This window comes from Salvelinus alpinus, chromosome 35, assembly GCF_045679555.1.
Source record: "Salvelinus alpinus chromosome 35, SLU_Salpinus.1, whole genome shotgun sequence".
Taxonomy (NCBI): Eukaryota; Metazoa; Chordata; class Actinopteri; order Salmoniformes; family Salmonidae; genus Salvelinus; species Salvelinus alpinus.
Window position 1 is genome coordinate 7115634 of NC_092120.1, and position 576716 is coordinate 7692349.

General features: G+C 43.1%; 14 protein-coding genes, 1 long non-coding RNA gene and 1 pseudogene across 56 annotated transcripts; 9 read left to right on the forward strand and 7 right to left on the reverse strand.

Annotated features, from left to right (window-relative positions):
* Positions 1-305: 305 nt before the first annotated feature.
* Positions 306-21003, forward strand: LOC139564355 (R-spondin-3-like). The gene is made up of 6 exons (XM_071383823.1): positions 306-1102; positions 8088-8279; positions 8668-8811; positions 9095-9241; positions 9550-9735; positions 19916-21003. Exons 1-6 carry the CDS (start codon positions 1009-1011, stop codon positions 20152-20154), a joined length of 1002 nt encoding a protein of 333 aa, XP_071239924.1. The 5' UTR covers positions 306-1008; the 3' UTR covers positions 20155-21003.
* A 7959-nt stretch (positions 21004-28962) lies between these two features.
* Positions 28963-33254, forward strand: LOC139564715 (E3 ubiquitin-protein ligase rnf146). The gene is made up of 3 exons (XM_071384498.1): positions 28963-29054; positions 30835-30897; positions 31071-33254. Exon 3 carries the CDS (start codon positions 31083-31085, stop codon positions 32130-32132), a length of 1050 nt encoding a protein of 349 aa, XP_071240599.1. The 5' UTR covers positions 28963-29054; positions 30835-30897; positions 31071-31082; the 3' UTR covers positions 32133-33254.
* A 1583-nt stretch (positions 33255-34837) lies between these two features.
* LOC139564084 (cartilage matrix protein-like) lies at positions 34838-49291 on the reverse strand. Its single transcript, XM_071383292.1, has 12 exons — positions 49285-49291; positions 48469-48693; positions 46697-46905; positions 43678-43712; positions 40429-40808; positions 40202-40324; positions 39964-40092; positions 38878-39014; positions 36805-37297; positions 36512-36664; positions 35565-35657; positions 34838-35327 (listed from the first exon to the last, which is right to left on the reverse strand). Exons 1-12 carry the CDS (start codon positions 49289-49291, stop codon positions 35272-35274), a joined length of 2040 nt encoding a protein of 679 aa, XP_071239393.1. The 3' UTR covers positions 34838-35271.
* Positions 49292-51488: 2197 nt separating this feature from the next.
* On the reverse strand, positions 51489-72791 carry LOC139564243 (lysosomal-associated transmembrane protein 4B-like). The gene is made up of 7 exons (XM_071383597.1): positions 72512-72791; positions 71615-71726; positions 67430-67503; positions 66929-67051; positions 66636-66734; positions 60094-60189; positions 51489-53927 (listed from the first exon to the last, which is right to left on the reverse strand). The coding sequence occupies exons 1-7, from the start codon at positions 72602-72604 to the stop codon at positions 53841-53843; spliced, it is 684 nt and encodes a 227-aa protein (XP_071239698.1). The 5' UTR covers positions 72605-72791; the 3' UTR covers positions 51489-53840.
* Positions 72792-72940: 149 nt separating this feature from the next.
* LOC139564319 (protein LYRIC-like) lies at positions 72941-81905 on the reverse strand. Of its 2 annotated transcripts, XM_071383765.1 has the most exons (12): positions 81251-81905; positions 80947-81066; positions 79923-80004; positions 78551-78751; positions 78020-78088; positions 77662-77811; positions 76908-76976; positions 76524-76666; positions 75794-75910; positions 75485-75577; positions 75162-75279; positions 72941-74365 (listed from the first exon to the last, which is right to left on the reverse strand). In XM_071383765.1, exons 1-12 carry the CDS (start codon positions 81581-81583, stop codon positions 74298-74300), a joined length of 1563 nt encoding a protein of 520 aa, XP_071239866.1. In that variant the 5' UTR covers positions 81584-81905; the 3' UTR covers positions 72941-74297. The 2 variants fall into 2 exon arrangements, with proteins under 2 accessions (XP_071239866.1, XP_071239867.1); XM_071383766.1 differs by lacking the exon at positions 77662-77811.
* A 352-nt stretch (positions 81906-82257) lies between these two features.
* On the reverse strand, positions 82258-128817 carry LOC139564316 (E3 ubiquitin-protein ligase UBR5-like). Of its 24 annotated transcripts, none has more exons than XM_071383748.1 (56): positions 128587-128817; positions 123877-123921; positions 123631-123712; positions 123307-123383; positions 120996-121118; positions 120066-120351; positions 119697-119856; positions 119217-119366; positions 118391-118584; positions 117992-118108; positions 117479-117744; positions 117096-117213; positions 116722-116927; positions 116387-116496; positions 115867-115979; positions 115470-115631; positions 115137-115248; positions 114844-114998; positions 114512-114709; positions 112577-112787; positions 112138-112264; positions 111599-111846; positions 111159-111279; positions 110795-110892; positions 110383-110540; positions 110145-110236; positions 109862-110008; positions 109591-109709; positions 109326-109452; positions 108881-109019; positions 108381-108541; positions 107916-108155; positions 107588-107711; positions 107275-107395; positions 107007-107138; positions 105480-105737; positions 104967-105238; positions 104491-104708; positions 104124-104357; positions 103821-103906; positions 91846-92018; positions 90217-90351; positions 89636-89850; positions 89222-89342; positions 88361-88745; positions 88109-88196; positions 86175-86319; positions 85846-85976; positions 85521-85581; positions 84931-85112; positions 84667-84751; positions 84400-84555; positions 83960-84073; positions 83429-83612; positions 83069-83154; positions 82258-82962 (listed from the first exon to the last, which is right to left on the reverse strand). In XM_071383748.1, the coding sequence occupies exons 1-56, from the start codon at positions 128646-128648 to the stop codon at positions 82750-82752; spliced, it is 8643 nt and encodes a 2880-aa protein (XP_071239849.1). In that variant the 5' UTR covers positions 128649-128817; the 3' UTR covers positions 82258-82749. The 24 variants fall into 24 exon arrangements, with proteins under 24 accessions (XP_071239849.1, XP_071239851.1, XP_071239843.1 ...); XM_071383750.1 differs by having other exon boundaries at positions 116722-116906; positions 118391-118602; XM_071383742.1 differs by having other exon boundaries at positions 112138-112261; positions 118391-118602.
* A 10114-nt stretch (positions 128818-138931) lies between these two features.
* On the forward strand, positions 138932-144045 carry LOC139564411 (Krueppel-like factor 10). Its single transcript, XM_071383924.1, has 4 exons — positions 138932-139266; positions 141483-141722; positions 141888-142728; positions 143053-144045. The coding sequence occupies exons 1-4, from the start codon at positions 139225-139227 to the stop codon at positions 143355-143357; spliced, it is 1428 nt and encodes a 475-aa protein (XP_071240025.1). The 5' UTR covers positions 138932-139224; the 3' UTR covers positions 143358-144045.
* Positions 144046-148808: 4763 nt separating this feature from the next.
* LOC139564129 (antizyme inhibitor 1-like) lies at positions 148809-160061 on the reverse strand. 3 transcript variants are annotated; one of them, XM_071383348.1, is made up of 12 exons: positions 159938-160061; positions 157737-157859; positions 156024-156271; positions 155338-155511; positions 152765-152937; positions 152501-152635; positions 151596-151677; positions 151385-151459; positions 150973-151135; positions 150672-150787; positions 150207-150421; positions 148809-149907 (listed from the first exon to the last, which is right to left on the reverse strand). In XM_071383348.1, the coding sequence occupies exons 3-12, from the start codon at positions 156123-156125 to the stop codon at positions 149793-149795; spliced, it is 1350 nt and encodes a 449-aa protein (XP_071239449.1). In that variant the 5' UTR covers positions 156126-156271; positions 157737-157859; positions 159938-160061; the 3' UTR covers positions 148809-149792. The 3 variants fall into 3 exon arrangements, with proteins under 3 accessions (XP_071239449.1, XP_071239448.1, XP_071239450.1); XM_071383347.1 differs by lacking the exon at positions 159938-160061 and adding an exon at positions 158650-158853; XM_071383349.1 differs by lacking the exon at positions 159938-160061 and adding an exon at positions 158072-158090.
* A 3601-nt stretch (positions 160062-163662) lies between these two features.
* LOC139564499 (V-type proton ATPase subunit C 1-A) lies at positions 163663-173371 on the forward strand. The gene is made up of 13 exons (XM_071384072.1): positions 163663-163823; positions 164211-164399; positions 166516-166583; positions 169553-169638; positions 170113-170207; positions 170428-170519; positions 170712-170810; positions 170905-170973; positions 171152-171244; positions 171311-171404; positions 171620-171717; positions 171886-172012; positions 172250-173371. Exons 2-13 carry the CDS (start codon positions 164268-164270, stop codon positions 172343-172345), a joined length of 1149 nt encoding a protein of 382 aa, XP_071240173.1. The 5' UTR covers positions 163663-163823; positions 164211-164267; the 3' UTR covers positions 172346-173371.
* A 541-nt stretch (positions 173372-173912) lies between these two features.
* On the forward strand, positions 173913-235260 carry LOC139564496 (protein spire homolog 1-like). Of its 7 annotated transcripts, XM_071384063.1 has the most exons (18): positions 173913-174467; positions 185219-185247; positions 195252-195488; positions 198738-198863; positions 204730-204804; positions 205057-205221; positions 205950-206036; positions 213256-213385; positions 214074-214115; positions 216063-216110; positions 217163-217326; positions 219236-219335; positions 220032-220174; positions 221855-222019; positions 230763-230900; positions 231115-231213; positions 231338-232080; positions 232281-235260. In XM_071384063.1, exons 1-18 carry the CDS (start codon positions 174110-174112, stop codon positions 232540-232542), a joined length of 3111 nt encoding a protein of 1036 aa, XP_071240164.1. In that variant the 5' UTR covers positions 173913-174109; the 3' UTR covers positions 232543-235260. The 7 variants fall into 7 exon arrangements, with proteins under 7 accessions (XP_071240164.1, XP_071240166.1, XP_071240165.1 ...); XM_071384065.1 differs by lacking the exon at positions 216063-216110; XM_071384064.1 differs by lacking the exon at positions 214074-214115.
* LOC139564498 (uncharacterized) lies at positions 235240-238552 on the reverse strand. 2 transcript variants are annotated; one of them, XM_071384070.1, is made up of 4 exons: positions 238402-238552; positions 237666-237935; positions 236953-237102; positions 235240-236680 (listed from the first exon to the last, which is right to left on the reverse strand). In XM_071384070.1, exons 1-4 carry the CDS (start codon positions 238439-238441, stop codon positions 236481-236483), a joined length of 660 nt encoding a protein of 219 aa, XP_071240171.1. In that variant the 5' UTR covers positions 238442-238552; the 3' UTR covers positions 235240-236480. The 2 variants fall into 2 exon arrangements, with proteins under 2 accessions (XP_071240171.1, XP_071240172.1); XM_071384071.1 differs by having other exon boundaries at positions 237666-237931; positions 238402-238519.
* Positions 238553-242592: 4040 nt separating this feature from the next.
* LOC139564203 (E3 ubiquitin-protein ligase RNF144B-like) lies at positions 242593-253792 on the forward strand. 2 transcript variants are annotated; one of them, XM_071383503.1, is made up of 8 exons: positions 242593-242614; positions 246135-246438; positions 247417-247521; positions 248149-248209; positions 250561-250774; positions 251586-251730; positions 252494-252583; positions 252783-253792. In XM_071383503.1, the coding sequence occupies exons 2-8, from the start codon at positions 246223-246225 to the stop codon at positions 252963-252965; spliced, it is 1014 nt and encodes a 337-aa protein (XP_071239604.1). In that variant the 5' UTR covers positions 242593-242614; positions 246135-246222; the 3' UTR covers positions 252966-253792. The 2 variants fall into 2 exon arrangements, with proteins under 2 accessions (XP_071239604.1, XP_071239603.1); XM_071383502.1 differs by lacking the exon at positions 242593-242614 and adding an exon at positions 242887-243043.
* Positions 253793-256885: 3093 nt separating this feature from the next.
* Positions 256886-262086, forward strand: LOC139564085 (uncharacterized; annotated as a pseudogene).
* A 1095-nt stretch (positions 262087-263181) lies between these two features.
* sqlea (squalene epoxidase a) lies at positions 263182-271515 on the forward strand. The gene is made up of 11 exons (XM_071383371.1): positions 263182-263807; positions 264207-264462; positions 264787-264964; positions 265194-265290; positions 265496-265609; positions 267192-267363; positions 267675-267770; positions 268149-268291; positions 268760-268856; positions 269293-269380; positions 270212-271515. The coding sequence occupies exons 1-11, from the start codon at positions 263532-263534 to the stop codon at positions 270402-270404; spliced, it is 1710 nt and encodes a 569-aa protein (XP_071239472.1). The 5' UTR covers positions 263182-263531; the 3' UTR covers positions 270405-271515.
* Positions 271516-272164: 649 nt separating this feature from the next.
* LOC139564143 (oxidation resistance protein 1-like) lies at positions 272165-472254 on the reverse strand. Of its 8 annotated transcripts, XM_071383363.1 has the most exons (17): positions 472116-472254; positions 439136-439223; positions 371006-371202; positions 326827-326912; positions 312703-312810; positions 308160-308273; positions 295273-295440; positions 294476-294660; positions 291689-292401; positions 289983-290142; positions 282110-282275; positions 277356-277436; positions 275590-275715; positions 274852-275004; positions 274528-274623; positions 274335-274408; positions 272165-274061 (listed from the first exon to the last, which is right to left on the reverse strand). In XM_071383363.1, the coding sequence occupies exons 2-17, from the start codon at positions 439150-439152 to the stop codon at positions 273926-273928; spliced, it is 2580 nt and encodes an 859-aa protein (XP_071239464.1). In that variant the 5' UTR covers positions 439153-439223; positions 472116-472254; the 3' UTR covers positions 272165-273925. The 8 variants fall into 8 exon arrangements, with proteins under 8 accessions (XP_071239464.1, XP_071239466.1, XP_071239465.1 ...); XM_071383365.1 differs by lacking the exon at positions 277356-277436; XM_071383364.1 differs by lacking the exons at positions 371006-371202; positions 439136-439223; positions 472116-472254 and adding exons at positions 340672-340811; positions 341023-341112.
* Positions 472255-493378: 21124 nt separating this feature from the next.
* Positions 493379-498752, forward strand: LOC139564664 (uncharacterized). The gene is made up of 2 exons (XR_011672799.1): positions 493379-496093; positions 496605-498752. It is a non-coding gene; the product is annotated as an uncharacterized lncRNA (long non-coding RNA).
* The last annotated feature ends 77964 nt before the right edge of the window (positions 498753-576716 follow it).

The following is a 576716-nucleotide window of genomic DNA, read 5'->3' on the forward strand; positions in this document are numbered from 1 at the left end:
TGCCATCTACAAACAATTAAAACGTTTAAAGTGTGTTTCTCTGTAGCCAGAAATAACAGTAATCAAACATAATAAAAGCGTATCATAAAATCGAAATTAAAAGGACTATTTGGCCATAAACAGTGAATATCTGAAATTCCATAGAAATACTACGTGCGTAAAACAGCGCAATTTCCCAATGATACATTATCAACACCATGCCAAGTAAAAGGCTTCTCAACGGAGGGGTCAAACGCGAAGGAAATCTAACGTGGGGGTGCTTGCCCTCTAAATAAACTTTCGAGCGTGTAGAGGGAGACCGCAGAGGGCTGAAGTCATAAGAGAGCGAGTTGGAATGGGGGAATGAGTATTGCACGCAAAACTGAAAAGATCTGAAACTGCGCAGATTATTTTTGCTTTAACTGTCGACCAACGAGAAGTGCGCGACAATCAAGTTGGTTCTCACCTCATCGAAACGTGTTAATTTATTACAGTTAGGTGCTGCTGCAGCCAGTGACGCGCGCGGCTCCCAGTTTTTGTCTACTCGGTTAGATGATGGGGATGACGCGATGACCTCCTACACGCAGGGCACAATAAAGTAGCCCTCACACCTGGACGTGCAGCGAACTTCGAGAGAGTATCAGTGGAAGATACAGGAAAAGGACAACTGAAACGGTATCAATATGCCAGCCTCGATTATATGATCTACGCTTTCTTTCTTTGAGTATCTACTTTTTCCCGCGGTGGATGATAATCTAACGGTTTGATTGTGGGAATATGCTCACTACGGATACCTGATTTGGTCTCGCTTTGTGGCACACATGAGGACTCTATCAAGGATGTTACTGTCTAAACGGCCCAGGTGTCATTGGGCCATCGTAAATCAGACATCACTCTCTGCGCAGAGCAGGGGATTCTGCTCTTTCCAGGAATAAAACAACACATTCCCTCTCAAAAAAGTGGAATCAAAGCTGCACTTTTCTGGAGGACATTGACATTGGCTATACAAGTCATCATCTCCGGGTTACTATGCAATTACAACTGATCTCCTTTGTTTTGATCTTGCACTGCATGGAATACACTGATTGTCAGCAGCAACCCTCTAGGCATCGGCAACATAAACGTGAGTAAAGAGCGCCCGCGCATGCAGTGAGTTGCTCGCGCGCACACACATGCTCCTGGTCTCTGTTCCATTCAACCCTATTGCAGTGTTGTAGTGCCTATCATACCATATGACATACATCTTTTCATGTAGATGTATAAATAACAGAACAATATGGGTACTGTATCAAGGTTAACCGATATGATTTGAACATCTCATACTTGACAATGACATTTACAATGAAAGATCATGGCATGGCTAGGAAATATGCCTAATTGGGTTGGAATGCTTTTTGGTTGAGGTGGAGATGTAATAACATAGTCCTGTGGTTCTCTATTACAACATATGAAACGTCCCATAAATGAATGTGTCAAAACAATGTTGATAGGGTGGGTAGCTTATAATGTATAATATGATACCGTTTTTTAAGTACAGCCCGCATTTAGTAATAATCAAGGGCAACTCGGCCAATCTAAAAAATGTGTTGTTTTCAGATCAATAAACTTTAATTTTAATCACTAGGCAAGACCGAGTGCCTCTGTGGAACTCACTATATTGTGTCTACAAAAGCAATATGCGCACTTTACTCTCTGCAGCGGCCAATTTTACGCACATGTCCTCAACCACACCGCAGTCAATCATTGGACTGCATGGCGTTCAACATTACATGACCCTCGGGGTTGTCATTTTTTACTGATGAAATTCAACCAGTCACTGTTCCCTGACAGTTTTCTTAGAAGTGTATTCCACAAAGCTCCATCAGCAGTGCCGGCTGCATCCCCTAGTTCCCGTCGCTCTCTAGCGGCCAGTGGCAGAGCACTTTTTACGCGGCATGTCTGCCGACAAACTATGTTATAACTTTCTGATCTAAATTATTAATTACATACAAAGTTCACGTGAAGTGTATTATATTTGCATTTCACTGATGTTATGGAATGTCTGCAGTGCTTGTGCTTCCTTGACAAACTCCGTGCAACACTGAGTAGAGCTTTGAGCATGTGGCAGCGCGTGCCATCTAACCACTGTTAGAGGATGCTGATACAGTTATCGTCTTGATTGTAATACATGTAGAATATAAGATTGTGCATCTAATATGAAAATACATGAAAGCCTGGCCATGTTCATCTTTAAAGGGCGTTCTGTGTAGAATTGCCAAAGCTGTAACATATATTTTTGTTTACCATAACTGTGACTTTCTGTGGTGATAATATTTTGTGGTGTTGAAAAAATGGAAGATGGAACTCATATGTTCATATTTAGTTGGCAATTCAGAATACAACAATTTTTCAGTTAGAAATTCAGAGGGGTTAGTATCTTGTATGAAATTATTTACAGTATTTCAAAGCTATGAAGCAAAACTATCATCATATCCAAAACACAACAAAGAAGCTCAGGTAAATCAGTAGACACTTTACTTATTTTTTTTGCTTCCTAGATGTTCAGAGTATGAGCACCATTGACCATGGCAGGGTTCTCCAACCCCGGTCCTGTGTGTTAGTGCTGGGCTGGAACAAAAGCCAGCACTTCCAGTAGTTCTCCAGGACCAGAGTTGGAGAACCCTGCATGAAGGTATCCGTTCAGCATCTTTCTTTAAGCCTAATAGATATCATGTTCTGTGTCAAGTAACTCCACAGGTCTCACCCTGTATCGTCAGTAGTATCATGGAGCTTGCTTTACTATTCTCTCTCTGCACTATATTGAAGTTCCAGATGAGCTTCCAGATGTGCTCTTCTGCCTTAGTAGAATGGTTGAGTATTGCATGCATCACCTGTTGCCAGGTGGATTTGTTATCTGGAAAGGTAGGCTAGTAACCAACAATAGTGGTGTTTTGGGGTGCGTCCCATACGCATTACCTGGAGAAGTGTTTAACGTCTTAAGAACCACTTCTTCAACATGATATATCGTCTTCTTATCTAAACCCTACATGCATGTGTAGAAATTGTGGGTCCACATTGGTTTGTGGGTGCATTCCAGATAGACAAACTGTGGGCCTCCCCTTGTGCATCGCAGCCTACTTAGCTGGTGCTAATTGAAGGAGGCCGACCTGACATATGACTATCTGTGATAGTCAGACAGAGAGAGCAGGGTGAATGAGCTCTCAGTCAGGGACCTGACCATGCAGTCAACTGGCCAAAAACATTCCACTTCCTTCTGCCCTTGATGTATCCACAAATGAGAGATATGAATGCCTGCGAGCAAACACAAGATAGCATAATGATTTCTAGAATAGAGGCCAGAATGATCTCTATGTGGTCTAGAATATAGATGCCAGATGATTTCTGTGTGTTCTAGAATAGAGGCCAGAATGATTTCTAGGTGTTCTAGAATAGATGCCAGAATGATAGTAGGTCTAAAATAGACTCTAGATGTGAATAACAGATTGGATTCCTAATAAAGGGAAAGAAGGACAGATAATGAAAAAAAAGGAGGGGGGAGATATGCAGAGGTTCAACACCACAGCGTTTGATTAAGAAAACATCTTGGAAAGGCAAACTTATTTTTTTTAGGTCTGTGCCCTATGACTTGCGTGTTTGTCTTCATCATTCTGCTGTTAGCCATTTTGTTTATATCTACACATGATGCTCAAAATAATCATGGTTGTTTTCATCTTGTGGTCAATGATTTTAACTTTACAAGTGGTTCAAGCAGTTCATGCAATTGAAACCTCACAGTACAGACTTCACAGTACAGACCTCACAGGACAGACCTCACAGTACAGACCTCATAGTACAGACCTCATGCAGGAACATTTGTGTTGTGGGTATGCAAGCCGCCTAATTGACGTTGGGCAATTCCATGGTAACAGAATAATGCTGAGACTCAGATGTCTTACTTTAAAATGTATGCCAAACAAAAACCATTGATTTCAAAGTTTAACAAACTATATACACAAGGACTAGTTTTAACAATTTCCACTGACAATGTTACAAAAACCCATTTCCAGGAAGAACTTTGCATCTGCACAGATATTCCAGAAAATTTAGATTTTTAAAATTTCCTATGTAAATTGTTCAAAAAAGTAATTATGCATAGAGTTCTATCGTTTGTTAAACTTTGAAATCAATGTTTTTTGTTTGGCATACATTTTAAAGTGAAAAATCAGAGTCTTAGCATAATTCTGTTACCATGGTATTGCCCTGTTGTGTCAGTGCGAGCTAGGCAAGGAGAGGCAAAATTCCTCTGTGTTAAGGGTTCTGTGAATTAGGGGGCCTTGGCAGGAACACATGTGGGCAAATGGACAGCAGTTGTAAAGATTGCTAAGATATTTCAAACACAATCTCTGTGATCTATTGCAATCTGGCAGCTAACCCTGAAGTGAAGGAGGGAAAAAAGGCCAACACCTCAGCCACAGCACAATATGCCAGAGAACTAGGAGGAAAAAACACCTACTGCACACACTGATATGCTCCTTGCGTAGCTCTGCAGTGGTGAATACTGAGACTAGCTCTTACCATGTGTCGCAATCCCAGAAGTTGCCCCTGAGATGTTCCCCCTAAGAACTGATATAGGATCTGCATACCTTCCCCAACCCCTTACATTAACCATCAAGGGAAATCATTACAAACTGACCATAGACCAGTGTCTAGCTCTAGCAGTAGCAATCCAATCTGTACTAAATGAGCTCAAAATATCTGACTCAGTCAGGTGCTCCCTGTCATTGCATCAGGTACTATGCATGCCATTCTCTGGCCTTTAACCCAGCTCTTGAGTGGGCAGATGTATTACATTTTTTACCATTGTAGCATAGAAAAAAACTGCAACATTTCCTCTCTTCCCCATGGAAACATTTGTAGAATTGCTGAAAATCTGATTTAAACTGCAACATCACCCCCCCCCTCCCACCAAGGCAAAATGCCATTAACTTTAAAGCTGCAAATATTTCTCTCCGCCGCCAAGAGGGGGACACTAAAATGTTTTGCGTGCGAGATGGGGGGCTTAGGGCCCCCAAAAACCTGCACACATTAAAGTCCTTAGCCTTATGAACATAGAAACTTGGTTGCCGTTTCTATGCTACAATGGTAAAAAAAAATTATACATCTGCCCACTGGGCACAGAAGTCATTTCAACATCTAGTTTGATTTACATTTGGTTGAGTTGCCAGCTAACATGAATTCAACGTGAAATCGACCACAACAACAAAAATCACCACATAGTTGGATTTCGGTAAAAATTTGTGTAAAATAAAGTCAAAATTCACTTGCGTTGATAACGTTTTGCAATCAATTTTCCACGTTAATTCAACGTCATCACATTCAATTTTTTGTTGTTGAAATGACGTGGTAAAAATGTTGATTCAACTAGTTTTTGCCCAGTGGGTGGTAATCAGAATGTGTGTCAAGTTATATGGCTATGATTTGATTAATGTTTGAAGTGACATTTTATGATTACCTTCAAAAAAGCAATTATTTCACGACCCTAAAAAGGTATTGTTTACCTTAAATGTTTTTAAATAAATCATGTAAATTTGTTTGGCCCGCGGCCCACCACTCAGATGATATTTTGTCCCACCAATCCCAAAAGTTTGAGCACCCCTGGTTTAAAGTAACCCAGAGCCACCTGCTAGTACCATTTTCACATCATGCCAACCCAAACCATAATGTGCTGGCTCAGATATGATCTTTTCACGTGTCCTTTCCTGCATGGTTCCAGCAACTAAGGTACAGTAGATGCATAACCAGGCACAATACAGCTCAGTTCAGCTTGGTTCAGCTTGGCTCAGTAGTGTGAAATGGCAATATATTTCCTCAGTCAGGTACTCACTTGCAGCTCCTGCTGGTAGTCCTAGTATATACCCAACCTTTTCTCCTCTCAACCAGTCTGTCCTCATCTCCACCGTCCTCTGAGGTCAAGCTCTGTAATTCAACGAGAGTTAAGCCATTTGACGTGCTGCCCTACAAGTCAGTCACACATAGCTTAAATCAGCAGCAGCAGTCAGGACGCATGAGTTTTCACTTGTGCCCAGTCCAAGATGACAATTTATGGTAATGGAGCGCTGCTCAGTTCCCCATTTGTCTGTAGACTTCTCACATACTGTGATGACACTATCCCTCTTTCAAAGACACTGTCCTACCCTGGGCATTTTATAGCCTCCTTATAGTAGAGACTGGACACATTTATGCAGGATTTTAACCTTTAGACCAACATTTTGGAAAAGTCTGAGTCATAACACTTTCCTATAAACATTTTGCGTACATAAAATGTTAATCATTTCAACCAGAGCAGGTGCCAACCTCCACACCAACCAACAGAGAAATTGGATGTTATTCACATTCTGGCAGGGCTTTTTTCTGAGCCTATGGAAATATCTCTGACACAAGGCTTGCTATCTGAGTAGGATGTATAGGCCTACAGACAGGCAGTTTTGCAATCCCTTTCTAATCCTACCATCAGTCATAATGAAAGCTCAGCCTTTCCCTGTTTCTAACACAGTCGACCCTGTGAACCATGTGGGTCGACAGATAGGCTTATCTTCAACACGAAGCATAATGAAGATGAATTTGAGACATGTTGCAAAGTTATCAGTGCCAGTGCCGATTACTCATCTTACTCATTTGGCTGTGTTCGCAGTGTCATGGCCAGACAGTCAGCTGGAGGTCTGTCTGAATATTGATAATGTTGCCAAATTGTTTCGTCCTTTTAGTCATAGTACAAGGAATAAACTGTACTTCTGCGGAGAGAGCGAGAATAAGAAGTGCGCGGCTTCTGGCGTTGCGTGCAAACCTTGGTATGCTTGACGTCTCATTTGATTATTTTTCCCTCCAAGAGAGTCCACAGGCCTGCTTGCTGCCTGTCATGTTTATTATTGAGTTGTTCTATGGTCACTGTTCCCAGAAAAATATGTACATCTGTAGCATTTTATCACCACCCAAACGCTTTGTTGGCTATTTGGTATCCTCGTTGCGGTAGTTGGATAGAAGTCATTACTTTAATACAATTCTACACAACTTCATGCACTCAATTTAGAAGACTACAAACAGTTCATATAGTCTGAAGAGCTATATTTGTTTAAATGTAAGCAGTAGTCCCTCTTTATTTAATTGGCATAGAGAGAGAGAGAGAGAGAGAGAGAGAGAGAGAGAGAGAGAGAGAGAGAGAGAGAGAGAGAGAGAGAGAGAGAGAGAGAGAGAGAGAGAGAGAGAGAGAGAGAGAGAGAGAGAGAGAGAGAGAGAGAGAGAGAGAGAGAGAGAGAGAGAGAGAGAGAGAGAGAGGCATAGTTGATTTGTGATATGTTGATTTGTGATGTGTTGAGTTGCAGTGTTGGTTAACACCTTCATCTGTCTCACTGCCGCAGTAATATATTCAAACTAGAACCTGAATTGGCATTGTCGATTCTATTAAAAACATAGACTATCCCCATTTACACATTAGCTCTATTGAATGTAAATGATAGTGTAACAACATGTTGAGGGATGTTCCTCTGTTCCACCGTTGTTGGTTGGCTTAGTGTGGCTGGGTGATGATGCACCTTTTACATATTGTTAAAGTCAGATACAGTACCATGTCAGTTGAGGGACGAGCGTCACGGAGGAGTGACGCCACCTGACGTAAGACATTGCCTTTTGCAATGATCATGTCGTTGTCTCAATTACTTTAGTTGACACATACACTTATGTTATTATAAGGCACTCTGGATAAGAGTCTCTGCTTAATCAGTGCTTCTCATCTTTGGGTAGCAGTACCCCGTGAGGGTACCTGCCAACCTGGCCTGTACACAGGGAACTTGGAAAGGACCCATATGCCAAACGATCAGTTGTACAGGAGGAGTGGGGTACTTCAGGCAGATCAAAATGTGATGATACTGGTACAGTATCCAGAAAAGGTTGAGAAACCCTGTGCCAACTTATTGTATGGTTGCTTCCAAAATGGCAACCTATTCCTATAGTGCACTACTTCTGCAGTGCACTATAAAGTCAATGTTGTGCCATTTGAGACACATACAAAGTAAAATGTCTAAACTGACTTTTGTCCTTCTGTGCCACATCATCTCCCTCCGTCTTGCCTGCAGAGATCCCAGGGGTGAGCTCAGGGTGCCAGGGAGGCTGTCTGACCTGCTCTGATTATAATGGCTGTCTGTCCTGTAAGCCCCGCCTCTTTATCTTCCTGGAGAGAAATGGGATGAGGCAGATGGGGGTGTGTCTGCCCTCCTGCCCCAGTGGTTTCTACGGCACCCGCTCGCCAGACAGAAACACATGCACAAGTAAGTTGCATGGCTATTACCAAAGACGTTTATAACCTACCTCTACTTTTACACTAAGGGACGGTTTACATAGACAGATTAAGCCTAGTCCTAGGCTAAAAAGCTATTTCAACTGAGAATCTCCATGCTTTTTAGTCCAGGACTAGGCACACTATCTGTGTTTTAGTGTATGTATTAAGTCTATTTGGTAGCACTGCATGCCAGTCACTCCAAATGCATGATCTTCTATTATTTTGTACACTAAAATCTCATAAACAGATGTGCTTCTATGTGCAGCCAAGTGTCCTGTTATAGAGTGCTGCTCATTCTAACATACTGCATGTTCAACAAACCACTTCAAGAGCAACATAAATGTGCAGGCTGTTGACTGACTGACTGGGTGTTTCAGAGTGCAGGCCGGAGTGTGATTCTTGCTTCAATAAGAACCTTTGCATGCGGTGCCGAGCGGGGTACTATCTCCACCTGGGCAAGTGTCAGGAGAGCTGCCCAGAGAGCCTGGTCTGCAGCGACACACAAAGGGAATGTGTTCCCAGTGAGTAGAATATTAGACTATTACAATATTATTAAGTACTGATGGTGTTGGTGTTAGACACGTTACAAAGAGGGGGCTAGTGTATTGTATTAGCGTTACATATTTGTTTCTTTGTCTCAATCACATGATGTAAAATGTGGAGTTAAAATAGCATATCGTATTGCATTTGTTTTCTTAGAATGGAAGAATGCAGTTTAATGTAATTGTAAAGGTCTTTGTTGTGTGTGTTGATGTGATTTGACTCCAGTGCAGGTGTAATATTATGTATCTGTTGGTGTTTCAGAGTGTCCTGCGGACTGTGATGCCTGTCTGATCAATGACACATGTACAAGGTGCAGATCAGGCCTGTACCTGCTGCTGGGGAAGTGTCACCACGTCTGTCCAGACGAGTTTGAACCAAACGACAAACTCATGGAGTGTTCCCTTCAAGGTGAGCTCCAGAACAAGGAGGAGAGAGTGTTTACCAGTGGAGGCTGGTGGGGAAATCTGAGGATGTGCTCATTGGGCTGGAATGGAAAGGTATGGAACACATCAAACACATGGTGTGTTTAGTATCCAGCCAAAACAATTAGCCCAACCTCCGATTTAAAGTGGCACTAGCCTCCACTGGTGTTTACTTCAAATGCTTTACAGTGTCTTTGCCCTTCTATACGTGAATTTTGGTTGTGAATATCTTTGGTCTATGCCTCTTGTAACATACAGTGTGTGTCTCTCCCTCTTTCTTAATCATTTGTGCAGTGCACTGCGTGGTGGGTGAGTGGGGAGAGTGGAGCCCCTGCTCCCGGTCAGGGAAAACCTGTGGATTTAAATGGGGTGAGGAGACGAGGACCAGGGAAGTTGTCCAGATCCCTTCCGCCTACGGAAAACCCTGTCCCCCCATCTGGGAAAAGAAAGAGTGTGTCCTCAAGAGGAGGCGATGTCCGGGTAAATACTATAATAACTATACGGTGATCATCAGTAGTAGGACAAGTCACTATCTCCATTGTGAGTACAGTTGTAGGCTAGAGTTCCGGAACCAACTTTGTCTCTAGACTATAATCTGAAATGACTGGTCAGTCATCTGCCGCTCCTCTCCTCTCCTTAAGGGACCTGAGTTGTTGACTTTAAGAATATGCATTGTGGTTAGTGGATAATGGTGAAACGCCTGTGTGTCGTTGCTCTAACGCTTCGAATCCAGACTTTACGGATTATAAAAATATGTCAAAACACTCCTCGTAAACATTGATCTGATGATTTCTAATGAATTACAAAAAATATGTTTTCAGCTCCACAGCCCACCAGGCCCCAGCCCCCCAGGGCCCCAGCTCCACAGCCCACCAGGCCCCAGCCCCCCAGGGCCCCAGCTCCACAGGGCTCTAGGCAGCCTTACTTACAGCACAAACACAACCCCTCAGTAATGATTCAGCAGAAAAGTTTACTGTGAAGCAGAAACACACCGACTCCTCAAACATCCTCCCTTGGGGAGCCATGAGGCGACGAGGGGAATCAGCATTAGTTTAGACTAATAACAGCAGCTGCCAACACACACACAGATCTGAATACACACGCACATCAACTTGTCCCTTTAAAAACCATAGGCGGTAATTTGTAAAGAGTCCTGGTTGGGTTGAATCTGTCATTTAGGCTGTGAAATGTGGCCTCTGCTCCGCCCCCTGTCTGTCGTCTTTCTCTCTTTCTCCCCTTTTTCTCCGCCCTGCTGATACTCTCTCTTGCACACCCAAAGAAAACACACCACCCCTCCTTCCTCCTGAATGGGGCTCCTGTTCCCCTGTCCCGTGGTGGAGTGGGGGGCTTAGTGTGGAGTCGGTGCTGTGCTGATCGGCCTGATGGGGTGGAGGCAGGCCAGAGCTGTGGGTGGGTAGGTGGGTGGGTGGGTGCGTGTTACACACTGTAGGCCGAGGCCTGGTTATCACACACACACACACACACACACACACACACACACACACACACACACACACACACACACACACACACACACACACACACACACACACACACACACACACACACACACACACACACACACACGGTTATCGACCTTGCCCCTGTGTGTGATTACCCAGCTGCTTCCCCCGGGTCGGCCGGCCGGCTCCTGGAACATCCAGTGAGCAGAGCTAATTATCTGCTCTGGCGCGTCCCCTCCGCTCCATGTTTACGTTCCGCATACGCCACGGGGTCACTGGTCCGACCTCCGCCAGCTCGCACTAATCCCCACCAGCCCCTCAGACACTGATACATCCTCCTCCCTCTATCCCTTCACCCCTCCATCTTCCCTCCATCGCTCCCCAAGGACCTCCGTCCATCCCCAAACCAGGTTTATTTGTTATTTCTCCAGCCAAGTTTCGTTTTTCTCTAGAAAGAGCTCTCACTCTTTTTCACTATCTCTTCTTTTCTCCCTCTGCCTCTTTTCACCCCCTTTTCTCTCCCTGTCCCTTTTCTCTACCTGTCTCTTTTCTCCCCCTTTTCTCTCAATGTCCCTTTTCTCCCCATTTCTCTTTTCTCCAGCCTTTCCTCTCCCTGTCTCTTTTCTCCCCCTTTTCTCTCCCTGTCTCTTTTCTCCCCCTTTCTCTCCCTGTCTCTTTTCTCCCCCTTTTCTCCCCATGTCTCTTTTCTCCCCCTTTTCTCTCCCTGTCTCTTTTCTCCCCCTTTTCTCTCCCTGTCTCTTTTCTCCCCCTTTCTCTCCCTGTCTCTTTTCTCCCCCTTTTCTCCCCATGTCTCTTTTCTCCCCCTTTTCTCTCCCTGTCTCTTTTCTCCCCCTTTTCTCTCCCTGTCTCTTTTCTCCCCCTTTCCTCTCCCTGTCTCTTTTCTCCCCCTTTCCTCTCCCTGTCTCTTTTCTCCCCCTTTTCTCTCCCTGTCTCTTTTCTCCCCGTCTCTCTTGCCGTCTCCCTCCAGCTCTCCCTAATGGCTGTTGTTTTCTAACTTCTTCTCTTTTGGCTCTCTCCATCTGTCTTTTCTGTTTTTAAACAGAACGTTGTAACCTCCATGTCACCCCCAGTCCTCCCCCTCCTTATGAATCAGAGAGCAGGAACTCTCAATATGAATCAAGGAGGTTTTACGCTCCTTATCCACAAAAATGACAACAGGAGCTGGACTTTAAACAGGTCCAGTACTTAGAGAAATATGGAATGTCACAGAATGAATCACGGGGCAAGAACCCTCACCTTTGCTCTTCCTCTAAAACAACTCTGATTTGGTCGTTTCATCTCTAGTAAGCTCTGTTGAGCTACAGTAGCCAGAGGTGTCATGTCATTTCAGTGTACAGTGTCCTCCTCCCCCTCCTTCAACATGCTTGGTTGTCATAAAAGTTTACATACATGTCCTCGCCCGCCTGCCTGCTGTCTCCTTTGTGTTAACAACTGTGGCTAATTTGTCCTCCAAACCACCGGTCCCCTATCTATCTAACCCAGCTAGAAGGTATCCCCCTCCCGTCCCCCAGTGAGGGGGAGCGGGACAGGCGTCCCGTAGCCTTCAAAGCTCCGGGCATTTCTCCTGTGGGACAATTCAGAGCTTTTAATCCCAGCCTGGCTCCCACCAAAAGCCCCCTGGACGACAGTGTGCCTGCCATGGAGGATGTTGCCCCCTCTGCGTCATTAGACTAATTATGCTCCTGCACATCCCCTCTCTGACAGCGGGCCAAACTGTTTCCCTGCATGCACACACAGGCACCCTGACACACAAACACATAGCCGGTCTGCACTCCAGTGAGCACTGAGCAGCATGATGTCTAGTACTTTATGCAACCAATGCACAGTGTAATTGCACTGCATAGGAGTGTGTGTTGGAGGGTGATCCCGAGAAACAATTTCAGCTGTTTTCTTACATATATCTCCCCTTTTCACCCCAACTCTATGTTAAAAATGGTAAATAATCAATGCCAGATGACAGTTCAATGAAAGTATCAATTCAGCTGAGATATGTAGCTAGGGCTAAGCAACGTGAAAGCCAAGCACTTGCATAAACTCTTGTGAAGTTGCAACACTTTTGAAAGCTGTCCTTAGTTACAGTAATCTTATAATCCAGCTCTGTTGATATTACTTTTACAGTCATTTTTCACAGTTCTATTTTACAGTTTATATAAACCACAAGCCTGAACCTGATCATACTTTACGTAGACACACGTCACATCAAAATGTTTGTTTTATAATAGCCGCACCCCCATACACACAAACCATCCCAAAAAACACTGCCAGTCATCCACTGCAGTGTAGCGATGATGACCATGCTGGTAAGAATGTGCTAAATCTCTGTCGAAAGTATTTTAATTCAAGTGTCTCCTTCAGGTCCACTGCATCGCTGGACAGTTTATAGAATTCATAGACACAGTTCAGACAGACAAAAGCATTCTCTGATAAACATACCCAGATGAAGTTGTGCCTTGGGTTTTAGGAAACCCAGAGATTATGACTAAGCCGCTTATCTTTAAATGGTTATGACAACAAAACAATGTGTGTAGAGGGGACTTCCTGTGTTGAAAGAGCCAGAGGAGGGGTGGGATGGGGGGCGGAGTCAGATTCAGAATGCTGCTCATCTCTTTCTCTCTCTATCATTCTCTCTCTCTCTCTCCCTCATTCTCTCTCTCTCTATCATTCTCTCTCTCATTCTCTCTCTCTCTATCATTCTCTCTCTATCATTCTCTCTCTCATTCTCTCTCTCTCTATCATTCTCTCTCATTCTCTCTCATTCTCTCTCATTCTCTCTATCATTCTCTCTCTCTCATTCTCTTTTTCTCTCTCTATCATTCTCTCTCTGTGTCTCTCTCTGTGTGTCTCTCTCTCTATCTTCCTGTCTCTCTCTGTGGCTCTCTCGCTATCTCCATGTCTCTGTGTGTGTGTGTGTGTGTGTGTGTGTGTGTGTGTGTGTGTGTGTGTGTGTGTGTGTGTGTGTGTGTGTGTGTGTGTGTGTGTGTGTGTGTGTGTGTGTGTGTGTGTGTGTGTGTGTGTGTGTGTGTGTGTGTGTGTGTCTCTCTCTCCCTCTCTCTCTCTCTCTATATAAATATACACTGCTCAAAAAAATAAAGGGAACACTTAAACAACACAATGTAACTCCAAGTCAATCACACTTCTGTGAAATCAAACTGTCCACTTAGGAAGCAACACTGATTGACAATACATTTCACATGCTGTTGTGCAAATGGAATAGACAAAAGGTGGAAATTATAGGCAATTAGCAAGACACCCCCAATAAAGGAGTGATTCTGCAGGTGGTGACCACAGACCACTTCTCAGTTCCTATGCTTCCTGGCTGATGTTTTGGTCACTTTTGAATGCTGGCGGTGCTTTCACTCTAGTGGTAGCATGAGACGGAGTCTACAACCCACACAAGTGGCTCAGGTAGTGCAGCTCATCCAGGATGGCACATCAATGCGAGCTGTGGCAAGAAGGTTTGCTGTGTCTGTCAGCGTAGTGTCCAGAGCATGGAGGCGCTACCAGGAGACAGGCCAGTACATCAGGAGACGTGGAGGAGGCCGTAGGAGGGCAACAACCCAGCAGCAGGACCGCTACCTCCGCCTTTGTGCAAGGAGGAGCACTGCCAGAGCCCTGCAAAATGACCTTCAGCAGGCCACAAATGTGCATGTGTCAGCATATGGTCTCACAAGGGCTCTGAGGATCTCATCTCGGTACCTAATGGCAGTCAGGCTACCTCTGGCGAGCACATGGAGGGCTGTGCGGCCCCACAAAGAAATGCCACCTCACACCATGACTGACCCACCGCCAAACCGGTCATGCTGGAGGATGTTGCAGGCAGCAGAACGTTCTCCACAGCGTCTCCAGACTCTGTCACGTCTGTCACATGTGCTCATGTGCTCAGTGTGAAGCTGCTTTCATCTGTGAAGAGCACAGGGCGCCAGTGGCGAATTTGCCAATCTTGGTGTTCTCTGGCAAATGCCAAACGTCCTGCACGGTGTTGGGCTGTAAGCACAACCCCCACCTGTGGACGTCGGGCCCTCATACCACCCTCATGGAGTCTGTTTCTGACCGTTTGAGCAGACACATGCACATTTGTGGCCTGCTGAAGGTCATTTTGCAGGGCTCTGGCAGTGCTCCTCCTTGCACAAAGGCGGAGGTAGCGGTCCTGCTGCTGGGTTGTTGCTCTCCTACGGCCTCCTCCACGTCTCCTGATGTACTGGCCTGTCTCCTGGTAGCGCCTCCATGCTCTGGACACTACGCTGACAGACACAGCAAACCTTCTTGCCACAGCTCGCATTGATGTGCCATCCTGGATGAGCTGCACTACCTGAGCCACTTGTGTGGGTTGTAGACTCCGTCTCATGCTACCACTAGAGTGAAAGCACCGCCAGCATTCAAAAGTGACCAAAACATCAGCCAGGAAGCATAGGAACTGAGAAGTGGTCTGTGGTCACCACCTGCAGAATCACTCCTTTATTGGGGGTGTCTTGCTAATTGCCTATAATTTTCACCTTTTGTCTATTCCATTTGCACAACAGCATGTGACATTTATTGTCAATCAGTGTTGCTTCCTAAGTGGACAGTTTGATTTCACAGAAGTGTGATTGACTTGGAGTTACATTGTGTTGTTTAAGTGTTCCCTTTATTTTTTTGAGCAGTGTATATATACATATATCCCTGTCTCTCTCTGTGTGTCTCTCTCTATCTTCCTGTCTCTCTCTCTCCCTCTATAAATATATATATACATATATCCCTGTCTCTCTCTGTATCTCCCTGTCTCTCTCTCTCTATAAATATATATACCGGTATACATACAGTGGGGAGAACAAGTATTTGATACACTGCCGATTTTGCAGGTTTTCCTACTTACAAAGCATGTAGAGGTCTGTCATTTTTATCATAGGTACACTTCAACTGTGAGAGACGGAATCTAAAACAAAAATCCAGAAAATCACATTGTATGATTTTTAAATAATTAATTTGCATTTTATTGCATGACATAAGTATTTGATCACCTACCAACCAGTAAGAATTCCGGCTCTCACAGACCTGTTAGTTTTTCTTTAAGAAGCCCTCCTGTTCTCCACTCATTACCTGTATTAACTGCACCTGTTTGAACTCGTTACCTGTATAAAAGACACCTGTCCACACACTCAATCAAACAGATTCCAACCTCTCCACAATAGCCAAGACCAGAGAGCTGTGTAAGGACATCAGGGATAAAATTGTAGACCTGCACAAGGCTGGGATGGGCTACAGGACAATAGGCAAGCAGCTTGGTGAGAAGGAAACAACTGTTGGCGCAATTATTAGAAAATGGAAGAAGTTCAAGATGACGGTCAATCACCCTCGGTCTGGGGCTCCATGCAAGATTTCACCGCGTGGGGCATCAATGATCATGAGGAAGGTGAGGGATCAGCCCAGAACTACACGGCAGGACCTGGTCAATGACCTGAAGAGAGCTGGGACCACAGTCTCAAAGAAAACCATTAGTAACACACTACGCCGTCATGGATTAAAATCCTGCAGCGCACGCAAGGTCCCCCTGCTTAAGCCAGTGCATGTCCAGGCCCGTCTGAAGTTTGCCAATGACCATCTGGATGATCCAGAGGAGGAATGGGAGAAGGTCATGTGGTCTGATGAGACAAAAATAGAGCTTTTTGGTCTAACTCCACTCGCCGTGTTTGGAGGAAGAAGAAGTATGAGTACAACCCCAAGAACACCATCCCAACCGTGAAGCATGGAGGTGGAAACATCATTCTTTGGGGATGCTTTTCTGCAAAGGGGACAGGACGACTGCACCGTATTGAGGGGAGGATGGATGGGGCCATGTATCGCGAGATCTTGGCCAACAACCTCCTTCCCTCAGTAAGAGCATTGAAGATGGGTCGTGGCTGGGTCTTCCAGCATGACAACGACACGAAGCACACAGCCATGGCAACTAAGGAGTGGCTCCGTAAGAAGCATCTCAAGGTCCTGGAGTGGCCTAGCCAGTCTCCAGACCTGAACCCAATAGAAAATCTTTGGAGGGAGCTGAAAGTCCGTATTGCCCAGCGACAGCCCCGAAACCTGAAGGATCTGGAGAAGATCTGTAGGGAGGAGTGGGCCAAAATCCCTGCTGCAGTGTGTGCAAACCTAGTCAAGAACTACAGGAAACGTATGATCTCTGTAATTGCAAACAAAGGTTTCTGTACCAAATATTAAGTTCTGCTTTTCTGATGTATCAAATACTTATGTCATGCAATAAAATGCAAATTAATTACTTAAAAATCATACAATGTGATTTTCTGGATTTTTGTTTTAGATTCCGTCTCTCATAGTTGAAGTGTACCTATGATAAAAATTACAGACCTCTACATGCTTTGTAAGTAGGAAAACCTGCAAAATCGGCAGTGTATCAAATACTTGTTCTCCCCACTGTATATCCCTGTCTCTCTCTGTGTCTCTCTCTGTGTGTCTCTCTATATCTCCCTGTCTCTCTCTCTATCCCCTTGTCTCTCTCTCTATCTCCCCGTCTCTCTCTGTGTGCCTCTCTCTCTTCCTGTCTCTCTGAGTGTCTCTCTCTGTCTCCCTCTCTCTCTGTGTGTCTCACTCTATCTCCCTGTCTCTCTCTGTGTGTCTCACTCTATCTCCCTGTCTCTCTCTGTGTGTCTCACTCTATATCCCTGTCTCTCTGAGTGTGTCTCTCTATATCCATGTCTCTCTCTGAGTGCCTCTCTCTTCCTGTCTCTCGGAGTGTCTCTCTCGGTCTCCCTGTCTCTCTGAGACTCTCTCTGTCTCCCTCTCTCTCTGTGTGTCTCACTCTATCTCCCTGGCTCTCTCTGTGTGTCTCACTCTATCTCCCTGTCTCTCTGAGTGTGTCTCTCTATCTCCATGTCTCTCTCTGTGTGCCTCTCTCTCTTCCTGTCTCTCGGAGTGTCTCTCTCTGTCTCCCTGTCTCTCTCTCTATCTCCATGTCTCTCTCTGTGTGCCTCTCTCTCTTCCTGTCTCTCTCTGTCTCCCTGTCTCTCTCTCTATCTCCATGTCTCTCTCTGTGTGCCTCTCTCTCTTCCTGTCTCTCGGAGTGTCTCTCTCTGTCTCCCTGTCTCTCTCTCTATCTCCCTGTCTCTTTCTGTGTGTCTCTCTCTCCATCTCCCTCTTTCTCTCTCTTTATCTTCCTGTGTGTCTCTATATCCCTGTCTCTCTGAGTGTCTCTCTCTGTATCTCCTTGTCTCTCTCTCTATCTCCCTGTTTCTCTGTGTGTCTCTCTCTATCTCTGTCTCTCTGAGTGTCTCTCTCTGTCTCCCTATCTCTCTCTTTATCTCCTTGTCTCTCTCTATCTCCCTGTTTCTCTGTGTGTCTCTCTCTATCTCTGTCTCTCTGAGTGTCTCTCTCTGTCTCCCTGTCTCTCTCTTTATCTCCTTGTCTCTCTCTATCTCCCTGTTTCTCTGTGTGTCTCTCTATATCCCTGTCTCTCTGAGTGTCTCTCTCTGTATCTCCTTGTCTCTCTCTCTATCTCCCTGTTTCTCTGTGTGTCTCTCTCTATCTCTGTCTCTCTGAGTGTCTCTCTCTGTCTCCCTGTCTCTCTCTTTATCTCCTTGTCTCTCTCTATCTCCCTGTCTCTCTGTGTGTGTCTCTCTATCTCTGTCTCTCTGAGTGTCTCTCTCTGTCTCCCTGTCTCTCTCTTTATCTCCTTGTCTCTCTCTATCTCCCTGTCTCTCTGTGTGTCTCTCTCTGTCTCCCTCGCTCACTCTCTCTGTGTCTCCATCATTATTTTTCTCTCTATCATTCTCTTGCTCTGTCACTCTCTTGCTCTCTCTCTCTCGGTCTCTGTTACAGTCTCTCTCTCTCACACTTTCACTATCTAGTTATCTCACTCTCTTGCTCTCACTTTCTCTCTATCCCTCTCTACACCCCCACACATTGTTTGGACCCTACACTCCTGCTGCAAGAGCAACCCACCAAACCCCTTTCAATAATGCCTCTTTCACACTGCACTATACACACACACACCATACAAACACACACATATGCCATAAACACACACTGGACACACACACACCCTACAATCTTCCTGGCCTTGTGGGATGTATGGGGGCCTCTCCTCCTCTCCTGCCCTGAGCTCAGATAGTTCAGATACAGATTACAGCTGGGGAGAGCTAGTACTAGTGCCAGCACCAGTTTTGTCTCACCTTTGAGGCTGGTGGGCTTTCATTATTCCTGCCGACCAGAGCCAGGGAAGACTAAACAGAGTTGGATGGTAGGGCCCTATATCGCACTGGCTCGACCCCAGGAATGTGCGCTGCGAGCCCTTCTCTGCCTGGTCAGGATGGAGCGGAGCTCAGAGCACGGCTGGGCTGATTAATGGACACAGGCTGAAGGGGGGCCAGGGGGAGAGAGGGGCTCCGTGCCTACCTCAGCAGTTTCGCAATTCTGCTGCTTACACATGGACAGCACAACACGAAGAGGGCCAGTTTCAATTTGTCGATCTGTCTTTTCTCTCTCTCTCTCTCTCTCTCTCTCTCTCTCTCTCTCTCTCTCTCTCTCTCTCTCTCTCTCTCTCTCTCTCTCTCTCTCTCTCTCTCTCTCTCTCTCTCTCTCTCTCTCACTCACTCTCTGGGGGGGTGTTTTATATTAATGATGTGGGGCTTTTCAGCTTTCAGTGGTAAACTCTACAACATTCCATGAAATTGATTTGTTTATGAGATGGCGAAAGAGCAGATCAACTGAGCAGATAAACTATTTAAAGGCATTCTATTTTTGAAAAAGCCTTTCAGTGGAGAATTGCAACAGCTGAAATAAACCTTGCTCACAGGGTGTGGCCACTGTCTGTGATGCAAGGCTGACCTCTAGTGGTGAATAGGGGGAACATGTTTGTACTGTGCCATATTACAGTTACTCCCTGGACAGCCATCATCACACCCATTCTCTCTTCATATTCATCTTATTCTGTATATCCTCATCTGAAAGTGCAGCTCCTGCCATGACCCTCAACCAGCTCTCTATGTAAAGTCATGTAGATCACTTGAAAATATCAGAGATTTAATCTACAACAGAAATCATTATAAAGAGACTTTAAAATTGATACATTGCACAGGCTGTGTATAGAAACAGAATTGTTTTCTTTCCTTGGTAAACTCAAAAGGCACCTTTTAACCAGATGCCAGCAGTTGACAAACAAGTGTTTTCTGTTCTGTGTTTTTTTATATCTCTAGGGGAAGGCAAGGGGAGGAAGGGTGAGCGGCGGGGCGAGCGGAGAAATCGGGACAACCGCCGGGACAAGGACAGCCAGGGGGAAGGCCGGCGGGAGAGGAAGAAGGACAGAGAGAGGGAGAGGGGGGAGGCAGGTGACCGGGAGGACTCTGAGAACAGGAACAAGACAGAACAAAGACGCCGGAGAGGCCAAAACAGAGACCCTGTTGTCTCACCTGAGGGAGGAGGTCCTACACAGTAACGGAGCCTGGAGGAGCCCTCTCACTCCACCCCCTCTTTGTCCCCCTCGCCCCCTCAACTCCTTGCTGAAGGGGTGCTGCTGCTACCTGTATTATTTAAATATATACTGTATATGCACAAGAGAGATGGGGTCACTCGATCGGGCCACTACAGACTCTAAGGACTTCTCCCCTACATACCTACCTACCTACCTATCTGCCCCCCTCCACCACACACCACTGAGAGGCCGCCTCCCCCTTCCCGTCCTGTCCTCTAGTTTCACCAGACCAGAGAGACCCAAGAATGCTGTTGATTGGACGGGAATGAACAAAACTGCTCTTGTGATTGGATGGGACTGTACAGAGGAGAGGAGTGAGACATTCAAATGTGACAGTATGGGGATGATGATGTGTTTGTCATTGGGAGTCGGGACAATGTAAATGCTTGTTGAATGGGTTATTTAAAAGGGTCCCGCCCAGTTAAAAACAAACTTTGCGTCTTGGTTTGAATGTAGATTTAATTTGTGACATTATGTAGAATTGTTGTTGTTGTTTAAATGTCTTTATGTTTTTGTTTGTTGTTTTTTGCTGAGTAAATTATCATGGGATATCAGTAACAGAAAGACAGTCAGATGTGGTTACTGCATCCAGATGTATAGTAAACATATGAGACAAACCGACTGAATTGATTTTGTGACAGAATGAGGACGGACCCCAGTGTTTTCCTCCCAACTTATTATTGGTCATGTTTGTTCAGAAGTGTCCTGGACAAAGTGTTAGTTTGCCTATCTGTGTAAGCAGGATCTGTGCTTTCACACACCACCTCTGCAGAAATCAAAAGCATCTGTATGTCAAATAAACTATAATGGGTTTGTACTTGTCTTTGTTTTTCATTTGTTATCTTTGGGCAATTCTATGCCTGAAAATATTTTTGCTATCTCAGATTGTTCTGGCAACTGTCACATAAAAACTTAATTCAGGGGAAGGTTGTTTGGCATGCTTTTTCAATTTGTTTCACAAACCATTTGGGGGAAAATCATTATAAAAGTGGACAATTTCTAAAATATATATATATTTCAGAAACAAAACACTCCATGTTTTAGAGCACACTATATGGAGTATAATGACACCACGATTTTGTCTTTATCATGTACAGTTCATGGATCATTTTACAGGGGACATCTGTAGGTCTAAAAGGGACGAATTGGCCACTTTCATCCCACAAAAATAGTTTGTGGTACAAATCTAAAAAACATATCAAACATCCTTACTCCCATATGAAGTTTCTATGTGAAAATAGCTAGAACATTCGGAGATAACCAAAATATTCTTGGGACACGCTAGTATGGGATCGCCCCTTTATTATGTGTCAACTACATCAATAAACACTCTCTGGAGATCTGCCTTTCTAATTTCAGATTGACTGCGTTTGCTTAGTTTTTGCAAGTCTTTTGAAGATATATCCATCCTTAACACGGTTGTTTGTAAGTTTATATAGGCCTTCACATAAATTGCATTAAATAGATGGTCATAGATAGCCAAAGAACTGTCCGTGACATGCTGAATCAAACGCACCACAACCTTACTTACCTTACCAAATGCAAATACAGTTTCGGTAACATTTGGAATTTAACTTTCATATAATCGAGAAATATTCTATTATATCCAAAAGATACAGTTACTGTACGCAGTTTAGGACAGTTGCACCCAGTTGTATTTTGAGAAATACATGCGATCCAGTCAAAAATGTGGAATGGAGTAGACCAGTAGAATGGACCAATGGAAATGAGAGCGCAAGGTGAGAGGATGTGTGGTAGCGGAGGCGGTGTGTGAAAACAGCCAGGTGCAACTTTGCAAAACTGCTCACAGTAAGTGTATCCTTTTTATTTAATAATAATACAATTGAAAGAATCTTTCTCGCTTACATGAAAGTTAAGTTCCAAAGGTTTATAAAACCGTATTGCTAGAAGGATTAATAACGTTTCTTAACATTAAAACCGAGTGTTGGTATTGCAGTCGTTGATCCAGCTGTTGTCCATACATTCAATTGAGAACTCAAGGGCTGGGTACACTGTAACTAAATATTATTAAGTAACTGGTTCCACAGCCTTTTTTTTGGTTTACTCAACTTTTCATTTTTAGTTTTCCAACATGAGAAAACGTAGGCAAAAATAATTAAACTAGAAAAGTATTATTTTACCATCAGAAAAAGGCTGTAGAAACAGTTACACACACAGTTCTTTTAACATCCAATGTTTTCAACTTACATATTTGACACTGTGCAAACTCACAACCTCTTGGTTCACAGCATACCAATCTTCCTGCTATGCCACCACGTCTGTGTCAATAACATATTTGACACATGTTGACATACATGATTGCATTGTGCATGTTAATGTCTAATGTAGGGGAGAGCGAGGTATGTTGTCACACTTCTCACGCTGTCTAACATTTACTGGGCACAATACATCACAATGGTATAAATGTATACCAAATTAAAGAAGTAAGTCTTGGGCACTTATTTTGTATTCATTGCATCTTCTTATCTTATTTCAGTACGGAGTTGAAGACCGTTAAATAGAGAGTGTGCACTTGTGACAATTTACCCCATAAACGGGTAAATTGTCACACTACGTCGGGTAAATTGTCACATTGGATTATCAACAAATAAGAACACAAATAATTAATTGTGAATATTGATTTTAATTTCAAATTCAAAACCAAATTCAACTTCATTAAAGAACTCAAAATAAAAACAATCATGCCTAGAGAATCTAGCAAATCATGCCTTTCAATCAAAACAAGAATGCTGGCAGAGCACACATGAATTAAGTGTCACGACCACTTAACTTTGAACTTTGAAATGGAATGTTCTCTGGCGTGCACATAGATCCACGGTAATTGTTGGAATCGGAATGGAATGTAATGTAATGCTGCAGATAACTTGCTTAAATGTTTAAAGTCTGTGGTGTACAGCAGGTCGGCCACCAGGGGGAGTCTCGTCGAGGCCTGGTGACAGACAGAGTATACATCACGAGGCGATGGCTCCATCTGCTGGACGTGCTAGGTCTCGACGTGCTCTCCGGCCAGGACTAATTGGGTCTGATTGGGAGTTGGTGAGTAATCAAGGGCTGATTGCTCACCTGCTGTGCAAGTCCCATAAAGCTGCCAGATGGGCAGCACACGGGGAGAGAGTGGGGGAAGAAAGGACTCCCGTATAGTTGGGTACGGTTGCAGAGGTAACAGGAGTGAGTTCAGTTTTTGATCCCCACAGGATACAGCAAGACCAGGAGCCAAGAAGATAGTATCCCGGAGAGGTTCTCATGGGGGAGACCTATTCTTTTCTTTTGAACTTTTATTTTAATGAACACCTTTGAAACTGAGCTAATCCTACTCTGTCTGTGTCTGATCTGTGTAAACGTTTTGACCCAACCCCCTGGTCTGCCACAAGTCTTAACAAAACAGACGAGGTGTTTGAACACACTAATGCACAGTTTTCTAACAGTCTATACGAGTACATCCGTATCTGACTAATCAGACTCATCTTCAGAGTCACAGTTCTGGCACACATAAATTGCCTGGCCTGAGGTGCAAGCATCATGGGCCCATTTGTTGCATCTCACACACTTCACCCAAGTCTCCTTTGGAAGGCTGTTTGAAAATGGCTCCACACAGACGAGGCAGAAGCACTCCTCTTCATCTGATGATGACTCTTCTACGATTTTTCTTTTTTTAGCTGCCTTGTTCTTTGCAGATCCAAATTTTGCTGGGCAGGTCTGCGCTTGCAATAGGCAGGGCTGGAATGGTGCTGGGACCTGGCAGGTTGGTGCTGGGGCCTGGCAGGTTGGTGCTGGGGCCTGGCAGGTTGGTGCTGGGGCCTGGCAGAGCTGGAATGTTGCTGGGGCCTGGCAGGTTGGTGCTGGGGCCTGGCAGAGCTGGAATGTTGCTGGGGCTTGGCAGGGTTGATGCTGGGGCCTGGTAGGGTTGGGTTCTGAATGGGGCAATCTGTAACGTAGGATGGCGCAAACTCGGTTTCCAGAAATACATCCCTGTTGTAAGGTTGTACCCCAGCCACCCTAAAGCCAGCCTGAATGTTCAAGGGGGTTGCAGCCAGAGGGTAGGCGATTACAACAATCCTAGGAATGTCATAAATTGACATTGTCTTCCCGGGATTGTTCCTCAAGGCATCACACGCTGTGTTGATGTGCCTCTTTAGTGGCCCGTAGACAGACCTGTCTAAGGGTTGAACCCGACGAGAGCAATGGGGTGGAAATTACAGCATAATTATGCCATTTTCTTTGGCATAATTGAGTCCATCAATGAACAGAAGAGACTCGTGTTTTTGTCCAAAAGGAGTAAACAGGGCTTCTCCTTTGAGCACTTCGTATGCTCGATGAAATGTTTCAGGAAGTTAACAAAGTGCACATATTTCATCCACCCAGAGGGATTTGCCCCTCCTTTGCTGCCAGATGGCCCGTTGATCAGGAATTGATCGAAGAAGTTGACACGGGGAATATAAAATATGGAGGTATACTATTCCCTGTGGCTGAGACAGCACAGACCAGTGTGACGAGGGTTCCCTTTTCAGCGGAGGTCAGTGACCCTACTTGTTTGAATCCACGTCTGCCCACCACTCTGTAAGGTTTATGTACAGTGGTCACCCCACTTTCATCGACATTCAAGGTTTCCTGGTCCAAATTGATATCTCTGTAGCACTTCTGCTACATTGTCGAAGAAAGCATGAACATTTCATCTGTTGAAGCTACTTTCCCTGGCAAGGCTAGTTGCCTCCGGCTTTCTTAGCGACAGCGTTGGGTGCCGCGTTAAGAAGCCTGTAAACCACTCCGAGCTGGCCTTTTTCTGCCCACATTGGCACGAACTTCAGCTGGTGTGCCACAGCAAACTGATAGGCAAGTGTCACGCCCTGACCTTAGTTATCTATGTTTTCTTTATTATTTTGGTTAGGTCAGGGTGTGACGAGGGTGGGTATGCTTGTTTTGAATTGTCTAGGGTTTTTTTGTATGTCATGGGGTGTTGGTAAGTCTAGGCAAATGTATGTCTATGGTGGCCTGAATTGGTTCCCAATCAGAGCCAGCTGTTTATCGTTGTCTCTGATTGGGGATCATATTTAGGTTGCCATTTTCCCTTTTGGTTTTATGGTTTCTTATTCTATGTTTAGTTGCCTGTCTGCACTAGCCATATTAGCTTCACAGTTCGTTTTGTTATTTTGTTCGTTTTGTTCAGTGTTCATTCTTTAAATAAAGAAGAATGTACGCTTATCACGCTGCGCCTTGGTCTCCTCCCTACGACGGCCGTGACAGCAAGTCTTCTGAGCTCCCTTGGCGACAGACCAAAATAAATGTCAACTGACCTAGTAATATACTGAACAAGCTGCATCTCCAAATCAGGTGAAAAACCCTGCCGTTGCTTTGTATAGCCAACTGTTGTTGGCATGGCTGTCTGACTTTCAACTTCTTCTCTGGTTACCTTTTAACAATACCGAGTCAGAGTATGGTAATTTATGTCAAAATCCTTCGCTGTACTCCTGATTGATTTGTTCTGCAACTTCACCAGCCTCACTGCCATTAACATAATGCCAGGTGGTGTGCTGCCATTCTCAGTCTTTATTTTATCATTTCTAACCATCTTTCTTTCCTTCCTTCCTTCACTTCTTTCCTTCAAAAACACACTTCCTCATTGAAATTACATATTCATTACAGGCGTATTACGCCCACCTCCCTGTCTACTATCCTTGTTGCCACAATGCAATTCATAACACCACACTAAATTCATGACACTGTATGAAGTAGTGCGTGTGTGTGTGTGGATATACTGTCTCATACAGTAGGCATGTAGTGTTAGCAGACACACACACACACACACACCAGAGCCTGTCTTGTGTAGTCCAGGGATATGTCTGCTGCTCTAAACTATACGTGTATATATAATAATTCATTTACAGTAACATTTAATCCTATTATCAGAGCTGATTACACAATATCACAATGTTTTTTGAGCATGTTCTATGTGTCTATGTATACTGGGGCAAGTTGTCACATGTGAAGACTTGCCACTAGGTCATTGAGACAACTTGCCCCAAACTGTGTGCTAATGTTGGCTAAATCTTAAGGTTCAACATAGGACTACAGCTAAAGTATCAAAAGGCACGTTATTGTCTCTTCTACTCAGTGCAAAATTATAATTTTGAACATTCATACCTAACAAAGTTTTATTGCATAAAATGTAAAGTGCCAATTTTTTACTTTTGAAGGGGAAAAATAAGAAACTTGTGCTCACCTCAGAGTGGCCTTGACCACATGTAAACAGGAAGTTGACCATAGAACATGTAGTCACACAAAGTAGCTATCTGAGATAGTGCCTCTAGTGTTGGAATTATGAACAGTTTGACAACTTACCCATGTGACAACTTACCTTGCTCGCCCCTATTCACCTGGGATTTGAACTCACAACCTGGTTCACAGCATTCCAATCTTCCTGCTACTCCACCATGTCTGTGTCATTAACGGATGCGCTTGTATCTATGGGGATAACGGCTTTTGTTCATTCCAAGATCCTAAAGATAGATTAAAACTATCTGGCTCATCATTTTTCTTTTATCTACAATTTAGGTCTGCCGTTAGGGCTCATGGTGTTCCTTGGCAGTCAGCTTTGATGCTACATCCTATGCATAAGATTTTAAAATTAAGATCGAAACAAAGGGTTTCCAAAATGTGTCTTATTTACTATCAACTTCTTATAAACCTCTTCCTCTCTATACTCTATGGAAGAGAGACCTTCCAGGTTTGGATCAATGTTTTAGTTGGGACCGCGTGTGGTCTACTATTCAACAATCGTCCGTTTTTCATTTATCTCTATGTCAGAAGTGCATTCTTCTTGCTGGCCTAACGGCTGCAAAATAAATTATTCCTGTATGATGGAAGCCTCCACACTCACTTTCTATCCGTCAATCGATCCCCATTTTTTTGTATTTAATTTATATGGAGCATTCTACTTCTCACATTAATGGAGCTAAAGAAGAGACTTTGAACCAATGGCTTCTTGCCGGTAAAAAAACGTTGATGGGTTGCTCTGGATTTTATTTTGTATTTTGAACCGTTTATGTTTATTTAATTTGATCCCTTAGGTCCTCGGTGGGTTGGGATGTAGGTCCTCGGGTGGGTTGGATTGGGATGTAGGGGGGAGTATCTTCCTTTTGTGTGTATGTTTTCATGTTTTCTGATAGTTATTATTACTAAATAAACATTTGATCACAAAAACACGTATTTTCACCTGTATTGCTACACTTTGCGCTTCAAAGTAAATCTCAGCTCTGTTAAAAGTATACTCAATAAAAATGATAAATTTAATTTATCATAGTGATTAAGGAGTAACAAAACATTGTTTTTACCTTTATTTATCTAGGCAAGAACAAATTCTTACTTACAAAAACGGCCTACACCGGCCAAACACGGGCCAATTTGGGACACCCAATCATGCCTGGTTGTGATATAGCCTGGATTCGAACCAGGGTGTCTATAGTGACACCTCTAGCACTGAGATGCAGTGCCGTAGACCGCTTCGCCACTCAGGAGCCATAAGCACCAGCAACATTAGACAACTATACAGAAAAATCTAAAATTGCTTAAATAAGTTAATCAAATCAATCAGATTAATTGACACAGACATGGTGGCATATCAGAATATCATGAACCAAGAGGTTGTGAATTCAAATCCCAGGTGAGGACATGTTGGATAATAATTACTGTATAAATGAACATACACAGTGTGATCATATATGGCAATGTGTATCAAATATGCAAGTTAAAAACATTGTATGGTAACAGTGCTGTGTGTGTAACTACACCGCAGCCCGCAGCCCGTCTGGTGTTCAACCTTCCCAAGTTCTCTCACGTCACCCCGCTCCTCCGCTCTCTCCACTGGCTTCCAGTTGAAGCTCGCATCCGCTACAAGACCATGGTGCTTGCCTACGGAGCTGTGAGGGGAACGGCACCTCCGTACCTTCAGGCTCTGATCAGGCCCTACACCCAAACAAGGGCACTGCGTTCATCCACCTCTGGCCTGCTCGCCTCCCTACCTCTGAGGAAGTACAGTTCCCGCTCAGCCCAGTCAAAACTGTTCGCTGCGCTGGCACCCCAATGGTGGAACAAACTCCCTCACGACGCCAGGTCAGCGGAGTCAATCACCACCTTCCGGAGACACCTGAAACCCCACCTCTTTAAGGAATACCTAGGATAGGTTAAAGTAATCCTTCTAACCCCCCCCCCCTCCCCCTTAAAAGAGTTAGATGCACTATTGTAAAGTGGTTGTTCCACTGGATATCATAAGGTGAATGCACCAATTTGTAAGTCGCTCTGGATAAGAGCGTCTGCTAAATGACTTAAATGTAAAAATGTACACTGAACAAAAATATATATGCAACAATTTCAAAGATTCTACTCAGTTACAGTTCATATAAGGAAATCAGTCAATTGAAATGAATTCATTAGGCCCTAAACCATTGATTTCACTGGAAATACAGACCTACATCTGATCACAGATACCTTTAAAAAATCAGAAAATCAGCCAGTATCTGGTGTGACCACCATTTTGGCCGGTGTAGGCTGTCATTGTAAATAAGAATGTGTTCTTAACTGGCTTGCCTAGTTAAATAAAGGTAAAAAAACAAAACATCTATGGACTGACCAATGGTATACACCAATGGGCGTTTTCTAATATCAAGGAACGCCCACATTAAGAAACTCCCCGAATTGCGGTCTGCAATCACTTCATATTGCACTTCTCCGCTGATTCGAGAAAATTGTAACGTGCGTGTGCTGTGCGTGATTACGTACAATAAACGTAGTCATCACGTTGACAGGCTAAATACGCTACGTTGCTTTTTGTGAAGGAGGAAAACAGACGGGTGAGTTTAACTTAACATTTCTCGCTATGCAGCTAATTTAGATAAATGTGTATGATTTAAGGTCAATGTAATATTTAACAATACAAGAGGCGCACAATGACCGACAAATCTAACATGCGAAATTACAGTCTCGGCTAAGAGAGACGTGACTAGCTCTGGCTTTCTTTCTCGACTGAGACGGCAAGCTAACGTTAGCTAGCTACGTTGTCAGTCCTAGATACTTGGATACAACATGTATCATTGTTTTGATTCCTCCTGAGGGTGGGTAACGTTAGTTCAAATTAAAGTTAACAGACTAGCTAACGTCAGTTTGTCGCCATTTCAATGCGAATAACAACACCGTCACCGAAAATATCAAAATATTGTGGCCGTAACTCGCTACGTTAACGTTATGTAAGAAGAGAATGCTGTCGAGTTTGCTAGCTCGGAGATTAGCCAACGTTAGTTAGCTAACGTTACATGGCTAACGATGGTTTACCCTCGAAGGGGGAAAAAAAAAAAAAATGATGTTCGCTAACGTTAGCTGTCTTAGTTTTTGGTAGGACTGTATCACGACATTTTTTCCATGGCGCAAATTTTAACGAAGCAGACAACTCTTTGGTCCATTTAATATCCTGCTGTATGTAAAATAGTTAGCTATAGCTTGGGAAATAAAATATTACACTGGGTAATAAGTGACACTGGATGACAACATAATGTTTTGTTTTTAACATTAAGGCTGTACTCCAAAATAAGTGAAATCTGCTTAATGTTTTGTTTCCTTGCCGCGATACAGGTCCTGTCAGTTAACTAGCTCACATACTGACCACACTGCTCACGTCTCTTGCGTGAGCGTTGCAAAATAAATTCAGACATGCATGTTAGTAAGGGCCTCCTGAGTGGCGCAGTGGTCTAAAGCAGTGTTAGCTGTGCCACTAGAGATTCTGGGTTTAAGTCCAGGCGCTGTCGCAGCCGGCCGCAACCGGAGACCCATGGGGTGGTGAACAATTTGCCCAGCGTCCTGGTTAGGGGAGGGTTTGGCCGGCAGGGATGTCCTTGTCCCATTGCACACTAGTGACTCTTGTGGTGAGCTGGGTGCAGTGCACGCTGACATGGTCGCCAGGTGTACAGTGTTTCAACGAATCAGTGCGGCTTGGTTGGGTTGTGTTTTGGAGGATGCACGGCTCTCGACCTTCACCTCTCCCGAGTTCGTACGGTAGTTGCAGCGACGAGACTGTAACTACCAATTGGCTACCACGAAATTGGGAAGGAAAAAGGGCAACAAAATCATCTGTTATTAAATCATTGCATCCACACTGCTTGCACAGGTCAACGAGCGTCTGCGTAGCCAGGCACTAAAATAGAACTTACATGCTGACCAGACCGGTTGCGTACGCGAGCTTTGCAAAATACATGTACACGTTATTCAATCATTGCACCCACACTACTCGCGTGCACCTGCGTGGCCAGGTGCTAAAATAGAATAATTGGTCCTATTTGGGTGAATTGAAGATGAACTTAGGTCCAAAGTCCAGTCGGTTGCAGTAATGCACCTCAAGTTGGTTGCCAACTGCCATATAAAGTCCAAAATATGTCATTGTTAACTAGCTAGTGTATCGGGACCCTGTTCTGGTCATTTCATGAATTAGTTGAAAATAGTCAAGTATAAATAGTCTTTGTTTTCGGATAATTAAATCGACTGCTGATATTGTCATTCCCGTATTGTTTACTTTCCCGGAATCGTAAGTTAATCTATCGATTAAAAAAAGTCTGTGCTATAACCTTTGTTTCCTTTTGGCAGTGAGACATTTGAACAACCACCAATAAGCCTAATGCTACAGTGGCAACATTAGCAGATATTACAGTAAGTAGCTACTACAGAATCTCTGGCTGTCCTGTGTGTAGCTAAATAAACTGCTTTAACTTGTTCAGTCTATTGGATGATTTAATTTGACAACTATGATGCTAGTAGTTCACATTAACATCCTTTTCTGTGTCCATAATGGTCTCTTTGCCCCCCCACTCCCGCACCCAAAGTACTTCCTAAGGATGGCTAGCTGCGGTGAGGTTGACCACTCTGTGAGCTCGCTCCCATCCAGTAAGAAGGGGAGTGGTGACTCTGCCTGCTCTGGTTCCAGTGGCTCATCACCTGCCCTTCCTGTCCCAGAATGTGCCATTTGCCTGCAGAGCTGTGTCCACCCTGTCCAGCTACCCTGCCGCCATGTCTTCTGCTTCCTGTGTGTGAAAGGGGCGTCCTGGCAGAGCAAGCGCTGTGCTCTCTGTAGACAGGAGGTTCCCGAGGACTTCCTGGAGCACCCCACTCTGTTGTCCCCCGACGAGCTTAAGACCGGAGGGCGGGGTGCCACAGGGGACAATGCCTGGTACTATGAGGGGAGGAACGGCTGGTGGCAGTATGACGAGAGGACCAGCCGTGAGCTGGAGGACGCTTTCTCCAAGGGCAAGAAGACAGCCGAGATGCTGATAGCCGGGTTCCTGTACGTAGCCGACCTGGAGAACATGGTGCAGTACCGGCGCAATGAGCACGGCCGCCGCCGCAAGATAAAACGGGACGTTGTGGACATCCCCAAGAAAGGGGTGGCGGGCCTCCGTCTGGACACCGAGGGCGGCACGCAGGGGTCCGCTGCGGCAGGGAGAGGGAACTCTGCAGACGGGGCTGATACTTCAGCAGCCGCAGTGCAGCAGGCTGCAGCAGCTCCAGCTGCCTCCACAGTCCTGTCTGCTCCTGCCAGGCCTCCCACCTCTCTGGGGGGGCAGGCTGGCAGCCCGACCAGCCCCTCCCTGGAGGACACCCTGGCCCTGCTCCACATCAGCCCCACAGATGCGCCGGAGAGGGCGGAGGTCGGGGAGGGGGAAGAGGAGGCCACTGCGACACCCTCCATGTCATCTGGTCCTAACACTTCTGTGGATGGTTCTGGGGACTGGAGTGACGATGAGGGGGATGGGGAGGCAGTGGAGCCCCAGGAGCAGAGACTGCGTTTGGGGGAGAGCCCAGAGGACAGGTCCCCCCCTGGGGCTGAGGCCTCCAGCACCAGTAGTGTGAGGTCGCGAAGGCCTGACGGCCAGTGTACTGAAGTGTGAGCTCAACTCATCCTGAACCTCTTTACTGTAGCTAACATTCTCAGTTAATATAGGACTCTAAAACCGATTCAAACCAACCCCTGCATACAACTGTTTCAAGGCAAGGAGATACTCCCATTTATATTAGACTTTAAAGATGAAAATTACCCCCCTGAAAATTAGTGATAGTCTAAATTTACTGGTGAGCCTTGGGAGCAAAGTCTTTCCCCATACAACTTGTTAATTGAGTGTTGAGTTGTTTCGTGTAAGTTGTTTGAACGTCCCCGTGCCTCCAGACAGTGTGTGTGTGATGCAGCCGTGTTGAAAGATGGAGACTTTTTATTTTAAGAGACATGGGGTGGCAGGTAGCCTAGTGGTTAGAGCATTGGACCAGTAACCGGAAGGTTGCAAGGATCGAATCCCCGAACTGACAAGGTAAAAATCTTTCGTTCTGCCCCTGAACAAGGCAGTTAACCCACTGTTCCTAGGCAGTCATTGAAAATAAGAATTTGTTAACTGACTTGCCTAGTTAAATAAAGGTAAATTTAAAAATGGGGTAGCGGCCTTTTAGCAGCTAGTCAACAGTTGTTTTGATCGGATCAGTGGTTGTTTTCCTCTCTGCAGCAGCTTGGTGTGTTGCGCTCTAGGCTGCTCCAAAGTGATTAACACCTAGCTCCATGACCTCTCTGATCAAAGTCAGACAACATTTTAATTTAAGTTGCTGATTATTCATCTGAAATGCTAGTCTGTTTCATAACGTGTGCATGTGTTTTAAGAGAGGGGTTGGTTTCTTGAACACTACTGGTGAGGAGGAGGGCTGGTGTTTTAGTTTTTTGTTTGATTAACTGTTTTTATTTTATTTTTCTCTGGTTGTAAATTCTATTGTGTGGTTACTATGACGAGAAGAGCAATTGTTGCTAAGTGGCTTGCTGGCTGTCTCCAGCAACACCACTTGAAGTTTTAAATGTTATTGTGTTTATATTTCTTACCAGCCCAGCTTACTGTCATTGTCATCTGTTCAGCTCAATTTTACTGTCATTAAGATAACCTTTACTTTATGTAACGATTTTTGGTTTGTAATCTTTTGTTACATGGTTTGTAATTTTAAATAAAATGTGTGTATTCATCAACCCCAAAGGTTGAGATGGGAAGTATAGTTTTTGTTGAAAGCAAAAGACAAGCTGGTCACATACCAACACAACTAGCGACATGCAAGAAATAAGCTCTCTTGTATCAAATCTGGTCACAATGCATTTTTTTCCTGATATTTTTCATGTGACAACTCTACATTATATATACAAGTATGTGGACACTCCTTTTAAAATTAGTGGATTTTGCTATTTCAGCCACACCCGTTGCTGACAGGTGTCTAAAATCGAGCACACAGCCATACATTCTCCATAGACAAACATTGTCATTAAAATTGCCTTACTGAAGAGCTAAGTGACTTTCAATGTGGGACCGTCATAGGATGCCACCTTTCCAACAAGTCAGTTAGTCAAATGTCTACCCTGCTAGAGCAGCCTTGGTGTGCTGTCATTGTGAAATGGAAACGTATAGGAGCAACAACGGCTCAGCCACGAAGTGGTAGGCCACACAAGCTCACGAAACGGGACTGCCGAAGTGTGAAAAAATCTGTCCTAGGTTGCAACACTCACTAACGAGTTCCAAACTATCTCTGGAAGTAATGTCAGCACTAACTGTTGGGAGCTTCATTAAATGGGTTTCTATGGCTGAGCAGCGACACAGAAGCCTACTTCCTGTTTCAGTATGACAAAGCAAAGTCCATACAGAAATGGTTTGTCGAGATCGGTGTGAAAGAACTTGACTGGCCTGCACAGAGCCCTGACCTCAACTCCATCAAACACCTGTGGGAGGAATTGAAACGCTGACTGTGAGCCAGGGCTATTTGCCCAACCTCACTAATGCTCTTGTGGCTGAATGGAAGCAAGTCCTGCAGCAATGTTCTGACATCTAGTGGAAAACCTCCCCAGAAGAGTGTGTAGGCTATTATAGCAGCAAAGGGGGGACCAACTCCATATTAATGCCCATGATTCTGGAATGAGATATTTGACGAGCAGGTCCCACATACTTTTGGAACATGTAGTGTACCTCACCACTTGCTAATATCATGCACCTGCTGCTCCTGCCCTGCACAGGTCCACTCAGTGCAGTGTAGCGTACCTACTTCAACAGGTTCCAGCCCGCTCTGAATTCATCTCACACCCTGGTTTGATATTCTGATCACATATCTGTAAGCAACACCAAAGCCTGGTGTTTGGCCAGGAAACACATGACCTTTGTAAAGGGACAGGAGAGGAAGACAAAAGGGGTTGCATCCAAAATGGCTCCCTATTTAGTGCACTACCCTTGACCAGGGCCCACTATGTAGGGAATAGGGTGCCATTTGGGACGTACCCCTAGCGGTGTGTTATCCAGGGACCAGAGACCTGACAGCTGGGTTCACACCATAGTGAAGCTTGATCTATCAGGGAGGGAAAAGGAGCGGCTGACTAACCTAGATTTATGCAGCAGGATAAACAATGTTTCATTGTTAGATTATTCAGGATTCACATGCATTGGAAATTGTAGCAGTAAGACCACTATGTGTGTTTCTGTTTTATACAAAAACCTTGTCGGGTTCAATCCAAATCTAACAGATGATCGGATCTTCCAATCTTTGAAAACATTGTGACATATTTTGGTGTTCCACAAAGTACAATACAAAAGATCAACAGGGATTTTATTCACATCAACAGCAATAGAAAGCATTTTGCTTGAAATACAAAGTGATTTTACTTTGATTTGTCATTATAAAATGTTGTACTGTATCTTATATGAGTTATATTTGGATCTATAAATTGCAGTTATCTGCCAAATAACATTTTACTTTTAAAAATAAGCACATTTTGATACCTGAATGTAGCAAAGATATACAGTATTTTTGGCTTCACTCCAGTCCACAGCCCCATGCATAAATGCATAGTTTTGTTCAGAATATAAATAGCAGTTACAGTAGAAAATATACCATATTATGTTTCAGTGTAGCATGTTGAAATAGCTTAAAGTTATCCCTTGAAGTTTAGTAATGCTCTTGCACCGCAGGCCAGTTGAGAAGAATCCGTTGAGGACGAACAGATGAAAACAATGTCTTTGTCCTTCATTCGTGTCCAAGCTGATTCTCAAGGGTCTCCATCCTTTTTGACACAACATCAAGTATTTACACATGAAGGAAGTTATTGATTTTAAACTAAACACATGTTCAAACATAATGGGTGCATCCTAAAGGGCAGCCTATTTCCTTTATAGTGAACTACGTTTGACCAGGGCTGATAGGACTCTGGTCAAAAGTAGCACACTATACAGGTTACCATTTGGAAAGCATGCAATGTCATGGCAATATTAAAGCTCTTATCTAAAGTATGCACACCACCACAGAGCTGTAAAGGATATTATTCTGGGTCAGTCTCCTAAGCTGTTCGTTGACCTGCCTCTGGAAGAGCATCACGTTCTCACACTTACACATATCTTGAGGGGAGGGTTTCTCTGTTCACAGACAGACACAGTATGGATTGTCTTTTAGGAACAGACTGACACAGATCAAGTGCAATACAATTATTCATTCCCAGAGCCTCACAATATACTGTACAATGATAGGCCTCCAATGGTATGGTTTCTGTTGTACTTCATAAAATCACCTGCAGGTGGCAGAGATGTACAGCATTTTCCCCCTGAACATAAAGTACTTACCGGCTCCTCAATAAATATTTCCTGAAATGCAGTGCATGAGAGAAAATCGATCTAACACACATTTTAAACTGGGTGGTTCGAGCCCTGAATGCTGATTGGCTGACAGCTGTGGTATATCAGAGGTATACCACGGGTACAACAAAAAATGTGTATGTAATCCTCTAATTACATTGGTAACCAGTTTATAATAGCAATAAGGCACCTCGGGGGTTTGTGGTATATGGCCGATATACCACGGCTAAGTGCTGTTCTTATGCACGACGCAATGTGGAGTGCATAAGAACCGCCCTTAGCCGTGGTATATTGGCCATATTCTTATGCACGACGCAATGCGTAGTGCATAGGAACCGCCCTTAGCCGTGGTATATTGGCCATATACCACACCCCCCCAGGCCTTATTTCTTAAGTATAAAACATGATATGGAAGTCTATAAGCATTACCTTCATAAACAATCTGATTAGTTCTAAGACTTTAGATGGGTTTTGGGGCATTTTTGATTCAGTATTTGTATTTATAGAATTCATAATTTATTCAAGATGAGAGGATTTGTGCACTGTGCAGGAAAGTGTGAGGAATAATTAATAATGTGTAGCTGTGATGGATCTTTAATAAGAAAGTTATTTTAGAGTGTGTTTTATTAATTGGGTACCTTTACATATCCGTGACTTGAATTTGTCTGTAGTTTCTGCCATGTTGCTAAACTCTTCAGCATAGTACAAATGCTTATCATCTGTCTCGGAAGCAATTTCCCTGAGCTCCTCTTCGGTGGCTTTACCAACACCAAGTGCATATATCGTGATACCTGGGGGCGGAGAAGCAGGTCAAAGGTCAGAAGGAAGTGGATGAATGACTCCTTTAAGAGAAGATGGTACTCTATTAAAGGCTGTTTAAATGGCTCTGCAATCAAATCAAGTTCAGCAAACACGATGTAAGAAACCATACCAGTATCCTTTGCCTTAGTGGCCCATTTCGACACATCATCCTGGGATCGTCCGTCGGTGAACACGATGCTGACCCGTGGCATGTCGGGCCTGGCCCCCTCCTTGGCAGAGAAGCTGTACTCAAACATGTGATGCAGGGCAGCGCCCGTCATGGATCCTCTGCCCATGTACTGCATCCGCGACACGGCCCTGTTGATGTCCCAGCCTGAGGTATACTGACCCAGGGGGAACTCTGTGCGGACCTTAGTGGAGTACTGCAGCAGCCCCACGCGGGTGCCCGTGCCGGACACGTCCAGAGAGTCCACGATGCTGTTCACAAACTGCTTGGCAAGGTCAAAGTTGGCCAGTCCCAGGCTCTTAGAGCCATCAATTACAAGTACCAGATCCATCACTCCATCTGAACACTCTGCCTCTGCCGTAGTAGAGACAAATAGTGCTGAGTCGTCACGACGCCCCAAATCAACTATACTATGGCAAGACAGCAGCAGAAAGTACTAGCCTACATTACTTAAACAATGTTGCTGATAGGCTACTAACTGGCTCATTTTACAATAATGGACCAACATTATGAAGACCTGAGTGGGGGGACATATTATTATTTTTATCCAGTCGGATAAACACTCCAAACAGCCTACCTGACCGCTTGGAGGCGTCCACATGGTCCTAAAGCACACCTTTGCATCGTTTTGTATCACATTCCAATGATAAAACTGGGGGGGACAAAAATGCAATTTCAGAATGTGGGGGGGACAGTCCCCCCGTCCCCAGTGACCTGTCCCCCCGTCCCCAGTGACCTGGTGCAGGTCATATTGAAATAGTAATAAGGATCATTCTCATTAATAATGGAAATGTGTGTTCTCTACTCTACTCCAGGCTTCATGGTACCAAATACATAGTCATTTTAATGCAACATTGGGTAATAATGTGCATGAATATCCATCTATCTACCTATCGAGGACTACTCTTACTTCCTTCATGACATGTGCCTGTCACTGTCAAACAGTATAGAATATTCCTCTTAATCCAGGAAAAGAACACCCTGGACTAGAGGGAGCATCAGGACTAACCATGACCTCATAATCACAACTCACAAATTATGTAACATATAAATACCAGGATGGAAAAACACTCAGTCACAGTCAGACCCATTATAAAAGAGGCAGTTAGGTGTATATTTAAAAGCAGTCCAACTTCCCTCAGTCACATAAGCATTAATACGAAACGTCCATTCTAACATATCAATTCAAAGGGATGTGAATCCGTTGGGCCAAAACAGCATGATGCATAGAGAAGATCCTCTTATTACTGTGCAATGTCCAAAAGATCTGTTACCGCACAGCTGATAGTAATACATGGAAGCATGCCATGGACTTACTCTTGCAGGTTCTGTTATCAGGTCTGAGTTTGTAGCCTTCTCGACATCTACACACAAATGAATCTTCAGTGTTCACACAGTCATGCTCACACCCATGGTTACCAAGGGAACATGGATCAAGCTCTGCAGTAAGTAAAAGTGATCAGACCCAGTTGTTGAGGTCAATAAGCAAGACCTGCTAGTATGTTGAAATCTAAGTAAAATGTTGAAAACAAATGATATTTCTGCGTATTAGGTGAGACTGAGATACAGAAAAACTGAAAAATGAATCTTCAGTGTTCACACACTCATGTGGTCGCCAAGAGCACAGTGGTCAATCTCTGAGAGGTGTTAGTCACATCGGATACAAAGATAGAAACAAGGCAGGAGAGAGAAAGGGACAATGCATACTAATATTCTTTCAGGGAATTAACACTTCTACACTGTTATATAGAAATATAACAGTGACTCACATATTCACTACATTCAACAAATAAATACATTACAAATGTTTTCCTCAACACTGCCCACACAGTGAGCACAGCACCCTATTGCTGAGTCCTCCAGGGACTGATATTTTTAATTAACAGTTTCTGATTGCTTTATTTGTTAGATTAAATATATTTTAAACCATTTTTAGAGGTGTACTGGCACTTCCATCTCAGGAGGGGGAGGTTGAGTACAGTGTTGTTAATAGCACAGTAACACAGTTCATATAACCAGAGGAGTGATGAACTTACTACTGCAGGTCTTGCCATCGCGGTTGAGAACATAGCCCCTCGTGCATCTACAGATGTAGGACTCAGGAGAGCTGACACAGTCATGCTGACAGCCATGGTTCCCCAGGTCACAGTAATCTATTCCCGACGGGAAAAGGTAGAGACACACATAGATGGGCTTGAATTCATACATTATTCTCAGGATGTCAACAAGAGAATAGGTGCCTTTAATTTGAAATGTTCTTTATTTCCTGTAATACCAGTTGTTTCTGCCAATTTTTTTTAAGCACTTACAGATTATGATTAACACACAGGGCTCTGAAATCAATATCCCAAATGTGTTAGGATTGTAATACACTCGAGAGGTGTGCTTTCTGAAGTGAATTGAAATGTTTATTGTGCAATTTGCATCGGAACATACACTCTTAGAAAAAAAGTGCTATCTAGAACCAAAAATGTTTGTTCGGCTGTCCCCATAGGAGAACCCTTTTGGTTCCATGTAGAACCCTTTCTACAGATCAAACCAGATGGATTCCTGGCTGTCTGTTATGATCTCTTAGTATTCTGACACCCTGGACACACTCCCCCATATGTCAGCAGCCAGTGAGATGATTCAAAAAGCACACTTCCCCTTGGAGATCTCCCCCATGCTACTCTGGAGTCTGAAGTTCCACTAGAGAACTAGGGGCATGTCCAAATGTGGGTGGACTTGGACCTCCTTCTGGCAACAAGATAGACCAAATACTGTATTAGAGTTGGACTGATCTGGGACATTCATCCCTTCAACTGCTTAAAGAACTGATTGTGCACACTACAATTGTCAAGCATAGTTGCATCACTGAGCCAGTCCATGGATTGAAATGTAACCCAAAACAAAGTATTTGTTGTTTTCAGTATAATAGCCCATCAGATTTGAGCAATGAAAGGACATGGAAATCTGGAATTCAGGTTAACCTTCACAAGCAGATAAATTACTTGTTTTCAGGGTAAATTCATTATTTTTGTTCTATGTTAACTTTAGTCATAACCACAAAAAAGAAAGATAGAAAGAACGAACGAACGAAAGAAGAAAAACTAAGAATCTCACTTCGGCACGTCCTCTCGTCCTCGTTGAGTTCATACCCAAGCCGGCAGCGACACTCGTAGCCGAGTACCCCTGGCACGTTGGCGCAGATATGGGCACAGCCATGGTCCACCACATCACACGGGTCTTCCGCTACAGAACCAGGAGGACCACAACATAGGCAAAGACAGGATTGAATACTACTGCTGTAGCTAACCCTAACCCTAAACCTTCCCCTATGCTTCTGCTGCTGTTCACTCACCGCGGCAGGTCTTGCCATCGGAGTTAAGGGTGTAACCCCTTCTGCACCGGCACATGTAGGAGGCTGGGATGCTCACACAGAGGTGATCACACTGATGGTCCGTCACAGAGCACAGGTCTGTACCTAATACATACACACATACATACAAATAATACATCCTTACAATCTCCATCAATATAATGATTAAAGCACATGAGTGTATTGACAGATGAACAGAGAGAAAACACCTCCACACAGATTGGACTGGAAGACGGAGGTGAGGGTCTCTATCTGGCTGAAGTTGGCCACCAGGTACACATGCTCCGAGTGGGGCTCACTCCTGATGGCCCGCAGCGTGTTCATATCCACCCTGCCCACTCCGATGACGAAGATCTGGATGCCCGCCTGCCGGGCCTGTGCTGCCACCTCCTCCACCGTGTCCTGGGGGCGCCCGTCCGTTACGATCATGGCGATGCGGGGGATGTGCATGTCGGCGGGCCGGGCGCCCTCTGGCTCGGTGAAGGCCGTCTCCATGGTGTACTGGATAGCCAGGCCGGTCATGGTGCCGGTGGCCAGGTGGTCCATGGCCTTCACCGCCCGCTCCACATCTGCCTTGAATACAACAGTCCTGTGTTTGTTAGAGAGAGCGAGCGAGCGAGCGAGCGAGCGAGCGAGCGAGCGAGAGAGAGAGAGAGAGAGAGAGAGAGAGAGAGAGAGAGAGAGAGAGAGAGAGAGAGAGAGAGAGAGAGAGAGAGAGAGAGAGAGAGAGAGAGAGAGAGAGAGAGAGAGAGAGAGAGAGAGAGAGAGAGTTTTTTTTTGAGTTTTTATAAAACCTTTATTTTCTACTCAATTATTAACATAAATAATGACACACTGCCTTTTCAGAAATGAAACAATAAATGTAATTCCTACTCAAAATAAATAAAATAAAAATACAAAAGAACATATACATTCAACTTATTTCCTCAACAAAAAATAATTTCCCCTCCTCTACAAAACAAAGCACTCCTTCATATGCCCACTTCTCCTCAAATAATGGGAGATCTTTTACAGCTGAGAAGAACTCAAAATCCACTTTTATTCTTGCTTTCACTAATCCTTTAAAAACACATCTTATATCCTTCTCATATCCCGTGTCTATCTTATGTTTCCTACTGAAAAAAATTGACATCTTAGCTTGTCCCAAAATAAAATTTAACAGTTGACATTTTCTTTTCTGTTGCTTACTATATTGAAACCCCAAAATAAAAACATTGTTATTAAAAAACTCACCTACAGCTCTAAACAAAGACTCCAGTATTTCCAATAGAGGTTTTATCCTCTCACACTCCATAAAACAGTGAAAAATGGTTTCTCTTATATTACAAAAAGGACATCCATCTCTAACCTCTGAGTTAATGACAGATACAAAAGCATTAACTGCAATAATGCCATGTAAAACCCTCCATTGCATATCACCAGTACCCTTTTGTAACGGTGGTTTGTACAGTGCTCTCCATGCTGGCTTTACCTTGTCATCAATTCCCAATTTTACCCTCCATGGAGTGTCTTTTCTATTTTTCAATTTATCTTTATTTAACACCTTTACACACCCCCTATACAAGTCCTTCCCATTCACCTCATCCAAACCCACCTCCTCCAACCCTCTCAAATCCAACAATAAACCCTTTCTCTCTGACTCTGGGATATTTGGTGTAATCCCTAGTCTTGGAAAATCGACGTCTTCATCTTGTACCTTCTTCTCGTGGCTATTAAGCATTCCCCACTCTTCCTCTGACAGAGCCTTCCTGCAGCTCCCCAACATTTGTCCGACAATCCTTTCCGACCTCATCCCCAAATGTTCAGCCACCCGTCTTCCATCCATTAAGGCGGGCCCAGCCATGGCCATTAACTGTTTTAAGGTGATTATTTTGCCCTTCACCAGAATCTTGGAGAAATGTGGAACAGCTGCAGTTGTACAATCCAGTCTTGCCCCATACACCAGCGGTTCCTCCAACAGCCAATGCACTGACTCCGCTGAATTTCGTCTGGACACCTTCATTATGCTCCACACTCTGAGAAGGCCTCTGTAAAACGGAGGTACTCCCTCCCTAGAAATCTGTCTACTATCAACCAAAAATAAAGCCTTCTTTAATCCTAATCCTCCAACCCTCTGTAATACAAGACCTGCCACCCCTCTCCACACCACATTTTCCGGTCCATAAAGCAACCTTTGAATAAACTGAAACCGGAAAGCAGCAGCTCTACTAGCAAGATGTACAAGACCTTGTCCCCCCTCCTCTTTTGATAAATACAAAACACTTTGTGGAACCCAATGATATTTATCCCAAAAGAAATCCACAATAATTGCCTGTATCTTAGCCAGAAGGCCAGATGGTGGTTCTAAAACTGACAACCGATGCCACAGTGCAGAGGCAATCACATTATTAACTATAATAGTGCGCCCCCTATATGACATACGAGATAATAACCAACGCCATCTCCTCATCCTCCCTTCCACCATTTCAACCACCCCACTCCAATTCTTTTCCATAGTCCCCTCATCTCCTAGGTACACTCCAAGATACTTAAAACCTCCCTTACACCATTCTAGCCCCCCTGGCAAAGCCATGATCCCTCCAGCCCATTTCCCAATCTGTAAAGCACAACTCTTTTCCCAATTTACCTTTGCAGAGGATATTCCCCTAAAACGATCAACCATTATACTCAAACTATCCACCTCCGCTTGATTTTTCACTAACACAACTACATCATCAGCATAGGCTGAGAGACGAATAGGAGGAATATCCTCTGAAAGGTACACCCCTTCAATGCGACTTCTAATGCTATTTAGTAGTGGCTCTATAGCAATGGCATACAACATCCCTGACAAAGAACATCCCTGCCGAATACCTCTACACACTTTAAAAGGAGCACTCAAACCACCGTTAACTTTCAATACACTTTCAATGTCACCATATATCACCTTTATCATGGCAATAAAACCCGAGCTGAACCCAAACGCCTCAAGCGTGTGCCATAAATATTTATGTTCAACTCGGTCAAATGCCTTTTCCTGATCAATTGAAATTAGACCAGCATCCAACCCAATAGCCTTAGAGACGTCCAAAAAATCACGAATCAGAGAAATGTTATCCCCTATCTGCCTGCCAGGAACACAGTAGGACTGGTCCGTATGTATGATTTGCCCCATCACCTCCCTCAGCCTGTTGGACAAAGCCTTTGACAATATCTTATAATCAGTGCACAATAAAGCCACCGGCCTCCAGTTCTTCACCTCCCTAGGGTCACCCTTTTTGGGCAATAGGGTGAGGACAGCCCTTCTGCAGCTTATTGGTAGTAACCCTCCGGTTAAACTATCATTAACTACTGCTAGCCAATCTTCTCCCAACATAGCCCAAAAAGACTTAAAAAAGTCAACGGGAAGCCCATCAATGCCTGGTGCCCTTCCATTTTCCATGCCTTTTAATGCAGTGTATAACTCCTGCAAAGACAACGGTTGCTCCAGCTCAACCTGAGCTTCTGCAGCCACCTTTGGGAGCCCATCAAAGAACTGTTGTGTCACTGTTTTATCCTCTTTGTACTCACACTTATAGAGCTCAGCATAGAACTCTACTGCCCTCTTTCTAATTTCACTCGGGCTAGTGAGCTCTTGTCCAACAGCTGATTTGAGACAATGAATAATTTTTCTTTGTCCATTCTTTTTCTCTAAACCAAAGAAAAACTTGGATGAGGCATCCATTTCAGATATTCCCTGAAACTTACTTCTCACCAATGCCCCCTGTGCTCTGATACCCAGCAGGTCTGCCAATGCAGCTTTTCTCTTCTTGAGGGCCTGAGTATGGCCTCGATCTCCTGTGGTCTCAACCAACGTCATGAGTTCCACTATTTCAACCTCTAAGGCTTTCATTGATCTGGTGATATCCTTGGTGACATTCCTCGTGTATTGATTACAGAATTGTTGAATCTGGATTTTCCCTATATCCCACCACTGTTGAAGTGATATAAAACTGGCCTTTTGAGACCTCCACCTCTCCCACAAAAAACTGAAACATTTCCTGAAATGAGCATCACTCAATAAAGTTGTATTAAAATGCCAGTATGCACTTTTGGGTTTTACATCATTAATGAACACCACCTCTGTTATTAAACAATGATCAGAAAATCCCACTGGGGTTATCACACTTGATTTACAAACCTGAGATTGATGCTCAAAACAATAAAACCTATCTAACCTAGCCATAGAAATGATGTTCTCTCTCACATGCGCCCAGGTGTACTGCCTTGTTCCTCCATTTTGACTCCGCCAAATATCACACAATTCATGTGTTACAATAAGGCGTTTTAAAAAAGTCCTTGAGGCTATATGAGGTTCTTGGTGATTTCTATCTAAATCGCTGACTGTGCAGTTGAAATCCCCAGCAATAAATAAATAATCCTCTTTATTACATTTCTCAATGGTATTTGATAATGTCTCTAAAAAACATACCCTCTCAACTGTCACCACTGGGGCATATACATTTATCAGACACATAGTGATGTTTTCATACCTTGCTCTGACTTTTAATAACCTCCCCTCAACTATCTCCTCAATCTCATAAGACAAAGGCAAAAACCCTTTTGAGAACAAAATAGCCACCCCCCCACTTTTTGAGTTTTTATGACTACACACCACTGTCCCACCCCACTCCTTTTGCCACATGACTTCATTTTCCAAATTACTATGCGTTTCTTGTAGAAAAATTATGTCACTTCCCTTTCCCCTAATTAACTCATACACCATGGCTCTTTTTTTACCATCTCTTGCCCCATTTACGTTTAAAGAAGAAATCTTAAAACTGCTCATGGATGAAAAAAATATACAGATGATGATACAGCCACCACATCTCTTTACAGAGTTAAAACTGCAACTGAACTCTTTCATTTTCTTTCGAATTTACATCACTTATCACTCTCGTGACCACTTTCTTGAGTCTAGCAATTTCAGGGCTTTTCAACCCTCCTCCTGTAATTTTTGACATCAGAAACTTTGCTGATTCAATAAACAATTCACTTTCAGGGAAAAAATCAGTTACTTTGTAATCCTGCATATATTTCTTCCCTTTTGTCAACTTCAGAAATTGACGTATCTTCTCAATTCCATATCTCCCTTCTATCTCATTTGTCTCGCTACATTGTTGTGACGCGTCAGAAGACTCACTCTCGCTATCCTCCCCAGAAGAAAACTCTACCATCTCTACCACTTGTTCATCTTCAACTGATTTATCACTCTCTACCTTTCTCTTAGAACTAGACCCTTCACCCCCCCTTACGTTCTTCCTTTTACTCCTAGGTATTTTGAAAACATCTGCTTCTTTTTCCGTTATTTCAATCTCCTCTTGCCCTCCAATTTCATTTTCCAGCACCACCTCAGCGACGGCAGTCGCAATCTCACCACCTGTTTCCCCTCCCTCTTTGTTCTGATCTACCACAATTTCCACCTTATCCACAATGCCTTCTTCTCCTACTTTTCCAACCACATCTGCCCACCTTCTCCCTTCCCCTGCACCCTTAGCATTTTCATCCCTTCGCGGTGGTGCGTTATTTGCACCAGCACTATAACTACTACCGGTCTCAGCGCGCTCATTCTCGGGACAACTGCGCACCAAATGCCCCTCTCTTCCACAACCAAAACATTTCATTGATTCAGTCGAAGCGTAAAATACATAATCAAATCCATCAATCTTAAAACTGAACGCTAAATTCAGTTCATCTACGTCCTTTTTTAAGATCATATGCACTTGCCTCCTATGAGACACGACATGTTTCAGCAACGGAGATTTGCATCCAAAAAGAACCTTCTTTATTGTAGATACGATTTGACCATGACGCGCTAACTCTCGCTCCAGCACTTCATCTCTAACAAAAGGTGGCACGTTAGAAAGTATCACTTTTTTCGCCGGATTCATAAGCGGAAATACCTGCGTCTGTGTTTCCCGCAACACCACACCCGTCTCGACTATTTTATTCACCTTTTCAATAGAATCTAAGAATATCACTACAGCGCTATTCATCCTTGAGGCTGATTTGATGCTATCATACCCAATGATAGCACCCACCGCAAGACTACATTCTTCTACTGAACAGCCAGCCGCGGCTGGAATCTTCACTCCATTCCTTCGACTAAGTTTTTCATACTCCAAACCTCCACGAGTGGCCATTTCAACCCGCCCCACCCGCTGGTTGTGCCCTCGCGACAAACAAACAACCTCAAACTATCCCACCACCCCTATACTTTCTTATTAATATTTAGAAAAAATACCCTTAAACCAACTAAACTAATCAATATATATATATATTTACATACCAACACCCAATAGAGTGAAAAGAAATCCAGTCGCTCTCACAATCACTCCTGCTTGATGACTCACTCCCAGCATGCACTCCGAAGAGAGAGAGAGAGAGAGAGAGAGAGAGAGACAAAGAACTCGTGAGGTAGGTGTTATGGGATAACTTGTTCCCTAGGGCCTAGACTACCTTTCTGCTGTAGGTGTTGAGGGAGAACTCGTTCTGCACCACACTGCCATACTGCAGCAGCCCGACGCACGTCGCCTCCGGCCCCACGTCCAGGAAGGCCAGGAGGTTGGTGATGAAGATCTTGACCTTCTCGTAGTCGCTGGGACGCACGCTGCGGGAGCTGTCGATGATGAACACAAAATCCAGGGGCTTCCCTTTACACAGGCTCTCTGGGGAAAGACACAGGCATTACTGGAGGTACAGTAGGCCAGGCATACTATATGTGATAGTTACACAGGCTCTCTGGGGGAGAACACAAAGAAAGCCTTAATGGAAGTATTGTACTGTATATAGGCTTACTGTAACTCGAATATAGTATTTACAGGGGCTCTCTGAGGAACATACTTCTGACTGGAAGTAGTCTTACTATACTGTATATAACGGATATTTACATGGGCTCTCTGTATGAAGAAACCAGAAGTCGGGTCTTACTTAAAGTACTATAGTACATAATTCTGACACTATCTGGTTGATTCTTTCTTTTTGAATTTGGACAATAACTATTACTTTGTGTACTCAGTCAGTCAGTCTGAGAGCAGAGGAAAGATTCTGAGTTCTCTAGTCTCCAGTAATAATCTGTAGGTCAGTCAACACTAAACTAAGCCTGGGAAAAGACAAGAATAAAAACTTCTACATGCTCCATATATTCCCCTAGAGAGGACCAGTTTCCCTGGTCAGACATTGATTTTACTTGATCTTTACTGTGAGGGGAAATACAGACCTATTATGAATATACATACTGTACATGTGCACACACATATGGTCTGTATATTCCATCATATTGTACTGTATGTCCCATTATATTGTACTGTATGTCCCATTATATGCACCGTATATTCCATTATATTGTACTGTATGTCCCATTATATTCCAGGCATTCCACTATCTTCCATTGTATTTGTATTTATTACTCTTCCTCGGGTCCAAAAACATTAAGGCAGTTATATACAATAAAAAATATTACATGACATTACATAACTCTTTACCCAATACATTTAGTGTGTTCCCTCAGGCCACTAGTCCACTATCACATATTTACAATACAACATCCATGTGTATGTGTGTGTAGAGTGCATGTCTTATCATGTACATGTACATGTACATGTGTGTCTGTGCCTGTGTGTGTGTCTCTTCACAGTGTATTTTTATCTGTTTTTGAAATCTGATTCTACTGCTTGCAGCAGTTAATTGATGTCCAATTTGTAAGTCGCTCTGGATAAGAGCGTCTGCTAAATGACTTAAATGTAATGTAAATGAATAGAGTCCCATGTAATCATGGCTCTATGTAGTACTGTACGCCTCCCATAGTCTGTTCTGGACTTGGGGATTGTGAAGGGACCTCTGGTGGCATGTCTTGTGGGGTATGCATGGGTGTCCAAGCTGTGTGCTAGTAGTTTAAACAGACAGCTCGGTACATTCAGCATGTCAACACTTCTTACAAAAACAAGTAGTGATGAAGTCAATCTCTCTTCCGCTTTGAGCCATGAGAGATTTACATGCATATTATTAATGTTAGCATTTACAGGCCAGCCGTGCTGCCCTGTTCTGAGACAATTGTAATTTTCCGAGGTCCCTCTTTGTGGCGCCTGACCACACAACTGAACAGTAGTCCAGGTGTGACAAAACTAGAACCTGTAGGACCTGCATTGTTGATAGTGTTGATTGTGACACAAACCACAGTATTTAGCTAGCACCACATTTCCTTTAGTACCAGTCATCTCTGCTGGTCTTACCCACTGAGTTAGACTGGACGGCCGAGTCATTGCGTCCTCTGGACAGGACGGATGGTCTGGGACGGCGTCTGTCTCTGTGGTCCACTCGGACTGCATCGCAGCAGAGCAGGCAAAGAGCCCGAGGGCCAGGGACCTCATCCTTGACCAGGGGGATCCACAGACGGATGGATGGACAGACAGCAGCTGGTAAAACAATTGCGAAGACAACCAACTCAACCTCCAGTCCTGAGGATGAGTGCACAACAACAAACACAAACACTGACTGACAGGGAGACTGGGGATGGGATGTCAGTCAGACTCTAGAGGAATTATAAATAGGAAGCACTTTCACCTCCTGCCTGCCTGAAACCACAGCTTCAGATTTCACCTCATTAACCCAGAATGGTTTCCATGTCATAGAACAGTACGATTAGGGTTGTGTCCCAAATGGCACATATTGCCTATAATGGTCAAAAGTAGTACACTTTATAGGGAAAAGGGTGCCATTTAAGACGGAATTACAGCTACAATGTATACAACACATTCCAGACCTGAGCTACCAGTGAGGGAGTTCCACAATCTAATACAAAAACATACACCAGTTCCCTTCAGTTTATGAACTGAAATGTAACATTGGCTGCTCCTGGGTGTCTTCCCACAGAGTTATTAATACATGGAACTAAACTCCACTCTGAGTTGAGATGTTTAGGTGGTACAGGTGGTTTGCAGTGATTTAAAGAGGTCTATAATACACAGCAGACTGTTCCTCTGTTATCCCTCCCATAAACCCCTACATACACCCTGCTGCTACACTCAACACACAGCTGTTGACTGTACGGGCCATTCTTTAAGACATACCATGGCTTTAAAAGAAATAGCCATTCTAGAACACATATGTTCTATTTAACTAGGCAAGTCAGTTAAGAACAAATTCTTAGTTACAATGACGGCCTATACCGGACGACGCTGGGCCAATTGTGCGCCGCCCTACTTGAGTCCCAATCACGGCTGGTTGTGATACAGCCTGGATTTGAACCAGGGTGTCTGTAGTGACACCTCAAGCACTGACAGGCAGTGCCTTAGACCACTTCACGACTCTGGAGCCTGAGTGATGAGCTGATTACACTGAGTTGTTCCTTAGTCTGTTCACAGGTCTGAGATGCAAAGGAGTACCAGACATGTTTATGATGACTGTTATTGACCTGAAGCAAGCAGGGTCACACACTCATGGAACATCAATTCCTGTACAACTACCACAGCTGCACAAGCATTTGGTAAGTGAAAAACCAGTGAAAACAAGAGACACAATGCCAGCACATGCCAGAGATCGATACAACAGTTGTTGCTATTACTCATTCAGTCTGTAATTGAAAATGAAGGAGATGGACCATATAAAACTGGAGTCCTAAAAAAACATAATTACAAACGACAATATTTTTTAACCTTTTGTCATGGCCATATTGTATCTTGTCATCTAATGTTGAATCTCAATCAAACAGTCTGTGGAATCTGAATCGTGTTTACTATATGTTTACTTCTACTTTAAAAAAATGGTCATCTTCAAGCTCAGATTCTGTGTGGTAAACACTACATCTGTCATGGGTTTTCATGCTGCAGTGTGACAACACTACCTATTGAAAATAACATCAAAATATCAAAGTCTCCTTACCTTAATATCAAAACAAAGTTTTGTGAAAATATCTGTCAGTATATCTAAATTAAAGTGTTTTAAAAAATAAAGCAGGAAATCCACCTTGGTGAGTCAAGCTGGTGACTGTTGTAGTTGTGCAGTCAGTCAGAGAATATACAGATGTCCTTTAGTTCTCTCTCTCTCTCTGCACGTGCAGCAGACTAGCTCCCTCTCCTCTGGGACTGACTGTTTCTGTATTTACTCTTAGCTGCCTTACCTCAGTCTGGCTCTAACCTGGGGAGGGAAGCCTCCTATTGGAGCCATTATGTGGAGAAAAAAATTGGTGTATGAATCAAATCTTCATGTTTTCATACAGCAGGTTATCAGTTTAAACTATCATTTCAGTATGTGACTCACAATCAAGACATCTTCAACTGAGCCGACCAAGCATTTTGGTAACCATAAATATGATCTTTGATCAGAAATAGTGATCAATAATCAAACAGATATCCCATCTATTGTTCTTACATCTGACAAATATCATTGTGAAAAGGTGATAAGTGTGTCTACAACTCAACTGTATTGTACATTTCTCAAAGTAAATTTATTTATTTTACCTTTATTTAACTAGGCAAGTCAGTTAAGAACAAATTCTTATTTTCAATGACGGCCTAGGAACAGTGGGTTAACTGCCTGTTCAGGGGCAGAACAACAGATTTGTACCTTGTCAGCTCGGGGATTTGAACTTGTAACCTTGTACCTTTCGGTTACAAGTCCAACGCTCTAACCGCTACCCTGCCGCCCCAAATGACAAGCATATTGGTTTTGCCAATGGTCAGATAGTTCAACTATTGTACTGTGGTCCTGGTCCAATGGTGGTCCAAGCTACAGTGTAAGGAGGTTACTATACCTGGAAGGCATCTGGATGAACTCTCCACAATGAACAGAAGGAAACAGTAAGGCAGCAGTTTATGGAAAAGGGGCTGAAGCAGTGCTTTCAGTGCTCTTAACGTCAATCATCCTGAAAACAGGCTACCTGTCTTACAATGACAACGTTATGGCCCTAACAGCTCTTAAAGTCAATGGCCAAATAGTTTCCAAGTTTCCTAGAGAATTTCCATTATTCAGGTTTATGAGGTAAGGATGACAGAATTAGTGCCAGTCGAAGAAAAAACGAGACCTTTTAGTCCTTGACTTTTCCCTTTGGTTTTCATCTCATAGGCCTACGAATCAGTGATGTAATGTAACACAATAATACTATACTGGATTTGCCTCAAACCCCTTTTGAAAAACAGAACCGTAGCCCCTGCCTTAGAAGTGATAAAGTGTACAACATAGTAAAATGAGATGCACAGTAAATACAACACACAGCATACTTATGAATCCAAAATAAAAACACAAGACCTGTCCATCAATGAAATGTGTTTTTAATAGACAAATAAATATAACTTCTGTGTCTTTTTATGCTGCTGCAGCAGCAGATGATTAAATGTGACTGAGTCCTCACAGGACATCCCCCGTTTGGGGAACAGCTTGCCATTAACTGCATCTGGCAGAGCAGACTGGTCTGCTTACATTGGCTTAATTTAAAAAACAAGACCACCACTTTTTCCTTTATTGGAAACAACACAGACATAAGATCAAATGTACAAGTCATAAAACTCAACATTAAAAATAAAGAAATCTCAACTCAACACAGTCCTGTTGTAATAATTCAGGATAATGACAGTTTTCTATACACACAACTATAACGTACCCAGTAACTTGGTGATATGACTTCTGCTCTTCGATCATCTCAGTTAGATTACAGGCAGGTGCTTTGAATCTTTGTCATCCTTCCGGCGCATAGCAACACTTCATACATCTCTCAGTGCACCCTATCAGAAAGGAAGTTGTTTGTAAAGGCCATCCAACAACGAACAGTGATCATGGGCAAACAAATAAATATTTTGAGTCGAGGATACAATCCTCATTTGCCTGTTGCCAGATCTGTATGTGCTTTAGCCAACTCCTCTGACTGTAATCGTCATGACAATGCACATACAGCTCTGGGACCAGCCTAAATCATGGGCAATAATTATATATTTTTTTGGGGGGGGGTTGCAGTGCCTGATTTGATTTGTGTAGGTCTCTCACAAGTACTTGCTTCATATCAAATCAAACATTATTTGCCACATGCGCCGAATACAACAAGTGTAGACTTTACCGTGAAATGCTTACTTACAAGCCCTAAGCAACAGTGCAGTTCATGAAGAAGTAAATATTTACCAAGTAGGCTAAAATAAAAAGTAATAATAAAAAGTAACACAATAAGAATAACAATAACAAGGCTATATACAGGGGCACTGGTACCAAGTCAGTGTGCAGAAGTTCAGGCTAATTGAGGTAATCTGTACATGTAGGTGGGGGCGAAGTGACTATGCATAGGTAACAAACAAACAGCGAGTAGCAGCAGTGTACAGTGGGGGGGGGGTCAATGTAAATTGTCCAGTGGCAATTTTTATGAATTGTTCAGCAGTCTAATGGCTTGGGGGTAGAAGCTGTTGAGGAGCCTTTTGGTCCTAGACTTGGCGCTCCGGTATCACTTGCCGTGCGGAAGCAGAGAAAACAGTCTATAACTTGGGTGACTGGAGTCTGACAATTTTAATGGGCTTTCCTCTGACACCGCCTATTATATAGGTCCTGAATGGCAGGAAGCTTGGCCCCAGTGATGTACCGGGCCGTTCGCACTACCCTCTGTAGTGCCTTACGGTCAGATGCCGAGCAGTTGCCATACCAGGCGGTAATGCAACCGGTCAGGATGCTCTCGATGGTGCAGCTGTAGAACCTTTTGAGGATCTGGGGGCCTATGCCAAATCTTTTCAGTCTCCTGAGGGGGAAAAGGTTTTGTCGTGCCCTCTTCATGACTGTCTTGGTGTGTTTGGACCATGATAGTTCGTTGGTGATGTGGACACCAAGGAACTTGAAACTCTTGACCCGCTCCACTACAGCCCCGTCGATGTTAATGGGGGCCTGTTCGGCCAGCCTTTTGCTGTAGTCCACGATCAGTTCCTTTGTCTTGCTCACATTGAGGGAGAGGTTGTTGTCCTGGCACCACACTGCCAGTTCTCTGACCTCCTCCCTATAGGCCATCTCATCGTTGTCGGTGATCAGGCCTTCCACTGTTGTGTCGTCAGCAAACTTAATGATGGTGTTGGAGTTGTGTTTGGCCACGCAGTCGTGGGTGAACAGGAAATACAGGAGGGGACTTAGTACACACCCCTGAGGATGTGTACTTAGACCATGAAAACACGTTTCTGGTGGGTGGCCTTTGAACTAGGACTGACAGTAGAGAACATGTAGAAGTACAGCTTAGTACAAGCAAGAAAAAAAAATATATCCTCTATTACACTCACTACTAGCGCTCTCATATTTTAACTCTTTCCTGCTCGATGTTTCAACTGTAGATCAGTGAAAATAAATAACTCCAAATAAACATTATAATGTTAAACAGTATCACAGTAACAGGTAAGTAGTAAGTAAATGTGTATAGGTAAAATTCTCTAGAAAGAATCAGTAGTATTGGGGCCTGGGTCAAATTATTACAAAACATTTTTTAAATTAAAATACTGCTAACACTACACACCCAGTGTGACAGTTATCAAATGCCAACTATAAAATGCATAACGTATTGGAAAGAAAACATATAATATTTGTTGCCCAGGTCTGGCTGCTGTAGTAACAAGGGGGTCCAGTCCGTCAGCAGAACAGCGTCCCAGGTTCTTCATGCTATGTAGGGTGCCCCGTAGGGGGGAGGAGCGTTCTTGGATGATGGAATAGCCATGGTGTCATCGTATGGGGGTAACAGTACCTGGGGATACAGAATAAAGGGTGATCAAAACCAGAGTCTTCTAATGTGTGACTGACAACAGACATCAAAGTGCTATTTAACTGTTTGACATGGTTTCGAATATATTGGTTTTTGTCACTGGCAAAGACTACAAGCAGTAATATAATAGGCTGCGTATTGGTCTAATTCCAAACAGCAGTTGGTCAAATATACTCTTAAGTGAAAATAGTGTGAGCTCCCGGAAGTGACACGATGGTCATATATAGAGGATGACAGAGGATTTCAAAACAGATCTGTAATGATCTTAAAATAGTCTGGATGGGAGAATAGAGAGATGAGAGAAGATTAAAGAGGGAGAAAGGGAGGCCGTGAATGAATGTGGTACAAGTCTATTGAGAGGCCAAATCTATAGAGAAGGCCATGAATGAATGCGATCCAAGTCTATTGGAGCAGGTCCAGACTGAAATCAGTGAAGTGAAACAGTTTGGATTCCAGGCTGTGACTGTGGTTGTCAGGCAGCAAGGCAAGTCCACTGCAGACCACATTCACATCCTATCTGACTGACATGAGTCAGGTTCAGTCAGCCAGTTCCTCTATGTCTTTGATGAGGTAAAGTAGACCTCCGTCTCAGATATTCCCTCTTCAGACTACTACACTCTCTCTCTGGGGAACCAACCAAATACTATCATGGGAAATGGCTGGCCGTGTGTGTGTGTGTGTGTGTGTGTGTGTGTACATCTCAGATGTATGTAACCCATCCTGGTTTTCCTACTAACACAGAGACATACTGTAGGCAACATCTATGATTCAATGCATTTTCAATGGACAACACCGGCAGAGGATACTGTAAAATATGGTTAGAGTATGCCATTGTCATCCTCACACACAACAGTAAGGCACTGGTTAGGGGCATAATGGCATGACAGTCCAGACTGGAGTCCATGTCATGGTGGACCTTTCTGATCTCAGACCAGTGATTTAACACTACACATTGTGCTTAATGTCCTGAAGCTATACTTCATGGGGTGGTTTCCCGGACACAGATTAGGTCTAGTCCTGGACTAAAAAGCAATGTGTGTCTGGAAAACCGCCCCCTCGGTGGCTCCGCTCAGTCCAGACATACCGACTTTCCTAATGTGGAAGACATCACATCTACAGTAGGCTATCCCCATTATTGTCTTACGTCAGATAGCGCGACTCCATCTGCACTGATAGAGGGCTTAGTGTCGTGTAGGAGTGACGCCACCGGTCGGAAGGCAACGCAGTGTCCCTGTTTATAATAACCTGTCAATAATACACAGATGGCTGCAGTCTACCTTTATCCATGAAGTGTACACTCAGGCAATCCCCACTATAGATTTGAAAGGAATGGACTGGTGTAGGAAACTCCCTGTAAATCACTTAATCCACAGCATTTAAGTTTAGGAGGGGAGTGAGTGAGTGTACACTTCAGGAGAGAAGTAGGGAATCAGAACACTCCTGTAGACTGGTGGTCTACCAGAATATTTTCTGACCACTTGCCCACTGGAAACCTTAATTGAAAAGCCTAGACCTACAGAAAGCATGACAGGCAGAATGTTGTTTTTCTAGCACATTTGACTAATGATTTGAATGGTTAAAAAGAGCAGTCTCGTCCAGTCCCTTTAGAGCTAAGGTGTTTTACACATCAGGAGGACCAGAAGGGCCTCAGCTTCTCTAGACCAAAACATCACGTCATTCCTCTACATCAGGGGTAGGCAATTCTTTTTTCTTTAAATAGGCAAGTCAATTAAGTACAAATTCTTATTTACAATGACGGCCTACCAATAGGCAAAAGGCCTCCTGCGGGGACGGTACAAAAAAAAAAAAGTATGACAAAACATACATCACGACAAGAGACACCACTACATAAAGAGAGACCTAAGACAACAACACAACATGGTAGCAACGGTAGCAACACAACATGGTACAAAAACTAGATTCCGATTTTTGGTCGGATGGGATGGTCTGGGGCGGAACATAAAAATAATTTGTATGCTGCAAATTGACCACAACTAAGCCCAAAAAGAGATTATATCACATGTCTATTTGGGGGGGGAATACTTGAACAGATTTTAAGCTGAATTCCTGGTGATAAAACTTTTGGGGGTCAGAACAAATAAAACTTTGAAAACTTGCAAGACGGTTTTGGCCCGCGGGCCACACTGTAGCTGACCTGTGCTCTACATGTTCAAAACAAATCATGAGCATCATGAGCCATTCGTAGTGGCTTTGAATTTAAGGTTTATATTCTGGGCACAAATACATATCCAATTTACATAAGCCTACTTCATCCCTTTTGGATATCAAACTCTTGTCAATTACAACATTATACAGTGACACATTTTACTGGTGGAACAAAAAGTCCTGATAATGGTATTGTTCTGACTCTCATCGTAGAGGTACAAACACTGTTGACAACCCCTCACTCTCCTTTCCTACACCTGCATTGTGACATCACACAGTAATCCTCTTCCCCCAGGCTAGCTGGATGAGCAGTGCTGCAATGATCTGATAGCTAAACCAGATCCTCCCCTCGCTAACGCCATGTTTTCAGGCTGCATTTCTCCCCTCCCCTTGTTCAACAGTGGATAATGTGTTGTAATATCTGCAGCGGAAGCAGAGGATAAGCAGCCAGGTGGCCAAGCGTGGGCTATATGATACCAGTAGGAGAGAGAGAGAGAGAGACAGACCGAGAGCTTTTCATTGAGTAGGTGGCCAATGTACTGTAGCCATATTAATGAGTTTGCCAGTGTGGAATTTTTTCCGGCCTCATCCAAGCAAAGCCTCTTACTACAGCCCAACTTACTACAACTTTATACTCCCTTCCTACTCTGACATGATGGCTTTACTGTTGGAATGCACTCTCCCTCACCGTCTTGAGGGGAACCTAACCTACGCATAATATGAACCTGATCAGTGACCTATAATAAGTGAATCCTTTTTCCATTGGATGTGAGGTTTCTATGTTTTCTTTGTAAACACACAATAGCATCACACCAAGATAAGATACAGTGAGGGAAAAAAGTATTTGATCCCCTGCTGATTTTGTACGTTTGCCCACTGACAAAGAAATGATCAGTCTATAATTTTAATGGTAGGTTTATTTGAACAGTGAGAGACAGAATATCAACAAAAAAATCCAGAAAAACGCATGTCAAAAATGTTATGAATTGATTTGCATTTTAATGAGGGAAATAAGTATTTGACCCCTCTGCAAAACATGACTTAGTACTTGGTGGCAAAACCCTTGTTGGCAATCACAGAGGTCAGACGTTTCTTGTAGTTGGCCACCAGGTTTGCACACATCTCAGGAGGGATTTTGTCCCACTCCTCTTTGCAGATCTTCTTCAAGTCATTAAGGTTTCGAGGCTGACGTTTGGCAACTCGAACCTTCAGCTCCCTCCACAGATTTTCTATGGGATTAAGGTCTGGAGACTGGCTAGGCCACTCCAGGACCTTAATGTGCTTCTTCTTGAGCCACTCCTTTGTTGCCTTGGCCGTGTGTTTTGGGTCATTGTCATGCTGGAATACCCATCCACGACCCATTTTCAATACCCTGGCTGAGGGAAGGAGGTTTTCACCCAAGATTTGACGGTACATGGCCCCGTCCATCGTCCCTTTGATGCGGTGAAGTTGTCCTGTCCCTTTAGCAGAAAAACACCCCCAAAGCATAATGTTTCCACCTCCATGTTTGACGGTGGGGATGGTTTCTTGGGGTCATAGGCAGCATTCCTCCTCCTCCAAACACGGCAAGTTGGGTTGATGCCAAAGAACTCCATTTTGGTCTCATCTGACCACAACACGTTCACCCAGTTGTCCTCTGAATCATTCAGATGTTCATTGGCAAACTTCAGACGGGCATGTATATGTGCTTTCTTGAGCAGGGGGACCTTGCGGGCGCTGCAGGATTTCAGTCCTTCACGGCATAGTGTGTTACCAATTGTTTTCTTGATGACTATGGTCCCAGCTGCCTTGAGATCATTGACAAGATCCTCCTGTGTAGTTCTGGGCTGATTCCTCACCGTTCTCATGATCATTGCAACTCCACGAGGTGAGATCTTGCATGGAGCCCCAGGCTGAGGGAGATTGACAGTTCTTTTGTGTTTCTTCCATTTGCGAATAATCACAGAAACTGTTGTCACCTTCTCACCAAGCTGCTTGGCAATGGTCTTGTAGCCCATTCCAGCCTTGTGTAGGTCTACAATCTTGTCCCTGACATCCTTGGAGAGCTCTTTGGTCTTGGCCATGGTGGAGAGTTTGGAATCTGATTGATTGATTGCTTCTGTGGACAGGTATCTTTTATACAGGTAAGAAACTGAGATTAGGAGCACTCCCTTAAAGAGTGTGCTCCTAGTCTCCGTTCGTTACCTGTATGAAAGACACCTGGGAGCCAGAAATCTTTTTGATTGAGAAGGGATCAAATACTTATTTCCCTCATTAAAATGCAAATCAATTTATAACATTTTTGACATGCATTTTTCTGGATATTTTTGTTGTTATTCTGTCTCTCACTGTTCAAATAAACCTACCATTAAAATTATAGACTGATAATTTCTTTGTCAGTGGGCAAACGTACAAAATCAGCAGGGGATCAAATACTTTTTTCCCTCACTGTAAATGCTTTATGATAGATTTATGATTTCTACTTTCTCCAGAATGCAAAGCACAAAGCAGAGGGAGTTAATGAGGAAGGGCGGGATAGGTAATTATAGAATAGATGAGATGTCACTACATCACTACTCTGGACGGTTCTGACTTAGAATATGTGGACAACTACAAATACCAAGGTGTCTGGTTAGACTGTAAACTCTCCTTCCAGACCCACATCAAACATCTCCAATCCAAAGTTAAATCTAGAATTGGCTTCCTATTTCACAACAAAGCATCCTTCACTCATGCTGCCAAACATACCCTTGTAGAACTGACCATCCTACCGATCCTCGACATCGGCGATGTCATTTACAAAATAGCCTCCAATACCCTACTCAATAAATTGGATGCAGTCTATCACAGTGCCATCCGTTTTGTCACCAAAGCCCCATATACGCTCTTGTTGGCTGGCCCTCGCTTCATACTCGTCGCCAAACCCACTGGCTCCAGGTCATCTACAAGACCCTGCTAGGTAAAGTCCCCCCTTATCTCAGCTCGCTGGTCACCATAGCAGCACCCACCTGTAGCACGCGCTCCAGCAGGTATATCTCTCTGGTCACCCCCAAAACCAATTCTTCCTTTGGCCGCCTCTCCTTCCAGTTCTCTGCTGCCAATGACTGGAATGAACTACAAAAATCTCTGAAACTGGAAACACTTATCTCCCTCACTAGCTTTAAGCACCAGCTGTCAGAGCAGCTCACAGATTACTGCACCTGTACATAGCCCATCTATAATTTAGCCCAAACAACTACTTCTCCCTCTCCTGTATTTATTTATTTTGCACCCCATTATTTCTATCTCTACTTTGCACATTCTTCCACTGCAAATCTACCAGTGTTTAACTTGCTATATTGTATTTACTTCGCCACCATGGCCTTTTTTTTGCCTTTACCTCCCTTATCTCACCTCATTTGCTCACATTGTATATAGACTTATTTTTCTACTGTATTATTGACTGTATGTTTGTTTTACTCCATGTGTAACTCCGTGTTGTTGTATGTGTCGAACTGCTTTGCTTTATCTTGGCCAGGTCGCAGTTGCAAATGAGAACTTGTTCTCAACTTGCCTACCTGGTTAAATAAAGGTGAAATAAATAAATAAAAATGTATCATATGAATACAAAGAGATATATTATGATAGTACACCACTGGTAAATGTCTAGATTGTTTCAACTTTGCAAGCAAAGGGTTAGAGTGAATAACAGAAACAGTACATTTTTCAGCTGCTGTTTGAGTTGGAAATTACAACATATTATTGTAGGAGTAAAAGCAATGTCAATATTTGTGGATACACATAACTGTCAAAAAGGTAGCTAGCATTCACAGAGGTCGTTTGTCTGGAGTATATGTCAGTTTCTTCAAACCCAACTAACTGAACAGAGGAAATTGCATTACACTGTAGTAACTACAGCAGACTAGTATAAAATACAAAAACGAACCCACCATCTCATAATGTAGGACTTGTCATTCATGTACTGTACAGCAATTGAAAGAGATGCTTGTATCCTGTGACTTACCGTGGTGTCATTAGTAGTGACGTATATCAGGACTTCTGTGGTGCTTCTTGCACGCACATACCGGTAGCAGTTCCACACACACGCTATCAGGTATGCCTGCAAAGGGAAAACCATTATCAAAGACATGAAAGAAAATAACTTTATCAACAGCTGACATGATTTAAAGGTACAGTATCTGTTAAAGGCTCAATTTAATCCAAAGGGGTACTGTATAATTAATTCAGAAAGTGTTAAGACGCAATCTCCAATGCAGAGGGGATTCATTCATTCAAAAAATTACAAGACTCAATGTCCAGTCCATTGCAGAAAGGTATAGTACAGCTCATTCAGGAGAGTGGTACAAAAACAAGCTCTCATTGTTCCCTGACATCATCATGCTCAGTGAGCAGTACAGTAGCTTTCTGGGGGTTCAGTCCTGTCCAGCCAAACAACACCATCTGGTAAAGCAGTTGGCTCCTATAAGACAGACTGGGACTGAGCTCAGCTGTATATATACACAGTGCATTCGGAAAGTATTCAGACCTCTTGACTTTTTCCACATTTTCTAAAATTGATTAAATTGTGTGTGTGTCCCTTCATCAATCTACACACAATACCCCATAATGACAAAGCAAAAACAGGTTTTTAGAATTTGCGCACACACACACATATACAGTGGGGAGAACAAGTATTTGATACACTGCCGATTTTGCAGGTTTTCCTACTAAAGCATGTAGAGGTCTGTAATTTTTTATCATAGGTACACTTCAACTGTGAGAGATGGAATCTAAAACTTAAAAATCATACAATGTGATTTTCTGGATTTTTGTTTTAGATTCCGTCTCTCACAGTTGAAGTGTACCTATGATAAAAATTACAGACCTCTACATGCTTTGTAAATAGGAAAACCTGCAAAATCGGCAGTGTAATCAAATACTTGTTCTCCCCACTGTATATATATATATACACACACACATATATATGTATATACATACACACACATTGACATACATATAACAAACACACGTGTGTGCGTGCGGCGTGCGTGCGTGCGTATATATATATAGTTGGAGTCAGAAGTTTACATACACCTTAGCCAAATACATTTAAACTCAGTTTTTCACAATTCCTGACATTCAATCCTAGTAAAAATTCCATCTTAGGTCAGTTAGGATCACCACATTATTTTAAGAATGTGAAATGTCAGAATAATAGTAGAGAGAATGATTTATTTCAGCTTTTATTTTATTCATCACATTCCCAGTGGGTCAGAAGCTTACATACACTCAATTAGTATTTGGTAGCATTGCCTTTAAATTGTTTAACTTGGGTCAAATGTTTTGGGTAGCCTTCCACAATAAATTGGGTGAATTTTGGAACATTCCTCCTGACAGAGCTGGTGTAACTGAGTCAGGTTTGTAGGCCTCCTTGCTCGCACACGCTTTTTCAATTCTGCCCACAAATCTTCTATAGGATTGAGGTCAGGGCTTTGTGATGGCCACTCCAATATCTTGACTTTTTTGTCCTTAAGCCGTTTTGCAACAACTTTGGAAGTATGCTTGGGATCATTGTCCATTTGAAAGACACATTTGTGACCAAGCTTTTAACTTCCTGACTGATGTCTTGAGATGTTGCTTCAATATATCCACATAATTTTCCTGCCTCATGAAGCCATCTATTTTGTGAAGCGCACCAGTCCCTCCTGCAGCAAAGCACCCCCACAATATGATGCTGCCACCCCCGTGCTTCCCGGTTGGGATGGTGTTCTTCGGCTTGCAAGCCTCCCCCTTTTTCCTCCAAACATAATGGCCAAACAGTTCTATTTTTGTTTCATCAGACAAGAGGACATTTCTCCAAAAAGTACGATCTTTGTCCCCATGTGCAGTTGCAAACCGTAGTCTGGATTTTTTTATGGCGGTTTTGGAGCAGTGGCTTCTTCCTTGCTGAGCGGCCTTTCAGGTTATGTCGATATAGGACTTGTTTTACTGTGGATATAGATACTTTTTTACCTGTTTCCAAAAGCATCTTCACAAGGTCCTTTGCTGTTGTTCTGGGATTGATTTGCACTTTTCGCACCAAAATATGTTCATCTCTAGGAAACAGAACGTGTCTCCTTTCTGAGCGGTATGATGGCTGCGTGGTCCCATGGTGTTTATACTTGTATACTATTGTTTGTACAGATGAACGTGGTACCTTCAGGTGTTTGGAAATTGCTCCAAGGATGAAGCAGACTTGTGGAGGTCTACAATTTTTTTCCTGAGAGCTGATTTCTTTTGATTTTCCCATGATGTCAAGCAAAGAGGCACTGAGTTTGAAGGTAGGCCTTGAAATACATCCACAGGTACACCTCAAATTGACTCAAATGATGTCAATTAGCCTGTCAGAAGCTTCTAAAGCCAAGACATAATTTTCTGGAATTTTCCAAGCGGTTTAAAGGCACAGTCAACTTAGTGTATGTAAACTTCTGACCCACTGGAATTGTGATACAGTGAATTTCAGTGAAATAATCTGTCTGTAAACAATTGTTGGAAAAATTACTTGTGTCATGCAAAGTAGATGTCCTAACCGACTTGCCAAAACTATAGTTTGTTAACAAGAAATGTGTGGAGTGGTTGTAAAACGAGTTTTAATGACTCCAACCTAAGTGTATGTAAACTTCTGACTTCAACTGTATATATATACAGTGGGGAGAACAAGTATTTGATACACTGCCGATTTTGCAGGTTTTCCTACTTACAAAGCATGTAGAGGTCTGTAATTTTTATCATAGGTACACTTCAACTGTGAGAGACGGAATCTAAAACAAAAATCCAGAAAATCACATTGTATGATTTTTAACTAATTCCTTTGCATTTTATTGCATGACATAAGTATTTGATACATCAGAAAAGCAGAACTTAATATTTGGTACAGAAACCTTTGTTTGCAATTACAGAGATCATACGTTTCCTGTAGTTCTTGACCAGGTTTGCACACACTGCAGCAGGGATTTTGGCCCACTCCTCCATACAGACCTTCTCCAGATCCTTCAGGTTTCGGGGCTGTCGCTGGGCAATACGGAATTTCAGCTCCCTCCAAAGATTTTCTATTGGATTCAGGTCTGGAGACTGGCTAGACCACTCCAGGACCTTGAGATGCTTCTTACGGAGCCACTCCTTAGTTGCCCTGGCTGTGTGTTTCGGGTCGTTGTCATGCTGGAAGACCCAGCCACGACCCATCTTCAATGCTCTTACTGAGGGAAGGAGGTTGTTGGCCAAGATCTCGCGATACATGGCCCCATCCATCCTCCCCTCAATACGGTGCAGTCGTCCTGTCCCCTTTGCAGAAAAGCAGCCCCAAAGAATGATGTTTCCACCTCCATGCTTCACGTTTGGGATGGGTTCTTGGGGTTGTACTCATCCTTCTTCTTCCTCCAAACACAGCGAGTGGAGTTTAGACCAAAAAGTTATATTTTTGTCTCATCAGACCACATGACCTTCTCCCATTCCTCCTCTGGATCATCCAGATGGTCATTGGCAAACTTCAGACGGGCCTGGACATGCGCTGGCTTGAGCAGGGGGACCTTGCGTGCGCTGCAGTATTTTAATCCATGACGGCGTAATGTGTTACTAATGGTTTTCTTTGAGACTGTGGTCCCAGCTCTCTTCAGGTCATTGACCAGGTCCTGCCGTGTAGTTCTGGGCTGATCCCTCACCTTCCTCATGATCATTGATGCCCCACGAGGTGAGATCTTGCATGGAGCCCCAGACCGAGGGTGATTGACCGTCATCTTGAACTTCTTCCATTTTCTAATAATTGCGCCAACAGTTGTTGCCTTCTCACCAAGCTGCTTGCCTATTGTCCTGTAGCCCATCCCAGCCTTGTACAGGTCTACAATTTTATCCCTGATGTCCTTACACAGCTCTCTGGTCTTGGCCATTGTGGAGAGGTTGGAGTCTGTTTGATTGAGTGTGTGGACAGGTGTCTTTTATACAGGTAACGAGTTCAAACAGGTGCAGTTAATACAGGTAATGAGTGGAGAACAGGAGGGCTTCTTAAAGAAAAACTAACAGGTCTGTGAGAGCCGGAATTCTTACTGGTTGGTAGGTGATCAAATACTTATGTCATGCAATAAAATGCAAATTAATTACTTAAAAATCATACAATGTGATTTTCTGGATTTTTGTTTTAGATTCCGTCTCTCACAGTTGAAGTGTACCTATGATAAAAATTACAGACCTCTACATGCTTTGTAAGTAGGAAAACCTGCAAAATCGGCAGTGTATCAAATACTTGTTCTCCCCACTGTATATATATATATATATATAGAGAGAGAGAGAACATTTACATACGTTTTCAGACCCTTTACTCAGTACTGTGTTGAAGCACCTTTGGCAGCGCTTAAAGCCTTGAGTCTTCTTGGGTATGATTCTACAAGCTCTGCAGATTCTCTCAAGCTCTGTCAGGTTAGATGGGGAGAGTCGCTGCACAGCTATTTTCAGGTCAGGTTCAAGTCCGGGCTCTGGCTGGGCCATTCAAGGACATTCAGATACTTCCCGAAGCCACTCCTTCGTTGTCTTGCCTGTGTGCTTAGGTCATTGTCCTGTTGGAAGGTGAACCTTCGTCCCAGTCTGAGGTCCTGAGTGCTCTGGAGCAGGTTTTCATCAAGGATCTCTCTGTACTTTGCTCCGTTCATCTTTTCCTCGATCCTGACTAGTGTCCCAGTCCCTGCCCCTTAAAAACATCCTCACAGCATGATGCTGCCACCACCATGCTTCACCGTAGCGATGGTGCCAGGTTTCCTCCAGACGTGACACTTGGCATTCAGGCCAAAGAGTTCAATCTTGGTTTCATCAGACCTGAGAATCTTGTTTCTCATGGTCAGAGTTCATTAGGTGCCTTTCGGCAAACTCCAAGTGTTGTCATGTGCCTTTTACTGAGGAGTGGTTTCCGTCTGGCAACTCTACCATAAAGGCCTGATTGGTGGAGTGCTGCAGAGATGGTTCTCCTTCTGGAAGGTTCTCCCATCTCCACAGAGAAACTCTGGAGCTCTGTCAGAGTGACCATCGGGTTCTTGGTCACCTCCCTGACCAAGGCCCTTCTCCCCCGATTGCTCAGTTTGGCCAGGCATCCAGCTCTAGGAAGAGTCTTGGTGGTTCCAAACTTCTTCCATTTAAGAATGATGGATGCCACTGTGTTCTTGAGAACCTTCAATGCTGCAGAAATGTTTTGGTACACTTCCCCAGATCTGTGCCTCGACACAATCCTGTCTCAGAGCTCTGGGGACAATTCCTTCGACCTAATGGCTTGGTTTTTGCTCTGACATGCACGGTCAACTGTGGGACCTTTTATAGACAGGTGTGTGCCCTTCCAAATCATGTCCAATCAATTGAATTTACCACAGGTGGACTCCAATCAAATAGTAGAAACATCTCAAGGATGATCAATGGAAACAGGATGCAGCTGAGCTCAATTTCGAGTCTCATAGCAAAGAGTCTGAATACTTATGTAAATAAGGTATTTCTGGTTTTAAATTTTTCAGAAATGTGCAAACATTTTTAAAAAGAAATTACTTTTGCTTTGCCATTATGGGGTATTGTGTGTACATTGATGAACATTTTTTATTTAATACATTTTACAATAAGGCTGTAACGTAACAAAATGTGGAAAAAGTGAAGGGGTCTGCATACTTTCCGAATGCACTGTATATCCCACTGCACACACCACTTCAATGAATTGACACCTCTGTCACTTTTACGGGCTCTTCAACAATGTAAAGTAAAAACTGTAGACCTCCATATGGTATATACTGTCTATAGACATTCTGTAAGTGATTCCAAAATACATTACTCAATGTGCTAAACTCATACACAATCGTCAATCCTCTGTGGATGATATACTGGTAGAGGTAGCAACATCTATACAGAACAATTATCACTCACTGACAGCTGAGCTACGTATCAACCCTTCCTTTTGGATTGGACCAGAAGTAATAGAAACGTGTGGTCATCCTCATTATTATAGCATATTTGCATTAAGATGGCCTCAGTAAGGCATCTCCACAGTTTTACATGGTGACACAAAGCCTTACTGAAGTCTATTAAAATAAACCACATCCTCTTTCTCTCAATCTGTTTCCCTCCTTTTGGATGGTCTATGGAGCTCTGTAGCAGCAGCCTAATAGAACTAGCGGGGCATTTAGAGGGGCTTTTACAATGCCATGAAACAGAGTTGTATAGTGTGGTGGGAAGTTGGCAGTTGGCATCATCTGACAGTTTGTCAGAGCTAATGTGAAAGCTCTCTAATCTGAATGGGCCAAGACCAACACTGACAAGGGTACTGCCTCAATGGCTCCCATTATACTGTTATGAAAACAACAGCCTTGTGAAACGGCTCCTGCCAGACTTTTGAACCACTGCAGGACCCTCTGTCTGTCCCCAAGGGTTTCTGCCATAAAAATAACCTGAATACCTTCCTCAGATGAGCACCATTTTCCTCTCTCACACAGCATAAGCACTGTTTTGTCACTCATACAGTAAGTAACGAAAATGATACAATGTGTGTGTCAGTTCAGTAGCAGTTACTTTGAAGGTGAGGATGCATCCGATGAAGAGGAGCACGATGAAGACCAGGCACACATTGCTCATGGCCATGATGTCCTCTTTGTAGGGGAAGTTCTCAGGCTGTGAGAGTGACACCAGACAGTCAGACAGACAACATCAGCTGCAGTGAGATTGGGGGTAGAGAGTGTGGTGGCTACATCCAAAATGGCACCCAATTCCTTATATGGTGCACTATCTAGTGCATTATACAGGCAATAGAGTGTCATGTCAGGCACTTTATTAGAATAAGAGTTTGACTTTGGAGTCCTTCTTACCAGCTGTTGAAAGTAATCTTGTATGGTATTGGGGTAGACCACAATACTAACAGCCACCAGGGTGTTCAGTGCACAGTCAAAGACTTGGTAGCAGAAGAATGGGATGATCCAAGCAGCATGTTGCTGAAACAGGAAAACCAGTTTTATGTTAGTCATGAGGGAATAGCATCTGAAGAGCTGCAGCTGCAGGAAAGACTAATATATCTATCTGAAAAACGAAGATTCAAACAAAATGTTTTGACCGATGCATTAAACGTAAATCAATGTGTTTCTGGTGGGAGGTTTGGTGAACTTAATCTAGTGGGACCCAGCCATTCAAGACCATGTCTGTACATCTTGATTTGAAAGTTGTTGTTTTTTTTAACTACATTTGGACAATAAAGTTTAAACGATATTTGGATGATCCTCCTAGTGTCTTAATCTGTATTCATTCTTATGAGAGCAGACATAGTATACCAGTACAAGCAACAGCAGAACGCTTTTGACGTGACGTTTGCTTACCTTATACGCACCGTAGGTCGCCATCCCAGAAATTAGTATCATCAGCAACGAGATCGCTGAAGCAATACACATGTCTGGAATAGAAGGGAAAACATACTGTATACAAGGTCTGCATTAAAATAAATTATTAACCGTAGCAAAGAAATGCTACCAAAAAAAACGTATTAAAACTTGTTACAAATGATGGAGTCACGCATGATTCACCAAATGATATTTTGAAAGAGGAAGTAAAGTACTTTAAGAATATATTTTCGTTTCAGGCTCCTCCATCTCCACTAACTGAAACTAATTGTATGGATTTTTTCCCTAATAATAATGTAAAATTAACATCTGTACAGAAAGACTCATGTGAAGGCCTAATTACAGAGGAGGAACTACTTGATGCAATTGGGGCCTTTAAGGATGGGAAAACTCCAGGACTGGATGGCATACCAGTGGAAGTATACAAACATTTTTTTTATATACTCAAAGGACCACTATTAGCTTGTTTTAACCACTCCTATATAAATGATAGATTATCAGACACGCAACAAGAAGGTGTGATATCATTATTACTGAAACAGGACCCAAGTGGTATATATAAAGATCCAGTCCATATAAAAAATTGGAGACCTCTTACACTTCAGTGTTGTGATGCAAAAATCCTAGCTAAATGCTTGGCGCATAGAATAAAAAAAGTCTTGTCAGATATTATTCATCCTAATCAGACAGGTTTTTTACATGGACGATACATTGGAGATAATATAAGGCAAGTACTGGAAACAATAGAACACTATGAAATATCGGGGACACCAGGCCTGGTTTTCATAGCTGATTTTGAAAAGGCTTTTGATAAAGTACGACTGGAGTTTATATATAAATGCCTAGAATATTTCAATTTTGGGGAATCTCTTATAAAATGGGTAAAAATTATGTATAGTAACCCTAGGTGTAAAATAGTAAATAATGGCTACATCTCAGAAAGTTTTAAACTATCTAGAGGAGTAAAACAAGGTTGTCCACTATCGGCATATCTTTTTATTATTGCCATCGAAATGTTAGCTGTTAAAATTAGATCAAACATTAATATTAAGGGATTAGAAATCCAGGGCCTAAAAACTAAGGTGTCATTGTACGCTGATGATTCATGTTTTCTTTTAAAACCACAACTAGAATCTCTCCACGGCCTCTTAGAGGATCTAGATACATTTGCTATCCTCTCTGGATTAAAACCAAATTATGATAAATGTACCATATTACGTATTGGATCACTAAAACATACACATTTTACATTGCCATGTAGTTTACCAATTAAATGGTCTGACGGTGATGTGGACATACTCGGTATACAAATCCCAAAAGAAAGAAATGATCTCACTCCAATAAATTTTTATAGAAAGTTAGCAAAAATAGATAAGATCTTGCTACCATGGAAAGGAAAATACCTGTCTATTTGTGGGAAAATCACCCTGATTAACTCTTTAATCATATCACAGTTTACCTATTTGCTTATGGTTTTGCCTACACCTAGTGACCTGCTTTTTAAATTATATGAACAAAAAATATTCAATTTTATTTGGAACGGCAAGCCAGATAAAATTAAAAGGGCCTATTTATATAACGAATATGAATTCGGAGGGCAGAAATTATTAAATATTAAAGCATTAGACCTCTCACTAAAGGCATCAGTCATACAAAAGTTATACTTAAATCCAAACTGGTTCTCTAGTAGATTGGTACGAATGTCTCATCCTATGTTCAAGAAGGGCCTTTTTCCCTTTATTCAGATTACACCTGCTCACTTTCGGTTGCTTGAAAAGGAAATAATCTCCAAAATATCTTTATTTTTTAAACAAGCCTTAGAAAGTTGGTTGCAATTTCAGTTTAATCCACCTGAAAGGACGGAACAAATAGTACAACAAATCTTGTGGTTAAATTCAAATATAGTAATTGATAAAAAAACTGTATTTATCGAAGAAATGTTTAAAAAAGGTATAATTTTTGTGAATGATATCATAAATAGGACTGGTGGAGTAATGTCACACATGCAGCTAACACAGACATATGGAAATGTCTGCTCTACCCAAAATTACAACCAATTAATTGCAGCATTACCACAAAAATGGAAGAGGCAGGTGGAAGGGGATAAAAGTAAGGAACTTGTATGTCGGCCTTATATTAAAGAACATAAATGGTTAAAGAAAAGTGTGATAAATAAAAACATATACCAATTTCATTTAAGGACCAAAAAACTTACAGCTGTGCCATATAAATTGCAAAATAGTTGGGAAGAGATTTTCGATGTACCCATTCCATGGCACATGGTTTATGAATTGATACGCAAAACAACGCCGGATTCAAAACTTCGAATTTTTCAATTTAAATTATTGTACAAAATTCTTGCAACTAATAGAATGTTATATATATGGGGGATACAATCTTCTCAGCTCTGTAGATTCTGCTGTGAGGAGGCAGAGTCATTAGACCATTTATTTTGGTATTGTCCGCATGTAGCTCGTTTTTGGTCACAGGTCCAGGAATGGTTGAAGAATTGCAACATTTGCGTAGAACTAACGCTACAGATAGCAATACTGGGGGATTTGAAAAGCCATAGTCAATCAATCAATAATATAATAATTATTTTAGCAAAAATGTTTATTTTTAATTTACAATCCGTGGAAGCTATGAGAATAGGAAGATTCAAATCTTTTGTGAAGCATCACAGCACAGCTGAAAAATATATGGCAAATAAAAATCCGAAATGGATGATGTTGGAAGATAGATGGGAAAGGTTGAGTGGAGCTGAAGGGTGGGACTAATAACAAGATAAACAATGTAGGGCATACGGGATCTGTGAAATGTGTATAGGTGCGGAGCTATTGTGAAATAGCACAGTTACAAGTGGAAATCAAACTGGATGGACAACAGAAATAGAGGAAGGACTAAGAACAAACAAGAGAGAACTATTATAAAGTAGACTGTGTCTGTAAATGTGTATAAGATGTATAAATTGAAGGTAAAAACAGAAATGTTTATCAGTTTACTCCAATTGGGGGATCGGTGGTAGGGTTTGCAGGGAATAATAATAAAGGTATACTCTTTAAAAAAAAGTATGTCTATGTAGGTATGTGTATGTATATATGTGTATATGTATGCATACGTGAATGGATATATATATTTACCCAAAAAAATATGGGGGATTGGAAATGATGCAGACAATTACATTGGAAACAACATTCTTTCCGCAATATTAAGCTGATCCACCCCCCACAAAAAAAATAATAATAATAATAAAAAATAAATAATAATAATAATAAAAAAATAAAATAACCGTAGCAAATGTTGAAAAAAATCACTTGGTGTTTTGTCCTTGGATGGTGATTGAATTAATCTCACAGTAATTTATAAGTTTATAATAAACTCAGCTCATTCCTAGTTTGACACTGATTATGTGAAAATGCTCTGTGTAGATGTGACCTGATCTTGATACCATGACATTGAGTGGATTTCACAGAAAACAAAAATACTATGTCACCGACTGTCAGCGTCACAGTAATCCTGTCCATCTGTGCACAGCCCAGAGAACACAGTAGTCTGCTCCAACAGAACAGAACAAAAGCCAGTCTGCTTTAGTTCTGTAACTAGCCTGAACTGAATCACTGCCTGCCTCGTAGAAATGTGCCATTCCACCTATCATGGCACATTGACTTGAACAGGGATGGCCGTTCTAGTAATTATATTTCTATGGCCTGCCTAATGCAGGGCCAGCTGGACCAACGGCAAAAGGGATCACAGGACGGCTTAATCTGACCGGAACTGGGTCAACTCAGTCAGTTTCAATCAGACACTACTGTACCGACAGCCAGTGGCAGACATGTCTAGCTGATTTAGCAAGTTTGTGAAAATACACAACACAGCTGAACATTAGACATGCGTGCCCACGGACAGAGATTTGATTTGCTTTATTGTGAAGTGAGAGAAATACTGACTATTGGCTGCTTTCAATTATACAAAGTGATTTATAAAACCAGTAGTTTTGGCATTGATATGTAACGCCATAGTAGTTTCCATCATTGTCATCACATACACTCAGAGGAGTTGGCTAGAGCACAAACACACTGGCCCGTCAGGCTACTAAGGAGGCGTGGGCAGGCCTATGCAACGTCACACACATCTATCCCAGACATAAAGCTGTAGGCTACTTACTGGCGTCATCCATGTCATCTAAGTCGTTAGCCAGCTCAGCGCTGGTCAGATGGTACTGGTCAGGATCACCCAGGGCGGTGACGAGGATGAGCAACACCACCGCATTGATCAGCTAAAGGACATAAGGACATTTTGACTGACAAACAAGATAGGAACACGATACACATGAATAGATCAACGTTAGGGAAAGGTTCAACCACAACATGACGGAAAGGCTCCACAAGCATTTGATGGCATTAATCAGCTAATCTCAAAGACATAAGGACCAGTCAGACTGACAGGAGGATACAGACTAATAGCTCAGCCTCTATAAATGGGATAACTAATTCACCCAAATTACTTTATTATATGATTCCTTACTTAGGAACTATTTGGCTGTGTTCCAGGTAAGGAAACAGTAATTGTATAATTTGAGTGAACCACCTCTTTAACTCAGCAATGTAGACTGACATTCAATGTAATGTCAACATGATGGAAAGACTCCACAAGGATAGAGATAGTGCGTTAACTTTTAAATTAATTATACATATGCCTAGGCCCTATGTGCATAATGGAAAATTAATTATTGCCATAGCCTAAAGGCTTCTTTCTACCTGACACAAGACCTGTAACCTGTCCTGAAGGGCTGCGTGTACTGAACAATGTATGAACGTTTAATCCCCAATGATGTTAGGTTACGTTGACACTTTAGCGGAATAACTTGTTCATCCATAATTAACAAAACAATCCATTAAATAAATGTTATCACGTGCAGCCAATCACAATGAGACTACTTTCTGCTGGATAAACATAACTTAACATGGAAAAACGTCCTACAAATAATAACATACCGTTTTTGTGGTTTGTTGAGCCTATCTAAATAGTGGTATGTGAATAATAGCGACTGTGGATGCTCACCATATACCAAACCCCCAGGATAACTGTGCCCGTGCGTACATGACAGCACAGGCAGCATCTAGTGGAATGCCATCGGTCCCACAGGGAAATCATATTGTACAATCCGAGGAAGCACTTCACAGATATCTATATATGTTAATGATAAACAATCCAAATAGATCGACGTGAATTTCTTATCCGGCGCGCGCGGTGTCGTCGGCAATTCGTGATAAAACACGGCGGCTCTAGTGATCAACTCAGGCAAATAGCAAACATTGAAACATGTGACCTGAGCTAGATAGGATCAAGAGCCGGTGATGTAACTAGTTGTTTCGAGAATAGTGTTCCCATCATCCCTCACCAACGCCGGGAAATTTAAATAGTTACACTGTAGCTGCCTGCTATGTTTATTGGGATATGTTGAATAAGAATATTCACGCTTCACAATAGTGCATTTATGATCTTTATGGTAGAAATTCACACAAAGGGCATATTTGATTCGATTGCATTTGGAACATTCTGACAATAAAGACAGAGGTAAAGGACAAGTATCAAACACATTAATTTAAATAATTCAACCTAGACATTACTTTCCCCACTCAGGAAAAATGGAAGCAATTCACATGTTACATTTCCAGAGGAAGAAAGACTAGTGGAGAAAGATTCAGGGAGCAGAATAAACCTGGTCCAACATAACACACAACACATTAAAACAGTTGGTAGAGCACATGCCTAACCCAACCAACTAAGGCATCAAATTGTATTCCTGATTACTGCATCTTTACAAGTACATCATTGATTAAAGCAGTTTGAAACCATCCTGTCTACAGCAGAATTAAACATTACTTTTCACTACACACCAATCAGTTGCTCAAAAGAAAAGAGAAAAATAGAGGTAACTGATTAATAGGAAAAACAATAGAAATATAAAAGACAAATCAAATATAGAAAAGAGCCTTTATTATTTTTACATATGGCTTGAAGCGTTTTTATTACAAAGAGGTTACAAAAGGTTGAGGACTTTTGAATCATCAACCACGGGTGGACAGGACAACAGCCATCAATGGTAGAAGCAACTACACAGTCTGAGCACAACACTGATTATCAAAATAACAGCAAGTAACTGAAAGTATGTCTCTTTTCCATGTACAGCAGAACAGTAGAGATACCACTAACACCACCTGCATCCAAATGCTAAACATGATTCTGTTGGGTCGTGTTCATAAAACACCAAACAGTACAAAATTTACTGAAACAGGGAGGACTACCTGGACTTGTCAGATAGCAATCGCTTATTTAGTTTTTCCCTTTCAAAACGGTTTGCTACCATGTGCCCTATTGAACACGACCCTATAGTGTTGGACTTGACCTTTTGAGCAGGAGTCACTGCACCAATATGGTTAACGATATAAACAGCAAACAAAGACTGCAGAATAAAGGCCTGTAACGTGACTCGGCTGACTCTTCCTCTATAATATTAATCTCAAAGCCATAACATCCCAATCACTATTAAATCAGGATTTATTATTCATTTTCTAGGTGTCTAATCAAACATGATCGTTCGAAAGATTCATTGGAATTGGAAAACAGTTTTCATATGTGTGCCCACGTTACGATATTGATCAGAATCGCAGAATTTAGCTTTACAGTTCATCTAGACCAGGCTGCATTTTGGATTTGAAGCTGGCCGGTCAGAACTTAGAAGTTTGATATTTCCGTTTTTAAAAAGGGCAAGTATTTATATGTTGCATAAACAGCTGTTTTATCCAAAGAATTTTGCATATAACTTCATGTTCATGACTCCAACTCATGTTTCTCTTCTTGCCCGCTTCTTCTTCATCACTGGTTTGGAAGGCTGGCTCTCTTCAGGTTTTTCTATGGGGGAAAACACACAGGGAGAATAGTCTTACAATACGGGACTCCTTGTAAGAAAAGACACAGGTTGTAAAAAATAATAATTCATCAATAGAAAACTGAAACGAAGACTTTAGAAGCAGGAAGTGTGTAGCAGGAAGTGTGTAGCTGGTGATCATTCCAGAATGATCACCAGGGAGTGAACATTTGTATACAGTCTTGATTTTTTAGGGTTGCAACATTTCTGTAACTTTCCTGGACTTCCTGCTTATTCCTAACCTTATTCCAGGAATCTTCCAAATAGGATTTAAGGAAAGTTACCGAAATTTTGCAACTGTATGATTGATACATTAAAGAGAAGGACTAATGCTTTAGCTCAGAGCTGGGACAGCCAATCAAACTGAATGGAGAGGGGACATCGTAGTAATAACCTGGCCTAGCTGCTTCCTACACCTCCAGAAATCAAGAGCTACACTTCAGAGGAAGAAGGTGAGCAGGCAGCTTGGTAGCCCAGTCAATCACACAACAACATGCCGGCCCTGCCCAGGAACAACACCTAGCAGCCCACTAATTTGTCTAGATCTGAATGGTTTGAGGGCAAGGTAAAGCTATTCCTTCTCTAATATTAATGTGTTTCTATTGTGATCATAGTATAGCAAGGAATGAGTGGGGATATAGAATAGAAAAGTATAAAGTGAAGTAAGGTGTATGCAGGGATCGGACCCCAGCTGCTGGCGGAGATACGTAGTCCAGGGTCTGCAGCCCTACCACTAGACCAGACTCCAGTGTGATTCACATATAGTTCTGATAGACTTACTATGTGTTGGAGCAGGTAGACTGTTCTGCTTGGCAGTAGGCTCTGTCTCTGCGGGTTGGGGTGGCACTTGTGCGATGGGGGCTGTGTTCTGAACCACCACTGGTTGCTCCACTCTTGCCTGCAGGAAGAAGAAACCTTGAGATTAAAGAGGCTAAAGAACTTTTGCCACTGGGGGTGCTCTTGAGCCAACAGGGGTCCCCTTAACGAAATGGCACCCTATTTCCTTTATAGTCCTTACGAGCCCTAATCAAAAGTAGTACACTATTAGGGAATAGGGTGCCATTTGACACAGTCATTGAGGTCTATAGAGCAGTGTCACCAACCTTCACAGCAGCAACATTGACAGCAGGCTCCTGGATTGGCTGCTTCTTCACCTTGGCCTCAGCAACAAACTTTTTACTTGGCTCCTCTGACTCCTGTCAATCACAGACAAACAGAACAAATATGAGCCAATCAGGAAGGCCACAGGTAGCAATGACCCAATGAAGGACTCTGCAATGTAGTTCTAATGAGTGATGGTAACAGTTTAAATTAAGTTGCTCTATTACTGTGTAATAAGACTAATCACTATAGTAACATTGTAATGATGTTGTTAAGGAGGAATCCAGTAAGTGCTTAGTCTACGGTGTTACCTGGCCAGTAACTACAGCATCTTCAGCTGGCTTCTTCTTCTTCTTTTTCTTCTTTTTAGATTTACCAGTTCCGTCAGCGGCAGGCTCCGCCTTTTCTCTCTCTTCATCAGATACCTGCTGTGAAACAACATTCAAAGTACAAAACTAATTCAAATATTTGACAGATCTAGACTGCTCAACCTAAATCAACAACCTGACAACCTTTCCCCAACTTGAGCTTAAAAAGTCCAAATAATAACAAGGGGAGTGCGTACAGTAAGCAGCAGGTATTTATTTTTTTACATGAGAAGGCTTCTGAAATGTAAAATGTGCAGTTTTGTTTGACAGAGGCTTTTAAAATGAAGCAATCCCCAAATCACTACTATTACTCTGTGGAGAACCTTGTACAGGATACAGCATGGTCTCTTTACAAGCAACTGTTACACTGCAGTCAAACTAGTAATATTCCAAGGATGTAGTGCACACTACCAGTCAGTCTATCCTCACATATGCATAAGGTTATATTTAGAGGTTTTTAAATGCAACATTTAAATTAAATCCCTGACATCTCTCTCCATGATGAAATGTTCTGTTTAACTCTGGAGATGGTTTTTCTCTCTCAACTTCCCCAGATTATATTGACAGTATTTAAATATAAGGCATGTTATTTATTTAACCAGGAACAGGCCCTTGATGTTAGAAACCTCTCGTGAGGGGCACCTAAAAAGTGTTATCACAACTGGCGACTAACCTTGACAGTCTCTGCCAGGGGCTCCTCAAGGGCAGGGGGGGCAACCACTACTGGAGCAGGGAGTTCCTCATAGTTCCCCCACACCTCCGCTGGTGCATTCCAGTCAGAGCACCTGTCCGCTGTAGCAGCAGACCCATCACCATCTGAAAACACATTCGGAGGAAAGCTCTAGTTAAAACACCTCACAAATACACAACCTTTACAACACATGATACAGACAGAGATTATGATTTTCACTCCTACAGCAGTCTCCTGACTACAATACAGTTGGACTGTGCAGATTCACTGATCTACAGACCACCTTGCAACCCGTATAGCTACTCATCATGTGATCTAATCCCTACAATGACTTTTATTGCCAGTGTTAAGGTTTGTTTTACTTACTCAGACCAGACCACTCGTCTTCCACTTGAGGCTCAGGCTGGCTGGGACACGGCAGCTGGGGTTCCACTGCTGGAACACACACAACACAACGACTTGGCTTCATGGCGGACTGTCACCAATATACTCAAACTAATATTGCCATATGATTTTTTTTTATCCTTTAGTATTTTTTTATTTTTTATTATACAATCTGATTAAATATCTATACTGCCCTACAAAGGCAAAACACAGTAACTAAGTAATTGTTTTTACTGCAAAGTCTGACTTCAGTCTTTTTCTGTCTAGACAGAGAGCAATTTTTGTTATTCCATTATATATTCTGATTAACTGGCTTGTTCTTGTGTCAGGAAACGAAATGCCACACACATCAGATAATATAACTGGCCATTACAACAGATAAAATATTTTTGACCAAATTCATAGTTAATGCGTTTTGCCTTTGTAGGGCAGTATACTTGTCTGTACTGTAAACCATGCCATCTAGAGGCCAAAAGGTGATCCTACACCAGGAGTCCACAAAGAACAGTCAGCCCATTCATTACCTGCAGTGCCGTCATTAATGAGACTAGATTCAGGTCTTTAGCCTTTATCTCTTATCAGGGAGCCTCCTAATAAGTCCACCCTCCTAATAACACAACATTGCAATAGAAAACCTCAGTGAAAACTCTGTATTCCCTGCATTTGACAAAAAGTTTGATTTGATTAATATGTACATATGCAGTATATTCCAGGGAAATATTACTACTATCATTACTTTCAGTCTCTTGCCCCCAGACAGCAGTGTCTTGGTTGCTCTCAGGGGTGGTCCAGTGCTCCTTATCAGGAACAATGGTGAGGGCTGGGGCCGTCACAGCCCGGTCAGTCCATTCTCCAGTCCCTACCGGAGCCTCCTCACTGCTAATAGCTGACACCAACACACACACATTTAACACCCTTCAAGAACATCCACACAATGGCACCACTTTAAATAGTGTGCGTAAGAAATTGACTCCAACCAAGTACTGTACAAGTAAGAGCATGTAACTAATTGTTTTTCTTAAAATGGGACATGATTTGATTTCACCCTAAGCCTTAATCAGACCCTAATTTGAATCAATATGTATATTTTTTACCTTGAGGTCTGACTACGGCAACAGCAGCGACGGCATCTGCTTTCTCTGCTTTGGTTTTGGAGGATTCTCCTGGGGAAATAAGTCATGTTTAAAGGCAAGGCTGTAGCTATATTTCCATATACATTTATATTTCCTATTTGCAAAGGGACAGCAGGACAACACACAAAGAGCAGTAGCCTGGAACTCAAACTGATATGCTCAGTTTTTCAATTGTTTCAGTGGTGAAACAGAGCATGTCAGTTTGGATTCCAAGCTAACAGAGCAGTTGACAAGCAGCAGAAGCTACACCTCTCTCTCTGGGCTCGGAGTCCTCCAGGGTCTGTATTTATAGCAGGTCTGATCAACAGGGGACCAGCAGAACTCAATAACAGGAGAAGACAGAGAGTAGCAGTCTCCCTGGATGCCAAATTAGTCTGTTTACAGAAAGTTTGTGAAAGTGTAGGTGTCTTTAACCATGATCAGACCTGCTCAGCTGCTGCCTTTTGCCAGCAGAGAGGTATACCATAAGGTGATAGACCTAGCTAGCTTTACCTTTCTTCTTCTTTTCTTTCTTCTCAGAGCCAGACCCAGGGGCTGCAGCTTTGGGGCTGGCCTTGGTTGACTCTGTGGGAGAAGTACTAGGCAGAGGATCCACTCCTCCAGGGCTCCCTGACCCGTCACCGGAGGTCTTGTCTTTACGGCGCTGCTCACGCTTCTCCTTGTTACTGATCTTGGTCTCCCAGGTGCCTGATACTGATAGAGACATGGGGAAGGTTAGTGGGAGGAAGTTAAATAGGCCTACATCACGTTCAAATCCACTGTTAGAATGTCCAGGCTCTGGGCCCAGTTTCCCGAAACCATCTCAAGACTACGTTCATTGTTAAAGCCTTCTTAGGAACATCGTTACATCTCCGAGCTGTTTCCCAAAACCATCATTACTAAAGTTGCTCTTGAAAATGCTCATTATTTAAGGACTGCCTCAGACCACTCGTAGAACAGAGAAGTACATGGTTAGATGTTTCTTGCCCTTCCGCGTCACTTTATACACAGATGTTTATCCGTCTTTCTGTGACTGCTGATAACTTCAGAAGTTTGTAGACTGACTACAAAAACAACGTTGCCCATTTTTTTGCATAACAAAGACGCTTCAAATGAAAACCGAGATGACTATTAAAAGACAAATACCGTATAGGCTACACACACATATATATTTGAATGATATGGAAATCAATTTCATGTTAATGCAATTGAGTTTCATTTAGATATTTGTAAGCTACCGATACATTTTTGCCTCAATATATTTCATGATGTAACATTTGCACAACCTGGATTTAGTGCATTATTATAAGGTAAGCATTAGAATAATCCACCTCAATATTTGTAACCATAGGTGATCTCTCTAGGAGCTGATCCGTCGTCAGTCATGTGGAATAATTCTAATGTTAAGGTAAGATTGGAAAGGGAGAACGCTCATCCTAGAGCAGTGCTCCCCCCCAAACCTGGTCAGATTGCATGATTAAAATATGACTCATTTTAATTTCCCTGAAAGGACGTAATAATTAGCTGTAAATGTATCAGCTGTACTGATACAAACTCCACTACAAACGCCATAAGGCCGGTTCTCAATCTTCAAGGCTTGTTTAGTGCAGAAATGTGGATATTATGTAGCTAGCTATAACCAAGCATATCTGAAATTATTTTGCAACAGATTCAACTGTTTCACTGGTATTAGCTGTAAATGTACCAATCTTACCTTAACATTAGAATTATTCCACATAACTGACGACGGATCAGGTCCTAGAGAGATCACCTATGGTTACAAATATTGAGGCGGATTATTCTAATGCTTACCTTATAATAATGCCCCCACCGCGCTTTGCTAGGCACAATTGATTCAAACAGTTGGTGGTATTGTATTGCGTACCTTCCTCCGATTCCTTGCCATGAGAAGAAGCCGTCTTAGCCTCCTTTACTGCCTGTTTCTGCTTCTTCTTGGTATTCTTTACCTAAATATATAGATTTCAACATGTATGTTGGATTAATGCTACAAGGCAAAGAAAGGGAAAGTGGTAGCATACAGAAGCATCGCCCCCTGCACCATTAGAACAGAAACCCCATGTTATGAAAGCCACTCAATCAAGTCAACGCGGTCAATGCGGTCAAACTAGGTAGGTAGGGATGTGTGTGTGTGTGTATATATCTCTCTCTCTCTCAAATCACATACACCATCCTGTTCCCCTAAATCTGTCTACCAAAAGCCTTTTACATTTTAAGTCATTTAGCAGACGCTCTTATCCAGAGCGACTTACAAATTGGAAAGTTCATACATATTCATCCTGGTCCCCCCGTGGAGAATGAACCCACAACCCTGGCGTTGCAAGCGCCATGCTCTACCAACTGAGCCACACGGGACCGTTTGACATGTAATTTATAGGCTATACGGTTCTTACAATCTCAAACGCTATAAACATAATATAAAGTATTATATTTTAAGTGTCAGCCCCTCAATGCAGATTGATGCCAAAAACAACTATAAAGAGCATTGATTGACAGGCAACTGGGTTGAAAGCTGTATTTGAACATGGAGGAGCTACATTTGACACTAGCTAAGTGAGGAAGCCATCAGTCCCATCCTTTAGGATTTGCTGCATCTGCAAGTTAAAATCTGTGAAACAGACATTGCCAGCTGGCCCCTGCACATCACAGGAGGAGTCCTAAGGGAGGCAGGCCTCTAGTCTAAAAGCCACATCATCACTAGTAAAACTCCACTACAAACGCCATAAGGCCAGTTCTCAATCTTCAAGGCTTGTTTAGTGCAGAAATGTGGATATTATGTAGCTAGCTATAACCAAGCATATCTGAAATTATTTTGCAACAGATTCAACTGTTTCACTGGTCTCCTAGGCTTGCATACAAGAATTTGCCTCTACAAGCAACATTAGGCCTACCTCAGAAGCCTTTTCTGTCTTGACTTGAGAATGATGTGGCACTACTGGCAGGTTGTCTTCTTCAGTCACTCTGACTTCCTCTTGTAGCTCAGCAACTGCACTACCATTTGGCTGTGATTTCTGTGGGGCAAAAGAGAAGAAAAGGCTTAATTTAAAAACAAATATTAGTTTGGCTCACGTGACAGGTTTATCTAGCTAGCCGAATCATGCTAATGTAGGCTACTAACGTTAGCTAGCTACTGTGACAGAGCTGTCAAAATTAGCATAGCATAACTAGCTAGTAAGCCAACATTGGAAACGTTACCTTTTCTGTAGGTTTCCTTTTCTTTTTCTTCGGTTCCTCTGCTTTTGCCGTCTTGATAGGAGCTGGTTTAGTGCTTTCAACGGTCTCAACTTCAATTATGGTCGGTCGCTTTTTGAAGATCCCGCGACATGCGGAGGCCCACATAGCCACCATTAGCACGAGCCCAATGCACGCTGCTAAGAAGATCAACCATGGCGGAATCTCGGGCTTCACTCCAAAATCCACCCCGAGTTCTGAGTGCAAGAGGTCTAGGCCGGTGGAAAGAAGCTCATTCAGGCGACCTGCTATCAACTTGGCCTGTTGACAGGTCGCGTCCTGCCAATTCCCTGCCATTTGGGTTGATCTCGATGATTGACAGAATATGCAAAAGTTAACGTTAGCTGGCTAAAATTAACGGTTTTGACAGGGCAAACAATAAAACCACGATCATCGCTAGCTTGTCATCCACCTAGCTGCTAACGCGTTAGCTAGCTGTCAATCATGTAACATTTGAGTCTGTCGAAATAAATTACCCTCATATAGCTAGCTAGGTGTCCAGCTCGTATGCCTGATGAACCTGTTTCTTGCCAATTTGATAACGCAAGAAGGTTGATTTCGAGGAGCAACAGAAAAACAGGCGGTGCTTAGCAGCATCCCGCTCTACGATTGGTGCAACGTCATCATGTAAGGAGGCGTCCCTCTGAAGTCGTGACGAATATCCCCAGAGATTAAGAATGGTGGTCCTGGACTAGAACATATTATTTGGGGTTAGTCATCAGCATATTTGATTAAAAACTATACCCAATGATGAATCACATATCTGGAACCAAACTTTTGCTGCCCACCTCATCAAGTAGAATTTGTGGCCTGTTTTATTGTATGCTTGGGTGTATTCCCACAATCTAAATAATTGCAGTCTTCGTAAAGTTCCTAAAACCAGGTTATCAGCATGCCTAGCATTTATTGTGAGGTCATCGATTTAAACCATATTCAGAAATACATTCTACATCAATCAAGAGACTAAAATGATCATTTGCATCCAAGTTTATTTTGAAATTCCCTACTCCCCCTATACAAGAAAAATATTGACTTTCCACCAAGGCAGCAGCGAACTGTCAGTGATAGTAAGTATTCTGTTTAGGGCAAGGAACAAAATCATAATCACAGTGTGTTTTTTTTATACTTTAACTTTTTAAATACTTCTACTGCAGTCCTCTTTGGCTGAGCTTCGGCAAAGTTTGCTGTCGAGCCAAATTCCTGGGAAGTAAAGGTTTAAGCCAATAGAGCAGAGGGGTTCAACTTTACAAAGCCAATGCAGGAATGTATATTACCTCAGAACTAAAAAAAAATTAAAATAACAAGCCGTCTGTGTTCACAACACAAACAAAATAACCGCCGGGGGAGTGACAGCATTTTTTGTATTTTCTTCAAATTCCATAAAATTGTATAGACAAAAAAACAAATCTACAAAAATGTAACTAGGTAAATATTACACAACAGGTAAACATGTTTGTCAACCTCTACACAAAACCAAAGTTCTTGGTCTTAATGGCTAGTAAGAGTTTCTGTTTTAGAATCTGTTTGGAGGAGTAGAGTGGCACGTAGAGGCGTGAGATGCAGGTGTTGGCCGTGGGCAGGTGCTGGTCATCCGGAGGCCTGATGGTGATGGAGGGCATGGGCTGGAAGCCTTCCTCACTGGCTGGCAGAGACGGACTGGAGGTCCAGAAGTACACCTGAAGGGAGGGAGAGGAATCAGATTGTATTGCAATTTATATTTGAGTTTCTGCAGATAAAAATTAAAAACTGGGACTGCATCAGGTAGTGAAAATAATTTCTTACCAGATCTTGCCTCTCAGTCATGCTCATCTTCTCCACGATGGACCAAAACCAGCGTTTGAACTGCAACAACTTATCAGCATTTTCCCCTGTTGAGATTCAGAGTGGGATAACAAAAATAAGTGACTCAATCATGGAATAAAAACGATAAACTCAAACACATTTAAGTCATGTAAAAGTACAAACGTATTTTTGTTACAAGACTTCCAACTGCATAGCTAAAAGTGTTAGGGTGAGGATCAATAACCAAAGGAAAACAAAATACATCCAGGTTTTACAGTTCTAGGATCAGGTCTCCCCATCCATATAATCTTATTCATTGTGATCAAAAATGCAAAACTGATCCTACATCAGCACTCATACTCTGAGATTCTTTGTGAATACGGGCCAAGGTCTTTGTACCAGATTCATCATTGAAGGAAGTGAAGCTGATGAGCATCTGCACGTTGACCTCTCCACAGCCATTGACCAGCAGCCTGAAGTCCTCAGCTGTCAAGTCCTCCAGGGCGTTCTTAGGAAGGACATCCAACAGACCCTTCCTCATCGCCTGAAAGAGACAAAACAGTATTAACATTAAATGTCAACATCTTTATATACAGTACACATCCATCCCCTTCTCATCAGCTGAGAGAGAACAAGGTATTAATCTCACATAAATGTACACTGCAATATTGTCTCTGTACACATCTAGGCTTATCCCTACACCAGCTTTAGACTGGACTGGTGTCCAATTTGCTGTTTTGGAATCTCCTATGGCATGCCAAAAACAAAAACAGATCTGGGACCAGGCTAACTTTAGACCTAACTCAATACAGAATGCCCCACTCGGTTCCCCTTATTATAGTGAATGGTAATTCACTTGTATACAGTGCCACATGACAGTGTACAACTCACATGAAGAGGTTGCTCGGCAACCACCAGCATCCTGTGTTCGGCGTACTTTCTCACGTATTCGTAAACGTTGAGAGGAGTCACAGGCATGTTGACCCCACCTGACAGCAGCTCCACCTGATATAGCCATGGACAGCAGACGTCATGTTAATAACGTAACGTGATGTTTCATAACATTCTCTGTCACAATTAGACTGCAGAATAGAAGAGTTTTCAAAACAGTCAACTTCTGATAAATGCAAAACCTGGCAGTTTCAAATGTTTAATGTTGCATGCACAAGTAGTGAAATGCCAGTTGTGACAGAGTGCATTAAAACCAGAGATGCAGTCAGGCGATTGCAAAACTATAACGAAATGAAAAATAGGGACTCAAAATGTATTCCAAGTGCACTTCCTAAGTTGAGTTGACTGCATGTGAAATATTCTCCCTGTGAGTTCTTTACCTGTCCAGCCCCTTCCTCCTTACACAGGTCTATGGCGAAGGCCAGGTCCATGGCTACAAACACAGCCTCCGCCTCTCCAGCCTGAGAGTGACGGATCAACTGTCGCAGGCTCTCGTACATTACCGGGTCAAAGAAGGCAAAGTCATGCCAATTCACCTGCTCACAGACACACATACTGATGAGAACTCTATCCGTGTACAAGTCCAGATGTAGCGGTTTCCATATTGCAGTGTACAACAGTGCCCATATAACAGTGGAACTCATTACCTTTCTGCCGAGCAGCACCTTGATGACATGTCTGTTCAAGGTAATTGGACAGAGCTCATTCTGCAGCAGACACAGCCCTAGTATTCTGGAGGAAAAAAAGGAAAAAAAACAAATACTTGGAAATTCTTTGAGGTAAGCTACATATAATTGTAATTTCGTTGTTTTATCCCTGAATATAAGTAAATAGTGGCTGCACTCCAAATGGCCCCCTGTTCCCTATGTGTCCTGGTTGCACTATAACGGGAATAGGATGCTAGGACTTACCTGCCGATGTTCCTGAAGCAGTTGAGCCTGGCCTCCGTGTTCTTGCCGGGCCGGGGAGAGTAGAAGCCTCTCTTCCCGGGCTGGTAGAACAGGGGAGCGTTGTCATCTCCGTCTTCAGGGTCGTCCAGCTCCATGTCCACCACACTGCGGGTGGAGCCATGACGCTTACGGTTCTCCTGCTGCTACAACCAGGAAAATGAGGAACTTTATTCGTAATTGACAATAATTGACACATTTTTGGTTATTACGGCGTAAAATAATTAAAATCAGTGCCACCCTGTAAAATATAAGTGACTGGTCTTGAGAAAGGTTGCTAAAGCTGAAATGTTGACAAACAGTCCCCTATATCCTGTTACTATTAGAGCATAATATCAGTGGGTGATCATGAGGTGAATATTTTTATTATGTTATCGTAAACCTCTAAAAACAGCCACAGTCAGAATTCTAACCAGTAAATTAATGTCATGAGGCTGAAGGCCACATTCCTTTTATTCTTCATACAACAATCTTTCAGGCATGTCTAATGACTTGTGTTCCTGTACCACAGAGCTGGGGCATGCTGGGACCGGAGATGGAGAGCTGAAGCTTACCTGTGCTTTCTCAGGAGCCTCCAGGAGACCCAGGTCCAGTATGCTGTCAGCGCCATTTTCCCTGTGGAAGGGGAGAGGGGTTTTAGTCAGGTTATCCTTTATTTTTATCAAACCAGGTTGTCCTATTGAGGTAACAAAAAAACTTTCACAAGGGAGACCTGGTCAAGAGGGCATCCTTGAAATTGTGTATGGTGACGATGCGTCCCAAATGGCACGTTTTTGCCTATATAGCATAAAGGGGCTCTGGTCAAAAGTAATGCACTGCGAGCAAGGTGCTATTTTGAGAACAAAATGACAGAGTGGTGAATAGGACATTGTACTATACCTTCCATGTGCAATGAGCAGCTCCATGGCCTCCTCCACCCTGGCCCTGAGAGAGTCCTCACTGGCCAGGAGCAACAGCAGCTGGGCTGGGGAGAGCTCCAGCAGCATCCCTGTGATCTTACTGGCAAATGCCTGGAGAGGAAGGAACAACACCAGTCAGTCACATTCTGTAGACAGTCCTGAGGTTCACACTTATTCACCACCCATCACATACAGTATTCCTTGATTGTATATAGATATTATGCATTATAGATTAGATAATGAATGGATACTGCATTTATAGATAAGATACTTTAATTAGAATTAGATTGTTGTAAAGCTGGTAGGTACCGGCTGCATAGCGTGGACGCGGGGGTATAGCCTCTCTCCCAGGGCCTGTCTGTGGGCAGGTAAGGGATCAGGTTCGTCACTGGGGTTCCCCTCCGAGGCTGGCCTGAAGGGCCGGGTGTCAATGGACAGCTGTCTCCTTGAGTCCCTGGAACACACACAGAAGGGAAGGTTAGCTAGCGCCCTCAAACATTCTACACCATCGTGCCGACCCGAACAAAACTGGCCAGTGCAGGCCATTGTCTTACGCCAGATCAATGCTCGTCCCTCAACCAATCGGTCTTGTAGGACGTGGAACACATCTATAAAACTAGATTTTGCTCAACACAAGTCCCTAATTCTGGCTACTACAGCAAACCATGCTCCAGCTAACAGCCTAGTATAAGCTTGTTTGAATGGCCATACGGTAGCTAGTTTAACAGCTTGTTGATTAAGTTGTACAGAACCAAAGTTATGGGACTGCTCTCAGAAATCAGCATGTATGCAACAGACAGCTGCCATTGTGCCTCGCTACTTCGTAACATTTGGCCAACGCGATAACGTTGGAGAGCAGTCTGCTGTGCTGTAGAACTCGGCGCACTAATCACAGCAGAACAAATATGAAAACTCATGTGCATAGCTAGAGGGAGTATTCAGCATTGAGTGTGTGAACTGGTGTTTTCATATGGATTGGAATGTTCGTACATAAAGAATTTCATGAATATGGATTCTACCACCACAAAACACCGTAGCTAGATATAGAATTAGGTAGTGAAGACATCCTCATTACTTAAAAAAAAATATTAGCTACAGGTTCATCGTTTTTGGTAAGATTAACTGACGCTTGAGGATGAACAGGGGTTCAGTGGATGATGTCACCTTGGTAACATTTTTGAATGTTAGGACAGCATATTGTAGTCGGACTTCTTTTTAGCTACCATGAGTTTCTGCGAGTTCAGACAGATCAGTACAGATGGCCGCCATGTTATCCGACGTGAGACAATGCAGTGCAGGACAGAAACTATGGTGGATGCGTAACCAGGTCAGCTAGGCTCGGCTCAGTAGTGTAAAAATTTATTTCGGTGTAGTTGAGTAGAGAGATGTATAAAGCTATAGTTACAACTTTCAAACTATGTTGCATTTGGATTGCTTTGTGTAACACAACCAGCAACTAAAAAGCAATTAATCTACAACGTGGTTGCATCCAGTTGCAATTTTTTTTCTACTTTTCTACTTCCACAAAATTCTACTTTGTGCACTAGTTGCAAGCAACAGCCAATCAAAATGAATGCGTCGCACATGATCCATTTGAAGGTTCGGAACTCTGACCCAGTTGTCAAGTCAACACAGCTGTCAGTGCTGTGGGAACCGTGATCAAGGTTGGTAGAAGAGACATTAGCCAAACGGGAGCTGTAAATAAATATTGGCATCATGGGAAGTCATGGTTAATGTACATGGTTTGGTAGTCAATGTCATTTTTGACGTGAACCCAGACCTCTCAGACCAGTTTCAATTGAAATTGACCAACATGAACTGCACTAGCTAGCTTAGTTCATTGCTACCATGGTCATTTTCACTAGCTAGCTAAAGTGTACAGACAGCATTTTGTCCAAATCCATTCTTATACAACCATACGGTTGGATAAACAATTAGTAAAATCATGATGTAATGCAGCAGATGACATTAGGTGAGGTACGACTTCTCAAACCATAATGACAATAGCAGCTTCAATTTGATTGGCTGTTGCACGCAATTTCAATCACGTTTGAGTTACTTCGTGTATCAGCAACGTTGCTTGAGATGTCACTTGCAACCTCTAACTGCAACTAAATTTGCTTGAAAGTTGCTTTGTGTAACTTAAGCCTAACATATGAAGGTCAAATGTTTTTTGAAAGGCAACATGTCCTAATAACACACTACAACCACAGGGTTGGTGAGCAGGATGGTTGGTCTCTCACCTGTCTCGATCTCTCCTAGAGCCGGCTCGGAGCCCTCCACTCCTCCGCTCCCTCTCCCGGTCTCTGTTCCTCAGCCGCTGCATCAGATCTACACACAGAGGGAGACTTTAGGAAAGATATATATATCTCTGTTCTCCTCTGAAATTCCTCTTGCTTCCCCCAGAGTGGTGGTAGCAGTAAGTTGTCACAGTCACCATGTTAAACTGCCATTTGGGTTAAGTAATTAATAAATTGACGCTAGTAGTTTCATACTCAATGTCATACTTGAGTTGTAATCGTGATGACACGTACTGCTGGCCTGCATGCCCTTGCTGACGCTCTGTACACAATCCAGGTTGGGCAGCTTGTCATTGGACAGGAAGGCTAGGGCGATGGCCGTGTAGAAGCTACGGGCCACGCCACTACCCTCGCCCGGCTCGTCCTTGAAGGTGACCTTGACGCGGTGCACAGCCATGGGTGTGGTGGTGCAGCGCCGGCCAAAGTGGGTGTTGAGCTGCCTCATGGTCTGCTGGATCAACTGGTCACGGTCACGGTCCACCTCCAGGGCCAGGTCACGAGACTGGAGGTTACGGAGTTTCTCCATCTCCCGGCGGAACTTAGACTCCTTCACCTCAAAGCCCCCCAGCTCGGTCAGGATCTGGGGACGGGATCAGACAGACAGGATTAAATGTCTGGTTAGATCGTCAACTGTTTTTAATGTTTGACAGATGTTTTTTAGTCCTGATCTCATCTTGGTAATTGTACTTTTCTTTATTACATGTTGGTCTGTCAAGATCTGGGAACAGAAAGCTGTAGAGACTTGTCTACCGTTCTAAAAGCGTACATTTGGATCCGGTATGCTGATTGGTTGATAGCTGTTAGTTATTCACGATAATCCACAGGTAAAGCCTGTTAACAGTTCCATTTGAATCATCAATTTACCGTTCAACAGCCCAGCCAGGCAATTCATAAACTTTCTAGCCCATCATCTTGGTAAAGGTATTTTTATTTATTTTGTCCATGTCTAGCTGTATATTTTTGTGGATTTCATTGTATTAATGGTTTGGAGCAGGGGAAATACTATAAATATAATACAGTATAATTGTTTAAACACCAATCCCTGAGTGTGCATACCGATCCAGGCTCTGCTCCAACGTCCTCCATGAAGACGCGTCCGAACAGCTCCAGAGACAGACGCCAGCGGCCCAGCAGCATGTCATGGGAGATCACCATCCCCATGAAACTACAGTGGGGTCTGGAGAGGAGGACAGAGAGATTATATACTTCCTAGTTAATATTACAGTGGGGTCTGGAGAACACAGGAGAGGGCAAAGAGATGTTACTTCCTTGTTAATACCAAAGATGGGAGTGTAAGGAACATTTACATATGCAGTTGTAAGACGCAAAGAGGGAGAACATTTTTATTTATTTATGTAACCTAACTATATTCATTGTTTCCTTACTGAAGCAAAAAGAGAGCAACCTGAGAAAGCAAACCTAGATGGCATTTTCATTTATTTACTAGCCACTAAGACACGTGTACCATACCTAAAGGAAGGAAGCGGGGGTCCATCGCTCTCAGTGAGGCCTATTTCAGCCAGGAGGCTGCTCTTCAGCTGGGCAGCTAGGTCGTGGGGTGAGGGGCCTGGCTTTGGAGCCACTAGCTCCTGGTCCATGGGCTGGTCCTCTCTGCCGCGCTGACTAGTCTCCATACTCATCACGTTCTTCAGGTTGGCTGAGTATGACATCTTGGTGGGTAGGATCTGTAGGACACAACACAGCTGTGGTTGTAGTGAATGGTGCTACAATGAATGTTTTTTTAAATTATGGTAATGTACTGTGAAGACTGTGGCTCTGCTCCAATAATTTGATGCATCTTCCCTTCCTCTTTTTCCTTCCATGAAGTACTAATCACTGATCTAACATGGATTGGCGTTAGCAAGCTTTCCAGTTTCCATTGCATTGCTTTCACCAATCCAGCCATGTTAGACCAGTGATTCTTTCAAGAAGGGGGGGATGAGGGAAGGATGCATGTTGATTGAAGAGATGAGGGATAAAGGAAGGATGCATGATAAGAGTATTAGAGCAGGGCTGGTGTGTTGTCAGGGCGGGCAGTGCGTTATGTATACCTGAGAGGAGCCCATGTTAACCTCCATGCAGCTGCGGTCCAGGGTGGCCTCGGCCAGGCCTTTGCTTGCTGTGTACGAGGACGAGTACAGGCCCTGACTAGGACGGCCAAACAGATCCTCCTTCCTTGCATTGGGCTGGGAGGTAGAAAAATGTAAAATAAGTTGCAGTGTCATTATTGTAACAAACTAAAAACAGATTAACAACGTATTGGTAGTGGTGGATTTATTGACTTCTAGTGTATATTGCACTGCTTGCCCCATAAAGGTATAAGTAGGCAAATAAGCTCTATAGCTGTGTTTTAACATAACTACTGTCTGGCATCAATTACACTGCATTAAGGATTATAAAGAGGCTGTTTTGGGAGCCCGTTAGGACTTCACCTGCACATGTCACTTTAATTCAATTTCCCCTCAGATAGTTATCAATAAAATCTCACAATAAAGTGCAGTGTTTCACATTTGCCTGCTGGGGGCAAGGAGACCCTCAGTGCCGCTAAAACCATTGACAACTAAAATCCGTTCAAGGGGTTGTTAAATAAATGTTAAAACTATTTGGTTGTAATATCTTAACCTCATGAAGAGCATAGTCAGAACTACACAGTTCAGATTATTCCATATTTAGCTCTGAGTTAAACAACAAGTATCCATGCTTGTCATGATCAGTAAACATCAATTGGCCATGTAATTTCAGATATGTTGAGGCTACCCTGACGTCTCTCAATAACCTTTAGTTAGATATTTGAGTGAAAAGTAAACTAACTATACCTGATAAGTATGAGTGGTTTAGGTTCATTTCCCCATCCTTTGTGGGCTCTGCTTGTCAAGCAGCAGAAGGGCGCATTTGCTGATGTAAGCCTATTGTTAGCTGATAATGTTTACTTTGCAAGCTACCGGTAGAAACGTTGTACAGTTGGCTAAACATAGTGCTAAGTAGACCTTATATACTTTTTTTTCTCCAACCAACATAGACCTACTTAGTGAAGTTAGCTAACATAAACCCTTAACATTTCTTGGTGTTTAAATCGCAATTGCTATTGACAAACCTGATTAATGGACCACGTCAAAATGGCTAGCCAATAAAATACAACATCAATACGGCTAGTTAACAAGCTAACTTTCAGGGGATAACTAGAAGTCTATATCCAAATATTGTTTAATTTGCTTGGCATCTATAGAGGTGATGACAGTAGTCCGAATGACAATTTGACGAGGACTTGCCAATGTCAAGCTCTTTCCAAAAGCCTAACCTCTGATGAAGCAAGCTAAGCGACATAGTTTGCTTAGCTAGCTAGATGCCAAATGATAGGTTACCCTCATTTATCTGAAAATACATGATCAATTGATGTTTACTGATCATGAAAAACATGCAGTTACTTGTTGTTTAACTCTGATAGAGCTAAATGTGGAATAATCCGAACTGTGTAGTTCTGACTATGCTCTTCAAAGTGATGATATTAAAACCAAATAGTTAACAATCCCTTAAAAACAGCATGTACTTGTCAATGGTTTTAGTGGAGCTGGGGGTCTCCTTGCCCCCCAGCAGCCAAAATCTAACGCTCTGCACTGTATTGTGACGTTTTATTGATAACGACCTATACCGGTCAGTGCAAATTAAAGAAATGCACTAACCTGCAGGAGGTGAGGCTGGTCTGCCAGGGGGATGGCCTCAGCCAGGGGGACCTCGAAGGGGTTGGGGGGGATACAGCCCAGGAAGGTCATGGAGTCAGAGCGCCGGAAGAACGGGTGGTTCTGTCCCGTCTCAGAAGGGACCGGGTCATCCTCCTTATCCTGGAGCGTGGAGCCTGAGAGAGAGAGAGAGAGGTCAGCACTGCTTCCCTACATTTCTCCACACTACAAAAGACCACTGGGAAAGACTGGCCAAAAAACAACTGTACATAGTTCAAACTGCCTATCACCTACATCAGGGCTCTTCAACCCAGCAGTTCCTGGAGAGCTACCGTCCTGAAGATTCACGGCAACTGTAATCACACGCACCTGATTCTAATAATTAGCTGGTTGATAATCTGAATCAAGTTACTAAAACTGGGGTTGGAGTGAAAACCTACGAGGGTAGCTCTCCATGAACAGGTATGGAGAGCAATGACCTACAGTGACGTGTTAAAGTATTTGCCCCCTTTCTGATTCTCTATTTTTGCTACTGAATTTTATCAGAACTTCAACTAAAACCTAATTTTAGATAAAGGGAACCTGAGTTTAATAATAACTCAAATGTATACTTATTTTATTTATTTAATTAACAAAGTGATGCAACACCCAATTCCCCTGTGTGAAAAAGTAATTGCCCCTTACACTCAGTAACCGGTTGTGCCACCTTTAGCTGCAATGACAGCAACCAAATGCTTCCTGTAGTTGTTGAGTGGCTAAACGCCGTGAAGGAATTTTGGCCCATTCTTGCATGCAGAACTGCTTTAGCTTGGCAACATTTCTGGCTTCACGAACTGCTCAGTTCAAGTCCTACCACAAAGTCGTCTCAATTAGGATTAGGTCTGGACTTTGACTATGCTATTCCAAAACTAAAAATTTGTCGCTTTAACCATTTTCATGTAGAATTGTGTATTTTGGATCATTTTCTTGCTGCATGACCCAGATGCGCTTCAGCTTCAACTCACACACGGATGGCCTGACATTCTCCTGTAGAATTCTGATACAGAGCAGAATTCACGGTTCCTTCTATTAAGGCAAGTCATCCAGGTCCTGAGGCAGCAAAGCATCCCCAAACCGTCACACTACCACCACCATGCTTGACCGTTGGTATGAGTTTCTTAATGTGGAATGCAGTGTTTAGTTTTCACCAGACATAAATGGGACCCATGTCATCCAAAAACTTGACTCAAGTTTGCCAAAAAGCACCTGAAGAATTACATTTCTATGGACAGATGAGTCAGACGACATGGGTCCCATTATGCCTGCCGAAAACCAAACACTATTCCACAGTAAGAACTTTAATGGTCAAGAATGTTTATTTTTTTATTGAACCCTTATTTTACTAGGTAAGTTGACTGAGAACACATTCTCATTTACAGCAACGACCTGGGGAATAGTTACAGGGGAGAGGGGGATGAATGAGCCAATTGTAAGCTGGGGATGATTAGGTGACCGGCCAGATTGGGGAAATTAGCCAGGACACTGATTTGTATTTATTATGAATTCCCATTAGCTGCCAAAGCAGCAGCTACTCTCCTGGGGTCCAGCAAAATTAAAGGCAGTTTAAACAAATTTAAAAACATACAATACATTCAGATTTCACAACACACTGTGCCCTCAGGCCCCTACTCCACCACTACAACATATCTACAGTACTAAATCCATGTGTATGTATAGTGAGTATGTTATTGTGTGTGTGTGTGTGTGTGTGTGTGTGTGTGTATGCATGTGTCTGTGCCAGTGTTTGTGTGGCTTCACAGTCTCCGCTGTTCAATAAGGTGTTTTTTTAATCAGTTAAAAAAAATCTAATTTGACTGCTTGCATCAGTTACTTGATGTGGAATGGAGTTCCATGTAGTCATGCCTCTGTAGTACTGTGTGCCTTCCATAGTCTGTTCTGGACTTGGACTGTGAAGGGCCCTCTTGTGGCATGTCTTGTGGGGTATGCATGGGTGTCCGAGCTCTGTGCCAGTAGTTTAGACAGAGAGCTCATAAATAAAAGTAGTGATAAAGTCAAATCTCTCCTCCACTTTCAGCCAGGAGAGATTGATATGCATATTATTAATATTAGCTCTCTGTGTACATCCAAGGGCAAGCCGTGCTGCCCTGTTCTGAGCCAATTGCAATTTTCCTTTTTTGTGGCACCCGACCACACGACTGAACAGTAGCCAAGGTGCGACAAAACTAGGGCCTGTAGAACCTGCCCTGTTAGTGTTAAGACAGAGCATCACTTTATTATAGATAGACTTCTCTCCATCTTAGCTACTACTGCATCAATATGTTTTGACCATGACAGTTTACAATCTAGGGATACTCCAAGCAGTTTAGTCATCTCAACTTGCTCAATTTCCACATTACTACAAGCTTTAGTTGAGGATTAGGGTTTAGTGAGTGTTTTTTTCTAAATACAATGCTTTTAGTTTTAGAAATATGTATGGCTAACTTATTCCTTGCCACCCACTCAAACTAACTGCAGCTCTTTGTTGAGTGTTGCAGTCATTTCAGTTGCTGTAGTAGCTGACGTGTATAGTGTTGAGTCATCTGGATCCATAGACACACTGGCTTTACTCAGTCAGTGGCATGTCGTTAGTAAAAATTGAATAAAAACAAAGGGCCTAAACAGCTACCCTGGGGAATTCCTGATTCTAACTGGTTTATATTTGAGAGGCTTCCATTAAAAGAACACTATGTGTTCTGTTTGACTGTTAACTCTTTATCCACAATATAGCAAGGTGTGTAAAGCCATAATACAAGTTTTTCTGGCAGCAGACTATGATCGATAATGTCAAAAGCTGCACTGAAGTCTAACAAGACAGCCCCCACAATCATTTTATCAATTTCTCTCAGCCAATCAGTCATTGGTTTAAGTGCTGTGCTTGTTGAGTGTCCTTCCCTATAGGCATGCTGAAATTCTGTTGTCAATTTGTTTACTGTGAAATAGCATTGTATCTGATCAAAAACCATTTTTCACAGAAGTTTACTAAGGGTTGGTAACAGGCTGATTCATTGGCTATTTGAGCCAGTAAAGGGTACTTTGCTATTCTTGGGTAGCGGAAAGACTTTAGCTTCTCTCCAGGCCTGAGGGCACACGCTCTTTAGTAGGCTTAAATTAAAGATGTGTCAAGGAGTGGCAATATCGTCTGCTATTATCCTCAGTAATTTTCCATCCAGATTGTCAGACCCTGGTGGCTTGTCATTGTTGATAGACAACAATTTTCTCACCTCTTCCACAGACTTTACAGTATTCAAAAGAACAATTGTCTTTCACAATTTGGTCCGATATACTTGTGTAGTGTCAGTGTTTATTGCTGACATGTCATCCCTAAGTTTGCTTATCTTGCCAATGAAAAAGTCATTAAAAGTAGTTTGCAATATCAGTGGGCTTTGTGATGGAGTCGTCTGATTCAATGACTGAAGGAGCCGAGTTAGCTTCTTTCCCCAAAAAGTTCATTTAAGGTGCCCCAAAGCATTTTACTATTATTCTTTATCTTTGTTTCATAGTGTAGTTTATTTTTATTTACTTTAGTCACATTTTCTTAATTTGCAGTACGTTTGCCAATCAGTTGGACTGCCAGACTTAATTGCCATACCTTTTGCCTCATCCCTCTCAACCATACAATTCCTCATCAATCCAAGGGGATTTAAAAGTTAACAGTAATATTCTTAATGGATGCGTGCTTATTAGTAACTGGAATAAGTAGTTTCATAAACGTGTCAAGTGCAGCGTCTGATTGCTCCTCATTACACACCAGCAAATATTCTTTACATCAAAACTTATTGTATGACCTCATACACTATATTAGGCCCAGCCTTTGGAACTTTGGTTTTCCTAGATATTGCTATTATATTGTGATCACTACATTATATGGATTTGGATACTACTTTAAAGCACATATCTGCAGCGTTAGTAAAGATGTGATCAATACGTGATGATTTAATTCCTGTGCTGTTTGTAACTACCCTGGTAGGTTGACTGACAACCTGATCCAGGTTGCAGGCACTTGTTATAGTTCAAGGTTTTCTCCTGAGTGGGCCTCTTGATAGCAAGTCAATATTTAAAATCACCCAGAAAATATACTTCTTTGTTGATACATATATTATCAAGCATTTCACATGGAAAGCGGCAATACAAATCTGATTGACCTTTAGCCATGTCTTCATGAATTTTGTGAAAGTGTGATATGTGGTGCAGTTGTGTGTGTCTGATGGCAGTGTATTCCAGACATGGGAAGCTCTCAGAGAAAGCAGATTTACTAAAGGTGCTTTTCCTTAAGGGAACTATAGTCACCTCTCATGGCAGACCTTGTGGATCTGCTGCCATATGTTTGAGTTTCTGTTTAACAAAAATACTGAGTGGAGGGGGAGCCAGGCCATTTAGGATCTCGAATACAAGACATGTGTCGGTGTATTGCACAAGATTTTCCCAACTCAGGAGCTCATGCTTTCTGAGGATGTAACAGTGATGATGGCTATTGGGCTTCCTATCAGGCACTTTGAGAGCCTGTTTGTAGACAGACTGAATAGGTTTTAATGGTGTCAGCAAGCTTGGGCCCAACTAGTCAAGCAGTATGTTAAGTGGGGGAGTATCATAGATTTGAAGTACAGTTTTGCTACCTCTGTAGTCAAACAATTTAAGATACTACCAGATCAATTTAGAATTTCCCTTGGCTTCACCAATTATGTTAAGAAAAAAAGTTTGCCTTGGCCTGCCTAATTTCTTTCATCACCTTATTTCTCAACATGGTAAACCTACGTCTGTCATGCTCTAATTTTGATCTTAGGGCTATTTTTAGAGCATAATCTCGTTCTTTCACCAATTTCCAGATGTCTCCATTTAGCCAAGGAAGAGTGCTCTTTTGGCCAGGTTTGGATTTGATTTTCTTTAGGAAACCATTTATTGTAGTCTGGATTGTGGATAGAAAAACCTGACAATCAGCTTCCACGTCTGTATAGGACAAGAGATCATTCCAGTTAATTCCCTTAATTGCGTTTTCAAAATAGTTAAATTCAGTCTTAGGTATTCTTAGTTGATCCGGCTTTCTAACAGTAGAGAGGTTAAACCTGCTCTTAGACAGCTTTCTGGCTATAAGTTTCAGATTATGATCAGATAGCCCAGTAACCATATTGAATGATTTAGTCACTCTGGTTTATTACTGAACACCAAATCAATCTGTGTTTTAGAGCAACAAGTCACCCTGGTTGGCCCTTTAACCTCTCTGGGATAGTCGGGACGGTAGCGTCCCACCTCGCCAACAGCCAGTGAAATTGCAGGGCGCCAAATTCAAAACAGAAATCCCATAATTAAAATTCCTCAAACATACAAGTATTATACACCATTTTCAAGATAAACTTCTTGTAAATCCAACCACAGTGTCCGATTTCAAAAAGGCTTTACGGAGAAAGCACACCATGCGATTATGTTAGGTCAGCGCCTAGTCACAGAAAACCATACAGCCATTTTCCAGCCAAGGAGAGGGCTCACAAAAGTCAGAAATAGCAATTAAATTAATCACTAACCTTTGATGATCTTCATCAGATGGCACTCATAGGACTTCATGTTACACAATACATGTTCTGTTCAATAAAGTTCTTATTTATATCCAAAAATCTGTTTACATTGGAGCGTTTAGTTCCGAAATCCAAAGGCACAATGTGCGCCCTCAACATCAAGACGAAAAGTCAAACGTTTTTTTAAAAAGTTAGTAGAAACATGTCAAACGATGTTTAGAATCAATCCTCAGGTTGTTTTTGTCATAAATAAATAATATTTCAACCGGACAAAAGCTTCGTCAATAGAAAAGGAGAAACAAGAAATGCGCGCTCCCGATCACACGCAGGACTCATGGCTGGACATTTCCACTGGCCTCTCATTGAGAGTGCTGTATCTCCCTCATTTTTCAGAGTAAACGCCTGGAACAATGCCTAAAGACTGGCCACATGTAGAAGAAGCCATAGAGTTTGTGAACTGGGTCCTAAGTCTTTGTATGGTGGATAGGCTTTCAATGGAAAAACAGCCTTTCAAAATAATAGTACTTCCTGGTTGGATTTTCCTCAGGTTTTCCCCTGCAATATCAGTTCTGTTAAACTCAGACATTATTTTAACAGTTTGAAACTTGAGTGTTTTCTATCCAAATCTACTAATTATATGCATATCATATCTTCTGGGCCCGAGAAGCAGGCAGTTTAATTTGGGCATGCTTTTCATCCAAAATTCTGAATGCTGCCCCCTGCCCCCTACCTTAACTTCTCTAGGGTAGGGGGCAGCATTCAGAATTTTGGATGAAAAGCATGCCCAAATTAAACTGCCTGGCTGTTGAAGAGGTGGGACGCTAACGTCTCACGTACCCAAGAGAGGTTAATGTAAATCATCACACCCCCTCTTCCTTCAATCCTGTCTCTCCTGAAAACATTGTAGCCAGGCACAATCAAAGCAGCATATGGAGAGTTTTTATGGAGCCATGTCTCTGAGAGGCAGAGGAAGTCAAGGTTGGAGTCTGTGAGTAGATGTTGAATTTGATCACTTTTTGGAATGACACTACGAATGTTCAAGTGCCCCCCTAGTAGTCCCTTGGGCTTAGCTCGTGGGTCCCAGATGACTCGAGAGTGATTGACACATTGAAAAAAGTTAAATGTTCTGTGTTTTCTGGCGGCTGGGTTTAGGCCATTTTGTTTCATTTTGATTAGGGGCAGTTCGGTAGCGCAATTAACAATCCCTCCCGCCTGCACTGGATGCGGGGAACTAACTAAAACAGCTTGCTTACCAGAAGCAGAGTCAGGGATCACATATAGCGACTTGGGTATGTTTGAAGAGTCAAAATATATCCTGGAGCCGGGTGAGTAGAGAGAAACCACGGGACCATAGCACTCACCCACTTCCACAGCGGCGACGATCAGTGGACGAGGCCATCCACTGCATTCCACTCCGGTGAGTATCACTGGCTCAGTGATGTTAGGCCCAGGATTAAGTTGCACATCCCCGGAGAGCAGGAGGGTAGTGAACAGGTAGTTTCACAGTTTCCGATAAATGTTGGACTTGTGTTTGTTACGCCTAAGCGGTTCAGCGGAATAGGGAGCGAGGTATACTTGGCCATTATTCAGAACATTATGGTATGCTGTGTACTGTCCGCTCCCGTGGAACGGTGAACCAATGTGTTTGGTGTTGATATTCTCTGGCAGTAGATTTATTGTGTCATCCCAGCAAGAACGCACTGAGATTATCAGTAGAGCAGCTACATAACTGACAATCATGGCAAAGCACTGGAGATAAAACACATAATTGCACTTACACTCTTTGCATGAGTTACTTAACTGGGGTTGTCGTACACCTGATGTTTTAGATAAAATAACAGCATTCGTATGAGAAGCGGCACCTGCCACACCTCCCTGTCTTCCGTCCGCCATTATTATTGTTATTATTATTATTATTATTGTTTTAATGCAGCCATGAAATGCGTGGACAGAGTCCAGGAGCCAAGATGATTTGGATGGACTCAGTCATTCCTGAGAGTATCTTCTGCTTCCAGAAGGTGTCAAAGTTATCAATAAAAGTGACTCCAGCAGAGCTACAGTAGTCTTTTAGCCAGATGTGTATTGCCAGCAGTCTGCTGAATCTTTCACACCTGCGGCCCAACGATGGTACTGGACCTGAAATTATTGGCTGTTTTTGAGTCTTTTAAAGCTAAATTCAGTTCTTTAAAATCCATTTTTAAATGTTCAGAGCTAGCCCTCCTGATGTCGTTTGACCCCACATGGCCTACGACAGTGTCAGCTCCGGGCATCTGTGGTAGAACAGAAGGAAGCAGCCTTATGTCCTGTACTCGTGCTCCTGGGTAGCACAGGGTTTTTGCCTTGGGGACCGAGATGTTTCTCACCATAGAGCTGCCTATGATGACAGCTGGTGATGTTGAATGGCCCGGGTCTCTACGGCAGCCTCACGGTCTGGTGAGGCTGGGAGCTCCGAGGATCTGAACCCGAGGTAGAAGCCACCGGAGAGGGAGACGGAACCGAGGACGAAGACGCAGGTACCTCCGGATTCGATCTTGATTGAGAAGCCACCAAGGGCCAAGGCTCCGGAACCTCTGGATCCAGGGGGACAAAGCTGTTTTTGGTCCGTGTCAGTTCCGGGTTCAACATCTCCATGGAGACCCTCGTTGCCAGAGGACACCTTCTTCGACTTCCACGCCGAGTGACGTACCTCCATGGCTGGTTGGTTGGGTTGAGATCAGCTCTGTTCTCCAGGGAAGGGGGAGACCCCTTCGGGGATGGAACCCTGCCTAACACCAGCCAGTCAGCTGTGGAGAGCCGACACAGCGGCGAAACTTCCACCAGACCAGAGTGGCGTCCAGCTACTGGGGTGGAAGGAAAAAGTAGGTGGCCGTGGGTTCCCCAGTAACTTATGTAGGTTTGCTACTTGCTTGCTAAGAGTAGCTACTTCGCTCCTGTAGTCCTCCGCAAGCAAGCAGTTGCTACATTGAAAGTCAGTGCGGTCCACATTGTCCCGGGAACAAAGCAAAGTAAACACAGCTCCTGCAACGCTGGAAACTTTCAATAGCGGCCTCCATTTGAGTCCGCCGAGCCAGCTAGGCTTCGCGTCTCTCCCCCTATACGGAATCTGGCAGGATCCCGGGAGAGATGGCAGCGCTCACAAAAATGTAGCCCAACAGAGCCGCAGCCTCCAAAATAAAAATATATAAAAACACTGTCGGCTTTTAAACCAAGGTCTTTAGTTCAGGTTTCAGCGTTCGACAACATACGTCGCGTTCTGATGACGTGCTGTTGCTACATGACACCCCTACTCTTACGATAAGTGCCATGGGATCTTTAGTGACCACAGAGTCAGGACACCCGTTTAACGTCCCATCCCGAAAGACAGCACCCTACACAGGGCAATGTCCCCAATCACTGCCCTGGGGTATTTGGATATTACATGTTTTTAGACCAGAGGAAAGGGTGCCTCCTACTGGCCCTTAAACACCACTCCCAGCAGCATCTGGAATCCCATCCAGGGACATATCAGGACCAACCCTGCTTAGCTTCAGAAGCTAGTTTGGGTCTGCTTTGCTGCCTCAGGACCTGGACGACTTGCCTTAATAGAAGGAGCCATAAATTCTGCTCTGTACCAGAATTCTACAGGAGAATGTAAGGCCATCCGTCTGTGAGCTGAAGCGCAACTGGGTCACGCTGCAAGACAATGATCAAAACACACAATCATGTCTACATGAAAGTGGCAAAAAAGCAACACATTTTAAGTTTTGGAATGTTCTAGTCCAGTGGTTCCCAAACTTTTTAATAGTCCCGTACCCCTTCAAACATGCAACCTCCAGCTGCGTACCCCCTCTAGCACCAGGATCAGGGCATTCAAATGTTGTTTTGCCATCATTGTAAGCCTGCCACACACACACAATACAACACATTCATTAAACATAAGAATGAGTCAGTTTGTCACAACCGGGCTTGTGGGAAGTGACAAAGAGCTCTTATAGGACCAGGGCACAAATAATAATCAATAATTTAGCTCTTTATTTAACCATCTTACATATAAAACCTTATTCATCAAAAATTGTGAATAACTCACCACAGGTTAATGAGAAGGATGTGCTTGAAAGGATGCACATAACTAATGTTGGGTTGTATTGGAGATACTCAGTCTTAAATCATTTCCCACACAGTCTGTGCCTGTATTTAGTTTTCATGCTAGTGAGGGCCGAGTATCCACTCTCACATAGGTAAGTGGTTGCAAAGGGCATCAGTCTTTAACAGAGTGATTTGTCAAAGGAAAACAGCTGAGGCTGAGCGCAGCCCTTTGCAGAAATCTGGCAGTGACTTCTGATTAAATTCTCTCAGAATATCGTTGGAATTTCGATGAGGCTCTCTTGTTCAGATATCGGGTAAGTGGACTGGAGGCAGGGCATGAAAGGGATAACGATTCCAGTTTGTGTCGTCCGTTTCGGAAAGTATCTGCGTAATTGCGCACCCAGCTCACTCAAGTGCTTCACTATATCACATTTGACATTGTCCGTAAGCTTGAGTTCTTTTGCACACCAAAAAAATCATACAATGATGGAAAGACCTGTGTGTTGTCCTTGTTAATGTAGACAGAAAAGAGCTCCAACTTCTTAATCATAGCCTCAATTTTGTTCTGCACATTAAATATAGTTGCGGACAGTCCCTGTAATCCTAGATTCAGATCATTCAGGCGAGAAAAAACCTCACCCAGATAGGCCAGTCGTATGAGAAACTCATCATGCAAGCGGTCAGACAAGTGAAAATGGTCAGTAAATAAAACTAAGCTTGTCGCCAATTATTTATTATTATTATTATTTTTTTAAACGTGTCAATACTTTTCCCCTTGATAACCAGCGCAATTCTGTATGTTGTAAATGGGTTACATGGTCACTGCCCATATCATTGCATAATGCAGAAACTACACGAGAGTTCAGGGGCCTTGCTTTAAAAATACCCTCTCATGTCCTGGTTTCCAGTGGTTTTCCTTAATTGACCCCCCATAAACATAATGGACATATACCAGGAGCTGTGCCACCACCACATCTGTTGACTCATCCAGCTGTAACGCATATAAATCACCAATGCGTCATGACAGTGTTTGATGAAGGCTTTGTCTGTATAGTTTCTTTGGCATTTTCCCCCAGCATTGTCCCAGCCATATCCACGGCAGCAGGAAGAATTAAGTCCTCCACAATAGTATGGGGCTTGCCTGTCCTAGCCACTCGGTAGCTCACCATATAAAATGCTTCTAGCCCCTTCTTATTAATGGTATCTGTTGCCTTTATACATGTCTTACTACTCGAAAGTTGTCTTAATTCTGGCCCAAAAAAACTTGTGGCTTATTTTTCTAATTGCCATGTTTTATTTCTAAATGTCTACACAAGAGTGAAGGTTTCCCGCGAGAGAGTAACAGTTAATGTGATTGGATGTTAATTATTTGACTAGGCTACCTGTATTTGACATTGTGTTGTTATTTCGCTGAACACTAGACGGTGTAATTCAATTTTTAGCAGTGAAACGATGCTACTCAGGCAAGAAAAAAACTCAGCCAGATGTATAGCCCCATTGGAAAATATAAAATGCACTGTTCGAAAATTTGAAATCCCTTTTAATTGGCGTACCCCTGACGGCATTACGCGTACCCCAGTATGGGAATACCTGGTCTAGTCTAAGTCCAGACCTAATTCCAATTTAGTTGTTGCGGCAGGACTTGAAAAAAGCAGTTCATGCTTGAAAACCCACAAATATCACCGAGTTAAAGCAGTTCTGCATGGAAGAGTGGGCCAAAATTCCTCCACAGCGACGTGAGAGACTGATCAACAACTACAGAAGCTTTTGGTTGGAGTCATTACAGTTAAAGGTGGCACGACCAGTTACTGAGTGTAAGGGGCAATTACTTTTTCAAACAGGGGCATTGGGTTGTGCATAACCTTGTTTATAAAATAAGTATGTAATTGTGTTATTTGTTCACTCAGGTACCCTTTATCTAATATTAGGTTTTGGTTGAAGATCTGATAACATTCAGTATCAAAAATATGCAGAAGTAGAGAAAATTAGAAAAGGGGCAAATACTTTTTCACTAACAGTGACTAAAGCTGGCTGATTGAGCAAACAGTTTAAGTGTCGTTTGTCAGATTTAAGTGACTCAAAAAGGGCAAAACTGTTTGTCTAATCTGAACTTAACTGTACCTTTGGGAGCTGCCCTCTTCTTTTTGCCTCGTTTCTGCCTAACTGCCTTTCTTCTGGCTTGTCTGCCTTCCAATACCAGAAAACAACCTAACAGTGCTCCGCATATCAATGGACTAGTAACTCACTCTTAAAATGGCTATCAATCAAACTGAGGTGAAAAATAATAGGTTAAGACACCTGTATGAGAACACTTCAAATAGAACACACAAATATCAAAGCATATCATTCATAAATCGATTAACTTACTTTGATTGGTGTCCTCGTCATTTTCATGTTCAGAATCTTCATTGTCCAGTCCCAGTTCCAGAATCTCACGGCTCCTGTGGGGTAAACTAATAGAGTTAAATCACACTGAACATTTGAAATGCAGGTCATATTCTAAGGGGAGTCAGTGGCTCCTTCTCAATAAGGCTTTCCTTGATTCCTCACGTCCTCACTTCCTTCTCAAAAAGCATTGCAGAAGAAGCCAAGGTCAGAGGTGAGGAATGGAGAAAACAGTCGAGAAAGAGTCAGTGTAAACATGTCCATCCATTCCAGGGGAGTCAGTACCTCTTGCGGTCCATCTGTGTTGTGTCCAGAGTTGTCTGCTGGTTCATGGCTTTGATCCAGTAGATTAGGGCCTGGAAGACGTAGGCCACGTGTTTGAGAGAACACACATCTAGCACAGGCAGAACATCAGAGTGCTCGTCATTATGGGAACGCATCAGAGACAGGGCGTAGTTCAGGAAGTCTCCCCGCGCTGACATCATCCCCTGACGCACTGTCAGCAGAGTGGCCGCACGCCTGGGAGGAAGGAACACACACACATCAGCGACTTGAAATATAATCCATAAACAATTGCAAACTAGTGGGGGCCTATGAAACACTGCTGATTGCCAATAACACATTCTACTATTTTGGGTTACACTTATTTTACCCAGACCTCCGTCCCTCCAAGGTGCGGAGGCTGGCTTCCTCGCGGGCGGTCATGCGCTCCCTGCGGGCGGAGTGCTGCGAGGCGTGGAGGGGGTGGGATGGGTGTCCGGGGTCGCCTGCTGAGGACAGGGCCGAGCCGTAACGCAGCTGAGCCTCTGTAGAGTCCATGATGGACACCATCCAGTTCCACGTAGGGATCAGCTTCTCCTCAACAAAGTTCTGGTGGTTTAACACACAGATAAGGTTGTTTCAGTCAGAACGTCAATAACACTTGTGTAGTGTAAAAGTCAATCAAATTTGCATTCCACAAAACGGTTGGAGTCACTTTATTCAGAAAGGTGTCTATTGCTTCTTATCCAATAGGTACAACAGAATAATTATCCTATAAAATACTTCCAGAACCACTTTGTTGACACTAACATGTGACCATTGGTAGGTAACATAATGCAATGTGATCTGTGTGTGGGTCTGTGTCACCTGCAGGTTGACAGCGTCCTGGTAGGTGAGTTTGACTGCAGCAGGGTACTGGGAGTAGACCAGGTGATTGTACTTGGGGATGAGGCTCATCAGGTCAGAGATCTGTCTGATGACGATGCTGTAGGCCCGGGCTAAGCTGGAGGCTGACGTCAGGTAGCTGGACGAGTTGGAGGCCTCCAGAGCTGCAGCCGCAGCGGCCGCGCTGGTGCTGATGGCACTGCTGCGCCGCAGGTTGGACGGGTCGATGTAGATCAGACCTGTGGAGCTCGCTGCTGGGCACAGAGACATGAGTCAGCACAGACAGACCTCACCAACATAGTCCCCAGCAAAACATAACACCAAAAAACTTCCCACTGACTCAGTCCAATATGCTCTTGCGATAGAATGACAGACAAAAGATATTTTAAAAAATCAATACAAGACTGTCCTAAATGCAGTCCATCTTGGATGTGTCAATATGAGAGTACTGGTGTGTGCGGCACAGATTGTGTGTGTAGTAGTATTAGTGCTGACCAGCAGGGGTGGAGGAGCTGGAGGGGGCGCTGCCCGTGGCTCTCTGGCTGGGGGTGTTGCGTACAGCCCACTGCATGGAGCGCGGCGCCTGGGCAGCACTGTTGACGTGGGAGGCGGTGGTGGTCCTCTCCAAGGGCTCGTCCAATAGAAAGGTCTCCTGGTCCACGTCGTCGCTCTGGCTGCTGCTGCTGTCCGAGTCGCTCGAGTCGTTGGACTGGGAGTCGTCCTCTGAAAAGAAGGCAGGGACACTGCTGGCACCTTGGTGGAGAGGGATGGGAAGACGAAGGGGGATGAGAGCGGGATGGGGAAATAGAGGAGGAAGAGGAAACAGAGGAGAGATGAGTGTGTGGCGCTGCTCACCTTGCCAGGTAGCAGGAGTGCAGGTTAGTGTTCCACACCACCACAAGACTGCTAGCTAGCTACCATGTTATATTGAGCGGCTCAACAGAGCTTAAACAACGCTGCTTCTTGTTGTTCAAATTAGGCTAAAGTACCAGTTTCACCAGGGTGCAGTTTTTAGAAAGTTATTTCGCCTATCGCATAGGAATAAACGCAAAGAAATATAATAAATAGAACAGACTAATCATTGGCTTTAATGGGGACTCCCGTTCTATTCATTCTGTTTCCAGCTATGCATTTAATCCTATCTGATGGGCTAAATCCAGATCGATCCCTCTGAAAACATGGGCCCATCATGTTTTTATTTCTATTGTTGGTCTTATTTGAGTGATCTTAGTAGTGTCTGACGGGAAAAGACACCATAATTATACATTTTTCCTGACTTTGCCATATCAAAAGCAATTACAACCACAAACAAAGAATCAAAGGCAAAATGTAGTTGGACACAAGAGAGGAACCCCACACCAGCTAGCAGGTCTAAAGATATAGTGATTAGTTTGTTATTCAGGGAGAAACACCAACAAGACAGACTTGGGAGTAAGATATTATTAGTTGATGAGAACCATGGTGATATGTGAGATGGAGGAGGGCAATACTGGCTGAACTCCTTCGGATAAACTGTGTGTGCACCTCAAAAATGTCACTCTAGCCCTGACATATTATGCATTGTAGTAAAAAGGAGGCCAGGGATATTCTACATCCTGCAAATGAAATACATTGAGTAATGAACCCTAGTAGTAGACGAGTTGGTCTGCAGTCTTAAGCCATGATGTCAACAGTGGTAAGAACAATGTGACCTAAAAGGAAATTTTGATACAAAAAAAATAGGGCCTCTTCCCTTTTACTGGCTGGTGTGACGGCCAGTCAAGACTGGTGATAATGAGACAGAAAAATAATTAGTCAGCCTGAACAGCAACTGAATATTAAAGAGGGTGGTGAGGCAGAAAGCGATTTCCATTTAGCAGTCTCTAGAACTCAGGTAGGATCGTTAAATGAGGTCATTTAGACGGGTGGCTGGCCAGTGGCCACATCACAGAAGAAAATAAACCAGAGATTTAAATTTAATTAAAATGACAAGGACTTAAACTACAATGTGAATACAAAAGACAATGGTGGGAATTATAATACCTGCTTCGGAGCCAGCAGTTGCTGCGGTGACAACACTCCTCCGCCCGCTGGCGTTGTCCTGGTTGCTATGGTTACTCTCGCTGTCACTCTCAGTCTCTGCGGCAGCCAGCAGATCCAACTCCATGTCACTTCCTGGAGAGGAAAAGATATAACCCTCTTCAACCACAATCAGCATCATCACAGTCAATAATTTGTAGAAAGATTGTAAAATTCTACCACATTAGTGGTAGGAAAAAAAAGATGGAGTCAGTCCAGTCTAGGTTCTCACCATCCTCATCATGTTCATCATGCTGTCCCTCTGCCTCAGCGTTCTCCTCTCCCTGTTCTCCCTGTTCCTCCTGGTCTTCATGGTGATCCTCCTCTCCGGCAACGCCCTCGACAACCTCCACCTGCCACAACAGAAGTAGACAGTTGGGAATCAGTACTGAGAAAGCAAATGTCATCAAGTGTTGGGTTCAATTCCATTTCAATTCAATCAATTTCAGAAGTAAACTGAAATTCTAATTAAACTGACAGCAAACAACACTTTGATCTTTGCCCCCCCCACATTGATATGTTCCTTTTCTAGAGAGACTCTTCACCTCTTCAACATCAGCAGACACAATGTCATCCTGCTCCTCGTCTCTCCCTCTGACCGGCTGGGACTGGCTGCTGCGGCGAGGCTGGGGGTTCCTGATGATGTAGGACGATGCAGTCTGACTAGAACTGACACACACAGACAAACAAGACCATTTGAGTTAACAATGCCAATGTCTAAATCCAAGCCACTTTAAACCAATTTATACATGACAGAAATGTTTCCCTAGATTATATTTTCCCAGAGGAAGGTCACAAAGACCTCCAAATCAACAGAGCTGGGGAACACAGTCTACATGTCTGTCTGTGCGAATGCAGAGTAAAACCACTCACTTGCTAGACTGGTCTGGGGAGGGTCTCGGTGGCAAGGGTTCCACAGAGAAGAGTTCCTCGCTGCCCTGCACGGCGTCGATGCTGGTGCTGGCCAGGGTGAAGGGAGCGGTGGGCCGGGCGATGCCCATCCTTACAGGCACGATGAGAGACTCCGCCACGTTGCACAGCTCCTCCACCGCATAGGGCAGCAGGGCCTGGAACACACGCCTGCACTTCCCAATGGGCTGGGGGATGAAGTTACTGGAAGAAACAACGAGAAAGGAGATTAGATGTGAACAACTGGAAGTATCAAATCAGTCCGTGCTGCTATATTTATATTCACCTAGGAGTGGGGAGCAGTACAAGACAAATAAAATCTGTTTAAATCCACTAAAGGGCTAGTCCAGTCCTTTAAAACCACCTAAACTAAAGGATTAGCCCTGTACAACAGGAAAATGGAGATCAATCTGGATTTGGTACTCATACTTTTTCTTTTTGGATGAAGCCATCTCGACGCTGAGGATGACAAACACCCTGGCCACGGAGCGCAGGAACCTCCTGGTGACGACGATGGCCTCCTCTCTCCGGCCAGGAGTGTACTTGTTCTGCAGCTCCTTCACCAAGGTCCCCAGCAGGGTGTCAATAAACTACAGGAGACAACAGAAGATTCAGAGATGGTTAACTAACACACACGGACCACCTTCAAGGTTGATAGTTACACCTAGAGGGATAATGTTGCACTTGCCACATAGATAGGTGGTGGTGTACCCTCTGGGCAAGTTACTCTGACCCAAATTAAATTCTCCAATGAAATAGGTTTAGTCCAGGACTAGGCTTAATCTGTGTCTGAGAACACGACCCAGAGAGAGTACTTGCAACAGAAGATGGGTGTGCGTCCTCTAGGTGTTACAACTGTGGTTGACTGCCTCCAGAAGATTTGAGTAATTTAAGGGGGGGGGGGGGGGGGGGTGTAGGTGTAGACTGACCCGACTTACTGTAATGTCAGGGGCACACTTGACGATGAGGCAGTGTGTGAAGCAGTCCAGGCGGATGGTGCCACTCTGCTGGTTCAGGTACACCTGCTCCTCTGGAAGGAGATGGGCGATACGGCTGCTGGCACTCAACCTAGAACACACAACCAGGAAGCCAGAGTTATAAAGGTGACACTATTAAGAGGACTCGTAACTGGTTAAACAGCTGCTCATCCGATGAGGTACATTTCAGGAAGAAAATGTGCGTGCTTGCTTCAGCTGTCTAAAATTGTTACGGAAGTATAAATTGGATACAGAGGTTGGAGGGATGGACAAAGAGGTCGGAGGGACGGACAAAGAGGTTGGAGGGATGGCGGGATAAAAGAGGTTGGAGGAATGGACAAAGAGGTTTGAGAGGTGACACTGAGCTGGTGAAGGCAGGCAGGGCTAGAGAACTCACGGGTCTTTATTCTCCTGGGATCCGAACATTATCATGGACTTGAGAGCATTCCAGTCCTGCAGCACCCTCTCCAGGGCCAGCTGGGCGAAGCGCGGAGGCTCCAGGTCATGGTCCGGCATGTCAGAGTCTGACACACAGGGAGGACAACATTAAAAAAACTATTAGAATTGATGTGAATGAAAATAAACATTGAGCCATCATGCTAGATTTGCAGTGTTGCTTGAAGTGAAACCAGGCCTGACAACAGTAGTAAACCTCCATCCACCTTCAGCATTGGCAGCCTTGCGGTTCCTGTCCTCTCTGATGCGAGGGGGTCGGTACTGGCAGTGCTCCACACTCTGCCTAGCAACAGTCTGCACCAGGAACAGAAGGATATGCTCCCCCCTGTTGACCAGCCAGAGGAAAAACACATTACTAAAGCCCCTGAAAAAACACCTTACAGATTGAATGAAGAGAACCAACATTGGATTTAAAAGAAATACATGTTAACACTGAACACAAAATACAGCCTACAGTCAGTCAGTGTGTGTTTTTACCGGCTGTTTGGACTGGTGACCAGGTTAGTGGTGGTGAGCAGTCTGTACAGCAGGTCCAGGCGAGCAGCTTTCTGTCCAGCAATCAGCGTCTTACACTTACACTTCTCCCAGCAGTCACAGTACGCAGTGGGAGAGGTCCTCTTGAGTCTGGGGAGAAATACATTAACATTAAAGGCCTGGTGCAAATCACCTGTATCAGATGCAGTGATGCATTACAACAGTATAAAACCGGGATGTAAGTAATGAAATCCACTAACACCAGTATGAAGAGTGAAGTACATACTTGCAGTCGTGTCCTTTGTGACACACCCTGGCGCACTCAGTGCAGCAGCAGAGAGACTCCAACAGGCCGCAGGTCCGGCACTCAAAGATATCCTAGATGGGAGAGAGAGTAAATGGTCAGCAAAGATTCCCATCTGTGAAAAGGTAAACCAGTGTGAACGGCTGACTCATTTGTTGTGCGTGTTGCATTGTCCTCCCAAGTGACCCACCTGGTGTGTGTGTGTGTGTGTGTCCCTCACCTGGTTGATGTGTTCAGCTCCTGTCCAGGTGAAGCTGCAGGTGTCGTTGCAGCAGAGGACGTAGAGAGGAGAGTCGTCAGGGTTGGTCCCCGAGGGACAAATCATCTCCATGAACACAGAGTCTGCATCCACCTTCTCAGTCATGCCGGGGTCTCCGACTACACAACAGGTTTTGCAACAGAACATTAAAATATAGATTTTTATTAGGTTATTAAGTTTAGGTTGTCATCCCCATTAAAAAAATTGTTCTCTCCTTATTAAACAGTACATGTATAATCACTTCTTCATGTATAAATTAATGACTTATGATGTCTTTACATCAACATGTAAGCATTCATATCCATTAGTAGCACTGCCAAAGTCTCCTCTTTCTCAACCAAAGACAAAATAAACAGTGTAGTGAGTGATGTACCCTTGGCCATTTTCTGCGCAGCCTCCAGAACAGTAATGGCAGCTGGGTAAGCTCTCCCGCTGACTGCCAGCATGAACGGGGTCATTCCACGGGCATCCCTGTCAAATACACACACACACACTTTAGAAGAGCAACAGAAAGGAGGGGGGGACAAACATCAATAATAATGAGAGCAATAGTTCAGTATTTTAATGAAACAAGGCTTACTGTGTTATAAAATTAAAAAGCTTGCCCAGACCCATTGGCCATCTCAATTCTCAATCTCCCCCCCAATCACACCTGCCTCTATCATAAACAAAATACAAAAGAATGGAACGCTCCTTCAGTTTTTTAAAGAAAGATGTAAAAACAAATGAGTCTTTACTTGGCAGAGAGCAGCTCGCGGAGGTGTGGCCTGAGAACCATGCTGTCACACATCAGTTTGAGGATGAGGTGGGCGTTGGCCTTGCGGTCTTTAGACTCCACCACCGAAGGCTCAGAGGGGCCTGTGGCAGGAGGATGGAACAGGTCAGAGACATTGGGGAGAGTTGGAGAACAACAATAGGGTAACCCCAACTAACTCCACATCTGAGCATGTATGGTGGTATAGTGAGGAAGTAGCTAGTCATTGGTTGGTTCCAGATGGAACCCTATTCCTTATATACAGGCTCTGGCCATAAGTAGTATTCTAAACAGGGAATTCGGTGACATTTAGTACCACACAGGCTAGGTATTTGACCTGGTACATTGGTGGAGTAGCTAGCTAGGTGTGGTTGTATGTTGAGGAATAAGTTATCTAGATAGGTATCTAGATAGGTATCTGACCTGGTATAGTGGATGTGCTGGGGCCCTGGCTGGTCCCTGTTGAGGCTGTGGTGAGAGATCCCACTGCAGGGGCCAGGATGAAGTCTATGTCACCGTCTGGGTCCATGGGAGGGGGGTCGGGCACCCAGCTGGGAGGGGCGATGGGTGGGGACACGGGGTCCTGGTGGTCGCTGGAGGAGGGGCCGGACTCGTGACGGCCAAGCCCAGCTGCTCTCAGAGAGCGCCTCATCATCTCCCTCAGACGCAGCCTGCGCCAGACAGAACACACTTAACAGGTTACATGAGTGGTGGAAAGACACAATGGGACTGACATGTAGACATAAATGGGCACCGAGATAGTGTTCTTGGTCTCAAGTGTCCTAAATGGCATCCTGACAGGTTTTCTAAGAACGGAAAAAAAGGCTAGTAAAATAGGCTCAGTAAACTTATTTCACTTATTGGGCTTTATGGAACAATCAGTTAGTATAATCCAGTTCTTCAGTGTTTTTCATCATGAACATGTAGCCTGAAAGAAAATAGTCAACCTAAAAACTAGTTACCCTCTGCTGCTAGAAGAGCCGGTCCTGTTCCCAGAGCTGTTGCTAGACACCACAGAGATAGCATTGGCGATGGCCTCCACTGCTGACAGTCTCTCTGCAAACGTATTCCTCTCAGACCGTTCAGCTTCTGGAAAACACCAGCCCAACAGTTACCACACATATACAGACACAGGGAGATGAGGAAATAATGTAAGTCAAACGGGAGATGGGAAAGATAACACAGAGGATGGCTCAAAACTGACACTGTGCCTTTGGAAACTTCAGGAGTCTTGACGCTGGTGTAACCTCACAAAAATGTCAGATTGGAATATATTGTGTAGAACAGATATGATTTGTGTTTCAGGTAGAACAGGGAATCCAGTTAACTCCATTTGTTGACTTCCATCTGCAACGTTTCATCTCGCTGTATACACCACCCAGCACTCTAGCTGTGGTTTACCTTCCTCCTCCTTGGTCTCCTTGTTGCTGACGGGGAAGCAGACTGAGACACAGGCGTGGAGGATGTTGCGGTTGCCGTCGCAGCGGTGGCCCAGAAAGGAGTGGAGAACGTGGGGACTCTGCTCCAGGAGAACAGCCTGCTCTAGGTTCACCAGGTACTGACGACAGGCCTCAAAGTCACAACGCAGCACGTGCTGCATCAACGTCTGCTTCTGGAAACACAAGTTGAACAAAGTTATTTAAAGTGCATCAGCACAGCATCTCAATATACTTTACAGCGGGAATAAAAACATGCAAAATACAAAAGCATTTATCAACAGAATACAATAAGGGACGGTTTTAGGTTAAAAACATACTTTTCCTTGGCTAAAAAGCACATCCAATGTAGAGCCTAAACTCAGCAAAAAAAGAAACGGCCCTTTTTCAGGACCCTGTCTCTCAAAGATAATTCGTAAAAAATCCAAATAACTTCAGATCTTCATTGTAAAGTGTTCATTGTAAACACTGTTTCCCATGTTTGTTCATGATCCCATAAACAATTAATGAACATGCACCTGTGGAACGGTCGCTAAGACACTAACAGCTTACAGACGATAGGCAATTAAGGTCACGGTTATGAAAACTTAAGACACTAAAAGAGGCCTTTCTACAGACACTGAAAAACACTAAAAGAAAAATGTCCAGGGTCCCTGCGTGAACGTGCTTTAGGCATGCTGTCAGGAGACATGAGGACTGCAGATGTGGCCAGGGCAATAAATTGCAATGTCCGTACTGTGAGATGCCTAAGACAGCGCTACAGGGAGACAGGACGGACAGCTGATCATTCTCGCAGTGGCAGATCACGTGTAACACCTGCACAGGATGGCAACAACAACTGCCCGAGTTACACAAGGAACGCACAATCCCTCCATCAGTGCTCAGACTGTCCGCAATAGGCTGAGAGAGGCTGGACTGCGGGCTTGTAGGCCTGTTGTAAGACAGGTCCTCACCAGACATCACCAGCAACGTCGTCACCTATGGACAAACCCACCGTCGCTGAACCACACAGGACTGGCAAAAAGTGCTCTTCTCTGTTTTGCGTTTATCGACGAAGGAATGAGCGTTACACCGAGGCCTGTACTCTGGAGCGGGATTGATTTGGAGGTGGAGGGTCCGTCATGGTCTGGGGCGGTGTGTCACAGCATCATCGGACTGAGCTTGTTGTCATTGCAGGCAATCTCAACGCTGTGCATTACAAAGGAAGAGATCCTCCTCCCTCATGTGGTACCCTTCCTGCAGGCTCATCCTGACATGACCCTCCAGCATGACAATGCCACCTGCCATACTGATCGTTCTGTACGTGATTTCCTGCAAGACAGGAATGTCAGTGTTCTGCCATGGCCAGCGAAGAGCCCGGATCTCAATCCCATTGAGCACGTCTGGGACCTGTTGGATCGGAGGGTGAGGGCTAGGGCCATTCCCCCCAGAAATGTCTGGAAACTTGCAGGTGCCTTGGTGGAAGAGTTGGGTATCATCTCACAGCAAGAACTGGCAAATCTGGTGCAGCCCATGAGGAGGAGATGCACTACAGTACTTAATGCAGCTGGTGGCCACACCAGATACCGACTGTTACTTTTGATTTTGACCCCCCCTTTGTTCAGGGACACATTATTCAATTTCTGTTAGTTACGTCTGTGGAACTTGTTCAGTTTATGTCTCAGTTGTTGAATCTTATGTTTATAAAAATATTTACACATGTTAAGTTTGCTGAAAATAAACGCTGTTGACAGTGAGAGGACGTTTCTATTTTTGCTGAGTTTATATTAAGCATGTTTTTTTGGTCCAGAAGTAAGCTCAATCTAGGGAAACCTGCAAAAATGATGATCCTCCCAGTAACAATTTGACCATCAACTAAATAATCCCCTTTGAGCTATAAATAATATCACATTTTGCTAACCTCCACAGCCAATATGATAATAGCAGCTTTCTTCTTGATGGTTGAGTTGGTGGGGAGGTTGGCCAGGGAGTGCACCCCCATGCCCAGGCTGGCGATGGGCGGCAGGTCCAGCCACTCAGGGTCTCGAATCCCGCCCATACAGTCTTTGGCCATTGGGTAAATTGTGCCATTTCCATCCCGAAGGATGACTGGGGAGTCCTGGAAATAAAATTGTCAAAATGTGCTTCGAAAATGAGGAAATTGTTGGATATGCAATTGCCTACACAACCTTTTCGCAATACATGAAGCATGGCTAAATTTGAAAAGGTATTGAGTAGCGGAGAGGTGCTGACCTGTCCTGCGGTGAAGATTGCTACATTGCGTTCACTCTGCCCCAGGAAGGCCAGGTTACTGGTGGGGAAGTTATTCTCCTGCTCTGCTTTGCCTGTGGCCAGGTCAAAGATACAGTACCTCACCCAGTTACCAGTCTTCAGCACTGCGTGGACTCCTGAAGGGGCAGACAACACAGCAAGTCAGAAATACACATAGAATTTATTAATATCCACACTTAAACACTCAGTAGTACATTATCGGCATTCGGCACCAACATTAATTACTACATTGTATTGTTATGCAGATGTCTTACCTTTGGAGTCAACATTCACAGCCAGAATCTCAGCCTTCTCTGGGATGCAGAGTTTTTTAGGTGTACGCTGGAAGCAATCTGGAACTTTAGGAGTTCCACCAGTTTTCACCACCTGTTGATAAATAGAGGCACCAGCTTTTAGACAAACAACATTTATACAACAGATGTAATACTACAATGACAGATAGTTTTATTGTAAAATTGGGCTTAGATTGATTAAATAATTGCACAAACATTAAACCATCACTGAAAACACACATTTGTATGGGAGTAATAACTACACTATAATGTTTTATAAGTTTGTGAGTGTAAGTGAGTGTCCAATAGTTGTACCTGTAACTCATCTATTCTGAGCAGCCTACAGTCCTGCAGCAGTGAGGAGGGGTCAGAGTCAGTGATGGGAGCTGGAGCACTAGTCTGACTCGGCTGTGTGCTCACGCTGCTTGATGTCCCTGGAAACTTCACAGCTACATACGCACCGTCCACTTTCAGCACCTGAAGTAAAAAATAAAATTAAAAAAAGTCTTACTACGGCTTTGAGTTCTGCTCTTAGGCATTTCTTTACATGTAAATGAAAACGGAAATAAAAAAATTACTCTAGGTTTTAGAAATAACTATCAAATATGTGATAAATCTAAATATTTTGTTGTTAATAAAAACAAAACAATGGCGTCTATCCCCCAGCCTGCCAGAGTGTTAGGGTCTGGTCCCTTCCTGTAGCCACACCCACCTTTCCCACAGGGACATTTTTAACATCCTCCACAAACACCACTTCCCGAAGAGGCCACTGCTCCTCGTTCACCTTCTCCTCCTCTTTGGGAGCCGGGGTCGAGCGTCTTCGTTCTGTAAGGGCAGAGAACACATGTTAGGATATTCATACAACAGCAGACCAGACCTGGGTTAACAAACATGTAAAATACTCAAGGTGTGCTTGATTTAGCTTGTCCACTGTGCAAGGTGGGCAGGGTTTGCACTTTTAGGACTATTCTATTTGGGTTCCATTGTACCATGCAAGCTAAATCAAGTGCAGCACAAGCATTTGACGTAAGTATTTAACCCAGGTCTCGTAAGCAGATACAGCAGATTTCATTATCAGATACAACAACTAGAGACAAACTCAAACTGCAAGCAAAAAAATTCTAATTGAGACCTGCAATTGCCACACCATCCGTTTCTAAGGCAAATGAGTCATGGCAATATTAGAGCGAGAGAGAGAGGTGATTAGTATAGTAGCTAGTAATGTGACGTACTGTAGGGCAGCGAAGCACTGCTAGCGATGGAGGAGGTGTCACTGCAGGTGGAGGCCGGGGAAGGAGGGGGCCCCATCTCAGTCTTTACCAACTCCGGCTTGCTCTCCGTTCTAAGGCGAGAATGGGTAGGACTGAGTTCATGAGTGTTGGAGATGAGGGCCATTGATTTAGATTTGGAGTGGCTTTGAAGGGAACAAGCTGATCTCAATTCACTCCCTACTCCTTCCCGTGGGCCTAACCCTTTGATATTTGCAAACATAGAAGGGTTAGGGCCAAGGGAAAAGGGCAGGGAGCGAATTGAGACCAGATGCTCTCTGAAATGGAAGCTAACTCACTTGATCTCCTGTGTCTTGGTGGTCTTGTCCATGTTCTTGAGGCTCTCTGGTGATCGCAGCTGGAACCTGCAGCTGTCGTTCATGTTCCAGACAGACTCGAGGAGCAGTCCCACCTTGGGGATCCCAGCGTTGACAGAAAAGGCAACGGCCCCGGCGTGGTAGAGGGGGTTATTCCTCAGGCACACCTGGAGAGAGGACACAAACACCTGTTCACATTCGTTCAAAAGCAGTGTACGAGTGTACGCAACAGACATCCAACCGGATTCACAGGTGCAGAGAACAAAAACATTTCAGGAAAAAGGAACATTTATACACAGGGTTCTAATGCTCCCAGTCTTGGTTTAATGTTATGTTTTAATGTTATGTTTTGTCACCTGCGTTCCCACGGTGATGTTGGGTATTGAGGAGATACCGGCACTGGACTTTGGCTTCTTGTTCTTGGCTCTAGCCTTTTCAAGCATCTTTTTCCGTTGACTAAAAGGCACAACACCCCTGAGGAAACATTTCAAAACATAAACCACTAACATCCAGCTTAACCTTCTTGTACGCATAGATCTCTCAAGGACCGAGTTCTACATTTGCACTGGACATTTGAGTAGAGCGAGGGCCTCTGGCCAGCCACTGCCTGAGTTCAACTAGTAATTGTTATCTTTCAAATACTTTAGCAGCACTTGATTGAGCTTGCTTGGCACAATCCCAGTGCAAATCCCGCCAATCTCTCTCCTCTCGGCAGTGAGGATTAACTACTGTAACTCACCACCAGTACAGGTTGCTCTCCAGCTGGGCGCAGGTGTAGAGGGCACAGCAGTGCAGAGACACGATGCGCTCCCCCTGCAGCTCAGGGTAGGCCTGGGCACTGTGTTCCAGCTTGGATGCCACGCTGCTCAGGGTGTCATCCATCCAGGTCGCCACCTTGTTGGTCTCCGTGGCCACGGTGGCTCTGATGCTGTTAGCAGACAGCAGGGTGATCTTCTCATTGGTCAGGCCCAGGAAGGACACCCGGGGGTGGCGGATAGAAGGGTTCTGATTGGAGGAGGAGTCCATTTTTTAGATATATATATTTTTTAATGGGGTGGGTTTGCTAATAAAACATGTATTTGAATGAAAACACCTATTTACAAAGTAGTCCTCAGGAGGAGAGTTGGTGTTAGTGTACAGCACTGGTCTCTGATAAATCATCTGAATTTTATTTGATAAAGGCTGCTGCTGAATCCTTGACACTGTTCATGCAATCAGTCCTGTTGGCTTGTTGTACAGTACAGATGTTTACCTGTGTGTTTCTGTATGGTTCTGGTTCACTCCACTTCCACTGGTAGAGTTCCCCCTTAGAGCTCACTGCCACCAGCTCAGAGAACAAGGACCCGATGCTCACAAACTTCACACCATCCTGGACCAAAACGCCAACAGAAACATTACTTAGAAAAATGTGCTCATCTGATCTGTGCATATTAACCCAAAACAATATTGAGGATATAGACCTAGCGAAAACTATTAAAACATATTGTTAGAAATAAACCAAGTGGGAAATCCATTAATGTGATAAATTAATGCTGTCATGTTCCCTGAACAAGCTTTATTGACATCACATCAATGAACACCAAAATGAGTGGACCTTCCCTTTAATCAAATTATTCCATCAACCAATCGATCAATGTCCTCATCCTCCCACCTTGTCAGGCCACCACTGCAGCTCCTCGCCCAGAGAGACAGGGCTCTGGACGGGGATGTTCTTCTTGTCCAGGCTGGGCTCCCCCTCGCGGCTGGTGGAGCCCCTCTCTGTGTCAAACGAGGCCCCATCCAGCCACCTCCGCTCCCGCAACCTCAACACAGACTCGCGCTCACGCAACAGCTCTGAGTCACGCTCTAAGGGAAGAAGGAGAACTGGTATGGCAATGGGGTCACACCAGTGGGATAAAAGTAAGCCACTCTCTGGGGAAGACCCATCAACAAATTAAAGAGATTTGTTTTTGGAATTATGCAAATAAGAGGGTTTTGGCAGTAAAAAGGGGAAAGTTAATAGTGGTGTCTGTCTGCACACTCACATGTTGAAATGTGAGGTAGGAGGACAGGTCAGGATAGATTAGAGATAGACATGCATTACAAGGGAAAGGGTTTATCCTACAGCATAAGGCTGCAGTAGAGAGTGGTGCCTGTAATGACAGGGTCTAGCGGGCCTTTCTCAGAGGGCTCACTGAAGAACAGGTATTATGGCCATGCAGCACACTGAACACACATTCACAACACCACATTGGCTTTGCCGACAAGTTGAAAAGGAAAGACTAGTATTGACTTTAACAATATACCTCAACTATCAGAGAACTAAAAGCATATACTATATATGGTGAAAAGTAATCTTACATCCATTTAGGTAACGGATAAGGTAACTTGTTACTACAACTATTTAGGAAGATAAATGATTTAAATCTCCACCTCCCGACTACAGAGGAGGAGGATGGTCCCTAGGCAGCAGCTCTGAGTGCCGTGTGGTCAGTTACCTCGCGAGGAGCCCAGGCGGGACAGGGAGGAGCGTCTGAAGGAGGGGTAGCCGAAGTAGCTGATGTCCTCAGAGAACATGGCGTCAGCATCGATGATGACACTGGGGTGGGCTGAGTGGATGTCAGCGTCCAGCAAGGACATCAGGTCCTCTGTAAGGTCAACACAAAAGAGAGGGATGTTTATGACATAACTATTATTGTCCCATCAGGCAAGGGTCAAACCCATAGGTTAATAAAGACGTTTGCATTTAGAATTTTTGTGAAAACTCCTTCGGTTTCACAAATGTAGCAAATCACAAATTTAGCAAATACCAACTATCTACATAAAGCGTTCACATAAGCCCCTTAAACCAGACCAAACGGTTTGAGAGCCCTCTGCTCCTTCATACAAAGCTGCCATGTTGAGTCTTTCTTGCAATAGATTATCATCCTAATGAGACAAAGCTGTAGAATACACATCAAGGTGAAATAAAGTGGTACCTCCAGGGAGGTAGGACTCGCTGGCTGTGTCATCGCCATCGTCACCGTCCTCATCGTCTCTGCTCAGTAGGTTGTTGACGGCCAGGTTGACATCCAGATTGGTCCTCTGGAGCTCCCGGATGATCACACTCCTAGACTTCCCCTGGAGGACCACCTGAGCCTGGGGAAGAGGGGAGGCAACATGAAGATCACCACCCAGAAATCAACCATGTGACGGTGGTGACTGAGCATCAGAGAGAAGTGAAGGCCATGTGTTGAGGCTCTTTATAAAATTAATGGGGGGCTCTGGTCAAGCAATAAAATTGTCATATGGTGAGGTCACTTCCAGAATATAAATAAATGTAGTTGAGGACAGACAGTGGGTCTAACCTGGGAGATGAGTTCCTCTGGGATGACCGAGGCAGGGATGACAGGCTGGGGCTGGCTACCCAGGAGACCAGAGCCCCGGTCCCTCCCTGTGCGGATCACCCTGGTCTGACGTCTCGAGTCCCTGGCAGCTGTAGACGACCTCCCAGAGGAGCCTCCACCACCTCCTCCACTGACCGCTCCTCCTACACCTCCTCCCCCTGCACCTCCTACACTGCTGCTGCTGCCGCCGCCGCCACCTCCTCCTCCTCCACCTGATCCACCATTCACCCCGGAGCTCCAGCGACTACTGTTATAGCACAAGGCGAAGGTCAGGCACAGCAGTCAGCCACACAGCAGAAACTCTCAACTCAACACACGGCTGTCTGCCTGCACACTGGATTAGCAATTAACCGTGGGACAGCTGGCTTTCACAGAGAGAGCAGAGGTCCTAGGGTATTTATGCATACCGCAATTTGGAAGAAATTGTTTGGTAGCAAATGTCTTGTCATTTTTGAAAGATGAATTTGACTACATTAAATCTCATAATTAAGGGGCCAGTAAAGTAAGAAAAAAAAACAAGGTGGAAAAAACTATGGAGGATGGTAGATTGCTTTCACCTAGTGTCATTCAAAATCAGCCCACACCACATTTCTATCAAAGCTCAATAGGTATTTTATGTTTATGCCTTTAACCTCAGAGCTGCTGCTGCTTTGGATTGAAGGTCCCAACTTCCAGGACAACTCGGTGCTACAAGGTCTGATTCTGACCACGTCATCTCATTTTACATGGACAATACCTGAATCCTGGATAGTAATAATGCCTTCAGCAGTCCTCCTGCAGCTGTCTTTGTCTAGGCCTAAGTGGCGCTAATGCACATGAAGCCATATAACGACTTTACCCGAGTGCGTCTAGGGGAGGTTTTTCCTGAGGGCCCTTACTGCCAGAACTTACCCAAGGGTGTTGCCTGCCAGTCTGCCCAGTGTGTCAGAGCCAGACAGGAACCAGGGAGGATCACTAGTCCTGCCTGGCCTGGAGCTCCTTCCTGTCCCTGAACCACTGCCACTCAACTTTGAACTGGAAACAAAAGACGGGAGATCAGATCAGTTACTACATACCTAGTAGTCCCACATAATGGGACCGAAGATTAAGACGACAACCTGGGAGTGGAAATCCCAGGTTGTGGCCCATGTCTTAGGGCTTTTACATTTTTATGTTTAAGGTTAAAAAAATAAAAAAATACCGGGGAAATGGAGACTAGCATGGCAACACCCTCAGGAATCAGAATTGGCTGCAACTCGTTCCGCCTTCAAGACTTATTCCTTTTTAAAGGTTCTTGGGATTTTTTAGGGCTGCGATTGCTAACTCCTAAAATAAGAATTTGATATCATCGGAGTGTATTGTGTTAAATGTGATGTCTATTGTACATGGATGTATGAATATGCTGCAGTCTAGGTTTAATTGAGTCAACTGCATTACATACTTGCCACCAAATCATGAGCAACGCCTGAGACTGACCATAACAGCATTGTCCTCTCTGAGATTCAAACCCATGACTCCTTTGTACACAGTATCTCAATATATTGTGAATTGCTTCCCAATGAAAGAATGCAGATACATTTTACTATTAGGCATTTTAGCAACACACAAAATATAGAAGTGTTTTATTTAGCAACTGAGTATATTAGGCCTAACAATGAAAGGAATTGTGCAGACTTCTGCAGAAATAAAACAAACCTGTAAAAATGTACATTTGTTTATCATTTATTACACAAGTATGACACTAAAAAAATGAAATATAGTGAGGAGTGTGACTGGATATTATTCTGAGTGGAAGCTTTGTTCAGTCAGCTGTCAAAGTTACTGATTGAAAATGTGCAGTGCTTTTTCCACAGTAAGGCTTTCCAGTAACCCACAATGCAGCTGACTGCAAAGCTTTTACCATTTGAAACCATCTAATTTTCTTTTGAAAAGTTCAGCTTATTTCACCGTGCCAGGCAACAAAACATGTGCTCTGCAAAAAACTTAAAGTAAACCAGTCACATTATTCACCAGTCTTTCTCAGGCTGATTCACTTGCATGCTTTGCAACTAGAGGGCCTAGTTCACGGTTTGACGCTGTTCTGCTGGTAAGACATATATGGTATCAATGAAACTCACAAATGCATGCTGGCCACCAACACAATCCCGAGCAACAGCTAAAAAGGCATTCTTGCTCATACAAAATAAAACGAAGAAAAGCAAATTCATAAATGCAATTGGCTTTCAGAACGCAGCCTAGATTTCCTAAATGCTAAAATACCATTGCGAGCTTTGTTTTGTCTAGTTTTTGTTTGGGACAGTAAATTGCAGAGATGGAATAAAATACCAATTACTTATCTATAAAACACACATTGTCCATGATGCAAAACACCTCAACACAGTCAACACTTTCTGGTCTTTCATTTGTCATAGTGTTTTAAGTGACTAAATAATAACATAATGAAACTGTTCAACTAGTAGGCCTAAGTACTTAGTAAGAACTCTGTGGAACTCAACTCGCAGGACTCACCATTGCTAGGCTTCAGCATGCAGGAGTCAAGGCAGAAAAATATCTTGCTGCGTTTTGTAAATGCAGATCTAAACCGCTTCTTATTGTCAATTCTGCTCGGCTTCAGTCAGGGTTCGCACCAAATCAAGAATGTAAAAGGACTCATTTTTATGCTTCAGTGTCACTTCTCCACTCAGATGAAATCTCTGTTCTCTCATAGGATCACCAGACAGCGCTCTGACTGATATGATGTGTTTGGTACTTTCCTCCAGTGTAGTTTATACAGTAACAAGTTACAAAGCAAGATTATCATCAGCCAAAACATTAGGAAATGTAGCTGGCTACATTCTTTCGATGACAAACATTACAAATATGGTGGCCACCCATCGTTTTTGCAAAAAAATACCTTGCTTTTTCATTGCAAACTAATTTACTAGCCAAATAGCATTGCACTTCTGTTATCATCGGATGAAAACAATTTTCTGCCGAATGTGCTGCACTAATGTATTTTGTGTGAAGAAAAGGGGCGTGCAACTATATAGTTTCACTCAACTGAAGCAAAAGATTTTACAAAAATGCAATATAAAAACGCAGGTGAAATGGTTTAAAACGCAGATTTTTTTATGGTATATGTTTTGAAAACACCAATTTCTGAAAGCTAATGCAACCCCTGGTATATAAAGTTCTCCCAAACTCCATTAGGATGAAACTATTTTCCTAGTGTAAACAGTCTCACCCATCGTTGCCATCTGGTTTGGTCAGCTCCAGACGATCAGGCTGGACAGCAAAGCTGATCCGACACACACGTCCATCCTGGAAAGAAAGAAATTACTACATATTATCAAAAAGGAAAAGGTGATGGCATGTCACAAAACACAAAAATATTTATTTTATTAATAAATGGTGCTCTTATTATTTAATTGTTTTAAACAAAAACAGACACTGTGTGCACTGTATAGGAAATATGGTGCCATTTGGATTCACAACCTCCATCCAAAATGTAGAGGCAGTACAGCTCAAATGTTAATGATTGTAATATACATAAATCCTTCAATGTTACCTCAAGCAGAAAGCCAGCATGGTTTGGTCCAACTACACACTGTTTTAAGGTGGCCTGCTCCAGCAGGTTGAGGTGTGGATGACTGCATTGGAGACAGACAATGTAGTGAATGTTAACATGTAGAAAAGCTATAAAACCGCTATATATTTATCTGTGGAGTGTGGTCCCTGCTGAAAGACATGGCTGAATAATACATTTGCTGATAATTCCACAGTTAAAATAAAATACATAATTTTCAGGTCTTACCTGTTAAAGTTGTATTTGTTGAGTTTCTCCGACACTTCACGAAGTCTGTTAAGGATAAAAATCCAATAAAAAATAGACATTAGTGAGATTGTTCATTCCTGTTCACGGTGTGAATCTGTGCAATTAACAGTCTGGAAATCCATGGCCAATGAGGACATTTCTACTAGTCTGTACTCTGTGTAGACTATAAGGAGCATGGCATCTGCTTACACGACATTAACAAGAAGTCCGATGAGAATCTCAAATACTGATGACAATAGTATCAAAATTGCTCACCAGCTTCAATTAAAAAAAAAAAAATCTAATTGGCAGTATAGCTAAACAGTTAGAGCATGGTGTGTATAACCATATGCACTGCATTGGGACTGTTGCCTTCACTCACAGGATGCCAGCGGGCAGGTCATTCCCAAAGTCAAAAGAGACAGGGAATGTGCGGAGCTACAGTTGAAGTCGGAAGTTTACATACACCTTAGCCAAATACATTTAAACTCAGTTTTTCACAATTCCTGACATTTAATCAGAGTAAAAATTCCCTCTCTTAAGTCAGTTAGGATCACCACTTTATTTTAAGAATGTGAAATGTCAGAAGGATTTATTTCAGCTTTTATTTTATTCATCACATTCCCAGTGGGTCAGAAGTTTACATACTAATTGAGTGTATTTGGTAGCATTGCCTTTAAATTGTTTAACTTGGGTCAAACGTTTCAAGTAGACTTCCACAAGCTTCCCACAATAAGTTGGGTGAATTTTGGCCCATTCCTCCTGACAGAGCTGGTGTAACTGAGTCAGGTTTGTAGGCCTCCTTGCTCGCACACACTTTTTCTGTTCTGCCCACACATTTTCTATAGGATTGAGGTCAGGGCTTTGTGATGGCCACTCCAATACCTTGACTTTGTTGTCCTTAAGCCATCTTGCAACAACATCGGAAGTATGCTTGGGGTCAAAAGTCCATTTGGAAGACCAATTTGCGACCAACCTTTAACTTCCTGACTGATGTCTTGAAATATTGCTTCAATATATCCACGCAATTCTCTTTCCTCGTGATGCCATTTATTTTGTGAAGTGCACCAGTGTCTCCTGCAGCAAAGCACCCCCACAACATGATGCTGCCACCCCTGTGCTTCCCGGTTGGGATGATGGTCTTCGGCTTGCAAGCCTCCCCCTTTTCCCTCCAAACATAACGATGGTCATTATAGCCAAACAGTTCCATTTTTGTTTCATCAGACCAGAAGACATTTCTCCAAAAAGTACGATCTTTGTCCCCATGTGCAGTTGCAAACCGTAGTCTGGCTTTTTTTATGGCGGTTTTGGAGCAGTGGCTTCTTCCGTGCTAAGCGGCCTTTCAGGTTAGGTCGATATAGGTCTCATTTTACAGTGGATAGAGAGATACTTTTGTACCCATTTCCTCCAGCATCTTCACAAGGTTCTTTGCTGTTGTTCTGGGATTGATTTGCACTTTTCGCACCAAAGTACGTTCATCTCTAGGAGACAGAACACGTCTCCTTCCTGAGCGGTATGACGGCTGCGTGGTCCCATGATGTTTATACTTGCGTACTATTATTGTTTGTACAGATGAACGTGGTACCTTCAGGCGTTTGGAAATTGCTCCCAAGGATGAACCAGACTTGTGGAAGTCTACAATTTTCTTTCTGAGGTCTTGGCTGATTTCTTTTGATTTTCCTATGATGTCAAGCAAAGAGGCACTGACTTTGAAGGTAGGCCTTGAAATACATCCACAGGTACACCTCCAATTGACTCAAATGATGTCAATTAGCCTGTCAGAAGCTTCTAAAGCCATGACATCATTTTCAGAATTTCCAAGCTGTTTAAAGGCACAGTCAACTTAGTGAACGTAAACTTCTGACCCACTGGAATTGTGATACAGTGAATTATAAGTGAAATAAATCTGTCTAAACAATTGTTGGAAAATTACTAATGTCATGCAAATTAGATGTCCTAACCGACTTGCCAAAACTATAGTTTGTAAACAAGAAATTTGTAGAGTGGTTGTAAAACTAGTTTTAATGACTCCAACCTACGTGTATGTAAACTTCCGACTTCAACTGTACATCAGTACTATTGTGACCATTCTTTTTAGTACAAGTTTAGCAGAGTGATTATTTAGTACAACTCCAAGTCCTTAACTGTCACCATCTTAGACCTGCAAAATCTTTGATTCTAAGTAAGTTTAAAAACCATGTCGTGTAAAACATGGCAGGCTGACAGCTTTACTTTGTTTCAGCTCTAGCATCTATTCTCTCAACGAGTGAACCAGGCACATTCCTTACTCCTTTTGCTTGCTATGAAATGACAGGTCAAATAGGATCAACAATTGTTTAAACAGAGCTTCAACTGCTATAGGCTACACTACTGAAAGCATTGATTCTCAATTTAATGGTTGAAGTACAACAATGGTTATGTTGACAGGAAACAGGTGAAGAGAACAAACATTTAATTAATCCATATGCTCAAGGGAGCAAGTCAATACACCAAGGCTGATATCATACAAAAAGTCAGCCGCAGAAAGTGGACAAATCTTGTCAAAGGTGTTGCAAAGGGGAAAGGCTATCAGACAGTAGAATGCAAGCTGTAAGGGGTGAAAATTTAAGTAATAGGCCTACGCCAAATGACATTTCCTGTCAAGCAAGCCCAGTGGACAAGCCAATGGATGGCAATGACTTATAAGGCATGGCCCGGCCGGTTGTCCAGCGACAGGAACCAGTCCGTCAGCAGAAGATAAACAATGAGCCAGCAACACTGTCTTGATATATGAGGCACACCACCCAGAGCCATTAAAAACTAACATCAACAGGACAGAAGGGTTCTTTTAGTCTGCAAGAAATGTGTTTGCGTATTCTAAACCTAATGTTCTCCTCCTAACCTGTACAAAAATACTGTTTGATCCAGTCAGAGAAGAATTAGTGTACTCATCTGGGTCATGAAAAGACATCCTGAACAGTCGAGGCAAGAGCAGTCCATGAGACTGGCTTGTGAGTCACAACCTATAAGCAAATATCCTATTTATTTGGGATAAAAGTATGCCTCTTGACAACTATGGTACGAAACACCTCTTTGGTAAGACAACTACAGTTGAGCAGTAGGGGGATATATTAGCACATGGTGACCATATAGTAAATGTGAATGCATGCCATTGCTAGCAGCTTGTAAAAGATATGGCTTACTTGGGGAATGATTGTCAATCCACATCAGCCAATTATGTCGCAAGATGAGTGAACATGATTGTATTAGGCCCAGGTTAAGTCAACTGAACCATCTTGGTCAATTAGGCCCAAGCAGGTGGCCAATGGTACAGACCTGGATTCTACACAAGTACAAAATCCTAGCTTCATATGTCATATCCTGGCTTTTAATTCAAGGTCATTCAATATGTGCTTTTCCAACATCCCAATCTCTGTCTTAAAGTAGAACGGCACATTAATCAGTTCAATCTCAATGGATGATATAAATAGGTTTACTATAAATCACCTACAGAGCAAAATGCAGGTCACAAGACAGACAGTCAACTGTTCATAGCTGGTCCTTGTCTCTCTTAAGCTAACGCCTTTAAAAAATAGTAATTTAAAAAAGGCCAACTCCACCACTTTCAACCTCATTTTTATTATGTCCAGCATATGTGAAAACGGCGCATTTCTGTTTTGTACTTAAAAGAATACAAAGTTATAAAGGTCTTGCTACCAAATTATATCTTCAACAGTGATTTTCAAACAGTGTGAGATTCGCGGTGACATGGGGGCCAAGAAAAGACACCCTTGGCCTAGAAACTCGTTGCAGGTTTTGTAAATCATAATTGTTTTACTTTTAATCCTACCTGCAATGTCACAGAGAAGCATTTTTTAGTACCGTATCTTTTAAAACCACATATCATAGAAAAGCGCTGTTTTCACATACTGTATTGGTTTGATGCTGGAGATTATGAATATGACGTTGAAAACGGGCTGATGTTATTTTTTTTATTTAACTAGGCAAGTTGCAAGTTCACGAGGAACAATATTAGTTGGTCGCCTAACGTTTGTTAGTTAACTAACGTCGTTGGCTAGATAAACAAGTCGTAGCAAATAAGCAAATAATCCAATGTTAGCTTACAATTGGTTGGCTGGATAACGGTACCTAACTAGGAAGCAAACATATTGGCACAAGTGTGGCTAGCTTAGCTAACGTTATCTAGCAGTGACTAATACATTAGCTAGCTTATTAGCCACTTAACTAGCTAGCTACATCTTCAATGGTTCCGTTGAGCTGGCCAACTGGATAGTCGACAATAAGATATACAAAAGGTAGTTAACATGACATACACAATGTCAAATGCAAAAAAACATTGACGGATCATTACAATGCCATAATCACCGACGTACCCCCCATCCCCCAAGCCGCATTGTCCATCTCAACGCTGACCATCGGCCAATCATTCCAGGCAGTCAGAGAACGAACGACACAGCTCCGTTAACTGCTGCTAGCTCTGGCTAACTAGCTTATTAGCCTAGCAGGCTAGCTAACGACGTTAGCTACGTTGAAGAGGCTTGTTCAAGATTCCGGGCCTTACTTCAAGAACGGTAATGTGGTCGAAAATTGTTCGATTGAAATATACATGACAATATGAACATTGCTTCGAAACAAATAGATAATCGTCGGGTGCCACACCCTACACATAAATTGATTTAAACCCTTATTTTCCACGCCCGCAACAAATACCTGTCATTGAGCTGGTCCTCAGTCCCGGGCAACGGGTGAACCACGAAGTGTATGGATGTCATGGATCCAATCCAAATGAACACACAAATGTGTCTGGGAAATGTTATTTTCTCGATATCTGTATATGTAATGATTCATATAAATATTTTATGACAAAAAATCCCGAGTTTAGAACTACAGCCTCCTCACCCACATGCCGCCATCTTAACTCTACCAAGCTTTTTCGTTCTGTATGTTGATTAACGTTAGCACACACGCAAACTGGATGCTGGTTGGACCTTGAACAGAAACAGGGAATATGTTAAACGGAACGGGATTGGTTTAGAGAATAAAGGCAATGAAGAGAAAGGAAATGAACAATTCTAGACGTCTAACTCGTGCTATTTTAACAATTTAACTGGATTGTGATAAATCTATTTATTTGGGTATTTTATTAGGATCCACATCAGCTGTTGCGAAAGCAGCGGCTACTCTTCCTGGGGTCCACACCAAACATGAAACATAATACAGAATAACATAATACAGAACATCAATAGACAAGAATGTGTTCATATATGATGTCTAGGATTAGTAGACTACAGTTTAAAGGAAATTGCTACTGTTTTTTATATTGGTCCTGACACAAGAGGTAGGATAATTATGACAGTATCCTCTCCTAGAAGGAAGATTATACACAATGCCTCCAGGTGCACGATACGGATGCACAAAGGAATGCTGCCAACAAATCCAAGGATGTTTGAGATAATCCATAATACATTTGGAGCTCTGTGGGGATTTAGCAAACAATGATAACAGGCAATGACAATGACAAAACTGGGTCAATAGAGCAAACAAAATCATGTCTTACATTCAGACATTTCCTTTCCACTCTGTCATTACTTTTCTGATAAATAAACATTCTCCGTTATGCAAACTGGTATGTGGATACTATAACATGGAGATTGAGGATCACTGTCCAGTATGACTTTCGTGTAGGTGTATATTAACCAATGATTGTATCCCATTCCATTTATAATCCCCATGCTCCCTCTGCTGGTTGACATCCCCACAGCTCAAGAGAGGAATTACATACTTCAATTAAATGTCTAGTTTTGAATTACATTTGGTTGAGTTGTCAACTAACATGAATTCAACGTGAAATCAACCAACATTATAACCTATCATTGGATTTAAGTTAAAAGTTGTGTGAATAAAATACGAAATTCTCTCTCCAATCAGTTTTCCACATTGATTCAACGTAATCAAATAGAAATTGTCTGTTGAAATGAAGTGGAAACAATGTTGATTCAACCAGTTTTTGCCCAGTGGGTATAGTGGCATAATGAAAAAGGTCCACAGATATAGCACTTGTCTATAGACCTTCAGTAAGCACTGTCAAAATCATACATGTGTCCTACGTTCTTTCAAAAGTGTTTTCTATTTTAATGCATTTATTTATTACTTCCTCCATTTAAACACATTAAAAAAATGTGCTGTTTTATAATGCTATTCTAGACATTTTGTCAGGAGGCTATGAGAAAATGTTGCCGTTTTAAAGCTAATTTCCTGAATGTCTACACATTTTCTATGGGTCAGAGAGAAAAATGTGCTGTTTTATAGCTCATCTCATGCTATTGCTTACATTTTGCCATGAGGCTGAGAGAGCATTTTGATTCACGTTGCTCTGGATATGAGTGCTGTGCTGGCCTAATTATGGCAGAACCCCCAAAAGAAGCATGGCAGCAGGAACCAAAGGTATAATTATTTTAGCCTGTTTTTAAATTTCCACACAGCAATAAAAACATGTTGGCTGGCTTTTGCTACGCATCCAGTGTTGTGGGATTATATGTTACAGTACATATTTTTGAAAAAAAAATATTAAAACATTTTGATAGACCTGGTGCAGTTTTTAAGATAACTCTATTATGTAGCAGAAGCATTGATTGCATGTACCTACTCATCTAGAAACAGCTTCAGTAGTTTAGACCTATGGTCTGTCTGGGTTACTTTAAGTTTGTTTTTTATACCAGCAGATGGCAGGCTTTTGTCTTTCACTTTTTGAGAAGTGTGTTGTTGGCTGCTGATCGAGTATCCCAGAGACAGGGCCCTAATCCTCCCTTTATGATACCCAATAACTCTTTGTCAAATCCCAAGTATTTGACTGTTTTTTTTATTTTTTATACTTTTTCAAGAAATATTGTATTTTATGATCACAGTATCAGAGGAAGAATTCATTTATGAAGGAATTTAACACAGAAAATAAAGATTTCTATATTTCTCCAAAAATAAAAGATACAGTATATGCTCTGTGTTAAAAAACATCACAAATGGAAAAGGTTACATCTGTGTTCTCAGGGTATAAAATTATCTCAACTGTATACAACTGCTCATTTGAATGACAAAGAGAGGCACATAGATAATGCTACAGGTTTGTCTGTTCGTCATCTCTTTCTTCTTCATCATCAGCCTATACAGTAGAAGAAATTACTAATACTCTGAAATTCATGACTGTACAGCCCGTTTGAGTATAGGAGTGGAAAAGAAGGGAATAGAGAGCTCCACTTCTCTCTGCCTGTCCCTGAGGTGAATGAGTGGAGAGAGTCCTTCATCTGACAGAGAGACTCTCGCATTCCCTCAGAATCAACATAAACTGCAAAGTTCCCAGAGAGCCAGCTGCTGTGATCTGCTTCACACTCACTTGCTTTCTTCAGTAAAGTTAGATTTGGTACAGCTGGTCGACAATTCTCTCAGCGGTATTGCAAAATGTTTCTACAAAAAAATAAAAACATGAGGGCAAATCTGGTTCATGTGGCCATTGGTCTGGTACTAGGCGTACACATAAGTAAATGTGAGGTGACCATGTTTTAGTTTCTTATGTTGTGTTATAACCTCTGTGGTCTATGGTTATAACAGTTTTATAACAAATATTAACAGTTTGTTTTTTACTTACACTTCAGGTACTTTGCATTGTTGTATTCTGAATAGTCAGTGGCAAACCACGTTATATAGGGGGGGGGGGGGGGGGGGCTTAGTTTACATGATGAAATGCATTGTTAAGATGTTGTTAAAATAGTTGGATGACAGAGAAAAACAAACACTGATTATTCAGATGATGTAATACATTTTGCAGATTATGCTTGCTAACTGTCTGACAAGACATTTCCCTAAAAATATCGCCTGCAAGAACATTTCCAGGAGTTAAACAGATTGTATAGCTGGTGGAATTGTCACCAAAACATATTGCATTTCCAGAAATCCACTGTGTGCCTCTGTGTATTCCTATCCGGAGGTGGTTGAACTCCATGCCAGTACCACTCTGTTGCCACTAATCCTAAATGTAACCCTTTATCAGAGCCAAGTCAAACAAGAACATAGAAATATCACTGTTATTTTTAGATTACGGGTCAATGTGTTATCAAATGGCCTAAAATGGGGATCAATATGGACATACTGATAATAAAACAAACAGCAGGAAACATGCTGTGTCACTGCAATGGGTGCACTGCATTATACAACGCAGAAATCTAGTGCACATCCTTCAACCTTCACCTCACATATTCACATTCACATTGGTTATACAATTTAGATCAGATTACAACCTCTGCCATTTTCTAGCCACTTAAAAGCTTAATTTTGTATTTATTTTAATGTTTCACCTTTATTTAACCAGATAGGCCAGTTGAGAACAGGTTCTCATTTACAACTGCGACCTGGCCAAGATAAAGCAATTTGTCCTACAAAAACAACAAAACAGAGTTACATATGGGATAAACACACGTACAGTCAATAACACAATAGAAAAATCTATGTACAGTGTGTGCAAATGTAGTAAGATTAGGGAGGTAAGGCAATAAATAGGCCTTAGAGGCGAAATAATTACAATTTAGCATTAACACTGGAGTGATAGATGTGCAGATGATGATGTGCAAGTAGAGATACTGGGGTGCAAAAGAGCAAAAATACATAAATAACAATATGGGGATGAGGTAGTTGGGTGTGCTATTTACAGATGGGCTGTGTACAGAGACAGTGAACGGTAAGCTGCTCTTACAGCTGATTCTGAAAGTTAGAGAGGGTGATATGAGTCTCCAGCTTCAGTGATTTTTGCAATTCGTTCCAATCATTGGCAGCAGAGAACTGGAAGGGAATCCGGCCAAAGGAGGTGTTGGCTTTGGGGATGACCAGTGAAATATACCTGCTGGAGCGCATGCTACGGGTGGGTGTTGCTATGGTGACCAGTGAGCTGAGATAAGGCGGGGCTTTACCTAGCAAAGACTTATAGATGACCTGGAGCCAGTGGGTTTGGCGAAGAATATGTAGCGAGGGCCAGCCAATGAGAGCATACAGGTTGCAGTGGTGGGTAGTATATGGGGCTTTGGTGACAAAACAAATGGCACTGTGATAGACTACATCCAATTTGCTGAGTAGAGTGTTGGAGGCTATTTTGTAAATGACATCGCCAAAGTCAAGGTTCGGTAGGATAGTCAGTTTTACGAGGGTATGTTTGACAGCATGAGTGAAGGATGCTTTGTTGCAAAATAGGTTACCGATTCTTGATTTAATTTTAGATTGGAGATACTTAATGTGAGTCTGGAAGGAGAGTTTACAGTCTAACCAGACACCTAGGTATTTGTAGTTGTCTACATATTCTAAGTCAGAACCATCCAGAGTAGTGATGCCAGTCGGGCGGGCGGGTGCGGGCAGCAATCGGTTGAAGAGCATGCATTTAGATTTACTAGCATTTAAAAGCAGTTGGAGGCCACGGAAGGAGTGTTGTATGGCATTGAAGCTCGTTTGGAGGTTTGTTAACACAGTGTCCAAAGAAGGGCCAGATGTATACAGAATTGTGTCGTCTGCGTAGAGGTGGATCAGAGAACCACCCGCAGCAAGAACGACATCATTGATATATACAGAGAAAAGAGTCGGCCCAAGAATTGAACCCTGTGGTACCCCCATAGAGACTGCCAGAGGTCCGGACAACAGGCCCTCCGATTTGACACACTGAACTCTATCTGAGAAGTAGCTGGTGAACCAGGCGAGGCAGCCATTTAAGAAACCAAGGCTATTGAGTCTGACGATAAGAATGCGGTGATTGACAGAGTCGAACGCCTTGGCCAGGTCGATAAAGACGGCTGCACAGCACTGTCTTTTATCGATGACGGTTATGATATCGTTTAGGACCTCAGCATGGCTGAGGTGCACCCATGACCAGCTCGGAAACCAGATTGCATAGTGGAGAAGGTACAGGATGTTTTGTGCTGGTCAAGGGCAGTCAAGTCTGGGGTGAACCAAGGGCTATATCTGTTCTTAGTTCTACATTTTTTGAATGGGGCATGCTTATTTAAGATGGTGAGGAAAGCACTTTTAAAGAGCAACCAGGCATCCTCTACTGACGGGATGAGGGCATCAAGCTTAGATTGTAGGACGGCCGGGGCGTTAAACATATCCCAGTATAGGTCACCTAACAGTACGAACTCTGAAGATAGATGGGGGGCAATCAGTTCACATATGGTGTCCAGGGCACAGCTGGGGGCTGAGGGGGGTCTATAACAAGCGGCAACGGTGAGAGACTTATTTCTGGAAAGGTGGATTTTTAAAAGTAGAAGCTCGAATTGTTTGGGCACAGACCTGGATAGTATGACAGAACTCTGCAGGCTATCTCTGCAGTAGATTGCAACTCTGCCCCCTTTGGCAGTTCTAACTTGTCGGAAAATGTTGTAGTTGGGGATGGACATTTGAGAATTTTTGGTGGTCTTCCTAAGCCAGGATTCAGACACGGCTAGAACATCAGGGTTGGCGGAGTGTGCTAAAGCAGTGAATAAAACAAACTTAGTGAGGAGGCTTCTGATGTTAACATGCATGAAACCAAGCTTTTTACGGTTACAGCGTCTAGGGAATAGGTGTTGTGCTGGGAGCTACAGGGCCTGGGTTAACCTCTACATCACCAGAGGAACTGATGGGGTCAACTTGGGGTCATGATAGGGGCTGCACCAAATGTTTGATGTGTTATAATAATTGATGATGCTTATGTTGTATTAATAGAAGGGGAAGGGCTATAAGACCCCTCCCCCTCCACATGTGTAGGGTCCTAGACTACAGATTAACAATATATATGTTCATTATAAGGTTTAATATTGTTCCACAGTCTTTTCTAGTCGCTGCCTCTTGTAAAGAAACGGTCTGAGAGATGTGTGAGTTATTGCAGTCAAAACAGGAGGTCTGTGAGAAAATGCCTCAAAGATAAAATAGATTCATAGACACAGAACCCTGCAGGGGAGTGAAAGAGATAAGAGACTAGTCAGACATACCACTATAAATCAACTTGGGGAGTGGACATTTACTGCTAATAACACTGAAACTATTGTTTGTATAGTTGTGTATGCATGGGCTTGGTCTCATGAGTAGAAGGTAATGACGTAGAAGGTGACATCACTAGGGGTTGACTGCAAGCATAATAAAATAACTTGGACCTTTTCCTATTTTGCCTAACTCAGGGGAGACATCAGTTGTATGTGTGATCTTTGATATTTGACTTCTGTCTACAGCTGTATTTCAAACAGAATTGTTATGATTTATAAGTTGTGACGACCCTCCCACTCTGTCTGCCGTATTCTCTCTTTGTTCTTGTTTCCTTATTAGGATGCCGGTGGGCGGAGTTGGGAGGGTCGTCAGCTACATGGGAAACACCTGGGCCCGCTGAGTCATAGGATAAATACACCACTTCCCCATTCATGGAGGAGACTCTCTCCGTGCAGACACCTTCATAGATTTTGTTGTGAATCTTGGTGGCTTTTTGGTTATTTGCTTTGGCATCTTTCAACACCCTACATGATCACATTCATGCATGCAAAACACTCACTTACACTACTGATTACTGATTACACACACCATTGTTAATTGCATTTAGGTTACCTTAGTTAATAAATATATTTTGTTATTCCTTATCTCCATGTTGTCTCCCTTTTGTTACGGGCTTTGAGCCGGTTCGTGACAAAGTACACATTTTGAGTATTCCTTATTTGTTTAAGTAAAAAAACGGAGCACAGAAAAATGGAACCAACAGAACAGAGGAGGAGTAGGATAAGGGCACAGCTAAAGGCTATAAGAACTGGTTGTCTAGTGCGTTGGGAACAGAGAATAAAAGGAGCAGATTTCTGGGCGTGGTAGAATAGATTCAGGGCATAATGTACAGACAAGGGTATGGTAGGATGTGAGTATAGTGGAGGTAAACCTAGACATTGAGTGACGATGAGAGCGGTTGGGTCTCTGGAGGCACCAGTTAAGCCAGTTGAGGTCTCTGCATGTGTGGGGGGTGGGACAAAAGAGCTATCTAAGGCATGTTAGGCGGGGCTGGGGGCTCTACAGTGAAATAAAACAATAATAACTAGCTGACACAGCAGTAGACAAGGCATATTGACATTAGGGAGAGGCATGTGTAGCCGAGTGATCAATGAGCAGCAATAGGTGAGTCAGGGAGCCGTTCGGTAGTCGCTACAACGCTAGGCGAGCTGGAGACACGGCGATTCAGAAAGCTAGCGGGCCGGGGATAGCAGATGGGTCTTCGGCGACCTTGCAACAGAAAAGCCTGTTGAAACCACCTCAGACGATTAGGTCGGCAGACCAGTCGTGATGGATCGGCGGGGCTCCGTGTCGGCAATAAAGGGTCCAGGCTAATTGACAAAATATGAATTAGCTGGTAGACCTCTTTGGCTAGCTGGGAGATGGGCCTAGCTCGAGGCTAGCTCAAGGCTAACTGGTGCTTGCTTCGAGACAGAGGCGTTAGCCAGCAGTAGCCACTCGGTTGCAGCTAACTAGCTGTGATGATCCGGTGTAATGGTCCAGAGCTTGCGGCAGGAATCCGGTGATGTGGTAGAGAAAAAGCAGTCCGATATGCTCTGGGTTGATATCGCGCTGTGCAGACTAGCAGGTATTGACCGAGCTGAAGCTGGCTGGTGTCCGAGTTAACGGTGAAGACCGCTAGCAGTGACTAACTGACTACTAGCTAGTAGCTAGTTAGCTGGCTAGCTTCTGATGGGGGTTCCGGTTCTAAAGTATAAAAATAGCAGATCCGTACCACATTGGGTGAGGCGGGTTGCAGGAAAGTATATTCAGTCCGTAGATGGAAAGTGAGTAAAATATATACGAAATATATATGAAAAAAACAAGGAAAATGACTATCTATACGGGACAAGACAAACACACGTCCGACTGCTACGCCATCTTGGGGGAAAAAAACACTGCCCCATTAGATAAGTAAATAAGTGGAGGAGTACTGTAGTTAGAGCCATATTGTGTGGGGGAGTGTTTGGAGTAAAACCCTGGTGTCCTTTACTTAAAGTAATCCACACCACACCTGGTTTCAAATAATATTTGTTTACTATGATAGACAACAAAAACTTAAGCTGCACTTGATTGAGCTTGCCTTGCACAATAGAATAGTCCCAAAAGTACAAACGTCACCCATCTGGCGTTCCAGGTGGACTAATTGAAATTCTTAAAATTATTTGAAAGAATACTTGAAACGAGGTCTCACCCATTCACACGGGGAGAAGTCTCTTAGGCATCAGTAAACAGTGCCAATGTCTCCAGGATTTAAGATTTACATTTTACAATCCTCCAATGTACACTCTGAAGACCAAACGCTGAGCCTCTCCCCACTGCTATTTCACCACCACTAAACAGGCCCACATCAGCTGGGACGACACCAGCTCTCGTCACTCAGGCTGTCACTCAGGCCAGCACAAGAAATATGAGTTATTTCCAGCTCAGTAACAAGATAGCTCACTGAGGAGTGAGGCTTCAAAATAACTCCTCTGTACTGCTAGCTGGGACTTTTTTTAAAAGATTGAGTTTAGGACTGATCAGTGTGGGATAAACTGGAATAAGTCTACGTCTATTATTAATGTTAATGGGGCGGCAGGTAGCCTAGTGGTTAGAGCGTTGGACTAGTAACCGAAAGGTTGCGCGATCGAATCCCTGAATTGACAAGGTAAAAATCTGTTGTTCTGCCCCTGAACATGGCAGTTAACCCACTGTTCCTAGGCCGTCATTGAAAATACGAATTTGTTCTTAACTGACTTGCCTAGTTAAATAAAGGTTAAAATAAAAAATGTTAGTAATCTAATATGGGTCTGTCTAGGCCTAGATGCATGCAACCACCTCTCACTCCTCCACCCCCATGCACTACAATCTCATAAACCACCCAGCTTCAGAGTTCAGCATAATGTGACTGCTGGCATTTATGTGAGAAAGGGGGAGGGATGGACACTGCTGGGCTTTTCCTGGTCTCTTCTGAGAAAAAGGGATGGATTCAGGGACTGTGTCCAGGCCCTCTTGCCACACCTCCATTCCAGCAATAATCTCAGATGAACGGCAGCAGCTCAGATAGCCTGTAAGATTCTGATCACAAGATACTGTACTGGCACAGCTGCCTCAAGCCTCAAAGTTAGCCCAACACTCCAGATACGACCCCATCTATTTGCATTACAACTTGAATCTAGGACACACTATTTGGCCGAGATGTACAGTACATAAGCTTGGCACCCAGAGCTAGAGACCGGTGGCCGTCTAGAGACTGTGCATTGACACTACATGATACTGTGATACAGTGAACTAGTAATGGAGTTAACTCTTTTAAGGAACACTGTACTTGATGGAAAGAGTCCAGTGAGTCACAACTGACTGGACTGAATGAAATATTTTCTTATTTGATTTATAGTCAGTTATTTTAATGGAGGTAAGATGTTAAATATTATCATTCAATGTCAGATAGACAGTAACACCACCCAGAGGCCTGGAGCTGCCGTGCTGCCAGGCTGTGGTTACGTACCAAATAGCTCCCTATTTTCTATATAGTGCACTACCCTATGGGCCCTGGTCAAAAGTAGTACATTGTTAAGTGAACAGGGGTCCATTTGGGAGGCAATCTGTGTGTATGTTTCACTATTGTCTCTGTCTGCAGCCTCCCATTGTTCCCAGTCTCTTCCCCATGGAGGAATGTCTAGACAGCTGACACTTACCACTTACCTTTACTTACACCCCCCAGACCTGCTGCTGCAACCATACCTAACGTAATATATGATACAAATTTGGATTCCCGGATTTACGTTTACTATATTGTATAGTCTATGAGACCAGTCTGCTATATAATATTGGATTTTATATTTTTAAGTCAAGTCTTATTGACTTTTTAAAAAATGAATGTTTATTTTTTATTTGTACGAATAATATCAGGTGTGTAAAAGAATGTAATATAATATAACAATTAAAGTATCATCAGATGTAGTTCAGTAGACTGGAAAATAACTGATATCTTTCAAAATTCGACAATTCGTCATATTAGGGGTTTCGGGAAAGGGGGATTCGCAGCTATATTTTCACACGCTGATGCTGTTGTGTACCACGCTGTTTCCACGGACCACATCAGCCCCTGATCACGCGTTGATTCTTCTCCTATTGGTTCCTGTCTAGCACACCTTTGTGTCTGATTGGCTGAAAGTAGAGACCGGCCCCTCTGTATCCACTGCATTTGAAATTATGGCCGAATGGAACTAGAAAAAGGAAAAGGGAAACGTCTATTGTAACATTTACCACAAATCCGACTGTCACACACCACTTCATTAACACAGTGAAGTTACATTCGATACATTGTCTCCGAATATGAGAAAATGTATGTCGTCTTTTGTCGAGCGCCACAACAATGTAAGTAGCTACAATCCTCATTCTCACTGAAGTATTTAGGAAACCACTAACGTTAGTGATGTTGGATGATTACATTTTGTTTTAAAAAAAAGTGCATATATCTCTTTGGAATAGGTTTTGAAGTAAACATAACTTTTTGAGATATTTTCAGTAATAATAAGTGGATGTTGAGATTTAGTTGAATTTGTAGGACAGTAGATTTGAGTCCCATCTCTCTGCGTAGCCTGTGGGAGGGGGCGTGGGACTGTTTGTATAAGCAGCACGCCCGGTGCATCTGCTGGGTAACTGTGTTAAAGGCCAAAGTGCTGGGAAACACTAGCCGATCACTCACAGTTCACAAAATTCTGAACTTTGATAGGGGGCACAAATTCTGAACTCCTCACAAGGGGCCGCAGTGGCTGGCGGGTCTGCGTACCCACATCCCCATACCCACACATGCAGTCAACTGATTTGTGCAGTCAATCCATTTGTGCAGTTAAATGACTGAACTCTCTTAACTATAGTAAATGTATTATACCAGTAGCCAGGGCTGGCCCTAGCCTTTTCGGGGCCTTAAGTGAGCAAAACATTTGACTTGTTTACTTGACAGCAGAGATACATTTTTTTGTTTTAAAGATAATTTACGGCAATTCTATACATTTTGCCATTGCACATAGGGGCTCCTGTGTGGCACAGCGGTCAAAGGCACTGCATCTCAGTGCTAGAGGCATCACTACAGACCCTGGTTTGATCCTGGGCTGTATCACAACCGGCCATGATCGGGAGGCCGATAGGGTGGTGCACAATTGGCCCAGCGTCACCGTCATTGTCAAATAAGAATTTGTTCTTAACTGACTTGCCCAGTTAAATAACAACACACCGCCGACTCCGGGATGCTGGCTTTCTATGCAGAGTTCCTCTGTCCAGTGTCTGTGTTCTTTTGCCCATCTTAATCTTTTATTTTAATTGGCCAGTCTGAGATGTGTTTTTTTTCTTTGCAACTCTGCCTAGGCCAGCATCCTGGAGTCGCCTCTTCACTGTTGAGACTGGTGTTTTGCGGGTACTATTTAATGAAGCTGCCAGTTGAGGACTTGTGAGGCGTCTGTTTCTCAAACTAGACACTCTAATGTACTTGTCCTCTTGCTCAGTTGTGCACCGGGGCCTCCCACTCCTCTTTCTATTCTGGTTAGAGCCAGTTTGCGCTGTTCTGTGAAGGGAGTAGTACACAGCATTGTATGAGATCTTCAGTTTCTTGGCAATTTCTCGCATGGAATAGCCTTCATTTCTCAGAACAAGAATAGACTGACAAGTTTCAGAAGAAAGTCCTTTGTTTCTGGCCATTTTGAGCCTGTAATTGAACCCACAAATGCTGATGCTCCAGATACTCAACTAGTCTAAAGAAGGACAGTTTTATTGCTTCTTCAATCAGATAACAGTTTTCAGCTGTGCTAACATAATTGCAAAAGGGTTTTCTAATGATCAATTAGCCTTTTAAAATTATAAACGGATTAGCTAACACAACGTGGCATTAGAACACAAGAGTGATGGTTGCTGATAACGGGCCTCTGTACGCCTATGCAGATATTCCATTAAAAATCAGCCGTTTCCAGCTGCAATAGTCATTTACAACATTAACATTGCTTTTCTTTAAAAAAAACAAGAACTTTATACAGTTGTGTGTGTGTGTGTGTGTGTGTGTGTGTGTGTGTGTGTGTGTGTGTGTGTGTGTGTGTGTGTGTGTGTGTGTGTGTGTGTGTGTGTGTGTGTGTGTGTGTGTATATATATATATATTCCCACAGAAGTAGTGCACTGGGCCTTAATAGTCCAGTATCAGGGATGCTGGCCCAAGTTGCCTCCAATGCTTCCCATAATTGTGTCAAGTTGGCTGGATGTCTATTGGGTGGTGGACCATTCTTGATACGCACGGAAAACTGTTGAGTGTGAAAAACCCAGCAGTGTTGTATTTCTTGAAACAAACCGGTGCGCCTGGCACTGAAATATTTTTATTTCTTACCCTCTGAATGGCACATATGAACAAGCCATGTCTCAAGGCTTAAAACTCCTTATTTAACCTGTCTCCTCCCCTTCATCTACACTGATTAAAGTGGATTTAACAAGTGACATTAATAAGGAATCATAGCTTTCACTTGGATTCACCTGGTCAGTCAATATCATGGAAAGAGCAGGTGTTCTTAATGTTTTGTACACTCAGTGTATATTTCTTTATCTCTTAACAGAGTGGCACAATGGAAGTTGATGAGCTGTACTATCCTGGCAGTCAGAACCATGAAGAGTCCCAGTGTCACCCTATGGCCGTGGGAGACGTGGAGGCTCTTATGTTCATGAACACCCACTGGAAAGCCAGGACTTCCAGGAGCTTCAAGCATAGACAGTTCCGACCTCTGACCCCTTCCTCTGACTTCTCAGAGGATGACTCTCGTCTCTCACTTGACCCGGCTGAGTTTCATGAGTCTCTGGTAAATTTCCTGTGTTACTTGTGTGTGTTCTCTCAAGTTCTGTCACATACATTCACTGTGATAATCCTCCATACTAAGTGAAATTTAATAAATATAACCTCACACAATGTAGAGATTATATCGTTTCGTAACCACTTCCTTGTTTTTTTTTACCCTCCGTCTCAGTGTATGACCCCGCCATACAGCCCGCCAAACTTTGAGGCCATTCACAGTCATCCTGCTCCAGAGACAGTACAGACCTCCTGGTGCCAGAGACATAACCCACAGCCAGCACAGCAGGGCTTGACACAGCCACAGATGGTCAGCCAGCCCCGATCACAGGCCACCAGTGTGATCCGTCACACTGCAGACGCACAGCACTGCAGCTGGAGCATCTGTCCAGCCTCCCCCCTGGAGCACAGACTAACCCAAACCCTGCCTCCCCAGCCCCAGCCAAGCCCAGACGGCATCTACCCCCTGGCAGATAGGCTATCTGGCAAGGACTCCAAAGGGAACATGACACCCCTTGACTCCTCTGCTGAACTGGCTGCCACCCAGGCTCTGGTTACTGTGACTCTGCCAGCCTCTGTTGGTAAATTCCACCAACCTACATCGGTGTCCCCTGTCAACTGTGGGGTTTCTCCTGTTCCGGTTTACTGCCAGATACTACCTGCTGTGCCCATTGCAGCGAACAGTCATATTCCAATGGTAGAGACCAGTCACCAACAACAGTCAGCAGCAGTTGGTCCTCCTTCAGTCTTCTTCATGGGCGACCAGGTGACAAAGGGCCCTATCATCTTCTTGGTTCCCTGGCCAGTTGTCGGGATCCAGCAGTCAGTGCTGACACCTGGTGGCACCAAGCTGCCAGCCATCGCCCCAGCGCCAGGCTTCACCTCAGTGGTCCAGCGGAGTAGCCCGCAGCCCGCTGAGGTGTCCAGAGTCCGCAGCCATATCTGCCCCCACGAGGACTGTGGCAAGACCTACTTTAAGAGCTCCCACCTCAAGGCTCACATGAGGACTCACACAGGTAAGACAGGGTTGGTGGGGAGTCAGGTTTAAATGTTACAAATTCAGGTAGTGGCCTTTTTGTTTACAAGTAACACAAGCATTACATATTGTAGGAATAACAACAGAGCTTATCTCAGATTTTTAGTTAGTATTAGTTAGTATTATTTTCTTTGGCTTCCTCTTGCTACCTTATTGGTGCTGTAATTGCACTAAAGTCACAACGTTCAAAGACCTCCTTACATGCCGTAACAACAAGATCAGGTAATCACCCTCTTAGCCTGTATGGCTGACTGTGTGTGTCTCCTGCTGTAACACTAGTCTTTCCTCTATGTGTTCTGTTCAGGTGAGAAACCTTTCAAATGTAGGTGGGAAGGCTGTGAGAGACGCTTCGCCCGATCCGATGAGCTATCACGCCACCGTAGAACCCACACGGGAGAGAAGCGCTTCGCCTGCCCCATGTGCCACAGCCGCTTCATGCGTAGCGACCACCTGGCCAAGCACGCCCGTCGACACCTGGACACCAACAAGAAGCCCTGTTGGCAGATGGGAGTCTGTCACAGCGTTGATGTTACACATGCAGTGTTTTCAGCACCGTTCCTTCGTCCTCTGCCCGGAATAAACTCTTGCCTTAAAGACACTGTAGAATAAGCTGTTTCTTCATTAGATGGGAAGGAACTCATTCACTGTGATACTGTTCACTGAAGACTTCAATGCAATTAATTACATGTTGAATTCTTAAAAAACTAAAGTTGTTAGACATGTTTAAAGTTTCTTGACTTTTAATTTCATATTTCATTCAGGTCCACTTGAGATATTATGTTGTTATTGGCAGTTTAATGTGTGATGAATGATAGCAGGGTTTTACTCCTTTACATTAAGTTTGATCAGCTTACTTGTTGAAGATTATACAAATATTATTGTTTACAACTGTGCTTTGAACTACTGACAAGACGAGATCAACCTCTTGTCATTTGGTTATAGTGGTGGCAACTGTCCCCTCTTTCTGTGGCAACCTCCAAAGTGTGGAGCAAGGTACAGAAATGTAGAAGTTAAAACTGAACAACCAGAGCCTTAAATAGACTCTTCCAGAATCTCTGAGCCTACCAAATAAGTCAATTACCGTTATGGATTGCAAAACTATGCTTGACTATTAGATCTTGTGCATTTAATTGTTTTTCTACCTACTGAATGTGCTCAATACACTGTATATTTAATATTCATGAGAATTATGTTTGGCCAAAGATAGAATGTTAAGAGAAAATGTATATTTAACTTGACTAAATTACATAAATTTTTCTTATTTTGTTACAGGTGAAATAAAATGTGTAAAACTTTACTAGTTTGTTGTATTTGTGTTGAATTCAAACCAAATTGTATTTGTCACATGCGCCAAAAATGCTCACTTATAAGCCCTTAACCAACAATGCAGTTCAAGAAATAGTTAAGAAAATATTTACTAAATAAACTAAAGTAAAAAGTAACACAAAATAATAATAACGAGGCTATATATATATACAGGGGTTACCGGTACCGAGTCAATGTGCGGGGGTACAGGTTAGTCAAGGTCATTTGCACATGTAGGTGGAGGGAAAGTGACTGCATATATAATAAACAGCAAGTAGCAGCAGTGTAAAAACAAAGGGGGGGGGGGGGCATTTATTAATTGTTCAGCAGTCTTATGGGTTTGGGGTAGAAGCTGTGAAGGAGTCTTTTGGACCTAGACTTGGCGCTCCGGGTACATCTTGCCATGCGGTAGCAGAGAGAACAGTCTATGACTTGGGTGATTGGAGTCTTTGACAATTTTTTGTCTCTTCCTCTGACACAGCCTAGTATATAGGTCCTGGATGGCAGGAAGCTTGGCCCCAGTGATGTACTGGGCTGTACACAATGTAGCGCCTTACAGTCAGATGCCGAACAGTTGCCAAACCAGGTGGTGATGCAACCGGTCAGGATGCTCTCGATGGTGCAGCTGTAGAACTTTTTGAGGATCTGGGGACCCATGCCAAATCTTTTCAGTCTCCTGAGGGGGAAAAGAAGTTGTTGTGCCCTCTTCATGACTTTCTTGGTGTGTTTGGACCATGTTAGTTTGTTGGGGATGTGGACACCAAGGAACTTGAAACTCTCGACCTGAGACACCAGGTGTGTGCAATTAATTATTAGGTAAAACAAAACCAGCAGGCTGTGGACCTCATAGAGTAAGAGTTGAATACCAATGCACTAGATGTTGGAACATTGCTGCGGGGACTTGATTTCATTCAGCCACGAGCATTAGTGAGGTCGGGCATTGATGTTGGGCGATTAGGCCTGGCTCGCAGTCAGCGTTCCAATTCATCCCAAAAGTGTTCAATGAGGTTGAAGTCAGGGCTCTGTGCAGGCCAGTCAAGTACTTCCACAATGATCTCGACAAACCATTTCTGTATGGACCTCACTTTGTGCACGGGGGCATTGTCATTCTGAAACAGGAAAGGGCCTTCCCCAAACTGTTGCCACAAAGTTGGAAGCACAGAATTGTCAAGAATGTCATTGTATGCTGTAGCGCTAAGATTTAGCCCGAACCATGAAAAACAGCCCCAGACCATTATTCCTCCTCCACAAAACTTTACAGTCGACACTATGCATTGGGGCAGGTAGTGTTCTCCTGCATCCGCCAAACCTAGATTCGTCCGTTATACTGCCAGATGGTGAAGAGTGATTCATCACTACAGAGAACGTGTTTCTACTGCTTGAGTTCAATGGCAGCGAGCTTTACACCACTCCAGCCGACGCTTGGCATTGTGCATGGTGATCTTAGGCTTGGGTGAGGCTGCTCGGCCATGGAAACCCATTTCATGAAGCTCCCGACAAACAGTTCTTGTACTGATGTAGATCATTTTTTTACTCGCTACTCGCTTCAGCACTCGGCTGTCCTGTTCTGTGAGCTTGCGTGGCCTACCACTTCGCTACTGAACCGTTGTTGCTCCTAGACATTTTCACTTCACAATAACAGCACTTACAGTTGACCAGGGTAGCTTTAGCAGGGCAGAAATTTCACAAACTGACTTGTTGGAAAGATGGCATCCTATGACTGTGCCACATTGAAAGTCACTGAGCTCTTCAGTAAGGCCATTCTACTGCCAATGTTTGTCTATGGAGATTGCATAACTGTGTGCTCGATTTTATACACCTGTCAGAAACGGGTGTGGCTGAAATAGCCGAATCCACTAATTTCAAGGGGTGTCCACATACTTTTGTATATATAGTGTATCTATGTTTAGCTTTCTTAATGAACCAGAAAATCAACTGTTATTTCTGGTTGTTTATTAAAGTTAGCTGCCCAAAGCTCATTGATCCTGCTTTGTAGTATACCTCTCTTTCTGGGCACCTATCTGTGTCAGTTCAAGGCGGTGTTGTGACTGAATAGTAGGTGAGAGGTCACCGGAGTTTCCTTCCATTGAGAGGCATTCACTTTCTGTGTAGCGTGAACATAAAACCAGTTACTCAACATTGTTATCCTCAGTCGAAAATAGACAACACACCCTGTTCTAATATACACTGTGGCCAATTTATTAGGTACACCAGCACATTTTCCGAATATGGTTTGCTCCTACAGAGACTGATTCGTGTGGCCTGCTATATTAAGCAAGCAGACAGGCATCCAGTTACTGTTCAATTGAATGTTAGAATGGGCAAAACGAGTGACCTAAGTGACTTTGAACGTGTTATGATCGTCGGTGCCAGTATCTCAGAAACAGCTGCCCTCCTAGGCTTTTCACGCACGACAGTGTATAGGGTTTACCGAGAATGGTGCGACAAACAAAAAACATCCAGTCAGTGGCAGTCATATGGGCGGAAACTTGCTTGTTGATAAGAGGTCGAACTAGAATGGCAAGAATCGTGCAAGCTAAAAGGCAAACAGGCAAATAACGGCATACAACAGTGGTGTGCAGGACGGCATCTCGGAACGCACAACTCGTCGGTCCTTGTCATGACTGGGCTATTGCAGTAGACGACAACACCGGGTTCCACTCCTATCAGCTAAAAACAAGAAGAAGCGGCTCCACTGGGCATACGATCACCAACACTGGACGATTGAGGAGTGGAAAAACTTTGCCTGGTCTGACAAATCCCGGTTCCTGTTGCGTCATGCTTATGGCAGAGTCAGGATTTCGAGTAAGCAGCACGAGTATGGCTCTATCCTGCCTGGTGTAAATGGTACAGGCTGGTGGCGGAATGGAGTGGGGAATGTTTTCCTGGCACACGTTAGGTCTCTTGACCTTGCTTCCGGACAAGCTAAACACCTTCTTCGCCCACTTTGAGGATAACACAGTGCCACCGACACGGTCCGCTACCAAGGACTGTGGGCCCTCCTTCTCCGTGGCCGAAGTGAGTAAGACATTTAAGCGTGTTAACCCTCGCAAGGCTGCCCGCCCAGACGGCTTCCCTAGCCGCGTCCTCAGAGCATGTGCAGACCAGCTGACTGGTGTTTAGGCATATTCAATCTCTCCCTATCCCTATCTGCTGTCCCCACTTGCTTCAAGATGTCCACCATTGTTCCATGAAGTGCTTTGAGAGGCTAGTTAAGGATCATATCACCTCTACCTTACACTAAGACCCACTTCAATTTGCCTACCACCCCAATAGGTCCACAGACGATGCAATCGCCATCGCACTGCCCTATCCCATCTGGACAAGAGGAATACCTATGTAAGAATGCTGTTCATTGACTACAGCTCAGCATTCAACACCATAGTTCCCTCCAAGCTCATCATTAAGTTCGGGCCCTAGGTCTGAACCCCGCCCTGTGCAACTGGGTCCTGGACTTCGAAACAACACCTCCACTTTGCTGATCCTCAACACTGGGGCCCCACAAGGGTGCGTGCTCAGCCCCCTCCTGTACTCCCTGTTCACCAATGACTGCGTGGCCACATACGCCTCCAACTCAATCAAGTTTGCAGACGACACAACATTAGTAGGCCTGATTACCAAAAATGACATGACAGCCTACAGGGAGGAGGTGAGGGCCCTGGGAGAGTGCTGCCAGGAAAATAACCTCTCACTCAACATCAACAAAACCAGGGAGCTGATCGTGGACTTCATGAAACAGCAGAGGGAGCACGCCCCTATCCACATCGATGGGACCGCAGTGGAGAAGGTGGAAAGCTCCAAGTTCCTTGGTGTACTCATCACTGACGACCTGAAATGGTCCACCCACACAAACAGTGTGGTGAAGAAGGCGCAACAGCGCCTCTTCAACCTCAGGAGGCTGAAGAAATTTGGCTTGGCCCCTAAAACCCTCACAAACTTTTACAGATGCACAATTGAGAGCATCATGTCGGGCTGTATCACCGCCTGGTACGGCAACTGCTACGCCCGCAACGGTCTGCCCAACACATCACCGGAGGCAAACTACCTGCCCTCCAGGACACCTAGAGCACCCGATGTCACAGGAAGGCCAAAAAGATCATCAATGACAACAACCACCCGAGCCACTGCCTGTTCACCCCGCTATCATCATGAAGGCGAAGTCAGTACAGGTGCATATAAGCTGGGACCGAGAGCCTGAAGAACAGCTATCTCAAGGCCATCAGACTGTTAAATAGCCATCACTAACCAGCTTCCACCCGGTTATGCAACCCTGCACCTTAGAGGCTGCTGCCCTATATACATAGACTTGGAATCACTGGCCACTTCAATAATGGAACACTAGTCACTTGAATGTTTACATACTGCTTTACTCATCTCATATGTATATACTGTATTCTATTCTACTGTATTTTAGTCAATGCCATTCCGACATTGCTCAATCTAATATTTATATATTTCTTCATGCCATTCTTTTACTTTTAGATGTGTGTATTGTGAGATACTACTACACTGTTGGAGCTATGCATATGTGACCAAAAGCATTTTGATATCAATTGATCAATGTTTCCATGCCCCAAAGAATTCGGGCTGTTCTAGAAGCAAAGGGGGGTCCGACCCAGTATTAGATGGGTGTACCTAATAAACTGTTCCCCTGAGTATGTTTGGGTATAGTGGCTCATGTTACCAGTATAACAGTGCTGTTAATAAGCGGTGGGTGAAAATGTATGTTTTACCAGCAAGAACAACATATACACATTATGATTCAGAGCTTTTATATTAATTTACTTTAGGCAAAACTGGAAACCAATTCACAGACGTTGGACAATTCTTTCCACAGAGACTTGTAGAGGGATTTAAAAAACAAATGAAACATCAATGTTGCATTATGATAATAGTCTCAAGACGGTCTATATTTAGAGTGTGAGCACAAGCTCCCTATCAACGAGATGTTTGATGAATGATATTCTGTAGTCATATTGCTTGAATCAAATAGAGTTCCCCTTCATCTGAGGAACTGTACTGTTATATGCATCCCAAATGACACTATTCCCTAGATAGGGATCTGGTCAAAAGTAGTGCACTATGGGCCCTGTTTAAAAGTAGTGCACTATGGGCCCTGTTTAAAAGTAGTGCACTAAATAAGGAATAGGGTGCCATTTGGGATGCATCATTGGCTACTGTATGCCGCCTTTTAAATACTGACTGATCATAAGTGCCAGGGGATCAGATATTCATAGCACCAAAAAAAACACAAAAAAAACCCATAAATAAACATAAATATGTTTTAGCGAAGCATCCAAAAATGGCTTTAAAACATCAGGTTTTGTTAAAATAAGCAACTGCTCCACTTTGAGTAGGTAGACAATTGAATTTACAAGACTGGCAATGGGAGACATATAGGCAATATAATACATGTTTCAAATATTAACTTTTAAATTCCATTTACTGTATGTAAACTGTAACCACATAGGATACCCACACAGGTGGGAGTTCCATCCCTACAGACTCATCCATTTTATTGCATGTGGAAAAGGAAGGATCATCTATGCTATTCCTTGAGAGAACCAACAACATACTGTATAGGGCTTGACCCCCCCCCCCCCCCAAAAAAAGCTCAATTCCTTATTAAATGAATAATAAAAAGCTTTTAGCCAGCAAGCACCATTCAGTCTTTCCTCCCATTGGAATGTTGACCAGATGAGGTCAGCACAGCAGAGACATGAGATTGGCTCAGCTAGCCTAAGCTGGGACCGACAGGGCTTCATCTGATTGGCCGGAGTGGAGGAAGTAGGGGACCAGAGAAAAGTTCTTCATGCTGATGTCCTGGGTGATACCAGCGTCCTGCATCTCAAACCTGTCAACAACAAAAAACAAAACTTATTGAAAATAACTCATCTTCACTTCAAAGACTACCAAAACAATATAGAAAAAACTAAGTCAATGGCAGCACACAACTGTTAAAATAAAAATCAGTAGGTCCCAAATAAATGAACTGATGTAATTTAATAACACTTTTCCAGATGGTGAAAGCACTTTACATACATTAAATGGGGGAAACTCACCTCAAACAATAAATCAAATCAAATCCTCAACAGCTCCCCATTTCAAACAGTGACAGTGCCAGCCTGACCCTGACATTCGTCTGTCTCTTACCAGTCTCCAGTAGAGATGGTGTAGTAGACGGGGGGTCTGGGTGAATCTGTGAAAGTAGACGGAGGGCCCAGACAATAGGCCCCAGCGTTGTTGAAGATCAGCCAGTCTCCCACACTGAGCTCTGGCAGCAGACACTGATCAACCACCTGGTCCAGCTCATCACCCGACGGACCCCATAGACTGCTGGCAAACACCGGTTCCTCGGACACACCGCTCTGGAACATCCAGGGACACAGAGAGAGTCATTTAGAGAGACTTATGGGCCATGGTTATGAGTAAATAGGGAATAGGGTTTCCATTTGGGATGTAGCCTAATATTCACTCCAGGGTGCTTGAGACAGGAAATTGAATTGAACTGAACTTTTTGTAGTGATGCAAAGTCATGAAAATGCAGAATCATTGCCATTTCATTAGTCATTTTGTTTATTTAGATTGAGTTTACTAAGCCCTGAAGCCAAAACTCACCTTGGGCAGAGCCGGGGCTGGAATCACATTGTCTGCTAGCTTGCTAGTGAACGAGCCGTACACCCCATCATTCATGTAGTACAGGAACTCTGGCTCATCGTTGGGAGACAGTTCATCTGTAAAGTGGTATGGCAGTCAAAAGTCATGAGACAAAAATAGTAGAAAAGGTATGTGCTGGTCTACTGGAGCATCTAGGTCTGCTGAACCACGTTTACTATAGCACTGATTTTGACCAGCCCACCACACCATGGAAGTGCATTTGACTTCATATGCTAGGTATTGAGAAGGTACTGCCACTGACCGTGATTGCCATGAAGATCCCGGGCGCCTACTTCCTTAGCGATGATGTTGACAGCCAGGGTGAAGGAGGAGGACACGTAGTAACTGCCAGGCTCTGCCATGATGGAGACGCCAGACAACGCAGGGAAGTACAGGTCCAACAACGGCCTGACTGCACTGTTAATCTGTTACCAGAGGGGAAAAAAAGTCAGCACCTGCCTAACAGGCATTCAATAGTGTGTTTGTTCAAATTCAAAAAGGAAAGCTGTGTGAAGGCTTTTCTTTGAAAAATACATTACTAGTACAGGCCTGACGTCAGAAAGAGGGTGAAGTGGTTTGTGACCATTGACTGACTGAGTCACGTATTAATTCAGCTGAAGTAATCCATCTAAAATCAGTATTATGTAACGAGCTAACTATTCTACAATAATGACCTGTTTCAGCTGAGTCTCTGAGCCGTTGAATCCACCTCCAATATCCAGGATTGTCATACTGAAGCCAATATCCTCCTGAAAACAACATTAAAGAAAAATACTTGTAAACTTCAAAACAAAATATAATAGGAGGGTGGTTCATATTTCGGGCTGTCTCCTTCACATATTATGCACATTCAAAGTCCCATAACGTAAGCACTAGCTAACTCACCCCCATGTCAAAGACACAGCGAGCGTCAGACACTGCATGGCTGTAGGCCTGAGGGTCGTCACAGGAGCTGGGAATGTGGAACCTGCATCATGGGGATAATGATGACGTCATGAGAATACCAGATAATCAGGGATTGACTGAGGAACATAAACTGAGCAGCCGGGCAAGTTGAGCCTGCTCTGAGGTCACCCAAAGTAATAAAACATTTAATAACTTAATTTAAAACTTATCTGTCTGGTTTATCTCCATTGTTTAAGTGAAAGACGGCCAATTTATGGCAGCCGGGCAGCTTCATTAGGCAGCCTATTATTTATTTTTTAAACTGAATTTCAGTAGCCTGCTTAACTGGAAGCTTAACGTGTGGTCAGCGAGCAGAGCGCTAGCCACTATGTCCTATTGATCTCGGCTGTGAGCTGCACGTTGAAATCTGGAAAATAGAACCAGAACGTAGTTCAGCTCAAGCAGCGCAAACCTCTCGGGGAGCCAGAAAGCTCACACCCAGGGTTCTGTTGAAATTAATACGAGTGTCTCACACTCTGCGGAAGTTATACGTCCAATGTAGCAGGCCCGTAAAACACATTTTTCTACTTCCTCCCTATTGTTAAGTGACCGACAAGTTACGGCAATTTGAGTGTAAACAACTATTTTCACATTTTCGGGCAAGTGACTATATTATTCAGGCAAACAAAAAAATACTGCTGAATTGCCCAATGGTCAATCCCCAATGATACAGTAAACTATTTTCTCCTCAGGGTGAAAATAGTATTGGACAAACAGGCACACAATTCTGCTGCACACATACAGTTTAATTTATTAGCACATAATTAAAAGACAAAAGAGAAAAACTTAGAATATAATAATGAACTCTGACTGGAGAGGAAGGGTGGCGTTGCAGAAGGACTCACCTGACCCCCACCACCTGCAGGCCCAGTTCCTTGGCCCTCTCCAGCAGGTGCCTACAGTCCTTCAGCTTGGAGCCAAACGTCATGCCCATCTCCTCACCCTCGCTGGAAGCCTCTGTGGCCACCTCCAGCAGCAGTCTGAGCAGAGACGAGGGAGATTATCGTTTTTAGGGATTTCATATCTATAGCCATTGTAGTTGTATTGTAGAGAGTATGAAATATAGACTTTTAAAATAACAGTTTAATAACAGTTACATGGACACCTACTTGGCACGGGGATGGCAGCGAGCGATCTTGCGTAGCTCGACCTCGTTGTCACACACCAGGAAGTCGATGCCGTTCTTAGCTGCGTACTTGATCTGGGAGAGCTGTTTACACACACCGCTGTAGATAATGTCTTCAGAGGGAACGCCATAGCCCTGCACAAGCTCCAACTCATACTGAAAAGACACAAAACCAACAACGTTGATATTAAAAATCAAATCAAATCAAATTTTATTAGTCACATACACATGGTTAGCAGATGTTAATGCGAGTGTAGCGAAATGCTTGTGCTTCTAGTTCCGACAATGCAGTAATAACCAACAGTAATCTAACCTAACAATTCCACACTACTACCTTACACACACACACAAGTGTAAGGGATAAAGAATATGTACATAAAGATATATGGATGAGTGGTGGTACAGAACGGCATGGCAGATGCAGTAGATGGTATAGAGTACGGTATATACATATGAGATGAGTACTGTAGGGTATGTAAACATAAAGTGGCATAGTTTAAAGTGGCTAGTGGTACATGTATTGCATAAAGATGGCAAGATGCAGTAGATGATATAGAGTACAGTATATATACATATGAGATGGGTAATGTAGGGTATGTAAACATTGTATTAAGTGGCATTGCTTAAAGTGGCTAGTGGTACATTTTTACATAATTTCCATCAATTCCCATTTTTAAAGTGGCTGGAGTTGAGTCAGTATGTTGGCAGCGGCCGCTAAATGTTAGTGGTGGCTGTTTAACAGTCTGATGGCCTTGAGATAGAAGCTGTTTTTCAGTCTCTCGGTCCCTGCTTTGATGCACCTGTACTGACCTCGCCTTCTGGATGATAGCGGGGTGAACAGGCAGTGGCTTGGGTGGTTGTTGTCCTTGATGATCTTTATGGCCTTCCTGTGACATCGGGTGGTGTAGGTGTCCTGGAGGGCAGGTAGTTTGCCCCTGGTGATGCGTTCTGCAGACCTCACTACCCTCTGGAGAGCCTTACGGTTGTGGGCGGAGCAGTTGCCGTACCAGGCGGTGATACAGCCCGACAGGATGCTCTCGATTGTGCATCTGTAGAAGTTTGTGAGTGCTTTTGGTGACAAGCCGAATTTCTTCAGCCTCCTGAGGTTGAAGAGGCGCTGCTGCGCCTTCTTCACAACGCTGTCTGTGTGGGTGGACCAGTTCAGTTTGTCCGTGATGTGTACACCGAGGAACTTAAAACTTTCCACCTTCTCCACTACTGACCCGTCGATGTGGATAGGGGGGTGCTCCCTCTGCTGTTTCCTGAAGTCCACAATCATCTCCTTTGTTTTGTTGACGTTGAGTATGAGGTTATTTTCCTGACACCACACTCCGAGGGCCCTCACCTCCTCCCTGTAGGCCGTCTCGTCGTTGTTGGTGATCAAGCCTACCACTGTAGTGTCATCCGCAAACTTGATGATTGAGTTGGAGGCGTGCATGGCCACGCAGTCGTGGGTGAACAGGGAGTACAGGAGAGGGCTCAGAACGCACCCTTGTGGGGCCCCAGTGTTGAGGATCAGCGGGGTGGAGATGTTGTTACCTACCCTCACCACCTGGGGGCGGCCCGTCAGGAAGTCCAGGACCCAGTTGCACAGGGCGGGGTCGAGACCCAGGGTCTCGAGCTTGATGACGAGTTTGGAGGGTACTATGGTGTTAAATGCTGAGCTGTAATCGATGAACAGCATTCTCACATGGGTATTCCTCTTGTCCAGATGGGTTAGGGCAGTGTGCAGTGTGGTTGCGATTGCGTCGTCTGTGGACCTATTGGGTCGGTAAGCAAATTGGAGTGGGTCTAGGGTGTCCGGTAGGGTGGAGGTGATATGGTCCTTGACTAGTCTCTCAAAGCACTTCATGATGACGGAAGTGAGTGCTACGGGGCGGTAGTCGTTTAGCTCAGTTACCTTAGCTTTCTTGGGAACAGGAACAATGGTGGCCCTCTTGAAGCATGTGGGAACAGCAGACTGGGATAAGGATTGATTGAATATGTCCGTAAACACACCAGCCAGCTGGTCTGCGCATGCTCTGAGGACGCGGCTGGGAATGCCGTCTGGGCCTGCAGCCTTGCGAGGGTTAACACGTTTAAATGTTTTACTCACCTCGGCTGCAGTGAAGGAGAGCCCGCAGGTTTTGGTAGGGGGCCGTGTCAGTGGCACTGTATTGTCCTCAAAGCGGGCAAAAAAGTTGTTTAGCCTGTCTGGGAGCAAGACATCTCTAAGTAGTACAGCTCTAAGTAGTGAAGGAGCCATGATTGTGGCGAGACATTTCTCCACTAGATGGCACTCCTTCCTATTTTCTGTGAGTAGAGGCCAGTCGAATTATGAAGCAGTTATAAAGCAGTAGTTGGCCCAACAAAACGATCCTAAACAGAGCTGTGAGAAGCTGCAACTTATGTAAGCCATGAATCTATAAAATGTATTTAACTGAAAAACACATCCTAAAACTGTGGAAAAGGAGCCGTGAATTAATCTACACTAAAATGCAATTTGATCTGGACAGGTTGTTTGTTATGCTATTACAGTGTTATAACAGTAGTAGTGGGAGAGAGCGCTGCAGGCACCTTGCTGGTGCAGATGAAGCCAGTGCCGAGAGCAGCTAGGATCTCAATGACAGCCAAGCTGCTGTTGGCTTGGACAGCGTAGAAGGGACGCATCTGGGGCATGTGGGTTCGCCAGCGAACATGTTGCCTCATAAGGACCCCCAAGTCTGCCACAAAGAACGCATTCTTCTCAGCCTGAGGGAGGAAAAACATGACACGACAGGTTTACTGGCTGTTTGGCATGCTATGATGTCATTCACCTGTATCTGTCAAGTACACAATGACTGATTATTCTTACTGTCATCCAACACCATACAATTACATAAGAGCGATCCGCAACCTTATTTTTCCACTGGTGTGAATTGAAAGCATATAGAGCGTGGTCACCGGGCGCAATGACTCATTAACCGGTCAACCTTATTTTTCCACTGGTGTGAATTGAAAGCATATAGAGCGTGGTCACCGGGCGCAATGACTCATTAACCGGTCACTTCAACCAAGTGAGAAGAGACTGGCACACAGTTTTACAAAGCAACATTGTATTTGTCACATCCTCAATCAATTTATTTATGTGCTGATTGCTAGAATTTATCAATCTATTTCTGGATTAGGCAATCAACTAATCTCATTTCCATGGGCACAACTTCGATACGCTATAAAGTAGCAGGTATTTTAATGTACAGAGAATGTCTCTATACAGTACTTACCAATGTTTGTTCATAAATATGATTCTCAACCACGTCGCTGAGGGCCGTGGCTCCCTCCAGCAGGGCGACGGAGTAGTTTGGTTCGTCAGCTAGTCCCTTCATCTCAACTGTTGTCCGCTAATCTGCCAGTCATAAAGAATTATGCCTGGGTGAAGTGGTCGCTCTCTGAGCCCCTGGGTGAAGTGGTCGCTCTCTGAGCCCCTGGGTGAAGTGGTCGCTCTCTGAGCCCTTAGATAGTATGCAGCAAACTGGAAAACACAGGAAGAGAGGCAGCGTGAAATATAGCCCTAACTATTGAAGTGGATGGGGAAAATTAGATCCATTTACATTACATTTACATTTAAATCATTTAGCAGACGCTCTTATCCAGAGCGACTTACAAATTGGTGCATTCACCTTATGATATCCAGTGGAACAACCACTTTACCATAGTGCATCTAACTCTACAACACCATACAATTACAATTGTAATGATTAGATCCATCTAATCATTACAAAAATGGGGGGAAATAGGTAATTATTTGACAGAAAAAGGCAAAAGCAGTTGTTCTACTTTTCTCTAAATGTTACACTTAGTTTGACCAGTTAAGCCTTTAGGATGTTTTCCGGCTGTGAACCAAGATATTTGTGAGGGCAGCCAATAAGAGGTCTCGGTGGAAATCATGTTATGGGGCTGTGTATGGGAAGCCCTGGGTGTCTGGACAGCCACTGTGAAAACAAGATCTCTGGGGCATGGAGTTTGTTTACCTTACCATCAATTACTCCCGAGAATTAGGATTAATCCCACTGGCAGTGACCCATAAAGGTTTCTTTTGATGGCATTATCTGCGTACACTACCAGCGGCATGGGATGTCAGATCTCTGCATTCAATAATGTTACATAACACGTCAGTCTGTAGAGCATTGTGTGCCTGGGTCTGGCCCAGATGTGCACTGTGTGTGTGCGGTGACACAATGTCTGGTTGGTTGGCCTCAGACTGCAATGTCTGACGGCTGGACTGGACCAGAACACTGTCTGTGATCAGAGAGGTGCAGTGTCGCACAGCCAGGTTGGACTATTGTGATCATAAGGGTGCTGTGTATACCTGTCTCTGTTCTGTGGCTGGGAGCCTCGTATTGGCAGTTCAAAAACACAGAAACAGCTTCATGATAGCAAGCTGGAACAGCTCTAAGAAACAGGCCAGCTGTGGCATGAATAAAACAACATCTCAGCAGTCTGAAAACACTGACAGCAACCCACTACAATTAACACAAAAGATCAAAGGTCACAAATTATGGTCTCTTTTTGGTTGATGGACAAAAACGTTTGTGCAACTTTGAAAAATGCTTAACTCTACAGACCACCAACTTCACTGGGGCAAAGACCTGGGAGGAAATAAAAGCATATCACAAATCTAACAGTAGGCTTACAACATGACATACACAAAGAAATCATCATATTTAGGTTACAGGTGAAGATGGGAAACATTGTGTTACAACTATGACTCATAGCTGAGTGGCCCCTCCTCTCTGTTACTGGATCTAACCAGTCACCAGTAAAAACAGGGACAGAGAGCATCAGATAAAAGTAGCCCAACACTATGCTATTGTTATTACAACAGTCACCACAAGGACATGGACAACCTGTCCATAGTATTTTATATTTATTATGATCTAAGAGGCTAAACTGAACCGAGATCATTACTTCTCCTATGCGACCTGATGTCTACTCACATGGACGAGTTAGGAGATGAAACTCCCCCGCTATCAGCTAGGATCCCAAGGTGGCTCGGCGTTGAAGTCGAACGGCTCTCGGCGGAGAGCCGCCCCTAAGCCCTCTGGGTAGTAATTGTACACCTGCACAGAAGACAAGATACAGTTGAGTCAAGAGGAAAGAGAGGCAAAGTTGGCTCTGAGGATTCGATGAGATCAAATTAAATATTGAATGGAAAAGGAAGACATAGGTTAATTGATTGTTAGGGACTGGTGGTTGTCATAGCTATAACAGGTGTGAAATTTACTTTTACATTTAAGTCATTTAGCAGACGCTCTTATCCAGAGCGACTTACAAAAATTCTCTTCAGGTTGTTATGGTTGTCATCTCAAATCATTATTTCTCAATTTTGAATGAATGCAAGTGCCACGTTGTACCTTATGTTGTCGAATATGTTAAATGTTAACTAAATTCCAACCTCAACTAAATAGCTATTGATTGTACCACTGTTGTGTTTCCAAAATAACAACACTGAAATTTCAAAACAAACCGTCCATAGCTAGCTAGCCAGCTAACTTACATTACATGCCAACTCAGCAGGCGAACATTAGCTAACCCTGTGTGATAAATGGCTGTAAATAAGACTCCCGAGTGCTAGAAACACTGATAACGTTAAAGTAATCGTAGCTAATGTTAATTATCTAGCTAGCACAGTTGGCTAGCTAGCTAGTTATGATAATTTCTAGTAAACTAAAATAGCTAGCTAAATAACTTTGATGAATGACGACAATAATGACAGTCAGTCGTTAGCTAGTTCGTTCATTGCCTAACTAACTAACGTAGCTAGCTGCGGCTAACTCCAGCTACTTTCCCTCCTTAAACAGTTAACGTTAACCACTTACCTAGCAAGCTAGCTAGCTAGTAGGTACTTACGCGAGAATAAGACCCAATATTTGGGGTGGATCGTTTTTTCCTTTTAGGTGGAATTTTCAAAGAGTGGCGGGGGCACTATAGGAAAGAAAAAATGCCATCAAAGCCGAGGTGCAGATCGAAATTTGAAGCTAAATCGAACCCTTTCGTAGCTACGCAGCGAACAAAACTGCCGAAGTCAAGAGCGAGAAAGAACACAGATAGAACAATGAGACAGATATTTCACTGGAGGTATAAATGTGAAGCGTTCGCTTGGCGTTTCCACTCACTACCAAATTTGGTAGTGAGAGGAAGCCCAGTGGCCAGCAGTGGGAGAAGATGGAAAGAAATGGATCTTGGTCGAAATTCTGCAAAAGTTCTTATCGATTAACATTTGATCCCAATACATTTTTCTGTTCCCAAAACTAAAATCTGTTTTGTAGACTAAGTTTTGTAGACTTTGCCCTTTGTCAAAACATTTTTTTTAAATCGCGTTGTTTATAAGGAGCGCAAATGCGAGTTGAGTTATTCCATTCACGCACTTCACACAGTAGGCGTTCCCTAACGGAAATATGCAGATGTTAGAACAGGCAAATAGGATCTCGCTAGCTCGTGCTTGGCTCTGCCCACCTCCTTGCTTGTTCTGCCTACTATGACTCATTTGTTCCTGTTGGAAACGATAGGCCGTGGTATATCTTGGTTTGCTTATAAAAATCTTTGGAAAAAAGGGGGATGACGTCAGATAGGCGGGGTTTTCGAGCTGTCAAAGCAAATGCGACTGATAGGTTGTCTGGCTTGTATTTTAATTCTAAGCGTTATTGTCTTTTCCTCATGTGTGATATCTAGTTGTTGTGATCAAATTATTTACAATTATACCTATGCTATTGATATGCTGAGAATTATGTTTAATCAAACTCATATTATTTATAAAAAACTTTTTTTTTTTTATTAAATGAACGATCTAGAGATCGATTATTGAAAATAACTCATAAATGCCTCATGAGCTTAGTTCAACTGCCATATCCTATCATAACCCAAAATATAAGCTTCTCGACCACATTTTTTTGTAAACAATGTAACTGTAAACAAACACTGTATAGCCTCAAATGGTCAGACCATTTCATCCATAACTCTGTCTATGAATTTGATTTCTCCAGCCCCATTCCTCAGCTATTTACCAAAACAGTGGCGGGATAGGTGGATTATTATTGTTTGAAACGCAGATTGCCCCTTTAATATTATATTAAACTATTGCCAGAATATACTACTACGGTTCTGAGAATGTAACGTCTCAATCAGATAGTATTGTTACCTTGGTTAAGTCTTCATGCTTTTTCCCATGGCACCACGATAACTGTAAAATGTCGTCCACAAATTGTCACTGGTACTCCTCTCTTGTATTCTGGAAACACATGCTTCAAGTTCAACAGCGTGAAATCAGGTTGCATGTGTGTGTTTTTTTTTAAAACAAACTCAGCCTCTTGATTTCCACGACGTTCACGTTGCCTCTTGATTTCCTCGACGTTCACGTTGCCTTGTCTGCGGAGAGTTTGTGAAGTTTTGCTTCCCTCTGAAAACGCAAAGGGGTATATTTCCCACAGACGAATTTACACGTCACCCTTCTTGCCAATTGGTGGAGAAGGAGGTCTATTCCAAATTGGAAAAACTAAATTAATTTAATTTCAGCCAGGGGGACTGGGTACCTGCAAATTGATTCATTTGACAGTTTTTTTTTATTCCCCCGTTGACTGTTGTATCATTGACAACTTGGTTATGTAGGTAATATTACATTTTGTTGTGATGTATTTTTTTATTTTTTTTTACAGACAATGGATTAATAGAGTAATTAGTGTAGTCATCAGGGATCTGTCTGAACAGCCAGCCAGACTATCCTAAAACTTGACAATGAGTGTTGAAATTAAATATATGGATAACTGTGCCTAATATTTTCCTGAAGTCAAACATTAAATTGCAATTCAAACTGTAATAATGTACATATTTTTTTTATAGCTAAGAACAATTATGATACTAATATTATTGGTCCCATATGATCCTCAATTGGCCCTGATCACTTTGTATTTAGCCTGCAAAGGACCAAATATGATTTAAATTCCTTATTATATAATGATGGAGTAAGTTTAGGACATGCACTTAGCTCCTATGAATAGCCACCGGTACATAGCTTATGTGCAAAGTCCAAACCCACACATGTGGCCTGTTTATCTTAGATAGACGGTGGTTAGAGGAGTGTGAACTCATAATGTCAGATGAGCTATGGGTATTGGTAAGGGAACAATACACAATGGTTATGTTTGTTTTGCTCAAACACAAGTTTCTTGGCCAATTGTCAAGACTTGAAAGTGAAAGTTTATCATATGGACCACAACACAAAAGAATCTGTTCCGAGCTTTGTGTCTGTTCTCCAAGACTGTAGATGAGGGTATGCATTGAGTCTAATCATAATCACAAATAGCATCTAAAGTGGCTTCCAGAAAAACATAATGTTTAATTTTATTGTTGTGATCATAATAGCCCGGAACACTGAGCATACTTGCTGTCGTAGTGTGTACCGCCCACAGTGAGTGAAAACACTCCAATGGCGTGCATTGTGCAACTGGAATTCTCATTTGCAAACCGGGGCCAGATTACATCAAAATATCACCCCACTGAAGCCCAGATTATTTACACAGAGTTATTTAGTATGACCAACAGCCAATCGATATGAACACAATTACTGTTGCATGAGCAAACACCACATATTTTACACACAATGAAAGCTCCATGTTCTTTTATCAGAGGACTCTATGGATTGTGATAATAAATCATAGTGGAACTTAAAATAATCAATAAGCAATGTATGTTATTGTTCCTACAAAAGGGAAACCTATTTGTGTAATTAGTATCCATCCTATTTGCCTTTACAAATCACTACACCTCCAACAAAAATACAATAGTGACATTTGAGGACAAATTAAGGTATTCCTCACAGTTCTTAGATAGTGTTATGTTACACTGCAACAAAGCACAATGTCACAAGACTAGTGAACGTGGTGGAAAACTCAATTCTTCATTGAATAACTGGCATCACAGTGGTTGTCTAAGCGCATATCCTTTGGTAGGTCAAGTGAATCACTCCATTCTTTGTTGTGTAGAAGAGGTATGGGGAGGTTGAAATGGCTAAATCTAAATGAATATAGTCAATCATCAGTCTCTGAATTATACAATGGGTCTTGATCTAGTACTTGTTTCTAATGCTGTGAGTTGCACCATGGTGTTTCAGCCTTACGCATTTGCCAAAGAATGTTGATAAGTAAAACTACCTCTACACAGACCTTTTCTCCAAGCTGAATTTTGAGCAGGGTCAAATACAAACTGTGTAAATCCAGTCAGAGAATTTGACCACATTAAATAAAAGTTACTGCATTCCGCTAATTTACTATAAAATACCAATATTCTATTCTATTTCATTCTATATATAAAAAGTGTTTTACAGGTTACTCTGAACTCTGAATAAACACATTCAAAAGGAAACTGTAAAAGCACACCGGTATCCCTCTCTTCTCAAGTCTCTAATATTTTCCTGAAGTCAATTAGTCTGATTCTGGACTCGAGCCTTGGACATGTTGGCCTTGTAACACTAGTATCAGAGAGGTCGACAAATAGACCCAATCTGCCACTGAAACAATAATACAAAATAATGCTTATCTCACACAATTTCCCTCTTTAAAACCTTCCACCCACTTTCTGCCCTAGGCAGTCCATAATAATTCAGACATACTAGATTAGATTTACTGTAATGTCCCTCAGAAGGCTCAGAATAACTAGCTGGGGAAATAGAACTAACCTGAATACAGTGAACGAAACTGAGGACACTACATGGATCTTGAAAGTTTGTACACAGTAGAAGGAATGTGTAGTTGTATATTATTTTGTAATTTACAGTTTAATCATGTCATGTTTTTGTAGTAAGATGTATTGTCAGTGTCATGGTCACTCAAACTAATGTGTAAAAGTTCAAACATGTGATATGTAAAGTTAAGCACAGTATACAAGGCATTCGAACTAGAGGGAGCATGTGACACATGTTTTTGTTGATAGGACTCAACAACAAACTTGGTGCTCTATTTTTGTGTAATGCTTTGGATGTATTAAACCATGTAACTGAGATGGGAATGTTAGAGAATGTTGACATCCATCTTTGAAATACACAAAGTTACAGCAATGACCTTCATCCATAGGTTTTTCAGAAATCTCACACTGTATGACTAACTTGTATTAGAGGCAATTTTTGTTGAGGACACACTTAATACCTCTCCTCACATCATCATCCCCACTCAATGACCCAGACCCAGTCTGTGTGTCTGTAGCCCAAATGAGACAGTGATTACAGTGCACGTGCCCAGACATGTCCCTGTAGACTGGCCTGCGGCCAACAGTGGGCAGCCCACCCTGGTCCCTGGCCTGTTGTTTGATCTGAGGGGTTGGCTGGTCGGATGGCTCCAGCCAGACCAGGCATTGTATCCCAAACAATGCACCCCAGACCTACTGAACTATAAACATGTCCCTTTGTACGGTTTTCCTTGAATTCTGAGCAGGGAGACACCCAGAGTCAGGAAACGGCTGGACTCCTGTCCAAATTGAGAACGTCTACACCCCAAATTACAGCTGACTGGACATTTGAGATTGTCTGTGTCCTCTCTCCCCTTCCCTCTCCCTCTCTCCCCTTACCTCTCCCTCTCCCTCTCCCCCCTTCCCTCTCCCTCTCTAACCTTCCCTCTCCCCCTTCCCTCTCCCTCTCTCCCTCTCTCCCCTTCCCTCTCTCTCCCTCTCCAACCTGTAGCCCCACAAGAAGTACAGTACATTCTTGAGGGGATCATGCAATTCCAATTCAATGGTTAAAATTACTCATTGTAAAAGTATTTGTGTAAAAAAAAATCATCCTACTCTGTTTTGAAATGTCCATGCTGTAGTACCTCCTCCAAACCAGCTGAGGTCGTCTGTCAAATGACGTGACGCCAAAAAGTTCCCCTCCCCCACGAGAGGCCTTTCTGTTCCTCATCTGATCAGCTGACTTGAATGTGATGCTGCTGGAAAGACCTCTAGGATTAGGATTTGATTGGCAATTATGAATATTAAACCATAGGAATTGTACGGTAGTAATTAATTAGTGTTCGAATAGTTTTGTCATTAGATCTCAGGTAAGAAATGGGAAAACTGTCTTTTGTTTTTTACTGTAAATCTCGATATCATGTGATACCAGCTAGCTAGCTATGGGTCATGTTTCAATCAACTGAGAATGTCACTTGCAGTACCGTTAGTGAGGTTTAGCTAACGTTAGCAACTTTTGATGTAAAGCAATAGAAGACAAATATCCTTTATCTTGCATGCTAGCTAACCAGATATATCAGCAGCACGTAGATAAGACAGGTTTGGGAAGACAGATTGATTAAATAGCAGTCAATGTTGTCTTGCTATCATTTAGCTACTGATGTATCAACATGAAATAGAGAATAACGTTGGGATTGATAATACTGTGCTACAAATTAAGTCCTGTTGAACAAGTACAATTTTTTATTGTCTTACAGCACCCATCTCTGTGCATTTCGTTTTGAGCCTGTAGTCATCAGTGTATAGCTGTAACCATGACAGAGTTCTGGTTGATCTCAGCTCCTGGAGAGAAGACCTGCCAGCAGACATGGGACCAGATGATGGTGGCCACCACGCGCAACAACAACCTGTCCACCAACAACAAGTTCAACATCCCAGACCTCAAGGTTAGCCTGCAGTAGTAGCCATAGATAGTAGCTACAACATTACCATACTAACTTGTAGGGCTGGGCAATATATCGTGAATACCGGTACAGAGCCACATACCGGTATGGACTTTTACAATACCATCTATAACAATATGTTGACAGTGCTAAATAAATAACAAGTTACTAGTTTTCTCAGTTTGGTTGAGTATAAAATAATCACAATGGAGAAAGCCCATGCAAATAGTATGAGTGGCCATTTGATTAGCTGTTCAGGAGTCTTATGGCTTGGGGGTAGAAGCTGTTTAAAAGTCTCTTGGACCTAGACTTGGCGCACCGGTACCGCTTGTCGTGCGGTAGCAGAGAGAACAGTCTATAACTAGTGTGGCTGGAGTCTTTGACTATTCTTTGAGTTTTCCTCTGACACCGCCTGGTATAGAGGTCCTGGATGGCAGGAAAGTTGGCCCCGGTGATGTACTGGGTCGTTCGCACTACCCTCTGTAGTGCCTTGCGGTCAGAGGCCGAGCAGTTGCCATACCAGGCAGTGATGGAACCAGTCAGGATGCTCTCGATGGTGCAGCTGTAGAACCTTTTGAGGATCTGAGGACCCATGCCCAATCTTTTCAGTCTCCTGATGGGGAATAGGTTTTGTTGTGCCCTCTTCACGACTGTCTTGGTGTGCTTGGACCATGTTAGTTTGTTGGTGATGTGGACGCCAAGGAACTTGAAGCTCTCAACCTGCTCCACTACAGCCCCGTCGATGAGAATGGGGGCGTGCTTGGTCTTTCTTTTCCTGTAGTCCACAATCATCTCCTTTGTCTTGATCACGTTGACGGAGAGGTTGTTGTCCTTGCACCACACGGTCAGGTCTATGACCTCCTCCCTATAGGCTGTCTCATCGTTGTCTGTGATCAGGCCTACCACTGTTGTGTCATCAGCAAACTTAATGATGGTGTTGGAGTCATGCCTGGCTGTGCAGTCATGAGTGAACAGGGAGTACAGGAGGGGACTGAGAACGCACCCCTGAGGGGCCCCCGTGTTGAGGATCAGCGTGGCGGATGTGTTGCTACCTACCCTTACCACCTGGGGGCAGCCCACCAGGAAGTCCAGGATCCAGTTGCAGAGGGAGGTGTTTAGTCCCAGGGTTCTTAGCTTAGTGATGAGCTTTGAGGGTACTATGGTGTTGAACGCTGAGCTGTAGTCAATGAATAGCATTCTCACATAGGTGTTCCTTTTGTCCAGGTGGGAAAGGGCAGTGTGGAGTGCAATAGAGATGCCCTCCCAGGCCCACCCATGGCTGTGCCCCTGCCCTGTCATGTGAAATACATAGATTAGGGCCTAATTTATTTATTTCAGTTGACTGATTTTCTTATATGAACTGTAACTCAGTAAAATCTTTGAAATTGTTGCATGTTGTGTTAATATTTTTGTTCATTATACTTACTAGCCCGTCTACATTCCTATAAGGAACAAGGCTTCCACGAAACATTTCCATAGTGTACTCGCAAATGAAATCATATTCCCCATATTACTTCAAAAGCAACGATAGAGAAATAAGTATTGTTCACTCACTTCTCCCAAGAAGTGATCTGTTAATAATGCTATGGGTCAAAGCTTTCTCCTTTCATTACTCCAGAAGTGCCATCCGTCCAAAATGATTCAATGGCCATTACATTTCAGGGAAAGTATCCAGAGTTCCTAGAGGATGGTTGATGGTTATCCTCTGTGACCCTACTGACCCCTTTGCCACTTGGGGTACATGGCACGCGACGGAACATTTTGCAACACATGAAGGGGTCCTGACAAAAGCGCCGCCATCCAAAGCACACGGGCCCCTGAATGTCACTGCTGGGTGACTGACTCTCAGATGTCACTGAGAAAACAAAACACAGGCATGCAGCACAACCAGACCCCCTAACCTCAGGACTCTCATTCAGTCTTTGACCTAGTTTGAGTTGGCCCTCGTTTGATCAAAGGCCCTCAAAGCAACATTTAGGCCTCTGGTATCAAGCCAATGAAACCAATGCACTCACCCCACCTATAAAATGGGCTCACCCTGGGTATATGATGGTAGGGGAAATACTGTTCGAATCAAAGCTTTGACACGTTTGTCCTTTTGTCCTTTTTGCATTAACAGGTGGGGACGCTAGATGTGTTAGTTGGGCTGTCAGATGACCTGGCCAAACTGGACTCCTTTATTGAAGGGTAGGCTTTTTACTACACTGCAATTTCCCCTTTCAACATTAAGTATCACTTCAGGATTACTGTACAAAATATCAAATTCATTACTATGTATACAGCTTGTCCATTGTGAATGTGTTGTGATAGACATATTATTTTTGTCAAAGTACCTGTGATGTCTTCGGAGTCCAGTCAATTCTCTAATCCCTCCGTGGCCCTAACCTTGCTACAATAAGGAATTTCACACCAACGTGAGGCTAGCAGGCCCACAGACTAAAGTTAGCAATTTACAGTTTGGTGACACACCAGCATCTCTTTACTCAGTCATATTTATCGCTCATGACTTGTGTGCTACTGTTGGTTTGAAGTTATTTATAATCCTTGGAAAACCTTGAAGTCCAAAAATTCACACATACTAAGCAAGCCCTGCTTCCTCTGTAGACATTGACTCTCAAAAAATGTCAACATCAGCAACCCAGTTACCTCTCATAGGGCAATAACAGCCTTGTTTTGGAACTCATCTGTAGGAAATATGAAGATGAGAAAGCCAAAGTAACACCTTTACAGACTGATTTTGGATTTTCTTAATCTGAAAGCGTTTTTAGGTGTCATTTGTCTAGACAAACAAGCCTGAGTCTTATTGACATCAAGCATACTGTCATTGCATGGAATTTAGTTTTTCTCCATCATTCACTGATCGCACATCAATTGGAATGTAATCATATCAAGTATTATCCACATAATTTTGGTTCAGTGAAGGCAACTACAGTGCTAAAAAAAAAAAAATAGTTGTGTGAGAAACAGATTGTAAATAGTTAATTAATGATCAGTTAATTAACTGTTAATGATCAGTTAACCAACTGATTAATTGGTTATCAAGAAATGGTTGATAACCAATTATCCTTAGTAGGCCTACAGGTCCATTTTCCATTTAAAAGGTCTTTCATCAGTATACTGTATAATGTGCACAGTTGTTAGTCTGGTGCTGTAGATTAAAAGTATTTAGTCAGCCACCAATTGTGCAAGTTCTCCCACTTAAAAAGATGAGAGAGGCCTGTAATTTTCATCATAGGTACACTTCAACTATGACAGACATGAGAAAAAATCCAGAAAATCACATTGTAGGATTTTTAATGAATTTATTTGCAAATTATGGTGGAAAATAAGTATTTGGTCAATAACAAAAGTTTATCTCAATACTTTGTTATATACCCTTTGTTGGCAATGACAGAGGTCAAACGTTTTCTGTAAGTCTTCACAAGGTTTTCACACACTGTTGCTGGTATTTTGGCCCATTACTCCATGCAGATCTCCTCTAGAGCAGTGATGTTTTGGGGCTGTTGCTGGGCAACACGGACTTTCAACTCCCTCCAAAGATTTTCTATGGGGTTGAGATCTGGAGACTGGCTAGGCCACTCCAGGACCTTGAAATGCTTCTTACGAAGCCACTCCTTCGTTGCCCGGGCGGTGTGTTTGGGATCATTGTCATGCTGAAAGACCCAGCCACGTTTCATCTTCAATGCCCTTGCTGATGGAAGGAGGTTTTCACTCAAAATCTCACGATACATGGCCCCTTTCATTCTTTCCTTTACACGGATCAGTCGTCCTGGTCCCTTTGCAGAAAAACAGCCCCAAAGCATGATGTTTCCACCCCCATGCTTCACAGTAGGTATGGTGTTCTTTGGATGCAACTCAGCATTCTTTGTCCTCCAAACACGACGAGTTGAGTATTTACCAAAAAGTTATATTTTGGTTTCATCTGACCATATGACATTCTCCCAATCTTCTTCTGGATCATCCAAATGCTCTCTAGCAAACTTCAGACGGGCCTGGACATGTACTGGCTTAAGCAGGGGGACACGTCTGGCACTGCAGGATTTGAGTCCCTGGTGGCGTAGTGTGTTACTGATGGTAGGCTTTGTTACTTTGGTCCCAGCTCTCTGCAGGTCATTCACTAGGTCCCCCCGTGTGGTTCTGGGATTTTTGCTCACCGTTCTTGTGATCATTTTGACCCCACGGGGTGAGATCTTGCGTGGAGCCCCAGATCGAGGGAGATTATCAGTGGTCTTGTATGTCTTCCATTTCCTAATAATTGCTCTGATTTCTTCAAACCAAGCTGCTTACCTATTGCAGATTCAGTCTTCCCAGCCTGGTGCAGGTCTACAATTTTGTTTCTGGTGTCCTTTGACAGCTCTTTGGTCTTGGCCATAGTGGAGTTTGGAGTGTGACTGTTTGAGGTTGTGGACAGGTGTCTTTTATACTGATAACAAGTTCAAACAGGTGCCATTAATACAGGTAACGAGTGGAGGACAGAGGAGCCTCTTAAAGAACAAGTTACAGGTCTGTGAGAGCCAGAAATCTTGCTTGTTTGTAGGTGACCAAATACTTATTTTCCACCATAATTTGCAAATAAATTCATTAAAAATCCTACAATGTGATTTTCTGGATTTTCTTTTCTCATTTTGTCTGTCATAGTTGAAGTGTACCTATGATGAAAATTACAGGCCTTTCTCATCTTTTTAAGTGGGAGAACTTGCACAATTGGTGGCTGACTAAATACCTTTTTGCCCCACTGTATATAAACACTCATACCCTGACCAATTACAGTCTGCTTAGACTTTGATGTTTTGAGCAGAGTGCTATATTTAAGCAATAAGGCCCGAGGAGGTGTGGTATATAGCCAATATACCACGGCTAAGGGCTGTTCTTTGCACGACGCAACACGGAGTGCCTGGATATAGCCCTTAGCCATGGTATATTGGCCATATATCACAAACCCCCGAGGTGCCTTATTGCTATTATAAATTGTTTACCAATGTAATTAGAGCAGTAAAAATAACTGTTTTGTCATACCCGTGGTATACGGTCTGATATACCATGGCTGTCATCCAATCAGCATTCAGGGCTCGAACCACCAGGTTTATAATCCCATTTTGATGTGAGGGCTTGCTGACTGCAGCCTGATTGTGTGAATGTCTCCTGGCTGTTTACAGTGTGGTGAAGAAGGTGTCTCAGTACATGGCTGATGTTTTGGAGGACAGCCGAGACAAAGTCCAGGAGAACCTGCTGGCCAACGGAGGTACTTATCATCACATACAAGTTACTCATATGAAAACAATACAGGTAGTTATCACATACAAGATACTGGTATGAAAACAATGGAGGCAGTTATTATCGCAGAAATATAATTACTAGAACAGCCATTCCCATTCAAGTTAGTCATTCTATTTCTATCATTATCATCACATACAAGTTACTCATATTAAAACAATGGAGGACATTGGAGATTAGCTAGTTAGTTATCATCACATACAAAGGACTCCTGAAAAACAATGAATCCAGGAAGTGTGCTTCTGCCTCTGCTGTGCACATTGATTGACGAAGCAATTATCCTTATAAACTGTTGTTAATACTGAATACTAAGGAATTACCAGCACATTTAGAAATGGTTGATTAGAGTATCTTGCAATTACCCATAAAGCCATGCATCATAATGTAAAAACGTCATGCTAACAAGTCCTTTTCTCAATAACAATGCCTTGATTCCCTCTAGTGGATCTGGTGACCTACATCACACGGTTTCAGTGGGACATGGCCAAGTACCCCATCAAGCAGTCACTGAAGAACATCTCTGATATCATATCCAAGGCAAGTCTTTCTCCTACCCTCCTCATCTGATTCTCTTGATAATTAGCTAGACGGAGACCCTTTTTTATAACTGTCATGTAGTCATGATTTTGATAGTATATTTCAATGGTATCAATCAACTGTATTTTTACTACCTCTTGAGTAAATTTGTTGTTAAACACTGTGCGCACAGTTTTTACGTGGGTCGTATTCTGAGTACTTGACCTCTTCCTCTCTACAGCAAGTAAGCCAGATTGACAACGACCTGAAGGCCAGAGCGTCTGCCTACAACAACCTGAAAGGGAACCTGCAGAATCTGGAGAGGAAGAATGCGTGAGTCAAGTTTTTTGCTCGAAGACCTGACTATATTTACCCCTGTTCTAATCTATGCCTTCAGTGAGAATTATATTTGAACCAGTGTTGTTGAGGAAAAGTCTTCCAATGCATATTTGCTTTGTTCAATTGTTTCTTTCAACATTGTTTACATTATCATTAATATATCATACAATACCATGTTGTCTGTAGGGGGAGCCTGCTGACCAGGAGTCTGGCTGACATTGTCAAGAAGGAGGACTTTGTGATTGACTCTGAGTATCTGATCACTATGCTGGTGGTTGTACCAAAGTAAGTACAACTTTTTCCCAGTTTACAACAGTGTCATATTTAAACTTTTTTTTACAACACCTGTTTGCTGTCTAACAATTCCGGATCCTTCTAGGACGAGTTATGCTGACTGGCAGAAGACCTATGAAACGTTGTCTGAAATGGTGGTACCCCGATCCACTAAGTAAGTATATAGGAGATTCAGAGCCCATGGTGAATGCATGTTAAAATAACTACTTCAGTACATAGTCTCTTCAATCCATATCTTTCATATCTCTTTTAGTATTTTCTGCTCAGGAAGTGATTTCATTGTGAGTCCATCATGCCTGTTTGACTGTGTTCTGTTTGTCCCATTATTACAGCCTGCTGTTTGAGGACCATGACAGTGGTCTGTTCAGCGTCACCCTATTCAGGAAGGCCATTGATGACTTCAGACACAAGGCCAGAGAGAACAAGTAAGACACAAATATACACATACACACACTCTTCTATGTATGTAATTCTCTTGCTGTTTCTATCAGGTACACAGTCAGGGACTTCCAGTACAACGAGCAGGAGATGAATGCGGACAAAGAGGAGATGACACGTCTCTCCACAGACAAGAAGAAGCAGTTTGTAAGTCATATGACTGGGAATATGATGCCTGACCAAGGTATATGTGACCGAAATGTTACACTATAAAGAAATGTTTCATTACATGTACACTTAGTGTTCGGACATCCCTGCAACCATTCTGGGATGGGTTGGGCGGGTGAAACTATTGGACAGTGCTAGCTACACAGTGGGGTGGATGGAGCCTCTAACCCTAAGTGTTATTTTCCCTCTGTCAGGGGCCCCTGGTGCGATGGCTGAAAGTGAACTTCAGTGAGGCCTTCATCGCATGGATTCACATCAAGGCTCTGAGGGTCTTTGTGGAGTCTGTCTTAAGGTATGACGATCACACTGTACTAACAGTCGTCCAATTGTTAGATGTTTGTTGTGAGCGACAAGATGCTTGTAGTGACAAGAAGTCAACCTGAATACAAATAAAAATTCTAACTGACTGCGTGCTGTGCCTGCTGTTAGTGATTTAACTGCTCTGCCCATGCTCCCACAGATATGGGCTGCCTGTGAACTTCCAGGCCATGCTGCTCCAGCCCAACAAGAAGAACATGAAGAAACTGAGGGAGGTTCTCAATGACCTATACAAACACCTGGACAGCAGCGCTGCAGCTGTCATCGATGTGAGTAATTAGACGTGATATACCCGTTGTGTCCAGATGAATACTTGTTCTATCTTTGTAGTAATGGGGCATTGCGATGCCAAACACATGTTGTGTATTAAAAATTCTGGTACATTAGCTAAATGAGATTTGATATTGTCTGGTTCAGCAGACCTGTTAGACAACCACATTATCCCTGTCGTGTTAATGTTATTTTCCACGTAAGCTAATGGTCTGTGTTTCTTTATTCCCTTGTAGTCTGCCATGGATATCCCTGGTCTGAACCTGAGCCAGCAGGAGTACTACCCTTATGTTTACTACAAGATAGACTGCAACCTGCTGGACTTTAAATAGATTTTCACTGTACCTGACCCTTCTGTTCTGTCTTGTCTTTATGCTGAGTACCGACTAACTTGTTTTCCCGTAAATCTTTCTCCCAGTCTTGCTATTTTCTCTGCCCCGCTATCTCCTCTCCTCTCTAATCCTCCTCTCCTCATGTCTGGGTGATACTGTTTATCCTTGCTCTCCTCAGATGTGCATGCTCATTCCTTGTGGTTTAAAGCACTTAAAGTGACCCCCTCCATCTGTACAAACTGAGGACAAACAATGGCTTGATGTTTATTTTGTTGGTTTTGTTTACAGATTTTTTGGAAAACAGCATAATCAAAGTACACTGTATTTAAAGGCCCAGTGCAGTCAAAACTGTGATTTCCTGTGTTTTATATATATTTCCACTGAGGTTGGAACGATATTGTGGAATAAGGCCATTTTAGCCTGTTTTGGTGGGATGGAGTTTTGGCCTGACTGGTGACAAATTAATGAATAAACCAATATGAAAGTGTTCCAAACCTCTCTGCCAATAACAGCTAGTTTTCAGTTTTTCCATCTCCAATCCAAAACAGTCCTAGTCATATTCTTGCTTGAGAAATTGCTCTTGCTAAAATGCTATTTTCTGTTACTTTTTTAACATTTTAATTTAAAAAAATCACAGTTTAACTGTTACCCAGAAATTTGATGTTGCAATAAACCGGCTGCATTGGGCCTTTATGTGCTGAAACTGATAAGATCTCTATCTATTTATGGTAGTTTAAGCATTTTCAATCATTCCACATCTGTGTTGTGCATATTGATAGCTACATCTTTGAGTGGTACTATTCATAGATACTTGTATATGTGACCAATTTGTTCTTTTACCTGCACATCCAAGCATATCTGGTACGTGTTCATGAGATATTGGTTCACCTTGGCAACAAATAGTGTTACAAAGATGCTATATTTGTGTTATCTGATGTTGTGTATATTTGATGTTAAAAGAGATATATATGTATGTGTAAGCATTATGTATGCTATGAATAGATAAAACAGTCAATATGAAGAAAATGGTCTGTATTTTGTCTGTGATTGGGGTTAGCGTTTGTCTGTGTTGGTAGGCTATATTGGTAGGTAAGGTTGTAAACATTACATATTGACAACATATTACAATGAACGGCCCGGCAGGAATCTTCCACGCTTACAGTTGTATGTGAGAGAGAAAGAGAGTGAGTCATGCTTGGCCTCTGCAGAACTAAGGGCAGGGTAGTTAGAGGAAGTTCCTCCATAGAGAAGTAGGAATGTACATAACCCTTAAGAAATCCCTGCCTTCAAACATTAATATGAGGAATTAAATATGAATAGAAATGTGCTCCCAAATCCATCATTGAGAAATAGTATTTGTTTGAGAGCATAACATCATTGCCAGAGTAGCCTGCACATTGCCTAGATGTATTCACATACGCTGTAGTCTATCAAATTGGACAGCAGATGGCACAAAATAACAGGGAAAGTGGGAAATAAAGTCCTCTAGCTGCGCCTGTCACCTATGTATGCATTCCTCTGAAGTCGACCGAAACCTGACAGGCGTTCAGACCATGCAAACAATCCGTCATATGACTGGTACCCATACGAAAACACTACAAGGCGGGGGAAATAATAATCATTGTCCGTGGTGGTGCTGCTGTTTCGAGGGAGAGGGAACCGCATCTCTTCCGATGTCTTCAGGCTGCCCGGATCGTTTGTTTATCTGCGGCTCCCGGTTTATTCGTGTCATCACCGGCCCTTCTCGGTCGATAGAATGAAAGAATGGCCAAGCGGCGAGATGCGGACAAGGAGAGCGGAGAGCTGATCGGCCCTGCTGCGGGGGTCCAGCGAGATGCGACGCCGTATCCCGGGATGGCAAAAATGGACGGAATGGAGGAAAGAGGGGGAAGTGAACTGTCTTTAGAGGAGATTTTAATGCTCTACAGCCAACCGATAAACGAAGAGCAGGCTTGGGCAGTGTGTTACCAATGCTGCATAAACCTGGCTCAGGGACATAGGAGGAATTCTGGCCCAGCTGCCGGTGCATCAGTGGTGGATACTGCGAAGAGGATTGAGGGACCACAGGATGTGAGGATTCAGAAAGACGGGGCTGTCAAATTACAATATGAAGGCTGTGATGGTAGGTACAATAATTATGTAATGATGATTACATATGCATTCGTGATTTTTTTCAGTCAATTTTTTTCATTTCCCCAACACATTGGTAATATTACCTGTTCCTAGAATGAGAAAATATGTAATAATGTTTAATTTATGTATAAATTAGGTCAACAAGGCAGCTGGATACCGACTGATAGATTCATATGTCATGCTTTCCAATTGTTGGCTATTGCATTTAGTCAGCTGGCTCAGCCGTTGTTGTTTTTTCCCCTTCTCACATCACATGTTCATGTTCATCATCCACACTCCATGAAATAGCCTACTGGGATAAAATAAACAGGAGCATATTTCCATGGCACAATTTGTTGCTACCCAGAGTGACATACAGTGCATTCGGGAAAGTATTCAGATCCCTTCACTTTTTCCACATTTAGTTACGTTACAGCCTTATTCTAAAATGGATTAAATAAATACATGTCCTCATCAATCTACACATAATACCCCATAATGACAAAGTGAAAACAGGTTTTTAGACATTTTTGCAAATGTATTACAAATGAAAAACAGAAATACCTTATTTACATAAATATTCAGACCATTTGCTATGAGACTCGAAATTGAGCTCAGGATCATCCTTGATTGGAGTCCACCTGTGGTAAATTCAATTGATTGGACATGATTTGGAAAGGCACACCCCTAACTATATAAGGTCCCACAGTTGACAGTGGATGTCAGAGCAAAAAACAGGCCTGAGGTCGAAGGAATTGTCCCTAGAGCTCCGAGACAGGATTGTGTCGAGGCACAGATCTGGGGAAGGGTATCAAACCAATTTATGTAGAATTGAAGGCCCCCCAAGAACACAGTGGCCTCCATCATTCTTAAATGGAAAAAGTTTGGAACCACCAAGACTCTTTCTAGAGCTGGCCGCCTGGCCAAACTGAGAAACAGGGGGAGAAGGGCCTTGGTCAGGGAGGTGACCAAGAACCCGATGGTCACTCTGACAGGGCTCCAGAGTTCCTCTGTGGAGATGGGAGAACCTTCCAGAAGGACAACCATCTCTGCAGCACTTCAATCAGGCCTTTATGGTAGAGTGGCCAGACTGAAGCCACTCCTCAGTAAAAGGCACATGACAGCCCACTTGGAGTTTGCCAAAAGGCACCTAAAGGACTCTCAGACCATGAGAAACAAGATTGTCTGGTCTGATGAAACCAAGATTGAACTCTTTGGCCTGAATGCCAAGCATCACATCTGGAAGAAACCTGGCACCCTCCCTTACATTGAAGCATGATGGTGGCAGCATCATACTGTGGGGATGTTTTTCAGGGGCAGGGACTGGGAGACTAGTCAGGATCGAGAGAAAGATTGGGAACAGGAACCATTGTTCCTGTTCCCAAGAAAGCTAAGGTAACTGAGCTAAACGACTACCGCCCCGTAGCACTCACTTCCGTCATCATGAAGTGCTTTGAGAGACTAGTCAAGGACCATATCACCTCCACCCTACCTGACACCCTAGACCCACTCCAATTTGCTTACCAACCCAATAGGTCCACAGATGACGCAATTGCAACCACACTGCACACTGCCCTAACCCATCTGGACAAGAGGAATACCTATGTGAGAATGCTGTTCATCGACTACAGCTCAGCATTTAACACCATAGTACCCTCCAAACTCGTCATCAAGCTCGAGACCCTGGGTCTCGACCCCGCCCTGTGCAACTGGGTACTGGACTTCCTGACGGGCCGCCCCCAGGTGGTGAGGGTAGGTAACAACATCTCCACCCCGCTGATCCTCAACACTGGGGCCCCACAAGGGTGCGTTCTGAGCCCTCTCCTGTACTCCCTGTTCACCCACGACTGCGTGGCCATGCACGCCTCCAACTCAATCATCAAGTTTGCAGACGACACTACAGTGGTAAGCTAGATTACAAACAACGACGAGACGGCCTACAGGGAGGAGGTGAGGACCCTCGGAGTGTGGTGTCAGGAAAATAACCTCACTCAACGTCAACAAAACAAAGGAGATGATTGTGGACTTCAGGAAACAGCAGAGGGAGCACCCCCCTATCCACATCGACGGGACAGTAGTGAAGAGGGTAGTAAGTTTTAAGTTCCTCGGCGTACACATCACGGACAAACTGAATTGGTCCACCCACACAGACAGCGTTGTGAAGAAGGCGCAGCAGCACCTCTTCAACCTCAGGAGGCTGAAAAAATGTTGCTTGTCACCAAAAGCACTCACAATCTTCTACAGATGCACAATCGAGAGCATCCTGTCGGGCTGTATCACCGCCTGGTATGGCAACTGCTCCGCCCACAACCGTAAGGCTCTCCAGAGGGTAGTGAGGTCTGCACAACGCATCACCGGGGGAAAACTACCTGCCCTCCAGGACACCTACACCACCCGATGTCACAGGAAGGCCATAAAGATCATCAAGGACAACAACCACCCGAGCCACTGCCTGTTCACCCCGCTATCATCCAGAAGGCGAGGTCAGTACAGGTGCATCAAAGCAGGGACCGAGAGACTGAAAAACAGCTTCTATCTCAAGGCCATCAGACTGTTAAACAGCCACCACTAACATATAGTGGCTGCTGCCAACATACTGACTCAACTCCAGCCACTTTAATAATGGGAATTGATGGAAATTTATGTAAAAATGTATCACTAGCCACTTTAAACAATGCCACTTAATATAATGTTTACATACCCTACATTACTCATCTCATATGTATATGTATATACTGTACTCTATATCATCTACTGCATCTTGCCATCTTTATGTAATACATGTATCACTAGCCACTTTAAACTATGCCACTATGTTTATATACCCTACATTACTCATCTCATATGTATATACTGTACTCTATACCATCTACTGCATCTTGCCTATGCTGTTCTGTACCATCACTCATTCATATATCTTTATGTACATATTCTTTATCCCTTTACACTTGTGTGTATAAGGTAGTAGTTGTGGAATTGTTAGGTTAGATTACTCGTTGGTTATTACTGCATTGTCGGAACTAGAAGCACAAGCATTTCGCTACACTCGCATTAACATCTGCTAACCATGTGTATGTGACAAATAAAAGTTTATTTTATTTTATTTGAAGTTGAACGGAATAAAGTACAGAGAGATCCTTGATGAAAACCTGCTCCAGAGTGCAAAGGACCTCAGACTGGGGCAAAGGTTCACCTTCCAACACGACAATGACCCTAAGTACACAGCCAAGACAACGTAGGTGTGGCGTCGGGACAAGTCTCTGAATGTCCTTGAGTGGCCCAGCCAGAGCCCGGACTTCAACCCAATCAAACATCTCTGGAGAGACCTGAAAATAGCTGTGCAGTGACACTCTTTTATACATTTTTTATTTAACCTTTATTTAACTAGGCAAGTCAGTTAAGAACAAATTCTTATTTACAATGACGGCCTACCCCGGCCAAACCTGGGCCAAATGTGCACCGCCCTATGGGACTTCCAATCACATCCGGATGTGATACAGCCTGGATTCGAACCAGGGACTGTAGTGACGCCTCTTGCACTGAGATGCAGTGCCTTAGTCCGCTGCGCCACCCGGGAGCAGCTCTCCATCCAATCTGACAGAGCTTGAGAGGATCTGCAGAGAAGAATGGGAGAAACTCCCCAAATACAAGTGTGCCAAGCTCCCAATCACAGCCGGATGTGATACGTCATACTGTCATGACTTCCGCCAAAGTCGGCTCCTCTCCTTGTTCGGGCGGCGTTCAGCGATCGACGTCACCGGCTTTCTAGCCATCGCCGCTCCATTTTTCATATATCCATTTGTCTTGTCTTGTTTTCATATACACCTGGTTTTCATTTCCCCAATCAATCTACTTGTATTTAACCCTCTGTTTTGTGTGTAATTGTTTTCATATCAAGCGATGTTCTTTAGCGCTTTACTTTATTGTTCCGTTTTTTTTTGTTGTGCTCCTGGTTTGGAACTATAATAAAGTGCGCTTTATTTATCATACTCTGCTCTCCTGCACCTGACTTCGCCTTCATACACACCTTGACACATACCCAAGAAGACTCAGTTGTTTTTTTTGTATACATTTGCATAAATTTCTAAAAACTTTGCTTTGTCATTATGGGGTACTGTGTGTAGAGTGATAAGGGGGGAAAAACAATTCAATCCATTTTAAAATAAGGCTGTAAAGTAACAAAATGTGGAAAAAGTCAAGGGGTCTGTATACTTTCCGAATCCACTGTACTGTACAGTGGGTGGTGGTGTCACGTTTCTGACCTTATTTCCTTTGTTTAGTCTTTATTTAGTTGGTCAGGATGTGAGTTGGGTGGGTATTATCTATGTTGTCTGTTTCTATGTGGGGTTTTCTCGTTTGGCCTGATATGGTGCTCAATCAGAGGCAGCTGTCATTCATTGTCTCTGATTGGGAACCATATTTAGGTAGCCTGTTTTCTGTTGGGGTTTTGTGGGTGATTGTCTATGTGTAGTGTTTGTGTCAGCACTATTGTTATTTAGCTTCACGGTTGTCACTTTGCTGTTTTTGTAGTGTTCAGTTTCTTTCATTAAATAATGACGAACACTTACCTCGCTGCGTATTGGTCCTCCGATCCTTCTCGCCTCTCCTCGTCAGATGAGGAGGACGAAGACAGCCGTGACAGAATCACCCACCAAAACTGGACCAAGCAGCGTGGTAACAGGCAGCAGCAACAGGAGCGGCAGCGATGTCAGGATTTCTGGACATGGGAGCGTGATCTGGACTGTGTTAATACTTGGGAGGAGATAGACAGGTGGGCGGTCGACCCAGGGAGAGTGCCGGAGCCCGCCTGGGATTCTCTGGAGCAATGTGAGGAGGGATACCGGCGAATGGAGGCAGCACGGCGGCGCGGTAGGAAGCCCGAGAGACAGCCCCAAAAATGTATTGGGGGGGGGGGGTACACGGGGAGTGTGGCGAAGCCAGGTAGGAGACCTGCGCCAACTCCCCGTGCTTACTATGGAGAGAGAGAGCGTCGTACTGGTCAGGCACCGTGTTATGCGGTAGAACGCACAGTGTCTCCAGTACGCGTGCTTAGCCCGGTGCGCTACATCCCAGCTCCCCGCATCTGCCGAGCTAGGGTGAGGATCCAGCCAGGGAAGATGGTGCCAGCTCTGCTCTCCAGACAGCCAGTGGTTCTCCTCGGGCCAGGATATCCTGCGCCGGCGTTGCGCACTGTGTCTCCCGTATGTCTGCACAGCCCAGTGCGTCCTGTGCCTGCGCCCCGCACGTGCCGAGCTAGAGTTACCATCCAGCCAGGACGGGTTGTGCAGGCCATTAGCTCGAGACCTCCAGTGCGTCTTCACGGTCCGGTCTATCCAGTACCACCAGTGCCAACACCACGCACCAGACCTCCAGTACGCCTCCACAGCCCAGTACATCCTGTTCCTTCTCCCCGCACTAGCCCTGAGGTGCGTGTTCCCAACCCGGTACCACCAGTTCCGGCACCACGCACCAGGCTTCCTGTGCGCCTCCAGGGTCCAGTATGCCCTGTTCCTGCTCCCCGCACTAGCCCTGAGGTGCGTGCCCCCAGCCCGGTACCACCAGTACCGGCACCACGCACCAGGCCTACAGTGCGCCTCGGCACGTCTGAGCTGCCCGTCTGTCCAGCGCCGCCTGAGCTGCCCGTCTGTCCAGCGCCGCCTGAGCTGCCCGTCTGTCCAGCGCCTCCCGTCAGTCCTGAGTTACCCCTCAGTCCGGAGCTGCCAGTCAGTCCGGAGCTGCCAGTCAGTCATGGGCTGCCCTTCAGTCATGAGCTGCCAGTCAGTCCGGAGCTACCCCTCAGTCCGGAGCTGCCCCTCAGTCCGGAGCTGCCCCTCAGTCCGGAGCTGCCCCTCAGTCCGGAGCTGCCCCTCAGTCCGGAGCTGCCCTTCAGTCATGAGCTGACCTTCAGTCGTGAGCTGCCCTTCAGTCATGAGCTGCCCTTCAGTCATGAGCTGCCCTTCAGTCATGAGCTGCCTTTCAGTCCTGAGCTGCCCCTCAGTCCAGTGGGGCCATTTAGGAGGGTCGCCGTTCCTAGGAGGCCACGGAAGCGGGTATTGACTATGGAGGAGTGGGGGCCACGTCCAGTGCCAGAGCCACCACCGCGCACAGATGCCCACCCAGCGGCCGGAGTCCGCACCTTGGGGGGGGGGGGGGGGTACTTGTGTCAGCACTATTGTTATGTAGCTTCACGGTTGTCACTTTGTTGTTTTTGTAGTGTTCAGTTTCTTTCATTAAATAATGACGAACACTTACCTCGCTGCGTATTGGTCCTCCGATCTTTCTCGCCTCTCCTCGTCAGATGAGGAGGACGAAGACAGCCGTGACAGGTGGTGGATGTGGCCTCTTATCAACCTTTTTTATTTATTTTTGTAGACTTTTTTTTAATGGAGTGCTTTCATTGCCACAAAGACCCTCAACCAATGGTATGACTGCATGATGGCCCCAAGCCACATCATCATCATCATCATCATCATCATCATCATCATCACTGTAGTCATAAATGGACTTATGCCTTAACAGCTGGGGCCTAGCTAAACTGTTGACATTGTCTTGTGTTACACCTGATATGACACAGCAAAAATGTGTGTAGTCTGGGTGTGCCTTTGAAACGGCTTGACTACCCATTCTCCTTGTTCCGGCCAAACGCTACGCCACACCCACGGGCATTAGTTTCTTCTCCGCAGTGAGTCTGGATCTGAGTCCCCGACCCGTCAACTAGCCTCTGTCGAGACCCCAACAACAGGAAGTTCCGGTTTTCAGGGGAAACGGAAAGAGAGGCTGTGACGTTAACAAGGCAACATAATCTTAACTCCTCCTCCACATGTACTGGATTGGTTGAACAGTGCAGAAAATAACCTCCCCGACCAGTTTTTTATTCTTCTTCTCGTCAAGTCCAGTATGTAAGGGATCTAGTTTCAGGTGTTAATTTTATGCCTGCTACGTTACATTCGTAACTACATTCTGCTACATCCGGGGCCGTCTGATTGGTCCAGAACCAATGGGTTGGGCCAAAGCCAGAACAAACATGGGTAAAATGGTGGCTTGAAAATTTGTCATTGGCTTTCATACTCTGATAGGGCAGCGGGTAGCCTAGCGGATAAGACCGTTGGGCCAGTAATCGAAAGGCTTTCAAGCTGACTAGCTGAAAAATATGTTGAAATGCCCTTGAGCAAGGCACGTAACCCTAATTGCTCCTGTAAGTCGCTCTGGATAAGAGCGTCTGCTAAATGACTAAAATGTAAAATGTAATTGGTTAAATGATGATGATCCAATCGCTGATGACTTTGTTTTTGTACCACAAACAATTTCAATGATGACAGTCTCAGACTAAAGTATGTAGCGAACAACAGAGCAAAAGTCATCAGGCTACCTGTGAAAGTGACTTGGAATTACAAGTAATGTGTCTTGTCTTGCATGTGGAGAGTTCTTGTCGGTCTTCCTCCTCGCTAGTATCCTGTAATCAGATTCCCAGATACTTTATTTACCCATGGTGTCACAGGGAAGCTGTACCCTAGCTCTTACTCAGTTACACACCTTGAGTCAATGTGTGCTGAGTCAATTTGATGGCTTATTGGCTTTGGACTCAATGTACTCCATGCTTAATCAGCTTTTTTACATTTACATTTGAGTCATTTAGCAGACACTCTTATCCAGAGTCTTACAGTAGTGTGTGCATACATTTTCATACTTTTTCCTACTGGTCCCCGGTGGGAATGAAAACCCACAACCCTGGCGTTGATAGCACCATCCTCTACCAGCTGAGACACACGGGACCTTTTAGGCATTAATGAACTGACTGTGCATAGTAAGGGTGGAATTTGTGGTCTACTGCATTTTATTTGACGTGCCTGGCAATGTATTCTTAACTTAGTAATAGTAATTGGGGATGGGAGGTTTTGCATGGTTTGCTACTAGTCTGAGGATGGCTACTCTACAGGCAATGCTGTTATTAAATGTGGTATCATTACGTGTGTTATTACACTTTATTCATCTGTGATTATTACATTAATATGACTAAAGCTAATCATCTGTTGAGTTAATGTAGATAGGCTAACTTTATTATTGCGGCACCTTTCTTTTTGTAGTGCCTTAAATCCATTGTAATATCTTTTTACACTGATTTGTTACATCATATCCATATTTGATGGATTCTCAGAAGGACTGACCACTCTGATGTCTGGTTAACTGGGCTAAAGTTCAAGGGGTCTCCCCCAAGGCATATCAGCCATCCCAGCTGTGTTCAGAGAGACAGACATACAGAAAGAAAAACTGAGAGAGCATTCTTCCAACCAATTTGTCACTGACCCACCAACCCTGTCCCTACTCTCAAAATGTAGCTACTCTTATTCAATTTCCCAAGTTTCCTGATCTTACCCAGATTGATAGCATTTATCATAATGTTTACTGTGTCCTCGCTGTTGTTTAGATTGTCACGCCGTAGCTCTGTGAGAGAGAGAGAGAGAGAGAGAGAGAGAGAGAGAGAGAGAGAGAGAGAGAGAGAGAGAGAGAGAGAGAGAGAGAGAGAGAGAGAGAGAGAGAGAGAGAGAGAGAGAGAGAGAGAGAGAGAGAGAGAGAGAGAGAGAGAGAGAGAGAGAGAGAGAGAGAGAGAGAGAGAGAGAGAGAGAGAGAGAGAGAGAGAGAGAGAGAGAGAGAGAGAGAGAGAGAGAGAGAGAGAGAGAGAGAGAGAGAGAGATGGGGGGATCAGAGTGAGAAAGAGATGAGCACTCAGAGCTGGCAAAGGTAGAGGCCGAGGCAGTGATAGGGACTGACTGGCAGAGGTAGAGGCCAAGGCAGTGACAGAGGCTGACTGGCAGAGGTAGAGGCAAAGGCAGTGACAGAGTCTGACTGGCAGAGGTAGAAGCAGAGGTAGAAGCAGAGGCAGTAAGAGAGAGACTGACTGGTAGAGGCAGAGGCAGTGAGAGAGACTGACTGGCAGAGGTAGAAGCAGAAGAAGTGAGAGAGACTGACTGGCAGAGGTAGAGGCAGAGGCAGTGACAGAGACTGACTGGCAGAGGTAGAAGCAGAGGCAGTGAGAGAGACTGACTGGCAGAAGCAGAAGCAGAGGCAGTGAGAGAGACTGACTGGTAGAGGCAGAGGCAGTGAGAGAGACTAACTGGCAGAGGTAGAGGCAGTGAGAGAGACTGACTGGAAGAGGTAGAGGCAGATGCAGAGACAGGGTGTCATCAGTAGTCACATGCCACCAACCAAGTGGTGAGAATGAACTGCTGCTTTCATTGACTGTGACCCAGTTAATGATGTTGTCTTAAAGACACATTTCTATATCTTCTTCTTCTTCTTCTTCCATGGACCCTGTTTTTTCTGGTCAGGTTTACGATCCTATAAAGAATTCTGGCCCTTTTATCTACTGTGCTACAGCATATAGGCAAGGTTAACCCTCATGGTAGTCAATCTATGTTATAATGCACTTGTGTTGTACTTTACCTATTTTGCTCAAGATGGTGGTTCTGCCTCACTTGATTAAACAGCTTTCATTTTATTACGGTCTAATAATAATAACCTTGTTTGACTGAGCAGATTATCTTCATGGCTGATGGCCAGTTAGTGACTCCATCATGGAGTCACCGGAGCCTTTGTTGCTTGTCGACCTTCTGACTCGAGCTGATCGGCGTTTGAGTTCCCAGAGTGTTGCCATGGCAACTGCAGTCAGCAGCCCAGGGGTGGTTCATGTGCGAGACCTAAATGCATACAGTCGTGGCCAAAAGTTTTGAGAATGACACAAATATTAATTTCCACAAAGTTTGCTGCTTCAGTGTCTTGAGATATTTTTGTCAGATGTTACTATGGAATAGTGAAGTGTAATTACAAGCATTTCATATGTGTCAAAGGCTTTTATTGACAATGTCACGGCTGTTGCTATTTCAAAATGTCGCCAACAAAACAACAAACGAAAAACAACCGTGAAGCTTACAGGGCATTAATTCCACAAACAAAGTTAACTACCCACAACGAAAGGAGGGAAAAAGGGCTACCTAAGTATGGTTCCCAATCAGAGACAACGATAGACAGATGTCCCTGATTGAGAACCATACCCGGCCAAAACATAGAACCACAAAATCATAGAAAACAAAACATAGAATGCCCACCCCAAATCACACCCTGACCAAACCAAATAGAGACATAAAAAGGCTCATACAAACTGAGGCAGCAGACTTTGTGAAAATGTACATTTGTGTCATTCTCAAAACTTTTGACCACGACTGTACAGTATCTCATAACATATTAGGCCCAGTTGAAATCAATAATACAGATATAGGGGGAAAACACACAGTAGGTTCAATAAGAATGTTCAGGCTGAATCTGAGGTGTTATCCTGTTAACCATGTTAAAACTGACACCTCACATGCTGTTTCCTCTGCAGACAGTGTCATATTGGATTATCGACACATAAATACATCTGTCCTTCAGTTACAGTATACGGAAACAATCTGAGTGAACCAGCGGCATGATTTTCACATTTTAATTGACCTGCAAATGATTGAATTGTCGCCTCTGTTTTAGTTACAGTAAAGGTTTAGCATAAACAATACATGCCTCTCTTTTGACCTGAAAGGCTGTGTTGGTTGGGCCAGTTGTTAACATCTTATTGTAGCTTCCGAGAGTTCATCATGTTTGCATAAGCCCTTCTCAGTCACAAATAGTTTCACATCCAGTTCATAACCAAGCCAATGTATTTTAAGATGCTTTGCTTTAGTCATAAAGACATTAGTCATAAAATCACAACTTTTCTCTTTGTCTCCACAGGTAAATCCATCCCAGCCACATCAACAGAGGTGAGTGGCATGTTCTGTCTTCCTTGTTTCTGGGAAGATATCTGTAATAATACAAAATAAATATGTTGAGCAGGAGGACAGTGTTCCAATGGAATTATATCTGGCGTAACCGGGCCGGCAACAGTCACAGTGGTGGATGGATACTATCTGTACATAGGGCGTGTTAATCCTGCTTGATGACATGCCTGACACTCAACCTGCTGCCAGGGGTATTGTGGTGGTGGTTTTACTAGTACTTTACCATACTGTCTGTGCAGTGCACACTTCATTCACAGCATCTAGCTCAGAGGTTAGACTAGAGAGAATGGATATGACCACACCCACACTATGTGTAACATGGGACTGTCATTGACAGTGAGGCAATTTCAAATACACTAGCAGTCATTAACTAAAACAAGAACATCTGAAAAAATATATATCATAACACCTATAACAAAGTCCTAACAGGAGTGATGATGGAGTCTATTTGGAGATCAGTGATAGATAGACCTTCACTACAGACTCTCTAGGCTCTCAGCTGGTCTGACTGACTGGGCTGGCGAAATGAATGTCACCATGCGAGCTCTCCTCTTTGATGTTGGCTCTGGGTGACATCTAAAGGGCTAATTAGAGCACTATATTGTAATTTACCTTCCCAGCAACCTCTTCTCAGCCTCTTGCTCCAGCTAATATGGTGATGGGAATAGTTCAATTCCATTCAATACAATTTTATTTATCCTCTCAGGGGCAAACAGCAGTGCTGTTCAAGTAGTCTCGTACACAGCCTGGGGAGAAGGTTACTGCTCAAGAGGAGCAATAGCTATTGTTCTCTGTTTATCAGGTGATGTGGCTAGCTAGCATATTTGTGTGTTAGTACGTCATCATCATTACCACGAGGCTAGTAGTATTAGAGCATATGATATGAGGAAACTATTTCCCATCAATGTCCTAAATGACTGCAGTTTACTCTGTGTCTTGCATGTATTCAGGTCAGGCTAAATGTATTGTTGAACACCAATAATCTGTCTTCAGTGGGGTGGAACTTTGGGAGTCCTGGAGTAGTGTGGGATTGCCTGGTAATGGATCTCTGGTAGCAGGTGGAGCGAGAATAGAACACACACACACTGAGACTCTCTCTCTCGTTCTCTCTCGCCCTCTCTCCCTCTCCCCCTGTCCCTCTCTCCCTCTCCCCCTGTCCCTCTCTCCCTCTCCCCCTCTCCCTCTCTCCCTATACCTCTCTCCCTCTCTCTGCGACTGTGAGTGAGAATGTGCAGTGAAACTGCGTCAACAAAATCCCTACTAATCTGCTTTACGGCAGAGATGGGTTCTCCTAGTGCAGTCACTCAGTGTTTGATGTGATGTGTGAGAGCCTGGCTGCCTGTCTGTCCTCATTCCAACACCCTCTTCTGACTGTCACCACATCACTGCAGATCCAGCAGTCATATTACATTACAGCTCCTGTGTGTGTGTGTGTGTGTGTGTGTGTGTGTGTGTGTGTGTGTGTGTGTGTGTGTGTGTGTGTGTGTGTGTGTGTGTGTGTGTGTGTGTGTGTGTGTGTGTGTGTGTGTGTGTGTGTGTGTGTGTGTGTGTGTGTGTGTGTGTGTGTGTGTGTGGACAATTTAGTTCAGAAACATTGGTCGTGATTGGATCACACCACTTCCCCATCACTAACGTGATTCAATCTCGACTATGCTGCTGTATGACACTGACCTATATGAAACCTGTGTTGTTGTAGCACAATTTACAACCATGAAGACAGACAGACAGAGACAACTGAGCCACTTTTCCTTGGTCCAGACACTGAGAGTGCAATGGAGGTACAGTAGAACCACATAAATGTAGCAGATGATAAGTAGGTATCCCACAGTGCAGTGATGTCACCCTCCATGAGAACTAAAATAAAGTTGCTTTTGGCTAGCTAGCAGATAGCACGCTGCTTTGTGTGTAGATTAGTGTTAGTCATGGGTTCACTTCCCTGGTATTCAGTACAGGGGTAGAACACGTCACATAATGGGGAAACAACCCCTGTGTGACTCCTGAAGAATGCTAGTCTTCTTGGGAACACTACTGTTGACGCCTCCAGCATTGGTAAACCTTTCTGGTCTTGTGATCTTGCTACTCTTACTGCGTCTTACTGCTGGGCTATGTTTCATACTTTCATTATGTCCCAGGCAGGCTCGTCCTCCTCTGTTATAGTTCAACTGTTCAGGGAGGGGGATGTTGTTTGATGGTTAACTGCCTTGTTCATGGGCAGAATATAATATTTTTCCACCTTGCCGGCTCGAGGATTCGAATCAGCAACCTTTCGGTTACTGGCTCAATGTTCTTGCAGTTCTCTATCCAATGACAACCATATAAAACGATCACATTGTGAGAGATGGAGGCTGGTCTTCTGATGTTGTTCAAAGACTCCATTGTTTAGGCAGCCCCCTCCGTGTGAGGTTGTGTGCTTTTTATTAAATCTTATTTCAGAAAGTCTGGAAGATGGCTCTCCCTAATTTCTCTCCCTAAGGAAGAAGATACATTTTTTATGTAAGGTAAGCGTTCAGTTATTGGGTTAAAACTATTGTAATTAAGAGGAGAGGGGAGGGGTGGAGAGTAGATGAGATGAGATGAGAGGAGAGAAGAGAAGAACAGAGGAGAACAGAAGAGAACAGAGGAGAGGAGAGGGGAGGGGTGGAGAGTAGATGAGATGAGATGAGAGGAGAGAAGAGAAGAACAGAGGAGAACAGAAGAGAACAGAGGAGAGGAGAGGGGAGGGGTGGAGAGTAGATGAGATGAGATGAGAGGAGAGAAGAGAAGAACAGAGGAGAACAGAAGAGAACAGAGGAGAGGAGAGGAGAGGGGTGGAGAGTAGATGAGATGAGATGAGAGGAGAGAAGAGAACAGAGGAGAACAGAAGAGAACAGAGGAGAGGAGAGGGGAGGGGTGGAGAGTAGATGAGATGAGATGAGAGGAGAGAAGAGAACAGAGGAGAACAGAAGAGAACAGAGGAGAGGAGAGGAGAGGAGAGGGGAGGGGTGGAGAGTAGATGAGATGAGATGAGAGGAGAGAAGAGAACAGAGGAGAACAGAAGAGAACAGAGGAGAGGAGAGCTAACTAGATGACATAATCCCAACCGTAATCAGCCGAGGTAGCAGTTCAGTTCAGAGCTCTGCAGGTGGCTGGAAGTTTTTTCTGTGTCTGACGTCACCTGCAGTGTTTCTGCTGTCTTTACAAAAGTAGTGCACTACATAGGGAATAGTGTGCTATTTGGGACACATCCTACTGTCTCTCTGTAACATTTAAGCAAATAAAGGTGGACAAAATAACACACATGGATCAGATATAGGTGTTGAAGCATTTTTACAATGTGTCACATTATGTGATGATGGAAAGTTTTAGTATTACTGTTGATACACTACATGGCCAAAAGTATATGGACACCCCTTCAAATGAGGGGATTCAGTTATTTTAGCCACACCCGTTGCTGACAGGTGTATAAAATCGAGCACACAGCCATGCAATCTCCATATACAGACATTGGCAGTAGAATGGCCTTACTGAAGAGCTCAGTGACTTTCACCGTGGCACCGTCATAAGATGCCACTTTTCCAACATGCGCCGTTCAACTGTAAGTGCTGTTATTGTGAAGTGGAAACTGACAGAACGGGACCGCCGAGTGCTGAAGCGAGTAGCACGTAAAAATGATCTGTCCTCGGTTGCAACACTCACTAACAAGTTCCAAACTGCCTCTGGAAGCAACGTCAGCACAAGAACTGTTTGTGGGGAGCTTCATGAAATGGATTTCCATGGCCAAGCAGCTACACACAAGCCTAAGATCACCATGCGCAATGCTAAGCTCCATATTAATGCCCATGATTTTGGAATGAGATGTTCGACGAGCAGGTGTCCACATACTTTTGGCCATGTAGTGTATCTCTTGGAACCCAGAACCCAATATTATGTGCTCTGGCTAGGTACTATGTTAGATTTTTTGTAACATTCTATTAGGAGAGACTACTGTTGATGGTATGTAAACACCGCTCAGACCAGAAACGCATGGTCTGACAGTGGTTTCCTGTTAGGTTGCTGCCAGCCAAAGGACTTCATGTTTACTGGGGCTGCTGTGCAGTCTGATTTATTTCCTGTGACAGGACTAATGAGGAGGTATAATTGCAAACTCTTCATTCCCCAAATTGTAATTTTCTCCAATCGTTTAATTATCTAAAACCTAGCGCTGATTCAAACTAATAGCAAAGGCTACTACACATGGTCAGCATCTGAAATGGCACCCTATAGTGCACTACTCTCTACCACTCTCTGGCAAAAAGTAGTGCCAGAGCGTAGGGATTGGAAGTAAGGTGCCATTTCACATTTTCACTTGGTCACACACCCCTGTAGTGTAGGACTAGGGTTGCAAAAGTAGTAAACTACCGGTAATTACCAAAGTTACTGGAATCTTCGGTATCTTGTTTTTGGTATATCTTTCGTACCAAAGTTACCAGTTTGACACAAATATTTATAACAAAAATATATTGTCATTGTAAAATAAACAAGTGTTACATTTTTTTTTAAAGGATATTCCGTGCTGAAACTCTCATATTAAACACCAATGGCATCACTAAGTTGATAGCTTATATTTAGAATAATGTTTTACAGCTTTGTCATTCTATTTTTTTTATCTTAAAATCATCTTATTTGATTATTTTATATTTTACATGTGATACCTCTGTTATTTTTTATAAAAATTGTAATTTAATTTGTTATTTATTTTTTTAGCAAATATTTTCTTACTTCCTTTTTAAAAAATGCTGCATTTTTGGTTAAGGGCTTGTTTGTAGTAAGCATTTCACGTGTTGTATTCGGCACATGTGGCAAATAAAATGTCATTTGATTTGAGAAGGCCACACAGAGGGCCTTTGACAGAGTCAAAGACTCCAACCACCCCAGTCATAGACTGTTCTCTCTGCTACCGCACGGCAAGCGCTACCGGAGCGCTAAGTCTAGGTCCAAGAAGCTTCTAAACAGCTTCTACCCCCAAGCCATAAGACTCCTGAACATCTAATCAAATGGATACCCAGACTATTTGCATTGCCCCCCCCCCCCCTTCTACGCTGCTGCTACTCTCTGTTATTATCACTTTAATAACTCTACCTTCATGTACATATTACCTTGACTAACCTGTGCCCCCTACATTGACTCTGTACCGCTACCCCCTGTATATAGCCTCGCTATTGTTATTTTACTGCTGCTCTTTAATTATTTCTTACCTTTATTTCTTACTTTTTTTAGGTATTTTCTTAAAACTGAATTGTTGGTTAATGGCTTGTAAGTAAGCATTTCACTGTAAGGTCTACACCTGTTCTATTCGGCGCATGTGACAAATACAATTTGATTTGATATAATTACAGATGCCTGTGATAATCTGAAGTACCCAAAATGGCCACTAGATGTCTTGTGATATATTACATAAAATCCTTGAAAGTTACCAATATTCTGGTATTTTACTGGTAAATTTGGAAAGTTTCCAGTAATATAACCTCCAGTGAAGGCTGCTGAGGGGGGATCGGCTCATAATAATGGCCGGAAACGGAGCAAATGGAATGTATTTGATACCATTCCACCTATTCCGCTCCAGTGATTACCACGAGCCTGTCCTCCCCAATTAAGTTGCCACCAACCTGTCATACCCTCCTTTTGCAACCTATGAAGGACTCCTTCCCAGCTTTCCTTGTTGTGAGCCAAACTTAGTGACCTATCATAGCCTTCTGAGAGAGGGCAGTGGAACTGTCATCCGTGTCCCAAATAACATCACATTTAGGGCACTACATAGGAAATAGGGTGCCATTTGGGATGCAAAGTTAATTCTCAGAGGCCAGTGGAGCAGAGACAAGCTGAGAACAACCTATCCTGAGGAGAGTGTTTTTACTCACTCAGTCTCCTGTCAGAACCCTGGGCTTGATATGGGAAGACAAGGTTAAATGTTCCTCTCCCAATTGGAGTGGTTTGTTAAGCCTTCAGTTATTCATTGTTTATACCTGAGGTCTTGTACTATGAAATGTGCTCTTGAATGTATTAAGTCCCACTGACCATGACCACTCCATGGTTTAATGATTTATATTGTTGTTTTTTTATTACCATTTTCATTATTTTATTTAACTTAGTCCTGCGTGTTGGAGCTCGAAGCCTAAGATTTTCAATGTACCCTGCAATCACACCTGCAACCCTGTGACTATTAAACACTCTGAATCTGAATCTGAAGACACCTTGACACAATATGCTAGTTTACACAGGTAAACTGAAGCCAGGCGTTATGGCACTGGGTTATGTAAAATAAAAATCCATTGTCCCACAGAAATCATTGTAGCCCTCCTCAAGAATCAAAAGTAAGAGATGGAATAGTATTTGGACCTGAATGTAAACCATATTAGTGTCTTTGTATGAGGCTGAATGATGCTGAGCCAGCAGACATATGACTATGGAAGATGGAAGATTAGTATTTGTGGTTGTTGATGCACAAGAGTGGCCATGTTGACATAACTGCTAGCCTCAAACAGTCACATTGCTACTGAAAAGGTACATATTTCATATAGGCCGAGCAGGTTGCTTTTTAAAATTGACAATAATTATCTATTCAATTCTAGTCACAATCATTGGTATTCATTCACCTTCAGGTTGTGTAAAGGAAACAGGTTGAGCCCATTGCAGAAGTCTAGGCAGAGGCTTGAGGGAGAAGTCTCCATGGTCAAAAAAGGTGTTAAAGGGGCAGTGCAGTTAAAAATGGGATTTTCTATTTTTTATTATATTTCCACACTAGGTTGAAATAACACTGAAATTGTGAAAAATTATTATAATGCCGTTTCGTGTAGGAGCATTTCAAGGGCCAAAAGAGGGTCAGGGAAATAAATTATAAAAATATATATATATATTAAAGAAATATAAATATTAAATAAACACACACAGTGATATAAATGACATACAGTGATTTGAAAATAAATGACAAAGACTGCATAGGGGCTTTAATGACAGAAAGCTGCACAGAGGCATCCTAACACAATGGTTCTATCTATCTGGTCTATTTAAAACCTCTAACCTTGGTAGGGTGTGGTACGTTAAGATATTCATGTTGACCTCAGGAGGGTGTGGTACTGGTATGGTATTTACAGGGAAAGACTGGATTGCGTGTAAAGAAAACATGTATGCGTGTGACAGAACCATTCCCTGCTCCGTGATCAGCTCACTCTCTCTCGTTCTCGCTCTCTTTCTCGTCATCTCTGTGACAGTCATGTGAGGAACGCAGGCAGTCTGTTTGATGTTGTTTTACCTGCTCATGGCTACGCTGCACTGCACAGTTAAAATCCTTATTCTTATGAGGGATTCTTCTCAGTGTTCTGATTCCTTTGTTCTGTCTTTGCTCTTCAGACTGGATGCAATGCATAGTTCATACTTTGACCTTCGACTAGCAAGGAACAATATCAAACACACCTCAACAATAAAGGCTTGAAGTTCCTCTTGCCTTACCTTGGCTTGCCTAGTGTCTGTCGGGCCTATCACAGCTAGGTTCACTTTGGTTTGTTCTACAATGCAGTCTGAATGAAAGCTGCTTAGACAAGAGTTTATAGGCGGACTTTAGTATTTTGGATTTGAGAGTGACTGGTCTCATGGCATAGGGGAGAAATGGTGTTGTTGTTTGGCTCTTGTGGGGCGTGTAACAGCAGAGAGTGGAGAGGGAGGTGGGGTGTAACATCAGAGGGGAGGTAGGGAAGAGCAGTGCAGGGTGGGGTGTAGCTAGACAAAGAGGGCTTATCCTCGTCAGGGTGCAGAGGTCCCCAGGTTCCCACTGAGCCAGGGTAGTGTTCTGTGTTCTAGAAGAGGTCAGGACAGATCCACTCACATGAATCCTCCTGGATGACTATTGATCTGAACAGGGTCCTATGACCTTGCCCATGAAGTCTGATCTACAAAAACACACCAAACTCCTCCCTCTTTTCTCTTACTTTCTTGCTCTCTATTTCTCTCTCTTCCTTTCTCTCACTTCATTTTCTTTTCTTGTCTCTCCCCCCCTATTTCTATCTATCTTTAATCCCCTATAATGACAAAGCGAAAACAGTTTTTTTGACATTTTTGCAAATGTCCCTCCATCGCTTTTACTCTCTCCTCTCCTCCCCTCCCATCCCCTTTCTCTTAACTTTCTCTATCTATCCTTCACTCGCTCTCTCTCTCTCTCTCCCCCTCTTTCTCTTCTTCTCTCTCTCCTTTCTCACTGTTCATCAGCAGCATTCAGGTTTGCAGTGTAATCCGGTGTGATTTCTCAGTCTTTTGTCTCGGGCTTGGCACACTAGGCCAGATCTGGCCTCATTCTCCATGATCTGCCATTCAGAGGCCAGATTCACCTGATTAACAAAGGGAAGCTGTTTCACTGCATTCACTGGGACTGCTAACATCTTTCTCACACACCTACTAGATTTGGACTTAAGCAGTGCTTAATTTGTACATCGGGAGGTCCAGGAACAAAAAGTGAGCGTGAGAGAGGGGTGACATAGGGAGCTCTGAGGAACACATGAGAAAAAAAATCACCTTTATAATAAAGCATTGCGATGCATATCATCACATTTGCGTAGTGACATAGAGCAGTAGAGTCGAGGCACTTACAGAAGTTGCACACATGGGATTTCTTTTGTGGCCTATGGTCCCTGACATTGTTGGCCTTTTATAAACGCATTTCATGCAATTCTATGTCATTTTACATGACTGGGGACTTTGGTATAATATTTTTTAATGCCACATTCATAACATCTGGGAACTCGGAACTGGGTCAGACTTCAGTGCGTTCAAGACACTTGGGAAATCGGGGAAAAAACGAGCACTACTGGGAAAATTTGTTTTGAATGGTCATCCTACTCAGAATTCCAAGTGGGGAACTGGCCTCTTTCTAGACCTCCGAGTTTCCTACCTGAAGATCACTGACGTCATGATTCGACCTCTTTTTTCCCCCCGAGTCACATTTGTCTTGAAAGCACCCTAATACTGAACAAACGATCGAAATGACAGGCTACTTTGAAACTGACAAACTGAGAATCTGAGATGAATAAAAACAACCCTCTCTTGAATCCATCAATAGCCTAGGCCTAGATGTGTGCAGACACATATTGTATACTATAATATGAGGAAGAAATGATAATCCTAAACATGCTTCCCAGTTTCACTGACCCACCCAATGATGCGCAGCTCACTTGCTGGTGATGACCTATGTGCTCGTGCCAAAAGCCTCTCTCTCTTGTTTTAGTTTGAATTTGGAAAGTATTCAGACCCCTTTACTTTTTCCACATTTTGTTATGTTACAGCCTTACTCTAAAATGGATTAAATAAAAATAAATCTTCATCAATCTACACACAATACCCCATAATGACAAAGTGAATACAGGAATTTTGAAATTTTTGCAAATGTATTAAAATAAAAAACAGAAATACCTTATTTACATAACTATTCAGACCCTTTGCTATGAGACTCGAAATTGAGCTCAGGTGCATCCTATTTCCATTGATCATCCTTGTGATGTTTCTACAACTTGATTGGAGTCTACCTGTGGTAAATTCAATTGATTGGACATGATTTGGAAAGTCAAATAAGGTCCCACAGTTGACAGTGCATGTCAGAGCAAAAACCAAGCCATGGGGTTGAAGGAATTGTCCGTAGAGCTCCGAGAAAGGATTGTGTCGAAGCACAGATCTGGGGAAGGTTACCAAAAAATGCTAGTTGGGAGAGTAGTTGGGATCGATGGAAGGATGGAACGGAGCAAAGTACAGAGAGATCCTTGATGAAAACCTGCTCCAGACTTCTCAGGACCTCAGACTGGCGGCGAAGGTTCACCTTCCAACAGGACAACGAACCTAAGCACACAGCCAAGACATTTTAGAATAAGGCTGTAACATAACAAAATGTGGAAAAAGTGAAGGGGTCTGAATACTTTCAGCAGGCACTGTATATGGATGGCAATATAATGATACCCAGTGTGTGTTGTTGCTTGTGTCCTGTCCTTCAGGTGATTGAGTCTCTGGGCATCATGATCTACAAGGCGTTGGACTACGGACTGAAGGAGAGCGAGGAGCGGGAGCTGAGCCCACCCCTGGAGCAGCTCATAGACCTCATGACCAACATGGGCGAGGCCGAGAGAGACGCCTGCCCTGACGAAGGTTACGAGGCCACCGAGGAAGAGGAGGAGGCCGAAGACGATCCCATCAACATCTGTAATGTCCGTGGCTACAGGGACATCCTGAAGGTAGGCAGCTGTTGATTGGGGGAGGGTGGTAGTTGATGATTAAAAGCCAAAATGTCACTACATGGGTGAATGGCAGGGTTAATAAGGAAATAGTAGGTTTTCTGCTGTCAAGCCATCAAGTGCAGTCAACTACAAAATGGTGGTGATCAGGTCAGGGTCATGGTACTGGAGCCTGCAGTTGTTGTATATGTGTCTTTCCTCCAGTAGTGTTGAGAGTATTACCTATACTAGATCCACCCACCATGTCCAGTAGTGTTAAGAGTATTATCTATACTAGATCCACCCACCATGTCCAGTAGTGTTGAGATTATTATCTATACTAGATCCACCCACCATGTCCAGTAGTGTTGAGAGTATTATCTATACTAGATCCACCCACCATGTCCAGTAGTGTTGAGAGTATTATCTATACTAGATCCACCCACCATGTCCAGTAGTGTTGAGAGTATTATCTATACTAGATCCACCCACCATGTCCAGTAGTGTTGAGAGTATTATCTATACTAGATCCACCCACCATGTCTAGTAGTGTTGAGAGTATTATCTATACTAGATCCGCCCACCATGTCCAGTAGTGTTGAGATTATTATCTATACTAGATCCACCCACCATGTCTAGTAGTGTTGAGAGTATTATCTATACTAGATCCACCCACCATGTCCAGTAGTGTTGAGAGTATTATCTATACTAGATCCACCCACCATGTCTAGTAGTGTTGAGAGTATTATCTATACTAGATCCGCCCACCATGCCCAGTAGTGTTGAGATTATTATCTATACTAGATCCACCCACCATGTGCAGTAGTGTTGAGAACAGACATCATACTAGATCCACCCAGCATGTCCAGTAGTGTTGAAAGAACAGACATCATACTAGATCCACCCAGTAGTGTTGAGAGAACAAACATCATACTAGATCCACCCAGCATGTCCAGTAGTGTTGAGAGAACAGACATCATACTAGATCCAACCAGTGAGTCCTTAGATGCCCCAATGGTGTTTACATAACAATAGCAGTGGCAGGAGGACCATTCTTTTTCATGAGCATGTCCTTATTTCTATTAGAGCATATTGGATGACTGCCATTCATATTCCATTCTTCCAGTTCAATTTAACATCGATAGGTTTAGGCTACTACATGATACTTGAATTTTCCATATACTCATCATGCGGTTGCTACAACCTAGCCTATGAATGAAAGTTTACAACGTAGGTGCACATAGGTCGAGAGACAAATTTGAGGTGACAGAAAGTGACATTCAATACCACCTTGCACTCTCTTGCCCGCATCTAGATGATCTAGGGTGTAATCATTAGTCCAATAGTTTTAAAAGACAGTTTCTGTTGGACAAGTGATGTATGTTTATCCCCGTTTCATTCCATTTAAGAAACATTTTCGGAATGAATACACCACTGATCAAACGTAAACACAGTTCACTTTCATAGCAGCCACGTTGTGTTCCTTCTCGCATCTATGCGTTTTCCTCCTCTCACCTTTTTCCTTCACTTGTGGACTTCAATGCATAACACATCAGCTGTAGGAGACCAGATAAAAAAACACTTTCCAAGCCAAACCATATCATAACCACTACACACAGCCTACATTGGTGTCACCATATTAGCTAAAGTAACATCCTAGTCAACATAGCTAATAGAACTAACGCATTAGTAAACCCGCTACAGTCATGCAGTAACGTTACAGTGTACAGTCAGTCAGTAAGTAGTTACACCGGCGGGCCCTGGTGACAATAAATTAGTAAAAACAAAAGCTTACCTTCACTTGGAAGAGTTCCAGTGTTGTGTTGGATAGTCATAGCCAGCTAGCTAACATAGGACCCCTCTGTTTGAGCAGGGTGTTTGAGCAGGCTAAACTAACTAGCTGCATTTTCTAGCTGTGAGTGAAACTGACAGTGAAAAAAAATGAAGAAATCACTCTCTCTTTTGCTTCTCCTTCATTTTTAGCATATGCTTTCAGTACTAGATTCATTATCTGGTGAGAACCATGAGCCACCTAGATTTTGTATTGAAGTCGCTGTAACCAGAGGAGGACAGAAGCTAGCTGTCCTCCGGCTACACATGGTGCTACACTACAGAGTGCCGCTGAGGCTACTGTAGACTTTCATTGCAAAATAGTGTTTTAATCAATTATTTGGTGACATATGAATATATTTAGTATCGTTTTATCTAAAAAGGAGAACTTTTTAAATGTAATTATTTATTATTTTTTAAATGAAATTCACTGAGGAGGATGGACCTCCCCTTCCTTCTCTGAGGAGCCTCGACTGAACTATAGTCTTCAGCCTTCCATCCGACCCGACACGAGGACAGACATGACAGTGGTGAAATAATGATTCTAGAGACAGGGCCCAGGGGATGGAACCAGGTCTCCATAGCGACCGCTTGTAAGGTTATCTGAGGCTGTGGACATCTGAGCTGCCTGGGTGACAGTGTCGCTGTTGTCTTGCCAGCCCTAGTGCCTGATGGCTAGATGCCTCCTCTAATAGCTGTCATCCTCTCTATCCTCCAGTCCACCCCTTGTCTCTCTCTCTCTGTCTGATGTTAAATACAGAGCCTTGCTCTAAAGGAACTGCCTGCCTCTCTCTCTCTCTCTCTCTCGCCTTCTAGATGTTTCACAACATTTCAGATGTATGTTCCTGTGTGATTTGCATTCAGGGATCTTCTCCTATATCAGCATGACTATTAAAAATGACTGGGTCAGGGAATATTGAGATGATGATGCTACTGGGGAAAGACTCCCTAATACCTAATTCTCAATTTCTGCTCCAGGCTGCCTCCTCTACACAGCAGCACCATTTATCTCATGGAAATGTTGTCAATTCAGGGAATTTACTTGGTGGGCAAGATTGCAGATGAGACGGCCAACCATTTTCTGTTAGAATTTGAGACGCTATATGGGATGGGAAATGCAGTGGACTACTGGTGCCAAGATCATGCCAAGAGCACCTTCTGTTCATCTCAGAGAAACAAGGACATACAGTATTTTGTAATCTGCTGTCACAAGGATACGTTCTGTCATCTGCTGAATTACCATGTTTACAGTATCTACAATGTTTTACTTACAGTACTACTTCTGTCTGTCTGTCTGTCTGTCTGTCTGTCTGTCTGTCTGTCTGTCTGTCTGTCTGTCTGTCTGTCTGTCTGTCTGTCTGTCTGTCTATCTGTCTGTCTGTCTGTCTGTCTGTCTGTCTGTCTGTCTGTCTGTCTGTCTGTCTGTCTGTCTGTCTGTAGATGTGTGTGTCTCATCTCCCCAGCCCTGGCGACGCCCCCAGCCACTACCAGGCTGTGTGCCGTGCTCTCTACGCTGAGACCAGGGAGCTACGCTCCTTCCTGGAGAAGATCAAGAGTGCCAAAGAGGTGAGGCTACCTACACATCAATGCGTGACCAACTGGGTTCCAACCCCCTGTCTCCTGTGTGCGACAATACTGTGCTAGTCCACTGAGCTAAAGGCTAGGAATTAGCTTGGGCAGGTAAAGAAAGTCTTCAGGTCTCAGGAAAGGTTACTCATCATGTGACCATGGTTCACCAAACCACCTCCATTTACCAATGCTCACAACACACTACACAGTACCTGACTGCATAGGCCCTCAGCTTGCTTACATAGTGGTTCTGTTCCATTGTCTATAGCATACTACTTAGCATACTAGCATGTATTCCCAATACATTGCTTTATCCTATGTGGTATGCTAACCAGTGTGGATATTGGAACAGCTCCGGTCTATTTCTGGGACCTGATTGACATCTCATTCTCAGGCTCCAGTGCACATAGGACCACTAAACCTTGTATTGTTAATCAGACAGACATGTAGACCAGGGACATATGTTCAGAGGTCATGTGACTGGAGAGACATTCATTCAGGAGATTAAGCAACATGACATTAAGGTGTTTCACATGCTTCAGAGAACTGATCAACATGGCACACTACGTACATGTCCTGTAATGGATCCTACTGTATATCAGCCTTGAGTCGTGTGTGTGTGTGTGTTACAGAGGAGAAGGAATGCAGGTTACTCTGTGTGTGTGTGTGTGTGTGCGTGTGCGTGTGTTACAGAGAAGGAATTCAGGTTGCTCTGTGTGTGTTCAAGTGAAACTGTCTATTACTCTGCTAAAATCAAGCAATTCGCTAAAAAAAGTAACACACACAACATAACCAGTGTGTTGGAATGGATACTTGGATTGATGTTGTACTGTAATGCTAGAGCCACAGCTGTTGTTTGTAAAACATACCCACAGCAGGGAGTCAGGATGAGACTCAGGCAGCAGTGTTGTTATCTGCCACTGTGCCTCGCACCGAGCCGCACGCATGGATTATATTTAGCATCTCATATTTCAGGACATCCCTAACCATGTCTGCCACTGGTCATCACAGTGATGTTTACTGTTGGATAGAATGTAATAGGGATAGACAATGTTGTGGACCAGGGACTGAGAGAGCGGAACAACAGTACATGCTGTGTGTGTGTAGCATTGATGGGAGTGATCTGTCTACCTCAGGGGAAGCTGCCTTGTAGTAGCTGTAGGTTTTGTTGTAAAATATCCTGCTCAGTCTTTCACCTAGTTGGGGAGCAGAGTCCACTTCTGTCTGTACAGTTCTGTAGTACAGTATTATAGGGCTTAGTTCTGTGGTGGTACAGATGTAGGATCTTAATTTGATCACCTTGTTGCAGGAGAACTTCTTAAGTTTGTATTTTCCACTTTGAAATTTCTGACTTTTCAAAATTTTCTCAAACCCTATAAAAATGTCCATTCATTATAATCCACATAATAATTCACATTTCCTGTTGTAGCAAGATTATTTTCCTGCTGTAGCAAACTGGCTCAAATGAAGATCCTACATCTGTACATAGGTAAACCCGTAATGCTGCTGTGAACATGTCTGCATACCTAAAGGCTTAGTTTAATGTCACACAATGCACTGCTGTCTGCCACAGGGTCACGTGCTAAATCAAATCAAATGTTATTTGTCACATGTGCCGAATACAACAGGTGTAGTAGACTTTACCGTGAAATGCCTACTTACAAGCCCTTAACCAACAATGCAGTTTTAATAAAATAGAGTTAAGAAAATATTGACAAAATAAACTAAAGTAAAAAATAACAATAATGAGGTTATATACAGGGGTTACCGGTACCGAGTCAATGTGCAGGAGTACAGGTTAGTCAAGGTCATTTGTACATGTAGGTGGAGGGAAAGTGACTGCATATATAATAAACAGCAAGTAGCAGCAGTGTAAAAACAATGGCGGGGGGGGTCAATGCAAATAGTCTGGGTGGCCATTTGATTAATTGTTCAGCAGTCTTATGGGTTGGGGGTAGAACCTGTTAAGGAGCCTTTTGGTCCTAGACTTGACGCTCAGGTACCGCTTGCCATGCGGTAGCAGAGAGAATAGTCTATGACTGTGGTGACTGGAGTCTTTGACACTGCCTAGGTCCTGGATGGCAGGAAGCCTGATGTACTGAGCAATAGTTCTTCCTATTGAAGATGAGCCACAGACTGGGTGCTACTCCCTAGGGACCCATACAGCTAAGCAGCACTCCCCCTCCACAATAGTACATCTGAAATGAGCGAAGGAATTGGACAGTTATATAATTCACTGTTACAAAAGAGAGTGGAGAGTCTTATTATGAGGAGAGGGTAAGAGCTTAGCTATGAAGAAGGGGAGACAAGTGTCAAGCTCTGTGGTTCAGGGGGCTACAGACAGACAGTACATCCAGTTTAGTTAGCCTATCTGGTGTATGCAACCAGATGTGAATAGGCCAGGATGTAGTCTAGTCTACTGTATGTGGAGGCAGAGACACCTAGGGCTATAGCAGTAGGGACAGGACTAAGGATCTGCTGGACAGTGCAATCTCTGGTCAAGATGCTTGGCTGTTCAATGTGGGACAAGGTTACGTTTATGTGTGTGTGTGTGTGTGTGTGTGTGTGTGTGTGTGTGTGTGTGTGTGTGTGTGTGTGTGTGTGTGTGTGTGTGTGTGTGTGTGTGTGTGTGTGTGTGTGTGTGTGTGTGTGTGTGTGTGTGTGTGTGTGTGTGTGTGTACATCTGTGTGTGTGTGTGTGTGTGTGTACATCTGTGTGTGTGTACATCTGTGTGTGTGTGATACCAGGAGAAGTAAGATGAGCTTTCGGCCCTGCATCATTCCCCTCCCCCGCTTGTCCTCCTCTGTCTGGCAGTGAGGCAGAGACGTGTTGTCCCATAGGGGATCTAGCTAGCTAACTGCATCTACAGGACAGCAGGCAGAGAGAGAGACCCTTTCTTTCATAACAAAGAGCTCTGTAACAGGACAGAGGGACACTATTAAAAGCATAGTTGTAGCTGAATCACCAAAGCCACTGCTGTTCCTATTTGCTCAGGGTTAAATACTATATGTTAGGAAAGGGATGGTATTGTGTTGGTCGTACAAATGAGCACCGGGTATTAAATCCAACATCATCTCACCCTGGGCTCCTCTGCTCAGAAATGATGTCCTTTTTTAAAATGTTTGTCAACAATCATGTTGTTATTCACGGACCATGGTAAAGCTTTCTGTTTTATGTTATTACATGAAAAGGGAATAAGTACCAACTGTTAATGGTAGAGAAGGCAAACACCTTAGCAAATGCCCTTCCAGTGCAGTGTGAGTTATGGCTCTGTATATCCAGTGAGAGGAGAGGCCCTGTAGTAAATCTCCTGTGAGGGGCTGTAGCAGAGAGACTCCCACGATTGCTCTATCAAACACCGGTGGGATGCAGAGTGACGCCCACTCTCTTACCACAAATAACAGGGAGAGAGAGGAGGAGGAGAGAGAGGAGGAGGAGGAGAGAGAGGAGGAAGAGAGGAGGCTTTCCAGTCTGCTGCAGAACAGATCCCTCAGTGTCCTGTCCTCTAATGAACTCCTGAATCAGGAAGAGAAGGGATGCAGGTTGCTCACTGCTTCATTGGTTGCATCCCAATTCTCTCAAAGTACACTTGCTCATTCCTTCCCATACATTTAAAAGCAGTGGATTGGTGTTAGCATGGGCTAGCTAAGGGAGTCCCCACACTATATTTCATACAGTCATCTTGACCATGGCTAAAAGCTGTAATGTCTGCTATGCATATACTGGCAGAACCATGCTTTATTCCCTATGGCAACAATGATGATTTTCAATCACGGATGAAAATGGACTGGGCATGAGTGTGGTGGGAATGTGTGAGTGTACCATCATGAGGCTAGTTGATAGGGACTTGTCAGGCTGCGAAGGCTCTTGTTAACTGTCATTGATAATCGAATAGGTATTGATTTGTGGGTGTGACTGATAGCAGGGCTAGCTGCCTGTCCTAATGCTGTGGTAGTCAATGAACTTGATTAACATCTCATTTCAACATGAAAGGATGAAATCTGTGGCTTTAAGGTCAGTTACTTATTTCAACGTCCTAAGCCATTTCTATCTCAATATCAAATCATTTCTGGGTAACAATTAAGTACCTTACTGTTATTGTTTTCAATTAAAATGGTCAAAAAGAAACATAAATTGTTTCTTAGCAAAAAACAATTTCTCAAGCAATAATTTTTCTAGGACTGTCAGAGTGGGGAAGGGAAAACTGAAAACTAGCCGTTATTGCCAGAGAGGTTTGGAACTATCTTTTGATGTCACCAGGCAGGCCAAAATTCAATCACACAAAAACAGACTGAAATTTCAAACACTAAAGGGCATTATCATTATTTTCACAATTAGACAGTATTATTCCAACCTCATAGTGTGGAAATATATATAAAACACAGGAAATCACGATGTTTGACTGCACTGGGCCTTTAAACTCACATTAAGCTCTGAGTGCTCATCTCTTTCTCACTCTGATCCCCCCATCTCTCTCTCGCTCTCTCTCTCTCTCTCTCTCTCTCTCTCTCTCTCTCTCTCTCTCTCTCTCTCTCTCTCTCTCTCTCTCTCTCTCTCTCTCTCTCTCTCTCTCTCTCTCTCTCTCTCTCTCTCTCTCTCTCTCTCTCTCTCTCTCTCTCTCTCTCTCTCTCTCTCTCTCTCAATTCAATTCAATTCAATTAAATTCAAGGGGCTTTATTGGCATGGGAAACATGTGTTAACATTGCCAAAGCAAGTGAGGTAGATAATATACAAAAGTGAAATAAACAATAAAAATTAACAGTAAACATTACACATACAGAAGTTTCAAAACAATAAAGACATGACAAATGTCATATTATATATATACAGTGTTGTAACAATGTACAAATGGTTAAAGCACACAAGTTAAAATAAATAAATATAAATATGGGTTGTATTTACAATGGTGTTTGTTCTTCACTGGTTGCCCTTTTCTTGTGGCAACAGGTCACAAATCTTGCTGCTGTGATGGCACACTGTGGAATTTCACCCAGTAGATATGGGAGTTTATCAAAATTGGATTTGTTTTCGAATTCTTTGTGGATCTGTGTAATCTGAGGGAAATATGTCTCTCTAATATGGTCATACATTGGGCAGGAGGTTAGGAAGTGCAGCTCAGTTTCCACCTCATTTTGTGGGCAGTGAGCACATAGCCTGTCTTCTCTTGAGAGCCATGTCTGCCTACGGCGGCCTTTCTCAATAGCAAGGCTATGCTCACTGAGTCTGTACATAGTCAAAGCTTTCCTTAAGTTTGGGTCAGTCACAGTGGTCAGGTATTCTGCCACTGTATACTCTCTGTTTAGGGCCAAATAGCATTCTAGTTTGCTCTGTTTTTTTGTTAATTCTTTCCAATGTGTCAAGTAATTATCTTTTTGTTTTCTCATGATTTGGTTGGGTCTAATTGTGCTGTTGTCCTGGGGCTCTGTGGGGTGTGTTTGTGTTTGTGAACAGAGCCCTAGGACCAGCTTGCTTAGGGGACTCTTCTCCAGGTTCATCTCTCTGTAGGTGATGGCTTTGTTATGGAAGGTTTGGGAATCGCTTCCTTTTAGGTGGTTGTAGAATTTAACGGCTCTTTTCTGGATTTTGATAATTAGTGGGTATCGGCCTAATTCTGCTCTGCATGCATTATTTGGTGTTCTACGTTGTACACGGAGGATATTTTTGCAGAATTCTGCATGCAGAGTCTCAATTTGGTGTTTGTCCCATTTTGTGGAATCTTGGTTGGTCTCTCTCTCTCTCTCTCTCTCTCTCTCTCTCTCTCTCTCTCTCTCTCTCTCTCTCTCTCTCTCTCTCTCTCTCTCTCTCTCTCTCTCTCTCTCTCTCTCTCTCTCTCTCTCGCTCTCTCTCTCTCTCTCTCTCATAGAATCTTCGGAAGATGGGTGGCGAGCCGTCTGAGGATCCCAGCAGAGACCTAAATGAGCTCCAGAATGCAGACTGGGTAGGTGACCAGCTCCTTATCACAAGCCTCACACAGCCCCTTTTACCTGGCAACACCCTTCTCTGACACCCTTATGTGACACCCTTAGGACAGGTTTCCCAGACTCATATTAGACCTACTCTGGGACTAGCATGTTTGTAGCCCAGAGGAGTATCTAGGCTTCATCTGGGTCTGGAAATTGGCCCTATAAGTGTTAAATCATTGGATGAGTACTGTGTTGCTATGTGATTTCTGTCCCCCTGCATCCCCCAGGCTAAGTTCTGGATGCAGGTGATGGGAGACCTGCGGAACGGGGTGAAGCTGAAGAAGGTCCAGGAGCGCCAGTACAACCCTCTGGCCATCGAGTTCCAGCTCACGCCCTACGAGATGCTCATGGATGACATCCGCTCCAAACGCTACAAACTACGCAAGGTCATGGTAAGACTGTCAGGTGTCTTAAAAGCATGGTTTGGGCCTCCCGGGTGGCGCAGTGGTCTAGGGCACTGCATCGCAGTGCTAGCTGTGCCACCAGAGACTCTGGGTTCGCTCCCAGGCTCTGTCGCAGCCGGCCACGACTGGGAGGTCTGTGGGGCGACGTACAATTGGCCTAGCGTTGCCTGGGTTAGGGAGGGTTTGGCCGGTAGGGATATCCTTGTCTCATCGCGCACTAGCGACTCCTGTGGCGGGCCTGGCGCAGTGCGCGCTAACCAGGTAGCCAGGTGCACAGTGTTTCCTCCGACACATTGGTGCGGCTGGCTTCCGGGTTGGATGCGCGCTGTGTTAAGAAGCAGTGCGGCTTGGTTGGGTTGTGTTTCGGGGGACGCATGGCTTTTGACCTTCGTCTCTCCCGAGCCCATACGGGAGTTGTAGCGATGAGACAAGATAGTAACTACTAACAATTGGATACCACGAAATCGGGGAGAAAAGGGGGTAAAAAAAAAATATATATATATATTTTTTAAAGCATGGTTTGTTGCTTATATGTAGTTATGGTCTCCCTTAATCTCTCTCTGTGTGTGTGTGTGTGTGTGTGTGTGTGTGTGTGTGTGTGTGTGTGTGTGTGTGTGTGTGTGTGTGTGTGTGTGTGTGTGTGTGTGTGTGTGTGTGTGTGTGTGTGTGTGTGTGTGTGTGTGTGTGTGTGTGTGTCTGTCCCCTTGCACCTCCAGGTAAACAACGACATCCCACCAAGGTTGAAGAAGAGCGCCCATGAGGTCATCCTAGACTTCATCCGGTCCAGACCTCCTCTCAACCCTGTGAGTGCACAGCCTATGGAAACAACAGATATACTTTACATCGACTAGCAACCTCTTTGGTGTTGGCATGGTGGCGGGTGAACCATAGAGATACAACTCTGTTCTGTCTCTTTGGGCTGAACAGAGTACCATAGAATGAAATAAAAATACAACTATTAGCTATGTATGTAAAGTATATCTCTTATCTATGTGGGCTGTACAGTCATAGGGTTTAGAGAGGAGAACATGGGGCATTTTCTCTCCTAATCCTGTTAATGTACAGTACTGTATAATACATGTACTATATACTATACGATAGTACATTCTATGGTACCTGCCCCACTTTCCTCTCATTCTGGTGTCTTCTAGTCTTGCCATGCCATCCTTCCATGTCTCGTTCATCACTGGAGGAAGCCTGGGAATTGGTGCTAGGGGTCTCCACTTTCCATTTAAACCTCAAGCCACTGAACCCATCTTTAGTCAAAGAAAGAGTTCTTAATATCCCAAAAGAAATACAGGTAGTTCAGGTTTTGGGGTTCTAGGGTATGATTATACTGATTGGAATGAGGGGTGATTGATAGATAATCAGATCATCTACTGGAGCTGTGCATCAATGCTCACTGCCCCAGCCTCACTGCCCCAGCCTCACTGCCCCAGCCTCACTTCCCCAGCCTCACTGCCCCAGCCTCACTGCCCCAGTCTCACTGCCTCAGCCTCACTGCCCCAGCCTCACTGCCCCAGCCTCACTTCCCCAGCCTCACTGCCCCAGCCTCACTGCCCCAGTCTCACTGCCCCAGCCTCACTGCCCCAGCCTCACTGCCCCAGTCTCACTGCCCCAGCCTCACTGCCCCAGCCTCACTTCCCCAGCCTCACTGCCCCAGCCTCACTGCCCCAGCCTCACTTCCCCAGCCTCACTTCCCCAGCCTCACTGCCCCAGCCTCACTGCCCCAGCCTCACTTCCCCAGTCTCACTGCCCCAGCCTCACTTCCCCAGTCTCACTGCCCCAGTCTCACTGCCCCAGTCTCACTGCCCCAGTCTCACTGCCCCAGCCTCACTGCCCCAGCCTCACTTCCCCATTCTCACTGCCCCAGTCTCACTGCCCCAGCCTCACTGAAGTGCCTGCCTCAGTAATGAGAGGAGCGGTACTGACAGTCAAGAGTTATTGTTACAAAGTGACAGTGAAATTAACAGTACAGTGACAGTGATATTAACAGTACAGTGAAATTAACAGTACAGTGACAGTGATATTAACGGTACAGTGACAGTGATATTAACGGTACAGTGACAGTGATATTAACGGTACAGTGACAGTGATATTAACGGTAAAGTGACAGTGATATTAACAGTACAGTGACAGTGATATTAACAGTACAGTGATATTAACAGTACAGTGACAGTGATATTAACGGTACAGTGACAGTGATATTAACGGTAAAGTGACAGTGATATTAACAGTACAGTGACAGTGATATTAACAGTACAGTGACAGTGATATTAACAGTACAGTGACAGTGATATTAACAGTACAGTGACAGTGATATTAACAGTACAGTGACAGTGATATTAACAGTACAGTGACAGTGATATTAACAGTACAGTGACAGTGATATTAACAGTACAGTGATATTAACAGTACAGTGACAGTGATATTAACGGTACAGTGACAGTGATATTAACGGTAAAGTGACAGTGATATTAACAGTACAGTGACAGTGATATTAACAGTACAGTGACAGTGATATTAACAGTACAGTGACAGTGATATTAACAGTACAGTGACAGTGATATTAACAGTACAGTGATATTAACAGTACAGTGACAGTGATATTAACAGTACAGTGACAGTGATATTAACAGTACAGTGACAGTGATATTAACAGTACAGTGACAGTGATATTAACGGTAAAGTGACAGTGATATTAACAGTACAGTGACAGTGATATTAACAGTACAGTGACAGTGATATTAACAGTACAGTGACAGTGATATTAACAGTACAGTGACAGTGATATTAACAGTACAGTGATATTAACAGTACAGTGATATTAACAGTACAGTGACAGTGATATTAACAGTACAGTGACAGTGATATTAACAGTACAGTGACAGTGATATTAACGGTAAAGTGACAGTGATATTAACAGTACAGTGACAGTGATATTAACAGTACAGTGACAGTGATATTAACAGTACAGTGACAGTGATATTAACAGTACAGTGACAGTGATATTAACAGTACAGTGATATTAACAGTACAGTGACAGTGATATTAACAGTACAGTGACAGTGATATTAACAGTACAGTGACAGTGATATTAACAGTACAGTGACAGTGATATTAACGGTAAAGTGACAGTGATATTAACAGTAAAGTGACAGTGATATTAACGGTACAGTGACAGTGATATTAATGGTACAGTGACAGTGATATTAACAGTACAGTGACAGTGATATTAACAGTACAGGCACAGTGATATTAACAGTACAGTGACAGTGATATTAACAGTACAGGCACAGTGATATTAACAGTAAAGTGACAGTGATATTAACAGTACAGGCACAGTGATATTAACAGTACAGTGACAGTGATATTAACGGTAAAGTGACAGTGATATTAACGGTACAGTGACAGTGATATTAACAGTACAGTGACAGTGATATTAACAGTACAGTGACAGTGATATTAACAGTACAGTGATATTAACGGTACAGTGACAGTGATATTAATAGTACAGTGACAGTGATATTAACAGTACAGGCACAGTGATATTAACAGTACAGTGGGTGATATGAATAGTACAATGACAGTGATATTAACAGTACAGTGACAGTGATATTAACAGTACAGTGACAGTGATATTAACAGTACAGTGATATTAACGGTACAGTGACAGTGATATTAATAGTACAGTGACAGTGATATTAATAGTACAGTGACAGTGATATTAACAGTACAATGACAGTGATATTAATAGTACAGTGACAGTGATATTAACAGTACAGGCACAGTGATATTAACAGTACAGTGACAGTGATATTAACAGTACAGGCACAGTGATATTAACAGTACAGTGACAGTGATATTAACAGTACAGGCACAGTGATATTAACAGTACAGTGACAGTGATATTAACAGTACAGTGACAGTGATATTAACAGTACAGTGACAGTGATATTAACAGTACAGTGACAGTGATATTAACAGTACAGTGACAGTGATATTAACAGTACAGTGACAGTGATATTAACGGTAAAGTGACAGTGATATTAACAGTACAGTGACAGTGATATTAACAGTACAGTGACAGTGATATTAACAGTACAGTGACAGTGATATTAACAGTACAGTGACAGTGATATTAACAGTACAGTGATATTAACGGTACAGTGACAGTGATATTAATAGTACAGTGACAGTGATATTAACAGTACAGTGATATTAACAGTACAGTGACAGTGATATTAACAGTACAGTGACAGTGATATTAACAGTACAGTGACAGTGATATTAACAGTACAGTGACAGTGATATTAACGGTAAAGTGACAGTGATATTAACAGTACAGTGACAGTGATATTAACAGTACAGTGACAGTGATATTAACAGTACAGTGACAGTGATATTAACAGTACAGTGACAGTGATATTAACAGTACAGTGATATTAACAGTACAGTGATATTAACAGTACAGTGACAGTGATATTAACAGTACAGTGACAGTGATATTAACAGTACAGTGACAGTGATATTAACGGTAAAGTGACAGTGATATTAACAGTACAGTGACAGTGATATTAACAGTACAGTGACAGTGATATTAACAGTACAGTGACAGTGATATTAACAGTACAGTGACAGTGATATTAACAGTACAGTGATATTAACAGTACAGTGACAGTGATATTAACAGTACAGTGACAGTGATATTAACAGTACAGTGACAGTGATATTAACAGTACAGTGACAGTGATATTAACGGTAAAGTGACAGTGATATTAACAGTAAAGTGACAGTGATATTAACGGTACAGTGACAGTGATATTAACGGTACAGTGACAGTGATATTAACAGTACAGTGACAGTGATATTAACAGTACAGGCACAGTGATATTAACAGTACAGTGACAGTGATATTAACAGTACAGGCACAGTGATATTAACAGTAAAGTGACAGTGATATTAACAGTACAGGCACAGTGATATTAACAGTACAGTGACAGTGATATTAACGGTAAAGTGACAGTGATATTAACGGTACAGTGACAGTGATATTAACAGTACAGTGACAGTGATATTAACAGTACAGTGACAGTGATATTAACAGTACAGTGATATTAACGGTACAGTGACAGTGATATTAATAGTACAGTGACAGTGATATTAACAGTACAGGCACAGTGATATTAACAGTACAGTGGGTGATATGAATAGTACAATGACAGTGATATTAACAGTACAGTGACAGTGATATTAACAGTACAGTGACAGTGATATTAACAGTACAGTGACAGTGATATTAACAGTACAGTGATATTAACGGTACAGTGACAGTGATATTAATAGTACAGTGACAGTGATATTAATAGTACAGTGACAGTGATATTAACAGTACAATGACAGTGATATTAATAGTACAGTGACAGTGATATTAACAGTACAGGCACAGTGATATTAACAGTACAGTGACAGTGATATTAACAGTACAGGCACAGTGATATTAACAGTAAAGTGACAGTGATATTAACAGTACAGGCACAGTGATATTAACAGTACAGTGACAGTGATATTAACAGTACAGTGACAGTGATATTAACAGTACAGTGACAGTGATATTAACAGTACAGTGACAGTGATATTAACAGTACAGTGACAGTGATATTAACGGTAAAGTGACAGTGATATTAACAGTACAGTGACAGTGATATTAACAGTACAGTGACAGTGATATTAACAGTACAGTGACAGTGATATTAACAGTACAGTGACAGTGATATTAACAGTACAGTGATATTAACGGTACAGTGACAGTGATATTAATAGTACAGTGACAGTGATATTAATAGTACAGTGACAGTGATATTAACAGTACAATGACAGTGATATTAATAGTACAGTGACAGTGATATTAACAGTACAGGCACAGTGATATTAACAGTACAGTGACAGTGATATTAACAGTACAGGCACAGTGATATTAACAGTAAAGTGACAGTGATATTAACAGTACAGGCACAGTGATATTAACAGTACAGTGACAGTGATATTAACAGTACAGTGACAGTGATATTAACAGTACAGTGACAGTGATATTAACAGTACAGTGACAGTGATATTAACGGTATAGTGACAGTGATATTAACAGTACAGTGACATTGATAGTAACATTACAGTGACAGTAATATTAACAGTACAGTGACAGTGATATTAACGGTATAGTGACAGTGATATTAACAGTACAGTGACATTGATAGTAACATTACAGTGACAGTGATATTAACGGTATAGTGACAGTGATATTAACAGTACAGTGACATTGATAGTAACATTACAGTGACAGTGATATTAACAGTACAGTGACAGTGATATTAACAGTACAGTGACATTGATAGTAACATTACAGTGACAGTGATATTAACAGTACAGTGACAGTGATATTAACAGTACAGTGACAGTGATATTAACAGTACAGTGACAGTGATATTAACAGTACAGTGACAGTGATATTAACAGTACAGTGACAGTGATATTAACAGTACAGTGACAGTGATATTAACAGTACAGTGACAGTGATATTAACAGTACAGTGACAGGGATATTAACAGTACAGTGACAGTGATATTAACAGTACAGTGACAGTGATATTAACAGTACAGTGACAGGGATATTAACAGTACAGTGACAGGGATATTAACAGTACAGTGACAGTGATATTAACAGTACAGTGACAGTGATATTAACAGTACAGTGACAGTGATATTAACAGTACAGTGACAGTGATATTAACAGTACAGTGACAGTGATATTAACAGTACAGTGACAGTGATATTAACAGTACAGTGACAGTGATATTAACAGTACAGTGACAGTGATATTAACGGTACAGTGACAGTGATATTAACGGTACAGTGACAGTGATATTAACAGTACAGTGACAGTGATATTAACAGTACAGTGATATTAACGGTACAGTGACAGGGATATTAACGGTAAAGTGACAGTGATATTAACGGTAAAGTGACAGTGATATTAACAGTACAGTGACAGTGATATTAACAGTACAGTGACAGTGATATTAACGGTAAAGTGACAGTGATATTAACAGTACAGTGACAGTGATATTAACAGTACAGTGACAGTGATATTAACAGTACAGTGACAGGGATATTAACAGTACAGTGACAGTGATATTAACAGTACAGTGACAGGGATATTAACAGTACAGTGACAGGGATATTAACAGTACAGTGACAGTGATATTAACAGTACAGTGACAGTGATATTAACAGTACAGTGACAGTGATATTAACAGTACAGTGACAGTGATATTAACAGTACAGTGACAGTGATATTAACAGTACAGTGACAGTGATATTAACAGTACAGTGACAGTGATATTAACAGTACAGTGACAGTGATATTAACAGTACAGTGACAGGGATATTAACAGTACAGTGACAGGGATATTAACAGTACAGTGACAGGGATATTAACAGTACAGTGACAGTGATATTAACAGTACAGTGACAGTGATATTAACAGTACAGTGACAGTGATATTAACAGTACAGTGACAGTGATATTAACAGTACAGTGACAGTGATATTAACAGTACAGTGACAGTGATATTAACAGTACAGTGACAGTGATATTAACAGTACAGTGACAGTGATATTAACAGTACAGTGATATTAACGGTACAGTGACAGGGATATTAACGGTAAAGTGACCGTGATATTAACGGTAAAGTGACAGTGATATTAACAGTAAAGTGACAGTGATATTAACGGTAAAGTGACAGTGATATTAACAGTACAGTGACAGTAATATTAACGGTAAAGTGACAGTGATATTAACGGTAAAGTGACAGTGATATTAACGGTAAAGTGACAGTGATATTAACGGTAAAGTGACAGTGTCCTTAAGGTTTAGGAGGCAGCGGCAAAAGGCCTGATGCCCATAACTCAGTGTGAGTGCATGTATGTATCTGCGTATGTGTGCGTGTGTGCGTTTGTGTGTGTAGGCAGCAGCCAGGAAGCTGAAGCCCCAGCCCCAGGTTCCTCCCACCCTGCACGAGATGATCCTGGATGAGATTAAATCTGAGAGGAAACTGAGACCTGTCTCTCCTGATGTGATCCGCAGGAGCAGGCTGGGTGAGTGACACCTCTCCATGTCTTTCTCTCTCTCTCTCTCTCTCTCTCTCTCTCTCTCTCTCTCTCTCTCTCTCTCTCTCTCTCTCTCTCTCTCTCTCTCTCTCTCTCTCTCTCTCTCTCTCTCTCTCTCTTTCTCTCATTCTTACTCCCTCTCTCTCACACACACACACACACAAACACACACACTCACACTCATTTTTTGAAGTATGTTGTGATTATGCACTTTCACGGGTGCTGGGCATTGGCATGAATGAAAGACACAAGGTGAATCATACTTTCTTTCATTGGTTTGAACGATGTTTCCACCCGGCCAAGTTACTGTTCTTGGATGCCTGTGCTGTTTGGCGTTACAGCTCTGCTTGTAATACAGCTTAAACATACATCTTGTCTGGTGTTATGCTAAGTGCCTGTATTGACTATAACCAAACCAAACCTTAGAATCTGAAGAGAGAATGTATTTTATTTAGTTATTATGTTAATGATTTCTCACCATTGGCTATGCACTTTCTACTGACTACGTTCATCATTGTACATTTCTTAACATACTGTACTGCAGCACTATGGACAGCTGCCAGACATGTCGGCAGATGATGTCTTTCTTCTTGCTTACTTAATATATATCTTCTGCTCGTATTCCTCCTATGGATAGCTTAATAACTCTGTAACGCCATCATTGTTTCTCTTGCAGTAATTCGGCCTCTTAGCATGTCTCAAAGTTTTGACTTGTCAGGTAAAGATCTGTCCGGTTACCTGGCTGTTTCTTTACATCTCTATCTATCGTGGTTGTTGTCCATCTGCCCAAGCTACAGCACGCATATTAATGCTCTCATCTCATGCTTCTTCATGCTTCTGTGGTGGTGTTGATGGTTGGCTTGGTTGGCTCTGCACCGCAGCAGTGTGCTCTCTGGTTGTGACGTCATGATGTCAGACACTGGTCAGGATAAGAACTGTCAAGCGCAGAAGGGAGGTTGATGGCTACCTTCACATCAGCAACTCCCTCATAGACAAGCTCAGTGTATCTTTCAATCATTCTGAACCTTAGTTCAATTCTTATGACACTTGTTTTTGAATCTCCACATGGAATGTGAAAGGGCTTAATGATCTACTCAGACTAAGCCCAGGGATAATGTTAAGTTAGATGTAGCCTTACATACCATAGACAGTTGTGAAAGAGACTAAGGTAGATGTGACTCAAACAGGCCAACGTGGTTATTCGCTGCCTGTCACTACAGTACATCTCTGATAATGAACTATTTCTCGAAGACTTGCTGACGTCAAAAGCAACTGTTTTTCTGCATCTCCACACAGCTGGTGCTCATTGTTCTCAGTCCCTCAGGAGGAATTGTAAAACAGTATTTTCCTTGTCTAAATGCTTGAGTAATGCTCACTTCAAATTTTTTAAAATTCTGGGATTAGTCAAAACTTGTTAGATCTTCCTACATTTTTCTCTAATCTATTGTTGCGCTTGGGATGAAACCTACAGTATGTTAAAAACATATTTGATATTGATAAAAGTCAGTAGCCTATAGCCAGTAGAGACAACAGAGCTCCTGCCTTTCAAACTCCCACTGAATAATCTTCTTTTCCATCTTTCTTTTCCACACTAAAATAAATCAGGGAAAGAGTTGCCTTAGCTAAAGAACTCCTTTACTCAGATATTCACATTACAAACAACCAAGACGTGCATAAGCATAACTACCTTCCTCGGTTTTCTAGAAAATGACGGTCCTCCTCACACAAAGCAGTTGTTAATCTTGGAAAGTGAGTCTGCAGAATTTAATCAGAGGTGGCATCAGAGAGCAGCGTAGACAGGAGCTGTCGTCACACACACACACACACACACACACACACACACACACACACACACACACACACACACACACACACACACACACACACACACACACACACACACACACACACACACACACACGCAGATCACACACACACGCAGATCACACACACACCTGTCGGCTCCCAGCTCTATTCAACACAAAAAAGCACATTCTCACAAAGACATCAGTGTATCTCCAACATCGCCTGCATTGGTCATTTAGCACTTCTGAATAACTTACAGTATATGGCTGTTTTTAAAACAGATAAGAAGAGGATAACTTCTGTTTTATAAGGTTGTACTGCAGTGGTTACCCAAAAATGTCATCACCAATACATCCTTTAGTAAGATAGATAGCTAATGAATTTACATTGGTGACACTGAAAATAATTTATAATAATCTACACTCTTACTCTTTTATGTGTCAACACTTCCTGTTGTGGGCAGGGTATCTGAATTGGCTGTGTTTGACAGTCTGATTGGCTGTGCTTGACATTTCTCCCTCTGATCCCAGCGTCTTTCATCACATCGGAGGCAATTTTACCCTTTGCTCAACTAGTTGGTTCAATTTATTGTTGTGAAGCTTTAATGTGTGTGTGTGTTATGTGTATGTGTTTGTGCGTGTGTGCGTGCGTACGTACGTGTGTGTGTATGTGATGTTTGGCTATCTGAACTTCATTGCAGCTGGGTACTTATCCCCTTACTTTGTGGCCAGATTCTCCAATACCAATACTCACCGAGAGAGATAGAGTTCTGTAGTCAAATGACAGGCTATGTTTGGGGATAGGGATAAACCATTAGTACAGTCTGGCCTATCATATTTAAGGAAGTGTTCCCTTTTAGGTGGAGGCATATACTACAGCACTCCACAGTTGATCCTTACACGTCAAGGTAAAGTATGTGGAGTGGTTTGGCTCTGTTTATGTGACAAGCAACTTGTGTGCTGCAACACATAATGTTAGCCCTGTTTCGTTTGTCTGCCTATTTGGCTGTATCCTAACACTACTGCTTATGCCTCGACTAAAATAAGCTGAATTATACTATATCGACAAATATAGTTTACAGAAACCAGTGCTTTACAATGTTTTTACTTTTGACTGACACTGAGCATAGTGCCACAAATGGTGGATGTTTAATCTGCTCTAGTTTATACCTGGATCTTAGGACCAGTCAGTCTTGTCCCAGCAAGGCAGGTTTAGAAGCTCCAGGACAGCAGTACAGGAGGGCCTTGGCCTCCCACTGAGGTAATGAGGTCATATTTTAGACTTTTTCCAGAAGAGGTATTCACATTCTCACTGCGTGGTCCTTTTCACAGAGAGGGAGAGAAAGTGAGAGAGCGAGAGAAAGAGAGAGAAAGAAAGAGAGAGAGAGGGAGAGCGAGAGCGAGAGAGAGCCTGGCATCCACAGATCAGATCTGCCTCTGCTACTGATTATCTGCTGTTTCCAGCACTCTCTTCTCCATCCCTTCCTCCGTCACCCCCTCCACTCCCTCCCCCCCTAATTTATTTATATTTTCTTGGGGGGAGAAGTTGTCAATGAGGCTAGGAGGGAGGGAGTCAGCTAGGGTTAGGGTCTCATTAGAATCCTGCTCAGTCCAGGTCTTAAAGGGTAATGAAAGTAGAATCCATGTTGTGTGTGTAACACCAGGCTGCTTCTCCGTCTCTCCTCAACTCACACTCCCTCCTCCCTACCGCTGGTGTGTTCCCCGCGGGTCTGTTCAGGACTGTGCAACGTTACCGAACACTAAAATAGAAATGTATCACATAGAACAGATATGTTTGTCTGTCATGTGGAGCTGGGAATTCTGTTCCCAGCTCTATTCATGACATTTCTATCTGCAGGGTTCAGTATAGTTAGCTACGTTGCATCCTACTGAAATCACCCCTGGGTATTTGAGCTGTCCACTGTCTGATCAGTCTTCTTGTGACAACCTCTCTGTCCAGATGTGTCCAGCCCTGATGGCCGCAGGAAGACTTCCAGCACCATGACCCTCAGCAGTCTGTCCAATGGGGGGCCAGGGACACCAGGGGGTGGAGCCCAGGCCCTATGTCAGAGGAAGAGGCTGAAAGCGCCTACCCTGTCAGAACTGGACAGCTCCGACTCTGACGTAAGTGTGTTTGTGTAAGTGTGTGTATGTGTGTGTGTGTGTGTGTGTGTGTGCTCGCATGTGCATTTGTCTGTCTGTCTGTCTGTCTGTCTGTGTGTGTGTGTGTGTGTGTGTGTGTGTGTGTGTGTGTGTGTGTGTGTGTGTGTGTGTGTGTGTGTGTGTGTGTGTGTGTGTGTGTGTGTGTGTGTGTGTGTGTGTGTGTGTGTGTGTGTGTGTGTGTGTGTGTGTGTGTGTGTGTCTTTTGGTAGTTGACATCAGTATACAGTTGAAGTTGGAAGTTTACATACACTTAGGTTGGAGTCATTAAAACTTGTTTTTCAACCACTCCACAAATTTCTTGTTGACAAACTATAGTTTTGGCAAGTTGGTTAGGACATCTACATTGTGCATGACACAAGTAATTTTTCCAAAAACTGTTTACAGACAGATTATTTCACTTATAGTTCACTGTATCACAATTCCAGTGGGTCAGAAGTTTACATACACTAAGTTAACTGTGCCTTTAAACAGCTTGGAAAATTCCAGAAAATGATGTCATGGCTTTATAAGCTTCTGTTAGGCTAATTGACATCATTTGAGTCAATTGGAGGTGTACCTGTGAATGTATTTCAAGGCCTACCTTCAAACTCAGTGCCTCTTTGTTGACATCATGGAAAAATCAAAAGAAATCAGCCAAGACCTCAGAAAAATATTGTAGACCCCCACAAGTCTGGTTCATCCTTGGGAGCAATTTCCAAACGCCTGAATGTACCACGTTCATCTGTACAAACAATAGTAGGCAAGTATAAACACCATGGGACCACACAGCCATCATACCGCTCAGGAAGGACACGCGTTCTGTCTCCTGAAGATGAACGTACTTTGGTGCGAAAGGTGCAAATCAATCCCAGAACAACAGCAAAGGACCTTGTGAAGATGCTGGAGGAAACAGGTACAAAAGTATCTATATCCACAGTAAAACGAGTCTTATATCGACCTAACCTGAAAAGCCGCTCAGCAATAAAAAAGCCAGACTACGGTTTGTAACTGCACATGGGGACAAAGATCGTACTTTTTGGAGAAATGTCCTCTGGTCTGATGAAACCAAAATAGAACTGTTTGGCCATAATGACCATCGTTATGTTTGGAGGAAAAAGGGGGAGGCTTGCAAGCCGAAGAACACCATCCCAACCGTGAAGCATGGGGGAGGCAGCATCATGTTTTGGGGGTGCTTTGCTGCAGGAGGGACTGGTGCACTTCACAAAATAGATGGCATCATGAGGTAGGAAAATTATGTGGATATATTGAAGCAAAATCTCAAGATATCAGTCAGGAAGTTAAAGCTTGGTCACAAATGGGTCTTCCAGATGGACAATGACCCCAAGCATACTTCCAAAGTTGTGGCAAAATGGCTTAAGGACAACAAAGTCAACGTATTGGAGTGGCCATCACAAAGCCCTGATCTCAATCCCATATAAAATTTGTGGGCAGAACTGACAAAGCGTGTGTAAGCAAGGAGGCCCACAAACCTGACCCAGTTACGCCAGCTCTGTCAGGAGGAATTGGCCAAAATTCACCCAACTTATTGTGGAAAGCTTGTGGAAGGCTACCCGAAACGTTTGACCTAAGTTAACAATTTAAAGGCAATGCTACCAAATACGAATTGAGTGTATGCAAACGTCTGACCCACTGGGAATGTGATGAAAGAAATAAAAGCTGAAATAAATAATTCTCTCTACTATTATTCTGACATTTCACATTCTTAAAATAAAGTGGTGATCCTAACTGACCTAAGACAGGGAATTTTTACTTGGATTAAATGTCAGGATTTGTGAAAAACTGAGTTTGAATGTATTTGGCTAAGGTGTATGTAAACCTCCGACTTCAACTGTACATCCGACAGCACTGCTCTCTGTTGTTCCCCCTACAGGATGACATCACCATTGGGGGTCGAAGGTCAGCCAGTAGCTCCAGTGTCTCTACATCGGTGGTAGATGACACATCTCCAGAGTCTGTACTGGGCAGGAAGAGTGAGTTGACCAGAAGGCCAGAGTTAGGGTTGGGGTTAGGGTTCAGCCAGGGTGTGGACATGAAGCTAGGGTTGATTTATTTTGTGGTATCCAATTGGTAGTGACAGTCTTGTCTCATCGCTGCAATTCTTGTACGGACTCGGGAGAGGCGAAAGTCGAGAGGCGTGCGTCCTCCGAAACACAACCCAGCCAAGCCTCACTGCTTCTTGACACAATGCCCGCTTAACCTGGAAGCCAGCCGCACCAATGTGTTGGAGGATCACCGTACACCTGGCGACCGTGACAGCGTGCATTGCGCCCGGCCCGCCACAGGAGTCGCTAGTGCACGATGGGTCAAGAACATCCCTGCCGGCCAAACCCGGTTGACGATGGGCCAATTGTGTGCCGCCCCATGGGTCTCCTCATCGCGGCCGGCTGCGACAGAGCCTGGACTCAAACCAGGATCTCTAGTGGCACAGCTAACACCACTGCACCACTCGGGAGGCGATGAAGCTATGGTTAAGGTTATCATGGAGATCCTAGAATTCTATATGTAATTCTATGCTTTCACATCTCTCAGCTGTTCACCTGACAGCTCTTCTATGCTGAGACTAATGCTGTCAAAGAGAGTGTTCTCAGTCAACTTAACTGGTAATATAAGGGTTACAGTACTACATAAAAGTATATCACACATATCCTCTCTCCCCCCACCCCCAGCTCCACCCATGTTCCTGCCTATCTCCTCCACCCCCCAGCCTGAGAGACGGCATGCCCCCCAGAGGAGACACTCCATTGAGAAGGAAACGCCCACCAATGTACGGCAGTTCATACCCCCATCCAGACAGAGCTCCAAGTCTCTGGTGAGTAACAGAAGAGAACAAGGAAAAGAGAAGAGTTTATCAATCTGGAGAAAATGAGCACATTGGAGATTTTGGTTCCTGAATAGTGTGTCAGTTTGTCTTGTGTTCATCAGCCTTCATCTTCTTTCTGTTAGGTGATGTAAGATGCTCCTAACACCCCACCTCCAATCCCCCCACTTCTTCTCCCTCACACACCCCTGACCTCCCACTCTTCCATCCACCTCTATAACCCCTGTCCTCCCCCTCTTCCATCCACCTCTATAACCCCTGTCCTCCCCCTCTTCCATCCACCTCTATAACCCCTGTCCTCCCCCTCTTCCATCCACCTCTATAACCCCTGTCCTCCCCCTCTTCAATACACCTCTATAACCCCTGTCCTCCCCCTCTTCAATACACCTCTATAACCCCTGTCCTCCCCCTCTTCAATACACCTCTATAACCCCTGTCCTCCCCCTCTTCAATACACCTCTATAACGCCTGTCCTCCCCCTCTTCAATACACCTCTATAACCCCTGTCCTCCCCCTCTTCAATACACCTCTATAACCCCTGTCCTCCCCCTCTTCAATACACCTCTATAACCCCTGTCCTCCCCCTCTTCCACCCACCTCTATAACCCCTGTCCTCCCCCTCTTCAATACACATCTATAACCCCTGTCCTCCCCCTCTTCAATACACCTCTATAACCCCTGTCCTCCCCCTCTTCAATACACCTCTATAACCCCTGTCCTCCCCCTCTTCCATACACCTCTATAACCCCTGTCCTCCCCCTCTTCAATACACCTCTATAACCCCTGACCTCCCCCTCTTCAATACACCTCTATAACCCCTGTCCTCCCCCTCTTCCATCCACCTCTATAACCCCTGTCCTCCCCCTCTTCAATACACCTCTATAACCCCTGTCCTCCCCCTCTTCAATACACCTCTATAACACCTGTCCTCCCCCTCTTCAATACACCTCTATAACCCCTGTCCTCCCCCTCTTCAATACACCTCTATAACCCCTGTCCTCCCCCTCTTCAATACACCTCTATAACCCCTGTCCTCCCCCTCTTCCACCCACCTCTATAACCCCTGTCCTCCCCCTCTTCAATACACCTCTATAACCCCTGTCCTCCCCCTCTTCAATACACCTCTATAACCCCTGTCCTCCCCCTCTTCCATCCACCTCTATAACCCCTGTCCTCCCCCTCTTCAATACACCTCTATAACCCCTGTCCTCCCCCTCTTCCATCCACCTCTATAACCCCTGGCCTCCCCCTCCTCCATACACCTCTATAACCCCTGTCCTCCCCCTCTTCAATACACCTCTATAACCCCTGTCCTCCCCCTCTTCAATACACCTCTATAACCCCTGTCCTCCCCCTCTTCAATACACCTCTATAACCCCTGTCCTCCCCCTCTTCAATACACCTCTATAACCCCTGTCCTCCCCCTCTTCCATCCACCTCTATAACCCCTGTCCTCCCCCTCTTCAATACACCTCTATAACCCCTGTCCTCCCCCTCTTCCATCCACCTCTATAACCCCTGGCCTCCCCCTCTTCCATCCACCTCTATAACCCCTGTCCTCCCCCTCTTCAATACACCTCTATAACCCCTGTCCTCCCCCTCTTCCATCCACCTCTATAACCCCTGGCCTCCCCCTCCTCCATACACCTCTATAACCCTTGTCCTTCTCAGGTCGGGAGGATAGCCCACCATCTGTTCCCCTGGACCCCCCTCCTCCTCCACTCCCCTCCTTCCACCCTCCACCCCTTACGGAGCTCCTACCCCGTCGAGGTGTTTGTCTTGGGCATGGTGTGGTCTGCCCTGTCTGCTCTGTACAGGGGAAGAAAGCCTGTCAAGGTTTGCCAGTCGCCCCTTATGTCCCTGCTGGTGCATCGTAGTTCATCATCATCTCTTCTAATGCTTCCTGCTTTCCTAGAGACCCATCCCTCAGCCCAGGACTGTTGCTGTTTTCATAGAAAGCCCTTCAGTTTAGGTGTGATTGTCATTATGCATTTTGACAGTCAACAGCAGATGCATCCCTCGCTGGAGCACCAATCATTTCATCATACTCAGCTTTCCTCTATTTAACCGTAGTTATAGTTGTTGTGCTTGCAAGCATCATGTAGCCTAGCGAGCCACTGCCAATTAAAACAATGCTCTAGATAAATTAACTCCTTCATGTTGTGTATACTGTATATAACGTACTGTTGTTCAGTAGCAAGTATAAACTCCCTGTTTTTTGTTATTGTTGATACTCCCTAGGCTCTCCCCCTCCCTACCTGCCTCTGGGCCAGAGACAATGCAGCCCACTGTATCTCTGTGAGTCATAAGATCAGCAGCAGGAGCCGCAGCAGCATTAGAATCACAGTATATTAATGGTTCTTCTGGGAGTGAGAAACATTAGATGGGTACAATTTTTTTTACTTTGAATAGAGACACATTATTGAGAAACATTATTGGAACAACACCAGGATGACCAGTAATTGCAGCAGCAGCAATAGACCTGGGGTACTGTTAAATATACAGTTGAAGTCGGAAGTTTACATACACCTTAGCCAAATACATTTAAACTCAGTTTTTCACAATTCCTGACATTTAATCCTAGTAAAAATTCCCTGTCTTAGGTCAGTTAGGATCACCACTTTATTCTAAGAATGGGAAATGTCAGAATAATAGTAGAGAGAATGATTTATTTCAGCTTTTATTTCTTTCATCACATTCCCAGTGGGTCAGAAGTTTGCATACACTCAATTAGTATTTGGTAGCATTGCCTTTAAATTGTTAACTTGGATCAAACATTTCGGGTAGCCTTCCACAATCTTCCCACAATAAGTTGGGTGAATTTTGACCCATTCCTCCTGACAGAGCTGGTGTAACTGAGTCAGGTTTGTAGGCCTCCTTGCTCGCACACGCTTTTTCAGTTCTGCCCACACATTTTCTATAGGATTGAGGTCAGGGCTTTGTGATGGCCACTCCAATACCTTGACTTTGTTGTCCTTTAGCCATTTTCCACAACTTTGGAAGTATGCTTGGGGTCATTGTCCATTTGGAAGACCCATTTGCGACCAAGCTTTAACTTCCTGACTGATATCTTGAGATGTTGCTTCAATATATCCACATAATTTTCCTACCTCATGATGCCATCTATTTTGTGAAGTACACCAGTCCCTGCTGCAGCAAAGCACCCCCGCAACATGATGCTGCCTCCCCCGTGCTTCCCGGTTGGGATGATGTTCTTCGGCTTGCAAGCCTCCCCCTTTTTCCTCCAAACATAACGATGGTCATTATGGCCAAACAGTTCTATTTTTGTTTCATCAGACCAGAGGACATTTCTCCAAAAGGTACGATCTTTGTCCCCATGTGCAGTTGCAAACCGTAGTCTGGCTTTTTTATTGAGGTTTTTGAGCAGTGGCTTCTTCCTTGGTGAGTGGCCTTTCAGGTCATGTCGATATAGGATTCGTTTTACTGGGGATATGGATACTTTTGTACCTGTTTCCTCCAGCATCTTCACAAGGTCCTTTGCTGTTGTTCCCAAGGATGAACCAGACTTGTGGGGGTCTACAATTTTTTTTCTGAGGTCTTGGCTGATTTCTTTTGATTTTCCCATGATGTCAAGCAAAGAGGTACTGTTTGAAGTTAGGCCTTGAAATACATCTACAGGTACACCTCCAATTGACTCAAATGATGTCAATTAGCCTATCAGAAGCTTCTAAAGCCATGACATCATTTTCTGGGATTTTCCAAGCTGTTTAAAGGCACAGTCAACTTAGTGTATGTAAACTTCTGACCCACTGGAATTGTGATACAGTGAATTTCAGTGAAATAATCTGTCTGTAAACAATTGTTGGAAAAATTACTTGTGTCATGCAAAGTAGATGTCCTAACCGACTTGCCAAAACTATAGTTTGTTAACAAGAAATTTGTGGAGTGGTTGAAAAATGAGTTTTAATGACTCCAACCTAAGTGTATGTAAACTTCCGACTTCAACTGTAGCATCTCCGTAGTCTCACCGCAGGCTTATTTATTGAAGTCAGAAACAGGCAGAAAGAAGCAGAAAACCAACCGCAACTCCAGCTACAGAGCAAAGGGGCCTTGTCTATTTTTAGGTTGTCTAGACCTTTAAGTGAAGCAGAACTAAGTAGATTTAAGATGGCGCTGGAGTAGAAGGCAGACGTTTTACGTGCCCCTAACCGATTATGTTTTTTTGTTTGTTTATCTGCGTTGTTCGTAACTTATTTTTTGACTCTTTTGTACATAACGTTGCCGCTACCATCTCTTGTGACCGAAAATAACTTTTAGACATCAGGACTGTGATTACTCACCACGGACTAGCAGAATTATTTTTCTTCTTTCACAACTCTGACGAGCCCGAGGCGGAGGATATACGGCTCCCTCGGATACCTTCCCCAACCCCAGTGATCTACGTGAAGAGGAGGCGGAGAAAGAGAGGCCGGAGGGCGGGCTACCTTCTGAAAAGTCGGAGACAATCAAATTAACCCCCACTCCTCTCAATTCTGCAAGCAAACATGCAATCTCTGGACCATAAAATGAATGAGTTATTGGTAAGATTAAACTACCAACGGGACATTAAAAACGGTAACATCTTATGCTTCACGGAGTCGTGGCTGAACAACAACAATATCAACATACAGCTGGCTGGTTATACGATGTACCGGCAGGATAGAACAGCAGCGTCTGGTAAGACAAGGGGCGGAGGTCTATGTATTTTTGTAAACAACAGCTGGTGCACGATATCTAAGGAAGTCTCAAGCTATTGCACGCCTGAGGTAGAGTTTCTCATAATTATTCAAGCGAATTCTTGAATACTTACGTAAAAAATTCTAACTTATTTGATATATGGAGGATCTCTAACCCTACGGGTAGGGAATACTCCTTTTACTCTAATGTTCACAATGTTTATACTCGAATTGACTACTTTTTGGTTGATGCGAAATTACTCCCCTATACCTGTAATGTGAGGTATCATGATATTATCATCTCTGACCACAGTCCACTCACCTTCTCTGAGATTGGGTGACATTGTACCAAACGAGAGGGTCTGGAGGTTGAATCCTCAGCTCCTCACAGAACCAGGCTGCCAGGAGTAGGCAAAACAGAGGAAAATTGGTAGAACTGGAGGGACAAATTCACCTACTGAATAGGGAGAATGCTAGCCATCCATCTATGGGGAAACATAAAAAAATTACCTCTTTAAAATTTGAATATAATCAGATTCTCTCAGCTAAAATTGCTAAATCTTTTCTCTATGCCAAGCAAAAATATTTTGAGTTTGGTGACAAACCACATAAATTACTCGCCAGACAACTTCGAAAGAATGTGAGTGACCGAATGATTCACAAAGTTAAATCTGCATCTGGGGAATTACTTTCTTCCCCCAAAGACATCAATGACAGATTCTGTCAGTTTTATGAGACTCTATACACATCTAAAGTGGATCCTAACCTCTTAATTATGCATAACTTTTTGGAGGACTGTAATCTTCCTGCCTTGACCCAGGAAGATTCTAACTTCCTGAATAAGGAAATATCTCTTGAAGAAATTTGAGAAGCAATTATATCTCTAAAGAGTGGCAAGACCCCGGGCCCAGATGGATACCCTGGTGAATTCTATAAAACATTCAGCAACATGCTCTCTCCCTACCTGCACAAAATGTTGGTTCAGGCCAATGAGGATGGAGCTCTCCCATCTACTTTGGATGAGGTGTTCATTACAGTTATACATAAGAAGGGTGAAGGTCCGGAAGAGGTAGGGTCATACAGACCAATATCCCTCCTTAATACAGACCAAAAGATGTTAGCAAAAACACTGGCTAACAGGCTTAGCACTTTAATTGGCAAATTGGTCCATTCGGACCAGACCGGCTTTATCCCTAACAGAAACTCATTCTTCAATCTCAGGCGCCTCTTCAACATTATGTGTTCTCAGAGGTTACCTAACGTGGACCTTGCCGTTATATCTCTTGACGCCGAAAAGGTCTTTGGTCAAGTTGAGTGGTCCTATCTATTCAAGGTCCTACAGAAATGTAATATTGGAGATGGGTTCATAAATTGGATCCAGCTTTTATATAGGAACCCCTGTGCGAGAATACTCACTAACCAATCATTGTCGCCCCGATTTAACCTTTACAGAGGGACAAGGCAGGGTATTGCGCTGTCGCCTATGCTCTTCGTCCTAATTATTGAACCTCTCGCTCAGGCGATCAGATCTCATGCAGCAATACACGGCTATAATACTAAAGATACTCTAAATAAGATTCCCCTATACGCAGATGACATTCTCTTCTATGTAACAGAACCCCAAGCTAGTATTCCAGCTATTCTTGATGTGATTAATTTGTTTGGTAGCTTCTCGGGATACAGAATAAATTGGAACAAGAGCGAATTAATGCCCATACGGTTGCAAAACACCTCTTGGCTAGAACATCTTCCAGTTATCTTCAGAAAAATGTACCTACCTAGGAATGGTAGTTACCAAACAATACTCCTCACTATTTAAAGAGAATTTCCCCTCTCTGATGCAAAAACTCAAGGCAAACATACAATTTTGGAGAACTCTCCCAATTTCTCTGCTCAAAAGAATTAATTACCTTTAAAATGGTCTTCCTCCCACAACTGCTCTACCTATACCAGAACATCCCAGTATTCATACCTAAATCCTTTCATAAACAACTGGACTCAATTATCAATCCATTCATCTGGGATTATAAAACACACATGATAGGTAAAAAACACCTCTGTAAATCCAAGATGGAAGGAGGATTGTCTCTCCCAAATTCTATATTTTACTATTGGGCTGCTAACCTCCGCGCTGTTACGTTTTAGCTGGATGACGCACTTCCGTCATCCAGCTGGCTTAGTATGGAGTGTGAGGAGTGTTACCCCTTATCTATTGGCGCTGTGATTTTGTCGCCTGTCAATCTGGAGATGTCACTTTATCGTAACAATCCTATTATACATAGCACAGTCCGAATCTGGAAGCAAACTAAAGTCCACTTTGAGCTTCGACCAATATCATTCATGCTCGCTGTTGCCAGGAATCCCTCCTTTGCCCTCTCTAACCTTGATAACACATTTGAGTGATGGGGAGAGTTAGGGAGAAGTACCATAGGGGATTTATATATAGAAGGGACCTTTGCTTCCTTTGAGCTGCTGAGGGAAACTTATAATCTTCCCATAAGTAACTTTTTCAGATACCTACAAATTAGAGACTGTTAGAAAACACCTCCCGACATTTGGGAATGCTAAACCTTCCATGTTTCACGGACGCATAAAAACATCCCCCACCTCAGACAAACTGATATCTCGTCTATATGACGTTTTTCAATCTGTTAGCATACCTTCTACAGATGCCATTAAGGCAAAATGGGAGGAAGAACTAGGGACTGACATTTCGGTGGCAGACTGGGAAGATAGCTTGGAGTATATCCACACATGCTCCATTAACTCCAGACATCGTCTCATACAATTCAAGGTATTACACAGATTACACTATTCCAAAACTAAACTGCATAGGATATTTCCTGATACATCCCCTATGTGTGATACATGTCAGGCTGCGCAGGGTACACTACTCCACTGCTTTGCCCTGTGCTCTAGCTTGTATGGTTATTGGTGTGGAATTTTTAGGATCCTCTCTGACGTTCTGGAGACTTCAATAGACCCAGACCCGCTTCTGATAATCCTGGGAGTGTCTGATTCCCTAAACGGATTAACCAACCCCCAAAAACAACTCATCTCTTAGTCTCATTTCGGCCCAATTTTTTTTGTTGTTGTTTAGGAAAAGGAGGGAAGCGCCCTCTACCAAATTATGGCTCAGCGAATTGGCAAACACTGTACACTTAGATATTAGATATATTCTGAACAATAAATTATCAACATTTGATCAAATCTGGCAGCCTTTCCTCTCTTACTTGGACCAGTCGGCGCTGTGAATTTGTACTTTTTAACGCACTTTCAATTGTAGTTTTTTAATCTACCTTTGGGCAGCATGTGCTGGCCCCTCCACCCGAGCAGTCGGGAGGGGAATAGGGGGGAATAAGGGGGGGGGGTGACATCTAATCTCTTTCTTTCTATCTGTCCTTGTTCTGTATGTTGTGTTTTGTATTATTTGTTTTGTACCCAGAACTCTGGGTCTTGTTGTTTCTGTCTGCTCTTTTATGTTTAGATAAGAATTGTATACTTGTCTTTTATACCTATACACCATTCTTGTGTGTGTTCAATAAAAAGTATTTGAACAGAGTTTCTCATAATAAGCTGCAGACCACATTACCTACAGAGAGCGTTTTCATCTATATTCTTTGTACTGTAGCTGTTTACATACCACCACAGTCAGAGGCTGGAACTATGATAGCATTGAATGAGCTGTATTCCGCCTTAAGCAAACAAATAAACACTCACCCAGAGGCGGCGCTCCTAGTAGCCGGGGACTTTAATGCAGGGAGACTTAAATCAGTTTTACCAAATTTCTTTCAGCATGTTAAATGTGCAACCAGAGGGAAAAGAACTCTGGACCACCTATACTCCACACATAGAGACACATACAAAGCTCTCCCTCGCCCTCCATTTGGCAATCTGACCATAATTCCATCCTCCTGATTCCTGCTTACAAGCAAAAATTAAAGCAGGAAGCACCAGTGACTAGATCAATAAAAAAGTGGTCAGATGAAGCAGATGCTAAGCTACAGGATTGTTTTGCTAGCACAGACTGGAATAGGTTCCCAGGATTCCTCCAATGGCATTGAGGAGTACACCACATCTGTCAAGTGCATCGATGAGGTCGTCCCCACAGTGACCGTACGCACATACCCCAACCAGAATCCCTGGATTATAGGCAGCATACGCACTGAGCTAAAGGCTAGAGCTTCCGCTTTCATGGAGCGGGACTTTAACCCGGAAGCGTATAAGAAATCCCGCTATGCCCTCTGACGAACCATCAAACAGGCAAAGCGTCAATACAGGACTAAGATCAAGTTGTACTACACCGGCTTTGATGCTCATCGGATGTGGCAGGGCCTGCAAACCATTACAGACTACAAAGGGAAGCACAGCCGAGAGCTGCCCGGTGACACGAGCCTACCGGACGAGCTAAACTTCTTCTATGCTCGCTTTGAGGCAAATAATACTGAAACATGCATGAGAGCACCAGCTGTACCGGAAGACTGTGTGATCACGCTCTCTGCAGCCAATGTGAGTAAGACCTTTAGACGGTTCAACATTCACAAGTCCAGACGGATTACCAGGACGTGTGCAGTGAGCATGCACTGACCAACTAGCAAGTGTCTTCACTGACATTTTCAACCTCTCCCTGTCCGAGTCTGTAATACCAACATGTTTTAAGCAGACCACCATAGTGCCTGTGCCCAAAAACACTAAGGTAACCTGCCTAAATGTGAAGCGGGCACAACAAAACCTTTTCCCCCTCAGGAGACTGAAAAGACTTGGCATGGGTCCTCAGATCCTCAAAAGGTTCTACAGCTGCACCATCGAGAGCATCCTGACTGGTTGCATCACTGCCTGGTATGGCAACTGCTCAGCCATATCAGGCAGTGATGCAACCAGTCAGGATGCTCTCGATGGTGCAGCTGTAGAACCATTTGAGGATCTGAGGACCCATGCCAGAGGGTAGTGCGAACGGCCCAGTACATCACTGGGGCCAAGCTTCCTGCCATCCAGGACCTCTATACCAGGTGGTGTCAGAGGAAGGCCTTAAGAATTGTCAAAGACTCCAGCCACCCTAGTCATAGACTGTTTTCTCTGCTACCACACGGCAAGCGACACCGGAGCGCCAAGTCTAGGTCCAAGAGGCTTCTAAACAGCTTCTACCACCAAGCCATAAGACTCCTGAATATCTAGTCAAATGGCTACCCAGACTATTCGCATTGCCCCCCCTCTCCACACCACTGCCACTCTCTGATGTCATCTATTCATAGTCACTTTAATTAACTCTACCTACATGTACATACTACCTTAACTAACCGGTGCCCCCGCACATTGACTCTGTACCGGCACCCCCTGTATATAATGATATTACATTTTTTACTGCTGCTCTTTAATTACTTGTTACTTTTATCTCTTATTCCTATCCGTATTTTTTTTAAATTGCAATGTTGGTTAGGTGCTCGTAAGTAAGCATTTCACTGTAAGGTCTACACCTGTTGTATTCAGCGCATGTGATTAATAAAATTTGATTTGATTTCTGGAATTTTCTGGAATATTGACATTATTTGTCATCACTCAAGTTGTTTACTCATTCCTTGCCCTTTGTGCTTTGTTTGTCCCCTCGTCTTGCCAAGTGAACAATGGAGACTTTTTTTTGCCCAAACTAGTCTGAACCCGGACAGAGTGCACCGAGAGGTGCTGGTGTGTGTGGACTGAATGGTAACAAGGGCAGTTAGTGCGGTTGTCATAGTAACCCGGCCGGTACTGTGTGTGTGTGTGTGTGTGTGTGTGTGTGTGTGTGTGTGTGTGTGTGTGTGTGTGTGTGTGTGTGTGTGTGTGTGTGTGTGTGTGTGTGTGTGTGTGTGTGTGTGTGTGTGTGTGTGTGTGTGTGTGTGTGTGTGTGTGTGTATGTGTGTTTTCAGGAGGAGTTCTGTTTCCCGGTAGAGTGCTTGTCCCTGACGGTGGAAGAGGTAATGCACATCAGACAGGTGCTGGTCAAAGCAGACCTGGAGAAGTTCCAACAATACAAGGATGTGTACAACGCTATGAAGAAGGGAAAGGTCCGTTTACCGCTGTTCATTTTCACCCAGCTGAAGTACAAGTCTCTCGGACTAAACATCACAGTACCTATTGTTGGGAAAAATCATCTTACACCTTCCTTTCAAAATATTTGTAGTCACTGGATTTGATCACACACTGCTTTTTGAATGATTTGATTGCTTTTGTCTTAAACTTTTAAACTTAAACCTGATCTGAATTAATTATTTGTTACAGCTTTGCTTCTGTTGCCGATCCAAAAGGTTTTCCTTGTTCACCTGGTCCTACACCTGCCAGTTCTGCAAAAGGCCTGTGTGTTCACAGTGCTGTCAAAAAGTATGTCATATCTATTCTCTCACACTGATAGAAAGTCAGCCCATAATATTGACAGTCCTATACTGTACCTTCAGTGTCTTTATGAGTGAGTTCATACTCTGCTCTATGTCTGTCTCTCTGTCAGATGAGGCTGCCCTCCAAGCCCTATGCCAACCTGCCCATATATTCCCTGGGATCTACCACCACTCTATCCAGGGACCGGGTAGCAGCCCTGGGGAAAGCTGCCAGTATAGCTGGTCCATCAGCCACCCCAACAGCAGCAGCAATTTCAGCAGGAAAAGGAAAAGCAACAGTTAAAGCAGCAGCCTCAGCAGCAGCAGCAGGACCAAGCAGAGCAGCAGCAGCCTCAGCAGCAGCAGTAGGACCAAGCAGAGCAGCAGCAGCCTCAGCAGCAGCAGCAGGACCAAGCAGAGCAGCAGCAGCCTCAGCAGGAGCAGCAGGACCAAGCAGAGCAGCAGCAGCCTCAGCAGCAGCAGCAGGACCAAGCAGAGCAGCAGCAGCCTCAGCAGCAGCAGCAGGACCAAGCAGAGCAGCAGCAGCCTCAGCAGTAGCACCAAGCAGAGCAGCAGCAGCCTCAGCAGCAGCAGCAGGACCAAGCAGAGCAGCAGCAGCCTCAGCAGGAGCAGCAGGACCAAGCAGAGCAGCAGCAGCCTCAGCAGCAGCAGCAGGACCAAGCAGAGCAGCAGCAGCCTCAGCAGGAGCAGCAGGACCAAGCAGAGCAGCAGCAGCCTCAGCAGCAGCAGCAGGACCAAGCAGAGCAGCAGCAGCCTCAGCAGCAGCAGCAGGACCAAGCAGAGCAGCAGCCCCCAAGCCTGAGAAGCCCTCTACCAGCCACCACCGCCTCAGCCTTCAGAAGACCATGTCCAAGTAGGCACCCCTCTACCTCTTCTCAAGATCATAACGCTTTTTTAATTGTGCCCCTGTTTTAGATTTACAAGACTTATTCTCAATTGAAGTTATGTTCTATTTTAAGAGCAACTGTAGCCGACTGAGCCCAGTGAGGGACAGGGATGGAACCTCCTCTGTTACACAACTTAGTGTTAACCTCTCCTCCCTCCCTCTCTCAGGTTGTCTAAGCACGGTAGTCTGGAGAAGTCCCAGTCCCGTGACGAGGTGGAGCTCCCAGCGGAGCTGACGCAGGACTGGAGCACCATGGAAGTGTGCGTGGACTGCAAGAAGTTCATCCACGACATCATCTCCTCCAGCAAGCACAGCCTCTCCCTGGCCACCAAGCGGGCGCGCTTAAAACGCAAGACCCAGTCCTTCTACATGTCGTCCCCCAAGGGAGCTGATTACCGACCCTCGGAAAGAACAATCAACGAGATCTAGACTCTTCCCTCATCCTTGTCTACCTTCTCCACTGTCTTCTAGCTACTTCCAGAACATATGGCACAATACAGAACTCTGACTGACTGGGTTTTGATCTGGATGACCGTGCTGCGATCCGGCCTATACCAGTAGACGTGTCTAGTTTAGTCTGTCTGTCGATGCTGTCAGAGCAGGCTGTGGACCTTTACTTTTCCTTTGAGGAATGTGGACTGTGTAGTCAGTGCTTGTTACTATGTTCTCTGATCGTCGCATACAGTACCAGTACTTTCAGACAAAAGGATACTAGTCCATTTTTATACAATATTTTGTTCAGTAATGTAAATGTTCCCATAATGTTCTGCCATAGAGAGGTGGTTAAGGACACTGAATGATCAAATGTAAAGTATGAGGTAGTGTAAAGATTCAAAGTGGTATGGCCTCAGTCACCCCCTATACTGGCACAATTGGTGGAATGTGGTAGGAGCTACTCGCCCACAGAAAAATCAATTAGCACAAGGCAAAATAACGCTCCATATTTGAATTCCTCAGGCTGTGGTATTCTATTGTAGGAGAGTAGGTGTGATGCTGACAACACAAGTCCCATACTGAGAGCTGTGAACACCTTGAAGTGGAGACAATATGAGACAAAAGCAACAAACGATTGGATGATGACTTAAAAATATATGGAACTGTAGATGTTTTTTTTTTACAAGTTATAATTTTCTATGGTATGGTATACATGTGTACATATGGTTCAGCTTAGAGTCAGGTGGTTTGTGATGAAAAGTTGCCTCCCCCTTTTTACTCTTCTTGACATGTTCAGGTTATTTTTAGCTGACGGTACAATAATGAGTTATGCTCATTGATGTTCTGAGCGGTCTTGATGAAGCATCATTTTTACCATAAAGAATAACAGGTAAACAAACAGCGTGTTACTTTGCTCAAAGTTGGATCATACCCATGAAGGTAGCCCAAACCTCTCACCTGTCTCTCCGTAGGCGTAGGGTCTACAGGAATGTCAGGTGTCAGCTTTAGTGCCAAAAGGATTCCCTTCTGTCTAAACCATAATATAAAACCCAAATAAGTATTTTTTGCTTGCTATAGATCGCTATCGCAGCCCCCGATTAGAGCATGCTTCTCCAAAAGACGTCAGACTACTGAATATACTAACCATAGAAATAGAATGGTTAGTATGTTGCCAACTACCATTGTTGCATATTATTATGGGATATTAGAATCCCATTGTCTTAACCTTTGTCATCTTCAACTTAGACCCATGCCAGGAAGTAAAAGAAGGATGTGTACCCTTCATTCTGTGCTGTGATGTTTTGTTGAGTCAACTCAACTGACATTACAAAAAATATGTCGCATTGCATGAGCCACATCAGTTAACATCATTTGAATGAACAGTCTTCATTACCATGGTAATCCAGCATCAGTTGATAAAACATTCCAAATAACCATGGAAATTATTGCATTGCAATACCATGGAGCCATTGTGAGTGTACATATGAGTTTACCCGTCAAATTTCCAGGGTTAGAGCTTCCAACCCTGTTCTATTCATTCTATTTCTATGATACTAACGCTATGACATGATGAAGGAACAATATTAACACAGTATTTGTCACTGGTAGTTGAACACACGTGATATCATTGAGCAGGTACAGTAATTGTGCTAGATAATCATAACAAAAGCAGACACAAACAGTAGGAATCACTTTTTGTCAATATTTTATATAGCCTGTGCCCCCAACAATCATCTAGTCTGTTACAGTAACAAGCATGCGCCCCCAGAAATATATTCATATTTTGGGAAAGAAATCTATACCTGTTATGTTGATTTTAGTTATTGATGTAAGTTTGACATGGCTTTTTCTTTGGTTTTGAATGGAATATTTCATATTGTGCAGATAAACACCCATATTCAATAACAGTACATGAAATGATCTCAAATTGTCTTTCTTTGCTTTACAATAGTTATGGTATGATTTAACATGCTTAAAACCACCCTCTGTTTTATTGTATAGGCAGCAAAGTATGGTATTACACGATACTCTCATGTTCAACTCAAAGCCTCAAAATAATGCATTCATGAATTTGTATATCAGTTGTGTGTGACTGTGGTGTGTCTTAACCATACAGTTTGTCTCTAAACCAGAAGCAGAAGCATATTTCGGGAGCCAGGAATCAGGATGTATGTATATTAAAATGTCTATTACAAATCAAGTCTTGTTCCTTATATTTCTGCCTTAAATACACTGCCTTCTTCTCTCATCATTAACACATTATTGTTGTGACATATTGAATCCACAGTGACTCAGCATTCTGTATGTAAATATTATTTATAGTAATGTCCGTCCATAGAGCAGGTCTGTGTTTCCTTGACAACTTACTTCACGACTAAAATCATTTAGACTTGGGGCTATTAACTTAGTCTAGATCCAAACTAAATTGCTCTGTTTGGTAAAGTGAAACAGAACTATTCAGTTAGGATCCAGGCTACTATTAACTAGCTTAGAGATTGTTTCTCACAAAACAAGTCATTGCAGGACAAAATATGGACTATAATAAGTAGAGGTGTGGTACATAAAAGAAAGCCCAAAATGTGACAGCAACATGCATGTACTGCTGTGTAGCTTGTATCTTTAATCTGTTCAAACCTTCCAGATGTAACTCCCTCCCAGAGTTCAAGAAATGATGACAAAGAATAATAAAAATGTAATGCAATACCTTTATAATGTTGTATGGATATTTCATGAGGTGACATGCCAGCTTTTCAAGCAAAAGATTATATTGAGAAACAAAATTATTGAGAAAAAATATTGTTCATTGACAGATAAAACAATAACAATTTCTGTACCTTATAATAAACTTTTTCTTTCTATAGAAATAACCTATTTCAACAAATGTTGATAACTTAGTAGAACAGTGAATATGTACAGTATAATTTTCAGTAAAGATAAGTCAGTATGCCCTAACACATTCATTCAAATGAATACATTAAGAATACATTCAAAGTAAAACAGCACCTTTTCATTTGTTACAGCAGTAAATACTTAAAATAAATAAAATGCACTTTATCAGTAGCAGTGGTCAGTGCGGTCATTATACATTGGGTTCACAGAACGTAATGTAGGTACCGTATGATTCAATACTTATTCCATAAGTCTACGGACCAAAAATATGGTTCATTCTTTGATTATGTGGGTTAAGTTATACTATCCAAACAATACACTGCAATTTACAATACATATACATTCCCCAGAAATCAAGTTCATCGACACAGCAAGGAACACAATGTAGCCAATGGCCATACATTTTGTCCCCATATCACTTATGGTGATTGAGAGCCACGGTCGACCGTGGTGCAGTAGCTTGCTCAAGGGCACAACAGCAGGAGATGGCATCTGGGATAGAAGAGCCATATATGTATGGCTCTGTAGGATACTGATGCAGTGCCACACAACTAGTTTAGGCATTAAAGTTTAGGCATTAACTCCACATTTTTAAGGTTAGGGTTAAGTTTAGGCATTACCTCCAAACTTTTAAGGTTAGAGTTAAGTGTAGGCTTTAACTCTGAAATCTTAAGGTTAGGCATTAACTCTGAATGGTTAAGGTAAGTGTTAAGGTTTGGCATAGGCTTAAAACAAAAAACAACTTTCTGTCACCTGATTCGAACATGTAACGTTTGGCTCCAGAGGCAGGTAGCCTAGCAGTTAAGAACATTGGGCCAGTAACTGAAAGGTCACTGGTTTGAATCTCTGAGACGACTAGGTGAAAAATCTGTCGATGTGCCCTTCATCAAGGCACTTAACACTAATTGCTCCTGTAAGTCACTCTTGATAAAAGAGTCTGCTAAATGACTTAAATGGAAACTAGTTGGTGGTGTATGAGGGGAGTTTTCCCCATTACAATGTAAACCACTTTGAGCATCTGGAAAAGCACTACACAAATTCAATCAGTTACTTTTATTAATGAGTTCTTCTTCTTCCCCTTCTACCTCTTCCGGTGTGTCTTCAGCCTGCAGGTTGTTGTTGTCCCCGATGATGACATATTGCAGTTGGGACCCATAGACCTGGACACTCCTCTGGAGCTCTGGATCTGGACAGGCCTGTACTGCTCTCTGGTGGTCACTGGTGGTGTTGCTTCCCATTGTCTCTGTAATAGGGACATGAATGGAATGCAGTATAGTACATGAAAGTTATGAATCTAATGGCTTCTTTGAACTCAGTAAAGAAATGTAAATGTTATGTGGAAGGGAAAATGTAAATTCTTAAGGTCCGAGCGCCAATGGTGCAGGTCAAAAAGAGAAGTGAATAATTATAATAAAAATATATACATATGCGCTTGCTTGTATCTGTGAATGTGCTTGAATCTTGTAACACACAATTTTAAATATATGAAATGATGAGAATTTGACTGTAACTTACCATGCCTAGCATCCTCTGAACCCATGCTCTGAGGTTGTTGTATACACGTTGTCACACCTTGAAAGTTACCATCTCCAATGATGCAGTTACTCAAATTGGAATGGCTGATGTTGATGACGTAAGTTGGGGCAGTGTTGGTCCTCCTCCTCTCTGTTGTTTGGGGTGTGAGAAAAAAGGGAAGAGGTTGAAAAATTGGAAATAGTCTGTTGTTGACAACAGTATCCCGGTGATTCCCGTTGCGTCATGATGATGACATACTGTAAAAACCTCTATGACCTTTAGTTTTGAACACGTGGAGAAACCATTTAGATTTAAGCCTACACTTTATCTTAAAAAAAAAAGATTTTACATGAGGAATGGAACATTCTTGGGCCTCACCTGCATCGGACACCAAATGGTGCTGGGTTTCCAGTGCTTTCAAAAGTTAAAGTGGGGTAGAATTTGGCTTACCATATAACATACTACAAAGAAAACGTGCTGCAATATAGGCCAAGTTAGCCTACCTCTCTAAATGTCACATAACATTATATTTTTAAATGTATTTTATTGAACCTTTATTTAATTTAGACTCACAAAATCACCGTAATGCCTAGACTATGCATAACCATATTTAAATGTTGATGAGAACTACACGAAAACTATAGACATGTAGGACAAAGTCATTTACTTGCAATTAATCAAATGAAAAAATGTACACTTTTGAAGAGACTTACCTGGGAGGCCGGTGACTCTTTCGAACTGTGGTGGGCACTGGCAACACTTTTCTAGTGAGTCGAAAAAGAGCAGACACGCATCGCGACCCTTCTTCAGGATCATCTGCAGCAGTTTGGCAGCCTTCTGCATGTCTGTTCTCTGGGACCAGATCACCTGGCTCTCATACTCTGTGATGGTCCGGGAGCTCAACAAGTACACGCACAGCCTTTCCACCACACTGCATGACATAGATTTGCTAAGAGCGTGTAAATGAAGTTGCAAGCTCCTTTCTTGGATGAGAGACCATGCAAAAATAACAGAAATATTTCAGTGTTGTTATAACATGATAATAATATGGCATTTACTTAATTAAAGAAAATATGATGGAAAGATGAAAGAAGTGTAGTGTAGGCTAATGCAAAAATATCATTTTCACACCGACCCTGTTATTCTCATTGGTTATTCCCCATCTAAACCACTTTCTTACTGTACACATAACATAATTTCGTGCCTGCCTGTCCTACATTCCTAACAAACGCATTTCCATTACATTTTAGATCTTAACATTAACACCTAACTGTATAGTTTATAGTGTAGGCCTAATACAGAGTTGTCTTGTTTTTCATCAATTGCTTCCATACTTATCATAGGCCTATCACCTTTTGTTTAGATTAGACCCATTGTAATCTTGGTTAACGCAGATCTAAAATTGTAAACTGTCAATCTACGAAAAATTTGAAGAAAGTGATTTCTTACCAGGTAAAATCTCGCGTTTTTCGTTACATTGTAACATCATTGTTAATTTGACAGAACGATATAGGCTACATTACAACAGTGCATCCATCACTTTGTGTGTATCATTTCGACTGAGAAATGGGCTGCAATCGGTTGTCGGTCATTTTTATAGGCTGCGGTAGCAAAATTTTAAATAAATCAAAGTCCCTAATGCTGGGGGCATGCGCAGACTGTTTTTTGGAGTTTCCACTCGCTTCACCCTCATAATAAATTCACCAACTGCGCTTGTATTGTCAAGAAGAACATAATAACACATTACAAGAATTGCAGCAAACTGGCCATGATATAAAGTATTGTTAACGTTATAAATGCATTTTAATTATTCGAATCTTATAGGATAGCTGGAGTATCCTATGCTTAAACCAATAATTGCAAAGGTCATTTGAGCAGCACTGAAGGTTTATCACCACAGTACATTTGGTTTCAGTTTGTATATTGGTTTGATATTCAGAGTTTTCTCGTCAATACCTCTTAGATAGAAGGTCCTAGGATGATTCAGGTGATATATCTAGAATCAGATGAGGATAAGGATCAATGTACAGGTCTCCCCCCCCCCATTAATTTCCTTTGGGAAAAAAGTTACTTTATGTTGGTTTCAATAGGGGAATATTCTGCAATCGCTGCTGAGGGACCATCTTAAAAGTGCAATCAGCTGTACCTGGTGTTTACAGAAACGTTAAAAAAAATATGAAATCATCTAAAGATCTTAAACCAACTGTTAAACCAACTGTTTACTCAATAATTACATTTTAAAATTGTATCTTGTTTATTTTTAATGGATTTTGTGTAAAAATGTGAGCTCAAAAAACATAAATAGGTCTATGATCTTTCACACTCATATGCAACCTACTGTAGCCTACTTGCATGACCTAGAGAGCTAAAATCACTTGTGGCAAAGTCACTATTGCCTCTAATTGATGATGCACCCATTAGAATTCTAATTTTAAAGTTCCCTGATTTATAAATTTATATTTAATAATTATCCTTTTTAATGGCTTCCGCTCCACATGTGAAAGAGATCTACAGACAAGTACAGTGTGTTCCCTGACCTCTATTATCAAAGTGAATTACTTTTTACAGCTGTGGTTATTAATTAATGTACAGATCTAATTTTCAATAGCTTCCAGTCCAAATTACATACACATCTAAAACCACTTGCGTTTATATTGTTGATCTCCCTTGTCCATAGTACACCCATTAGAATTGCCATTTTATATTGCATTAATTTTAATAGGAATATTTCCTGTGATAAGTCTAATTTTCAATAGATTGATTTAATTGTATTTTTTTGTCAACGATATACACAAAATACTATGTAATGTCAAAGTGGAAGATATATTCTAACATTTGAAAAAGAAAATGTTTAAATACATATCATTGGTGTACTAAGGAGGAGGGTTTTAGATGTATAGTACCGTCAAAAGTTTGGACACACCTACTCATTCCAGTGTTATTCTTTATTTTTATATTGTAGAATAGTGGACATCAAAACTATAAAATAACACATATGGAATCATGTAGTAACCAAAAAAGTGTTAAACAAATCCAAATATATTTTATATTTGAGATTCTTCAAAGTAGCCACCCTTTGCCTTGATGACAGCTTTGCACACTCTTGGCATTCTCTCAACCAGCTTCACCTGGAATGCTTTTCCAACAGTCTTGAAAGAGTTCCCACATATGCTGAGCACTTATTGGCTGAAGAATCTCAAATATAAAATATATTTTGATTTGTTTAACACTTTTTTGGTTACTACATGATTCCAAATGTGTTATTTCATAGTTTTGATGTCTTCACTATTATTCTACAATGTAGAAAATAGTCAAATAAAGAAAAACCCTTCAATGAGTAGGTGTGTCCAAACTTTTGACTGGTACTGTATATGTCATTTGGACTGGAAGCTATTGAAAATTAGGTTTGTACGTGAATTAATAACCAGAGCTGTAATAGGATAAATATTTGTAGAAAATCAAAGGGGAGGAATAAAAAAATAAAAGTGTACCTTTTATAAGAGAGGTCAAGGAACCCACCACACTTGTCTGTAGACCTGTAGTGTCACGTTCTGACCATAGTTCTTTTGTATTTTGTTTGTTTTAGTGTGGTCAGGGCGTGAGTTGGGTGGGTAATCTATGTTTTCTATTTCTGTGTTGGTTTTCTGTGTTTGGCCTGATATGGTTCTCAATCAGAGGCAGCTGTCTATCGTTGTCCCTGATTGGGAACCAGATTTAGGTAGCCTGTTTTCTGTTGGGTTTTGTGGGTGGTTATTTTCAGTCTTTGTGTGTCTGCACCAGACAGAACTGTTTCGTTTCGTGTTATTCTCGTTTATCGTTATTTTGTTTGTTTGTTTAACGTATTCTATTAAAATGGATACTTTTCACGCTGTGCCTTGGTCCTCCTCTCTTCCTCCAAACGACGAATGTTACATGTAGCTCATATAGATAGGAAGATATTGGAAGTAGACGTATCACAGGAAATATTCATGTAAAATCAGTGCAATGAAAAATAGCAATTCTAATGTGTTTACTAGGGAGTAGGGAGGTCAGTGAGCTAACATCGCAAAGAAGGGCATCTACTGGAAGATGGGTAAAAAAATCAGAAATTGAATATCCCTTTGAGCAGGTGAAGTTATTAATTACACGTTGGATGGTGTATCAATATACCCAGTCACTACAAATAAACAGGCATCCTTCCTAACTTGCCAGAGAGGAAGGAAACTGCTCAGAGATTTCACTATGAGGCCAACGGTGACTTTAAAACAGTTACAGAGTTTAATGGCTGTGATAGGAGGAAACTGAGGATGGATCAACAATATTATAGTTACTCCCCGATACTAACCTAAATTAAAGAGTGAAAAGAAGGAAGCCTGTGCAGAATAAAAAATATTCCAAAACATGCATCATGTTTGCAATAAGGCACTAAAGTAAACTGCAAAAAGTGTAAAAGAAATTAACTTTATGTCCTGAATACAAAGCGTTCTGTTTGAGGCAAATCCAATGTAACATACTCAGTGATGTGTTATGTTGGATTTGCCTCAAATTAGATCTGTACATGAATTAATAACCACAGCTGTACTTGGTGATATATTTTTTGAAAATTAAAGGTGAGACATTTTGGAAAAAAATATGAAGGTGTACCTTTGATAAGAGAGGTCAATGAAACCAATACACGAGTCTGTTGATCTGTAACTCATATGGACAGTGAACTATTGAAAATTAGACCTATCATAGGAGATATTTATGTAATTTCAGTAAATAAAAATTGCAATTCGAATGTGTGTAGACTACTATGTGGTCAGAGACATAACCTCAAGTGGTTTTAGATGTATATGTTATGTAGATAGGAAGCTATTGAATTAACATTTAAAGCTGTAATAAGAAAAATATTTCTAGAGAATCAAAGTGGAGGAATTACATTTTTTATAAAATATCTTTGATAAGAGCGGTGAAGGAACTCATCACCATTGTCTGTAGATCTGTAGCTCGTATGGATAGGAAGGTATTGAAGGTCAGACCTATCACAAGAAATATGCCTATAAAATCAGAACTAATTGATGTAGCATGGATGAGTGGGGTCAGTTACTTCACATGATGTGGTTTTACATCTCCATTTCACCTAGATAGGAGGCTTTTAAAAAGTATCCTTGTAAATGGGTCAAACATAGTACCCTTAGTAGTTAGAGGTAACTAATAAAATGCTTGGCCCTTGAGTGACTGGAGTCCCTATGCAGTGTGTGTAATCTTCATATAGGGCTAACCCTCCTGAATTGGAATGTAAAAACATTTTTTTTTTGCTCACATGCAATCACCGGTATTGCACTTTTACGACGGTCCCTAAACCATCCGGTATTGCACTTTTATGATGGTCCTCAAACCATCCGAGCACCAGGAAACAGTATATTGCATCCTTCTCGGCTCTGTGAAGGGAAGAGTTTGACTATCGGTAAAAACATAGTGTGTACCTTGCTCTCTACCGTCATCCAATTCTATATTTGTCACTCTCATCATCCTAGCACCTTCCGTCAGAGAGCTATTGACGAGCAAACCCTGAATATCGAAAGTAAAAACACATTTACTGCGATATTCTCCCCGACCAGGAAATATCACAAGAGAAGCTTCTGTGGATTTGTAACAATAAGATTCATTATTATGTAGTCAAAAAGGACGAACTCCTGAGGTGAGGGAAGATGCTTGTAGGTTTTTGCTTTTATTCTATGCAAGCCGCCAGGGGCAGGCTAGAGGACATTCCACCAATAGCCTACCACTTCCTGGTCAAGCAAGCAGCAGGCAGGGCAGCAAAGCAGCAAGGACATCGTTGGCTGAACAATATTACACACACACTCGTTATCTGGAAACACGGGACTGACTGTGCATGCCAACACTGATTGCGTTGGTGACTGTAGGCCAGGCAGGGAGGTGTGTCTAGTGCAGTTGGAAGGAAGAGGTAAATGGGTGGTGCTTGTGTGAATATCGTGGCGACCGAGCGGAGGTGTTTTGTAGTTGACTGTGTATCAACAGATGTGTCTGTGTCGTAGTAAAAGCACTGCGGCTGTTAATCTGGACAGAAGCAGCTCGTAGGCTACACGTAGTAGGCGACCTGACCGAGGTAGGTCTCTCTCTCTTCCCCCCTCCGTCTTTTTTTCTAGCGTTTCCGTATTTATTGTGACATCTGTGTGACATTTAAATGTCATTTTCAGTGTAAGGAATGGTTTAATGTGCGTATGTTGCAGAATTTCAATATGGACCTATGTCAGTATAGCTACAACCTTGGAAGGTGAAATTGTGTCAGTCAGGCTCATCTTGTATTCTTCTGCTGTCTACTACATGCGAACAATGAGTATATTTCAGATTATTCCTCTATGAATTCTGGATGAAGAATAGACTTTATTAGGGGGATACCCTCATATAAAGAGGTTGTCACTCCCATTTACTGTAGTTTGTACTACAACATAAATACAGTGTTTGGTAGTAACACAGTAATAAAAAAATATGGTTTTGTTTGTTTCTTTGATTCAATTAAACAGCATTTTCATAGGAATTGGAGTAGAAACAATTTGACATTTAGACCTGCATTAACTGCAGCAAGATGAATGTCTTTCTTTCTCTCACTAGCTCTCGCATACACACACACACACACACACACACACACACACACACACACACACACACACAGGATTGTAAGTCCGGCAGCATAGGCCCAGGCCCAGCTTCCGCCTTCCTACAGAACACAGCCAGTCACTCTGTATGTATGGGAACTATTCACCGAGCTGAGATGGTTTTCCGTTTCTGCTTGTGTGCTGGACAATGAGGCTTTGATCCCTGGCAGGCATTCAACCTAGATTTTGATCCATGGAGAATGCCTACAGTATGGTTAGAAACAGAACTCACTATAATGTGAAAGCTGCTGTTAGTCAAAGCAACGGCCATATGGTTGGTTAATAAAAGCTTGTCTACATCATGATGATGATATTTACATTTACATTTAAGTCATTTAGCAGACGCTCTTATCCAGAGCGACTTACAAATTGGAAAGTTCATACATATTCATCCTGGTCCCCCCGTGGGGAATGAACCCACAACCCTGGCGTTGCAAGCGCCATGCTCTACCAACTGAGCCACACGGGACCACGTGACCACGTGGACCACGATATAAACATGTTTGTTGTTGTTGTATGCTACAAGCTAGCGGTTCACTCCAGCTGACCCCCAGATTGTTGTGTCAATGGCTGGATCCAAACACTCCAGTGACATTGGTGATCCTTTCCTCCATTTGTATCATTTTGTAGGTTGCAATATTTCATCAAGATAACAAAAGGGTGAGGAACTTTCCAGGCAAAGAGATAGAGGAAACTGATAAAGCAACACAGGTCTGTTTGTTACTGCTACCTTCCTGTTATGGTTGTGCAGGACAGACAGACTAACAGACTGACAGACAGGCAGACTGACTGACAGACTGACTCTGACGAACAGACAGACTGACAGAAGTAGCCAGCATTGTCAGATGTCTTCACCCTGCTCTCCAGTCTCCAGCACAATACAGAAGGGCTTCACTCCTATGAGACAGAGAGAAAGAATGACTGTGCAGAAATAAAATGTGCACATTCAAGTGCAAGTATCAGTGTTTTGCACGTGTGCCATAAATCAATATTAGATAGAGGAGCACAGTAAATTTAGGACAGTGATGTTGGCTCTATTGATTTGGCTGGTATAAATTTGCCTGCCAATTTAAACAGCAACTGCACTTTGTGTGGAGAATGAGAAACTGTAGATAGACAAATGCATAATCATCACCTTTTTAGCCACTCATTCTGTAATGCTAAATCTATTTTACTACTTAATTCTTTATTTTTCCTCATTGGATTTGAGGGCAGAGAAATTGGCTCTGGGTTTGTACTCTTTCACAGGGCCCAACACCAGATGACCTGAGCTACAGTTAGACCTCTTAGTTAGACTTTGTCCTCTCTCTAGCCTGGATTAGCCCAGAACATGTGAAATGGGTCAATTGGCAGCAGCACCACGAGTTTCCTGCTCTTCAATGAATTCTGAAATGAATATTTTCCTTCTGGCGAAACCTGAGAACACATTTTATTGGTAAAGGGGATAACACCTCTTCTCTTGTTCGTCTACTGCAAAGACACAAAGATATTACCCATGATTTTGTGTTGCGTGTAGAAGTGTTGTACCGTAGATATCAACAGCCATGTTACCAACGGCTACACACACTAATACTGCTGGAAGGAGGGGGAGTAATGACTCCTCTGTTCATTAACAGGAAGTGATAATTATATGTCTGGGGCCGCATCCAAAATATGTCTCTGGTTAAAAGTAGTGCACTATTTGGGAAGCAACCTGGAAGTAGTCTCTAATCCTCTCAGCTGTTCTAAACACCATTAGATGATGTGGGGACTGGCGAGGTTATCAGCTGTTCTAAACACCACTAGATGATGTGGGGACTGGCGAGGCTATCAGCTGTTCTAAACACCATTAGATGATGTGGGGACTGGCGAGGTTATCAGCTGTTCTAAACACCACTAGATGATGTGGGGACTGGCGAGGCTATCAGCTGTTCTAAACACCATTAGATGATGTGGGGACTGGCAGGCTATCAGCTGTTCTAAACACCATTAGATGATGTGGGGACTGGCGAGGCTATCAGCTGTTTTAAACACTATTAGATGATGTGGGGACTGGCGAGGCTATCAGCTGTTCTAAACACCATTAGATGATGTGGGGACTGGCGAGGCTATCAGCTGTTCTAAACACCACTAGATGATGTGGGGACTGGCGAGGCTATCAGCTGTTCTAAACACCATTAGATGATGTGGGGACTGGCGAGGCTATCAGCTGTTCTAAACACCATTAGATGATGTGGGGACTGGCGAGGCTATCAGCTGTTCTAAACACCATTAGATGATGTGGGGACTGGCGAGGCTATCAGCTGTTTTAAACACTATTAGATGATGTGGGGACTGGTGAGGCTATCAGCTGTTCTAAACACCACTAGATGATGTGGGGACTGGCGAGGCTATCAGCTGTTCTAAACACCATTAGATGATGTGGGGACTGGTGAGGCTATCAGCTGTTCTAAACACTATTAGATGATGTGGGGACTGGCGAGGCTATCAGCTGTTTGAAACACCATTAGATGATGTGGGGACTGGCTGACTGCTTGTCTTCTGTTCTCCACCATCTTCCAGATCATGGAGCACAGCCCTCCACACTTCCTACAGCAGAAGGGCTAAGAGAAGCTTCCAGGCAGCGCTGACTGACCGCTCTGCTCACCCCATGGCCAACAACAGCAGTCCAGCCCGGGGCCAGAGCCAGGGTCAGGGCCCCATAGCCAACAACAGTCCATCCCAGCCTCTGGGCCAGGCCGGGGCTGTAGTGGCCTCCTCCTCCACCCAGGCTGATGTGGTGGTCTACTGCAAGCTGTGCCTTAGTGAGCACCCCTCAGCAGCAACCAGCACGCTGCACACCTGTGACTGTGTCTTCTGCACCCCGGTAGGTAGACAACACGAACCTGCCATAACTTCTCATCTCATATCTGATACTGGGCAGGGAAATGCCTGTATTTTCTATTCTCCCTCTGTTTTCATTCAACAAGACTCAGCATTCAAATAACAGGACATATCTATCCGAATCAAAAATATATATTTAATCACTGCTTTCCTGAAAGCATTTCGTTTCTCTTTCACTTTTATATCTGGCAGGCAGTACTCTAGCTGACTTTCTATTGATTGGTGTTCAGTCAGCCTGTATCCATCTGCACTGAGGTGGAAATTATGTGCCTTGACACGGATAGTGAGATATCCTGGCGTGGGGATGGTTGGCTGGTGCTAATCTCTGCCTGACTTCTGGCATCGCTCAGAGCAGCAGTCTGAGTTGCTAGGCCAAGGTCAAACATAGGGTATATCAGGGGCCTGGAAAGTAGTGCACTATATAGGGAATACGATGCCATTTGGAACACAGCCAAAGAGAGATACTGTCAACACAACACTGGTTACCACTTACCAGTACTATGCACTGATTGACAATAAACCCCATGCCTTCTGCATTCTGCTGTTGCTACAGTAGCTGGGTGAGGCTTGGTGTGACTCTTCTGACAAACAAAACAGCAGGTTTTTGCATGAACAGACACGCAGGACTGCATTTTTTGGCTGCTTTGTCTTTAGCATCAAATCGTTTCTTAGGGACGAGTCTAGTTCAAGTGCTAGTTACTGTATATCTCAGATACTGTCAACATCAACATCAATCCAGGGCCACTTTTAGTTGGTGAACGTTGTGGAACGTTGTAGATAAAAATGTAATGATCAGAGCTGACGTGATTCCTTACTCTACATGGCTACAGAGAGGCATGTTTGTTCGGGAACATTTCACAATGTTGTGCGCTGCTGAACATCACCCTGCTCGCTGGTTTTGTCCATAGACATACATATTATTCACATCTGTGTTTACGTCATTGGTTGTCTGTCCCCTCAGTGTCTGCAGCAGTATGTTCAGCTGGCCATCCGGGAGGGTGGGGGCAGCCCGGTCACATGTCCAGACATGGCTTGTCAGAGGACAGGAGTCCTACTCCACTCAGAGGTACTAGGCTTATACTGGATGTTCTACTGTGGCTGTGACTCAAATGACACCCTATTCCCTTTATAGTGCACTACTTTTGACCAGGCCCCATAGGGAATTATATAGGGAATAGGGTGCCATTTTGGACACATTCAAAGAACCACTGGTACACATCAATGTTTAGACCATTTGACTATTACACTGCTACATTGCTATTACACTCATATGTATTTGCCTGTTACCACTAGTAGGGTTGGGTACCGTTGGGTAAGATGAATTTGCCAACCCTTTCTACATCTTACATCATGTCACCTTGAACTTCCAAATGTCATTGTCAGGTGTAAATGGTAAATACTCTACAGCACAGGCCAATGTAGTGTTGCGATCAGGTCAGGGAATTTGGTAATCAACACCTCTTCTCTTGAAATGATTATCTCTGCGTTAAATTCTGAATTTCTATAGCATGCAATACATTTCATTTCTGTGGAATGCATTACATTGAAGCCTGGTCTCAGATCTGTTTGTAACAATGACCATAGAAGTTGGCAATACAGCACAAACTGATCTGGGACCAGGCTGGTCCTCCTTTGATTTTAAGACATAATCACAGACATGATCAATTCTGTTTTTTTTTGTGTTGTTTTGCAGATAGCCTGTTTTGCCTCTGCGGATCAGGTTGAGCTGTACCAGCGGCTGGAGTTTGAACGAGGTACGGTACTGTTCATTAGCATTAGCATGCTGGGGAGGTGACTGGTGACGGCTCTCATGGCAACCAGGCTATTTCAGGTCTCCCTCTAGTCCTTATCTTGACTCCCTCCCGTCCCAGTCCAGCTGAAAGGTTCTTGTAATTTTAGTAGCTACTAGAAGGTTCATCAAGCTACCAGAATACCATAAGGCGATTTATAAATAGCAGTTTAAGAATTACTGGATATTATGAAGTTGTTATTGCTCTGTCTGTCCTCAGTTTTTGTTGGTGAAGAAATATGGTTTGTTGTTGTTGGCTTTAGTTTAGAGACAAAAGTAATTTCTAAGAGCTTGAAGAGAAGAAAACAGTGTAGAAATGGTCCCGGCTGGTTTGACATTTACAAATTGGAATCGGGGGTTGGTTGGTTTGCCTTGAGGCAACAACACACTGAAACCAATATTAGTCACCGTTCAGTCATAAATCAAATACCATAAAAATTGGATCTAGGAACAGTCGAACAAAGTGCACAAAATATGTTCTCATGGTGCTACCCTGATAAAGGATAACATGGAATGTGCCTTTGTTACGAAAGCAGTTATAAACCCAACTGAAACCCCTGCCCTGGCACATCTAGGATAAGCAGGCCTACAGTGCCTTCAGAAAGTATTCACACCCCTTGACTTTTTACAAGGTGGGATTAAAATTGATTTAATTGTCATTTTTGTCAACGATCTACACAAAATACTCTGTAATGTCAAAGTGGAAGAAACATTCTAACATTTGTAAAAAATAAAATAAAAAACACTAATATATCCTGATTTCATAAGTATTTAACCCCCTGAGTCAATTCATGGTCAACAGCATCAATGTAACAGTTTAACTTTAGACCGTACCCTCGCCCCGACACGGGCGCGAACCAGGGACCCTCTGCACACATCAACAACAGTCACCCACGAAGCGTCGTTACCCATCGCTCCACAAAAGCCGCGGCTCTTGCAGAGCAAGGGGACCACTACTAATTCAAGGCCTCTAAGCGAGTGACGTAACCGATTGAAACGCTATTAGCGCGCACCACTGCTAACTAGCTAACCATTTCACATCCGTTACACTTGCCATAACAAATGGGTTGAATACTTATTGATTCAAGACATTTCAGCTTTTCATTTTTTCTTAATTTGTAATTTTTTGGGTATTTTTTTATATTATACTTTGGGGTGTGGAGGCCAGTGACACAAAATCTCAATTTAACAAATTTTAAATGCAGGCAGTAACACAACAAAAGGTAGAAAAAGTCAAGGGGTGTGAATACTTTCTGAAGGCACCCGTATCTAGGATCCTCTACCCTCTATATCTAATACCTTGCTTTGGGTATCATTCTGTTAGGTTCTTATTTTTCAGAGAAAATAACCCACGGACACTAGAGAAGCTTTAACCAAGTTTAATTCTTCCCAAAGGTTCTGTACAGCTGTAATCAGACAACCCAACATTTGTTCCATCCAGATATTTATATCCCACTTAAGACACTCCTTCTCTCCAATCCTTACATTTTATGGCTCTACAGGAAGCTAATAAAGAGCGTAACAGGATACCACACATTTATTACTCCCTGATGAGAATCTGTCCTCACCTCCTGACCTCAACCCCTCCTTCATCTAATATACAGATGTCTATCTGTCTTTCCTGTATCAACACGTCACTCTCCTCTCCTCCATCAAACACATTCCAAAGCCTTCTGGCTTTCTACAGAGAACCCTTAACTTTCTGTTTTGATTCTATGCTTCTTCTCTATCATTTATTTAATATCTCAATGTTCAAAATGTCGAACCCAACAATTCTATAGACATACATACAGGTAACTGTCGAAATCAAATAAAGCGTCTAAATAGGATGTTGGGCCACCACGAGCTGCCAGAACATGGCATAGATTCTACAAGTGTCTGGAACTATTGGAGGGATGCGACACCATTCTTCCACATACCATAAATTCCATCATTTTGTGTTTTGTTGATGGTAGAGGAAAACACTGTCTCAGGCGCTACTCCAGAATCTCTCATAAGTGTTCAATTGGGTTGAGATCTGGTGACTGAAGCACACACACACACAGACAGACACATACTCACAAACCCCCTATGCTCCTTTGAGACCCATCTTTCAGTCACTGAGATCTCTTCGAGCCATGGTAGCCAATATAATGGATAACTAGGCATGATGGATTGTTAAGAGCTTAATTAACTCAGGAACCACACCTGTGTAGAAGCACCTGCTTTCAATATACTTTATATCCCTCGTTTACTAGTGTTTCCTTTATTTAGTCAGTTACCTGTATATGTACATACATATGTGTTTATGTACATCATTGGTATGTTATGTTTCAGGAGTGCAGCTGGATCCTAGTAGAGCATGGTGTCCGGTGTTGGAGTGCCAGGCTGTCTGCAGCATCGGGCCCAGCTCAGAGGGCCAGCCTACGTCCGTGCCCTGTCCAGCCTGCCACACCGTCTTCTGCTCTGGTTGTAGAGGGCCCTGGCAGTACGGGCACGCCTGCACCGAGCACCAGCCTATGACATCATCATCATCTGCCTCAGAGAGCAGGTCAGTCTGTCACAGTCAGGGCACCTTGGTGGAAAAAATATTGTCACAAAAAAACTGATGAATGCTGATTGAAGCAGTAGTTGGCAGTTGTCTTGGCCTTTTGGCCATTTCTGGTGTGCCACAGACAGTGTGCTCAGTGTGTTCCTCAGAAATTCCGTCGGTGTCTCTCTCTCTATGCTGCATCCAGTATTCCACCCCTTCCACCCTTCAATGTGTGTGTGTGTGTGTGTGTGTGTTTGTTATTGGAAGGTGTGGAGTAAAGCATAATGGAATGCCATTGTGTCCCTGTCAAAGGGGAGGAGTAGGGGAGTCAGTCAGTGAATCCATTTCTGTTGCTTTGACAACGCGAAATGCCTCATGTACTGGAGGAAATGTCCTTGAGACGATGGATTTAATGTACTAAAGTATAACAACATCAGACAAGACCAGAAAGTGTTCTAAAATCTTAGAATTGAGCCCCAAAGTATGAGAGACAGAATGCCAGTTTGATGTTGTTGTGGGGGATTAACACTATTGGTCCATTTAGTAATACAATGCAGTTAATTCAATCCCTTCTTACCATGGTATTCAGTCAACTAGTTCCCTCATAGTTAAGCCGCCAATTAACATTAGTGCTAAATAAAGATGCCAGTCTGTGCCTCAGCTCCCATGGTTTAACACTGCTAACACCATATAATTATATTTACACTATAATGTATAGACATTATTAACATTCTTATTCATATCTGTCTGAACCCACTCTCCCTCACCTCCCCCACCACCTCTCCCCCCATCTCCCCCACCTCTCCACCGCTCATCCACCTGTCCCCAGGGGCCGGTCATGCAGTGACTCTGATCTGCCCATCAAGCAGTGCCCCATGTGTGGTGTGTACATCGAGAGGAACCAAGGCTGTGCCCAGATGCTGTGTAAGAGCTGCAAACACACCTTCTGCTGGTACTGTCTGCAGAACCTGGATGTAAGTCCACATACAGTGATAAATGCTTCAATAAGTCTGAACCTACATGTTGTATGTTAATGGTAATACTGTATTCCTCTATGTTAAGGGGAAATATTTTTGAGGCACTATGATAACTGTTATATGTTAAGGTGATATATTCCTGAGGCACTATGATAACTGTTGTTATATGTTAAGGTGATATATTCCTGAGGCACTATGATAACTGTTGTTATATGTTAAGGTGATATATTCCTGAGGCACTATGATAACTGTTGTTATATGTTAAGGTGATATATTCCTGAGGCACTATGCTAACTGTTGTTATATGTTAAGGTGATATATTCCTGAGGCACTATGATAACTGTTGTTATATGTTAAGGTGATATATTCTTGAGGCACTATGATAACTGTTATATGTTTAGGTGATATATTCCTGAGGCACTATGATAACTGTTGTTATATGTTAAGGTGATATATTCCTGAGGCACTATGATAACTGTTGTTATATGTTAAGGTGATATATTCCTGAGGCACTATGATAACTGTTGTTATATGTTAAGGTGATATATTTCTGAGGCACTATGATAACTGTTGTTATATGTTAAGGTGATATATTCCTGAGGCACTATGATAACTGTTGTTATATGTTAAGGTGATATATTTCTGAGGCACTATGATAACTGTTATATGTTTAGGTGATATATTTCTGAGGCACTATGATAACTGTTATATGTTAAGGTGATATATTCCTGAGGCACTATGATAACTGTTATATGTTTAGGGTGATATATTCCTGAGGCACTATGATAAGGGGCCATGCAGGAACAAGCTGGGCCACTCCCGAGCCTCCGTCATGTGGAACAGAACACAGGTGAGGTGACTCTTCTCATTTTACACCCCAGTAAACCAGGAAATTTGTGTTTTGCTATATCAAGTTTTCTTGTATGCCTGAAATAACAGTAATTGGCCTGACATTAAGTATGTGACATTCACATTTATTGGCCTCCTGCTAAACACCCTGTGTGTGCGCGTTTGTGCATGCGTGTGTGTGAACCCTGTCCTCTTGGCAGGTGGTGGGCATCCTGGTTGGCGTCAGTGTCATCGTGCTGGTGGCCTCTCCTCTCCTCCTGCTGGCTTCACCCTGCATCCTGTGCTGCCTGTGCAAGCCCTGCCGAGGCAAAAAGAAGAGGAGGAAGAAGAAAGAGCTCACGCAGACAGACATACAGCCAGAACTCAGTCCCACCAAGTCATAAAGAGAGACTGCTCCTTCTTCTCACCACGGTCTGGGAATGGATCCATTCAGTCAATTCAGGAACTGATTTTAATTCATGAATGAAAACACTTAATTGAAAAGAATGGGGTATTTTCCAACTCATTGAATTTTAAATAATGTTATTGAATTGGCAGAATTGAAAACTGACTAGTACCCTGATTGCCATCATCTCACACACACATACAGTACAGGACCACTGTCTACCACCCTCATGTGCCAAACGTCACCATGCCAAACCAGTCTTCTTACAGTAGGTGCACAAGTGCCTCCATCCTACAGTGCCTGGTATTTGGTGGTATTTGTTTTTCCTTCCATTATATTATGCAAAAATGTGTGTTGTTTATGAAAAGAATGACTGTATGTAACATAGGGAAAATCCTTAACCAATGCAAAACATTGTTTCATAATGTGCTGTGGAAACTGCATTGTGCACTGTATTGGGTACTGGGAGAAAAATGTGTTCATCCCAAATGGCACCCTATTCCCTACATAGTATGCTATCCCTGGTCAAAGGTGTGAACTATAATGGGAATAGGGTGCCATTTTGGAAGTAACCAATGATATAGGGCTTCAAAGGTGCACATAGAAATATTTTCTGCTGCTGACAGATTCCACCTGGAATTCCAGACCAAATTTCTGTTGGATTCTATATACTACTACTACTACTATAATGTATGTAAATATGTATTTATGGAATTGTGTATATGGTGTCCTGTCTTGTTTCTACTTTTTTCGTTGATGTTTCTGCATCAGATATTTTGTAAAAGATCCATTGTAATTGAAATAAACATCAGATATTGGACATGCCCTGGCTGCATAATAAGTTTTAAGTTCCTCGGTGTACACATCACGGACAAACTGAATTGGTCCACCCACACAGACAGCGTTGTGAAGAAGGCGCAGCAGCGCCTCTTCAACCTCAGGAGGCTGAAGAAATTCGGCTTGTCACCAAAAGCACTCACAAACTTCTACAGATGCACAATCGAGAGCATCCTGTCGGGCTGTATCACCGCCTGGTACGGCAACTGCTCCGCCCACAACCGTAAGGCTCTCCAGAGGGTAGTGAGGTCTGCAGAACGCATCACCGGGGGCAAACTACCTGCCCTCCAGGACACCTACACCACCCGATGTCACAGGAAGGCCATAAAGATCATCAAGGACAACAACCACCCAAGCCACTGCCTGTTCACCCCGCTATCATCCAGAAGGCGAGGTCAGTACAGGTGCATCAAAGCAGGGACCGAGAGACTGAAAAACAGCTTCTATCTCAAGGCCATCAGACTGTTAAACAGCCACCACTAACATTTAGCGGCCGCTGCCAACATACTGACTCAACTCCAGCCACTTTAAAAATGGGAATTGATGGAAATTATGTAAAAATGTACCACTAGCCACTTTAAACAATGCCACTTAATATAATGTTTACATACCCTACATTACCCATCTCATATGTATATGTATATACTGTACTCTATATCATCTACTGCATCTTGCCATCTTTATGTAATACATGTACCACTAGCCACTTTAAACTATGCCACTTTATGTTTACATACCCTACAGTACTCATCTCATATGTATATACCGTACTCTATACCATCTACTGCATCTTGCCTATGCCGTTCTGTACCATCACTCATTCATATATCTTTATGTACATATTCTTTATCCCTTTACACTTGTGTGTATAAGGTAGTAGTTGTGGAATTGTTAGGTTAGATTACTTGTTGTTATTACTGCATTGTCAGAACTAGAAGCACAAGCATTTCGCTACACTCGCATTAACATCTGCTAACCATGTGTATGTGACTAATAAAATTTGATTTGATTTAATAGTATGGCCCACTTAAATGTTTGTTTGCACATTGTTATATAATCTTGTTTATAATAATTTATAACATGACCTTTCGAGATTCACCCAGTCATAGGCCTGGTTGTCTTCATCATCTTGCTACTGAAGACTAGAACTATAGTAAATTGGGCCCTAAAGAGGTCGTACAATGTGAATGACTGCAATAGTGTTGCAATGTATAGATTAGCCTATCAGATCCAAAGTCTACCACGGAATTTGGTAATGACAGTTAGCGTTGACCAAAGAAGACCGTGATAGAGCTGACTAGTTTGTGGGTTTTGAAAGGCGGTTTGATGCTGTCAAACGGGACCAAAAATTACTATTTTGATAAAAATCTAAAACTGTTAGTGTTCTGCTGGATACCAGAGACACCTTGTGGTAGATGTGAAGATTGCGTTTCTTATTTTCGATCAAGACGAAGTGGAACTTCAAGGGGAAAACTCACAGATGATCTGAAGTTCTTAAAAGTATTTGACATGGCTACGGAAACAGAATTCTTTCCTGGTAATCATTCTTTGCTTCAATTATAGCACACTTCTTCCTCAATATAGGTTCTATATAGGCTTTAAGTCAGTGACAATTGACAGCTAAGAACCCTGCAAACAAGAGTTGAGATTGGAAGTTTCATTCATTCACAAAACAATAACTGAAATTGTTTTTCGTCGTGCATTGCAGTTAGATGCTTTATAAATGTGAAGTTTCTGCAATATTAACAGGGAAACCCGATTTTCTAAGGCAATGTTTTATTTTTGCTTGATTTGGACTGAAACAGGTGCCGGTATTGTGCCTAAAATCTCCCCCTTCCCAGAATTCCCCCCCTTCGCGTGAACGCGCACACACTAAATTCTTCATTGCTGCGACTTGCTTGCTAGTTTAGATTTCTGCTCTTCAGTCAGTTTAGCCTACATTTCACTGATCTTAGTAGCAGAAAGCATTTTTTATTTGTGTTCTTGAAGGAAGCTGTCAATGATCACGTTAGGCTGCGTTTCATTTAAATATTTTATAGCGGTTTGATCGCGGGGGAGGCACTTGTAATGTCTGCAGTTTTCGGTTTGGCTATTTGTTTCAAGTGTATTAGTCAATAAATAAATCTCTTTGCCAAAATTCGTCATCTCCCATTTTTTGACTAGTAGTTGTGAAATGTTTATTTATTGCCTGCATGGCCTATGTTTAATATAACACATACATTAATTGTTCATTTCGATGCCTATCCTGACGTGAAGTTTGTTCTCTAGAAAGTAATTGACTAGCCACATAATTAAGGAAATTATAAGGGGGGAAGGGTTTCGGCAAGGCTATTTTCTTGCCTGTCGAAATTCTCTCCCCCCATTATATCCTGGGACTGCAATGCTTGGCACACTTCATAATAATTTTTGGTAGCTCATGTTGACCAGTGGTGTGTGACAAAGTATTTGACTCTAGCCACAAAATTAAGGAAATTAGAAGGGGAGGGAGAATTTCGGTAGGTAAAGAAAATAGCTTTGGTGAACCCCCTCCCCACTTCTAATTTCCTTAATTTTGTGGCTAGAGTCAAATACTTTCTGTGGAGGGAGTAAAATGTAGGCAAGCAATAAAAATTTCAGAACAGCTACTATTCGAATAAGACATGGGAGAGATTATGAATTTTGGCAAAGAGATTTATTTATAGACTAATACACTTGAAACAAATAACCAAACCGAAAACTGCAGACATTACTAGTGCCTCCCCCGCGATCAAGCCGACGTAATAAAACAAAAAATGAAACGCAGCCTAACGTGATCAGAAATCTCAATTTGCAAGCAAGTCGCAGCAATGAAGAATTGTGCGCGTTCACGGGAAGGGGGGGTTCTCGGCACAACACCTGTACTCAGCTCCGGTGAGCTCCTTCCCAAATCAAGCACTGTTCGAGTTAGTTCTGGGTTAACCGAGATTAATGTATCACACAGGTATTCTGAAGATTCCATATGTACCCAACGCTGGCGCTCAAAACGTATTGTGTTTCCAACACTACAATGCAGAATAAGTAGGTGTGGCGAACTTGAAAGAAGGGCTGTGTGTGTCAGGTGTCATGGAAGTGTCTTTTGTCTTCTTGTTGCACAGTGAGACTCTACCTCCTTTACACACCTGAATGATCCCACCTGAGGTTTTCATAGCAGGCTTCATGTAACTGTTTACCTGTGCAGGTGCTGAGATTCTCAGTCTGTTACTGGCACTCCTTCTGTGGGACTGGTAATGAATGTTCACTAACACACATTGATTGCTTCAGGTCACTCTCATGTATACTGTACATAGACTACAGAAACATTTGTACATTTAATTCAATAAAGCACTGTCTCTTTCATCAAAAAACAACCCCGATCTCTCATCATGGGTCTGTCACAATGACTTCATGTGATGTATTTTGGTTTTCCTCCATTTGACCCACCACCAGGTGCTGACCCTTTTGGGTTCCAGACACTACACAGACCCTGGAATGAGGGTGCTTCCCCCATGGAATGTGCCAAGAAGAGACTCCATGCAGCCTTTGAGTTCTTCACCAAACTTGGTGTGAGTGAGCTTCCACCCAAATACTGTACCTTTAAAACTTTGTATTTTAGAATGTACCGCTTTTAAAAAAAATAAAGAAACCATATTGATTCATGTGTATGTTCTTTTCAGGTGAAGTACTACACCTTTCATGACAGGTATTGTCACATTGTTCCTACAGTATCAAATCAATTAATCTTGGTAGAGACATTGATAGAGTGGCCATTTATGCCTTAAAGAAGTAGCACCAGTCCAAGATGCTTGTTCTCTCACCCATGGTCATTGTATACTAACTGATCTATGTTACCCTCCTATCCATCCTGTTGTATAGGGACATGTCCCCTGAAGGAAGCACTCTGGAGGAATCCAACAGAAACCTGGATGAGATGACAGACCTGGCCCTGCAGCTGCAGAATAGGACTGGGGTCAAGGCGCTGTGGGTCACCTGCAATCTGTTCGCTCACTCAAGGTCAGCTTTCCTCATCAACCTTAGTCATTTTTACACTCCAAAGGTTATTTTCACACTTCAAAGTGGAAGAGATGATAATCTGTTGTAGGCTGTATAATAGAGGATATATGGTATATTATTGGCTATATGCATAATATTTATGTCTAATTGTCCAGATTTCATGATGAAGCCATCTCTTTGCCATTTGACTTGGAGCCTACATTTCTTTTTAATTAATTTGTATTTATTGCCAATACCATAGGTACAGTGAGGGAAAAAAGTATTTGATCCCCTGCTGATTTTGTACGTTTGCCCACTGACAAAGAAATTATCAGTCTATAATTTTAATGGTAGGTTTATTTGAACAGTGAGAGACAGAATAACAACAAAAATATCCAGAAAAATGCATGTCAAAAATGTTATAAATTGATTTGCATTTTAATGAGGGAAATAAGTATTTGACCCCTTCTCAATCAAAAAGATTTCTGGCTCCCAGGTGTCTTTCATACAGGTAACGAACGGAGATTAGGAGCACACTCTTAAAGGGAGTGCTCCTATTCTCAGTTTCTTACCTGTATAAAAGATACCTGTCCACAGAAGCAATCAATCAATCAGATTCCAAACTCTCCACCATGGCCAAGACCAAAGAGCTCTCCAAGGATGTCAGGGACAAGATTGTAGACCTACACAAGGCTGGAATGGGCTACAAGACCATCGCCAAGCAGCTTGGTGAGAAGGTGACAACAGTTTCTGTGATTATTCGCAAATGGAAGAAACACAAAAGAACTGTCAATCTCCCTCAGCCTGAGGCTCCATGCAAGATCTCACCTCGTGGAGTTGCAATGATCATGAGAACGGTGAGGAATCAGCCCAGAACTACACAGGAGGATCTTGTCAATGATCTCAAGGCAGCTGGGACCATAGTCATCAAGAAAACAATTGGTAACACACTATGCCGTGAAGGACTGAAATCCTGCAGCGCCCGCAAGGTCCCCCTGCTCAAGAAAGCACATATACATGCCCGTCTGAAGTTTGCCAATGAACATCTGAATGATTCAGAGGACAACTGGGTGAACGTGTTGTGGTCAGATGAGACCAAAATGGAGTTCTTTGGCATCAACCCAACTTGCCGTGTTTGGAGGAGGAGGAATGCTGCCTATGACACCAAGAAACCATCCCCACCGTCAAACATGGAGGTGGAAACATTATGCTTTGGGGGTGTTTTTCTGCTAAAGGGACAGGACAACTTCACCGCATCAAAGGGACGATGGACGGGGCCATGTACCGTCAAATCTTGGGTGAAAACCTCCTTCCCTCAGCCAGGGTATTGAAAATGGGTCGTGGATGGGTATTCCAGCATGACAATGACCCAAAACACACGGCCAAGGCAACAAAGGAGTGGCTCAAGAAGAAGTACATTAAGGTCCTGGAGTGGCCTAGCCAGTCTCCAGACCTTAATCCCATAGAAAATCTGTGGAGGGAGCTGAAGGTTCGAGTTGCCAAACGTCAGCCTCGAAACCTTAATGACTTGAAGAAGATCTGCAAAGAGGAGTGGGACAAAATCCCTCCTGAGATGTGTGCAAACCTGGTGGCCAACTACAAGAAACGTCTGACCTCTGTGATTGCCAACAAGGGTTTTGCCACCAAGTACTAAGTCATGTTTTGCAGAGGGGTCAAATACTTATTTCCCTCATTAAAATGCAAATCAATTCATAACATTTTTGACATGCGTTTTTCTGGATTTTTTTGTTGATATTCTGTCTCTCACTGTTCAAATAAACCTACCATTAAAATTATAGACTGATCATTTCTTTGTCAGTGGGCAAACGTACAAAATCAGCAGGGGATCAAATACTTTTTTCCCTCACTGTACATGAATGGAGCAGCGACCAACCCTGACTGCCATGTTTTGGCCTATGCTGGGGCCCAGGTGAAGAAAGGACTGGATGTAGCCAAGAAGCTGGGAGCAGAGAACTTTGGTGAGATGAGAGAAGAAATAATATCTCATAATTAACCACCATGACTTCACTGACCCTGTCTTTGCCACCACCTAACCTGGTGCATGTATTTTTGTCTCCTTGTGCAGTCTTCTGGGGCGGCAGGGATTTTACTCGATACACAACACTGATGTTGGCACTGAACTGAAACGCATGGCAAACTTTTTCAAAATGGCTGTCAGTAAGTAGCTAGTACTGCTGTGTGTGTAATACATTGTTACCATAATACTGTGCCAAATTTTAACTGTCACCTACCATTTGCAGATGATAACCTTATTGAGTTATTGTATATCCGAGTACAAGGAGAAGATAGGGTTGAAGTGCCAGTTCCTCATTGAACCCAAGCCTAAAGAGCCATGTAAACATCAGTACAACTATGGTAAGGCTTTTAGCTGTATAACACAACATTAACATAATGTACACATTGTAAGGATCTACTATGTGGTTACTGTTGAACTATGGATGCCCTCAAGAGTCAGTTTCTGCATTACTAACCACATCTAACAATTAGATGCTAGAAAATGTCTGATGCCTTTAATTTCCATGTTACATCGCTTTGTACATGTTGCTGTTTCACCTTTTTTTATAGATGCAATGAGTGTCATAGGCTTCCTGAAGCATTATGAACTGGACATCCATTTCAAGCTGAACATCGAACCCAACCACACCACTCTGGCTGGGCATTCCTATGAACACGACGTCGTCATGGCCTCTGTAAGTCGCCATGTTGACTTTCACGTCTCCCAATCCCAAACCGACCCCCTATTCCCTGTTCTCTACATCGATGGACTTGTGTAGGTCTGAAGAGATTGGATATGTCGAATCAATATGTTAATGCTCCACCTTGCCCTCTGATAGGGGAGTTATAATTTTCACCATATTTCTTACACCTTTCAGAAGTACATAGAGGGTAGGGCCTTAGTGGTCTTTTTTGGACTGGGTGGTTGATGTCATTCCTGGTAATCTGTATGTTCCAGTCCAGTTAACCTAATAAGCCTGTTGTTCTGGTGTGTAGGTTTGGCATGCTGGGCTCTGTGGACTCCAACACGGGTTCTCCTGACCTGGGCTGGGACACAGACCAGTTCCCCATGGACATCAGGAACACCATCATGAAGGTGACATAGGAGATAATGTATGCACACACACACAATTACTAATAAAGTTATTTTATGATGATACCTATCAGATATCAGAACGTCAGCAGAAAGAACATAAGAAAATGTATGGTTTTATCTTCCCCAGACTGTGATAGAACAGGGTGGTCTGCAGCCGGGGGGTCTGAACTTCGATGCTAAGGTGCGTAGGGAGTCCACGGACCTGGAGGACCTGTTCATAGCCCACGTCGGAGCCATGGACGCCTTCGCACGCGGCCTGAGGAACGCAGTCAGGATCATAGAGGCAGGAGTTATCACCAGCATGGTCAAGGTAATGAGGCATAATTTTCATTCATTAATTCGTTCACGTATTCTCTTAATCACTGGGATGGTCAAGGTACTAAGACAATATATAAATTCATTTATTCATGGACTTAACCTTATTTTACCAGGTATGTTGGCATTGCAAGAAAACAAAATGTACTATCTGTGCTAAAGAATGTTTATGTATTAGCTAGCTATGCTCAAACTATATCAGCTTTCCCACACAACATCACTGTCTTCTGACAGGAGCGCTACATGAGCTTCAGCCATGGGATTGGTCAGAAAGTAGAGGATGGCAGTGCCTCATTGGAGGTGAGGTCACTAGTGGAATAACAACATAGTACCATCTCTACAGCACTCATGTGTTTGTATCAACACTGTTATTTCAATGTCTACCAAATCAGTATAATGTTAATGGCAGTTTTTGTTGTTTATTCTCAGGACTTTGTCAAGCAAAATGGGGAGCCAAAAGTCACATCAGGCAAACAGGAGAAATATGAAACAGTCTTTAACCACTACCTGTGAAGACATGTGGTGAAGACTTGTTTGACCATGACACCCCTTGTCCTGAGTGTTATAGTGTCCATCCAGACCTTTCATAATCGTATTCATACACAGTGTTATAGTTTCACGTGACTAACTATTATTACAGTTATAGTATAAAGAATTAATCAGTGGATGAGTCTTGTGAATGTGGACTATTTTAAAGCACACTCCTGTAATGTTGACATATGATTAGATTGTGAGGCCATCAATGGTAAAGACCAGAAATATGAATTTAATGGAGTATAAATTATATGGCATTTCAAATATTGAATTAATGAAGGAATTAATTAATTGATCACTGATCGATTGGTCGTTTTTTATACTGGAGTTGAATAAAAAGAAGCAAACCCTATTGGGTCAGTGCTTTGCATTACTATTATAGTTATTAAAAAAAAAATATATATATATATAGTGTTGCTACTTGGCTTCTAATGTTAGAGTAACATTAAACATGTCCGTGTAGGGGTCTTGGCAAAAAGGCTTTCAAAAAAACGTTATTCAATATTTAATAAGGCTGCCCAACATAAACTAGGATGCCCTCAGAAATAAAATACATGTTTGTATTGATATCCTCACAATCCTACTTATCTACATAATCACCCCAAGGCAAGGTATGTAACACAATCCATAACAGAGCTATTTCCTATGTCTGGCAAAGAGTACTGACTGCGAACCGGTTTGGTAACTTCCTCCGTAGTGTAACATTGTAGACCGATAGACCCCTTTCTAGCATGACACACTTGACAGTAAGAAAGATAACGCCATCTGCGCGCATTCAACATAGCCTACATTTACGTTTGTATTACTTATAAATAAAATAACTTTTTGGGGTTATCATACGCTTACAACGATGTTTTGATTCTTGCTTGAACAGTCGCTAAGATTATTTGGTTGTGATCTTTGCAAAATAACTATTTTGGATGCAGCAGTTGTTAGCTAGAATGCTAACGCTCGTTGACATAGGCTTTAGCAAAAGCCATGTTACTGGTTGAAGGTGAAGTTTAAAAAAAAGTATAATGCAGTTGATTTGCGATGATGACACAAGCATTATATTAAGCAAGACATTCATACAAGGCTTAAAATCCAATTATAACAAAAAAGTAGTAAGAAATGCACTCATAAGCAACATGTAAATATAGGCTTTTCCCCCTGTGTTCTATAAGAACTTCCCCTTGTTCTGCCATCAATTTACGCGCATCGCCCTCGTGTGGCAAAGTTTGCAAACACAGAAACGGGTCTAAAGACACCTTTCCAGTGACATCATATCATACTATCCTCTCTCAGCCAGCGCTCCAAACCAGCAGCCGAGGATTGGCCAATGGCCTGATAGCGTGAGCTCTGCTCACCGATGTGCTGTTCCTGATTGGACGGTTCAGATACAGAGGGCCGGACACCAAACCTGCGAACCGAGGTTGTACCTATCTCATTATCATAAAATATTTAGCATCCCTTGAAACCATCTGACATGTCGGGTGGAATAATTGTCATGGTTTTGAATACTTTTCTTTTGGATTAACGGATATATATATATTTTAAATATTACTAGGCCTACGATCTGATAAAGTAACTGAAATAGAATATTTGTTCTTTTTGAAATAATAATTGCTGAACTGTGATGAGATTTTATTGCGCAATTGATTCTATTCCATGATCTCGGCTGCTTTTTGTTTTTGCAATTTAGTTTCAGGTTATAGGTTAGGAAACATTCTGAGCAGTGGTAATTTATTGAATGAGTTAGCCTATTCAGTTCAAGTAGCCTAGTATAATAATAGAATAAAGATGTGGACTTTTCTTGGAATTGCAAGTTTCACCTACATTTATAAGAAATGCGACGCAGTTTTGGAGTTTGCTCACAAAGAGATAATCCTGGCGGCTGTAGTGTTCTTGGCAGTGGGGATGCTGCTATCTTATGTCAGGTACCACGGACATACATTCAAGGTACCCCAAATTCTACAATTACCGCTTGAACTTTTATTATCCCTACCGGTCATCAATACATTTATACCGAAACCCTCAGCTGTCAGGCACAGGAGTGGAGAGAGCGCGTCAAAGAAGGTGAGTAATAATAACTGTGCAATCTGTTGAAGAACAAAAACAAGAAATAAGCAAGATTAATACGATTATTATTCTCACCCGTTGGCCTACTTCATTATACACTATACACAATAAAATAGTGTCCAATTATAGTGCAAAGACACTCTTAAGTTTTTTTTAACCTTCTATGGGTAAGTACAACTGAAACCTGCCGATCTATGTATTTATTTAAATCTCAAACAATTCATTGAATGTTCATAATTGTTTGAGATTTAGCAGAACAGCTCTAATGAAGCCTTTTTGTTATAGGAAACCCATACACATTTTCAAACACCATTGCAAAGTACCATGAACATGCCAATTTAATGATCTGAATTCATTTCTCTCTCCCCCCACCCTCCTCGCTTTCTCTCCAAACAGGGAGGTGGCAGGAGGAAAAGAGTGTGTTCCTCAGGCATGGAGAGCCCCCCAGCAGCAGGGGACTCTCCTGCATCTCAGGAGCCGGATGTGATCATAGTAGGGGCGGGAGTCCTGGGGTCGACCATGGCTGCGGTGCTGGCCCGGGACGGCCGGAGGGTCACTGTGATAGAGAGGGACCTGAAGGAGCCTGACAGGATAGTGGGAGAGCTGCTGCAGCCTGGTGGATACAGGGCCCTGCGAGAACTGGGAATGGAGGGTGAGTGGTCTCTGCAGCATGAACTAGAGATCTTTTAGTGTGGGGTCTACGTGTAAAAAGGTGATAGCGTGGGGCAAACGACCAATGAGCTGACTCGCAACAAGCCCTTGCATTGAATGTGCTCAACGAGCAAGGCTCACTGCAGGACCTATATAGGGCTTAAACGTTGTTTGTTTAAAGTGGGACCAAACAAACTGTAGCAAAGACACCTAAGTCCCTATGTAATGTAAAGACATTCCTTAATGCCACAGACTAAAGACCTGAGTTGAAGGAATAATGAATAGTGTTTCATCACCCTTGCCTAACCCTGGGCTCTCCTCTCAGGTTCAGTGGAGGGGCTGGATGCCCACGTAGTGAACGGCTATGTGATTCATGACATCGAGAGCAGCACAGAGGTGGAGATCCCATATCCCCAGGCAGACAGCAGTATCCAGTGTGGCAGGGCCTTTCACCACGGGCGCTTTATCATGGGCCTGCGCAGAGCCGCGCTTGCTGAGCCAAAGTAAGGCTGGGAGAGAACCTTCACTATACCTGTTGGACATGTCATTACTATCACTAGGGCCACATGTTTTTTCCTGACCACATTACTTGACCAGGACCAACTCCAGGGTTTAGTTCTTATAGGCTGATTATGTTTTTCCTGGTCTGGTCATGTGTTCAGAAGAACCTGTCTATTAATACCGTCACTATAACTACTGTTTCTTAATAACTGGTACTTTGCTCTCCCCTAGTGTTACGTTCATAGAAGGCACCGTGTCCAGCCTGGAGGAAGAGGATGGCTGTGTGACAGGAGTGAAGTACAGGGACAAGGAGACAGGAGACACAAAGGTCAACTCTAAGCTTGCGATGCAGCTTATACTCTGGTACTCTCCAGATAGCCTTTGCTGTGTAAAATAGCCCCATGGTGATACTTACAATTACACTTGACAGTATTTACACCTATTGATTAGCAATTCACCAGGATCCATTGATAAGACAAGCAGTGTAACAGATGTGTTTTTAACTGATGTAATTGTGTTAACCTGTCCCATAGGAGGTCAATGCAGCAGTAACTGTCGTAGCTGACGGCTGTTTCTCAAAGTTCAGGAAGAGCCTGGTAGCTGGGAAGGCCCAGACCTCCTCTCACTTTGTTGGATGTATCATGAAGGTTTGTTCAAGTATTATGTTGAATGAATGAATGAGCAAATCAATGAATCGACCGACCAACCAACATATGCCATTTAGAAGACACTTTTTAATATTTTATATATATATTTTTCTTCTCCCCAATTTCGTGGTATCCAATTGGTAGTTATTCTTGTTTCATCGCTGCAACTCCCATACTGACTCGGGAGAGGTGAAGGTCGAGAGGCATGCGTCCACCGAAACACGATCCAACCAAGCCGCACTGCTTCTTGACACAATGCCCGCTGTCATGACGTTGCACTCTTTGGGTACAGCGAGCACCATCCCCCTCTCTCTGTCTCCTGCAACCAGGCTGCTGTGGTCAGAGAGGTCGTAAATTCCTGGAGGGGATTATCTCCTCATGGCCACAGTATAGAGAGAGAGTGAGTTTTCATAGAGAGACCAACGGAATTTATCTACATAATCAATTATGTTCTGGAGAAGGTATAAAAGATCGGTGAAGAATCCAGCTACGAACTGGTCCGTTTGGTACAATTTTGTGAAACTCATGGGAGACAACGCGGCCACATTACCATAACGCTGTTTATACAATAGCCTCAGATATGAGTGAGGATGATACTGTTTGTGAAATTGTGTAATGTGATTTTGGACTGTTTAATGAAGGAAACTCCAATTCCCTTTGGAGTTTAACTAAATCAGAGGACCGCCCATGAGCACAGTTATGGTCTTGCGTCCTGGGACAGGCCCTTTTCTGCTCTTCCGAATAAAACCCCCACCCTAGTTTTCTATCACCAGACCAGCTTACCTCGATAACGAGAGGCCCAAGGTTTGAGAGGAGACCGAGCTTACCTCAATTACGAGATGGCTAAAGGTTGCAGACCAGCTTACCACGAGAGGGCCAAGGTTTGAGTAGATGGCTGAATCTTTTGAACCATACCACGTGGTTAAACTCTTAGACTATTGATACCGACAGTATAAGAACAAGTCTTTGATATGAATTACTAGTCTGCAGCTAGGAATTCGGTATCATTGAACGCGAAGACCAACAACCGCCGAAACATCTATTCTATAACGACATGAATGAATGTCACTCTGAACTATCCATTCTAACCACGACAGAGAGAGAGAGAGGACGGAAAGACTCTCCAACAGAAACAAACTTTTCAACAGAGATCCCGATGACACACTGAGCGTAAATATATATATTGATTGCAATTGTTCCCGAATGAGTGAGCGTTCATGTGCAAAGGATTAGCATTTCAATTGTTATAATTATCACTCTGTCTAATAAGCCGCCATGCCGGTTTAGCCGGCCCGCCACAGGAGTTGCTACAGCGCGATGGAAGATCTTTGCCGGCCAAACCGTCCCGGGCGACACTGGGCCAATTGTGCGCTGCCCCATGGGTCTCCCGGTCGCGGCCGGCTGCGACAGAGCCTGGACTCGAACCAGGATCTCTAGTGACACAGCTAGCACTGCGATGCAGTGCCTTAGACCACTGCGCCACTTGGGAGGCTAGCAGACATGTTTTACCAACCAAACAAACAATTCATAAAACGCAGTCAGACTAATGTATTTCCTTTCTGTCCTCTCCGGTCGTGGTCAGAACTCTCCCCAGTTCAAGCCCCACCATGCTGAGCTGGTCCTGGCTAACCCCAGCCCTGTCCTCATCTACCAGATCTCCTCCTCAGACACCAGGGTGCTGGTGGACATCAGGGGAGAGATGCCCAGGAACCTCACTGAGTACATGGCTGAGAAAATACACCCACAACTACCAGGTATGGAATTTAGGGTATACAGTATAGAGATTTAAACAGTATAGCTTTCCCATGTGTTCAACATCCTTTACATTGTATGGAGGGATGGAAGGATGGCCTCAGGCCTCGTGAGACTTAAGGGCAAACTAACCATATCCACCACCAATGTAAAGCACCCACATGAATATGTACTTGAGAGCTTCAACACACGAAGAGTAAAATATGGCATTATAGGTTGACATTCACTCTGTGTTGATTTAAATTCTTTATCCACCCATCTTTGTGGTGATGAATGTGTGACCTCTGACCTGACTCTGTTGTCTCTTCTCTAGAACACCTAAAGGAGCCGTTCATGGTGGCTCTGCAGAATGACCGGCTGAGGTCTATGCCAGCAAGCTTCCTGCCTCCGTCCCCAGTCAACAAGCCAGGTAGGACACTAGTACTGACCACAGTGTTGGGCTGTGTCCCAAAGGGCAAATGGAATAGGGTCCCATTTGGAACACATACTTGGAGAGTTTAATGTTGGCTGTGGGGAGGCTATCACACCATTATAGCATGGTAGATCAATGTTTTATTTTAAACCAGCAATAAACCTTGAAACCCTCAAAATAAATATTAGACCAACTGCATTGCTCCATTTGTTATGATCATTAACAGTATATTATTTTATCTTAGTAGATTGAAGTAGATTGAAAGCCTGACCAGATAAGATGTTTTGCTGAAAAATATGGTCCCTCTAGCAGTGTAAATGTGTAATGTTAGTGAGGTGTGGACTGGGGCTAACATGGGCCATTGTCCTGTTCCAGGTGTGCTCCTGCTGGGTGACGCCTACAACATGAGACACCCTCTGACCGGAGGAGGGATGAGTGTGGCCCTCAACGACGTCCTGATCTGGAGGAGCCTGATGAAGAACATCCCTGACCTGTACGACAACACAGCCATGCTCCAGGTAAACTCACATCCCTAATCTCATCCCCCTTTCTTATGATTATTACATTTCCATTACATTTTGGTCATCTTATCCAGAGTGACTTACAGTCAGTATTATGTTAATGATTGGACAGTGGGTATTACAGAGAAGGGATAGGCAGTAGATGGGTTCAGACAGAATGGCCGACAAGAGGGATATCTGGTCCTGAGTCAGCTTCCACCAGACCAGACTCCGCCACACACATTATCACTGTCTGAATGGCCTTGGTTGGAATGTGTATTGTTGTTTTGTGGAATGTGGGTCCATATTACATTGCAATCACTTGCTACCACAGAACGTTAGGGAGTTTTATATGTGGCACAGGGCATATTGTTTCTGTAATCCACAGTGTTGTAGTAGTCAAAGGAATAGTTACAGAGCAATATCAGGATATATTGTATAAGGCTGAAATTGAAAACATGTTATTTTTTATTTTTTTCATAATAGGCAAAGAAAAAATTCCACTGGGAACGCAAGTCATCACATTCCTTTGTGGTGAATGTGTTGGCTCAAGCCCTGTACGAGTTGTTTGCTGCAACAGACAGTGAGTCTCCTTCTCTGTCCTTTTTACTATCCCCTGCCAACACATGATGGATAGAATAAGGTCATATGTGGTTATGCCAAGTCTTTTGGTGCATTATAACATTATAATGCACTATACCTGTAGGCTTTAATTAAAATGTTCCCAATGTCTCTACTTCAATCATTTGTTTTCTAACGGTCCAGTACTTCTTCTCAGTAGATGTCCGTATACCGCAAATTACTGACACTAAACACTTAGCTAGGGCGATTATAGCAAACAGAGAGGGACATTTAGGAAATATTCAGCATACATAATTTCTGCTGAAATAAATTTTAGTGTTAAGCTGTGTATTTTACCAGCAGGGTACTACACTGAGATATACTGTACCATTTAGCATAATCTCCTTCATGGCTGACATGCATATTCATATGAGCTGTTTGGTGTTTGTGTCTTTCAGATTCTCTCCACCAGCTGAGAAAGGCATGCTTCCTTTACTTCAAGCTGGGTGGGGAGTGCGTCAACGGTCCCATTGGTCTCCTCTCAGTGTGAGTCTCACTAATGTGTTCGACACACTTCAAAACTCTTACAGTTGATCCTTGACTGTGTATGTCAATGCAATATTCCCCATTCAAAAAATATGTATGTTAAATATTCACAGAGTGTACAAAACATTAGGAACACATTCCTATTATTGAGTTGCACCCCCTTTTGCTCTCAGAACAGCCTCAATTCGTCGGGGCATGGACTCTACAATGTGTCGAATGCATTCCACAGGGATGCTGGCCCATGTTGACTCCAATGCTTCCCACAGTTGTGCGAAGTTGGCTGGATGTCCTTTGGGTGGTGGACCTTTCTTGATAAACACGGGAAACTGTTGAGCGTGAAAAACCTAGCAGCGTTGCAATACACACTCAAACCGGTGCGCCTGGAACCCACTACCATACCCGTTCAAAGGCACTTAAATATTTTGTTTTGCCCATTCACCCTCTGAATGGCACACATACACAATCCATGTCTCAGTTGTCTCAAGGCTTTAACATCATTCTTTAACCTGTCTCATCCCTTTCATCTACACTGATTGAAGTGGATTTAACAGGTGACATCAGTAAGGATCATAGTTTTTACCTGGATTCACCTGGTCAGTTTATGTCATGGAAAGAGCAGGTGTTTCTAATGTTTTGTACACTCAGTGTATATAAATGTATACTGTATATGCACCTGTATTGTATACTGTATATGCACCTGTATTGACATTAGAGGATCACAATGGAAATAATGTCTCCGAATTGGGCAGCCTACTATTATTAATTATCAAAATCAATCAATCAATCAATTGTCTATGGTTTTAATTGGCTCTCAATCCATTCTATTCCCAGGTTGACGCCCCGTCCGATGACTCTGATTGGACACTTCTTTGCCGTGGCCTTGTACGCCATCTACTACAGCTTCAAGTCTGAGTCGTGGTTCACCAAACCCCGAGCCTTATTCACGAGTGGAGCTATCCTGTACCGCGCCTGTACCGTCATGTTTCCCCTCATCTACTCTGAGTTCAAGTACCTGGTGTACTGAGAAGTGCTCTAATCTGAGCCCTAACCCAGTGGAACGCACACCAGCCTTAGACAACAGGGTCGTATTCATTAGTGCACAAACATAGCAAAACATTTTGCAATGGAATACGAAGAAGTTCAGGTTGTCTCCTACTCTGTTTCTGCCTGTTTTCTTCCATTTAGTTTCTAGTGAATACGTTTACTGAGCAGTGCCATCACTGACCCCTGGTGGAGAACACACACACCACCAGCCTTAATGGTGACATGACATACAAACAGTATAGTGACCTAAAGATACACTCTGAAAGTGTAGTTAACTGTCAAGTCATTTTGGCTGTATGTATGATTTATATGAAACCACTTAGTTTTAGGCCAACAATTTATGCTTTTACTCGTTGAGTGTGGGGAGGCATGCCACTTTCTGTCCAATGATGTAATTTCTGGACATTGTTTCTATCCATTTAGGCTAGGGATCCCTTTTGTCTCAAGCGCACCCCTAGAGGCAAAAGATCTGTATAGCCTCTTTAATATTATACCATCCTATAATCACTATCAACAGGGATGCCGTACAGGTCTCTAATGTGACCATTATTCAGTGCTGAAGCCTTTGACCTTGATCATATGTCTTTATCGCTGCCTAAAGGTCTGCTCAATGATAGGACGTCTTCTGAGGACGAGGTCTAAATTGACGGTGACAATTATTTAGTAATGCCTTGTATATTCAGAATTTACATCACAACCATGCATTTACATAGTGTAACAGACAATGCGTAATAAGAGGTTTGCGTTAGCAACTCTTAATTGCAAATTTGACCAAATAACCAGCAGGACTGACTACAGGTGTCTGTCTAACCACTTTGCTGCTAATTGAACATGAGGACAAAACATGTTCGTCCTGCTTGTAAACTACTGTGGTTGTCTTCTATTTCTCTTCATGCCAATGACTTCTTTCAACCCGAAGCACTTACACAGTTGGTTCCCCCACACGAAGCGGAGTGTGAATGACGGCTCAAAAAACACAGTTGGCTGTTTGTCTACCCTTATTCCAAACGGTGTCCTTATTTTGTTCTGAAAAAGTATGTTCCTTGTACATTTACAATCAAATGATGTATTAAACTGTTTGATTGGTTCAAGTCAGATCGCCTGTCCTTAACTTTCGCCAAGTTATAGATTTCCTGCCTTTAAAAAAGGGTTTTTACACATTGTGACAAGGGAATTCCCCCCACATCTCTGGTACTTGTTTAAAAAGTAATTCTTCAGCTGTGAACACCTGCTGGAATAAAAGCGTGACTTAATGCCTGTCTGAGGATTGCAGTGTCTAGAAACCACAAGTGACACACACATTCACCCTCCTGAGGGGAGGGTTGCAACAGAAACAAATAGCACAATGAGATGGGAGCAGATTCAGGAGCTGAGATAGTTGAATGTAGCTCAGCCACAAAACAAATCCCTGACCGATGGTCCACTGCCCCATCCATCTCTTCAGCATTTAGGGAGGAATTCATGACAGAATTTCACACTGTGTGTGTGAGAATATTTACTTGTAATTGTATTTTGTTTAATAAATTAGCAATTATGCAGTTAAATTTCTTCCTTTGGAAACTGATGTTATATCTTTACAATCGACCCACTTTTTTTATTCAATAAAACTAGAATGTTACTCCGGTGATGACCAATAGTCCTGAAATGCACTAATACATATGTCCACTAGGTGGCACTCAATACACAATCAAAAAGTTAGCGCAAATGCTGGAAGGGGGATTTGAAAGCAATACAAACATGTCCCAGGTTACAACAATTTTATTGTTATTTATTTATACATCAATAATACATTGTATTCCTGTAAAATAATTAGGAGGACTTATCCATGTTATTCTTTGTGACTCCATAGATACTGGTGTGGAAGACCAGAAAGGGGAAGGAAAGCTGCTGTGAAGTTTAAATGTACATATTTTCTCTTAGTTCACAGTCTTAACAGTCAGTCTACCAACTAATGAAGACTCACCACTCAACAGAACTTGTGATGAAAGTAAAATTCTTCTTTGACATTCAGCCTCCTCACTCCCGGACAACACTCCCCTTTAGTTACACATAGCATTAGTTTAGCTTTACCCTTAATATTATAGCAGCAAGCTTTCTACTAACAGTTAACATGTTTATGATTCTAAACAAAAAGTACTGTACAGCTACTGCTACTAGAAGTCTAAGAACCTGGTTTATAACGCTTTTAGACCGGATTCAAGTGCTAGAAGCAACCCACCAATCATATATGTATTTCTATATAGGAACAAATCCACTATTTTAACATGAATTTACAGGGTAATATACATATTTGTAACAGCTGAAATATCAGCACAAAAAGATCACTGTCACACAACTGCAACATATAATTAATTATATATATATATATAATGAATATATATATATATAAATAATATACAATTGTTATATGCATGTAAAACAGTTAACCACGTCTCAGGCTTTTCAAATTATACCCAGAAAAGCAATTGTGGATCAAGACATGAAAGCTTTACAAGTCCTCTCTGATAAAGAGTCACGGACAGGCGAGGAAAAGCGCCAACCTGGATTATTTGAGGTCACATGACAGTAATTTGCATATTCCACAAATCTATTGCAACACATTACTGTCTACGAACAGTACACACGACTCCTGAGGGGCGCCGGTGGTAGCTGAACTCACACGTAGTACACCCACTGAACAGAACATTATTAGTACAACGATGGGTAATATTCTGATTCTAGCTATGTGCTGTGATGGTGTTTGCTATGATGGTGAACAATAGGACTACAATACACAACACTCTATACGTAGTTCTTGCCTCAGAAGTAAACCAAAGATGTAAATACTTTCCTACCCTCATAATAGTGTCCTCATCATCCTGCTGAGAGTCTTCCTTCAGTTTTTGAACACCAACCAGAACTATGTTAGGTTCAACCGTCTCCTCTGAGAACAAAGGAATGCATGTTGTTTATTTTATTACTGAATCTCTCCACTAAAGGCCTGGAACACCACATATAGTAACATCCTACTGACTGACTTCAACCAAGTTCTGAGGGGCGGGGTTCCTTGAGTGTCTCAAAATTCAGATAATCTGGACTACGGCAGTTTCTCTCTCGCTCTCTCAATCAATCACAAACCTGAGCCGACATCATCTCCTGCTGAGGCCAGAGAAAGCAATCTGATTGCTCCTCCTTGGTTCTGCAACAAGGCGTCCCTACGGTCTCTAACAAACCCACACATCCCCTGATGCCTCACAGTATAGTACAGCACAGGACAGTACACCTCCTCAAAGACGCTGCACACAGCTGTAACAAGATACACACAAGGTCATTCACAAAGAAAAGCTCTGTTATAACTGCAGTAGTAACGTATGAACGCACAACACGCATCCTTTAGCTGGCTCCGTCCTGGGAGCCCCAGACAGTGGGTTGGAGCAGGGTGGTGATGTGCAGTTAGGTTTGAGACAACATTGCCATTGTAGGGATGTTTAGTCCTTCTCTTTTTTCCTGTGGTGGGTTTTGTTATTCAAAAGCCCAGATCTCAATGTCCTGTATATAGAAATCCTCTTTCTTGGAGAGCATGGGGTTGCCAAAGGTTTTACAGGAGTGACTCCTGCCGTGGTACAGGTCTCCATCCAACCACAGGCCAAACTCACCACTGAAACACATCAAGACAAACACATCACAGCATCTTCAGAGACTCAATCCAGACAGCAAGAACATCACATGCATGCTGTGAGTCTGTTCTGACATTCTAGCGTTGGTCTGATAAACTTAAGATTATGGGCGCCATTTTACTCTTCTGAACACACCTAGCAGTGACTGTGCAATGTAGACTAACCATAACATCTTAACTGACAACCCAGTTTCAAAGTTTAATGCTAAATAAAAAAATTACATAAAAAAAAAGAAAAGAATAGCAGGTACGTACCTTCCACCACCAAAAGCTAAGGAGTCCATATCTCCTTTCATGAAGAACATGTTGTCACCTGTCCATTTGTACACCTGTCAACACAGAACAGCACACGTCACCATCTGTGTAGATATATCATTACAAACCCTCATGCCATCTTACATAAGCTCTTCACTGTCAAGAGAATCACCAATCAGAGAGGTCAGCCTACCTCAAACTCTGGACAGAAGGTGAAGAGGAAGGTCTCTCCCGTGCCGTAGAATCCCTCGCTGATTTTGAAGGGTTCGGACGCCAACGCACCAAACACCTGCAGCAACACAACCAACCAGAACACACCAGGTCAGGAAACAGACAGTATGGGACCATGGTATCTATTACAGCTCAAAGGCTCAATCCTAACTTCAGATGAGCGTGCTTGTCTCACACTTTCGCATAAACTATGCATTGATGTTAATGGAAGACTTTCACACACATTTGAGTTACGTGCACAGATCTGAACTCAGGCCTAATAGAGAAGTGTTGCTGTCCCACTCACCCCACCATCACTGTCCCTGATGACCAACAGCACGGGGGTGTCCTGCCCCTGCATGGCCCGGTAAAGGCTCTTGATGCTCATGCCATGCTTGGTGGTGCCATAGGCCAAGGTCCATGGGTACCCAATGGTACGGGGAGGGAGGTTCTTGGCCAGCTGGAGAAAAGAGGCAGACACCGGGGGGGGGGAGAAAATAAGCAGAAATGAAAGAGAGAAAAGGCCACAGACATCAATGGTCCATTACAGCTGCAGTGACCTTTTCCCACAGCTGGTTGTTAGAGAGTAACTGAGCTCCACACACCCAGAGCACAACAGTCTCAGGAGAACAGGCTTTAAGTGTCGACCACAGAGAGACCTACAATAAGAGCATAGCAGGCTAGTCACACACATTCTAAGGCTCCTTCCTTCGTTGCATGTCCTAACAAGAATCAATTTTCCCCAACAGCTATAGGCCTACATGCAAATATGCCTTTTTCCTGAAGACTAACCCCACCTCATCCATTTAAAAACCCTAACAGACCTTATCTGAAAACCCCAACCATCCCAGTATTGTAATTCATAGAGATTCTCTGATGAGGCTAAAGAACCTGCTGTCACTAAACAGATAGCTCCCCAGGGAGGGCCAGCACTCCTCTGGCTGAAGGTCAATCATGACGATTCTTTAGGAAGCAGCCTATTGACAATCAGTGTTAGTGCATCAATATGCCAACGGGTATGGATCAAGCCATTGTGCGTTATTACCTTCTCTATCTGCTGTGCCTCCAGCAGCTCGCTAGGTTCACTGAGGTTGGGTCTGAAGGTCTCAGGCTCCAGCTCTGTCTTGATAGAGGTGGCATGCTTAGAGTTCACCTCCTCCTTGGTGGTGATCTGAAAACACACAGACAACAGTCAGGAGGGGGGGGGGCTTAACTAGTAAGGGCTATGGGGTGTTTATCACTTTAATCTATGTCCCAAATGGCATCATATCCCCTATATAGTGCACTAGTTGGCCCTGGTGAAAAGTGGTGCCCTTTATAGTGAATAGGGTGCCATTTGGGACACAGTCTGGGATGAACACTGTGCTAGATGTTTTCTATAGGCTAATAAACCAATACCACGTCATTTACTAGGAGTGGGGGTGTGTCATATGATTTCTAAGCAGGTGGTTTTAAAGATATGAATAAAGTCTCATATCAGCAGAGGCAGGATTATTTACAGGCTAATATGAGCCCCAGGAAACACAAATAATACAAGATAGGCCTACTTAATATAACAAATTAAGTCAGCTGTGAAAATCATCAATTTGGGAGCAATGGGTTTAGGGAGAACATAGACCAGACTCCTTTATGTCAGTAACACATAGTACAGGTAAGGAGCCAGCCTTGACTTATGAGATCCTTAATGGCGCATAAAAACATGTAGGCTTCTCCAGAATTGTAATAACACTTGGAAATGTGCATTATATCCATATACAGAGTGCAAATCAGGAGGCTAAATTGTACAATGTCTGATTCTGGATATTTATATAGTTAGCACAATAGGAATGTTGGCTGCAGAAAATGCAAAACACAGTAAATAATGAGTGGTCCAGAAGGCCTATTTGTGATTGAGCTGGACACACAGTGTTGGACTGTTTGTGTTCCGGGGGGGGGTTGTTTATCTTTCTCCATAACAGGCCTGATTGTAGAGAGCCTAGCCACTGGTGGCCTGACCGGGATCACATTACAGTCCTGTTGAATTACCTGCATTGTCCTTCGCAAACCCACTTAATGGATTGAATAGAATCCCACTTCCACCCACCATCTACCTCCCTCCCTCCCCCTCTCCCTCCAATAGAAAGCAGAGGCGGATGGGGAAGCAGCAGTTCCTCACTACCCAGATGTGGATGGATGAACACAGTTTGTGAGGAGTCATTCACAAGTGGAGGAACACAAATTCCACATTTGATTGAGTTGAGAAACCTCAGGAAAATCCCCCTCCCTCAACAGAGATGGGCTACAACATATTGTATTATGATTCACATTCTTTGTCTCTATGACAGCCTTGGGACTAGGCTATCTAATTAGCTATGGCTAATAATAACAGTAATGAGGCCTTCTGGAAACTAACCACAGCAGTGGTCAGTGAGGAGCTGTGAGAAGTGGGTATGCAAGGCATTATGGGAACTTCATGAAGGCATCAATTACCCTCCTCACTTTCTCTACCAGGTATTAGTTGCACACAACTTTTCAAATTATTTTCATAGGGATTCTTTGGACAGTTGCTACATGAGGCTGCAGCATCATAGCGCTGGCCCATCCCAGGGCCCAAGTCAAGGTTAGCCCAGGTAGGCCAACTGGTTGAGAGGAAAGAGGTCAGAAACACACCGAGGAGCTCTAACAGAGCCTGCCAGGGGCAAATCTAAAATGGCACCTTATTCCCTACATAATAGTGGCCAAACATAGTGCACTACATAAGGAATAGGGTACCATTTGGGACATAATCTAGAAAAAGGGAATGGAGAGCTGGAGCTTTGCTGAGTGGGGCACCTGAAGCCGCTTGCAGAGAGATTTCAGATCTTCACTGTTTAGCGCATCGATCCGGCGGTGGTACTCAGTCAGTGACACTACCTGGGGGGCGGAGACAGGAACAGGAAGTGTAATTCAGCTGCTGGCGATGGAGGAAAAAGGATGAGCACAGCAGAGGGAGGAGAGACAGTACATTTGAAGGTGGAGAGACCTGACATCACTGTCTATATTTATACATCTACTGGTATGTGATATTCAGGTCTCCATTAAATAGGCTTGGCTTAAAGTCTAATATTTGAACAAGATGTGGTTGATATGAACCAATAGAATAGTGTTTTGCATGGTTGTGTAATCTAAATCAACACCACTAGTGGATGTTAGGACCAGCCAGAGGGACGAGAGGCAGACAAGCCATTCTGACACAGCCAGAACAAAAACGACTTAAACCAGAGAAGCCATACAAGGACATTCTTCTGATAATCTTATTCAATTGAGAGGATCCGTTGGACTGTATGTGATACAACACCAGTGCACCGTTAAGCACTTGCCAGCCTGTTTGTGTACAGACATGTTGAATCTGCAAGTCAAATTGAATCACCCTTTTGGTGTAGCAGGACAAGAGCACAGATGAACTCCAAGTATTCTGATGTAACGATGTAATTTGCCAAGTCCAGAAAGCATATCAAAACACAGCCTGTCAGTATGTGTATTAACCCATGGAAAACAAGTCCCAGACAGCCTTGCTTGACCTGCTGAGCAGAGATGATTTACTGAGGACAAACACACACCAATAAGGGAGTAGTAGAACTACTTATTGATGGGGGGGTCAATACAGTTACATATCACAATATTATTTTGGGCAATATTATATTGATACTTTGACTCCAAGTATCGGGGGGCGGGTCTAAGTAGCTTTAGCTAGCGCTAGTTGGCTGTACCTGCGCCAAAAACGCCAATATTTTTCATCCTATAGCGTGTTCAGCACCTTCTTTTTAAATAGTGAGCCAACATGTTTTCAGCACTTGCATTTACATGACTGATCAAAACTAATTTTCTAATGCTCTCGCCTCTCTGCAGCTGACATAGTGAGCAATAAGCAGAATTGTGAGAATCGCAATACATATCTTATCGGCACCTAATGGTGATAATATCGTATCGTGAGGTCCCGGGCAATTCCCAGCGCTAGTGCTGCTTTTCATCATCATCATTAATAATCATGCGCTGAAGCAAACATCTCTGCCAGACAGAGTTCATGGAAGCTAGCACACACGGGAATCCCCCTTCAAAATAGCCTATCAGCAGTTCTGGCTGAGGCTAACAAAAGCTACAAGTTCTTCCTCCACAATAACATCTTAAAGCCCGACTTCTACTTCAGAAGGTAGCTAAGCCCCTTGAGGCCCGGCTCTTCAAGGGGATGTGACCATGAATCAGCACAAAGTGCGATCATGGGGTCATATGAAATAGCATAACAAAGCCATTCAAGGGGTGCACAACTCCAGATACAGTAGGCCTACTTAATAGGTTTCTATGAACACGAGCAGTGCTGTGGGTGGGTGGCCCTCAGGGACTGGAGCAGTGTACACCTGCAAATGAAGCCTATCCATAAATACGCTATGATACTGCATGTCAAAAACTAGAACAATTATGAAATTGTCTGAATCTACTATAGAATTAGGCTATACATGAATTGCTGCCATAAACTAGTTAAAAGTTAGTTGAGTCAAGTTGGATTGGGCAAACTTGGGTCAAGCGGAAATAAGTTACCTTGAAACACCTCTTTAGTCACCTTAATCATTGTGTAAATAACGTTCTCAAACAAGCTGCCACAACACAGTTCTAAATAAAGCAAAGAAAAGGGTAAACTACAGTCTTCATTAAATATTTATTTGGAGCCTAACTTTAGCGGACACTAAAGTGCAGTCTATTGAGAAAAGCCAAGTCAGGCCAATTTGCTGCAGTCCCCATCTTCTGTGTTTAGGAGGAAGGTCTCAGGCTGGCCAACGACCATAGCCTGAGTGCCCGTCTGTTTGTGTTTGACAATGAGCAATGGAGTTTGCAAGAGCACAAGGCCCTGAGACCAGGCTACAATAAACATGTTATTCTCTGCTTCCCTTCCTCCCAAATAACAATTTACATTAAGATCATTCTTTCCAAAACAGACATATTGCATCAGCCCATCCAACTAACGTTATAGATATAATATATTACCATTACAGAGAAGCTGATCACTGTCAATGCAAATTGTAGAACTGTAAGCTATACACAGTGCATTGATACAATGTTGCACGTTAGTTAATAACCTTAGATACAACGTAGCACGATGTTCACAAACTGTTATGTTCACTGAAAAAACTACCTCAAAACTTTCCAAAACGAGAACCAAAGAAAGGAGTGATACAAAGAAGAAAGTAGCGACAACAGCAAGTGCTGTCTTTTTAGACTCATAAAATATGTCAGTGGCTATTTTGATTTCAGTCAGTCACTGGGCAAGCCTTTTGCATTTTGCTAGCAAGCTAGCCATCCAGTAATGTAGCTAGCAGGCTAACAACAACAAAACACGCGTAGCTAAAACACGGACTGTATAGATACATACATAAGTGTACTTAGGGGTCAGCGGCGTTTCTTCCTTCACCCTTCTAGAGAACATTTCTTTCTTTCGGGGTGATGTTGAGCTCGACAGTCACATTCCAGATTCTTGAAGTAATTCCAATCTCCACAAGTCGATGTTGAACCTGACACCGGATGGGCGGGGAATCTAGCTAACTAAAATAGAAACATTTTAGAAGGGTCTCGGGGGTTTGTTTGACACCCGCAAGAGCCAATGGCAATGCAGGACGCGAGCAAAGCCAGCTCCTTATTTGCTCAAAGACAGAGGGAACTTCCTATTTGCATACTTCACTAGAGCAATTTAAAGATACAATACTAGTACATAAAAAAAAAATGTATTGAGGTACTGTAGGGAGATCAAATGCACTTCTCGTGTAACGTCACTGTAACAATAAAAAGCTTGGTGGATCCCCTTTGAGTAGTTCGGGCACACATCAAACGTTAATCGTTGAAGTAGCTTGAATTGTCATACTTTCCATATTGCATGACATACAATACACATAAAGCTTAGTAGACCTAATGATCAATGGCCAAATAAAGTATAATAAAAGGCTAACAGCATTACAGTTATTACAGACTAATAATCTAAGTGTTGTTTAAAATCAATGTTTACCTTAAAGGGTCAACGTAAAAGAGGCAACTAATTTACTTATTCAAATCACTGGATCATGTAGCCTCTTCAGGACCAGGCCCAAACAAATCAGCCCACTTTGTTTCCTACATCATTCCTTTACATTAAAATGTAAATCCCAGCCACAGCTTGCGTACCAATTTCTGTATGCAAAGAATGCATCCTCTCCCCATTGTACCTCAAGCACGTGTTAGCCAGCCGACCTATTGGACAGACTTTGAGCAGCCATGTCCATCCACTGGACGTTTTTAAATCCTAAAACCCCACTTCCACATTTGAGGGGAAATTAAAATCCCACAAAGCCACTATTAAGGATAGGGCAGAGAATGAGAGAACTGAACACAACTATGTATATTACAGTCACAAGAATGCCCACACGTTTTAAGGAATTCACCATGTGCCTTCCCGGCCTTGAAACAATCAGCTTTTCACAACGGAAACCATTCCATCCATCTGTCTACAACTGCGGAACACCATATTAATGCATGCCATATACACTGCATTAATAACGTGGACAACTGACTTGGAACAAAATGATTTCACAATCATGCAAAACATTGTGGTTGTTGTAATCTGAGTGAAAATTGCGCATTTCCGACCAAAGGAAATAGTATTCACACAAATTACACAATGAAAATAACTATAACACATCAAGAAAACACTTGGAAAGATTGATCAAAACAATGTAATCATCAATGACAGTGCAATAATTTGAACACACAAATAACATTAAGGAGCATAGATAATGATGACGGCAGAATAACAATGCAAATACATTCCATTTAACACTACACACAGTCATATCACCACAAAATAAATCACTTGACTGACTGAAAGCATATAACAAATAGGACATATATGGACTACAACATAGGCTGGATGAGAAGGTAAATATACAGAGTGTACCAAACATTAGGAATACCTGGTCTTTCCATGACCTATACTGACCAGGTGAATCCAGGTGAAAGATATGATCCCTTATTGATGTCACTTCAATCAGTGTAGATGAAGGGGAGGAGACAGGTTAAAGAAGGACTTTTAAGCCTTGAGACAATTGAGACATGGATTGTGTATGTGTGCCATTCAGAGGGTGAATGGGAAAGACAAAAGATTTAAACGCCTTTGAATAGGGTATGGTAGTAGGTGTCAGGCGCACCGGTTCGAGTGTGTCAAGAACTGCAACGCTGCTGGGTTTTTCACACTCAACAGTTTCCCGTGTGTATCAAGAATTGTCCACCACCCAAAGGACATCCAACCAACATGACACAACTGTGGGAAGCATTGGAGTCCACATGGGCCAGCATCCCTGTGCAATGCTTTAAACACCTTGTAAAGTCATTACCCCCAACAAATTGTAGCTGTTCTGAGGGCAAAAGAGGTTGCAACTCAATATTAGGAAGGAGTTCCTAATGTTTTGCACACTCATTGTATTGTAACTACTACACATACTACTACACGTACAGCAACATCCAGCCATGTAAGAAACAACACAGAGTGTAGAATGTAGTGTGGAACACCTCAGTTCTCTAGTCCTTACCTCCCACTCTTTGTTGTTGATATCCGTGAGGGGTTCGTCTTCTCTTGTCTCGAACCCCGAAGGCTTCTTGACCACCATGAACCCTGGCTCGTGGCCGATGCCCTTCACCCCCTCCCCATACATGTCTGGGGTCCACTGGATGAAGAACACATACAGGTGCTCGGACCTGGGGAGGGGAGAGAGGTAGAAACACAGACAGTCACACACAAAATTACAGAAATGATGGTAACACTTGAAGAGAACAGTACCTACATAAGCACTTCCTAACACATTCATAACAATACATACCGTATTCATAATCAGTACATAAACATTCCATGACTGTCAATTTATGTCAACGGTTATTGGTTCTGAATAGTGTTATGAATATATTCTGCCAAATTGTTGCCATATTCTGACATCCTAACCCTCACAATGCTTTCATTTCACATGTAAAGTGGATGCTTTAGTCTCAAAATGGCCGTCTCTAAATGGCATGAGGCTGTTATGCCACTCTGCTGTCTTGTGTCTGTATGTATCAGGCTGTATGTGGTCTTTTTCCCCACTGCCTGGAACTCTCCCACCATTGTCAGGATACTTTACACACATCTTCTGGGTCGCCACTCAATTAGGTCATCCAGCAGACATAGTCAGTCTGCCAGTCTGTGTGTGTGCGTGCATGTGTGCATGTGTGTTTGTGTGTACGAAAGTGTGTGCGTGTACGTGAGTATGTGTAAGTGTGCGCGTCTGTGCATGGGTGTGTGTGTATAAAGGCACTGTGTTATCCATGGGAACAGAGCCAGCAGTGTAACAGGGCAGCATTACAGGAGCCTTTCTGAGATAAACACATTCCAACCACCCTACAATGGCACATGGCCATGGTGATGGTGGTGTGACTGTGTCTGTGACCAGAGACAAGACTGGTGGCCTGTCTGCCTGCTTCAAATGAGATTAACATGTGAGACTGAGAGGAGTGTGCTGTGCTGGTCAACACAAGCCTACTGGCTACTGGGAATGAACACAGCTGAAGGGTAGAATTTCCAAAGTCAAAGAATGGCTGGTCAAACATCTGATCAGATTCATAACTTTCTGTCCTCTCTCTCTCCAGGACTAGAGACAAAGGCAGCACTGTGCTTGGACTCCAACACTGCAACAAAGTGACTTTTCAGCATTAACTAATTGAATTAAGCTGTAGAAGCAATTTGGAATAATTCACTAGATAAACATATTTTACAGCTTTTGATGAAGATACATATTTCCTTGTACTGAGTGTTCTTTGAAAGGCCTAAACGATACATTCATTATGAATACTGCTGACATTAATGTGCAACATCCCAGCGGAGTCGAAATTGACAGATCTCATTACGATTAATACCTATTTACATAAAAGGGAAAAAACAGTTCATTTGTGCTATTGTGGACAGAAATGTCATCCAAAGCACACTGAAATACTGCACAATGTCACGACTTCCGCCGAAGTCGGTTCCTCTCCTTGTTCGGGCGGCGTTCGGCGGTCTTTTAGCCATCGCCGATCCATTTTTCATTTTCCATTTGTTTTGTCTTGTTTTCCCGCACACCTGGTTTACATTCCCTCATTATTTGACGTGTATTTAACCCTCTGTTCCCCCTATGTCTGTGTGTGGAATTGATTGTTGTTACGTGTATGTGCACGTCAGACTGGTTTGCGCCGGGTTATGTCAACCCGTATTTGTTTATTGTTCTTAGTGCCGTGTGTCTGTTCGCCGTATTAAAGGGCTCCGTTTGCTACCCAATTCTGCTCTCCTGCGCCTGACTTCCCTGCAGCCAGTTACGCATACCTTACACACAAAATGTACACTACCGTTCAAAAGTTTGGGTTCACTTAGAAATGTCCTTGTTTTTGAAAGAATAGCAATTTTTTAGTCCATTTAAATAACATGAAATTGATCAGAAATACAGTGTAGGCATTGTTAATGTTGTAAATGACTATTGTAGCTGGAAATGGCAGATTTTTAATGGAATATCTATATAGGCGTACAGAGGCCAATTATCAGAAACCATCACTCCTGCGTTCCAATGGCACGTTGTGTTAGCTAATCCAAGTTTATCATTTTAAAAGGCTAATTGATCATTAGAAAACCCTTTTGCAATTATGTTAGCATAGCTAAAAACTGTTGTGTTGATTAAAGAAGCAATAAAACTGGCCTTCTTTAGACTAGTTGAGTATCTGGAGCATCAGCATTTGTGGGTTCGATTAGAGGCTCAAAACAAATAACTTTCTTCTGAAACTCGTCAGTCTATTCTTGTTCTGAGAAATAAAGGCTATTCCATGCAAGAAATTGCCAAGAAACTGAAGATCTCGTACAACGATGTGTACTACTCCCTTCACAGAACAGCGCAAACTGGCTCTAAACAGAATAGAAAGAGGAGTGGGAGAACCCGGTGCACAACTGAGCAAGAGGACAAGTACATTAGAATGTCTAGTTTAAGAAACAGACGCCTCACAAGTCCTCAACTGGCAGCTTCATTAAATAGTACCCGCAAAATACCAGTCTCAATGTCAACAGTGAAGAGGCTTCTTGGCAGAGTTGCAAAGAAAATGCCATATCTCAGACTGGCCAATAAAAATAAAAGATTAAGATGGGCAAAAGAACACAGACACTGGAGAGAGGAACTCTGCCTAGAAGGCCAGCATCCCGGAGCCGCCTCTTCACTGTTGACGTTGAGAGTTTTTTTAATGGATCAAAAAATAGCGGACATTTCTAAGTGACCCCAAACTTTTGAACGGTAGTGTATATACATGTACATTGCCTTGCAAAAGTAATCATCCCCCTTGGCGTTTTTCCTATTTTATTGCACTACAACCTATAATTTAAATGTATTTTTATTTGGAATGTATGTAATGGACATACACAAAATAGTCCAAATTGGTGAAGTGAAATGAAAAAAATTACTTGTTTCAAAAATGTCAAAAAAAATTTAAACGGAAAAGTGGTGCGTGCATATGTATTCACCCCCTCTGCTATGAAGCCCCTAAATAAGATCTGGTGCAACAAATGACCTTCATAAGTCACATAATTAGTTAAATCAAATTCACCTGTGGGCAATCTAAGTGTCACATGATCGGTCACATGATCTCAGTATATATACACCTGTTCTGAAAGGCCCCAGAGTCTGCAACACCACTAAGCAAGGGGCACCACCAAGCAAGCGGCACCATGAAGACCAAGGAGCTCTCCAAACAGGTCAGGGACAACGTTGTGGAGAAGTACAGATTAGGATTGGGTTATAAAAAAATATCAGAAACTTTGAACATCCCACGGAGTACCATTAAATCCATTATAAAAAAATTGAAAGAATATGGCACCACAACAAACCTGCCATGAGAGGGCCACCCACCAAAACTCATAGACCAGGCAAGGAGGGCATTAATCAGAGAGGCAACAAAGAGACCAAAGATAACCCTGAAGGAGCTGCAAAGCTCCACAGCGGAGATTGGATTATCTGTCCATAGGACCACTTTAAGACGTACACTCCACAGTGCTTGGGTTTACGGAAGAGTGGCCAGAAAAAAAGCCATTGCTTTAAGAAAAAAATAAGCAAACACGTTTGGTGTTCGCCAAAAGGCATGTGGGAGACTCCCCAAACATATGGAAGAAGGTACTCTGGTCAGATGAGACTAAAATGTAGCTTTTTGGCCATCAAGGAAAACGCTATGTCTGGAATAAACCCAACACCTCTCTCATCCCGAGAACACCATTCCCACAGTGAAGCATGGTGGTGGCAGCATCATGCTGTGGGGATGTTTCTATCGTCAGGGGCTGGGAAACTGGTCAGAATTGAAGGAATGATGGTTGACGCTAAATACAGGTAAATTCTTGAGGGAAACCTGTTTCAGTCTTCCAGAGATTTGAGACTGGGACGGAGGTTCACCTTCCAGCAGGACAATGACCCTAAGCATAGTGCTAAAGCAACCCTCGAGTGGTTTAAGGGGAAACATTTAAATGTCTTGGAATGGCCTAGTCAAAGCCCAGACCTCAATCCAATTGAGAATCTGTGGTATGATTTAAAGATTGCTGGTCACCAGCAGAACCAATCCAACTTGAAGGAGCTGGAGCAGTTTTTCCTTGAAGAATGGGCAAAACTCCCGTGGCTAGATGTGCCAAGCTTATAGAGACATACCCCAAGAGACTTGCGGCTGAAATTGCTACAAAAGGTGGCTCTACAAAGTATTGACTTTGGGGGGATGAATAGTTATGCACGCTCAAGTTTTCAGCTGTTTTGTCTTATTTCTTGTTTGTTTCACAATAAATAATATTTTGCATCTTCAAAGTGGTAGGCATGTTGTGTAAATCAATTGATACAAACCCCCCAAAAATCCATTTTAATTCCAGGTGGTAAAGCAATGTCACGATCGTGTGGAGGAGAGACGGACCAAGGCGCAGCGGGATATGAATACATCTTCTTTTATTAGAACGACGAAGATGAAACACGAAACACTTATACAAAAACAACAAACGACCGTGAAGCTATAAACGTAGTGCACACACACATGCTACAAACGTTCAACATAGACAATTACCCACAAACACCTAAAGCCTATGGCTACCTTAAATATGGCTCCCAATCAGAGACAACAATAACCAGCTGTCTCTGATTGAGAACCAAATCAGGCAACCATAGACTTTCCTAAACACCTACACTCAACCATAGACATACCTAGACACATACACTCAACACAAACCCATACACTACAACCAACACCCCCTATACCATATAATCACCCAAAACACACACATACCCCATGTCACACCCTGACCTAACTAAAATAATAAAGAAAACAAATAATACTAAGGCCAGGGCGTGACAGTACCCCCCCCAAAAGGTGCGGACTCCGGCCGCAAAACCTGACATATAAAGGGAGGGTCCGGGGTGGGCCCTAATATGGCGGCGTCTCGGGTGCGGGACGTGGCCCCCACTCCAGCATTGTCAATATCCGCTTCGGTGTCTCTGGTAGATCCTGGCTGACTGGCGGATTCAGCCGATCCCGGCTGACTGGCGACTCTGGCTGCCCATGGCTGGCGGGCGACTCTGGCTGCCCATGGCTGGCGGGCGACTCTGGCTGCCCATGGCTGGCGGGCGACTCTGGCTGCCCATGGCTGGCGGGCGACTCTGGCTGCCCATGGCTGGCGGGCGACTTTGGCTGCCCATGGCTGGCGGGCGACTCTGGCTGCCCATGGCTGGCGGGCGACTCTGGCTGCCCATGGCTGGCGGGCGACTCTGGCTGCCCATGGCTGGCGGGCGACTCTGGACGCTCATGGCTGGCGGACGGCTCTGGACGCTCATGGCTGGCGGACGGCTCTGGACGCTCATGGCTGGCGGACGGCTCTGGACGCTCATGGCAGGCGGACGGCTCTGGACGCTCATGGCAGGCTGACGGCTCTGGACGCTCATGGCAGGCTGACGGCTCTGGACGCTCATGGCAGGCTGACGGCTCTGGACGCTCATGGCTGGCTGGCGGCTCTGGACGCTCATGGCTGGCTGGCGGCTCTGGACGCTCATGGCTCTCTGGCGGCTCTGGCAGATCCTGTCTGGTTGGCGGTTCTGGCAGATCCTGTCTGGTTGGCGGTTCTGGCAGATCCTGTCTGGTTGGCGGCTCTGGCAGATCCTGTCTGGTTGGCGGCTCTGGCAGATCCTGTCTGGTTGGCGGCTCTGGCAGATCCTGTCTGGTTGGCGGCTCTGGCAGATCCTGTCTGACGAATGGCTCTAGCAGCTCCTGACTGACGAACGGCTCTGACGGCTCGGGACAGACGGGCGGCTCTAATGGCTCGGGACAGACGGATGGCTCAGACGGCACTGGGCAGACGGATGGCTCAGACGGCACTGGGCAGACGGATGGCTCAGATGGCGCTGGGGAGACGGATGGCTCAGATGGCGCTGGGGAGACGGATGGCTCAGATGGCGCTGGGGAGACGGATGGCTCTGGCCGGATGAGGCGCACTGTAGGCCTGGTGCGTGGTGCCGGAACTGGTGGTACCGGGCTGGAGACACGCATCTCAAGGCTAGTGCGGGGAGAAGGAACAGGGCATACTGGACCCTGGATACGCACATTAGGCCTAGTGCGTGGTGCCGGCACTGGTGGTACCGGGCTGTGGACACGCACTTCAAGGCTAGTGCGGGGAGCAGCAACAGAATGCACAGGACTCTGGAGACGCACAGGAGACTTGGTGCGTGGCGTAGGCACCGGTGGTAATGGGCGGGAGACACGCACCATTGGACGAGTGCGTGGAGGAGGAACAGGGCTCTGGAGACACACTGGAAGCCTGGTGCGTGGTGTAGGCACTGGTGGAACTGGACTGGGGCGGGAAGGTGGCGCCGGAAATACCGGACCGTGCAGGCGTACTGACTCCCTTGAGCACCGAGCCTGCCCAACCTTACCTGGTTGAATGGTCCCCGTCGCCCGCCCAGTGCGGGGAGGTGGAATAACCCGCACCGGGCTATGTAGGCGAACCGGGGACACCACGCGTAAGGCTGGTGCCATGTAAGCCGGCCCGAGGAGACGCACTGGAGACCCGACGCGTTGAGCCGGCTTCATGGCACCTGGCTCAATGCCCAATCTAGCCCTACCAGTGCGGGGAGGTGGAATAACCCGCACCGGGCTATGAACACGTACAGGAGACACCGTGCGCTCTACTGCGTAACACGGTGTCCGCCCGTACTCCCACTCTCCACGGTTAGCCTGGGAAGTGGGCGCAGGTCTCCTACCTGCCCTCGGCCCACTACCTCTAAGCCCCCCCCCAAGAAATTTTTGGGTTGTACTTGCGGGCTTCCAGCCTTGCCTCCGTGCTGCCTCCTCATATCGCCTCCTCTCGGCTTTCGCTGCCTCCAGCTCTTCACGAGGGAGGCGATATTCTCCCGGTTGTGCCCAAGGTCCCTTTCCATCCAAAATCTCCTCCCATGTCCATGAATCCTTTGTTCCTTGCTCCTGTTGCCACTGATCACGCTGCTTGATCCTTGTTTGGTGGGTAATTCTGTCACGATCGTGTGGAGGAGAGACGGACCAAGGCGCAGCGGGATATGAATACATCTTCTTTTATTAGAACGACGAAGATGAAACACGAAACGAAACACTTATACAAACTATACAAAAACAACAAACGACCGTGAAGCTATAAACGTAGTGCACACACACAGGCTACAAACGTTCAACATAGACAATTACCCACAAACACCTAAAGCCTATGGCTACCTTAAATATGGCTCCCAATCAGAGACAACAATAACCAGCTGTCTCTGATTGAGAACCAAATCAGGCAACCATAGACTTTCCTAAACACCTACACTCAACCATAGACATACCTAGACACATACACTCAACACAAACCCATACACTACAACCAACACCCCCTATACCATATAATCACCCAAAACACACACATACCCCATGTCACACCCTGACCTAACTAAAATAATAAAGAAAACAAATAATACTAAGGCCAGGGCGTGACAAGCAACAAAATAGGAAAAATGAATACTTTCGCAAGCCACTGTAGCTGGACTGCTTTTCACAGCCTGGTCCAGTTCCCTCTGTGAAAAATAAATGTATTCTATTCTATAGATATTTGTGTATGTACGTGTGAGAGTGTGTGTCTACAGAGTGGGTGAATAAATAAATAATCTAGCTGTCTGGTCTGGTGACAGCATAGTGAGATGGACTTGGCGCTGGGCAGACATTGGGGCTGCACTACAGTGACTCTGCAAACCTTGGTACACACACACACACACACACACACACACACACACACACACACACACACACACACACACACACACACACACACACACACACACACACACACACACACACACACACACACACACACACACACACACACACACACACACACACACACACCTCTCCTGCGGCACAGCGAACCAGTACTCGTGTTTCCTGTCCCTCTGGGCGTACTGCTGCATGGAGGCGCTGGCGTTGGACACGAATGTCTTCTTCATGGGCTGGCCCACCCGCAGACACAGGAACTTGTGGGACCGGTGCCTCCGCCGCTCCATGGACACTGTAGAGCCACATGACAAACAGGAAATAATCACATGATAATGAATTGTTATCTTATCCATCTTAACAGTTACAGGGCCAAAGCAGATACCAATCTGATTTCAATCTTTCAGAATTTGTTTCAATTTAGTGACTGACCAAATGTAGGCCTACTCCTGGTTTTAAATCCTCTTATTATTATCTAGTAGTCCCTCACTACACCACTGGACCTAATCCATCTGTAAATAAGAAAACATTTCAGATCTATTTGATAACAGGGTCTTTATATGACCTAGATCTCCTCCTCTGTTCACCAGGTATCTCGACAGACAGTCATTTTGTGCCAGAATAATAGGAAGATGACCCCAATAAACATAGATCATAACGGATCGTGACACCAAAACATATTCCTGCTTTTATTAACGACCCATTAGAAGGTCAAATCAGTGGGAGTTCTACAAAGAAAAGAGACACTTTGTGACATAACACAGACTGGGACCTAAAGTCACAAACAGAGCCAGAGAAATGGTTCATCTACAGTACTTAGAAAACACAGCTCAGTGGGAAAGATTATATTTGAAAGCGCAGTAATTGGGCTTGTTTTGAAGTGGGGCCTTGGCTCGCGTCTGCCATGGTATTGTGGTGTGGAGTAAAACAGAACCCTGCTGTGATCCCAGCCAATAAGAGCAAACATTATAGGAACTCTCTGTGGGGTGAGAATTATGGTGATATAAATTATGGGAACACAACCAGACCTTGGTTCAACCAGTATTCGTTTTCTTTCAAAAATACTTTGACAGTTTGATTGAGCCTGCCTGGAGTGCCAGATGGGTGGGGTTTGCACCTTTGGGACTATTCCTTTGGTTCCAATGCACCAGGCAAACTCAATGAGGTGCAGCAAAAGTGTTTGAAAGAAGACAAATACTATCAGAGCCCAGGTCTGAACACAACTAAGTGAGGCACTAGAGCTCACATAGAACTGTAGAACAGTGGAAGAATAACATACATAGCACCTATAGCAGGCATGACACAGAACACAGTGGTGGTTTGAGCCTACACACTACTGTGGTAGTCTATGTTCTAGGGTAAGAAATATTCAATGTTTACTGAAAAAGACATCAAACCAAAAAGAGAAGGCAGCTATAAAATGTAAATAGTTAAGTCACTTTAAATGCTGCACGTGTCTCTGAGGGTTTTTAATGCAGGCCGTCTAAACGCTATTGTGTTTCCCCTCAGATGTTAGGTGTGGGTGTTCCTGTGTTCTCTCTGTGTTTGATTTTGAGGTTTTAGCCTATCTTGGAGTTGAGTGCACGTGGCAGCAGACCGGCTAACAGCAGAGCTAGATCAAAGAGGAGTATAATGCAAATGGCAGCAGCATACCTGTCAGTGAGGATGTGTAATAATCTGCAATAACTATCTATTGACTTGCCTTCATATTGAGAACTCAAGTAGGGTCGAAATAGAAGCTGAACATATTTTCGCACCTATTGAAAAACAATATAAGTGCATAGTGAAAGGCTATGTATTTCATATTTTCATAATACAACAGAGACACGTTATCTCACTACCTTCTGCAGAGTCCTGTCCCTCCTCCTTTTGTGTTATATTCTCCATTTGCTCTGTGGCTTGTTGCATAGTGTGACTCTTCCACATCTTCCTCAGTTCCTCCACGTCCGTCTCAGAGTCCTGGGACCCCTCTCTGCTCAGCTTGGGCCTGTCCCCTGGACCCCCCTCCTGGCCGGAGGGCTCCCCAGGCCCGGTGGTAGATCTCTGGGAGGCAGGACGTGAGGAGGGTCCTTGGCCTGGTCCCTGGCTGGTGGTGGGTGTGCTTGGTGCTGCCTTCTCCAGATCCACACTGTGTTGCTTGGAGCCCATGGGAGACTGGCTCTGGGCCGTGTGGCTGTCTGGATTGTCCTCTGCTGTGGTGGGTTGTTTCTCCTGGCCCTCCCCTGGCGGCTGGCTGACTGACTTGCAGGCGCTGCTTGTGGCCCCTGGGGCTTCCCCTGGAGGGATGAAGGCCTCCACATGGGTGACAGTTTGGATGGACTCTGTGGAGGCTGTGGCTGAGGAGGACTTGTCCAGTCGGAGGTCTTCGGAGGATGTGGCCTCCTCCCGAATGGGGGACAGCTCTGACTCTGTAAAGACGTCCTCGGAGAAGGAGCCCTCTGTACTGCGGGTGGCCGCGCTGCCGCTGTCGTTGCCCGGGACTCTCAGACGCTGCTCCGGGTCCGGCTGAGAGGAGGTGGAGGGCCCGCGCTCTGACGTCAAAGGCTCCAGATGCCTGGAGAGGGAAGAAAACAGTAAAGAAGAAAATACAAGTTAGAGAGGTCTGAATTTGAATGCAGCAGAATTGCACTGTTTCTTTGTTTATTACAGTATAATGTGGAGAGACCAGGTGAAACAAGACATCCTCTCAATATGGATCTAATATGAATCTATGTTTGTTTGGCGCATCTGTTAGTGAACTGCTCTGCATAATAATCTGAATAGGGTTTGTACAGTAAATTAACAAAAACACTGTGCAGCCAGCCAACCAACAGGATTCCTCTACATACTGTAACAGCACACTAGACTCCACAGGTTCTCCAAAGACCTATTGTGGGACTAAAATAGTTTGCTCCTACTGTGTGTATGATAATAAAACACTGGTTGGCACACAGCCAGGACTTTGTTAATGTGTGCTCTTTGAGACAGAGAGTCTGCCTGCATCACATGAGAAAACAGCTGTCCTCACACAGAGACAATGGCTGTGTTTCAAACTCAAAGTAGACAGCCCTCGGCCCTAAACCCTCAGCCCTTGAACGACGTTTTACATCGTCACATCCGAGTGTACCTTAAATGTCCCTTGCCCAAGCCAGGGAGAGTGATGATCAGAGAGGCAACGTCCTTAGTGGAAATCTGGAAGTTGAGCTTAAAAACAACCAACCTAAAGCTATTAATGTACCTAGTAAGGTAACGCATCTAGCTAGCACTCCTGTCAGGTAGCTAGCTACAGTTACCTATAGCTGGCTAGCTAGTTTAATTGTTTGGTAATTTATTCCAATAAATTTCAGAATTCCCAAAAATATGTTTATGAATCTAGCTACGTTTTATAGGCTCCTCACTATGAGACTAAGCCAATTTGCCAACGCTAAAATCAATGTCTATATATATTTTCTAGCAAGCTAGCTTCATACTTTTTTCTGACATGCCAAAAATGTGACACTTCGCGGCCACCAGAGTTTGACATGTGACTACAGTTTGCATTGAATTGTGGGTTGTATCAACCCCGCACGTGACCAAAGTGGTTCACTCGCTCCCTTGAGCTAAATCGAGGGCTGAGGGGGCAACGTTAGTGAATTGGACCTCCACTTAAGATGGCAATAATCTGCATCCGGTTTCCGACGGGGATTCCCCTGAGGGAAAGTGGCTAGGGCAAGGGGTGAGGGGGTAATAATAACGTGTTTGGACTGCAGCCAATAACCATTAGACATCACAATAGATGCTCCATGAGATCTGAACACTTAACATAGCCCAAATCCAGCACTGAACATTCCTAGACATGCTGGATGTGCACTACAGTGGAAGGGCTAAGCATAGCTCTATAGTTACAATAATAATAAATGTCTCTTAGCAGACACTTTCATCCAACTTACAGTTCAGTAAGTGCATGCATAATTAGCATGTGTATGTGATCTGAGCGGGACGTGAACCCACGACCTTGGCATCGCTAGCGCCGCGTTCTTAAAAACCGAGCCACAGAGGACCACAGCTACAAATAACTAATGCTTAGGTAAGATTTCATCATAGTATTAATATAACACAATTATCTTGATCTGAGCAAACAATCCACGTTAAATTGCTAATAAAAACAGAGACGGTAGGAGATGTGTATGTGGGTGGCATGCCATGGAGATAAACTAAGCTGGCTGCTGAAGTGGATATATTATTACATCAAGCAAATGGGTGAGCGATCCAGACGTAGGTGGGTGAATGCATAGTTCATTAACCTTGCTCTAATTGCCATTTCCTTTTCCGTTTTGGCGTGGGGGATATAATGAATCTGTTGGATGGTTGCTGATGTAATCAGTGTGTGCCTGCAGTGCTGGGCTGATGAAGTGATTACGGAGGGGCTGTGATGTGTAACCAGGGATGGAGTGGTAGAAAAGGAAGTGGGTAAACGAGTGATGTGTAACGTAAACGCAAACAACGTTAATTTTGTGCAACAGGTGCGTAAACGCAACTCCTCTCCACTACATCCCTGTTAGTGTGGTTCAGTAGGCACAAAACGGATGCTACGATGTGCTATAATGAACGGGACCCTGTGTGTGACAGACAGACAGACAGACAGACAGACAGACAGACAGGGCTCTTACGCGGGCACTGCCTCTCTTATCTTGCTGTCAGTGATCTCCTTGTAGATGGCTGCAGACATGACCTCCTCCAGGGGACACATGTAGCCGTACTCCTCACAGCCGTGCTCCTGCACCAGAGGGTCCATCCTGTGGGGGTCAAACATGATGTTGTTGGGCGTCACCAGCAACACCCCGCTCACCGCACCCTGGGGGGGAAGAGAGACAGACGGAGAGAGAGAGAGAGGGAGGGAGGGAGAGGGGGAGAGAGAGAGAGAGAGAGAGAGAGAGAGAGAGAGAGAGAGAGAGAGAGAGAGAGAGAGAGAGAGAGAGAGAGAGAGAGAGAGAGAGAGAGAGAGAGAAAGAAAGAAAGAAAGAGGGTTAGACAGAGTAATATAGCTAGAGCATGGAAAAGCTTGCAGTGAAAGAAATGTGTCAGCCATTTAGTGGAAAAGATATATTACCTTTCCAGCATAAATAAACAAAATGGCTGTACTGTACTGTAGGTATCCAAAAGCAACTGAATGATATTGACTATGAACAGGAAGCTCCAATACTGACCTCCCTGTGGGGGGGGGGGGGGGGGGGGGAGCTGCAAAGCTTTGATTTAGACTGAATGGATCAACATTGGTTTCATGTTGTTCAATAGCATGGATCTGAACTGCTAGAGGTGGATGTTGACTGGTGGAGGGCCATCATTCCTGATGGTCCTCTGAACTTCTCCATGCGCTTACGTTATAATACTGTACATATCTTATATATAGAATATACTATATATACTCTATAGTACTGTAATATATATGAATATACATGATATGTACCTTGCCGTCTGTGATGTACTTGCAGTTGATTTTGAGGAACTTCTCTGTCAGGGCCTCTTCCTCCTCAGAGGTGGATGACACTACACGGGCCTGGCGGAGTGCTGAGAACACCGGAGCATGATGATGATGATGATGGTGAGCCTCTGGCCTGGGAGCACCATCGGATTCCTACAGGGAGGGGTGGCCATTTTGAATAACAGGAGAGGAGGGAGAAGTAAAGAGTGGACAAGAATGAACACATTTAGCATTTAGTGATATGTTTATAAAACAGTTAGTTATGGCTTTAGATTATCCTCCAAGTCATATAGAATAGATCAAGTCATATAGAATAGATCAAGTCATATAGAATAGATCAAGTCATATAGAATAGATCAAGTCAAATAGAATAAATCAAGTCATATAGAATAGATCAAGTCATATAGAATAGATCAAGTCAAATAGAATAGATCAAGTCATATAGAATAGATCAAGTCAAATAGAATAGATCAAGTCATATAGAATAGATCAAGTCATATAGAACAGATCAAGTCATATAGAATAGATCAAGTCAAATAGAATAGATCAAGTCATATAGAATAGATTAAGTCATATAGAATAGATTAAGTCATATAGAATAGATCAAGTCAAATAGATCAAGTCAAATAGTATAGTATCAACAGCAGGCGTATCAATTCAACAACACTCAACGCTCAAACAACATTGAGTTGAATGTAATCAATACAAGCAATCTTAGATCTCAGTAACAAACTTCTTGCACACATCACATACCATAGAAATAGAATGAATAGAAAGGTCATCTCATTCATGTCAATGACGGCATAATGGGTGGACTGGCAGCCATTTTGAGTGTACCCATGGCAGGAAGTAAAAGCAGGAAGTATACCCTTCAATCTGTGCTGTGATATGTTGAGTCAACTCAACTGACATTACAAAAAAGACATTCCATTTCAGTTAGCATCATTTAAATTAACATTCTACATTACCGTGGCAATCTAGCATTAGTTATTAGAATATAAAAAAATACCATGGAGATTATTGCTTCACAATATCTGGCAGCGATTGTGCATGTACGTACTCATGAGTTTACCAGTCAAATGTCCAGGGTTAGAGCTTTCAAGCTGTTCTATTAATTCTATGTCTATGTCACATACTCAAGCGACATGTTACATTGCATGTGACCTGATTATATACCAACTGATAATAATGAAGGAGTTGGCAAAATCAGACCTACGTTTATTTGTCTCCCTACATCAAACCAATCAGCCAGGGTATCTAAATATACAGTAGAGTATAGCTAGTCTACATGTAGCAATGTTTCTGCACTGCTCGCCAATCAGGTCAACCAACAGACAGAGACAGAGAAAGACATGTACACTACATGACCAAAAGTACGTGGACACCTGCTCGTCGAACATCTCATTCCAAAATCATGGGCATTAATATGGAGTTGGTCCTCCCTTTGCTGCTATAACAGCCTCCACTCTTCTGGGAAGGCTTTCCACTAGATGTTGGAACATTGCTACAGGGACTTGCTTCCATTCAGCCACAAGAACATTAATGAGGTTGGACAGTGACGTGGAGCGATTAGGCCTGGCTCGCATTCGGCGTTCCTATTCATCCCAAAGGTGTTAGATGGGGTTGAGGTCAGGGCTCTGTGCAGGCCAGTAAAGTTCTTCCAAATCGATCTCGACAAACCATTTCTGTACGGACCTCGCTTTGTGCACAGGGGCATTGTCGTGCTGAAACAGCAAAGGGGCTTCCCAAACTGTTGCCACAGAGGTGAAAGCCCAGAATCGTCTAGAATGTAATTGTATTCTGTTGCGTTAAGATTTCCCTTCACTGGAACTAAGGAGCACTACTCCAGCCGATGCTTGGCATTGCGAATGATGATCTTAGGCTTGTGTGCGGCTGCTTGGCCATGGAAACCTATTTCATGAAGCTCCCATCGAACAGTTCTTGTGCTGACGTTGCTACGCGCTTCAGCCACCGGCGGTCCCGTTCTGTGAGCTTGTGTGGCCTACCACTTCGCGGCTGAGCTATTGTTGCTCCTAGACGTTTCCACTTCACAATAACAGCTCTTACAGTTGACCAGAGCAGCTATAGCAGGGCAGAAATTTTACGAACTGACTTGTTGGAAAGGTGGCATCCTATGACGGTGCCACGTTAAAAGGCACTGAGCTCTTCAGTAAGGCCATTCTACTGCCAATGTTTGTCTATGGAGATTGCATGGCGGTGTGCTCGATTTTATACACCTGTCAGCAACAGGTGTGGCTGAAATAGCCGAATCCACTAATTTGAAGGTGTGTCCACATACTTTTGTATATATAGTGTATGTCTCCCTACATCAAACCAATCAGCCAGTGTATCTAAATATGCAGTATAGCTAGTGAATGTTCATTTGTAGCAATGTTTCTGCACTGCTAGCCAATCAGGTCAACAAACACACAGAGACAGAGAGAGACATGTATGTCTAATCAGATACATTAGTAAATTAATGCACTTCCTGTAGTCTGAAGTTCATAATGGCAATTAGCTAGATAAATATATCTATATGAGGCTGAAGCGTTCATCTTTATGGTGGTTCGCTAGTTGATGCTTGATTAGTTTAATAGAAACAGGATGAGAAGTGCACATGAAGACTATTTAAATACAGCTCTGTTATTCCTCTATCTACATACATCATACACTTCGTCATGCAAGTGTGTGTATATCAGTAGACTGATTATTCTTCCTGTACTGAAATGTTAACTGAACTCCAGCACTGCCGATGTACGGAACGTACACTGAGAAATGAACACTCACTCAGTCTCATGGAACATGAAACGGAGATATCAGGCAGACATTACCTAACTACAGATGTGTGTGTGTGTGTCTGTCAGCAGTCTGTCTGTGTTATTGGTCATATCAGCTTCATGTAACCCAGTAATAGACTCAGGGTAAACCCATGCTCCTGACCCAGCCCAATCCCTGACCATATGGGCCACGACGACAGCAAAGACCCTATTTAACCCTGTTCACTCAACAAACAGACAGTGCTACTGTTCTTATGACAAGTAGAGATAGAGATTGAAGTTTTACGATGTGTTATTATGTACAGATCCAGTTTCTACAGTAGTATTTGCTGCATCTCACGAGGAGGACTTGGCCAGCCAAATGACCACGGTCTCCGTAATAACCGCTACAATAGCAAAAAATATATATAATATTTGTTTTTGCTTTTTAGACGCACCTTTATTCCCTTCTTCTGCCCCTGACTGCATGTGCTGCCATAGTAATAGAATGAATAGAACGGGCTTCCCCATTCAAGTCAATGATGGCATAATGGGTGAACTGGCGGCCATTGCTAGCGTACCCATAGGAGCAAAGCAGGAAGTAAAAGCAGGAAGTGTACCCATCAATATGTGCTATGATTTGTTGATTCAACTCAACTGACATTACAAACAATACATTCCATTGCTTGAGCCACATCAGTTAACATAATTTGAATGAACATTCTACCACGAAAATGATTGCATCACAATACCAGGCAGCCATTGCGAGTGTACCCATGAGTTTAATCGTCAAATTTCTAGGGTTAGAGGTTCCAAGCCCATTCTATTCATAATTTTCTACAACACCTTGCTTGGTTCAGCAAGGGGCAACAAAGTTTCATCACGTTGTTAAAACTTCTCTAGGGTAGGGGGCCGCATTTGGAATTTTGGATGAAAAGCGTGCCCAAATTAAACTGCCTTCTACTCAGGCCCAGAAGATAGGATATGCATATAATTGGTAGATTTGGATAGAAAACACTCTAAAGTTTCCAAAACTGTTAAAATAGTGTCTGTGAGTATAACAGAACTGATTTGGCAGGTGAAAACCTGAGAAAAATCCATTCAGGAATTAGGATTTTTTGTTGTTGTTGTAGTTTTCTATTCAATGCCATTACAGTATCCATTGACTTAGGACTCAAATTGCAGTTCCTATGCCTTCCACTAGATGTCAACAGTCTTTAGAAATTGTTTCAGGCTTGTATTCTGAAAAATTAGGGAGTAAGAACAGTCTGAATGTGTGGACCCTGCAGTGTCACAGAGCTTTTTCATGCGCATGACCGAGAGAGTGCCTTTCTTGTTTACCTTTTATATTGACGATGTTATTGTCCGGTTGAAATATTATCGATTATTTAGGCTAAAAACAACCTGAGGATTGAATATAAACATCGTTTGACATGTTTCTATGAACTTTACGGATACAATTTGGATTTTTTTGTCTGCCTGTTGTGACTGCGTTTGAGCCTGTGGATTACTGAAGAAAACGCGCGAACAAAACAGAGGTTTTTGGATATAATCGAACAAAAGGAACATTTATTGAATAAATGAATGTCTTCTGAGTGCAACCATATGAAGATCATCAAAGGTAAGTGATTCATTTTATCTCTATTTCTGACTTGTGTAACTCTTCTACTTGGCTGGTTACTGTTTGTAATGATTTGTCTGCTGGGCGATGTTCTCAAATAACTGTAAGGTATGCTTTCGCCGTAAAGCATTTTTGAAATCTGACACCGTGGTTGGATTCACAAGAAGTTAATCTTTAAACCTATGTAAAATAGTTGTATCTTTTCTGAATTTTTATAATGAGTATTTCTGTATTTGAATTTGGCGCTCTGCAATCTCACTGGATGTTGGTCAGGTGGGACGCTAGCGGAGAGGTTTTAAGAGCCCATGTTATCACAGAAACTGACTCAACCACATGAATGCCTGGCTATCACACCTTCAGTCAGCTGTTCGAAAAAAAGTAGGAAAAATATGCAGGTCATTTTAATTATGACGGTCTTCATCCATAAACGTTTGTGCCAACCATACTACAGTCATTTCTAGGCACTATCTCCAGTTCCTCCATTGCAAACAATGATAATAATTTATCCACAGATGGGACATCTGCTGCCTGCAAACACCATACATGGTGGGACTGGTCTTTGTGAGCGAGGCCACATGGCCTGCTACTGTGCCAGGCTGTGTGACTGGCTGCAGAGCCAGACGGAGGGATGGAGGGATAGGGAGGGTGTGGGAACAGGAGCCAGGCAGAGGGATGGATCTAGGGATAGTGAGGGTGTGGGAACAAGAAGATGGAGGGATGGAAGGTCGGAGGAATGAAGGATGGAGGGATAGGGAAGGAGGGTGTGGGAAAATGGCGTAGACGGAGAGATGAACAGTAGGCGTGCAGGTCTGCTGTGTGTGAAACACCAAACCCACAGCTGTCTGCTGGCCTCTTGACACCCTCCCACACCTCTCCTGTCTCTCTGGGAGCACCAGCCCACGACTACTGACCCACCGGCACACAACTAGCAACACACACACACACACACACACACACACACACACACACACACACACACACACACACACACACACACACACACACACACACACACACAGCTAATGAGGCTGAGGGGGCAGCTCAACATGCTAGACAAAACAGAACAAACAAAAACAACGAAGGATGGAGGGATAGGGAAGGAGGGTGTGGGAAAATGGCGTAGACGGAGAGATGAACAGTAGGCGTGCAGGTCTGCTGTGTGTGAAACACCAAACCCACAGCTGTCTGCTGGCCTCTTGACACCCTCCCACACCTCTCCTGTCTCTGTCTCCCTGGGAGCACCAGCCCACGACTACTGACCCACCGGCACACAACTAGCAATACACACACACACACACACACACACACACACACACACACACACACACACACACACACACACACACACACACACACACACACACACACACACACACACACACACACACACACACACACACACACACACACTGGCAGCTAATGAGGCTGAGGGGGCAGCTCAACATGCTAGACAAAACAGAACAAACAAAAACAACTACTGGCTGGACTTCCAACCCGGCTACTCCGACACACAACAAGACTGTGTAAGCCCTTTGCGCTAAAACCTGGGCCTTCACTGAACCACCACCGTTACAGGAACATTATACATCAATAGGAAAGAGAAGACACTTGAGTGGTGCTCTCCTTGGTCGGTCACTGTCATCAACTTCAGGTGGATATCTACAGTGCTTCACCCATCCTCTCTTCACTGGCACATTGACTTCCTAGTGACTCATGCTCCAGTCCTCTCTGTTCTGCTGCAGTAATACTACAGCAACATGACAAGAGGTATTCACAGCTTCCAATAACACACAGCTCTAGGCCGCATCCCAAATGGCAACATATTCCCTATATGGTACACTAGTTTCAACCATGGCTCATAGGGCTTTGATCAAAAATAGTACACAATGTAGGGAATAGGGTGCCATTTGGGACACACACCAACTGTCCCCCAGCAGCACATAGCTGACAACAGAAATCCGAACACTGGCCTGGTTTAAAATAAACAGCCCTAACATGTCCTCCTTCCTCTCTTAGACAATATCCTCCATTCCCCTATCATCACAGGAGAGGAGGCAGATCACAGGAAGGAAGGGTGTGTGTATGTGTGTGTGAGGTGGTCTAACATAACACTGTGAGCTAACCCTCCCACTCTGCCCTATCATTTGTATGAGAGATACACTTTAACAGTGTTCCAGTGTCTATCTGTCATCATGGTGTTGTTCATACCATAAACCAGCATTAGGCCAGGTGTGCATAATATACTGTTTCCCTCAGGTACTTGGACAGCGGTCATATATGCTGAGGACTATATGTTTCATGTGTTAGCCTGATCAGGGTTCTAAATCAGGGCTAGGGGTTGGGGGAATGGGCACCCCATAACACGTCAGAGTCCATCCATAAGAACTTAAATACCAATGTGAACCCCACAATTGTCAAAGATATCGACGTGTGTGTGTCTCTGTGAGAGGAGGTGTACACTGGCCGACCGGAGAGTGGGAGAGGCTAAAGATGGAAGAATGGAGAGAGGGATGGGATGGTGTTATCACATGGTGCTTTGATCCCAGAGGCTATGGGAAATCAATCCAGTCTAGAGCTGCTTACCAGGTGGAAAGGAAGAAAGCTGACTCTGACATAATGCTATGGATATTGCATCCATCCATAGAGCTGCTGCTGTTTGCTTTGCCAAGGGTGCATCCCAAATGGCACCCTATTCCCTTTATAGTGCACTACTTTTGACCAGGGTCCTGGTCAAAATTAGTGCACTATAACGGGAATAGGGTGCCACTTGGGACGTGCCCATAGTAGCACAACCCCTCTAATATTATATATGTGATGGTTGTTTGTTTTCCACTTAGTAAACCTATATTGCAGGGATCATAAACTAGATTCAGACGCAGGACAATTTTTTCTTGAGCGGATGGGGAGCAGGAACGTAATAAAACAAATATCTTTAGATTGCAAATTGACTTCAAGAAGCCTAAAAACATATAGTATTTGATTAAAACATAATAATTTCAAACCTTGATTACATTTGGGGACATTCCCCTACATAGGGTGCCGTCTTTCGGATAGGAAGTTAAACGGGTGTCCTGACTCTCTGTGGTCATTCAAAATCGCATGGCACTTATTGTAAGAGTAGGGGTGTTCACCCGTTGTCATGGATAAATTCCTAACCTGGCCACATTCCATCATGACCACCTCATCATCCCCCTCATTCCTAATTGGCATATATCACTCCTCACCTCTCCACCTGATAGCTGATGTGTGGTGAGCGTTCTGGCACAAAAATGGTTGGTTGCTACACATTGGTGGTGGATGAGGTGAGTTTCCCCCTACTATACTGAATAAAAATATAAATGCAACATGTAAAGTGTTGGTCCCATGTTTCATGAGCTGAAATAAAAGATCCCATAAATGTTCCATATGCACAAAAATGTTATTTCTCTCAAATTTGTTTACATCCCTATTAGTGAGCATTTCTCCTTTGCCAAGATAATCCATCCATCTGACAGGTGTGGCATATCAAGAAGGTGATTAAACAGCATGATCATTACACAGGTGCACCTTGTGCTGGGGACAATAAAAGGCTCCTCTAAAATGTGCAGTTCTGTCACAGAACACAATGCCACAGATGTTTCAAGTGTTGAGGGAGAGTGCAATTGGCATGTTGAATGCAGGAATGTCCACCATATTTGTTGCCAGAGAATTGAACGTTAATTTGAATGCACAGAGATACTGTGATGAGACCCTGAGGCCCATTGTCGTGCCATTCATCCGCTGCCATCACCTCATGTTTCAGCATGATAATGCACGGCCCTATGTCGCAAGGATCTGTACACAATTCCTGTGAACTGAAAATGTCCCAGGTCTCCCATGGCCTGCATACTCACCAGACATGTCACCCATTGAGCATGTTTGGGATTTTCTGGATTGACGTGTATGACAGCGTGTTCCAGGTTCCGCCAATATCCATTAACTTCGCATTCAAGAGGAGTCGGACAACATTCCACAGGCCACAATCCACAGCCTGAACAACACTGAACAACACTATGTGAACGAGATGTATAGCACTGCAGGCAAATAGCTCTCACACCAGATACTTATCCACGCCCCTACTTTTTTTTATAAAGTTGAAGTCGGAAGTTTACATACACCTTAGGCAAATACATTTAAACTCAGTTCTTCACAATTCCTGACATTTAATCATAGTAAAAATTCCCTGTCTTAGGTCAGTTAGGATCACCACTTCATTTTAAGAATGTGAAATGTCAGAATAATAGTAGAGAGAATGATTTATTTCAGCTTTTATTTCTTTCATCACATTCCCAGTGGGTCAGAAGTTTACATACACTCAATTAGTATTTGGTAGCATTGCCTTCAAATTGTTTAACTTGGGTCAAACATTTCAGGTAGCCTTCCACAAGCTTCCCACCATATGTTGGGTGAATTTTGGCCCATTCCTCCTGACAGAGCTGGTATAACTGAGTCAGGTTTGTAGGCCTCCTTGCTCACACACACCTTTTCAGTTCTGCCAAACAAATTTTCTATAGGATTGAGGTCAGGGCTTTGTGATGGCCACTCCAATACCTTGACTTTGTTGTCCTTAAGCCATTTTGCCACACCTTTGGAAGTATGCTTGGGGTCATTCTCCATTTGGAAGACCCATTTGCGACCAAGCTTTAACTTCCTGACTGATGTCTTGAGATGTTGCTTCAATATATCCACATAATTTTCCTGCCTCATGATGCCATCTATTTTGAGAAGTGTACCAGTCCCTCCTGCAGCCATGCACTCCCACAACATGATGCTGCCACCCCTGTGCTTCACGGTTGGAATGGTGTTCTTCGGCTTGCAAGCCTCCCACTTTTTCCTCCAAACATAACGATGGTCATTATGGCCAAACAGTTCTATTTTTGTTTCATCAGACCAGAGGACATTTCTCCAAAAAGTACGATCTTTGTCCCCATGTGCAGTTGCAAACCGTAGTTTGGCTTTTTTTAATGGCGGTTTTGGAGCAGTGGCTTCTTCCTTGCTGAGGTGGCCTTTCAGGTTATGTCGATATAGGATTCGTTTTACTGTGGATATAGATACTTTTGTACCCGTTTCCTCCAGCATCTTCACAAGGTCCTTTGCTGTTGTTCTGGGATTGATTTGCACTTTTCGCACCAAAGTACGTTCATCTCTTGGAGACAGAAAGCGTCTCCTTCCTGAGCAGTATGATGACTGCGTGATCCCATGGTGTTCATACTTGCGTACTATTGTTTGTACAGATGAACGTGGTACCTTCAGGCATTTGGAAATTGCTCCCTGGATGAACCAGACTTGTGGAGGTCTCCAATTTTTTTTCTGAGGTCTTGGCTGATTTCTTTTGATTTTCCCATGATGTCAAGCAAAGAAGCACTGAGTTTGAAGGTAGGCCTTGAAATACATCCACAGGTACACCTCCAATTGACTCAAATGATGTCAATTAGCCTATCAGAAACTTCTAAAGCCATGACATAATTTTCTGGAATTTTCCAAGCTGTTTAAAGGCAGTCAACTTAGTGTATGTACTCTTCTGACCCACTAGAATTGTGATACAGTGAATTATAAGTGAAATAATCTGTCTGTAAACAATTGTTGGAAAAATGACTTATGTCATGCACAAAGTAGATGTCCTAACCGACATGCCAAAACAAGAAATTTGTGGAGTGGTTGAAAAATGAGTCTTAATGACTCCAACCTAAGTGTATAAACTTTCGACTTCAACTGTATCTGTGACCAACAGATGCCTATCTGTTTTCCCAGTCATGTGAAATCCATAGATTAGGGCCTAATGAATTCATTTTAATTGACTGATTTCCTTATGTGAACTTTAACTCAGTAAAATCTTAGAAATTGTTTTATGTTGCGTTGATATTTTTGTTCAAAAAACCATTGAATGAGTAGGTGTGTCCAAACTTTAGGCTGGTACTGGTAATGTATATTTTTTTCTCAGAAAACTTGGGGGGGCAAAAAACTCCACCAAACCCAAAACCACCTGCTAGTTGGGGAACACTGCTATAATAATTCATGAGGATCTTTAGTGCAGAGAGGAAGACCGAGGGACTCTTTTAGCAAAATGTTTGACCCCATATATTAACACTCCATAACACCCAGTGCCATTTACACTACAATAGAAAATAACAGAATAGAATGACTAGTGACTAGGAGAAGGAATTAATTCCTTCCCAGACCCCTTCAGGACAAACCACCTGCCTGCCAATGCCCTGAGCTTCCGTCCTGTACTGTATGGCCTTGCAGACAGGCTGTAATGTAGACTGGACATCAAAGGCAGAGAGAGAGAGTAGAAGGCTAGAAGTGGAATACTGTGGAAGATTTAACCACAGCTCCCCCATGTGGACATGTCCATGTTCTGCAACCATGAGCAGAAAAAACATATACTGTAAATTCATGGGTTGCATCCCTTGAACCTTTCTTCCTGATTCTCCTATAGAGACAGGAGGATGTTGGCAAGGTGGCAGAGTAGAGGTGAAACCCCAAGGTCCGGGCTGGGTTACCTGAGCAGCTGTAGTTTGGCACCAGCCCATTGGGCACCAGCCATCCTGCAGCGGGCTAGGCAGGTAATTTACACTAGTCCTATTTCCCTGGCCCTAAAAATAGAGGCCTACTCTGTTCTGTGCAACAGAAGGAAGGAAGTAAGGGTGCCAGGACACAACAGAACAGGATAGGAGAGGGAGAGAGGTCTGGAGGACAGTGAGCTAGGCTGGCTATGGACACAGCGTGAGATTCGAATGCCAGCACGATGGCTAGCCAGCCATGACATTTCATGCCTGCCAGACATTACAGCATGTTCTGTGCGGCCAGTGGAGCCTGCTAAGGGGAGGACGGCTCATAATAATGTCTGGAACGGACTCAATGGAATGGCATCAAACCGTGTTTGATGTATTTGATACCATTCCACCTAATGCACTCCATCCATTACCACGAGCCCGTCCTCCCCAATTAAGGTGCCACCAACCTCCTGTGTGTGTAGCAACAAAAAAGATCATTGAGGTTTAGAAAAAGCATTGTGCAGGTTAAGGTCCTTCCTCCTCTACCTTGTAAACCATACTGGATCTTTACTCCACGTCCTGTTGAGGTGATTTACACTCCCCTGTCTGTCCTAGTAACACATCATGCTGCCTCTCTCTGGAATAACTGCGGTACGCGTTCCAAATGGGACCCTATTCCCTATGTAGTGCACTACTTTTGATAGCGCTCTGGTCAAAAGCATTGCACTACATAGGGCATAGGGTGCCATTTGGGACATGCAGGCTGTCTCGCTGGTCATCTGAGAGAACGAGCTCCGTTCATTAGTTTCTCTAAATATCAGACAGAGCATCACACTAAAAGGCTTAATTTCTCCACAGTCACACACAGCCCTTCTCCCTCAGATCCTCGTCCTCCGCTGAGAGCCAAGAAATAGGCTCCTGTTCTTATAGGCATGACCTAAATAGATAAGCGCTAAATAAACTAACGAACGGGATCCTTCTTTCAGCTTGAGTAGTGTTGAATTTATGCAGCTAGTTTGGCAAGGCAGCAGTAGCAGAGGAACCCATTTTCTGATAACATTCTGACAAAACAGTGCCTGGTCGCCATGGAGACCACCTGGGACAAACAGTCATATTTCTTTTGGGGTCAGAAGGTTCCTGTGTGTTTAATGATGGGCTCGTTTGGTGCCGGGTGGGGCAGGGTGGAGAGGGCAATTTATGGAGCAGGAGGGTGACACTCCTGACCTGAGAACAGTGGAACATGTCAGCTTCCAGTATTCCTTTACAGAGGACTAGATAGGCCTGATTCCAGACCTGCTAGAACCAACCACACTTAAGGGCATTTTCCCAAGCTATACTGCACTGACATGGTTACAGATCCACCATAGTTGCTGGAACAGTGAAAACCTGCAGATATTTGATCCCCTGTCCCTCCCTTGGATCACATTCAACTAACACATTATTCCCTCTTATATACTGAGGTTGTCAACACGACCGTTCAGTAAATAACAAACTAACTTTATTGGCTGCATGCTTCTATAAATGGAGACTAAATGGAACAGTAAAAGCAGTGGCATTTCAGCTATCACCGCCCCAGAGCAGAATTGTGTGAGGGAAGTTAACCTAACATCACTGTAACTATTGCTTAATGGGCAGAACAAAGAGCCATTCTATTACCTGGAGCCAGAGCCATACATCAAGTCTGTATACTGTAAGTCAGCTATCAATGGAGAATTAGTACATTACAGACTTATTCTGCTCATAAAATATAACGCATCGCTTATTGTCTGTCCTGGATTGTCTGGACAGTATGAGAGTTGGCCCTTTACATTTTAAATCGGATTTGTGATAGATATTTATGCAGGATTTCTGATAAAGCCTTCTATCTCACTCTATGATAGGTGTTGTACGTATGTGTGTGTGTGTGCTTGTGAGCAGACGCATGGTGAAGGGAGAATGCCAACGCGTTCATTGCGAGTGCGTGTGTGAATGCCAACATACCGTCACCTTCTCTAAGTCAGCTTCTGAGGAGGTGGGAGACAGAGGGCTGATGGGGCTAAGGGAAGGGGAGCTCCCCACACTGGATTTGTGCTCAGGATCAGGAACGTACAGAACCTGCAAACACAATCCATGTCTGGATTTAAACAGGCCGACACACAGAGAAAGGAACATACATGCAAAGACAGAAGTGACTATGAAAATATGTTCAGCATGATTTATGACATCCCAAGACAGACAAACAACAAAAAGTGAAAGCACAATTTGCGTGTCCTAAAACCATCAGATGTAATATATCAAATCAAATCAAATCAAATTTTATTAGTCACATACACATGGTTAGCAGATGTTAATGCGAGTGTAGCGAAATGCTTGTGCTTCTAGTTCCGACAATGCAGTAATAACCAACAAGTAATCTAACCTAACAATTCCACAACTACTACCTTATACACACACACAAGTGTAAAGGGATAAAGAATATGTACATAAAGATATATGAATGAGTGGTGGTACAGAACGGCATGGCAAGATGCAGTAGATGGTATAGAGTACGGTATATACATATGAGATGAGTACTGTAGGGTATGTAAACATAAAGTGGCATAGTTTAAAGTGGCTAGTGGTACATGTATTACATAAAGATGGCAAGATGCAGTAGATGATATAGAGTACAGTATATACATATGAGATGGGTAATGTAGGGTATGTAAACATTATATTAAGTGGCATTGTTTAAAGTGGCTAGTGGTACAGTTTTACATAATTTCCATCAATTCCCATTTTTAAAGTGGCTGGAGTTGAGTCAGTATGTTGGCAGCGGCCGCTAAATGTTAGTGGTGGCTGTTTAACAGTCTGATGGCCTTGAGATAGAAGCTGTTTTTCAGTCTCTCGGTCCCGGCTTTGATGCACCTGTACTGACCTCGCCTTCTGGATGAAAGCGGGGTGAACAGGCAGTGGCTTGGGTGGTTGTTGTCCTTGATGATCTTTATGGCCTTCCTGTGACATCGGGTGGTGTAGGTGTCCTGGAGGGCAGGTAGTTTGCCCCCGGTGGTGCGTTCTGCAGACCTCACTACCCTCTGGAGAGCCTTACGGTTGTGGGCGGAGCAGTTGCCGTACCAGGTGGTGATACAGCCCGACAGGATGCTCTCGATTGTGCATCTGTAGAAGTTTGTGAGTGCTTTTGGTGACAAGCCGAATTTCTTCAGCCTCCTGAGGTTGAAGAGGCGCTGCTGCGCCTTCTTCACAACGCTGTCTGTGTGGGTGGACCAATTCAGTTTGTCCGTGATGTGTACACCGAGGAACTTAAAACTTTCCACCTTCTCCACTACTGTAAGTAATCTAACCTAACAATTCCACAACTACTACCTTATACACACACACAAGTGTAAAGGGATAAAGAATATGTACATAAAGATATATGAATGAGTGGTGGTACAGAACGGCATGGCAAGATGCAGTAGATGGTATAGAGTACGGTATATACATATGAGATGAGTACTGTAGGGTCAATGGCAGCAGAGAACTGGAAGGAAAGGCGGCCAAAAGAGGTGTTGGCTTTGGGGATGATCAGTCAGATATACCTGCTGGAACGTGTGCTACGGGTGGGTGTTGTTATCGTGACCAGTGACCTGAGATAAGGCGGAGCTTTACCTAGCATAGACTTATAGATGACCTGGAGCCAGTGGGGGTGCTCCCTCTGCTGTTTCCTGAAGTCCACAATCATCTCCTTTGTTTTGTTGACGTTGAGTGTGAGGTTATTTTCCTGACACCACACTCCGAGGGCCCTCACCTCCTCCCTGTAGGCCGTCTCGTCGTTGTTGGTAATCAAGCCTACCACTGTAGTGTCATCCGCAAACTTGATGATTGAGTTGGAGGCGTGCATGGCCACGCAGTCGTGGGTGAACAGGGAGTACAGGAGAGGGCTCAGAACGCACCCTTGTGGGGCCCCAGTGTTGAGGATCAGCGGGGTGGAGATGTTGTTACCTACCCTCACCACCTGGGGGCGGCCCGTCAGGAAGTCCAGGACCCAGTTGCACAGGGCGGGGTCGAGACCCAGGGTCTCGAGCTTGATGACGAGTTTGGAGGGTACTATGGTGTTAAATGCTGAGCTGTAATCGATGAACTGCATTCTCACATGGGTATTCCTCTTGTCCAGATGGGTTAGGGCAGTGTGCAGTGTGGTTGCGATTGCGTCGTCTGTGGACCTATTGGGTCGGTAAGCAAATTGGAGTGGGTCTAGGGTGTCCGGTAGGGTGGAGGTGATATGGTCCTTGACTAGTCTCTCAAAGCACTTCATGATGACGGAAGTGAGTGCTACGGGGCGGTAGTCGTTTAGCTCAGTTACCTTAGCTTTCTTGGGAACAGGAACAATGGTGGCCCTCTTGAAGCATGTGGGAACAGCAGACTGGGATAAGGATTGATTGAATATGTCCGTAAACACACCAGCCAGCTGGTCTGCGCATGCTCTGAGGACGCGGCTGGGAATGCCGTCTGGGCCTGCAGCCTTGCGAGGGTTAACACGTTTAAATGTTTTACTCACCTCGGCTGCAGTGAAGGAGAGCCCGCAGGTTTTGGTAGGGGGCCGTGTCAGTGGCACTGTATTGTCCTCAAAGCGGGCAAAAAAGTTGTTTAGCCTATCTGGGAGCAAGACATCCTGGTCCGCGACGGGGCTGGTTTTCTTTTTGTAATCCGTGATTGACTGTAGACCCTGCCACATACCTCTTGTGTCTGAGCTGTTGAATTGCGACTCGATTTTGTCTCTGTACTGGGACTTAGCCTGTTTGATTGCCTTGCGGAGAGAATAGCTACACTGTTTGTATTCGGTCATGCTTCCGGTCACCTTGCCCTGGTTAAAAGCAGTGGGTTCGCGCTTTCAGTTTCACGCGAATGCTGCCGTCAATCCACGGTTTCTGGTTTGGGAATGTTTTAATCGTTGCTGTGGGTACGACATCGTCAATGCACTTCCTAATGAACTCGCTCACCGAATCAGCATATTCGTCAATATTGTTGTTGGACGCAATGCGGAACATATTCCAATCCGCGTGATCGAAGCAGTCTTGAAGCGTGGATTCAGATTGGTCGGACCAGCGTTGAACAGACCTGAGCGCGGGAGCTTGTTGTTTTAGTTTCTGTTTGTAGGCTGGAATCAACAAAATGGAGTCGTGGTCAGAAAATCTCACCCGGTGTCTGATGTTTTTAAGAGTTCATAATGATATGACTAAGTCATCATAGGATATGTTGAATATAGTTATTGTCCTGCGAGTGTGTCTGTTGTTCAAGCACTAGATTAGCATGTGTTGTTGGCATTAAGGATCTTGAGAGGCCCTACTTGTGTCTCCTTGTCCCCCTGAGAGCAGGGCCAGACAGTTAAGTGGTGGTGAGTGTTCTGACTGAATAAGCCCAGTGTGACGCCATGGCAGGCTAATGCTGACAAGTGTAGCAAGGGACAGAACAGGAGTGGAGTTTTTCTGGTCCCAGTGTGTGTGTGTGTGTGTGTGTGTGTGTGTGTGTGTGTGTGTGTGTGTGTGTGTGTGTGTGTGTGTGTGTGTGTGTGTGTGTGTGTGTGTGTGTGTGTGTGTGTGTGTGTGTGTGTGTGTTCCACATGTGATAATATTGGTGGTGCTAGGGTAGTGTTTGGTCATGGAACCCAGTAGAGATGCTGAGCCCTCCAGAGCTGGCTGGCTGGTTGGAAACAACATCAACAACCCTGCATTGTGCATCATGTTGCTGAGAGCTGCTACTGACTCTGACTGCCAATGTGATTGCAGACTTCCTGCCTTGACTCTCCATTTAAGTAGATTCGAGTGGCTCTGGTTCTGACGCCAGGAAAATACCAACTTTGGCTGTTTGTCATGTTTGAGGGTGCTACTTGGAGCCTCAGAGAGAGAGTTCAATAGGACACAACCAAAAGAGGAGACATTGAGCCCAGCAAAATGGCTTTATCAGGGTTCTGTTCTGTAGCTACGGAACGAAACAATCCAAAACTATGTAAAGGAGGGGGGTACTATCTGCTACTTTTCATTTTTCATTGTGAAACGTTTTACTCCTAATGAACAGGACGCATGAAGTTGAACCTTTTTAATGGTATTGCCTGAGGACTGGAGGGATTTCAACACTCTGTTTCCCATGACACAGATGTCTTAGTGGAATAAACACACAGATTGTTTTAACTCTTGTGAGTGGTTAGTAGTGACACCAGTATATGCCATTGACAGAATCAGTGGGAAGAGAGAGCAGGGATGAGGAGTGGGTGAGTGTTAGTGGTTGTGGCATGGAGGATAGATGCAGTGAGAGAGACACACCAAGCATGAGTGTAGTAGATTGGTGTTTCCCAATCCATTCCTCAGGGAACTCCTCCAGGACTGTACATTTGTGTTACAGCCCAGTATTAGCACACCTGATTCAACCTAATCAAGGGGTTTGTGACTACAGTAGTTGACTATTTGAATAAGGTGTGCTAGTGTGGGCCTGGAACAAAAAGGTGCTGCCCAAGTGATCTCTGAAAGGAAGAAACCAGTGATGGGTGTACAGTAGATCGTGTTCACACCTGGCCAGGACAGACGGCTCTGGAGAACAGCTTGTTGAGCTGAACCAGCTCGTTGGGTGTGGTGTCAAACTTGAGCGCTATGTTGTTCAGTGTGTCCCGCGTCTCCACCTGGAGGACCACAAAACAGAAGAGAAGCACAGAATATCAAAACTCTTGTACTGTGCTTGGCTGGCTTGTCCTCCTGCGTCCCACATGAGAAGGAGAGAAACTCTGCTGTCTTATATTCCCCTCTCAGAGATTAACATGGACTTGGTGTGTAGGAGTGTATTCAGACTGGCTTGGTGTAGTTCAGTCGTGTATTCAGACTGGCTTGGTGTAGTTCAGTAGTGTATTCAGACTGGCTTGGTGTAGTGCAATAGTGTATTCAGTCTGGATTGGTGTAGTTCAGTAGTGTATTCCGACTGGCTTGGTGTAGTGCAGTAGTGTATTCAGTCTGGCTTGGTGTAGTTCAGTAGTCTATTCAGACTGGATTGGTGTAGTTCAGTAGTGTATTCAGACTGGCTTGGTGTAGTGTAGTAGTGTATTCAGACTGGATTGGTGTAGTGCAGTAGTGTATTCAGTCTGGATTGGTGTAGTTCAGTAGTGTATTCAGACTGGATTGGTGTAGTGCAGTAGTGTATTCAGACTGGATTGGTGTAGTTCAGTAGTGTATTCAGACTGGCTTGGTGTAGTGTAGTAGTGTATTCAGACTGGATTGGTGTAGTGCAGTAGTGTATTCAGTCTGGATTGGTGTAGTTCAGTAGTGTATTCAGACTGGCTTGGTGTAGTTCAGTAGTGTTTTCAGACTGGCTTGGTGTAGTGCAGTAGTGTATTCCGACTGGCTTGGTGTAGTGCAGTAGTGTATTCAGTCTGGCTTGGTGTAGTGCAGTAGTGTATTCAGACTGGCTTGGTGTAGTTCAGTAGTGTATTAGACTGGATTGGTGTAGTTCAGTAGTGTATTCAGACTGGCTTGGTGTAGTGCAGTAGTGTATTCAGTCTGGATTGGTGTAGTTCAGTAGTGTATTCAGTCTGGATTGGTGTAGTGCAGTAGTGTATTCAGTCTGGATTGGTGTAGTGCAGTAGTCTATTCAGTCTGGCTTGGTGTAGTTCAGTAGTGTATTCAGTCTGGATTGGTGTAGTGCAGTAGTCTATTCAGTCTGGATTGGTGTAGTGCAGTAGTGTATTCAGACTGGCTTGGTGTAGTGCAGTAGTGTATTCAGTCTGGCTTGGTGTAGTGCAGTAGTGTATTCAGACTGGCTTGGTGTAGTTCAGTAGTGTATTAGACTGGATTGGTGTAGTTCAGTAGTGTATTCAGTCTGGATTGGTGTAGTGCAGTAGTGTATTCAGTCTGGCTTGGTGTAGTGCAGTAGTGTATTCAGTCTGGATTGGTGTAGTTCAGTAGTGTATTCAGTCTGGATTGGTGTAGGTCAGTAGTGTATTCAGTCTGGATTGGTGTAGTTCAGTAGTGTATTCAGTCTGGATTGGTGTAGTGCAGTAGTGTTTTCAGACTGGCTTGGTGTAGTGCAGTAGTCTATTCCGACTGGCTTGGTGTAGTGCAGTAGTCTATTCAGACTGGATTGGTGTAGTGTAGTAGTGTATTAAACTGGAGATGGTGAATGAGGGGTGTTCATAAATAGCACCACTGACTACACTAACTGGAGGTAAGGAATAGCATATGTTTGCATGAATGTCAATATGAGCCTTGTTTCACCATATGACCTTACTCACATGATACCAACCCACCAGGCAAACAACTGACATTCACATTCAATCATCATCCAGTTTGGTTGACATCTTAGTATATTTGGCCCAGTGGATAAACAAACTTACAGCTTGTACAGTACTGTATGTGTGCTATTTCAATGTCTCTTAGAGGATGCAGACTGAGTGTCACAGATTTAACAGCTTGTGTGGGTTGACATTGAGGCAGACTGGCAACTATTCGATCTACTTCCTGTAGCCAGCTGTGTCCTTTAAAGTGCATGAGCCAGATTCTTCTGGTAGCTATATAACTGCACTACAGAGACATGTGCCTGAGCTGGTAAATAACTCACAAGTCCTGTGGGGTTCTGCCTACCAACTAACAATGACAGGGATGTCAAGAACTCCTAGTGTGTGGGAGAGGGGGCTCGTGGGAGAGGCAGGGGAACCGAACAGACGGTGTGTGTGTGTATAAAAACAGGGCTGCTGACAGTGACTCTGAGTTGTATAATGGTAGAACATGGGGCTGTGTAACAGTCATGAGACTGGCTCAGTTAGGTGACTTCATAGGACAGAGGAAGGAAACAATTCAAAACAACATGGAGGAATGTCATTGTCTGCTCTTCTAAATTTGTAAGATAAACAACTCTCCCCAGACAGGAGGACAGTCTTGGGCCTAGACGGAAAGACAGAAAAAACACACACACATGCCATGCACACAACGCACGCACATCATGTACACACACACCCACATACACATAGTCATAAGCAGTGCAAGCAGGTATTAACGTGTGCGTCAGAAGAACTCAACAGACACATTGGAAAATGAATAAAGCAGGAATATTGTGTCTGTGACAGTCACATATGACACCAACAGAATCATTTGCAAACGCTACAAATACAGAAGAAACAGAAGAAGAGAGAAATACAGAAGCTCAAATAGAAAAAGAGAAGCTCAGCCTTAGAGGCAAACCACAACGGCCATGTTGCAAAATAAATGTACACATACATGTTACTTTATCAATTCACCCACACCGCTCACACGTGTGAACTAGCATCTGACTAGCCAAGCGCTAAAATAGTACTTGGTTCTATTTGAGAAACTCCACGCTCTACAAGTCCCATCCTTATTGGATATCAGAAAACCCAAACCCACGTGGATGCTTGACAAACCAACGAGAGAGTAATTAAAGATAACTAACTAAAAACGAAACTAGTTTTCCTTTTTTATCTGTGGATTAACTGTCGGAGAAAAACACAAGATTGTGTATGACTCCAGGCCAAAATTCTCCAAAGAACCAGTTAAAAAGAGGAGCATATTCATGTCAGGTAAAATAACAACCCAGGGCTCTATTTTAACAAACCTAATTCAATGGTAAATCTCAGCGCTGGCGGTAGGGCTATAGGTCCAGGGGTGGGTCAGGAATATTTTTGCTATTTTCACTGCTGTAATTATGAGAGGAATATCTGGCGTTAGCACGAAAAGGCTGGGTTTTGATGAATAAATCAATTCTAAGTGTGAGGAGGGCTTGGCTTAATTATAAGTGTGACGAGCGTTTGCATGGCTTAATATGGCATGCCGTTGTCCCAAGATCAAATCAAATTTTATTTGTCACATACAAATGGTTAGCAGATGTTAATGCGAGTGTAGCGAAATGCTTGTGCTTCTAGTTCCGACAATGCAGTAATAACCAATGAGTAATCTAACCTAACAATTTCACAACAACTACCTTATACACACAAGTGTAAAGGGATGAAGAATATGTACATAAAAATATATGAATGAGTGATGGTACAGAACGGCATAGGCAAGGTCAGTAGATGGTATAGAGTACAGTATATACATATGAGATGAGTAATGTAGGGTATGTAAACATATAAAAGTGGCATTGTTTAAAGTGGCTAGTGATACATGTATTACATAAAGATGGCAAGATGCAGTAGATGGTATAGAGTACAGTATATACAGTATATCACAAAAGTGAGTACACCCCTCACATTTTTGTAAATATTTGAGTATATATTTTCATGTGACAACACTGAAGAAATGACACTTTGCTACAATATAAAGTAGTGAGTGTACAGCTTGTATAACTGTGTAAATTTGCTGTCCCCTCAAAATAACTCAACACACAGCCATTAATGTCTAAACCGCTGGCAACAAAAGTGAGTACACCCCTAAGTGAAAATGTCCAAATTGGGCCCAATTAGCCATTTTCCCTCCCCGGTGTCATGTGACTCGTTAGTGTTACAAGGTCTCAGGTGTGAATGGGGAGCAGGTGTGTTAAATTTGGTGTCATCGCTCTCACACTCCCTCATACTGACTGGTCACTGGAAGTTCAACATGGCACCTCATGGCAAAGAACTCTCTGAGGATCTGAAAAAAAAAGAATTGTTGCTCTACATAAAGATGGCCTGGGCTATAAGAAGATTGCCAAGACCCTGAAACTGAGCTGCAGCACAGTGGCCAAGACCATACAGCGGTTTAACTGCGGTTTAAAGTGGCTAGTGAAGCATTTTTTTACATACATTTTTCCATTATTAAAGTGGCTGGAGTTGAGTCAGTATGTTGGCAGCAGCCACTCAATGTTAGTGATAGCTGTTTAACAGTCTGATGGCCTTGAGATAGAAGGTGTTTCCCCTGCTTTGATGCACCTGTACTGACCTCGCCTTCTAGATGATAGCAGGGTGAACAGGCAGTGGCTCGGGTGGTTGTTGTCCTTGATGATCTTTATGGCCTTCCTGTGACATCGGGTGGTGTAGGTGTCCTGGAGGGCAGGTAGTTTGCCCCCGGTGATGCTTTGTGCAGACCTCACTACCCTCTGGAGAGCCTTACGGTTGTGGGCGGAGCAGTTGCCGTACCAGGCGGTGATACAGCCCGACAGGATGCTCTCGATTGTGCATCTGTAAAAGTTTTGCTTTTGGTGACAAGCCGAATTTCTTCAGCCTCCTGAGGTTGAAGAGGCGCTGCTGCGCCTTCTTCACCACGCTGTCTGTGTGGGTGGACCATTTCAGTTTGTCCGTGATGTGTACGCCGAGGAACTTAAAACTTACTACCCTCTCCACTACTGCCCTGTCGATGTGGATAGGGGGGTGCTCCCTCTGCTGTTTCCTGAAGTCCACAATCATCTCCTTTGTTTTGTTGACGTTGAGTGAGGTTATTTTCCTGACACCACACTCCGAGGGTCCTCACCTCCTCCCTGTAGACCGTCTCGTCGTTGTTGGTAATCAAGCCTACCACTATAGTGTCGTCTGCAAACTTGATGATTGAGTTGGAGGCGTGCATGGCACCGCAGTCTTGGGTGAACAGGGAGTACAGGAGAGGGCTCAGAACACACCCTTGTGGGGCCCCAGTGTTGAGGATCAGAGGGGTGGAGATGTTGTTACCTACCCTCACCATCTGGGGGCGGCCCGTCAGGAAGTCCAGTACCTAGAAGCACAGAGCGGGGTCGAGACACAGGGTCTCGAGCTTGATGACGAGTTCGGAGGGTACTATGGTGTTAAATGGTGAACTGTAGTCAATGAACAGCATTCTCACATAGGTATTCCTCTTGTCCAGATGGGTTAGGGCAGTGTGCAGTGTGGTTGCGATTGCATCGTCTGTGGACCTATTGGGGCGGTAAGCAAATTGGAGTGGGTCTAGGGTGTCAGGTAGGGTGGAGGTGATATTGTCCTTGACTAGTCTCTCAAAGCACTTCATGATGACAGAAGTGAGTGCTACGGGGCGGTAGTCGTTTAGCTCAGTTACCTTAGCTTTCTTGGGAACAGGAACAGTGGTGGCCCTCTTGAAGCATGTGGGGACAGCAGACTGGGATTGATTGAATATGTCCGTAAACACACCAGCCATCTGGTCTGTTCTGTCGGTTATTGACGGTCTTTGCGTTGTCATCTACTCTAATTCGGCTGGGGGCACAGAATAGTCTCTTCCTAGTCCATTGTGGATTGATACAGTTTATTCAATAGCATAGGCTAAAGTAATGAGTAATAGCAACATGAAAGAAAAAACATCCAGTGTTTGATCAATATGTTTTGAGTGTTGATAGTCAACATTGTTGTAACTGACTTCAACAAGTATAGGCCTTTACGCATCGCACTTCTCCTCAAATAAAAAATACTAGGCTCCCGTAATTTGAATATGTTTGGAGGAGCGCATCTTTGGTAACCAGACAAGAGGTGCTCTTTGGAAATGGGGATGGATACAAGCCGAATGGAGTAGAGTAGCCTATGCACTGCAGATAGGCCTATGTGAATAATGCAAAAGCATGAGAGCAAAAGGAGACCATTTAGAAACCTTTAATGGATAGGCTACTTGGCCTATGCATGGCCAGGATAAGAAAGATAAGGTTGGGTAAGGGTAGCCTATAAGGGCTTGTTCTTTAATCAAACAAAATGTTTAAAAAAAGCTAATGTTACATGGACATAACTTGAATGTTTCTAAATACGAGTGTCACCGGATCATCTCATCTCTTGTTCCATGATAGGCATATAGCCTACTGTTATGAATTTTATGAATAATGACTAAATGATGTATACATTTAACGTAGAACTATAACTAACTGAATTCTACCCTGTTTTTCTATATTGATAAATAATGTTAGTTCATAAGAAAGAGGTTATGTAGCATGTACCTGGGAAGAGAGGAATGTATGTGTGTGCCTAAAGACAACTAAGTGGATCATTAAACTATAACTCTGGGGAGATAAGATAGGACAGGGAGAGCCCCTCCAGATTTCCCGTATCTGGGGGGGACTGGAACTGTCAGCTGAGTGGTAATAAACTGTGGTGAGACCCCAGGAGAAAAAGAGAGAATCCAAATATTAGTATGTATGTGCGTAGGTTAAGAGAATATTATAAAAGGAACGTTTTTGTATATGCACAGCAGAGCTCTCGTAAATAAACATTCTGACTATTGTAGACTAGACTCTGTCTGTTTCATTTTAATAAGAACCTTACAAATTCTTATTAACAGACAGAGTAGTTTAATTGAAGTTCAGTTTATGAACATTGAGAACAAAATTATCGTAACACTTACATGGAGTTCTTTTTAGGCATATAGCCTCCATGGAGTTCTTTTTAGGCATATAGCCTACATGGAGTTCTTTTTAGGCATATAGCCTACATGGAGTTCTTTTTAGGCATATAGCCTCCATGGAGTTCTTTTTAGGCATATAGCCTCCATGGAGTTTTTTTTAGGCATATAGCCTACATGGAGGGTTTTTTAGGCATATAGCCTACATGTAGGGTTTTTTAGGCATATAGCCTACATGTAGTTTTTTAGGCATATAGCCTACATTAAGTTTTTTTTTAGGCATAGACGACATGGAGGGTTTTTTAGGCATGTAGCCTACATGTAGTTTTTTTTAGGCATGTAGCCTACATGTAGGGTTTTTTAGGCATGTAGCCTACATGGAGGTTTTTTTAGGCATATAGCCTACATGTATTTTTTTTTAGGCATATAGCCTACATGTAGTTTTTTTTAGGCATGTAGCCTACATGTAGGGTTTTTTAGGCATGTAGCCTACATGTAGGTTTTTTTAGGCATGTAGCCTACATGGAGGTTTTTTTAGGCATATAGCCTACATGTAGTTTTTTTTAGGCATGTAGCCTACATGGAGGTTTTTTTAGGCATATAGCCTACATGTAGTTTTTTTTAGGCATGTAGCCTACATGTAGGGTTTTTTAGGCATATAGCCTACATGAAGTTTTTTTTAGGCATATAGCCTACATGTAGGGTTTTTTAGGCATATAGCCTACATGTAGGGTTTTTTAGGCATATAGTCTACATGTAGTTTTTTTTTTAGGCGTGTAGCCTACATGTAGGCTTTTTTAGGCATGTAGCCTACATGGAGTTTTTTTTAGGCATATAGCCTACATGTAGGGTTTTTTAGGCATATAGTCTACATGTAGTTATTTTTTTAGGCGTGTAGCCTACATGTAGGCTTTTTTAGGCATATAGTCTACATGTAGGGTTTTTTAGGCATGTAGCCTACATGGAGGTTTTTTTAGGCATGTAGCCTACATGTAGTTTTTTTTTAGGCATATAGCCTACATGTAGGGTTTTTTAGGCATATAGCCTACATGAAGTTTTTTTTTAGGCATATAGTCTACATGTAGGGTTTTTTAGGCATATAGCCTACATGAAGTTTTTTTTTAGGCATATAGCCTACATGTAGGTTTTTTTAGGCATATAGCCTACATGAAGTTTTTTTTTAGGCATAGCCGACATGGAGGGTTTTTTAGGCATGTAGCCTACATGTAGTTTTTTTTTAGGCATGTAGCCTACATGTAGGGTTTTTAGGCATAGCCGACATGGAGGGTATTTTAGGCATATAGCCGACATGGAGGGTTTTTTAGGCATATAGCCTACATGTAGGGTTTTTTAGGCATATAGCCGACATGGAGGTTTTTTTAGGCATATAGTCTACATGTAGTTTTTTTAGGCATATAGCCTACATGGAGGGTATTTTAAGCACATCCTAAATAATTAGAGGAGCAGGATTTTTCTTTTTTTACAATAGCCTACATAGATAAAAAAGTGGATGTTCCCAAACTAGATGTATTTCAAAGCGGTGTCACGAGCCAAACCCTTTATGATAGTCTTGGCTACTTGGAGAATGCATTGGACAGGACAAAAAAAACTACCTTCCTTGAGAGGAGGGCAGACTATGCTTGGTTTTTAATCAAATGAAACGAAATGGGTTTACGGGCACAAAAAGCACATCTGCAACGGTGATCCTCAACACGGGGGCCACCCCGGGGTTGCGGCTTAGTTCCCTTCTGTACTCCCTGATCTCCCACGAATGCGTGGCCAAGCACGACTCCAACACCATCAAGTTTGCTGCCGACACAACGGTGGTAGGCCTGATCACCGACAACGAGGAGACAGCCTATAGGGAGGAGGTCAGAGACCTGGCAGTGTGGTGCCAGGACAACAACCTCTCCCTCAATGTGAGCAAGACAAAGGAGCTGATCGTGGACTACAGGAAAAGGAGGTTCGAACACGCCCCCATTCACATCGACAGGGCTGTAGTGGAGCACGTCTAGAGTTTAAAGTTCCTTGGTGTCCACATCACCAACAAACTAATATGGTCCAAACACACCAGGAAAGTTATGAAGAGGGCACAACAATGGCTTTTCCCCCTCAGGAGACTGAAAAGATTTGGTATGGGTCCCCAGTGTTACATCTGCTCCTGCCACTCCCTCTACTGCTCATCCTGTGTCTCCTTGGCCTGCTGCCACTCCCCCAGTACTTTCTCCCTCTCTCTGTGTGTGTGTGTGTGATTGTGTGGGCGGAGACAGGTGTGCTGAAGTAGTCAAAGCAGATCCCCACCAGCTGCAACCTGTTCCATAATCAAGAGCTCTACAAATACTCAGCCCTGCCACTTCCATGCTGCCAGATCATAATCTCTGCTCAGTCAGTCTACGTTTCTAGCCGTTTGTTCCTGTTTAGATCCTGTTGTGCCTGTTTTCCCTTGTGTGACACTGTTTTCCTCTCTGCTACAGTTCTGGCCGCTCTGACTCTGGTCCCTATCTCCAGTCCCACTTCTTATCAGTCCTGCTACTGTCCTGGATTCCCCACTCTACTGCTCCCTTGGATTCCCCTCCGGACATGCTTACCCTGTCCCAAAACCTCTCGCTACAGCCTCAGCCTCCGCACCTGGTTTCCTGCAACCCGCCGAGCTTTCCCTGGCCTGCACTCCATCTTCCCTCTGTGTTTCAATAAATACCATGGTTACTTCATCCCAGTCTCCTCGTCTGAGTCTGCTCTTGGGTTCACCTGTTCCGCTCCGCGTAACACCCAGATCCTCAAAGTTCTACAGCTGCACCATCGAGAGCATCCTGACCGGTTGCATCACTACCTGGTATGGCAACTGCTTGGCGTCCGACCGTAAGGCGCTACAGAGGGTAGTGCGTACAGCCCAGTACATCACTGGGGCCAAGCTTCCTGCCATACAGGACCTATATACTAGGTGGTGTCAGAGGAAGGTACCATCACGTTGATGCTTGCTAGGTCAGAATCCAAAACAAGGTGAAATGTGAGTCACAAAACAAGAAAACGAGTCAGTGTGCGTAATCAAACAGGAAAGAATATAGATTATACGTTCTGCAAATGGTTTAATCATCCAGAATGTAATATCAGAAGGACTATCGCTCCAGAGGCTTACAATGCAGCCTGTCTGATGAAGCCTGGATATGTGCATATGTGATTACAGTTGCCATAGCGACTTTGTCTTTACCACCCTAATGGCATGCATTGTGTGTGCCACTGCTGTGCCATTGTTCATCATTCAGATGCCTAATTTTACAGCCATTACAACTGACAGCTAGGACAGACATTCTCCCAGTCAGAGGCAGAGGACACAGAACAGCAGAGGAGACTGTGAATCCAATTCAAGCCAGGTGTGTTGATTTTTAATCTGAGGGTATCCTTCTATTGACACACTTGTTGAATTATGCAAGAGAACGTGACAACAACAGTAATTCATGAGGCAGTCTAGACAGCGCAGTTGAGTGCAGGTAGGGTAGACAGAGCAGGTGAGTACAGGTAGGGTAGACAGAGCAGGTGAGTGCAGGTAGGGTAGACAGAGCAGGTGAGTACAGGTAGGGTAGACAGAGCAGGTGAGTGCAGGTAGGGTAGTCAGAGCAGGTGAGAGCAGGTAGGGTAGACAGAGCAGGTGACTGCAGGTAGGGTAGGCAGTGCAGGTAGGGCTGACAGAGCAGGTAGATTAGACAGAGCAGGTGAGAGCAGGTAGGGTAGACAGAGCAGGTGAGTGCAGGTAGGGTAGTCAGAGCAGGTGAGAGCAGGTAGGGTAGACAGAGCAGGTGACTGCAGGTAGGGTAGGCAGTGCAGGTAGGGCTGACAGAGCAGGTAGGTTAGACAGAGCAGGTGAGAGCAGGTAGGGTAGACAGAGCAGGTGAGAGCAGGTAGGGTAGACAGAGCAGGTAGGGTAGATAGAGCAGGTGAGTGCTGGTAGGGTAGACAGATCAGGTGAGTGCAGGTAGGGTAGACAGTGCAGGTAGGGTAGACAGTGCAGGTAGGGTAGACAGGGAAGGTAGGGTAGCCAGAGCAGGTAGGGTGGACAGAGCAGGTAGGGTGGACAGAGCAGGTAAGATAGACAGAGCAGGTAGGGTAGACAGAGCAGGTAGGGTAGACAGAGCAGGTAGGGTAGACAGGGCAGGTAGGGTAGACAGGGGAGGTAGGGTAGACAGAGCAGGTAGGGTCGACAGGGCAGGTAGGGTAGATAGAGCAGGTAGTGTAGACAGAGCAGGTAAGGGTAGACAGAGCAGGTGTTTGGTGGTTGCAGCCCTGTTCCCCTCCTTTATGTTAATTTATGGATATATGCAAATACGCAGTGTATTTCTGCAAATTAGGCACCTATCATTATCTTTATTTCAACAAATAATTTAAAAAAGTACAATAAATTACCTGAATTCCCACCAAAATCACGGAACTCCATTATTTGTCCGTGCCAGTAAAATGTTTTATGTGCTATAACTCAGTCAATATCTGATGGATTTTAACAATACAAAAAGTTGGTTGTATCTTCATCCATCAAAAGTTTTGATGACCATTGCTACTTAAACATCTGAACCAGGGGCCGATGCATATGCTGATTCGTTACATCCCTTATAGGAACCATATGGGACACATACATTGGCCTAGAAGAAGCTAACAGAACATGACATTGCCATGACTACTACATCTCCATGGTGCTATAGTAGGTGAGAGGATAGTGGAGCTGCTGTACATGCGTTGACGTTTGACTGCTGCTCATCAGAGTTGTTATTGTGACAGAGTGGGTGGTGACAGTGCTGATGACTGAGCTCTCCTCTCCTCTCCTCTCCTCTCCTCTCCTCTCCTCTCCTCTCCTCTCCTCTCCTCTCCTCTCCTCTCCTCTCCTCTCCTCTCCCTCTCCCTCTCCCTCTCCCTCTCCCTCTCTCACATACATACAGATGTGAAAAGCCTGAACAGTGGGCCCATTCTGGTCCCCCACCACCACCACACCAGTGTGAATAATGCTATCAATAGGAGTGATTGTGAGGATCCAGTTCCCCTCTGACTGTCTCATCCATTTCTAGTAATCAATTCAACACACACACACCCACAAACACTACACACACACATACACATATGATTCCTATAATTTAAAATGGCCAATTTAGGTGCAATTCAATTCGCTTAATTTCTCCCAAATCAAATTATATTTCAACAAAATAATGTTGCAGTCTGTTCCATTCCATTCCCCTCTACTTCCTGGAGTTCAAACAAACACAATTTTTAATTGGCTGAAGGTCAGCCAATAGGTGTGCCCATCAGAATGAGAAGGCAAATATTGAGGTTTATTTTTTTGTCTAAAAACGAGCGATCACAATATTTGATAAAGCGACAAAGCCTCCCTTTTCTTTTCTGTAGGCACCAGGCAGCGGATTATAAACGTATCTATCTGGTGAGAACAGATGGAAACAGTAGCTGTCCGTCCCCAGGCCCAGTGCAGCACAGCACAGCGTGGAAGATCAGTTTAAGATAAAGCCGCTTCTCAATCACTGGGAAAGTCTCCATGCATCTAGGGCTATCTCGTAGGACGGGTGCTGTGTGTGTGTGTGTGTGTGTGTGTGTGTGTGTGTGTGTGTGTGTGTGTGTGTGTGTGTGTGTGTGTGTGTGTGTGTGTGTGTGTGTGTGTGTGTGTGTGTGTGTGTGTGTGTGTGTGTGTGTGTGTGTGTGTGTGTGTGTGTAAGTGTGTAAGTGAGGGATGGAGGCAGCCATGCCACACAACCTTAAACAATCTCTAAGGGCGGCGTTGCAGCATGTCATGACTGGAAAGTTCACGCAACAGTTGGCATGGTTCCCTCCATCACAATATTATCTGGAATCCTTCCCATGGGAGATAAAGAAAGAGAAAGAGTATAGAGAGAGAGAGAGAACGAGGATGGCGAGAGAAACAGAGAGATAGAGACAGCGAGAGAGAGAGAGAAGGGGGGTGTAGTGGCCAGCAGGCTGGGGAGATGGTGGTGCGTGCTGCTATGTGAGTGAGATATGATAAGCATATTTTCCCTGAATCCAATGTTTATCCACTGTAACACCTCTCTCTCTTTAACACTAGTCCATGACAAACTGTCTTTACTAAAACAAATATCCTGTCCTATCCTCCTGCCATTGTACACTTTTCACACCCCAGCATAAAACAACTGGCTTGTCCATCACCCTGTTGCCCATCACCCGTGTCCATCACCCTGTGGCACAGAGCAGATGAGAGGTGGGGGTAGGGGCTGTTCTGAATGACACCTGTATAAAACGTGTCAAGTGCAACAGCAACACCAGAGATAACAGAAAGCATTCGGATCACGCACACAATCACTGCTGAATCAAAGCAGCAGAGCAATTACTAAGAGAGAGGAAATATATTGGGGAGAAAAATGTCTCTGGATGCTGAACCATGTCATCAAACAAGGTGTAAATCAATGTGCTGGCTAAATGATAGATGTCCACCAGTTTTCCCCCTCTCCTCTCCTCTCCTCTCCTCTCCTCTCCTCTCCTCTCCTCTCCTCTGTGGCCAGGCTGATCGAGCTCCACAGCATTCCGCTCTCCATGCAGTGTTACCAGGGAGAGAAGAGAAGAAAGAGAGAAACCTGTCTGACTGAAGCTGGATTTGAGGGTCATTTCAAGAACACTACCAGTCAGAGCAGCAGCAGAGACAGACTCCATTTTCAGATCATCCGGATACGGGTCTGTCTGTCTCTCTGTCTCACTCTCACACACAACAGAGATGGCAAATGAATAGCAATGACAACACCAGGTGGAAGGTCATTCGTAAACAGTGGTGGAATGCTCGCTGCTAAGCACCGCACAGAATGAACGATAACATATAGACTACACATTCTGACTGAGTGTCTCTCTCTCTTGGTTTGTACATACGTACACAGCTACAATCCTCTCTCCTCCTATACATCAGAATGCAGAATGGAACAGGATTGATACAAGTCTAATCTATTAGAATACATTTCCATCACACGGTAGAGAGGCAATAGCTCTGGATGGTCATATAAAGTCCCCCTTTATGTAAACAGACACTGAACGTCGCACACGTGCAACTGTAAAATACTAAACGCTTCGTTCTCTCCCTAAACACACACACACACACACACACACACACACACACACACACACACACACACACACACACACACACACACACACACACACACACACACACACACACACACACACACACACACACACACACACACACACACACACTCTCCTAACGATGTGAGCCAGCATGGCCAGGTTCCTTTTCATAACACAACATAATAACACACCACCACCACAGCAGCTATTACTCAGACTAGGGCAACAGCCAGTAGACACACAGGGCAGCACAGCAGCAGCAGCAGGAGCAGTAAAAAGCATTAAAACACCCAGACAGAGCCTCTCTGTTTACTTACAGCATACTCAATGGTTCCTTTGGGTCTCTGGAACGACATGCGTCTGCTGCCATCCTTCTTCTCTTGAGTCTTCTTCTGGCTGGTATCTGAAAGCAAGCGAGGCAAGGTACGCATTACGTTCATGTTCCTCTCTCTCCCTAGCTTGCCTTGTCACAAGCCGCCGTTTCCCAGCCACACGGGTAGACAGCTCATTCGTCAACAGTGAGCGTGCGAGCCAGTCAGCCTACGATGTGAGCGGAGTGGAACCTCTTTCTCTCTCCCTCTCCTAGCAAGCTCTCGCTGCTCTAGCTCTCTCTCCTACTCTCTTTTGTTCCCTCTCTCTCTCTCTCTGTAGCCCTCCACCACGCAGCACAATGACATGCGTTGATTCCAGTTCACCTTGCCTTCTGCTGCTGCCTCTTCTCTCACAGCAGACACACAGCACCTTGACATCCATGAGGAACTGAGGAGATGAGGAGGGGATGGAGCTGGGAGGTTTGGGAGGGAGATAGGAGAGAGAGGGGGGTGAAGGCAGAAGGCAGGATCTGTGAACTTGGACAAGGGATGGATGGAGCTGGGGCTGGGGGAGACAGGAGAGGGTCGTGACTCGGGTATTGTATGGGGTATAGGACTGGGGCTAGAGGGTATAGGGCTGGATCTGAGATCACAGGGATGGGGCTGGAAGAGAGCAGGGGCCGAGCGCTGGGGGTGGAAGGCTTACGGTACAGTACAGAGCACATCCTCTCTCTCAGTCGGCTAGGTTCCCCCCGTTATGTTCAGTATGCAGCCTACGCAGCAGATCGATCAGAAGCCTAACACGTCCTTTACTTCGTCTGTCTGTGTCACTGAGCAGCTCGGCTGCTCGGCTGAAAACATGAGTCCTTCGCCATGCAGCCATTCTATTTCTGGGGCTCAGGACTCACTGCACTGAAGAGGGAGAATTCCTTAGCATATGACAACTGTAATACAGAAGTACAATACTGAGGTATTCCACTCTGTATTCACCATGATAGGCAATGTAGTAGGTTTAATGTTTGTAGTCTGTCAAACGCACCATAAAGCCTGCGATAGCTTCGGCGATCAGACGATGAACAGACGTGCATTGAAGCATTCGGTATGGTGTCCTGCTGTCTGGTTTGGTTTATTTGACACCCCACTAATACAATTGTATAACAGCAGTGTATCTGACATGAAGCTCTGTTACATATTGTTTCAGGTCATAGACATAACACTAATGTAATACCGAAACACTGACGTGGTATGAGGGCTAAGCCAAGACCAAGAATAAATACCACCTGATTCTAAAACCAATATGAGAAAGAAAGAGAGCAGGGAGAGAGAGAGAGAGAGGGAGGGGGGAGGAGGAAGAGAGAGCTACAGAGAGAGCTACAGAGAGAGAGCTGCAGAGAGAGCAGAAAGAGAGATACACAGAGAGAGAGCTACAGAGAGAGAGCTGCAGAGAGAGAGCTGCAGAGAGAGCAGAAAGAGAGATACACAGAGAGAGAGCTACAGAGAGAGAGCTGCAGAGAGAGAGCTGCAGAGAGAGCAGAAAGAGAGATACACAGAGAGAGAGGGTAGGAAGAGAGAGCTGCAGAGAGAGCAGAAAGAGATACGATAGAGAGAGAGCAGGAAGAGATACATTAGTGAGAGAGACAGAGAGAGAGGTAGGGAGAGACTCAGAGCTACATTCACAGCAGCAGGGTGTTGCATAGTGAGGGAGAGAACGGTCTAAATTTGAACCTCAACATGGAGTGTGATGATGTGCCATCAGAAACATGGCTATTTCTTCACACCGGGAGCAGAGCAGAACCACAACGTTAAACAACAAAGATCATCAGATCTCAGTGGGTCTACACCACAGGAACACATGATAACCCCTCTTACCCCTTTACAGAAAACCTGTTCACTTCTAATAAACAGCCTGCCAGATAAACTCTGCTCTTTTCTGCTAGGGCAAGAAGAACATCCTGTACACAATGTTATCCAGTAACAAAAATTGAAATTTACAATGAATTCATCAAAATTAGATCTATAGGAGACAATTGATTAAACACTGCCATCACAAATGAAGTTACTCAGTTAATCAAATGTTCTGTTTGTGTGACACATTGTTGCACACTAAACAACAGCATTGAATGTGTATTTGTTTTAATAGTGTAGTGCATACTGGGAATACAAGCGTTGTATTTTAGAGTATGGTGCAAGATGGCAACTAAGCGAGATGAAAGTCACAAATAATGGGAGCAACTGTGCCTGGGGCCACAGCAAGTCTCATAAATTGATTATCTCTGCAAAAACAGTGGGTTGTGTAACGCCAGATTTCACAGATGTGGGTCAAGGTCATGTTATCTCATTTAATTTGCATCTTTCTCTATCCAAAAGAAACCGAACTAAAGCAACAGTCTTATCACCACAGCTGATATACTGTTGCTCTTCATTTCATTAATGGGACTTGCGACAGCAAATATCCCACTTTAAATCTTTGTCATACTTCTGGCTTATTATTAATCTTGTTCTCCTCTTACACCGTTTCAGCCGTCCAAACTTTAAAACTGGTATTGTAGTAGGAGAGTTCATATACTGAGGTATTGTAGTAGGAGAGTTCATATACTGAGGTATTGTAGTAGGAGAGTTCATATACTGAGGTATTGTAGTAGGAGAGTTCATATACTGAGGTATTGTAGTAGGAGAGTTCATATACTGAGGTATTGTAGTAGGAGAGTTCATATACTGAGGTATTGTAGTAGGAGAGTTCATATACTGAGGTATTGTAGTAGGAGAGTTCATATACTGAGGTATTGTAGTAGGAGAGTTCATATACTGAGGTATTGTAGTAGGAGAGTTCATATACTGAGGTATTGTAGTAGGAGAGTGTATACACGTATAGTAGTGTGAGTGGAGTTATTTATGATGAAATGTGTGATCTAACTGCCCCACAAATCAAATCACATTTTATTGGTCACATACACATATTTAGCAGATGTTATTGCAGGTGTAGTGAAATGCGTGTGTTCCTAGCTCCAACAGTGTGGTAGTATCTAACAATTCACAAAGTGACTAGTTCCATTATTAAAGTGACCAGTGGTTCCATGTCTATGTACATGGGGCAGCAGCCTCTACGGTGCAGGGTTGAGGAACCAGGTGGTAGCCGGCTAGTGATGGCTATTTAACAGACTGATGGCCTTGAGATAGAAGCTGTTTTTCAGTCTCTCGGTCCCAGCTTTGATGCGCCTGTACTGACCTCTCCTTCTTGATGATAGCGGGGTGAACAGGCAGTTGCTTGGGTGGTTGATGTCCTTGATAATCTTTTCGGCCTTCCTGGGACATTGGGTGCTGTAGGTGTCATGGAGGGCAGGCAGTGTGTCCCCGGTGATGTGTTGTGCATACCGCATCACCCTCTGGAGAGCCCTGCGGTTGCGGGCGGTGCAGTTGCCGTACCAGGCGGTGAAACAGCCCAAAAGGATGCTCTCAATTGTGCATCTGTAAAAGTTTGTTAGGGTTTTAGGGGCCAAGCCAAATTTCTTCTTCACCACACTGTGGATGGTCCATTTCAGATTCTCAGTGATGTGTACGCCATGGAACTTGAAGCTTTCCACCTTCTCCAAATGTGATCCCGTCTATGTGGATGTGGGCGTGCTCCATCTGCTGTCTCCTGAAGTCCACGATCAGCTCCTTGATTTTGTTGACGTTGAGAGAGAGGTTATTGTCCTGGCACCACTCCGACAGGGTCCTCACCTCCTCCCTAGTGGCTGTCTCATCATTGTTGGTAATCAGGCCTTCTACTGTTGTATCCAAAGTAATAAGGTTGACCGTGTCGTCAATCAAAGTAATCAGACCAATTATTTTACAAAATGTTACTTTGACTATATTTTACTGCTTTGCTTAAGTTAAACAATTTAAACCTCTCCCACTACTACAAAAATACTATTAAGTCCCATCATTTTTCTTCATGGAAAATTACAATCTAGTTCAACAACATCATCTTTGGCATTTGAAATAAAAACACAACACTGGTGCGGAACAGTGTGAGTCCGGTCTTGTGACTGACTGAAGGCTGTATATTTAGAAAACAAAGATGTAACTCATGCCAAGAGGTAGTCCAATAGGCACAACGAGGACCGCAGCAGCAGAGAATGCCTGCATGATGGTGTCTGTGACTGGTTTCTATCACTAGCCTGAAGGATACCTCGGGGAAGTTACTTCCCTGCGAGATAGCCAGGCAGGCATGCATGGCGCCACGTGAGTTCAAATCAGTCAGAATGCGTTAGGCAGGGTAAACAGGGTAGGGAGGGTAAGCAGGGTAGGCAGGGTAAGCAGGGTAGGCAGGGTAAGCAGGGTAGGCAGGATAAGCAGGGTAGGAAGGGTAGGCAGGGTAAGAGGGTAGGCAGGGTAAGCAGGGTAGGAAGGGTAAACAGGGTAGGTAGGGTCAACAGGGTAGGCAGGGTAGTCAGGGTAGGACGTGTAGTCAGGGTAAGCAGGGTAGGAAGGGTAGGCAGGGTAAGCAGGGTAGGCAGGGTAAGCAGGGTAGGCAGGGTAAACAGAGTAGGCAGGGTAAACAGGGTAGGCAGGGTAGGCAGGGTAAGCAGGGTAAGCAGGGTAGGCAGGGTAAGCAGGGTAGGCAGGGTAAACAGGGTAGGCAGGGTAAGCAGGGTAGGCAGGGTAAGCAGGGTAAACAGGGTAGGCAGGGTAAACAGGGTAGGCAGGGTAAGCAGGGTAGGTCGGGTAAGCAGGGTAAGCAGGGTAGGCAGGGTAAGCAGGGTAAACAGGGTAAACAGGGTAGGCAGGGTAAGCAGGGTAGGCAGGGTAAACAGGTAAGGAGAGGAGAGGTGAGGGAGTGGAGTGGAGAGGTGAGGGAGTGGAGGGGTGAGGGGGTAGATAGGAGGGGTGGAGAGGTGAAGTGAGGGGGTGGAGAGGAGGGGTGAGGGGGTAGATAGGAGGGGTGGAGAGGTGAAGTGAGGGGGTGGAGAGGAGAGGGGGTAGATAGGAGGGGTGAAGAGGTGAAGTGAGGGGGTGGAGAGGAGAGGTGAGGGGTGGAGAGGAGAGGAGAGGAGAGGTGAGGGAGTGGAGAGGTGAAGTGAGGGGGTGGAGAGGTGAGGGGGTAGATAGGAGGGGTGGAGAGGTGAAGTGAGGGGGTGGAGAGGAGAGGGGGTAGATAGGAGGGGTGGAGAGGTGAAGTGAGGGGGTGGAGAGGAGAGGGGGTAGATAGGAGGGGTGGAGAGGTGAAGTGAGGGGGTGGAGAGGAGAGGGGGTAGATAGGAGGGGTGGAGAGGTAGAAGTGAGGGGGTGGAGAGGAGAGGGGGTAGATAGGAGGGGTGGAGAGGTGAAGTGAGGGAGTGGAGAGGAGAGGGGGTAGTTAGGAGGGGTGGAGAGGTGAAGTGAGGGGGTGGAGAGGAGAGGGGGTGGATAGGAGGGGTGGAGAGGTGAAGTGAGGGGGTGGAGAGGAGCGGGGGTAGTTAGGAGGGGTGGAGAGGTGAGGTGAGGGGGTGGAGAGGAGAGGAGAAGTGAAGGGTGGAGGAGGAAGGGGGTGGAGAGGGAAGGAGGAGAGCAGAGGTGAGGGAGTGGAGAGGTGAGGGTGAGGGGGTAGATAGGAGGGGTGGAGGCGATGGAGAGGTGAGGGGGTGGAGAGGAGAGGAGAGGTGAGGGAGTGGAGTGGAGAGGTGAGGGGGTGGAGAGAGTTGGGAGGGGAAGGGGTGGAGAGAAGAGGTGAGGGGTAGAGAGTAGAGGTGAGGCGGTGGAGAGGAGAGGGGGTGGAGAGGAGTTGAGAGGTGAAGGGAGTGGAGAGTAGAGGTGAGGGGGTGGAGAGGAGTGGTGAGGAGGTAGATAGGAGGGGTGGAGAGTAGAGGTGAGGAGGGTGGAGAGGAGAGGAGAGGTGAGGGAGTGGAGTGGAGAGGTGAGGGAGTGGAGAGAAGAGGTGAGGGAGTGGAGAGGAGGGGTGGAGAGGTGAAGTGAGGGGGTGGAGAGGAGAGGGGGTAGATAGGAGGGGTGGAGAGGTGAAGTGAGGGGGTGGAGAGGAGAGGAGAAGTGAAGGGTGGAGAGGGGAGGAGGGAGGGGGTGGAGAGGGGAGGAGGAGAGCAGAGGTGAGGGGGTGGAGAGGAGAGGTGAGGTGAGGGGTGGAGAGGGGAGATGAGGGAGAGGAGAGGGAGAGGAGAGGTGAGGGAGAGGAGAGATGAGGGGGAGGAGAGATGAGGGGGTGGAGAGGAGAGGAGGGGTGAGGGGGTGGAGAGGGGAGGGAGGGGTCCTACTTACAGTATACTGTCATTCATGTTATTTAGCTAGGTAAGTCATGTAGCTGCTCAGGACAGGGTGTTGAGGGGTGGAGGGCACCGGATGGTAACACTAAGTTCTCTTCAGCTCTTATACCTGTGGAGTAACACTGTAATTACACCAGTCACAACATGTTGATACATAGTACTTTACAATAACAACCTTCTTCTCAGACAGGTTCTGTATGACAGGCCCATAAAAACACACAAGGAGGCAAACATTTCACTTATTCCATATACAGTATATATAAGGTGAGACATGGCCTTGACTTCCCTGACTCTAATGTGGCGATAACAGCACGGCAGCCTTTGAAATGAATATGCATTGGCTTAGTGAGCTGTCAAACTACACCCAGGAAGCACACAGCAACAGCCCACATCCCTTTGCTAACACCCTCTCTTTCTTTCTTTGTCTCTCTTTCTCTGCCTTATACAGTCAGTCCCCTGCATACAGCACCATCACCACCTCCCAGTACAACCAAACGTTGCTGGAGCAGCACTTTGTGTTGTGTCTGCTGTGTCAGGACAGAGGAGAGGGGAGTAGACCAGTCAATGTGTTTTAAGCAGAACTCTCCTTCTCCCCTCTCTTCCTCTCCCTCCCTTCGTCCTGCCTCTGCCCCATCATTAACACTGGCTCCAGGTCAATAAATCAAACCCTGATGCTGTCACAGGCTCAGTGAGTGTCACCCCATCCAGACTGCCTCATTAGCACGCACTCCAGGGCGACTAATCACACCATGATCTCTCCATCGGCTCCTGGGTTATTGCCTTGTGTGCAATGTTCAGTTGGTAAAGTTATTATTTATTTATTTATTGGTTTAACATAAAGGCATGTTTTTCTGTCTCCTGAATACAGTAGCTAGACTATATATACAGTTGAAGTCGTTTTTCAACCACTCCACACATTTCTTGTTAACAAACTATAGTTTTGGCAAGTCGGCTAATGCATCTATTTTGTGCATGACACAAGTAATTTTTCAAACAATTGTTTACAGACAGATTATTTCACGAATAATTCCCTGTATCACAATTCCAGTGGGTCAGAAGTTTACATACACTAAGTTGACTGCCTTTAAACAGCTTGGAAAATTCCAGAAAATGATGTCATGGCTTTAGAAGCTTCTGATAGGCTAATTGACATAATTTGAGTCAATTGGACGTGTACCTGTGGATGTATTTCAAGGCCTACCTTCAAAGTCAGTGCCTCTTTGCTTGACATCATGGGAAAATCAAAAGAAATCAGCCAAGACCTCAGAAAAAGAATTGTAGACCTCCACAAGTCTGGTTCATCCTTGGGAGCAATTTCCAAATGCCACCTTCATCTGTACAAACAATAGTACGCAAGTATAAATACCACGGGACCACGCAGCCATCATACCGCTCAGGAAAGAGACACGTTCTGTCTCCAAGAGATGAACGTACTTTGGTGCAAAACGTACAAATCAATCCCAGAACAAAAGCAAAAGACCTTGTGAAGATGATGGAGAAAACGGGTATAAAAGTATCTATATCCACAGTAAAACGAGTCCTATATCGACATAACCTGAAAGGCCGCTCAGCAAGGAAGAAGCCACTGCTCCAAAACCGCCATAAAAAAGCCAGACTACGGTTTGCAACATGGGGACAAAGATTGTACTTTTTGGAGAAATGTCCTCTGGTCTGATGAAACAAAAATAGAACTGTTTGGCCATAATGACCATCATTATGTTTGGAGGAAAAAGGGGGACGCTTGCAAGCCGAAGAACACCATTCCAACTGTGAAGCACAGGGGTGGCAGCATCATGTTGTGGGGGTGCTTTGCTGCAAGAGGGACTGGTGCACTTCACAAAGTAGATGACATCATGAGGCAGGGAAATTATGTGGATATATTGAAGCAACATCTCAAGACATCAGTCAGGAAGTTAAAGCTTGGTCGCAAATGGGTCTTCCAAATGGACAATGACCCCAAGCATACTTCCAAAGTTGTGGAAAATGGCTAAAGGACAACAAAGTCAAGGTATTGGAGTGGCCATCACAAAGCCCTGACCTCAATCCCATAGAAAATTTGTGGGCAGAACTGAAGAAGCGTGTGGTGGGAGAAAGGAAGCCTACAAACCTGACTCAGTTACACCAGCTTTGTCAGGAGGAATGGGTCAAAATTCACCCAACATTGTGGGAAGCTTGTGGAAGGCTACCCGAAACGTTTGACACAAGTTAAACAATTTAAAGGCAATGCTACCAAATCCTAATTGAGTGTATGTAAACTTCTGGCCCACTGGGAATGTGATGAAAGAAATAAAAGCTGAAATAAATAATTCTCTCTACTATTATTCTGACATTTCACATTCTTAAAATAAAGTGGTGATCCTAACTGACCTGAGACAGGGAATTTGACTATTTTTATTTTTTAGGATTATATGTCAGGAATTGTGAAAAACTGAGTTTAAATGTATTTGGCTAAGGTGTATGTAAACTTCCGACTTCAACTGTATATATTTTTTGATTTTTAAATAAAATATTTAAAAGGATTTTTCTACAATTTTAACATACATTTAGATTTCATATATATATAATTTTATTAAATCTTTAGATAAATAGAAATGTGGGGAAGAAATTTACACAAAACCCTGAACAACTATGTAATAACAATGTTCTTGTTACCTGAGGCTTGTGCATATAAACATTCCACAGTAATACTGTATGTATAGTCACTGAAAAGGCCCCTGGTCTGTTGTCAAGGACCAAAGGACCCCAGTAGCCTACCCTAGACTCCCCAGACCAAAGCTCTATTCTCACCAATAACCATACTAGCATACTGCTCAGAATGAAGCAATGTATTTGACATGCATTTGACATGCATAAGTAGGCTACTGTAGAATGCATGTGGACACTGGAATGTAACCCTTTCTGCCTGTGGATCAATGCAGTAGGAGAAGGAACTCACCTGTTGATCCTATGGCTCTCTGCATCTCTGACTGCTACATCTCCAACACCAAGAAACCTCTCAGGTTACAGCCTGAATCAATACCCTGAGGTGAGAAGTGATGAGCTCAGCTAAAAGGAGAACCACAAACTCTGCAGTATCTCTCTTTACTGATCCTCAGTGAGCCAGTGTCACTCAGCAGCCAGCCAGGCCTTGGTCAGAAGAAAGTAAGTATCACATATCTACCACCTCTCTCTAGTCTGCTATCTCCACTGGACTCACCACCATCCTAGCTGAAATCTACCAACTGTACGACATCATCAACCCTCCAACCACAGTCAGCTAAGCTCCCTGTCCAACCACAGTGGTCCACAGAGATCACAGGGGGAAATGAGCCAGTCTTTAAAAGTATCTGTGTGACTATCACACAGGAATGAGAGTTGACAACTTGATGAACATTTCCCGGGCAGCAAACACCACCCAGAATATTCCATCTGAAATCTCTGACGGCTTTAATGCTAAATCTTTATCGTATCCTGTATCACTGTAAAGTCCATGGAGAATAAGAGCACCTCCTCCCTGCACTGAGGCTAGGTAACACTGTCACCACCGATAAATCCACGATAATCGAGAATTTCAATAAGCATCTCTCTACAGCTGGCCATGCTTTCCTCCTGGCTACCCCAACCCCGGCCAACATCTCTGCACCCCCCGCAGCTACTTGCCCAAGCCTCCCCAGCTTCTCCTTCACCCAAATTCAGATAGCAGATGTTCTGAAAGAGCTCCAAAACCTGGACCCGTACAAATCAGCTGGGCTTGACAACCTGGACCCTCTCTTTCTAAAATTACCCGCCGCCATTGTTGCAACCCCCATTACCAGTCTGTTCAACCTCTCGTATTGTCCGAGATCCCTAAAGATTGGAAAGCTGACGCGGTCATCCCCCTCTTCAAAGGGGGTGACACTCTAGACCCAAACTGTTATAGGCCTCTATCCATCCTGCCCTGCCTTTCTAAAGTTTTCGAAAGCCAAGTTAATCAACAGATCACTGACCATTTCGAATCCCACCGTACCTTCTCCGCTGTGCAATCCGGTTTACGAGCTGGTCACGGGTGCACCTCAGCCACGCTCAAGGTACTAAACGATATCATAACCGCCATCGATAAAAGACAGTACTGTGCAGCCGTCTTCATCGACCTGGCCAAGGCTTTCGACTCTGTCAATCAGCGTATTCTTATCGGCAGACTCAACAGCCTTGGTTTCTCAAATGACTGCCTCGCCTGGTTCACCAACTACTTTTCAGATAGAGTTCAGTGTGTCAAATCGGAGGGCCTGTTGTACGGACCTCTGGCAGTCTCTATGGGGTTACAAGGTTAAATTCTCGGGCCAACTCTTTTCTCTGTATATATCAACGATGTTGCTCTTGCTGCGAGTGATTCCCTGATCCACCTCTACGCAGACGACATCATTCTGTATACTTCTGGCCCCTCTTTGGACACTGTGGTAACTGACCTCCAGACCAGCTTCAATGCCATACTTCCGTGGCCTCCAACTGCTCTTAAATTCAAATAAAACTAAATGCATGCTATTCAACCGATCACTGCCCGCACCTGCTCGCCCGTCCAGCATCACTACTTTTGACGGCTCTGACTTGGACAACTACGTGGACAACTACAAATACCTAGGTGTCTGGCTAGACTGTAAACTCTCCTTCCAGACTCACATTAAACATCTCCAATCCAAAATCAAATCTAGAATCGGCTTCCTATTTCGCAACAAAGCCTCCTTTACTCACGCCGCCAAACATACCCTCGTAAAACTGACTATCCTACCGATCCTGGACTTCGGCGATGTCATTTACAAAATAGCCTCCAACACTCTACTCAGAAAACTGGATGCAGTCTATCACAGTGCCATCCGTTTTGTCACCAAAGCCTCATATACCACCCACCACTGCGACCTGTATGCTCTAGTCGGCTGGCCCTTGCTACCTATTCGTCGCCAGACCCACTGGCTCCAGGTCATCTATAAGTCTATGCTAGGTAAAGCTCCGCCTTATCTCAGCTCACTGGTCACGATAACAACACCCACCCGTAGCATGCGCTCCAGCAGGTTTATCTCAATGGTCATCCCCAAAGCCAACACCTCTTTGGCCGCCTTTCCTTCAAGTTCTCTGCTGCCAATGATTGGAACGAATTGCAAAAATCGCTGAAGCTGGAGACTTATATTTCCCTCACTAACTTTAAACATCAGATATCTGAGCAGCTAACCGATCGCTGCAGCTGTACATAGCCCATTTAATCTACCTACCTCATCCCCATATTGTTTTTATTTACTTTTCTGCTCTTTTGCACACCAGTATACTACTTGCACATCATCATCTGCACATTTATCACTTCAGCGTTAATTCGCTAAATTGTAATTACTTCGCTACTATGGCCTATTTATTGCCTTACCACCTCACGCCATTTGCACACACTGTATATAGACTTTCTTTTTTTCTATTGTGTTATTAACTGTACGCTTGTTTATTCCATTTGCTTTGCTTTATCTTGGCCAGGTCGCAGTTGTAAATGAGAACTTGTTCTCAACTGGCCTACCTGGTTAAATAAAGGTGATTTTTTTTACTCACAAAAGCACACTTTGGCACAACATATTGAAATGCATTGGGTTGTTGCTCAGGCTCATGGGTAGTCTGGGTAAACAGTGAACACGTCTTTCAATTATGGTTGAGAAGACATTGAGAAGATGTTGGATGTGAGTGTTGCTTAATCAAACAGTCATGGCAGATATTAAGAGGAGGGTCGGTCAGACATTGACCTCCTAACCAGGCTGCGGTTGCTGGCCTGTCAGTTAGGCATTAACTCTAAAAAATATTAGAAACAAATAATGCTGCCACTGCATCCTGGTCAGAAATCAGTGGGATCCCCCTTTAACATGCCGGGTCAGATAGATGCATCGCTGCAAATGTTGCTTTTGATTGTTGTGAAGTTGTCTACTGTTGGTATCTAGGTAACATGCATTGTGCATTGATTTCACCTGTGTTAGTTACTCACCTGGTCTCATCAGCTCCTTATTTAGTTCAGTGCATTCTGTTTGTGCCTTTGTGAGGTATTATTTGTTTTGACTCTACTAAGCCTTTTCCTAGCTCGATTGTGAGAACCAGTCCTAGTTTTGATTCACCTGCCTGTTTGCCTACCTGTGTATGACCATTGCCTGCCTGTGACCACGATTCCTGCCTTCTGCGAAGGCGTAATAAACACCTGCTGTGCTCTGCGTGTGAGTCTACACCTTTCTCCCTGAGTATTCACTACAGCCTAACAACTCTTCCCCACAAAGACAGACACCATCCATCACCATCACAGTATATCAAAATGAAACGTTACACACAATTGGTTGTAAAGAAAAATCCACCATTATGAAAAAGACATCCAATTATGTGAAGGCCTATTCCAGACCTGGGTTCAAATACTATTTGAAATCATGCCCAATACTTTAGCTGTGCTTGACAGAGCTTGCCTGTAGCTATAGAACCATTAGAACCATCCCCAGTCCTCGTCCACATGGCACTCCAGGCAAGCTAAAATAAACGCTCAAAGTGTTTGAAAGATTTCAAATAGTATTATAGACACTGGTGTAGTACAGCTGAGACACTAGAAGGAGGTGTATTGTAGCTGAGCTAAAGTGGGCTCTGTAGCAGTCAGCAGGATAATAGTTTGGTCTAATTAGGACAGAGATTAATAAGATGCATGCTCTGCTGCCCACTGTGCCTTCCTGGGAAACCAAACGCCACTGAGGCCAGTTCATTAACAGTCTCTCTAGTTCTCCCTAGTGCAGACAGTATGTGTGACTTTGTGTGTGTGTGTGTGTGTGTGTGTGTGTGTGTGTGGCTGCAGGCCATGGCCCTACAGAGAGGAGAGAGGCAGGTAGTCAGGCCTGAGAAGAGCCCCTCGGTAGCCTTCTGTCCCGTCTGTGATGAATGAGCAGGCTAGGCCCTTTACATGAACTGATGTGTAAAGTCAAGAAAGCGTTGGCCCACTGATGAGGAAACTGCTCAGAGCTCTCTGTGTGTGTGTGTGTGTGTGTGTGTGTGTGTGTGTGTGTGTGTGTGTGTGTGTGTGTGTGTGTGTGTGTGTGTGTGTGTGTGTGTGTGTGTGTGTGTGTGTGTGTGTGTGTGTTAAATTAATGTAGTAGTATGCATTACCACAGGCTTAAAGATTGTCATTGTTCACAACAGAACTGGTGTAACTGAGTGCAGAATAGTGCCCACTGTAAAATGCCTGAATTGCAGATGTGTATCACAACAACGCTGTCTCTTAAAACTAACCTTCAATCAAAGCACACAATCCTTAGTTTTTCGGGTGAAGTTAAAAGGTCATTCAGATCTGTATTAAGGTATTTGTGTATTTGTGCATTTGGGTATATTGAATTGGTTGATATTGCAGACTGTGCCTTTAAGAAGCCTGCGCAGGGAAATGTGTAAACTCCACTGCCCAACTCGTGACTGTGTTGCAACTTCTTCACCTTATGCCAACGCTACTGAAAATGTACGCTACTGAAAATGTACGATACTGAAAATGTACTGTAGGTTGTTAAAATGTAAAACATTCAAGAAACACTGACTGACTATCTACGGTAGTCTGAACTCTGAAACATTACACATGATACATTGAACAAGTTCGGCTCCAAGTCTATACTCACACCTGTGTTAATGTTGGTAATGTTGTCGTGCACAGATCCAGAATGTTCTGCGGAAGAGCCATCGGAATTTCCCCGAGTCAAGGTCGAGGTAGGCCAGATTCTATTCGACAGCGCGACCCTGACAGACAGAATGTAGTCCATACTGTGGAACGAATATTACAACATGGATGGATGCACCTTAGTTATCACTAACAACCGTTTAAAAATAAGCCATTTCTGATATCACTGTCATAACTCAATCGCGATAAGATCTAGATAAAAATCTTTAAAAAAGTGTAATGCAGTGAAACCAGCACACTTCAGCAGACGCAGAAATAGGAACTGAAACAACTTGTTCTTCCCTGATGACTTACCTGTCGGCGTCAAGCAGTGCCCTGCAGTCAATGAATACATGTTATTGGTTTTTATTTTGAACCTTTATTTAACGAGGCAAGTCAGTTAAGAACAAAGTCTTATTTACAATGACGGCTTACCGGGGAACAGTGGGTCAACTGCCTTGTTCAGGGGCAGAACGACAGATGTTTACCTTGTCAGCTCGAGGATTCGATGCTCAAACCTTTCGGTTACTGGCCCAACGCTCTAACCACTAGACTACCTGCCGCCCCAATGATGAACAATTCTATTAAAAAGTTGTGAAAAACACAAGATCATAAAGCACATTATGTAGCTACAATATTCGACCTATGCAATTAATACATGTTTATTGTTATACATTGTTATAGGGCATTGTTATATTGTTTATATTCTAATATTTAGCCTATGCCTTGGCCTACAGGTGGTAAGTCCATTATCAAGATGGTTATTTAGGTCTTATAAATGAGTGACTGCCTCCCTGAATGAGAAGTCTAAACCTTTATGTTATGGCATGTACTCGCCCTGGACGGTTTCTGTTTCACCCCTATCTGACTGTTTCCCTACATTTTTGCAACTTGCACTTCTTTACTGAAAGATGACATGCATGACAATCATGGGAACTGAACAAATCTCACTCTCATCTTAATAACATTGTATTCAATTGAGGAAAGCACATAGCCAGGCAGCCACTCCACTTAATATAAGTGTCCCACCATACAGCATAAGGCCAGGGACTCGCCTGCGGCATATAAGTGTCTCTTCAGACACCAAGGGAAGAAGAGATGGCATTTGGAATGGGTCAATGTGTGTGGAACAGTGAAGAACCCAACAGACCAGGACAAGGTGTAATAATTGGGGAGCAGAATTGGAAACTAGAAACAGTCCAATTCATTATTCATTAGCAGAGATATGGTAAGAAATGAAAGAGAGAAAGACAAATTAGTTTTAAAACCCTGTACTGGAAATAAAAGTCGTCTAAACGAATGAATAGATACAATGGCCTTGTTCTCTAAGGTAAGACATATGTTGTGCTCCATCTGCTGTTTACAATGAAAAGTCCAGCCGAGTTTATAAATCACCTATTATTTTTAGGAGCACATGGATGGGTGACAGATTTACTCTAAATTTTGACAAAGCCATAGGTCAACATGGGCACATCCAGAGCCATATAAACAGAGTCAGGCAGAGTCTGGCCCCTCTCAAGGTTTCCTCCTATTACTAAGGAAGTGTTTTGGTACTTTACAACAAGTTATAAAACATTGTAAATGCAGGCTTTTGGTAAAGTGTAGTCTGTTGTGAAAGAGTAAAACAAAAGGCCAGTGTTCACAAGAGATTTGAGTCAGGGTTGCCGAGATTAAGTAAACTGTTACCATTGATTTGTAACAGTACCACAGAATCAATTTGGCTTCCTCTCTGTCTGGCCCCATTTTATAAACACACGTTGGAACAAATTATTTGACAGACTGATTGATGAACTCTCAGTCAATAACACTGGTAAAGTTTCAAGTTCCAAGGTGAACATGATGATGGATGAGGCTGCCTGCAGTATGAGCTCTTAGTTGCTTTCTGCTCCATAGTGACCTTGAACACCATCCCCTGTCTGGGCCCCTGGGACGCTTGGCCCGGGGCAGGGTTGTTGTGATGGGTTTTGGACAGACCACCACCTGGGGCTTGTTGCTCTGTAATATATAGCTACTAAAGCTGTAAAGCTGCCCAGAGCAGTCATCAAATCATCTGTTACTTCCACACACAGAGGGGGATTGGGTTTCCTCCCTGAGCTCTGTCTGTTGCAGCCTAATAGAGGAAGAATTAGATACACTCTCACCATACCATCTAGCTCTGCTCCAGGGCATTAGTGTGCATTCCTCCTCTAGTTAGTGGACGAACGTGCACTAACGACCTGGACCATAGCTACGTACCATCCAGAAGACCGACTGAACTGTAACACAGTCTGCTTATTCAGCCCTGTTTAGTTTTCCCACCTGACTACTCTAAAGGCTGTGTAATTAAGCTACTGTGTAAGTTGAGTCATTTATGAAACATCCAGAGGCATTAAATAAAATGAGCCTTATTGAGTGAAGAGATTAAAGTCTCGTTCGGTTTCAAACAACATTAAGTTTGGGTGTTTAATGTATCTCTCCTTTCACATGAACAACATTAAGTTTGGGTGTTTAATGTATCTCTCCTTTCACATGAACAACATTAAGTTTGGGTGTTTAATGTATCTCTCCTTTCACATTAACAACATTAAGTTTGGGTGTTTAATGTATCTCTCCTTTCACATGAACAACATTAAGTTTGGGTGTTTAATGTATCTCTCCTTTCACATTAACGACATTAAGTTTGGGTGTTTAATGTATCTCTCCTTTCACATTAACGACATTAAGGAGGTTTGTATCTGATTAAACGAGTAATCTACTGCCATTCTATCCATTCTAATGGGACCTTAGAGTTTATTCTAACTTCTGTAATTTGGTTACTAGCTCAGCATATTAACAACTGTTATACATTATATAAATGTATCGGATTGTAAGAATCTCTAGTTAAGAGGACCAGCTAAGGTTTGTATTGGTAACTACTTGTCTCTCTGGTTCTAAGCAATCTCTTCATTACCAAACACAACACAACTTGTTGTACAGGAATCCATGCACAGAGGATCTAGTGTTACCAGTTGCCTCTGTAAGCCCTAGCCTAGCAGGCTGTGTGTGTGTGTGTGTGTGTGTGTGTGTGTGTGTGTGTGTGTGTGTGTGTGTGTGTGTGTGTGTGTGTGTGTGTGTGTGTGTGTGTGTGTGTGTGTGTGTGTGTGAGAGGCTTTGTCATCGTCAGAGAGTGGTGCTGAGGCTTGGCAGAGTGTTCATCTCACCAGTTTCCAGTGAGAGCCAGGTAGGCTGGCTGTATAATCCCCAGAAGAGGAAGCATTTCATTATGAAACAACAAACAACAAGCCCACAGGCAGCTCCCCCGTCAACCGTCTGGTTACATAACCTGTACAACACATTGTGAACACACATACACAGATGCACACGCAAGCATGCACACACAGACATACAGACACACACACACATGCACACACACAAACATCTGTGCATTTCTCAACAACATAAAACAACATGTAAAAAACTGAAAAAGAAAATCACTCATGCAATACAATGCACCTGCTGGCAAACACAAACAACCCGCGTTTCATTGTGTAATAATTAAGAGGGAGGGTGATTGAGGTTCTGTACCGTACGCATATGGACTGAAATAAGTGTTTATAACTAGTGTCAATGACACTAGTTAGAATATGTGTGTGAAGATGACATTTCTCAGTACTCTATCGAGCAGTGTGTTCCATACACCGTGTTCCATACAACTGTCTTTAGGTCTTTGAAAAGCACTATATACATACAGTTGAAGTCGGACGTTTACATACACCTTAGCCAAATACATTTAAACTCAGTTTTTCACAATTCCTGACATTTAATCCTAGTAAAAATTTAGGTCAGTTAGGATCACCACTTTATTTTAAGAATGTGATATGTCAGAATAAAAGTGGAGAGAATGATTTATTTCAGCTTTTATTTCTTTCATCACATTCTCAGTGGGTCAGAAGTTACATACACTCAATTAGTATTTGGAAGCATTGCCTTTAAATTGTTTAACTTGGGTCAAATGTTTTGGGTAGCCTTCCACAAGCTTCCCACAATAAGTTGGGTGAATTTTGGCCCATTCCTCCTGACAGAGCTGGTGTAACTGAGTCAGGTTTGTAGGCCTCCTTGCTCGCACACACTTTTTCAGTTCTGCCCACAAATTTTCTATGGGATTGAGGTCAGGGCTTTGTGATGGCCACTCCAATACCTTGACTTTGTTGTCCTTAAGCCATTTTGCCACACCTTTGGAAGTATGCTTGGGGTCATTGTCCATTTGGAAGAACCATTTGCGACCAAGCTTTAACTTCCTGACTGATGTCCTGAGATGTTGCTTCAATATATCCAAATAATTTTTCTGCCTCATGATGCCATCTATTTTGTGAAATGCACCAGTCCCTCTTGCTTCAAAGCACCCCCACAACATGATGCTGCCACCCCGTGCTTCACGGTTGGGATGGTGTTCTTCGGCTTGCAAGCCTCCCCCCTTTTCCTCCAAACATAATGATGGTCATAATGGCCAAACAGTTCTATTTTTGTTTCATCAGACCAGAGGAAAAAAGTACGATCTTTGTCCCCATGTGCAGTTGCAAACCGTAGTCTGGCTTTTTATGGTGGTTTTGGAGCACTGGCTTCTTCCTTGCTAAGCGGCCTTTCAGGTTATGTCGATATAGGACTCATTTTACAGTGGATATAGAGATACTGTTGTACCTGTTTCCTCCAGCATCTTCACAAGGTCTTTTGCTGTTGTTCTGGGATTGATTTGCACTTTTGGCACCAAAGTACGTTCATGTCTAGGAGACAGAACGCGTCTCCTCCCTGAGCGGTATGATGGCTGCGCGGTCCCATGGTGTTTATACTAGCGTATTTTTGTTTGTACAGATGAAGGTGGTACCTTCAGGTGTTTGGAAATTGCTCCCAAGGATGAACCAGACTTGTGGAGATTTACCATTTTCTTGGCTGATTTCTTTTGATTTTCCCATGATGTCAAGCAAAGAGGCACTGAGTTTGAAGGTAGGCCTTGAAATGCATCCACAGGTACACCTCCAATTGACTCAAATGATGTCAATTAGCCCATCAGAAGCTTTCAAAGCCATGACATCATTTTCTGGAATTTTCCAAGCTGTTTAAAGGCACAGTCAACTTAGTGTATGTAAACTTCTGACCCACTGGAATTGTGATACAATGAATTATAAGTGAAATAATCTGTCTGTAAACAATTGTTGGAAAAATTACTTGTGTCATGCGCAAAGTAGATGTCCTAACCGACTTGCCAAAACTATAGCTTGTTAACAAGACATTTGTGGAGTGGTTGCAAAACGAGTTTTCATGACTCCAACCTAAGTGTATGTAAACTTCCGACTTCAACTGTATCTATTATTACAATAGCATAAAAGAGGGAGGCCAGTAAAAAGAGTGTTAGCACTAAGATGATGTGAGAGAGACAAAGACTGTTTACTGTAGTTAGCACTAGGAGTCTCTCAGAGAAACAGACAGGTCTTCACAATGGCTGCAATCACAGGTGGAACCGGGCCTGTCACCCAACACCTCCTTCTCTCCGGTACATCTCTGCATTGGGAAAGTATAGCTTTCTCTCCAGCCCCTCAAAGCTGTCAACAACAGCATCACAACAGATGATTATGTTTCTCAGAAAGCGGTACCGAATATTCATGAAGCTATGAATCCATGTTGTGCAAAATGTCTGTTAGGAATGTGACAATGCCAAATTGAATCATGTGATGGAACTGGCTGTCTGTTTACATCACATACTGGACTTATATAACCATCATTAATGTCACTTAGTCATCCAAATGGCATTTTATTCCCTACAGTGCACTACTTCTGACCAGGGCACATAGTGCTCGGGTCAAAAGTAGTGCACTATATAGGGAATAGGGTGACATTTGGAATGCACACCTTAATAACTGCCATTATTCACAGTTGGTTTTAAACAAGCCGTCCTCACTTGAAAGTCTGCTTTCAGTCCTTTGTCTTTTCTCATACAAAATGGAGTTCTAATGCTCTCCTATAACAAGAGCCTTTTTATGATATACCATTTGCTCTCCTCTCTGTGGTTAACCTCAGTAGCGGTAGTTACTGTAAGCTGCAGAGCAGAGGGTGAGCGGGGACTGCAATTACACAGCCCCTTCATCAGCCCTGGCCAATGGGCTCGCAGTGTGGGAGTCAAGGCCACCAATCATACCCCAGACAATTATTTCGCTCTCTCACAGACTCGTAGGTCGTCAATTTAGTGTTCAAGGCCATTACTGGGGCTGAGATGGACCCCGCCTCAGCTGCCTTGCCTTACCAGAGTCACTGCTCCTAGAACCAGGGTAGCTATAACTAACATTACCACAGCATTATTGCCTCTTTATGTCATGCATACATGCTTTATGAATGGTACATATCACCACTATAAGCAAAGTGTTACTATTCAGTGTCAGCATTCTCCTGATGTTGGGAGAAAAGAACCCTTAACTTCTTATGGCTGGGGGCAATATTGAGTAGCTTGGATGAATAAGGTGCCCAGAGTAAACTGCCTGCTCCTCAGTCCCAGTTGCTAATATATGCATAGTATTAGTATATTTGGATAGAAAACACTCCGAAGTTTCTAAAACTGTTTGAATGATGTCTGTGAGTATAACAGAACTCATATGGCAGGCAAAAACCTGAGAAGAAATCCAACCAGGAAGTGGGAAATCTGAGGTTGGTCGATTTTCAACTCAGCCACTATTGAAGATACATTGGGATATTGGTCATGTTGCACTTCCTAAGGCTTCCACTAGATGTCAACCGTCTTTAGAAACTTGTTTGAGGCTTCTACTGTAAAGGGGGCTGAATGAGAGGGGATTGAGTCAGAGGCCTGGCAGAGTGCCAGGAGCTGGTACTCTCTCATTCACATGAGAGGTAGCTCCCGTTCCATTTGCTTTTTCTGAAGACAAAGGAATTTTCCGTTTGGAACATTATTGAAGAATTATGTTAAAAACATCCTAAAGATTGATTCTATACATCGTTTGACATGTTTCTACGGACTGTAACGGAACTTTTTGACATTTCGTCTGCAACTAGTGAATGCGCTTCGTGAATATTGATTTGTTTACCAAACTCGCTAACAAAAGTAGCTATTTGGACATAAATGATGGACATTATCGAACAAATCAAACATTTATTGTGGAACTGGGATTCCTGGGAGTGCATTCTGATGAAGATCATCAAAGGTAAGTGAATATTTATAATGTTATTTCTGACTTCTGTTGACTGCACAATATGGCGGATATCTTTTTGTCATGATTGGGCTCTGAGCGCCGACCTCAGATTATTGCATGGTTTGCTTTTTCCGTAAAGCTTTTTTGAAATCTGACAGCGGTTGCATTAAGGAGAAGTGGATCTAAAATTCCATGTATAACACTTGTATCTTTGATCAACGTTTATTATGAGTATTTCTGGAAATTGATGTGGCTCTCTGCAAAATCACCGGATGTTTTTGGAACTACTGAACATAACGCGCCAATGTATACTGAGATTTTTTGATATAAATATGAACTTTACCGAACAAAACATACATGTATTGTGTAACATGAAGTCCTATGAGTGTCATCTGATGAAGATCATCAAAGGTTAGTGATTATTCTTATCTCTATTTCTGCTTTTTGTGACTCCTGTCTTTGGCTGGGAAAATGGCTGTGTTTTTCTGTGATTTGGCGGTGACCTAACATAATCGTTTGTGGTGCTTTCGCTGTAAAGCCTTTTTGAAATTGGACACTGTGGTGGGATTAACAACTAGATTACCTTTAAAATGGTATAAGATACTTGTATGTTTGAGGAATTTTAATTATGAGATTTCTGTTGTTTGAATTTGGCGCCCTGCACTTTCACTGGCTGTTGTCATATCGATCCCGCAGCCATAAGAAGTTGGCAAAGGAGAATCATCCCGTCAGAGACACGGTTCTATTTTTAGAAGATATGCCTCTTGTCACAGTCAATTGTGTTCTTTGATGCGTCAGGGTTCTCTCTTCCACAATTCATGAAACTTATTGTCACGAACGTCGTAGAGAGGAGACCAAGGTGATTAATATACATCTTCCCTTTTAATAAATAAGAAGACTGAACAAACTATACAAAATAACAAAACGACTGTGAACGCTAAATGACACGAGTGCAGACATGCAACATCACATAGACAATAACCCACAAACCAAACTGGAAAATGGCAACCTAAATAGGATCCCCAATCAGAGACAACGATAAACAGCTGCCTCTGATTGGGAACCAATCTAGGCCACCATAGACCTACATATGCCTAGACTACACACACACACCTAGACATACAAAAACCCCAGACAATACAAAACAATCATATCCACCCTCGTCACACCCTGACCTGACCACAGAAAACATAGATTACTAAGGTCAGGGCGTGACACTTATGCTGTTTTGGTTCAGTTAGTGGCAGATTTTAGAACAAAACTATCAAAACTTTAGATTTGAAACATTGATTTATTATTGTTAAAAAATTATGCAGTTCGTGTGGACTGCAGAAATTGGCTTGGAAAAAACCCTCAACTCAACAAAGAGTTATAAAAACACACTCTGCACATTGAAGACAAACTGAAATAACTTTTTGTTGACTATAAATGTTATCACAAAACTAATACTATGTCATAAATGTTATTGTTCACCATTTCTAAATGGTTCCAGAAAAAAAGCATCCATCTGTAGATTAGTTCTATTAAACCCAACGTACTAGACTGGACTGGAGAGCATCTTGAGTGTTGGGAGAGGGCGAAAGCAAAGCTTGGTTGTGACTCAGCCACAGCCAGCCCACCACACTAATTCCATCCGTTGCCTTGCTTCCTCTTTTTCCCTCTGGGACAGCGCAGTTGTCCTGGTCTGTTGTGATAGATCACTGCATTGTGAGAGCTAGAGCCATCTTTCACCAGTGACTATAAACCCCAGTCCCCCTGTACCCGGCTCATGGTCATCCATCTATCCTCCTGTGGCCGTGGGTGTCTGTACTGTGGCTGTCTCAGGCTCCACTGGAAGGCTGGGTGGCCCCAGGAATAATGACCAGGGGTGCACAGTGACCATCAGCTCTCCCTCTCTTGTCTCATTATGATATGATGAGAGGAGGAGAGGAGAGAGAAGGAGAGGAGAGGGGATGTGGAAAGTAGAGGTGGAGAAGAATAGAGGAGAAGGAGAGGAGAGGAGGAGGGGAAAGAGGATAGGAGAAGGAGAGGGGAAGATGAGAGGTGGAGAGGAGAGGAGGAGAAGGACAGGGGAAGATGAGAGGTGGAGAGGAGAGGAGGAGAAGGAGAGGGGAAGATGAGAGGTGGAGAGGAGAGGAGGAGAAGGAGAGGGGAGGATGAGAGGTGGAAAGGAGAGGAGAAGGAGAGGGGAGGATGAGAGGTGGAGAGGAGAGGAGGAGAAGGAGAGGGGGGGATGAGAGGTGGAGAAGGAGAGGGGAGGATGAGAGGTGGAGAGGAGAGGAGGAGAAGGAGAGGGGAAGATGAGAGGTGGAGAGGAGAGGAGAAGGAGAGGGGAAAGAGGAGAGGAGGGAGGGGAAGATGAGAGATGGAGAGGAGAGGAGGAGAAGGAGAGGGGAAGATGAGAGGTGGAGAGGAGAGGAGAAGGAGAGGGGAAAGAGGAGAGGAGAAGGAGAGGGGAAAGAGGAGATGAGAAGGAGGGGAAGATGAGAGATGGAGAGGAGAGTTGTCTGTCTCTGAGAAAGGTTTCATTTCAGGAGGTAAAGATGAACATCAGACATGCAACACTGCTCTCGTCACGCAGGCAATTTATTAAAACAATAAAGCCTAGCCCCACTATAACGCTGACAGCTCCACAGGCTGAGACAGGGAGTGGGAAGAGACAGGGAGTGGGAAGAGACAGTGGGGGAAGAGACAGGGGGGGAAGAGACAGGGAGTGGGAGACAGGGAGGGGGACATCTCAGTGAAATGAACAAAATCAATTGTATTTTATGTTACCTCCATTGAACTCTGCGGCTGGAATTAATTGGTTTCTCTTTAAGTCAGACACACTCATATATTTCATCATTATCTTAAACAGACTCCCAAGAGTCATAATGCCAAAATGGACGACGACTGTCGTTTTAGCTGCTCTTCTTCCTCCCTCTCCTCCCCTGTCGTCTGGAGTATATGGGCAGCTGACTCATACAGTACGTGCATCACAAATGGCACCAGATTCTCTATATCCCTATGGGAACTGGTCAAAAGTAGTGCATTATATAGTGAATACAGTAGAATTACATTTGGGACACAGTCAGTGGCAACTTGGATTTAAGAAGGCATCACCCAGTCTATTTGGACACATCACCCAGTCTGTCCCGCCCATCAAAATGACAAACATGACAAAGGGTCTGTACTCAATCCATCTATCTTAAAACACTCTGACACTCTCCATCCACCACTATGATATCACTGCTTCCATCCACAACACAGGGCCTAAATTGGATAATGAATCTCTCTTCTCTGAAATACGCTAGATGGGTAATTTGTTGGTTAAATTATGAGTTGGGCAGGCACGTATTGGATGAGCTGAGAGTTGTTGAGTTGTTGCTATTGCCGTTTTAATCGCTACAATATAGTCTGATAGAGATATAGACTATTATCATGTAGGCTGAGACCTCTATCACATTTTTTGGGGACAGTAGAACTGATTGTAAGAGTCCAAGCGAGCATGAAACACTATAGTGTATAGTCTATACTCTGATGCAGCACCAAAGAGAATGTTCTGGGCCGACACACTAACAATCGACGAGATGTAATGAAAGCACTGTCCACTGACCCATGTTGTGTAGACTGCATACTGCACTGTTAGCTAAATCTTGTCCCGCAGCTATATTCTTCCCCTTGGATAAACTAGTACATGGCCAACCCGGGCCCTGGACTGTATACAATACAAAGTCTCATTAGAATAAGGAGAGGGGAGTTCCAAGAGGGGGGTTGAAATGGTGGATCGCAACAGTGGCGTGTATTCATGGATGCCAAGGGAATCCAGGCTTCCCCCCAAAAGTGACAAATAAAAAAATATTATTAAATTATTTATATCTTTCGTCTCTGTGTTTCATAATTTTCCTTCAATTTGCCTAGAGGCTGAATGTATCTCACCGGAGAAAGCATCCAAACAAGCGAAACAGCGCCCCTCTGTCTCTGTATGTGTAGGCCATTTATCCGATGCTGTCTGGTCAAAAAGAGTTTGACATTGTTGCCAACCGTAACATTGAATGAAAGGGAAGCCAACGAGCATTTTTGGCTTCCCTTGATACATTTTTTAAATAAAATAATAGCCAATCAGCGTTGAGCTAAACTGAGTAAGCTCAACTGTGAATGGTCCTGGCACACCAAAAAAAGTGTCAAGGGAAGCCAGTTTGGATTTGGCTTCACACCAATCACATCACATTGAGAGCAAAATGTAATTGACAGAAACAACTTGAATTGCTGCATCTCATTGTGTTGTTGTCCTCTAGTGGCTAGCTACAGTAGCTAGTCAAAATTGATCTTTTACTAAATTAGCCATGGCTAGGGATAGGGATTTGGACTTGTGGTTTTACTTAATTCTCCGTACTGGCCAATGATTATAACAGCGATTCTGATGCAACCATAAATTCATACATTGTGCCCCTGGCCAAAGAGGATGGAAGTTCAATAGGTAGCTAGATGTAGAAGGCTAATGTTAACTAGCTAACGTTGCCCATGAAAGGAAGTTAGGGTAGCAAACAAACAAAACAAAATCAAAGCGTGTATTGTATGAGAGTCATAGACCGTTTCGTCAACATGAAAGAGAGAAGGATGGCATTGATGTTTCAACAAGTTCTTTCTACTTGTAAGTGTACACACAGACACACACACAAAAAGCATATGTGATTTGATGATGTTGAAGTTGAAATGGGGCTGGAATAGTGGAGGCAGCTCCTGTTTTCTTTGGGACCTGCAGTAACTCTCCGTGGTTCTAAATCAATAGTTATTTAGTAGTCCGAAAATGTCGGAAACATTAACTTGCTTGGCCATGCTGTAGGTCATGTAACTGTTTGTTACATGCAATATGCTTTGTGGACAGAGGTTGCTCTCTGGTTTTGTGATGAAACAAATGTGTTGTTAAATTTCTTTTGCCACTGTCTTCTTATTGTCTCAGCCTTAGGCCTATACATCACAGTCGCAAGACAGTTAACTAAAAGGTTATAGAGCAAACAACGCAATTATCACAACACATAGATTGTAATATTAATTTTTTTTCTGGCTTGGCTTCCACAGTGATTTTACCCACGCATCATTACAGGATCATAATTAATCACATGCGGCTAAAAGGCTTGTTCACATTTCAAGGACCGCAAGGCTACTGTTGGACCTGGGCCTTCCCCATGCCTCGATTGGGCCGAGGAGCTGCCTGCACACTAAACTCTGACAAGACACTTCCTAAGAGATCTGGTCAATAAAAGGAGTCTAATCTAGTGCCTATCACCTACTTAGAGGAATCAATCACAATACTCCTGTTATTGGTCTGTATTATGGAAAACATATGTTTCCGACATTTTCTCCATTGAGGAAGCATTTTAGTCTAGGACTAGACTTAATCTGTGTCCGGGAAACCTGCACAGAAAAAAATGACGTGTCATTGTGCCAACTCCTATGGCTAAATAAATGTGTAAATAACCTTAACGATTGTGTGAATGGCAACATTTTGTATGCTCCTTACTGGCATCAGGCCTACAAGTGCCATTCTGAAACTAATTAATATAACACTGAATATGCAAGAAGTAAGAAAACATTTAATGGGTAACAATAAATACAACTTACCGAGTTGATCCTGCTGCATCAACGCAGGTGTGTAAAACACAAACCCAGGACGGTGAAACCGCTGTTTCAATGTAACGCGATCCAATAAATTCATGAGCAAAACGAAAACAAATATCAACAGTTATTTGGAGAGGCAGGTCTTATTTTCCCCCTGATGTAAAATGAATCAATAGGCTAGCAGTGGCCCTTCCTGTTCACACACACACACACACACACACACACACACACACACACACACACACACACACACACACACACACACACACACACACACACACACACACACACACACACACACACACACACACACACACACACACACACACACACACACACACAGACACAGCAGGAAAAACTGCTTACTCTTCATTTGAGCTGTATGTAATTAATCTCTGGCATGGGACGGCAGGCTGCCTGGCTGGCTGACTGACTGGCTGGCTGGCTGCAGACTTACTTCTCCAAACTAAGTGTGGAAACAGTGTGATTACTAGCGCGGTGTTATTTATAAATTGAACGCAGATTGGAGGAGCGGAGACGAGGGCTGCAGAGAGACTTCACGTCAACGTAATTACACCACTGGCCCAAAGGAAGATATTTTACAGTACACTGCAGTAAATTCAGCTCCCCACTGCTGAATTGACCACAAGAGAAAATAAAATGTTTTTCATTGCTGGGTAAAGTTGAAACTCTCCCATGGCTATTGTTATGAATCCCATTGCCACTGTCATTGATCTATAGTTCTGTCCAAAATGGCACCCTATTCCCTACAGTGCACTACTTTGGGCCCTATGTGCCCAAGTCAAAAGTAGTGCACTATAATGAGAATAGGGTGCCATTGGGACGCAGTTATTTAACGTCTCTATGACAAGGGCTTGAATCTACCTGAGAGTTGTTGACTCATATAAAAGACCATTGAGGATAAAATACTCTATTGCTGTCCTTTGTATTGTTAGTGATACTGAGTCTTAACGATAGTCCCTAACGGAATCATGTAGATGGAATATACAATAATTAACATGGGATAGATTTGGAAGCTATCCAAGCCCCACAGAACATCTGCATGACATTTGTTGTGGTGCTATTTAGCATAATGTCATATCATAGGCCAATGACATTGAGATGACATCAGGAGGGGTGTTAGTGTCAGACCAGAGGTGTGTGTGCGTGCATGCATGCATACGTGCGTGTGTGTGTGTGTGATACACAAATCCCAACATGGAGATTGATTATCTGGCTAACCATGCTTTATAGTAGCTCCGGTTAAACATATTATTGTATCTCTCTCAAGCTGTAAATAGCAGGAAATCCTCCACACCCACCCTTTCATCTGGGGTAACTTTAAAAAGAGACACAGACACCGGTATGCCACATTATCAAAGCCTTGTCTTGTGTTGGTCTGGACTGATGTTGGTCTTTGGTCTGTGCTCAATACTAACCATAATTCAGTCAAACATCTCCTCTACACAGCCTGTGCCCCAAATAGCACCCTATTCCCTATATGGTACACTACTTTTGATCAGGGCTCATAGGGCTCTATTCAAAAGCAGCACACTATGTAGGGAATAGGGTGCCATTTGGTACACAGACACAGAAAAGACTGTCCTGAATGGAACAAACCTGTTTATTGTTTAGATTGATAAAACCAAGAGCTACAACGTCTGATTTAATTAGCCTTGTAGGACAATGGAAGCATGGCTGGTGTAATGGATAGCTGTGACCCACCTGGTCACTAAATCTTTGCTACCGTGAGATATGCCTCTTAATAATTCAGACGGTTAATGAATGCAGTGTGGGTGAAGGGATGTGGAGAGAGAGAGAGACTACTAGAGAGAAAGAGAGAAAGAGACAGAGAGAGGGAAAGAGAGAGGGAGAAGGGTTGAGAGAGCACTACATCCACAAAGAGAATAATATGCAATGACTAAGAAAATTCAAAGCTCCAAACCCAGAAAACAGAGGTGACATTCAGCCTTATAACCAAGTTATCAGTGTTCCGGAGTTCCAAATTAAGCAGCAGCAGCTGAAAAGATGAGCTCCTACAAATATTGAAATTTAAATGTTTTTTTAGAGTAAAGTACATCGAAAAAAAAATCAAAAGAAAACTGCAAACTGAATAGGAGACCAAACAAGCAGCAAACAAAGAAGAAAGGCTTTTGAAAAAGTAACAATTTTTCATAAAATTATACCGTTTTCTTAGCTAGCTAAGTTGTTTACCTGTTGCTAGGCAGTTGCTAGGGACATTCCTAAAAGAAGCTAGCTAGCTAACAAGGAGTGTCTAGTTGGCAGAAGAGAAGAAGGGACAAAGAAGGGACAAAGTGGGACAAAATAAGGACAGAAGAAAAGGGAAAGGGGACATTAAGGTGAAGCAGTCCTCTAAAGACACAAAAGACAATAATACAAGAAACAACACTTCTATTGCCTCTCCCTCTACGATACGCACTTCCGGTTTGGTTTGGAGCGAGTAGTTGCATTCCGCTTTGCTCCACAGGTAGTATTACAGGTAGTATTACATTTCATTTCATTACAGTACAACAGTTTGATTTGTTTGATCTTAGCTGGCTACATAGCCGTCTTTGTATCCAAGATAATTGTGTAGTCTAGAGTAATTGTCGAGGTTACCTAGCCAGTTAGAGGTTACCTAGCCAGCTACACTTTCAAACAAAGTCAACAACGCAGCCACTGCTAGCTAGCCTATTTCACCAGCCAGCAGTACTATATCATTTTAGTCAATAAGATTTTTTGCAACGTAAGCTTAACTTTCTGAACATTCGAGACGTGTAGTCCACTTGTCATTCCAATCTCCTTTGCATTAGCGTAGCCTCTTCTGTAGCCTGTCAACTATGTGTCTGTCTATCCCTGTTCTCTCCTCTCTGCACAGACCATACAAACGCTTCACACCGCGTGGCCGCTGCTACTCTAACCTGGTGGTCCCAGCGCGCACGACCCACGTGGAGTTCCAGGTCTCAGGCAGCCTCTGGAACTGCCGATCTGCGGCCAACAAGGCAGAGTTCATCTCAGCCTATGCTTCCCTCCAGTCCCTCGACTTCTTGGCACTGACGGAAACATGGATTACCACTGATAACACTGCTACTCCTACTGCTCTCTCCTCGTCTGCCCACGTGTTCTCGCACACCCCGAGAGCTTCTGGTCAGCGGGGTGGTGGCACTGGGATCCTCATCTCTCCCAAGTGGACATTCTCTCTTTCTCCCCTGACCCATCTGTCTATCGCCTCCTTTGAATTCCATGCTGTCACAGTTACCAGCCCTTTCAAGCTTAACATCCTTATCATTTATCGCCCTCCAGGTTCCCTTGGAGAGTTCATCAATGAGCTTGACGCCCTGATAAGTTCCTTTCCTGAGGATGGCTCACCTCTCACAGTTCTGGGTGACTTTAACCTCCCCACGTCTACCTTTGACTCATTCCTCTCTGCCTCCTTCTTTCCACTCCTCTCCTCTTTTGACCTCACCCTCTCACCTTCCCCCCCTACTCACAAGGCAGGCAATACGCTTGACCTCATCTTTACTAGATGCTGTTCTTCCACTAATCTCATTGCAACTCCCCTCCAAGTCTCCGACCACTACCTTGTATCCTTTTCCCTCTCGCTCTCATCCAACACTTCCCACACTGCCCCTACTCGGATGGTATCGCGCCGTCCCAACCTTCGCTCTCTCTCCCCCGCTACTCTCTCCTCTTCCATCCTATCATCTCTTCCCTCTGCTCAAACCTTCTCCAACCTATCTCCTGATTCTGCCTCCTCAACCCTCCTCTCCTCCCTTTCTGCATCCTTTGACTCTCTATGTCCCCTATCCTCCAGGCCGGCTCGGTCCTCCCCTCCTGCTCCGTGGCTCGACGACTCATTGCGAGCTCACAGAACAGGGCTCCGGGCAGCCGAGCGGAAATGGAGGAAAACTCGCCTCCCTGCGGACCTGGCATCCTTTCACTCCCTCCTCTCTACATTCTCCTCTTCTGTCTCTGCTGCTAAAGCCAATTTCTACCACTCTAAATTCCAAGCATCTGCCTCTAACCCTAGGAAGCTCTTTGCCACCTTCTCCTCCCTCCTGAATCCTCCTCCCCCTCCTCCCCCCTCCTCCCTCTCTGCTGATGACTTCGTCAACCATTTTGAAAAGAAGGTCGACGACATCCGATCCTCGTTTGCTAAGTCAAACGACACCGCTGGTTCTGCTCACACTGCCCTACCCTGTGCTTTGACCTCTTTCTCCCTCTCTCTCCAGATGAAATCTCGCGTCTTGTGACGGCCGGCCGCCCAACAACCTGCCCGCTTGACCCTATCCCCTCCTCTCTTCTCCAGACCATTTCCGGAGACCTTCTCCCTTACCTCACCTCGCTCATCAACTCATCCTTGACCGCTGGCTACGTCCCTTCCGTCTTCAAGAGAGCGAGAGTTGCACCCCTTCTGAAAAAACCTACACTCGATCCCTCCGATGTCAACAACTACAGACCAGTATCCCTTCTTTCTTTTCTCTCCAAAACTCTTGAACGTGCCGTCCTTGGCCAGCTCTCCTGCTATCTCTCTCAGAATGACCTTCTTGATCCAAATCAGTCAGGTTTCAAGACTAGTCATTCAACTGAGACTGCTCTTCTCTGTGTCACGGAGGCGCTCCGCACTGCTAAAGCTAACTCTCTCTCCTCTGCTCTCATCCTTCTAGACCTATCGGCTGCCTTTGATACTGTGAACCATCAGATCCTCCTCTCCACCCTCTCCGAGCTGGGCATCTCCGGCGCGGCCCACGCTTGGATTGCGTCCTACCTGACAGGTCGCTCCTACCAGGTGGCGTGGCGAGAATCTGTCTCCGCACCACGTGCTCTCACCACTGGTGTCCCCCAGGGCTCTGTTCTAGGCCCTCTCCTATTCTCGCTATACACCAAGTCACTTGGCTCTGTCATATCCTCACATGGTCTCTCCTATCATTGCTATGCAGACGACACACAATTAATCTTCTCCTTTCCCCCCTCTGATAACCAGGTGGTGAATCGCATCTCTGCATGTCTGGCAGACATATCAGTGTGGATGACGGATCACCACCTCAAGCTGAACCTCGGCAAGACGGAGCTGCTCTTCCTCCCGGGGAAGGACTGCCCGTTCCATGATCTCGCCATCACGGTTGACAACTCCATTGTGTCCTCCTCCCAGAGTGCTAAGAACCTTGGCGTGATCCTGGACAACACCCTGTCGTTCTCAACTAACATCAAGGCGGTGACCCGTTCCTGTAGGTTCATGCTCTACAACATTCGCAGAGTACGACCCTGCCTCACGCAGGAAGCGGCGCAGGTCCTAATCCAGGCACTTGTCATCTCCCGTCTGGATTACTGCAACTCGCTGTTGGCTGGGCTCCCTGCCTGTGCCATTAAACCCCTACAACTCATCCAGAACGCCGCAGCCCGTCTGGTGTTCAACTTTCCCAAGTTCTCTCACGTCACCCCGCTCCTCCGCTCTCTCCACTGGCTTCCAGTTGAAGCTCGCATCCGCTACAAGACCATGGTGCTTGCCTACGGAGCTGTGAGGGGAACGGCACCTCCGTACCTTCAGGCTCTGATCAGGCCCTACACCCAAACAAGGGCACTGCGTTCATCCACCTCTGGCCTGCTCGCCTCCCTACCTCTGAGGAAGTACAGTTCCCGCTCAGCCCAGTCAAAACTGTTCGCTGCTCTGGCACCCCAATGGTGGAACAAACTCCCTCACGACGCCAGGTCAGCGGAGTCAATCACCACCTTCCGGAGACACCTGAAACCCCACCTCTTTAAGGAATACCTAGGATAGGATAAAGTAATCCTTCTAACCCCCCCCCTTAAAAGAGTTAGATGCACTATTGTAAAGTGGTTGTTCCACTGGATATCATAAGGTGAATGCACCAATTTGTAAGTCGCTCTGGATAAGAGCGTCTGCTAAATGACTTAAATGTAAATGTTAAATGTTATCATCCAACCTAGCCCACGTCTCCCAGGGGATGAGTAAAGCATACCATTAACCTTTGAAAAAAATGCTTCCAAGCATGGTCATAACTTTACTTGTAATTTTTTGCTTTACCTCATTACTTTAAATGGGCACAATTAAACATCTGAGACTTCCTGCTGCCTTATTGGGGCTGCGTCCGAAATGTCACCATATTCCCTATATATTGCATCCTGGACTCAGGTCAAAAGTAGTGCATTATATAGGGTGTCATTTCAGACACGGTCTGGAACACTAACTCTGTCTGACAGAAATGCACTGGAGGGCAGACAGACAGACACTGGGGGGCAGACAGACAGACACTGGGGGGCAGACAGACAGACAAAGGCTGGGGTGCAGACAGACACTGAGAGACAGACAGACAGACAGACACTGAGAGACAGACAGACAGACACTGGGGGGCAGACAGAAAGACACTGGGGGGCAGACAGACAGACACTGGGGGGCAGACAGATAGACAGACACATGCTGGGGGCAGATAGACAAACATACACCGGTGAGACAGACAGACAGACAGACAGACAGACAGACAGACAGACAGACAGACAGACAGACAGACACAGAGGGGCAAACAGACACTGGAGGGCAAACAGACACTGGGGGGAAGACAGACAGACAGACACATGCTGGGGGGGCAGACAGACAAACATACACTGGGGGGCAGATAGACAGACACACACACACTGGGGAGCAGACAGACACTGGGGGGGAGACAGACAGACATGCACTCAGGGACAGACAGAGACACACACTGGGGGCAGACAGACACTAGGGGGCAGACAGACAGACAGACAGACAGACACTGGGGGGAAGACAGACAGACAGGCAGGCAGACAGACACTGGAGGGCAGACAGTCAGACACACACTAGGGGGCTGACAGACAGACAGACACTGGGGGGGGGGGGGCAGACATACAGACACTGGGGGGCAGACAGACAGACAGAAACTGGGGGGCAGACAGACAGAAACTGGGGGGCAGACAGACAGACACTGGGGGGGCAGACAGACAGATACTGGGGGGCAGACAGACAGATACTGGGGGGCAGACAGACAGACAGACAGACACTGGGGGGCAGACAGACAGACAGACAGACACTGGGGGCAGACAGACAGACAGACAGACAGACACTGGGGGGAAGACAGACAGACAGGCAGGCAGACAGACACTGGAGGGCAGACAGTCAGACACACACTAGGGGGCTGACAGACAGACAGACACTGGGGGGGGGCAGACATACAGACACTGGGGGGCAGACAGATAGACAGACAGAAACTGGGGGGCAGACAGACAGAAACTGGGGGGGGGGGGGCAGACAGACAGAAACTGGGGGGCAGACAGACAGACACTGGGGGGGCAGACAGACAGACAGACACTGGGGGGGCAGACAGACAGATACTGGGGGGCAGACAGACAGATACTGGGGGGCAGACAGACAGACAGACAGACAGACAGACACTGGGGGGCAGACAGACAGACAGACAGACACTGGGGGCAGACAGACAGACAGACAGACACTGGGGGGCAGACAGACAGACAGACACTGGGGAAGGGAGGCAATTAATCAGCATGGTGGGGAACATAATAACAAACAACAGACAGAATAATAAAACATTGATTTTGCACCATAACAAAGGACATTACATTTCAAGCACTCTCTGGGCTGTTCAGGCAATGTTACCTGAGGGAAACAAAACAAAAACGATTTTGGATTGTTGATTTTTTGGAAAGCAAAAACCCAATGTGATGCACCCAGCAAAACGTTACAATGTCTTTCTGTGTCCTGTCTCCTGTGGGTATTTCTTATCATCAGGCAAACACTGTGGCTGACCATACCAGGGTGTCATGTGGAGAGTCCTGCCCTGCTCTGAGAGGCTTAACGATGGAGGGTTCTTATACAGGATTACCTTCCTGCAGTCTGCCTTAAACCCAGGACTTGTCCTGGGGTGGGGAAGAGCCTCCAGGACTCCGCCTGACGTAGGATCACATTGTTGGGCCACATGGCTGTGTGGCGCAGAGCTGGGGTGGTGGAGGTTCTGGGGGGGTTAGTTACAGTAGGTAGGAAAGGCTTTAGGGGAGGCAGGACACAGACAGGGTTACACAGAAACAGGTCTCCGTGAGAGGCTCCACTGACTCCCCACCAGGGCTGGATTTGAGGCCTAAGCTCCCTGATGCTATGTGACCAGCCTCAGCCTCAGCCAGGCTGGCTGTTATCTCAACACACAGAAGAGGCTCTGCTGGTATGACCAGCTAGCACGGAGAGTGGGCTGCATGGGGCCGGCTATACTGCTGTACTGCCAAAATGCATGGGGCTCTATAGGCCAGGGGCCACTCCCACACACTGCTGGCCCTTGCTACAGCTAAACCATAAGGGAATCACAACCACCCTGCTACAGCTAAACCATAGGGGAATCACAACCACCCTGCTACAGCTAAACCATAAGGGAATCACAACCACCCTGCTACAGCTAAACCATAAGGGAATCACAACCACCCTGCTACAGCTAAACCATAAGGGAATCACAACCACCCTGCTACAGCTAAACCATAAGGAAATCACAACCACCCTGCTATAGCTAAACCATAAGGGAATCACAACCACCCTGCTACAGCTAAACCATAGGGAAATCACAACCACCCTGCTACAGCTAAACCATAAGGGATTCACAACCACCCTGCTACAGCTAAACCATAAGGGAATCACAACCACCCTGCTACAGCTAAACCATAAGGGAATCACAACCACCCTGCTACAGCTAAACCATAAGGGAATCACAACCACCCTGCTACAGCTAAACCATAAGGGAATCACAACCACCCTGCTACAGCTAAACCATAAGGGAATCACAACCACCCTGCTACAGCTAAACCATAAGGGAATCACAACCACCCTGCTACAGCTAAACCATAAGGGAATCACAACCACCCTGCTACAGCTAAACCATAGGGGAATCACAACCACCCTGCTACAGCTAAACCATAAGGGAATCACAACCACCCTGCTACAGCTAAACCATAAGGGAATCACAACCACCCTGCTACAGCTAAACCATAAGGGAATCACAACCACCCTGCTACAGCTAAACCATAAGGGAATCACAACCACCCTGCTACAGCTAAACCATAAGGGAATCACAACCACCCTGCTACAGCTAAACCATAAGGGAATCACAACCACCCTGCTACAGCTAAACCATAAGGGAATCACAACCACCCTGCTACAGCTAAACCATAAGGGAATCACAACCACCCTGCTATAGCTAAACCATAAGGGAATCACAACCACCCAGCTACAGCTAAACCATAAGGGAATCACAACCACCCTGCTACAGCTAAACCATAAGGGAATCACAACCACCCTGCTACAGCTAAACCATAAGGGAATCACAACCACCCTGCTATAGCTAAACCATAAGGGAATCACAACCACCCTGCTACAGCTAAACCATAGGGAAATCACAACCACCCTGCTACAGCTAAACCATAAGGGAATCACAACCACCCTGCTACAGCTAAACCATAAGGGAATCACAACCACCCTGCTACAGCTAAACCATAAGGGAATCACAACCACCCTGCTACAGCTAAACCATAAGGGAATCACAACCACCCTGCTACAGCTAAACCATAAGGGAATCACAACCACCCTGCTACAGCTAAACCATAAGGGAATCACAACCACCCTGCTACAGCTAAACCATAAGGGAATCACAACCACCCTGCTACAGCTAAACCATAAGGGAATCACAACCACCCTGCTATAGCTAAACCATAAGGGAATCACAACCACCCTGCTACAGCTAAACCATAGGGAAATCACAACCACCCTGCTACAGCTAAACCATAAGGGAATCACAACCACCCTGCTACAGCTAAACCATAAGGGAATCACAACCACCCTGCTACAGCTAAACCATAAGGGAATCACAACCACCCTGCTACAGCTAAACCATAAGGGAATCACAACCACCCTGCTACAGCTAAACCATAAGGGATTCACAACCACCCTGCTACAGCTAAACCATAAGGGAATCACAACCACCCTGCTACAGCTAAACCATAAGGGAATCACAACCACCCTGCTACAGCTAAACCATAAGGGAATCACAACCACCCTGCTACAGCTAAACCATAAGGGAATCACAACCACCCTGCTACAGCTAAACCATAAGGGAATCACAACCACCCTGCTACAGCTAAACCATAAGGGAATCACAACCACCCTGCTATAGCTAAACCATAAGGGAATCACAACCACCCTGCTACAGCTAAACCATAAGGGAATCACAACCACCCTGCTACAGCTAAACCATAGGGGAATCACAACCACCCTGCTACAGCTAAACCATAAGGGAATCACAACCACCCTGCTACAGCTAAACCATAAGGGAATCACAACCACCCTGCTACAGCTAAACCATAAGGGAATCACAACCACCCTGCTACAGCTAAACCATAAGGGAATCACAACCACCCTGCTACAGCTAAACCATAAGGGAATCACAACCACCCTGCTACAGCTAAACCATAAGGGAATCACAACCACCCTGCTACAGCTAAACCATAAGGGAATCACAACCACCCTGCTACAGCTAAACCATAGGGAAATCACAACCACCCTGCTACAGCTAAACCATAAGGGAATCACAACCACCCTGCTACAGCTAAACCATAAGGGAATCACAACCACCCTGCTACAGCTAAACCATAGGGAAATCACAACCACCCTGCTACAGCTAAACCATAGGGGAATCACAACCACCCTGCTACAGCTAAACCATAAGGGAATCACAACCACCCTGCTACAGCTAAACCATAAGGGAATCACAACCACCCTGCTACAGCTAAACCATAAGGGAATCACAACCACCCTGCTACAGCTAAACCATAAGGGAATCACAACCACCCTGCTACAGCTAAACCATAAGGGAATCACAACCACCCTGCTACAGCTAAACCATAGGGGAATCACAACCACCCTGCTACAGCTAAACCATAAGGGAATCACAACCACCCTGCTACAGCTAAACCATAAGGGAATCACAACCACCCCGCTACAGCTAAACCATAAGGGAATCACAACCACCCTGCTACAGCTAAACCATAAGGGAATCACAACCACCCTGCTACAGCTAAACCATAGGGGAATCACAACCACCCTGCTACAGCTAAACCATAAGGGAATCACAACCACCCTGCCACAGCAAGTCCACAGTAAGTAAATATCAACACATGGCTGGTCAGAGAGAACCTCAGGTCATCACATAACGTAGAGCTATGAATCAGAGTTTTGACCTTTCCTCCCTCATGGGCCATACTGGTCCTACTGATGGTCCTACTGATGGTCCTACTAATGGTCCTACTGATGGTCCTACTGATGGTCTTACTGATGGTCTTACTGATGGCCCTACTGATGGTCCTACTGATGGTCCTACTGATGGTCTTACTGATGGTCTTACTGATGGTCTACTGATGGTCTACTGATGGTCCTACTGATGGTGCTACTGATGGTCCTACTGATGGCCCTACTGATGGTCCTACTGATGGTCCTACTGATGGTCTTACTGATGGTCCTACTGATGGTCCTACTGATGGTCTTACTGATGGTCTTACTGATGGTCCTACTGATGGTCCTACTGATGGTCTTACTGATGGTCTTACTGATGGCCCTACTGATGGTCTACTGATGGTCTTACTGATGGTCTTACTGATGGTCTACTGATGGTCTACTGATGGTCCTACTGATGGTCCTACTGATGGTCTTACTGATGGTCTTACTGATGGCCCTACTGATGGTCTACTGATGGTCCTACTGATGGTCCTACTGATGGTCCTACTGATGGTCTTACTGATGGCCCTACTGATGGTCTACTGATGGTCCTACTGATGGTCCTACTGATGGTCCTACTGATGGTCTTACTGATGGCCCTACTGATGGTCTACTGATGATCCTACTGATGGTCCTACTGGGTAAGACATCATGGATGTGTCCCAAATGGCACTGTGTTCCCTATATAGCACACAACAACAGAGCAGTGGAAGGATGGAAGGTGTGTTATCATTGTGACCTTTCTGGTCCACAACCTGGACCAGTGTGCGTCTTCACCTTGACTTCATAAGGGTAAGGCTGCCAAAACAGGCCTGAAATGAATTACAAGTAGAATTGATAGATGGGAATTTAAAGATAGCAGAAATCATGACATTGTTCCATTTAACAGTAGCAGCCAAATCGCAACCTGACACACACACACACACACACATGCACACAGACACATGCACACACTCACGCACACACAAAGAAATGTCAGACCCTTTAGAGAGGGCCTTGTGACTCCGTCTCCCCAGAATGACTGGCCACCCAGGTCAGCCCTAATAATAGTCAGTCTGCTCACTCGGTCAGACCAGAATATTTGTGTTAGCATGCACCGCCGTCCTCTCTATCTCTGTAGTCTATGTGTCCACAGAGATCAGTCAAACAGCAGTGCTGTACTGTGATAATACATCTCACCTCACACTGTGGCCAAGGTTGGAGCAACGCACAAATCTGTTGCCTCTACCATCCTTGAGACAGATTCCCACAACAAACCCCATGGGTCAGAGACACAGCTAATACATTAGGGAATAACGAGTCAGACCGACGGAGAGAGAAAGAGAGAGAGAGAGAAAGAGAGAAAGGAGAGCTACTGTACAAAAGGACAAGGTGAATAACCCTCTCAGAAGCCATTAGCTCCAGCTTCCCACTGACAGACTCTTAAGGCTGTGCACCCTTCCAGGTACTTCCAGGTGGTTACAACTCCTACTCAGCCAGATCCTTCAGTGTCTGCACTCCAAATGGCACCCTATTCCCTATATAGTGCACTACTTTTGACCAGGGCCCATAGACATCGTTTAGTATGTAAGGAACAGGGTTTCATTTGGGGCGTAATCAGTGCCACTGTCGCCTCCCTCATCTCAGAATATCGGTGGAAATTCAAGCGTTGAACCTGGTTGGAGGCTCATTGATTGTGCGGTTATTAAAACGTATTGATGGTGTAATGACAGCTCTGTCAGGAGGTAGGTTCTGTCACAGACAGACAGCACAAAAAGCTGTCATGTCCCCCTAGGCTACATTATTATTTATTCTCCTATTAGAATAAATTAGCATGATATGATCCAAATGGGCTGGCTGGATATGTTGCTTTAGCCTGAAGGGTGGATTATAAAGCACATCAAGATAGGGGTTTAGAATGAGGGACCATCACTAGTCAATGTCTAGTTAATTACCCATTATATAGGCCTAATGTCGCAACCTAGAACCAAATCGTGTTAGCGCCAACTAGCTAACTAACTATTACAATTAGCTAACTAGCTAACTGTCTTTATATTTATTGACATGTAGATGTAGATGTATGAAATATTATTAAAAAAGCCAATAAAGGACCCACACACTATTCACACTCTTAACATCCATACCCTCACTACTCCACTAGCAGAGCACTTACACTGTAGCAGGGATTTCAACTGTATTCATTTACATTGATAATTAACCACATAAGCTCAAAGGACAGGACACAATAAATTCACAAAGAGCTCTTAGCATTCTTTTACATTAAGCATGATTTAACCCTGCTGTTAAGCAGTGTTGGGATTAGTTATTTGAAAAGTAAACAAAAGTAACATGTTATTTTACAATATTACTTTGTGTGGAAAGTAAAGCGTTATATTTAAGCAATAAGGCCCGAGGAGGTGTGGTATATGGCCAATGGCTGTTCTTATGCACGACGCAAGGCGGAGTTACTTGACACAGCCCTTAGCCGTGGTATATTGGCCATATATCACAAACCCCCGAGGTGCCTTATTGCTATTATAAACTGGTTACCAATGTAATTAGAGCAGTAAAAATCTATATTGTGTCATACCTGTGGTATACAGTCGTGGCCAAAAGTTTTGAGAATGACACAAATATTAATTTCCACTGCTTCAGTGTCTTTAAATATTTTTGTCAGATGTTACTATGGAATACTGAAGTATAATTACAAGCATTTCATAAGTGTCAAAGGCTTTTATTGACAATTACATGAAGTTGATGCAAAGAGTCAATATTTGTAGTGTTGACCCTTTTTTTGCAATCCGCCCTGGCATGCTGTCAATTAACTTCTGGGCCACATCCTGACTGATGGCAACCCATTCTTGCATAATCAATGCTTGGAGTTTGTCAGAATTTGTGGGGTTTTGTTTGTCCACCCGCCTCTTGAGGATTGACCACAAGTTCTCAATGGGATTAAGGTCTGGGGAGTTTCCTGGCCATGGACCCAAAATATCGATGTTTTGTTCCCCGAGCCACTTAGTTATCACTTTTGCCTTATAGCAAGGTGCTCCATCATACTGGAAAAGGCATTGTTGTTCTCAGAGGATGTGTTCTCGGAAGTTGTTCTCAGAGGATGTGTTGGTACCATTCTTTATTCATGGCTGTGTTCTTAGGCAAGATTGTGAGTGAGCCCACTCCCTTGGCTGAGAAGCAACCCCACACATGAATGGTCTCAGGATGCTTTACTGTTGGCATGACACAGGACTGATGGTAGCGCTCACCTTGTCTTCTCCGAACAAGCTTTTTTCCGGATGCCCCAAACAATCGGAAAGTAGATTCATCAGAGATAATGACTTTACCCCAGTCCTCAGCAGTCCAATCCCTGTACTTTTTGCAGAACATCAGTCTGTCCCTGATGTTTTTCCTGGAATTAAGTGGCTTCTTTGCTGCCTTTCTTGACACCAGGTCACCGTCCAAAAGTCTCCGCCTCACTGTGCGTGCAGATGCACTCACACCTGCCTGCTGCCATTCCTGAGCAAGCTCTGTACTGGTGGTGCCCCGACCCTGCAGCTGAATCAACTTTAGGAGACGTCCTGGCGCTTGCTGGACTTTCTTGGGCGCCCTGAAGCCTTCTTCACAACAATTGAACCGCTCTCCTTGAAGTTCTTGATGATCGGATAAATGGCTGATTTAGGTGCAATCTTACTGGCAGCAATATCATTGCCTGTGAAGCCCTTTTGTGCAACGAAATGACAACGGCACATGTTTGTTTGCAGCTAACCATAGATGACAGAGGAAGAACAATGATTCCAAGCACCACTCTCCTTTTGAAGCTTCCAGTCTGTTATTCAAACTCAATCAGCATGACAGAGTGATCTCCAGCCTTGTCCTCGTCACTCACACCTGTGTTAACGAGAGAATCACTGACATGATGTCAGCTGGTCCTTTTGTGGCAGGGCTGAAATGCAGTGGAAATGTTTTTTGGGGGTTCAGTTAATTTCCATGGCAAAGAGGGACTTTGGAATTAATTGCAATTCATCTGATCACTCTTCATAACATTCTGGAGTATATGCAAATTGCATTCATACAAACTGAGGCAGCAGACTTTGTGAAAATTTATATTTGTGTCATTCTCAAAACTTCTGGCCACGGCTGTACAGTCTGATATACCATGGCTGTCAGCCAATCAGCATTCAGGGCTCAAACCACCCAGGTTATAATACTAGTTATATTACATTGTGTTACTTTCATTAAACAAATCTCACAATCTCACAGTTTGTTTGACTGTCGGGGGGAGGGGGGGGCAAGGCGAGCTGCGCGTGCTCTTCCAAGGATAGGCTAGAAGCTCAGGTTTGATCACCAGTTTTATCTGTGGCGTTGCTTTCCAGTGCTATACTACAAGTGTTGCGCTATATATGAGCTGCTTAAATATCCATCTACAGTATACTGTAAACCTGTCACGACTTCCACCGAAGTTGGTGCCTCTCCTTGTTCGGGCGGCGCTCGGTGGTCGACGTCACCGGCTTTCTAGCCTCCACCGATCTACATTTCTTTTTCCATTTGTTCCGTCTGTATTGTACACACCTGGTTCCCATTACGTTTGAATTATTTCCCTATTTAACCCTCTGGAGCCATCATGGTTTTGTACGTGTTTATTGTTTATGTGATTCTGGATTTTCGTTCTCCTTGTTGGAAGATTATTTTTGAGTAAAGTTACTATTATTACTCATCTCTGTGTCCTGCGCCTGACTCCGCCTTACCCACATCACCTAGCCTCTGACAAAACCAAACATCTGTACAGATTTCTTATCTTTTCATTCAAAATCTTTCTCTCAAGCCGCCAGTTCTGGTTATAGAGTGCACAAACACAAACCAATAGGGATGTATAGAGGGCACACTTGCCACTAGACAGGAAAGCCCTCTATTGGCTTTGCTATCAAAGAAGCGATCAATGGCAAAGATCAGAGGTGTGCCCTCTATACATTTCTATGGACAGCAGCTGTCATGACATTTCTCCAAACAGCCTTTCTCCACTCACTCGAGAACTTAATGAGGAAACAAGTCAAGATCCGATCATGGAAACACCCGTCCCGGTAGAGATATGATTCTGAAAGTAACGCAGGCGTTGTTTGACAAAGTAACTGTAACAATATTACCCAATTTGAAAAAGTAACATGTTACTTTACTCAGTTACTCATAAAAGTAACCCGATTACGTTACGTGTTACTTTTGAAACGCGTAACTCCCAACACTGCTGCTAAGGCATGCGGTTGTGAGGCATGAGGCAAGAGACCACTGGGAAACAGCCTTGTTGACACAACTTATTATATATTACAAATGAAATAGGTAAAGGCTAAATGAAGGAAAACTGCTGTAGACATACGGTGTTCTGGGGAACATTAACCTGTACACAATTCTTTCAGAATAACTTAGCCAGTTACAGAGAACACAAACACGGTATATGGTTATTTCACAGCTACAGAATTGGGTAAATTATTATTGAAGACTGGAGAGTGTAGTTGTTATATCACCCCCACAGGCCTGCTGAGACTGTCTGGTCATTAATGGACCTTCTTCCATCAAACTGAGCTGATTCCCTTCACCATTCATCAGTCCTGACTGACCAACTGACCGACTTACATTGCACTCCTACTTTGCCATTGGTGTCAGTTTGATTCAACAGCCAATCCTCTCTCTATTAACCGCGGGTTAAGATGTACGAGGTGTGTGTGTACAAGGTTAAACCAAATGATTAATTAAAAGTCTGACACATGCAGAACACTTTGTGCAGTACTCTGTCCATCCTTGAAGCTAGCTAACAAAAGTAGCGAAGTCAATGAGCAATCACATTTCAGAGGCAGAATGATTCAGAGATAGTGTGTGCACAGAATTACATTATGAACTCCCCAAACTCATTTTAACAACTCAGAAAGTGTGCTTCCTCAAGTGTTATTACTACACCTCTGACAATAGCTAAATATATTCCCACACAAATATAAAGTAGCTTGTAGCTGCCGCAAGCACCAACCCTTACTCCCAAAAAATTGAGGCAATGAGGCCATCTTGAGGTTCAATCAGTCAGTCGCCTTACAATGCACCTACACACGTGCACACCTACACATGTGCACACACACACACACGTGCACACACACACACACACACACACACACCCTCCAACATCCCTTCCCTTCCTGCCACAGACTCGTGTCCCAGAGGAAAGTCAAATGGAGGAACATTGAACATGGACCACACAGATGGGCAGGTCAGAATTCTAGCACTTTTCATTTACCGATGGTATAGCCGCGTTTCAGCTCGCTGCACCGTGGACTGCAGATTCTCTGGGAATTGGTTGCATTGTTTTGCTGCACCCCCAACGTGGTTGTCTTGGTAACAGGTGGTTCAGTCTTGTTGATCGGTGAGGCTGGCACCAGGGTAGGGGAGAATCCTTGAGTGGCAATATCCACTGACTGGGATTTCTTCTTCAGTCTGTTCAAAACAAAACAACAACAGGAAATATGGAGTCAGTCATAACAAATAACACCACATATTCAGTAACAACATGGTCATGCAACAGGAAATGGGGAATATGACCATGTAAATTCAAGGGCAAATGTGTCAAAAGATACAGTACATAGACATTGATGCCAATAACAAAACAGTTCATCATATTATGTTATGTCAGCAGTCAGCACAGCAGCTATTGATAATGATGTAGAGTGAACGCAACACATTCACGGTGTGGCATATTCCATACTCTGGCTATGATTAATTGGAGGAGAGATCAATAACTTAATAAGGTCATCATTAACAATTCAATTTAACAAACCATTTCAACAATATTTTATTGTTTTATAATAAAACACAACAATATTATAACAGGAATATGAATTGGACACTATTCTGAACGAGATATGCTGCCAAACATCAAACATCAAATAGATAATTGTCACGTTCCTGACCTTATTTTCCTCTGTTTAACTTTGTTTAGTTGGTCAGGACGTGAGCTGGGTGGGTAGTCTATGTTATGTGTTTCTATGTTGGGTTAAATGTGTTGCCTGATATGGTTCTCAATTAGGGGCAGGTGTTTGACGTTTCCTCTGATTGAGAACCATATTAAGGTAGGCTGTTCTCACTGTTTGTTTGTGGGTGATTGTTTCCGTGTTGGTGTTTTTCACCACACGGTACTGTATCTGTTTTCTGCACTTCGTTTATTTGTTTTGTATTTTCAGTGTTCAGTTTCGTTTCATTAAATCATTCATCATGAACACTAACCACTCCGCGTATTGGTCCGATCCTTCTCGCCTCTCCTCGTCCGAGGAGGAGGAAGAATATGACGATAGCCGTTACAATAATAAGTGTAATGATATGTGTTAACTGGAGTTTGCACTTTTGGGACTAATCCGTTGGTTCCCTTGTAGGTTTGGGCAAACGAAATCAAGCACTTCTCAAATATTGAAAGTGTTTGACATTATGTATTTGACCCAGACGTGGTAACTTTCTACAAACAATGGCAGGAGCAATTTCACAACACAAACACTGTTGATGCTGTAAAGTGAAGTGGGTCACTTGCTTACATAAGATGACCTATACATGATTAAACCTTATCCTATGAGACACTGACCTCAATCAAAAGGAACCTACGCCAAAGTGTGAAAGCCAATTAAATGTCTCACCATAGGATTTAGACAACAGGCTAGTTTATTTAGTTTAAGTTCAGTACAGAGTTCACTAAGCTAATCCAGGTATCAAACATGCAGAACAAACATTATATAAGTATGCAGCACCTGCGAGTTAACAAAAACACCACAATGATTATGAAGATGTTGTTTACCTGCCAGTTACTGATTTCCCTGCCTACTACGTTGCTATATCATCAACTTTATAAAGCATGGAAAATCAAAAACATGAGGTAAGCACATATTATTTAGAGAATATAGTGTAAATGGATGAAAAAGTACTCCTAAAGTACTATCTATGGTATGTAAACTAAAGTCCGTCAGTCTTTCCCGTAGACAAGGCCTGTCAGAGTAGCCTGAAGCAGCAACACAAGGCTCTTCTCAGCACTCCTTTCTTCCCTCAGAGGGAATCGTTCCGGCTCCAGCCATTTCATTTCATTCCGCTAGCTCCTCTCCCAGGACAGACAACAGCAAACATGACATAGCCTCTACAAGGTAATGATATACACCATCTCCATGGAAACACTGTCAATCACTTTTGTGTATAGTACATCCAAGGAGAGACACCAACAGACAGAGACATTCACACACAGAGGCAGAGAAGTTTAACTGGCAGCAGCAGTTATGAGTCCCATAAACAACAACCCTAGTAGTAGGCCCTATCTTAAAGAAAACATTGAAAAAATGTAAACATTTCCATATGCGATCATACTGACATAGCTTTGAGGGCAGTATGTAGCTCTGAGGACCCTTGTAGTTATTCTTCTAAAACCTACACATTTTTTCTAGGTGTAACTTAAATAAAGGGTTTGTTTTGTGATGATTGTTTTTGAGGTAAAGTTTTCAGCATGTGAACATGCTATAATGAAAGAGGAGAGGTAGAGTTACATCCTGGTGGTGATCAACGTTCTGGAGGAGAGCCGACAGGAAGAGAAAACCTGTAGGTGTGTGTGATGTCTATCCTAGAATCCCTTGGGAGAAAACAATAATTACCGCCTCATCAGTGAGGGTTCTCCTTCCATATCTGATTCACTGGCTGGATTGTTTGTGTGTGTGTGTGTGTGTGTGTGTGTGTGTGTGTGTGTGTGTGTGTGTGTGTGTGTGTGTGTGTGTGTGTGTGTGTGTGTGTGTGTGTGTGTGTGTGTGTGTGTGTGTGTGTGTGTGTGTGTGTGTGTGTGTGTGTGTGTGTGTGTGTGTGCATGCGTGCATGTAAACAGACTGCAGCTATTTTGTGCCATCCGCAGAACTATCAGCCGCTAATCAGGACAGTGTAGTCTGTGGCACCGACCAGCAAAACAATAACACTGTCCATAGGGATCACAACAATGCCTGGCTGGTGACGCCTTGTTCAACACATCTAATCATCATATATGGTAAGATACGTTTACCACAATAACAGGAGTAAGGTATGTAAAGTAAGCCTTGTCCAAGCCAAAAACCTCCCATACAATAACAGAAATAACAGGAATAATATTATCAAATTGGTTTGTATTGATAACTACCACTGCTTAGAAAACAATAAAGATGGATCTTATTAAACAATATAATTACAATAGTTTTTTTTCTTTCTTCAGAGGTAATTAGTGTAAGCTCCAAAGACTGTGTCCCTGACAACTGGGCTGCATCTCAATAGCCTTCAACTGGTGTACAGCAACTATCCACCACCCTCCTCAATCAACACATACAGTCTGATCTGACTGGCTACAGCTTGCATTGGCATGGTTTATCACAGATTTCAGCGGGCCAATGGGCTGGGGCCAGAGACGGTTTGGTCACCAGTGGCCCTATGGCGTTCAATCCTATCACATGGGGAGGGAGATGGCAAAGCATGTCAACAAAGCCACCAGCTCCCACCAACAGATTCTATCTATCTATGAGCAGCAAAACATTTGAAGAGGGGAAAGAGGGAAGGAGAAAAGGGAGGGAAGGGCGGGAGGGAGGAAAGCAAATGAAAAGCGGGCATTTTGTTTTCCTTCTCTGCTGTTCTGCTGCTTGGTCCAGGAGGAGAGCAGTGCCTAACAGGCATCACTCAGATTATCCAACTCTACAGGGACTGGGAGTCACATGGTTTGGCAAGGCAGAAACAACACAGGAAATGTGGGCCAAGTCAAACATGCTTATCACTACACCCAGTAAGAGGGATTAGAGCTAGAGAAAAGGGGGCCGCTTGGCTCCACTCCATTCGCTTACGAAAACAACAAAAATACTAACTTGTAGTTTATGCAACTGTATATGAGGCTTGTCATGTAGATATGCTGCAGTACTGGCTTGGCTGGGTTTGACATCCATAACAGCAACATGGCCGATATGACAGTTATGAGTCCCATTACACCGTGTTATGCAACAGCATTGTGACTGACAGAGAAAAACACCATCATAAAGAAATCTAATTTACTGGAAACACTGAATGTTCTGTGTCCTTGTGGGGATGGAAATCAGGCAGGATTCAGCACTTAGACATTAAGACTTCAGGCAAGCCTTACTCAACGATCGCTGTCTGAATGACCTTCAAATTGCTCATGACTTTATTTTGTTGTGTGATAAAAGGAAATGGATAGAAATACACAATGGAAATGTATTTTTCAGTCAATTACACTGTTATGTCATTATATGTACCGTATGTATCCCTGTTCTCCCACGCTCGATAGGCAGCCTATTAATTACCTCTGTCTTAGCTATTATTGAACAATTAGACACTCATTATAAACTCAAACACACTATAATAGTGCAGCCTGTGGCATATCTCCATATGAATGCAATAGTTTCTCCTCAAAGTTGAATTAATGGTCATGATAGAGCCATAACACTCTGTGGCCATTTATTGTGACGAAGGCCTATCCTATCCTACCATAGTCCTTTCCTGCAGTCAAATGACCTAGTGGCCTAATGTTCATATTTTTCATAATTAATAAAATAAAAAAATTGGGAACTCCGACTCCAGAGTGGGGCAGCGGTCTCAGGCACTACAGACCCAGGTTCAATCCCAGGCTGTGTTGCAGCCGGCTGCGACCGGGAAACCCATGAGGCGGCGCACAATTGGCCCAGCGTCGTCCGGGTTAGTTTAGGGTTTGGCCGGCAGGGATGGCTTTGTCCCATCGCGCTCTAGCGACTCCTTGTGGAGGGCCAGGCGCATGCATGCTGACTTCGGTTGCCAGTTGTACGGTGTTTCCTCCAACACATTGGTGAGGCAGGCTTACGGGTTAAGCGAGCATGTGTCAAGAAGCAGTGCGGCTTGGCAGGGTTGTGTTTCGGAGGACGCATGGCTCTCGACCTTCGCCTCTCCCAAGTCCGTAGGAGTGGGACAAGACTATAACTACCAATTGAACAAAATTGGGGAGAAAAAGGAGTGTGCAAAGCTGTCATCAAGGCAAATATAAAATATATTTGGATTTGTTTAAAGCTTTTTGGGTTAATACATGATTCCATATGTGTTATTTAATCATTTTGATGTCTCACTATTATTCTGCGATGTAGAAAATAGTAAAAATAAAGAAAAACCCTAGAATAAGTAGGTGTTCTAAAACGTTTGACCGGTAGTGTATGTCAAATGGTTTTGTTATATGTCAGTCTTCTGTGATGTATATAAAGTGTAATACTGGGATGCAAAATCGAAAATGAATAAACTCTATATCTGACATGGTACAAGTGTCCTTAATTGCCAGGGCTGTATCTCTCTGGGGTAGGACAAGTCTGCATAATGAATGGAGGGAGAATGCAGACTGCAGACTCCCAGTCTCATCTAACCCTCACTAAATGCTAGAACAGCAGTTCTGTTGTCAAAAGGCCTGAGCGGGTGGCATTCTGTCTGAACAATGAGCCCTGAACATCGACAGCTTGCTTATCAAAGTACTAAGACTACAAACAAAACAGGTAGATAGCTGCCTACTGCATGGGAAAGGGAAATGGCTTGCGCTGACTTAAAGGTGCCATTTCTCCTCACTAATGATTGTGACATGCCCACATGAGTAACCAGAAGAAAAGAAAACTCTAGACCACTTTACTCCACACATAGAGACGCATACAAAACTCTCCCTCGCCCTCCATTTGGCAAATCTGCCTATAATCCTATTCTCCTGATTCCTGCTTACAAGCAAAAACTAAAGCAGGAATTACAAGTGACTCGCTCAATATGGAAGTGGTCAGATGATGTAGATGCTACACTACAGGACTGTTTTGCTAGCACAGACTGGACTATGTTCCGGGACTCCTCCAATGGCATTGAGGAGTATATCAGCTCAGTCACCGGTTTCATCAATAAGTGCACCGAAGATGTCATCCCCACAGTGACCGCACATACATATCCCAACTAGAAGCCATGGATTACAGGCAACATTACAGGCAACTGAGCTAAAGGCTAGAGCTGCCGCTTTCAAGGAGCGGGACACTATTCCGGACGCTTATAAGAAATCCCGCTAGGCCCACAGACGAACCATCAAAAGGGAAAAGTTTAAATACAGGACTAAGATTGAATCCTGCTACATACTATTACGGAGTACAAAGGGAAACCCAGCTGCGAGCTACCCAGTGACGCAAGCCTACCAGACAAGCAAAATGTTTTATGCTCGCTTCGAGGAAAGCAACACTGAATCATTCATGAGTGCACCAGCTGTTCCGGAAAACTGTGTGATCACGCTCTCCGTAGCCGATGTGAGCAAGACAACATTCACAAAGCCGTGGGGCCAGATGGATTACTACAACGTGTACTCAAAGCATGTGCGTACCAATTGGCAAGTGTCTTCACTGACATTTTCAACCTCTCCCTGACAGAGTCTGTAATACCTATATGTTTCAAGCAGACCCCCATAGTCCCTATGCCCAAGGAAGCAAAGGTAACCTGCCTAAATGACTACCGCCCCGTAGTACTCACGTCGGTAGCCATGAAGTGCTTTGAAAGGCTGGTCATGGCTCACATCAATATCATCTTCCCGGAAACCGTAGACCCACTCCAATTCGCATACCGCCCCAACAGATCCACAGATGACGCAATCGCACTCCACACTGCCATTTGCCACCTGGACAAAAGGAACACCTATGTGACAATCCTGTTCATTGACTACAGCTCAGCATTCAACACCATAGTGCCCACAAAGCTCATCACTAAGCTAAGGACCCTCCCTCTGCATCAGGATCCTGGACTTCCTGACGGGCCACAACCAGGTGGTAAGGGTAGGAAAAAACACATCTGATCCTCAACACTGGGGCCCCTCAGGAATGCGTGCTTAGTCCCTTCCTCTACTCCCTGTTCACCCATGACTGCGTGGCCAAGCATGACTTCAACACCATTATTAAGTTTGCTGACAACACAACAGTGGCTGATCACTGACAACGATGAGACCGCCTATAGGGAGGAGGTCAGAGAACTGGCAGTGTGGTGCCAGTACAAGAACCTCTCCCTCAATGTGAGCAAGACAAAGGAGCTGATCGTGGACTACAGGAAAAGGAGGGCAGAACAGGCCTCCATTCACATCGAATGCTGTAGTGGAGCGGGTCGAGAGTTTCAAGTTCCTTGATGTCCACATCACCAATGAACTGTCATGGTCCAAACACACCAAGACAGTCGTGAAGAGGGCACGATAACACCTTTTCCCCCTCAGGAGACTGAAAAGATTTGGCATGGGTCCCCAAAAAGTTATACTGCTGCACCATCGAGAGCATCCTGACCGGTTGCATCACCGCCTGGTATGGCAACTGCTCGGCATCCAACCATAAAGCGCTACAGAGGGTAGTGCGTATTTCCCAGTACATTACTGGGACCAAGCTTCCTGCCATCCAGGACCTATATACTAGGCGGTGTCAGAGGCAGGCCCCGAAAATTGTCAAAGACTCCAGTCACCAAGTCATAGACTGTTCTCTCTGCTACCACACGTCAAGCGGTACCGGCGCGCCAAGTCTAGGACCAAAAGGCTCCTTACTAGCTTCTACCCCCAAGCCATAAGACTGCTGAACAATTCATCAAATGGACACCTAGACTATTTACATTGATTTGATATAGTATGCATAGTGTGGCGTACAGCAGATCAGCCACCAGGGGGAGACCCGTCGAGGTCTGGTGACAGACGGAGTCTACATCATTAGGCGATGGCTCCCTCTGCTGGACGTGCCAGGTCTCGACGGGCTCTCCGGCCAGGACTAATTGGGGCTGATTATGGTTGGTGAGTAATCAAGGGGCTGATTGCTCACCAGCTGGATGAGTTCCATAAAGCTGCCAGAAGGGCAGCACACACAGAGAGGGGACTGGGGGAAAGAGAGGTTACTCCCGTCGTCATGCTCAGTCCCAGGGATAATGGCGGGAGCTCAGTTTTGTTCCCCACAGGAAACAGCAAGACCCGGAGCCCAGAAAACAGTATCCCAGAGAGGGTCTCCTGCGGGAGACCTTTTCTTTTTGTTGGTCATTTAAATAACATTCTAGAAACCGAGCTAATCCAACCCTGTCCATGTCTGATCTGTGTATAACATCTTGACCAAACCCCCTGGTCTGCCACAATAGAAATAGAATGAACTGAATGGGAATGTTTGATATAGTAATTCTATTTCTGTGATTGTAGAATGTGATTGTGTGTTGTTACTTTGTACAGTACACTCAATGAAGCTAACAAGGAAGTGGCATCATATTAAATCACACTTTTAATGACGGATCTAGAAATACAGATGATTTGCTGGAATGAACTGTTAAGTGTAACATGTGACAAACCTCTGGTAACTCAGGTGTAGAATAATAAAGATGTGATCTTCCACTGCACCTTCCATCTTCATCTGTTATGTAAGACATTAAGCAGCACTACAATACAGTGGTGGGTTGGACAGGAAAAGCCCTCTGTCAGTGAGTGATGTCCAACGTGCTACTGTATACCCTTCAGCTGAATACACTGACATATTTTAATCCCTGACAGGGCTTTGTCAACTGCTGTCAGTTCAGAAAACACTTGCAGTTTTTCTTTTTGACTTTGTTTTGGCTTTTATTTCTACCCCGTGGACTGACAGACGGCATCAACTTTGCCACATCTTTTGATCCGGGAAGAAAGATAATCAAATCTGTGTAATCCCTGGGTCTTGTCCCGTCCTCAGACTTCACAGTGAACCTCTCTGATCCTGTACTGCTAGGTGATGACAGAGACAACAGAAAAGGACCATGCTCTCTGATTGCCCCGGGAGTTGAGTTTGGAGTGTAGGTTACTACAGAACCACATAATACTACCACCGACTATGACTTACGGGTCTAAATATTGTATGTTCTTACGGGTCTAAATAATGTAAAACACTTGGGAGCACAGAGTGTGTAGAGTTTACCTTTCTTTTCCCCCTTCCATAACATCTCAAAAGTTTCTCTCGACAGGTATGATGACAGGTCAGGGGTTGATTGATTCATTCACAGAATATGACATTCATTGATGAAGATGCCTTTGGATGGAAGTATTTCCAAGGAAAGTAGAGAACACTGTACTTTATGTTCATATCAATCAATATAATAAATATGTATACAGTTTGTATGACTACAACACAGTCATACAAATGTGTAGAAATGCATAAAACCTCACGTGTACCTGTCTGTTTATAGGTTGATAGTCTAATCAAAGCAAACACCTCCAGAACTTCTGTCTTTCCTTCCTGGTTGTGTGTAAGGTTGCAATTACATTCTGAGCATGCTCTCACACACCAGCAGTTCCAGACACAGACACAGTCACAGACACAGGCAAAGGCACAGGCACAGGCACACAGCAGCTCCAACTGTACCAACAGAACAATGTCTCACCACCAAACCCTAGCTGGCTTTAATGATTTATCCTCCACTTAACAGTGTCTGCCAACAAAGTGGGACAGCTTTGTTTGTATCAAAGCCTGCCCATAAATCAACAATACTGCTCATATAAACTCAAAGGGATGGTTGCTATTCATTTTCTAAAACCATATCAATATCACCCAAAAACAGCCCCCAGTCAAGCCCTTTTCAATTCGCTAACAGAGGAATTATCGTGGCCAACAAAAGCAGAAAAAGAATCACGGTTCATTTGGACTCCAGGGCATATTTCTCTTCTGGATCTCTCTCTGTGCATTATTCAAGCAGCATAATAGACACACAGATGCACATTAATGCAGTCATGCACACACAAGAGCACGCATGTGCACACAGAAGCACACACACACACACACACACACACACACACACACACACACACACACACACACACACACACACACACACACACACACACACACACACACACACACACACACACACACACACACACACACACACACACACACACACACACACACACACACACACTACCCCTGCCCTTATTGTTTCATTCAGTGAGCATGGCATGGAGCCTTGAGACTGTTGTGCTGCTGCAGTCTGTAAATGGCCTCCTGGTTGCTAGCCTTGCTACTGTTTCCTCGCTCTCATTTGCCGACCCACGAGGACAGGCAGAGAGATGATTGGCCGACAGTCTTAATGGATTCAACATCATGCCTGCCACGTTAGGAAGCTTGTGGCGTTGAAAAAACAAGACATCCACTGAGGATTCAAACAGATTGTATTTTGGCAGCTCTCTGACAGCATGTAGATTGTAGAATATATGATCTTCATCATAAGGCTAGCTACCTCTGAGTAGAAACAGAGGAAGAAAGGAAAGGAAGGTAGGAAGTTGATAAGAAAAGAGAAGATTTATAAAAGAACTATGTGCAGTTCAGTACAATATGTTCTGGTGAATGTCCTCTACCTTTCTGTGTCTGAAATGGCACACTAGTTCCTTGGCACACTAGATAACCCTCGCAAGGCTGCCGGCCCAGATGGCATCCCTAGCCGTGTACTCAGAACATGCGCAGACCAGCTGGCTGGTGGGTTACGGACCTATTCAATCAATCCCTAGCCCAGTCTGCTGTTCCCTCAAGAGGGCCACCACTGTTCCTGTTCCCAAGCAAGCTAAGGTAACTGAGCTAAATGACTATCGCCCCGTAGCACTCACTTCCGTCATCATGAAGTGCTTTGAGAGACTAGTCAAAGATCATATCACCTCCACCCTACCTGACACCCTAGACCCACTCCAATTTGCTTACCGCCCCAATAGATCCACAGACGACGCAATCACAATCACACTGTACACTGCCCTAACCCATCTGGACAAGAGGAATACCTATGTAAGAATGCTGTTCATCGATTACAGCTCAGCATTTAACACCATAGTACCCTCCAAACTCATCATTAAGGTCACCCCGCCCTGTGCAACTGGGTCCTGGACTTTCTGATGGGCCTCCCCCAGGTAGTGAGGGTAGGAAACAACATCTCCACCCCGCTGATCCTCAACATTGGGGCCCCACAAGGGTGCATTCTCAGCCCTCTCCTGTACTCCCTGTTCACCCAAAACTGCATGGCCACACACGCCTCCAATTCAATCATCAAGTTTGCAGACGACACTACAGTGGTAAGCTTGATTACAAACAACGACGAGACGGCCTACAGGGAGGAGGTGAGGACCCTCGGAGTGTGGTGTCAGGAAAATAACTTCACACTCAACGTCAACAAAACAAAGGAGATGATCGTGGACTTCAGGAAACAGCAGAGGGAGCACCCCCCTATCCACATCGATAGAACAGTAGTGGAGAAGGTGGAAAGTTTTAAGTTCCTTGGCGTACACATCACGGACAAACTGAAATGGTCCACCCACACAGACAGCGTGGTGAAGAAGGCGCAACAGCGCCTCTTCAACCTCAGGAGGCTGAAGAAATTTGGCTTGTCACCTAAAACACTCACAAACTTTTATAGATGCACAATCGAGAGCATCCTGTCGGGCTGTATCATCGCCTGGTACGGCAACTGCTCCACACACAACCGTAAGGCTCTTCAGAGGGTAGTGAGGTCTGCACAACGCATCACCGGGGGCAAACTACCTGCACTCCAGGACACCTACAACACCCGATGTCCCAGGAAGGCCAAAAAGATCATCAAGGACAACAACCACCCGAGCCACTACCTGTTCACCCCACTATCATCCAGAAGCGAGGTAGGTATATACACTGGTAGGTATATACACTCATAGGTATATACGCTGTACTCTATACTATCTACTGCCTATGCCGGTCGGCCATCACTAATCCATATATTTATATGTACATATTCTTATTCATTCCTTTACACTTGTGTGTATAAGGTAGTTGCTGTGAAATTGTTAGATTACTTGTTAGATATTACTGCATGGTCGGAACTAGAAGCACAAGCATTTCGCTACACTTGCATTAACATCTGCTAGCCATGTGTATGTGACCAATAAAATGTGATTTGATTTGTTCAGTACTTTTGGCCAGAGCTACATAGGGCTGCCACATAGTGGACACTTGCTAGGGAATAGGGTGGCATTTCAGGTTTTGCTGTGCGTCTGCCTGACTCAGGATGCCTCGGCTGACCTCTGAGGCCAATAGGGAAGAGGGGAAGTCAGACTAATTTGTTAATGCTCAACCTTCTGACTGACTGCCCACAATAATGATCAGTACCACAATCCCAGTGTGTGTGTGAGAGAGAGACTGACAGATAGATAGAAGGAGAGACAGACAGAGAGCGAGACAGACAGACAAAGAGAGAGTGACAGACACACAGAGAGAGAGCGAGAGCGAGAGAGACAGAGACACAGAGAGAGAGAGTGAGACACACAGAGAGAGAGAGAGAGAGAGAGAGAGAGAGAGAGAGAAAGCACAATAGCACTGTAGGTAAGAGCACTAAAACATCTCTGTGTGTGTGTGTGTTTGTGTGTGAGTGTGTGTGCCCCTCTCTCTCTCTGCTCCGCACCATGCCCTTCAAATGGTAATGCCCAGGCTTGTCTCAGACTCATTCCAACCGCCCTGCTCTCTGCTCTCTCTGCATGCTATATATTTCACGTCATTCTGTGCCCTTGCAAGGCATCTGTTGTGTTCGTTCCAGGGGAGCGCCTCTGATAGGCTGGCTACAACATCTGGTGCCATGGAGCTTGGGTTGCTGGCGCCGGATGATGAGGTCACAGGGTTGTTGAATGTTGTGGAACATTTTGTCGTTAAAAAGGCTAAATCCGACTCAGGGCAATAACTAACACCACAGCAGCTGATGTTGGGATGATGTTGGTGGTGATTTTGGGGGTGATGGTGGTGATGTTGATTGTGGTGATGTTGATTGTGGTGATGTTGGGGGTGATGTTGGGGATGATGGCGGTTGGTTGGTGGTGACGTGGGTATGTATGAACCTGCTCCAACCCATCTCTTGTTTTGTTATCTGGTGAGCCATGTCTACATACAGGGAAGTATGAATATGTTATCTGTGGATGGAAGTGTGGTATTTTCCCTGGCCTGACCCAAAGGCACTCACACTCAATCCCTGTCACACTCCCTCTCTCTCTTCCTTCTTCTCACACTCTCTCCCTTCCTTTCACAGTAACACTGTACTCCCTCCATCTCAGTCCCACCATTCATCTCTCCCTCTCATCCTCTCTCCATCTACCTCTCCCCCTTTCCCTCCCTCCTTCTACCTCCATCCTTCCTTCTCTGTTGGCTGTTGGCAGGCAGTTTGGCAGTGGGGAACATTGACCTGATGCCCCGTTGCAGCAGGCACCGCTGCCAACACTCGAGCAACACTCCCCCCATCCCCTCCATCCCACCTTCTCTCCCCCTCCTCCTCCTCCTTTCCTCCTCTCCCAGAAAATGAAGACAGACAGATGGAGACAAGTTTGTCTGGGTTGAAAACTCTAAAGTAAGTCAGAGTGACAGGAAGATGAGTGGGGAGGTCCTGAGGCAGATACCACACACAGCACAGCTAGCTAACTCTCCCACTGTCTGACTCCAATCAAAACCAAAATGTTGGTTTTTCACTCAAATTCTAATTACATGTGGTGTGCTTCAGATCTTTTAGATTGGCTGGTGTTTATAGGACAAGCAACGATAGTGCAGCTCCTAACACAACTACATATGTATGTCTCTCAAATGTGCTGATGAACTCTGTCTGAACTAGAGGTCTTCATGGGTCCAAAATGTTGGAACCACACCCGGAACAACCCGAACACAATCATACCCGACCCGAATGGACTGATCATATTTATTAAATGGGGACCAGGACCTGAACGGATCCGAGAACAATCAGACCTGAACCCGAATGGACAGGAGGACAACTTGACCTAGACTCGATTGGACCTGAGTGACAAAAAAAGTATGTTTATCAGCCATGTTGCTCTTCTGGTTAACAAATAGGTCCTTAAATGTTGGCTAGGCCTTCTATAAGTTAGTAAATTCACCCTATTTGCGTAAAATAAATATCTGATAGGCAATGCAGAGCAGTGGCCAGGTCCATTCGAGTCCACTCAGGTCTATCAGCTGTAGTTATATAGACCCGAGACCTGAAAACAATCAAACAGGACCCGACCCAGATCTGAGGGAAAAGTTAGAATTTCAGACCCTGAACCTCCTCTGGCCCGGGTCGGGTCTCGGGCATATCGGGTCCACCCGGATCCATGAAGACCTCTTGTCTGAAATATATTTCCCTATATTCCCTGTACTTACTTGCATTAAATCAGGTTAAGATGATCTGTTATTTAGACAAGGTCACTGTCCTAGGTAAGAGGTCAGGGAGTCAGGACCAGACTATGCCCTGCACTGTGCCACTCTACGGCACTGTGCCTGTCTCTCTCCCTCTCTCCCTCTCCCTCCCCATATTCCTATCACAGCACTGCTCTGCTCTGATGGGACATCTGTTGTCTTCCTGAAAGCGAGGGAGGGAGCTGCAATAAATCCACCTGGGAAAGAAGGAACCATCAGGAGAGGAAGGATGAACTGACCAGCTGGCTCCCTCCCTACACACATTCCTTCACAACACAAAGTGAAGTTTAACCACATCTCACCCTCTCTCACTCCCTTCCTCCCTATCACCCTCTTCTCCTTCTTCTCTCTCTTCCTCTCACCCTCCCTTCCTTCCACCCTCTCTTCCTTCTTCCCTCTCCCCTCCCTCCACCCAGAGCAAGTGGTAAACACTGAACCACGAGGTCATTCACCTGCTAAACAGATTAATTCCTTAGCTCCCAGCCTATGTGCATGTTCCTAGGGTACGGTAATGGGAACGCTAATGCCACACACTCATGGCTGTTTTGTGTGAGGCCTGGCCTGGCATGAGAAGGGCTGACATAGAGGTTCTGTCCTAAATGGCCCTGATCCCTATATAGCGCAGTACTTTCAACCATGGCCTGGTAAAATGTAGTGCACTATGTAGGAAATAGGGTGCCATTTGGGATGCAGACAGAGATAGAGTTATCATCCCTGGTGGATTATTTTACCATTAGTAATGTTGTGATCGGGGTGGCAAGTAGCCTAGTGGTTAGAGTGTTGGGCCAGTAACCAAAAGGTTGCTGGATCGAATCCCTGAGCTGACAAGGTAAAAATCTGTCGTTCTGCCCCTGAACAAGGCAGTTAACCCACTGTTCCCCGGTAGGCTGTCATTGTAAATAAGACTGTGTTCTTAACTGACTTGCCTAGTTAAATAAATAAATCTATCAACAAGCTGACATGTTTTTTTTTTTATTTGAGCTTCTGTGTGTTCATGTCTTTGGAGGGCTGATCTAGAACACACAGCGGAGAGGATAGCGCCAGCCAACCAGCTGCTAGTAGCCCTTTCCTGCAGTCAAATGACCAAATCATCCTCTAGTGGCCTCATGGGTGGAATGGGATGTATATAAAGTGTAATATTGGGATGCAAACTCAAAGTTGAATACATTTCAACTCTATATCTGACATGGTATGGATGTCTTCATTTTTTTAAGCCTATAACAATGTGTGTGAGGTGTATACTTTTGTTTAAAAGTAGATTTGTTTAAGACTAAAAGAGAGGTGATGGAGAGAGAGAGAGACTGTTCATTGTTTATTTCACTTTTGTTTATCTATTTCACTCGCTTTGGCAATGTAAACATTTGTTTCCCATGCCAATAAAGCCCTTTGAATTGAAGGCAAGAAAGAGAGAGAGAGAAAGAGAAAGAGATAGAGAAAGAGAGAAATAGATAGAGATCCTGTATTTTTTCTGCCTTGTTCTGCAGCAGAAATCTCCCCCCTGCCAGCCTCAACCAACCAGACCCAGCTGGGTCCTGGAAGTGGGAAGGTGTGAGGAGCACCATGGATGCATGCAACACTGTCTGTCTGTCTATCGTCCGTCTGCAACACATGCTTTTTAGTTTAACGTTTTCTACAACCTTTCCTACTTTCTCTTAGCACACTTTTATACTTTTCAACAGATCCCTCCTGTCTGCATGAGAAAAGCCAGACAGAAAGAAAATATGTGGTTGTTTCTCCACAAGCACTGACATCATTAATTGTTTTTTAATTGAACCCCCAAATACAGATCAGTTTAATAATTGCTTGCTAATCAGTTAATCCAAACAGTTACTTCTGTTTTGTTTCCCTCTTACCACTGTACCCCAAAACCCTTTGCACCATGAGCAAAGATGGAAATAAATTCCACAAATTAACTTTTAACAAAACACTTCTGTTAATTGAAATGCATTCCAGGTGACTACCTCATGAAGCTGGTTGAGAGAATGCCAAGAATGTGCAAAGCTGTCATCAAGGTAAAGGGTGTTTACTTTGAAGAATAAAAAATATATATTTTGATTTGTTTAACACTTTTTTAGTTACTACATGATTCCATATGTGTTATTTCATAGTTTTGATGTCTTGATTATTCTACAATGTACAAAATAGTAAAAATAAAGAAAAACCCTTGAATGAGTAGGTATGTACAAACTTTTGACTGGTACTGTATATTTTTTTGTACTCATATTTAACCCCTTATTGTTTGGGGCACAAAACTACCTCGATACTTCCATTTCTTTGTATGGGTTACTGTCAGACAAGTCCCATGACACTTGTGTGGGTCGTAGAACAAAACAGAGCACATCATTGTGTTCGTGAGAGTCTCGCCTTTTCCATAGAGTGGTCGTAATAGAATGGTCAGTCGCTTCAGTCGTTGTCCTGAGAAGGCCTATTTTCAGGATGTCTCATTGTCTGAAATACAACGCTGTAGCTCGGACTCCTTCCACCGCAGATGCAGAAGGCCAACATGTCTAGTTTAAACTGACGGATTTTGACAGGGATGTTTTTATCATGTTACTTAGATTGACGCACGGTGTGTCAATAGACTCTTAATGATTAATGTGTTCAAGGCCTTTCTCCATTGACCTTGCTTTGTCTTCTGTTTCCTAAACTGATTGCTAATGCATTCAACTGAAAGGTCACATCTCACACACTGTATCTCTTCCATCATCTCCGTCAGATGCAGAGATGGAGGTTCAGAAAATAAGTTAGGTTTTTGATTAGTTTCAAAACCTTTTTATAATATGAAGTTGATTTGCAACTTCAAAGAAGGAAAGATGTAGTAAGAAGTGGCATGCAACTTGGTCAATTAATTTGAGCTGTAATCAGTTTTGGTGTCTACGTAAACAATTGAAGATAATGCTACAACGCTTTACCATGCGTTTTTCCACCGAGAACACATTTCAAAGGTCAGGGGAATCATTACTGACATTTGTCCAGTTTAGCATCAGTTCCTTTCTGCTCCTTAAGGTTTCCACACCAAAACGAACTAAACGTCACAAAATATCGTCATACTATATGCACAAACCATTTCATCTGGGAAGCATACGGTAAGCTTTAGGCAGCAACATGTGATCTGAGGAGAGGAGCACGGACGCTTCACACCAGACATGTTCTTCCCTGCCTTCCCGTCCCTCTCAGCCCCCCTCCTAATCGCTACAAACAGAGAACAATGCTGCTGCCACTCACACACACACACACACAAACAAACATGGATGCACGCACACACACACACACACACACACACACACACACACACACACACACACACACACACACACACACACACACACACACACACACACACACACACACACACACACACACACACACACACACACACACACACACACACACACACACACACACACAAACAAACATGGATGCACGCACACATGGACGTACACACTGCCGTGACACTGCTTATTGGATGATGTTCTACTGGCAAAACAAAGGCATAGAAATACTCTCTTCTCTGTCCTACAACATCAAAACCTCTTCTTCATGCTATCTCTGTGATGAGGACACAATCTCATCTATTACAGTACCCATTAAGATCAGATGATGACGCGGGCCGGTGGTACAATGGCCTGCGGATGGCTTAGGAGCACCACATAAAATGTAGGAGCACCAGAAAATAAGATTTGTAAATTGATTGAGATACAGCCTGTATTGGGCCTATATGAATTCTAGATACTTTGAAGCACATGTTGTGCCCTAGAAAGAAAAATGTAACCCTGTAAATTACATTTGTTCATAATAAAAGCTATACAAATACCTGTCATTGAAATTACACAGTAATTTGTGAAATATTAGGTTTCTACATTGTGTAAAAAGCACTGTTTCCTATTGAGATGCATTACATTGAATACTATACACTGTCTCTTTAAGAATGTCAGTTTGTGTGTGACCACATGCAAATCTATCATTCATTCATTCATTCATATGATCATTGATCTCCTGAAGAAGCTGTACCTTTACCATTCTGTCTGTGCCCCCAAATGTTTGGATATACTGGTAAAGTTACCAGGTTGTTAGCTAGATAGCTAATGAGGTAACATGATTGAACAAGGTGTTAATGGCCACGACGAGGTTTATGAATGTAAAATGCGGCCCACATATGTGACCATAAAGGTTGCACTTTAGAGCCCTGCATGTACATCACAGACAGGCCTATATAAAACCATGCAGAGTGTAAACGGCAGATCTGGGTCAAATGCATAGTATTGTATGGCCAATGAAGTGAAAAAGGCAGAGAGAGTCCTACTGTATGAGAGATGAAGGAAGAGAGTGCTAACAGGACATCCACATCCTTTATCTCTACTCCATCCTTCATCCCTCCATCTTCATCCCTCCATCCTTCATCCCTCCATCTTCATCCCTCCATTCTTCATCCCTCCATTCTTCATTCATCAGAGAGTTTCATCATCCTGTAGTATTTGGGCTATGGTGAGGCCAAGCAGAGGGCCAAACTCCGTAATGCCAAATCCACGTTTTCTGATCAACTGGGTGGTGAAGATGAGAAACATGTCCTGGAGTGATGTTCATTTCACAGAAGGTTGAGAAAGCTCTCCACAGACCTAGCTGGACCCAGACCAACACAGTAAGCTGTCGTCATCCACAGACATACACATCAGCGACAAGCCCCTGGAATCCGAACACTCACATGGATTTACAGGACTGTATGTAAACAACCCCATGCTCTACTTCTCATGTAACCTGATTGTGATTGCCTATGGTTGCAAAATTCCACGGTTTTCCTGATTCGCGGAATAAGGAGGGAATAAGCAGGGAATTGGGATTTCTGGAAAACCTGGACATTTTGTGAAAGTTAGAGATTTTCAAACCCTATTGCCATTATTGTCTTCAGAAGTCAAGACACTTTCATTTAGTAAGGAAAACTGACGAGTGATGATGGATGTTGAAAATGAGGGAATACTGTAAGTTGACAACATGGCTCTGGCTGTATGTAGGCTATGTATGTATCTCTGACGTAGAGCTATGTTTGAGTAATAACATCCATTACTGTAGCCCAGTTAATATCCAAACAGAGAGGGCAGGTTCAAAGGTTGTCACAGAGCTATGTAAATGATGTATAGCCTATATAGGTGGCTATACCAATAACCTGTTTTGATGATTCTTCTCCATACACACACACAGAAGCCATGTTGTCTGTTAAGAAGCAAACGCCTTCAGCCATTTAGTTCTAAAGCTGCTGTTTTTCCCCCTCACATGGATTGAATGCAGCTTGCTCTCAAACGGCCTCGCTGTCTGCTCAGTCTGACAGAGGAGAAGCAAACGTTAGTAAAACAAGCATGTTCTGCTTGTAGTAGCACTCAAGGAGTGTTCCTGATAAATCCTGTTCAAAGCTTCAGCTTTGGGAAGAGATCTTCCCAGAAAAGCTTTGACATTAGTCCCACTTTGATTTAGGTGAGGAACTGTTCTAAAATAACAAATGGCCTTTTACTCCACTAATATTGTGCTGAGTTGCCAGCTGCACAGTCTCCCGGATTGGCTTGAACCTTCTATAAATGCCTTGATTAGGCACAAGGGAACGTTTTCTCCTTTTCTGCTGCTTAAAATCAAACTCTTATTCATCCTTTTAAAACACCCATTAAGGTAAAGCAACGGCTTTGTTTGAGAAGTTTGAGAATCTAATTGAAAAGCGTGTGTACATACCGGCTAGCATGCAGTAGAGGTTCCATTGACTCTGAGGGAGGACTGAGAGAGATAATGGAATCGATCCCTCAAACTGCTTAAGTTAAGCGAAGGAAAATCACATCATGTGACCATCCCCTCCCCCTCATGTGCTAATTTATTTACCCAATATAACCCAGGGGCCTGTGATGCAGAGAGAGGCTTGAGCTGGACAAGCCGATTTGAGCCGTTTACGGCTGCCTGAGCCAAGACCAAGGGCTGGGGGGGCGGGCGCAGGGGAGAGGGAGGCTGAGGGCTGGGAATGGAGGGAGAATGGGAGGCTGAGGGCTGGGGGTGGAGGGAGAGAGGGAGGCTGAGGGCTGGGGATGGGGATGGAGGGAGAGAGGGAGGCTGAGGATGGGGATGGAGGGAGAATGGGAGGCTGAGGGCTGGGGATGGAGGGAGAATGGAAGGCTGAGGGCTGGGGATGGAGGGAGAGAGACAGAGAATGAGGCTGAGGGCTAGGGCTGAGTATGGAGGGAGCGAAAGAGGCTGAGGCTGGGGATGGAGGGAAAGAGAGAGAGGGAGGCTGAGGGCTGGGGATGGAAGGGGAGAGAGAGGGAGGCTGAGGGATGGGGAGGGGCGAGGGCTGAGGATGGAGGTAGAGAGAGAGGCTGAGGGCTAGGGATAAGGATGGAGGGAGAGAGGGAGGCTGAGAGCTGGGGATGGAGGGAGAGAGGGAAGCTGAGGGATGGAGAGGGGTGAGGGCTGAGGATGGAGGTAGAGAGGAACGAGAGAGAGGAATGTGGAGCGCTGGGAGGGAGAGAGAGGCAGACCGAGGGCTGGGGATGGAGGGAGAGAGGGAGGCTGAGGGCTAGGGATAAGGATGGAGGGAGAGAAGAAGGTTAAGAGCTGGGGATGGAGGGAAAGAGAGAGTGAGGCTGAGGGCTGGGGATGGAAGGGGAGAGGGAGGGAGGCTGAGGGATGGGGAGGGGCGAGGGCTGAGGATGGAGGTAGAGAGAGAGGCTGAGGGCTAGGGATAAGGATGGAGGGAGAGAGGGAGGCTGAGAGCTGGGGATGGAGGGAGAGAGGGAGGCTGAGTGCTAGGGATAAGGATGGAGGGAGAGAAGAAGGCTGAGAGCTGGGGATGGAGGGAAAGAGAGGCAGACCGAGGGTTGGGGATGGAGGGAGAGAGGGAGGCTGAGGGCTAGGGATAAGGATGGAGGGAGAGAAGAAGGCTGAGAGCTGGGGATGGAGGGAAAGAGAGAGTGGGAGGCTGAGGGCTGGGGAGGGGTTAGAGAGTAATAGAGGAAAGCAAAAGGAAGAAAGGCATAGAGGGAGAGAGGGAGGCTGGGGGGAGTGAGGGAGGCTGAGAGCTGGGGGGAGATAGGGAGTGAGTGGGGGTGTACATTGGCTCTGGAACAGAGAAGAAGAGGAGATGGAGAGCACTCCAGGCTGGGGCTCAGGGTGCACTGTGCAGTCTCGGAATGTGTTAAGTGAACTGTGCCTGTGTGTGTGTGTATATATATGTGTGTGCTCCTGGGGTGTGTGAACTGGTCCTGTTCCAGGTGGTAAAAGCATTAGGGCTCCTGGTGGCAGAGATGAAATGTGCCACAGCCGCCATCTGCTGATGAGTCACTCTTCCTGTGCCTCTCTCCCTGCTTCCACTGTGCACAGGGACGCGGGCCAGACACTAAAACGTGACCTGTGTGTGTGTGTGTGTGTGTGTGTGTGAGAGAGTGTGAAATGAGAAAGAGAAGGAGATAGAGTGAGTGAGTGAGTGAGTGAGTGAGTGAGTGAGTGAGTGAGTGAGTGAGTGAGTGAGTGAGTGAGTGAGTGAGTGAGTGACTTGAAGAGAGAGAGGGAGAGGACTTGAAGAGAGAGAGGGAGAGGACTTGACAATAACTAATTTACATTAGTGAGGCTATGGCCTCGGTCATCACTGACAAGTCATGTTACTAGTGGCTTACAGACTGCAGCTCTTACTTTACATAGGCATTGATGGAACAATTTTTCTACCTACAAGCTGAAAAAGGCAAGGAAAATGCAAAAGGCATATAGGGCATATTGTAATTTGATTATTTTTTTTAAAGAACGAAAAAAGAAAAAGTGCTAGGCGATTCTGGCAGATATTGAAACGAAGGAGGAAGGCTGTGAAGATATCATCTAAAAGTCTAAACGTGTTTTGACATATTACCATAAATGCATTCTGGGAGAGAAAGTTGAGCACATGCTCAGAGTCCAGTCCAGTGTGTTGCTGTGATGGGTGATGGGTGAGCATCAGTTTAGGAAGGAAGTTCATCCGGAGAGGCAAGCCACAAACGAAATGTGAAAAGTAGGAGCTAGCAGGCTGTAGGACATGCCTCCCTCCACACAGTAATCTCCCCAGTCAGTACTTTGGCTGTGCCAAGACTAATGCAGGCATGCATGCTGCCTCTTAGATAGATGCACCAAACCAACGCTTGTGCCTCTCTGTGACAGCTCCCCACCTTCGGCCAACACTGACCCAAATCATCTCCTCTCCTTTTAGTCTCCTTTCCTTTCATGTCCTTTCCTCTCATCTCATTTCCTCTCCTCTCGAACCTCACATCTACACATATTTTATTTAAAACTAAGCACATTTATGATATTTTATTTCTGTACTCTGATAACTTTCTCATTTGAGAAGAGATACTTTATTTGTAATTTCCAAAGCCCAAGTATTGATCACATTTGCTCATTCAACAATATGGTTTGCATATTTGCTTTAGCTGAAGAGCTAATATGTTAAACTAAATTAAACAATCAAATATTAACTCTAATTCTGAGGTGAGACAGTTATAATGATCTGAGTTTTACCAGGAACAGGAAGTCCTATGGTACGACACAGACCTAGGATAAAGACCTTATTGCTATAAAGCACAGAACCCTGGAACAGAAAAATGCAAAGGCCTGAGAGTTGAGATTGGCTTTTATCTTCATGAAAAACGCTGCTGTCCTGAAATATTCCCATAAAACGCTGCCCGCCTGACTGGCACATCTGTATTCCATCCCGTTTGAGGTGGGCGGTGCATAATGATATTTCTGGGCTCAGTGAAAAATGTCTGTGTTCTGGTAATGGCTCACTGACAAGGCTGCGGAATACAAATCTACCTGCATGGTGTTTACTGGGCTGGTTCTGCTCTGTCTGGTTCTGCTCTGTCTGATTCTGCTCTGTCTGGCTCTTCTCTGTCTGGCTCTGCTCTGTCTGGCTCTGCTCTGTCTGGCTCTGCACAACAAACTGCCACATGTCTGACAGATCAAACATGTTGAGCAGGAAACAACTGATCGTTGAGTGGAGGCATGTAGAGGGGAGAAACACACCACACCAACAGCTGCGACCTAAAAGTAGTGCAGGGGAATAGGGTGCCATTTGGGAAACAATGGCCTGTCTGAATGGATACCATTATGTGAAGCACAGGATGAAATGTGATGCAACTGCATCATCGTATATGAAACACAGTATAGTATGAGGTCTGACTGGTGCCACCTAAATATATACATTTTCTTCATTTCACCAGGGACTTACTAACAACATCCTACAGTGATTCTCAATCACCTCTCGTTTGATCTCTCTTTCCTCTCTCCCCTCCTTTCCCCCCTCTCCTCTCTGTGTGTGAGTGATGTATTGACAGGGCCTGTGGTTGCAGAGTAGTGGAGAAAGCAGCTTTTTAATTAGGAGTGGCGAGCCAGCAACACAGGGAGGGAGGGGTGCTGTGAGATCAAGGACAAGAGCAAAAACTTAGGAGAGAGAGAAAGAGAGAAGGAGAGAGAGAAAGAGAGAGAGAAAGAGAGAGAGAGAGAGAAAGAGTGAGAGAGAGCGAGAGAGAGAGAGTGAGAGAGAGAGAGCGAGAGAGAGAGAGACAGAGAGAGCGAGAGAGAGAGAGCGAGAGAGAGCGAGAGAGAGAGAGAGAGAGAGAGAGAGAGAGAGAGAGAGAGAGAGAGAGAGAGAGAGAGAGAGAGAGAGAGAGAGAGAGAGAGAGAGAGAGAGAGAGAGAGAGAGAGAGAGAGAGAGAGAGAGAGAGAGAGAGAGAGAGAGAGAGAGAGAGAGAGAGAGAGAGAGAAGGGAGTGATCGAAAAAGTTTCTTCTACTTTCCCCAACGCACAAGTGGTTATCTCCACCCTGCTACCACGAAAAGACTTCCACCCTGCTACAATACAGCGGGTAAACGCAAGCATCTCCCGTGACTGTGCCTCAAAACCAAATGTTTTTCTGGCCCACCACTCCACCCTGGACTTGAACAGCCTCTATGACCAGGTCCACCTCTACAAGGCAGCAGTGCCCACCTTTGCCCGGACTCTAAAGGACATCGCTCTCAAACGCAGCCCCAACACTTCACACAGGAGCAACAGATCAATAGACACCCCACCAAGACCAGCGAGACACCCTCCAAGACCCCCCCCTGGACCTACACACCCCCCCCACATCAACCATGCCCACACCCAATTTAGGCCCCCTCAGATCAGACCTATGCCACTCCTGCCCACCCCATGCACCCCACCCCCGCAAAGAGGGCATCAACATGGAAGTCACACATACGCCCAGGTAGTGAGCGGGCAAACAGGCCCAACCCCCACTCTTACACTCGCCCAAGCCAACGGCATGTACCAGATGCTCAGCAGGCTCTGCTCACACTTACTGGCCTGAGGCCAAACCACACGGCCAACAACATTGGACACTTTATGGAACAAAAAGCCTTCACTATATCATCCTGGAATATCCAAGGCCTGAGGTCATCTGCCTTTGGCCTAAAGAGCAGGAACCCGGACTTCACCAAAGAAATCGGTAATGCAGACATTGCCATCCTGCAAGAAACCTGGTACAGAGGAGACGGACCCACTGGTTGCCCTCTAGGTTACAGAGAACTGGTAGTCCCATCCACCAAACTACCAGGTGTGAAACAGGGAAGGGACTCAGGGGGAATGCTAATTTGGTATAGAGCAGACCTAACTCACTCCATTAAACTAATCAAAACAGGAACATTTTACATTTGGCTAGAAATTCAAAAGGAAATTATCTTAACAGAGAAAAATGTCCTCCTGTGTGCTACCTATATCCCCCCACTAGAATCCCCATACTTTAATGAAGACAGCTTCTCCATCCTGAATGAGGAAATCAATCATTTCCAGGCCCAGGGACATGTATTAGTCTGTGGCGACCTAAATGCCAGAACTGGACAAGAACCTGACACCCTCAGCACACAGGGGGACAAACACCTACCTGGAGGTGACAGCATTCCCTCCCCCATATGCCCCCCTAGGCACAACTATGACAACATAACCAACAAAAACGGGTCACAACTCCTGCAGCTCTGTCGCACGCTGGGTATGTACATAGTCAATGGTAGGCTTCGAGGGGACTCCTATGGTAGGTTCACCTATAGCTCATCTCTTGGCAGTAGCACTGTAGACTACTTTATCACTGACCTCAACCCAGAGTCTCTCAGAGCGTTCACAGTCAGCCCACTGACACCCCTATCAGACCACAGCAAAATCACAGTCTACTTGAACAGAGCAATACTCAATCACGAGGCATCAAAGCCAAAGGAACTGAGTAACATTAAGAAATGCTATAGATGGAAGGAATGCAGTTTGGAAATCTACCAAAAAACAATTAGACAACAGCAAATTCAATCCCTTTTAGACAACTTCCTGGGTAAAACGTTCCACTGCAATAGTGAAGGTGTAAACTTGGCAGTAGAAAATCTTAACAGTATATTTGACCTCTCAGCTTCCCTATCAAACCTAAAAATCTCAAATAGAAAAGCGAAGAAAATGAACAACAATGACAAATGGTTTGATGACGAATGCAAAAATCTAAGAAATAAATTGAGAAACCTGTCCAACCAAAAACATAGAGACCCGGAAAACCTGAGTCTACGCCTTCACTATGGTGAATCACTAAAACAATACAGAAATACACTACGGAAAAAGAAGGAACAGCACGTCAGAAATCAGCTCAATGTAATTGAAGAATCCATAGACTCTAACCACTTCTGGGAAAATTGGAAAACACTAAACAAACAACAACACGAAGAATTATCTATCCAAAATGGAGATGTATGGGTAAACCACTTCTCCAATCTTTTTGGCTCTATAACAAAGAATAAAGAGCAAAAACATATACATGATCAAATACAAATCCTTGAATCAACTATTAAAGACTACCAGAACCCACTGGATTCTCCAATTACCTTGAACGAGTTACAGGACAAAATAAAAACCCTCAAACCCAAAAAGGCCTGTGGTGTTGATGGTATCCTTAATGAAATTATCAAATATACAGACAACAAATTCCAATTGGCTATACTAAAACTCTTTAACATCGTCCTTAGCTCTGGCATCTTCCCCAATATTTGGAACCAAGGACTGATCACCCCAATCCACAAAAGTGGAGACAAATTTGACCCCAATAACTACCGTGGAATATGCGTCAACAGTAACCTTGGGAAAATACTCTGCATTATCATTAACAGCAGACTCGTACATTTCCTCAATGAAAACAATGTACTGAGCAAATGTCAAATTGGCTTTTTACCAAATTACCGTACAACAGACCATGTATTCACCCTACACACCCTAATTGACAACCAAACAAACCAAAACAAAGGCAAAGTCTTCTCATGCTTTGTTGATTTCAAAAAAGCCTTCGACTCAATTTGGCATGAGGGTCTGCTATACAAATTGATGGAAAGTGGTGTTGGGGGAAAAACATACGACATTATAAAATCCATGTACACAAACAACAAGTGTGCGGTTAAAATTGGCAAAAAACACACACATTTCTTCACACAGGGTCGTGGGGTGAGACAGGGATGCAGCTTAAGCCCCACCCTCTTCAACATATATATCAACGAATTGGCGAGGGCATTAGAACAGTCTGCAGCACCTGGCCTCACCCTACTAGAATCCGAAGTCAAATGTCTACTGTTTGCTGATGATCTGGTGCTTCTGTCACCAACCAAGGAGGGCCTACAGCAGCACCTAGATCTTCTGCACAGATTCTGTCAGACCTGGGCCCTGACAGTAAATCTCAGTAAGACCAAAATAATGGTGTTCCAAAAAAGGTCCAGTCGCCAGGACCACAAATTCCATCTAGACACCGTTGCCCTAGAGCACACAAAAAACTATACATACCTCGGCCTAAACCTCAGCACCACAGGTAACTTCCACAAAGCTGTGAACGATCTGAGAGACAAGGCAAGAAGGGCATTCTATGCCATCAAAAGGAACATAAATTTCAACATACCAATTAGGATCTGGCTAAAAATACTTGAATCAGTCATAGAGCCCATTGCCCTTTATGGTTGTGAGGTCTGGGGTCCGCTCACCAACCAAGATTTCACAAAATGGGACAAACACCAAATTGAGACTCTGCATGCAGAATTCTGCAAAAATATCCTCCGTGTACAACGTAGAACACCAAATAATGCATGCAGAGCAGAATTAGGCCGATACCCACTAATTATCAAAATCCAGAAAAGAGCCGTTAAATTCTACAACCACCTAAAAGGAAGCGATTCCCAAACCTTCCATAACAAAGCAATCACCTACAGAGAGATGAACCTGGAGAAGAGTCCCCTAAGCAAGCTGGTCCTGGGGCTCTGTTCACAAACACACCCCACAGAGCCCCAGGACAACAGCACAATTAGACCCAACCAAATCATGAGAAAACAAAAAGATAATTACTTGACACATTGGAAAGAATTAACAAACAAACAGAGCAAACTAGAATGCTATTTGGCCCTAAACAGAGAGTACACAGTGGCAGAATACCTGACCACTGTGACTGACCCAAACTTAAGGAAAGCTTTGACTATGTACAGACTCAGTGAGCATAGCCTTGCTATTGAGAAAGGCCGCCGTAGGCAGACATGGCTCTCAAGAGAAGACAGGCTATGTGCTCACTGCCCACAAAATGAGGTGGAAACTGAGCTGCACTTCCTAACCTCCTGCCCAATGTATGACCATATTAGAGACACATATTTCCCTCAGATCACACAGATCCACAAAGAATTCGAAAACAAATCCAATTTTGATAAACTCCCATATCTACTGGGTGAAATTCCACAGTGTGCCATCACAGCAGCAAGATTTGTGACCTGTTGCCACAAGAAAAGGGCAACCAGTGAAGAACAAACACCATTGTAAATACAACCCATATTTATGTTTATTTATTTTAACTTGTGTGCTTTAACCATTTATACATTGCTACAACACTGTATATATATAATATGACATTTGTAATGTCTTTATTGCTTTGAAACTTCTGTATGTGTAATGTTTACTGTTAATTTTTATTGTTTATTTCACTTTTGTATATTATCTACCTCACTTGCTTTGGCAATGTTAACACATGTTTCCCATGCCAATAAAGCCCCTTGAATTGAATTGAATTGAATTGAGAGAGAGAGAGAGAGAGAGAAAGAGAGAGACAGAGAGAGACAGAGAGAGAGACAGAGAGAGAGACAGAGAGAGAGACAGAGAGAGAGACAGAGACAGAGAGAGAGAGAGAGAGAGAGAGAGAGAGAGAGAGAGAGAGAGAGAGAGAGAGAGAGAGAGAGAGAGAGAGAGAGAGAGAGAGAGAGAGAGAGAGAGAGAGAGAGAGAGAGAGAGAGAGAGAGAAATAAGTCTTAGTGTGTTTTTAGAGAGGATGTACTGTATGCTATTAACACCTGTCAAGAATGTATTAAATCTTTATTTGAAATTCACTTAAATGTGTCCATTCATTGTTACTCAAGGGTAAACATTACAGCGGATGCATTGTTTTTGAACCATCAAAAAGTAATTTTGGCACCTGTAGTGCGACCCAGATGCACATAACAGGGCAAGAGAGCAAGACTCTCTTCACAATAACATATGACAGCTGGCCACAGAGCAATTCAGTAAAAATCTGGTGCCAGTCATCATATAGCCCAGACATAAGAGACAATATCATACATGTCCTCAGGCAACAACAGAGAGAATACCATTGATGTCTATGGGAGACACTGACTGAGATGATAGAGACAGGAAGACACACAGTCTAAAGAGCCTAGATAGAACAACCCCAAGAGTCCCCACACTCAGACTTCCCCACACTGTCAACACCCATCTCACATCTAACACACACGCACACAAACACACACAGTCTACATTCATTTCCTTTCACTCGCACCCTGACGCAGCAGAGCAGTCATGTGATTTTTCTGTCTTCACAGGCCTGTGAGTGTCTACCAGCAGGCACGCCACTGCCGTGAATCTTCGTTAGCACAAATGCTGCTTAATTCACAGTTCATTAATTAGAAGAAGACATGCGGCTATGTCATAAACAGGTAATGCTCCAAAACACAGAAACAGGGAGAAACACACAAGACACTGTAAAATAAGGACAAGATGGAATAACTGTTTACTATTCCCCACATGTCCATGTCTATAAGAACACCTGCTAGGTGTGTAAAAGCAATAATCTGTAGCAATTGCATATTCGTTACAGATATCATGCATCACATGCATTGATTTCATGGTAGATTGTATAAGGAACAGAGTGAACTAAAACGAAGCTGGACGTGTGATATATATATTTTTTTTACAACTTACATTTTCGCAAACGCTTCGATTTACAGGAGCAATTAAGATTAACTGCCTTGCTCAAGGGCACGTCGACAGATTTTTCACCTAGTTGGGTAAGGGATTCAAACCAGCAACCTTTCAGTTACTTGCCCAACGCTCTTAACTGCTAGGCTACCTTCCACCCCACAACTTCCAGATGTATTTGAAATATTATTCTTGAGATACTGTATCGGCTTGTTGAAATATGAATAGTCCCATAGACCCTTCACCAATGAATTACAGTCATTTTGACAATTCAAATGTATGTTAAAGACACATTTAGCAAGCGTGTTCCCAATCTAACGTACTTTCATTTACCCAGAAATCCCAGAGGCTTGAATGAGCAGTACTAGTCTTTATGACTAGCCACCAAAATATAACTAAGGGAAATATATTCTCCTCCTGAGCTGTTTTTCCTGCTTAATGTTTGCATTATTTATGCATCGGAGTGAATGTGAATGTCCTGCTATATTCTGCTATATTAAATGACCTTTCATTATAATTGCATCCCAGTGTTGCCTAGGACTTTGAGCCTAAAGGTAGATAGATGTTATGTAACAGGATAACTGTGCTGTATGTTAGTTTAAAATGCCAATCATCTGCAGTTCTCCTTTAGGTGGGAACAGCTTTTATGGAAAGAGAATGATGCAGGAAGGCTTGCGCTTATTTACGCTCATTTCTGTACTACAAAAACTAACTCCACTGAAATGGCAGACTGAAATTCAGCCGCATCTATTTGAATAGATGTTAATTGTAATTAGGCCTCTCTGGATGGATGCAATCAAGGCCCTTATATATTTCTGTCAATCAACTCCATCAGCATTTGGAGATGGTTTTCTGTCTTGGATCGTTATGTATAACGGCAGTGGATCTATTTCAAAAATAACCATTCAGTTTCTACCATAGACTACAGATTGACAGGTGTGCATCATTAAGTCTTCGCATTAAACAAATCAGGTTTCAAGAAAAACACAATCAAACACAATCGTGATTTCTGTATCTATATTGAGGCCCATCACATGACCCCACACATGCAGGAGAGTAGGTGATGGGTCTTAATAGCTCTTGTGTGCTTACACTGCCATTGCGTGACCTGACATCCAACTCAGCGTGACTCTTAGAGAATGGTGATAAGCACAACGCTCCACTGTGATGCTACAGGAGGAAAGACTCACAGAGCCACAATGTCTAGAGGAATAGGTGTGAATCAACACAGACTAACCATGACAGATGATCAGACAACATACAGTAATAGAAGAACAACCCTTCTATTTACAGAGCATTCGTTTCATATCTTCAAATATATATGTCCTCTAAACTAACAGAGTCATCATCAAAACACCAACAACCTCAGGATGAAATATAAAATACATTTTAAAAATCAACAAAATGTCCAGTTTCACAACTTAAAGCACCATTTCCAAGTATTATTTTTCTTCAACAAAAAAAAACAGTCAGACTGTAGAGACTTGAAATAGAGGAGGAGGTGGAGGAGGAGGAGGAGGAGGAGGAGGAGGAGGGGGATGTCGGGTTTATTGGATAAAAATAAGCCTTCTTGCTCACAGGAAATTCTCTAAACCACATTATAGCGATGTGACATTAGATGGAGCCAGCTGTGCCTCTAGTTGTCACATGTCACCTTCAATCCAGCAGCACAGCAACGGAGGCTGCGTTTCAAATGGAAGCATGTTCCCTATATAGTACACTACATTTGACCAGGGCCCATAGAGCTCTGGTCAAAAGTAGTGCACTAAAACTAAAGGGAATAGGGGGATGGCATTTGGGCATTTGGGACGCAACCAGCAAGAGAGATGCTCCTCTGGTCTCGTCTGGACAGAGAGGACCCTTTGCTGGCTTTAAAGCTACAATCTGGGATTTGTTTCTCAGCAAAACAGCAGCCCATCGAGTGTTTTCCTGTACAGCTGAGATATTGGGCTGTGGATATGTATTTTTTTATTTAACTCGCAAAGTCAGTTAAGAACAAATTCTTATTTACAATGACGGACCAATTGTGCACCTCCCTATGGGACTCCCAATCACAGCTGGATGTGATGCAGCCTGGATTTGAACCAGGTACTGCAGTGACGCCTCTTGCACTGAAATGCAGTGTCTTAGACCACTGAGCCCCTCGGGAGCCCCATTTAACCCCTCTCTAAGATTCAATGGGTAAGGATCAAGAGTTGAACTGATTCCCAGATCGTACCTTTAACATCTCTCACTCTGTCCCCCAGCCAACCGGATTCACTGGTTTCACTGCAAGGCTTTCAGCTTTTGCTCTGTCTGCACTGAGCTGAGCGGAGCTGCTCGAGGTTAAAGAACAAATAATTTGTCATCAAGCCTTGTTAGAGCAACTGTCATCTAGAAAGCTTTGTGGGGCATTATGCTACAATGTTGACGACGACAGTAATCAGTCATCATGATTAGCGATCATTGATCAAACCTGTATTGATTCTTATAATGATCTCTTCCTTCTCTTAGCCTCAGACCTCACTATGACTATTATTATTCTGCTCTGCAAAGCTAGAATACATACTTCTATGGGGAATAAAATATATTTAAAACAAATAACAGATAGACAAGCCCCCCTCAGAGAAAGACACAGCTGCATGTAAGCTCTCACATTTTTCAACATGTTTTTTACAAAAGGATAGATTTGGAGTTAGATAAACTTGGATTTTTCGGCAGGTACATATGCAGGATGCTACCTTCCACAGCATGGCCTTCGATCCTGATCAAAAGTCCAAACCTACAACCTAATTTTGACCAAAATTAACTGGAAAGATTACTGCTTCCAAGGTTATTTTTTCCCGAGCTATACGGAGGGTGCTCTAGCCAACAAACAGCAGAGACCTCAGGACACCATCCAACCTGGAACTGAGTGAGTAGTGTTTGGTCTGATGCTATTTTGAAAGCCCCCCCCCAAAAATTGAAAAATGAAAAAGAAAGTACATTACAATGATATATTTTATGGGGACTGAATGCTGAGTTAAGGCTCCCAGGCCTGCAAGGACAGACCAGATACAAACTCAATTATCACTCTGGTGTGAAGTAAAAGGTGTCGAGGCCTTGGAGCCCAACAAGTGGCAGGAGCCTTTGAAGCGTCCTCTGAAGCCCCCTCCTGCTGTTCAAAGATCATTCACTGGCATTTTCTACAAGAAATCTGCCTCCAGAAATAAAAGCTTCTTCCAAGTGGGTGTGACACCTACTCCCGTTGTCTGCTGCACTGCTGCTTGGATTCCACCTGGCGATCTGTTCACCATCTGCCCTGGCCTGTCTCCCCCTGTCTGGTACAGGTACCCCCGCCACACTCACCCCTCACTCCCGAGCTTTGGCTCGCCTCCAACACTCACGCACTGTTGGGGCGAGTGACTCTGAACTTACAATGACTAGCCCCAAGTCGTTATATATATTATTCTTTTCTTGTGCATTTTGCTATTTGCCTCATGACTCCTGCACACTTTGTTGACTACAAACTTTCTTTACCCAGCCTATGTTTGTTCCCACACTTGGGACTGACTCTCTATTGGTTACACGGACTTGTGGCCCCCCATCCTATTCTAACCACCTCTCGCCGGCTTTGTATTCATGTTACCTGATGAAATTGCTGTACAATATGATCTTGTTGCCATCTGATGCACATTCAGATGTCATAAATCAGCACTGCAGAGCTCTCCCCGTCCTGTGCTGTGTCTTGATTGTATTACTGTTTATAATATCTGGAAATGTGCATGTACACCCTGGCCCATCTACTGTTGCTAGCCCCAATTCTGACTTGTGCTCTGATATCTGCTTCACTGATTTCTGCTCTCGTAAAAGACTGGGTTTTCTGTAAGTTAACACTAGAAGCTTATGACCTAAAATGGATCATTTGAAAGTGTGGGTTCACAGCTCCAATCCAGATGTGTTGGTCATTACTGAGACGTGGTTAAGGAAGAGTGTTTTGAATACTGGCGTTAACCTTTCTGGTTATAACCTTTTTCGGCAAGACAGATCTTCCAAAGGTGGGGGAGTGGCAATCTTTACCAACGATCCCCCCCAGTGCTCGGTTGTCTCCACTAAGTCTATCCCCAAACAATATGATTTGCTGGTTTTAAGCATTAAACTTTCAAATAGCTCTTTGGTGACTGTTGCTGGGTGCTATCGTCCTCCATCAGCACCGGCCGGTACCAAACCTGCCCTAAGCTCTCTCCTGGCCACTTACACTGAGTCTGAATTTGTCCTGCTTGGTGACCTAAACTGGGACATGTTTAAACCACCTGACCAAGTCCTAAAGCAATGGGACTCCCTAAATCTTTCTCAGATTATTACCAATCCCACAAGTTATGACTCCAAACATTGAGGAGAGTAACCTTTTCTGGGTTTTATCCTCACGAATAATCCTGATAGGTATCAGTCTGGTGTTTTCTGTAATGACCTTAGTGATCACTGTTTTACAGCCTGTGTTCGTAATGGCTGCTCAGTGAAACGACCTGTCCTGATTTGTCATAGACGCTTGCTAAAAAACTTTAATGAGCAAGCCTTACTTCATGAACTGGCCTCTGTAAAATGGTTGATCCCCTCTGTCGAAGACGCTTGGCCCTTCTTTTTTGATATTTTCAGTGGTATTGTTAACAAACACGCCCCCATAAAGAAAATTATAATAAAAAATATGTTCAGCCCCTGGTTCGACCGTGATCTTTCAGAGTTACTCCACCTCAAGAACTGCATTTGGCGAAAGGCTTGGCACACGCATACTCAGGCTGACTGGCTATCGTTCAGGCAAATGAGAAAGAAGTGCACTCAAGCTATCTGGAAGGCCCACGTTAGTTACTTTAACTTCTTGTGGCTGCAGGGGCAGTATTGAGTAGCTTGGATGAAAGGTGCACAGAGGTGCCCAGAGTAAACGGCCTGCTCCTCAGTCATAGTTAATAATATATGCATATTATTAGTATAGAAAACACTCTGAAGTTTCTAAAACTGTTTGAAAAACCTGAGAAAAAATCCAAACAGGAAGTGGAAATTATTAGGCTGGTCGATTTTCAACCAAGATCCCATTGAAATCACAGCGAGATATGAATGAGTTGCTTCCACTAGATGTCAACAGTCTGTAGAACTTTGTCTGATGCCTCTACTGTGAAGGGGGGCCGAATGAGAGAGGAATTAGTCAAGTCTGCCATGACCTGACCATGCTTTCACCATGCGCGTTCACATAAGAGGGAGCTCTGTTCCATCGCTCATCTGAAGTCAATGTAATTCTCCAGTTGGAACGTTATTCAAGATTTATGTTAACAACATTCTAAAGATTGATTCAATACATCGTTTGACATGTTTCTACTGACTGTTACTGAAATTTTGGACATTTCGTCAGCTTTTAGGGAACGCGCTTCGTGACTTTGGAATTGTTTACCAAACGCGCTAACAAAAGTAGCTAATTGGACATAAATAACGGACATTATCGAACAAATCAAGAATTTATCGTGGACCTGGGATTCCTGGGAGTGCATTCTGATGAAGATCATCAAAGGTAAGGAAACATTTATCATGTAATTTCTGGTTTCTGTTGACTCCAACATGGCGGCTAATTTGACTATTGTTCTGAGCGCCGTCTCAGATTATTGCATGGTTTGCTTTTTCCGTAAAGTTTTTTTGAAATCTGACATAGCGGTTGCATTAAGGAGAGGTATATCTATAATTCCATGTTTATAACTTGTATTATCATCTACATTTATGATGAGTATTTTTGTTGAAACGATGTGGCTGTGCAAAATCACTGGATGTTTTTGGAGCTAGTGAATGTAACGTGCCAATGTAAACTCAGATTTTTTTATATAAATATGAACTTTATCAAACAAAACATACATGTATTGTGTAACATGAAGTCCTATGAGTGTCATCTGATGAAGATCATCAAAGGTTAGTGATTAATTCTATCTCTGTGCTTTTTGTGACTCCTATCTTTGGCTGGAAAAATGGCTGTGCTTATTGTGGTTTGGTGTGACCTAACATAATCGTTTGTGGTGCTTTCGCTGAAAAGCATATTTGAAATCGGACACTTTGGTGGGATTAACAACAAGATTACCTTTAAAATGGTATAAGACACATGTATGTCTGAGGAATTTTAATTATGAGATTTCTGTTTCATCATGCAGATGATACAGTCTATTACTCAGCTGGCCCCTCCCCAGATTTTGTGTTAGATGCTCTACAACAAAACTTTCTTAGTGTCCAACAAGCTTTCTCTACCCTTAACCTTGTTCTGAACACCTCCAAAACAAAGGTCATGTGGTTTGGTAAGATGAATGCACCTCCTCCCACAGGTGTTATTACTACCTCTGAGGGTTTAGAGCTTGAGGTAGTCACCTCAAACAAGTACTTGGGAGTATGGCTAGATGGTGCACTGTCCTTCTCTCAGCACATATCAAAGCTGCAGGCTAAAGTTAAATCTAGACTTGGTTTGCTCTATCGTAATCACTCCTCTTTCACCCCAGCTGCCAAACTAACCCTGATTCAGATGACCATCCTACCCATGCTAGATCAAGGAGAGGTCATTTATAGATAAGCAGGTAAGGGTGCTCTCGAGCAGCTAGATGTTCTTTACCATTCGGCCATCAGATTTGCCACCTATGCTCCTTATAGGACACATCACTGCACTCTATACTCCTCTGTAAACTGGTCATCTCTGTATACCCTTCGCAAGATCCACTGGTTGATGCATATTTATAAGCTGCCTGCCATCTAGGACCTCTACACCAGGCGGTGTCAGAGGAAGGCCCTAAAAATTGTCAAAGACCCCAGCCACCGCATGGCAAGCGGTACCGGAGTGCCAAGTCTAGGACAAAAAGGCTTCTCAACAATTTTTACCCCCAAGCCATAAGACTCCTGAACAGGTAATCAAATGGCTACCTGAACTATCTGCATTGTGTGCCCCCCCCCCCCCCCCCCCAAACCCCTCTTTTACGCTGCTGCTACTCTCTGTTGATCATAGGCCGTTTGGTAGGCCGTCATACATACTACCGCAATTGGCCCGACCAACCAGTGATCCCGCACATTGGCTAACCGGGCTATCTGCATTGTGTCCCGCCACCCACCAAACCCTCTTTTACGCTACTGCTACTCTCTGTTCATCATATATGCATAGTCACGTTCACCATATCTACATGTACATACTACCTCAATCAGCCTGACTAACCGGTGTCTGTATGTAGCCTCGCTACTTTTATAGCCTCGCTACTGTATATAGCCTGTCTTTTTACTGGTGTTTTTATTTCTTTACTTACCTATTGTTCACCTAATACTTTTTTTGCACTATTGGTTAGAGCCTGTAAGTAAGCATTTCACTGTAAGGTCTACACCTGTTGTATTCGGCGCACGTGACAAATAAACTTTGATTTTATTTGAAACCCTCTTAGGCCTCACTCCCCCCTATCTGAGATATCTACTGCAGCCCTCATCCTCCAGATACAACACCCGTTCTGCCAGTCACATTCTGTTAAAGGTCCCCAAATCACACACATCCCTGGGTCGCTCCTCTTCTCAGTTCGCTGCAGCTAGCAACTGGAACGAGCTGCAACAAACACTCAAACTGAACAGTTTTATCTCAATCTCTTCATTCAAAGACTCAATCATGGACACACTTACTGACAGTTGAGGCTGCTCTGTGTGATGGATTGTTGTCTCTACCTTCTTGCCCTCTGTGCTGTTGTCTGTACCCAATAATGTTTGTACCATGTTTTGTGCTGCTACCATGTTGTGTTGCTACCATGTTGTTGTTATGGTGTGTTGCTACCATGCTGTGTTGTCATGTGTTGCTGCCTTGCTATGTTGTTGTCTTAGGTCTCTCTTTATGTAGTGTTGTGTTGTCTCTCTTCTTGTGATGTGTATTTTGTCCTATATTTATTGTATTTATTGTATTTATTTTTAATCTCCGGCCCCCGTCCCCGCAGGAGGCCTTTTGTCTTTTGGTAGGCCGTCATTGTAAATAAGAATCTGTTCTTAACTGACTTGCCTAGTTAAATAAAGGTTAAATAAATAAAATGTTTTTTAAAATAACAATACAAAACACACACCCATTGACTAGAAACCTACTTCTTTCAGCACATGTCCATCTGATGACATTCTAATGCCAGTAGAAATGTACCATCTTAAAATGCACCAGAGAGACAACATAACATGAGTCATGTTTCTCCGGAACGCCGGACCTGTTGTTTAAGCCGTCTGGTTAATCTAAATCACCAGACAGCCTACCTGCACTGACCTCTCTCTTTCTCCCACAATACAACACAACCACGTTTAAACGTCTAACTCACAAACACACACACAAAGGAAGGAAAGATACAATCTATATATGATCAATTCCCTGGATGAAAAGAACTCATTACAGCTGGGTCTTACTTTCTTTGGGCATTTATTGAGGGTTAGTGATAGCAGGTATCTACACTGCATTCGGAAAGTATTCAGACCCCTTCCCATTTTCCACATGTTGTTACGTTACAGCCTTACTCTAAAATGTATTCAATAAATGTTTCCCTCATCAATCTACACACAATACCCCATAATGACAAAGCGAAAACAGGTTTTTGAATTTTTGCAAATGTATAAAAAACAGAAATACCTTACTTACAGAATGTTCAGACCCTTTGCTATGACTCTAAATTAAACTCAGGTGCATCCTGTTTCCAATGATCATCCTTGAGACATTTCTACAACTTGATTGCAGTCTACCTGTGGTAAATTCTATTGATTGGACATGATTTGGAAAGGCACACACCTGTCTATATAAAGTCCCACAGTTCTCAGTGCACGTCAGAGCAACAACCAAGCCATGAGGTCAGAGGAATTGTCAGTAGAGCGCCGAGACAGGATTGTGTCGAGGCACAGATCTGGGGAAGGGTACCATTCTACAGTGGTCCCTGCAGCGTACACACAAACCGGTGTGATTAGAACGCTTATTTAGAACGTCCAGTTTCGATTGACACAACAGTCAGCATTTGAGCTAGCAACACAGAAACATTTTGAACAAACACAGTCCTTACCAAGTTATGTCCTGAATGTGGCCAGTTTATTTTTGGATGTTCAGACATTCACAGAAGTAGCAACAGCATACACAATCATCCAAACCAGAAAATGAATGCCACATTAATCCTAGCGCTGAGGAAAAAATGGAGTAACACAAGCCGTCATATTTAGATAACTCGGCTGACAGAAACCACAATATGAATTAGCTAATAGCAATTGTGTATAATTCATCACATCACGGATGAGCTCAACACTGATCAAAATAATTGAGTAAAACACAGACATCGAAAGTAATCCGATGATGGGTAGTTTGTGCGCGCTGCCATGTTTGTTTTTCGTGTCAACCAAAGATAAGAGGAGACAAGGTGAGGTTGTTCTGTTTGCAGTAAGCATGTTGAAAAGGGTGTGTCGTCTACGATCATTAACTTCCCTTCATTCACTTCTAGAAGTTTACCTGAAAGATGAGTGAACCATTCCTTCACCTCATTATAACATCTTTGGTCTGACAGACGTTTACGTAACACCCAGAATGCAATGTATAATGTCAACAAACATGGCGCCACACATGTGAATACATCTGTAAATACATTATGCTCCATGTAATATTCATATGTGTAAACATATGCTATGCTATGCTATGATTGGTTAAGACCACCCAAACGGTTAGGTCATGGTCAGTTTGATCCTGGTTGGCGATACGTGAACATGCCAGTTATAGCTAGCTAATAAAGAGCTACGTTAAGAAATATCCTGTAGTACTGCATTTTATTATTTTGTACAAAGTGTACAAAACAAGACACTCCATACATACATACTTTATGCTACAGTGTAAACGACAACACGATATACAGAAAATAAGGTACTTACGTTGAATGGAACGCACACATGTCCAACATTATTATTTGTAAGGAAAACAACTATGGAGGCAATGTGAGAGCCAGTCAGAAAATGTGGCAGTTCGTGCAAGACTGCGCGAATGTCTGCATCCCTGATGTGCGGAAAAAATTGGGAAGGGCTCTCCTCGAAGAGGGAAGTTTGTCCGGCTCAGTAAAGCCTCAAACATAAATTGTCTGCAACACAGAAATGGGCTACTTCTATGTGAATTAATGAGGAGGCGGAACACACAACAATTCAAAACACAACTTGTTAGAAAATAATTTGAAATTGACAAGTTGAAACATTAGAAGGCAGCGAGTGTTAACTGTCCTGCTTAACAATCACATTTTGGAACAGTGAGTGCATTCTGACATCACCTGCATAAAAGTACTCACGCTGGGACAACCGTTAGAGATATTTGGAACTCACATGTGAAAAGGTTAAATGGAAGAAGTTTATAACCACCAAGACTCTTCCTAGAGCTGAGCAATCGGGGGAGAAGGGCCTTGGTCAGGGACGTGATCAAGAACCCGATGGTTTCTCTGACAGTGCTCCTGAGTTCCTCTGTGGAGATGGGAGAACTTTCCAGAAGGAAAACCATCTCTGCAGCACCACCAATCAGGCCTTTATGGTAGAGTGGCCAGACGGAGGCCACTCCTCAGTAAAAGGCAAATGACAGCCCACTTGGAGTTTTCCAAAAAGCACTTAAAGGACTCTCAGACTAGGGCTGGGCGGTATACGTATTTTACTATATACCGGTATTTATGCTAGGACCGGTTTTGGTTTTTACTTTAGCTTCTATAACACTATTTTAATGTTTGGTTTGTTAAATGTGTTACACTGTGTGTAACGTCCATTTTTATAGTTTACTCCGCTACTTGAGTCATCCCTCTCTGCTCTCTCTCTCTCTCTCTCATTCCCTACTTCCGGCGCCGACCGAGATGGCCGCCTCGCTTCGCGTTCCTAGGAAAATATGCAGTATTTTGTTTTTTTATGTGTTATTCCTTACATTGGTACCCCAGGTAATCTTAGGTTTCATTACATACAGTCGGGAGGAACTACTGAATATAAGAGCAACGTCAACTCACCATCGTTACAACCAGGAATATGACTCTCCCGAAGCGGATCCTGTGTTTTGCCTTCCACCCAATACAATGGATCTGATCCCAGCCGGCGACCCTAAACAACGACGCCGTAAAAGGGGCAAACGAAGCGGTCTCCTGGTCAGGCTTCGGAGACGGGCACATCGCGCTCCACTCCCTAGCATACTACTCGCCAATGTCCAGTCTCTTGACAATAAGGTTGATGAAATCCGAGCAACGGTAGCTTTCCAGAGAGATATCAGAGACTGCAACGTTCTTTGCTTCACGGAAACATGGCTTACTCGAGAGACGCTAATGGAGTCGGTGCAGCCAGCTGGTTTCTTCACGCATCGCGCCGACAGAAACAAACATCTTTCTGGTAAGAAGAGGGGCGGGGGGGTATGCCTTATGATTAACGAGACGTGGTGTGATCATAACAACATACAGGAACTCAAGTCATTCTGTTCACCTGATCTAGAATTCCTCACAATCAAATGTCGACCGCATTATCTACCAAGGGAATTCGCTTCGATTATAATCACAGCCGTATATATCCCCCCCCAAGCAGACACATCGATGGCCCTGAACAAACTTTATCTGACTCTTTGTAAACTGGAAACCACACACCCTGAGGCTGCATTCATCGTAGCTGGGGATTTTAACAAGGCTAATCTGAAAACAAAACTCCCTAAATTCTATCAGCATATCGATTGTGCTACCAGGGCTGGTAAAACCTTGGATCATTGTTATACTAACTTCCGCGACGCATATAAGGCCCTCCCCCGCCCTCCTTTCGGAAAAGCTGACCACGACTCCGTTTTGTTGCTTCCAGCCTACAAACAGAAACTAAAACAGCAAGCTCCCGCGCTGAGGTCTGTTCAACGCTGGTCCGACCAATCTGATTCCACGCTTCAAGACTGCTTCGATTACGTGGATTGGGATATTTTCCGCATTGCGTCCAACAACAACATTGACGAACACGCTGATTCGGTGAGCGAGTTCATTAGAAAGTGCATTGACGATGTCGTACCCACAGCAACGATTAAAACATTCCCAAACCAGAAACCGTGGCTTGATGGCAGCATTCGCGTGAAACTGAAAGCGCGAACCACTGCTTTTAACCAGGGCAAGGTGACCGGAAACATGACCGAATACAAACAGTGTAGCTATTCCCTCCGCAAGGCAATCAAACAAGCTAAGTCCCAGTATAGAGACAAAGTAGAGTCGCAATTCAACAGCTCAGACACAAGAGGTATGTGGCAGGGTCTACAGTCAATCACGGATTACAAAAAGAAAACCAGCCCCGTCGCGGACCAGGATGTCTTGCTCCCAGACAGACTAAATAACTTTTTTGCTCGCTTTGAGGACAATACAGTGCCACTGACACGGCCCGCTACCAAAACCTGCGGGCTCTCCTTCACTGCAGCCGAGGTGAGTAAAACATTTAAACGTGTTAAACCTCGCAAGGCTGCAGGCCCAGACGGCATTCCCGTCGCGCAAGTTTTACTTGCGTTTATGAGCAGTTGGAGGCCACGGAAGGAGAGTTGTATGGCATTGAAGCTCGTCTGGAGGTTAGTTAACACAGTGTCCAAAGAGGGGCCAGAAGTGTACAGAATGGTGTCGTCTGCGTAGAGGTGTATCAGAGAATCACCAGCAGCAAGAGCAACATCATTGATTTATACAGAGAAGAGAGTCAGCCCGAGGATTGAACCCTGTGGCACCCCCAAGCTAATGTTGATGACAACGCTGTTGTTTCTACTTTGATCTTAATATAAATCCACAAGCGTTCTATAATTACAATATTAGTTTGTGTTTCTTACATCTGCAAACAACTAGTTTGTATTTTCTTAGCAAGTTAAGCTAAATCGTGTTAGCCACTAATGCTAATTGCTAGTTAGCGGGCTACCAAATGTAGCTAGCTAATACAGCCTGATACCACTCCTGGTGGAGGCTAAAATCAACATGTTGTTTGTGCAACAGTATCTTCAAAATCAGAGGAATAGGCGAAGCATGAATATGTTGGCTATATGAATAAAGATTTAATGTAGCCAAAGATTATAGGGTCCCCTAGGAAACAATGAACATCACTTTGGTTCCTACCCAGTCACAAAAACTCGCTAATGGCATTTTCACTCGTTGTCATGTCAAACAACACTGTATTCAAAGCGCCCACTAGTATTTATTCTAACTATAGAATTATAATAAACATTCTATTTCCATGACACCAAAAATTCACCCAAGTGTTTTGATCTAAATCGCAATTGCTACATTTGGTTAAAAATAAGGCCTAGCATTTTTTCCCATATCGTGGCAGTGTGGAAATTATCTCAAATGAGTGCAGGAAATGCAAAAATTAATGGAAATGCAGGAAATTGTTTTAGGTTGAAGTTGAATTGAACAGTATAAAACAATCAGACTGGAGAAAGACCCATTGAAATAATTTAGAATATATGTGTTGCCACCCTAGGGTCACGCACTACTCATAAAGCAAATGTATAACTTTTATTAATCAAAAACATAAAATACTGTCAAATACCATCATACCGTCAAACATTTGGAAAACACCATGATATGATATTTGGCCATATCGCCCAGCCCTATTTTAGACAATGAGAAACAAGATTCTCTGGTCTGATGAAACCAAGATTGAACCTTTTGGCCTGAATGTCAAGCGTCACGTCTGGAGGAAGCCTGGCACCATTCCTACGGGGAAGCATGGTGTTGGCATCATCATGCTGTGGGGATGTTTTCAGCGGCAGGGACTGAGAGACTAGCCAGGATCTAGGGAAAGATGAACGGAGCAAAGTACAGAGAGATCCTTGATGAAAACCTGCTCCAGAGCACTCAAGACCTCAGACTGGGGTGAAGGTTTACCTTCCAACCCTAAGCACACAGCCCTAAGCACACATCCAAGACAATGCAGGAGTGTCTTCGGGACAAGTCTCTGAATGTCCTTGAGTGGCCCAGCCAGAGCCCGGACTCGAACCCGATTCTAACATCTCTGGAGCGACCTGAAAATATCTGTGCAGCGATGCTCCCCATCCAACCTGGCAGAGCTTGAGAGGACCTGAAGAGAAGAATGGGAGCAACTCCACAAAAACATGTGTGCCAAGCTTGTAGCGTCATACCCAAGAAGACTCGAGGCTGTATTCGCTGCCAAAGGTGTTTCAGCAAAGTACTGAGTAAAGGTCTGAATACTTATGTAAATGTGATATTTCCGTTTTTTTTTGCTTTGTTATTATGGGGTATTGTGTGTAGATTGATGAGGGGGAGGGAAAACAACTAATTTAATCTATTTTAGAATAAGGCTGAAACGTAACAAATGTGGAAAAAATCAAGGGCTCTGAATACTTTCCGAAGGCACTGTATAATTAGCTAGGCCTTCATGCCATAGAGCAGAGCCCACAATCTCACCCTCTGTTCGCCTGTCAAACTCTAGACCACATTAGCTAGGGGACGCTCCATTTGTGCAGACAATGACTCTGTAACGTATGTGCCTTGCCTGCCTGCCTGCGCTGGCTTCACAGGGATAATTTGTCAACCTAGTGTTGCCACATAGACAATTGTATTCCTTGCTTAACTGGTGCTAGCCACTCCTTAATTGCTTTACATGCACTTTAAATGGGATTTATGCATTTTTCAAGACCCGGCTGTCACTTCCACATGTATATGTCTTGGGGGGGCCACTGTGTAGGAAGTATCAGAAGAAGGATCATTTGCATGGTAGGGCACTGAAGACGTCTCTTAGGGAGGGAGAGAGAAGGACTAACGATTCCAGGGATTCACCACAAGGACATCAAATATATGGATGTCTCAATTTCCTGGAGGAGTGAGAGTAAATACTGTATATGATGCTAGGCTGGCTGTGTGTTGGTGTGGCTCTAAAAGAGAGAGCAGTTAGAGAGTGGTAGTGGAGGTAGAGAGAGTTGGGGGAGATAGAGAGAGGTAGTGGAGGTAGAGAGAGGTAGGGGAGGTAGAGACAGGTAGGGGAGGTAGAAAGGGGTAGTGGAGGTAGAGAGAGGTAGGGGAGGTAGAGACAGGTAGGGGAGGTAGAAAGGGGTAGTGGAAGAGAGAGAGAGGTAGGGGAGGTAGAGACAGGTAGGGGAGGTAGAAAGGGGTAGTGGAGGTAGAGAGAGGTAGGGGAGGTAGAGAGAGGTAGGGGAGGTAGAGAGAGCTAGGGGAGGTAGAAAGAAGTAGGGGAGGTAGAGAGAGGTAGGGGAGTTAGAGAGAGGTAGGGGAGGTAGAGACAGGTAGGGGAGGTAGAAAGGGGTAGTGGAGGTAGAGAGAGGTAGGGGAGGTAGAGACAGGTAGGGGAGGTAGAAAGGGGTAGTGGAGGTAGAGAGAGGTAGGGGAGGTATAGACAGGTAGGGGAGGTAGAAAGGGGTAGTGGAGGTAGAGAGAGGTAGGGGAGGTAGAGAGAGGTAGGGGAGGTAGAGACAGGTAGGGGAGGTAGAGAGAGGTAGGGGAGGTAGAGACAGGTAGGGGAGGTAGAAAGGGGTAGTGGAGGTAGAGAGAGGTAGGGGAGGTATAGAGAGGTAGTGTAGGTAGAGAGAGGTAGTGGAGGTAGAGAGAGGTAGTGGATGTAGAGAGAGGTAGGGGAGGTAGAGAGAAGTAGAGAGAGGTAGGGGAGGTAGAGAGAGGTAGTGGAGGTAGAGAGAGGTAGGGGAGGTAGAGAGAAGTAGAGAGAGGTAGGGGAGGTAGAGAGAGGTAGGGGAGGTAGAGAGAAGTAGAGAGAGGTAGGGGAGGTAGAGAGAGGTAGGGGAGGTAGAGAGAAGTAGAGAGAGGTAGGGGAGGTAGAGAGAGGTAGTGGAGGTAGAGAGAGGTAGTGGAGGTAGAGAGAGGTAGTGGAGGTAGAGAGAGGTAGTGGATGTAGAGAGAGGTAGGGGAGGTAGAGAGAAGTAGAGAGAGGTAGGGGAGGTAGAGAGAGGTAGTGGAGGTAGAGAGAGGTAGTGGAGGTAGAGAGAGGTAGTGGATGTAGAGAGAGGTAGGGGAGGTAGAGAGAAGTAGAGAGAGGTAGGGGAGGTAGAGAGAGCTAGGGGAGGTAGAACGAAGTAGGGGAGGTAGAGAGAGGTAGGGGAGGTAGAGAGAGCTAGGGGAGGTAGAGAGAGAGGTATGGGGAAGTAGAGAGATGTAGGAGAGGTAAAAACAGGTAGGGGAGTAATTAATATGAGCATACAGACACTTTCATCCAAAGTGCATTTATAGTTCATATTGATATACAAATATATATTCAGTGTCTGTGGAGCAAGCATAAATAAAACCCACCATAACCTTGATGTTTCCAGCACCACGCTCTAACTAACCCAGTGAGCCATTGGAACCAGTGGTGATGAGGTAGGGTGAGGTAGAGAGGGGCTTGGGATGAGGTCGAGAGAGTTAGGGGTGAGGTAAAACAGTTAGGTGTGAGGTAGAAAGCGTTAGGGGTGAGGTAGAAAGAGTTAGGGGTGAGGTAAAAATAGTTAGGGGTGAGGTAAAAATAGTTAGGGGTGAGGTAAAACAGTTAGGGGTGAGGTAAAAAGAGTTAGGGGTGAGGTAGAAAGAGTTAGGGGTGAGGTAAAAAGAGTTAGGGGTGAGGTAGAGAGAAGCTAGGGGTAAGGTAGAGAGTTATGGGAGAGGTAGAAAGAGCTAGGTGTGAGTGGGTAATTGCAGTGGCAGAGGCCAGGGCAGGTCCAGACAGGGCACCACATCTCAGTGAGCAGAGCAACTCTGAATCTACACTTCTACCGCACCACCCAGCCCCTCTGTGTAAATCCTGGCTGTGATGACAGTCAATGTGTCACATTCCTTCCCCTTTCTAATATAGTCAGCCCAGCAACAGTTAATCAGCTCAGCTCAGATTCTAAACACTAGAAACCAACCACTGCAGTAAGAGCCCCAGAGATCACAGTCCACAGACCGACTAGAGAGGGATGAAATATAGACCCTGCCAAGCTGAACAGAGCTGTACTGGCCTGCTTACCCATCTACCCTCATGGTTTGAACAATGCTGGAAAGGACATGTGCGATGTCAAAGGATGTGAAAAGAAAATATCCAAGCTGGCACAGTACAGTTCAGGTCAGAACCCTAACCCAAGGAGGGCTCAGTAGTAGATTATGTCAACATACTTGTCCACAACAATCAATCAGATGGCATCTTTTCATCATCCTGTTGTTCCATCACAACATCATGCCTTATTAGTTTGATCCAAATAGGTCAAGCCTGCCCTGCCTTACACAACCTGTCTTTACTGCATGATGTGCAGTACACTGTTTACAACCTGAGATTGAGACAGTAAGATACTGTATAGTACCATATGGGAGTTACAGGAATACACATTGTATAATGTTTGTCTATCTGAAGGGCATACCAGTACCCTCTCTCTCTATACCCCCAAATCTTCCATGTCTGTCTTTTCTCTCTCTGATGAGTCACCGCCCCAGCCCCTAGGGAGGGAGCTGGAAAAGAATAGAACAGAACGGGGAATAAAGTTGTGATGTGAATTTAGTGGCAGTCAGTCAGGGAAGAGACGGATGGAAAAAAAGAAGACGTCAGACCAGTGGGCAGAATTTGTCAAGAACCATTATTAACAGACACTTCAATGAGATTTAACCGATGCCAAGGGAGGGATACATCTCTATAGATGTGTGTGTGTGTGTGTTGAATTACTAGAATGGGCAATTGCCCTCAGAAAACGGTAATTTGATAGTACACTCATGGGTAGGGCTGTAACGGTGCACGTATTCATACTGAACCGTTCAGTATGGGGACCTCTGAACCAGAATGATTATATAATAAAAAATTTAAATAAACTAGGCCTATAAACTATGCCTACGCTGCCTTGTATACCATTGTGCTGAAAAAACATTGTAGGCTATTCCGTTAAAACAACTAACGAGAGCCTATGCGCAGGTTGTAATAAACATTCTAATCTTAACTGGTGCATTTCAAACTATCCATTTGTGAGGCGTAGCCGGGAACTAGTTCTGTACGATGGTGAGTGGGTGGGGTAGATGAACCAGAATTTGAGGATCATCTGTCATCATTTAAATCTCTAGTTTATGAAAATTTTGGCCTCACAGTCGATTACAACGGTGTTGAACAGAGCGTTGTGGATAAAACGTTAACATTATGTTGCCACTGCTCAACGAGAATAACCTATGCAGAGTGACGAGAAGAGCTTGTTGTTGCTGTCATAGAGCCTGCGTGTGTGACAAAGCAAATTAGGAGATTATCTAATCAATGGACGATGGGATTAAAGTGATGTTATTAAAAGTTAAACGAGAAGGATATGCTAAAACTGAAAGAGCCAACAGGCTACTATCTGAGGTGTTGTTATTGGACAGTAGAAAGAGCATGCAGCCTCAATTAGCCGAGCTAGCTAGCTAATTTAGCTAAATAACTTATCTTCGTTTGATGCAGTCAAGACAGGTACTACGTAATCATGTTGGATGATAAATAACCTAGCAATGACAAGCTAGAAGTTACTAGCGCGATTCGGCTTGGTAAGGTGGCTTTCTGTCTTTCCCTCCCTCCTACTTGCTCCTGTGTCACTCGCTCACAGTACACACACCGCAAGACCCCTCCGCCTGCTAGAGCGGCACATCTCATTCCCTTGACACTTTATCAGCTCAGGTTAATAAAGTAGTTTACAAATTGAATTTTCCGTTGGGAACGAGTCTCTATATAAAAACATGTATTTATGCATATCGGGTCTGGTGGAAAATCCCCAGGTCCATTTCAGAATAGGTTCACATTTTTGGACCCGTGAAGACCTCTACTTTAGAGGCCAAACATAACAATCCATGTCACAACAGACAATGCCAGGAACATTGTGAATGCTGTCACAGAAAATAGACTTGGGCCACAAATAGGGTGCTTTTTAGTTTAGCGTCTTTTGCCAAATAAACAAAAAGTTAAAGTTTCCCGCTGTACCGTAACTGAACCGAACCATAAACCCAAAACCGTAATAACCGTGGGTTTGGTAAACCGTCACACCCTACTCATGGGCTTGCTTGATATGTCAGTATCTCAGTAGATCTATTTGTTTGGGTGCACTTCCACTGCTTTTGTCCTCTTCCTTCAGCTCCTCTCGCTCTCCTCAGACAGTGACATGAACAGGAGTGATATTAGCCTGACTGGAGAAGGTCTATGCCTCAAATGGCACCCTATACCCTATTTAGTGCACTCATTTTGACCAAAAGAAGTGGACTACATAGGGAATAGGGTGCCATTTGGACCTCAGGCAAGGAGAACCCTTCCAATCACTTCAGCTTTGCCAAGCCACTTTCTGCTAGTGTTCTGGGGGTGAGAACAGAGAGAGCTGCCAGCTCTGTGAAAGAGTCAGAGTGTTGATGTACTGCGATGGCTTGCCGTCGCTACGCTAGCTAGCGTACCTTAGCCTTCCACTAAACCAAACCATCTCAGTAGCTGAGATGATCTAACAGGCGCCAGCCTTCTGGCCAATACCACACACCCTCACCCTCTTTTCACCTTCTCCTCATCCTCTCCTCACCCTGGAAATGTCACTGTGATTTGAGCACTAAAACATTTTTAAACCATACAAGTTTCAAAGTACTGTACAGTAGTTTTCTTTGCTTCATTTCATTTGCAAATAAAAAAGAACACTTTCCCGTGTGTATCAAGAATGGTCCACAAAGGACATTCAGCCAACTTGACACAACTGGAGTCAACATGGGCCAGCAACCCTGTGGAACACTTTCGACATCTTGTAGAGTCCATTCCCCGACGAATTGAGGCTATTCGGGGTGGGGGGGTGTGCAACTCAATATTAGGAAGGTGTTCATACACTCAGTGTATAGACACTCTATATACAAAGGTATGTGGACACCGCTTCAAATGAGTGGATTCGGTTATTTCTGCCACACACGTTGCTGGTGTATGAAATTGAGCACAGAGCCATGCAATCTCCATAGACAGACATTGGCAGTAGAATGGCCTTAATGGAGAACTCGGTGACCTTCAATGTGGCACCGTCATAGGATGCCACTTTTCCAACAAGTCAGTTTATCAACTATAGGTGCTGTTATTGTGAAGTGAGCAACAACGGCTTAGCTGCAAAGTGGTAGACCACACAAGCTCACAAGACAGGACTGGGGAGTGCTGAAGTGTGTAAAAATAGTCTGTCCTTGGTTGCAACACTCACTACCGAGTTCCAAAATTACTCTGGAAGCAACGTCAGCACCAGAACTGTTTGTCGGGAGCTTAATGAAATGGGTTTCTATGGCCAAGCAGCTGCACACAAGCCTAAGATCACCATGCGCAATGCCAAGCGTTGGCTGGAGTGGTGTAAAGCTTGCCGCGATTGGACTGGAGCAGTGGACATGAGTTCTCTGGCGTGATGAATCACGCTTCACCATCTGGCAGTCTGACGGATCTGGGTTTGGCGGATGCCAGGAGAACACCACCTGCTCGAATGCATAGTGCCAACTGTAAAGTTTGGTGGAGGAGGAATAATGGTCTGGGGCAGTTTTTCATGGTTCGGGCTAGACCCCTTGGTTCCAGTGAAGGGAAATCTTAACGCTACAACATACAATGACATTCTAGACAACTGTGCTTCCAACTTTGTGGCAACAGTTTGGGGAAGGCCCTTTCCTCTTTCAGCATGACAATGCCCCCGTGCACAAAGCGAGGTCAATACAGAAATGGTTTGTCGAGATTGGTGTGGAAGAACTTGACTGGCATACACAGAGCCCTGATCTCAACCCCATCGAACACCTTTGGGATAAATTGGAACGCTGACTATGAGCCAGGCCTAATCGCCCAACATCAGTGCCCGACCTCACTAATGCTCTTGTGGCTAAATGTAAGAAGTCCCCGCAGCAATATTCCAACATCTAACATCTAACATCTAGAAAGCCTTCCCAGAAGAGTGGAGATGTAGCTGTTATAGCAGCAAAGGGTGGACCAACTCCATATTAATGCCCATGATTTTGGAATGAGATGTTCGACGAGTGTCCACATACTTTTGGTAATCCAGGGTATTTAGACATACTACAAAGCTGAATCCACTAATTTGAAGTGGTGTCCACATGCTTTTCTATCTATAGTGTATTTCAACACCTGTCCCTGTTGTTGCCCATACAGTGATGTGAGGTAAAATATTACCTTCAGAAAACCTTCACAACGCCATCTGGCTCATACATAAATCAAAACTATATGCACAGAATGCACCAGATGTACCTATCAGTGGAGCTCTGTGGTGATTCTCTGTGTTTTATAGCCTTTTAGAAGGTTCTGAGCATTCCATCTCCTCTCATAGATCACACAGGTCGGACCCCCAGTAAGGTCAGATCCCCAGTTAGAAAAACATCCACTTTGGGCAACGTGGTAGATGAAAAAAGATTCCTATTTAAATGGATCCTGTCAGATAAGGATGAGCTCAGCCAACATCAATCAAAAGCAGCTGGCGGAGAGCAGGGAGCAACATTACATTGGATCATTTCCATTTTGTACTATTTCCCACCATTGCAAAATGTCACAGCAGTCAGCAAATGTAAAAAAGATAGCCAGCCATCCATGCGTTTCCCTTCCCACATCCGAATCGTATAACTGTTTGAAGACGCTTGTTTGGGCCCACAGTTTTCTAATCTGTCCTTATATAAGATATGAAATGATTTGATCCGGGGATGAAAGTGAAAGTGCATACAAAGAGAGAGAGAGAGAGATGGAGAAAGAGAGAGACAAAGAGAGAGAGAGCGAAAGAGAGAGAGGAAGAGAGAGAGAGAGACAGTGAGAGAGAGAGAGGAACTTGCAGTAGCTATAGCAGATCTTTGAAGAGTCATATTTCTCCCCGGTATCCTTCACACTACCAATTACCATGCTTAACAAACATCCTGCCACCCACCTCGCCCGGAGGTGTTCTGTCTCTCTCAATTCAATTCTATTCAAAGGGCTTTATTGGCATGGGAAACCTATGTTTATATTGCCAAAGCAAGTGAAATAGATAATATACTAAAGTTAAATAATCAATAAAAAATGAACAGTAAAGATTACACTAACAAGTTTCAAAATAATAGACACATTTCAAACGTCATATTATGGCTATGTACAGTGTTATCTGTTCAAGTACAAAATAAATAATCATAAATATGGTTTGTATTTACAATGCTGTTTGTTCATCACTGGTTGCCCTTTTCCTGTGGCAACAGGTTACAAATCTTGCTGCTGTGATGGCACACTGTGGTAATTCACCCTATAGATATGGGCATTTATCAAAATTGGATTTGTTTTGGAAATCTTTGTGGGTCTGTGTAATCTCAGGGAAATATGTGTCTAATATGGTCATACATTTGGCAGGAGGTTAGGAAGTGCAGCTCAGTTTCCACCTCATTTTGTGGGCAGTGTGCACATAGCCTGTCTTCTCTTGAGAGCCAGGTCTGCATATCTCAATAGCAAGGCTATGCTCACTGAGTCTGTACATAGTGAAAGCTTTACTTAATTGTGGGTCAGTCACAGTGGTCAGGTATTCTGCCACTGTGCACTCTCTGTTTAAGGCCAAATAGCATTCCAGTTTGCTCTGTTTTTTGGTAAATTCTTTCCAATGTGTCAAGTAATTATATATATATTTTTCATGATTTCTCTCTTTCTGCTCTCTCTCACACCCTCTCTTTCTCTCCCTCTCTTCATTCTCTACCCTCTCTGCCCTCTCTACTCTGTTGCTACTGATGTCACAATCTGTATAAACAAAAACCATCCCATATTACTGTAACAAAGAGATAAAGATGAAAGAGAAACATATCGGCCATTTAAAAAATAGACAGTACACATTACACTAGAAGACCAAAGCTTTGAGAATTGGAATTCTAATTTGTTTATGAAAGGAAATTTACTACAGTAGCTCATGTAATAGAACAATATCTGTTGTCCTGTTCCTGCCGGCAGCGTTTAGTTTGCCCTCTGGCCGGCATTGAGAGCTGCTGGTGTTTCATGTGAGTAATGAAATCACATGTTCATTTGACTCTTCCTAGGTGTTCACCCCGGGACGCACGGGCCCCGAGGAACCGGCTGCTACGGTGCTTTCACCCAACGAGGAGGAGGAGGAGGGAGGATGAGAGGCGAGGAGGCAGGGGTGGTACTAACTGAAAGCACCATGGGTTGCCTGGCATCATGCTACAACAATATGCCAACATGCCCAAGGTGGTGGTGCTCAGGGCTTGCAGGGGGACAAGGTTTTCCCTCGGTTTTACCAGGGCATATTCACAATCAAACCCCCCAAGGGCCACTTCTTTCATCACCTGAGATGTGTGGAATTTAGTCAAAACGTGTTACCGTTGTGATGCCACATCCTGTACAGCAGACGACTATGTTAAATAGTGTGAAAAGAAAGTAGCAGGCAAATGTGATCAAATGCAATTTAGGTTAACCTGCTATAATGAAGCCTGCTATATAGCTTATGTAGCATAGCTCATTGACTTTTCAACAGCAGTCAATAAAGTAGAATGGAGCACTTTAAGTAGTAATGAACCATTGGTTTCTTCAAAGTTGAAGGCCAACAGTTCTGTGGGCAGTTATTGGTATTCACTTCACTATATGTGTACCCTAGCTGCAAGCTAAGGCACTAATTCCACTGACATGCAATCAGCAAATTCATTACATATTTAATTTAATAGATTTAAAAGCAGGGGGAAAAGCGGAGGCAAAATATTGTTAAGTGAGATTAGAATTGATCAGTTAGAAGCCCGGGAGCGATGGAAAACAGGTCTGACAAATAGAATGGAACATAGAACAGAACAGTGTACTAGAACTAGAACCCTTTCAGAACCATACCTCCAGCAGGGGCCAAGCTCCTCCTTTGAAGTCAGAAATGGAGACTGAAAAGTAATCCTGTAAAATACAGTTTTCTAAATACAGCTGCATACAAATTTCATCAGCTGGTGGCCATGGAAGGCATGCCCGCAAGGCTCAATTACCCCAGCATGAGCTAGAGAGGAAACAGCAGTGTGGCTCTCAAACCACTCTACATCCATCCAATGCATGACACCATGCTTTCTCCTGGCCACCTGTGAAATTGTATGGGTATATTCGAGGGGAAAAGGCTAAATGAAACCCAGTGAAACTCTTCAGGGGCCCACTTTGCTATCTTCACAGACATGTAAGCAGATTAACATTAGTTTTAGCTCCAGAGAAAGAAGCAGTTTTTATTGAAGAGACTGAACTCCTTATTAGGAGCAGGCCAAAGCCTTAATGTCCATGATCAAGAGTGTAGAGGTATGAAATAAGAAAGAGAAGGCTATATTCGATATATGCTGCTGTCGTGCTTTATTCCTGCACCAACATTGTCTGATCGTAAACCCTCCAATCACCACCCATCCACTGGATGTGGTCCGGTGACAATGGATGTTGTCACCTAACAATGGCCACGTAGGAGTTAACAAAGCAGCACAAACACATTTTCTCACAGTCAACCCAGGTACATAAGGCACCAGTGGTAGACAACGTGAGACACGGCAAGGGCCAGTCAGTCCTTGTAGATAGTCTACAGTGGTAGATAGACAACATGTGGTAGAGTGGTAGATAGACAACATGCTAGACAACAATGTTCCATTAATAGCCTGACAGATCAATGGAACACTTGAGTCAGTCCACACCTGCTGCTTCTGCTGTCCATCAATAAGCAGTAAGACCCACAACACATTACAGTATCTGATAGTACTTTTCCACAGCACTTTCAGAGGAATTGATCAGGGGTTTTAGCCAACAAAGATACACTGCATATCAGTGATGACGGTGAATGTGAGCGTGACATAATGCACTTGAATAGTTTGCTCTAATTCATATTAATAATGGGGGGAGGGGGGGGGTCAACACGGTCAAATATCGGGATATTATTTTTGACGATGGTTGGCAAATCATTTTGACAATATCGCAATATTATTTTAATTTAGACTCCAGTATTTTTCCTTCATAGCTTGTTCTCTTTTCGTTTTAAATAGGGAGCCAATAATATCGTACTGTGAGGTCTCTGGCAATTCCCAGCCCTAATTCATATGGCATATTATTTTACTGTTAGTCTATCCTTATATCCTAGTCTTGTGCACAGTGAGACAGTGAGAAGGACAGACTGCAACCGCACATCATATTTGCCCTCCTCAGGTTCTGAATTCTAAAATGTAATCTACAGCCACAGAGATGATGTGTCCCATGACAAACGATACTGTCACCTAATAGGTCTCTTTCCTCTCTCAGAGTCAAACCCTTCCCTCATCACATTCCCTCAGAGTTAGCTGTCCTCAGGCAGTACTAGTGCTGCTGTTACTCCCCATGTTAGCTAACACTACTGTAGTCACTCCTTATGAGCTGCTATGCTGCTGCCGCTGTTGCCAGGCTCAGCACCACAAGAAGAGGGTTCAAATTAACGAATACAAACACCCCCCAACATAAATCCTCTCTGAATGACGAGGCTGGCTGACCTGCATCTCAATGATTTCATGTCTTTCATGTACAAACTACATGTACTTTGTTGCCCAGATTCCCAAGGTCAGTGAGGACGCCTGAGCCAGGCGTCAGAGCAATCGGAGAAATCGGAGCTACCGCGGTGGTCTCTTCATCCTGCAGGCCTTGGCAGGGGGTTAAACATCCCCTCTGGTGATCCCAGGGGACCGTTCTCCTATCCCCCACCTCTGCATAAATAACTAATTAAGTGCAAGGGGTTTGCGTGCGTGTTTGGGAGTGTGTGTATGTGTGTGTTTGGGAGTGTGTGTATGTGTGTGTTTGGGAGTGTGTGTATGTGTGTGTTTGGGAGTGTGTGTTTGGGAGTGTGTGTATGTGTGTGTTTGGGAGTGTGTGTATGTGTGTGTTTGGGAGTGTGTGTATGTGTGTGTTTGGGAGTGTGTGTATGTGTGTGTTTGGGAGTGTGTGTATGTGCGTGTTTGGGAGTGTGTGTATGTGCGTGTTAGGGAGTGTGTGTATGTGCGTGTTTGGGAGTGTGTGTATGTGTGTGTTTGGGAGTGTGTGTATGTGTGTGTTTGGGAGTGTGTGTATGTGTGTGTTTGGGAGTGTGTGTATGTGTGTGTTTGGGAGTGTGTGTATGTGTGTGTTTGCATTCATGTGTGGGTGGGGTAGGGGGATGTCAATGTTGTATCTGTTATTCTGTTTATTACATACCCTTTCTTATGGAGTCCTTAACTATAAGTGTTGATGATGTCACACATCCTAACTAGAATGTTTGATGATGTCACACATCCTAACTAGAATGTTTGATGATGTGACACATCTTAACTAGAAGTTTTGCTTATGTGACACATCTTAACTAGAATGTTTGATGATGTGACACATCTTAACTAGAGGTTTTGCTTATGTGACACATCTTAACTAGAAGTTTTGATGATGTCACACATCCTAACTAGAAGTTTTGATGATGCCACACATCCTAACTAGACGTTTTGATGATGTGACACATTCTAACTAGAGGTTTTGATGATGTGACACATTCTAACTAGACGTTTTGATGTGACAAATTCTAACTAGAAGTTTTGATGATGTGACACATCAAGTAGGCAAATTTTCTTCTGGCTGACGTATGTAGTCTGTAATGTCATGGGGAACAAAGTTGTCAAGGTCAAATAGAACATGTTAAATCATGTTCATTATCGAAGAAAGGGAATACAGGAATACATTACTCTGTGAGTCATTGTTGTGAATGATAGAGACAAAATCAGGTACATCGATTCAGGAAGATGTTTTCCTCTATGCTGAATATCCATGGAACATCCCACCTGTGAAGTTGTCAGTTATTCACACTCAGTGCCACTTAGCCATATTAAAGCATCAAACATATTTAAACAGACCCCTAGGCTCAGTCTGTGTCTGTGTCCATCCACAACATATGAGTTGTGAGTCCCACATATGAGTCCCACTCATATTGTTGTAGTAATTTCATTACAGCCCACACTGGAAGCAATTATAGCTCCAAGCTTGACAGCTTGACTCAGCATCACCAAGACCTCTCAACAAACAGACAGCAACAGAGCATCACCAAGACCTCTCAACAAACAGACAGCAACAGATCCTTACCAAGACCTCTCAACAAACAGACAGCAACAGAGCATCACCAAGACCTCTCAACAAACAGACAGCAACAGAGCATCACCAAGACCTCTCAACAAACAGACAGCAACAGAGCATTACCAAGACCTCTCAACAAACAGACAGCAACAGATCCTTACCAAGACCTCTCAACAAACAGACAGCAACAGAGCATCACCAAGACCTCTCAACAAACAGACAGAAACAGAGCATTACCAAGACCTCTCAACAAACAGACAGCAACAGATCCTTACCAAGACCTCTCAACAAACAGACAGCAACAGAGCATCACCAAGACCTCTCAACAAACAGACAGCAACAGAGCCTCACCAAGACCTCTCAACAAACAGACAGCAACAGATCATTACCAAGACCTCTCAACAAACAGACAGCAACAGAGCATCACCAAGACCTCTCAACAAACAGACAGCAACAGATCATTACCAAGACCTCTCAACAAACAGACAGCAACAGAGCATCACCAAGACCTCTCAACAAACAGACAGCAACAGAGCATCACCAAGACCTCTCAACAAACAGACAGCAACAGAGCATCACCAAGACCTCTCAACAAACAGACAGCAACAGAGCATCACCAAGACCTCTCAACAAACAGACAGCAACAGAGCATCACCAAGGCCTCTCAACTTACAGACATCAACAGATAATTAGCAAGGCCTCTCAACAAACAGACAGAAACAGAGCCGTAAACCAACAGGACATACAGGGCAGACAGCTTCCTCCTGTTCCTGCTCCAAGGTGTGTGTTCTAAATGGCACCCTATTCCCCATATAGTGCACTACTTTCGACCAATTCTCTGAAAATAGTGTGCCATTTGGGATGAAACCCATGACAGTAAACAGCCGCGAATTAACAATCAGAGGCCACGAATGACCCAAAACTGGAATTAGACAACCTCGTCCAGCCCCAGGAGGGATATAATGAGGATTTAGGGAGATTTGAGGTCGTATCGGAGCTGAAATATGTCTGGACATTTTCACCTGGTTCAACACAGCTAGCTAGCTGCTATCCGAGTGACTACTCCTGGCTAACGTCGGTCTCGAAGCAAGCACCAATTAGCCTGGAGCTAGCCCATGCTAGGGCCTTTCTCCCGGCTAGCTAAAGAGGCCCATCAGCCACTCCTGGGCTACAATACCCGGACCCCTTCTACTGCCGGTATGGGGCACGGAACCCCGCCGATCCTTCATGACTGGCCTACGACGTAATCTGCTCGAGGGGGTACTCAACTGGCCTCTACATCGCGATGTCCCCTGAATGCCCATCTGCTAGCCGCGGCCCGCTAGCTGCAAGCCGCGGCCCGCTAGCTGTCTAGAGCATATTGGACTGTTAGCTGTATAGATCCATCGGCCAATTTCTTGGGCCACTATACCTATTTTGCCAATTGGACTTGGACCCCTCTGCTATTCGGAACCCTACTAATCCATCACGACTGGTCTATTGACGTCACTGCATGCGGATGCTAAAACAGACTTTCCTCCGTCGAGACGTCCCTCTAAGGCCTTTCTGCTAGCTGGCTAGCCCTGGCCTGCTAGCTGTCTGAATCGCCGTGTCTCCAGCCAGCCCAACCACTCACTGGACCCCTATTGATCACCCGGCTACGCATGCCTCTCCCTAATATCAATATGCCTTGTCCATTACTGTCCTGGTTAGTGATTATTGTCTTATTTCACTGTAGAGCCTCTAGCCCTGCTCAATATTCCTTAACCTACCATTTAGTTCCACCTCCCACATATGCGGTGACATCACCTGGTTTAAATGTCTCTAGAGACAATATCTCTCTCATCATTACTCAATGCCTAGGTTTACCTCCAATGTACTCACATCCTACCATACCTTTGTATGTACATTATGCCTTGAATCTATTCTATCGCACCCAGAAACCTGCTCCTTTTACTCTCTGCTCCAAACGCACTAGACGAACGCACCTACTCCTCCTCTGTTCCTCTGGCGATGTAGAGGTTAATCCAGGCCCTGCAGTGCCTAGCTCCACTCCTACTCCCCAGGTGCTTAACACCCCGGCCATCCTACAATCTAAGCTTGATGCCCTCAATCTCACACAAATTATCAATGAACCCACCAGGTACATCCCCAAATCTATAAACACGGGCACCCTCATAGATATCATCCTAACCAACTTGCCCTCTAAATACACCTCTGCTGTTTTCAACCAAGACCTCAGCGATCACTGCCTCATTGCCTGCATCCGTAATGGGTCTGCGGTCAAACGACCACCCCTCATCACTGTCAAACGCTCCCTAAAACACTTCAGCGAGCAGGCCTTTCTAATCGACCTGGCCCGGGTATCCTGGAAGGATATTGACCTCATCCCGTCAGTAGAGGATGCCTGGTTATTCTTTATAAGTGCCTTCCTCACCATCTTAAATAAGCATGCCCCATTCATAAAATGTAAAACCAGGAACAGATATAGCCCTTGGTTCTCTCCAGACCTGACTGCCCTTGACCAGCACAAAAACATCCTGTGGCGTTCTGCATGAGTATCGAATAGCCCCCGTGATATGCAACTTTTCAGGGAAGTTAGGAACCAATATACACAGGCAGTTAGGAAAGCTAAGGCAAGCTTTTTCAAGCAGAAATTTGCATCCTGTAGCACAAACTCAAAAACGTTCTGGGACACTGTAAGGTCCATGGAGAATAAGAGCACCTCCTCCCAGCAGCCCACTGCACTGAGGCTAGGAAACACTGTCACCACCGATAAATCCACTATCCTTGAGAATTTCAATAAGCATTTTTCTACGTCTGGCCATGCTTTCCACCTGGCTACCCCTACCCCGATCAACAGCCCTCCACCCCCCACAGCAACTCACCCAAGCCTCCCCCATTTCTCCTTCACTCAAATCCAGATAGCTGATGTTCTGAAAGAGCTGCAAAATCTGGACCCCTACAAATCAGCCGTGCTAGACAATCTGGACCCTCTCTTTCTAAAATGATCTGCCGAAATTGTTGCAACCCCTATTACTAGCCTGTTCAAACTCTCTTTTGTATCGTCTGAGATTCCCATAGCTTGGAAAGCTGCCGCGGTCATCCCCCTCTTCAAAGGAGGAGACACTCTAGACCCAAACTGCTACAAACCTATATCTATCCTACCCTGCCATTCTAAGGTCTTCGAAAGCCAATTTAACAAACAGATTACCGACCATTTCGAATCCCACCATACCTTCTCGCTATGCTATCTGGTTTCAGAGCTGGTCATGGGTGCTCCTCAGCCACGCTCAAGGTCCTAAACGACATCATAACCGCCATCGATAAGAGACATTACTGTGCAGCCGTATTCATCGACCTGGCTAAGGCTTTCGACTCTGTCAATCACAACATTCTTATTGGCAGACTCAACAGCCTTGGTTTCTCAAATGAATGCCTCGCCTGGTTCACCAACTACTTCTCTGATAGAGTTCAGTGTGTCAAATCGGAGGGCCGACTCTCTTCTCTGTATACATCAATGATGTCACTCTTGCTGCTGGTGATTCGTTGATCCACCTCTATGCAGACGACACCATTCTGTATACCTCTGGCCCTTCTTTGGACACTGTGTTAACTAAACTCCAGACGAGCTTCAATGCCATACAACTCTCCTTCCGTGGCCTCCAACTGCTCTTAAATACAAGTAAAACTAAATGCATGCTCTTCAACCGATCGCTGCCCGCACCCGCCCGCACGTCCAGCATCACTACTCTGGACGGTTCTGACTTAGAATATGTGGACAACTACAAATACCTAGGTGTCTGGTTAGACTGTAAACTCTCCTTCCAGACTCACATTAAACATCTCCAATCCAAATTTAAATCTAGAATCGGCTTCTTATTTCGCAAGCAAGCATCCTTCACTCATGCTGCCAAACATACCCTCGTAAAACTGACCATCCTACCGATCCTCGACTTTGGTGATGTAATTCACAAAATAGCCTCCAACACTCTACTCAACAAATTGGATGCAGTCTATCACAGTGCCATTCGTTTTGTTACCAAAGCCCCATACACTACCCACCACTGCGACCTGTACGCTCTCGTTGGCTGGCCCTCGCTTCATACTCGTCGCCAAACCCACTGGCTCCAGGTCATCTACAAGTCTCTGCTAGGTAAAGCCCCGCATATCGATTGTGCAACCAGGGCTGGTAAAAACCGTGGATCATTGTTATTCTAACTTCCGTGATGCATACAAGGCCCTCCCCCGCCCTCCTTTCGGAAAAGCTGACCACGACTCCATTTTGTTGCTTCCAGCCTATAGACAGAAACTAAAACAGGAAGCTCCCGCGCTCAGGTCTGTTCAACGCTGGTCTGACCAATCTGATTCCACGCTTCAAGATCAATCACGTGGACTGGGATATGTTCCGCATTGCGTCAAACAACAGCATTGACGAACACGCTGATTCGGTGAGCGAGTTTATTAGCAAGTGCATCAGTGATGTTGTACCCACAGCGTTTATTAAAACATTCCCCAACCAGAAACCGTGGATTGATGGCAGCATTCGTGCGAAACTGAAAGCGCAAACCACTGCTTTTAATCAGGGCAAGGTGACCGGAAACGTGACAGAATACAAACAGTGTAGCTATTCCCTCCGCAAGGCAATCAAACAAGCTAAGCATCAGTATAGAGACAAAGTAGAGTCGCAATTCAACGGCTCAGACACGAGAGGTATGTTGCAGGGTCTACAGTCAATCACGGACTACAAAAAGAAAACCAGCCCCGTCACGGACCAGGATGTCTTGCTCCCAGACAGACTAAACAACTTCTTTGCTCGCTTTGAGGACAATACAGTGCCACTGACACTGCCCGCTACCAAAACCTGCGGACTCTCCTTCACTGCAGCCGACATGAGTAAAACATTTAAACGTGTTAACCCTCGCAAGGCTGCAGGCCCAGATGGCATCCCCAACCGCGTCCTCAGAGCATGCGCAGACCACCTGGCTGGTGTGTTTACGGACATATTCAATCAATCCTTATCCCAGTCTGCTGTTCCTACATGCTTCAAGAGGGCCACCATTGTTCCTGTTCCCAAGAAAGCTAAGGTAACTGAGCTAAACGACTACCGCCCCGTAGCACTCACTTCCGTCATCATGAAGTGCTTTGAGAGACTTGTCAAGGACCATATCACCTCCACCCTACCTGACACCCTAGACCCACTCCAATTTGCTTACCGCCCCAATAGGTCCACAGACGACGCAATCGCAACCACACTGCACACTGCCCTAACCCATCTGGACAAGAGGAATACCTATGTGAGAATGCTGTTCATCGACTACAGCTCAGCATTTAACACCATAGTACCCTCCAAACTAGTCATCAAGCTCGAGACCCTGAGTCTCGACCCCACCCTGTGCAACTGGGTACTGGACTTCCTGACGGGCCGCCCCCAGGTGGTGAGGGTAGGTAACAACATCTCCACCCCACTGATCCTCAACACTGGGGCCCCACAAGGATGCGTTCTGAGCCCTCTCCTGTACTCCCTGTTCACCCACGACTGCGTGGCCATGCACGCCTCCAACTCAATCATCAAGTTTGCAGACGACACTACAGTGATAGGCTTGATTACCAAACAATGACGAGACGGCCTACAGGGAGGAGGAGGTGAGGGCCTCGGAGTGTGGTGTCAGGAAAATAACCTCACACTCAACGTCAACAAAACAAAGGAGATGATCGTGGACTTCAGGAAACAGCAGAGGTAGCACCCCCCTATCCACATCGACGGGACAGTAGTGGAGAGGGTAGTAAGTTTTAAGTTCCTCGGCATACACATCACGGACAAACTGAATTGGTCCACCCACACAGACAGCGTGGTGAAGAAGGCGCAGCTGCGCCTCTTCAACCTCAGGAGGCTGAAGAAATTCGGCTTGTCACCAAAAGCACTCATAAACTTTTACAGATGCACAATCGAGAGCATCCTGTCGGGCTGTATCACCGCCTGGTACGGCAACTGCTCCGCCCACAACCGTAAGGCTCTCCAGAGGGTAGTGAGGTCTGCACAACGCATCACCGGGGGCAAACTACCTGCCCTCCAGGACACCTACACCACCCGAGGTCACAGGAAGGCCATAAAGATCATCAAGGACAACAACCACCCGAGCCACTGCCTGTTCACCCCGCTATCACCCAGAAGGCGAGGTCAGTACAGGTGCATCAAAGCAGGGACCGAGAGACTGAAAAACAGCTTCTATCTCAAGGCCATCAGACTGTTAAACAGCCACCACTAACATTGAGTGGCTGCTGCCAACATACTGACTCAACTCCAGCCACTTTAATAATGTAAAAATTGATGTAAAAATGCATCACTAGCCACTTTAAACAATGCCACTTCATATAATGTTTACATACCCTACATTACTCATCTCATATGTATATACTGTACTCGATACCATCTACTGCATCTTGCCTATGCCGTTCTGTACCATCACTCATTCATATATTTTTATGTACATATTCTTTCATTCCTTTACACTATGTGTATAAGGTGGTTGTTGTGAAATTGTTAGGTTAGATTACTCGTTGGTTATTACTGCATTGTCGGAACTAGAAGCACAAGCATTTCGCTACACTCGCATTAACATCTGCTAACCATGTGTATGTGACAAATAAAATTTGATTTTGATTTGATATCTCAGCTCACTGGTCACCATAGCAGCACCCACCTGTAGCACGCGCTCCAGCAGGTATATCTCACTAGTCACCCCCAAAGCCAATTCTTCCTTTGGCCGCATCTCCTTCCAGTTCTCTGCTGCCAATGACTGGAACGAACTGCAAAAATCACTAAAGCTGGAGACTCATATCTCCCTCACTAGCTTTAAGTACCAGCTGTCAGAGCAGCTCACAGATCACTGCACCTGTACATAGCCCATCTGTAAATAGCCCATCTGTAAATAGCCCATCCAACTACCGCATCCCCATACTGTATTTATTTATTTATCTTGCTCCTTTGCACCCCAGTATCTCTACTTGCACATTCATCTTCTGCACATTCTACCATTCCAGTGTTTAATTTCTATATTGTAATTACTTCGCCACCATGGCCTATTTATTGCCTTACCTCCCTTATCCTACCTCATTTGCACATGCTGTATATAGACTTTTTCTACTGTATTATTGATTGTATGTTTGTTTATTCCATCTCTAACTCTGTGTTGTTGTATGTGTCGAACTGCTTTGCTTTATCTTGGCCAGGTCGCAGCTGCAAATGAGAACTTGTTCTCAACTAGCCTACCTTGTTAAATAAAGGTGAAATAAAAAAAATATGGTTGTGTCAATATTGTGTCAGGACCATTTTGGGAACAGCAGCATGATGGCTGAATAATGAGCTGAGGAGTGGAGGTGGTACCGGGGTTGGATCCACTCGACTCTCCTCTCGTCAACGTCCATTCGTCTCAGACTATTTTGGCATGTAAACACTGGCCATCCTCATTAAAGGAGCATATCCCCAGACAGAATACAGATACAAATGACATCAACCTCAGAGAGAATTATAGGGACCTCTCTTTGTTCCCCCCGTTCCAGATTTATAGCTATAGCTTCGTTAGCGTAGGACTTTCGGGGCAAAGTTTTAATGAGTTGGATACAAAACTGTAATTCAGCTCTCCGCTCCATAAATGTTCCCTTGGATGAAAGATTACATTTAACGGGGCTCAAGTTACCTTTTAATGAGAATGTATAAACACGACCGATTAAGCTGTGACTGGATTCTGAGGCTCTAGGCCCATCCATAACAGTAAAACAGTCTATCTAGTATCGGAGGGAAGTTATAGTAAATGTAATCAAAGACAGACAGGGCTAATGTGTTTTCCCTAGGTAAGGGAAGGTTCTAGATTTATCATCCTCGCCTCTGTTCCAGACTTCATTCCAATAAAATGCAAGGTAGCCTAAGGTACTATGTCAGACGTGAGACTGATTGAAGTTTAATGAAATACTTTTAATTAAAGTCTCTGTGTGTATGCAGATGGACGCTTCAGTGACTGTGTTTGTGTGTGTGTGTGCGGCGCGGGGGGGGGGGGGGGGGGGGAAAGGATGGATAACCAATATAAATAAATCCACAGTTGCAGCTCAGACTTTTAGACAGATGCTCATTCAGACAGACTGCTCATTCAGCAGTTTAGCAGAAGAAATACGCTTTGTCTCATATTCAGCAAAATGGGAATGAGTTTGAGAATCAGAATTTTCAAGATGGGCTGCTATAAAATATTAACTTTCAGCATATCAGTGTCATCTGTTCTGTTGATCCAGTCCCCTTGAAGACAGTGAGGTATCTTAGTTTTACCATACGTTACACAACCTGCTCATGATTATATGCATTTCATATGCATGATTAGAATCACGACAAACCTCTCTTCCCCCTGTGTGTTGACACCATGTACAGTATGTTATGCTGTCTATAAATCATAATAAACAGTATTGAATCTTAATTTTAGCACAGCATTTGTCTTAGGGCGGGACAAAGAGGAACAAAACCCATTCATATGCCACTCAGCCAAAACACAACCACCACAAGAGCAACAGAAACAACAACAATACAATTCCAACGTTTTAATGTTTGTTGGTATGAAATAGGTTCAAGGTGCTTAAAAATCTTGACTTGAATTACGTTGATAAATCATTGTAATGACACAAATACAGTAAGGTTCCACCTGAGGCTAACAACGTAGCAACAGGAAGCAGAAAAGGTCAATTTCATACATTATTTAATTCAGGAAAAATCTATTTGATGACCAACATTGATTTGTTATTTTATGACCAACACCGGGCTGTTTGTTTTACATGTGACAGAGGCTGTTGGACATTAATGAAGTGGGCTTGTCAGTAAGCAGGGGAATGTGTTAGGCCTTGATGGGAGCATTATTTCCATCAGCTGGTATACATATGAAGAGTACAGTATGCCCAGGCTTGATTGTAAAGAGAGGGAGAGAGAGTGTCGCTTCTGAAAGGAGTGTGCTGTGTCATTAGCATGATATGACGGGGTTCTGAGGAGCAGTGGGGAAGGGGACGATTCAATCAAGGAGAACTCATCATCAAGGGATTCATCCACCTTGTGAATCATCTCACCTTCACTTGATTATATTATATTACATTATCTTATGTTCATATACTGTATTATCATCAGGTCGCAATGCCGTTTTTATAAAAAAAACGTCATAGAAAATCTTCTAATCTTCTTTAAAGATAATTAAGGTAATTTTCAGGATGGTCCCTCTCACATGTTGTGAGGAAAATAGGTATCATTTCGCCCCACCAGACCAAAACGGTTGGAAGCTTAACATTTCAGTTAATTTCAGTTAATAAGGTACTTATCTTAAAAGCCCTCTATTAGCAAGTTGACGTTCTAGAAGCATTCAACACAGTACAAAATAGTTTTCTCACCATGCATTTGACCTGATGTGGGGATAATTTAGACAAAGCTCTGAGAAACCTTTAATTGCAGAGAACTCCCATTGGTTTTCTTTGAACACTGATGTTAGGCAAGGTGCCTTTGACCATTATTTAATATATTTTTGTGAACTAGCTGTAACTTCCTGTTAGAACATGCACTGTTATGTGATTAGTCAAGCTAGGCAGTTTGTTTAATTTTATTCTGGGATGAGAGTGTTTTTATACTTCTGAAAATATGAGGGAGGAGTTCCAGTGGTGAATATTAATTATATTTCAGGATGTAATCCACAGGCAATTAATGATCTCTTTTGCAATACTAATGCCTGGCTTAATTTCATTACAGATTATGTCTGATTGTGTGTGTATGTGTGTGCGTGTGTCTCCATGTCTTATGGAAACAATAACATTATATTTCAAGAAGAATAACTCAAATAGAAACAAATAGAACTATGAATAAATTAGGCACCTATATCCTTTTCTCAATATAGGGGGTGCTGTTTCCACTTTGGAAAATATCGTCTCCAAATTAAACTGCCTCATACTCAATTCTTGCTCGTACAATATGCATATTATTATTACTATTGGATAGAAAACAATCTCTAGTTTCTAAAACCGTTTGAATTATGTCTGTGGGTGAACCAGAACTCTTTCTGCAGCGAAATCCATGACAGGAACTGCGAAGGTCTGAAAACGAGGCTCTGTTCTCAGATCAGTTTAAAGCTCTGTATGTATCCTATGGGTCGACATGAACTGCACCCGCCTTCCCCTGGATGTCAGTAACCAATGAGAAGTGGAATGGAGTGTCTACGTAGTTCTCAGAGCTTATAAAAAGCCAAGGAACGAGGGTAGCTCTCTTTTCGTCGTTCGTCATTGCGCAAAGCAAGACCTCAGGATGGCATTTTGAAACGCTCAGTTATCGGCCTTAGCTATATCCGTCTGTAATTTAATTCGATATAGGTGTTAGAAACATCATAACGAAGTTATTTTAAACCGAGTTATATCAGTTTATGCGAGTATATTGCTATTTTCGGAATTTCCTTAGTATTGCGTTTTGAGGATTTGGGCATGTTGTGGCCACATAGCTATTGTTAGCTGCTAATTCCGAAGTTGAAGACGACGTTTTACAACCAAGCAACGATTCTTTTGGACAAAGGACCACTTGCCCAAGATTCTGATGGAAGCTCGTCCAAAAGTAAGAGCTATTTATGATGTTATTCCGTATTTATGTGGAAAAATGTAAACGCATTTGTCCGCCATTATTGCGGCACTAGTCTGGCTGTAACGCACACTGTATGTCTAGTAACGTTAATTTTAAAAATCTAACTCAGCGGTTGCATTAATAACTAATGCATCTTTCATTTGCTGTCCAACCTGTATTCTTTAGTCAAGTTTACGATTATTTATTGATTAGATTAGGTGCCTTTCCAAGATGGCGCCGGCCAGAATGCATGACCTGTTGCCACTGATCACATTGTATAACCACGATTTGTGCTGCTAAATATGCACATTTTCGAACAAAACCTATATGCATTGTGTAATATGATGTTACAGGACTGTCATCTGAGGAAGTATATCAAGGTTAGTCCAAAATTATATATATTTTGCTGTATTGTTACGATCGCTAACCTGTGCTGCTGGTAAATTGCTTGTGTTTCTGGCTATTGTGCTAAGCTAATATAATGCTATATTGTGTTTTCGCTGTAAAACACTTAAAAAATCTGACATATTGGCTGGATTCACAAGATGTTGGGCTTTCATTTGCTGTACGCTGTGTATTTTTCAGAAATGTTTTAAGATGAGTAATTAGGTATTTGACGTTGGTCTCTGTAATTATTCTGGCAGCTTCGGCACTATTTCAGATTGCAGCTGCAATGTAGAACTGTGATTTATACCTGAAATATGCACATTTTTCTAAAAAAACATATGCTATACAATAAATATGTTATCAGACTGTCATCTTATGAAGTTGTTTCTTGGTTAGTGGCTATATATATCTTTATTTGGTCGAAATTGTGATAGCTACCCATGCAGGAAAAAAATGGTGGGAAAAAAAAGTTGTGTCTTTTGCTATCGTGGTTAGCTAATAGATTTACATATTGTGTCTTCCCTGTAAAACATTTTAAAAATCAGAAATGATGGCTGGATTCACAAGATCTGTATCTTTCATCTGGTGTCTTGGACTTGTGATTTAATGATATTTAGATGCTAGTATTTACTTGTGACGCTATGCTAGGCTATGCTAGTCAGCTTTTTTACTGTGGGGGGTGCTCCCGGATCCGGGATGCGTAGCAAGTAGAAGTTAATCTGGCATTATTTGTGATTGAAAAGAGGCAAAATAAAGTTTGTATTGACCTGAACTCAAAAGTCTCTTTCTCTAAAGTCAAATTCAGCTCCAAAACATGAGCAAAAATACAAAAACAGCTGACATGAAATGTCAGTTTGTATCAGACAAAGCCATTTTAAAAAGCCATTTTAAAATGCCCCTGAGATTTGTGACAGCCCCCCACTCCCACAAATGTACAAAAATAGGTAAAATCTGTGACCATTCTGACCTTTTGGTGCTGAACATCTTGGCGATGTCTTGTTGCTGCTGTTCAGAGGGTCGTTCTAGGTGAGAGGGTGAGCCTTCAGACTGTAGACCTGAGAGGGGGAGAGAGGAGGGGAAAGACACAGACAGACAGACAGACAGACAGACAGACAGACAGACAGACAGACAGACAGACAGACAGACAGACAGACAGACAGACAGACAGACAGACAGACAGACAGACAGACAGACAGACAGACAGACAGACAGACAGACAGACAGACAGACAGACAGACAGACAGACAGACAGACAGACAGACAGACAGACAGAGAACACAAACACACAGTGAGATTTTCAGCACGCCAGTGTCACCCAGGAGCTGTCAAGGTAGCATGACCGAACCCTCCCCCCAAACAACCCCAATTACCTGCCCTCAAACTGATAGGGGAAGACTGACTAGGCAGCTAGAGGAGGGGCACAGTGCACAAAACACAGCAATGGTTTATAAAACAACATTGTTATACAGGAGGTGCAGTATACCATGCCAACTTCAACAGGTCACTCTGCATTTACTATACCTCGTCTGAACGGGTAAATGAATGAGTAATACAAAGTGGTGCACACAGATATCCATACATATTCTGCTGCTTCTATGTGTTCCTCCCCTCCAGTATAATGTCTGAGACTTTAGCCTCCTGCCCTGTCATGCTCTGTAAAGGTTACCACAGTGGAGGAGACGATTCAATAATTAATGCAGACAGATCCATGTGGGGCTCACTTCTCAACTTCTCGTCTGTAATGAGAAGAGCGGGGGAGCAGGAGAGAAGAAGGGAGGGGACTGAGGCTGCCTGACTGATTGACTGACAGGGCCACTCAGCTCAGTTTAGCTCTAGGGTAGCAGCTTGATTTGGAATTCAGCCCAAGTGAAACAGCCACTCTTCAGCACCAAAGGATGATGTGAAACCAGTGTGGTTAGAGTATCTTTACATTTATAGTCGGATGCAGAAAGAATGAACCCCTCACACACACGCACAATCATTCGTACTCTACTCAATTATGTACTGTAATAGATGCATTATGAATAAGAGCTCATGTAAATCGTTTAGAACAGATAGTTTTGTAAAGCAGGGTTTCCCAGGGTCCTGGGGCCCCCCCTGGGTCCACGTTTAGTTTTTTTGCCCGAGCACTACACAGCTGATTCAAATAACCAACTTATCATCAAGCTTTGATTATTTGAATCAGCTGTATAGTGCTGGGGCAGGACCGAGTTTGGGAAACCCTGGTTTAGAGGACTATTACATAGGAGACTTGGTATAAATTCAGCTCAGAGGATTCAGCTTAAGGATTATTCAGCTATTTCTGGGACATTGTTAAAAGCCCCTGGCATTATCTCTGACAGCAGAGAGACCAAACAACTAGGTTAAAGGTCACACCCATTCGGCATCAGAGGGATATTATTGGCTATTATTAGGTTACGACATGGTCACCACATGTTGATGATGAACATGAGGACTTTATTGTATTTGTTAGGAAAGTGTTGTTGCGTCATACAGCATCCAACACTGGATCAGGAAGACCTGTTTGGTCGAAACACGAACATCTCCTCATGGGGAAATTCGAATTGGATTTTATTTATGAAAATAATCCTTACAAAGATCATGTTAAATATTGGACAGACGATATAGACGATTGCTTTATGATCTGGACGGGTTACGGAATTAAATTAAACAAATGTCTTAACTACATTAACTCTAGAATACAATCCATTTCCTTCACTATGGAAAAGAACATTACCTCTATACATTTCTTAGATGTACTGTACTTGTTACAAAGAAGGGACAATCTCTAAGTACTACAGTTTACAGAAAACCTACAGATAAAACTACTATACTGACAGCTGATAGTTATCACCATCTCCCCCTAAAATGAAGTTTACCAGTATGCAAACTTCATAGCCAGCATCGCATCTGTGACACAGAGGAAGAATATGATAGACAATCAAATTCTCTCCTTGAGCATTTCCGCTTGAGAGGAAACCCCAAAACATGGCTTGATAAAGCTCAAAAACAAGTTCAATGTCACGTTGGTATGAATGATTCGGGAGACAGGCGTAGGAATGCGCAATAGGGGTTTTTGTGCAGCGCAACGACACTGGCCTCGAGGACAATCACAGGAACGCAGTGCGGGTCGATCAGGACCCGATGCAGCTGCCGAAGTTGCATCGTTGTCGGACGGGCCAGTTGCCGCTGCCAAAGTTGCATCGTTGTCGGACCGTCCAGTTGCCGCACGGGCCAGTTGCCGCTGCCGAAGTTGCATCGTCGTCGGACGGGCCAGTTGCCGCTGCCGAAGTTGCATCGTCATCGGACGGGCCAGTTGCCGCTGCCGAAGTTGCATCGTCGTCGGACGGGCCAGTTGCAGCTACCGAAGTTGCATCGTCGTCGGACGGGCCAGTTGCCGCTGTCGAAGTTGCATTGTCGTCGGACGGGCCAGTTGCCGCTGTCGAAGTTGCATCGTCGTCGGACGGGCCAGTTGCCGCTGTCGAAGTTGCATCGTCGTCGGACGGGCCAGTTGTCGCTGCCGAAGTTGCGTCGTCAGATGGACCCGTTGTGGCGATGTCAGACAAGCCAGTTGCAGCTGCCGAAGTTGCGGCGGCGCCGGACAGACCAGTCGCAGCGTCGTCAGACGGGCCATTCCATTAAGGGTCGATTATTCTGTCACGCTGGTATGAATGATTCGTGAGACAGGCGCAGGAATGTGTAATAGTTTTATTATTTCACCCAAATTACAACGTGCCATGTAAAGGCACGGGGACGAAGACAAAAACAAACACGTAACAACACACAGGGTGGAAACCCAAACAAAAGAGAGAGGAGTATCTCAAATAAATAACACAAGCGCACAATGATTATCACACGGGACGAGACCCGTAATCATCTGCGCAATCCACAATGGCACGAAAGCCAAAACACACAGCACAGGTAATCACTTGACCAACGGACATAGTAACAATAATGGAAACGAAAGGGCACACTTATACAAATACAATCAGTGGGAATAGGGGCCAGGTGTGTGTATTGAAAGTTCCAGAGGGATCTGTGACATTAACAGCTTGAACAAAAGCCAGTTAATAAATCCCAGCAAAAACAGATGGAACAGTTCTCTGTAAACTACACTGAACAAAAATATAAACGCAACATGTAAAGTGTTGGTCCCATGTTTCATGAGCTGAAATAAAAGATCCCAGAAATGTTTCATACACACAAAAAGCTTGTTTCTCTCGAATTTTGTGCACAAATTTGTTTACATCCCTGTTAGTGAGCATTTCTCCTTTGCCAAGATAATCTATCCACCTGACAGGTGTTGCATATCAAGAAGCTGATTAAACAGCATGATTATTACACAACAAAATGCCACAGATGTGGGGAGCGTGCTATTGGCATGCTGACTGCAGGAATGTCCACCAGAGCTGTTGCCAGAGAATTTTATGTTAATTTCCCTACCATAAGCTGCCTCCAACATCGTTTCAGAGAATTTGGCAGTACGTCCAACTTGCCTCACAACCGCAGACCACGTGTATGGCGTCATGTCAGCGAGCAGTTTGCTGATGTCAATGTTGTGAACAGAGTGCCCCATGGTGGCGGTGGGGTTATGGTATGGGCAGACATAAGTACGTCTTGGAGAACATAAATCCACTATCTTTATAGAACAAAATCATTCTATTAATGAATTGCGTTGCGTTGAGATCGAAAAAGTTCCTCCACCACACAGAGGTGATTAGGACAACAAATTACTCCAAAGAGAAACCATGTGGATATATAAATAAAATTCTGTATCTCCTCACAGTTTAAACTAAGAATTAGATTTCACCTCTTTCTATAGGGCAAATGTAGACTGTTATACAAGAACACTGTCCATATCAGATTATGCATATTGTTCATGTTTTGGCTCCACATGTTTATGAACGGCTGAGTCTGATGTCCTTTGTGGTGGTCTATCTCATGAATTGATATAATGTATTCAAGTGAGCAGACACCCAAGGTAATTGATTCATAAATTGCCCTTCGTGCCCGCTCCCATACCCTATAATTCTGTATTTCTTCGTGACTAACGTGTATACAGGTAGACCAGAAAAGCCACATCCCTGATTGGTAGATGAGTGGCAACCCTGATTAGAAGCACCTGCTGCTCATCGGTTGTTCTTTACAAATGCTGTTATGAATTAAAGTAAAATTGTACCTACACACTGAAGAAGGATGCAAAGCCGAAACGTCTGTGTACTCTATCCCCGATGCAGTGAAAATAATACAACAAATTGAATAATGAAGAAATCTTTATGCGACATCTTTTTGAGTGCTGACCCATCACAACTTTCTGTTCGTTGAAACACGTTGCCTGCTATAATATAATGTTATCTGCTCCTACTAAATGTTTTCTATTTTTGCGAATAGTTTATAAGAATAATACCTGCTGTTTTTTGTCTTTTTTGTATCTAACAGCCATCTTAAATACACATAGACTGCTGTCACTAGTTACATTAAAAAATATATATATATTTTTTTTTAGTGAATATCCGAAACATACAATATACATGCAGTGAAGCCGCTCAACAACTACATCATACCCAGTCATCCAACAGACTCCCATTCAGAGCGACACCCAGAAGCATCCAGGGTCAATGCCCTGCTCAAAGGCACGTTGACAGATCTCCCACCAGGCCAAAAAAGTGAACCCGAACCCTCCAAGATCCCCCCACAGTTCCCCAACAGTTGCCGATCAACCATTCGAGACCCCTCTCACAGTCCCCCCCAAGAATAAAAAATAAAAAGTACAATGAATTCCATTCCCCACCCCCAAGAACCCCCAATGCACCAACAACCAAGAGAATAACTAAGGAGAAAAAATTTAAAGACAGAAGAAAACAGCAAACAATGCGAAAAAATATATAATAATAATAATAATACTTTTTTAAACAAAGGACATCAAGGACAACTAAATTCATAACAGCAATGCCAACTGTATATGTTTGTGTGCATGTCTGGCACTATTACATGTATGTGTGTGTTCTTGTATGTGTTTATTTGAATGAGAGTGTGTGTATATGCATGTGTACAAACACCTGCACGGCATCAGCCTCAGGCAAACCGACATTAGTTGTAAAAACACTGCCCCTCAGTGTCATTCAAACATACTTTTTATTATGTTTAATTTAGACTTTAAAAAAAAACTTTTATCTTTGACCATCATCAGCTTCCCTCAGCCCATCCCATCTATCTCTGCTTGCCACCCACTTCGGGTTTCTACGCAACACATATCTTTCAACTATGCTGTGATGTTTAACGTACAATTTCAATCTATCTAATCGAATAGAATCCACAGATTGTGAGTTGAAGATAAATACTTTTACTAAGAGTATTAGTATATTAGTAATTGACTCACCCGGTCTCTCCAGATCTCCTAACAGTACTATTTCTAGGGTCAATTTTAGATCAATGCTATGCATTTTCAGCCATTCCTGAACCTGAGACCAGAAACAGGCTACCTGAGAGCAATACCAAAATAAATGGTCTATTGATTCTGTATCCTCACAACAAAATCTGCAGAGCTTCGATGATTTTATGCCCCAAATATTCAACCTTTTGTCGGTGTCAAGAATTCTATATAATAATTTTAGCTGAAAAGCACGAAGTCTTGAATCTTGCGTTGTTTTATATATCAACTCACACACCTTGTACCATGGAATCGGTACATCAAAAATCTCTTCCCAACTATTTTGCAATCTGTATTGCACAGTTGTCCACATCCTGGTCCTCAAATGAAACTGGTATACTTTCCTATTTATGTTATTTTTATTCCTCCGCCAGTTTTGATCCTTTATATTGGGCAGACAGATCAGTTCCCTACCTCCTCCCGCTGCTACCTGCCTCATCCATTTTTGGGGTAATGCTGTAATCAATTGGTTGTACTCTTGGATTGAGCAGACCTTCCCGTACAATTCTGATAACTCCATGAAGGACATAATTCTACCATTCCAATTTACAATATCATTTAAGAACAAAATACCCTTTTCAAACATCTTTCCCATAAATACAGGTATTTTATCAACCATCACATTTGAGTTCAGCTATAATATTTGTTGTACTATTTGTTCTATCTTTCAGGGGGATGAAATTGAAATTGTAGCCAGCTCTGCAATACTTGTTTGAAAAAGAGAGATACTTTGAAAAAAGTATCATTTTCAATTAATTGAAAATGAGACATGGCAATCTGCACAAAGGCTACAATACCATTTTTAAACAATGGATGAGCTTTCTTAGTAATCTAATTGAGAACAATTTAGGGTTAAAGTAAAACTTTTGAACGAGTGAAGCTTTTAGAGAGAGGTTAAGTGCTTTTATATTTAATAATTTCAACCCACCCAATTCATATTCATTATATAGATAGGCACATTTTATTTTGTCTGGTTTAGCGTCCCAGATAAATCAAACATTTTTTGCTCATATGATTTGAAAAATGAATCATCAGGAGTAGACAGCGCCATAAGTAAGCGAGTAAACTGAGATATGACTAAGGAGTTAATCAGGGCAATTTTTCCATAAATAGATTTATTTATTTATCTAAATTTACAAGTCTTCTATTGAAATTCATTGTGGAGAGCTTATTTATATATTTTGTGATATGAATACCAAGTATATCTACTTCACCATCAGCCCATTTTATAGGTAAACTGCAGGGTAATGTAAAAGTTGTATTTTTTAAAGATCCAATACGTAATATTGTACACTTATCATAATTAGGTTTAAGTCCAGAGAGTACAGAAAAGTTATCTAGATCTTCAATGAGACATTGCAGGGATCTAGCTTGCGGACTTAATATAAAACTTGAGTCATCGGCATACATTGAAACCTTTGTTTTTAAGCCTTGGATTTCTAATCCTCTAATGTTGTTATTGGATCTGATTTTAATAGCTAGCATTTCGATGGCCACAACGAATAGATATGGGAATAGATATGGTGACAGTGGACACCTTTGTTTAACTCCTCTTGACAATTCAAAACTCTCTAGAAGTAACCTTTATTTACTATTTTACACCTGGGGTTGCTATACATTATTTTACCCATTTTAATAGAGAATGAAAAAAATCCATGCATTTATAAATAAAATCCAGTCTTGCAAATCCCTCTTCAAACTCTGCTTTAAATACCAGGCTTGGCTTCTTAGATGTTTCATGATGTTCTATTATTTCTAGTAGTTTATCTCCAATGTATCGTCCATGTAAAAAACCTGTCTGATCAGGATGAACAAAACCTGGTAAAATCAGAGTGCTAAGCATTTCGCTAGTATTTTTGCATCACAACATTGAAGTGTAAGGGGCCTCCAGATTTTTAGATAGACTGGGTCTTTATATTTGCCATCTGGATCTTGTTTTAATAATGGAGAAATCAGACCTCCCTCTGAGTACCTGACAGACTACCATTTCTATAGGAGTAGTTAAAACAATCTAACAATGGAGCTTTTAGTATATCAAAAAAGGCTTGATATACCTCTACCGGTATGCCATCAAGCCCTATGGTTTTTCCAGACTGAAAGGATTTAATAGTCTCAAAATATTCTTCCTCTGTAATTTGGCCTTCGCACTGATCTTTCTGTACATTTGTTAATTTTAATTTTTTTATATTATTTGGAAAGAATTCCTTACCGTAATCTTCATTCAGTGGGAGAGGATGAGACGGAAAAGAGAACATCTTCCTAAAATAATTAGCTTCCTCTTTCAAAATATCATTCGAAGAATCATATATGACTCCGTCTTCAGTAATGAGTGTCTGCAAATAATTTTTGTTAGCGTTCCTATATTGGAGATTCAGGAAGAATTTTGTGCATTTATCTCCATATTCCATCCAGTTTGCTTTATTTTTGTAATAAATTACATTAGATCGTTCTTGAATAAGTTCCTCAAGTTCTTTTTGTTTTTCCTCTAACTTATTTTGTATCTCTGTAGTATCATTTTTATTGCGATCTACCTGTACTATTAGTTCATGGATTTCCCTTGTTAGTCTTGTCTCTTTAGCCAGAAACGGATGAATATTGAATTGAATGACCTCTGAAGGTCTTAACACTGTGTTATAGTCTCCTACCATAATAATTTGATCGTTTGTTGCCTGTAAGTTCAATAAATTGGTATAAATGTTTTCGACGAAGTATGAATCATCCTGATTTGGACCATATAGATTAATGAGCCAAATCTCTTTGTCGTCCACTTTCATATTCAAAAGGATCCACCTTCCTTGCAAATCATTCCTGACTATTTGGACATTCAGATCGATATTTTTGATAATTAATATCATCACACCTTTTGAATTCCTTTGTCCATGACAGAAAATTATTTCACCACCCCATTCCTTTTTCCACACAACTTCATCTAAGGATGTAGAGTGAGTTTTCTGTAAACAGTATATGTTATATTCCTTTTCTTTAAGCCATGTAAAGACTGATCTTCTTTTTTTAATAATCTGCTAAACCGTTACAATTATAAGTGTATATATTTATTTCACCCCTTACCATAACTAGATACTATTCTCAGTCTAAATTGACCATAATTAGTGCTTGTAAAGTTACTACCATCAGAGGTATTATGACGGTCAAAATTAGAGCTTTCAAATGTCTGATATTTAGAATTCAAGAAATAGGTTCTAGCAATATTTGTTTTATGTCCTTGCCTGTTTGCCTGTGAGCCAATGCCACAGATGTTAGAAAATTGAGACAAGATATTATGTGTGTAGTAAATCTGAGTAGGTTGATGTGTATGATATTGGATGTGATTTAGTGAGAGTGTGTACGATGTCTGTATTAGTTACATCTTATCTCAGCACTGAACATGACTGTGATTGAGGTTGACATTTCGCATGATCACATCGACAAGTATTCTATTTTTATAAGAGTACATATGAGTCATGTGAATAAGAATATACAGTACCTTCAGAAAGTATTCACACTTTTACTTTTTCCACATTTGGTTGTGTTACAGCCTGAATTGTGTGTCACTGATCTATACACAATACCCCATAATGTCAAAGTGGAATTTTGTTTGGAGACATCTTTTGAAATGTATGGATTTTTTTTTATACCTGAAATGTATTCAACCCCTTTGTTATGGCAAGCCTAAATACGTTTCAAGATTAGAAATGTGCATAACTAATCACATAATAAGTTGCATGAACTCATTCCGTGTTCAATAATAGTTGTGAACATGATTTTTGAATGACTACCCCATCTCTGTACCACACATACAGATAATTGTAAGGTCCTTCAATCGAGTAGTGACTTTCAAGCACAGATTCATCCACATAAACCAGGGAGGTTTTTCAATGCCTCGCAAAGAAGGGCACCAATTGGTAGATGTGGATAAAAAAAACTGACGCTGAATATCCCTTTGGGCATGGTGAAGTTATTAATTAGGCTTTGGATGGTGTATCAATACACCCAGATCCACAAAGAAACAGGCGTCCTTCCTAACTCAGTTGCCAGAGAGGAAGGAAACTGCTCAGGGATTTCACCAAGAGGCCAATGGTGATTTTAAAACAGTTACAGAGTTTGATGGTTCTGATAGGAGAAAACTGAGGATGGATCAACAACATTTGAGTTACTCTACAATACTAACCTAATTGACAGAGTGAAAAGAAGGAAGTCTGTACAGAAAAAAATATTCCAAAACATGCATCCTGTTTGCAACAAGGCATTAAGTAATACTGCAAAAAATGCGGGCAAAGAACATTTTGTCCTGAATACAAAGCATAATGTTTCGGGCAAACCCAACACAACACATCACTGAGTACCACTCTTTATATTTTCAAGCATGGTGGTGGCTGCATCATGTTATTGGTATGCTTGTCATCGACAAGGACTAGGGAGTTATTTAGGATAAAATAAATGGAATACAACTATAAGCACAGGCAAAATCCTAGAGGAAAACCTGGTTCAGTCTGCTTTCTAACAGTCACTGGGAGACAAATTCATCTTTCAGCAGGACAATAACCTAAAACACAAGGTGAAATACACTGGATTTGCTTACCAAAACAACATTGAATGTTCCTGAGTGTAGTTACAGTTTTGACTTAAGGTAATCTATGGTAATGTCACGCCCTGACTGTAGATTGCTTTGTATGTTTCTATTTTTAGTTTGGTCAGGGTGTGATGTGGGTGGGTATTCTATGTTGTAGGTCTAGGTTTTCTATTTCTATGTGTTTGGCCTGGTATGGTTCTCAATCAGAGGCAGCTGTCTATCGTTGTCTCTGATTGAGAGCCATACTTAGGTAGCCTGTTTTCCCACTTGTGTTTGAGGGTGATTCATTTCTGTTTAGTGTGTGTTGCACCTGATGGAGCTGTTTCGGGTTGTCTCTTTGTTGTTTTTGCATATTAGTGTTCAGTTTCGAATAAACATGACGAACACGTACCACGCTGCACTTTGGTCCTCCTCTCCTTCGCCCGACGACAATCGTTACAGGTAGTAATCAAGACTTGAAATGGCTGTCTAGCACTGATCAACAATCAACTTGACAGAGCTTGAAGAATTTTTTAAAGAAAAATGGGCAAATATTGTACAATCCAAGTGTGCAAAGCTCTTAGAGATACCCGGAAAGACTCGCAGCTGTAATTGCCGCCAAAGGTGCTCCTAAAAAGTATTGACTCGGGGGTGTGAATACCTATGTAAATGAGATATTTCTGTATTTCATTTTAATAAATGTCTTCACTTTGTCATTATGGGGTATTGTATGTAGATTGGAAAAAAATCGATTTAATCCATTTTAAATTGAGGCTGTAACACAACAAAATGTGGAATAATTCAAGGGGTATGTATACTTTCTGAAGGCACTGCATAATAAGAAGATATATAAATGCTGCGTTGTTATTTTACAACGTTTCATCTCACATTCAGCACCGTGCTGTAATCTGTGAGAGAATACAGTACAACGGTACATAAAGAGAAAAGTGGGGCAATTTCAAAGAGTTGCACAATTTACTTTGACTCATCCTCCATTGATCAGTGTTGTAGGGCTTTAAAATGATTACCCAGAAAATGTTTTACTGATGAACCGGAGCCATATCTCTGAAAAATGTAAACAACACTCCAGACTATCTTTCTGAAGGGCCAGGGGAAACAAAATCCTCCAACAAACTTAAAAAAGGGTTTTAATACTATTTGTGATTGAACACACACGTACAAAGGCAGACAGGCAGATACGCACAAAAACACATTTGTTGATAAGTTTCACAGCAGTTTACACCTTTTTCCTGTCGTAATAGAAGGTAAACGGTTGGGACTTAAACCAGAGAAACAGAGTGGTAGGAGGTACAGTAACTAGGGACCTTGTCTGAGTTAAAGGGTTTTCTTTCCCACATTCATTCATTAAGCCAGCCTTGTGTTTTAGTGTAACTATCTCAGAGCGGACCGAGTGACCTGACAAACACAAATAGCAGACAGCCAGAAAATGTGTTGAAGAGAATCCCTTAGCAGCAAGACCTGCTAATACTATTTGAAATAATTTCAAATACTTCACCTGTGCTCGATTGATCTTGCCTGTTGCAATGGAACCAAAATAAGTGCAAACCCCACCCACCTGACACTCTAGGCAGGCTAAAGCAAATACTCTATTTCAAATACTATTTGAACCCAGGTATGCTTAGCAGTGTGGGTAAACTGCAAGCAAGTAGACAGACAGGACAGCAGGTATTACTGCTGGTCGATAATACTGCTGGTCAGCACTTCTGTTGAAAGCTGCCTGGTAGACTGACGGAGACACCCAACAGCCCAGTGGTTATTATGAGCCGGTTATAGGGTCTGTTATACTAAAGCCTGACAGAGCAGTCAACACACTGGCTGATACTGTAATGACAAAGGCTTGGATACAGATAGACCTACCGTAAGCATTGTCACAACTGCAAGCTACAAACTCACAGGAATACAGTAGCAACGAAGGGGACAAAACCATGTAAATATTTGTCACCCACACAGTGCTGTACGTGCATTGCTATCTAGTTTCATTGCTATCCCAATACCTTAGATTCAAACTGAAAAGTTCAGTATGAATTAATCCACTTAAAAAACTGTTTACATACCCTATATTAAAATGTCCTAAAACATCTAAATATGAGTTAGACCCATGTGCAGCAGTGTCCCAGTCCTGTGTTCTCGCTCTCTCCCTCTCTCAATTCAATTCAAGGGGCTTTATTGGCATGGGTAACATATGCTTACATTGCCAAAGCAAGTGAAATTAATAAACAAAAGTGAAATATACAATAAAAAGTGGACAGTAAATACTACACTTACACAAGTTCCAAAAGAATAAAGACATTTCAAATGTCATTATGTCAATATACAGTGTTGTAATGATGTGCAAATAGTTAAAGTACAAAAGGGGAAGAAAAAAAATACGAGTTGTATTTCAAATGGTGTTTGTTCTTCACTGGTTGCCCTTTTCTTGTGGCAACAGGTCACACATCTTGGTGCTGTGGGTGCACACTGTCGTATTTCACCCAGTAGATATGGGAGTTTATCAAAAACTGTTTTCGAATTCTTTGTTGGTCTGTAATCTGAGGGAAATATGTGTCTCTAATATGGTATTACATTTGGCAGGAGATTAGGAGGTACAGCTCAGTTTCCACCTCCTTTTGTGGGCAGTGTGCACATAGCCTGTCTTCTCTTGACAGCTAGGTCTGCCTACGGCAACCTTTCTCAATAGCAAGGCTATGCTCACTGCGTCTGTACATAGTCAAAGATTTCCTTAATTTTGGGTCAGTCACAGTGGTTAGGTATTCTGCCACTGTGTACTCTCTGTTCAGTGCCAAATAGCATTCTAGTTTGCTCCGTTTTTTTGTTCATTATTTCCAATGTGTCAAGTAATTATCTTTTTGTTTCTCATGATTTGGGACCAGCTTGCTTCTTCTCCAGGTTCATCTCTCTGTAGGTGATGGCTTTGTTATGGAAGGTTTGGGAATCGCTTAATTTCAGGTGGTTGTAGAATTTAACAGCTCTTTTCTGGATTTTGATCATTAGCGGGTATCGGCCTAATTCTGCTATGCATGCATTATTTGGTGTACACAGAGGTTATTTTTGCAGAATTCTGCATGCAGAGTCTCAATTTGGAATTCTTGGTTGGTGAGCGGACCCCAGATCTCACAACCATAAAGGGCAATGGGTTCTATAACTGATTAAAATATTTTTAGCCAGATCCTAATTGGTATGTCAATTTTTTTGTTCCTTTTGAAGGCATAAAATGCCCTTCTTGCCTTGTCTCTCAGATCATTCACAGCTTTGTGGAAGTTACCTCTGGCGCTGATGTTTAGGCCGAGGTATGCATAGTTTTTTGTATGCTCTAGGGCAAGATGGATGGAATTTGTATTTGTGGTCCTGGCAACTGGACCTTTTTTGTAACACCATTATTTTTGTCTTACTGAGATTTACTGTCAGGGCCCAGGTCTGACAGAATCTGTGCAGAAGATCTAGGTGCTTCTGTTGGCCCTCCTTGGTTGGGGACAGAAAGACCCAGGCTCTAGCAACACACAAGTGGGCACGCACTCACACACTAATAGAGGTCACATTAGCTTGGCAGGAAACACAAGGTGATTATGGAAATTCTGTCAATTACTGCAGACAGAGTAAACAGCCTTTCCATCATTTTTGACTCCTATATTTACCTTTTCTTAATAGTTGTACTGTAGATGTATGAAGGCCGTTATTTTCCCAGGGGATCTTGTTTCCCTCTCCTTGTGTGTGTGTGTGTGTGTGTGTGTGTGTGTGTGTGTGTGTGTGTGTGTGTGTGTGTGTGTGTGTGTGTGTGTGTGTGTGTGTGTGTGTGTGTGTGTGTGTGTGTGTGTGTGTGTGTGTGTCAACAACTGGATGTCAGAATAACTCAGGGTCGGCAAAAACACCTCAGACTGGAGCCAACCAACCAACAACTGTTTATACAGGCAATGTGATATAAAACATTTACATAATTCAATATATTATATAACATTAAATCATATATTTATCACACTAGAGAGAGAAGCAGACCAATACATCAATTGTAGTGGCCTTAGAGTTTATCAATGTATCTGTTCTATTACTCCAATAATCTAAAATAAGGGCAATTCCACAGTAACAGAGTAACACTGAGACTCCGATTTCTCACTTTCAAATGTATGTCAAACCAAAACCAATGATTACAAAGTTAAACAAACCATACAACTCTATGCACAAGGACTACATTGAACAATTTCCACTGAACATAAAAATAAAAAAATACTTGAAGAACAGTGGAGATGCAGTTTGGTAAGAGAATGACAGATTTTAAAGTAAAAGAAAGTTGTTTTGTTCTGTATAGTATGTTGTTCATACTGGTTTAACCGTTAGCAAATTGATGTTCCAGCTACTATTTGAAGCATATTTCCATATGTGCCTGATAAATAGCTGTACTGACATAAAACCATAGTACAGCACAATAATCTACTTCACATAATACACCATAATACTAGTAATATAATACACTCTGTATATGTATGACACCTCATTTAATAATCAGTCTAGGGCAGTGGTCACCAACCTTTTCTGAGTCAAGATCACTTTCGCAATCAAAAAGCAAGCTGAGTATGTATTTTCATGAAACATTACTGTGAAATGGCATTAACACAATGTTAAAAATTGTGAAATAGTGTTAATGCAAGTCACATTGCTCTAAAATAATCGTAACAACTGAAAAGCCCCAGTTTGCTTTTTGGCTTCTTTTATGTCATAAAAAATGTAAATTCGTGTGTGGCTGCAGCTCCCAGTCATCCATCCTTCTGGAAGAAGATGGAAAAGAAAGAGAGTGAGGAGCTCCATCATGAGTCCAGTACATCAAGAGAGTATTATTCTACTATTAATCAATCAATCAATTTGATAGACAGTAATGGAGTTAATCGGTTCCTCTCTGTCCTCACCTCTGCGCCGCTGCACACCGCTCTCTCTCTCCTCTGACTTCAACTTTCTGGCCAATGTTAGCTAGCAAGCTTGCTAGATACAGGGCTGGAGACTTTTTTCATCACCGTCCCAGAATCATCCCGAAGTCCAATTTAAACCATCCCACACTGAAGATCAACTGTCCCAAATTAAAATATGTATTTACAATTTTTGGGGGGAGATGTCAACATGGGTCTACTCATAGGTGATCTAAAAGGCTAATAGGACTAGCCTACTACTGAAATCGATAAATGGGGCTGTCAACTGAGCCAGAAATATATATATTTTGAATAGGCTAAATGTGAAAAAATAATTAGCCTACATGTAAAAGTGTAGCCTAGGTATTGGCTACAGACTCTCATGTCCACGCCGATGCTGACTGACATGAGTTAGGAATCAGAAATTGTAGCCAAGCTTTAATGAGACTTTTAATTTGGCCTAGATCAGTGTAGGCTGTTGAGGGGAGGATGGCTCATAATAATGGCTGGAATGGCATAGAATGGAGTGAATGGAATGGTATCAAACATATGAAAATTATAGCCGTTCTCCCCTCAGCAGCCTCCACAGGCCTAGATAAGCCAGTCATTTTGACAATTATAATGTAGGATAATTAACATGAACTTCTAAAGGCTTGATTCTCTTGACATACTCGAGGCACGGTTTGTTCAGATCAACTGGTCACAAGAGCAGAGAGAAAGGCCAGTGACTGTAGCGCACTGCACACATCAGCCACCTTACAAGGCAGTCAGCATTTTAAAATGATTTAACCATAAACTTAACTGTTTAAAACCTGGAACTTTTATTTCATTTTAGGAAGCATGTCTTGCCAAAATCAGACCATATGTTGAGGGAATAATTTTATTAACACTTCATTGTGTCATTGAAACCAGCATTTTCTATTGTTCTATTGGTTTTCAAATCAACTTTCCTAGTCATATAGCACAATCCTAGTCATATAGCAACCCATGCTAGTTGTTGCATCTTTAGATCTCCGTTCTTACTACATTTCTAACAGATATTTTCATCTATGTCATATGAAACCACTGCATGTGCAGTGCACTTTTAGGAACACTGTGTTCCCGCTAATTGCATTTTGGAACATTCGCGCATAGCCTACTGCCGTGTGCGCATGCGCTGTGCTTCTAACGTGAACAAATAATAGTTTATTAACATTCTAAGCTAAACGTTCTGATCTTTTGCCTTAGCATAATTGCTTTCTAAAATTTTTTGGGGGGGGATCAATCGTTCCAGAACTGTCCCAGAGTCTGTTTGAACCGTCTCAGACATTTTTTTTTTTCGTCCCGGAGACAACCTTAATTTCGAGCCCTGACTACATACCCAGAGAGAAAGCACATTGTTCGATCCTTGCTCCCTCTCTCTGAAACTGTCAGATTATTATTTCTCAGTTTCTTTCCCTTGCTGTGTTGGCTCTAGTAATGATTGGTAGGACTGGGTGCAGTCAGGATACAACGAACGAGGAAAGAAGAATGAGGAATGAGGAAACAAGAATGAGCGAGAAGTAAGTAGCTAGCTAGTGCTAGTTAATTAGTTTGTTGTTCACACATCACTTGTCATGACTGGCTGCAGCAGCACTCTCTCAACACCCAATGACTGTGCTCAACACACACCCCTTCGGCCATCCCCTCCCTCCCTCCCTCCACTCACTGACTCACTCACTCAGCAACAGCCTGCCTCACTGCCTAATAGTCAGCAGCAGCAGGTCACAGTGAAATTCATTTATATATTTTTAAAGCGAAATGCCATGGCGTCCGCAGTGCAATTTAGAAGTAGCCCAAAATCCCACAACCCGCAACCAATACATTTTCACCAACGACATTGTTTTCAAAGTAGCCCAATTTGACGGGAAAACCGCAGACATGGCAACTCTGGCACGGGTTTGCTTCACGCTGTTACAGTGTGGTAGCCAGGGGTCCAAGACAGTGGAGAAGTTGAGCCTCATGCTTCAACACTCGTAAGAGTCTACCTTTAACCTAATAAAAACACTTCTGTAGGAATGACGTTTGTGCAGCCTTACACATTATCACAGTATATTGGCTATGTTTGGACTGCCAATATTGTTATTTTCAGACCATATTATTTAAAAAACTTGAGATTTGATAACAAAATAAATCAGTTGCTGTATCACTTGTGAGGCACAGCTGAGCATAAATTGAAATAATTTGCTTTTTATTTTACTGGACTGATGGTACCAGCATCTGATAGTAAGTCTCAGCGGAGGGAGAGAGAGAGCAGCAGTAGAGATCTGTATATAATGATGAGGTGCTCAAGTCTCCGCCCTAACAATGGGAGTTGTTGTCCCAAAGGTGGGAAGGCAGGGGACAAGTTTAGGTCCAAAATAAGCCCATAGAAACGCATTGGGCTTATTTTGGACAGATTTTGGCGAGAGTGAAACCCCTCACTTCGCCTCTTCCTCTCTGGCAGCAGAGGGTCCGCCTCTCACAGTCCCTGCTCTCTCCTTTCCTCCGGTGAGACTGTCCAGAGAGAGGGGACACCGTCCTCCACCTGATGGCTAAACTTGAGTCGCACTGCATCATTTCTGCCTTAAGCACAAATGTATTTTGTTCCTATGACCAGAAAAAGTGAAATATTCCTCGATATTAAAATATATATGATGAGCTGCTAATAATAAAAACGCAGGGCTATCGATACACTTGGCTACTCATTCATTCCAGCTGCAGTGAGAGTGGAAGCAGGGAGAAGAGCGTTTTATGTTTTTAAAAGTGTTGAATAAAAACAGTGTTGACATAAAAACATAAACTCACTCATAAAAACAGAAGCTCTCTGATGTATTCTTTGACCGTCTCTTTCTGGTCATGGTTTCAAAAGTTGACGATTGGCACAGTAGGCTGTCTTGATGTAGCCACAGCTCTCCTGGTCTGCCGGGTTGGTGGAGTTTGTCCCTTCAGACAAATGAAATGGTTCAAAATGGGAACACTTTGCCTACCCAGCATGCGCAGGGCTTCTGAATCAAGTACACTTCCGACAACCGCGTAAGACAAATAAATACAAATGAATAGGAGCGCAAGGCTTAATCCACGCCTTTTCTACAAGGGTGTGTTACAGCCAGCCACTATGCCTTTGTCCCAAATGGCACCCTATTCCCTACATGGTGCACTACTTTGGACCAGAGCCCTATATAGGGAATATGGTGCCAAAACCTATGACAGTTTCCCCCCCCCCCCCAATTTCGTGGTATCCAATTGGTAGTTACAGTCTTGTCTCATCACTGCAACTCCCATACGGACTCGGGAGAGATGAAGGTCGAGAGCCATGATTCATCCGAAACACGACCCAACCAAGCCATACTGCTTCTTGACACAATGCCCACTTAACCCAGAAGCATCAATGTGTCAGAGGAAACACTGTACACCTGGCGACCGTGTCAGCGTGCATTGCGCCCAGCCCGCCACAGAGGTTGCCAGAGCATGATGGGACAAGAACATCCCTGCCGGGCCAAACCCTCCCCTAACCCGGACGACGCTGGGCCAATTGTGCGCCGCCCCATGGGTCTCCCGGTCGCGGCCGGCTGTGACAGAGCCTGGACTCAAACCAGAATCTCTAGTGGCACAGCTAGCACTGCCTCAGACCACTGCTCCACTCGGGAGGCCTACTTCCTATGAATGTGTATTGCCAAGTCACTATAATAAGGTTGAAGAATATGTGAGGTCATAAATGTTACTTGAATTACCCCTTCAAATTAAACACATACTGTATAAAGCTACAGGCTTGAGTCATTTAATAGGTTATAAACTACTATTTGAACGCAATCCAATAATGATGAACTGAATTGTGAACCTGTAAAGACACATTGTGAGCATTTACATAACAGCTCTGCTAATCTGGATCATAATACAGGAGTTTTATAGCAATATGAATATGTCTGCCAAAAGTGGACTTATGTGGACATTTAGCTAGACTCAAAAGCAACAGCAATATAACATGATCTTTCAAAACATCAAACTATAGAGGCAAATTATTTAAGAATGTAGACACATGAAACTGTATTTGAATAAACCTGACGTGTTTTTAGGAGAAACAAAAGGTGGCAAAGCGATGACAAAATCCTCATTGGGGTCACACAGTGAAAGCATACTGTGCTAGAAAGCAGAATGATGCATCTTTGAATTCTACAAGGTTGATAGGCCATTCAAAAACAGCATTCTCTATTATTCATCCTCTACGAGCACACAGTGTTGTTTTATTGGTGCTAAGTTAATTCATGTTATCCCTGGGAGTGTTATGTTCAGACCAAAGCAACGTCCTTGAGAATGGTTGATGGGTCCTATTCTGAAGGAGACATAACAGCAGCGTCAATGACTGAGCCTACGGAGTTATGAAAAACTATTGTGGGACGCAGTAGGCCTATGTTATCAAGGCTACTTTAGGCTCTTTAGGTTTAGAAGAAAAGCTGCGACACATAACAGTGCCATTAACAACAGTTGTACAAAACACACAAAAAATGATCATGTATTCACCTATTAAAGGGAAATTCCACCACTTTTCAACCTGATACTCATCATCTCAGAGCCGTACCAGTCTACATAATATTATGTGAAAATGGCGTGTTTCTACGATCTGTGGTTGAAAAGATAAGAAGAAAAGTCTTAAAATATCCTTCCCTAAGACATCATCGAGTAGGATTTTTTTATTTTGAAATTGTGATTTTCAAAACTTGCAACGAGTTTCTAGCCGGAGGGAAGCTATTTTCTTGCTCCCCGCGTCACCATGAATCTCATAGGGTTTAAAAATCACAGTTTATTTTTATGTTTTACCTTTTGATGATGTCATCAGGTAGAACATTTTTACTTCATATTTGTTACTACAAAACATAGAAATATGCCGTTTTCACATGTGGACACCAGTGGAGGCTCCTCAGAGGAGGAAGGGGAGGACCATCCTCCTCAGTGAATTTCATCAAACTAAAAAGGGTAAAACATTTAAAAAGTTGCCATTTTTAGAAAATAAATTACTAAATATGTTCACGCCACCAAATAATTGATTAAAACACACTGTTTTGCAATGAAGGTCCACAGTAGCCGCAACAGCACTCTGAGGGTAGTACCATGGTGTAGCCGGAGGACAGCTAGCTTCCGTCCTCCTCCGGGTACATTGACTTCAATACAAAACTTAGGAGGCTCATGGTTCTCAACCCCTTCCATAGACTTACACAGTAAGTATGACAACTTCCAGAGGACGTCCTCCAACAGTCACGTTCTGACCTTAGTTCCTTTTTTATGTCTTTATTTTAGTTGGTCAGGGTGTGAGTTGGGGTGGGCATTCTATGTTGTTATTCTATGTTTTGTTCTGTGTGTTATATTTCTAGGTGTTTGGCCTGGTGTGGTTCCCAATCAGAGGCAGCTGTTTATCGTTGTCTCTGATTGGTAGCCATATTTAGGTAGCCTGTTTTCCAGTGTGTGTTGTGGGTGATTGTTTCCTATTTTCTGTGTTTCACCATACGGAACTGTTTCGGTTGTTTGTTCGTGTTTTGTTATTTTGTTCTGTGTTCATAATTAGATTTTTGGGGGCGTGACAGTACACCCCCAAAAGGTGCGGATTCCGTCCGCAAAACCTGACTCTAAAGGGGAGGGTCCGGGTGGGCATCTATTCACAGCGGCGGCTCCGGTGCGGGACGTAGACCCCGCTCCACCTCTGGCTCCCCCACTTTGGTGGCGTCTCTGGTGCAGGGACCCTCGCTGCAGGCCCCGGACTAGGGACCCTCGTCGCAGGCCCCGGACTGGGGACCCTCGCCGCAGGCCCCGGACTGGGAACCCTCGTTGCAGGCCCCGGGCTGGAGACCCTCGCTGCAGGCCCCGGACTAGGGACCCTCGTCGCAGGCCCCGGACTGGGGACCCTCGCCGCAGGCCCCAGACTGGGAACCCTCGTTGCAGGCCCCGGGCTGGAGACCCTCGTTGCAGGCCCCGGACTGGGGACCCTCGCCGCAGGCCTCGGACTGGGGACCCTCGCCGCAGGCCCCGGACTGGGGACCCTCGTTGCAGGCTCCGGACTGGAGACCCTCGTTGCAGGCTCCGGACTGGAGACCCTCATTGCAGGCTCCGGACTGGAGACCCTCATTGCTGGAGGCTCCGGACTGTAGACCGTCGCTGGAGGCTCCGGACTGGGGACCCTCGTTGCAGGCTCCGGCCTGGAGACCCTCGTTGCAGGCTCCGGACTGGAGACCCTCGTTGCAGGCTCCGGACTGGAGACCCTCATTGCTGGAGGCTCCGGACTGGAGACCGTCGCTGGAGGCTCCGGACTGGAGACCGTCGCTGGAGGCTCCGGACTGGAGACCGTCGCTGGAGGCTCCGGACTGGTGACCGTCGTTGGAGGCTCCGGACTGGAGGCCGTCGCTGGAGGCTGCGGACTGGTGACCGTCGCTGGAGGCTCCGGAATGGGGGCCGTCGTTGGAGGCTCTGGACTGGAGGCCGTCGCTGGAGGCTCCCTGCCATGGATCATCACTGGAGGCTTCGTGCCATGGATCATCACTGGAGGCTTCGTGCCATGGATCATCACTGGAGGCTTCGTGCCATGGATCATCACTGGACCGTGGAGATGCACTGGAGGTCTGGAGAGCAGAGCTGGCACAACCCGTCCTGGCTGGATGCTCACCCTAGCCCGGCAACTGCGGGGCGTTTGCACAGGACGCACTGGGCTGTGAGAGCGCACCGGAGACACTGTGAGTAGAGCCGGCGCAGGATATACTGGGCCGAGGAGGCGCACTGGAGGTCTGGAGAGCAGGGCTGGCACAACCCATCCTGGCTGGATGCTCACCCTAGCCCGGCAACTGCGGGGTGCTGGCACAGGACGTACTGGGCTGTGGACATGCACCGGAGACACAATGCGCAGAGCCGGCGCAGGATATCCTGGACTGAAGAGACGCACTGGAGGCCAGATGCGCTGAGCCGGCACCATCCGTCCTGGCTGGATGCCCATTCTAGCCCGGCCGATGCGGGGAGCTGGGATATAGCGCACCGGGCTATGAGTGCGCACTGGAGACACACTGCGCAGAGCCGCATAACATGTGGCCTGACTAATCACACTCTCCCCACGGTAAGCGCGAGGAGTTAGCTCAGGTCTTCAACCTGACTCTGCCACTCTCCCGTGTGCCCCCCCCGGGAGAGGGGGGGCTGCCTCTCGTGCTTGCTCCGCTGTGCCAACTCCTCGTACTGTCGCCGTTCCGCCTTTGCTACTTCTAGCTCCTCCTTAGGTCGGTGAAATTCACCAGCCTGTGCCCAGGGTCCCTTGCCTTCCAATATCTCCTCCCATGTCCATTCCTCCAGAAAGCGCTGCTCCTCCCGGCCACGCCGCTTGGTCCGTTTGTGGTGGGTAGTTGTCACGGGCGTCGAAAGAAGTGGACCAAAGTGCAGCGTCGTGAGCATACATTTCCTTTTATTATAGAATGTCGTCAACAAAACAAGTAACAAAATAAACGACCGTGAAGCTTACGAGGGCTAAGTGCCACTAACAAAAGTCAACTACCCACAATCCCAAAAGGAAAAAAGGCTGCCAAAGTATGATTCCCAATCAGAGACAACGATAGACAGCTGTCCCTGATTGAGAACCATACCCGGCCAAAACATAGAAATATAACACATAGAATACCCACCCTAATCACACCCTGGCCTAACCAAAATAGAGAGGGCGTGACAGAATGAACACTTATTTTAACTTAATATAATACATCAATAAAATCTATTTAGCCTCAAATAAATAATGAAACATGTTCAATTTGGTTTAAATAATGCAAAAACAAAGTGTTGGAGAAGAAAGTAAAAGTGCAATATGTGCCATGTAAAAAAAGCTAACGTTTAAGTTCCTTGCTCAGAACATGAGAACATATGAAAGCTGGTGGTTCCTTTTAACATGAGTCTTTAATATTCCCAGGTAAGAAGTTTTAGGTTGTAGTTATTATAGGAATTATAGGACTATTTCTCTCTATACCATTTGTATTTCATATACCTTTGACTATTGGATGTTCTTATAGGCACTTTAGTATTGCCAGTGAAACAGTATAGCTTCTGTCCCTCTCCTCGCCCCTATCTGGGCTCGAACTAGGAACACATCAATAACAGCCACCCTCGAAGCATCGTTACCCATCGCTCCACAAAAGCCGCGGCACTTGCAGAGCATGGAGTAGCCAAGTCTCAGAGCGAGTGACGTTTGAAACGCTATTAGCGCGCACCCCGCTAACTAGCTAGCCATTTCACATCGGTTACACCAGCCTAATCTCGGGTGTTGATAGGCTTGAAGTCATAAACAGCTCAATGCTTGAAGCACAGCGAAGAGCTGCTGGCAAAACGCACAAAAGTGCTGTTTGAATGAACACTTACGAGCCTGCTGCTGCCTACCATCGCTCAGTCAGACTGCTCTATCAAATATCAAATCATAGACTTAATTATAACATAATAAACACACAGAAATACGAGCCTTTGGTCATAAATATGGTCGAATCCGGAAACTATCATTTCGAAAACAAAACGTTTATTCTTTCAGTGAAATACGGAACCGTTCCGTATTTTATCTAACGGGTGGCATCCATAAGACTAAATATTCCTGTTACATTGCACAACCTTCAATGTTATGTCATAATTACGTAAAATTCTGTGAAATTAGTTCGCAACGAGCCAGGCGGCCCAAACTGTTGCATATACCCTGACTCTGCGTGCAATGAACGCAAGAGAAGTGACACAATTCCACCTGGTTAATATTGCCTGCTAACCTAGGATTTCTTTTAGCTAAATATGCAGGTTTAAAAATATATACTTCTGTGTATTGATTTTAAGAAAAGCATTGATGTTTATGGTTAGGTACAGTCGTGCAACGATTGTTCTTTTTTTCGCAAATGCGCTTTTGTTAAATCATCCCTCGTTTGGCGAAGTTGGCTGTCTTTGTTAGGAAGAAATAGTCTTCACACAGTTTGCAACGAGCCAGGCGGCCCAAACTGCTGCATATACCCTGACTCTGTTGCAAGAGAAGTGACACAATTTCCCTAGTTAAAAGAAATTAATGATAGCAGGCAATATTAACTAAATATGCAGGTTTAAAAATATTACTTGTGTATTGATTTTAAGAAAGGCATTGATGTTTATGGTTAGGTACACGTTGGAGCAAAGACAGTCCTTTTTCGCGAATGCGCACCGCATCGATTATATGCAACGCAGGACACGCTAGATTAACTAGTGACTATGATTGATTGATTGATTGTTTTTTATAAGATAAGTTTAATGCTAGCTAGCAACTTACCTTGGCTTCTTACTGCATTCGCGTAACAGGCAGGCTCCTCGTGGAGTGCAATGTAAGGCAGGTGGTTAGAGCGTTGGACTAGTTAACCGTAAGGTTGCAAGATTGAATCCCCGAGCTGACAAGGTAAAAATCTGTCGTTCTGCTCCTGAACAAGGCAGTTAACCCACCGTTCTCATTGAAAATAAGAATGTGTTCTTAACTGACTTGCCTAGTTAAATAAAGGTGTAAAAAAATCGGTGTCCAAAAATACTGATTTCCGATTGTTATGAAAACTTGAAATCGGCCCTAATTAATCGGCCATTCCGATTAATCGGTCGACCTCTAGTCCCTACAGGTTCCCAGTTCAACATATGTTTTCTTCTTTAAAAAATATATACAAATTATTAATTGTTTATTGATAATGTGGAACGTTCTACTGTACTGTATGTAGATTCAGAGTTCAGATATCTGGTAAGGACAAAGCCAATCATTGGAGTTCAGATCTCTGGGAGGGACAAAGCCAATCATTGGAGTTCAGATCTCTAGACACAGCCAATCATTGGAGTTCAGATCTGTAACTAGGGACACAACCTCAGCTGTAGACATAGAGCAGCATTAGCTCCTGGCAAGGTGGTAGGACACTGTCATTGTAAGTTAGAGACATCAACTCAGCACAGGCTGACTCATTATACAAAATGAAATTAAACTGACAGGGACAAACGCTCTTGGGGCCTCCTTCCATAAAATTCATTGTTTGATTTGTTCCAAAAGCACGATTCAATTGGTTGGTGAAGCCATAGAAGGCAGAACTGAAGGCTCCGAGGACGGTTCATTTTGGTTAAGTGCTGTGCGATTCATGACAACCCGGTTGACGGCCAGCAATACAACATCAACCCATGATGGTACTGTACATAACACCAGCCTGTGATTTATCATGTCAGCTATCTGTCATATTAATCATCAGGTTCACAAAGAGTCTGCACAATTTAGAGTTAATTATATGCACCCTTAAAAGGTGGACTCAGCTAGATGACTTTGCATGCACCAAGTGAAGACATAGTGGGTAAATTTCCGCAACAACTAAGAGCGTTGAAGTGCGAGGCTAAACTTCCCTGCTGTTTTGGTCACATAGGGTGCCATTATAGCCTACATAGTTGGTCTATAGGCTGAGGCCTGGCAGGGACAGAGGGTGAGTGGCCAGTATGGGCCGGTCTGGGAGGGGCGGTGTGGCTGTGGGGTCAATGGGCTGGGTTTACATAAGCTTAGCTGTGCTTAATCCTCTGTAAGCCACAACCAGTCCCATGATGCGTTAGGAACAAGTTAGGAACAAATATACACAGGCAGTTAGGAAAGCTAAGGCTAGCTTTTTCAAACAGAAATTTGCATCCTGTAGTACTAACTCAAAAAAGTTCTGGGACACTGTAAAGTCCATGGAAAATAAGAACACCTCCTCCCAGCAGCCCACTGCTCTGAGGCTAGGAAACACTGTCACCACCGATAAATCCACTATAATTGAGAATTTCAATAAGCATTTCTCTACGGCTGGCCATGCTTTCCACCTGGCTACCCCTACCCCGGTCAACTGCCTGGCACCCTCCACAGCAACCCGCCAAAGCCCCCACCATTTCTCCCTCACCCAAATCCAGATAGCTGATGTTCTGAAAGAGCGACAAAATCTGGACCCTTACAAATCAGCCGGGCTAGACAATCTGGACCCTCTCTTTCTAAAATGATCTGCCGAAATTGTTGCAACCCCTATTACTAGCCTGTTCAACCTTTCTTTCGTATCGTCTGAGATTCCCAAAGATTGGAAAGCTGCCACGGTTATCCCCCTCTTCCAAACTGCTACAGACCTATATCTATCCTACCCTGTCTTTCTAAGGTCTTCGAAAGCCAAGTTAACAAACAGATTACCGACCATTTCGAATCCCACCGTACCTTCTCCGCTATGCAATCTGGTTTCAGAGCTGGTCATGGGTGCACCTCAGCCACGCTCAAGGTCCTAAATGACATCATAACCGCCATCGATAAGAGACATTACTGTGCAGCCGTATTTATCGACCTGGCCAAGGCTTTCGACTCTGTCAATCACCACATTCTTATTAGCAGACTCGACAACCTTGGTTTCTCAAATGATTGCCTCGCCTGGTTTACCAACTACTTCTCTGGTAGAGTTCAGTGAGTCAAATCGGAGGGCCTGTTGTCCGGACCTCTGGCAGTCTCTATGGGGGTGCCACAGGGTTCAATCCTCGGGCTGACTCTCTTCTCTGTATACATCAATAATGTTGCTCTTGCTGCTGGTGATTTTCTGATAACACCTCTACGCAGACGACATCATTCTGTATACTTCTGGCCCCTCTCTGGACACTGTGTTAACTGACCTCCAGACCAGCTTCAATGCCATACTTCCGTGGCCTCCAACTGCTCTTAAATTCAAATAAAACTAAATGCATGCTATTCAACCGATCACTGCCCGCACCTGCTCGCCCGTCCAGCATCACTACTTTGGACGGCTCTGACTTGGACAACTACGTGGACAACTACAAATACCTAGGTGTCTGGTTAGACTGTAAACTCTCCTTCCAGACTCACATTAAGCATCTCCAATCCAAAAATAAATCTAGAATCGGCTTCCTATATCGCAACAAAGCATCCTTCACTCATGCTGCCAAACATACCCTCGTAAAACTGACCATCCTACCGATCCTCGACTTCGGTGATGTCATCTATAAAATAGCCTCCAACACTCTACTCAACAAACTGGATGCGGTCTATCACAGTGCCATCCAATTTGTCACCGAAGCCCCATACACTACCCACCATTGCGACCTGTACGCTCTCGTTGGTTGGCCCTCGCTTCATTCCCCGTTCCCAAACCCACTGGCTACAGGTTATCTACAAGTCTCTGCTAGGTAAAGCCCCTGCTTATCTCAGCTCACTGGTCACCATAGCAGCACCCACTCGTAGCACGCGCTCCAGCAGGTATATCTCACTGGTCACCCCCAAAGCCAATTCCTCCTTTGGTCGTCTTTCCTTCCAGTTCTCTGCTGCCAATGACTGGAACGAACTGCAAAAATCTCTGAAGCTGGAAACACTTATCTCCCTCACTAGCTTTAAGCACCAGCTGTCAGAGCAGCTCACAGATTACTGCACCTGTACATAGCCCATCTATAATTTAGCCCAAACAACTACCTCTTCCCCTACTGTATTCATTTATTTTGCTCCTTTGCACCCCATTATTTATATTTCTACTTTGCACATTCTTCCACTGCAAATCTACCATTCCAGTGTTTTACTTGCTATATTGTATTTACCTCGCCACCATGGCCTTTTTTTGCCTTTTACCTCCCTTATCTCACCCCATTTGCTCACATTGTATATAGACTTATTTTTCTACTGTATTATTGACTGTATGTTTTGTTTATTCCATGTGCAACTCTGTGTTGTTGTATGTGTAGAATTGCCATGCTTTATCTTGGCCAGGTCGCAGTTGCAAATGAGAACTTGTTCTCAACTAGCCTACCTTGTTAAATAAAGGTGAAATAAAAATAAATAAATAAATAAAATGCCGTCTACTGTGGGCTGTACGTAGTATGTATGTAAAGCTGTTATAAACCCTGCCTGTCTGTCACAACGCAAGTAACACAAAGCTGGTAATTTCTGTATAGAGCTATTGTCTAAAGAGCTTGTGGTCATTACTGCATGGTCTATTGAGTTAAGGGTCAGATGAGTTGAGGGGTTGAGGGTCAGATGAGTTGAGGGATTAATTTTCTATCCTTATTTTTGTCGAGCAATTGGTTCGCAGTGGATGGCATCTACTGTATGCCTTTTTGAGATTTGTGTCAACCTGGCTGGTGAACGGGGTTGCAGGTAGCCTAGTCGTTAGTCATTGTACCCTGATGAAGACAGCTTGCCTGTCGAAACGTTGGTAAATTAAATATTTTTGCATCTGAGCTCCTAGAGTGTGGGGCTCTCCTTTATTTTTAAGCCTAGTCGTTAGAGCACTGGGCCAGTAACCGAAAGATTGCTGGATCGAATCCCCGAAGCTGACAAGGTAAAAATCTGTCGTTCTGCTTCTGAGCAAAGCAGTTAACCCACTGTTCCCCGGGCGCTGAAGACGTGGGTGTCGATTAAGGCAGCCCCCCGCCCTTTCTGATTCAGAGAGGTTGGGTTAAATGCAGAAGACACATTTCAGTTGAATACATTCAGTTGTACAACTGACTAGGTATCCCCTTTCCCTTAAATGTGGTTTCTTCTCTATCACCAAGGTTTTCAAAAAACTGAGAAGTCAGTTAGGGGGTTTAAAGCCAGAAGGCTCATGAAGCAATAATGAGAGAATGCCTTTCTTGGAAATGTTCTTGTCACAGAGAATAAATGAAATGTGCATTTCCTGTAATTAGAACAGAAAGCAACTATGCAGTCACTTCCCTTGTCATTATTTGAGTGCTTTTCTTGCTGTTTTAATATGTCTCGCTCCCCATCCCTCTCTGTAAAATTGAACAGCTCTTTTCATTAGGATAAAACACAGCAACAAGCATCATGACTCAACACTCTGAAAAAGCTGTTAGAAAGTAAATCCTTTAATCTAGAACTTTCACTGTTAGCAAAATCCTAACGCGCAGTCAGACAGTGACCAACATTGGCACAGGGTTGTTGTCTTACCAAATAACATCATAGGGAATTATTAAATGCAGAACATTTTAGGTCAAGCATAAGTGCATTGGTAAAAAAAACTTTCTAAAAAAAGTTGATTGATTGGTTGACTGACTGACTGACTGATTGATTGACGGATGGATTGATTGAAATGTATTAAATGGCGTAGCCCACAGGATTTTCCAGTTCAGTGGTTCTCACCCATACACTCAGAGGATCAAACCCAGCAGGACAATCCTAATGCATCTATGTTTAATCATCGTCTAAGAGTGGAAACTGTAGCTGATGATCATTGAATAGTATTGCCTGACGTGGTGTGTCCATAAACCCCTGTCTGCAAGGGCGTAGGAGCTGGGGGGAGGACAGGGGGGACATGTCCCATTCAGTGTTAGAAGCAGGAGTGAAAAACAGTGAATGTTTTGAAGCCAAGAACACTTGCTAGCTACAGAATTACTTGCACAATCACTGTCTTAGTCTTCGTCATAGGGTATCAAGTTCACAATGCCACCAGTCAAGAAGAGAGAAAAGATAGATGTGCAAAGGACTGTAAGTAAGGTTCTTGGCAACAGCACACACCACCCCTGGCAAACTAGCTGGCCAATTTGAGTGCTTTCAGCTTAGATGTCTTTAATTTCATCACAGAGACTTTGGTTCATGAAGGTGTGTTCCATGTGTTAAGACTTTGTTTGGTGTTATCAGTGACAACCATGAACAGACAGACAGGCTGAGAGGAAGGGAGAGAGGCCACAAACCAACAGATACGATACTGAGAAGTGACTATCCATGCTCATAAAGTTAATAGGCTGATGATCTGTCATAGTGTGAATCAATCTGAATGATTTTATATGATCGCTGATGACCAGGGTAGAAAATGAATCATATAGTAGCAGAGTACAACATGGTAGTTTAATTAAATATATGCATATTAACAGTCACACTGGTATTCAGTATAGTATGAATGGCCCTGGTCTTTAGACTGATTGGACTGTACCAGTGTAAGTGCCCCTCTGCAAGGCCCCCCGTAGCAAAATGCCCCCCCCCCATGGTAGAGTCTATCCTACTGTACGCCCCCCCCGCCCCTGCCTGTTTGAGGTGGTGGTTACCTATGAGCATAAAGTCACGTTTTTGTAGCTCCTATGCTTTCTCCACATGCTTTCAGTTGTTTTTTGACATGCATTCCTGATTCAATTGTCAACTGCTCAAGGTAGTTTTCACGGCAATAGTGCCTTTAGTGATGATATAGGCCTACTATTGTCATTTCAGCTCTGAGAAATGAGAATGCTCGCAATTTCATAGACAGGGAGTCGGATAATAACAACCAGTTTTGTACCAGGCAGCGTTCAGTGGGTTGCATTCCAAATGGCACCCTATTCCTTATATTCTGCAGTGCACTACTTTTGGATAAAAAGGAGTCAATGCATAGGGAATATGATGCCATTTGGGATGCATATCACTGAGAGTAGGTGTTTTAATCAAGTCTAGCAAGAGCATGCATAATCACAGCACATTGACTCGTGACTCAGGATGGAAGGTGTGTTAGCCCCGTACAATTACTTACTCTTACATTATACCAATGTCTGAAATGACTTGTATTGTTTACTCAAACATGATTAGATCTCAACATCTTCCAATTGGAATTGCATGAGCTGAAGTCAATTATCCATTTGAGGTCAAGAGGAATTGGTTTTAGAGTTAAAGATGCACTATGCAGAAATAGCTCCGCCATTTACTGGTTGCAAAAATTCTAATGGTTTGCTTAATTTCAGTTTATGTGACAAAACAAGTAAGTATAGTGTAGAGAATCATTGTATTTTCAGCTGGTGTACAAAAGTGAAAGTAAAAGACGCAAAAACAAAACTTAAGAAGAGGAAGCATAGAAATAACGCACATAGAATAGATCTACTCTATCCCTCCCCCTCCCTCAGGACCTGAGCCCTAGCACCATGCCTCAGGACTACCTGGCCTGATGACTCCTGGCTGTCCCTGTCCCCAGTCCACCTTGTCGTGCAGCTGCTCCCGTTTCAACTGTTCTGCCTGCGGCTATGGAACCCTGACCTGTTCACCGGACGTGCTACCTTGTCCAGGACCTGCTGTTCCCCCCCCCCCCCCCCCCCATCTCTCTCTCTACCGCATCTGCTGTCTCAACCTCTGAATGCCAACTGACATTAACTCCTGAGGTGCTGACCTGTTGCACCCACTACAACCACTGTGATTATTATTTGACCCTGCGGGTCATCTATGAACATTTGAACATCTTGAGGAACGATCTGGCCTTAATGGCCATGTACTCTTAAAATCTCCACCTGGCACAGCCAGAAGAGACAACCCCTCAGAGCCTAGTTCCTCTAGGTTTCTTCCTAGGTTTCTGCCTTTCTAGGGAGTTTTTCCTAGCCAACGTGCTTCAATTTGTTTTTCAACGTGCAATCTGCATTGCTTGTTGTTTGGAGTTTTAGGCTGGGTTTCTGTATAAGCACATTGTGACATCTGCTGATGTAAAAAGGGCTTTATAAATAAAATGTGATTGATTGATTGACTTGCTTTCATTGAGAATGATCGATTGATAACACACATTTCCAAAAGTTACATATTGCAGCTTTAAGCTGAGAGATGATATAACTTTTGAGTGAGAGTTATTTAAATGACTAAAATATGTATTTTTTTTATTGTAAAGATTACATTATGTATCTTATACTTGAATGGTAACGATGCTGGTAATGTTGACTTATGTTAACAGACCTCTAATTGAACTATCCACTAACCGTAACTCTACAGTGGCAAATTGTTGTGTATCAAGAGTTGCAATAGTTTGTTGACAGTTTGAGTAGCCCAACTAAAGACCATCTATAGCACGTGTCAAACTCATCCCACTGAGGGCCGAGTGTCTGCGGGTTTCCGCTCCACCCTTGTCCTTGATTAATGAATTTAAGTCACTGATTAGTAAGGAACTCCCCTCACCTGGTTGTCTAGGTCTTAGTTGAAAGGAAAAAACTAAAACCAGCAGACACTAGGCCCTCCATGGAATGAGTTTGACATCCCTGATCTATAGGGACTATCCAAATGAAGTGTGACTGTGACCAAGGTCTGTCTGCCCTTGTGGTGCTTGTCTTGACCTTGAGTCTTGAGTTCCTTAGTGGAACAGGGGCAATGCCATGGCATGGGGTGCATGTAGAAAATAAATAACCAATGACTGCAAAAAACACATACTGTAAAAGTTCCATGCATGTCACATGTTCAGCTGTTGGCTACCTTGATGCATTATGCAGCCCGATTGCTGTGGATGGATATTATCTCTATGAAGAGTGGCAGGCCAGATGGCTATAGTTAGGGCGAATTAGTGTTTAAGGCAGACAGACCGACAGACAGGCAGACAGCCAGACAGTGATGAGTAATGTGTATGCAGGCAGGCATCATTCATTCCATTCCCCACCGAATGCATTCCAGAGATAACTTTCTATCCAGTCTCCCACCATGAACTATTAAACTAACATTAAAATAATAGGGGGATTGCATCATTGCACATTATGTTACCATTTTAATATAATCACATGTTCACGTGTCACATGTACGTGTGTAGTAACATGCATAATGTTATTATTATGTCCCTGTTCCTGTGTCATCCTTTTACAGCTTATACTTCAAAAACTAGCCTACTTCGAGGCTGCTGGACAATTATATACAGTACTAGTATGGCTACTGTACAGGCTATAGCATAAACTATAATATCTTCAAAAACAATGACAGCCTCGCCCATCGAACAATTTGATACCGCGCGCGGCATTCTGAAAAATACACGTATTGAACAGATATTTTTAGTGTACCAAATGTGGTGGTTCAATGTCAAGACTGTTACCTGACTTTTAACTGGTAATGCAGGTATGTGCGTGCGTGCACTGTTCTGCTGAAGAATCGTTTCAGCTGTTCTGTTTTCTCAAAGCTTTGCGAGGGGTTGTATATAACATGTTTATTAGTGAACAACATGTCAATGCATGAATATACATTACTTGCGGGAATACATATATTTTCATGTATAAAATGTAACTTCAAAATATAAGCCGGTGAGTGCATCGTTTCAAAAACATCATACGCGATAGCCTACGCGTCAGTCCCACAATAAAACAACAAACTCGCGTCGTTACTTACTTTCAGAAGGGAGCTCGTGCAATGACCCGGGTTCAGTTGTTTACAAACATTCTCAGTCGGTGTGAAACAGAATTCGGTCTTAATTATTCTGCAAGCGTGCAGCATCATATCAGAAAGTGGGTACAGTTGAGACATGCGGAGTAATTTGACCCTCTCATAATAGAAACTACCATCATGAAGAAGAGGAGCAGGGGAGGATCGGATCAAACCAACACCAACACAGCCCTAGTCTATAGCAACGGGAGGGATGCATCGAGGCGTTGGAGGAGAGAGATATTGCAAATTAGTTGTGACGGGGCGGATTGGATAGGAGGGGAAATGACAACACTTCAGTTGTTCATCATACCAATGCAGAAGCGACCTATACATTCATCAGACTATGAGACAGGAGAGCTGATGTCTGTGTGAAGGGATATAGAGCAGACAGACAGTGGTGGTCAATTCAGAGAAGAAAGCAGGGGTTCTAACCCCTGTCATTTCCCCTCCTATCCTATACCAGGTGGAGTCAGAGGAAGGCCATCAAAAGACTCCAGCCACCTAGGTCATAGACTCTTCTCTGCTACTGCACTTGCAAGGGGTACAAATGCACCAAGTCTGGAACAAACAGGACTCTGAACAGCTTCTACCCCAAAGCCATAAGACTGTTAAATAGTTAACCAAATAGCTACCCGGACTATCTGCATTGACTCCCTTTGCACTCTTTTGACTCATCACATACACTGCTGCTACTGCTTCTTATCTATCCTGTTTCCTAATCATGTTACCCCTACCTATACAGTATGTCCATATCTACAGTACCTCGTACCCCTGCACATCCACTCAGTACTGGTACCCTGTGTATATAACCAAGTTAGCGTTACTCGTTGTGATTCATTCCTCGTGTTGTCATTCTATTATTATTTGTTATTTTTTTCTCTCTGCATTGTTGGGAAGGGCCAATAAGTAAGCATTTCACTGTTAGTCTCCACCTGTTGGTTACGAAGCATGTGACAAATACATTTTGATATCATATGACACAGTCATATGAGAGACTATGAATATTATCAGTAGGGCTATTAATATTTATCTGAACTGAATAACCCATGATAATAGTTCCAAGACGATACTTGACAGACATGTAGCACTACTGTAGTATGTGTTGTACATTACATAAAGGGGACATGTTTATTGCCTTGGGGCTGCTGCTTGTCATCAATAGTAAGGCATGCAATTAATACCCACTACACTTTGTAAAACATACACAACACATATGCCAACATTACACATGCAGACACGTAAACAGACACTAATCCACATCACAATCAATGATTAAATTAATCTAATCGAAAAACAATTGACATTTCAATCATACAATCTACTACTAATTTACTTAAACAAGGCTGATTGTCAGAAGTCAGTGTGGGTCCTTTCCATCATTAGCTCGCTACAGTCTAGTCTACCTGGTTGCCATGGTAATCCCTCCGGCTCTGGTGGGGTCAGCTCTTAGCTCTACTAACACCCTGTAATTGACTGTGCTGGATCTAATGAGAATGGCAGCCAGGCAGGGTGTTAGGATGCAGTGTTCACAGAGAGCCAGGACCAAGGGAATGATAAGTGTTTAATTAATACAAATTGCACTGAGATGTTCTTGAATAAACCATATTAATCAACTGCCCTTGGCTGGATGGAAATGAAATAATATAGAATAGAAAGTAATACAATAGTTTATTGTCCTCTGAGGAGGAAATTATTTTCTACAACCTCATACATAACACACAAACAAACCAACATTACCATCACTCAGACATTTTCAGTTTCATGTGAGATACAGGAAAAGAGATTGAACAGCACATTGAATAGCCTGGATGACAACACATTTTACAACATCATTTTCATGTTGTGTGGTGCTAGGTAAAAATGTATTAGAATGTTATGACTTACCTGGTTAAATAAAGGAAAACATTAAAGTATCAGGTTTCAGGTAAGGCCCAAGTGCAGACTGTGTAGAAGTAACAATATTTATTGTAACAACAGGGGCAGGCAAACGACAGGTCAAGGCAGACAGGGGTCGATAATCCAGAGTAGTGGGGCAAAGGTACAGGACGGCAGGCAGCCTCAGGTCAGGCAGAGGTCGGTAATCCAGAGTAGGGGCAAAGGTACAGGACGGTAGGCAGGCTCAGGGGCAGGCAGGCGGACTCGGAGTCAGGACAGGCAGGGGTCAAAACTAGGAGGGTGAGAAAAGAGAGACTGGAGAAAGCAGGAGCTGAGACACAAAACGCTGGTAGGCTTGAACAAACAAGACGAACTGGCATTGACAGACAGACAGAAAACACAGGTATAAATACACAGACATAAAGTACATATCAGAGAGAGAGAGAGAGAGCACTATTGACAGGAGAACTCAACACATGTAAGGTATGTAAATAATGGCACATTTAACTTAATGCTTTAAAAAAGTTATTCATGTTTATTGAGCAGTGTTCAAATCTGCTATTTGTGGTGTGACTCTGAGGCCCCATATCTTCTGACAGAATGAGAAGTTTTGGGCCCAGTGAGCTGGAAACAGTGCATTTCTCAAGTATAAATGAAGACTTGTTCCCGTATTGATTGATTGGAGCGTGTCGAAGGCGAGGGGTGAAAATCGATGAGCGTGGTGTGGAGGCTGAGGGAGGGCTGAAGACTGATGCCCAGTCATGAACACACCGGTCCAGACCCTGTCGCTATGCTCTCATAAATAAGCAAAGAAGACTGCAGGTTTCTTAAGAGAGGGAGAGAGAGGTGGTGGTGGTGGTGGTGGTGGTGTTGTCAGGGGACAGATTGTGTGAGAGGGACAGACGCACACACACACTATCGCACCACTGTCAGCGTTAATTCTGTCACAGCTCCCACCCAGATGGCATTTGCACATAAAGCCACAGGAACAACTGTGCTGCCTTTATCCTTCCATCTTATCTCACACGGGTTCCTTCTACCTTATTACCTGAGAGATCCTCGTTATCCACTGTGTGTTATCCACATTCAAAGCAATGGGTCAGAGATGATAGAGAGAGAGAGAGAGAGAGAGAGAGAGAGAGAGAGAGAGAGAGAGAGAGAGAGAGAGAGAGAGAGAGGGGTGTTAGGAGTTTAGAAATTACCTTCAAGAAGAAGGAACAGCCTTGCTGCTGTTGTGGTAGAATCTGCTTGACATGACTGTCTGTCTGGCAGTTGGTTTCCTCATTGTACATTCCCCTCACACCTCCCTTTCAGATACAACATCATATTTGACAGCAACAGAAACTATCACCAGCTCTAGCAAATGAAATGATGATTAGGAAAAGTTATTGCTTTGAAAAGTGACCCCTGACCTCTGCTCCTTAACCCTCTGAAGATGATTCAGTCTCCAGGTACAACACAGGCACTAAGTATCAGCCAATCCTCTTTGGCCTTGACTCCCTCATATCATGGGGACCAGAATAAGACAAATCACAAAAGATCTACTAGCTTCATAACATAAGTGACCTTACTAAAAAAGAAATCAATGTGTTGTGGATGCAAACACTGAAGCATTGGAACATTTAATTCACATTTCATCCTAGAAGAAGTGCGAGATCAGACTCCTTTCTGCCTATTTTCAATCTCCAGTATGACACTGTGAGCCAATGTATCAGACTGAGGTGAATACAGGATCAAATGAATGAAGTCAAGCCAGTGGGGTGGGAGATATGAACACCTGCCCATCCATCCCTGGGAAAGCCCCGCAGACAGACAGATGTTGCCCTGCGATGACCTCTGTGATATAAACATGCTGCTGGCAGCGGATATGTTTCCCTGTTAACCTGCTTCATCTACCCAATACAGAACAGATAAGGACAACAGGAAATGGGTTTTCATGGTTGCTCCCCAATTACCGCCTGATTTAATGGAGCTGGCCTGTGGATGTGTAGTAATGTAATGTTAGGACTTCATTTGCCCATTCACCTCACATTTTAATTAGAAATCCCTTATCAATGTTCAAGAGTGAGTTTCATCAAATATTTTGACTACAGAATGTGTATCCCAGCTAGCACATTTGGTTCCTTGGAAGTTGTGGGAATGTACGTTTTTGGTTTCCCATTGGTTCTGGGAACTAAGTCATACGTTTCCTGATAGGTAAAACAAAAAGGTGTTTAAACGTTCTGAGAACGGAAGTGAACATTTCACCTGTTCTGGGAACATTCATTTTTAGATTGCAGGGAGGTTCTGAGAACGTTTTACTATGGTTCCCTGAAAGTTTTCCAGGGAGGTTTTATTAACGTTCTGAGAATGAAAAGTATAGGTTATTTAGAGGTTTTTGAATAACATCCTTAAATCCTTTACTAAATGTTTCAATAAGACTGCTAGCTTAGGTTAACTGTTTTGAACTCCAAGAACAGATAGGACACAAATACATTTTTCTTAGTCATTAATCATGCAAACACATTTATTTTTTATTGTGGCATGGCGTCAGTGAGATTTTAACCTATGATCATCTGTTCTCTATCCATGGAATGAATCCACTGCCCCACCAGGATGGAGTTAGCATGCAATGTTTTTTAACTTATACAAAGCTGTTACTTTTATACTGTTCAAACAGACCCAATTTCAAAGGAAACCAGCACTCATTAAGGTTAAGTGTGACCAATTAGTGGGTATGGCCAACACACCTGAACACACTTAACAAGATAGAGGATAGAGAGAGTGTTGTTGAGGATGAAAACGGAATGTATGTTTTTTTAAATACTTTGAACATTATTAATGTTATCTTGTGATTTTTTGAAAAGTTTTCATAATGTTCTGAGGAAATTACTTTAAATAAAATCATGAGGAAACTTGGAGAAAACGTTATGCTGAAGTATTGAAATTTCCACAGAAACCGTTGTTTCTTAACGTTCTTGGAACAATTTGAGTACATTGCTTTAAATAGAACCACGAGGAAACCTGTAGATAACGTTATGCTGAAGTATTGACAATTCCACAGAAGAATGTTATTTCTTAATGTTCTCTGAACTATTTAAGAACATTCCCAATGTCAAACCAGTTGGAGAACGTTCCTAGAACATGACCAAAAATGACATGAAATGTAAACATGTTTGAACTTTTAGGAAACGTTTTGTTAAAGTAATGAAATAACTTGTGTGCTGAGAACGTTCCAAAGCCAAGCAACTATCCTGCACCATTCCAGAACGTTGTGGGAAGGTTGTATGCAAAATAACTATCGGATAACGACACTCGTACCAAGCTCAAGAAACATATGGTTCTCAGAATGTTACAGTATGTGCTGGCTGGGGTATGTGTGTGCAATATGCTATAACTTTGTTTGTATTTGTATTATAAAGCTGTAGGTCAACTGTTCTCTGCTAGAAGTGGCTTTGAGCAATGCCCTGTAGGAGAGGCTGAACTACACTCTTAGAAAAAAACGTAATATCTAGAACCTAAAAAGGTTATTCATCTGTACCGATAGGAGAACCCTTTGAAGAACCCTTTTTGGTTCCAGGTAGAACCTTTTTGACTTCCATGTAGAACCTTTTACAGAGAGGGTTCTAAATGGAACCCAAAAGAGTTCTACCTGGAACCAAAAATGGTTCTACTTGGATTCAAAAAGGTTTCTCCTATGGGAGCAGCCGAAGAACCCTTTTGGAAACCTTTTTTCTAAGAGTGTATAGAACCACACGTACCACACTTTATGAGAGGATATTTAATGTCAGGGGATGAAGCGATCAACCCAGTAAAAATGGATGCTTCCAGAATACAGAACAGAAATGTCAAGGATGGTGTCAAGGAGAGCTGGCACTGTAGAAAGAGCTCATCAACATACCACTGAATGACTCTGTCGAAGCATTCTGCCAGGTAGGCACAGATAGAGAAATGGTTCAGACAAATGTTATGTGTAGGAAATACTGGTTATGTTCGAAAACAAGTGCAAAACGTGTCTCTCATGAGCAGAAATCTCATATCTGATCTCTTATGTGAGCACTAAATTGCAGGGAGATTGTATTTCATTTAAAAAATACATTACCAGCCAGGCTTCCAGGGATCAATAGCGTATAGTATTTCAAGACATCAAAGGAAAGCAATCATATCACCATGACGTTACAATGTATGACACAGTCGTCTCAGCTCTATCCAATCAGCAGTGGAACACATTATTTAAATTCAAAGCCTTATTCTCAATCATTGGCATGTAAAACTCTAAATGCAGCCCGGTAATCCTTATCACAAGCAACAACTACAGTAGCTTACCATACAGTACACTCTTAGGAAAAAAGGTGCTGTCTAGAACCTGAAAGAGTTTTTCAGCTGTCCCCATAGACTAACCCTTTGAAGAACCTTTTTTGGTTCCAGGTAGGACCCTTTTGAGTTCCTTGTAGAAGCTTTTACACAGAGGGTTCTACATGGAACTACATGGAATTCATATTGAACTGTAGCTTTGAAAATCAAAGGATATATGTAGGCTATCTCTTATTGAATGTCTCCTGACAATGTTGTCATGACGTTGCCCTCTTTGGGTACAGCGAGCACCATCCCCCTCTCTCTGCCTCCTATAACCAGGCTGCTGTGGTCAGAGAGGTCGTAAATTCCTAGGGAAGATCCTGCCTCATGGACACACAGTATAGAGACAGAGTGAAGTTTCATAGAGAACAAAGGAATTTCTTCCACCTCACAGAACTTGAGGTCCGAACAACATTTATGTTTCAGAGAAGGTATAAAAGATCGGTGAAGAATCCAGCTACAAACTGGTCCGTTTGTTACAACTTGGTGAAACTCATGGGAGACAATGCGGCCACATTACCATAACGCTGTTTATATAATAGCCTCAGATATGAGGTTTACATCTAATTGTTGTATAAGATGAATGAGTGAGGATGATACTGTTTGTAAAATTGTGTAATGTGATTTTGGACTGTTTAATGAAGGACACTCCAATTCCCTTTTGAGTTTAACTAAATCAGAGGACCACCCATGAGCCCAGTTAGGGTCAGGCATCCTGGGACAGGCCCTTTTCTGCAACTTCCAAATAAAAAACCCCCACCTGGGTTTTCTATCATCAGACCATGTTTCTCTCAATCACGAGAGGACAAAGGTTGCAGACCAGCTTACCTCGATAACGAGAGGGCCAAGGTTTGAGACCAGACTGCTGAATCTTTTAACCATCCCACGTGGTTAAACTCTTAGACTATCGATACCGACAGAATGGGAACAAGTATTTGATATTAGTTACTGGTCTGCAGCTAGGAATTCGGTATCATTGAACGCGAGGAACGACAACCGCCGAAACACCTATCCATGACGACATGAATGAATGTCACTCTGAACCACCCACTCTAACCACGACAGAGAGAGAGAGGACGGAAACTCTCCAACAGAAACTAACTTTTCAGCAGAGATCCCGACGACACACTGAGCGTGGATGTATATGTTGATTGCGGTTGTTCCCGAGTAAGAGTGAGCGTTCATGTGCAAGGGATTAGCATTTCAATTGTTGTAATTATCAACTCTGTAGTGACTTCTTAGCTGACCCCCACTTCCCTTTTGTCTTACAAGCCGCCATGCCGGTTTAGCCCACTAGGGCAAATTCAACCTATCATTTCTTGTAACCATATTTGCTTTGTTTGTTTGTTTATGCATTTCTGTGAATTACTTAGTTGGTAAATAAGTGATTTGAGACAGTTGATGTATGGATGACTCACGGTGAGTACTGGGTTCGTGCAGATGGCCAGCGATTTGCGACGTTTGGAATGAGACTAACGTGAGGTAAAGTAAATAGTTCATTGATTCGAAGACTAATTGATCAGATATAAAATGTCTGAAAGGTTGTATTAGGAGAGTTATGACTTTGTGGTCTGAGTATTAACCTTGGTGCCCCGACTTCCTAGTTGATTGCAGTTGCATGATTAATCAGTTTGGTCGCGTGATACTAATTACAGAGAATCTTTGATGAAAACTAAGTCTAAGTCTAAGTCTAACTAAGTCTAAGTCTAACTAAGTCTAGGTGGCAAGTTGTTGTTTAAGACAACATAGCAAGGTAGAAACACATGACAACACAGCATGGTAACAACACAACATGACAACAACATGTACAAGCATGTGAAAAATATTATATTCTATTCCCAAGGAGGAAACTTATTAGGAAGACCTCAAATATAGAATCTTTACAAATATATAACCCCTCTCCAGTGCATGGTAGAGGTTAAGGGATAAAGTTCATGTTGATTTGGTGAATAAAACTAAAAACCAGAAAAGATTGCTGTCATATAATATCAATGTTAACATAGCTTTTAAATCTAATGTGATATGTATATTGAGCCACTCCTTTAGAGTTTATGCCCCTTTAAAAGATTCATCAAATATTTATCCAACCTCTTAGAGTGCTGTGCACTGCAGTTTTATGTGTCGATGGAGTTAATGAATCGAAGACAGATGAGAGGATGAGTGACAAGCAGAGTCATTTGGTTCTGTATGTGATGTCTATTACCTGCTGATGGGACAAACAGCTTATTTGACCTTCTGATGACACAATTCTCAGATCTATGTCTGCCATGGCTGCCATGTTTGGGAGCCCAATGAGCCCAGGACTCATTTTTGAAGGTGCCTTGAGGAAAACAAATTCAACTAATTAAGCACAAACATTCCAATAAAGACATAATTAAAAACTACAGGTTACAATAAAGAAAAACTACAAACCAGAATAAATGTTAATATTTAATCAAAACAAATGCAATTGTCATTTAACAGTTCAGCATTAGACTCCTAAACTGCCTGAGTGGCACTAGGGAATCAAGACACAGGGAGTTCTGCAGGTTATTCCAAAAATGGTGGGCATTAAAACTGAAGGTGAATTTACCTAATTCGTTGGAGACACTAGGAGCCTCGAGTTAACCAACATGTAACTCATGTGATATAGGGGACTTTAATGAGGACCAGCCAACCATTTGATACAGGACACAGTGATGCATATTAAAACTGTCACCTGTCCTCCCGAGTAGTGCAGTGGTCTAAGGCACTGCATTGCAGTTGTTAGCTGTGCCACAAGAGATCCTGGTTTGAGTCCAGGCTCTGTTCCAGCCGGCTGTGACCAGGAGACCCGTGGGGTGGTGCACAATTGGCCCAGCATCGTCTGGGTTAGTGGAGGGTTTGGCCGTCAGGGATGTGCTCTTGCGTGGGGGGCTGGGCACATGCACGCTGACACGGTCGCCAGGTGTACAGTGTTTCCTCTGACACATTGGTGTGGCTGGCTTTTTATTTTTTATTTATTTTACCTTTAACTAGGCAAGTCAGTTAAGAACAAATTCTTATTTTCAATGATGGCCTAGGAACAGTGGGTTAACTGCCTTGTTCAGGGGCAGAACGACAGCTGTTTACATTGTCAGCTGGGATACCTGCCGCTCCAGGCTATCTGCCGGCTAACCACTAGGCTACCTGCCGCCCCAGGCTACCTGCCGGCTTCTGGGTTAAGCAGGCATTGTGTCAAGAAGCAGTGCGGCTTGGTTGGGTCGTGGCTCTCGACCTTCACCTCTCCCGAGTCCGTATGGGACAAGACTGTAGCGATGAGACAAGACTGTAACTACCAATTGGATACCACGAAATTGGGGAGAAAAAGGGGTAAAAGTTACAAAAAATAAATGTAATTTTTAATTTTATTTTAATTGAACTGTCACCTGTGATAAAACAAAGGCTGCGGTGGTAGACCGCATCCAAAGGTTTAAGACTAGTGACTGCTGCATTCTGTGTAAATGGTGTCACCATAGTCAAGAACTGGCAAGAAAGTTGACTGTAAAATTTGCTTCCTGCTGTTTAGGGAGAAGCAAGATCTATTTTTTTTTATAACTAGCTCATCAGTATGTTTTTTAAATGTTAAACCCGATCGATGGGAGAACCATTCAATTAATAAATACAGTGCCTTCAGAAAGTATTCACACCCCTTGAGATTTTTCAAATTTTGTTGTGTTACAGCCTGAATTAAACATTTATTAAATTGAGATTTTGTGTCACTGGCCTACCCCATAATGGCATACCCCATAATGTCAAATTGTCAAATTGACAAGTTAATAAAAAATGAAAAGCTGAAATATCTTGAGTCAGTAAGTATCCAACGCCTTTGTTATGGCAGGCCTAAATAAGTTCAGTAGTAACATTTGATTAACAAGTCTCATAATAAGTTGCATGGACTCACTCTTTATGCAATAATAGTGTTTAACCGGATTTTTTGAATGACTACCTCATCTCTGCACCTCACACATAGTTATCTGTAAGGTCCCTCAGTTGAGCAGTGAATTTTAAACACAGATTCAACCATAAAGACCAGGGAGGGTTTCCAATACCTTGTGAAGAAGGGCACTTACAGTATTGGTAGATGGGCAAAACATTTAAAAAAGCAGACGTTGAATATCCCTTTGAGCATGTTGAACTTATTTATTACACTTTGGATGGTGCAACTTAGTTGCTGAAGAGGAAGGAAACTGCTCAGGGATTTCACCATGTTGCCAAGGGTGACTTTAAAACATTTATAGAGTTTAATGGCTGTGATAGGAGAAAAGTGAGGATGGATCAACAACATTGAATTTACTCCACAATACGAATCTAAATGACAGAGTGAAAATAGGGAAAACCTGTACAGAATAAAACATATTCCAAAACATGCATCCTATTTGCAATAAGGCACTAAAGTAAAACTGCAAAAAATGTGGCAAAGAAATGAATTATGTTTGTCTTCTGCAAGGACTAGGGAGTTATCTAGGATATAAATAAAAGGAATAGAGCTACACCCATTCAAATGAGTGGATTTTGTTTATTTCAGCCACACCAGTTGCTAGCAGGATTTATAAAATCAGGCACACAAACATGCAATCTCCATAGACAAACATTGGCAGTAGAATGGCCTGTACTGAAGAGCTCAGTGACTTTCAACATGGCACCTTCATAGGATGCCACCTTTCCAACAAGTCAGTTGTCAAATTTCTGCCCTGCTAGAGCTGCCCCGGTCAACTGTAAGTGCTGTTATTGTGAAGTGGAAACATCCAGGACCAACAACGGTTTAGCCGAGAAGTGGTAGGCCACACAAGCTCACAGAACGGGACCACAGTGCTGAAGCGCGCAGCGCGTAAAAAATACTCACAACCGAGTTCCAAACTGCCTCTGGAGCAACATCAGCACAAGAACTGTCCCAGTGCATAGTGGCAACTGCAAAGTTTGGTGGAGGAGGAATAATGGTCTGGGGCTGTTTTTCATGTTTCGGATTAGGTCCCTTAGTTCCAGTGAATCTACATCTAAACGCTACAGCATACAATGACATTCTAGACGAATCTATGCTTCGAACTTTGTGGAAACAGTTTGGGGAAGGTCCCTTCCTGTTTCAGCATGACAATCCACAAAGCGAGGTCCATACCTAAATGGTTTTCCGAGATCTGTGTGGAAAAACTTGATTGGCCTGCACAGAGCCCTGGTCTTAACCCCATCAAACATCTTTGGGATTGATTGGAACACTGACTGTGAGCCAAGCCGAATTGCCCAACATCAGTGACCAACCTCACTAATGCTCTTGTGGCTGAATGGAAGCAAGTCCCTGCAGCAATGTTCCAACATCTTTTATTTTAATTTTATTTAACCTTACTTTAACTAGGCAAGTCAGTTAATAACAAATTCTTATTTACAATGACGGCCTACCAAGGCCTTATGCTGGGAGGACAAAACACACATCACGACAAGAAATACAACACTACATAAAGAGAGACCTAAGACAACAACATAGCAAGGCAGCGACACAACATGACAACAACATGGTAGCAACACAACATGGCAGCAGCACAACATGGTAGCAGCACAAAACATGGTACAAACATTATTGGGCACAGACAACAGCACAAAGGGCAAGAAGGTAGACACAACAATACATCACGCAAAGCAGCCACAACTGTCAGTAAGAGCGTCCATGATTGAGTCTTTGAATGAAGAGATTGAGAAAAAACTGTCCAGTTTGAGTGTTTGTTGCAGCTCGTTCCAGTCGCTAGCTGCAGCGAACTGAAAAGACGTGCGACCCAGGGATGTGTGTGCTTTAGGGACCTTTAACAGAATGTGACTGGCAGAACGGGTGTTGTATGTGGAGGATGAGGGCTGCAGTAGATATCTCAGATGGGGGGAGTGAGGCCTAAGAGGGTTTTACAAACAAGCATTAACCAGTGGGTCTTGCGACAGGTATATAGAGATGACCAGTTTACAGAGGAGTATAGAGTGCAGTGATGTGTCCTATAAGGAGCATTGGTGGCAAATCTGATGGCCGAATGGTAAAGCACATCTATCCGCTCGAGAGCACCCTTACCTGCCGATCTATAAATTACCTCTCCTTGATCTAGCATGGGTAGGATGGTCATCTGAATCAGGGTTTGTTTGGCAGCTGGGGTGAAAGAGGAACGATTACAATAGAGGAAACCAAGTCTAGATTTAACTTTAGCCTGCAGCTTTGATGTGTGCTGAGAGAAGGACAGTGTACCAACTAGCCATACTCCCAAGTACTTGTATGAGGTGACTATCTCAAGCTCTAAACCCTCAGAGGTAGTAATCACACCTGTGGGGAGAGGGGCATTCATCTTACCAAAACACATGATCTTTATTTTGGAGGTGTTCAGAACAAGGTTAAGGGCAGAGAAAGCTTGGTGGACACTAAGAAAACTTTGTTGTAGAGCGTTTGTGTTAAACGGGGGGACCAACTCCATATCAATGCCCATGATTTTGGAATGAGATGTTCGATGAACACGTGCACACATACTTTTGGCCATTTAGTGTAAGCACAGGCAAAATCCTAGAGGAAAACCTGTTTCAGGCTGCTTTCCAACAGTCACTGGAAGACAAATGCACTTTTCAGCAGGACATGAACCTTAAACACAAGGCAAATATAGACTGGAGTTGCTTACTAAGATAACATTGAATGTTCCAGAGTGGCCTAGTTACAGTTTTTATTTAAATGTATGGCAAGACTATCTAGCAATGATCAACAACCAATTTGACAGAGCTTTAACAGTTTTATTTTACAATCCATGTGTGCAAAGCTCTTACCCAGAAATACTCACAGCTGTAATCGCTGCCAAAGGTGATTCTAACATGCATTGACTCAGGGCGGCAGGTAGCCTAGTGGTTAGAGCGTTAGGCCAGTAACTGAAAGGTTGCTAGATCAAATCCCCGAGCTGACAAGGTAAAAATCTGTCGTTCTACCCCTGAACAGGCAGTTAACCCACTGTTCCTAGGCAGTCATTGAAAATAAGAATTTGTTCTTAACTGACTTGCCTATTTAAATAAAGGTAAAATAAAAAAAGGGTTGTGAATACTTTTTTCTAAACATTTCCTTTTCTTTTGACTATTTAAAAATCTATTTAATCCATTTTGAATCCACAACAAAATGTGGAATAATTCAAAGGGTATGAATACTTTCTGAAGGCACTGGTTGTAGTTAATCTGAAACATTATTGCAAGAATTAGAGAACAATCTATATTTACAGTGAATTCAGAAAGTATTCAGACCCCTTGACTTTTTCCACATTTTGTAACGTTACAGCCTTATTCTAAAATGGACTAAATCGTTTTTCCCCCTCATCAATCTATGCACAATACCCCATAATGACAAAGCAAAAACAGGTTTTTAGAAATTGTTGAACATTGAAATGGTTACTTGCATAGTGGAGTCTAGCTAGCTAGCTAAACAATGGACCATAATCTCAACTCATGACATTACTACCCTGCATGAATCTGCAGGTAGCTAACCAACCAGGTTCAATGTTAGCTAGCTAACATTAGGCTATAACTAGCCAAGCAAATGACTTTGATACAAATAATATTACTACACAGATCATACATATAACGTTAGCTAGCGAGCCAGCCAGCTAACGTTAGCTAGCCAACAAAACTTCAAAACTAGCTATCATACTGTAATTCCACTGATTTCAAAACTAGCTATCATACTGTAATTCCACTGATTTCAAAACTAGCTATCATACTGTAATTCCACTGATTTCAAAACTAGCTATCATACTGTAATTCCACTGATTTCAAAACTAGCTATCATACTGTAATTCTTCTGATTTCAAAACTCGGTCCTCCAGAAAGTGGAGAGCAACACTTATGCAGTTCTACTACGCAATATATTTAGAAAAAAAGCTGAATTAGACGGGATTACCTACACATACTGACCAGCTCAAATAGACAGAAACGTCTACATGGCAGACCAATCCGAACTCATCTCTCGGCATGTCCAGCCCACTCATTATCTCAGCCAATCATGGCTAGCGGGAAGGTTGCTGGCTTTTTTTGTGGTAAACCAACTAGGCTCGTAATTAAACAATTGTATTCCTATTTACAGATGGCATACAAGTTTGTTATTACGGCACATGAAAGTTCACATGTTTAAGAAGGCATTTCTGCCCAAAAAAGCATATTGATTAAAAAACTAAGCTTACGTTCAAATGGCTCTACTGTGAAGTAGTGACGCGTGACATACGCCTAGTTTCCTGAAGCAGTCACAAATCTGTGTACACGACCAAATGTTTTGATTAGGTCTAGGTCTAAAACTGGATTGGTGCACATTAAGAAGAGAGTTAGAAGTAAAAAAGTGATTTGCTGTGAGTTGGTCAGGGATTCTAAAACTTTGGAAAGGCAGGATAATTTGGAAATTGAACGGTAGTTACCTAAGTCAGAAGGATCTCCTCCTGTATGTAGGGGGAGAACATGTGCCACTTTCCAGATCTTAGGGAAAACACCAGAAACAATCGTCAAGTAAAAAATATAGGTCAAGGGTTCTGCAATAAGTGGGGCAGAGAGCTGCAGTAAGAAGCATTGGTGGAAAAAGTACTCCAAAAGTCATACTTGAGTAAAAGTAAAGATACCTTAATAGAAAATGACTCAAGTAATAGTGAAAGTTACCCAGTAAAATATTACTTGAGTAAAAGTCTAAAAGTATTTTGTTTGAAATATATGTAAGTATCAAAAGTAAATGTAATTGCTCAAATATTCTTAAGTATCAAAAGTTTAAATAATTTCTTATTCCTTATATCAAGCCAAACAGACAGCACAATTTTCTTGTTAAAAAAAAAACGTATGGATAGCCAAGGGCACGCTCCAACACAACACATCATTTACAATTAAAGCATTTGTCTTTAGTGATCAGAGGCAATGGGGATGACCTGGAATGTTCTCTTGATAAGTGTGTGAATTGGACCATTTTCCTGTGCTGCTACGCATTCAAAATGTAACGAGTACTTTTGGGTGTCAGGGAAAATGTATGGAGTAAAAAGTACATTCTTTTCTTCAGGAATAAGGTGAAGTCAAAGTAAAATATATATAAAAAAATAAATATATATATATATAAATAGTAAAGTACATATAATCAAAAAAATACTTAAGTAGTACTTTAAAATATTTTTACTTAAGTACTTTACACCACTGGTAAGAAGAGATCAAGTGAATCAGCCCCTATGGATTTCTTTTAACATCAAACTTTGGCAAAGCACTTAATACATCATAGACATCAAATGCTGAAATGAAAATAAAGTATGTGAGTCTTTTAGAGCATCACTGTTCTGAAGTGACTAAAGGACTCCCTCCAGTGGAATGACATTACTTTTTTGAAACAAAACACAAATTAAAATGTTGTCTGGTATGGGACCAGAAGCTGTCAACCTGCTGGGGCAACGAGAGGGTCGAGTTTTGTTTCAAAGATTTGACCTCTTTCCAGAAGTTATCTGGATTACCACCACTCTCAGATACACAATTCAAGAAATATGTTGATTTTGCTTTTCTAACCAGAGATAGACATCTATTTATGAAATATCTGAAGGACTGCCAATCAGAAGTAGAATCAGTCAGTCTAGCCTTTAGCCCAAGCTACATTTTAGCCAGAGATACATTTATTTCCTGTCATTTCTCAGACAATTCATGCGTAAACTAAGGATTAGATATTTTACCCTGTGAGTGACATGTTAGTGTATCAAGTGCTTAATTTGTAAATCGGGAGGTACTGGAACAAAAAGGGGGGGAGAGTGGGGCTAGAGAATTAACGGAGAGGCAACTCAAATGCAATTTGGTCAATTAAGCACTGAGTGTGTCATTGACATAGTGTGATTCTGTAAGAAAATTCATTTGATTTATATAGCCTTTTTCCAGATACATAGTAAGTGGGAAATTCACCTCATCCAAGTAAGATGTTGTGAGTGATTGTTTGCATGGTGTCGTAACGTTGGTTGTCTATTCAATAATGTGAAGACTGTTATATTATCAAATCAATTCTCTGTGTAATTATCATTACGTGATTAAACTAATCATGGAAACATTAATTCACTAGGAAGTCGGAGCACCACGGAAAAACGCTGTTTCAAGAGTTTCTATTTCCCAAATTTAACTCTCTTCAGATATTTTCATATCTTATCGATTACAGTCACTTATTAATGTATTATTACCTAATCAGTCATATTCTGAATGTCGCAAACCCTTGGATATCTGCACAAACCCTAGCATAAATTATGAATCAGCGATATACAAATTGGCTTAATTATTTATTTACTAACTAAATCACACAGAATTACATAAACACACACACAATAGGTCATACATTGGTTACTAACATGATACAAAGAAAAAGTACCTAGGGGACGAAACCGATGTGACGACTGGTAGACAAAGGAAAGGGGTGGGGACAGCTCAAGAGCCGGGAAAGGCAGAGTACATACAGTTAATAACCACGCTCATGGAAATGCTAACCCTTTTCCACATGAACAGCCGCTCATTCGAAAATAAATAGCAATTTACATATTTACGAGTGTATGACTTTGTTGTCCCTCTCTGTGATCTCCGGTCCGTCTGTATGATAAAGTCGACAGAAAGTCTCTGGTAGCGTTCCCCAGAAGTCACAAGGTCTTTTGTGCCAATGGTCGTTTGACCAGGAAATGTTCTCCAGAATGGATCTTTCAGAGTACCATTCGGTCGCTCGATCGGTTGCGTTTACCAGACTAAAGTAAACAGCTGCAGGCTGAATAATTGGTCTTTAGTTTGTAGATTTCTTAACCATTTCAGTGTGGGGATGATCTCCACGTTCTCTGTTCTTGTCCTTTGGTAGAGTTGTAGTTTAAACCATTTTGCAACATCCGGCTCACGCCTTAGTCTGCTTGGTCTATACAGTGGTAGATTTCTCAACCATTTGTAACGTATTCAACTGGCGCTGCACGTAACTGGTCTTTATTTAAATTGTCAACCATTTCAACATCTAGCTACCGCTCCATGCTCTCTGGTCTAATTAATATTTTGTCGGAAGTGGGTTTTATACTGGAGTAGAAAAGAGGGGCGTTCCATGACGCCGTGTAATGTCTGTGCTCAAGGGAGCTGGCCACTGACTTGGTTAAGACGTCATATGACAAACAATTATCTAATTTATAAGGCTTACATCACATTACATCTTCTCACAAATAGTTTCATATTTAATCATATACGTTCCCCCACATTTGGATGTGACCCTGACAACTGGGAAATATATACATTAAAACATACAGTTATGTTGTCCTACCTTCTTTAGTTACATCACAAATTATTAACACATTCGACGGGATAGTTCTTTGGTTTCCCACCGACCACTCAACTGTCCGGATTTACAGAAATACTATTTCATCATTCAATCTGTTGATGTTATTAAAGTTTGGCCAAGTCTCTCTGTCACGCCCTGACCTTAGAGCCTTTTTATTTCTCTATTTGGTTAGGTCAGGGTGTGATTTGGGTGGGCATTCTAGTTCTTCTATTTCTTTGTTGGCCGGGTATGGTTCCCAATCAGAGGCAGCTGTCTATCATTGTCTCTGATTGGGGATCATACTTAGGCAGCCTTGTTTCCCACCTTAGTTTGTGGGATCTTGTTTTTGTTAGTTGCTGTGTTAGCACTACAATACTTTACGTGTCGTTTATCTATCTTGTTTTTTTGGTGTTCATTTAATAAATTCAAAATGTACACCTACCACGCTGCACCTTGGTATAATTCCAACAACGGACGTAACACTCTCTCTGTGTCCCACAGTCACATATTCCAATCTCAATACTACAGAGCCCAGAAGCAGAGTACTTACAACCGCCATAAAGAGGACCACTCCACCTCTCCCTCTCTGCATGAGAGAGGGCACTGTAGAGCGGACCCACTGTAACCTGATCCTTCAGGTCTTCACAGGAGAGTCATGACAATGGTCTGTCTAAAGTTGTTCCTCACCCAGTTTAATTAGGCAGTTTGAGAAGAGATGCAGAATGGTGAGAAGGGAAGAGAAAAACATAAAATTTAAATAATGTAAAATCCTAATTTTACTTATACAGGAAAATAAAGTAAGGCATGTGATATATCAGAAATTGTGTAATTTAATTAGTGTCGATTGACTGCATTGTTTGAATGGAATGTTGGCATATTAGTAGTTAATTAGAAAAATTATTGGAATTATTTCTCTAAAACTGGCTGGCTAGCTAGCTAATAAACATACAGTGCAGATAAATCATTATTTTACACAATATCTTATCACAGCACTGCCAAATCATGGTTGACCAACTCCCTGACCAAAATGGCTGACTTTTATCCCATCATAAGAAGGTTCATGTCCATTCTAGTATTATAATTCCTTGTTCTATGTTTGACACATTGGTTAAACTAACAGCATGTGTGATGTTTGTGATCATATGACAGATTACCCCAGCAGTCCGATGCATTACTGATGTCTCATTCTTTATCCCTGTTCCATAGACTGATGTACCCAGTTTTAATCTTCAGAATTGTTCCCATTTAGGGATTTACAGTGTTCTCTGTAATCTGTGAGATGTTAGCAAGCAGCAGAGAGCAAATGGCATCCTGACAATAGATGCATTCAGAGTGGTTACTGTGCTGTTCTTAAATGATGCAGACAATCATCAATATGGATGTCCCTAGATGACGCAAGCCAGCCGATGCTCTTTGCTAACCTACACCCAACGTATAAAAATATCTATTTGCCTGAATTAGGCTGCATTACACTTAAAACTAAATTGTTTCCCAATCACAGCTCGACTGACTGGCCCCTTACTGAAATGTTTTTTTATCACTGTGGTAATTTGGGGTATTTCTTTTGAAGTAAGCTAATCCAATAGCCTGGAATCCAAACGGGTTGCTCTACAGTACATTTCACTGTTGTTTGAAGTGAAACAATGGAGAGCACAGCACAGTGTTCAGTCTGGTTCAGCCAGGCTAAAAATCCAAACCGATTTTCCTCACAGTGTAAAGCTGTATTGTACACTCCTTCAGTTTGCATGCGTCTTCTTTTCTATTGGCCCCTTCTTCTTTACACACGGTGAGATTTTAAACTCACCATGAAAAAGCTATTATTTTGGTCCAGTTCACTGCCATTCATTGCTTATGTTGATGTTTGAGAGAGCAGAATACTGTATGTCCGAGATCATGGAATACAGGGACCCCTGGAGGTATTCAGATATATTGCAACCCTCCCTCTTCACTTCAGCACCTTGCACGGAAATCATCAAGCAACTCAAAACATCAGAACAGATCAGGGAAATGTAATGTGAACCAGAGTGAGTGAGTCATGAGTGAGTCATGAGTGAGTCAGTGAATGAGAGCGAGACAAACGAGTCACACAAACTTAATTATCCCCTTTAGGAGTTTCCAGCATCCAGATGACATCCCCTGAGGATTCCAGTGTCAATCCCCTCTGAGCCCTGCTCTTTCCCCTGGGGAGCCAACATGGCTGCTGCGTGACGGAGGCTCTACCTCAGTGAAGCCATTCGAGCTGCGACTGGGACACCAGTGTTGCAATGCCATGGAGAGTTAATCTCCAAAGACAACATCAGCATTCAATTGGCTCTGGAGAATGGTGTTCTCCTGTTGGTAGCTGCTCAGCTGGCTACGAACTCCAACGCAGAGAGGAAGAAATGACATTGGCAATGTGTTAGGCTAGGCCACTGTATGTGTTGAATGTACTAAGACATGTATCCATTTGAATCTCCTATATTTGTTATTAATAGCATGCTATTGTTGAATACTTTCTCTATTCAGTCTTATTAAGGACCTATCCTCACAATAGTGTTTTTTTTTCTATATCAAATAATGTTATTTTAAGAAGTTATAAGGCATAGAAAGATTTTACACAATGTGACATTTTGGAGAGGTTTTAGAAAGATGTTACACAATGTGACATTTTGGAGAGGTTTGACCCCCCCCCCCCACCTAACTATACTACTATAGTTAGGTGAGCCAAGGCTAAGCAGGGCCACAAGAGTTGTCTATACAACCTACATTTAATGATTAGAAGAACCTCAACCTTCCAATAGAACCAGTTCAGCAGAACAGGCAGTATTTATTACAGCTTCAATAGTTTTACAGGGCTATTGGATGATTGTTTTTGCGTAAAAAAAGAAGCACTTTATGTATCTATTCCAGATTCTTATGACTTCTTGAAATGGGGGGACTATTGCTACGCTCACGTGCTAACCGGAAATAGGAAAATGTCCGACTTGCGAACTGGTTGTAGTTATACATGTCCTTTAGCAAGTCAAACATTTCGGAGTTTCCTCGTTCCGACTAACACGTAAACGCGCCAATGGTCCCCCCATTTGAAGAAGTAATACGAATTTTGACAAATTCACTTATAGGGAATTGGCCTGTTATGAATAGGGCTGTATTGAAATGTTTCTTATAGATAAATATCAAAAACATATGCATAACCATGGCAGCAATTGAAAGGGAACAGTTTGGAGATAATGCGAAAATTATTAGACCAAAGGTAAGTACATAACAGTTCACCTGACCCAAGACTGAATCCAAACATAACACTGTTGATTTTATGTGCATTTAACATTTACTGTACTTTTTGCCGCATTTGTTCATAACGAAATCTGAAAATAATCTGGATACATTCACTAACCTCATAAAACTATTCCAAGAGAAAATGTGAGGAAGGTGCAACATAAGACAAAAAAATGACAAGGGTTTGAGTGAGAGGACTAACTGGTGACTAGTGGCCACACACCTCTCCAAAGCGTGCACATTTCCTAAGCATTTCACTGCACTTTTATGACTCAAAGAAGAGTCATCAACTATAAGGTACCCTCCTAGCTGTGCCGATGAGGAACTAGAGCAAGCACACTTGTAGGTGTTTCATTTGGAACTCAATCCTGCGTCCCCGCCATCACACAATTAGGCTAGCCCACTGTTGTTGTTTACGCAATCAAAAACGGCCCATTATAAATCGCAATCTAGGTCAGGTGGGCATGGTTTGAAAGCTGTTATTGCCAACATGACTAGTGTTAGCTATAATATTGTTATAATGCCTTCATTATTAAAGCAGACGTGGTTGTAACACTTTGCTGCACCCCACAGATGAACCAGTTCTGCCTGTGCCAGATACTAACCTTACTCCCACACACACACAGAGAGAGATGGCTGACACAAACCATTTATGAGCACTGATAAGGCAGGGGGGCGCTCTGACCTCAGGGGGGCGCTCTGACCTCAGGCGCCAGTTGCTGGTGTCTGCTTCAACATCTTGTCAATACAAGAGACAACCCAGACCGGCATGGCACTCAACGAGCATGCGCATGCATATACACACACACACACACACAAACCCCTGTTTCAGGCGGGAGTTCCAAGGACAAAGAACACTACTGAGAACCAATGGAACATTGATATCAGCCTGAAGGGGACCGCCCTCCACTCACAGCGACCAGTCAGGAGAGCAGAACTACTAGAATCTAACTACGTCATTTCACTGTATAAAATGTATTGCACAATATGAGTCGGGGCTCCTCCTGCTAGCTCCCTCTGAGCTAAATGGACGAGCCCGTGCACGTGTTGTCAGATATCTTTGCAACTTATTAAACTGCCTTAAATATCATACCTTATCCACCTGGTCTAGCGTCTCAACTTGGTCTCTCTCTTCTAGTAAATATCATCTGATCTTTAACATGGTAGCAGAGGACGGTTTTCTAAGAACCTGAATTCGGTCCATAGGAGGATGATGAGAAGAGAGAGAGAAGTTGGAGACAAATCCAGAGAGACGGGTGACCTGAAAAGGAGCTGCCGGGGATTCATCTCACCTCAGGAATCTGATCTAAAAGTCGACTAAACAAAAGGTAAGCAGAGCCGGTTAAATCAAAAATCTGCATATTGTAATATAGAGATAACCAAATTTAAGATCAGTGACTGAGTGTGAGTATGAATTTCCGTTAAATTTATTATATAAGTTGCATACTGAGGCATTGATGCAAAGATATTTGTCATATAGTCTAAGAATGAAAAGAGATGAAATGAGTAATGAGAAATGATTGACCACCGTAGAAGCGGGCCTAGTTGCTAGAACTAGAAGGATCCTGCACGGTTGAAGTGTCTGTTCAAGTTGTATCAGTGTCCGGGACTAGAAGTTAGTGTAAGTTGAAGATGTAAGTTGTTGGCAACCTCGTACACGCCTCGGACACCCTTCTAGGTAGCATCGGAATTAAACTGAGCTTGATCATTCGGGAGCTCGTGCTGAATTGGCAAATCCGGGTAAGGTTAATAACTATTTTTTAACTGGTCGCCGCTCGGTACCTAAGTCCAAGCCTGAGCTTTAATGTGGTGAGGACTTAATCCTCTTGGCCATGTTTTAAATTCTTGTGACAGGTATAACTATGTAATTATGTTTTGTTTGTAGTAAACGTTTGGGTTAAGGGGATTTACATGTTCCCAGAGACAAGGTATCTTAAAGGGGCACACTCATATATGGAATATTCAGAGTTTTATTTTCTGAGTTTTAATTAGACAAGGAAATTTTTAATTTTTAAAGATAAGGGGTTCTTTAATAGGTCTAGACATGGTATGGAACACGAATGTAAGGGGGTGTTGTAACCTTTGACCTGCATCATGGCTGTCTCTTGAAGTCTGATCAGCTTCGGGGGAGGGCCATGTAGATAATGCATTTGTGGTCATTTGGTATACTGGTTTTGAGGTAAATTAATATGTAAGGACTCTAGAAATTGCCACCATAGACATGTTTTTCTAAAAATCCATGAGTTTAGATGAAGCCAAACAGTGAGACATTTAGTTAAAATTTGGAAACAAAACAGTTGTTACAGACAGATAAGGGAAAGGGCAGACAGACAGGCCCTCCCTACACTGCTGAGACCTTGAAGGTTTGAGAGCAGAGAGGGGAGTTTCGGAAGGGGCGCCAGGACATGGATAACAGAATGGGTAGATAACAGTTACTGAATGGAGACATGAAAGGGGCGCTCCTACAATGATAATGTAGAACATAAGAATATTTTACTATTCTTACCTAAGTCATTATTTAGAATAGGTAAGGTTGTTACCTGGCTAGAGCCAGGTATCAAGAGGGGGATGGGTACATTGTGGTCTAGGATAGGATGGGGCCTATTGGATAATAAACTAATTATAAAAAAATAAATAATAATAATAAAAAAATAAATAATAATAATAATTAAAAAATAAATAATAATAATAATTATAGCTAACAAATAGGTATAGAAGTTAAATATATAATCAGATAAAACAAATGAGAAACTGGTGGTTAACCGAACCTGTATGTCCAGGATTTTATGCGTTACAGATGAATTAAAGGAGAAGGTGATTCACTTGACCTGGGGGCATATCGCACTTGGAGGGTGAGACACACTGGCACTGCCGAATGATCACAGAGTTAGGGAGAAGAACTGTTGCTAATAAAGCTCAGGGGTCAACTCCTTAATGAAGAATTCCCTGACCCCGACCTGTCATCACTGTGAACGTTCATAGAAGTGAAAGTGTTGCTTGATCTCTGGCTGATGATGTGTTCTCTGGGAGAGGGTGGGGTTTTACAGGACTGCTTGTAGTCCTGAGCTGTCCGATTAGGATACGATGGGGATGTTACCATCGCAGTACTGCCAGAACAACCACCAGTTCCAACAGACCAGGGATTCAGCCGGCCTCCTCCACCACTTCAAGACCAACTCCCACACCACCACCTAAGCTCTCCAATCTGGTACAGGTAATAAATGTAAAAGACATCTCAGATAGTGACCAATTGGGGACTTAAACTGAATATGAGGAAAGGGAGAATATGTGGTTGGCCTACAAAACAATAAATAGAAAGGACTGTGTCGTATGTGGACATGCCAGACCTATTCTGGCTGCTCACCCATTTGCCCTAAGTAATGGGGAAGGTTGGATGTGTACATTGGAAAGTTTAAGCCAAATTCAACCCTGTGTAAAACTCTGAGTCTTGTGTTCCCAGAAGTCCCTCCCCAGAAGGTACCGTGGGGAGTTAAGGCATATGGGGGATATTACAGCTGTATCACTGGTACAGGTAGGGGTATAGACTATGTGAGGCTCCCTACTACTGCCTGCATCACTAATGTCACTATTAACTAGAGGTGTTGCTGATGTATGGTGGATGTGTGGACCTGCCAGGCAGTTGACCCCCATTTTGAAAGGAAATTGTCGTTGCACATGTGTTTTGGCCAGTCTGATAACACCATTGCCTATTATTGAGGTTACAGCTAATCAACTTCTGGGAGCTGCACATGACACAGAGGCTCGGAACCAACCCAGGAGACGGCAGAGCCGAGACGCTACTTGGTCCGAGGGTACAGATAACATCCACACCAACCTCTTGGGGGTCCTAATAGGGGTCCCCCCACGAATTCCAGGCATTAAACAGAAATGATGGTCTGTGGCATCTGATGCCCACCATTCTTGGTCCAGCTATTGTTGATACTAAACAAAATGCCTGGATCAATTATATCTACTATAATCAACAATGATTTGTCAACTACACCCACACTGCACTTAGGGGGATGGCTGAACAATTGGATGCCACCTCTCGAACTGCTAGACAGAATAGGCTAGCACTAGACATGATACTGGCCAACCAGGGAGGTGTATGTAAAATGATTGGAGAACAGTATTGCAAGTTTGTCCCTAACAATACTAGTCCGGATGGGAGCATTTAAAAAAAAACTCTGAGTGGGTTGGTAAGGTTATCGGTGGAGATGGAGGGTCTTGCAGGTGTGGAGGAGAGTGGACTGTTCCCCTGGCTGGGTGGTTGGTTTGGTAAGTACACTACAATGATGAATACTGGATTTCGGTGTCCCTAGTTGTTGTTTTTCTTATGCTCATGTGCTGTGCTGCCTGTATCATACCTTGTTTGAAGAAGTCTGTTACAGATGTGGCAAGGACCTCTGGTATGATGCCGTTGCTTGATGCTCCAGTTGGAGAGGCTGATACGGAATCAAGCTTTCGCAGGAGAGTGGGCTTGACAGAGGAGGACCCTTGGTTTGCTGCAATTGATGTTGTCGAATGAATAAAAAGTGATGTTTGTCCTCCCTGTTGTGAAGGTTTGAAGTTCCCGGGTGGCGACGAGCCCACCTGGTACAGGTTGTATAGAGGGATGGACCTGAGGGTTTAACATTAATTCTCTCGTTTTTTGGTTAATAATGTGGGATTTTGGACTCAACAAGGCTTCGAGGCGGTCCATGGCCAATTGGCCGCTACATCCCTGATGGCATTTCAGAATAGAATCGCAGTAGATATGTTGTTGGCTGAGCGCGGAGGTGTTTGTGCCATGTTTGGGGAGCAATGTTGTACGTTCATTCCCAAAAATACAGCGAATGATGGAAGTCTTACCGCCGCCCTAGAGGGTCTTCGCACGCTTAATGGGAAGATGAAACAGCACTCCGGAGTGGACACTACTATGTGGGACTCTTGGATGGATGCTTTTGGCAATTATAAAATGCTTGTTTCCTCTATCCTTGTCTCAATTTCTGTTTTTGCCGCGATACTTGTGCTTTGTGGTTGCTGTTGCATTCCATGTGCTCGCACTCTGATACCCTATCTGCTATAGACCCAAAGCAGACCGATAGGGGTCAGATGTACCCACTCCTTGCTATTGAGGAAGCTGAGCCTGGGTATCAATTTGATGACTAGTGATGGCTAGAGGATTTACTATTGTCACGTCTCTGGTGAGACGTGAAGAGGGGGAATAATAAAAAAAATTGTTTGCTGACAGATTTTACTGTGGTCACGTCTTTTAAGACGTGAAGAGGGGGATTTGTTAGCTATAATATTGTTATAATGCCTTCATTATTAAAGCAGACGTGGTTGTAACACTTTGCTGCACCCCACAGATGAACCAGTTCTGCCTGTGCCAGATACTAACCTTACTCCCACACACACACAGAGAGAGATGGCTGACACAAACCATTTATGAGCACTGATAAGGCAGGGGGGCGCTCTGACCTCAGGGGGGCGCTCTGACCTCAGGCGCCAGTTGCTGGTGTCTGCTTCAACATCTTGTCAATACAAGAGACAACCCAGACCGGCATGGCACTCAACGAGCATGCGCATGCATATACACACACACACACACAAACCCCTGTTTCAGGCGGGAGTTCCAAGGACAAAGAACACTACTGAGAACCAATGGAACATTGATATCAGCCTGAAGGGGACCGCCCTCCACTCACAGCGACCAGTCAGGAGAGCAGAACTACTAGAATCTAACTACGTCATTTCACTGTATAAAATGTATTGCACAATATGAGTCGGGGCTCCTCCTGCTAGCTCCCTCTGAGCTAAATGGACGAGCCCGTGCACGTGTTGTCAGATATCTTTGCAACTTATTAAACTGCCTTAAATATCATACCTTATCCACCTGGTCTAGCGTCTCAACTTGGTCTCTCTCTTCTAGTAAATATCATCTGATCTTTAACACTAGCTAAGTTATAAAATATTATCTTACAGTGTTAGGCTTTCACAAGGCAATTCAGAGAAACAAGCTAGGTTTCCATGCAATTGGCGACAGATTTTCATGCAATTATTCCAAAATCTGCATAAAAACAATATGCGATAAACACCTCCAGAGGTGTGTTTCCATCAAATTAACTTGTTACAGATAAAAGGCTGTGCTTGATAACATAGTGCACATAAAATACCTTTTGCAGTTAAATTCCCATGTACCGAATAAAAAAAACAAGTTAAATGGGTTTCTATCGAATTTTCAACTCTACTGATGGTTTTCTCATCAAAAAATGTTGCTAAATAGAGAGTGTGCTCACTTGTATTGGCACATGCGCTCTAGCCAAAAGCCCTGCAGGGGTCCCCAAACTACCACTCAGGCCCCCCTTCCAGCATTGGGGAACACCCCAGGTGCCCATGCACGTGTGCGCGCCACGTCTATTTCAATGGGCACAAGCACTGTTCATGACCCAAACTGTTCATGATCCAAACTGTTCACACCCCTCTTGTTGGTGGAGAGAACATTTTACAGTTTTAAAGCAAATTTTATTGCAATTCTTTTCATTTTGCCATGTCTAATGTGTATTCATGTGATATTTGAGTGACTCACACATTACAACAAATTCTATAGGCAAAAAAACCTAGGTAAAAAACGTTAGCTGACATGAGCTAGTTGATCTGAACATTTCTGCCAAGTTATAAAAGGTTCTTTAATGACAAGTTCACAAGCTAATCAGAACTAGGAAACTCTTTCCGACTTTTGATTCCTTGTACGAGGCACGTGTATAACTACAACCAGTTAGCTAGTCAGAACTGCCAGAGTTTCCTAGTTCCGACTAGTACATGAACGTGGCATAAAGTATGCAATGACTGACATGACAAGAGGAAAACTGGGACCCCCGTGTCACCCCTAGTTTGGGAGCCACTGGGATAGAGCGCAGGTATAGGCTACACATGATTACATTATTATTATGGACAAAGGAGCTACATTGTTTTTATTTGTCAAACGGGCAGCCAAGCATCAATTATCATGTCACCAGAATAAGACCCTGGATATTTATTGGAAAGGAGCATCAAGCCCTGTGAAGTTCATCATAATTTATTTCATCTGTAGCCTAATAAACTGCATGCTTTCCCGACGAGTCGTAGTGTGAGGACCACACAACATGTTTACTTCGATATGATGGTTAGCCTATTATATCAATGTTTGCAAATGAAAGCTTATTATATCAATGTTTGCACATAAACGCGTTTCCACTGACATTTCTCGCATAATTCATTTTACCGACACAGAAAGATCCCACCTTGTCTAGCGAATTTTGTTTTGTCGACATTTGGAAAGTTTGCCGAAAAATTTTCTGTTTCCATCAGGTCTGTCATATTTTTTATCTAACATACTTTACTGGCATTAAAAGATAGAATGGAAACCTGTTTGATTTTTTAATTTTGGTGCACATAGAAAGGAGTCATGAGTGCATTCAGGTGCATGTGCCCCAGCGAATTTTCTTCACAATAATCAAACAGGCTCATTCTGTTCAGAACAACTCAGGGTATGATCCATGTCATATTGTAACTGTAGTATTGTACATCAAACATAGTGATCATAAATGTGGACACTGTATGACAGGAGTTTTATGATTTGGAAATGTGAAGTTCAAGTGCACATTTGGAATCACGGATGCTTGGCTTGCTTGTATGACATCAAAGCTGTATTTATTATAATCCTCAACGTCTCGTCTTTCAAAATACATCGAGTCATCCTAATTTACAGCATTTCCTTCACTCAGACAAAGAAAAGTGCAAAAGTAGGTCTAGTCAAAAGTTTAGTACTTTGCACACAATGACTATCAAGCTTGTGACTCTACAAACTTGATGGATGCATTTGCAGTTTATTTAGGTTGTGTTTTGTCAAATAGGAACACATGAATGACCATATCCCCTTAGTGCAGCAGCAAGACACTTTTGAAGGCAGTGAACACTGAACACTAATTTCTGCTGCAGTGTTGACTCTGAGCTACAAGCATTTTTGTCCCATTTCGGCGTCTGTACATTTCCAGGAAGTTCTAGGTAACGCGGTGCATTCACTCAGTCCTGTGCATTTACGTCCCGTTTTCAGCTAGTAGATCGATAGATAGTTTATATAATACTTTATTAAAACTTGACTCTCAAAAATGCGCAGAAGGACAGACGGTCAAGAAGCCACTGGAGATGCTAGGACATAGAAAAAGGTAGCTTACTTCGCTAGGCTGCTAATCAACTAGCAAGGTTAGCTAGCGAGACAGAAATGTCAACACCACTGCCATCTCCTCTCAGATGTTCAATTCAAACTGAACTAGCTACGTACTACCGCAAGGCATAGCTAGTAGCCTACGAAATTGCTGTACCTAGCCCTGATATTACTATCCATTAACTTTACACTGACTACATGACTTAACTTACATGTGTACACAATGTTTTAGTTAAAGCCATTCCAAGGCTCATTGTAGAGGCATTTTGACTGACACACATGGTTATGTAACTATGGCTTTCTGACAGCTGTAACTGCTAGCTAGGTAGCTTATCCACACTTTGATATAACATGTTGATAATTATTATCCTATGACAACCAGGAATGGAACCAGGACAATATTTGCAATGTTTTTGTGACAACTGCTGATACGAAAAAGGCTTGAAAAAATACATTTGATTGATTGATTTTCCCATTTTCCCACCCACAGGTGTGCACTTATGACAGAGTGGGATTGGGGTTCAGCAAAAGAGTCCTGCAGAATGAAAGTACAAGGACGGAGAAAGTCTGGGGGATGTCAACCACTGGACGGTAAGCATCTTGTTTTCTCTATCCTGTCATTTTAAAGTTTTACCTTTAACTGCTTGTTATACTGCAATGTAAATTGTTAATGTAAAGTGTTACCTAATAGGCCTCCCGAGTGGCGCAGCGGTCTAAGGCAGTGCTAGAAGCGTCACTACAGATCCGGGTTCGATACCGGGCTGTGTCGCAGCCGGCCGTGACCAGGAGACCCATGGGGCGGCGCACAATTGGCCCAGCGTCGTCCGGGTTAGGGGAGGGTTTGGCCGGCCGGGATGTCCTTGTCCCATCGCGCTGTAGCGACTCCTGTGGCGGGCCGGGCCAGGTGCATGCTGGCACTATCGCCAGGTGTACGGTGTTTCCTCCGACACATTGGTGCGGCTGGCTACCGGGTTAAGCGAGCAGTGGGTCAAGAAGCAGTGCGGCTTAGGCGGGTCGTGTTTCGGAGGACGCATGGCTCTCGACCTTCGCCTCTCCCAAGTCCATACAGGAGTTGCAGTGATGAGATAAGACTGTAACTACCAATTGGGGAGAAAAAGGGGTAAAAAGTATCAAAAAAAGAGTGTTGCCTAATAGTCTACTACTACAGTCAAGGTAATAGGTGTTTGATGCAAGTTATTCTAAAGCCCTGATTCTCAACAAGCACACACACCATTCCCTATCAGATTTACTATTCCCCTTGGCTAAGCGCCATGTGTGGCCACCTCATGGATTGTCCAGTCAGAGACATCGGGATCCACTGCCAACACCATCTCCCTGCCATGGCCTGCCCTGTCCTTGACTCTCCCCTAATCTCTTTGGCTGACAAAGTAACGTGTTGTTGAGCATTAAATCTGTCTAAGTGATGGGTGGATGTGGTTGTATGTGTACGGTCAGGTCAGCAGTTTCTGTTACCTTGGGATCTGGCCCAGGCTAACAGCAGAGCAGGCTGTCTTCTTCTGATACAAGCAATCAATTACCCAGAATTCAATAAGCTGGCAAGCTGAGGGTTTGATGACTGTATTGCTCTCTTCTCCCTGCTGCTGCAGTGAAACCTCTTCATCCCAGCCTCTTCCCTCTCCAATGTTGATTTATTAGTGTAAGAGACCCAACACAACAGATGGCTGTCTGTGGGGAGCAGCATTTCACCTGATGACGATGCTCCCTCTCTCTTTTTCTTTTGGATGATTTTCTGTTGGATCTATCCTGCTTTACAAGGCAAAGTAGCAGGGGCTTCTTCCACTAGGCTACTTTACATTGGCTGATTTCAAGGGTTTCAATGGCAGTGTTTCTGTTGTTATGGTGTAGCTGCCGTCTCAGGGGTTGATGTATTTGACTGTAAAAGCCCTTTGTGACAGCTGTGGTTGTAAAGACATACATTTGATGAATTGATTGATGTCTTTTCCCCTACAGAATGGTGGACAACCTCCACCGCCTCATCAGGTTAGCTGGTTTAGCCACGCCTCTCATCCTGGTGGGGTCTGAACTGGGCACGCTCAACGCCTTGTTCTACAGCCATATCCATGATGCGTGAGTCTCCCTGCCCACCTAGCTACGGAATCTCAATGGAAAATATAGGCTAACTCGTTTCTTGTTGCCAAACTTGCCACAAGTCTAAATATATTGAGATCGCCTAGAGTGATAGGTTCACTCCAAAAGTTGGTCGATATGTTCATATCTCAAAAGTGGTTGTGTAGATTCAGCTTTATGCCTCCATCCCAAATGAAAGGGAAAGATTTGCACAGTTTTTGACAAACTTTGGGCATTCTCACTTTCTCATCCTCATTTGAGTTCCATCCTATTCCCTCTCACATTATTAACTACAGTAACTCCAGTACTTCAAAAGTATCATCACAATCTGTAGCTCAACTCAGCACTGCATCAAACCCAGGGACATCATACATTCTCTACCCCCACTCCCCACATCCCCACCAACCCCCATTTCTGAGAAACCTAGTGATTAACACGAGCAGGGAGGGATCAGCCCCCCGGCCCGAGGTGAGAGATTTAGCATTTCATCAGCCGTGATGTGCGGCAGTTTAGAGAGTAAATTAAGTGATGGTGAGAGGACGAGACCTGCAGAATAAAATATATTCCCCCCTGGATGTGGTGATGGGGTCTGGGCCCATCCATCTATCTGCCAGTGGGCCTAGAGCAGACAGACAGACAACCGGGGCAGAGACATCCTTCTCACACTCATTACGGATAGGACAGGACAGGAAGGGTATAGGGGATGGGTCAGAACGGACACTGGAGGCCCACTTCATCACTGTTTCTTTCTCTCTTTTTTTCTCTCTCTCTTTCTGTGTCCTCTCTTTGTGTTGTCTGTTCGTCCATCCGTCCTCAGGCAGGTGTCAGACCTTGTCCTTATTGATCCCATTCCAGAGGACATCTTTGAGGAGGACCAGTGGCAGAAGTACTGGGAAGTCACCTCGAGGAGGAACGGAGGAGATGACGGGAGAAAGGAAAAGCAGAGCGACTGTATTACTCAAGCCCTTGACTCCATCCCTATTTGCTGTATGGATAGGATCCACTGTAGTTGATTATCTCTGTTGGAAAGAAAGCAGCATTAACATGATTAATATGAGGCCAACGGAACTCATTAGTAGATCCCACTCTCTTTCATCAGGAAGAAATGAGAGTGGAGAATTAGGGTGGGGGAGAAATGACACACATTTTAATAATAAGTCTCTTTTTTTCCTATGCATGATTCATGTGAAGCTGTGGATAATGGACATATAACCATATTCATTGTTCATAAATGGCCATATAGGAAAAAAGGATATTATGATAATCAGGCAGGACATTAGTGAAACTGTCAGTTATTCATAGTCATCAGTAAATAGCAGTGATTTACATAACAATATGGTAATATGGTGTAAAACAATACAGGTGAACACATGAAAATATGTAAGCTTAAAATTAGTTTGACCCTACCATTTACAATATTGCATTTCTTTGTATCAATTGGAGGGTGAATGCTTCACGCTCCCCAAGCATAATAACTTTGAACAACAACATTGTGTTCAAAGTTATTATTCATGAACAAACACTTTCCATATGCTTTGCAAAAAAACTAAAACATTAGTTATGCAAAATTCTTGTAACTTTTCCAAAAAGTTTGTCGAAGTTTTCCATAAATTGCGCTTGGAAGATTCCTGGAATAAGCAACGAATATGCAGGAAATCTGAGGATCCTCCAAACGGTGGGATTTCTGCAAAACGTGAATTTTAGGAAAGTTCCAGGGATGTTCCAACCCTAGTTTTGTCTCTGTTATTTCCCTCCACCAGCATCCCATTTGCTCTGTGGGGTTATATAACATTTCATTTCTTTAGTGAGATAAGAAATGAGTCGTTGAAAATGGCCTAATTTGTACGTGACTGTAAGTGGAGTCGTGTCATTTATCAGATATGTTTCCAATTATCCTCTGATTAATAGGAATTCATTTAATTTCCCTGCTGCCTAGCAGACTACAGTGTACTGGCTGGACATCCAATTACTCTGCAGCTTAGAAATCAACTGAGGAAAGGATTGCTGCATGAAGTAGATTTATATTATCTCTGATTTAGATAGAAAACAATAAATATGAATATGTCATATCAAGATTACTGAAACCATTTTTGTAGTTCTATCCAGAGCCACCGGAGTGTGTGTGTATTTACATTCTTCAGAACAACAACGTCTGATACAACTCAACGTTCATACAACGTTACACATTCGGCGTGATGGTACCTGAGGAGTGCTGTAGTGTAGAGAGGAGACGGTATTAGCGTCCTTCTCATTAACCACGGCTCTCCCAAATTACTGCTGTTTTATCAGACAAAATTAATCGGCACCGTCTCCTGAGAATTTCTCCTTTTTTATTTATTATTTTATATGGACTTGAAAGTAGAGTGAGATGGAGGCTAGAGTTCGCTAGCCTGAAATACAAACTGATATGCTCTATTTCACCATTGTCTCAGTTTGGATCCCAGGCTATATCTTTCCTTTTGGTATTTCTCCTCTGAGGCTAGGAGCCGGAGATACTACTTCCTAATGAGAAATAAAGTCAGCAGAACGCCAGGAGTTAGTGGAATCCCCTGTCTAGCCATACAGATTGCATTCATTCAGGGACGTGGTTTTAGTTGGATCCCTACAGAATGAAACGCATACAATCAGTTTGTTTTCTTTGCCCTGAAAATGGGTCTTGTGAAGTTGACCCAATTTTATATGTATGTATGTGATGATATATAGATTGCGTAGGGGTTTTCTGATAGTATAGTATTTAGCAGAATCACATAAGATCTGCAGTCAGCCCTACACTCTCCCTAAAGTCTACAGTAGACAATGGCCTACATGTAAATACAACACATTGGCATGAAGGCCAGGTTCCTAATATCTACTGTAACAGTCAGTGTTTAGTGTTTTATATAGGAACCATAGATACCAGACTTCAGTTTATAATTGGACCTCATAACGTGTGTGTGAGAGAGCCGGTGTTCATGTGTGTGTATTAGAGTTGGTGTATTACAGAATGAATTTGTCTCTGGAAAATATTGACTCCTATTTAATATAATCCAAAACAGTGGGAAGTATTCTATTTTAATGAGCTTGTCCTTATTGTTTGTTTAATGAGCGTTGCTTGATTGTCAAAACACCATTTTACTCTAGCTTTTCAAATGTGTTTACTCAAACTGGATCCTTTGCATCATGAAATCACTGGGGTATAACTATTTAGAAATAGGCTAATTACATTCATGATGTTGCTTATTTTCCTTATTTCAGATATTCAGGACAAAGTTGTTTTCATGTTAGTATGACCAACATCTGCCCTCTTCATAATATCAAGTAGAAGAAAAGGACAGTGCCGGTTAAGGTGAGAGGAAGAGGCTTAATTTCCTAAGAAGGCGTTTACTTTAAAGGGTTAATGGTTGGTCAACCTGCAGTGACATTTTAAATGAGCAGAACCAGAGGGTCAAAGCAATGTGTCTGATGGTGTGGTGGAGGTGATGGAAGCCCCACCTGGCCCAGCTGGGGTGGTGGGCTTGGCCTGGGCATGGCCCAGCTGGGGTGGTGGGCTTGGCCTGGGCATGGCCCAGCTGGGGTGGTGGGCTTGGCCTGGGCATGGCCCAGCTGGGGTGGTGGGCTTGGCCTGGGCATGGCCCAGCTGGGGTGGTGGGCTTGGCCTGGGCATGGCCCAGCTGGGGTGGTATGTGGTGGGCTAACCTGGTCTGGTGGTGGATCAGTCTCGCCTGTATGGAAATCTGATAGAGTTATGAGTGCAAATGGAGACTCCGTATCACATCCAGCCAGGCCCCATTCATCATCTGATCCGTCATTAGTACCCTGGGCACACTGAGGATACAGGCTGTCTCAGACGGCACTGGGCACACTGAGGATACAGGCTGTCTCAGACGGCACTGGGCACACTGAGGATACAGACTGTCTCAGACGGCCCTGGGCACACTGAGGATACAGGCTGTCTCAGACGGCCCTGGGCACACTGAGGATACAGGCTGTCTCAGACGGCCCTGGGCACACTGAGGATACAGGCTGTCTCAGACGGCACTGGGCACACTGAGGATACAGACTGTCTCAGACGGCCCTGGGCACACTGAGGATACAGGCTGTCTCAGACGGCCCTGGGCACACTGAGGATACAGACTGTCTCCGACGGCCCTGGGCACACTGAGGATACAGACTGTCTCAGACGGCCCTGGGCACACTGAGGATACAGACTGTCTCAGACGGCCCTGGGCACACTGAGGATACAGACTGTCTCAGACGGCCCTGGGCACACTGTGTGTGTGTTCCTGTTCTTGTTTCTCTGACACCCCTCTAATCAGACCGCTAGCAGACGAAGGTAGGCAGAGATAGTTTTGTATGACAGGCAACGTATGACTGTCACTTTGTCAGATGATGGACTGGTGTGATGGGCTTAGATGATTCCTCTTGTTTTAATTTGATTTATAAACCAAATGCTTTTATTTTCTCTTTGTTTGTTGAAAGTGTGTGTCCATCTGCACTTTTAGTCACAGTTTTACAGGCTGGGTAGAAGGCTGGCTCTGAAACACATGACTAAAAATGGATCTTCTCTAGGATTGAAGTTGTGAGCTGCCGTTTCCAACAATTGTCAAAGGACGTGCATGAGGTAGAATGTGACGTTATTGATAACACGTCCAATACCAGAGCTGATGTAAAGATCTTTACATACTGTGGCTATGTCTAGGTTGAGGACTGTATAGTGACAGACAGCAGTCCAGCCACTCTGCAGACCAGGCTCCAAGCCTCCCAACCCCTGTCATGGGGGACTCAGGGCCCAGATTACCCGCTTCACCAATGGGCTCTGGGAGTAGACAAGACTTGGTGGAGTGGACAGTAATACCAGGAAATATGACGCGCTCTGTTAGGATATCGATTGATGATAATTGAAATAACCCTGACTGTGAGTGTGAATCTTTCAAGTGTGTGTGTGTGTGCGCGAAAGAGAGGGAGTGAGTGTGTGTTACTCTGCGACAGAGAATAGCCATGACTCCATTGAAACGCTTCCTATGTTTCTGCCTCTCAGCCTCTGTTAGAACAGCACAGCTCCCCAGAGACAAGCAGGAGAGTCAGGAACCCCAATTAATTGTAATTGGCACCGCTGTAAGCATAACTATTGTTGCTCCGTTCCACTAATGAAGCACGGCTCTCTCGGCCCCCATGTATTTCCTCCACTAGAATCTATAGTATTGACTCAGGGAGGAAGGACCGCTGCTGGCGCTGGCTGTTCTGGGCAGTACAACACTGCCACACTGTGGCCAAGTGGGGAATTGCTCTGTTGGTTTAATGTCTGCATGCATTCATTCATGTCTCTAGTTTCAGTAGTTGTTAATCTCAGGAAGAAAAATGTTCGCAGCTTGAATGTGACTGGAGCCCTGTATTAGATGTATTTCCAAGTAACACTACAAGGTAGCAGTGATACCTTCTGTTTGGTGTCACTGCGTGTCACAGGAATCTCCCCATTAATCACTTGTAGTTTTATATTGCACTTTCTTTTTGACACTTGTGTGATGAATCTCTGTTTTATACACCTGCAATAGTCCATATTTACTCGTGTAGTACTCCTTGTTCCATTTTCTCTCCTGTAATAGTCCTTGTTCCGTTTTCTCTCCTGTAATAGTCCTTGTTCCGTTTTCTCTCCTGTAATAGTCCTTGTTCCGTTTTCTCTCCTGTAATAGTCCTTGTTCCGTTTTCTCTCCTGTAATAGTCCTTGTTCTGTTTTCTCTCCTGTAATAGTCCTTGTTCTGTTATCTCTCCTGTAATAGTCCTTGTTCTGTTTTCTCTCCTGCAATAGTCCTTGTTCCGTTTTCTCTCCTGTAATAGTCCTTGTTCTGTTTTCTCTCCTGTAATAGTCCTTGTTCTGTTTTCTCTCCTGTAATAGTCCTTGTTCTGTTTTCTCTCCTGTAATAGTCCTTGTTCCGTTTTCTCTCCTGTAATAGTCCTTGTTCCGTTTTCTCTCCTGTAATAGTCCTTGTTCCGGTTTCTCTCCTGTAATACTCCTTGTTCCGGTTTCTCTCCTGCAATAGTCCTTGTTCCATTTTCTCTCCTGTAATAGTCCTTGTTCCGTTTTCTCTCCTGTAATAGTCCTTGTTCCATTTTCTCTCCTGTAATAGTCCTTGTTCCGGTTTCTCTCCTGTAATACTCCTTGTTCCGTTTTCTCTCCTGCAATAGTCCTTGTTCCATTTTCTCTCCTGTAATAGTCCTTGTTCTGTTTTCTCTCCTGTAATAGTCCTTGTCCCGTTTTCTCTCCTGCAATAGTCCTTGTTCTGTTTTCTCTCCTGTAATAGTCCTTGTTCTGTTTTCTCTCCTGTAATAGTCCTTGTTCTGTTTTCTCTCCTGTAATAGTCCTTGTTCCATTTTCTCTCCTGTAATAGTCCTTGTTCCGTTTTCTCTCCTGTAATAGTCCTTGTTCCGTTTTCTCTCCTGTAATAGTCCTTGTTCCGTTTTCTCTCCTGTAATAGTCCTTGTTCCGTTTTCTCTCCTGTAATAGTCCTTGTTCTGTTTTCTCTCCTGTAATAGTCCTTGTTCTGTTATCTCTCCTGTAATAGTCCTTGTTCTGTTTTCTCTCCTGCAATAGTCCTTGTTCCGTTTTCTCTCCTGTAATAGTCCTTGTTCTGTTTTCTCTCCTGTAATAGTCCTTGTTCTGTTTTCTCTCCTGTAATAGTCCTTGTTCTGTTTTCTCTCCTGTAATAGTCCTTGTTCCGTTTTCTCTCCTGTAATAGTCCTTGTTCCATTTTCTCTCCTGTAATAGTCCTTGTTCCGGTTTCTCTCCTGTAATACTCCTTGTTCCGTTTTCTCTCCTGCAATAGTCCTTGTTCCATTTTCTCTCCTGTAATAGTCCTTGTTCTGTTTTCTCTCCTGTAATAGTCCTTGTCCCGTTTTCTCTCCTGCAATAGTCCTTGTTCCGTTTTCTCTCCTGTAATAGTCCTTGTTCCATTTTCTCTCCTGCAATAGTCCTTGTTCTGTTTTCTCTCCTGCAATAGTCCTTGTTCCGTTTTCTCTCCTGCAATAGTCCTTGTTCCGTTTTCTCTCCTGTAATAGTCCTTGTTCAGTTTTCTCTCCTGTAATAGTCCTTGTTCAGTTTTCTCTCCTGTAATAGTCCTTGTTCTGTTTTCTCTCCTGCAATAGTCCTTGTTCTGTTTTCTCTCCTGCAATAGTCCTTGTTCCGTTTTCTCTCCTGTAATAGTCCTTGTTCAGTTTTCTCTCCTGCAATAGTCCTTGTTCCGTTTTCTCTCCTGTAATAGTCCTTGTTCTGTTTTCTCTCCTGCAATAGTCCTTGTTCTGTTTTCTCTCCTGTAATAGTCTTGTTCCGTTTTCTCTCCTGTAATAGTCCTTGTTCAGTTTTCTCTCCTGTAATAGTCCTTGTTCTGTTTTCTCTCCTGCAATAGTCCTTGTTCTGTTTTCTCTCCTGCAATAGTCCTTGTTCCGTTTTCTCTCCTGTAATAGTCCTTGTTCAGTTTTCTCTCCTGCAATAGTCCTTGTTCCGTTTTCTCTCCTGTAATAGTCCTTGTTCTGTTTTCTCTCCTGTAATAGTCCTTGTTCTGTTTTCTCTCCTGCAATAGTCCTTGTTCTGTTTTCTCTCCTGTAATAGTCTTGTTCCGTTTTCTCTCCTGTAATAGTCCTTGTTCTGTTTTCTCTCCTGCAATAGTCCTTGTTCTGTTTTCTCTCCTGTAATAGTCCTTGTTCTGTTATCTCTCCTGTAATAGTCCTTGTTCCGTTTTCTCTCCTGCAATAGTCCTTGTTCCGTTTTCTCTCCTGCAATAGTCCTTGTTCCGTTTTCTCTCCTGTAATAGTCCTTGTTCAGTTTTCTCTCCTGTAATAGTCCTTGTTCTGTTTTCTCTCCTGCAATAGTCCTTGTTCTGTTTTCTCTCCTGCAATAGTCCTTGTTCCGTTTTCTCTCCTGTAATAGTCCTTGTTCAGTTTTCTCTCCTGCAATAGTCCTTGTTCCGTTTTCTCTCCTGTAATAGTCCTTGTTGTGTTTTCTCTCCTGCAATAGTCCTTGTTCCGTTTTCTCTCCTGTAATAGTCCTTGTTCTGTTTTCTCTCCTGCAATAGTCCTTGTTCTGTTTTCTCTCCTGTAATAGTCCTTGTTCCGTTTTCTCTCCTGTAATAGTCCTTGTTCCGTTTTCTCTCCTGTAATAGTCCTTGTTCAGTTTTCTCTCCTGTAATAGTCCTTGTTCCGTTTTCTCTCCTGTAATAGTCCTTGTTCTGTTTTCTCTCCTGTAATAGTCCTTGTTCTGTTATCTCTCCTGTAATAGTCCTTGTTCTGTTTTCTCTCCTGCAATAGTCCTTGTTCCGTTTTCTCTCCTGTAATAGTCCTTGTTCTGTTTTCTCTCCTGTAATAGTCCTTGTTCAGTTTTCTCTCCTGTAATAGTCCTTGTTCCGTTTTCTCTCCTGTAATAGTCCTTGTTCTGTTATCTCTCCTGTAATAGTCCTTGTTCTGTTTTCTCTCCTGCAATAGTCCTTGTTCCGTTTTCTCTCCTGTAATAGTCCTTGTTCTGTTTTCTCTCCTGCAATAGTCCTTGTTCCGTTTTCTCTCCTGCAATAGTCCTTGTTCCGTTTTCTCTCCTGCAATAGTCCTTGTTCTGTTTTCTCTCCTGTAATAGTCCTTGTTCTGTTTTCTCTCCTGCAATAGTCCTTGTTCCGTTTTCTCTCCTGCAATAGTCCTTGTTCCATTTTCTCTCCTGTAATAGTCCTTGTTCCGTTTTCTCTCCTGTAATAGTCCTTGTTCCGTTTTCTCTCCTGTAATAGTCCTTGTTCCGTTTTCTCTCCTGTAATAGTCCTTGTTCTGTTTTCTCTCCTACTCGTCTAATAGTTGCAGGTTGATGTTTATTTTTATGAATCTTGCCCAGGAGGCAGAACTGACCCATTTCCACTAGATGGGCCAGCTGCAAAGTTAAAATTGGCCATATTGTAAAAATGTATGAAAACCACAATGTGCTTTTTGGATGTAATTTAAGATCAGGATTAGGCTTAACAGTGTGGTTAGGGTTATGTTTAAAATAAGATTGTTTGAATTTGTGGCTGTGCCAGCTAGTGACCACTCTGCAGAGTTGCCTCCAGGGCAAGATTCATGACAATAAAATGCCAACCTGCTTAATAATCCATGTTCTATGTTCTCTGCTACTCGTGTAATAGTCCATGTTCTGGGTTCTATGTTCTCTGCTACTCGTGTAATAGTCCATGTTCTGGGTTCTATGTTCTCTGCTACTCGTTTAATAGTCCATGTTCTGGGTTCTATGTTCTCTGCTACTTGTGTAATAGTCCATGTTCTGGGTTCTATGTTCTCTGCTACTCGTGTAATAGTCCATGTTCTGGGTTCTATGTTCTCTGCTACTCGTGTAATAGTCCATGTTCTGGGTTCTATGTTCTCTGCTACTCGTGTAATAGTCCATGTTCTACATTCTAACCTACTTAACAGTCCCTTTTCTGTGTTTTAATGTAATTGTCCATGTTCTGTGTTCTCTCCTAGTCATGTAATAGAACATGTTCTATTCGTGTAATAGTCTGTTTTGTCTGTGAGCTCCCTCTCAGGTAATGGAGGCCCTGCATATGGAATGACATGCTAATGAGGCAGGGCCCTCTTATCTTGTCGGGGGGCCAAATTCCGACAGTGAATTGCGACAGTTGTAACAAAAGTAACAGAGCGTCTATTCAGCCTGCACTAATCCAGATGGGAAAGTCAAACAGCAGAAAGTCCGCCGCACAAACTCATTTCATCACGTTATTCATTTAGATATTGCCTTGCCGCTGCTGAGGAGGAAGGGGAAAGAAGAGCCCTCTGAAATGACCAACATGGCTGAGGTGTTTTGCTCTACATGGTTCCTCCACTCCCTCTCCCCTCTTATCGCCTTAATTCATCCCGCCAATCTGGGCTGTCTTTACCCACTAAATTTCCCTTTGACACGCATGCCTTCTCTCGCATAATCCTCCCTCCCGGGCAGAATTAAAAATTGAGAAAAAGAGGAGGGAATAGGAAGGGACAGGACAGGTGGCTGGAGAATCCTTGAAATAATGCCACAGACAGACAGACAGACAGAGCAATGATTTGACCAGATTCAAACAGGGGCTGATAGAGTTTTTATGGAGAGGAAAAGGTGACAGGTGAAAATGTGTGGAGACAGAGAAGTCCCTAAAGAGCCAGGTTATAAGAGTCCCTTCTAAATTGTGGGGCGAGAATGACTTCATGTGTGGAAATAGTGGCAAGGAAGATGATAGAATGTCTGATTTGAGAGAAAAAAATGGTCTGTGAAAGGCTGAAATTGAGAAAGGTAGCAGCAACTATTTTCCTGTCTGCTGCCACCATTAAACTGTTGTCTATTTGTGACTTCTTCCTAACGGCCATGCTACCATGCAGCCATTAGGGGTACGGCGTTGCCATCAGCCATTTTGGTTGGTTGCTGTGTAGCAGGTAGAACGTCCCATTGGCGGCACGTGCATTGTTGCTGAAGTTTAAGACTGGAAGACTGTTAATGTTTGTATCTCCAAATACCTGAGGACTAATCAGGTTACAACTTCGTCTAGACATCAGGTTACAACTTCGTCTAGACATCAGGTTACAACTTCGTCTAGACATCAGGTTACAACTTCGTCTAGACATCAGGTTACAGCCTCGTCTAGACATCAGGTTACAGCGTCGTCTAGACATCAGGTTACAGCGTCGTCTAGACATCAGGTTACAGCGTCGTCTAGACATCAGGTTACAGCGTCGTCTCGACATCAGGTTACAACTTCGTCTAGACATCAGGTTACAGCGTCGTCTAGACATCAGGTTACAGCGTCGTCTCGACATCAGGTTACAACTTCGTCTAGACATCAGGTTACAGCGTCGTCTAGACATCAGGTTACAGCGTCGTCTCGACATCAGGTTACAACTTCGTCTAGACATCAGGTTACAGCGTCGTCTAGACATCAGGTTACAGCTTCGTCTCGACATCAGGTTACAACTTCGTCTAGACATCAGGTTACAGCAGTCCTTCTCAAATAGTGGGGCGCACCCCCCTGGGGGGTGTGACCCCGGGGAACATGCTTTTTTTTGCCGCAGGGAGTAGTTTTTTTTTGCACCAAACAAGAGCACACAGCAGGATATATGAAGTGCAGATAACAAACCCTTAAGAGACACCATGGAAAAATATTTAACAGGGATGTAAAGAAAGGCGGAGAGAGACGGAGATAATGATACAAGCGTAAGTCTCCCGAAAGCTAAGACGAGGAAATATACGCGTCGGCATGTAGCGCTTGGCTTCACTGTGACTACGGTGGGAGACGAGGAAAGACCGGTATGTTTACTGTGTCTAAAAATGTTGGCAGCGGACAGCATGAAGCCAAATAAATTAAGGCGTCACTTAAAGACATTACACCCCAATCACGCTGATAAGCCGCTTGAGTTTTTTCAGCGAAAACGTGCCGAATATTGCCAACAATCGTCCCGCTTTGTGAATGCTACTTCAGTAAACCAGCGAGCACTGCTGGCATCATATAAGGTGGCGTACCAAATTGCTCAGTGCAAAAAACCCCACTCCATAGCAGAGGCGCTGATACTGCCTGCAGCATTAGACATGGTCTCTGTCATGCTGGATGACGCAAGTGCTGCAAAAATAAAAACTATGACTTCCTCATTTAGATTTTTTTTAAATCAACACATTGTTTTATTCATTTTTGTTTTATAGGTCAGTGTTTCATATATTGTGCTCCTGAGTTAATGTTGCTGATCAATTTGAATGTATTATTATTTATTGATTATATTTTATTTTTCAGTATCAAATGGTCAAAAAATGTTTACAGTTTAAATAAGGCTTGAATTTTTTTTTACATTTCAGGCAAATCGATGCACTTGAAGTCTTTTCTGTTATAGACTAAAAAACAATGTTAATAAAGTTATTCTTTGTTGTAAGTTGATCTATATTTCTTTCTTTTTTTGTTTTCTTTAATATTAATAAGGATACAATGTTATGCAGAGGTGTACTTATAACAATTTTATAGACAAATTATACTATTTACAGTCGCGGCGGAGAGTTGGGGGGCACAAAATGTTTACTTCTTCCTAGGGGGGGGCGTAACAGAAAATAATTGAGAAGCACTGGGTTACAGCGTCGTCTAGACATCAGGTTACAGCCTCGTCTAGACATCAGGTTACAGCCTCGTCTCGACATCAGGTTACAACTTCGTCTAGACATCAGGTTACAACTTCGTCTAGACATCAGGTTACAGCCTCGTCTAGACATCAGGTTACAACTTCGTCTAGACATCAGGTTACAACTTCGTCTAGACATCGGGTTACAGCCTCGTTTAGACATCAGGTTACAGCCTCGTCTCGACATCAGGTTACAGCTCCGTCTAGACATCAGGTTACAGCCTCGTCTAGACATCAGGTTACAGCCTCGTCTCGACATCAGGTTACAGCCTCGTCTAGACATCGGGTTACAGCCTCGTCTAGACATCGGGTTACAGCCTCGTTTAGACATCGGGTTACAGCCTTATAAGGATTTACATCCTTTGACAAAGTTTCATATCTCAACACGTGGGAAATAACAAGCCAATGTCGACTAGAGGTGAAGGCTGTGGGGTGAGCACCATGGGTTAGGGGGTGTGAACTCTAGGTTGGGGCCTGACTAGCACTGTGGGTGGGCTGAGGCCTGGGCCTTAGGGCTGTGTCTTGAGGCTGTGGGCCTAGCAGTTGGGTGAGGGCTGTGGGGATAGATGTGAGGTTAAGAGCTTGTGGGGTGGGTTGGCTGAGAGCTAGTGCTGGGGGTGCACTGAGGGAAAGGGCTCAGGGCTGTGGGTGGTCTGAGCAAAGTGGATTGGTGGGCTGAACACTAGGGGTGGGGGGCTGAACACTGGGTGTGGCGGAGGGGGGCAGCTGTGAGGCGGACCTCACTATTGATTGGGCTCTGCAGGCTGAGACCAGCCAATTCGAAGCACCAGTGAGCCGAGACCGATTGGCCCTCCTGAGTTACAAAATCCCTGCGCTGCTCTCCTCATTTCCCCCCCCCCAAAATATCTCTCATTCTCTCCTGTCAAAACGTCTGTTAGAGAAAGTTTGGAATTTTGGCTGAAAATACATATTTATTAATATCATATTTCTAATGAATATTCCCAATAGGTCTGTTTTTAGACCGATGCGACATTGTCTATATGTAACACTGTTGTAACCAAGATTGTTCAGAATAAACACATCGCTATGATGTTGTAGGTGAAACTAAGGTCAAGGACTCTGCTAGCCTCATCTCTCCCCTGTAATCTCTCAGCTTAGAGGGCTTATTGCTGCTGGCCTAAAGAACAGTGAAACGCAGCCTAAAGAACAGTGAAACACAGCCTAAAGAACAGTGAAACACAGCCTAAAGAACAGTGAAACACAGTTTAAAGAACAGTGAAACGCAGCTTAAAGAACAATGAAACGCAGCTTAAAGAACAGTGAAACGCAGCTTAAAGAACAGTGAAACGCAGCTTAAAGAACAGTGAAACGCAGCCTAGCCTAGGGCTGTTTTCTAATCATACTCCATTCTTTTCAGTATTGAAATATTGCATTCGGGGATCATTTCATAACAGGATTGGAAATCCATTTAAATTCTTGTCTGTTTAAGGAAGAGGCATGCGATTACACTGAACAAAAATATCAACGCAACATGCAACAATTTTACTGAGTTACAGTTCATATTAGGAAATCAGTCAATTGAAATAAATTCATTAGGCCCTAATCTATGGATTTCACATGACTGGGAATACAGATATGCATCTGTTGGTCACAGATACCTTTAAAAAAGGTAGGGGGGTGGATCAGAAAACCTGTCAGTTTCTGGTATTACCACCATTTGCGTCTTGCAGCACGAGACACCTTCTTCACATAGAGTTGATCAGGCCTGTGGAATGTTATCCCACTCCTCTTCAATGGCTGTGCAGTTGCTGGATATTGGGAATATCCCGTTTGTGCGGCGGACTTTCTGCTGTTTGACTTTCCCATCTGGATTAGTGCAGGCTGAATATTGAAGCCAGAGCATCCCGAACATGCTCAATGGATGACACGTCGGGTGAGTATGCAGGCAATGGAAGAACAGGGACTTTTCAGCTTCCAGGAATTGTGTACAGATCCTTGTGACATTGGGCCGTGCATTATGCTGAAACATGAGGTGATGGAGGCAGATGAATGGCACGACACAATGGACCTCAGGATCTCCTCACGGTATCTCTGCATTCAAATTGCCATCGATGAAATGCCATTGTATTTGTTGTCCGCAGCTTATACCTGCTCTTACCATAACCCCACCGACACCACGGGGCACTCTGTTCACAACGTTGACATCAGCAAACTGCTCGCCCACACAACGCCATACACGCTGTCTGCTATCTGCCCGGTACAGTTGAAACGGATTCATCTGTGAAGAGCACACTTCTCCAGCATGCCAGTGGCCACCAAAGGTTAGCATTTGCCCATTGAAGTTGGTTAAGACGCCAAACTGCATTCAGGGCAAGATCCTGGTGAAGATGACGAGCACACAGATGAGCTTTCCTGAGACGGTTTCTGACAGTTTTCAAAAATTGTTCGCTCATGTTCACCTCATGAAACATGAGACCAACACTTTACATGTTGTGTTTATATTTTTGTTCGGTGTATATCAAGAAATGTATTGCAGTTAGGTTTTCAAATATATTGAATTTGCCCATTGGTGCCCACTAAAAAAAAGTAATACGCATGACGTCTCTGAGTCAGGTAGTTGTTGGAATGGTGTTGCTAAGCTTTTCATTCCTGACAGTCTGATATTGTGTATTGTGTGTTTGTCTCTAGGTACTGTGTGTGTGTGTGTGTGTGTGTGTGTGTGTGTGTGTGTGTGTGTGTGTGTGTGTGTGTGTGTGTGTGTGTGTGTGTGTGTGTGTGTGTGTGTGTGTGTGTGTGTGTGTGTGTGTGTGTTTGTTGTGTATTTGTCTCTATAGTTAGTCACATGTTGTGTTCTGTGTCTCTGTAGTTAGTCACATGTTGTGTTCTGTGTCTCTGTAGTTAGTCACATGTTGTTGTGTTCTGTCTCTATAGGTACAGTCACATGTTGTGGTGTTCTGTGTCTATAGGTACAGTCACATGTTGTTGTGTTCTGTCTCTATAGGTACAGTCACATGTTGTTGTGTTCTGTCTCTATAGGTACAGTCACATGTTGTTGTGTTCTGTCTCTATAGTTACAGTCACATGTTGTTGTTCTGTCTCTATAGGTACAGTCACATGTTGTTGTGTTCTGTCTCTATAGGTACAGTCACATGTTGTTGTGTTCTGTCTCTATAGGTACAGTCACATGTTGTTGTGTTCTGTCTCTATAGGTACAGTCACATGTTGTTGTGTTCTGTCTCTATAGGTACAGTCACATGTTGTTGTGTTCTGTCTCTATAGTTACAGTCACATGTTGTTGTGTTCTGTCTCTATAGGTACAGTCACATGTTGTTGTGTTCTGTGTTTCTATAGGTACAGTCACATGTTGTTTTTCTGTCTCTATAGGTACAGTCACATGTTGTTGTGTTCTGTCTCTATAGGTACAGTCACATGTTGTTGTGTTCTGTCTCTATAGGTACAGTCACATGTTGTTGTGTTCTGTCTCTATAGGTACAGTCACATGTTGTTGTGTTCTGTCTCTATAGGTACAGTCACATGTTGTTGTGTTCTGTCTCTATAGGTACAGTCACATGTTGTTGTGTTCTGTCTCTATAGGTACAGTCACATGTTGTTGTGTTCTGTCTCTATAGGTACAGTCACATGTTGTTGTGTTCTGTCTCTATAGGTACAGTCACATGTTGTTGTGTTCTGTCTCTATAGTTACAGTCACATGTTGTTGTGTTCTGTCTCTATAGGTACAGTCACATGTTGTTGTGTTCTGTGTTTCTATAGGTACAGTCACATGTTGTTTTTCTGTCTCTATAGGTACAGTCACATGTTGTTGTGTTCTGTCTCTATAGGTACAGTCACATGTTGTTGTGTTCTGTCTCTATAGGTACAGTCACATGTTGTTGTGTTCTGTCTCTATAGGTACAGTCACATGTTGTTGTGTTCTGTCTCTATAGGTACAGTCACATGTTGTTGTGTTCTGTCTCTATAGGTACAGTCACATGTTGTTGTGTTCTGTCTCTATAGTTACAGTCACATGTTGTTGTGTTCTGTCTCTATAGGTACAGTCACATGTTGTTGTGTTCTGTGTTTCTATAGGTACAGTCACATGTTGTTGTTCTGTCTCTATAGGTACAGTCACATGTTGTTGTGTTCTGTCTCTATAGGTACAGTCACATGTTGTTGTGTTCTGTCTCTCTATAGGTACAGTCACATGTTGTTGTGTTCTGTCTCTATAGGTACAGTCACATGTTGTTGTGTTCTGTCTCTATAGGTACAGTCACATGTTGTTGTGTTCTGTCTCTCTATAGGTACAGTCACATGTTGTTGTGTTCTGTCTCTATAGTTACAGTCACATGTTGTTGTGTTCTGTCTCTATAGGTACAGTCACATGTTGTTGTGTTCTGTCTCTATAGGTACAGTCACATGTTGTTGTGTTCTGTCTCTATAGGTACAGTCACATGTTGTTGTGTTCTGTGTTTATAGGTACAGTCACATGTTGTTGTGTTCTGTCTCTCTATAGGTACAGTCACATGTTGTTGTTCTGTCTCTATAGGTACAGTCACATGTTGTTGTGTTCTGTCTCTATAGGTACAGTCACATGTTGTTGTGTTCTGTCTCTATAGGTACAGTCACATGTTGTTGTGTTCTGTCTCTATAGGTACAGTCACATGTTGTTGTTCTGTGTCTCTATAGGTACAGTCACATGTTGTTGTGTTCTGTCTCTATAGTTACAGTCACATGTTGTTGTGTTCTGTCTCTCTATAGGTACAGTCACATGTTGTTGTGTTCTGTCTCTATAGTTACAGTCACATGTTGTTGTGTTCTGTCTCTATAGGTACAGTCACATGTTGTTGTGTTCTGTCTCTATAGGTACAGTCACATGTTGTTGTGTTCTGTCTCTATAGGTACAGTCACATGTTGTTGTGTTCTGTGTTTATAGGTACAGTCACATGTTGTTGTGTTCTGTCTCTCTATAGGTACAGTCACATGTTGTTGTTCTGTCTCTATAGGTACAGTCACATGTTGTTGTGTTCTGTCTCTATAGGTACAGTCACATGTTGTTGTGTTCTGTCTCTATAGGTACAGTCACATGTTGTTGTGTTCTGTCTCTATAGGTACAGTCACATGTTGTTGTGTTCTGTCTCTATAGGTACAGTCACATGTTGTTGTTCTGTCTCTATAGGTACAGTCACATGTTGTTGTGTTCTGTCTCTCTATAGGTACAGTCACATGTTGTTGTGTTCTGTCTCTATAGTTACAGTCACATGTTGTTGTTCTGTCTCTATAGGTACAGTCACATGTTGTTGTGTTCTGTCTCTATAGGTACAGTCACATGTTGTTGTGTTCTGTCTCTATAGGTACAGTCACATGTTGTTGTTCTGTGTTTCTATAGGTACAGTCACATGTTGTTGTGTTCTGTCTCTATAGGTACAGTCACATGTTGTTGTGTTCTGTCTCTATAGTTACAGTCACATGTTGTTGTGTTCTGTCTCTATAGGTACAGTCACATGTTGTTGTGTTCTGTCTCTATAGGTACAGTCACATGTTGTTGTGTTCTGTCTCTATAGGTACAGTCACATGTTGTTTTTCTGTGTTTCTATAGGTACAGTCACATGTTGTTGTGTTCTGTCTCTATAGGTACAGTCACATGTTGTTGTTCTGTCTCTATAGGTACAGTCACATGTTGTTGTGTTCTGTCTCTATAGGTACAGTCACATGTTGTTGTTCTGTCTCTATAGGTACAGTCACATGTTGTTGTGTTCTGTCTCTATAGGTACAGTCACATGTTGTTGTGTTCTGTCTCTATAGGTACAGTCACATGTTGTTGTTCTGTCTCTATAGGTACAGTCACATGTTGTTGTTCTGTCTCTATAGGTACAGTCACATGTTGTTGTGTTCTGTTTCTATAGGTACAGTCACATGTTGTTGTGTTCTGTCTCTTTAGATACAGTCACATGTTGTTGTGTTCTGTCTCTATAGTTACAGTCACATGTTGTTGTGTTCTGTCTCTTTAGGTACAGTCACATGTTGTTGTGTTCTGTCTCTATAGGTACAGTCACATGTTGTTGTGTTCTGTCTCTATAGGTACAGTCACATGTTGTTGTGTTCTGTCTCTATAGGTACAGTCACATGTTGTTGTGTTCTGTCTCTATAGGTACAGTCACATGTTGTTGTGTTCTGTCTCTCTATAGGTACAGTCACATGTTGTTGTGTTCTGTCTCTATAGGTACAGTCACATGTTGTTGTGTTCTGTCTCTATAGGTACAGTCACATGTTGTTGTGTTCTGTCTCTATAGGTACAGTCACATGTTGTTGTGTTCTGTTTCTATAGGTACAGTCACATGTTGTTGTGTTCTGTCTCTATAGGTACAGTCACATGTTGTTGTGTTCTGTTTCTATAGGTACAGTCACATGTTGTTGTGTTCTGTCTCTATAGGTACAGTCACATGTTGTTGTGTTCTGTCTCTATAGGTACAGTCACATGTTGTTGTGTTCTGTGTCTATAGGTACAGTCACATGTTGTTGTGTTCTGTCTCTCTATAGGTACAGTCACATGTTGTTGTTCTGTCTCTATAGGTACAGTCACTTGTTGTTGTGTTCTGTCTCTATAGGTACAGTCACATGTTGTTGTTCTGTCTCTATAGGTACAGTCACATGTTGTTGTGTTCTGTCTCTCTATAGGTACAGTCACATGTTGTTGTGTTCTGTCTCTATAGTTACAGTCACATGTTGTTGTTCTGTCTCTATAGGTACAGTCACATGTTGTTGTGTTCTGTCTCTATAGGTACAGTCACATGTTGTTGTGTTCTGTCTCTATAGGTACAGTCACATGTTGTTGTTCTGTGTTTCTATAGGTACAGTCACATGTTGTTGTGTTCTGTCTCTATAGGTACAGTCACATGTTGTTGTGTTCTGTCTCTATAGTTACAGTCACATGTTGTTGTGTTCTGTCTCTATAGGTACAGTCACATGTTGTTGTGTTCTGTCTCTATAGGTACAGTCACATGTTGTTGTGTTCTGTCTCTATAGGTACAGTCACATGTTGTTTTTCTGTGTTTCTATAGGTACAGTCACATGTTGTTGTGTTCTGTCTCTATAGGTACAGTCACATGTTGTTGTTCTGTCTCTATAGGTACAGTCACATGTTGTTGTGTTCTGTCTCTATAGGTACAGTCACATGTTGTTGTGTTCTGTCTCTATAGGTACAGTCACATGTTGTTGTGTTCTGTCTCTATAGGTACAGTCACATGTTGTTGTTCTGTCTCTATAGGTACAGTCACATGTTGTTGTTCTGTCTCTATAGGTACAGTCACATGTTGTTGTGTTCTGTTTCTATAGGTACAGTCACATGTTGTTGTGTTCTGTCTCTTTAGATACAGTCACATGTTGTTGTGTTCTGTCTCTATAGTTACAGTCACATGTTGTTGTGTTCTGTCTCTTTAGGTACAGTCACATGTTGTTGTGTTCTGTCTCTATAGGTACAGTCACATGTTGTTGTGTTCTGTCTCTATAGGTACAGTCACATGTTGTTGTGTTCTGTCTCTATAGGTACAGTCACATGTTGTTGTGTTCTGTCTCTATAGGTACAGTCACATGTTGTTGTGTTCTGTCTCTCTATAGGTACAGTCACATGTTGTTGTGTTCTGTCTCTATAGGTACAGTCACATGTTGTTGTGTTCTGTCTCTATAGGTACAGTCACATGTTGTTGTGTTCTGTCTCTATAGGTACAGTCATATGTTGTTGTGTTCTGTTTCTATAGGTACAGTCACATGTTGTTGTGTTCTGTCTCTATAGGTACAGTCACATGTTGTTGTGTTCTGTTTCTATAGGTACAGTCACATGTTGTTGTGTTCTGTCTCTATAGGTACAGTCACATGTTGTTGTGTTCTGTCTCTATAGGTACAGTCACATGTTGTTGTGTTCTGTGTCTATAGGTACAGTCACATGTTGTTGTGTTCTGTCTCTCTATAGGTACAGTCACATGTTGTTGTTCTGTCTCTATAGGTACAGTCACTTGTTGTTGTGTTCTGTCTCTATAGGTACAGTCACATGTTGTTGTTCTGTCTCTATAGGTACAGTCACATGTTGTTGTTCTGTCTCTATAGGTACAGTCACATGTTGTTGTGTTCTGTCTCTATAGGTACAGTCACATGTTGTTGTGTTCTGTCTCTATAGGTACAGTCACATGTTGTTGTGTTCTGTCTCTATAGGTACAGTCACATGTTGTTGTGTTCTGTCTCTATAGGTACAGTCACATGTTGTTGTTCTGTCTCTATAGGTACAGTCACATGTTGTTGTGTTCTGTCTCTCTATAGGTACAGTCACATGTTGTTGTGTTCTGTCTCTATAGTTACAGTCACATGTTGTTGTTCTGTCTCTATAGGTACAGTCACATGTTGTTGTGTTCTGTCTCTATAGGTACAGTCACATGTTGTTGTTCTGTGTTTCTATAGGTACAGTCACATGTTGTTATGTTCTGTCTCTATAGGTACAGTCACATGTTGTTGTGTTCTGTCTCTATAGTTACAGTCACATGTTGTTGTGTTCTGTCTCTATAGGTACAGTCACATGTTGTTGTGTTCTGTCTCTATAGGTACAGTCAAATGTTGTTGTGTTCTGTCTCTATAGGTACAGTCACATGTTGTTTTTCTGTGTTTCTATAGGTACAGTCACATGTTGTTGTGTTCTGTCTCTATAGGTACAGTCACATGTTGTTGTTCTGTCTCTATAGGTACAGTCACATGTTGTTGTGTTCTGTCTCTATAGGTACAGTCACATGTTGTTGTTCTGTCTCTATAGGTACAGTCACATGTTGTTGTGTTCTGTCTCTATAGGTACAGTCACATGTTGTTGTTCTGTCTCTATAGGTACAGTCACATGTTGTTGTTCTGTGTCTATAGGTACAGTCACATGTTGTTGTGTTCTGTCTCTATAGGTACAGTCACATGTTGTTGTGTTCTGTCTCTTTAGGTACAGTCACATGTTGTTGTGTTCTGTCTCTATAGTTACAGTCACATGTTGTTGTGTTCTGTCTCTATAGGTACAGTCACATGTTGTTGTTCTGTGTCTCTATAGGTACAGTCACATGTTGTTGTGTTCTGTCTCTATAGTTACAGTCACATGTTGTTGTGTTCTGTCTCTCTATAGGTACAGTCACATGTTGTTGTGTTCTGTCTCTATAGTTACAGTCACATGTTGTTGTGTTCTGTCTCTATAGGTACAGTCACATGTTGTTGTGTTCTGTCTCTATAGGTACAGTCACATGTTGTTGTGTTCTGTCTCTATAGGTACAGTCACATGTTGTTGTGTTCTGTGTTTATAGGTACAGTCACATGTTGTTGTGTTCTGTCTCTCTATAGGTACAGTCACATGTTGTTGTTCTGTCTCTATAGGTACAGTCACATGTTGTTGTGTTCTGTCTCTATAGGTACAGTCACATGTTGTTGTGTTCTGTCTCTATAGGTACAGTCACATGTTGTTGTGTTCTGTCTCTATAGGTACAGTCACATGTTGTTGTGTTCTGTCTCTATAGGTACAGTCACATGTTGTTGTTCTGTCTCTATAGGTACAGTCACATGTTGTTGTGTTCTGTCTCTCTATAGGTACAGTCACATGTTGTTGTGTTCTGTCTCTATAGGTACAGTCACATGTTGTTGTGTTCTGTCTCTATAGGTACAGTCACATGTTGTTGTGTTCTGTCTCTATAGGTACAGTCACATGTTGTTGTGTTCTGTTTCTATAGGTACAGTCACATGTTGTTGTGTTCTGTCTCTATAGGTACAGTCACATGTTGTTGTGTTCTGTTTCTATAGGTACAGTCACATGTTGTTGTGTTCTGTCTCTATAGGTACAGTCACATGTTGTTGTGTTCTGTCTCTATAGGTACAGTCACATGTTGTTGTGTTCTGTCTCTATAGGTACAGTCACATGTTGTTGTTCTGTCTCTATAGGTACAGTCACATGTTGTTGTTCTGTCTCTATAGGTACAGTCACATGTTGTTGTGTTCTGTTTCTATAGGTACAGTCACATGTTGTTGTGTTCTGTCTCTTTAGATACAGTCACATGTTGTTGTGTTCTGTCTCTATAGTTACAGTCACATGTTGTTGTGTTCTGTCTCTTTAGGTACAGTCACATGTTGTTGTGTTCTGTCTCTATAGGTACAGTCACATGTTGTTGTGTTCTGTCTCTATAGGTACAGTCACATGTTGTTGTGTTCTGTCTCTATAGGTACAGTCACATGTTGTTGTGTTCTGTCTCTATAGGTACAGTCACATGTTGTTGTGTTCTGTCTCTCTATAGGTACAGTCACATGTTGTTGTGTTCTGTCTCTATAGGTACAGTCACATGTTGTTGTGTTCTGTCTCTATAGGTACAGTCACATGTTGTTGTGTTCTGTTTCTATAGGTACAGTCACATGTTGTTGTGTTCTGTCTCTATAGGTACAGTCACATGTTGTTGTGTTCTGTCTCTATAGGTACAGTCACATGTTGTTGTGTTCTGTTTCTATAGGTACAGTCACATGTTGTTGTGTTCTGTCTCTATAGGTACAGTCACATGTTGTTGTGTTCTGTTTCTATAGGTACAGTCACATGTTGTTGTGTTCTGTCTCTATAGGTACAGTCACATGTTGTTGTGTTCTGTCTCTATAGGTACAGTCACATGTTGTTGTGTTCTGTGTCTATAGGTACAGTCACATGTTGTTGTGTTCTGTCTCTCTATAGGTACAGTCACATGTTGTTGTTCTGTCTCTATAGGTACAGTCACTTGTTGTTGTGTTCTGTCTCTATAGGTACAGTCACATGTTGTTGTTCTGTCTCTATAGGTACAGTCACATGTTGTTGTTCTGTCTCTATAGGTACAGTCACATGTTGTTGTGTTCTGTCTCTATAGGTACAGTCACATGTTGTTGTGTTCTGTCTCTATAGGTACAGTCACATGTTGTTGTGTTCTGTCTCTATAGGTACAGTCACATGTTGTTGTGTTCTGTCTCTATAGGTACAGTCACATGTTGTTGTTCTGTCTCTATAGGTACAGTCACATGTTGTTGTGTTCTGTCTCTCTATAGGTACAGTCACATGTTGTTGTGTTCTGTCTCTATAGTTACAGTCACATGTTGTTGTTCTGTCTCTATAGGTACAGTCACATGTTGTTGTGTTCTGTCTCTATAGGTACAGTCACATGTTGTTGTTCTGTGTTTCTATAGGTACAGTCACATGTTGTTATGTTCTGTCTCTATAGGTACAGTCACATGTTGTTGTGTTCTGTCTCTATAGTTACAGTCACATGTTGTTGTGTTCTGTCTCTATAGGTACAGTCACATGTTGTTGTGTTCTGTCTCTATAGGTACAGTCAAATGTTGTTGTGTTCTGTCTCTATAGGTACAGTCACATGTTGTTTTTCTGTGTTTCTATAGGTACAGTCACATGTTGTTGTGTTCTGTCTCTATAGGTACAGTCACATGTTGTTGTTCTGTCTCTATAGGTACAGTCACATGTTGTTGTGTTCTGTCTCTATAGGTACAGTCACATGTTGTTGTTCTGTCTCTATAGGTACAGTCACATGTTGTTGTGTTCTGTCTCTATAGGTACAGTCACATGTTGTTGTTCTGTCTCTATAGGTACAGTCACATGTTGTTGTTCTGTGTCTATAGGTACAGTCACATGTTGTTGTGTTCTGTCTCTATAGGTACAGTCACATGTTGTTGTGTTCTGTCTCTTTAGGTACAGTCACATGTTGTTGTGTTCTGTCTCTATAGTTACAGTCACATGTTGTTGTGTTCTGTCTCTATAGGTACAGTCACATGTTGTTGTTCTGTGTCTCTATAGGTACAGTCACATGTTGTTGTGTTCTGTCTCTATAGTTACAGTCACATGTTGTTGTGTTCTGTCTCTCTATAGGTACAGTCACATGTTGTTGTGTTCTGTCTCTATAGGTACAGTCACATGTTGTTATGTTCTGTCTCTATAGTTACAGTCACATGTTGTTGTGTTCTGTCTCTATAGGTACAGTCACATGTTGTTGTGTTCTGTCTCTATAGGTACAGTCACATGTTGTTGTGTTCTGTCTCTATAGGTACAGTCACATGTTGTTGTGTTCTGTGTTTATAGGTACAGTCACATGTTGTTGTGTTCTGTCTCTCTATAGGTACAGTCACATGTTGTTGTTCTGTCTCTATAGGTACAGTCACATGTTGTTGTTCTGTGTCTCTATAGGTACAGTCACATGTTGTTGTGTTCTGTCTCTATAGTTACAGTCACATGTTGTTGTGTTCTGTCTCTCTATAGGTACAGTCACATGTTGTTGTGTTCTGTCTCTATAGTTACAGTCACATGTTGTTGTGTTCTGTCTCTATAGGTACAGTCACATGTTGTTGTGTTCTGTCTCTATAGGTACAGTCACATGTTGTTGTGTTCTGTCTCTATAGGTACAGTCACATGTTGTTGTGTTCTGTGTTTATAGGTACAGTCACATGTTGTTGTGTTCTGTCTCTCTATAGGTACAGTCACATGTTGTTGTTCTGTCTCTATAGGTACAGTCACATGTTGTTGTGTTCTGTCTCTATAGGTACAGTCACATGTTGTTGTGTTCTGTCTCTATAGGTACAGTCACATGTTGTTGTGTTCTGTCTCTATAGGTACAGTCACATGTTGTTGTGTTCTGTCTCTATAGGTACAGTCACATGTTGTTGTTCTGTCTCTATAGGTACAGTCACATGTTGTTGTGTTCTGTCTCTCTATAGGTACAGTCACATGTTGTTGTGTTCTGTCTCTATAGGTACAGTCACATGTTGTTGTGTTCTGTCTCTATAGGTACAGTCACATGTTGTTGTGTTCTGTCTCTATAGGTACAGTCACATGTTGTTGTGTTCTGTTTCTATAGGTACAGTCACATGTTGTTGTGTTCTGTCTCTATAGGTACAGTCACATGTTGTTGTGTTCTGTTTCTATAGGTACAGTCACATGTTGTTGTGTTCTGTCTCTATAGGTACAGTCACATGTTGTTGTGTTCTGTCTCTATAGGTACAGTCACATGTTGTTGTGTTCTGTCTCTATAGGTACAGTCACATGTTGTTGTTCTGTCTCTATAGGTACAGTCACATGTTGTTGTTCTGTCTCTATAGGTACAGTCACATGTTGTTGTGTTCTGTTTCTATAGGTACAGTCACATGTTGTTGTGTTCTGTCTCTTTAGATACAGTCACATGTTGTTGTGTTCTGTCTCTATAGTTACAGTCACATGTTGTTGTGTTCTGTCTCTTTAGGTACAGTCACATGTTGTTGTGTTCTGTCTCTATAGGTACAGTCACATGTTGTTGTGTTCTGTCTCTATAGGTACAGTCACATGTTGTTGTGTTCTGTCTCTATAGGTACAGTCACATGTTGTTGTGTTCTGTCTCTATAGGTACAGTCACATGTTGTTGTGTTCTGTCTCTCTATAGGTACAGTCACATGTTGTTGTGTTCTGTCTCTATAGGTACAGTCACATGTTGTTGTGTTCTGTCTCTATAGGTACAGTCACATGTTGTTGTGTTCTGTCTCTATAGGTACAGTCATATGTTGTTGTGTTCTGTTTCTATAGGTACAGTCACATGTTGTTGTGTTCTGTCTCTATAGGTACAGTCACATGTTGTTGTGTTCTGTTTCTATAGGTACAGTCACATGTTGTTGTGTTCTGTCTCTATAGGTACAGTCACATGTTGTTGTGTTCTGTCTCTATAGGTACAGTCACATGTTGTTGTGTTCTGTGTCTATAGGTACAGTCACATGTTGTTGTGTTCTGTCTCTCTATAGGTACAGTCACATGTTGTTGTTCTGTCTCTATAGGTACAGTCACTTGTTGTTGTGTTCTGTCTCTATAGGTACAGTCACATGTTGTTGTTCTGTCTCTATAGGTACAGTCACATGTTGTTGTTCTGTCTCTATAGGTACAGTCACATGTTGTTGTGTTCTGTCTCTATAGGTACAGTCACATGTTGTTGTGTTCTGTCTCTATAGGTACAGTCACATGTTGTTGTGTTCTGTCTCTATAGGTACAGTCACATGTTGTTGTGTTCTGTCTCTATAGGTACAGTCACATGTTGTTGTTCTGTCTCTATAGGTACAGTCACATGTTGTTGTGTTCTGTCTCTCTATAGGTACAGTCACATGTTGTTGTGTTCTGTCTCTATAGTTACAGTCACATGTTGTTGTTCTGTCTCTATAGGTACAGTCACATGTTGTTGTGTTCTGTCTCTATAGGTACAGTCACATGTTGTTGTTCTGTGTTTCTATAGGTACAGTCACATGTTGTTATGTTCTGTCTCTATAGGTACAGTCACATGTTGTTGTGTTCTGTCTCTATAGTTACAGTCACATGTTGTTGTGTTCTGTCTCTATAGGTACAGTCACATGTTGTTGTGTTCTGTCTCTATAGGTACAGTCAAATGTTGTTGTGTTCTGTCTCTATAGGTACAGTCACATGTTGTTTTTCTGTGTTTCTATAGGTACAGTCACATGTTGTTGTGTTCTGTCTCTATAGGTACAGTCACATGTTGTTGTTCTGTCTCTATAGGTACAGTCACATGTTGTTGTGTTCTGTCTCTATAGGTACAGTCACATGTTGTTGTTCTGTCTCTATAGGTACAGTCACATGTTGTTGTGTTCTGTCTCTATAGGTACAGTCACATGTTGTTGTTCTGTCTCTATAGGTACAGTCACATGTTGTTGTTCTGTGTCTATAGGTACAGTCACATGTTGTTGTGTTCTGTCTCTATAGGTACAGTCACATGTTGTTGTGTTCTGTCTCTTTAGGTACAGTCACATGTTGTTGTGTTCTGTCTCTATAGTTACAGTCACATGTTGTTGTGTTCTGTCTCTATAGGTACAGTCACATGTTGTTGTTCTGTGTCTCTATAGGTACAGTCACATGTTGTTGTGTTCTGTCTCTATAGTTACAGTCACATGTTGTTGTGTTCTGTCTCTCTATAGGTACAGTCACATGTTGTTGTGTTCTGTCTCTATAGTTACAGTCACATGTTGTTGTGTTCTGTCTCTATAGGTACAGTCACATGTTGTTGTGTTCTGTCTCTATAGGTACAGTCACATGTTGTTGTGTTCTGTCTCTATAGGTACAGTCACATGTTGTTGTGTTCTGTGTTTATAGGTACAGTCACATGTTGTTGTGTTCTGTCTCTATAGGTACAGTCACATGTTGTTGTGTTCTGTTTCTATAGGTACAGTCACATGTTGTTGTGTTCTGTCTCTATAGGTACAGTCACATGTTGTTGTGTTCTGTCTCTATAGGTACAGTCACATGTTGTTGTGTTCTGTGTCTATAGGTACAGTCACATGTTGTTGTGTTCTGTCTCTCTATAGGTACAGTCACATGTTGTTGTGTTCTGTCTCTATAGGTACAGTCACATGTTGTTGTGTTCTGTCTCTATAGGTACAGTCACATGTTGTTGTGTTCTGTCTCTATAGGTACAGTCACATGTTGTTGTGTTCTGTGTTTATAGGTACAGTCACATGTTGTTGTGTTCTGTCTCTCTATAGGTACAGTCACATGTTGTTGTTCTGTCTCTATAGGTACAGTCACATGTTGTTGTGTTCTGTCTCTATAGGTACAGTCACATGTTGTTGTGTTCTGTCTCTATAGGTACAGTCACATGTTGTTGTGTTCTGTCTCTATAGGTACAGTCACATGTTGTTGTGTTCTGTCTCTATAGGTACAGTCACATGTTGTTGTTCTGTCTCTATAGGTACAGTCACATGTTGTTGTGTTCTGTCTCTCTATAGGTACAGTCACATGTTGTTGTGTTCTGTCTCTATAGGTACAGTCACATGTTGTTGTGTTCTGTCTCTATAGGTACAGTCACATGTTGTTGTGTTCTGTCTCTATAGGTACAGTCACATGTTGTTGTGTTCTGTTTCTATAGGTACAGTCACATGTTGTTGTGTTCTGTCTCTATAGGTACAGTCACATGTTGTTGTGTTCTGTTTCTATAGGTACAGTCACATGTTGTTGTGTTCTGTCTCTATAGGTACAGTCACATGTTGTTGTGTTCTGTCTCTATAGGTACAGTCACATGTTGTTGTGTTCTGTCTCTATAGGTACAGTCACATGTTGTTGTTCTGTCTCTATAGGTACAGTCACATGTTGTTGTTCTGTCTCTATAGGTACAGTCACATGTTGTTGTGTTCTGTTTCTATAGGTACAGTCACATGTTGTTGTGTTCTGTCTCTTTAGATACAGTCACATGTTGTTGTGTTCTGTCTCTATAGTTACAGTCACATGTTGTTGTGTTCTGTCTCTTTAGGTACAGTCACATGTTGTTGTGTTCTGTCTCTATAGGTACAGTCACATGTTGTTGTGTTCTGTCTCTATAGGTACAGTCACATGTTGTTGTGTTCTGTCTCTATAGGTACAGTCACATGTTGTTGTGTTCTGTCTCTATAGGTACAGTCACATGTTGTTGTGTTCTGTCTCTCTATAGGTACAGTCACATGTTGTTGTGTTCTGTCTCTATAGGTACAGTCACATGTTGTTGTGTTCTGTCTCTCTATAGGTACAGTCACATGTTGTTGTTCTGTCTCTATAGGTACAGTCACTTGTTGTTGTGTTCTGTCTCTATAGGTACAGTCACATGTTGTTGTTCTGTCTCTATAGGTACAGTCACATGTTGTTGTTCTGTCTCTATAGGTACAGTCACATGTTGTTGTGTTCTGTCTCTATAGGTACAGTCACATGTTGTTGTGTTCTGTCTCTATAGGTACAGTCACATGTTGTTGTGTTCTGTCTCTATAGGTACAGTCACATGTTGTTGTGTTCTGTCTCTATAGGTACAGTCACATGTTGTTGTTCTGTCTCTATAGGTACAGTCACATGTTGTTGTGTTCTGTCTCTCTATAGGTACAGTCACATGTTGTTGTGTTCTGTCTCTATAGTTACAGTCACATGTTGTTGTTCTGTCTCTATAGGTACAGTCACATGTTGTTGTGTTCTGTCTCTATAGGTACAGTCACATGTTGTTGTTCTGTGTTTCTATAGGTACAGTCACATGTTGTTATGTTCTGTCTCTATAGGTACAGTCACATGTTGTTGTGTTCTGTCTCTATAGTTACAGTCACATGTTGTTGTGTTCTGTCTCTATAGGTACAGTCACATGTTGTTGTGTTCTGTCTCTATAGGTACAGTCAAATGTTGTTGTGTTCTGTCTCTATAGGTACAGTCACATGTTGTTTTTCTGTGTTTCTATAGGTACAGTCACATGTTGTTGTGTTCTGTCTCTATAGGTACAGTCACATGTTGTTGTTCTGTCTCTATAGGTACAGTCACATGTTGTTGTGTTCTGTCTCTATAGGTACAGTCACATGTTGTTGTTCTGTCTCTATAGGTACAGTCACATGTTGTTGTGTTCTGTCTCTATAGGTACAGTCACATGTTGTTGTTCTGTCTCTATAGGTACAGTCACATGTTGTTGTTCTGTGTCTATAGGTACAGTCACATGTTGTTGTGTTCTGTCTCTATAGGTACAGTCACATGTTGTTGTGTTCTGTCTCTTTAGGTACAGTCACATGTTGTTGTGTTCTGTCTCTATAGTTACAGTCACATGTTGTTGTGTTCTGTCTCTATAGGTACAGTCACATGTTGTTGTTCTGTGTCTCTATAGGTACAGTCACATGTTGTTGTGTTCTGTCTCTATAGTTACAGTCACATGTTGTTGTGTTCTGTCTCTCTATAGGTACAGTCACATGTTGTTGTGTTCTGTCTCTATAGTTACAGTCACATGTTGTTGTGTTCTGTCTCTATAGGTACAGTCACATGTTGTTGTGTTCTGTCTCTATAGGTACAGTCACATGTTGTTGTGTTCTGTCTCTATAGGTACAGTCACATGTTGTTGTGTTCTGTGTTTATAGGTACAGTCACATGTTGTTGTGTTCTGTCTCTCTATAGGTACAGTCACATGTTGTTGTTCTGTCTCTATAGGTACAGTCACATGTTGTTGTGTTCTGTCTCTATAGGTACAGTCACATGTTGTTGTGTTCTGTCTCTATAGGTACAGTCACATGTTGTTGTGTTCTGTCTCTATAGGTACAGTCACATGTTGTTGTGTTCTGTCTCTATAGGTACAGTCACATGTTGTTGTTCTGTCTCTATAGGTACAGTCACATGTTGTTGTGTTCTGTCTCTCTATAGGTACAGTCACATGTTGTTGTGTTCTGTCTCTATAGGTACAGTCACATGTTGTTGTGTTCTGTCTCTATAGGTACAGTCACATGTTGTTGTGTTCTGTCTCTATAGGTACAGTCACATGTTGTTGTGTTCTGTTTCTATAGGTACAGTCACATGTTGTTGTGTTCTGTCTCTATAGGTACAGTCACATGTTGTTGTGTTCTGTTTCTATAGGTACAGTCACATGTTGTTGTGTTCTGTCTCTATAGGTACAGTCACATGTTGTTGTGTTCTGTCTCTATAGGTACAGTCACATGTTGTTGTGTTCTGTCTCTCTATAGGTACAGTCACATGTTGTTGTGTTCTGTCTCTCTATAGGTACAGTCACATGTTGTTGTGTTCTGTCTCTATAGGTACAGTCACATGTTGTTGTGTTCTGTCTCTCTATAGGTACAGTCACATGTTGTTGTGTTCTGTCTCTATAGGTACAGTCACATGTTGTTGTGTTCTGTCTCTATAGGTACAGTCACATGTTGTTGTGTTCTGTCTCTATAGGTACAGTCACATGTTGTTGTGTTCTGTGTCTATAGGTACAGTCACATGTTGTTGTGTTCTGTCTCTCTATAGGTACAGTCACATGTTGTTGTGTTCTGTGTCTCTATAGGTACAGTCACATGTTGTTGTGTTCTGTGTCTCTATAGGTACAGTCACATGTTGTTGTGTTCTGTCTCTATAGGTACAGTCACATGTTGTTGTGTTCTGTCTCTATAGGTACAGTCACATGTTGTTGTGTTCTGTCTCTATAGGTACAGTCACATGTTGTTGTGTTCTGTCTCTCTATAGGTACAGTCACATGTTGTTGTTCTGTCTCTATAGGTACAGTCACATGTTGTTGTGTTCTGTCTCTATAGGTACAGTCACATGTTGTTGTGTTCTGTCTCTATAGGTACAGTCACATGTTGTTGTGTTCTGTCTCTATAGGTACAGTCACATGTTGTTGTGTTCTGTGTTTATAGGTACAGTCACATGTTGTTGTGTTCTGTCTCTCTATAGGTACAGTCACATGTTGTTGTTCTGTCTCTATAGGTACAGTCACATGTTGTTGTGTTCTGTCTCTATAGGTACAGTCACATGTTGTTGTGTTCTGTCTCTATAGGTACAGTCACATGTTGTTGTGTTCTGTCTCTATAGGTACAGTCACATGTTGTTGTGTTCTGTCTCTATAGGTACAGTCACATGTTGTTGTTCTGTCTCTATAGGTACAGTCACATGTTGTTGTGTTCTGTCTCTCTATAGGTACAGTCACATGTTGTTGTGTTCTGTCTCTATAGGTACAGTCACATGTTGTTGTGTTCTGTCTCTATAGGTACAGTCACATGTTGTTGTGTTCTGTCTCTATAGGTACAGTCACATGTTGTTGTGTTCTGTTTCTATAGGTACAGTCACATGTTGTTGTGTTCTGTCTCTATAGGTACAGTCACATGTTGTTGTGTTCTGTTTCTATAGGTACAGTCACATGTTGTTGTGTTCTGTCTCTATAGGTACAGTCACATGTTGTTGTGTTCTGTCTCTATAGGTACAGTCACATGTTGTTGTGTTCTGTCTCTCTATAGGTACAGTCACATGTTGTTGTGTTCTGTCTCTCTATAGGTACAGTCACATGTTGTTGTGTTCTGTCTCTATAGGTACAGTCACATGTTGTTGTGTTCTGTCTCTCTATAGGTACAGTCACATGTTGTTGTGTTCTGTCTCTATAGGTACAGTCACATGTTGTTGTGTTCTGTCTCTATAGGTACAGTCACATGTTGTTGTGTTCTGTCTCTATAGGTACAGTCACATGTTGTTGTGTTCTGTGTCTATAGGTACAGTCACATGTTGTTGTGTTCTGTCTCTCTATAGGTACAGTCACATGTTGTTGTTCTGTCTCTATAGGTACAGTCACTTGTTGTTGTGTTCTGTCTCTATAGGTACAGTCACATGTTGTTGTTCTGTCTCTATAGGTACAGTCACATGTTGTTGTTCTGTCTCTATAGGTACAGTCACATGTTGTTGTGTTCTGTCTCTATAGGTACAGTCACATGTTGTTGTGTTCTGTCTCTATAGGTACAGTCACATGTTGTTGTGTTCTGTCTCTATAGGTACAGTCACATGTTGTTGTGTTCTGTCTCTATAGGTACAGTCACATGTTGTTGTTCTGTCTCTATAGGTACAGTCACATGTTGTTGTGTTCTGTCTCTCTATAGGTACAGTCACATGTTGTTGTGTTCTGTCTCTATAGTTACAGTCACATGTTGTTGTTCTGTCTCTATAGGTACAGTCACATGTTGTTGTGTTCTGTCTCTATAGTTACAGTCACATGTTGTTGTGTTCTGTCTCTATAGGTACAGTCACATGTTGTTGTTCTGTGTCTCTATAGGTACAGTCACATGTTGTTGTGTTCTGTCTCTATAGTTACAGTCACATGTTGTTGTGTTCTGTCTCTCTATAGGTACAGTCACATGTTGTTGTGTTCTGTCTCTATAGTTACAGTCACATGTTGTTGTGTTCTGTCTCTATAGGTACAGTCACATGTTGTTGTGTTCTGTCTCTATAGGTACAGTCACATGTTGTTGTGTTCTGTCTCTATAGGTACAGTCACATGTTGTTGTGTTCTGTGTTTATAGGTACAGTCACATGTTGTTGTGTTCTGTCTCTCTATAGGTACAGTCACATGTTGTTGTTCTGTCTCTATAGGTACAGTCACATGTTGTTGTGTTCTGTCTCTATAGGTACAGTCACATGTTGTTGTGTTCTGTCTCTATAGGTACAGTCACATGTTGTTGTGTTCTGTCTCTATAGGTACAGTCACATGTTGTTGTGTTCTGTCTCTATAGGTACAGTCACATGTTGTTGTTCTGTCTCTATAGGTACAGTCACATGTTGTTGTGTTCTGTCTCTCTATAGGTACAGTCACATGTTGTTGTGTTCTGTCTCTATAGGTACAGTCACATGTTGTTGTGTTCTGTCTCTATAGGTACAGTCACATGTTGTTGTGTTCTGTCTCTATAGGTACAGTCACATGTTGTTGTGTTCTGTTTCTATAGGTACAGTCACATGTTGTTGTGTTCTGTCTCTATAGGTACAGTCACATGTTGTTGTGTTCTGTTTCTATAGGTACAGTCACATGTTGTTGTGTTCTGTCTCTATAGGTACAGTCACATGTTGTTGTGTTCTGTCTCTATAGGTACAGTCACATGTTGTTGTGTTCTGTCTCTCTATAGGTACAGTCACATGTTGTTGTGTTCTGTCTCTCTATAGGTACAGTCACATGTTGTTGTGTTCTGTCTCTATAGGTACAGTCACATGTTGTTGTGTTCTGTCTCTCTATAGGTACAGTCACATGTTGTTGTGTTCTGTCTCTCTATAGGTACAGTCACATGTTGTTGTGTTCTGTCTCTATAGGTACAGTCACATGTTGTTGTGTTCTGTCTCTATAGGTACAGTCACATGTTGTTGTGTTCTGTCTCTATAGGTACAGTCACATGTTGTTGTGTTCTGTCTCTATAGGTACAGTCACATGTTGTTGTGTTCTGTCTCTATAGGTACAGTCACATGTTGTTGTTCTGTCTCTATAGGTACAGTCACTTGTTGTTGTGTTCTGTCTCTATAGGTACAGTCACATGTTGTTGTTCTGTCTCTATAGGTACAGTCACATGTTGTTGTTCTGTCTCTATAGGTACAGTCACATGTTGTTGTGTTCTGTCTCTATAGGTACAGTCACATGTTGTTGTGTTCTGTCTCTATAGGTACAGTCACATGTTGTTGTGCTCTGTCTCTATAGGTACAGTCACATGTTGTTGTGTTCTGTCTCTATAGGTACAGTCACATGTTGTTGTTCTGTCTCTATAGGTACAGTCACATGTTGTTGTGTTCTGTCTCTCTATAGGTACAGTCACATGTTGTTGTGTTCTGTCTCTATAGTTACAGTCACATGTTGTTGTTCTGTCTCTATAGGTACAGTCACATGTTGTTGTGTTCTGTCTCTATAGGTACAGTCACATGTTGTTGTGTTCTGTCTCTATAGGTACAGTCACATGTTGTTGTTCTGTGTTTCTATAGGTACAGTCACATGTTGTTATGTTCTGTCTCTATAGGTACAGTCACATGTTGTTGTGTTCTGTCTCTATAGTTACAGTCACATGTTGTTGTGTTCTGTCTCTATAGGTACAGTCACATGTTGTTGTGTTCTGTCTCTATAGGTACAGTCACATGTTGTTGTGTTCTGTCTCTATAGGTACAGTCACATGTTGTTTTTCTGTGTTTCTATAGGTACAGTCACATGTTGTTGTGTTCTGTCTCTATAGGTACAGTCACATGTTGTTGTTCTGTCTCTATAGGTACAGTCACATGTTGTTGTGTTCTGTCTCTATAGGTACAGTCACATGTTGTTGTTCTGTCTCTATAGGTACAGTCACATGTTGTTGTGTTCTGTCTCTATAGGTACAGTCACATGTTGTTGTTCTGTCTCTATAGGTACAGTCACATGTTGTTGTTCTGTGTCTATAGGTACAGTCACATGTTGTTGTGTTCTGTCTCTATAGGTACAGTCACATGTTGTTGTGTTCTGTCTCTTTAAGTACAGTCACATGTTGTTGTGTTCTGTCTCTATAGGTACAGTCACATGTTGTTGTGTTCTGTTTCTATAGGTACAGTCACATGTTGTTGTGTTCTGTCTCTTTAGATACAGTCACATGTTGTTGTGTTCTGTCTCTATAGTTACAGTCACATGTTGTTGTGTTCTGTCTCTTTAGGTACAGTCACATGTTGTTGTGTTCTGTCTCTATAGGTACAGTCACATGTTGTTGTGTTCTGTCTCTATAGGTACAGTCACATGTTGTTGTGTTCTGTCTCTATAGGTACAGTCACATGTTGTTGTGTTCTGTCTCTATAGGTACAGTCACATGTTGTTGTGTTCTGTCTCTCTATAGGTACAGTCACATGTTGTTGTGTTCTGTCTCTATAGGTACAGTCACATGTTGTTGTGTTCTGTCTCTATAGGTACAGTCACATGTTGTTGTGTTCTGTCTCTATAGGTACAGTCACATGTTGTTGTGTTCTGTTTCTATAGGTACAGTCACATGTTGTTGTGTTCTGTCTCTATAGGTACAGTCACATGTTGTTGTGTTCTGTTTCTATAGGTACAGTCACATGTTGTTGTGTTCTGTCTCTATAGGTACAGTCACATGTTGTTGTGTTCTGTCTCTCTATAGGTACAGTCACATGTTGTTGTGTTCTGTCTCTCTATAGGTACAGTCACATGTTGTTGTGTTCTGTCTCTCTATAGGTACAGTCACATGTTGTTGTGTTCTGTCTCTATAGGTACAGTCACATGTTGTTGTGTTCTGTCTCTATAGGTACAGTCACATGTTGTTGTGTTCTGTCTCTATAGGTACAGTCACATGTTGTTGTGTTCTGTGTCTATAGGTACAGTCACATGTTGTTGTGTTCTGTCTCTCTATAGGTACAGTCACATGTTGTTGTTCTGTCTCTATAGGTACAGTCACATGTTGTTGTGTTCTGTCTCTATAGGTACAGTCACATGTTGTTGTTCTGTCTCTATAGGTACAGTCACATGTTGTTGTGTTCTGTCTCTATAGGTACAGTCACATGTTGTTGTGTTCTGTCTCTATAGGTACAGTCACATGTTGTTGTGTTCTGTCTCTATAGGTACAGTCACATGTTGTTGTGTTCTGTCTCTATAGGTACAGTCACATGTTGTTGTTCTGTCTCTATAGGTACAGTCACATGTTGTTGTGTTCTGTCTCTCTATAGGTACAGTCACATGTTGTTGTGTTCTGTCTCTATAGTTACAGTCACATGTTGTTGTTCTGTCTCTATAGGTACAGTCACATGTTGTTGTGTTCTGTCTCTATAGGTACAGTCACATGTTGTTGTGTTCTGTCTCTATAGGTACAGTCACATGTTGTTGTTCTGTGTTTCTATAGGTACAGTCACATGTTGTTGTGTTCTGTCTCTATAGGTACAGTCACATGTTGTTGTGTTCTGTCTCTATAGTTACAGTCACATGTTGTTGTGTTCTGTCTCTATAGGTACAGTCACATGTTGTTGTGTTCTGTCTCTATAGGTACAGTCACATGTTGTTGTGTTCTGTCTCTATAGGTACAGTCACATGTTGTTTTTCTGTGTTTCTATAGGTACAGTCACATGTTGTTGTGTTCTGTCTCTATAGGTACAGTCACATGTTGTTGTTCTGTCTCTATAGGTACAGTCACATGTTGTTGTGTTCTGTCTCTATAGGTACAGTCACATGTTGTTGTTCTGTCTCTATAGGTACAGTCACATGTTGTTGTGTTCTGTCTCTATAGGTACAGTCACATGTTGTTGTTCTGTGTCTATAGGTACAGTCACATGTTGTTGTGTTCTGTCTCTATAGGTACAGTCACATGTTGTTGTGTTCTGTCTCTATAGGTACAGTCACATGTTGTTGTGTTCTGTCTCTATAGGTACAGTCACATGTTGTTGTGTTCTGTCTCTATAGGTACAGTCACATGTTGTTGTGTTCTGTTTCTATAGGTACAGTCACATGTTGTTGTGTTCTGTCTCTATAGGTACAGTCACATGTTGTTGTGTTCTGTCTCTATAGGTACAGTCACATGTTGTTGTGTTCTGTCTCTATAGGTACAGTCACATGTTGTTGTGTTCTGTGTCTATAGGTACAGTCACATGTTGTTGTGTTCTGTCTCTCTATAGGTACAGTCACATGTTGTTGTTCTGTCTCTATAGGTACAGTCACATGTTGTTGTGTTCTGTCTCTATAGGTACAGTCACATGTTGTTGTTCTGTCTCTATAGGTACAGTCACATGTTGTTGTGTTCTGTCTCTATAGGTACAGTCACATGTTGTTGTGTTCTGTCTCTATAGGTACAGTCACATGTTGTTGTGTTCTGTCTCTATAGGTACAGTCACATGTTGTTGTGTTCTGTCTCTATAGGTACAGTCACATGTTGTTGTTCTGTCTCTATAGGTACAGTCACATGTTGTTGTGTTCTGTCTCTCTATAGGTACAGTCACATGTTGTTGTGTTCTGTCTCTATAGTTACAGTCACATGTTGTTGTTCTGTCTCTATAGGTACAGTCACATGTTGTTGTGTTCTGTCTCTATAGGTACAGTCACATGTTGTTGTGTTCTGTCTCTATAGGTACAGTCACATGTTGTTGTTCTGTGTTTCTATAGGTACAGTCACATGTTGTTGTGTTCTGTCTCTATAGGTACAGTCACATGTTGTTGTGTTCTGTCTCTATAGTTACAGTCACATGTTGTTGTGTTCTGTCTCTATAGGTACAGTCACATGTTGTTGTGTTCTGTCTCTATAGGTACAGTCACATGTTGTTGTGTTCTGTCTCTATAGGTACAGTCACATGTTGTTTTTCTGTGTTTCTATAGGTACAGTCACATGTTGTTGTGTTCTGTCTCTATAGGTACAGTCACATGTTGTTGTTCTGTCTCTATAGGTACAGTCACATGTTGTTGTGTTCTGTCTCTATAGGTACAGTCACATGTTGTTGTTCTGTCTCTATAGGTACAGTCACATGTTGTTGTGTTCTGTCTCTATAGGTACAGTCACATGTTGTTTTTCTGTGTTTCTATAGGTACAGTCACATGTTGTTGTGTTCTGTCTCTATAGGTACAGTCACATGTTGTTGTTCTGTCTCTATAGGTACAGTCACATGTTGTTGTGTTCTGTCTCTATAGGTACAGTCACATGTTGTTGTTCTGTCTCTATAGGTACAGTCACATGTTGTTGTGTTCTGTCTCTATAGGTACAGTCACATGTTGTTGTTCTGTGTCTATAGGTACAGTCACATGTTGTTGTGTTCTGTCTCTATAGGTACAGTCACATGTTGTTGTGTTCTGTCTCTATAGGTACAGTCACATGTTGTTGTGTTCTGTCTCTATAGGTACAGTCACATGTTGTTGTGTTCTGTCTCTATAGGTACAGTCACATGTTGTTGTGTTCTGTTTCTATAGGTACAGTCACATGTTGTTGTGTTCTGTCTCTTTAGATACAGTCACATGTTGTTGTGTTCTGTCTCTATAGGTACAGTCACATGTTGTTGTGTTCTGTCTCTATAGGTACAGTCACATGTTGTTGTGTTCTGTCTCTATAGGTACAGTCACATGTTGTTGTGTTCTGTCTCTCTATAGGTACAGTCACATGTTGTTGTGTTCTGTCTCTATAGGTACAGTCACATGTTGTTGTGTTCTGTCTCTATAGGTACAGTCACATGTTGTTGTGTTCTGTCTCTTTAAGTACAGTCACATGTTGTTGTGTTCTGTCTCTATAGGTACAGTCACATGTTGTTGTGTTCTGTCTCTATAGGTACAGTCACATGTTGTTGTGTTCTGTCTCTTTAGATACAGTCACATGTTGTTGTGTTCTGTCTCTATAGTTACAGTCACATGTTGTTGTGTTCTGTCTCTTTAGGTACAGTCACATGTTGTTGTGTTCTGTCTCTATAGGTACAGTCACATGTTGTTGTGTTCTGTCTCTATAGGTACAGTCACATGTTGTTGTGTTCTGTCTCTATAGGTACAGTCACATGTTGTTGTGTTCTGTCTCTATAGGTACAGTCACATGTTGTTGTGTTCTGTCTCTCTATAGGTACAGTCACATGTTGTTGTGTTCTGTCTCTATAGGTACAGTCACATGTTGTTGTGTTCTGTCTCTATAGGTACAGTCACATGTTGTTGTGTTCTGTTTCTATAGGTACAGTCACATGTTGTTGTGTTCTGTCTCTATAGGTACAGTCACATGTTGTTGTGTTCTGTTTCTATAGGTACAGTCACATGTTGTTGTGTTCTGTCTCTATAGGTACAGTCACATGTTGTTGTGTTCTGTGTCTCTATAGGTACAGTCACATGTTGTTGTGTTCTGTTTCTATAGGTACAGTCACATGTTGTTGTGTTCTGTCTCTTTAGATACAGTCACATGTTGTTGTGTTCTGTCTCTATAGGTACAGTCACATTTTGTTGTGTTCTGTCTCTATAGGTACAGTCACATGTTGTTGTGTTCTGTCTCTATAGGTACAGTCACATGTTGTTGTGTTCTGTCTCTCTATAGGTACAGTCACATGTTGTTGTGTTCTGTCTCTATAGGTACAGTCACATGTTGTTGTGTTCTGTCTCTATAGGTACAGTCACATGTTGTTGTGTTCTGTCTCTTTAAGTACAGTCACATGTTGTTGTGTTCTGTCTCTATAGGTACAGTCACATGTTGTTGTGTTCTGTTTCTATAGGTACAGTCACATGTTGTTGTGTTCTGTCTCTTTAGATACAGTCACATGTTGTTGTGTTCTGTCTCTATAGTTACAGTCACATGTTGTTGTGTTCTGTCTCTTTAGGTACAGTCACATGTTGTTGTGTTCTGTCTCTATAGGTACAGTCACATGTTGTTGTGTTCTGTCTCTATAGGTACAGTCACATGTTGTTGTGTTCTGTCTCTATAGGTACAGTCACATGTTGTTGTGTTCTGTCTCTATAGGTACAGTCACATGTTGTTGTGTTCTGTCTCTCTATAGGTACAGTCACATGTTGTTGTGTTCTGTCTCTATAGGTACAGTCACATGTTGTTGTGTTCTGTCTCTATAGGTACAGTCACATGTTGTTGTGTTCTGTTTCTATAGGTACAGTCACATGTTGTTGTGTTCTGTCTCTATAGGTACAGTCACATGTTGTTGTGTTCTGTTTCTATAGGTACAGTCACATGTTGTTGTGTTCTGTCTCTATAGGTACAGTCACATGTTGTTGTGTTCTGTGTCTCTATAGGTACAGTCACATGTTGTTGTGTTCTGTCTCTCTATAGGTACAGTCACATGTTGTTGTGTTCTGTCTCTCTATAGGTACAGTCACATGTTGTTGTGTTCTGTCTCTATAGGTACAGTCACATGTTGTTGTGTTCTGTCTCTATAGGTACAGTCACATGTTGTTGTGTTCTGTCTCTATAGGTACAGTCACATGTTGTTGTGTTCTGTGTCTATAGGTACAGTCACATGTTGTTGTGTTCTGTCTCTCTATAGGTACAGTCACATGTTGTTGTTCTGTCTCTATAGGTACAGTCACATGTTGTTGTGTTCTGTCTCTATAGGTACAGTCACATGTTGTTGTTCTGTCTCTATAGGTACAGTCACATGTTGTTGTGTTCTGTCTCTATAGGTACAGTCACATGTTGTTGTGTTCTGTCTCTATAGGTACAGTCACATGTTGTTGTGTTCTGTCTCTATAGGTACAGTCACATGTTGTTGTGTTCTGTCTCTATAGGTACAGTCACATGTTGTTGTTCTGTCTCTATAGGTACAGTCACATGTTGTTGTGTTCTGTCTCTCTATAGGTACAGTCACATGTTGTTGTGTTCTGTCTCTATAGTTACAGTCACATGTTGTTGTTCTGTCTCTATAGGTACAGTCACATGTTGTTGTGTTCTGTCTCTATAGGTACAGTCACATGTTGTTGTGTTCTGTCTCTATAGGTACAGTCACATGTTGTTGTTCTGTGTTTCTATAGGTACAGTCACATGTTGTTGTGTTCTGTCTCTATAGGTACAGTCACATGTTGTTGTGTTCTGTCTCTATAGTTACAGTCACATGTTGTTGTGTTCTGTCTCTATAGGTACAGTCACATGTTGTTGTGTTCTGTCTCTATAGGTACAGTCACATGTTGTTGTGTTCTGTCTCTATAGGTACAGTCACATGTTGTTTTTCTGTGTTTCTATAGGTACAGTCACATGTTGTTGTGTTCTGTCTCTATAGGTACAGTCACATGTTGTTGTTCTGTCTCTATAGGTACAGTCACATGTTGTTGTGTTCTGTCTCTATAGGTACAGTCACATGTTGTTGTTCTGTCTCTATAGGTACAGTCACATGTTGTTGTGTTCTGTCTCTATAGGTACAGTCACATGTTGTTGTTCTGTCTCTATAGGTACAGTCACATGTTGTTGTGTTCTGTCTCTATAGGTACAGTCACATGTTGTTGTGTTCTGTCTCTATAGGTACAGTCACATGTTGTTGTGTTCTGTCTCTATAGGTACAGTCACATGTTGTTGTGTTCTGTCTCTATAGGTACAGTCACATGTTGTTGTTCTGTCTCTATAGGTACAGTCACATGTTGTTGTGTTCTGTCTCTCTATAGGTACAGTCACATGTTGTTGTGTTCTGTCTCTATAGTTACAGTCACATGTTGTTGTTCTGTCTCTATAGGTACAGTCACATGTTGTTGTGTTCTGTCTCTATAGGTACAGTCACATGTTGTTGTGTTCTGTCTCTATAGGTACAGTCACATGTTGTTGTTCTGTGTTTCTATAGGTACAGTCACATGTTGTTGTGTTCTGTCTCTATAGGTACAGTCACATGTTGTTGTGTTCTGTCTCTATAGTTACAGTCACATGTTGTTGTGTTCTGTCTCTATAGGTACAGTCACATGTTGTTGTGTTCTGTCTCTATAGGTACAGTCACATGTTGTTGTGTTCTGTCTCTATAGGTACAGTCACATGTTGTTTTTCTGTGTTTCTATAGGTACAGTCACATGTTGTTGTGTTCTCTCTCTATAGGTACAGTCACATGTTGTTGTTCTGTCTCTATAGGTACAGTCACATGTTGTTGTGTTCTGTCTCTATAGGTACAGTCACATGTTGTTGTTCTGTCTCTATAGGTACAGTCACATGTTGTTGTGTTCTGTCTCTATAGGTACAGTCACATGTTGTTGTTCTGTCTCTATAGGTACAGTCACATGTTGTTGTGTTCTGTCTCTATAGGTACAGTCACATGTTGTTGTGTTCTGTCTCTATAGGTACAGTCACATGTTGTTGTGTTCTGTTTCTATAGGTACAGTCACATGTTGTTGTGTTCTGTCTCTTTAGATACAGTCACATGTTGTTGTGTTCTGTCTCTATAGGTACAGTCACATGTTGTTGTGTTCTGTCTCTATAGGTACAGTCACATGTTGTTGTGTTCTGTCTCTATAGGTACAGTCACATGTTGTTGTGTTCTGTCTCTCTATAGGTACAGTCACATGTTGTTGTGTTCTGTCTCTATAGGTACAGTCACATGTTGTTGTGTTCTGTCTCTATAGGTACAGTCACATGTTGTTGTGTTCTGTCTCTATAGGTACAGTCACATGTTGTTGTGTTCTGTTTCTATAGGTACAGTCACATGTTGTTGTGTTCTGTCTCTATAGGTACAGTCACATGTTGTTGTGTTCTGTCTCTATAGGTACAGTCACATGTTGTTGTGTTCTGTCTCTCTATAGGTACAGTCACATGTTGTTGTGTTCTGTCTCTCTATAGGTACAGTCACATGTTGTTGTGTTCTGTCTCTCTATAGGTACAGTCACATGTTGTTGTGTTCTGTCTCTATAGGTACAGTCACATGTTGTTGTGTTCTGTCTCTATAGGTACAGTCACATGTTGTTGTGTTCTGTCTCTATAGGTACAGTCACATGTTGTTGTGTTCTGTGTCTATAGGTACAGTCACATGTTGTTGTGTTCTGTCTCTCTATAGGTACAGTCACATGTTGTTGTTCTGTCTCTATAGGTACAGTCACATGTTGTTGTGTTCTGTCTCTATAGGTACAGTCACATGTTGTTGTTCTGTCTCTATAGGTACAGTCACATGTTGTTGTGTTCTGTCTCTATAGGTACAGTCACATGTTGTTGTGTTCTGTCTCTATAGGTACAGTCACATGTTGTTTTGTTCTGTCTCTATAGGTACAGTCACATGTTGTTGTGTTCTGTCTCTATAGGTACAGTCACATGTTGTTGTGTTCTGTCTCTCTATAGGTACAGTCACATGTTGTTGTGTTCTGTCTCTATAGGTACAGTCACATGTTGTTGTGTTCTGTCTCTATAGGTACAGTCACATGTTGTTGTGTTCTGTCTCTATAGGTACAGTCACATGTTGTTGTTCTGTCTCTATAGGTACAGTCACATGTTGTTGTGTTCTGTCTCTCTATAGGTACAGTCACATGTTGTTGTGTTCTGTCTCTATAGTTACAGTCACATGTTGTTGTTCTGTCTCTATAGGTACAGTCACATGTTGTTGTGTTCTGTCTCTATAGGTACAGTCACATGTTGTTGTGTTCTGTCTCTATAGGTACAGTCACATGTTGTTGTGTTCTGTCTCTATAGGTACAGTCACATGTTGTTGTTCTGTCTCTATAGGTACAGTCACATGTTGTTGTGTTCTGTCTCTATAGGTACAGTCACATGTTGTTGTGTTCTGTCTCTATAGTTACAGTCACATGTTGTTGTTCTGTCTCTATAGGTACAGTCACATGTTGTTGTGTTCTGTCTCTATAGGTACAGTCACATGTTGTTTTTCTGTGTTTCTATAGGTACAGTCACATGTTGTTGTGTTCTGTCTCTATAGGTACAGTCACATGTTGTTGTTCTGTCTCTATAGGTACAGTCACATGTTGTTGTGTTCTGTCTCTATAGGTACAGTCACATGTTGTTGTTCTGTCTCTATAGGTACAGTCACATGTTGTTGTGTTCTGTCTCTATAGGTACAGTCACATGTTGTTGTTCTGTCTCTATAGGTACAGTCACATGTTGTTGTGTTCTGTCTCTATAGGTACAGTCACATGTTGTTGTGTTCTGTCTCTATAGGTACAGTCACATGTTGTTGTTCTGTCTCTATAGGTACAGTCACATGTTGTTGTGTTCTGTCTCTATAGGTACAGTCACATGTTGTTGTTCTGTCTCTATAGGTACAGTCACATGTTGTTGTTCTGTGTCTCTTTAGGTACAGTCACATGTTGTTGTGTTCTGTCTCTATAGGTACAGTCACATGTTGTTGTGTTCTGTTTCTATAGATACAGTCACATGTTGTTGTGTTCTGTCTCTTTAGATACAGTCACATGTTGTTGTGTTCTGTCTCTATAGGTACAGTCACATGTTGTTGTGTTCTGTCTCTATAGGTACAGTCACATGTTGTTGTGTTCTGTCTCTATAGGTACAGTCACATGTTGTTGTGTTCTGTCTCTCTATAGGTACAGTCACATGTTGTTGTGTTCTGTCTCTATAGGTACAGTCACATGTTGTTGTGTTCTGTCTCTATAGGTACAGTCACATGTTGTTGTGTTCTGTCTCTATAGGTACAGTCACATGTTGTTGTGTTCTGTTTCTATAGGTACAGTCACATGTTGTTGTGTTCTGTCTCTCTATAGGTACAGTCACATGTTGTTGTGTTCTGTCTCTATAGTTACAGTCACATGTTGTTGTTCTGTCTCTATAGGTACAGTCACATGTTGTTGTGTTCTGTCTCTATAGGTACAGTCACATGTTGTTTTTCTGTGTTTCTATAGGTACAGTCACATGTTGTTGTGTTCTGTCTCTATAGGTACAGTCACATGTTGTTGTTCTGTCTCTATAGGTACAGTCACATGTTGTTGTGTTCTGTCTCTATAGGTACAGTCACATGTTGTTGTTCTGTCTCTATAGGTACAGTCACATGTTGTTGTGTTCTGTCTCTATAGGTACAGTCACATGTTGTTGTTCTGTCTCTATAGGTACAGTCACATGTTGTTGTGTTCTGTCTCTATAGGTACAGTCACATGTTGTTGTTCTGTCTCTATAGGTACAGTCACATGTTGTTGTGTTCTGTCTCTATAGGTACAGTCACATGTTGTTGTTCTGTCTCTATAGGTACAGTCACATGTTGTTGTGTTCTGTCTCTATAGGTACAGTCACATGTTGTTGTTCTGTCTCTATAGGTACAGTCACATGTTGTTGTTCTGTGTCTCTTTAGGTACAGTCACATGTTGTTGTGTTCTGTCTCTATAGGTACAGTCACATGTTGTTGTGTTCTGTTTCTATAGATACAGTCACATGTTGTTGTGTTCTGTCTCTTTAGATACAGTCACATGTTGTTGTGTTCTGTCTCTATAGGTACAGTCACATGTTGTTGTGTTCTGTCTCTATAGGTACAGTCACATGTTGTTGTGTTCTGTCTCTATAGGTACAGTCACATGTTGTTGTGTTCTGTCTCTCTATAGGTACAGTCACATGTTGTTGTGTTCTGTCTCTATAGGTACAGTCACATGTTGTTGTGTTCTGTCTCTATAGGTACAGTCACATGTTGTTGTGTTCTGTCTCTATAGGTACAGTCACATGTTGTTGTGTTCTGTTTCTATAGGTACAGTCACATGTTGTTGTGTTCTGTCTCTATAGGTACAGTCACATGTTGTTGTGTTCTGTTTCTATAGGTACAGTCACATGTTGTTGTGTTCTGTCTCTATAGGTACAGTCACATGTTGTTGTGTTCTGTCTCTATAGGTACAGTCACATGTTGTTGTGTTCTGTCTCTCTATAGGTACAGTCACATGTTGTTGTGTTCTGTCTCTCTATAGGTACAGTCACATGTTGTTGTGTTCTGTCTCTCTATAGGTACAGTCACATGTTGTTGTGTTCTGTCTCTATAGGTACAGTCACATGTTGTTGTGTTCTGTCTCTATAGGTACAGTCACATGTTGTTGTGTTCTGTCTCTCTATAGGTACAGTCACATGTTGTTGTGTTCTGTCTCTATAGGTACAGTCACATGTTGTTGTGTTCTGTGTCTCTATAGGTACAGTCACATGTTGTTGTGTTCTGTCTCTATAGGTACAGTCACATGTTGTTGTGTTCTGTCTCTATAGGTACAGTCACATGTTGTTGTTCTGTGTCTCTATAGGTACAGTCACATGTTGTTGTGTTCTGTCTCTATAGGTACAGTCACATGTTGTTGTTCTGTGTCTCTATAGTTACAGTCACATGTTGTTGTGTTCTGTCTCTATAGGTACAGTCACATGTTGTTGTGTTCTGTGTGTCTATAGGTACAGTCACATGTTGTTGTGTTCTGTCTCTCTATAGTTACAGTCACATGTTGTTGTGTTCTGTCTCTATAGGTACAGTCACATGTTGTTGTGTTCTGTCTCTATAGGTACAGTCACATGTTGTTGTGTTCTGTGTCTCTATAGGTACAGTCACATGTTGTTGTGTTCTGTCTCTATAGGTACAGTCACATGTTGTTGTGTTCTGTCTCTATAGTTACAGTCACATGTTGTTGTGTTCTGTCTCTATAGTTACAGTCACATGTTGTTGTGTTCTGTCTCTTTAGGTACAGTCACATGTTGTTGTGTTCTGTCTCTATAGGTACAGTCACATGTTGTTGTGTTCTGTCTCTATAGGTACAGTCACATGTTGTTATGTTCTGTCTCTATAGGTACAGTCACATGTTGTTGTGTTCTGTCTCTATAGTTACAGTCACATGTTGTTGTGTTCTGTCTCTATAGGTACAGTCACATGTTGTTGTGTTCTGTCTCTATAGGTACAGTCACATGTTGTTGTGTTCTGTCTCTATAGGTACAGTCACATGTTGTTGTGTTCTGTCTCTCTATAGGTACAGTCACATGTTGTTGTGTTCTGTCTCTCTAGGTACAGTCACATGTTGTTGTGTTCTGTCTCTATAGGTACAGTCACATGTTGTTGTGTTCTGTCTCTCTATAGGTACAGTCACATGTTGTTGTGTTCTGTCTCTCTAGGTACAGTCACATGTTGTTGTGTTCTGTCTCTATAGTTACAGTCACATGTTGTTGTGTTCTGTCTCTATAGGTACAGTCACATGTTGTTGTGTTCTGTCTCTATAGGTACAGTCACATGTTGTTGTGTTCTGTCTCTATAGGTACAGTCACATGTTGTTGTGTTCTGTCTCTCTATAGGTACAGTCACATGTTGTTGTGTTCTGTCTCTATAGGTACAGTCACATGTTGTTGTGTTCTGTCTCTATAGGTACAGTCACATGTTGTTGTGTTCTGTCTCTATAGGTACAGTCACATGTTGTTGTTCTGTGTCTCTATAGGTACAGTCACATGTTGTTGTTCTGTCTCTATAGGTACAGTCACATGTTGTTGTTCTGTCTCTCTATAGGTACAGTCACATGTTGTTGTGTTCTGTCTCTATAGTTACAGTCACATGTTGTTGTTCTGTCTCTATAGGTACAGTCACATGTTGTTGTGTTCTGTCTCTATAGGTACAGTCACATGTTGTTGTTCTGTCTCTCTATAGGTACAGTCACATGTTGTTGTGTTCTGTCTCTATAGGTACAGTCACATGTTGTTGTGTTCTGTCTCTATAGTTACAGTCACATGTTGTTGTGTTCTGTCTCTATAGGTACAGTCACATGTTGTTGTGTTATGTCTCTATAGGTACAGTCACATGTTGTTGTTCTGTCTCTATAGGTACAGTCACATGTTGTTGTGTTCTGTCTCTATAGGTACAGTCACATGTTGTTGTGTTCTGTCTCTATAGGTACAGTCACATGTTGTTGTGTTCTGTCTCTATAGGTACAGTCACATGTTGTTGTTCTGTGTCTCTATAGTTACAGTCACATGTTGTTGTGTTCTGTCTCTATAGGTACAGTCACATGTTGTTGTTCTGTGTCTCTATAGGTACAGTCACATGTTGTTGTTCTGTCTCTATAGGTACAGTCACATGTTGTTGTTCTGTCTCTCTATAGGTACAGTCACATGTTGTTGTGTTCTGTCTCTATAGGTACAGTCACATGTTGTTGTGTTCTGTCTCTATAGGTACAGTCACATGTTGTTGTGTTCTGTCTCTATAGGTACAGTCACATGTTGTTGTGTTCTGTCTCTATAGGTACAGTCACATGTTGTTGTGTTCTGTCTCTATAGGTACAGTCACATGTTGTTGTGTTCTGTCTCTCTATAGGTACAGTCACATGTTGTTGTTCTGTCTCTATAGGTACAGTCACATGTTGTTGTGTTCTGTCTCTATAGGTACAGTCACATGTTGTTGTTCTGTCTCTATAGGTACAGTCACATGTTGTTGTGTTCTGTCTCTATAGGTACAGTCACATGTTGTTGTGTTCTGTCTCTATAGGTACAGTCACATGTTGTTGTGTTCTGTCTCTATAGGTACAGTCACATGTTGTTGTTCTGTCTCTATAGGTACAGTCACATGTTGTTGTGTTCTGTCTCTCTATAGGTACAGTCACATGTTGTTGTGTTCTGTCTCTATAGTTACAGTCACATGTTGTTGTTCTGTCTCTATAGGTACAGTCACATGTTGTTGTGTTCTGTCTCTATAGGTACAGTCACATGTTGTTGTGTTCTGTCTCTATAGGTACAGTCACATGTTGTTGTTCTGTCTCTATAGGTACAGTCACATGTTGTTGTGTTCTGTCTCTCTATAGGTACAGTCACATGTTGTTGTGTTCTGTCTCTATAGTTACAGTCACATGTTGTTGTTCTGTCTCTATAGGTACAGTCACATGTTGTTGTGTTCTGTCTCTATAGGTACAGTCACATGTTGTTTTTCTGTGTTTCTATAGGTACAGTCACATGTTGTTGTGTTCTGTCTCTATAGGTACAGTCACATGTTGTTGTGTTCTGTCTCTATAGGTACAGTCACATGTTGTTGTGTTCTGTCTCTATAGGTACAGTCACATGTTGTTGTGTTCTGTCTCTCTATAGGTACAGTCACATGTTGTTGTTCTGTCTCTATAGGTACAGTCACATGTTGTTGTGTTCTGTCTCTATAGGTACAGTCACATGTTGTTGTTCTGTCTCTATAGGTACAGTCACATGTTGTTGTGTTCTGTCTCTATAGGTACAGTCACATGTTGTTGTGTTCTGTCTCTATAGGTACAGTCACATGTTGTTGTGTTCTGTCTCTATAGGTACAGTCACATGTTGTTGTTCTGTCTCTATAGGTACAGTCACATGTTGTTGTGTTCTGTCTCTCTATAGGTACAGTCACATGTTGTTGTGTTCTGTCTCTATAGTTACAGTCACATGTTGTTGTTCTGTCTCTATAGGTACAGTCACATGTTGTTGTGTTCTGTCTCTATAGGTACAGTCACATGTTGTTGTGTTCTGTCTCTATAGGTACAGTCACATGTTGTTGTTCTGTCTCTATAGGTACAGTCACATGTTGTTGTGTTCTGTCTCTCTATAGGTACAGTCACATGTTGTTGTGTTCTGTCTCTATAGTTACAGTCACATGTTGTTTTTCTGTGTTTCTATAGGTACAGTCACATGTTGTTGTGTTCTGTCTCTATAGGTACAGTCACATGTTGTTGTTCTGTCTCTATAGGTACAGTCACATGTTGTTGTGTTCTGTCTCTATAGGTACAGTCACATGTTGTTGTTCTGTCTCTATAGGTACAGTCACATGTTGTTGTGTTCTGTCTCTATAGGTACAGTCACATGTTGTTGTTCTGTCTCTATAGGTACAGTCACATGTTGTTGTTCTGTGTCTCTTTAGGTACAGTCACATGTTGTTGTGTTCTGTCTCTATAGGTACAGTCACATGTTGTTGTGTTCTGTTTCTATAGGTACAGTCACATGTTGTTGTGTTCTGTCTCTTTAGATACAGTCACATGTTGTTGTGTTCTGTCTCTATAGGTACAGTCACATGTTGTTGTGTTCTGTCTCTATAGGTACAGTCACATGTTGTTGTGTTCTGTCTCTATAGGTACAGTCACATGTTGTTGTGTTCTGTCTCTCTATAGGTACAGTCACATGTTGTTGTGTTCTGTCTCTATAGGTACAGTCACATGTTGTTGTGTTCTGTCTCTATAGGTACAGTCACATGTTGTTGTGTTCTGTCTCTCTATAGGTACAGTCACATGTTGTTGTGTTCTGTCTCTCTATAGGTACAGTCACATGTTGTTGTGTTCTGTCTCTCTATAGGTACAGTCACATGTTGTTGTGTTCTGTCTCTATAGGTACAGTCACATGTTGTTGTGTTCTGTCTCTATAGGTACAGTCACATGTTGTTGTGTTCTGTCTCTCTATAGGTACAGTCACATGTTGTTGTGTTCTGTCTCTATAGGTACAGTCACATGTTGTTGTGTTCTGTCTCTATAGGTACAGTCACATGTTGTTGTGTTCTGTCTCTATAGGTACAGTCACATGTTGTTGTTCTGTGTCTCTATAGGTACAGTCACATGTTGTTGTTCTGTCTCTATAGGTACAGTCACATGTTGTTGTTCTGTCTCTCTATAGGTACAGTCACATGTTGTTGTGTTCTGTCTCTATAGTTACAGTCACATGTTGTTGTTCTGTCTCTATAGGTACAGTCACATGTTGTTGTGTTCTGTCTCTATAGGTACAGTCACATGTTGTTGTTCTGTCTCTCTATAGGTACAGTCACATGTTGTTGTGTTCTGTCTCTATAGGTACAGTCACATGTTGTTGTGTTCTGTCTCTATAGTTACAGTCACATGTTGTTGTGTTCTGTCTCTATAGGTACAGTCACATGTTGTTGTGTTATGTCTCTATAGGTACAGTCACATGTTGTTGTTCTGTCTCTATAGGTACAGTCACATGTTGTTGTGTTCTGTCTCTATAGGTACAGTCACATGTTGTTGTGTTCTGTCTCTATAGGTACAGTCACATGTTGTTGTGTTCTGTCTCTATAGGTACAGTCACATGTTGTTGTTCTGTGTCTCTATAGTTACAGTCACATGTTGTTGTGTTCTGTCTCTATAGGTACAGTCACATGTTGTTGTTCTGTGTCTCTATAGGTACAGTCACATGTTGTTGTTCTGTCTCTATAGGTACAGTCACATGTTGTTGTTCTGTCTCTCTATAGGTACAGTCACATGTTGTTGTGTTCTGTCTCTATAGGTACAGTCACATGTTGTTGTGTTCTGTCTCTATAGGTACAGTCACATGTTGTTGTGTTCTGTCTCTATAGGTACAGTCACATGTTGTTGTGTTCTGTCTCTATAGGTACAGTCACATGTTGTTGTGTTCTGTCTCTATAGGTACAGTCACATGTTGTTGTGTTCTGTCTCTCTAGGTACAGTCACATGTTGTTGTGTTCTGTCTCTATAGGTACAGTCACATGTTGTTGTGTTCTGTCTCTCTATAGGTACAGTCACATGTTGTTGTGTTCTGTCTCTCTAGGTACAGTCACATGTTGTTGTGTTCTGTCTCTATAGTTACAGTCACATGTTGTTGTGTTCTGTCTCTATAGGTACAGTCACATGTTGTTGTGTTCTGTCTCTATAGGTACAGTCACATGTTGTTGTGTTCTGTCTCTATAGGTACAGTCACATGTTGTTGTGTTCTGTCTCTCTATAGGTACAGTCACATGTTGTTGTGTTCTGTCTCTATAGGTACAGTCACATGTTGTTGTGTTCTGTCTCTATAGGTACAGTCACATGTTGTTGTGTTCTGTCTCTATAGGTACAGTCACATGTTGTTGTTCTGTGTCTCTATAGGTACAGTCACATGTTGTTGTTCTGTCTCTATAGGTACAGTCACATGTTGTTGTTCTGTCTCTCTATAGGTACAGTCACATGTTGTTGTGTTCTGTCTCTATAGTTACAGTCACATGTTGTTGTTCTGTCTCTATAGGTACAGTCACATGTTGTTGTGTTCTGTCTCTATAGGTACAGTCACATGTTGTTGTTCTGTCTCTCTATAGGTACAGTCACATGTTGTTGTGTTCTGTCTCTATAGGTACAGTCACATGTTGTTGTGTTCTGTCTCTATAGTTACAGTCACATGTTGTTGTGTTCTGTCTCTATAGGTACAGTCACATGTTGTTGTGTTATGTCTCTATAGGTACAGTCACATGTTGTTGTTCTGTCTCTATAGGTACAGTCACATGTTGTTGTGTTCTGTCTCTATAGGTACAGTCACATGTTGTTGTGTTCTGTCTCTATAGGTACAGTCACATGTTGTTGTGTTCTGTCTCTATAGGTACAGTCACATGTTGTTGTTCTGTGTCTCTATAGTTACAGTCACATGTTGTTGTGTTCTGTCTCTATAGGTACAGTCACATGTTGTTGTTCTGTGTCTCTATAGGTACAGTCACATGTTGTTGTTCTGTCTCTATAGGTACAGTCACATGTTGTTGTTCTGTCTCTCTATAGGTACAGTCACATGTTGTTGTGTTCTGTCTCTATAGGTACAGTCACATGTTGTTGTGTTCTGTCTCTATAGGTACAGTCACATGTTGTTGTGTTCTGTCTCTATAGGTACAGTCACATGTTGTTGTGTTCTGTCTCTATAGGTACAGTCACATGTTGTTGTGTTCTGTCTCTATAGGTACAGTCACATGTTGTTGTGTTCTGTCTCTCTATAGGTACAGTCACATGTTGTTGTTCTGTCTCTATAGGTACAGTCACATGTTGTTGTGTTCTGTCTCTATAGGTACAGTCACATGTTGTTGTTCTGTCTCTATAGGTACAGTCACATGTTGTTGTGTTCTGTCTCTATAGGTACAGTCACATGTTGTTGTGTTCTGTCTCTATAGGTACAGTCACATGTTGTTGTGTTCTGTCTCTATAGGTACAGTCACATGTTGTTGTTCTGTCTCTATAGGTACAGTCACATGTTGTTGTGTTCTGTCTCTCTATAGGTACAGTCACATGTTGTTGTGTTCTGTCTCTATAGTTACAGTCACATGTTGTTGTTCTGTCTCTATAGGTACAGTCACATGTTGTTGTGTTCTGTCTCTATAGGTACAGTCACATGTTGTTGTGTTCTGTCTCTATAGGTACAGTCACATGTTGTTGTTCTGTCTCTATAGGTACAGTCACATGTTGTTGTGTTCTGTCTCTCTATAGGTACAGTCACATGTTGTTGTGTTCTGTCTCTATAGTTACAGTCACATGTTGTTGTTCTGTCTCTATAGGTACAGTCACATGTTGTTGTGTTCTGTCTCTATAGGTACAGTCACATGTTGTTTTTCTGTGTTTCTATAGGTACAGTCACATGTTGTTGTGTTCTGTCTCTATAGGTACAGTCACATGTTGTTGTGTTCTGTCTCTATAGGTACAGTCACATGTTGTTGTGTTCTGTCTCTATAGGTACAGTCACATGTTGTTGTGTTCTGTCTCTCTATAGGTACAGTCACATGTTGTTGTTCTGTCTCTATAGGTACAGTCACATGTTGTTGTGTTCTGTCTCTATAGGTACAGTCACATGTTGTTGTTCTGTCTCTATAGGTACAGTCACATGTTGTTGTGTTCTGTCTCTATAGGTACAGTCACATGTTGTTGTGTTCTGTCTCTATAGGTACAGTCACATGTTGTTGTGTTCTGTCTCTATAGGTACAGTCACATGTTGTTGTTCTGTCTCTATAGGTACAGTCACATGTTGTTGTGTTCTGTCTCTCTATAGGTACAGTCACATGTTGTTGTGTTCTGTCTCTATAGTTACAGTCACATGTTGTTGTTCTGTCTCTATAGGTACAGTCACATGTTGTTGTGTTCTGTCTCTATAGGTACAGTCACATGTTGTTGTGTTCTGTCTCTATAGGTACAGTCACATGTTGTTGTTCTGTCTCTATAGGTACAGTCACATGTTGTTGTGTTCTGTCTCTCTATAGGTACAGTCACATGTTGTTGTGTTCTGTCTCTATAGTTACAGTCACATGTTGTTGTTCTGTCTCTATAGGTACAGTCACATGTTGTTGTGTTCTGTCTCTATAGGTACAGTCACATGTTGTTTTTCTGTGTTTCTATAGGTACAGTCACATGTTGTTGTGTTCTGTCTCTATAGGTACAGTCACATGTTGTTGTTCTGTCTCTATAGGTACAGTCACATGTTGTTGTGTTCTGTCTCTATAGGTACAGTCACATGTTGTTGTTCTGTCTCTATAGGTACAGTCACATGTTGTTGTGTTCTGTCTCTATAGGTACAGTCACATGTTGTTGTTCTGTCTCTATAGGTACAGTCACATGTTGTTGTTCTGTGTCTCTTTAGGTACAGTCACATGTTGTTGTGTTCTGTCTCTATAGGTACAGTCACATGTTGTTGTGTTCTGTTTCTATAGGTACAGTCACATGTTGTTGTGTTCTGTCTCTTTAGATACAGTCACATGTTGTTGTGTTCTGTCTCTATAGGTACAGTCACATGTTGTTGTGTTCTGTCTCTATAGGTACAGTCACATGTTGTTGTGTTCTGTCTCTATAGGTACAGTCACATGTTGTTGTGTTCTGTCTCTCTATAGGTACAGTCACATGTTGTTGTGTTCTGTCTCTATAGGTACAGTCACATGTTGTTGTGTTCTGTCTCTATAGGTACAGTCACATGTTGTTGTGTTCTGTCTCTCTATAGGTACAGTCACATGTTGTTGTGTTCTGTCTCTCTATAGGTACAGTCACATGTTGTTGTGTTCTGTCTCTCTATAGGTACAGTCACATGTTGTTGTGTTCTGTCTCTATAGGTACAGTCACATGTTGTTGTGTTCTGTCTCTATAGGTACAGTCACATGTTGTTGTGTTCTGTCTCTCTATAGGTACAGTCACATGTTGTTGTGTTCTGTCTCTATAGGTACAGTCACATGTTGTTGTGTTCTGTCTCTATAGGTACAGTCACATGTTGTTGTGTTCTGTCTCTATAGGTACAGTCACATGTTGTTGTTCTGTGTCTCTATAGGTACAGTCACATGTTGTTGTTCTGTCTCTATAGGTACAGTCACATGTTGTTGTTCTGTCTCTCTATAGGTACAGTCACATGTTGTTGTGTTCTGTCTCTATAGTTACAGTCACATGTTGTTGTTCTGTCTCTATAGGTACAGTCACATGTTGTTGTGTTCTGTCTCTATAGGTACAGTCACATGTTGTTGTTCTGTCTCTCTATAGGTACAGTCACATGTTGTTGTGTTCTGTCTCTATAGGTACAGTCACATGTTGTTGTGTTCTGTCTCTATAGTTACAGTCACATGTTGTTGTGTTCTGTCTCTATAGGTACAGTCACATGTTGTTGTGTTATGTCTCTATAGGTACAGTCACATGTTGTTGTTCTGTCTCTATAGGTACAGTCACATGTTGTTGTGTTCTGTCTCTATAGGTACAGTCACATGTTGTTGTGTTCTGTCTCTATAGGTACAGTCACATGTTGTTGTGTTCTGTCTCTATAGGTACAGTCACATGTTGTTGTTCTGTGTCTCTATAGTTACAGTCACATGTTGTTGTGTTCTGTCTCTATAGGTACAGTCACATGTTGTTGTTCTGTGTCTCTATAGGTACAGTCACATGTTGTTGTTCTGTCTCTATAGGTACAGTCACATGTTGTTGTTCTGTCTCTCTATAGGTACAGTCACATGTTGTTGTGTTCTGTCTCTATAGGTACAGTCACATGTTGTTGTGTTCTGTCTCTATAGGTACAGTCACATGTTGTTGTGTTCTGTCTCTATAGGTACAGTCACATGTTGTTGTGTTCTGTCTCTATAGGTACAGTCACATGTTGTTGTGTTCTGTCTCTATAGGTACAGTCACATGTTGTTGTGTTCTGTCTCTCTATAGGTACAGTCACATGTTGTTGTTCTGTCTCTATAGGTACAGTCACATGTTGTTGTGTTCTGTCTCTATAGGTACAGTCACATGTTGTTGTTCTGTCTCTATAGGTACAGTCACATGTTGTTGTGTTCTGTCTCTATAGGTACAGTCACATGTTGTTGTGTTCTGTCTCTATAGGTACAGTCACATGTTGTTGTGTTCTGTCTCTATAGGTACAGTCACATGTTGTTGTTCTGTCTCTATAGGTACAGTCACATGTTGTTGTGTTCTGTCTCTCTATAGGTACAGTCACATGTTGTTGTGTTCTGTCTCTATAGTTACAGTCACATGTTGTTGTTCTGTCTCTATAGGTACAGTCACATGTTGTTGTGTTCTGTCTCTATAGGTACAGTCACATGTTGTTGTGTTCTGTCTCTATAGGTACAGTCACATGTTGTTGTTCTGTCTCTATAGGTACAGTCACATGTTGTTGTGTTCTGTCTCTCTATAGGTACAGTCACATGTTGTTGTGTTCTGTCTCTATAGTTACAGTCACATGTTGTTGTTCTGTCTCTATAGGTACAGTCACATGTTGTTGTGTTCTGTCTCTATAGGTACAGTCACATGTTGTTTTTCTGTGTTTCTATAGGTACAGTCACATGTTGTTGTGTTCTGTCTCTATAGGTACAGTCACATGTTGTTGTGTTCTGTCTCTATAGGTACAGTCACATGTTGTTGTGTTCTGTCTCTCTATAGGTACAGTCACATGTTGTTGTTCTGTCTCTATAGGTACAGTCACATGTTGTTGTGTTCTGTCTCTATAGGTACAGTCACATGTTGTTGTTCTGTCTCTATAGGTACAGTCACATGTTGTTGTGTTCTGTCTCTATAGGTACAGTCACATGTTGTTGTGTTCTGTCTCTATAGGTACAGTCACATGTTGTTGTGTTCTGTCTCTATAGGTACAGTCACATGTTGTTGTTCTGTCTCTATAGGTACAGTCACATGTTGTTGTGTTCTGTCTCTCTATAGGTACAGTCACATGTTGTTGTGTTCTGTCTCTATAGTTACAGTCACATGTTGTTGTTCTGTCTCTATAGGTACAGTCACATGTTGTTGTGTTCTGTCTCTATAGGTACAGTCACATGTTGTTGTGTTCTGTCTCTATAGGTACAGTCACATGTTGTTGTTCTGTCTCTATAGGTACAGTCACATGTTGTTGTGTTCTGTCTCTCTATAGGTACAGTCACATGTTGTTGTGTTCTGTCTCTATAGTTACAGTCACATGTTGTTGTTCTGTCTCTATAGGTACAGTCACATGTTGTTGTGTTCTGTCTCTATAGGTACAGTCACATGTTGTTTTTCTGTGTTTCTATAGGTACAGTCACATGTTGTTGTGTTCTGTCTCTATAGGTACAGTCACATGTTGTTGTTCTGTCTCTATAGGTACAGTCACATGTTGTTGTGTTCTGTCTCTATAGGTACAGTCACATGTTGTTGTTCTGTGTCTATAGGTACAGTCACATGTTGTTGTGTTCTGTCTCTATAGGTACAGTCACATGTTGTTGTTCTGTCTCTATAGGTACAGTCACATGTTGTTGTGTTCTGTCTCTATAGGTACAGTCACATGTTGTTGTTCTGTCTCTATAGGTACAGTCACATGTTGTTGTTCTGTGTCTCTTTAGGTACAGTCACATGTTGTTGTGTTCTGTCTCTATAGGTACAGTCACATGTTGTTGTGTTCTGTTTCTATAGGTACAGTCACATGTTGTTGTGTTCTGTCTCTTTAGATACAGTCACATGTTGTTGTGTTCTGTCTCTATAGGTACAGTCACATGTTGTTGTGTTCTGTCTCTATAGGTACAGTCACATGTTGTTGTGTTCTGTCTCTATAGGTACAGTCACATGTTGTTGTGTTCTGTCTCTCTATAGGTACAGTCACATGTTGTTGTGTTCTGTCTCTATAGGTACAGTCACATGTTGTTGTGTTCTGTCTCTATAGGTACAGTCACATGTTGTTGTGTTCTGTCTCTCTATAGGTACAGTCACATGTTGTTGTGTTCTGTCTCTCTATAGGTACAGTCACATGTTGTTGTGTTCTGTCTCTCTATAGGTACAGTCACATGTTGTTGTGTTCTGTCTCTATAGGTACAGTCACATGTTGTTGTGTTCTGTCTCTATAGGTACAGTCACATGTTGTTGTGTTCTGTCTCTCTATAGGTACAGTCACATGTTGTTGTGTTCTGTCTCTATAGGTACAGTCACATGTTGTTGTGTTCTGTGTCTCTATAGGTACAGTCACATGTTGTTGTGTTCTGTCTCTATAGGTACAGTCACATGTTGTTGTGTTCTGTCTCTATAGGTACAGTCACATGTTGTTGTTCTGTGTCTCTATAGTTACAGTCACATGTTGTTGTGTTCTGTCTCTATAGGTACAGTCACATGTTGTTGTGTTCTGTGTCTCTATAGGTACAGTCACATGTTGTTGTGTTCTGTCTCTATAGGTACAGTCACATGTTGTTGTTCTGTCTCTATAGGTACAGTCACATGTTGTTGTGTTCTGTGTCTCTATAGTTACAGTCACATGTTGTTGTTCTGTCTCTCTATAGGTACAGTCACATGTTGTTGTTCTGTCTCTATAGGTACAGTCACATGTTGTTGTGTTCTGTCTCTATAGGTACAGTCACATGTTGTTGTGTTCTGTCTCTCTATAGGTACAGTCACATGTTGTTGTTCTGTGTCTCTATAGTTACAGTCACATGTTATTGTGTTCTGTCTCTATAGGTACAGTCACATGTTGTTGTGTTCTGTGTTTCTATAGGTACAGTCACATGTTGTTGTTCTGTGTCTCTATAGGTACAGTCACATGTTGTTGTGTTCTGTCTCTATAGGTACAGTCACATGTTGTTGTTCTGTGTCTCTATAGTTACAGTCACATGTTGTTGTGTTCTGCCTCTATAGGTACAGTCACATGTTGTTGTGTTCTGTCTCTATAGGTACAGTCACATGTTGTTGTTCTGTCTCTATAGGTACAGTCACATGTTGTTGTGTTCTGTGTCTCTATAGGTACAGTCACATGTTGTTGTGTTCTGTCTCTATAGGTACAGTCACATGTTGTTGTGTTCTGTCTCTATAGTTACAGTCACATGTTGTTGTGTTCTGTCTCTATAGGTACAGTCACATGTTGTTGTTCTGTGTCTCTATAGTTACAGTCACATGTTGTTGTGTTCTGTCTCTATAGTTACAGTCACATGTTGTTGTGTTCTGTCTCTATAGGTACAGTCACATGTTGTTGTTCTGTGTCTCTATAGTTACAGTCACATGTTGTTGTGTTCTGTCTCTATAGGTACAGTCACATGTTGTTGTGTTCTGTCTCTATAGTTACAGTCACATGTTGTTGTGTTCTGTCTCTATAGGTACAGTCACATGTTGTTGTGTTCTGTGTCTCTATAGGTACAGTCACATGTTGTTGTGTTCTGTCTCTATATGTACAGTCACATGTTGTTGTGTTCTGTCTCTATAGGTACAGTCACATGTTGTTGTGTTCTGTGTGTCTATAGGTACAGTCACATGTTGTTGTGTTCTGTCTCTCTATAGTTACAGTCACATGTTGTTGTGTTCTGTCTCTATAGGTACAGTCACATGTTGTTGTGTTCTGTCTCTATAGGTACAGTCACATGTTGTTGTGTTCTGTGTCTCTATAGGTACAGTCACATGTTGTTGTGTTCTGTCTCTATAGTTAGTCACATGTTGTTGTGTTCTGTCTCTATAGTTACAGTCACATGTTGTTGTGTTCTGTCTCTATAGGTACAGTCACATGTTGTTGTGTTCTGTCTCTTTAGGTACAGTCACATGTTGTTGTGTTCTGTCTCTATAGGTACAGTCACATGTTGTTGTGTTCTGTCTCTATAGGTACAGTCACATGTTGTTGTGTTTTGTCTCTATAGGTACAGTCACATGTTGTTGTGTTCTGTCTCTATAGTTACAGTCACATGTTGTTGTGTTCTGTCTCTATAGGTACAGTCACATGTTGTTGTGTTCTGTCTCTATAGGTACAGTCACATGTTGTTGTGTTCTGTCTCTATAGGTACAGTCACATGTTGTTGTGTTCTGTCTCTCTATAGGTACAGTCACATGTTGTTGTGTTCTGTCTCTCTAGGTACAGTCACATGTTGTTGTGTTCTGTCTCTATAGTTACAGTCACATGTTGTTGTGTTCTGTCTCTATAGTTACAGTCACATGTTGTTGTGTTCTGTCTCTATAGGTACAGTCACATGTTGTTGTGTTCTGTCTCTATAGGTACAGTCACATGTTGTTGTGTTCTGTCTCTATAGGTACAGTCACATGTTGTTGTGTTCTGTCTCTCTATAGGTACAGTCACATGTTGTTGTGTTCTGTCTCTCTATAGGTACAGTCACATGTTGTTGTTCTGTCTCTATAGGTACAGTCACATGTTGTTGTTCTGTGTCTCTATAGGTACAGTCACATGTTGTTGTTCTGTCTCTATAGGTACAGTCACATGTTGTTGTGTTCTGCCTCTATAGGTACAGTCACATGTTGTTGTGTTCTGTCTCTATAGGTACAGTCACATGTTGTTGTGTTCTGTCTCTATAGTTACAGTCACATGTTGTTGTGTTCTGTCTCTATAGGTACAGTCACATGTTGTTGTGTTCTGTGTCTCTATAGGTACAGTCACATGTTGTTGTGTTCTGTCTCTATAGGTACAGTCACATGTTGTTGTGTTCTGTCTCTATAGGTACAGTCACATGTTGTTGTGTTCTGTGTGTCTATAGGTACAGTCACATGTTGTTGTGTTCTGTCTCTCTATAGTTACAGTCACATGTTGTTGTGTTCTGTCTCTATAGGTACAGTCACATGTTGTTGTGTTCTGTCTCTATAGGTACAGTCACATGTTGTTGTGTTCTGTGTCTCTATAGGTACAGTCACATGTTGTTGTGTTCTGTCTCTATAGTTAGTCACATGTTGTTGTGTTCTGTCTCTATAGTTACAGTCACATGTTGTTGTGTTCTGTCTCTATAGTTACAGTCACATGTTGTTGTGTTCTGTCTCTTTAGGTACAGTCACATGTTGTTGTGTTCTGTCTCTATAGGTACAGTCACATGTTGTTGTGTTCTGTCTCTATAGGTACAGTCACATGTTGTTGTGTTTTGTCTCTATAGGTACAGTCACATGTTGTTGTGTTCTGTCTCTATAGTTACAGTCACATGTTGTTGTGTTCTGTCTCTATAGGTACAGTCACATGTTGTTGTGTTCTGTCTCTATAGGTACAGTCACATGTTGTTGTGTTCTGTCTCTATAGGTACAGTCACATGTTGTTGTGTTCTGTCTCTCTATAGGTACAGTCACATGTTGTTGTGTTCTGTCTCTCTATAGGTACAGTCACATGTTGTTGTTCTGTGTCTCTATAGGTACAGTCACATGTTGTTGTTCTGTCTCTATAGGTACAGTCACATGTTGTTGTTCTGTCTCTCTATAGGTACAGTCACATGTTGTTGTGTTCTGTCTCTATAGTTACAGTCACATGTTGTTGTTCTGTCTCTATAGGTACAGTCACATGTTGTTGTGTTCTGTCTCTATAGGTACAGTCACATGTTGTTGTTCTGTCTCTCTATAGGTACAGTCACATGTTGTTGTGTTCTGTCTCTATAGGTACAGTCACATGTTGTTGTGTTCTGTCTCTATAGTTACAGTCACATGTTGTTGTGTTCTGTCTCTATAGGTACAGTCACATGTTGTTGTGTTATGTCTCTATAGGTACAGTCACATGTTGTTGTTCTGTCTCTATAGGTACAGTCACATGTTGTTGTGTTCTGTCTCTATAGGTACAGTCACATGTTGTTGTGTTCTGTCTCTATAGGTACAGTCACATGTTGTTGTGTTCTGTCTCTATAGGTACAGTCACATGTTGTTGTGTTCTGTCTCTATAGGTACAGTCACATGTTGTTGTTCTGTGTCTCTATAGGTACAGTCACATGTTGTTGTTCTGTCTCTATAGGTACAGTCACATGTTGTTGTTCTGTCTCTCTATAGGTACAGTCACATGTTGTTGTGTTCTGTCTCTATAGGTACAGTCACATGTTGTTGTGTTCTGTCTCTATAGGTACAGTCACATGTTGTTGTGTTCTGTCTCTATAGGTACAGTCACATGTTGTTGTGTTCTGTCTCTATAGGTACAGTCACATGTTGTTGTGTTCTGTCTCTATAGGTACAGTCACATGTTGTTGTTCTGTCTCTATAGGTACAGTCACATGTTGTTGTTCTGTCTCTCTATAGGTACAGTCACATGTTGTTGTGTTCTGTCTCTATAGTTACAGTCACATGTTGTTGTGTTCTGTGTTTCTATAGGTACAGTCACATGTTGTTGTTCTGTCTCTATAGGTACAGTCACATGTTGTTGTTCTGTGTCTATAGGTACAGTCACATGTTGTTGTGTTCTGTCTCTATAGGTACAGTCACATGTTGTTGTGTTCTGTTTCTATAGGTACAGTCACATGTTGTTGTGTTCTGTCTCTTTAGATACAGTCACATGTTGTTGTGTTCTGTCTCTATAGGTACAGTCACATGTTGTTGTGTTCTGTCTCTATAGGTACAGTCACATGTTGTTGTGTTCTGTCTCTATAGGTACAGTCACATGTTGTTGTGTTCTGTCTCTCTATAGGTACAGTCACATGTTGTTGTGTTCTGTCTCTATAGGTACAGTCACATGTTGTTGTGTTTTGTCTCTATAGGTACAGTCACATGTTGTTGTGTTCTGTCTCTATAGGTACAGTCACATGTTGTTGTGTTCTGTTTCTATAGGTACAGTCACATGTTGTTGTGTTCTGTCTCTATAGGTACAGTCACATGTTGTTGTGTTCTGTCTCTATAGGTACAGTCACATGTTGTTGTGTTCTGTCTCTCTATAGGTACAGTCACATGTTGTTGTGTTCTGTCTCTATAGTTACAGTCACATGTTGTTTGTTCTGTCTCTATAGGTACAGTCACATGTTGTTGTGTTCTGTCTCTATAGGTACAGTCACATGTTGTTTTTCTGTGTTTCTATAGGTACAGTCACATGTTGTTGTGTTCTGTCTCTATAGGTACAGTCACATGTTGTTGTTCTGTCTCTATAGGTACAGTCACATGTTGTTGTGTTCTGTCTCTATAGGTACAGTCACATGTTGTTGTGTTCTGTCTCTATAGGTACAGGCACATGTTGTTGTGTTCTGTCTCTATAGGTACAGTCACATGTTGTTGTGTTCTGTCTCTATAGGTACAGTCACATGTTGTTGTGTTCTGTCTCTATAGGTACAGTCACATGTTGTTGTTCTGTCTCTATAGGTACAGTCACATGTTGTTGTGTTCTGTCTCTATAGGTACAGTCACATGTTGTTGTTCTGTCTCTATAGGTACAGTCACATGTTGTTGTTCTGTGTCTCTATAGGTACAGTCACATGTTGTTGTTCTGTCTCTATAGGTACAGTCACATGTTGTTGTGTTCTGTCTCTATAGGTACAGTCACATGTTGTTGTTCTGTCTCTATAGGTACAGTCACATGTTGTTGTTCTGTCTCTATAGGTACAGTCACATGTTGTTGTTCTGTCTCTCTATAGGTACAGTCACATGTTGTTGTGTTCTGTCTCTATAGGTACAGTCACATGTTGTTGTGTTCTGTTTCTATAGGTACAGTCACATGTTGTTGTGTTCTGTCTCTTTAGATACAGTCACATGTTGTTGTGTTCTGTCTCTATAGGTACAGTCACATGTTGTTGTGTTCTGTCTCTATAGGTACAGTCACATGTTGTTGTGTTCTGTCTCTATAGGTACAGTCACATGTTGTTGTGTTCTGTCTCTCTATAGGTACAGTCACATGTTGTTGTGTTCTGTCTCTATAGGTACAGTCACATGTTGTTGTGTTCTGTCTCTATAGGTACAGTCACATGTTGTTGTGTTCTGTCTCTCTATAGGTACAGTCACATGTTGTTGTGTTCTGTCTCTCTATAGGTACAGTCACATGTTGTTGTGTTCTGTCTCTCTATAGGTACAGTCACATGTTGTTGTGTTCTGTCTCTATAGGTACAGTCACATGTTGTTGTGTTCTGTCTCTATAGGTACAGTCACATGTTGTTGTGTTCTGTCTCTCTATAGGTACAGTCACATGTTGTTGTGTTCTGTCTCTATAGGTACAGTCACATGTTGTTGTGTTCTGTCTCTATAGGTACAGTCACATGTTGTTGTTCTGTGTCTCTATAGTTACAGTCACATGTTGTTGTGTTCTGTCTCTATAGGTACAGTCACATGTTGTTGTGTTCTGTGTCTCTATAGGTACAGTCACATGTTGTTGTGTTCTGTCTCTATAGGTACAGTCACATGTTGTTGTGTTCTGTCTCTATAGGTACAGTCACATGTTGTTGTGTTCTGTGTCTCTATAGGTACAGTCACATGTTGTTGTGTTCTGTCTCTATAGGTACAGTCACATGTTGTTGTGTTCTGTCTCTATAGGTACAGTCACATGTTGTTGTGTTCTGTTTCTATAGGTACAGTCACATGTTGTTGTGTTCTGTCTCTATAGGTACAGTCACATGTTGTTGTGTTCTGTCTCTATAGGTACAGTCACATGTTGTTGTGTTCTGTCTCTCTATAGGTACAGTCACATGTTGTTGTGTTCTGTCTCTATAGTTACAGTCACATGTTGTTGTTCTGTCTCTATAGGTACAGTCACATGTTGTTGTGTTCTGTCTCTATAGGTACAGTCACATGTTGTTTTTCTGTGTTTCTATAGGTACAGTCACATGTTGTTGTGTTCTGTCTCTATAGGTACAGTCACATGTTGTTGTTCTGTCTCTATAGGTACAGTCACATGTTGTTGTGTTCTGTCTCTATAGGTACAGTCACATGTTGTTGTTCTGTCTCTATAGGTACAGTCACATGTTGTTGTGTTCTGTCTCTATAGGTACAGTCACATGTTGTTGTTCTGTCTCTATAGGTACAGTCACATGTTGTTGTGTTCTGTCTCTATAGGTACAGTCACATGTTGTTGTTCTGTCTCTATAGGTACAGTCACATGTTGTTGTGTTCTGTCTCTATAGGTACAGTCACATGTTGTTGTTCTGTCTCTATAGGTACAGTCACATGTTGTTGTTCTGTGTCTCTATAGGTACAGTCACATGTTGTTGTTCTGTCTCTATAGGTACAGTCACATGTTGTTGTGTTCTGTCTCTATAGGTACAGTCACATGTTGTTGTTCTGTCTCTATAGGTACAGTCACATGTTGTTGTTCTGTCTCTATAGGTACAGTCACATGTTGTTGTTCTGTCTCTCTATAGGTACAGTCACATGTTGTTGTGTTCTGTCTCTATAGGTACAGTCACATGTTGTTGTGTTCTGTTTCTATAGGTACAGTCACATGTTGTTGTGTTCTGTCTCTTTAGATACAGTCACATGTTGTTGTGTTCTGTCTCTATAGGTACAGTCACATGTTGTTGTGTTCTGTCTCTATAGGTACAGTCACATGTTGTTGTGTTCTGTCTCTATAGGTACAGTCACATGTTGTTGTGTTCTGTCTCTCTATAGGTACAGTCACATGTTGTTGTGTTCTGTCTCTATAGGTACAGTCACATGTTGTTGTGTTCTGTCTCTATAGGTACAGTCACATGTTGTTGTGTTCTGTCTCTCTATAGGTACAGTCACATGTTGTTGTGTTCTGTCTCTCTATAGGTACAGTCACATGTTGTTGTGTTCTGTCTCTCTATAGGTACAGTCACATGTTGTTGTGTTCTGTCTCTATAGGTACAGTCACATGTTGTTGTGTTCTGTCTCTATAGGTACAGTCACATGTTGTTGTGTTCTGTCTCTCTATAGGTACAGTCACATGTTGTTGTGTTCTGTCTCTATAGGTACAGTCACATGTTGTTGTGTTCTGTCTCTATAGGTACAGTCACATGTTGTTGTTCTGTGTCTCTATAGTTACAGTCACATGTTGTTGTGTTCTGTCTCTATAGGTACAGTCACATGTTGTTGTGTTCTGTGTCTCTATAGGTACAGTCACATGTTGTTGTGTTCTGTCTCTATAGGTACAGTCACATGTTGTTGTGTTCTGTCTCTATAGGTACAGTCACATGTTGTTGTGTTCTGTGTCTCTATAGGTACAGTCACATGTTGTTGTGTTCTGTCTCTATAGGTACAGTCACATGTTGTTGTGTTCTGTCTCTATAGGTACAGTCACATGTTGTTGTGTTCTGTCTCTATAGGTACAGTCACATGTTGTTGTTCTGTGTCTCTATAGTTACAGTCACATGTTGTTGTGTTCTGTCTCTATAGGTACAGTCACATGTTGTTGTGTTCTGTCTCTCTATAGTTACAGTCACATGTTGTTGTGTTCTGTCTCTATAGGTACAGTCACATGTTGTTGTGTTCTGTCTCTATAGGTACAGTCACATGTTGTTGTGTTCTGTGTCTCTATAGGTACAGTCACATGTTGTTGTGTTCTGTCTCTATAGTTAGTCACATGTTGTTGTGTTCTGTCTCTATAGGTACAGTCACATGTTGTTTTTCTGTGTTTCTATAGGTACAGTCACATGTTGTTGTGTTCTGTCTCTATAGGTACAGTCACATGTTGTTGTTCTGTCTCTATAGGTACAGTCACATGTTGTTGTGTTCTGTCTCTATAGGTACAGTCACATGTTGTTGTTCTGTCTCTATAGGTACAGTCACATGTTGTTGTGTTCTGTCTCTATAGGTACAGTCACATGTTGTTGTGTTCTGTCTCTATAGGTACAGTCACATGTTGTTGTGTTCCGTCTCTATAGGTACAGTCACATGTTGTTGTTCTGTCTCTATAGGTACAGTCACATGTTGTTGTGTTCTGTCTCTATAGGTACAGTCACATGTTGTTTTTCTGTGTTTCTATAGGTACAGTCACATGTTGTTGTGTTCTGTCTCTATAGGTACAGTCACATGTTGTTGTTCTGTCTCTATAGGTACAGTCACATGTTGTTGTGTTCTGTCTCTATAGGTACAGTCACATGTTGTTGTTCTGTCTCTATAGGTACAGTCACATGTTGTTGTTCTGTGTCTCTTTAGGTACAGTCACATGTTGTTGTGTTCTGTCTCTATAGGTACAGTCACATGTTGTTGTGTTCTGTTTCTATAGGTACAGTCACATGTTGTTGTGTTCTGTCTCTTTAGATACAGTCACATGTTGTTGTGTTCTGTCTCTATAGGTACAGTCACATGTTGTTGTGTTCTGTCTCTATAGGTACAGTCACATGTTGTTGTGTTCTGTCTCTATAGGTACAGTCACATGTTGTTGTGTTCTGTCTCTCTATAGGTACAGTCACATGTTGTTGTGTTCTGTCTCTATAGGTACAGTCACATGTTGTTGTGTTCTGTCTCTATAGGTACAGTCACATGTTGTTGTGTTCTGTCTCTCTATAGGTACAGTCACATGTTGTTGTGTTCTGTCTCTCTATAGGTACAGTCACATGTTGTTGTGTTCTGTCTCTCTATAGGTACAGTCACATGTTGTTGTGTTCTGTCTCTATAGGTACAGTCACATGTTGATGTGTTCTGTCTCTCTATAGGTACAGTCACATGTTGTTGTGTTCTGTCTCTATAGGTACAGTCACATGTTGTTGTGTTCTGTGTCTCTATAGGTACAGTCACATGTTGTTGTGTTCTGTCTCTATAGGTACAGTCACATGTTGTTGTGTTCTGTCTCTATAGGTACAGTCACATGTTGTTGTTCTGTGTCTCTATAGTTACAGTCACATGTTGTTGTGTTCTGTCTCTATAGGTACAGTCACATGTTGTTGTGTTCTGTGTCTCTATAGGTACAGTCACATGTTGTTGTGTTCTGTCTCTATAGGTACAGTCACATGTTGTTGTTCTGTGTCTCTATAGTTACAGTCACATGTTGTTGTGTTCTGTCTCTATAGGTACAGTCACATGTTGTTGTGTTCTGTGTGTCTATAGGTACAGTCACATGTTGTTGTGTTCTGTCTCTCTATAGTTACAGTCACATGTTGTTGTGTTCTGTCTCTATAGGTACAGTAACATGTTGTTGTGTTCTGTCTCTATAGGTACAGTCACATGTTGTTGTGTTCTGTGTCTCTATAGGTACAGTCACATGTTGTTGTGTTCTGTCTCTATAGTTAGTCACATGTTGTTGTGTTCTGTCTCTATAGTTACAGTCACATGTTGTTGTGTTCTGTCTCTATAGTTACAGTCACATGTTGTTGTGTTCTGTCTCTTTAGGTACAGTCACATGTTGTTGTGTTCTGTCTCTATAGGTACAGTCACATGTTGTTGTGTTCAGTCTCTATAGGTACAGTCACATGTTGTTGTGTTCTGTCTCTATAGGTACAGTCACATGTTGTTGTGTTCTGTCTCTCTATAGGTACAGTCACATGTTGTTGTGTTCTGTCTCTATAGGTACAGTCACATGTTGTTGTGTTCTGTCTCTCTATAGGTACAGTCACATGTTGTTGTGTTCTGTCTCTCTATAGGTACAGTCACATGTTGTTGTGTTTTGTCTCTATAGGTACAGTCACATGTTGTTGTGTTCTGTCTCTATAGTTACAGTCACATGTTGTTGTGTTCTGTCTCTATAGGTACAGTCACATGTTGTTGTGTTCTGTCTCTATAGGTACAGTCACATGTTGTTGTGTTCTGTCTCTATAGGTACAGTCACATGTTGTTGTGTTCTGTCTCTCTATAGGTACAGTCACATGTTATTGTGTTCTGTCTCTCTATAGGTACAGTCACATGTTGTTGTTCTGTGTCTCTATAGGTACAGTCACATGTTGTTGTTCTGTCTCTATAGGTACAGTCACATGTTGTTGTTCTGTCTCTCTATAGGTACAGTCACATGTTGTTGTGTTCTGTCTCTATAGTTACAGTCACATGTTGTTGTTCTGTCTCTATAGGTACAGTCACATGTTGTTGTGTTCTGTCTCTATAGGTACAGTCACATGTTGTTGTTCTGTCTCTCTATAGGTACAGTCACATGTTGTTGTGTTCTGTCTCTATAGGTACAGTCACATGTTGTTGTGTTCTGTCTCTATAGTTACAGTCACATGTTGTTGTGTTCTGTCTCTATAGGTACAGTCACATGTTGTTGTGTTCTGTCTCTATAGGTACAGTCACATGTTGTTGTTCTGTCTCTATAGGTACAGTCACATGTTGTTGTGTTCTGTCTCTATAGGTACAGTCACATGTTGTTGTGTTCTGTCTCTATAGGTACAGTCACATGTTGTTGTGTTCTGTCTCTATAGGTACAGTCACATGTTGTTGTTCTGTGTCTCTATAGTTACAGTCACATGTTGTTGTGTTCTGTCTCTATAGGTACAGTCACATGTTGTTGTTCTGTGTCTCTATAGGTACAGTCACATGTTGTTGTTCTGTCTCTATAGGTACAGTCACATGTTGTTGTTCTGTCTCTATAGGTACAGTCACATGTTGTTGTTCTGTGTCTCTATAGGTACAGTCACATGTTGTTGTTCTGTCTCTATAGGTACAGTCACATGTTGTTGTTCTGTCTCTCTATAGGTACAGTCACATGTTGTTGTGTTCTGTCTCTATAGGTACAGTCACATGTTGTTGTGTTCTGTCTCTATAGGTACAGTCACATGTTGTTGTGTTCTGTCTCTATAGGTACAGTCACATGTTGTTGTGTTCTGTCTCTATAGGTACAGTCACATGTTGTTGTGTTCTGTCTCTATAGGTACAGTCACATGTTGTTGTTCTGTCTCTATAGGTACAGTCACATGTTGTTGTTCTGTCTCTCTATAGGTACAGTCACATGTTGTTGTGTTCTGTCTCTATAGTTACAGTCACATGTTGTTGTGTTCTGTGTTTCTATAGGTACAGTCACATGTTGTTGTTCTGTCTCTATAGGTACAGTCACATGTTGTTGTGTTCTGTCTCTATAGGTATAGTCACATGTTGTTGTGTTCTGTTTCTATAGGTACAGTCACATGTTGTTGTGTTCTGTCTCTTTAGATACAGTCACATGTTGTTGTGTTCTGTCTCTATAGGTACAGTCACATGTTGTTGTGTTCTGTCTCTATAGGTACAGTCACATGTTGTTGTGTTCTGTCTCTATAGGTACAGTCACATGTTGTTGTGTTCTGTCTCTCTATAGGTACAGTCACATGTTGTTGTGTTCTGTCTCTATAGGTACAGTCACATGTTGTTGTGTTTTGTCTCTATAGGTACAGTCACATGTTGTTGTGTTCTGTCTCTATAGGTACAGTCACATGTTGTTGTGTTCTGTTTCTATAGGTACAGTCACATGTTGTTGTGTTCTGTCTCTATAGGTACAGTCACATGTTGTTGTGTTCTGTCTCTATAGGTACAGTCACATGTTGTTGTGTTCTGTCTCTATAGGTACAGTCACATGTTGTTGTGTTCTGTCTCTCTATAGGTACAGTCACATGTTGTTGTGTTCTGTCTCTATAGGTACAGTCACATGTTGTTGTGTTCTGTCTCTATAGGTACAGTCACATGTTGTTGTGTTCTGTCTCTATAGGTACAGTCACATGTTGTTGTGTTCTGTCTCTATAGGTACAGTCACATGTTGTTGTGTTCTGTCTCTATAGGTACAGTCACATGTTGTTGTTCTGTCTCTATAGGTACAGTCACATGTTGTTGTTCTGTCTCTCTATAGGTACAGTCACATGTTGTTGTGTTCTGTCTCTATAGTTACAGTCACATGTTGTTGTGTTCTGTGTTTCTATAGGTACAGTCACATGTTGTTGTTCTGTCTCTATAGGTACAGTCACATGTTGTTGTGTTCTGTCTCTATAGGTATAGTCACATGTTGTTGTGTTCTGTTTCTATAGGTACAGTCACATGTTGTTGTGTTCTGTCTCTTTAGATACAGTCACATGTTGTTGTGTTCTGTCTCTATAGGTACAGTCACATGTTGTTGTGTTCTGTCTCTATAGGTACAGTCACATGTTGTTGTGTTCTGTCTCTATAGGTACAGTCACATGTTGTTGTGTTCTGTCTCTCTATAGGTACAGTCACATGTTGTTGTGTTCTGTCTCTATAGGTACAGTCACATGTTGTTGTGTTTTGTCTCTATAGGTACAGTCACATGTTGTTGTGTTCTGTCTCTATAGGTACAGTCACATGTTGTTGTGTTCTGTTTCTATAGGTACAGTCACATGTTGTTGTGTTCTGTCTCTATAGGTACAGTCACATGTTGTTGTGTTCTGTCTCTATAGGTACAGTCACATGTTGTTGTGTTCTGTCTCTATAGGTACAGTCACATGTTGTTGTGTTCTGTCTCTCTATAGGTACAGTCACATGTTGTTGTGTTCTGTCTCTATAGGTACAGTCACATGTTGTTGTGTTCTGTCTCTATAGGTACAGTCACATGTTGTTGTGTTCTGTCTCTATAGTTACAGTCACATGTTGTTGTGTTCTGTCTCTATAGGTACAGTCACATGTTGTTGTGTTCTGTCTCTATAGGTACAGTCACATGTTGTTGTTCTGTCTCTATAGGTACAGTCACATGTTGTTGTGTTCTGTCTCTCTATAGGTACAGTCACATGTTGTTGTGTTCTGTCTCTATAGTTACAGTCACATGTTGTTGTTCTGTCTCTATAGGTACAGTCACATGTTGTTGTGTTCTGTCTCTATAGGTACAGTCACATGTTGTTGTTCTGTGTTTCTATAGGTACAGTCACATGTTGTTGTGTTCTGTCTCTATAGGTAGAGTCACATGTTGTTGTGTTCTGTCTCTATAGTTACAGTCACATGTTGTTGTGTTCTGTCTCTATAGGTACAGTCACATGTTGTTGTGTTCTGTCTCTATAGGTACAGTCACATGTTGTTTTTCTGTGTTTCTATAGGTACAGTCACATGTTGTTGTGTTCTGTCTCTATAGGTACAGTCACATGTTGTTGTTCTGTCTCTATAGGTACAGTCACATGTTGTTGTGTTCTGTCTCTATAGGTACAGTCACATGTTGTTGTTCTGTGTCTATAGGTACAGTCACATGTTGTTGTGTTCTGTCTCTATAGGTACAGTCACATGTTGTTGTGTTCTGTCTCTATAGGTACAGTCACATGTTGTTGTGTTCTGTCTCTATAGGTACAGTCACATGTTGTTGTGTTCTGTTTCTATAGGTACAGTCACATGTTGTTGTGTTCTGTCTCTATAGGTACAGTCACATGTTGTTGTGTTCTGTTTCTATAGGTACAGTCACATGTTGTTGTGTTCTGTCTCTATAGGTACAGTCACATGTTGTTGTGTTCTGTCTCTATAGGTACAGTCACATGTTGTTGTGTTCTGTCTCTCTATAGGTACAGTCACATGTTGTTGTGTTCTGTCTCTCTATAGGTACAGTCACATGTTGTTGTGTTCTGTCTCTCTATAGGTACAGTCACATGTTGTTGTGTTCTGTCTCTATAGGTACAGTCACATGTTGTTGTGTTCTGTCTCTATAGGTACAGTCACATGTTGTTGTGTTCTGTCTCTCTATAGGTACAGTCACATGTTGTTGTGTTCTGTCTCTATAGGTACAGTCACATGTTGTTGTGTTCTGTGTCTCTATAGGTACAGTCACATGTTGTTGTGTTCTGTCTCTATAGGTACAGTCACGTGTTGTTGTGTTCTGTCTCTATAGGTACAGTCACATGTTGTTGTTCTGTGTCTCTATAGTTACAGTCACATGTTGTTGTGTTCTGTCTCTATAGGTACAGTCACATGTTGTTGTGTTCTGTGTCTCTATAGGTACAGTCACATGTTGTTGTGTTCTGTCTCTATAGGTACAGTCACATGTTGTTGTGTTCTGTGTCTCTATAGGTACAGTCACATGTTGTTGTGTTCTGTCTCTATAGGTACAGTCACATGTTGTTGTGTTCTGTGTGTCTATAGGTACAGTCACATGTTGTTGTGTTCTGTCTCTCTATAGTTACAGTCACATGTTGTTGTGTTCTGTCTCTATAGGTACAGTCACATGTTGTTGTGTTCTGTCTCTATAGGTACAGTCACATGTTGTTGTGTTCTGTGTCTCTATAGGTACAGTCACATGTTGTTGTGTTCTGTCTCTATAGTTAGTCACATGTTGTTGTGTTCTGTCTCTATAGTTACAGTCACATGTTGTTGTGTTCTGTCTCTATAGTTACAGTCACATGTTGTTGTGTTCTGTCTCTTTAGGTACAGTCACATGTTGTTGTGTTCTGTCTCTATAGGTACAGTCACATGTTGTTGTGTTCTGTCTCTATAGGTACAGTCACATGTTGTTGTGTTCTGTCTCTATAGGTACAGTCACATGTTGTTGTTCTGTCTCTATAGGTACAGTCACATGTTGTTGTTCTGTCTCTCTATAGGTACAGTCACATGTTGTTGTGTTCTGTCTCTATAGTTACAGTCACATGTTGTTGTGTTCTGTGTTTCTATAGGTACAGTCACATGTTGTTGTTCTGTCTCTATAGGTACAGTCACATGTTGTTGTTCTGTGTCTATAGGTACAGTCACATGTTGTTGTGTTCTGTCTCTATAGGTACAGTCACATGTTGTTGTGTTCTGTTTCTATAGGTACAGTCACATGTTGTTGTGTTCTGTCTCTTTAGATACAGTCACATGTTGTTGTGTTCTGTCTCTATAGGTACAGTCACATGTTGTTGTGTTCTGTCTCTATAGGTACAGTCACATGTTGTTGTGTTCTGTTTCTATAGGTACAGTCACATGTTGTTGTGTTCTGTCTCTATAGGTACAGTCACATGTTGTTGTGTTCTGTTTCTATAGGTACAGTCACATGCTGTTGTGTTCTGTCTCTATAGGTACAGTCACATGTTGTTGTGTTCTGTCTCTATAGGTACAGTCACATGTTGTTGTGTTCTGTCTCTCTATAGGTACAGTCACATGTTGTTGTGTTCTGTCTCTCTATAGGTACAGTCACATGTTGTTGTGTTCTGTCTCTCTATAGGTACAGTCACATGTTGTTGTGTTCTGTCTCTATAGGTACAGTCACATGTAGTTGTGTTCTGTCTCTATAGGTACAGTCACATGTTGTTGTGTTCTGTCTCTCT

Bases quoted from the DNA above. Each gene is read 5' to 3' on its own strand.
- LOC139564355 (XM_071383823.1), top strand. From the start codon at position 1,009: ATGCAATTACAACTGATCTCCTTTGTTTTGATCTTGCACTGCATGGAA. The intron at 1,103-8,087 runs GTGAGTAAAGAG...TCTTGCCTGCAG, and splicing joins TAGGCATCGGCAACATAAAC to AGATCCCAGGGGTGAGCTCA. The intron at 8,812-9,094 runs GTGAGTAGAATA...TTGGTGTTTCAG, and splicing joins ACAAAGGGAATGTGTTCCCA to AGTGTCCTGCGGACTGTGAT.
- LOC139564715 (XM_071384498.1), top strand. From the start codon at position 31,083: ATGGCTAGCTGCGGTGAGGTTGACCACTCTGTGAGCTCGCTCCCATCC.
- LOC139564084 (XM_071383292.1), bottom strand. The intron at 39,015-39,963 runs GTGAGATTCTTA...CGTCGGGAATAG, and splicing joins GGACGAGAGGACGTGCCGAA to ATTACTGTGACCTGGGGAAC. The intron at 35,658-36,511 runs GTACCCAATTAA...GTCTGTGAACAG, and splicing joins CAAGTCACGGATATGTAAAG to AGAAACCCTCCCCTCAAGAT.
- LOC139564243 (XM_071383597.1), bottom strand. From the start codon at position 72,604: ATGATTTCCCTGTGGGACCGATGGCATTCCACTAGATGCTGCCTGTGC. The intron at 67,052-67,429 runs GTAAGCAAACGT...TTCCTGTTTCAG, and splicing joins CGACCTACGGTGCGTATAAG to CAACATGCTGCTTGGATCAT. The intron at 60,190-66,635 runs GTAACTGCTACT...TTCCCTTTGCAG, and splicing joins GATGCATCCTCACCTTCAAA to GCATACCTGATAGCGTGTGT.
- LOC139564319 (XM_071383765.1), bottom strand. From the start codon at position 81,583: ATGGCAGGGAATTGGCAGGACGCGACCTGTCAACAGGCCAAGTTGATA. The intron at 78,752-79,922 runs GTACGCAATACA...TGTCTCTATCAG, and splicing joins TGGCAAGGAATCGGAGGAAG to TATCAGGCACCTGGGAGACC. The intron at 76,977-77,661 runs GTAATGATAGTA...TGTGTGTTCCAG, and splicing joins CTGGGGGCAAGAGACTGAAA to CAGTGGAACCCCAGCTGCCG.
- LOC139564316 (XM_071383740.1), bottom strand. From the start codon at position 128,648: ATGACATCCATACACTTCGTGGTTCACCCGTTGCCCGGGACTGAGGAC. The intron at 89,343-89,635 runs GTATGGTACACG...CCTCCTCTCCAG, and splicing joins CCCCCGCTTCCTTCCTTTAG to ACCCCACTGTAGTTTCATGG. The intron at 83,155-83,428 runs GTATGAGTGCTG...GAATCTCAACAG, and splicing joins TATTCACAAAGAATCTCAGA to GGGAAAATGCTGATAAGTTG.
- LOC139564411 (XM_071383924.1), top strand. From the start codon at position 139,225: ATGAGAAAATGTATGTCGTCTTTTGTCGAGCGCCACAACAAT. The intron at 141,723-141,887 runs GTAAATTTCCTG...CCTCCGTCTCAG, and splicing joins CTGAGTTTCATGAGTCTCTG to TGTATGACCCCGCCATACAG. The intron at 142,729-143,052 runs GTAAGACAGGGT...TGTTCTGTTCAG, and splicing joins TCACATGAGGACTCACACAG to GTGAGAAACCTTTCAAATGT.
- LOC139564129 (XM_071383348.1), bottom strand. From the start codon at position 156,125: ATGAAGGGACTAGCTGACGAACCAAACTACTCCGTCGCCCTGCTGGAG. The intron at 150,422-150,671 runs GTGAGTTTTGGC...TGGATGTTCCAG, and splicing joins CAGCCCCGGCTCTGCCCAAG to AGCGGTGTGTCCGAGGAACC. The intron at 149,908-150,206 runs GTAAGAGACAGA...TGTTGTTGACAG, and splicing joins ACCATCTCTACTGGAGACTG to GTTTGAGATGCAGGACGCTG.
- LOC139564499 (XM_071384072.1), top strand. From the start codon at position 164,268: ATGACAGAGTTCTGGTTGATCTCAGCTCCTGGAGAGAAGACCTGCCAG. The intron at 170,208-170,427 runs GCAAGTCTTTCT...TCCTCTCTACAG, and splicing joins TCTCTGATATCATATCCAAG to CAAGTAAGCCAGATTGACAA. The intron at 170,811-170,904 runs GTAAGTACAACT...GGATCCTTCTAG, and splicing joins ATGCTGGTGGTTGTACCAAA to GACGAGTTATGCTGACTGGC.
- LOC139564496 (XM_071384063.1), top strand. From the start codon at position 174,110: ATGGCCAAGCGGCGAGATGCGGACAAGGAGAGCGGAGAGCTGATCGGC. The intron at 185,248-195,251 runs GTGAGTGGCATG...CCTGTCCTTCAG, and splicing joins TCCCAGCCACATCAACAGAG to GTGATTGAGTCTCTGGGCAT. The intron at 206,037-213,255 runs GTGAGTGCACAG...TTGTGTGTGTAG, and splicing joins CCAGACCTCCTCTCAACCCT to GCAGCAGCCAGGAAGCTGAA.
- LOC139564498 (XM_071384070.1), bottom strand. From the start codon at position 238,441: ATGATGTTACAATGTAACGAAAAACGCGAGATTTTACCTG. The intron at 237,936-238,401 runs GTAAGAAATCAC...CTCTCATCCAAG, and splicing joins AAAACGCGAGATTTTACCTG to AAAGGAGCTTGCAACTTCAT. The intron at 236,681-236,952 runs GTAAGTTACAGT...TCCCTATTACAG, and splicing joins TTCAGAGGATGCTAGGCATG to AGACAATGGGAAGCAACACC.
- LOC139564203 (XM_071383503.1), top strand. From the start codon at position 246,223: ATGGCCAACAACAGCAGTCCAGCCCGGGGCCAGAGCCAGGGTCAGGGC. The intron at 246,439-247,416 runs GTAGGTAGACAA...CTGTCCCCTCAG, and splicing joins ACTGTGTCTTCTGCACCCCG to TGTCTGCAGCAGTATGTTCA. The intron at 252,584-252,782 runs GTGAGGTGACTC...TCCTCTTGGCAG, and splicing joins TCATGTGGAACAGAACACAG to GTGGTGGGCATCCTGGTTGG.
- sqlea (XM_071383371.1), top strand. From the start codon at position 263,532: ATGTGGACTTTTCTTGGAATTGCAAGTTTCACCTACATTTATAAGAAA. The intron at 265,610-267,191 runs GTTTGTTCAAGT...GGTCGTGGTCAG, and splicing joins TTGTTGGATGTATCATGAAG to AACTCTCCCCAGTTCAAGCC. The intron at 267,771-268,148 runs GTAGGACACTAG...GTCCTGTTCCAG, and splicing joins GTCCCCAGTCAACAAGCCAG to GTGTGCTCCTGCTGGGTGAC.
- LOC139564143 (XM_071383363.1), bottom strand. The intron at 290,143-291,688 runs GTAGTGAGATAA...GTGGCTCTACAG, and splicing joins GGGACAGGACTCTGCAGAAG to TGTCCATGGAGCGGCGGAGG. The intron at 275,005-275,589 runs GTAATAACGCAC...TCTTTTCTCCAG, and splicing joins AGGCACAGCAGATAGAGAAG to CTGGCCAAGAACCTCCCTCC.